Source organism: Phoxinus phoxinus, assembly GCF_949152265.1.
Source record: "Phoxinus phoxinus genome assembly, chromosome: 22".
NCBI classification, from domain to species: domain Eukaryota; kingdom Metazoa; phylum Chordata; class Actinopteri; order Cypriniformes; family Leuciscidae; genus Phoxinus; species Phoxinus phoxinus.
In genome coordinates this window covers 15969731-16546446 of record NC_136897.1, presented here as the reverse complement: position 1 = coordinate 16546446, position 576716 = coordinate 15969731, and the positions used below count along the sequence as shown (strand labels likewise).

At 38.3% G+C, this 576716-nt stretch overlaps 13 protein-coding genes and 2 long non-coding RNA genes across 24 annotated transcripts in view; 9 read left to right on the top strand and 6 right to left on the bottom strand.

Moving 5' to 3' along the window:
- Nucleotides 1-4632, top strand: part of dyrk3 (dual specificity tyrosine phosphorylation regulated kinase 3) — an 8184-nt gene extending 3552 nt beyond the window's left edge. Inside the window, exon 3 of the mRNA XM_079597739.1 lies at nucleotides 452-4632. Coding sequence (XP_079453865.1) covers nucleotides 452-2038 — 1587 coding nt within the window. The 3' untranslated portion in view covers nucleotides 2039-4632. The remainder of the gene's footprint in view (nucleotides 1-451) is intronic.
- Nucleotides 4633-23178: 18546 nt separating this feature from the next.
- Nucleotides 23179-58352, top strand: mapkapk2a (MAPK activated protein kinase 2a). The gene is made up of 10 exons (XM_079597086.1): nucleotides 23179-23857; nucleotides 46056-46195; nucleotides 55305-55369; nucleotides 55490-55569; nucleotides 55664-55790; nucleotides 55887-55962; nucleotides 56099-56223; nucleotides 56357-56442; nucleotides 56553-56633; nucleotides 56748-58352. Exons 1-10 carry the CDS (start codon nucleotides 23645-23647, stop codon nucleotides 56895-56897), a joined length of 1143 nt encoding a protein of 380 aa, XP_079453212.1. The 5' UTR covers nucleotides 23179-23644; the 3' UTR covers nucleotides 56898-58352.
- Nucleotides 58353-64878: 6526 nt separating this feature from the next.
- Nucleotides 64879-66410, bottom strand: il10 (interleukin 10; the record flags this gene model as incomplete). The annotated part of the gene is made up of 5 exons (XM_079597085.1): nucleotides 64879-65014; nucleotides 65143-65205; nucleotides 65664-65816; nucleotides 66061-66117; nucleotides 66243-66410. The coding sequence occupies 5 exons, from the start codon at nucleotides 66408-66410 to the stop codon at nucleotides 64919-64921; spliced, it is 537 nt and encodes a 178-aa protein (XP_079453211.1). The 3' UTR covers nucleotides 64879-64918.
- A 627-nt stretch (nucleotides 66411-67037) lies between these two features.
- On the top strand, nucleotides 67038-118090 carry fmoda (fibromodulin a). Of its 4 annotated transcripts, XR_013795856.1 has the most exons (5): nucleotides 67038-67170; nucleotides 71326-71403; nucleotides 114437-115345; nucleotides 117346-117731; nucleotides 117867-118090. XR_013795856.1 is itself a non-coding variant. In XM_079597082.1 (4 exons), the coding sequence occupies exons 2-4, from the start codon at nucleotides 71379-71381 to the stop codon at nucleotides 117495-117497; spliced, it is 1086 nt and encodes a 361-aa protein (XP_079453208.1). In that variant the 5' UTR covers nucleotides 67038-67170; nucleotides 71326-71378; the 3' UTR covers nucleotides 117498-118090. The 4 variants fall into 4 exon arrangements, 3 of the variants coding, with proteins under 3 accessions (XP_079453208.1, XP_079453209.1, XP_079453210.1); XM_079597082.1 differs by having other exon boundaries at nucleotides 117346-118090; XM_079597083.1 differs by lacking the exons at nucleotides 67038-67170; nucleotides 71326-71403 and adding an exon at nucleotides 96299-96689 and having other exon boundaries at nucleotides 117346-118090.
- il19l (interleukin 19 like) lies at nucleotides 83608-85769 on the bottom strand. The gene is made up of 6 exons (XM_079598199.1): nucleotides 85719-85769; nucleotides 85419-85597; nucleotides 84826-84888; nucleotides 84539-84691; nucleotides 84001-84075; nucleotides 83608-83823 (listed from the first exon to the last, which is right to left on the bottom strand). The coding sequence occupies exons 2-6, from the start codon at nucleotides 85575-85577 to the stop codon at nucleotides 83740-83742; spliced, it is 534 nt and encodes a 177-aa protein (XP_079454325.1). The 5' UTR covers nucleotides 85578-85597; nucleotides 85719-85769; the 3' UTR covers nucleotides 83608-83739.
- Nucleotides 89843-95240, bottom strand: prelp (proline/arginine-rich end leucine-rich repeat protein). Its single transcript, XM_079596521.1, has 3 exons — nucleotides 94965-95240; nucleotides 90637-91613; nucleotides 89843-90559 (listed from the first exon to the last, which is right to left on the bottom strand). Exons 1-3 carry the CDS (start codon nucleotides 94985-94987, stop codon nucleotides 90396-90398), a joined length of 1164 nt encoding a protein of 387 aa, XP_079452647.1. The 5' UTR covers nucleotides 94988-95240; the 3' UTR covers nucleotides 89843-90395.
- On the bottom strand, nucleotides 100687-107555 carry LOC306990545 (lumican). The gene is made up of 4 exons (XM_079597498.1): nucleotides 107332-107555; nucleotides 106335-106968; nucleotides 105869-106186; nucleotides 100687-101848 (listed from the first exon to the last, which is right to left on the bottom strand). The coding sequence occupies exons 2-4, from the start codon at nucleotides 106954-106956 to the stop codon at nucleotides 101697-101699; spliced, it is 1092 nt and encodes a 363-aa protein (XP_079453624.1). The 5' UTR covers nucleotides 106957-106968; nucleotides 107332-107555; the 3' UTR covers nucleotides 100687-101696.
- A 2015-nt stretch (nucleotides 118091-120105) lies between the features above and the next one.
- Nucleotides 120106-130160, top strand: slc6a14 (solute carrier family 6 member 14). The gene is made up of 14 exons (XM_079596845.1): nucleotides 120106-120558; nucleotides 120759-120927; nucleotides 121272-121403; nucleotides 124299-124436; nucleotides 124763-124862; nucleotides 125988-126120; nucleotides 126225-126365; nucleotides 126455-126683; nucleotides 127580-127705; nucleotides 127789-127907; nucleotides 128024-128123; nucleotides 128206-128315; nucleotides 128628-128795; nucleotides 128926-130160. Exons 1-14 carry the CDS (start codon nucleotides 120493-120495, stop codon nucleotides 129061-129063), a joined length of 1869 nt encoding a protein of 622 aa, XP_079452971.1. The 5' UTR covers nucleotides 120106-120492; the 3' UTR covers nucleotides 129064-130160.
- Nucleotides 130161-134084: 3924 nt separating this feature from the next.
- Nucleotides 134085-160693, top strand: taf4a (TAF4A RNA polymerase II, TATA box binding protein (TBP)-associated factor). Its single transcript, XM_079597081.1, has 15 exons — nucleotides 134085-135840; nucleotides 137565-137704; nucleotides 148646-148759; nucleotides 148843-148935; nucleotides 149293-149415; nucleotides 150876-150965; nucleotides 151402-151581; nucleotides 156243-156387; nucleotides 156467-156575; nucleotides 157191-157360; nucleotides 157454-157584; nucleotides 157850-157975; nucleotides 158876-158932; nucleotides 159031-159150; nucleotides 160083-160693. The coding sequence occupies exons 1-15, from the start codon at nucleotides 135168-135170 to the stop codon at nucleotides 160248-160250; spliced, it is 2439 nt and encodes an 812-aa protein (XP_079453207.1). The 5' UTR covers nucleotides 134085-135167; the 3' UTR covers nucleotides 160251-160693.
- Nucleotides 160694-165520: 4827 nt separating this feature from the next.
- Nucleotides 165521-187937, top strand: LOC306990311. Of its 2 annotated transcripts, XR_013795851.1 has the most exons (4): nucleotides 165525-165840; nucleotides 166694-166911; nucleotides 167330-167855; nucleotides 187469-187937. It is a non-coding gene; the product is annotated as an uncharacterized lncRNA (long non-coding RNA). The 2 variants fall into 2 exon arrangements; XR_013795852.1 differs by lacking the exon at nucleotides 167330-167855 and having other exon boundaries at nucleotides 165521-165840; nucleotides 187469-187812.
- On the bottom strand, nucleotides 183418-414473 carry cdh4 (cadherin 4, type 1, R-cadherin (retinal)). 2 transcript variants are annotated; one of them, XM_079597007.1, is made up of 17 exons: nucleotides 414201-414473; nucleotides 411361-411472; nucleotides 313765-313788; nucleotides 261630-261856; nucleotides 254206-254394; nucleotides 233737-233892; nucleotides 226785-226929; nucleotides 220040-220212; nucleotides 205808-205945; nucleotides 197505-197690; nucleotides 195786-196039; nucleotides 193510-193652; nucleotides 189251-189487; nucleotides 188795-189028; nucleotides 187815-187954; nucleotides 187503-187667; nucleotides 183418-185310 (listed from the first exon to the last, which is right to left on the bottom strand). In XM_079597007.1, exons 1-17 carry the CDS (start codon nucleotides 414441-414443, stop codon nucleotides 185104-185106), a joined length of 2973 nt encoding a protein of 990 aa, XP_079453133.1. In that variant the 5' UTR covers nucleotides 414444-414473; the 3' UTR covers nucleotides 183418-185103. The 2 variants fall into 2 exon arrangements, with proteins under 2 accessions (XP_079453133.1, XP_079453134.1); XM_079597008.1 differs by lacking the exons at nucleotides 313765-313788; nucleotides 411361-411472; nucleotides 414201-414473 and adding an exon at nucleotides 263651-263769.
- Nucleotides 414474-475548: 61075 nt separating this feature from the next.
- On the bottom strand, nucleotides 475549-510494 carry LOC306990959. The gene is made up of 3 exons (XR_013796000.1): nucleotides 510177-510494; nucleotides 475875-475962; nucleotides 475549-475665 (listed from the first exon to the last, which is right to left on the bottom strand). It is a non-coding gene; the product is annotated as an uncharacterized lncRNA (long non-coding RNA).
- A 46659-nt stretch (nucleotides 510495-557153) lies between these two features.
- LOC306990986 (uncharacterized protein) lies at nucleotides 557154-562754 on the top strand. Its single transcript, XM_079598370.1, has 8 exons — nucleotides 557154-557657; nucleotides 557854-557940; nucleotides 558540-558608; nucleotides 560390-560444; nucleotides 560559-560637; nucleotides 560727-560793; nucleotides 560943-561091; nucleotides 561193-562754. The coding sequence occupies exons 1-8, from the start codon at nucleotides 557454-557456 to the stop codon at nucleotides 561962-561964; spliced, it is 1482 nt and encodes a 493-aa protein (XP_079454496.1). The 5' UTR covers nucleotides 557154-557453; the 3' UTR covers nucleotides 561965-562754.
- Nucleotides 562755-563195: 441 nt separating this feature from the next.
- LOC306990931 (opioid growth factor receptor-like) lies at nucleotides 563196-567327 on the top strand. Of its 2 annotated transcripts, XM_079598277.1 has the most exons (9): nucleotides 563196-563489; nucleotides 563836-564094; nucleotides 564789-564849; nucleotides 565212-565250; nucleotides 565394-565448; nucleotides 565563-565641; nucleotides 565761-565827; nucleotides 566031-566179; nucleotides 566281-567327. In XM_079598277.1, exons 3-9 carry the CDS (start codon nucleotides 564805-564807, stop codon nucleotides 566633-566635), a joined length of 789 nt encoding a protein of 262 aa, XP_079454403.1. In that variant the 5' UTR covers nucleotides 563196-563489; nucleotides 563836-564094; nucleotides 564789-564804; the 3' UTR covers nucleotides 566636-567327. The 2 variants fall into 2 exon arrangements, with proteins under 2 accessions (XP_079454403.1, XP_079454402.1); XM_079598276.1 differs by lacking the exon at nucleotides 563836-564094 and having other exon boundaries at nucleotides 564781-564849.
- A 679-nt stretch (nucleotides 567328-568006) lies between these two features.
- cep15 (centrosomal protein 15) lies at nucleotides 568007-576589 on the top strand. Of its 4 annotated transcripts, none has more exons than XM_079598279.1 (5): nucleotides 572503-572725; nucleotides 572847-572970; nucleotides 573734-573802; nucleotides 574145-574372; nucleotides 576020-576589. In XM_079598279.1, exons 1-4 carry the CDS (start codon nucleotides 572673-572675, stop codon nucleotides 574334-574336), a joined length of 438 nt encoding a protein of 145 aa, XP_079454405.1. In that variant the 5' UTR covers nucleotides 572503-572672; the 3' UTR covers nucleotides 574337-574372; nucleotides 576020-576589. The 4 variants fall into 4 exon arrangements, with proteins under 4 accessions (XP_079454407.1, XP_079454405.1, XP_079454406.1 ...); XM_079598280.1 differs by lacking the exon at nucleotides 576020-576589 and adding an exon at nucleotides 574909-575042; XM_079598281.1 differs by lacking the exons at nucleotides 572503-572725; nucleotides 576020-576589 and adding an exon at nucleotides 568007-568114 and having other exon boundaries at nucleotides 574145-575418.
- Nucleotides 576590-576716: the final 127 nt, after the last annotated feature.

Sequence of the window (576716 nt, the reverse complement as noted above, 5' to 3'; positions counted from 1 at the left end):
TGTGCTTTGCAATCAGCATGATTTCAGGTCTTAACAACTAGACGTTCATAGGTTTTTTTCTTGTATCCCCTGGGAATATGAAAGTAACGTCCTGTTCCACCAGTTTTCAGTTCACGTTCCAGTCATACTGCAGAGACTGTCTGGCATTCTCTGTCGCTTTAATTATCACTCATGCATCAAACGTCCCCACTGGTCATATATTATTCCCAGGATTACTAGATAGCTGATCAATTCTGCACGTTTGTGCTATTGATTGTTTAACACTGGTCTGATAAAACCTCAGAGTTACAGTACATTGATTGTTCAGTTGTATGCATAAGCCAGAAGATATTAGGGGAAGATTGTAAAAATCCCCTCAGCTGAAAATATAATGTTAGCTTTGGTCAACTTAATTTTTGTCTTACAAAACTTGTTTTGACAAATTGTTGAAATATCTCTTTCCTTTTTGAAGGGTGTCAACAAGCCTACAATGAAGGATCACCAAGCAATCCGAGGAGGACAGATGAAGGTTAAATATATTTACGAGGACACCTACAACCGCAAACTCAATGGTGTGAGCCAGCACAATGGAACAAGCCAAGTACCAGCTAAGTCCCAAGCTGCAATCTCCAAAGAGAGAAGCGTGGACAGCAACAGCTCTGTAAAATCCTCAGAGAGCTCAACAAAAGTCACAAAGCTGGGCAGCCCAATGACCCCAGAACAAGCTATCAAGCAACACCGACAGCAACTGACTACATTGGAGCAACAGGAGATCCACAGCTATCCTGAGATCTACTTCCTGGGACCAAATGCCAAGAAGAGGCAGGCAGTAACAGGGGGCACTAACAACTGTGGTTATGACGACGACCAGGGAGGATACATCCACGTACCTCATGATCACCTTGCCTTTCGCTACGAGTTCCTCAAGGTGATCGGCAAAGGTAGTTTTGGACAAGTGGCGAAGGTTTATGACCACAAGTTACAGCAGCACCTTGCCTTGAAGATGGTGCGTAACGAGAAGCGCTTCCATCGGCAAGCTGCTGAGGAGATCCGAATTCTGGAGCACCTGAAGAAGCAAGACAAGACTGGCAGCATGAACTTGGTTCACATGTTGGAGAATTTCACCTTCCGCAACCACATATGCATGACTTTTGAGCTGCTCAGCATGAACCTGTATGAGCTCATCAAGCGCAACAAGTTCCAGGGTTTCAGTCTCCCGCTGGTACGCAAGTTTGCCCACTCTATTCTCCAATGCCTGGAGGCTCTTCATCATCATAAGATCATCCACTGTGACTTGAAACCAGAGAATATATTACTGAAGCAGCAGGGCAGGAGTGGGATCAAGGTAATTGACTTTGGCTCCAGCTGTTTCGATCACCAGCGTGTCTACACATACATCCAATCCCGCTTCTACCGTGCTCCAGAGGTCATCTTGGGATCACGATATGGTATGCCTATAGACATGTGGAGCTTTGGTTGCATTCTGGCAGAGTTGCTTACAGGATACCCTCTGTTTCCTGGTGAAGATGAAGGTGACCAGCTGGCCTGCATGATGGAGCTACTAGGTATGCCACCTCAGAAACTGCTGGAACAAGCCAAGCGTGCCAAGAACTTCATCAGCTCCAAAGGCCACCCGCGCTACTGCACGGTCAGCTGCACACTTGGAAACGGCAGCGTAGTCCTTAACGGGAGCCGTTCTCGCCGAGGAAAATTGCGAGGTCCCCCAGGAAGCAAGGATTGGGGGTCGGCCCTCAAAGGCTGTGATGACCCCACGTTCATTGACTTTCTGAAGAAGTGTTTGGATTGGGACCCTAGTACTCGATTGACACCAGCTCAGGCTTTACGGCACCCCTGGCTCTACAAGAGACTGCCCAAGCCTGCACCTGGTGGCGAGAAATCCATGCTGCCCAAACGGATCACAGAGCACAGCACCACTTTCCCTACTATCAAGGTACCCCCAGTCATTGGCTCAACCAACAACAAACTGCGGACCACCATGATGGGTGACTCCACTGGAAGTATACCCTTTCGCACAGTGCTGCCGAAGCTTGTTTCATAGAGATTCCTTAGCTTTTCAGGGATAAAGACATATTTGTAGCCGTTTTAGAAGTGGATTTTTTCCCCCGTTTCTTTTCTAAATGAGTGTCAAAGCTCACTGTTTAAATTTTTAATGAAGTGTAGCAAGCAAAAACTTTTATACAACTATACTGTGTTTTTATCAAATGGCCTTCAGAGTGTGAAATTCAAAGTTGAAATCAGGGCTGTTTTTTTACACTTTGGTCTTGAATCCAGTGCTGTTGATTGAGGTGGGTGAAATTTTGATGCTGTTGCTCGCTCCTTATCCTGTCTTTTCTGAAGTTTACACTACTTCTGCTCAGACAAATGTACAACTTTTGCATCTCTAAGTGCTGTTTTGCGTGTATTTGTGAATCTTAGTATACTTTTTAAGGGCTTAGAGTGAGTTTGCAGTTTTAGGTCAAGCATCTGACTCTAACTTTCAGATAAAACATCTTTTTAAATTTGGTGTTCAATTAGCCCATGTTATCTTGGTCTAATTTAGATCAGCACATTTTCTAATTTTATTAAATGTTAACAGTATCTTCCCTAGTCACTTGCATCCCAGTGAGAGGTCAAACTCTCAGCCATTTCTTTCCACAACTGTTTATTTTTTGAGAAGCTGTTGCTTTGAATGTGTCACCATAGAACAAGATGTAAGAAAGTTTGTACTTGTTGGTAAGTGGTGGAGTAATTCTGGTCACAATGCTGCCTGATGGCCATGCCCATTCCTGGGAGGTATTGGGAAAGGCTTTTTCACAGGTGTGGTAGGAGCGTGTTTTTATCAGTGCTATTTTGAAAGATATTGGTCAGGTTTCAATCGAAGGCAACAGGCAGTATCACGTGTTTGCCTGTAAACAGCAGTATGTATTTCCCTGAAGCTGATTGTGGGGGAAGGGAATTGCACGTTGGCAGTATTTTCAATAGCAGTGTGCTAGTGTGCTGCTGTTTGCACTCATCGATGATAGATACCAAACTGCCAATGTGAGGACTTTATAAACATGTTAAAATTACGAGATAACAAAAGGTGGATGACATGCATCCTTCGGCATTCTGTTTTTTTTCCTATAACCTCACTCTTGTCCAGAATTTTATATAATGTTGTTTTGTTTTGTTTGCAACTATTCTTATTCATATTCGTGAGAAGATAAGGGGAAAAAACACGACTAAAGAGGCCGTGCAGGGTAGTTCCCATCCCCCAAAGCTCACCATCAGGACACAGTGTGGTATATTTCCAGTGACTGGTTGATTGTGTAGTCTGGAATATCTCTTTATAGTGACCTATTTTGTTCCCTTTTTACTCTTAGGTTTACAAGAGAATCTTGTTCTTTATACAGTAGAGCACGCAGCACATTCACCCCCCCACAATGGCACTGCTCAGTGTCTGAACTTTGAGTTTTTGTCCACGTGAAACCACTGTAAGGACAAACAATATATGCATTTGGTTGTTCGGAGGGTTGTTGAATGATCTAATGTAAGCATGTTTATTGACACTGCCTCACTCTTTCTAGCTGTGAATTAAACACTGAATGCTTAGAAGCTAATTGTTTCAAGGTAAGACACTAATCTGCTGAAGGACTGTGAAAATAAATGGTGCTTAACCCATTGGCCCTTTAAGTTTGTAAAGCATCAGTTTGCTACTTGGACCAAGGTAAGAATGAGGAATTCAGGCAAGTAGTTGCGAGAGTCCTCTTAATTGGAAAAACAACGTCTTTTCACACTTCTTTCTCAGGTTGTAACCCTTTTGGGGCTTAATGGACATTTATATATGATTCCACACATTTAGCGGGTGATTTTAAAGATGATTTGACATTTAACAAAGCTAGGTTTCAGAAAAAACAAAAACATTATAGCTTTAGAGATGTTGGTGCTCAAATTAAAACTATAAACCCCAGGCCTCTATAATGTCTATGTCCATTCATAATCATTTTTGGGCTCATATGTGGTCTCCCGCACATTTTCAGTTTCTTTTTGGAATACATCAGGGGAAAGTAACCTTGTGAAAATGGTTTAGTGTTTTTCTACCTTTCTTGTGAAATCCATCTTTTATGCTCAAAAGAGATCTCTACCACAGTAATAACAGCATCACGCTCCACATATTTCTACTTCGCTTTGGCTTTCCTGTCTGCTTATCATGAATTTTTCACCAAAGCACCCGTTCACATGGCTGTCTCTCTTTGGTTCGTCTCTGTGCGTGAACCTCTTGGTTCGGGGGACTCTAGTCTTGTGCCTTTAACTGAACACACTTGACTAAATAATGAAGGCTCAGCACGGGATGATTAATGTTTCTCTTCCAGCTTTACTGGTCAGGTTTTTGTATTGCTTTTTGTTTCACCCTTTTATAGAGTTTTTACTTGTTTTAAAAAGAAGTGAAAGAGAGGTAATGATGTAATTTTTCCTTTAATAACCTTTGTCTGTTGACTGTTGGCCATGTGGTTCAAAGCATGATAGTCACAGAACGCATGAAAATAAGTGATAAAGTGAAATAGGAGTAAATGAAAAGTTTTAAATAATGACAAAGTGTGTAAGTAACCAAATGAGCTTGTATTAGCTTTTTTTTTTTCTAAAAAAGAAATAAAAAAAATCAATATTACCATTGTTTTGTTTAAGAATTGTCATTTATTGACTTTTTTTCCTAAACGTTCCACCCCCTGGAAGTTGGCATGAAAAGAAAATGTATTCTATCTCTGTAAATCCATGTTATAGCTAGATCTTATTGTGATTAATTTATTCATGTATACGACATATTTTTTAAAGCCTACTTTTTTTTTTACTTCTTTTCTTGTTACTCTCAGATGTATATCATAATACGCCAAAATTATATGCTGTTAAGTGTGTTTCAGCATGTCTTTAAGCACTTTTATCTTGTCCAATTTTAAATGACTTAAGGAAGCAATGACTTTAGGAAGTATAAGGAGTTCTGAACAATAATGTTTGAGTGTTATTCCATGGCAAACTTTACTCAACAAACAAGCCCTTGAACACTCTCATTCACTTTTCCAATCTTATAGATCTACAGTTATAGATCCAAATGGCAATATTTACTTGGTTGAATGTTCTCACTAGAATATCCCAGACACTGGGTGTGTTCGGGTGTGCTCATAAGTGAAACAACAGGATAAGTGAAACAACAGGATACTTGAAAACAGTCACAGGAGGTCTGGAGATATTCAAAATTTTACATTGTTCCTCCATGAGGAGAAATATGAAAGTATCTTCGTTGGACTCTGATCTCCAGCCTTACTGAAGCTTCTCAAAACTTTTCTGAAAGCAGCAGCAAAGAGGGCAAACCGGTCGGTTGGTGTATTTGCATATGATGAGGTCATAAACTTGCCGCAATATTTACATGTTTGAAGTGGATGTGTCCCATGTAGAAACAAAATGAAAACTTAGTTAATCATTTTTTTATGTACCAACATCCCAATAAGTCATGATATAAATTGTTCAGTTGGTGATTCTGATGATCTTGTTAAAAAATATCCCAATTAAATCATTGTGCTGTCGTAGCTAATGTAGGTGTCCAGACTCAAGACCAAAAATATGCACACTATTTCTTGAAACACTTAATATTAGGAATTTAAGATGGCAAAGGCATAACTGCTTAATTGAATGTACTTTTCTCCTTTATCTTTCACTCAATTCAGATTTTCCTGAATGAGTTTTAAAACGTGTTGTGTGCTTAACCCAAAAGCAGAAATGTATTTTATTTATCTTTTGAAATGAAACTAGATAACTTATTTTTCTTTAGGGACAGATATGTCCCATTTTACATCCGCCATTTTGTAGGAAAATGAGTGTAAGAAATGTTCACAATGAAAAATTCTACGAGATGTTGCCTGGATGATGTTTTCACCTTATAGTCATAGTTTTCACTACCCTAAGCTAAAGTGCTACATGTGCTAAAGCTAACAACAACACATGATGTGTATAATTTATCTGCTGGAAAACTGTGAATGCATGCTTAAATGTACATATAAAACGTTTTGTGTTATATTGGAGATGATACTACCCTTTGACATTTTGTAGTTAGATATCCAAGTAGGCTACATGGCTTACACGACATCAATGAATTGAGACACGCAACGTGCATATGGGATTAATCCGAGCAGGTGTGTGACTGTCTGGGACAAGTCATGACCATCTCTTCACCAGTCTTCAACATGTCCAAACAGGCTCAGAACAACAGTGCGTCAAGGTAACCACTCGTATGTCATCAATCTCATTGAGAATTTGGAATGACATGGTTGATTTAGCCTCACAGACCTGCCCTGCTAGAGGAGAGCAGATTAACTCAATCTCATTAAGGCTCCAACACACTGAACATATGACCCATATGGACTCTTCAGTGGCCAGGCACAGTGCGAATGGTCCAAGTAGTCGCATCCTCCCTCCCTTTGTGTCATGAACAGCCTTCCAGACTAAGGGTTTTACGACGACTTAGTACTTCGGCCATATGGAGCCTTCACAGGGGATTGTAGGCCAGCCACAGTGACGAGCGTGTGAGCTTTCATTAATGTTACAAAGGCGTATGATGATGTCATGCCCTGTGGCATCTTTTTTTTAAACATAAACTCAACATTTAGCAAATAATAATAAATATAAATGTAAACATACAATCTACTCCACTTTTCTGCAATGCTGCAAATCTGAAGCTTTAAAGTTTATTGGTAATTTAAAATGAATGTACATGAACTTTGGGACACAGTGTGCTTGCTATTTGTCTTCCATGTGTGTGAATGGAAGTCAATGGAATGAAAACCCACTATCCCATCGCATTATTGTCAGTATTGAAAGAATTCTAAGTGTATTTATAATTAAAAATTCTCTCACACTGCTAACAAAGTAAATAGGGTCAATTTTGATTTCATGCCGACTTTAAGTTGAATTCTTGAAATAAATCAATTTTTTGATGATATTCTAATTATATGACCAGCACCTGTATGTGTTTCTGCTTTAGATTTTGGTGAAAGTTAAGTGTCCACACTGTAAAAAGTGTTCAGTTGACTTAACAAAAAAAAAAGAGAAAACCTGTTACCTTAAAATTAAGTCAATACTTCATGTGTAAAGTTACGTTGATTTGTCAAATTCACATATGCATGCAGTTTATTTACTTTATAATTTTAAAGCAACAGGTTTCCTCACTTTATTTTAAACTGGTCACTTTTTACAGTATATACCTTCTGGAATAGCCTATATGATTCATTCAAATTCTGCCTATGCGTAGCAAGCTCTAGGATGTGGAAAAGTGGTTATTTTGCATGTATTCCAAAATATCTCTGATTCATGGAAACACACTTATATGTAATTTGTATTCTCATGCAGATACATTTGTGTGGCTTTTCTCAGGAAAAGAGATAGCACACTCTCAGTGCTTTCTCTCAGGCCTACTCATAACTGTGGATATGTAGCCTTAATGAGTTAAATTTTATACTATGTCATTTGTACAACGTTTGTTTTTATTGTGTTTCTGTGAAGTACCTTAGTCAGCAGTAATGCTGTTTTAAGGTGCTTTATAAATAAAAGTGACATTGACCTTGACCACACTCCAGAGATGTTATTCAGAGTTTTAAAGACATTATTATTTAATGAAGCCATCTCACAAAATGAAACACTCAAAACAGCACAGATGTTATGATGCTGCGACTTAAGGGCAGTTCAACTAACGAAGACCTCAAGAAAAATATCCTTTTTGTTTATTCATATTGTAGTCACGCGCTTGCTTTTGCATGCCTCTTTTAATTTTAAGTGAATGCACCATTTTTAGAGAATGTTATTGGCTTTGGTGTGTTTCAATATCCCGTGCTTGGTCTAGAAGCACAAGAATGCACCCCGTTGACTTCATTTTATTCTTATAAAGACATTAAAAGAGGATCCCCCCCCCCCCCTCAAATTTTATCTTGCTTATACTTGCTAGATTTATAATTTTGAAGCCCCCCATCACTACAGTTAGTTCAGAGGATTTAAACGCTTGTTAGCTTGAGGTGATCTAATGAAAGGGGCTGAAAATGGAACGATTGCATCAGCGATGAAAACAAACAGGTCTTACTGTGTATGCCCACCTGGATCTGAGTATCAGTCATATTGACGTCTTCAACTTAGTTGAATGAAATGCGTCAATGCGAAATGAGTCACTGATGCATCATAAAGTTTTCACACGCTGTTGTTGCAGACTATTTTCTCATAAAAAAGCTCCCATAAAACATGGCCCTGTCATTATTGTGACAGTTGTTGTGAGAGTCGACCACACAGGTCTAGTTTAGCATGGTAAAACTGTATGGAAGAACGTGGTTTATCTAGAATTAATGCTGTACAACAGGCTTGGGAAGTTCTGCTTACCTCTTCAGTGAATGGATTGTCAAGCTGGCTAAACATGAATCATTCATCTGGGGTATGTGCTACCTGACAAAAAGAAAGAAAGAAGTGAATCTGCGTATTGCATGTCTTTGTTTCCATTCTGATAATGCTTCGAATTTCGCTATTGGGCTGGGATGATACTTTATTAAAGCTCTGAAATCTTGGAGAAATCCCCCTCACAAAAGCACTCGTGCAATACAGTCCAACACATGTCCACACAAGCCGCACACAGGTCCCCACAACTGCGGTGGCAAACAGTTTGAAAGGTGGGGCTGCATTTTAGGAACATTTGTCCCACAACCCGAACATTCCACATTCCAGCGCAGCAGAGCCTCAGTAACAGCAGCACTGCTCTCGGTTCAGGACGGGCCGATGACTGACACACAGACGTGGAAGAGCTAGCTATACTTATGATAAGTGTGCATGGCCTACTTATATTACCCCAGCAACAAGTCAAATGATTCACCCAAACAATCAAAAGAAAGAAATGAGAAATATATTATTATTTTAATCCTTATTTCAATGAAAAGGAAGTACATTTTTAGCATCACCTAATTTGTAAAACTTTTGACTGAAATTCAAACAATACTATAATCACTTGTCAGACTCCATACAAAAAAATCATAATGTACCAACAAAAAAAAAGTGTCGTCATGCTCGTCAATCCTGAATCATTTTGACCAGAAGAGTTGCTGTAGGCCAGAACTTCCCAGGCCAGTTGTGCAGCCTTAATGCTAGATAAACAACCTTCCATAAAGACCAGTTTTACCAGCCAAAGTTTAAAATTGTTTAATGTTGTCATTTTTATCGTTTTTAATACTTTTATTAACATTTCTATTTAGCTTTATTTATTTTTTTTGCTTTGGTTTAGTTAGTTATTTCAATTAACGAAAACATTTTTTAATAGTTTTAGTAAACGATAACAACACTGTTGTGCACGAGCTTTTGTACAGGCAATCTTTAATCTTATCCATTGTTTTATTATTTTCAGGATGAACTTCCTCATTCATCTGTCTTATATATCTTGTCTCTTATAACTCTTATGCTCTGTCTCAGTCTGTCTGTCATATGTTTTTTGCTGATTTGTCTATGGCAGGCCTCAGACAGCACTGAAATAGCGCATGACCCCACAGTCTGCCCGAAGAGCTGGAGAATGAGAGCATGTTCCTCTTTGGGAGCGTCCGTCTGAGGAGCATCTGCCTTTCGAGCCCCATTTTAACACCTTATTTCTGAGAGAAGAAAAATATATTCTTTCTTAGCTGACAAATATAGCAATGCTGGTCACCATAAGGTCTGTTTTGCATACTTGGGACCAGTATGGGTTGCTGGTTTGCTGGTCACCAGCCTTGAGAACAGGATAATACTGGTTCAGTTAGACCAGCACTATACCAGCTCCAACCAGCCTGGACTAACCTGGAATTCATGCTGGATTTTTCAGCAGGCTATGGAGACCCTCATAAAAAAAACTCACAGCATCTGCTCTTACTTTTCTCTCTTCCTGGCTCCCAGAAGTAATTTCCTCCCTCCTTTTCTGTTCTTTTTTGTTCTCTGATGGTGTTGCCTGGCACAGTCCTTAAAGAGGTCACGAAACCAACATCACTATGTGATGCAACTCTCTCAAGCAGCCCTCTTTATCCAGCCATCATAATGAAGATCTTTAAATAGGCAGGCAAGACACATCAACACCGACTGACTCCATACTCACAGGGCAAGGTATCTTTGTCATCATGGCAACAGTCTGACCCCAGATATTAATATGTGAAGTGTTTTTAATAATGTTATCATTATTCAATTTTGTCTATGTTATATAGGGCAACAGCGAACCAAATAAGAAAAAAGAAGGAAAAAAATGTTGATGGACACCAGACCTATAGTATATAGAAAAGGGAGTATTGACACCAGCACTGGGAATGAGTTAAGTCTGACTTTTTAATGCACTTAGTGACTGCAATATATACTGCTGTTTATAAAAGAGAGGAGCTTTTGGATTGCAGCCCCTGTTCTCTCAGGAAAGGTTTTGTTCTAAAGCAATTGCTGTGAGCATCACGTGAGTGGCCTACTTTCCCCCCGGGCTCTTCAGAGTGTGCTCCATAAAGTTGTAATTGGGGTGCGAGTCTTATGCTGGGCCTTCACGCAAACATGATTCAATAAAACTCTCCTTTTGTTGCAAAGTACATTTAATGGAGTGCACAATGTTGGATATTGTCAGTGATATTCATGAGCCTAAAGTTGTCTGTTTGCTTGCAGATTGTGTGATGGTGTTTTCCCGAAAACAAACTGAATGACCTTTACGGCTTATTTTAAAACAGCCCAGTAATATGCAGAAACTGAGTCTAGGTTTAGGATTCAACTGTGCCAAACAGACCTTAACATACAAAACACAGTAACACTTTTTTTTCTTTTTTTCTTTTTTACCATGTCCTTGTTTCATGATATGTTACATGCATTTACTATAAATTATGCAATTACTAACCTCAAACCAAAGGATAATCCTAACCCTAACCCCATACATGCAGTTCGTAACTTTTGACGCTCTAGCGGTTAATAAACAGAACTGTATGTGTCTTGCGGAAGAACGTTGTAGCCGGAGCTACTTCTCTCAGTTTAAGTCTATGACGAGTCACGCAGGTACTGGGATACTTCGCAGTGGTACGACCCGAACCAGTCTAAAATAGTCCGAATATAACACTTATTATAGGTGTACCGTAGTGAATCAGGATAAGACAAAAACACGGTTTGGAAAATTAATTCATGATGTACTCGCTTATTATATCAATTTTGAACACAAAACAAGTTAAGGACTGCAGCTTTAAAGGGTTAGTTCAGCCAAAAATGAAAATTAACCCATGATTTACTCACCCTGAAGCCATACTAGGTGTATATGACATTCTTTTTTCAGACGAATACAGTCGGAGTTATATCAAAAAATGTCCTGGCTCTTCCAAGCTTTATAATGGGAGTGAATGTTTTTTTTTCAAGTCCATCAAAGCGCATCCATCATAAAAGTGCTCCACACGGCTCTGGCGGGTTAATAAAGGCCTTCTGTAGTGAAGCAATGCGTTCGTGTAAGAAAAATATCCATATTTAAAACTTCATCGACTAAAATAACTAGCTTCCGGCAGATACGCATCGTTTTACAGCGAAAGACTAACCCTTGAACTTGACGCACAACGTAATTACGAACGTGGTTGCCCAGTCCTGTTTGTTTGAACCTCGAGACGCATCAAAGCTTACGCTACTCTTACATCCATACGTCGTACAGCGCCATTCTTTTGGTGTAAGTCGACTTGCGTACGGCCGTCTGCCGGAAGCTAGTTATTTTAGTCGATAAAGTTTTAAATGTGGATATTTTTGGAACACATTTAAATGTGGAACGCATCATTTTACTACAGAAGGCCTTTATTAACCCACCAGAGCCATGCGGAGCACTTTTATAATAGATGGATGCACTTTGATGGACTTCCATTATAAAGTTGGGAAGAGCCAGGATATTTTTTAAGATAAATCCGATAGTGTTCGTCTGAAAGAATAATGTCATATACACCTATGCCTTCAGGGTAAGTAAATCATGGGCTAATTTTCATTTTTGGGTGAACTAGCCCTTTAAATGTACCTATTACACAACAAAGATGCCTTAAAATTGTTTTTAAAGTCGACTTTTTTTTCTGTGGAGTCATGCCCAAGTTTTATAGCTGACTTATTAACCGTAGATAGATTATTATTATAGAATAATTGCTAAATCATGCTTTATTTCACCACAACATCTTTACTGCAGGGATCTGACTGCAACAATTTATGTAAGGCAACATTTATCCATTTTATTTTTGATTCTATTCTATTCTATTTTTTATTTTGTATTTTTTTATTGCGCATCTTTAAATAATTTTATATGCAGTACGGATCAAACTGACCCTAGAGCAGAACAGATTGTGCATGGACATTGTCTCATTTCACAGGAAGCTTGTTGCTTAGCATCACTGTTGCTAGGTAAACAAGTTATTTGTAGCCAGTGTCAGTTTTCAGTTGGAAGGCTTCAATGCATAAAAACCATCCTGGACAAGATTACAGGTGACTTTCAGTCCTGCCATTCCCTTGGGGGAGTTATCCTCCCAATGGTTCACAAATACACTTGTTCTTCTGAATAATATGAATAATAATACAGATCTTAGCTTTATCATTGTCTGTACAGGGATCAGCAGGTTTGAACTTTTAAAAAGATGCTTGGTATCACTTTATTTTACAATCCTCTTCCCCATGTATACTGTTTCCTTATTATAGTAATCACAATAAGTGCGTAATAACTACTAATCCTGATCCTAACCTTAACCCATGTAGTTACCTATATTTCCCAGTACTTGCGTACACTGCAAGTATACGTACTGTAAAATAAAGTGCAACCGGATGCTTTTAAAGAGGTCAGAGCTGTTGACAGCTGAGGACAAAACAGAAATGTTGGTCTGGGCCCTGTGATAATAGGGGCCCTTAAAAAGTATCAACAACTGATAATTGTTAAAGATTCTTTGTAGGTCTTTGCAATGCTCAGCGGCTTCACCTTTAATCAGATTCAGCATGTATCGGGTCAGGTGTGCTATATCAAAAGGGATCTTCAGCCCTCTAGAACATGACCTTTGTGGTTATAAAAAGCATTTTATGACTCAAGTCATTAACTCCACCTATTTATAGTCTTGTTTATAAACTACAGTTCAAAAGTTTGGCGATGGTATAATTCTGTATGTTTTTGAATAAAAAAAAAATGTTATGCTTACCAAGGCATTTATGTGAACAGTAATATTGTTCAATGTTATTACAATTTAAAATAACTATTTTTTATATATATTTTAAAATGTAATTTATTCATGTGAAGGCAAAGCAACCATTACTCCAGTCTTCAGTGTCACATGATCCCTGGTGGATGAGGGTATAGGGGGCGATTTCAAACAAAGCCCTAGTTTCCTAGTGTGTTCTAGTTTGTTCCCTTGGTTACTGATTACATTCACCTGTTGTTTATTTAGTTTTCTTATTAGCTCTCCTTGTGTATTTAAGCCCTAGTTCTCCTCAGTGTTTTGTCTCGTGTTACAGTTTTTTACAGTCGCTTGGACACATTTCTCAGGTCACTTTTTCAAAACTATTCACACAGTTCTCCTAACCAACTTTCAGCTCGGCACAGCAGTTAATTTCACATTCAAAATGCACTAAAACTACCAAATCACTTCATACATGTCTCAAATCAACACATTCTTCCATAAGACTTCCGTAACAAAGGTTGACAGTTTAGCCCACATAGACTTCTGCTGTGCTCACTGTGTGAAGAGTTTTGAAAAAGTGACCTTAGTATTGAGAATTGTGTCCTAGCGACTGTAAAAAACTGTAATGTGGTATGTTTGGTTAGTGTTTCTCATTCCTGTTCCTGTATTCTCCTGAGTGTCAGTTTATGACTATATACTGTATTCTCCATCGGCGTGTTTACTGACCAGCAAATTGTGACAATTTGATTCCAAAAAAGAAATTATTTACAAATCCATGGCCCTCATTAATGTCATGAACGTGTCAAGGTCAGATATGTCGGATGTCAAGTGTTTCTTTCATTACTGTATATTAGCTATTCCTTTAAAAATCATTAGAAAAACTTGTCAGGTTGGAAAAATGTAAGGCCATGTATGTGTGTATTTGTCTGAGGTATAAATTGTTTGTGTGTGTGTGTGTGTGTGTGTGTGTGTGTGTGTGTGTGTGTGTGTGTGTGTGTGTGTGTGTGTGTGTGTGTGTTCAGATGTCTGTGTTTGTTTTCTTTGTTTGTTGCATGTGAGCAAGTGGTGAAAAAAACTCCCATGCTGTCTATGGCCAGGCCTCCTGCCGAGCAGCTGTTGGCATGCTGAAGGAGCAGCTCAGCTTTGTTCTCCTTCCACACTGACCGCTGAGAGCTTTCCCATGTCAGCAGGACTGGGCTCAAGGCCTTGAAGGACCTTATATCCGTCTGCTCATGACAGGATGCTGTTCGCAAGTCTCCTTTTCCACTGGTCCAAGGTCAGTTTTGCGGCATATGTTAGACTGATAATGATAATTAATTGGGTCAGCACAGCTGGTCATGGATCAGTTTAAAAGGAAACAAGGCAGTTGCCAGATCACGGTAAGTGAGGGAGTCCGGCTCTAGAGTCACAGCAATTACAGACACTTGATCGGGGATTAAACACCCGTCACAAGCAGATTGAAGGCCAAACGAACACCAAACTGCCATACTCTGTGACGTGTGATTTAAGATCAAATATAAAATTTAACAAAAGGTTTTCGGGTTTTTTTTGGTGAGACAAAGTATTTAAACTAATATTTTGCTTAGGTTACAATAAACACCAAATTATGTGTGGGTTGAGAATAGATCGAATAGATAGTAATCCAGTCTAGACCAACCCAAAGCCTAGAATGTTATGATATATTAGTTACATTTCTCCTATATACAAGTCATGACAAAAATACTGCTACAAAATAAACTTTAAAAAAATAATACTTGCATATAACCACAACTATGCAAATATTTTGTTCACCTATAAAATGAAATGCAATAGTTCTCAAAAAAAATATGTACAAATGATGAATTCTGTGTCTGAGCAGAGAAATTAGAAAAGTCTGGAAAATTCACACTCCTGGAAATAAAATGAATTGCTCTTATTACAATTACTCTCTGCTCATAAACATCTAAGTAGTCTGCTTTATTTTGTGCTGCGTTAAAATCCGACACGAGGACACTGAGAGTGAAATCACATGTAATACTTGGTTCCACAATTCTATTCGTCTTCTGCAATAAAACAATACTAAAAACAACTGTGCAAGCCTCTGTAAAACCACTGAGCCATCCGTATGAGAGATCTCTAAATAATTCAGCTCTAGTTATCTCAAGTAAATGCCATTCGGTTTTGCTATTAAGCATGCGGAAACTATAATAGTTTTATGTAAGTGCTAATGATGTTGTAGAACAAATCTGGTAAGTGTGCTTTTAGCCATCTTGTGAATAATGCAGCTTGCACTTACAGTACATCCCTATCTTTACCATCCTGATACACTGAATTAAGTTATCCTTGATAAAGAGTTCAGAACATTTGAAATGAATGTATCTAGTCAAGCTACATTATTGTTATGTAACTCAAATGAAGCCATTCAACTGGTCTAAAGCTAAGGGTTGCGTTTATTCTCTTGTGAGATTAAGGAAGTTAATTTGCGGCTTTCCCTTGTGACTTCTCCTGAAACTGGCCACAGTATTGCTCAGTATAGCATTTTGCATGTTTACCACAAAAAACAAGGTGTGAATATTTGAATTGAAGTGTAATCCAGTGCATTTCTATAGTTCAAGGTTAAACTGCATTGCACTGTATACTTTCCAGTCTGCCGTGGAAAACTCTGCACAGGAGACATCTGTTTGAGTTGAAGTCTAATTGGCCAAGAGACCTTGCAAGCGGTAATTCATTTAATCCTATTAGCCAGTGAAATCTACACTGAAACGTGAGGCTTGTATTTGCAGCAATATTAGAATGTGATACGCATGCAGATGTCTGAGGCATGGCAGTTTATATATAACTATCTCCTCTGCACGACATGGAGAGGGATTAGTTTAGAGAGAGGTTACCATTCATGCAAGAATGATAAGGAAACACCTCAGATGGCCTTTGGCAAATACCCCAAGATGGCCATATTGTGTATGCATGAGCGGAGTCTCTGGGATCGCCCATTTCAGGTCTGCGCAGTATGTCTGATGGGCCAACACCATGCCAGGAGGAATAAATGTAGCATTCAAGCATTCAAAATGCATGCACTGGAAAATAATAAATCTATTTTAAATCCGTTTTAATGTCATAACAGTAGTTATGAGATTAACAGAGTTAATTTCATTGAATTAATTATGTATATTATGATTTTATTTACTTTAATATGTATAATTTTAGTTTTTATTACTACTGTTCTTTTTATGTTCTTATTTTTATTTTTTTATTTATTTATTTTTAATATGACTCCAGAGTTGATTATATGGAAAAAGCTGCCTTATATTTTATCTAGGGCAGTAGGCTGTGGTTTTGCAGGCCGTGTCAAATGTTGAAACGTGACTCAAGACAGGTCTAGAAATAGTGAGCCACTGAACTGACGTTGTCCCAGTCAATGTAAAGAAGAACGGAAATAAACAAGTGCTTAGACTTTGAGGCCTCTACTGGAGAAGAATGGGCAATAGGAAAACCTCAATTTGGATGTAGGACGGTTAAAGGTTAAAGGGTCTGGGTTTCAAAATCTACGAACTACTTTAAAATACTTGCCTGAAGTTAGATAGATTATCCACAAACATTGTAGCATATAGGGGTGGCTTATGTTTCAGGGTAATCTTGCACACAAGTGACTCTTGTAATCTAAATGCAGGATCAGAAGGTTTTATGCGGATTTGGCGTCTGTGCCAGAAGCACAGGGACCTAATGCATGAACCGATAGATCTGTAAGATGAAGCAAGTGACTCACGTTTCCTCATTGCTTCAGGCTAGAACTGATTAGAGATCAGCTGGGTATGGAAAGAGAGAGTCGACAGCAGGTGTGTGGATCTGTTGTACGTCAGCGTTCGTGGCTCATTGATTGGATAGACAATCTACGCTGATAGGCATGGAAAGCCTAAACGTAAGCTACTCAAACACTGCAGCAAAAACAGTGGTATGACAGATGATACTGTAATAAGATAATATGTTTTCTAATTTGACAAAGACAATGATATATATGAAGCTATTGTTTTTAGAAATATATTTTATTTTAATAATAGGTTTTATATTAATAATATAATGTAGTTATGTCTGTTTTGCACTGCCAAAAAAAAAAAGTTCCAAAGAAAACCACAGCAGACCCCTCGTAACAGCGGTCAACGGGTGTTTTGTTCATGCATGATTTGCATTAACAAATCGAGTAATGATTCAATGACTCCTGCCAGTCACTTCTGTTGTTTGGAAGTCAAAGTCCACAGTAGTCGACTGTCGAGTTCACGCGCGTGATCATAGGTAACGAAGATGATTTTTTTTTACAAATATCCATCAGAGCTGATATTCTCAAAACACCACACAGCACCGTCTTCGGCTGACAGTTGACAGTCTGAGTCTCCACTGTTGCTTAGTTACCTGTGATCACGCGCGTGAACTCGACAGTCGACTACTGTGGACTTCGACCGAAAACAGGAAGTAAATACAGGTATGTGCGCTTGTTGAATTAACATCATTTTTATTAATATCTTTCACATATAATGCAGTCAGATTCACCGTGTTCACTCTAAAGGAATCACTCAACATGGCTGGGCACTTGTAATGAGACATCAAGGATGTTAAGAGGATAAAAGCAGGTTTAAAACTTGCCCCATTCAAGTCAATACGGTGCAAATTTTAAAAAGAGGATAACACGGTGTAGGCAACACCGATTTTTGTCGTTGTTCTCTGTATTGACAGCACTCCAAATTTACTAAAAATTGAGCTCAATGTTAAAATTGACCGGAGTTCTCCTTTAAGACATGCTTTTTTGGGGCAGTAAATAATGGTGCAAACACCAGTAAATTGACGAGCGCAAACCTTAGTAAATCACCTTGCGTGATTCATTGAACTACTCTCCTCCCATACATTTTGTGTCTGAAAGCAAAACTCCTAAATGCATATGTAATAATAAGGTCAGCAAGAAAAATAACCCCGTCCAAGCCTTTTCAGAGCTAATTTTTTAATTGCTTGTCTTGTTGTAAACCCTGTATAGTTTTTAAACGCAAAAAGAGGGTTTGCGCTGGTACAAGCTGTTAGTAATTATTAATACATAATAATACTGTTACACATTTAAATAAATTAAAATATTTTCATATATCATAATATTTATTATTAGATATATTTTATATCTTTAAGTTTATTTTGCAATAACATTGCATTCCAAAATTTTTACTGTTACATTTGGATTTCTGATGGGGGATTTCTGCAACGTTTGGAAACCATTTTTATTGTGAACAGCACTATAGAAATAAATTTGAGGAAAATGTTGGATGATTCAATATATGTAGGTCATTGTTAATTGTTCCACTGAAGAGACGACAAGTTTAAATCTGTTTGCTATTTTGTAGCCTCTGCCAACCTGGCTGGTTCCCAAAGAGTAGTGGGTTACTGGGTCTGGAGCTACAAAGATGTAGACTTGCTTGAAAGTTTATCTGAGGCCCTTTCGGAAAAAAGCAATCCCAAATCATTTGTACATGGCAACTGGAGCATTTTAGCCGTGTCATCAGTTTGCTCCTGTGACTGAGAAGTGAAGTGTAAAGTGGGGCAGTTTTTCTAGCTGAGTGAGATACAAGGAAACCTGGCACCCACAAGTAGGCTAACAAATTTCCACCATCAGGCCCTTTGTTGTTTATGGAAATGACACAAGGGGGAGACGACAGGCATTTTCACGTGACTCAAACATGCAAGCGCTGCAACCGTCCAAGACCCTGTGGTGCCCTACTAACCTGCCCTTCATGGCATTTTGTAAAGCACCCTTAATTGTGCACCAATAAAATCATTGTGGAACTGTTACAAACACTCAAACACAAAGGGCCTGATTGTTTAGCATTCAGTTTAGTCTTCAGATAGGAATAATTTCAATGAACAACCTGTGTCCACAACCCACAGAGGATAAGCAGTTTTTAAGAATGGATGGATGGATGGATGAACAACTTATGAGATCATGTCTTTCATGGTTGTTTGTGTGAAAAACTATGGAAGTCTCTTTCTGAATAAAATTTTATAGACTTTATATCTCTCATATCCCATTGCAACTCATATCACGATGCAACTTTTAATCTAGCAATCGCAACTGTATATTTCACAGCATCTCATAATGTGATATTACTTATTGTATCAGAATAACATTTTTTTTAGGTGGAAATGGGCTTCCAGAAGTGACTGTTTTTGGACATGAAGTACAATTAAATTTGTTCTTTAACTGGAATCAATCAAAATACAAACTGTGTGCATCTCAAAAAGACATATTTTTAAACACTTTCGGTATAATGAATTGCTTTGTTGAAATAGCAAAAAATTCTAAACTTTTCTTAACAAAAGTAGAACATATGTGTCTTTAAACCTTTTCTTTTCTTTTCTTTAAAGTTAGTAAAATTTTATATTAGTAGACATTAGGCCACAATAATGTAATTTGCTTTAATTTAAGCTGAAATCTGGTTGATATCTAAATTAGATATAAAGGATGATATAAATATCTAAAATTATTTCGAAGGATTTTCAGAATGCATTGCAGGAAACAAAAAAACTGCTGTTCAGAGACAGTTGCATAATGACTGAGCTCATTTGTTATTGTATTATTATATTATATATTGATTTTGGTGATGATATCCTTTCCTCTGACCCTTGTTCCTTATCCCTTTCTTATCAATAATCACTTGCTCTGGCCAGAGGCCATGACAAATGACTGGTGAACATGAGTGCAAAGCGCCTCCCTTCTCAACAATGCTTTTATTCTATCTTCCTTAAGAGTATGTGGCTTTCTGAGGGGAAATTCCACAGAATCATGTGACCTACCAGAACCAGCAATTTTATGGGCAGGGAACTCTGTAGAAGTTCCTTATTAGTGTGTTTACTCTTGTGTATGATTTATTTTTTCAGTTATTGATGCTTTTATTAGTATGATTTTCACCTCACTTACTGTATATATTAAATGCAGCATAATAAAAGCTTTAATGGCGTACTTTGTCACATAATAAATAAATATTCACTATGGTTCTGGACTTAAAAAAACATGAAATACTCGTGAAAAATGCATGAATAAAATAAATAAACTATGATGGCAAACTCCCCTTTTGCACTTTCTGTGAGATGGTTCATCACCATATGACATTCCACTTTAGCAATGACACTGTCACATGCAGACTGGAAAGTGACCAAGATCATGAACATTTAGCTAATGTTTTTTTTTTTTAATCCATTTTTATAGCTGGCTAATGGTATAAAGTTTTATGACAGTAGCATTCTTAACCTGAGTCTATCTACTTAATATGTTTGGCCTTAATGTTAATATAGCACCGTCTCTTAAGCTACAGCGCCTAAATTACACAGTCTCTGGATAAATTTGAACATGTCGAGCTGACTTCTGGGTTGGCGAGAGGGGGAAGACACACGCTAACTACCTGGGATCTGATTGGTGTAAGCTAAAGACACTTTCAATGCACAGGCATTTTCTTGTTTCCAAACAAAGCTAAAATGTCTGGGGTGAAGAACACAGTAACATGGCAGCTTTATATGTCTGTGTCAGTCAGTCATATTGTGCCTATGCCATTATAGCAGGAGGTGGAGGACATAATGGTAAACACTGGTTGAATTGGTTGGGTGCAGAGGGTTCACACACATCTGTCCACACAAACAAGCCAAGTTCGGTTTCAACAGACTATGTGTGAAATCAAATCCTTCTCCCAATATAAAGTTCTCCACTGGGCCCGGTTGTTTTTAGCTTTTGGGAAGCAAGCGCGACTGGAAGCAGTTTGCTGTAAATAGACTCTGTAAATGTGCCTTGGCTCGTATATGCTCTGGACGGCAAACTTCCCTGCACATGTGAAAGGACCAGACATGAGAATACAAATCTGCTTTTATTTATTTCCTTTCTGAGTCGCTTTGGATAAAAGTATTAGCTAAATCAATAAATGCAATATAGATTGTATGAATCCTCTAGAATTTAGAAAGCTGTGAAATGGGAGTAATGCGCTAAACTGCAAGGAGAAATAAAAGGGCCTTTGGTGGATTTAGTTATGGACACCAGCAAGAATAAATAAATAAATAAATAAAAGTTCCTCAACATTTGTCATTTTCACAACGGACTAACAATACAGTATAGCCTACAACCAATAAACACGTTCTCCAACCATAAAAAAAACAAAAACAAATGTATACAACATTACTAAAAACCGCATATAAGACCATTTATCAGAATAACGGTTTGACCAGAGGGATTTCATTTCTGTCTCTTTTCATTCCTTGAAAAAATTCTAGTTATCTGCTTGGTACCAAGCTTGGTCCCCACCTCTATCGGAAAAAGGGACTACAAGTGTGAAATATTGCTGACTGACACACTGATAAAGAGCCACAGGGCCCCTTAAAAGTGTTAAGGCGTGCGTGAGTGTGAAAAGTAGAGCTGTATGCTCAATGAACCATGTCAAGTTTGATTAAATATTTGCCAAAATAACACCCATACCGACCTGAACACAGAAAGTGTGTTTTACAACATGTTTATTTGCTAACGAAGGTCGCTTATGAGGATCATTTGTGTGCACGTTTTAATAATCTCTTTATTGCAGTTTGACTTTTGATCATACTCAAGTGAAACAACGGTTTATTCACGTTGCAACAGACACTTGAATAATAAAACATGCCCTAAAACCATACACATAAAAACAGAATGTTTTGTTTTTTTACAATTTACATGCCTGAGCTGTTTAGTTTGCTAAAAGGGCACATTACACAATAGCCAGAAATTAAATGAGGATTTCGTTAATTTCTCAATAATACCAGCTGATTATTTAAAACTATTTGTTAATGATTCAGATCCTTGTGCAAAATACAATTTATAAATCTGTTCTGTACCTATTTCATAATACAAAAACACGAGTGTTGAAATAATTTCAAATCTGCTGTAGTCAAAGGGTAAATTAAACTATAGCGCCCTCTTGCGTCTTTTCTGATTATCTGGTTTACACATAGTGCCAATCTTGCTTGAAAAGTAATGAAAATATTGTATTAGATGTGTGTTATAAGAAATGTTTATTTTAAATTAAATATTTTAATTTAATTAACTTTTAAATAACGCGTAGGCCTATATCTAATCTACCTTTGAAACGCTTGCAGACTTCGCCCTCTTGCGGCTATACCTATTCACTTCACCCTTTCCTTTCATTTTACCCAACAGCGACACCTATTGATATTTGGCGAAATTAACAATAATAACCAACTCCACAAAGGTAAAGAGATAATGAGATCAAATGGAAAACAAATATATACAAATATTAAATAAAAATAAGATATCAGTAATCAGTGAATGGGAAGCGACTTTTTCCTTTTTCTTATTGTAGCTTAGCATACTTATTATTTTAACATAAAAAGCCCATTAGGCCTCATAGGATATAAAACATTTTCGACCTTCATTCGAATGCTGCCTACCTACCTATAGGCTACAGTTGTAAATGAAAACAGGCGCTCATTTATCGTCATATGTGCATATTGTTGTATCCTATAACCCACATAAATACAGTCTTAAAGTCAAAACTTTATTATCATGTTTAGGCATTTACAAAAAATAAGTAAAATAATATACAGAACGTTGACTAGGTAAAGAGATACATTAAATGAAGGGGGAACATAAAGCAATTACATAAGAATGGTATAACCAATAATACTAATAATAATAATATACAAATATAAAAAAAAGAGGAAAAAAAAAAACCGACCAGTGAATGTGTTAAGGCGATGAGATGGGATGGGATAGATAAAATATCTTCGTGTAGGGCTATATTATTTGATGTCCTGCATTAATCTTTTAACATTTATTCATAACAAACTTCATTCGAATGCTGTCAACAAAGGCGCATAGGCATAGATAGCAACATCGCGCGCAGTGCAGGACAGAGCATAGTCGATAGTTTAATATTTAAGATTCAGAATTTCACATATATTCAGAATTTCATATTTAAACATTTATTTCAATTGCGATTGCACTTTCAGTGTACCTGCATTTTCAGACGGTGGCGGCTCCTTTAAGAACTCAGGCATTCCGAACTCCTCCATGACGTCAGAGCAGTAAGACGCTGGCCGAAAGTCGCGAAAGGCCAGTGCGCTTCTCGCAGATGACTAGTGTTAGAGCGCATGTTATTACCGAGTTTTTAACTCTACATTTGTGTTTTTAATTCGTTCGGCGGCTCTTTCAAATAGCCTGTGACATTTCGAAGTCTTTTAACCTTGAAGTGAGTTTATGTAAGTCGCCTTTTAACTCTCTGAGCCCGGAATTGGTGGGTTGACCCTCGACATGGATATTAGCTAGCTTAGCTAACGTTAGTCACCAAGAAACCGAAATAACTGCGTGTCAGAGGGTTTGTGTCACAGTTTTATCGCTTTTAAACATAGTTTATGTTCCTGGAGTCGAGCTCTCTGAGGCAAATATTCGCCTTGGGTGTTGCCAAAGAAGGACTGAAGTTCGGGAGAAGTCGCTAACGTTAGTTGTTTAAGTAAAGGAAGAAAAGAAGTGGGAAATGTTGACTAACGCCAACAGTCCGCCGAAGTTTCCGCAGCAGCAGCAACAACAGAATCCAGCTCCATACGTGTTGGGTAAAGGCTCACTTCAGATCAAGAAACATGCCATAATCGAAGACTACAAGGTCACAAGTCAGGTCCTGGGACTAGGCATCAATGGCAGGGTTCTGGAGATCTTTCAAAAGAGGAATGGGGAGAAGTATGCTTTAAAGGTAACGTTAAGATTGAGACATTTATAAATCTGCTTGTTTAACCTTATGAACAAGTTTAGGCTTTAGGGGTTTATAGTGTTTTGGGGGACTTTTTAATAAGTAAAACACACGTCAGGATTATTCTTTAGGACCATCTGTCCATTCTCTCTCATATTCATAAAACCTAAAACCAGTGTTTTATTCTTCATTTGGAGTGTTTGCCTTTGTGAGTTGTTTAAGGGATTTAAAAGTAATCAGGTAAGCTTTCTACAGGTGTTCTTCCAGGGTACACCGTGATTTGGGAGTGAGTTAATCATTCATTTTAAGAGCACAATGGAAATTAGAAAGCCATCTGTTTTATTAAGAACCAGGTGGCAGGTTCCTGTTCCAGCTGGCCTTTGATATTAACGACTGTATTGGGCAGAATGGCTTGGAGGAGAGGGCAGAGAATGACATAAGACGTTCCACCACCATCACAGGGAGTATTTATTTCATTTAGATTGACGCAAATCCACTCCTAGTTACGCAAAACAGGAAGTTGGATCTTGTTTTGGTCTGTTGATTTTGGAATGGGAGGTGTGTCAGTTCATTCAGTATCATGTTGATGAAGTTGGCAGGTGACATTTTTTTTATGTTTGGTTTTGGTTGTTTGTAGTGGTGGCCTGTGTTTGGTTGACCCAGATTGAGTTATTTAGTCCCACGTGTTCTCCTAGTAGTAGTAGCCCAACTGCTTGCAATGCATACTAAAACTTATCAGGTATCATTTAGGGTACATTGGGCATGTGGTTAAAATAGTTGGGTTGAAGCCATAGCCTTGTGGTCAGTGCTCTGAAATAGGGTCCTGTATGGCTTTGGGCAACCCGAGTTCAAGTCTCAAGGTCCTTTTTCCACTTTTTCATCCTATTGCTACTTCATCCCATTTTCCTCTTTACAGTCCGATAAAATATAGGCAAAATTACACACATATATATGGCAGCATTTTTTTGTAATAATTCAAAAACGCAGCGTGTTATCTCATTAATGTCATTTAAATTAAATTAATTTATTAACAAATTATGTTTTTGAACAGTTATGGCTGCTTATTAGCCTATAAAATCAACATCAAATTCAAAAGTTGTTTTAACAATGCACAGATCATAACACAAAGTATTTTGCTTTAAAGGTACAATATGTAAGATTTTTGAATTAAAATATCCCAAAATCACAAGGCCAGTGTTATATATTTTGTTGAGTTGATTACTTACAATATCTCAAATGTTTCCAACTTTTTTTTAAATTGTGAGAAAACACGCCCGTTTCCTTTAACCGAGGAAATGGGGCGTGTGAGCAGGGGTGAGCTGGGAGTCGCCAGTCAGTGGCGTCATATCCGCGTTACCCTCGGTTTCCGCTAGGGCTGGGCGATATGACCAAAATCTCATATCACGATATAAGTCATCTCATATCCCGATAACGATATATATCACGATATAGTACCTTTTCTGTAAATTCAATCAATTAATAATTTATATATATAATTACTACATGGAAAATACTTTTAGCATATATCAAATAAAAGAAAAGTTGATATATATATTGAGTATATATTAAGTATATCCTCAAAAATGTTTTTTATATATATATATATATATATATATATATATTATATTCTCAAAAAAAAATGGGCAAATGTTTGATTAAGAATGTAGAAATATAAAATATGAACGAAATTTAAAACACTTTTCAAAAACAAATGTTTACAGGCCCAACATAAAATATTGCTAGCCTATATAAAATACCAAATGTAAAAATTCAATGGAAGATGTTTAAAATGTAGCAGAAATCAGGGCTCCGAACCTGTTCAATGAACGAAAACAAACAAACGAAATTTTGACAGGAGCATAACCAGAACCGGAAACCAAATTAAATTTAATCGTTCTGAACAGACCGTTTATATACTGTCTATGGAACAGACACGCTTATTTGAAATGGCCATTACCCAGTTAACAACGTTATTTTATCGTTCTGTTAACTATTTTAATTTGCCAGTCAAACAATCATGTATTCAAATAGTACAGACTGAGCAAATGTGATATTGACGCGCATAGCCTATCCAACGTGAGTGAAATGCCCATGCTCAGCTGTCAGTCATCATTGATAAGTCGCAATGGGAATGCGCTGGCGTTAGTTTTATATACTGTATGTCACCAACTGTCAAAAAATTAGGCCTACATTTCAGTGAAAATGAATAGCAGGTATATGCAACTTTTTGTTTTTTGAAACCAGCGAAAATGGCAGGATAGTGTAGAACATGGATCCACACAACGTCACATCACGCACTTAAAGCGCTTCTGTGAACGGAGAAAACAGAATAAAGCTAAATATATAAAACTAATATATAGGCCTATATGCGAAATATAGGCTATTTGCCTTAAATAATTACAGATTAACAAAACGAAAGGAAGCATTTTGCTGAGCTTCGGATCATGCGACAGGGTCCAAAGTTCACAAAAAGGAGAGATGTTAGAAAAGGGAATCGAGCTTGTTTTCTGTATTTTACGGCTTTACAGTTTTGAATCATTTTTTGCTTCTATCCGTATGACCATAAATTACGGAATAACGGATTCCTGTTCCTGTGATCGCGCCGACGCTTCACGGCACGCGCACACGTTATTGCATTGCTAACTTGACATAGCAGCATGTTCATTATCAAAATATAATAGTCAACCAAACATAAAGGAATTTTACCAAATCATGTTCAGGCTACGGTAGCCCCTCATTTAGGAACGAGCTCCTCGGTTTGTCCTGGCTGGTCCTGCTCGGAAACACCCGGTTCTATCACCCTTCACTCGCCATGTTATTCACGTTTCTGCCTGCATTCTCATGGCGGCGTGTAAGATTGCAGTCCTCCAAATGATGAAAAAAGTTTTGCCGTAAACAATGTTTTTTTGCGACACCACGATATGAACGATAGAGCATAATATGAATCGATAGACTTTTTATATCGTCCATCCGATATATATCGTCATATCGCACAGCCCTAGTTTCCGCTCGTACTGCGTGGAGTCCCGGACAAATGCGGAAGTTGTAGTTGTAGCGTCTATCAAGCAACAAACGTTAGCTTGTTTCGTGCAGTCGTTATGGAACACAATTATTCTTTACCGATTGCAGCTGGTTCTGTTGACAAAGACAAGTCCCATAAACGTACGCACGGGTCAATTTTATATATTCCAAATGTAGCATTCGGTAATAGTTATGTTTATGTAAGGAAAGTAATATTGCTTTAGGTTTGTGTTTAGTTTGACATTGTTTATCACGTCTGGTGTTTGTGGCCATGTAATAAATATAGCATGTGTTATACATAAAGATTAATCAGTCTTTTGGCAAATGATGTGGGTATGTATGTTCGAATGTACTTTTACAACAATTGTTTAGAACACGTAAAACTGCGCAGCTTTATCACAACAATGAATTCGATAAATACAGTAACATCTATGATAACCAATTTAGTATTAAACCTTCTTGCGGTTAATTCATTTTAATGAAATAAAAGCATGTCATTAAACGCAACATTTATAAAAATAGAACTTTACCTCATCCATGAACATGATTTTTCGATTCCCTTCTGACTGATTTACATCCACGGTGGAGTTAAAAACGACAGTTCCCATCATTCCACGTTCCTTCACATCGTCATCAAGCTACGCTGTTGTTGTTGTTTGGAATGGAAATCTTGCATATTGTACCTTTAATACATGGCCAGTCTTTAATTGTAGCTATGGCTCTGCATTATTACCTGACCCTTGGTTTTTAACAGATTTCTGCCCACCACAACCTCACATCATGATAAAATATACTTTATCTATCTATGCTTCTATCAAAGTGATTGTATTTTATTTGCACTTAGACCTAGGGCTGCTCGATTATGGTAAAAGTCATAATCACGTTTATTTTTGGTCTATTTTGACACGATTATTGGTGGTTGATCAAAGTCTTATTTCTAGGGCTGTAAATGATTAATCACGATTAATCGAATTCAAGATAAGTTTGTTTACATAATATATGTGTGTGTATTGTTTATAATTATTTTGTATACTGTATATAAATACACACACATGCATGTACTGTATATATTTAAGAAAAATATAAATGTTATTTATATATAAAATACTAGTTCTATTTATATATAATATAAATCATATACAAATATATATGCATTATATAAATGCAAATATTTCTCAAATATATACATGCATGTGTGTGTATTTATATATACAAAATAATTATACACAATACACACATTATGTAAACACAAACTTTTATTTTGGATTCGATTAAGCGTGATTAATCGTTTACAGCCCTACTTATTTCACGATATGAGTAATTTTAAATATCAGTGAAATTTCACAATCAATACTTCAGCAAAAACTAATAGGATAACTGATATAAGAAAAAGGCCCTTAAAATAATTACATAAGACAAGTAAACAACAGTCAGTAATACAATAAGAACAAAGAAACTAGGCTAATTACAAACAAAATGGACAAATAAATATAACAAAATAAAAATAAAATCAAGTATTTTAAGTTTTTCAGAAGATGTACCAATAGTATCATTAATGACAGACTGCAGCTGGTATATTAGGCATCTGTCACTTTAAGAGCTAATGCACAGATCCAATATACTGGTACACGTGTTTACCGTGTATGACTTAAGACATCGGCTAACCCACTGTGTTTACATTAATACTCTCCAAAAAGGCATTTTGACATTTTTGTGTGTACTCGTTTAGGCGTGTAGCCTATACAAAGCCCATTTGCTTATCCGCGTTTGGCTGTGGGTACAGAAAGCCTTCTGGTGAACAGTGTCTCTTTTGCAGCTTAATGCGCTAATAACAGTGTTTTATATCAAACACGTCCCGCAGTTTAGCAACAGTAGGCATTTACAACATGCACTAATTTGGCTGATTTGGATGTTAAGTTTGGGCTTTTAGGGAGGAATGAAAGTGCACTGCTGTGAATAAAAGGAAGGTACGCTACGCTACGTTTTAGGCCTACCTCGATTATCTTGTTTTCAAATTAATCACACAGCCCTACTTAGACCCATCAGTTTTTGAGTTAAAAGGCAGTCAACCAGACTTCGGGCAAAAAGTATGTCTCAAAGGTTAAAACAATCCATTTTTGTGGTTGGGCTCTTCACATTCACTGTCTGTGCTGCTATAGCAGCAGAGTAGAAATGTGGAGGTGTTCATTCACCCCGTTATAACATTTATTTGGCTGGGGTCTTTTTTTTTTTATGCTTCCCCAAAATGTTGCTGTGATCATAATCACAGGGCACTATACTGTAAGATCCAGCATTTGCTTTTTGCTTCAGCTTGGTGGGATATGTTGAAGGAAAGCCCTGTTGATCTTTCAGGGACACTGATGATGTCAGCATGCTGCATGCTGGCTTTCTGTCATCGTGCTGAATGATCTCTGTGCTCTCCGGTGACGGATCTGGCTCAGCCCCACATTCATCACCACACACGGCCTGGCTATTTGTAGCTGCAAAGGACCATTGCATACTTGTGAGAGGCAAGAAAAGAGTGTGGGACTGTGAAGCATGAGATTGCTGCTGATGGCAGTTTGGAGTTTATGATCCGAGTTATGGACACAGATATTCACCCTTCGTTACGATTTAGTGTTTGTGTCATGGTGCCTTTGATCTGTATGTTTGGGGGAAATTGAGTCATAGCTGACTTGCCTATTAGTAAAATAAGTTTGATCAGAGTAGCTGTCCAGTCCACTACTGAGCATAATTTTGCTAACAGTGCATTTCCTTATGTTTGAGAAAGTGGCGTGTATTTTTTTTCTGCACTCGTGCTTGTGACCCAGTTTAGCTGGAAATGAAAGCAATTCCTGATTTCAAATATCTAAATGTTCAGCTTGATCCACAGGTATCATCATTTTGTGTAATTTGATGCACACGGAATAAAAGAATCGTCTTGTTTTCAAGCCAAGGAATAATTAGCTTTGAGGACTCACTCACTGTGATGTTTAATTCATGAATGTGCAGGTTTAAACTTGTGAGGTATCTATAAAGTCTGCGTTCAAAGCCAGTTTCAGTTCTGTTCTGAATGCAAAATTCTTTCAATGCTCTGTCAGGAGACACGTTTGCAACAAAAGCCTTTAATGCTTCTTTTTCATTTTTATGCTAAACACATTCTATGTCTTTAGCATGTTGTGTGCAAGTACCAACACATCCTAAGTAAACTGGCTGGCATGGAGTTCCAAGATTTTTCAGAGAAAAACAGAACAAATCACTTCCGATGTTTTTGTATGTCTGATGTCTCTGATCCCTGCATCAGACATACAAGCCTAGGGTGCAACCTCTGATATATTTTGCTGATTAAGTTGAGGATTAAATGCCACATGGTGCCTGTTCTTAGGTGCTTTATTTTTCCTGTCCGTGGGATCAGTAACAGTCTGAGGTTCATATGAGTATCTCCTATCTAACTCTCTCTTAATCAAATTATGATATAATATCACTGCCGAATATCGATAGCTCCGATTCAGAAAGTAACTTTCATTGTGTTATGCTCCCTGTTTCAGTATAATAAAAATTTTTATGATTTGCACTGCAGTTTGTTTGTAGTTTTGATGAGATAGAAATTATTTCAGGGATCGTATGCATGCAACTCTGTTTTTAAACACAATTGTTAGTAATTTAATTCAGCCTTTCGTTTAAGTGAGCGGTATCTGTAAAGAACACCCATAAAGACAACAGGTGCAGTGTGCCCTGAGATCCTACCAGATTTGTTTTATTATTAGTGTAAAAAAAAGAAAGAAAAAAAGGCAAACTTTTATATGAGTTAACCCAAAGTCCATCCTGTGTCAGCCTGATTTAGGATGTGTGCCTGATTTTGAAGGAAATTCTGCATGGATGTTAGACGGTCTGTAGAATATATTACAGCTAGCTTAACATTTTATATGATGTGAAGACAAAAGTATTGTAACTCATAATTTGTCCTGCATTTAACCCATCCAAGTTAGTACACACACATTAGGAGCAGTGAGTAGACTTGAGTAATCCTTCGGGGTACAAGTCTGACTCTCTAACCATTAGGCCACTAATTGTTAATCTCAAGTAAAAAATATATAGCATTTCATTATGGCTGCCCCCTAACATGACTAAACCCAAAATGTGGGAACATTTCGAGAGATTAAAGTATGTCCGTGAAAACGTGGACAAACTCGTATTCCTTTCTCATTGCATGAGAAAGCTGAGATCAGAGGAAAAAAAAAATAGTGACCGTGAGCCAGGTAAAACCTAGCCTAATTTTAGGAGTGTAAAGGATTGTAGTTTGTGATCCATAAAGATCAGGCCTGATGATTATGCACACATGTGATTCGCTGATTGCAAAGTTTAACCATCATAGAGTGAACGTTTATCATTTGCACGCGACGCAAGAAAGTGGAATTTGCACGATTGTCAATTTAAACATTCAAGCGATTTTAAACCATTCCAGCTCGATAAGAGGCGAAAGAGAACTCAATTCGGTTCACATCTGTGTGCCCAGCCGCACCTTCAGAGAGGTGTGTTTTAGACTGCACTCGAACACATAATTTATTTATTTTTTCTGTCGTCTTTCGCATGAACGGACACGTACACAAAATTGTCAAACTAGCCATCTCTGCAAGTATTCTCGTAAATAGTCGATTATGTCTTAAATGAATGTAAACAGTTGAAAAACAAAATTGGATGTGTATTCGTGCATTAGGTCTTAATGTGACATCAGCTGCTGTTTGTGTCAATGTTAATCCAACAACTAAAAACAAAGATAGATCAATAACAAAAATTAATCTCTATATTACATTTATACAGTAAACACTATACAGTGTTTAACATTTAATTATTACTTTTCTGTACCCAAATTAATTGTAACTTTGTTATATGGTATTTATTTATTTATGATTGTAATTATTGTATTTGTTGTTTTTTCTGACTGTTCACTTTTTTAGTTTTAGCACTATGATGATTCAAAGCATTTTAGATGGTTTATTCTTATCATGTAGCCTAAATGCATTAATAGAGGCAGAGACAGAACACAGTGAGCACCGGGAGTCGGGAGAGTCTGTGTAAGAGTTTCAGTGACAGTACTACATTACATAGCCTAACTACTATAATGTTGAATATTATGTATAATAATGCAGTGGGGGAATATTTGCGGGTCCTGATGATGCAAATGTCTGATTTTACTGATTCTACTGCTGCAGCCTGCTGTACTTTCTGCATGTCTTGATTGACAGATTTTTCCATAATCAGCGCGGTATTTCATTCTTAAAATATACCTACCTTTTCCGTTTTGTCTGACTTGCTATTTTGTTTTCGGAATTGTCGTTGTGTTTTCTGACTTGTTTTGTTTTTGGCCATTGTATTAATCTGTTTTTGTTTTTTGGATTTCTTAATTTGTTTTCGTATGTTATTTGTTTTGCACTTCTCAGCCGCTGTACTTTATTCTATCTTTTGTCTAGGCCATGCCCTCTGAGCAATAGGACAAAGTCTTCTCTGTTGCATCAACATGCCCTGAATTATATTTCTAAAATTGAACTAGAATTATCAGTTTATTATAAATGGCTCAAAAAGAAATGCTAGTGACCTTCAAGTTATCATATCTTGCAGTTATGTAACTATGTTTGAATTCATCTTAAATTTTCTCCCCCTTGAGTTGCTTTTGTTTTGTACTTTCATACTTTCCAGTGTTACTTTTTAAGTGTTGAACATTCAGTGGTTTCCAATTTATTCCATCTAGCTTCTCACTTGCTTTTTGTATTAGGCCTATAAACACAATCAGGTCGGATTTAGGCCATTGAAGTCTGCTTCAGCTTGCTCTTCAACAATGTCACCAAAGGGATTCGGGTATGTACATGTCAAGAGACATGTTAGCTTGTTTACACAAGCACTTTGGAATGATCAGAAAACGCAATCTATGTCAGAAAGGCTGAAGGCAATGACATTTTTCTGCAAACCGAAGCTTGTGACGCATTGCTTAGTGTCCTTTACAACCTCTTAAACAAGGAAGTCATGTGATTCACCCTCATACTATTCCCCTTATACGATCTATTAATTGCATGTATTGGATTGACATTCATCTTCAAAAAAAAAAAACGACTGGCCATTATAGGGTATTATAATTGAGTCCTTTGACTGCTGAGCAGCTATTAGTAAAAGATCAATCTTTTTTGTTTTTTCAGATCTTCTGTTAACTCGTGTGTGTGCCTTTTTAAAGAGCTTTTTGCTCATTCATGATTTGTGGTTATAAACAGGCGGTCTTTTTTGCATGTTGGCAGGAAGAGGAAAGTAGCATGCTTGTTTTACTTATGATAAAGAAATGTGTGGCCAGGATTTGTAAATCACTGAAATTGACTTCTTCGTAGCTGTGATTCTCCATTTTTAACAGCTGTTAATCACAAACATTTATATCGCAATTAATCGTCAACCAAAATGTCATAATCATGAGAGACATTTTAATCATTCCTCAGCTGTTCTGGACATGTTGAAAAAAGGCTTGTCGCATTGCCCACCTAGGCGGTGTTCACACATCCGTATTGTGGCTTTGGTGAGGGTTGCTATTAGGGGTGGGCGATATGGCAAAAATATCATATCACGATTTTTTTCAGGAAAATCACGATTAACGATTTTATCACGATTCCTTTTCATGTTGGTTTTACTATTTTGCAAGTGACTGAGCATCACAGCCAAACAAATGTCCCTATTTTAAAAACAAAGCCTTAGGTAACAAAATATAAAATAAAAAAGAATGGCAGACATTTAGGCCAAAGTGGCGAAGATAAAAAATCTTTGTCATTTTCTTTGTTATTAAAAATTAAGAACAAAGATACACATACACAACTTAATATACAAATTAAATAAACAGTGCTTTATTTTTTCAGCTACAGGTGTATTTAACAGCATTGAAGAAAGTAATTAAATGAACAAATATGAAAAAAAACACAACATCGACTTCACTGTATAAATTGTACATTGATTCTTATTAAAGCTACTATTAAAGTTCTCAGTCAAGAGTGAGTGAGATGCTCTTTGTATTTTGTTGTTTTATTAACAGGGATAGTTCTCCAAAGATTTAAATTCTCTCAAGCCGTTTTAAACCCGAATAAGTCTCCCTCTTCTGTTGAAAATAAAAGTTATTTGGAGGAATGTGGGTAACCAAACAGTTGATGTACCCCAGTGACTTCCATAATAGTTTTTTCCTACTATGGTAATCAATGGGGACCAGCAAACGCCCGGTTAGCCACACTCCTCAAAATATCTTCTTTTGTGTTCAGCACAAGAAAGAAATTAATACAGGTTTGGAACAACATTAGAGAGTGAGTAAATAATGACAGAATTTTTATTTTTGGGTAACTGTCCCTTTAAGGACAAGCGGCAGCATGTTTACTATTAGGGCTACTGTCACTTTAAGATCTGCACGCAACGAGTCTACACGCATTTGACTGACAAGCAGATTTTTTCTTCATTTTTTCTATTGTTCTTTCACTTTAGACATAACCAACTTTGTTTATAAAAAACCTTGTGTGTATTTCACAGTATTAGCGCAATAAGACTCGAAAGATAACTTAGTTCAGTAACGGGCGCTGTTAGACAGGCTTTTAGTGCATGTGCGCGCGTCGGGTGTTTGCGCTCAGTTAGAACAGCGCATCAGCAGCGAACGACATGTTTAACCGACAAGGCTTTAAAGCACATGCAAATAATTCATTTTTATGAACTACAGTGTCCCGTTCCTCTGCATTTCATGTGGATATACGTCGCGCTGTACAGTATGTTGAGACGGAGGCGCCAGAAATGCAAACTGATAAAATGGACGATCCTACGATATTTCTTCAAAAGCAGATCGTGGAGACATTTTAATCGTCCACGATCAAAAATCGTAATATCGCACACCCCTAGTTGCTATGACATTCTGTAGCTTTAAGTAGGTTGTGGATGAGACACCTGGTATTTTTGCATTTGGTGTTCATGTATGAAAGTGGCTGTGGCTGACATGGTTACAAATGGCTGTACTTCTGTCTATGAATTTTTTTTTTCAACCCTTGAACCTCACCTGTGGGTAAACTGGCAAATAAATAGCTTAAATTTTAAACGTAGTGACTTTTTTTGTATTGTGCTTGCTGCTGACAGACGTTTAAAATTCTACGATTATGTAATACATTTTAGGTTGGAACATAGCATGAATTAGAAACTATTGTGGTATGACCAAATGTCATGACCGTGGCCATTTTTTAAAGGGGTGGTAAAGTATGATTTCACTTTTCTAACTTTAGTTAGTGTGTAGTGTTGTTGTTGTTTGAGCATAAACAACATCTGCAAAGTTACAACACTCAAAGTTCAAAGCAAAGGAAGATATTTGCTTTTAAAGAAAAGGACTATAACAAATGGCTGGTAGGGACTACACGACATTCCTCACGGGTTAGTGACATCAGTAAGCCTAAAATGTACATAAACCCCGCCCCCGCGAAAACGCAGTCCATGTTGAGAAGAGGAAAAGTTGTATAAGAGGACATTTGTGAGTCAGCTCAAACTTTAGCATCCATCTTTTCACATGCAATAGCTAGAAAGTCACTCTGTGTGCATCTCACAACAGTTCCTATGCGAGCGATTTATAGATTACCATGACAGAATATCCTAATTGAAGATAGTTAACTCCACATCAGCAACATAAATTCATCAACCAACCATTCATTCAGAGACGTCCTGTTGCATTCTACATGTTGTCACTTCTTTGAGTCTCTCCATCTTTGTCTGACTCAGTTTTAACATTAAAGACAGAGTCAGAGACAGAGTTTTGCGTGAGCCGGTAATCGCAGCTGCTAACACACATGAGCTCTTGAAACCCCGCCCTCTGCAGCAGCTCATTTGCATTTAAAGGGCCAGGCACAAAACGGTGCGTTTTTGCAAACCCTCAAAAAGTGACAACTTTAACATGCTATATAAAAATATCTGTGGGGGTATTTTGTGCTACAACTTCACACACACACACACACACACACACACACACACACACACACACACACACACACACACACACACACACACACTCTAAGGGGCATCAGAGATTTATTTTACATCTTGTGAAAATGGCATTTTACCACCCCTTTAACATTTAGACCTTGTTTTGTGGTAAGGGAAACCGTTACTCGCGCGCTGTGTATGCTGCTTCTTTTCCTTCCATATTATAGTAGTCACCCTGATTTAAGTGACAGTTTGTGTTTTGTAGGCTTTCTGTTAGATCAGAAAGATCTCACCTCTCCACCCACTAGATCTCACATGTCCCACAGACACCAGACCAGCTTGACTGCACAAAAGCGTTCTCCTTTTATTTTAGTAAAGATAGAAGGTTTTTACTCTGGAAACCCAGCTTAATGAATATGAAATCAGCTTATTAGACTTTGACAGGAGCAATCCCATGTGTGGATCTTATAATGGAGTTAATTGACCACATCCACTAAGGAGTTTCCCATCTCTCAACCAGTGAGACAGGTGGAAAACCCCTAAGGGAAAACAGATGACTTAGCCAAGCAAGCAGAGTCATGACTGCTGATAGGATCATTATCATTAGCTCAGTGAAGGTGATTTACACTGAAATGTCATCTGATAACACAGGGAAATTACATCAGTGGAGTGGCAGATTTGGTGGCAGTTTTTCAGATCGCTTTTATGAGAAGTGGGAATCAAATGGGCCAGTGTAGCGACTAGCGAGCTATAATGTCTCAACACATAACTGCACAGTCAACTGGAGGAAGTGGGGGAAGGATGTTTGGCGGACTTGAAGAAGTGAAACTTCTAACCGTTGAATGCATTATTTTACATGCAAGGACACCTGGTGGAGAAATTTTGTAGCGGGAAGACAATGGTACTTCGAAGTGATATTTGTCTTCCTTTTTGTGCAAATTATGGCATTTCATTCAAACTTGACTGTAAACTACAGGCTGGGTTTCTGAAATTGCTCCCTGTTACTTCCTAGCTCACAATTTAATATATGAGCCATTTCATGCTGTAAAACCCGGTTAAAGTCGGCATGAAATGTAAAAAAAATTTCTAAATGCAACATGCATTGATCTTATTGTCTTTTTAATTTTTTTAATTCAGTCGAAAGGTCCGTGTTCTGTTTAAATTCTCAACTGGTCAAACTTCTAAGGTCAGAGTTCACTAAACTAAATACACAGCGGAAGACGAAACTTCCTGTGTGCTTCTGTTTCCGGTCTCCAGTGTTTGTATGCTTGTAAATGGAAGTCAATGGAGAGCTCTGTGACTGCGCTTTAACTTTGTGTTAATGTTCAACTTTTAGATGACATATTACAGAGTGGTGTTGTTAGTGAATCCCAGTGTTGTCTGATTTTAATATTCCCTAATTACTATTTATTTTATTTTATTTAGGATAAATGTAATGTGAAGGCCTCTGGTCAATAGCTGCGTTTTACCCAAATAATCTCTTTATAATTGTATCGCGGTGGCTTTCTCCGGTTCTGAACGTAATAACTAGGCCCTTTGCATGCGCTGAAGTTTTGTTTTGAATATGAGAATCGTAAAGCATCTTTAGGGTAGGGCTGTGCGATTATAGCTAAAAAAATTATCATTATTATAATTATTATTATATTAAATAATATACTAATATTAAATTATTATACTGTCAAATACACACAAGGTTTACATAAACAAAGTAGGTTATGTCTAAAGTGAAAGAACAATAGAAAAAATTAAGAAAAAATCTGCTTGTCAAATGTGTGTATATTAGATTAGTTGCGTGCAGATCTTAAAGAGACAATAGCCCTAATAGTAAACATGCAGCCGCTTGTCCTTAAAGGGATAGTTACACAAAAATAAAAATCTTGTCATTTATTTACTTGTTGTTATGTTGTTCCATACCTGTATTAATTTCTTTCTTGTGCTGAACACAAAAGAAGATATTTTGAGGAGTGTGGCTAACCGGGCGGTTGCTGGTCCCCATTGACCATAGTAGGAAAAAACAATTGTGGAAGTCACTGGGGTACATTAACTGTTTGGTTACCCACATTCTTCCAAATAACTTTTATTTTCCACAGAAGAGGGAGACTTATTCGGGTTTGAAACGGCTTGAGAGAGTAAATGATGACAATTTAAATTTTTGGGAGAACTATCCCTGTTAATAAAACAACAAAGTACAAAGAGCAAATCACTCACTCTTGACTGAGAACTTTAATAGCTTTAAGAATCAATGTACAATTTATACAGTGAAGTCTATTTTGTTTTATTTTCATATTTGTTCATTTAATTACTTTCTTCAATGCTGTTAAATCACAATAAAAATCACATAATAGCCCTGTCTGAGAATGATGTCACATTTTTTCAATGATACAAGATCAAGAACAGTGATGTTTGATGGTGGAAAGACTGTGAACACCCAAATGATGTGCTGCGCTTTGACAATAACATTCTGACAAATAATTACAGACTCCTATGAAACAAAAGGATCAGGCTTGGCCTTTTCTACCAAGCTTATCAAAACTTTACTTAATGAAAAGCACCACTTATTTTGTTTCTCCATTGTAATCTCAGCTATTAAACCCATTTTACTTCACAGCAGCTGTTTGCGCATAGTTGGTTGCTTGGTAACAGACCTGAGAGTTGATTACCAAACTCGATGGAGGGGTTTAAGATTTCCTAACTACAGATAAGATGAGATTTTGTAAGATAGGATAAGAATCCTAAATCAACATAAGATTTGCTTCTTGTAATACAAATTTGTGAAAAATCCTTATTTTTTAAAAGACTTGAGATAGAAAGTCCCCAGAAGAGCATGTATTGTGTATCCATTCTTATTAACTATAAAGTTATTGGCCCTCGTATAATGACATTTAGTTCAATATGGCCCTTGACCTACAGTTGTCAATTAAAAAAAGATTGGCACACCATATTTTAGGGGATTAGTACATTTAGATAAAGATGCTGCTCTCAGAACATTGTGACAATCTTGTGAATAAGTAATTTCAGATACAGTTCTTTTCTAGCAAGTTCATTTGTTATCCATTTCCTGTGGTGTGACTAAGTGCTGCTGTGGGTTTCCAGATGACTTGTTGTTTTGGCAGCAAGGGAGTGAACTCCAGACAAATTCTGGCCCTAAACTGTCACAGGAAGACAAGGAAGGTGTAACGCATGAGAGCTGCAGTGACAGTAAGTGTTACAAGCTGGTGGACGTGTTCTGGAATGGGATGAGAATGAATCTGATAACAGGAAAATATGAGGATGTAATAATGTCTTTGTTATTATAGGCCATGACATAGACAAAGCTCCTTTTGAGCTAAGTCAGAGGGGTCGCTGGCAGATGTCTTTAATCAGATCAAGATACTTTGACACAAACATGTTTACTCTGACATGTGGCTGGCCAGTCATCACAATGAGCAATAGTCTACACACACACACACACACACACACACACACACGCATTCCCCAAACACATCCTCAGGGACAAAGAGCATTTAATACTAAAGTAGCTTACAGGCTGTTGTCTCCTCAGTTCCTAAACAGAAGCAGGTGGAAGATGCTGGCCCTCCATCTCCAGCCCTCCCTTCCCATCCTCTAGAAACCCCTCACCCCACTCTTTTGTGTGCTTGCGGAGGGGATCTTTTGTACTGTGCCTCAGGAAGGTGAATGGGCCACATCTGCTATGCTCACACTGAGCGGATGAAGGCAAAACACTGATAACAGATGGACATGATTTTCCTACATATGTACTGGTATTAAAGATAGCGGGACTTTGATTGTACACAAACACTATTTTGATTAACTTTTATAGGCCAACTCAGCATTTTAACTCAATTTAAATGAACTTGTTCCTTTTACAGTGTATATAGTATAGTACATACTTAACAGCACACAGATGTGAATGCTTGACCAGCGTATTGAAACAGAAGGTTGCTACTTTGTGATGTGTGTAACGGCTAGGGATGTGCACGAATATTCAAAATTTCTAATATTCGATCTGTAATTATTATTCGAAAAATAAAATGCTATTCGAATTTTACTACGTTGCTTTGCTGGCCGTAAATGCAGTGAATTCATGATAAATCCCAAGCACTAACTCGTAGTTATAATTAAATCCACTGGGTGACGCCTGTTTGCATTTTTTGTTTACATATTGTTTAGTGTTTTCAACTAAAAGAAAACCTTAAGATATATTGTAAGCTTCTTGTGTATATTGCCTAATCGTAAGCTTGTTAAGAAATGGTGACAAAAACGTAAAACGTTGGTCCAACTCGTTAAACGTCATTTAAAAATAAAGGAATATTCGAATATCCGATTTTTATGAGCCTGAATATTCGAATGCAATATCTTTGAAAAATGGCCATCCCTAATAACGGCACAATAGCATTGCGTTACTGTAATTTTATGTTACTGCGCTGATAACAAACCTTGTTATTCAAGGGGCCAATATCGCTGGTCTACATTTTTTGTTTTTTAGAAGTCATGTGCTTCAGAAATAAAAAGTGTTTTTTAATTTGTGTCAGTGTATTGTGTAAATAGTACAGTCACCTAAATATTTGTTTTTTAGCAAGATCTCTGGTATTGATTGAACCATATAGGGCCCTCAAAATTAAGATGCCAAAATAAATGTTTGTTAAAAAACAAAATCGAATATTAGGATATCTTTAATACTTGAGTTTCAGGCATGCAAACTTGGGGCCGAAAACACAAGTCCTTTTTCCCATTTTTGAACTCACCATTGGCATATAATGCAACAAAGATTGCTAAAGTTAACAGATTTAACTAATAGACCTACCAATCTCTGTGTAAAAATAAAATAATGATGCTGCAATCTTTCTAAATGATTTTTTCCCCCCTCTGTCTAAAGCAAATTTAGTGTCTTTAAGATGCCATGTGAAAATCTTTAGTATGCACTCAAGTCAGCATATGGTTATCGTGTTTATATTGTTTCACGTTCATGTTGAGAAAAACAATCCACATGCTCGAGTGAGAAAACGCAGCGACAGATGTTGCAGAGACACGAAGATAACTGTTTGCTAAGCAAAGTTTCTTAAAGCACTTTGCGTTTTCTCTTAAACCTGTCGAAAACTTACGAAACTTAAAGGAAGTATGTCTCAAAATCATTTTGCTATCAGAAGATATCTCCGAACACTCGCGCTACAGCTGCACTTACCTGCAGTCGACTGCTGTTTGGATTTTGGATGTTTTTTCATTGTGGTGGTGGTATAATTAATTTGATTAAAAGTACTTCCATTTTGTAATCTAATTTTCATAGTAGCTAATTTCAAACTTTGCGAGCCAGGCGACAACATTATGTGATATATAAGTATTTTATTTTTCTAATAATAATTACAGATCGAATATTAAATTTTTTAAATATTCGTGCACTGGATGTTATTGTAAAAATACTTTGACTTTGTATGTTTATCCTGAACGTTGTTCTCCAATGCCACTGTCAGTGTCTCCTTTGTTTGTGTATGTTGAAGTCGTAGATGGTTGTTTTTGTTTGTTGTCAGGGCATTAGCTGGATATCAAGGCTGCTCTGGGGTTTGGCAGTGAAATTGGAGCACACTCAGCCCCACCACATGTTTCATTGGAGAAAACCAACCCCACACCCACCCCCCACCCCTCACAAGACACAACACGTGGCACCACACCTTCTTTCATATCCCACTTCACATGCAAAAAAAAAGAAGCTTGTACCGCCTGCCATATGTCCTTTCCTCCCTGTCACTCACAATGATCCATGGAGATTTGTTAATGACATTTAATATCTTAGTCACTACAGTCTAATATAGATGTTTTAGTTACATTCAGGCCGGACAGGTGGCTGCCCTTCAAATCTCTGTTCCTGTGACGCAAGCTACTTGCACCCAGTGCACCTTCAGACCCTTAATGACGCAGTTTTCCCTTATTTACACAGTCACAGCATGAATACTCTTTAACCTTACTCAGCATGACAGTGCAATCCAAAGTTATGGTGTAACAAATTATATAGGATTCAGATAACAAATAAAAGTCTTGATTTCATAAAAAGGTTTTGCTAGCAAAGGTGCTTTAAAGGGCACCTATTATGTAAAATTATTTTACATGTTTTTTTAACATAAATGGGTGTTGGCAGTATGTACACAACCACCCTATAAATGATAGAAATCCACACAGTGCTCAAGAATGTCTTCTAAGCGATTTGTTGTTGGATGTAAGAATGAATATAGCAGTTGTCATTTACTCCCAACATCTGAGCTGCTGAAGATGCAGTTGGTCACTTGTTTTTGAAGGGAATGCCCCCCCCCCCCCCCAATCTACCTAAATGTTTGTTTGTGCAAATCATTTTACAACAGACTTCTTTGTGAACGAGGGTCCGTACAAAGCAGGCTTTGCTAAAAAGTTGTTACTCGACGAGGATGGATCTGTAATACTAACTGTTTTGTTCGTGATCCAGCTTACAGTCTCCGGAGCGATTGTGGTTACGCCAGTAATGAAAGGGAGAGCGCACACTTTATTACAGTTGTTTTATGGATATAAAGTTAACCAGTTTATTAAGCACCCACTGAAAAGGTCTGTATATATTTGTTTACTGTTAGTTGTAACGAGTGTTTTTGTGTAATTCGCTGTATGTTGATGATTATGCAAGGGAGAGACGCAGTTTAATACTGCGTTTATGCGCAGTATTAAAGTATCTTTTTTATTTTATTTTATTAAATACAATTACATTTCTGTAGATTTCCTGTACCTGAATACTGTTAGACCTACCTCTAAACCTTAAAGCACTGTTTATTTCATTTGTGTTTTAGATTTTTTATTTTTTTATTTGTGCTTTAAATTTCAGAATTTCTGAAATTATTTTGCAAAGTTAGTGTGTAATAAATTAAAACTGTAATGACACTTGGTTTTGGAGAATAAATTTCAGTTTGGTGCATATTTTGTCCAAAAATAAATACTAATTGTCAGACTGTTTCATTTGAGCAGACGTGCTTTGTCCACTTTGTTTGCAAATTGCCCTTCAGTTGGCATGGCGTTTGAGAGAGATCAAACCTTGTTCTTTGTTTCTGAGGAATGTGTTTCAAGCTTTTCTTCTTGGTCTTCACAAAAAAGCAAGAATTAGACCAGTGACTGCAATAATTGGTCTATGTTGGCTTGGCAACACTTTCCGTTCGTCAGCTCAGCGTATGATTACATGTCGCTTGAACAATAAGGTGTCTCAACTTACCAGACTGTGCTTTTATTTCAGATCTAGATACAATATCCTGAGTGTATTCGCAGACCTGGCTCAGTTTCTTGTCATCTTGTTCTTCTTGCATTTATGCTAGTATGGATTGTGTATGGCACTCTAAAATGTTACAAGGTCTGTAGGTACTTAAAAAAACAGCAACACAGTGATTTTCGGTGGGTCCAAGAACTGGATCTTAACTGATCTCTGTCAGAGGACTCGGGGTTAGTCTTTTCAGACAAAAGATCTAGAAGTGCGTCGCCCCTGATCACTAGGGCTGGGCAAAAATATAGATTTTTCGATTAATCGTTTTTTTTAAAAAGTGGTCAATTCAAAATCGATTCTCAAAGGCCAGGCTACACTGATCATTGTAGCCTCCATGTTACAGCTAATGCTGTGAGATTTTATCTTTAACAAAAAATAACCTGATCCAGTTTTATTGCATAAATCCAATTTTCCACTTGTCCAATTTTCAGCATAAATTTTTCATCTTGAATCAAAATCCTGTCTATTCATTGTATGCATTTTAAATATCGAGTTGGGTTCTGTTTTAATGTACCCAATTGTACCTAAAATAAAAAGTTTAAAATACAGGTTTGTGGCTTTTTATTAACCACATGTACACTTTTGTTCACTGTTCTTTTTTATAAATATAGGATTTGTATTAAATATATATTAATTGAATCGAATTTATAATCGAAATTGAAAATCGAATCGAAATCAATCGAAAATCGAAATCGAAATCGAATAGAGAGCTTGTGAATCTTATCAAATTGGAACATCTGCATTGATAACCAGCCCTGATCACGCCTTCCTCTTTTCAAGTTTTATCAAGTAAAAAAAAGTTAATTTGACACCAGTATGTAACATTACATGAGGAAAAAATATCCAATGTCCATCGCTAATTACTTGGCTAGAGAATGTAGATATATTTATTTTTATTTAATTTTTTTATACAGTTTATTAATGTCTTGATGTATGCTACCAGTCCAATTATTTTTTTGTCTTTTTTTTTATATGCTCAGTTTGCTCAAGATTGTTGCTTTTTTTTTATGGTTTCAAACGTATTATAGTGTAAGTCGCAATGCTTCCATTTTCATGTCGTCTGCCTTTTTACACATCAGATCAGCTCTACAACAGTGAGGAATTGGACCTTGATATATATATAATAAAATTGATAATGAAATCTCATCATCTGTGATTTAAAATGCTATCAAATGTCAAAAACATTTAATAAATCCAATTTTGGTATTTCGAATGACAGTAAGCAAATAGAAGTGGAGTAATTCAGGTCCATCTCGCTCTATAGGCTAATAATATTCTACCAAGATTAACAAAACCGCTTGAGCTGCTGAGCATTAGTGAAATGCCACCTTGAAATTGAATATTGCAGCGATCTGTCTGCTTGAAAAGCAATGGCTCTGGTGAGAGAGAGGCTTTGTGACTGCTGGCGTCTGTTGTGCAAAGTGGGTGACATCAGATGTGTCTGCATTTTCACAATTGAGTTAGCATGCTACATATCTTTAATATTTTTTTGTTTACGTTTGTGATACCCATCTTCTCTCATTAGTCAAGTAGGTCTGAATCACTATACTTGGTTGGCATGAAGCAAATGAAAGTTCCTGAAAGCTCTGCCAAATAGGCTGTTTAGCCCCCTGTAGGCTGGTGTGAGAATTAAGCGGTTTGACAGGTGTGATTTGGTGGTGTGCAAAAAGAGGAATCCTGAGACCTCTAAGCCAGCTATCTGGACAAGAGGGGATGACCCCCCCCCCCCCCCCCCCCCCAAAAGAGGGATTCTTTCCTCTACTTGTCATACACAGCTGGTGTAGTATCCCATGAGTCCTTTTCTTTGTGCTTTCCATTTATACTCATTCAATCAAGTGCTTCAGTGTGACTGTGAATCAATTAACATGATTATCATTCCAGAGTTTCCTTTATGATAGGAAGCATCCTGTGTTCCTCGTCTCATAGTTTTAAATTCTAAATGAATATTAGGCCTCTATCTACCTATCATCCTAAAAGCATACATCTAAGAAACAAGAGTCTGTAAAAGTCTCTTTCAGTGAGTTGATAGGGGGCTATTTATAACCTCAGAGATAGGTTTACGACTGGACCACATTCTGCTGTCAGTGACGTTTCAGTCAGGTCTTGGGATTGAGAGTCTATATTTGACATTTTCAATGATGTCATTGCTCTTAGCATCCATAAAACACTGCTCAATTTTCCAGGGCTCTGAAATGTGAGTTGGGAGTGAAAGTGGCTTTTAACTTTACGCAACCATATAAATGTTCTGTATATTTTAAAAGGTCTTCCTTTTAAAACATATGAAGGGCATTTAGGCTAGTTGCCTACAGTAAATGACATGCTTTATTTTTGAAAAAAAAGTGATGTGTGAAATTTTAAATAGTTACAAATGGATTTGAGGTAATTCATGATACTCATTTAAAAGAGTATCACTTCATCATTTTAGTGTGTGAACTGAAAGTACTAAGTGATTTAAATCCCATTTCCTTAGAGGATGATCATCTAAAGAAATCGGCACAATCTCACACATACATGGTGAACTAGAATCTGATCAGTGTTGTCAGGATTGTCTGATCATCCAGTTCCTTGAAATGCATATTACTTTATTACCTCTAGAGGGAGGCAAAACTCCAGAAATTCTCTCAATGATTATATATGGTTAAATGTGGTTGTTCTGCACTTTTAAACCACACGCGCACACGCACACACACACACACACACACACGCACACACACACACACACACACACACACACACACACACACACACACACACACACACACACACACACACACACACACACACACACACACACACACACACACACACACACACACACACACACACACACACACACACACACAAACACAAACTGTGCTTTTCCCCCCATATGTCATATTATAATATTATTGTCATTATTATATATTTTATTATTAATAATGTTTTTCACAAACTTTAGTTTTTAATGCTCATTTTCGTCCTCTCTTGTAGATGCTTCATGACTGTTCCAAAGCTAGACGAGAGGTGGAGATGCATTGGCGGGCTTCCTCCTGTAACCATATCGTCAGAATTGTTGACGTCTATGAGAATCTCTACCAAAACAGGAAGTGCCTTCTTATTGTAATGGAGTGGTGAGTCGTCATCATCTTCTGCTGTCTTCAGTATAGATATCAAAATGCCCTGTTTTTTTTTTTGTGGTCATTTCTACATTTCACTTCCTTTTATGGTCAACTTTCCATTCATAAGCAATTTACAATTCTGTGAATATGAATGTTCCATCTTTTTCATTCAACAGTTTACATAAAGCAACCCTAGGTTATGATATTTGCTCCATGGTAAATGCTGATCAGCACTATGATCAGGCACTGTCTTTATTTCCTTGATCATCCCTACTTTGTATTAAACCTGCAACCTTTGCTGTTCTGGTCCTTATCCATTCGGCTATAAAACATTTTAGTAAAATCATCAGACATTTGTTTCTACCATAAATACTAAGGGTTCATACTAATATCGACTGAAATTAAGTCACAATCTCGAACTTCGAGTCAACTCTAAAGGGTGTCGCACACCGGACGAGAAGCGCAGCGCTGCACCACGTCTGACAACTCGATGTATCGCACACGCACTTTCTCATTTGTTATGTTTAAGGATATTATGGAATTAAGATCATGTCTGTACTATGTTATCATTGTAGGCTACTGCAGGGGTTTTCAACCTTTTAGGATATGCGCCCCCCCAAGTTTGTCTAATTTCATTCGCGCCTTTCCAGGGCTCAAGGACACTTTACAATAAACAAACAACGATAAAGGCAATTTACATTAAGACAGCAGACAAAACAACAGTAGGTAGATGAGAGTGCAAAGTACAATATGCGAATTAGGTAGAATACAAAACAATCTCACAATAATAAAGGCAATTTACATTAAGTATCACTGGTAATATTATGTGTAAGCCACCTTGAACGCGTCAACTCTGCTCCTCTGCTCTGTAGACAAAACTGTTAAGGTCGCCTCGACTGATTAGCTGCGGGACTAATCAGATTGCCCCCTCTAGTGGATGACTAAAGATTTGCTATCTTACATTCACGTTAAGCCTCTAAATTCACAGTTTCTCGCGCCCGGGCCCCACAGGTTGAAAACCCCTGCTGTACAATTAAATACGTTGCTTAGTCTGCAGTCTGAATTCACTTTATCTCAGAGCGTCCGTTAACTGAATGAATTGAGAATATCACCTGAAAATCCGATAACATCAGCAATTTTCATTCAACCAGCTGATTTCTGTAAATGAATGTAAAACTAAATGTATATTGCAGCACAGGGTGAAGTCATAACGACCATTTAAGACCAATAATGTAAATTTAATATAAAAATATGTAAATGGCGCTCTGTGGCGCAGCAAGATTTTGAACAAGGCCGTTGCTGCCGGGCGCCGCGGACAGACGCCGCTGGTGTGTGTGTAACGTTACACTCAGAGAGAATGTGTTCGAATTTTAAAGACGTGGTGCTGCGCGACGCATAGATTTATCTGTTAAACCCCAACAACTGTTTGTTTGTTTTGTTGTGAACTTGAATGTCGTCATCTGTGAAGAAGACTGCAGTTACAAAAGAGAAACTAGATGGCAGGTTATTTCACTTAAGTTTCCAATTGAATGAAGATATAAGTTATTGTTACATTATGTTCTTAATAAATGTTTTAAATTTGACAGTGTAGTGTGGTACATTGCGAACAAAGGTCAGATATTATGCAAGTCTAGTTTAAAAATGGCATTGCAAAAAAGAATGTGAGAATCGAATCGAACCGTGAATCGAACATTTAAAGGACAAGTTCGGTATTTTACACTTAAAGCCCTGATTACAGATCGTATCTGATGAAATAGAACGGTTAAGATTAAACTTTGGACACATGCTCCTGTCCCGAGAATTTTAGTTTTATTTAGCTTTCCCCCCCCACCCCCACAATGGTTGTCTATGTGCACTGGCAGATTCCTTCCTAAAACACATTAAACTTTCGTTTACAAAGACGTGAAACTCACCGAGTGGTCAGGGGTGTTCACTGATACGGTCCCAAAAAAAAACGCTGAAAAAGATGCTTTCCAACAGGTTTTATCGTAGTGTTTGTCCAACTCCATTGATTGTATTGAATGTGCTGTGTGAGGTACGTTATTCCTCCGCCGCTTCTTCTTCTGCTTCTTCTGTGTATTAAATGAAATGCCAGCGGTTTGCTTGCAATCGGCAAAGGTGCATTATCGCCACCAACTGGTGTCTATTATTCAAGCTCTCAACGGAAGAATCTGGGTGTGACGCGTTTGGCAAAATAGGTCCACAAACGCTAAATAAAACTAAAATTCTCGGGACAGGAGCATGTGTCCAAATTTTAATCTTAACCGTTCTATTTCATCAGATACGATCTGTAAACAGGGCTTTAAGTGTAAAATACCGAACTTGTCCTTTAATCGAATCGAGGATTTGGAGAATCGTGACACCCCTAATAAATACAAGTTAAATGTTTGACATTTAAGAGTTTTTATATACCAGTACAGTCATTATTATGGGAACAAAACGTCAAGTCAATTTAGCTGTTTTAACATTTGGCTAGTCACAGTTTGAGTAAATATTTCATGAGCAATATACTGACTTGACATTTGCCATCGCTGAGCCTGTATGTCCTGAATTGCATTGTCATGAAAACCTTGATTCATTTAGTTACTTTTTTACGCCGCCCCTTAACTCATTTGTAATGTTTTGTCAAGGTTTCGTTGCCTCATCCGTGTAAAAAGTTTACCAGCAGGTGTTTGGAGGTTACTTACGGTAAACACTCACTCACCTATTTGCCCCTATCATGTTTGAGTGAATTAAAAATTCCCTTGTCTGATGACGTACCTCCTTAGTTGGTGACCTCTTCACCATATAGACTTTAAGTTGCATAACCAGACGCTGTTGTTTCTCACACTTTGCAACATGTACTATGCTATTGCGAGCTGGTACCAACCTTCTCTGCCAACCACCATTGTGTGCTCCAAGGCAGTTGAACCCAGATTATTTTCATTGGAACGGTCCCCGCTGTAATCAAAATGCAAGTCGCATGGATGCAAGTTCTCATATGACGACACAAAAATAAAAATTTGTTAAAGTCCCTGTAAAGTCAAAATTGAGTATGTGTTCTGAGTTTGTCATATCACAGAAAAATGTGTTATTAGCCACCCAGCCAAATTTGAATGATAAAAAAAGCCGGCAAGTACATAAAATAAGCAATCAAAATCTTGAAAAAATGAGCAGTGGTCTCTGCTCTCAAACGCTGGGGGCGTGTCCGCCTGCTGCGCTGAAACCTGTCTGACTGACATCCAACTTCTCGAGTGACTTTATGCATGAAAGACTCGGTCTCTTTTCTGGTCGGAAGGGACTGCTTTGTGAACGGATAATAGTTTAAATGACTTGGCTAAGGAATCATATTGATCATATAAATAAACAAAAAAAATCACGTTAGAGGGTTGCAGAATTTAGTACTTACTGTGTGTGGACTACCTACTATAATAATAACATAAGCACACAAGGCAGCCTACCCTCATTGGTGGGCACGCACTGCCGAGGATGGCACCAGGTGTCGGCGCGACGGGAGGATGAAGGCCGAGGCGGGAGATAGTCGGTTCGGCCCCATTCACCAGTAACAGCGGATTATCAGAGCATCCCAGTTGTCTCCGACGAAAGTTTATAAAACTATCCCGTGTAAATTGATCACTACAGAGGCGGGTTTTGGTGGTGACCCTCAGCTCTCCATCAAGGTGACCCTTCACAAAATTAATCCACCTTTTCTTGATGTGATCGTTTTTAGGAAATTTAAATAAGGACACCGATCTGTTTCGTACATGATCGCATCCAGGTAGTAGGCCACGCATTTCCGTGACGAAGGCATAGCTAACTAGCAAACTGTAGGCTGTAGTAATAATAGTACTGACAGTAACTCGCGATTGAGCGCCAAACTGATGCGAATGTGCTCTATTTATATTGTTAGGAGCGGCCAGCCTCAGGGGCTCCAGTGCGTCATCAAGTAGGGGCGTGTCCAGGAGCTCAGGGGCTCCAGTGCGTCATCAAGTAGGGGCGTGTCCAGGAGCTCAGGGGCTCCAGTGCGTCATCAAGTAGGGGCGTGTCCAGGAGCTCAGGGGCTCCAGTGCGTCATCAAGTAGGGGCGTGTCCAGGAGCTCAGGGGCTCCAGTGCGTCATCGAGCCCCCGTTTTAGCCCCGTCCAAAAAATCCGGAAAATAGCAATGGTGAAAAACTGTTTAACGGTCTAACTCCACAATTCAGTACTTTGCAGTTCACAGTCTTTGTAATATGGTTTAGCAATACATTTCTAACATTTATAATGTGTTTAGAATTTTTTTTTAGAATTGCCTTTACAGGGACTTTAAGTCTGCAATAGATTACTTAAATAGCAAACTACTGATTGGATTATTTAGAAGAGTTTTGGGAGGAAAGAATGAAACTTCTGTTAAAGTGTAGTGTTTTAGTAAAAAACATTTTTTATACATACCGGTTTATTTATAGATCTATCATTAAGTATTTTGTGAGTAGAAAATGTTGTACATTTTAAAACCAAATGCATCAATCTAGTGCACTTTGACAGTTCAAAATTGAGAGCTCCAAACCATTTTCAATGTCCAAATTGAACAGAATAATTCTGTCTACATTACATACACACTGGTGTTTTAGGAAGCCAAACAAGTACAATACTAATATTAATAATAATAATTATATTATATTATTAGTAGTGGTACGAGCTGCAATACAGCGAGGAACAGCTGCTGCAGCAGAGGAGCAAGACCCCGGGCAGACTCGAGCTGGGGCGGACTGGTGGTGTCAGTGCTCTCGCTGTGCGCTTATGGACACCGATAGAGAGTCCTATTGCTGTCGCGAACCCGTCACGGAGACTCACGATAAAACGGCGTCTTTTCAGTTACGAATCAACTAGTACTTCCGATACTGCACTCTGTTACCTGGTAGGAGTGGCTTGGGAGTGGCCTCGTAGGGCAGCGAAGCAAGTGCTTTCTGGGATTTGTTGTCTTTCATCCACATGAGCCAAAAATAAATTTTCTAGCTTTTCTTAGTCTAGAAGGCACCAACTTCTAGAATAATTTCACATTTCTACTACATAAATTACCTAAATTTAAATACACATTCATCTCTCCAGCAGTGAAGTATCCCTTTAAGGGCCCACTGAAGTGCCTTGAAAAACACAGCATTATTCAACATGTTGATGTAATTTCCACTGAAACAAGACGACAGGGTGGGACATTGCCACCTCGGCCAGAGCCGTTGAGCTCGTTAAAGCTGCAGTTTCCTCTTAATCTTTAACCATATCTCCTCAATATCGCTTTAAAATATAACATTCTGTGCAGAATTCAAATGGGTCCAATACGTTTTGTGGAATGCGCCGACTCGCACACATGATCCACTCTGTGTTATCATGTCTCTGGACCGGAGCAGACTGTGTGCTGCAGCAGTTCGTGTGACACTTATGTGAAATCAGACTTCATTCCCCAATGGAAAGCATAATTACACTGTCTGAATAGTTCCCGATTCCCTATATAGTGCATTATGTGCCATTCATCATATTGAAATGTGAAAAAGTGACAGATTTCAGCCGCAGCTTTAGCGTCAATTTAAAATGTAGGGGGAGGAACGCTTTAGAAATCTGATGATAAGCTGAAGTACAGGCAGAGTGATGCCATTAAAATCATTGGCAGAAATGAGAGACTAAGTTTTGAATGCTTATATCTTCTAAATGCAAATTTTGTCGTTGTTTTGAAACACACTAGCTTATAAATGATAGTAAGGCTAACATATTCATAACAAAATTTTGATTTCATGGGGACTTTAATTTGATATTGCCTGCTCATTGTACCTCATTGTGGATATATTGTAAATGGGTTTAACTTGTTTACCTGTTTAACCTGTTTAAATAAAAAAACAAGTACAAAAATTTCAACCGGTTGAAGTTTTTAATATACTTTTTGTACAAAGTTAATGTGATTGCTGTAAAATGCAGTCTAACATCAAAACATGCAAATTTTTTATCATTGTGAAATTAAATGACTCATTGTAACTTAATAAGATTTTGACCATATCGGCCAAAATTGGAATATATGCTATATGTGCCGAAACCTTGCACTGAATGCATAATATTTGCATGGTGGAGATCTTTAGTATTGCTTTTATGCAGTTTTTTATCTTCTTTTCATGACACCATTTTGTCTAGTTTCAACATGATTTGGCTAGCAGAACTGCATGCTTTCACTGAAAAGATCAAAGTGATAAGTGATGTGTTTGTGACCTTGAAACTCGCACACCTTTATTGAATCGGATATGATGATGTGAGGATCAGAAATCACACCTCCCAGTTTCCATTTATTTGATTTGTGCGTTCTCTTGGTCTCACTCGTGCTGACAAGGACATTTTCTTGTCTTGTAGTAGGAAGTCAGAAACTGCACCTGTCACCACTGTTCACCAGCAGATATTTGTTAGTTAAATTTTAGGCTTTTGGGGAAAATCATTCTTTCATTTTTTTTAGTCATCAGAGATGATGCAGATAGGGATGGGCCAGGATAATCTTCACTAGACTTTTAATGGGTGGTTGTCTTATTTTGTAAAAGTGCAATATTCTTTGCAGTCATTTTCTAACAAGAGGCAATGCAACAACTTCCAGAGGAGTGTTTTACACTCAATGCACTTTTGTCCCTCTGTCGATCCTACTGACCGTGGCCGGGAATACAAATGTGCCAAAAGTCTGTCAGATGATGCTTGCATGTAAATTTACTGTTCATTCATAATATCAGAATTCAAATTGGCTTCTGTAAGTAATATTCCTTTTTATGATACGTACTCTAAAGGTTATTTGTGAGGTCTTTTGGAGAGACAGTGTTTTCTGGAGTCTTATGTGGAGCACTGCAGCCTGACAAATGGCCTCTGATGACCGACAGATGGAGGATTCTTATGTGAAGACTAATTTTGTGCAATAAAGGTTACAGATATTTAGCGGAGAGTCATTTTAGCTCACCATTTTGTGGAAGGTTGCCTATGTGTGTAGTCTGGAGGTTGGTCACACCTTTAGCTTATAAAGTTTCATCTATAATCTAGATGCACAGAGGAACAGAGGAGGCAGGTCTGTTTTTTGCTGACCTCTGCCTGCTGTACATTTCTGCACAATAAAATCTTATGTACATGTTTTCATATTAATTTTTTGAAAGGAATCTTTCTCATGACTCTTTAAAGGGATAGTTTACCCAATTTTTTTAATTTTTATCATTTACTCACTATGCTCCAAACCTGTGTGAGTTTGTTTCTTCTGTTGAAATAAAAAGAAGATATTTAAGAATGTTGGTAACCAGACAGTTGATGGTAGCCACTTCCATAGTAGGAAAAATAATACTACAGAATTCAATGGCTATCGTCAGCTGTTTGATTACTGACATTCTTCAAAATATCATATTTTGTGTTTAGCAGAAGAAAGAAATTCATACAGGTTTGGAACAACATAAGGGGTGATGACATGATGATGACAGGATTTTTATTTTTGGGTGAACTATCCTTTTAAATGCCACAAATGCTAACAATAATAAATCAATGTTCCTTTGCTTCTGCTTTACAGTCCATTTTATTTTTTTTGCCAGTCTTAGAAATATTATTTTATTAAGAGTAATATTGTTTAATGGATGATGCAAGATTTCATACATCATGTTGATCCACGAGACTCATAGGAAAGTGTAGTATTTCTTTAGAAACCGTTGATTCTTTCCCTGATTGTATGACAGAAATGAGTGAGAGAGTAGCTTCCTGACATGAGTGATCGTGGTATTTGTGGCTCATGGGATATCATCTTATGGAATCATCAATATATCACTGCTGTTAGTCATAGTACGAATATTAAGAGAAGCTGGCTGAAGGTATATCGTAGACTACAGAAGATCATGAATAGATTACAAGAAATCAGGCTATAGGCATCTCAGCTCGCAGGAAACCGAATCTACAGGTCATCAGAACTGAGCGTGCGGCAAGTGATGGAAATGGAAAATGCCAACACAGTTGTTCAGCTTCAAATATGGCTTTTCTAAGAAAAGTTACACACAGAAATGATGGTGCAATCCAACCCTATAGTGGGCCTTTAGTGGTTTGTACCATAAATCACATGCCTTTCAATATTCAGCGCTTAACACTCTCTTTTTTTTTTTTTTTTATACTTGCTGCTATATATCGACAGTCTGAGACGCAAAGCGTCTGAGGATTAGTGAGATTGAAACGCCTATGGGCGGGTAGTGGTGAAACGTGTTGTGGTTGTTCTTAGCCCTGGTCCCCTTCTCACAGTGAGTTGTCTCAGTCAGACTCATAGTGTGTTTTTCTATTTCTATCAGGCGTTTGATGATTTCACGTGAAACTGACTGCAGTTCTAGGTGAGCTGTAGAAATGAAACTCGTCTTGTACGCCGTGGCCCATAGTGGGGATATGAGAACAGTATGATTCTTCCTATTTGCATAGATGCACACCGTTATCAGCACAGTGTGCACTCCTTTCAATTTTATTTAGCATGCTTTATTGCAATAATGGATGTGCAAGAACAAATCAAGTAGACTAAATATGGGTTTTTGAGTCATTTTCCCATTAACAAAATCATAACCATGCAGTCTTATGCTGATCCCTCTCCTTTGTATCCCTTTTATCTCTCTTCCCCCATCTTCCTCTCTTTTCTGTTGAGAGAAAGTCTTTCTAAGCCCACTGACCCAATTTCTCGCAACTGGCAAGTTTTCAAGAAATGGAGCTCACCTGACTTGCGCGTCTAGCAGCGGTTTGCGTGTAATCGGAAATGATAACCACTATGATTACATGGGGACAAAGGTGAAAAGATCCCCCCTTCGTGTGGTTTTATATGTATTTGAACAAAGTCATTTGTATGTGAGTTTCAGCACTTATGTCTGGCAATTTAAAAAACAAAATTGCTCTTTAGAAGAAACATTGCTACAGCTACTATTTCTATTTCAAATCCACTTTGGCTGAATTTACTGCTTAATTTTCAAATGTTGATAATTATAATAGTAGCCTAATTATAATAATAATACAATTTTATCTTGGTCTTTTCTCTTAACTATGTCTAACAATGTCACATAATAGTCTAATGTCTTTTTAAAATAGTCTAACAAAAAAAATCTCTAATCTTATATGCCTGCTGATTTTTGCTTTTAATGTGTTTTGAAGCATGGAGGGGGGTGAGCTGTTCAGTCGGATTCAGGACAGAGGGGACCAGGCATTCACTGAGAGAGGTAAGTTGTCTACTCTTACTTTGCAAAGCATAAGTTTATACAAACAACTGAAATGGTAATTAGGCCCTATTTCACAATACTGAAAATCTGTTCTGATATCTTATTCTGTTGTCTTTACAGAGGCTTCTGATATCATGAAGAGTATAGGAGAGGCCATTCAGTATTTACATGCAATAAACATCGCACACCGAGATGTCAAGGTAAGAGTCATATGATGACCACTATTGAAGTGATGGAAAATTGTTTGACTACTTCATTTTCTTAACTGAATATTTCTGTAAATCCACTTTACAGCCAGAGAACCTCTTATATACCAATAAAAGGCCCAATGCCCTTCTCAAACTGACAGACTTTGGGTTTGCAAAGGAGACGACCACACACAACTCTCTGGCGACCCCTTGCTATACTCCTTATTATGTTGGTAAGAATATCATAATCATCAGAACTTGGATGGTGATAATTAGATTTGTTCCCATTCGTGAAACCTTTCCCTTTTTTCAAACTTTTCATGTTATAGCCCCAGAGGTTCTTGGTCCAGAAAAGTATGACAAGTCTTGTGACATGTGGTCTTTGGGTGTCATCATGTATATTCTGTAAGTGAATCTGTCTCGTATGTTGTGCATACACCATTTTTCTCTGTCTAGGCCTCTATTTTTAATGGGTTTTGTGACTCCTGACCTTTTAAAGTGTGTCTGATATAGTGCAATTCTCACTTTATTCAACTTCCAGGCTCTGTGGTTACCCACCTTTCTATTCCAATCATGGATTGGCTATATCCCCTGGAATGAAGAAACGAATCCGTATGGGACAATATGAGTTTCCAAATCCTGAGTGGTCGGATGTCTCAGAGGAAGGTATCTGTCAAGTTCCTGTTTTGTGAAAGCGACTTGAGAAACCGTTCCTAGAATACTGTTATCTTCAAGTCATTTGTTATGCACATTTCTAAGAATGATAATAGATTTGAGTGACTCAGTCTTCCTATTTTAGCTAAACAGCTCATCAGAACATTACTGAAAACCGAGCCAACACAGAGGATGACCATCACCGAGTTCATGAACCACCCCTGGATCAATGTGAGTGAATATTAGCATTATTTCATGAACACTGGTGATTTAGACAAATTGATTTCCTTTGTGCATTATATTTGGCTTACTATGTTATATGGTGCTTTGCGTGGCTATAGCAATCAATGGAGGTACCACAGACGCCCCTACACACCAGCCGTGTTCTGAAAGAAGAGAAAGACACATGGGAGGATGTCAAGGTGAGGCCTCCCTCAACAAGAAAGGCTTTTCAGAACATCTGACCATTTTCAGAACACTTTTGCAATCACTGCACTTCAGATCCTAATTAATGTTAATATGTCTGTATTCCACAGGAGGAAATGACTAGTGCCTTGGCAACAATGAGAGTCGACTATGAGCAAATTAAAATCAAGAGGATTGAAGACTCGTCCAATCCGCTGCTGATGAAGAGGAGAAAGAAAGCTAATAATATGGCTCCTGAAAATGAGACGCCTGCTTGCTAAGGACACGTTCACTCTGTCGCACATGCACACACACACACACATTTTACACTCGTATATTAGTTAAGTTTGATTTAAGGAAGCAATAACTCAGTTAAAACAAGGTTTTTATATATATATTTCTTTTTAATCACTCAACATCTTTAACTAATACACCACTTTGCTACCAAAAGAGAGGGGCTGTACAATTATGAAACAAGACTATACATATTGGAGTTGTGAAGCAGCCGACATCCACTAATTTGCTCCTTACAGTGTTCACGAGTTCTGTTTTTCACATGGTGTTTAGTGGGGTAATCAGAATGCTAATTTAGTTACCTTTCTTTTGCATTTTATTTGTCCTTTTACTGTTTTTTTTTTTTTTTGTTTTTTTTTTTATTAATCAAAAGCCATTGGTACATGAGTTCATGAGTTATACACGCATTTACCACTGTTTCTTTTAATGATGTTCCATTCTAAGTTACTTGTAAAATAAGTTGCCTTGTAATAGCATGAGCATTCAGTTTCCTTTGTACTGCTCATGTTCTGAGGAGCTTATGCATAAGTGCTAGCTTTCCTGTTCTTCATTACGTTTGTCATTTATTTCTGCACTTGAATGCTCTTTTACAGTAAGACTAGTTCCAAGAGACACCATCAGTGTCCATATGAAATTGTATTTCTGAAATGACTCTTTGAATGTAAACACACTCTGTTCTTTACTGTGAAATTGTCTGTCAGTATTGTTCAGGGTCCTCTCTAGTAAAATACAAGATCTTTTTTGAGCTTTAGATCTAATTAGCCTTATGTTGGTTATCAGATTGAGAGGGAAAAAATCATATTGCTCTGCTTTCACATTGGTATTTGATCAAGCTTACCATGGAAAACCAGTCTAGCACATTTTTTCAGCCCTTTGCTTAATTCATGCTCAGAAATACTTTTATTGCACACTGCTTTGATTTGCCTTGAATCAATCCTATGCATATGTTACCAGCTAGTTTTTCCTCCGAGATTTGTAAAGAATGTTAACCTATACGCATTTCATTTCACAAATACCAACTAAAATATTCAGTAGACATATATATAGTCTACTGGTTTTTCACCCACCACCCTGAACCGCAAAGCCCGTTTGTATTTTTTTAAGTGTATAATGAATGAATTGTGAAACGGGATCTTTGTGAGTGGTCAAGATGGTTGTTCTTTTGGCTGGAGAATGAACATATGTGATAACCGTCGACTGTACTCTTCGTTATGCCAGTGCATTTTTGTTTGTGTTTTGTGTGCTTTCCATGCATACCATGCAGTAAGTGTTTGAATGTGAGCAGCTTTTAGGTACCAGATGTTTTATAAAGGAACAAAGAAATGCCCCTATGACTTAAGGCCTCATGTTCTGGAAATGTTTAAGGGAATCCTACGCATTGATTGATATACTCTGAAAGGTTGTGTCTTGTTTTATTTTTCCTACATAGTCGTCTTTTTTTTTTAAAGAAAAAAACAACAACTGTATACTTCATTTTTGTCATGTGATTGATCCTCTTTTTTTAAGGACATGATTTACTGCTCACAATGTTGAACATGCAGAGTATACTCTCAGACAGCAGATCTCCCAAACGATTTCAGTGCCGTTCTTGCAAATAGTGCATCTTTTTAGTCAGTCTGTAAACTTGATGTTTGCAGTTTGCTTGATTCCCTCATGCATTCATTTTTCAAAGCAAAGACTATAGTATCAGACAAGTTGAAAAACAGACTAGAATTCCCACAGAACTTTATACTAACAGGGAAAGGCAGATATATGTCTTGTTTTTAGTATCTGACTGCTGTACCTATGTCTTGGTCTGCTTCAATTTTGGATTAAAACACCAAAAAAAAAAACTGCTTGTGTTTCCTTTAAACGTGTAGATTTGTTAATACCACCAATCCTAGTATGAACAGTTTCTGATTTGTATTTTCTTTTTGTTTAAAAAAAAAAATATATTCTCATACTAACTTAAAACATCTCATTCACTTTATGAAATTGATCATGCAAATCATGTAATCATTCTCATCTCCCCAAACCAATTAATAAATTGCAGATATCTTAATTCATAACTGATGTGACATTTTCTCATCCTCTGTTAACCTTTCCAGCCTTACTGGGATTTTTGGCCTAAGATGGCCTCTCTTCAGTGGCAGAGCACAGTTGGGCGGTTCCTTCGAACGGCAGACCTTTTCGCGCCAGTTGTACAATAAGTGTCTGTCTAGTACTTCCCGCCTAGTAGCCTCAACTTCCAGGCTCTGTGGTTGGTTACCCACCTTTCTATTCCAACCATGGATTGGCTATGTATATCCCCTGGAATGAAGAAATGAATCCGTATGGGACAATATGAGTTCCCAAATCCTGAGTGGTCGGAAGTCTCAGAGGAAGGTATCTGTCAAGTAAAGTTCCTTCCTCTCCGGTTTGTGAAAGCGACTTGAGAAACCGTTCCTAGAATACTGCTAGTTCACCACTCTCTCAGGAGTTGTTAGAGATTAACAGAAATAAGTAAAAGTATTTATATGTTTAGTCTGCAGATAAAGCTAAATGTAAATCCTTACCACGTCGAAGATGTGATCCAGGAGGTGAGGTATCAACGGGTTTAGCCTACTGCTAACTAACGTTAGTGAAAGCATTCTATGGAGTTAACGTAGGCTATTTAATGTGAATAAGTTAGCTGCACCAAGAAAAAAAGAAGTTGGGTAACGCTTTAGATTGCAGCCCGGAAAAAGTACTGCGTAATTAAGACGAATTTACAGCATAACTTTCGGTAATTATAGTGTATAAAGTACCCCTTAGTTCTAATAGCCTACTTACAGTAGGCTAGCCTATATATTTTAATTATTCTGGTTGTTACCCCTTTATTCCCCAAAACTTTACATGTTGTTCCCTTATACTTACATGTAAGTACTTTATAGGTAAGCTACACTTTAATTACAGAAGTTACACTGTAAACTCGCTTTAATTGCTCAGTTCCGGGCTGTAATCTATTCTAAAGCGTTACCATTCATGGTGATAATACTACATTATTAGGCTACTTTATCTCCTCAACATACACGAACGGCTATATAATAGACATATTTTTTCTATGTCTTATAAAGATGTTAACATTTTTAAAAAGTTACAGCTTACTGTTCACGTTTAACGAAGTGGCTTTAATTAAGCAAACTAGGCACATTTTTCCTGTGTAGCCCACTACTAGTTTCTTTAAATGTTAGCTTTTAATTTAGCATATGGGTCACATTAAAGTAAATTAGTTATATGGCAAGACTTTTTGGTTTTTGGGCGGGACTTTAAAGTTTAATCTCTCTAAATTTGACAAAACCTCGTATGTGAGTTATTTATTGAATAGTCGTGTCATTAATGCTTCCTATTATGATTCTGTAAGTGTTAAAACGTGTAGCCTATAAGCCAACTTGGATTCTAGCTATCTGAGACTGAGTCATGCCAATGTATAAGAAATTATTCATCTTCATGTTCTTAGTATACCACAACTAAAGGGTAATCACCCTTCCTGATTCACACTCCCATGTCGCCCACTGTTCACCCCCTAAACAGAGACAGAAAAAAGAAAACTTTGTTAAAAGGCATATTTAAAAAAAAAAAAAAAAATGTCCATACTCACCCCAATGCCATTACAAACCCATATGACTTACTTTCTTATGTGGAACACAAAATAAGATATTTTGTAAAACATCTCCCCATAGAAATTCATTGTATGAACATAAACATTTTCCAAAAAATGTTTTGTGTGTGTTCATCAGAAGAAAGAGAGATTCCGGTTTGGAATGACAAGGGTGAGTACAGGATGACAGAAAATTGACTGGGAAGGCCTCTGGTTTCTCCCCAAATCGATTGGTTCAGTTTAGAGGTCAACCGATATTGAATTTTACCGATACCGGTAATTAAGTCCGGCGGTACCTGCCGATAACTGATGAAATAACAGATAGTTATACAAAACATAACACTCAAGGTAAAATAGTGCTGATCTTTATTACAAAAATAAACTATTGCCTAATGCATGAAAATGTATCAAACTTTTAAAATAAAATTAAAAGCCTATATTTATTAAAAATATTCCAAGTCAAATGTGTGTGTGTGTTTAGCAAAAACCTAGAAACATGGCAATAAGTAATCATAAGTAACATTTCACTATAAGCAACCATTTGTTAACATTAGTTAGGCCTAATGCATTAGCTTTCATGAACTAACAATATGAAATATTTGTTTACAGCGTTCATTAGTATAAAATAAAATAATTATTAAACAACAATTAACAAATCAATCTGTTCACAGACCACGCATATTTAACCCACCAATTCCATTTGGCAGTTTTGGGTGATTAAGAATGGCTATACGGTATAGAAAATAGCTTTAATATATTAAAACGGATTTAACAAAGGTGAATTTTATATCTTTGGCAAGTAGCATGGGGAAAATAGAGGCTTTGGACATGGTTTTCTTTAGACTATCAATGAAATTTATGGAACAGTTTATAGTACTCAGTAATCGAGTAATCGGTCAATTATTTTAACAATTAATCGATTAATCAAATATTTCTTTGTGGTAATAACAAAATAATCCCTCTGAGATGCACGTTACCTACACGCATGCAAATTATTAAAGGGCATGTATCTTAAACCAGCAGGGCATATATTTATTTAATTGAATCACAGCCTTGGTGAATTCACAATAGCATTATGCTATTGTATGCTTTATAAATGGTTTTAATTTGTGGTGCCCCAATAGCATTTTTCAGAGCTGATTTGATACAAAAAAAATTAAGTATCGACCTGTACCGAATACTGATCCAATACCAGTGGAGCAGTTTTTTAAAAATCAATGTAATTTCTATACCTCTGTGTTGAAGAACTGATACTCACTCTTTTGTGTGTTAAACACAATCTACTAAATACAGAAAACGTCATTATAAATAAAAAAATATGTAACCATAATTTGTGACAAAAATACTATTCTAAAATAGGTTAGTGCATAAGTTGCGAAAGTTACTCTAGAAAACTCATAAGTGCACAATAATTGTCGCGTAAAAATAATAATAAATTTGAGTTACTGTGCTCATGAAGAACAATTCATAGTACTCTCTAGTCTCTACTCCAGTGTTGTGATCTACCAGACACTGGTAGAAAGTAACAGAATTTAGAAACAGCAATAAACTCCAGCAAGATCTGGTCCTTTAATGCAAAACCCATAGACCTTTATCTACAGATCAAGTATAATAATAGGAACTTAGAATCATCTTAGAGAGAGTTCTATCGTGTTGACTGTCGTAACTGAACGCGACACGCAGTTTGAATGCTGAATGGAGAATGACTGACAGGCGCATCAGAGGGAAGCATTTACGTGAACTTGAATTTAAAAACTCAAATATTCATCTGTAACTCACATTAAACTATGGAATGGCTTCAGAACATTTGGAATATAGTGGATAATAGCTTTATTTCAGAGTATCTTACTTCCCAATACAGAGAGTGCACCTGCTTTCAGTAGAACGGTTTAAGATGTGGGTGATAGTGTCGATCGTTATCAGCCTGGGCAAAATGCATTTGAAACCATTGTGTCTTAAATGTAGTTTCATTGTTGGTAAACTAACTCAAAATGTATTTTTATGTGCGTCAAACATTCGTACAGAGAGCAGGCATATGGCCAATTGAGAGGAAATGACTGCCAGCATACCAAACAGAAACTTGAACAAGATCAAGCAGTTGTTTCAGAATATTATTTGAGTCTGGCACGTTTGTGATTTCCATCAGGATTTCTCTGTGTTCGGTACTTGCACTAAATTGTCCAGATCAATATAGTGACACATTTTCTAACGTTTTCTTGACAATTTACTTTCTTCTGTTTAGTGTAAAGCATTCAATTTCTCTGAATATACAGTGTGGACTATCATTTGACACTTCAAACACTCTATCCTCAAGTAGCATTTCGAAGAACTTGAAATTTGTAATGCTGCTTCAAGAACGAAGGTTTTAACTGTCAAACTGAAAAATTGGGTGTACTGCACAAAAGGGACCCGGACTTACTCTCCTTTATGAATCAATGGCAACATGACCATCCCTATCCTCAACAACTTGGTAAGATCACACTGTGGTTTGGTGGCTGATTGTTAGGGAAACAGCAGTTTTGGTTCTCCCATGTTACGGATCGAAAAAATGTGGTGCAGAATGAAAAGCAATATCTCACAGACCAGCAATCGCCCATTTCACCATGAGTTTCTGGGGAAATTTTCAGTTTGAAAATAGCAAGACTTGAGAATAACTTAGTCACACAGATTTTTTTAGTTGGGCTTCCTGCTACCTGTGTTTCCCAGACAATGATAGTATAGTGTAAGATGTTGCAAGAACTGACCCGTTAAGATTATTCCATTGGTTGTTAATATCCTGTTTCCATTTGCATCCTAACTTGTGCAGGTTTTACTGTGCATATATTGGCTGTCTAATGTGAGTGGAGACTTTTTGTCATGTCAGCTTTTATAGGGCTGAAAATGACTTCAGTAGTTAAAATTCAATAGAACATTGGTTAACTTTAACTTTTTTATGTAGGCAATCAATACAGTGTTGTATTTGTCTAAACGCCTGTTTTATTTTCTGAACAGTGGCTCCTGGACCAACTGTATTTAATCGCCTAGCATGTAGCAATGTTGCGCATGTTATTGGGAGAGCATGACTGCATCTAAACCTGAAAAAATCTGACTTTGCAGGCAGTGCCACAGACGTAAAAAGGGATCATGGCATGTCGAAGTAAGTAAAATAACACAGTATGACATCCCACAATCCTGTGTGTGCACTGTGCAGTTAAAAACAAGACTTATTCAACTTGCAATTCCATAATTGAGAAATAAGCATTGCATTTGCAGTTACTACATATTTGCTTTGTTATCACTAAATCTCACTGAATATGTTCTAGATTTGTTTTGGGGTTTTGGAAGATTTTGCAACCAGTTTCCTTAGCAGGTACCTTCATACAAAAACCCTGCAAGGTTTCATACACAGACTATGATAGTTTGGTGTTGGTAAATGCACAAGTGTATCAATGTACTCTATTGTTTCAATTTCAATTGCATACACCAGCCAGGCTAACCACCCCAAGCGTTGCTTAGCGCTCTGTCACAACCGAAACTCTCGTCTCGTTCCCATACTGTTTTGCTTACTCAGTAGCTCACAGCGCGGCTAGTTTAAGGCTTCATATGTTAGCTGTTACATAGTTAATCTCATTAGGGTGAGACATGCATCGCTGCAATTACAGTAAAGGGCTGACTGCTGTGCTGCTGGTAACTGCTCTATTTAGGTCAGTTCTGAGGTTAGCACAGTCATGTTTTAAGCCTTACTCGTTCATTTTGACACACCCTGTAAATGATAGTGTTCAATGGTAAGTCACGAAGAGCACTTTTAATGCTTCGTCATTTTGGAATGTAGATACTGCTTGTCCCCCCCCAATTTTTTTTTTACATAAGAGTCTTGGAAGTAAACAGATCAGTATGAACTCATTTCAATGTGAGGAAGACAGCTAAACCACATTAACCAGAAAAGGAAATGTTTGCATTATTCAGTTGCAATAATTTATTGATAACTTTTTTGTAACAAATTAAATAAGCATCAGAAATATGAACAATACAGTTAAATTACCTTTTAAGCTCATAAATTATACAACAAATAAATAAACTTCACAAAAGACATAAATATCAGTATATATACAATACTTTCAAGTTACTTCAGCAAGTTGGCAAAATTCAACTAATTTAATTTTAATTAAATTCAAAATAACCATGGTCAATGTGACTTAAACAACATTTTTTTTGCCATACATTTGACAGAACTTCAGACACTGAAGGTAAAGAGGCTGGCATTGCAGTGCATCAGAAAGTAGTGTGATGGAATGATGATGTGCAAGCGATAAGTTAAAGTCCATTTGTGCTATATCCGTGGTTGATCTGTCCATTATCCTTTCTTTGTTTTCAGATTCAGACTCAGACTCAGTTCATCATGGCCACCATCCAATCCACAGCAACATCCTATTAGTGCTTGTCTCTCTTTGACGCCAGATACTGTTCAATGTACTTAAAGAGCATATCAAGCTCTCCCATTGCTTTATAAACGCCCTTTTCCTTCATCTAAAGTGAAAAAGATGTTGTCTTTTAAAAACATAAATTGACCATTTCAAGCAATTTGAGAGTAGAAGTTAGTTTTGATAATTTAACATGTTACACTTATTAGCATTAAATTGCAGTATAAGACTTACCTTTTCATATGAGTTCTTTATGCTGGCAAACTCAAAGGGATTTTGGCAAGATAAGTAGTTCTTCTGTAACAGAGAGACATGTGTGTTATCTCATGTAGTTTGTAATGTTAAAGACACCTTGTTTGCCTCACCATAACATTTCGCAACAAGCTTTAAAAATGCCAATAAAAATCCACATATGCTTTCTTCATATGTGCACTATTACGACATCCTGAATATGCCTAAACTGCGTTGTTCAAAAAACAACAGTGACCATCCGAATATACACCTCAGCTCACATCCTTTACAACATTAGCAACATAATTTTGACGAGGTATTGACCATCATGAGCAGAGTTCCATGCTTAAAAACAACTACAAATCAGACTAAACTGATTTGCTGGTCAACCAGAAAGTTTTAGGGGTTGTGGCTGGTTTAAGCTGTGTTTGTCACCAGGATGGACAGATTTACTCTGAATTACATCAATAAGATCACATTTATTTAACTAATTTAATATGTTAATGACCAAAAGACGGACTTACACATTTCAACATATCCCGCTTGAGATTTTGAAATATACTTCCAATGGAGTCTATGGGCGATTTGGAGTGCAAGTGGTTCTTCTGGACTGTTGGCAGAATGGTCCCCAAGTAGAAGTGCAGGATCTCGTTCATGACGTGACATCCATAAGGACTCTATGGACAAAATATACGAGGTATATCCTTTATGAGCTGTTTCAGACACCCACAGTTATCACACTTTGGTACTGCCGTAGCAATGTGGAGTTGCAAGATGTTCGGTGAGATTTTACATTGGTTTGCACACATTTTGCACATAACCTTCAGTTTCAGTATGATTCTGCTGTTGCTAATTCTAAATTTGAATCATTGCTAGTATGGTGCTGTGGGAGTAAATGTATAGAGCTTGGTTGGCACTTACATTGATGTTCTGTTGCACGTTCTCGGTTAATAATGGTTCTAAGTCGTCATTGGACTCCTGAGCAGAACAAATGTAAACAAATGAATTAGAGAGAACCTCAAATCTCAGCACAAAGCAGAAATGTCTTGCAGATTGGTATTTGTAAAGCTCATACTTAATGCAATGAGTCTAAATATACTTACATAAAACCTCTGTATTTCTCTGTATGCAGAACGGAGCTCTTTCAGCCTCACAGGAAAGCCCTCTACAAAGGAGCAACACTCAGACTTGCAGTTGACTCTTCTGCACTGAGCACTTTCAGAAAGCAGAAGCATGACCAGAGCAGAAAAGATGACTCCAGAGAAAATCATTCTTCAGTTCTCTTTCTTAGTTTTTGACACTTTCTTGATATTCAGCCAACAAGAGAGGAGATGTACAGATGTGCTTTGGGGTGTCGTTATTTTATACCCGAAAATCCCTACCTAGCTTCCTGTGGTGATGATGGTGGTGGGGGGTGGGGGGGGGACAAGTTGACTTGACTTACTGGCAATCATATTTCTCTTTGTCATCACCATGTACACAGCAACTTTTTCTGTTTTTGGATTGCAGAAGTTATGTAGGAAATTGAACTTTGATGGAAGTCATAAAATGTTTGTTTTCTAGAAACCTGTTTTCTCATTATCATGAGTTTTCTAAACACAATTTAGATCTATCTATCTATCTATTTATCTATCTATCTATCGTTCGTTCTGTCTATTGTTCGTTCTATCTATCGTTCGTTCTATCTATCATTCGTTTGTTCTGTCGGTCTGTCTTATTGTTTAATCTGTCTATCGTTTGATCTATCGTTCCATCATTCTATCTACCTAAAGATATAAAACAATGGATACATTTCTAGTTAATCTGTGTAAATGAATTCTGAAAAAAAGAAAAAAAAGCATTAAAAAAAAGTTATTACATTTTTAATTGGGCTTATTTGTTTGAACCTTAACCTTTTTTTCCCGGCAGTTGCGGGAATCTTCTGTAAGCTTTTCAGATAAAAGCAGTGAACTGAATAGACTTCTCATCTCTGACATTTCTTTTTACGCAGATGGTGGAATCGCTATATGTGGATTGAGCCAACTCTCACAGGTGAGCGTAAACTCACACATACAGAGATGACTGTAAGGGGTCCTGTGTGGTTTCTAGGGGGCAATTAACTACTTTATGTTCTTAACCACATAAATCTTTCACATTCACCCCTGGCTCCATTAATTCTAAAATAATGAATGCAAGCCTTTCTCCTGAAACTCAACTCAAGTTGTTTGCCTCTTTCAACTACCGGTACTATGAAAACAGGCACCTCTTTTGGGTACAATATTGTTCCTGTTACATAGCCACTTAAAGGGGTGGGTGATTACGATTTCACTTTTTTCATTTTAAATATGTGTAATGTAGCTGTTGGTGCATGAACAGTATCTGCAAAGTTGCTGCTCTGAAAGTTCAACGTAAGCAGAGATATCATCTTTTAAAAATCAGGAAGTTTAATGCCTACAAAAACGACTTGAATGGGACTACAACGATATACTTCCCGGGTTTTATACTAACTAACCCATAAATTTACATCAACCCTCCCTCTGGAATATGCAAAAAAAGGGGCATGGCCATATTTCTGCGGCTTTGTCGAAGAGGAAGAGTTATAGTGGAGAGCTGTAGCCATGCCGTCTAAATTGTGTTATTTTCACCCCGCTGTCAGATCTTCTGTGTTCGGCTTCCTACGGACGCTGTAGTTCGTCAATAATGGCTAAAATTTATATTTGATTATGTTCCTGAAAATTACAATCGTAATTTAGCTCTCTGTGCTGCGCATTTTACGGAAGACAGCTTCCAGAATCTCCACGAATTCAATGTCGGATTAAACAAGAAACTCTTACTAAAACATGAAGCAGTTCCAACTTTAAAACCAGAGGCAGCAGTTGTTGGGCCACAACCTGTTAGTAAGACTTAATTATTTGAAATGTATTTGCTTGTATAATTTCAGACGTAATGTTTTAGTTTTATCAAGGACGTAAACAAATGCCAGCGCTGGCGTTAGTAGCCACTATTTATGCTATTTCGTGTGTCTATGACAAACGCGTACAAACATTTTGGACCTGAATTTGTAATTATGTACTAATTTTGTAAATGTATTTTCCATGTATACTTTATGACGTAATTTTTCGATTTGATCAAGAACGTAAATCAATGCCAACGCTAGTTTGTTTATAGTAGCCACTAGCCAGTTAGTTCGATGCTATTTTGTGTGTATAAGACACACGTGTATAAAGTAAAAAAAATGATATGTACTGTAATCGCAACAGCAAACTTTAGCTGCGGTATTGCTCCGTCATTTATTCAGTTATATTAAATGTTTAATAAGGAGAAAACTGTATCTCAAAAAGTAACAGCGTATCGAAATTATTATATAATAGAATAGAATAATAATAATAAAAAAATTTACCATTCAGAAACGTTTTGTAAGAGCCGAGAGGTTCTGCTTGACTCTCTTCATTGCCGCTTTCTGGGTCTGATTCTGGATACACTCAAACCACTGTCTGCTGCTCCTTCTGATTGCTTTTAGAGGGAAAAGCTTCTACTTATAATGTGGTTTTGTAACGTTGAGCAATGTAGCCTCAACAAATCGCTGGCTTTTTGAGCGCTGAGTAGGTTCTTGCGGTGATAGTTTTTGAGCATAGAGGCTTTAATAACAAATAATTTACCTGGACCATTAATACTGAAATGTGTAGGTTGTGACACGTAACTATTTATAGAAAAAAAAAAAAAGTACGCTCAATATAGTAAAAAGTCCTTTCGGTATATTGCGGTTCCCACCAGAATGCCAAGGGGGACTCTCCAAAACATAATGTAGTCATGTAACACATTCCAGCACTCTTTGAATATGATGATATGATGTGCACAATTTGTAAAAGCTAAGTGTGAAAGTCAATATTTGCTGCAATATTATATATTTTCAATAAAAATCAAGCTGACTAAGCAAGTACTTGACCATTAAACTGGGCTCATTTTCTATATGCTACATTTTTGGCATATAAATGCTATATTAGGTCAAGCTGCATCCTACCTGAAATAGATTTTACCAAAAAGTTAGTTCACCAAAATTATTTTTTTCTGTATCTTTCACAGCTGGCCACATTAAAGGAACACTCCGACTTTTTGGGACTCTAGCCTATTCACCTTATCCCCCAGAGTTAGATAAGTCCATACATACCTTTTTCATCTCCGTGCGTGCTATAAGTCTGTTTGACGCACCCACCGCTAGCCTAGCTTAGCACAAAGACTGGATGTAAATGGTTGCAGCTAGCATACTAATCCAAATAAGTGACAAAATAACGCAAACATTTTCCTATTTACATGTTGTGATTTGTATAGTCACAGAGTGTACAAAAAACAAAGTCACATGAGACACAGGCATATTTTAACCGTATAAATACTGGGAACTATATCCCCTGAATATAGGGCCGAGTGATAACCGCAGCGCCTGAGACGCGCTCTGAACGAACTCTCTGCTCCTCACCACGGCGCGTCTCAGGTGCTGCGGTTATCACTCCGCCCAAGTAGCAGTGCTTCGCCTTCAGAGAATATAGTTCCCAGTATTTATACGGTTAAAATATGTCTGTGTCTCTTGTGACTTTGTTTTTTGTACACTCTGTGACTATACAAATCACAACATGTAAATAGGAAAATGTTTGCGTTATTTTGTCACTTATTTGGATTAGTATGCTAGCTGCAACCATTTACATCCAGTCTTTGTGCTAAGCTAGGCTAGCGGTGGGTGCGTCAAACAGACTTATAGCACGCACGGAGATGAAAAAGGTATGTATGGATTTATCTAACTCTGGGGGATAAGTTGAATAGGCTAAAGTCCCAAAAAGTCGGAGTGTTCCTTTAAGATGAAAATGTTGCACCCACAATCAGTGAAACTACATTTTGAGCTTGTTGTTTCATAGACATTGCACAAACAATTATTTCCCATTGACATATACAATATGAGGTCAAAAATGGTTTAAATATAAAAAAACACATATTTGTGCAAAAGACATTTGATGTAATCCAATTATATGAAATCTCAAGGGCAATTAGCAATATGTGAGTATAAAGTTGTTTTTGGGGGTTGTTTTTTAACCTGCCACTATACAGCTCAAACAGTGGACTAAATTAATCTTTGAAGTATGAATTGAGATTTTCAGACATTGCTTTGTTATTGTTGTTCTAGTCATCTGTTTAATGGTTAAATAAATATTTCTCCATCTTTGTATTCTTCGTTAAAGCCAGTTTGAACCATTGCAGTGAACCGGGCCTATTAAAAGCTGCATCTTATTTTGCTAATGCAATACAACAGTAATTGTAATGATGAAAAATGCTTTCAATCCTTTGTTGAATTTTACCTCAGTGCTGGTTATTACAAGAAACAAGTGAGCACTATGGAATTTCATTAGTTAGGTCATTAACTGAATAATGTAAGCATGGTTAAGCTAACCTATTCCATGACTTGCTATTATACCGTCTGTGGAAGCAATGGATGTACTTTACATCATGCTTCAGAGTGAAGACTAGTGGGGTAAACCAAACCCATGATGCAAAACTGGTGGTTTTTTTCTCTCTGCGTGTACAGATAGGCACAGATTACTGAACGTTAGTGAACGTAATGGAGGGCCTTTGCCTACAAATACAAAGAAACTTATAATGTGCTGCTTGTACACATTTGAGCAGTGAAACTTGTGGAAATATTGTGGAAGCATGAAACACTGAGATATTTGACCATCAAGACCTCAGATCACCTATCCTTATAGATTTTGTGTGTGTTTGTGTACTAATTTTGATGAGGAATCAAGAACTGACTTTTTAATTAGGCTAAATGCAGCTATATTGCATAAAGAAAAAAAGAAAACATTATTAAAGGGATAGTTCAATGAAAATTTTGTCATTTACTTACTTTTTTTATGTGGAACAAAAATATTTTTGTCAATGGTCACCAAAAATGTTAGGTTAACAACATTCTTCTTTTGTGTTCACATGTTCTTCAAAATATGATCTTTTGTGTTCTGCAGAAAATTACAGGTATGGAATTTTTGGTTGAACTATCCCTTCAAGAATTAACAGCTGAATGAATCCTGTTTTAGTAGACTGATAACAATCACAGCTTATAATGTTTGTTATGTACAGTATGTTTCCAGGTAGATCTTTTTTAAATACCTCCCAGTTGGTTTTATATTTATTGATGGGCTTTTAAAATATTTTTTTTTACAGGAAAGTCAAGAGAAACAGGGAGTTGAAGATCTGGCTATATTCATTACTTTCCCATGAGTACGAGTGCGCTTCCGTGTTGTGAGTAAACAAGTTCTACACGTTTGAATTGGTGATTAATTGGGAACCGAGGTTATAAGCTAAAAAGGGACTTGTGAGGTAAAAACCTGAATGTGTTATTTCTTCTTTTCCCTTTTCACAGTTGAAAATATTTGCATATGGAAAGATTCATTTTTTTTAAGACATGCATCGCCTTACATATTATTGAACCTTTTCTTTCAGTTCCGTATATATTTTACATTAATTACATAAGTTTTACATAAGGAAAATGTAGCATTTCCTTTTGATTTCCTTTTGAAGTTCCAAATTGCGTGGCTAAGAGAGTTTCTGTTAAGCAATTGGCAGTTTCTGTGGTCATCGCTGTCTGAGCTAAAATCACACACCACATATCGACTCATTGACCATTTTATGGACTTGTAATATTGGGAAGTTATGAAGACTGTTAATTTAAGGGGTGACATTTATATTTATTCACATGATTTTATTGATCATGACGATTGCGTTGATGTACTGATTTCATACTTCCTTATTAATCAGCCATCTTGTCAATGGTCACCAAATCTTGCATCATGAAAACATGAATCATTTCTGTTTCTGGCCATTTCGTTACTACAAATATCTACTTTAGACCAAGTTTTAATCTGTTTTTGAACAGGTCTAGTAGCAAATAAAACTTGAAGTAGTTCTTTGTTCGCAGGGGGTCACTGCCAAACCCTTGCCCCACTAAGACAGAACAGAGCGTCTTGTCTTTAGAGGAAATCCTTTTCTCAAACAGTAAGGGCTCACCACATCATCCTGCAGTGGTTTCAGTTTCACACATTTTTTTTCTTTAGTTTAACTGTTTAAGTTAAGGTGTCAAGGCCGCTGTTCTCATGGGCGTTCTGAAGTGACGCAAATGAGAGCTCGGTGGCAGCGACATGAAATGGCTCGTGCTTTGCGGGCTCTGGTACCCACATGACAAGCTTGGTTTCAAAACAAAACAGTATGCATCTGCTGAACGTATTGGATGTTTTGCTGCATAAAAGTTCCTCCCTTCCTGTCGCTGGAACACTGCGAGCATAAGTTGTTTTCAAGGGCCAACATCATGAAATCTTAGTATGCTTGGTTGCATGTTTGTTCTGATTGCTTCAAAATGGAAAATGGTGTTAAATGCAAATAACCACATACATCACCGTTTAAGTTGGGTTTTGGTAAGATCTTTTAAAATGTTTTTGAAAGAAGTCTCTTATGATCAATATGACATTATTGGATCAAACAATACATTAAAAAAAACAAATTTTGAGAAAAAAGTATTCATTTCTTTCCAAAGAAAGAAAAAACGTACTGACCCCAAACTTTTCAACAGTAGTGTAATTTAGTTATGTGATGGCTTCACATAGCTTTGTTGTCAATGTCAAACACTGTGTAGTCAAACTGAAATTTTGGCCGAAATTCATCTGTTGGGATAAAAAGTCAATTCTAATGGGTAGGAAAAAAATTATGACCCAGAATACATTAAATACACTCCCAATGAGGATAAATATTTGTGGATGGGTTTTTCCATTCACAAAGAGCTTTGTGAGGCCAATTGTTGGCTGCGGAACACAGGAAACCATTCAAATAGAGGCCTTTAGAAACTAAACTCTCAATAATTGTACATATTGTGGGGTTCATCATAGGTGTAGCTTGACATTTGAGCTAGGGGGGGCCATATAACTCATAGAATCCATACCAGAAGACAGTGACAGAGGCACTTCTTATTTTTTTTTAAAGAAATCTAAACGTGGTAATACATAATTTCTCCAAATCTCACAAATAAACATCAGGCGACGTGATTGAATATGTACGTGTCATTATTTCATTATAATTATGAATAACCCGTTTTATTAATTTGTGGGTGGGTTGGCACTTTTTGAAAGCCACTGAAAAATAGCTTGTGCTATTGTGCTGTGCTATAACACAAAGAAAAGCATGCAGCGCCAACACACTCTGGGCCTCTTTTACTGTGTGATCGAAGAGATGAAGAAAACGGAATGCTTTCAATCCCATTTACACTTTTTGATTAAATGTGCATTTCTCATGAATGGAGTTAGGCACACAAATTAGATTAAATCAGTATCCATATTCCAGAAATTATGACAATGTGGTGGTGTCATACAGCTAGTTATGGGCACTTTCAAAACACTGGTTTCGACAACTAGTTGTCCAGTCCGGTTCCGTTCACACAGTGCGGGTTTTCCAAGAATACGGATGTGAGTCATGAAAATTTACGAGTGTGAGTTTGGTTATAGAATGCGGTTTTCACTCCCGTAGATAACAGTGCTGTGTGTGAACGTAACCGTATTAAGTTTTAGTTTAATTAATAATACGTTTTTATTTATAAAGTGCCTTTCCCAAGCTCAAGAAGATAAAAATACAGCATCAAGCTGTGTATATATGCATAAATACTTATGCATCACATAATAAATTTATATTTACAAACATACAGTAAGAAAACAGCAGAACACTAAACAGAGTAGGGTTATAAATACTGTAAGAAAATAAGTTTTTAGTTGAGATTTGTGAGGAAGAGAATTGCAGAGTTTCGGAGCCACAGCACTGAATGAAGAACTCAAATACAGTAACAAGACTGACAACCATATTCTACTGCTGTGTGAACGCGGCCTGTTTGCAATCGGTTCAGATTGCTTTGCAGTCAGTTGACTTTTTAAAAACGCTGAATATCCAGTTTGACGAGTCATGTAGCATAGATAATATAGCATAGCATAAATTCCAATTGCTACGAACACGGAAAAAGTTTGATTGGATTTATTTTTTTACAATCATTCATTTATTTACAAAGTACTGTTTTCAAATATACAAGAACCTGAATTAATATATTTATTTTAGAGTTGAGAATATTATTTATTTCAAAAACAATGTTTAGTAGTTTTTAGTCTTTTAGGCAAACAGGAAGGAAAGGGGCAAGATCCGCCCATGGGGTTCATGGTATTGTTTCCTTTTAATGTTTTATTTCAAGGATATTTTTGTACAATAAACAATCTTGGCGCTGTTGGGTTGCAGTTTGAAGTCTTATGTAAAAATATGGGTCCTTCAGAACCGCTGCTATAACAGACCGTGCAGGTTTATTAAAATAATCACACAGTTGTGCACCCTGTGCATTTCATTATGTAAATATGTAAAACAGTGAATGGCTCAACAGCTGCTCTGCTAGTTTGAGTTGTGTTCAGAACTGTAGTGTCAGTTTTTTCATGACAGCTATCAGAGACGTGTGCCATATAATGTGTACAGTTGCTGGTATAAAAGCATGACATAAGTCTCATTGACAAATAGAATAGGAGAGAGCGTGTACTATTCTGGGTTTGGAAGGTCATTAGATTTATTGCTGCACTGCAGTCGTGAGCTACCACAGGTGCTAGCATGCAACTTTGCTCATAGTCCTGGGAAGTTTTAGAGGAAGTGTACTGCGTATGTTCTTTCCCGTTTGGTTAAGAGTGACCTACTACTGTATTGAACATTTAGTTTTGACCATGCAAAACGGATATTTTGAAACTGTAGAAATTTTAAACCATGTTGAATATTTTTACATTTTGTGTTTTGGATGACCCTGGCTGTGTTTTTAATATTGTAAATGACATGCTGATCATACTGTCTGCAGTGCTTTGCCTAGTGTGCTTTGCTTGTCTTTTTTTTTATATATATATATATATACTTTTACGTGTTAATTGATCAGCAAGAACTAAAACGCAAGAAATTTCCTGTTATGCTGAGCTGGTTTCAGTAAATTCACTAATTCATTTTTTTTAGCTGTTATGAAAGTGAATCATGAAATTCAAGCCAAGTCAGCTATGTATCGCACGTTTCTAGTACCGTCATCAGAATGGAATAATTTATCCTTTTCACTGTCACTGGAAGGCTTTGAAATATTTGAATATTGTGCATGTATTAATGTTTTTCCATGACGTTAAGATGTCTCCTCTACTACAAAGCACATCTCTTAATTTAGCAAGACTTTATATAATTTACCATAACATTGTATCATTTACCTACCTTAGCATAGGAGATTACAGTGTCAACATTAACAGGTTATGAATGAGGTTTTTTATTTTTATGTTGCTCTATGAATAGTAAATCTACCAAATCATAGTACAGTGCAACGTTATTGACTTTAATCAACCAATTTTTTGTTGTTTAGATTTAGTGTTTGTTACACAGATATTCTATTCTAACAATTACATTTCATATCTGAAGGTCACAAAGAAGTCGACAGATCTTATTGGCACTTCCTGTTAGATTAATCAAACGTATTTAAATATTTCATTTGTTCAGTATTGTTGTATTTAAGTTGTAATGCCCCTTTTAAATCAGAATTTGACTTGTGATTGATTACTTCACATTTTGGTGGAATATTTTATTGTTATCATTAGTACGCAATTTGGTGCTATAGGCTTCTCCATCCTCATCCTCTCATGTAAAGATATTCATTCATCTAAATATCTCATATCCCATACCAGCAAAACTCCTGCTCCAGTTTTGGAAACTTTAACACCATCATTGGCCAATAGAGGCCACTAATGAGGCTTGTCGAAAGTATTTAAAATTGCTAGACTGAATTAGGAATAGCATAGTATGTAGGGGTGTGCAGCGAGTAGATATCTGTACCTGTTACAATCTCAAAATTATTAAAATCTGTATTTGTATTCTGATCAAAATGGAAGTGCGCACTGGAAGTTTAATACAATTAATTGGAAGTTCATAAAATTACACGAGAAGCCCGTTTTAAATGTATTTTTTTCCCTTCATAGTTTATTTAACATGCCTTGTATAACTCAAAATAATTCTTCTTTATTATAATTGTAAAATTTCTTTAAAAACTTTATTTATTTTAATTTGATTTATTTAATCAGGGAAAATACACATTAATAATACATAATATGTTAAATGCGCCAGATTTAGCCAACACTTTCTAATTTTCATCCGTAGTCCCTTATCTTCTAATTGTCGGAGCCGATAGCCTCCTATGCAGTGCTCCAACATGAGGATGTTAAAGTTTGTAATGTGTGCCCATCATAGTGCTCATGTCACGTGTATGTGACCCGCTATCTATAAATGGATAAATGCTAATAAAAGAGGTTCCGGTCCAACAGAATACAGAGTTATGTCTGTGTGTTTTTTCTCTGTATAGTTTACTAAAATAACTGGTTATAATTCACAAAATGGCTGCGCCAACAGGTTATGGGCCCAATATGGGATTCAATACTTGGATGACAAAAGTTTGTCTCTTGTAATGAGAGATGCTGCGGACGACTGTTGGATCTATCTGATGACATGTACTAGACCTGATCTAAGTTGGATTGTCAGTAAACCCTCTCAATATATGTCTGATCCAAATGAACAACACTGCACAGCAAAATCCCCAGTGTTAAATTAACACTGCTCAGTATTTATATGAATGAACACTGAAGCAGTGTTAAAGTTAATGAGATAATTAAGTGATTAATTGAGTTAGGATTGAGCATTATTGAAGACACCTGATGATAACAAGCAGAACCACTGAAGGAGAAAATCCTAATTGGTATGTTACCATTATGGAGATCAGTGTTTGTTTTAGGCTATGTTTACACGGAAATCTGAAGAGAAAACGCAAAAGTGGCGTTGCGTTATCACTTTTTATTCTGCGTTTAGACGAGCATTATGAGGGGGGAAATCTGCTTGCATATGGTGATGCAAAAGTGTGTGAAATTCGATGTAGTATGCACTCCAGACGGCTAGGTGGCAATGTGAAGCACTGAAAGTGAAAGAGCCGCTGACACAGTTTTTCTTGTTTAATACGGTAAAGCTGCTGTTTTAACCCTCGGTGCTCTTTGCGTGTCGCTCTGAATTATATATTGTTTTTGTCAATGAAATTAATGCTATATTTTAGGTTGATAATGTTTTGTTATTTTCCTGTACAGGTGCATGCCTGTGACGTAAACGCCTACGCGGCGCCTTCACTGTCTAGCAGACTTTTGCGTTTTTACCTTTTAGACGGGAACGCGATGGTGGAGCGTTTTTAAGATTTCCACTCTGGAGGGCGGTTTCACTTTTTTGCGTTTTTAAGCCCCAAAAACGCCGTCGTCGTGTAAACGAAAGGCACATCCGATAAAATATTTTTACGTTTTCACCCACGAGCGTTCTCGTGTAAACAGGGCCTTAGTTGGGCTCTTGACCCTTAAATCATTAACTTTAGATTTTGTTTGGCTGCTGTACGTGAGTTATATCAGCCAGATGGACAAAGAGAAAAGGTGATATGATGGTGTTGGTTGTGTTTTAACATAATCATTATTCTTTATTAATTATAGCTGCACAGTCCTTGAAAATCATAATATTTTTTAATTTTACATTGTAATCCAAATAATTTCTTAAAACTTAAAGGGATAGTTCACTTTGAAATTAAATGTTGGTATGTTTTAGCTTACCTCGAGGGCATCCAAGATGTAGGTGTCTTTTTTTCCGCAGTAGTTTCAGTTTTGATATTTTTAGGTTTGACCTAAAAATATCAAAATTGAAACTACTGCGGAAAAAAAGACACCTACATCTTGGATGCCCTTGAGGTAAGTTAAAACATACCAACATTTAATTTCAAAGTGAACTATCCCTTTAATCACATACAAAATAGTTTTTTTCTTTTTTAAACACAGACATCAAAAATCAGCCTGTGAATCTGAACAATGGTGACAATTATGAAGCATTTTGCAGTGCATTCTGTATGCCACCAATCAAATCTCATTCATGGCTCCCATCATGCATTGCTGCATGAATAAATAATGAGCTTATGGTCAGAGGTGATCTGTTTGTTGAGTCATACGCTTTTTCTTGATATCTGTGTGTGCCTACCTGAAATACTTTTATAAAGTTTATTTTTTATTTTTATTGATTTGATCATTTGGATTTAATTGTAAACGGCTAAAAACGGCATACTCTACAAGGACAGTGCTGCTATAATCCATAATGTAAATTTTAAATTATGCTCTCAATGAGTTCAGTGCTTCAGGCCATCTATTGATTATGTTAAAACACAACCAACACCATCAGATCACTGTTTCTCTTTGTTCATCTGGCTGTTATAACTGAATTAAATCTAAAGTTAATAAAGTAAGGGTCAAGAGCCAAACTAACTGACACACTGATCTCCATAGTGGTGATAATGGTACATCAATTTTCTCCTTCAGTGATTCTGCTTGTTATCATCAGGTGTCTTCAATAATGCTCAATCCTAACTCAATTGATCACTTAATTATCTCATTAACTTTAACACTGCTTCAGTGTTCATTTAACACTCTGAGTGTGTTAATTTAACACTGGGGATTTTGCTGTGTGGTCTACAGTGAAACATGTGATGAGGTACTTAAAAGGTACAATTTATCATGAACTATGTTAGACAAGAAAAGAGAAGAAAATCTCAAACTTGTGGTATACAGTGATGCTGATTGGGCATCAGATCTAAATGACAGGCGGAGTACGACAGGATACTGTTTTGGTCTTACTCAAAAATGGTCCTCTGATTTCCTGGAAGCCAAAGAAACCGTCCACAGTTGCTTTGTCTTCATGTGAAGCTGAGTATACAGCACTGGCCACAACCACACATGAAAGCATGTATCTTAGTTGTTGAACAGCATGAAAAATGATTGTCTGCTTGAGCCAGTACAAATCTTTGAAAATAACCAAGGTGCCATTGCCCTGTCGAAGAAAGTTATGGACAATCATCCACAACTTTGTACCCTCAAATAAGAGGGGACAAAGAAACACATAGGCCTATCATGTAGCTTATCATATCGTACAAGTTTTAAAACATTTAAATTGAAATATCAGGTAGTAAAAAATGTGTATGATTTTGTATCTTAGTTTATTTTAGCACTCTAAATAATATAAATAATACTATTTCAGTCCCCTAGACTTTCTGAAGTGGTGGTTCACCAAAATGAAATGTTAAAGGCTATGCTTTGGTATGTGTCAGGAAACACAGACTGGAGAGATCAGTAAGTGTAAACAATCCTGGCGCTGTCTGTACATCCACTCACAACCCTTCTTACATCTATTGCCATGCTGGGCCACTAGTAACAATCTTGGATTAAGAAGGCTTGATTGGCCCCTGGATGACCAGTACCCACAGAGAAGTGAACGGTATGGATGAGTTTATTACTGTCAATCTGAAGGGCAACCCGGCGGAGGATTTTCAGGGGCATTGGCTTGGTTCTCCATAGTGGTCCACTGAATGGGGTTGACAAAGATCTTGGCATCAAGAATGTTTTCTGGAGAGTAGTTCTAGAGAGTCATTTAGAGCGTGAATGGTGGATAAGGCATCAGCCTTGCCATTCTTGGAACCGGGGTGATAATCAATCTTGTAGTCGAATCGGGTAAAGAATAATGCCTAGTGTGCTTGACAGGATTGAGACGCTTTGCATCATGGAGGTAATAAAAGTTTTTGTGATTTTGTTTTTTGTGGAGTGCCTCCATTCTTCCAATGCCAGTTTGATGGCTAAGAATTCCCAGTTACCAATGTCATAATTTCTCTCTGCCGTGTTGAATTTACAAGAGAAGAAAGCACATGGAGTCTGGGAGGCACATGGAGTCTGGGATGCATCCCCTGCTGATGGGGAAACACCGCTCTGACACCGGTGGTGAAGGCATCTACTTCTACAATAAAGGGCTTGTTCGGGTCAGGACAGATTAGGATCAATGCCTTAGTCCCATGGCTGATGTGGTGGAAATTGTGAGGCTCTCTTGGGGCAGAAGATGTTTTTGAACTGGGAGTAGCAGTCTGGGATATCAACAGATTGCTGTTTAACTGGACTTTCAATCGAAGTGGAAAGTATTCTGTCGCTGGAGAGGTAATGAAGGAAAATAGGATGAGAAACAAAGATTGCACCAGCGAGATGCAGCTGAGTTGGGGAGATAATCCTTGAGGAAAAGTGGTTAGGAAAGTGCGCTCGTTCAAGGTTCTAGCCACCGCTAATGTGCTATACTTTAAAGCATAGTCGTTGATGGACATTTTTCCTTGCTTCAAAAAGCTGATCACAACAGGCTTACCGAAAACTTCTAGAAATTGACTGTCCAAAACTGTCCAATGACTGTGTAACTGGTCCTGACTACTACCATATTGTCTCAGCCCATTGCAGCACTCTTCCTGTCAGAAGAGAAATTATCGTTGGGAATCTCTGCGGCTGCATCTCAAGGGCCAATGAGCATTGCAGCAGAAATCCATTGTACTCCTCCGCCGAATCAGAGTAGGGCGCTCCTGATGATAGCGGGCGGGGAAGAAGTGAACGGTGGAGTGACTGGTGTAGTGGTTGCGGGCTTAGTGAGTGATTGGTGAAGTCAATCCACCAATTCTTGAAAGGGATCGCTTTGAGGTGAGCTCATGTCTTCTGTCAGGAAACACAGACTGGATAGATCAGTAAGAGTAAACAATCAAACTGGTGTTAACAGAGTGAAAAATAAAAGGTACAGTAGCAGTTGCGGTGAATGATGACGAGGGATATGCAGGTGAAGAATCACTCTATAAAGACTATACAGACTATAAAGTTTCAGCCTGAACTCGACCCATTCTCCGCCTAATAATTTAGGCTCCCCCAATATGTGACACAATTTACCAGAAATTACATCATTCAGGTCTCTTTAACAGTGATGCAGAAGATGGTAAGTAGTATCCTACTTTTCATTCATATTTTCAATGCGTATAATTTACAACTCAAACCTATCACATAAAATTAAGATGGAAAATGGAAAAAACTATTTGGACCCTATTTTAACGATCTGAAACACAAGTTTCAAACATGAAACGCAAGTAACTTTGTGGGCTGATCTCGGGTGCTGTTGCTATTATACTGGCGGGATAAATGACTCTGGCGCCCGACGCAAATCTAAAATGGGTTGGTCTGAAGTAGTTTCATTATTCATAGGTGTGGTTTGGGCGTAACTAGCAATAAACCAATCAGAGCGTCATCTCCCATTCCCTTTAAAAGTAGGCGCGCTTGTTCCATGGCAGATTGCTATTATAATGGCGGATTTGCCAGGCGCACGCAATTTACCGTACATGATGGTAAAGGTGATTTCGCAGTTTCAGAATTTTGTTTCCTGGTTCTTGACGGACAACCCACTTTGTCAGGTGTCCTTATATACATATATGCCTTGCCTCTATTGGTCAAACAGGTTTTATCCGTCATTACTACAATTAAATAGTAATACTACAAATAATTTGGGTAAATGTGTAAGCTAGATTTAAGCCTATTTTTTCACATCTTCATGGACACCACAATGATTTCCCTTGTGTGCTAATATTTTTCCTTGTAATTATGTATGGTTAGCAAAAATGGGAACTGCCGCACCTGTTTGGACGAGAGAAGCAAAGTGTATGCGTGTTGTGCACACGTTACATTGTGGCCAAGCATGCTCCCTTAAAATAGCATTGATTTAAATTAACGTGACAAATAGACTTTAGACTAGGTTTTTCCTGGTCTGTGGCAGAATTGTTTTCTGAAACTGCAAAATAGCACCAGGGAAAGTTTGCGCCGGAACACGCCTCCTCTTTTCACTGTACCGCCCCTGCAAGTTTATTCCCTAATTTACCGACGTGCATCTGTGGAGGGAAAAGTCCGCTGTGCGTCGGTGCAAAATAGGAATGATACATGCGTCGGTGTACAAAGTCAATTGCGCTGGGTGCAAGATTGTAGCCTGGCTCCGCCCTCCTATGTTCTTCCGCTCAATTTTAATTTTCCTTCAGTACATTGTCTGGGTTTGCGCTGTATTCTTGGGTTTTCTCGGGTCAATTTTTTACCGGTCCAATCAGCAAACAGAGGGAGTGGCTGAGAACGATGATGTCGAGGTCGTGCGCTAGTTTGAGTTGAAGTTTCGTCACGACCAAATGTTAGCGATTGGTTATGGCAGGTCCAGAGTGGCTCTGGGCAGATCCAATAGTTTAAAACTTCAACAGTGTACCCGCCCACAAATAATTTAACGCTTGTCAATGGAGAGAGGCCAGACTCTCTGTACAAATGAAATATACGAGAGTCTGGTAGGACCAGGCTAGCAAGAGAGGGCCCTTTGTCTTTTTAACTTTAGTCCCATAAAAATTTGAAAATTATCATATATGTTACATTTGTAATGATTAAATTCTTATGAGGGACTATGAGCAGCAATTTAAATGGTTTTAATACATTGTGCAGCCTTAGAAAATTTCTAATAATGCGATTAATTTAATTTCGTCCATGGAATGCGCCACTTCCGGAATTTCGCCGGTTATTCGAGACGGGTCAATTGCAATCGAGGATTTTTAAAAATCAAGTTCTTGAATTGAATCGAAGAATAATGACAGCCGTAGACTCATTTACTTCGCACTCTAGCATGATTGATTTTATAGGTTTATGTAGGTTAATATTGTTCTATGCTATCCCCTGGCTCACCTGTTATCCAACAAACATGAGGAGTGACTGTGTCTGCCGAATATTTTTCCTATTTGGTAGAATTTGTTATTTGTTAATTCACGTTTTTTTTTCCGGCCATATCTTAATAAGCACACTAGCATAATAGCCGTACCTTACTTTTTTTCTTCTGCTATTTCTAATTATGCTCGAATGCTATTCTGAATTCAGCCATACAGCAAAATTTAACAGAAGTGTTGTGTGATTGACTTTTTGCCCCTTTCTTGCACTATTTGTGCTGTGAAGACACTATTAAGAATTAAGTCAGAATTTGACATGGTATGACCTTAATATCTTATTGTCTGATATGAGTAGTTGCGAACCTGGTAGCTAAATTGAAAGTCAGTGATAAATGCAGTTTGTGTTTTGTAGACACCTGCTAAAGAGGTCTGTCAGAAAACACTGAGTGATGACGAGCTAAAACTTTAGACTGCAGAGTTTTAGCATAAACATGACAAGATTATGGTTACTCATGTTTACTCTGACGTGGTGAAACTCCACATATGAAACAAGTTTTTGAGCGATTTCTTATAATGTGTCTCAATGAATCTGAATAGATTTTGTGGTATAACAGGAGATGCACAATAGTTTAAATATATCTTTATTTACACATTATTTTTTATAAACACATAAATACAACAAAAACAAATCTATTCAAAATGCAGATCACAAACTGACCTTAAAGGTCTACTTTGCAGCATGACATTTATACATCATGCAAATATGCTTAGTCTATATGGCCCATAAACAAATACTGAAAAGTAATTCCGTTATTCCAAGGCATATCTTTTCCAGAATGAAATTCCATGATTTTAAAATCAAGTACAGTAGTAAAGATTCTTTATTCTTGAATCTATGCAATGTTTTTCTCTTAATAAATATAATAAATATTGAGCTTAAGTTTGGTCTTGGTCTATCATCAGTGGTGTTGGAAACTTTCTAGCCATTCAAGTAGCGAATCCAGCTCTCCGATAGCCTTCACGGCTCCTGCTGCATTATCAAGCTGAGAGACAAAAATAAAGTTAAATTTTCTGTGCTGATTGTGGGGGAAAAGTTAGTAGAATTAAAAATATTTTATAATCATAATTAAAGAGTGTTAAAAATCTGAAGAAATCTGTGAAGCTTTTTATTGTCTGGCAGCCTAGTTATATGTCTCCTGTTGGTGAATAATGTCTCTTACCTTGTCATACGTGGTTTGAATGCCTGTGAATTTTAGTCTGGCATCTACACTGCACTCACAGTGTGCATTAGCATGCTTTTGGATAGAGAGAAAACATCACATGGTTAAGTTAATATGCTAAAAGCTTTCCAAGAACATCTCTATCTGTATTCTTGTGCTTACAACTGCCCCACCAAAATTCTACAGTACACATGTATTTATTTAAAATTGCTTATTTATCTATTAGTAACCAACCCCTGCACTTTTGCAGACAGGCCACAGTCGATACAAGGGAAAAAAAAATAGGAAAAGTATCACAAAATATTGTAGTTTACAAGTTTTTAATACTAAGCAATGTCTTAGTCAATGACCTTATTTTGGAATTTCCGATGCCATTCAAATGCCCAAAGAAGGTCTTTGGCCTTGACCTTTGTAAAAATATTTGCGAGTTACGACAGTATGCCGGACTTTTCCCATTTTTTTCCAGTCTTACAATTGCTACAGTTTGAAAAACATCTTTTAACTTTAAGTAGTGTCTCTGTCTAGTATCTATACTTACACACACTCGCAGGTCCTTGGTGATACTGAGGAAGGAGTTGGCCAGGACGCTGGTGGTTCTGCGATGTAGGGAATGACTGCTGGTGTAGCTGATAAAGACCTTATCCATGTAAAAGTCTAAGAGCCGCCTGAGGAAACAGCAGCTTTCTGTAGCCTATAATGGGGAAGACACATAAATCACAGATTTTTTTGACAGTCTTATAATATATGGCACATTTTAATTGATCAGTTGACTCTACAAAGGTTATGATGCTACAGGCGCTGCAAAAAAACTTTAAAAAATGTTACCTGTACACTGTTCATCACGTCTTTTCTAAGTAATCTGATTCCCTTGTGATCATCTCCAGAAATCTGCCAAAACAAAAGATATCAGATTGCATTACCATAATCACTATATAACCTCAAACCACAGACGCAATAAAAATGAGGCCACTTTAAAAACAGCTTTGTTTCATGTTGCTTGCATGTACATTTTTTGCTCTGTTTTTTATTCGTCACCCCGACGAAGTGCTGAACACATTGCCAGGAGTTTCCAGTGAGGTATTCCTTTTGTTAATTTTTCCTTTGTCATGCTTAAAAGTCATTGGCATGTTAAACTCAGAACTGAAACAAAAAAGCATGTCTTGCTACATGCTGTTCTTTTGATTTAGACATGCAGAGTCAAGAAGAATGAAATAGCTCAAATAATAACCTGTTGGTTGACATGTCAAACCTGTCGAGAAAGCCCATTGACATCACCAGTGACGTCATTGTTATGGTGGGAAATTGACATGGCGCTATTTATACATGTTTAGAATGCTTCAAACAGCTACCAGCTATTTTAACAGAAAGAAAGGCTGAAACTAACACATGACTAAGCTTAACACTGTAAGTGTGCTTACCATGCCTTGACGAATGTGCTGGAAGTGGTGCCTGAGTTCGTGGGTGTGAATGTTCACTTTACAACTGCCTAAGTGAAGCCTCCGACCCTGGGCTGAGTCCCATAGACCACACAGCATGATGCATACCAACATACTATATACGATAAACAAGTCCTTCATTATGCTTCTGACAATTCAGCCTGGGAAATGAAGAAAAGACAGTCAAACACAACATTGTATGTGCTACTTAAAATTATACTTGTATGAGCTTTATCAGTCTGTTCTAGGATAAAATATATGCTATATGTTATGGTTTGTTACCTAGTGATGTCCGAGGAGTGTTTTCTTCATAGAATGATGTGCACCTCTTCATGGTGATGGCAGGTGCTCTTATAGTGGGACAAGAGGGGAATTTCTACAGGTATTCATTGATTATCTTTTGCCTCCCCATTACAGTAAGAGGAAGTCTTTGCAACATTTTTTATTTCATCACTGTGGGAATTGACATGAAAGAATGAAGGACTTCCATTCAAACAATTACTGACATACATAATGTTGCAATACCTGTAGTAGCATGTTATACTACGTAGTTTAGCAATTATGTATATTGGTAATATCGGGGTTGGTAAAACATTTTTGAAAGAAGTTTATTAATGCTCACCAAGGCTGTATTTATTTTTGACCAAAAATACAGTAATGTGATGGTAAAGCTGAAGTTTCAGCCAGTCTTCAGCGTCACATGATCCTCCATTTATATAAATGTATGAATTATAAACTATTTCATTACAAATGAGGAAGAAAGACCAAACTACTTTTATCCCATCATTTGGTTATTCTTTTTTAGCAGATCTGTTAAGGAAGCTGAGCTTACTGTACACTTGCCACTGGGACGGTCCCTCTGCGGCCGCCTTGGGTATTAGGGGCTTATATAATTGTCACTATACCATTATCTCTACATCCTTACATGTGTTCATTTCATCTGATAAAAGCTGACAGAAACGTCGGAGTTTCCTTTTCAATCAACTGTGATATTTCTTTTTACACCTTCAAGCGCAGCTTACTTTAAACCAAAATGTATCTTGTGACCAAAAATGAATTACGGTAGTATTCTTTTTTTTTTTTTGAACAGGACAGCAAATTTCTTCCAGACATTGTTGTGTTATATGTTCTTTTTTACTGATCATTTCATAATCAAGTGACCAGCATTGCTTGCCTTTGTTTTGAAAGTAGACACCCCATGGCCCAGAAGAAAAAAAATATTTAGTCATTTCTGGCACTGTTAGAAGGCATTGGTAGGAAATAAGTTCAGATCTTCCTTGCTCTGTTTCCTGATGCTGCAAGCAGTTTGTTTTATTTTTGTCCTTTTCTTTAAGGGTTTTTTTGCTAATCAAACCTGTCTGGGAAATGCAGGTAACTGTCTGTCGTACAAGTTCTTTGAACGGAAATGAATACGTGAAATACTTGTTTAATTAATTGTTTAAAATATGAATATGCTGAAACCCTAAATGATTTGCAACCAGTGAGCAGGAAGAGAACTAAAACATTTGTAATAATGTATTGTTACTGGATAAAACAATACAACCAGGAACTTTTTTTTATATGTCACTCATCACTAACATGTGAGGACCTGAAACATGATTTCAGTGGTTCACTTTGGGATATATCTCCCTGGGGTCGGCAAAGTCGTGGCGCCCTCACTTGTGTCCTGATAACTGCAAAGAGACTCAAAATACTCCGTACATTTTGGTCATACAGATAAGTGTTATACATCATTCGAAACTGTTAACACAATAAAAACTAAATGGTTTTCGCAAAATAAAACAACATGATGTGCGATCTGCCGTCTCTCTCAATGAAATCCATTCCAATGATACTCATCAGAAAATGAACTGTAACTTAGCGAGTACTTGTCACACTAACGTGAAACATATCTCTAAAGAAACGTTGAAATGTCAGGTTTTAAATAATGTATGACCAATCGAAAACAAATATTCTTTGTTTATGTAATCTATTAGAAAAGAGAGAGATGTCAGTCCTTCGCGAGTAACCTCATTATCCGCTAATACGGCCAAGCCCACGCAGAGCGTGCAGCATTCAAAGCATATCAGTTTAGTCATATTAATGTACTTTACATCGTTCTGAGACACGGTGAGGAATAATGCTGGAAGAATTTACCTCAGAGGAAGAGCGGGACTTTCAGTTCATTTCGAGGAGCAATGACGAGGTTTGTGACCTGTACGTTTTTTATTCTAATTGCGATATAGACTTGTGTCTGTGAATAGTAGTATTTTAAGTCTATGTTGCTTCTATGTGAAAAAAAATCCCCAGCAAAACCAAAAGCGCGTTTGCCGACCCCAGAGGGTTAAACTGCAAAAAGACTGTTTAAATATGAATCCCGTATGTTTTGCATGTCTCTGTGTGAATGAATCGCGCAGACGCACGATTTCCTTTACTACACATATTGGCTTTTTATCATGCTAATCATGCCTAATAAAATAAAATAAAAATGTTCACAGTGCTGGTCAGAATTATTTGCCCCCTTGGTAAATATGATCAAAGATGGCTGTAAAAAATAAATCTGCATGATTTAATGCTTTTGATATATATATATATATTTTAAATTAGCAAAATCGAACCTTTCATTGAAGTAAAAGAAAAGTGGGGGGGAAATCACATTATGAAATGTTTTTCTCCAAAACACGTTGGGAACAATTATTTGACCCCTTTTATTAAATACTTTTTGCACCCTCCTTTTTACAAGATAACAGCTCTGAGTCTTCTCCTGTAATGCCTGATGAGTTTGGAGAACACCTGACAAGAGATCAGAGACCATTCCTCCATACATCTCTCCAGATCCTTCAGATTCCCAGATCCATGTTGGCGCTTCCTCTCTTCAGTTCAGCCCGCTCATTTTCTATAGGGTTCAGGTCTGGGGACTGGGATGGCCATTGCAGGTGCTTGGTTTTGTGCTCAGTGACCAATTTTGATTTTGATGTTTGTTTTTGAATCACTGTCCTGTTATAAGATCCAAACATTGCCCAATTATAAGATTTTTAGCAGAGGTTGTCAGGTTTTGATTTTGTATCTGTTGGTATTTGATTGAATCCATGATGCCATGTATCTGAACAAGATGTCCAGGACTTCTGGCAGAAAATTAGGCCCACAGCATTAAAGATACAGCAGAGTATTTCATTTTACACATACGGTACTTTTTTATCTCTGTGTGTGCACCAAACCCATCTTCGGGGTTTGCTGCTAAAAGCATTTTTTTCCTTTTTTTTTTCATAATCGGTTACAAGTCGAAGCCTGAATGGTAATGCATTTTATGTATGGTTCTTTACAATGTCGAACTCATAACGGTAATTAATATGTTATATAATATGTATCCTTAGAAACACTTTGAACCACTTAGAACGTTCACCCGCTATATTTTGCTAAATGCACAATTTTTCATATCAACAGAAACATATACCAGGATAACCTGGCTTCTCTTGAGACTCCCCTGCTTCGCAACATAGCTAAGGACATGCTGAAGTCCACCCGCTCTTTGATGTGATTGGTTACAAGGTAGTTTGTCTTAAAGCATATAAAAAACACCACATAGATAAACAAACAACAGTAAAGACTTAATTTTTACCATTGGGAGTAAAACATAATATAATACATAATAAACTTTAACTAAGTTTAGTATTTTCTTATCAAAAATATTTGGAAAAATTGGATGGTTTAAACAAACTTATAGGGTCATTAAAACAAATATCCCCTTCAGACATCACTTTTGGCCAATATTGTATAACATGATTAAACAGATCTAATGTTACAGAACATTAGCCTACAGTTTGAAAACATTCCATATCATATTTGAAAACAGTTAGCAAGTATTCGTAATGTGAAAACATATAAGTTAATTTCTTCTAGAGATGCTAATAGTATTTTGTGCAATATGTGTTTTCTTGATCTAAATGTAAGTGTTAGAATATTGAATCTTATCACAAAAGCATTTAGAGATTCATTTACTCAATATAATGTACTGTACATGATAATAGATCCCACAAGATGTCGCTATAGACACAATTTTCTTTTGTGCTTGGTACATTTGGCTTTGGAAAAGTTTGTGAATGTGTCCTATATTATTCACTAAATCTGTCTTCTTGTCTGGTTTTATTAGAGCCCAAGCACATATGGTGTAAGGGTCCTATGGATTTGCTCCATTTATTATTTTATATATTGTATTTTTATGTTATGTGAAGTGGAATATAGCAGGTGCATTATACCTTTGCAGTAGCAGAGTCTATATTTCAGATAGCATATGTCAAACTACAATGTGCATATGACCGATGTAAAAAACATATAAATTGAATGATTAAAATAGCCTATTATTAATTTTAGAAAAATCCTTAATGAAATGTTTTGAGAAATCCTTTTGGGTTGTCCAAATGGCAAAAAAATGTATATACATATTTATTTATATAGAGATATAGACAAGATGAAGGCAGAACTACACACAGTACTTTAAAAACACAGGCACATTAAGGACATTTTCAACTACACAGTAGTTACATTATTCCCGTTTATCATTCTTTTCATCTTATCTCTAGTCTACCCCTATAGACAATATACTTCTTCCAGTATATTCATTGTAACTACACTTGTTGTCTGTAGCACAGCACGTCAGTTAATGTACCTTTATTTTTAGGGTTGAATTAATTCCACTCACAGCCATTGCTTCTGCTTCTGCTCTGTATAATCACATAGAAACGTTTAATGCAGAATACTCATGCTCGGTTGTATTCAAGACAGAAAGTTCAATAAATATGATGCATCAAAGGTTTTTAGGTTACACACCGAAACATTCCTGAACATTCAAAAAATGCATTGCCTTTTGTTCTTGATTACTTGTTTTCTCTGGTACTGTTTGATTCAATCAGTACTGTCAAGTAGACAGGAAGGCCTGGTTGTGCGCAGGCATGCATAAATCGGTTCATCACTCATGATATCTTATATTACTATAGCATGGAGGTGTGTGAAGCACATTATGACATCAATGGGCACAGGGGGACTCAAGTGATTGCCATCCAGACGCAGGTATCTCAGTTTGGGTGCTCCGTTTTCATCATGCATGTTGTGAGAGTTAGTGGGGCAGATCTCGGTGCCATTTATACCTGCAAAGACAAGTAAATGTGTTATTTTGTTGAAAATATTCTGTGGCGCAATACAAAAATTGTATTTAAGTACATACTCTCAATGGCATTGTTGTTGAGGTGAAGCTGCTCCAGTTCGGAGTTGAACAGGGGAACAGTGCTCAGCTTGTTATGGGCCAAATGCAAATCCAACAGTGAGCTCATGTTGAACACCATCTTTGGAAGACCTTTGTCACTAAGCTGGTTGTAGTTAAGTCTCACAAAGGCCAGGTGTGCAAAATCATTGAAGTAGTCCTGTGGAATCTCCTCAATGTTATTTCTGTCCAAGAACAGTTGGAGGAGGCTGTTGGGTATATTCGCAGGCATCTTCCGTAGGATGTTGTGGGCCAGATTGAGCTGAATCAAGTTCTTCAGATCTTTGAAGATGTTCTTGCCCAAGCTGCTGTCACTGATCCTATTGTGATGCAGATCTAGAAGCGCAAGATGTTTCATCTTGCTGAACGCTCCTGGAGGGATCTTTGAGATCTGGTTGCGGCTGAGTCGAAGCTGCTCCAAGCTGACCGGCAGGTCGTCAGGCACCTCCTTTAGCTCGTTCCTCTGCATATAGAGGTAAAGGAGGTTTGGCAGCTTCTCAAACACTTGTTTCTCCACCGAACGAATGCGGTTGTTTCCCAGATTGATCCACTTAAGCTCAGTGCAGTTGTTAAAGGAGTCTGCGTTTACTTGATTAATGTAGTTGTTCTGTAGGTACAGGTAGTGGGTTCGGAATGGGATGATCGGGACCTTTCGGAGATTGCGGTTTTCACAGTACAGGGCATTTGGGTAAGATGGTGGGCAAAAACACTCTCTGGGGCAGTCTGAGAATTCAGAGGGAGGGCCTAGGATCGGAGGGGGGAAATCTGTGGGTTCCTGGGGTTCGGGCTTTGATTTTGGGACAGGAGAGGATGGTTTCTTGGGGGCAGGAGGTTTCTTGGTGGTAGGTGGGCGGACAGGCTTTGGTTTTCGTTGCCCACAGACATCCGTGATTAGAAGAAGGACAAGAAGAGAGCAGTATGTAAGCCCAGCTTTCATGGTCCTGAACAGAGAAGCAGCAAGAAAAAATTGGCATTTTTATTTATTCTGATGATTAGGGCAATAATATAAATTCTTTCTAAAATAAGGATTGTTTAAAGTAACATCGTCATTTATTGCCAACTTAAGAGCACAAAAAGATAATATTTAAAATTCAATTAATTAAAAAAATAATAATATTGAAAATGAAATAATTAAGAAAAGTTTTTTGTCATATTGACTTCATTGATTGCATACTTTGCTATCTTAGAAAATCAAGAGCACAGTTTGAAATGCTGAGATTAAAAGAGACTCATGTGAGGTTTCTGGTATCTTTGGTGTATTTTTTGGGTAAAGAAACATAAGAAGATGAGAAGAAATAACTGAAATATTAAAGATACATCTTTTGTGTTTTTTCTTGATATCTTGATCAAGGTCTGGCATGACTCAGCCAAAGATTGTAAAGTATTTTTTTTTTTTGCTGTCGTCTTTGACAAAGCATGCAGTCATGTAACCTTCCAGTTTGGCTGGATTATTATGACTTCTACAGACTGGAGGGAAAAAAACTCTCTGGATTTACAGGTTTTCTGCACAGGGCTGCGATAAAGACTCTATTGTGCAATGCAAGACCTAGGAAAGAGTGAGTCTTAACGAGGGAAACAGGCTAAACACCCCGGGGAGCTTGGAGGAAACCAATGCTAGAGCAGTCATAGTGTTGCTATGCTATCTTCACCACTTAGAGTTGAATTGTTGATTGGTGGAACACCAAAAAACATGACATCATTTCTTGGAGGATTAAATAAATCTAGATCTAACAGTGTCGCCAACCCGCTCTACTCTGCCAAAAGTGTTTTTCAAGATGTTTGTCTTTGTTTTGCCTGTGAACTCCAAGTGAATTATAAACTAGAGTATAGAGATGATGAGCAATGTTACAAAAAATGTTTTTCACATAATATGAAAGACAATTTTTTTCAATGGAAGATACTCAAACAGTACAAATTTTTTTATATATATTTTTTTATTAATATTGCATAACATTCTATGTTTATAATAAATATTATTACATTTCTGTCCAATTGGATGCCAAAATTACGTCAAGAGAACCAACATTTTATGCTTATTTAATTTAATATAAATAATACATTTTTAAATATTTAGTAAAGTTATATATTATGTTATATAATTTATTAATAAAGCACCTTCATCAGGTCAAACACTCTTATCGAGGATTCTTCATCTGCTTCTTAACTCCTAAAACAATGACTGCTACCAAAGCTTCAATAATTCAATATCAGTCTTTGCTGGACTTTAACTTTGCAGGACATTTAACCCTATATTTGAAACATGTTTTAAAGCAAGAACTGCTCATTTTAGGCCACATCTCTTTTGGGGTTATGTGAATTTTGACAACATCAAAATATGTTAATTTAGCTTTTTTGGCCTTTCTACTGTGAAGTACCGTGTCTTTTACATCACTATATTGCTGTGTCCTAACTGTGCTTCAGCTTCCATTTTTAGAGAAGTGTCCAGATGTTCTCTTTAGGAATGTTCTGATACAAAGCAGAATGTTCAAGTTTTAGTTGCAGTTCAGCCATTTGGATGTTTTTCAGGGTCCTTGTGATTACATAAATGATTTGAAACACTCATAGAAATATTTTGGCGGGTTGGCTGCTGGGAAGAGATCTCAAGTTGAAGATTATTGTTCCTACTACGGTTCAGTGGGAAAAAAATCCTTTGCAAAATAAACAGACTGATACATTTAAACATCTTATTTCTACTTTGAGCTCCCTTCAGGAATTTTCTTTGGTAGTTATTGTATACTGCTCTTGGGAAAACCTTTGTGCTGGAAACTTAATAGTAAAAATGTGTGAAATTATATTGAGCAGTGTTGATAATTGGGTTAATAAACCTATTAAATTAGGTAAACATTATAATATTTGTCTACACTGGGTTACTATTATCTAATATTACATATAAGTTGATCAGATCGGTCAAGCCCTACTGTAAAAACATGTCAGTTCAACTCCATTGTTTAGCCTAGAGGAATCGTTTCACTGGAGAAATTTATGTTTTATGAATTCTATGCAGAGACTCACACCCATACAGGCACAAAACAAGGAGCAGTGCAGCGGGTCTGATGGATGATCGCAATCAGATGTTTGGCTTAAAGTGTCTGGCTGGGTGTCAACTGCATGGTCATGGAGACCATGGGAGCAGGGCTCGGGCCTTGGTAGAAAGGAAACCTGGGAAAATGTTGATTTCTCTTCTGCATACCTGATTTAGGTGGGGTGCAAATGAGATTGTCCTTCTATGGCCTTTGAGGTAAACTTAGATTTGAATCAGAAATGTTGAAAAGCAAAATAATATTTGTGACCATATAAAGAGATTTGGGTCAATACTAGGCTTAACACAAACTCATAATAACAAAAACATGTTATGAGTCAGTGCTGGCAGGACTCAAAATGGGAGGGAACTGATGTGTTTTAAATTTGGTTAGAAGTCAAAAAAGACAAAAGAGGTCTCTTGGATATATCATGTCTGAATCAAAAGAATAATAGTTTTGTCTAGAAATGGATCAAACTAAAAACATTACAGGTCTGCTACCTAAGCAGTTAATATGATTCATGAAAATGTAGGAGTAAATCAATGAAAAAGCTTCCCCTGACATATCATGTGGCTCAGTTTGATGGATGTAAGAGATGCTAATGGGATCACTATAGCCAGACTCTGCTATATACTGTTGGATATTTTTTATCATTTTGACTGGTTTCTGACATCCTAAAATGTACACAGTTATAAGACTTTGATAGACGGGTCAAAAGACAGCTGGAAAGACCTGGACAGGTCAAAAGACAGCTGAACCATGTATAATTGGTAGAATTACTTTATTTTTTTTATATAAATTATATTTATATATGTGTTATTATCTTGTTTTATATGTAATATCTTGTCTTATATTTTATTAATTGTATTATATTATTTATATACTATACATATTACAGTCAAGGAAACTTTTAAGAAGTATTAACAATGAGAACAAAAAGCTTGCAAGGAAACATCTACCTGTTTTAGCATTGCACTCAGAGGTGTTATTGTGAAAAATCTGGACATTAATTAAGCACTAAGAAATATTTGCAAGAGTACTGAAAGGTAGTGAATGAACAGCCAAAGGAATCATGCAATTATTTCATAAGCTTTAAGTAAATAAATCATACTCGGCTATATAGACTTTAGGACTAAATTAATTGCTACATTAATGTTCCATTTCTTGCCAGTATTCACATATTTTCTGATCAGTATGTATATATATATATGTATTGCTTGTCTCCTTTGAGACTGATTTGTGGCTATTTTGAAGAAAGAGAGCATTTCTTACCTGTTGCTGGGTCCTGTCCTCATTTGATGAATCCTCTAGCTGTCACTTCACTCTCACAGAGTTTTGCTCTCCCACCTAGCTTTCTCTCCCTCTCTCACTCAGTTTCTTTCCCCCTCTTTCCTCCGTACTTCCCCTGTTCTCCTCTGCTAAGCAAGCTGCCTATTGGGTCGTTCCCTCTTTTCCTTCTGAAGGTCAACGATTCTGTCTCCCTGCCCCGCCTTCAGGGAAAGTGCCTCAAATTAAATCAAAACATCCATCCCTTAACACCAGGATCTGCTTTATATTTAGTTTAGAACTACAGAGTACTTGACAGGTTCTTATGTTTTAATTTTTTTAAATAAAAATAATTATTGTGTGAGCTCACTTATTTGGGATTGTCTGACTTTAAGTGCTTTAGGTTTTAAGGTAATTTCTCTCACACTTTCTTTTTCTCTCTTTCTTTCCTGTGCTTTTAGGCCCATGGGTGTTTGTGTCTTATGCAGTGAGTGTTTGTGTCTTATGCAGTGAGCTGCAGCTGCAAAGCAGTGTTGATGAGATGTGCAATACATAGTTCTTAATCCCAGAGAAACCTATTTCTTCCTCTATCCTCACACACATTTGCTCATTCATACCATAAAGTCAAACCCACCCTATTATAAACCCAAGAGAACTTCAACATCTGGAGTAACAACATCTGTGATATATGGTGTTTCAGCATTATAAGTCTTAAGAGATCCAACATTTAGCCAGTTACATGTTTCAAAGGGACTGTTCAGTGTTGTCTTCCTCTGATATCTCTGGCGATGTCCTAGATTTGCACATTTGTGCTAAATGAGAATCATGCAATTGTGGGATGTAATTGTGGCCTGATTTAGGGATATGTTGGGTTCTAAATCAGCCTAGGACATATACTGGCTCATCACAACAAATGTTGATGATTCATTAAATAGGCACAATTATGATAAAGATGTGGACAATGACTGAACGAGAGGGAAGGAGGAGCCTGGCTGAGTCAGAGGGGTGGAGGATCGAGACGCAGCTGGAGATCCGGAAGTCCAAGGCAGAGCCAGAGGGACGAGGGAGCCCGGCAGAGCCTGAGGGTCAACAGACCATGGTGGAGCCAAGGGAGTGTTGGCCAAGGTGGAGCTAGGGGATCCTAAGACCAAGGTGGATCCAAGCAGCTGGGCAGAACCACTGAAGGAGAAGCCGGGGGGCTGAAGGGAGACAGCGGAGGCGAAGCCAAGAAACTGGATGGCTTTTGGGTTTGGCAGAGAAAGGCTGGGTGGGACCATCTGCGATGAAGGAGACTTGGAGCTGTGTAGAGCCAATGGCGATGAAGGTGCTGGACAACGAAGGAGACTTGGTGCTGGACAATGAAGGAGACTTGGTGCTGGACGATGAAAGGAGACTTGGAACTGAGCTGAACCAGCAGCAAGGCAGACAACTTGGGACTGGGCTGAACAAGCAACGTGCAAGACTACTTGGAACTGGACTGAAACAGCGGTGAAGAAGGGGACTTGGGACTGGACTAAACCAGGGAAGGAAAACGGAGATCAAATGAAGATCTAACGAGACCAGAGACCTTGAAAGGTTTCATCATCCAGTTCATAAAATAATAATTCCTTTGGCGCCCAGCTCATTGCACGCACCTCAGTGACAGGAGTGTGGGCGCAGCTCCAGTCCATCCCATCAAACTCCACTAATATTCCCTCTATGGACAGCGGATGCTGTTACCAGCTCATCCTGGTCAGTCTCTGCCATTTGATCGTGCTGTGGGATTAAATTGGCCTCTGGCAAACACTCCTGGGCTTGGGCTCTGAGTCCGCTGTGGGCTCTTGGGCTGATTTTTCATATCAACAGAAAAATATACCGTGATAACCTGACTTCTCTTGAGTCTCCCTTGTTTCACAGCAATAATGATATGCTAAAGCCCATCCGCACTTTGATGTGATTGGTTACAAGGTAGTTTGTGACGTAAGAAACACCGGCAATTTCAAACAGTGTTTTTGAGACGGTATTTGGTTAACTGCAGTTTTAAGGAGAAAATACTCAGCAATGGTGTTGACTTATGAATTTGCACATGGTTTGTCTTTGCATTGGCTTGCTTTGATTTTGATTTTGTGGTTTTCTTTGTCCACATTGTTGATAATCTGTAACATGTGAACAAGTGTTTTTGGTGCTGGTCCAGTTCTTTTTTTTAGGAATATCACTCTTGTATGCTGTGAGATCCTTTGTAAGGGAATTATGAATACTGTTTAGATTGATCTAACTATTCAGGCGCAGGCTGGTCTCTATCAAACATCATTACATAAGAGTTATAGTGGGTGTGATTTTGCATGTGTGTTGTAACGGGTTTTGCTCTGTACTGTACGTAAGTCATTGTGACATTTACTCTGATACCTTGTGAGATCATTTAGGTCAAATATTCTTTATGGCACGACAATGCATCTTTGCCAAGACTATATTTTTTAATGCAGTATCATTGTTATCTGAGGCACATCTAAATTTTGTATTAATTAAAAGTAAAAGGCTGGAAAGTATGTAACTGGAGTGCCCTTTTGGCAAGGAAATGTCTTTCCTTCCTCTTACAACTTACATTTATTTGCATATCAAGCTTAATTACATGCCTTAAGATTTATTGTCAAGAGCTTAATGGTTTGGCACAGAGTGAAAGCAACCAAGGTTAGTCATATGTATGATACAGGGTTGAACTGACCCTGAGCATCTGAAGGCAGATTTACTTTATTGTTCTTCTTGTATTGCTAAGGTGTGGTGGATTTCTTTCAGCATGTGCTTGACATATGATTGTGTGTCTGATGTGTGCAGTCTTGCCATCTGGATGATTTTATTGTTTGCTTACACCACAGACAGACACAAATGATTGACAGATGTGCATTTTCAGACGTATAGTATGTGTGAACATCACAATCATTGGAGTGCAGTTTATGCACCCTGTATTGACATTTATTTTGCATAGAATTAATAATTCTATTACATCATGCTCAACAAACCATCGAGCCTTACAACTTGCGATTCTGGCACCTAGAACAAAATTGTGAGTTTTGGATCAGAAGCAGATGCTTAGCAATGTGTCACTTTCACCACACAGCTTTCCCTCTGTGTTTGAATTAATGAAGCGCCAGACTTGTTGTAATGCAGTTGTGGTTACCATAAGCATTTTGATGAAGTCTATGGTGGAGGTCTGGTTGATGTAATCAGACTGAGATTCATTAAGATCTTTGCTTACCAAGCTGTTTCTCCCACCCAGAGGATCTAAAACCAATAACCACCACAACTTGCCAAACCCTAAGGGTAGAGTATGTGAACTCAGAAAAATATCAGAGAAATATCCATTTTTTTTCTGGGAAGTGGTCCAAGTAAATACAGCTAGAGCTCACTACCTACTTCATTTATAGCAGAATGTGTGAAAACGCAGCAGGCTCAATGCATGTAGATTTGGCGTATGCTATAAAGGGGAAATTGAATGTATGTTATTATGCAGCAATTGTTTAGTCAAAGCAGTTTGTAATGAGAAGCAGCTTTTTTTGTAAGTCTTCCTAACATGGATTATAATATTGACCTGTAAGGCAGAAAGTCTGGCTCTTTTATAATAATAACAATAAAGATAATTTTTATAGATGATTTATGTTTGTACTGTATCTCAGTGACTCTTTCTGTAGGTTATATCATTGCATCAGTAGGTGGCACCAAAACACTTTATGAGTGAGTCACTGAATCATTAATTTAACTGATTCGTTCAGACACATTGGATGCTTCTCAAACGGAGAAGTCCAGTCCTTCAGAGGCTTGTAGGCTAGAGTCATCTTCAGCATTAAACGCAAGCAAGAAACGGACTAGTAAGTGTGCATAGCTACATCATAAACGTTTCCACCCCCATGGTCACAATGTAAACGTAATATTACATTTTATTATGTAGCCTTATAAGACACAGCCTTCTGATTGAGAATCACCCATTAATTCATAAAGGAATGAAATGTTGATGAGTGAGCCAGTGAATAATGCACTTAATTTATTTTATTTTTTTCAAAGAATATTCAGGAACAAAACATGTGACTGTCTTAATGAGAGAGACATTGAGTAATTCACTGATTCATTCAGGAACATCACTACCATGTCTTGCTTGAAAACATCCAGCGTTCGAGTCTTCTGTGGCTTTGTTTGGAACTATTTGCTGGTCTGAATATTATATCAATCAGTCAAACAAAATGAATCTAGTTGGAGAACAATGAGCAAACAAAGCTGAAAGGGATATCTTGAGGAGTGGCTTTTTGTTTTGTTATAGGTTTGGTCCTGGGACTTTTCTGGGACTTATTTCCCTTGAATATTGAAGGACACTTCAATATATCTGAGTGTTGTGAATGCATTGCCTACCACTAGACAGTTGTCTCAACTCCCTAACAATCAAACAAACACATCCAAACATTATGAATAGTTCATTTGAAACTCTGGTCTATTGACTTTGGACTGATTTTGTTGATATTCTTTGGGCCAGATGAACATTAGAATCGACTTAATGGATATTTGTGCCAAATTTTTTAGACTCTTTTGTGATTACATTTATTTTAATACATTGTGATTGACATTTATACACAGTGGTTTATTTGAAGTGTATTTGCTATATTAATGTCTTGTTTAGTAAGTGGATTTCTTGTTTATTGGGTAACTAAAGCACACATTTTTAATAGGACTGTAGGACTTAGTACTATTTAATTGCTATCAAAGGCAGTTCTAAACAACCACTGCTACAATATGCACCAGTAAGACCCTTGTTTTTAAGGTCTGTTGTGGGACCACCTCTTCCTTTAGAGGTGATATCAATCTGTCTTTTACCTCACTAATGACTTTACCACAACACAGCTATATATTATTCCATTATTCTCTAAAGAAAACTGTCTCACTTTGTTTAGGCTGGTTTATGTATTTTCTCAACGATCCAGCTATGTGAAAAATGCTGTAAATTTTATAATTATGTGTTATTCACCTCAAACCAAACTTGGCAATGGCTTTAAAAAACATTATCTGACTGTATCCTCCTGGTTCATCCATCTTTTTTTTTTTTTTCAGAAATACAATTTTCAGGTTCTTTCTGTTGTTATGGCTCTGCTAATGGGGAATGTGAAGTCCAAACCAGTCTGCTCTGCAGTTGTGGAAAAAAAAAGAAAGAAAAATGTAAGATCCCATAGAGAGTTATGGTATCTTGAACACATGGTCCATTAACTCCCATATATATGGAATATGGTGGAGTTATTTCTTTGGACTTTGATTAAACATTATTTTTTTGGCGAAATGTTTTTTGATTCAACAGGACTGGGTTATTGTGCTAAATGAGAGTTCAGTTCGAGCATGATGTGTTATTTACTCTTCATTCAATTAGACGGGTGAGAAGGAGCTCTTCTCTTGTATATGCTGTGGTTGACTTCACTCTCTTATATGTCTGTCTTTAGTCTTTGGTCTGTCCACACTGAAAGCAAAAATGCTGCCTCGAATATACCCAAACATAAAAGTGGATTTGTTTGAACTCTCTTGAACTTGCAGCACTGCACAATGAAAAACCTTTAACTTGTATAGCTTCTATGCTTCTACAGATAGCATGCTTTTTGTGGTTAAGTGACCATCCAAAGTTAAGTGATTTGTCGTCATATATCAGTCTCTTATGTTTTAACAAGTTTTTAGTTTAGTGAGTTTACAGTGAGCAACTTAAAAATATAGTAGGACAGAAAGTAGGATTAACATGGAAGAGATTTATTGCTTGTCACCATGTGTTTACAAGTGTTTAGAGGGAAATGCATTGTAATCGTACAGAGAGGTGCCACATAAATGGAATATTCATTTTCCAGACTATAGGTAACAAAAAGCCTTCAAAAGTTTGGGGTTAAGTCTCTTATGCTCACAAGGCTGCATTTATTTGGGGGGAAAAAATGGAAAAAAACCTAAAACAATAATATTGTGAAATATTATCACAAATTAAAATTTTCTATTAACATATTTCAAAAATGTTATTTATTCCTTTGATGGAAAAGCCGACTTTTCAGCATCATTACTCCAGTCTTCAGTGTCACATTCTTCAGAAATCATTCTAATACTTATGCTGATTTCAAGCTCAAGAAACTTCTTAAAGGTACTCTTAAGAAATTAAGAAATTTCTTATTATTATCAGCGTTGAACAGTTGTGCTGCTTAATATTTTTGAGGAAACCATAATTTTTTTTTCAGGATTCTGTGATGAATAAAACATTAAAAAGAACATATTTTTAATATATTGTATATATTTTACATTGTTTTTTTTTCTGTAACAACGTGAAAACCTTTATTGTCACTTTTGATCAATGAAATGCATCCTATTCCTTGCTAAATTAAAGTATTGGAAAAAAAACTTCCTGACCCCAAACATTTCCACATGTTTAACAGTTAGACTAGTTCTCATGTCCTTAAAACATTTGAAGTGAAGACTAGGACAAGGCACAAGACTTGCACTGTACATCAAAACAAAGAATGGCTGCCCATATACAGTAAATCCAGAGTAAAATCATTAAAACATTATAAGATCATTTACAGCATGCTTATTCAAAACAGTAGCACTTGAATACTGAGCAGTTCATTCTGCTGTCATGCTTTCTAATGCAGACTAAATATACATATTATGTTATAATAATATATTATTGCATGCTATTTTAAAGCCTATTAAAAGCATGAAAATGTCGAGCTACTCGAGGCAATGCCTGCTTTTATTAGATCAAATATAAATGTTATGGAGGACTCGTAGGCAGAACACCCAATCAGGAGGCAGCTTGTGGTACTCCAGTTTATTACCGTCCAGCCTCAGGATCTTCATACGTGAATATGATGTGGGTCCTACTGTCCTGCAGAGACTGCTCACGTTGAACACTGAACAACACAACAGGAAAGTTATAGCAGAACAGTTTGATTGTTTTAATTTAGTTGGCGTGTAGTATTTTTTTAATTTTCATGTCACATGATTAAACATAAATAGATTTGTTTGATATTATCTTATAGTTAACCAGTATGGCAGTAGTAGTGTTATCATTAGCGTTACTGTATCATCAATAGGTGTTTATTGATTTATTTATTTGTATATATTTTCACAATTGTCTTAACTTTAATACTTATCATAGTAAGCTACTTTAAAAAAAATGGTACTGTTACCTCTTCCACTGTTTACTGTTGACAGAAATAGCAAGACAATGAGGTCAACATATTTGGCGATTAATGTGACGTGCCGTTTCAGAGAATTGCAAGCAGACATCAATCCTTCACTAGATCACACACAACAGTCAAACTACAGCCCTCGTAAACAGGAGCTGCTTATCAATACCTAGCAAATAAGTTACAGGTGCGCTGGCATTGGCAGCTCTTCAGTGATCTGTTTCATCCTGGTTTTAGATACTCATTGTGATGGTAGAATAAGGGTGCTTTCACATCTGTAGTTCGGTTCATTTGGTCTGGACCAAGGGCGAAAAATTATACTTTGTTTGTAGCATTTTTCAGGCGTTTTGAATCCTTTTCACAGCACACTGATTGCTCTGGTCTGAATCAGTTGATGAAACGAACCAAAATGCAGTCACGTGACAACATCCACATCACTCTTTGGACAGATGTGTCTTGAACGTATTTGCATAACTGCACTTCAATTGTTCAGAATTAACGTGCGTCAAAATTCCAACAGAACTACCGGAAGTAAACAAAGAGGAGGAAAATCCGGCAGACAACATGCATCTTTTTTCTATGGAGAAACGACTGCGTGGGCTGATTGTATCCCTGGTCATAGTTTATTATATATATATATTATATATATCTACACCACTTTAGGCAAACAATAACATTTGAGAATGAAGCGAGGATACAGCTTGAAAATAATGTTATAGTCACTTCAGGAAGAGGAGTGCATTAATGTTGCTAAACAGTGACATAATGCACAGTGCAGCTGACTACGGCAGCTGGTTTAGTCCAAAAATGCGTTCTTTGGCAGTTGGGTCTGTTCGAGGTCGGATCACGTTCTCACCACAAACAAATCGCTCCAGAGTTCTTTGAAAGCGTACGCTTGTTTGGTCCGCTTTTGGTGCGCAGCCGAGTGCGATTGCTGCATTCACACCTGCCCAAACCAACCGCACCAAGGGGGACAACAAACTCTAGTGCGATTCAATCGAACTAAATGAGGCAGCCAGGTGTGAAAGAACCCTAATAGTTATGTATCTAAGCTCTAGCTGCTAATGCTAAGGGAGAATCCAAGAACTGAAAGACCATGAGGTATGTCTGGTGGCATTGAGACTATTCTCAGAACAGAGAATTGAAATGCGTTTACAAAGCACTTAAGCTGTGTAACTATTTTGTATCTGTTTTTCCAGTCCTCTAGCCTGCAATCCAGCAATAATAATGTTATTATCATATTTTCTGGAAATCTATGAGCAAAACAGACACACAGTGTCTCCAGTGACTGGAGCCTTTTGAATAGGGCTTGTCAATACATATTCTTTCCTTTGTTTTCTGAAGGTAGATCGGACAGTTTGACAGGCTTTTTTATAACGTCCATTTCTAGGTTATAATATAGCCTACCAATCGTCTCTTTTATCTTTTTCTGTAGAAGCTTGTTAAACATTAGATTATTATAGTTAACTTTGAGCTGGTAAATCACTATTAATATCACTATTAGTCAATACATTCTTGATTACATTCTTTCCATTTGTTTTCTAAAGGATAAATCTGACAGGTTGACAGGTTGTTTAACCTTTTTATAACCTCCACTTCTAGGTTTTAATATAGCAATTGGCTATTTTCTACAGTGGCTTGTTAATAATTAGAATATTATACTTTACTTTGAGCTGGTAAACCACTGCTAATGGTATAATATTTCGTTATATGGTTCAAAACAGTGAATCACGACCACTGCCTGAAAAAAAGAGAATGTCTGCTGAAGTCTTTGCAGTTGACCAGTGGCACAGCTCTCGTAACTGAGCTCGGTGTGCTGTTGAGGAGGAGGGGGAGAGAACAGAGCGTGCTTTTAGCACATGTGGATTCCTTTTGGAGTATTCACAGATGTTCCCAAACAAACCTTCCTTCTTTCCTTTCTCCCTCCTTCTCTTTCAGCTAACCTACTTTTTCTAGTCACCTTGTGTCTCTCCAGGATGTTTCTGTCTGCAAACACGTTGTGACAAACGCATTAGAGAATGAGAAAGGGGGAAAAGGAAACCAAGAAAGGAGGGAAAGTTTGTTATTTCTCTTCTAAAATCCTGTCACATTTTCCGTCATTTTCCCATGGCCCGTCCGATTCTGAATGTTGATTCTCTCGTGCCAGAGATTATTTCATCGGGCCTGAGAACATAGCCTCAGGACAGCCTCATAAGACAGGACAAACATTTGAGCAGTTCTCAGTCAAGCTTACAGATTTGTGTTTAGAATCATTTCTGCACTTGGCTGATATTTAACTCTTTCCCTGCTATTGACAGAGTTGTCTCGTCTTTGATGAGAAAATGCTTCCCCATCCTAAGACCAGTTTTTACTGCTTTTCGAGTTTTCTCTGTTTTAAGGTAGGGGGCGTTATTACACCTCTTCTGAAAGAGTACTGAATCTCCTGATCAAAACACAGGTGAAGAAGATGCAGAAACAAGCGAGAACACTGTAATCATATGCATATGTAAAATAATGTGATCATTAACATTAAACAGCATATAAATCTAAACTGCCTAATGAAATGTTGACCCAGGACGAGCTATTGGACTGTGAAGCTTTGGGGGTGTTGATTGACTTGATCTACTCCATGTTTGATCATCATAGTCTTTGACAAAACCACGTTTTTTCTCAGCTTACCCATATTCAAGTGTTGATAAAAAACACATGAAGCTAGAATAAAGCAGTATTTTGTTTAAAAGCTGAGGGTCTGTTCTTTCTTTATATATATTGCATGTTCAGATATTCATACAACAACATATTCTGGGGACCATGACATTTTTGTGAAAAATGATAAAAAAAACGCTGGCGGGGAACAGCCAACTTTAGGAAAAAAAATAAAATAATAATAATCTGGTGGGGAAAGAGTTACTGTAAGATTGTAGCAGACATATAAGCTTGGTTGCTAAAATTTTCACTGCCCAATATTTTTATCTGTAGGCATTACAAGGCCCGGGACAGCGTTCTCGGTTTGTGCACAATACAAAATTGTACTTGGAATGCTTTTTAAATTCCATTCACAGTTCTCGAATATTAATTAAATCTGATTTTGCCAATACTGTAGCATGCAGAATTGCAATTTGAATTTAAGTATACTTAAAATGAACTGAAATTTTGACAAAGCTTTGTATGAAAGTTTAGAAAAAAATCGATAGGCTTTTTAAAACCAACCTGTTTGAAATACTTATATTCAATAAATGTATAGGCACAGATAGAAGTATAATTATTTTTCCAGAATACCATTTACCGTTGAATTTTTCAGAATCCATCAACTTCCTTCAATTACACTTCAAATTCCAAAATTCCAGTGTGGCAAATACAATTGAAATACACATTCCCAAGTGAAACTGAAATTGTGTAGTTTGCCACATTGAAGTGATTTTGTAGATCAAAACCAATCCGTTGTTTCCTGAAGTCTGTCAGCACTGCTTTATTTCCACTATAAACATCTTGTCTCTTGAAAATCTGCAGTGAGATTTAAGTGTCATGCTCTCTCTTCTGTTTGAGCCATGTATTGAATCGTTTTGTAATGTAACATTAGCGAGACAATTGCTTAAAAAATAAGGTTCTCTGTTTTGTGTCTTGACACAATCAATCAACTTGGCATGAAAATTTTCTCTGTCACATTGAAATTAAGCAGTGGTGATTTTTCTCAATGCAGTGCTAAAGAATAAACCTCGGTGTTTGTTGTTTGTGTAAAACAAGAGCCTCACATCAACTCACCTTGGATTTGGTTAACCTCAAGGTAGAGGTACTGAAGGGTGGTGGGAACGGTTGGGATTTCTGTCAGCTGGTTATATGAAAGGTCCAGCTCTACCAGAGATGTGAGGTTAAAGGCTCCAGGGTCAAGCCCTTCATTCCTCAATTTGTTGTGTCCGAGCCGTAGGTAACGGAGTCCGTTAAAACCATGAAGACTGTTCTCGGTCAGGCCTGTAAGAGAGTTGTTGGAGAGGTAAAGCTGCTGGACAGATGATGGCAGATGTTTGGGGAAAGTATCCAGGAGGTTGTGACTGAGATCCAAGAGGTTGAGGCCTCCAAGACCTGGTGAAGTACAGTTCATGAAAGATGTGAGTTTACAGAGTTTACACAATGATCAACTTTAATATCAAAGTTTCCTGATGATTTATGTAGGGATGCACAATATATGCATTTGCAAGATGTGTTACAATATATAAATGCCAATAAAAACCTTTTAAGTCGCTCCCTTCAATAGTCTTCAGACGGTTGCCTTGTAACAGAAGTACCGTTAAATTGGCCAGATTTTGGAATGCACCTGCAGAAATCTTTTCGATGTGATTATATGCGAGTCGCAGTTGCTTGAGTCCGCTAGGCAGTCTGGCTGGCACCTTTGTCAGTTTATTACTGTTTATGAAAAGATATACCAAGCGGGTCAGATTGGAGAACAACACATTATCGAGTTGCTCACTCAGTAGTTGATTGTGATCCAAGATCAACCAACGCAAGTTGGTGGCATTGGCAAACGTCCCGGATCCAAGGAAAGTAATATTATTCCCTTGGAGGAACAGGTACTGTATGCGGGACGGAAGGCCTGAGGGAAGCTGGTTAAGGCCCCTGTGGTCACAATAAAGGGCCGTTGGCCACTGGATGGGGCAGTCACACTCCAAGGGACAACTTTGTGCGTTCACAGCACGAAACCAGCCCGGATCCATCCGATCTTTCAAAGTCAAAACACTCGGCTCTCCCAAAAAACGGTTGATCCAGAGTGGTACACCTCCATAGTCCAAGTCCAATGTGAAGGCCCAAGTCGGCCCACACACAGAGAGTAACAAAAAAATTGATCTGATATCCATTTGTCCGCCTGCCTAAATGAAACACAAAAAACCTCAATATAGTTTATTTTTCAAACTAATCAGGAAGCTTCTTTTCTTCTTGCAGCAATAAATAAAATCTTGCACACATACTGTTTAGAGAAAATAGCTTTTCGTGTAAGTTACAGCAGCAATTCCCAGCAAAGCTTTTGCATTCTTGCTTAATAATACCGGTAATATGTTGAATATAACTTAACATCTATATTATCTCTATTTCATTATAAGCTACAGTTAAAAAAACTACTTTCAAGAGCTTCAATGAATATGCAATTGGCTAAACTGGTTAAAATGCCCAATAAATTTCTTCCATTCTCCTCCGTCACATGCATCATACATATGTGAGAGGAATGTGCATACCTTTCGCCTCTCTTTCACAGCCAATCTTAGTTAGGAAAGCCTCTGAAAAGGTAGATTCGTCGAGACTATCCCTGTAGATGTTTACGCTGGGCACTGAATGGCAACCTGAAGAGTTTTACCCAGCTACTGAAACATTCTTCACTCAGCGATGGCCTTTTCTTCCATACAGCTTATTCTCACTCCTTTTTTTTCCAACCTGTCTCGGAAGCCTATGGTTGGAGTCTAACCACTGCACAACATTTGTTAGAAACATGTGTGCTGGCAGCGTAGAAAGGGCAATCTTTACAGACAATGCTGCTGTGATTTAAACTCTTTTGGAATTAATACACATCACATAATGTGTGGATAGAAATCCTGTTTTTGATTTATTGTGACTTGTTTCTTCAAAGCTTGATAATGTATTATGCACAACTGATGTTGAATATGTCAATGCTTATGCAAACCATATACTGTTACATAAACAGCCTGCAGCCCACTGACTGATGAACTGTAATATCACGTCATTGAGCCTGTGAGAAAGAGGAGTATGTTTGAAGGCAGTATATTTTCTCTTTACAGCTCTGGAACATTGAGCACAGAGAGTAATGGTTACAGTCAGACAGCTGGAGGGGGCCTGGGGAGCCAAACAGACCCTGTTCGTCTATGAGAGAGCAGGGAAAGAGGGAGAGAGAGAGTGTGGTTTAGTTGAGATAGCTTTAGTCCCACACTTCAAAGCCCTTCCATACGGATGAGAAAATGTTTTGGTCTATGAACGTCTGAAAAGTTAGAGTGCCCCCTAGCACTCAAATCAACCATAACAATCACAAAAGCAAGGTTCTGCATGACCTTAGTCCTATAGAAATAATATTGTTATGAATATAGTGAAAGATATTATGAAATATTGCTATTTTATATTTATACGTATTATTATTGTTAATTTACTTTTACTAATTAATATTGAAATTACATCATATTATTATTGTTCTGTATTGGTTTTGAAACATAATTTTTACTGCACCCCGGTATGTTAACATTTAACATTGTTTAATACATTTTTAAAATCTCTCTTTTTATTGAAATATCAAAAACATAAACATTAAAAGCACAATATAAAAAAATACATAAATTACATTCTGTGAAATATAGTAAAATTTGTTTATTCGTTTAATATTTTATATTATTAATAATCTGTATAATATAATTTTAATTTCAAACATAAATCACCAATTTTTTTACATTTTAATAATTTTTTTAAATCTCACTTTTTTATTGAAAGAGCAAAAATAAATACATACAATAAAATGCTCAATACAACTTATTTTGCCCTCTGTAAACTTTTTTGAATATAGTCACTGAAAATGTCATACGAAGAACAGTAACAGTTTAGATTATTCTGCAATTTCACAAAAAGTACCTTAGCAAACTTGGCTGATTTGTTACAAGACTGAAAAGTTTATGTTGGCCTATAAATTGTAATTTCTCAAGACTTTATTTTTGAATTATTAAGCATAACTCATTCAATTTTATACTTTTAGTTTGTTTAGGACACCAAGATGAACATGACGTGCACTGACACATTTGAAGTCTTTTAAACTCTCTTAAAAGGCTAGACGGGTAGTTTTTGAAAAACACTGACTTAACTGTGTAAGTATTGCTCTGAGCTTGAGTGTTTTTGAAGGGGGGCTTTATGTTATTCTGTTCCTTCACTGTAGTCTGCCAAATTTCTTTTCCATTTAAACAGAAGGAAATGAAGAACCTTCCAGTGCTTTTTGGAATTTTTACTTTGTTACCCAGCAGGCAGTGCAGCCTGACCACAAAAAAAAAAAAAAAAGTTTATTCGAATTCATGATACAGCAAAACAGTTTTTCTATCACATTTCTTATAGTAGAGGGGTATACTTTATTAGCATAACTGCAATGTTTGGTAAGAAGCAAAAACTTTTGCTAAATTATGTAGGGTTAAATTCATCAATGTCTTGATCTAACACTCATGTTCTCCATCATCTCTAGTACTTCCTCAACATTCTCCGTGTTTAATAGCAACTTCCAGTCAGCTAAATTCTGTGTACGTACATCCAGTCAAAACACTGCTTACATGTGTACATTGCGGTTTGTGTTTGCATTTTCACGAGCTTGCTCCAGTCGTGTGTGCTGTTTTTCTCTTGGCACGTGATGACTGAGGTCTTTGTAACTGTTGTGTGGTTAGCCGACTGCTGTGGCAAAGTCATGTTAAGCCATGGGCGCAAGACAGGCAAGCTGGAGATGTTACAGAGAGGGCATGACGAACAGTTCACAGGACAATACATTTCTGTTGCCTAATGCATTCAAGCACAAATGCCTTACAAGCGATCTACAGGCCTGTGGTAAAGAAGCCTGTGTTTTTCATTTCTCTCAAAGCCTTGTTTCGTGGATCTATACTTCATATGTTATACATTGAAAGCTTTGATCAAGCCTGTTGATTAATTCCAGTCTATATGAATGAATATGATCAGTTATTTCCTATTGAGATCATCTGCCTGTGAATATGACTCATGTGTTGGCTCCAGAATCGCATGCTTTTCCCTAAACTGATGCCTAGAGGGTGCTATATCTCAAACTACACATCATCACTACACAAAGGATGATATTCTTTTAAATTGTTAGAAATTAATAATGAATTGTGAGTTCTGATAACGGTTTGACCAATGCCAGAGTACGCTTAAGGTTTACCAAAGTGTACTTTGGCATGCTAATTTTATTATCTGCTAAATTCTAGCTACTAGAATAATACATTTATCAAAACATGAAACAACACAAATTAAGGAACTTTTATGTCCCAGTGGTTGATTTGTATTGAAGGTAACAGATTTCAACTATTTCCTTTTTGAATGACATTTAAATTGTTTACTACTATTACTATTAATTACGACTTTTGCCTCAATATACTCCTAATTACTGCTTATTAGGTAGTTGTTTAGTTAAGGGATGTAGAATATGGTCATGCATAATTAAGCATTTATATGTGCTTAATAAGTACTAATAAACAGCCAATATCCTAGTAATATGTTGATAATATAATTTTTTACACTAATTACGTGATGCAATTTATTTGCAATTCATAAAAGTTTGGAACAACATGAGGGCAAGTAAATGATGACAGACTTGTCATTTTTGGATGAACTATCCCTTTAACTCTGAAAAAAAAAAAACTGCACATTGAGACGTTTTCTTCAAATACTTATGTTTCTAACATCTTTATGCTCCACGGAAAAAAGTCAGTCATACAGTTTTTGGACAACCAAGCATGAGTAAATGATGAAACAATATTCATTTTTGGACTTAGAGCTGTAAACATTTGAATCAGACATAGTATATGGTCAACATTTTAGCGGAATAACTTGCTATACTTGATGATCACTAATAAAGTAATATAGTTTCGGTGACACTTCAGTTTGAAGAACAAATCTGACTACAGGTATTAACTAGTTGCTTATTAGATTGCATATTACTAGCATATTGACTGTTTATTAGTACTTATACAGCACATTATTGCCTTGTTCTGCATGAGCATATTCTACATCCCTTAATCCTACCCAATACCTAAACTTAACAACTACCTCACTAACTATTAATAAGCAGTAAATTTGGAGTGTATTGAGGCAAAAGTCGTAGTTAATAGTGAATATGTGTTTCCCAAACTAAAGTGTGACCATAGTTTCAGTCTTCATTTACACACAGAGGTCATCACTCAAGATAATGTAAGAAAGCACGTCTCAGAGAGATTCAGGTCACCTCTGTAGTCTGACCTGTGTGTGCTGAAACACAAATCACATATCAGCCTATAGTTCAAAGAGGCTAAGTCACGGCTGGAGAGAGATCAGCAGGAGCAGGGACAGGGATGGCAGGAATGTAAAGTGTTTCCTGATGCTGAGTTCACCTCCCTCTGGGATCAGACACTGTTTCTGGACCTGGGGCTTTTTAGAGACAGTCAGGCTACGTGCAGCTAAAGTATGAATAATATTTTACAGGGTGATCGAATCATCTGTACATGCATCCGAATAATGTTTAGACTGAAGGGATACTGGGGGGTGAAGAATCCTATGCGGTTTCATTGTATAGATCTTCAATTTCCTGTCACAATTCATGCTAAAACTGGCTAGCTAAAGTGATTAGCTGATCTAAGTTAAGCAATTTACTGAAGTAGACTTGACATCCTTGTGAAAAAGAAGAACACTTTATTATACTTTAAAAAAGAGTACTTATAGACAAATAATAGTCAAGTCACCTTTATTTATGTAGCCCTTTTTACAATTCAAATTTGTTTCAAAGCAGCTTTACAGTGATAACAGGAAATGAATACAACAGAGTTTGTTTTGCCTGTACAGCAGAAGAAAGTCATTGTCCAGTTTAAGTAAGTTCAGTGTTGATTCATTTCCATTGTAAAGATCATTAGTTATTAATTTAGTTCATTTATCTATACAGCAGCTCTGGAGAAAACAGTGATGTCATCGTCCAGCTCAGTTCAGTTTGTATACAATGTCAATGCAGGCAGATCAATAATATCGTTCTCGATAACATAATTAGACAAATACTGCGAACTGAATGTAATGTTTTCAGATAAATAAGTACTTGAATACACCTTGTGGTGCAACCTGGACACATCGTCAGTGATATGTCAATGGGAGCGTTTTTAAAACTCCACGAGCGTAACGAGGCACCGAGCGTCTTTTTCACGCTGAAGCGCTGAGCGTTCAGCGTGAAAAAGACGCTCGGTGCCTCGTTACGCTCGTGGCGTTTTAAAAACGCGGCGCTCCCATTGAAAACAATTGAAAAAACACGCCAGCCACGTGAAAAAACGTTTTGGTGGACACACTGCCTTAGGGTTTGATTTAGGCATGTAATTGCATAATGCAGTACTATAGTACTTTTAGCACATATGTGTAACAGGGAAACTGTAAAATAAAGTGTTAATATCATCCCTTATTAGTATTACACAAAATTAAGTTGCAACCACTTAGTCCAGTAACTTTAAAACTGCATTTGAAGGTTGTAAAATGTTTTGACTCATTGGTACATTAAAACAAAATAGCTATAGGAGAACTACCTTTCCACACCTATGGTTTTTCACGTTCTCCATTCCTTCAAACAGTAAATAAAAATGGAGAATCCCTCAAGACCTGTGGTTGTGATGGTATATTCAGGCCTGAAGCTGTCTGGCTTTGTGTCTTGCATTGAGTCAAAAGCACAGCACCTCTAGCACGCCACAGATCTACTTACTTACCAAAAACCAGCTGGCTGTAACCAGCCATCAAAGACCACAAAAAGAGAGGCCTCTCAAGAGATGGAGGACCTGACATTCCTCAGGATGAGTGCCTGGAGATATGAAACACAAAAAGATATGAAACACACAAGAGAGCGAATGGCAGATGAATGTTTAATATTGGCCACAATGTTAGCATGGCCACTTCTTTTCTGGTAAATAACTTGAGTCAGTAAGTCTGGATCTGAGGAAAATGTGATGAATATGTTTCTTTTTTGAATCTGAAGTGAAAATGTATGTTGTGCCTCTTGTGCGGCTCAGAGGTAGGCCGAGTCTGCAGAGTTGTATACAGCTCCCTCATGCACTGTTGATAGGCTGTGAGGGCCGCATTCTCCTTAATGAGAAAAGCTTGATGTATGCAGAAGCAGATGTCCCTAACATGTTCCACAGCTGGGAGTGATCGAGACCAGCCACTCAAAACTGGTGAAAAACATGGACTTGGGATGGAGAAAGGCAAGTCTTCTGTAATTGGACAGGGTTTGAGAGGGGGCTTCGGAGGGTGGAGGCAAAAAAGCTTGTAGGGGAGAAGGGGTATTTGCAACCTTTGCCAAAGCCACTCCATATTGCTACAGGGACTCACAGTGAGACAAAGAGAAGGCAGTGCCTTTGTTGATCAGGTAGGTGTGATGCTGTTTGCCAACATGTTAGTGCAAGATTTATTTATTTCGTTTTTGTTTTTGTTTTTTTTGTTTCTTATTTTGCATCTCTGCATCAGTGGAGACTTGTTGAAATGTTTCTCTTTGGATTTGGTACTGAGTGGAATAAGCTCACTGCTGAATTGAGGTTGTGTGTTGCTGTTTGTTCTGTGTGTTCTTTGCGGAATAGGTTTAAATATTTGTTGTTGGTCTCGTGGTTTAAATTTTTCCGCCCTCACTACTGACTGCACTGTTTTGTCACATTTTGTATAGTATAGCCACTATTCTACAGGTTTATCATGCACAATGAACTATTTTTGTCTGAGGTGCAATCATTTCTGTATCTTCTTTTTGTCTACATTTTCGGTAAAATTTTAGTTAAGGTTTCAATTCTCACTATTAACTAGTTGGTTATTAGCATGCATGTTACAATGATATTGGCTGTTTATTATCACTTATAACGCACATATTATTCAGAATCAACATATTCTACATCCCTTAATCCTACCCAATACCTTAACTTAACAACTACCTTACTAACTATTAATAAACAGTAATTAGGAGTTTATTGAGGCAAAAGTCGTATTTAATAGTGATAATTGTTCCCTAATCTAAAGTGGGACCACATTTTTTTTTTTGATCTTAACATTTTTCCCTGCTGCAAAACCGTTTTAAAGAACCCTAAACTAATTTTCTGTTTTTATATGGATTTTGGTCATTAAGCCTGTTTTTTTTTTTTTTTTTTTTAAGTTTTAGAATAGCACTTGTCAGCTAGCCAATCCGGAAGCTAGTCACCCTGCTAAAGAAAAACTGTTTAAATCAGTCTAAAATGGTCTTCTTAGGTGTTTTAAACTGGTCTCTAATCTTGTCCAAACTGGTATTCAGCTGTTTATGGCCAATCTGGTCTATTTGCTGGTTAAGCTGGTCAAACAATGCCCAAAACTCCTTTTAAACTAGCCAGACTATATGCTGGAAGACCAGCTATAACTGTTTTTTCAGCAGAGCACCCAGTTAAACCAGCTGACTATCAGCTTATCTGTGTTGGAAGGCCAGCTGGACCAGCTTAAACCAGCAAAGACCAGCAATCCATTTGAGGCGGGTTTTAACAACGGGGTTGCCGGTTGACTAAGTGACTAAGTATGTAATCATTTTATTGAATCCTACAAATATTAAAATGCTCTTTCTCTCTGCAGCTGTCGAGTCTCTTGTTTCTGTGACAATGCGGCTAGTCGCTCTCTTGCTGTTGGGACTCCTGAAGTTCACGTTGGCTCAGGACAGAGATCCCTTCCAATGGCTTTCTTCTCTGCACAGCCGTGGTTACGCCTCTCTGCAGGCCGACAACTCCGGGGGAGAATGTCCCGAGGAGTGTGACTGTCCTCCAACCTTCCCAATTGCCATGTACTGCGACAACCGCAACATTAAACAAATGCCCTACATCCCATCCCGCATGAAGTATGTGTACCTACAGCACAATCAGATCACCTCTGTCCCAGATAATGCTTTTGGAAATGCCACCAACCTTGTGTGGGTTATGTTGCATGAGAACCATATTAACTCAGTGGGCAAGCAAGCGTTTGCTAAACTGGCGAACTTGGATCGCCTGTACCTGAACAGCAACAACCTAACCGAGGTGCCGTCCAAATTACCTCGCTCACTACGTGACCTTCGTCTTAATCACAATAAAATTGCCAAGTTGCCCCCCAACGCTTTTGAGGGCATGGAAAATTTGACCATACTTTTGCTCCATAACAATGGCCTCGAGGATATTGGTGATGGCCTGAAAGGTCTGAAGTCGTTAACTCTGCTGGATGTGAGCAGTAACCAGCTCAAGAAGGTTCCAAATGGTCTTCCTGAGATGCTCCACCAACTCTACCTAGAGTCCAACTCTATCGAAGCAGTTCCAGTGAACTTCCTCAGCCAGTTCACCAACCTGCAGTATGTCCGTATTTCTCACAATGAGCTCACAAACAAAGGCATCCCCCAAAACACCTTTAACAACAGCGTTCTGGTGGAGCTGGACTTGTCCTTCAACAAGTTGGAGAGAATTCCAGTTGTTAGTACCAGTCTGCAACATCTCTATCTTCAGGCCAATCAGATCAAAGGTCAGGTCAAAGCCTTATTTGTTAGAATTACTGTTGTAATTTTTTGTAATGAAATATAATTGGATCATATTTCATGACTGGACTAACCTTTTGTCAGGAGTGACTTGTATAGATAATCCAAAAACGATGCGTGAGATATACTTTTTTAATAAACTCTGGGAACCAAAACACTACAATCCATGTAACATTAACAAAAGACCCTCTTAAGAAGAACTAAGGAAGACTTCTAACTAAGGAAATCTTAGGGTGTCTCAATCAGCTCACAAGCGCGTAAATAAAATCCATCAATATTTATATATCAAAAATATTTCTAAAAAAATTATGCCGTTTAAACACATTGTTCTGTTACACATCCTTGAAACATTTTATGTTTCGCACTTCAGAAATGTGACGTTATTTCTGGTCTCTGCGGTGCATTTTTTTTTTTTTTTTAGGGAGCGAACGTTCCGGTGCACTGAAAGGATTTTCTAATTGAGACAGCCCTTATAATAGCCGACTCCCAGATTAGTGCCCTGACTACTTAAAGCCTAGTTCACACTACAGGATTTTAAGCCCGATTTAAGCCCGATTTGCAAATCGTTGAGCTCGCCGACAGGTCGGGTTGTTATCGCGTGCAAATCGCGGGGGAGTAGCGGCCGATGAACGCTCGCCAATCTGTTAGTATGAAAGAGCCAACAATGCATCAAAGACGCTCGCAGACGCCTCGCGGACGCGTCGCCGAGCCCAGAAAAATATCTAGCATGCTAGATATCTGGAGCTGTCGCACGACTCAACCACATGTGATGCCATGAGCTACAGCCAATCAGAGCAAGGCATGGGTTGAGGTCACTGGGAAAATACCGTTTATATACTGTCTATGGGATTTATTTTTTTTTTTTTTCAGAGCAAATCATCGCGCAAACAGTTTGCAGCACTAATTTCTTTCTGACGTCCATATTCAAACAAAGACTCGCGTGTTGTGCACTTGTGTTCTTCTTCGCTGGGTAGTGGCGCGCGTGCTGTATTGCGTCATTTCCGGTTCGTTTTATCGCGTGATTTCTTCGTGATAAAACGTGGTTTGTAGACAAGATAGAATCGTTGGCTGACAGAGTTGTTGTCACCTCGTGTAGTGAGTTACCTCCTGTTGCGGATCAATCACGTTGTGTCGTGTGGTGTGAACAGCTCAACAACTTGAACACTCCTGATTTCACAGAGAGCAAGTCATGTAGTGTGAACTGCACAGTTCAGCCCAACGTTTTAAAATCCTGTAGTGTGCACTTGCCTTAACTGGTGGAGAGGATTGAAACGCACCCTTAAATACACAGAGGATGATGATTAACAGAACAGGGAACAGGTGAGGACTAGAAACCATGACAATAGATGACTAGAACTCAGGCAAAACAGACAATGAAAACTATATGAAACGCATGAAAACTATGACTATGGGGCTGTTTACACGACACCGGTTTTAACTAAAAGCGTAAAACTTTTTAAGCGTTTTGGCCGTTTGTTTACACGACAAAGACATTTTGGGTGCCTGAAAAAGAAAAGTTTGTAAAAACGGGTTTCAAAGTGCAAGTTGTTGAAAACGGTCTCCGTGTAAACGACAAAAACGCGAATCTCTGCAAGACGATGACGTCATGCACATGCGTATTACGTGTTCAGCCTAAAGTGTGTCATCGCCATCTAATGGCCTGGCAGCAGAATACAGCGGTTTTAGTCATTTTCACTACTTTTTTAGCGATTTTTTAATATATTTATTTAAGTAAAAAAACACAATATATAAATAAGTAATGATTTAAAATGATATATTCTCTGAAATTAGTTATTTTGTCTTGTGCAAATTTATTTTATGCTATTTAAGGGTATTTTGAAGGCTAGACTTTGATTTAATAAAAAAATACTGATTAAGAAAATTATTCCTTGCCATGTAACAGTCTTATCTATTTTCATCCAATGACTGTTCCCATGACAGAAATGTTAAAATTGTATAAAACTTGAGTGTTTTTCTTTCGTTTCAGAGTTCTCATTGGGCAGTTTCTGCAGTGTGGTGGATGTTATGAATTTCTCCAAGCTGAAAGTCTTAAGGCTGGAAGGAAATGAGATCAGTCCTGGAGAAATGCCCCCTGAAGCTGCCCTGTGCCTTCGTCTGGCCTCTGATATTGCCGTGTAATGGCACTGACCAATCAGCAGGGGGCTCTTTTGTTTCCCCTCCAACATTATTATCTCAAAGTGGCATAACATAGCATTGATGTACATTTTTATAGTAGGGAAAGTTAGAGTGCCTTTGGATTTTGTATGAGAGGAATCTAATTTCCTGTGGACTTTAGAGAGAGGTACAAATACAGAAATGGGGTGAAAAGGGAAATTGAGAGATTTAGATAGGAAATGGAGATCCTTTGTAAAGGTATGTGAAGCCAATCAAAAGCCACATTGCCATTCTAATATGCTTTTTTTTTGTTGGTTAGATGACACTATTGGCAGCGCTAAAATCAACATTACAGTTTGCTATTTTGCTTGATGCACATTTGATTTACTTTAGGTTTGTGCAACCTGGATTCATGTCTCTTCAGGAAAGGATTTTGAACAATGCTGTGAGTATTTATTCTACATGTGAGACAGAATAATCGATCTGAGAACAGAAACATCTTACTTGACTACATTTATCTGACTTGTTCTATAACGTGTTATCTGATATGATATCATCATAAGAAAAGTAAATAAAAACCTTTTAAATCAGTAATCAGTAATTTAAAAAAAACTTTGTTGTTTTAAAAAAATTGTTGTTTTAAGAGCAAATATATTGCATGTGAAATTAAAAAAATGACTGAGGTCCTGGTGTTTAAACGTGCTTTCAGACCTTTCGTGTGACTCAATAAAACATATTATGATGTTTTAAATGCTTTGATGTGAGTTTAATACATGCAAACAAATCGTATTTCACTAGTTCTCTGTACCAACTTTCATATCTTTATATCTAAATTGGCCTAATACTTCTGTTGAATAAATTGCAGCTCACAAACTGCTAATTTACTTTGTCTGATACTGATGTATTTTTTACAGATTTTTTTTCTTATTAATTGCTAAATATCAATTTATTGCTCTTAATCTTAACGATTGTGACACATCTTTGAAATGTTGATGGAGTATTCCTGCTTGCAGAACATTTAGACAAATTTAGGCCCGAATCAAGGAAGTAACCTTCAAAGAAAACTGACTGGAGAATGTAGCTTTTGTGCTTTATGCCATGAATTAGTCACATATTAATGTAATTAAATTAGCAAGTCATGTGTTACTAGCCTGCAGGTCATTGGGAATTATTGTCACATTACACATATTTGAGAACGAGCTTAATGATGTTGTCTTGATTGTAACCATGTGTTTGTTAGTCACCATGTGTTTGTAACAATAGTACAATGACATCATATTGTCTAGTGTGTAATAGGGAGTTTGCAATCCCACACCTGTTCGAATGTGATGTATTCAGGTGACTCACAGTCTTCATTTGTTCCGTTATATTTATACTTCCATAATCCCAAAACCCTACATAAACAGCCTTTTTTAAGATTATATCTTTCTTTCTTTTTAGCAAAGTCACTGCACATTGGAAACTCAACAGCAAGATACTGTCTAAGTGTGACAACCATTGACTTGTTAGAGATAGTAAACTAAAAAAAATAACATAACGTTAAAGACATAACATGAGATTACCTTGCACCTGAACACTTGAAATTACAGCACATTTGTCAAATGAACTGATGTGTAATACTAATATATATTAATGCCCTTCTGACCACAAGCTCTTTTTTTAGGTGCTCACTCTCATTCCAGTGACTATATTTTAACTCTTAGAATATGATAACATGTTTCCTCTGAAACAGGCAAAATGTTTGTTTCTTTTAACTAACCTGATAAGCACTTTAATGACAGTCAAAACACTTCTGGGCAATAACATCATGCTGTGGCAGACAACGCATGACCTATCTCACAAATCAGCGAACCATACTATAATCTGACGCTTAACAAAATGACAGTGAGTTATAAGACTTAAATACAGGTGGTGAGGTGTTCAAACCTGTAGAAGTGTTGAGTTAATAAGTTGCCTGATTATTTCAGGGATACAAAGATCTTATGTTTGCTCTCCATCCATCAGTGTCCAGCCATTGAGGGTCTGTGGAATGTCAATAATGCTTTTGGAATCTGCACTTTAACATGCTTTGGAAAAAAAAAAGAAAAAACAGGGAAGTGGATTCATTTAATTCCCGGAATCTTTTCTTGTGCCTTATACATTTTCTTCTAAATGTAAGGATTGGCTCACAATCAAAACATAACCATCAAACACAAAGTTTACTTCTATGGAATAAAAGTTGCTGTCTTAAATTTTTGAGTACAATCAGCTTGGATATTTAAGTAATTTCAACCTAAATAACAGTGAACTGAAAAAACATAAAAATCTTGTATAACTTATATATTTTTTTTGAAAATTTGTGTATTGCTCTGTAAAACCACACCAAAACATGTTTTATATTAATAAAGCCAATCGTGCTTCCCTGACATTCTTTGAATAGCTCAGCCTTGCCTAAATGTTTCCTAACAAAATTTCATGGAAGTGATCTCGCTGAATAAATATGAATATGTCATACATGTCTAAACCGCATGCTTTTTTTCTTGTCGAATCATGAACAGTTGACGTTCATGCTGTTATGACAGGACGACTGTGAAGCCCCGTTTCTGAGGGAGTAAGTGTAGTTTATCAGGGGCCTTGGTTTACAATCATTAGTTTATTCTGACGTTTACTTGACACTACATGACTAAATTAGCCCAGTTCTTCCTATCTGTACTTACACACTGTATAATATTCTACATATACTATATATATACACTCAAGAATATTTAACTCTTCCAAACAACTTTATTAATAAATCCTGATAAAATGTAAAATATTGATTTAAAGGTCAATGTTTCCATCAGACGAGATTATAATCAGTAATGTGTGCTGAACTGTGATGAACACACCACATGTGATGTTTTGTCATGTTAAAAGGAAGTGGGGAGGGGTGTATGTCACCTATAAGACTACCATGGACTATAAGACTACAGTTTTTCCTCAAGTTCACTCAGTCAGGTGTATCTATCACTTTAGCTGCCGCTCTTGAGACTGATGAAGAATGAGAAAATACGACTTGAACAACATTACAGGAGTACTTTTCAAAAACTCAGTCGCAGTCGAGAAGGTAGGCTATCTATTTATTGGAATGTTTTGATAATAACGATAGCAAATGTGACAATTGTAAAGAAAGACCAACTGAAGATTTTTTTTGTGATGTGATTTAGTAATGAGTTATATATATATGTATATATATATATATATATATTATTATTATAATTATTATTCAATTTTTTTTTTTTTTTTTTTTTTATTTTTTTTTTGCAGGATAAAGATGGGTCCAACAACCCAGATCCTCATGTTGGGCAGGAAGATGAGAACACTGACAGGGGAAACTGGAGTAGCAAACGAGAGTACATGCTCTCTATGATCGGCTATGCAGTTGGTCTTGGAAATGTGTGGAGATTTCCCTATTTGGCTTACAAACATGGGGGAGGTAAGTAACTTTTGAAAAGATTTTCCACAATCAGTGCATGATAAATGAAACTATGAGTAAAGTTTGTAAACAAACTTTTGAAGTTGGCTTGAGAAAGCTAGACCAGAAAATTTGAAGTAGTTTTGACAGCTTTAAGTTTTAAGGTTTTAAGTTTTAAATAGTTTTCAGTTTTAGTTTAGTGAGTTTAAAATTTTTTTTTTTCAATAGATAGATAGATAGATAGATAGATAGATAGATAGATAGATAGATAGATAGATAGATAGATAGATAGATAGATAGATAGATACAAATGTCTCTTATATTTCTCTCTGTTTTTGAATACTGCGTCTCCTTTACATTTCTAGGGGCTTTCCTCATCCCCTACGCTATCATGTTAGCTGTTGCTGGCCTTCCCTTGTTCTTTATGGAGAGCTCTTTTGGACAATTCTGCAGCCAAGGCCCAATCAATGTGTGGAAAGCTGTGCCTATACTGCAAGGTAACATACCGGTATGAGCACTTAAAGTGCCCCTATTATGCTAAAGGTTCCTAATTTTGTTTTGGAGGTCTCCTACAACAGGTTTACATGCATCAAAGGTCAAAAAACACTTTCTCATAATATACATTGCACATCACCAATTTTTTTAATGATTCTCAAACGACTTGTCAGTCTCTCTAAATCCCTCCTTTCCGAGTGCCTATTCTGCTCTGATTGGCCAGATGGCCCAGTCTGTTGTGAATGGTCTACCAGCACGTGTCCAAAACAAAATACACATTACCATAACTGAACTTTAGCTCCGGAGGCTTCCTCAATCTTTAGCAATTGTATACACTGTAAAGACAGTAACGATAGCGTTGATTTTACCATACAGTATCAATCTGAGCGTGAGTCCGATGTGAAACATTGGAAGAACTAGTTATTCAACTTAAACCTCCATCGCAAGGACAACTTGGGCAGGACATTTCTCAGTGATACGCCGTTTTAGGTACAGATGTTGCATTCCTGATCATCAGCATTAACAATATGTTCATCAACAAACCGATGTGTATATTTCTAATTTATTGCGGTGAACATTTGGGAACTGTATCAATAACGGTGCATATGTTCGCCCAGCACTAACGTAAATGATTGATGTAACATTAAAGTCCGTAAAACACAAAACTACGTATTTTGAAAACCTGGTAGAAAATATATACATCAATAATTAAAAGGGGTGGAACGGTTCATGAAAAAAACAGAACCGTTCAATTCACTTGTCACGGTTCAACTTGTGTATTGTTCGAGTCCGCGCAGCGTAACGTTTTCTTTTAATCATTTGGCATGTAGGCGAATGTTAGGAGTGTCGAGTGCTGCAGAAATGGCAAGCCGCTCAAGAGTTTTTAAAGGAGGCACTGACAGTATCGTTTCGGTCTACCGGTACTGTGTGGGATCATTTTGTATTTAGTGCTACGACGACGGCGGTAAGAAAGTGGTGGATAAAACCGTGACAGTTTGCAAACACGTATTGCTTATGCTAATGGGAACACATCCACACTACCAAGTGAGAGAATTTTCCCTACAGCTGGGGATATTGTCACTGCAAGCCTCTCGCCTCTCAGCAGAAAACGTGGACATAGTTAGTTTTATGCTGTAGGCTATTTTATGTTTAAGGGCTAATTTGTTATTTCATTTATTTACATTACATAACACAGTGGCACATTGACTTGTGATACAAAATCCAGCAATATTTATTTGTTTGGTTTTCTTTTAAATACTGCACTTTCATTTCAAGTGGTTGAGAAAGTATTATGCTATTATTTCTTTTTATGTTGGTGGCCTTTGCCTAAATGTCACCATCAAAATCTACAGCCTTAAGTTATTTTTCTTCATTTAAAGATTAATTTTTTGTAAGAGCCACCACAAAGTTAACAACACTGTAATAAATGTAGCCACTGATAGTGACAAGTAAGCCTATTCTTTATTTTTTCACAAATAAATGAAAAGCCTGTTGAGATGAACAACATCTCCCCTCTTGCTGTATCAGAATCTCACAGATTTGTTTTATGATTGTCAGTGTCACAATTCCTAAGATCAAGCTGCCTCATTCTTTCAGTTTTTTTATTACATGACCTTGAGAATAACTTACTTTTTAAATCTGTAAATGGTAGATTATAAGGCTATATATTTTATGCTGATGCATGGTATTTCTAAAGTGTTAAAAAGGCCGTGATACAAACCAATTTTGTGAACCGTTCCACCCCTAATAATTAATCATGCTTAGGTTGTGATTCTGAGGAGATGGTCCAAATTAAACTGGGTACTGTCTAGAGGTCTGCTACCCGACCCGAGCTACCCGAATCGTTAATGAATTGCCTAGGGTTCGGTTCGGGCTTGTAACTTAGAAAAACTATGCTATACGTATAGTTTTAGTGCCGTGTGCTTGCTTGCTTGCTGTGTTGTGACTGAAAGAGCACGCAAAAGAGAAAGCACATGTGCAGTTTAATACATATAATATATCATTTTTTATCATTTTTATTTTATCATTATATATATCCTTTATAGGCTACAAAACTGCATGCTCCTGCGTGCACTATTTCGGTCACAACACAGCAATCACAGGAGGACGGCACTGAAACCATCAACTGTAGATGCTGTTCTCTTCCTTCATAACAAACTCATACTATGTTTGTGTAAATAGTTGTGAAGCACTGCGCAAACTTTGTTTTGAAGATTAATGATTAAGAAGAAGGGGAATATTCGAAAAAACATAATAAGGGCACTTTAAATTCAACCTTAAAGGGATAGTTCAGCCAAAAAGGAAAATACCGTCATCATTTACTCACGCTCATGTTGTTCCAAATCTGTATGAATTTCTTCTGCTGAACACAAAAGAAGAAATTTTGAAGAATATGGGTAACCAAACAGTTGATGGGACTCCATTGACTTCCATAGTATTTTTTCCCTCCATGCTGTGGAGGTCAATGGGGCCCATCAACTGTTTGGTTACCCATATTCTTCAAAATTTCTTCTTAATGATAAATTGATCATTTTTGGGTGAACTATCCCTTTAACGTTGGTAGATCTAGAAGCTGCAGGTGGTTTATTAGATATGCACCAAGGATTTAGGTGGACTTTTACTATATTTTGAGGTCCACTAATGTGGTAAATGCCGCAGGGCTTTTACTAATGTATTAAACTAACCTTGAGACATACTAAGGACAAATAATTTGCTGACACAGTTAACATGCAGATTGCATACTTACACATGCCCTCAGGACGTTTACATTAATGTTTAAGGAGGTTTGCAGACACTGGAAAACCCAACATGTGCAAATCAAATTCATGCTTATTTAAACAAATGGATTCAAATGTGTCATTTACCTTAAACGTATCTTTTGATGTGATCTTTTGTAGGTGTTGGCATCACAATGATGCTGGTTAGCACTTTTGTGGCAATCTACTATAATGTGATCATTGCATACAGTATCTACTACCTGTGTGCATCTTTTCAATATCCTCTCCCCTGGAGTGTCAAGAACTGCAGCTCAACAGGTTTGTTACACTGCTTCTCTTCTAAAGAGGTCAATGTTGCTGTGTCAGACATACCATGACTTTTTGCTTAGATAATGAAAGTATTTGGATTTTTCCAGATGAACAGGCTTTTTAGGGGATATGGGCTTTTCGCACTTAACCCTGTGACAAATTTCTCTGATGGGAACTTCCCTACAGCTCTGTGCTTAAAGATAAGAGTTTATAACCATAACTAGTTTAGATCTAACTACTGTCTGGCATGTTCAAAGTATTTATTTATCAAGATACTGTACAATTGAATAATAGAGCAGTAAATTGTTGTAATACCTTATGTTGTATTTCAACAGCCTACAACGTTTCTGCTGCAGCACTGAATGTGACTGCTGGGAATCAAACCTGCCAGGATGAATCCTCAGCCAGCCAGAGTCTCAGCGAGAAATACTGGGAGTAAGTTGACATTTGTTTTTATAAATACCTGCTTGTCAGTGAAACCAGAGTTTGTTGGCACGGTTTTCATTTCTTCCCAAGTTCTTGGATAAAATCCAAGTTTAATATTTAATATCATGTTTAATATCTCAAAATAGATCCTACATGTGTGACTAACTTATTGTTTTGGTTGTGTCAGTTTGGTTGGCACAGCACTAAAGACTTGCGGAGTATTTCCTGTTGAAACAGGAAGCTTAGGTGGTTTATCTTGCCTTTTGATGTTTACAAGACAGTAATTGTAAGATGGAAGCCACAAACTTAAAAGTGTAAGTGTAAAAAGTGTCAAATGTTTGGTTTAAACCTAACGCCACCCAACACTTATCTGATTTTAGAATCATTTATATTTTAATAATTGTATAATGTTAATGGTAACTGGAACTATACAATACTGTTCAAAAGTTAAAGATATTACCGGTAATACTTTCATTCAGCAAGGATGCAGTGACAGTAAAGACATTTATAATTTTACAAAGATTTAGATACATTTATTTTCTTTAAAGAAGCCTGAAAAAACATATGGTTTCCACAAAAACATCAAGCAGCACAACTGTGATAACATTGATAATAATAATAAGAAATGTTTCCTGAGCACCAAATCAGAATGATTTCTGAAGGATCATGTGAAGACTGGAGTAACAGCTGCTGAAAACAGCAAATTTTTGAAAAATATTTCACAATACTACTGGTTTACTGTATTTTTTATAAAATAAATGCATCCTTGGTGAGCATGAGACTTCTTAAAAAAACAAAAACACTAAAGATGTCTTAATAACTAACATTGAAATAATTAATATATATTTCTCTATTTAATTTTTTTTTCAAATGATCTAAACCTCAGCATGTTTTAATCATTAGTCTTAATTGATAGAGTCAATGGGTCCATGTCACGAGGGCAAACTTGCAGATGTTTGATACCCTGTTATAACCTAGGAAATAACCCTGTTGCAAACAATCCTGATCCCTGAGTACAACACACAGTACATTCATTCATGCGTTGTTTGCAACTGGTATTCTCTGCATTCTTTTTTGTTATGTTTGTGTTTTTTCCTTTCATGTCTTTGCATTGAACATTTTATTTGTCCTCAGTGAGGTGGCTCTTCAGCGCACTAGCAGTATGAATGAAACAGGGCCAGTGGTGTGGCATCTGGCCCTCTGCCTGCTGCTCTCCTGGATACTAGTCGGAGCAGCTCTCTTCAAAGGCATCAAGTCCTCTGGGAAGGTTAGTGTTTCACCCCAGAAACATTAAGTTGTATCTGTACAATAAATTGTATTAAGTCGGCAAGAGCATTTTGGATTCAATTGAACATAAATGGTATGTTTCAGGTGGTGTATTTCACAGCTACTTTCCCTTACCTCGTCCTTTTAATCTTGTTAATTCGTGGTGCAACTTTGGAAGGAGCGAAAGACGGCATCGAGTTCTACATCGGTTCAAAGTCCAACCTCACCAAACTGGCTGATGCTGAGGTGTGTAAAGATCGAAACACAATGGTCTAACCGTACCGGAATACACATACTGTAAATCATACAGCTAACGTAGGCTGTTTTTATCGTAGGTTTGGAAGGATGCAGCTACTCAGATCTTCTTTTCTCTCTCCATTGCTTGGGGTGGTTTGATGGCTCTGTCCTCTTACAATAAGTTTTACAACAACTGCTACAAAGACGCCATTATTGTGTGTGTTACAAACTGTGGCACCAGCATCTTTGCTGGCTTCGCCATCTTTTCTATCCTTGGGCACATGGCGCATGTCTATCAGAAACCAGTGTCAGAAGTTGTAAATGCAGGTAAGATCAGAAATGTAAACGAATGTTGTTTTTTTAAAATCAAAAACAAGTACGGTAATCAAAGTGCGTATTTGCAGATTTTTTTAAAATAAAAAGCAGATAATAAAATTAGTATTTTGTCATGAAAGCCATAGTTTAACCAGAAAATAAATAAATACCAGTATGCACTCTTAAAAATTAAAAAAGGTTCTTTATCTTATACATATGTTCTTCACACTAAGAAAAAAATGGTTCTTTTAAAAACTGTTGACTGAAAGGTATGGTATTCGCCACGGAATAAAAACAATACAAAATGTAATTGTGACTTTTTATCTCACAATTCTGACTTTTTTTCTCACAATTGCAAGCGTACATCTTGCAATCCTGACTTTTTTCAGAATTGCGAGTTATAAAGTTTTAATTGCAAGATATAAACTTAAATTCTGAGAAATAAAGTCGCAATTGTAAGAAAAAGATATAAACGCACAAATGCGAGTTATAAAGTCAGAATTGTGAGCTATAAACTTGCAATTGAGAGTTATAAAGTCCAATTCTGAGAAGAAAAAAAGTCAGCTCACAATTCTGATATTTTCTCACAATTGCGAGTTTATATCTCGTAATTCAGAGTTTTATCAGAATTGCAAAATGAAAACTCACTGCTGCAAATTCTGACTTTATAACTCGCAATTGCACATTTATATCTTGTAATTCTGAAAAAAGTGAGAATTGCGAGATGCAAAACGTGCAATTGCAAGAAAAAAAAGTATTGCTATTGCAAAAGAATCTTGAGCTAAAAAGTAGCAATTACCTTTTTTATTTTTTTATTCGCCGAAACAAGCTTCCATAGAAAGGTTCTTTATCCTCTTTGGATGAACAATTAGTTTTAGCAAGAAACTAAGTTGCAATTTGTGTTCTAGATTTTGGATTGGCCTTCATTGCATACCCTGATGCCCTCTCTAAGCTGCCCATATCACCCCTGTGGTCAATCTTGTTCTTTATCATGCTTATTACCCTTGGCTTGGACTCCCAGTTTGCAGGAATAGGTAAAGAATACATTTATAATAAATCTTTTTTTTTATATATATCAGTACTCAAATATTTGATTAGAATCATGATCTGTCTGCAGAGGTTATCGCCACTTGCTTTCAAGATGCCTATCCCAAAGTTCTGAAATCCAAACGGGGACTTGTTACGACAGCGGTCTCCATTGTTCTTTTTCTGCTTGGCTTGCCGTGCGTCACGGGGGTAAGGCAAACTGTTCTGAACAGCACTGATTAGGATGAAGGTTTAGAGAGACTTTCCAACTCACTCACTATTACAAAATGAACCAAATTGTACTTTTAAAATCTATGTTTTGAAAGGCAGGAATATACTGGGTGAATTTAATTGACACATTTTGTGCTGGATGGATTCTCCTGGTTGCTGGATTACTGGAGGTCTTGGGTTTATCCATCCTTTACGGTAAGTATATATTAGTGATATGTTATATTATTCTTCAATTATTGTTCTGCCCTTTACTAAAATTCATGAGGTACATTTTCAGGTGGTAATCGTTTCATCAAGGACATTGAGATGATGATTGGGACCAAGAGCTCCCTCTTCTGGTTATGGTGGAGAGCTTGCTGGTTCTTGATCACTCCAGTGGTTCTTTCTGTATGTACTGTACATGATTTTTAAGCATGTTTATATTTATATTTTTTAAACATATACCGGTAATATATTATACATAGGCCTAATCATCAAAATTATAACAAATAAAGGCTTGACATAACTCACTTTGCATGTAATGAGTCCATATAATATATTAGTTTCACCTTTTAACTTGAATTACTGAAATAAATGAACTTTTGCATGATATTCTCATTTTTTTAAGTTTCACCTGTATGTATATATATAAACCTATATATAAATTGTACTCAATGATGATGTTGTTTTTGAAATAACGTTTTGTTGTTTTTAATGCAGATTATTCTTGTATGGTCCTTGTATACTTTAACGTCCCCCACATACGGCTCAGTTGCATACCCAGATTGGGGCATTTCCCTGGGCTGGTGTATGACTGCATTTTGCCTCATTTGGATCCCTATTGTTGCAATCTGGAACGTGTACAAAGCTAGCGGAAGCCCCTGGCAGGTAAAGCAGAATGTTCACATTTTGATCTGTCTTTTGGCATTAAGATATCAACATGCATAGTATATCAGTGGTGCATTGTATTGTTTAGTCATGCACTATTCATTTTGATCTCTTGTATTTTGTCGTACAGCGTATCAAAGCAGCCTGTTCACCCAGAGAGGACTGGGGTCCTTACTTGGAGTGTCACAGAGGAGAACGTTACGGTGCGAGAGGCGTGGCTGATGCAAATATATTTGTAATCTCAAATAAATTCACTACTAGGTTGTAAAAAATGTTTAACGTAATCATAACAGCATGTAGCACTATTCTCTGTAGTTTATATACTTAACAGTAAGTAAGATAACTTAACATTTGAATGTATATACTTTTAATCCCTTTGTTTGAATTAATTGCATTCTAGTTGATTTTTTTGTGGATTTTATTTTTAATGAGAAGTTTTTTTCTTTTATGAGAAGTTTGTATGTTTACATTTATCTTTTTAGGTGCTCTTAATGGAACATGTAACATTTATGTTTTTAATGTCCAAATTGAAATGAACATTAATACTATATAACTACCATATAAATACTAATCAATATGGGTATAGTTACCAGACAATCTGGAAGATCTTGCATCTTATATTGCAAACGTTTTTATCACAAAAATGGGGGTAAGAAAACATTTTGGTACATATGATGCATGTTGTTAATCAGTGGTGTGACGTATTTGAGTAAATGTAATTATTGGTTACTTTGTAGTTTTACTGAGTATCAAAGATATTAGCATTTGATTTTACTCTCTACTTGACTACATTTTTGCAATTTTGAAAGTATTATATGTACTCTTTACTCCAATACATTTCTGATAAGTAATACAATTATTTGTTACATTTTGTGTGTCGTTTAGCTTTTTCTGCAGCAGTTTATTTTTGCTACAAAATAAATGATATTGCCATCTACAGGGCATTGAAGGTTCTGTATCTTGTGCTTTTTGCCATCACTCACCCAAAGTCCCAAACTTGTCAACAAGGCTACTTTATGTGACTGCAAGTGCATTAGCAGGAAGTTGTAAATTGCATACTGTATGTTGCATATATGAGATGATGACACGACTGCAGCCGGGGGAGCTTTGACTATTTAATTTTTCTTAACATTATTTTATTTATCCGTTATGTTGAAGAGACCTTTTTGAAGTTATTGGTTTAACTTTTGAAGTTACTTTTTGACACTGGTTTACTTATGCCCTTTTTGAGCACTTGAGCTTAACTGAGACTTAAGTGCTTGTAGACGTTTAAAAGGCTGTTGTGTCGACCTTGATTTATTGCAATATTGAGGTGTTCAGTTTTATTTCAATTTTAGAAATAAACATGTGATTGCTCTCCTCACAAATCAACTGTGTCTTGTTTTTCATTGGCATGTCTCTTGGGTGTTGAGGACTAATATTTTTGTTTTATTGTTTTATTCGTAATTTTTATTTATTTTTTGCACACAAAAAAATATTCTCGTCGCGTGATAAACTTAAGGTTGAGCCACTGTAGTCACTTGGATTATTTTAACGATGTCTTTAACTTTTCTGGGCCGGCAGATGTCGATTAGGCCTACCTAGCAGCCTATGAAGGAGTGAGACAGCTCTCAGATTTCATCAAAAAATATCTTACTTTGTGTTCCGAAGATGAACGAAAGTCTTACGGGGTTGGAACAACATGAGGGTAAGGTTTGCAGGAAATGTTACCATATGTGAATTATAGAACAATAATTGTTTGTTGATACTACACACTCAAAGACAATACAGTTTCTGCATTTTGCTTGTTCTTTCCAGGCTTTCATATATATCTTAAGGGTCTATTATCCCAGACCATCATCACGGTCCACTGTCCATCCCATGGATGAAAAAAATTACTTTTTTTCAGCCAATGAATCTGTACATTTTCCAGAAAAACTGATTTACCTCTATGTGCAAGATTTAAGGAAAGAGCCTAATCTCACGTATCTAATGATGTTTGTACACAGCAAGTAGGCTACCAACAGCAGGAAAACTGATGACTACAGAACCTCTGAAAGCAGCCTTTACTGACATTTTATTAGCTAATGAAAGTATATAATGGAAGCTATTAGAGTGATAGTAAAATAATGCTTTACGTGCCCTGGAAGGTCTTGATGTTGTCATAGCCAAGCCAAACACTCTGGCTGTTGTTTGCACAGGGACAGGGAACCATCTGTGGAGAATCCCATGCCTGAGTCGCTCCGATTGTCAGGAAGCAACAGATATGAAGTAGCCTGACCTAAAGTACATTGCCATGAAAACAGTTTTCATTTATTTTTAATTTGTTGCATAAGGCGACAACCAGATAACGAAAGTGTCATTTGTTTAGTATAAAGTGTATAAAGTACAGTATAATCCATCAAATGCCAGGAGGGTCTTCAGATGGCTTTGTATATATGTGAAGAGTAAAGAAGATAGAGTATGAAAACATTTTTTTTTTTTCAACATGAGCCCTTCCTTGGGTATAACATTTTTGTGTAATTATTAACACTGACAGTGCATTACAAAGCAGTAATAGAGGAACAATAATGAAGTGCATGTTTAAAATTTGAATCTGGAACTTACGGAGCTGCAGATGCTGCAGTAGAGCTACACCTGTGATGCAAATACATTCATTTAAATCTCTTTTAGAAACAACTTGTCAAAGCACAACTGTGATTGAATGAGTACAGGGAAAAACGAGGGCAATATATCCAGCTTATATCCAAGCTATTTTTCGCAATTGTGCAAGACTTCCAATTCATTAGCCACTATATACTGTAAATAACTAGAAGAATAACAGTCAACTGCAGTAAAAGTGCAGTAAACAGTAAAACTATTTGCGCTAGAAACCGGTGTATAATTATGACAATGCTTTAAAACTTTTGAATTTTTGTTGTTTTTCTGCTGTCTAAAGCTGTCCCAACATAGGACGCACCAATGTATCGGCCAATAAAAGCAATTATTTTCTCTATGATGATCAGGGCTGATTATATCCTTTCAGTCGAAAAATGTGACTGCAACTCTGTGTGTGAAGAAAATGTCTTGTGTTGAATTTAGGGCTGTCTAAGACTAGTTAATAATGTGACAATAACGCATTAACAGTTAGCAGTTAACAGAAAATAGTGACAGTAGGTTCTTTTTGATTTTGTGAATCACCCAGTTCAAGCCAGGGTTGCCATGTCTGCGTTTTTTCCATACACCAAACATTATTGGTAGTGCTCTTCCCATCCAATAATCGCAAAGGGCTTTGTGCTTTGTTACTTCTGATAATAATCAAATATTCATTTTATCACAAAATTTAAACAATAAATGGTGTTAAATGTGATGCTACAGATCGTTGTAGCGCCTCAGTTGAAGTAGCAGCGTGGAGCGCAAGTCTTTTTCCTCTTTAATTCAAGTTATAGCATGAAGAAACATGCATACGCGCCTTTGTGCAAGCTGAAACCTCAGTGCCTGTTGCCACCAAGTCTTGCTTCAAGTCTTTTGCAGCCACTCGAGGGTTTTCTGAACCTGCCTTCTCAGAAATCTGGTTGCAGCCGTTTCCTTTTTCTGCCCCATCCAGGTAGTGTAACCCTGTTCCTTGTACGTTTAACTTGCGAACTATGCTTCCAAAGTTGTGATTTGGTGCCTTCGCTATCTTTTTGTATCCTGTTCCTTGTTTGTGAAAGGCGATTATATGCAGCCAAACGTGACACTCAACAAACCTAGCCAGTTCAGATATTTCATGTGTTCTAGCTCAAGCACGTCTGGTGCAACTAATGAAGCCCTTGATTAGTTACATCAGGTGTGTTTGACAACACCTGTTTTGCAGATTTGTGCTGTTCAGAAGATCACAGGGGTTGAATAATTTTGAGACAGCGGAAGTCATTAAAAGTTGCATTTTCAATTGAATTTGGGTAAACCACTTGAAACATTTGTTGTGTTGAGCAATTTCAATTACTTTTGTTTGATTTGTTCATTGCAAACAGCTGAAAGTGTGTAAATGTTGCCAATAAACTTGATTTGCAATGGGGGTTGAAAAAAATAAATTACAAATATCTACATTATCTAAATAAAGTGTCGTAACTTTTAATTTACTGTATGTGCACAGCCTGATGCAATTACTACTGCAGTTGTAATCAGTAATTTAATGTTGTTTACATTCACGTTGAGCTTCTTTATTCTCATCTTTATTTTATTTTAAAAGTGGACCTCGTTATTAAAATAATCATGTGTTTCTCCTTCCTATTTGAGTTCCTTCATCCATCAGATTTGAAGATCACTGTGCTCATAAATGTTCACCCCCTAAGAATCTTAGGATGAGATTCAACACTGTGTTTTATTTCACAACATTATAACCACTGTTTATATTCTGTTATTCTTTCACTGTTTGCATAATCATTGGAGCCAATAAAGAGCACCACATGTTGCTGCACATTCTTTTCTCTATCTTCATATTTTAATCTCAACCAAGCAGGAATTAATACAATTAGTATATTGTATACATTTATTTGTTTTTCCTCAATTACAAAAAGAGCAGACTGTTCAGAATGCTAATAATTTTACATACCCTAACCTGTTTCAAACCAGAAATGAAAGAATAATCATACACCCACACAGTGCTAGTAACTGATTACATGCAATCTGGATTATGTAATCAGATTCCAAAACATTAAGTAGGCTACTTGTAATTAGATAATAATACATTTTAAAACTCATAGTCAGCATTTGATCACTGGATTTGCAGAAATCATTTAACTTTTAAGAAGTGTTTTCTCAACATTGCATAATCAACTCCAGACGAACACAATTATTATTTGAATTATCACCCAGTGAGTCATTTAACCACGTGTGACTGTCTTTTGTCTTTCAAACACATTTATGTAATTTCATATTTTCATGCAACAGAGGGATTCCCCAACTTTTTTTTTTGTCAGCTCTTGCTACTAATATTTACTTGAAGTACCCCCTGAGATTTCAAGTTAATAGTTAGGTTAATAATTCAGTCAATAACAATAATAACAACAACTAGTAATACAATTACCTAACTAATTTTAATGTTTTTTTTTTTTTAACGAATTGATGCAAACAACTTTGGGGAGAACATTTGAGGACAAAATGCAGAGCCTTTTATACCAGAAGATAAAAATTCCACACTATACTAACTTATAATGACCACTAAGACATGGTCTCCAAGAGAAAGAAAAAAAAATTGGTTCATTGGTTCAAAGTCATCCATTTAAGTATTTTATTGACATTGTATGCATAATGTGTATGGAGTTTCCTTTGTGTTTTTTTATTCAATCAAACATACTGTGCTTGCAAATAGTTTTTACCCTGGCCTGCGGTAACGTTTTTTTGCAATAAAGAATTAAACTCGATATCAGAAGAACAATATCATGAAACTGAAAGACGTAAACGTGAGGATACAGACACTGTAGTAGGAGGATACTGTCAATGGGATGCAGTAGCAAGCGTGCCCTCTATGGCCAGTCACGGTGGCAGAGGTGTGGCGCCTTTTCACGCTTTCAGCTTTCAACCAAACACAGACGCTTCAAAACACGGGGCCATCTTGGGGGAAGACAGCCCGCTGTGAAGTTCACAGAATAGCCGCTACACGCGTTATAATCAACACATAACAGCTAAGAGTGCCTCTAGATATACCCATGAGCAACGAGCGTTTAAATCAACGATTGTTTTTCAACTTCACAAGGCCCTTTTCTCGATGACAGACCGACTCTGACCGCGCTCCGCCAGAATAAACTGACGTTTATCATGTCCCGCCTCCACGCAGGGAGACAACCAATGAGGATTCCGCAAAACTCTAGCGTAATGACGTTTCCGCTTCTGCGCGCATGCGCAATGTCATTTTGTCCAAAGCTCCTCACTGTTCACATCGAAGATGGCGGCAGGCTTTGACCTGCTATATAAGGATTTCTGTATTAAAAGAGTGGGAAAGAAACTTTTTTACCGATACTTCAGGTTGTATTAGATTAGAAGTTTCAACATCTTGTCACAATAAGTTTGAGGTAAGCGCCCAGGCAGCCGGAAAATCACCCCGCTGACTCCGGGAAAAGAGGCAATTCAACTAACGTTAGCTAATGTTGACATTCCGCGAGCTCTTGTACATATGAACATAGTGAAAGCAGCTGCTCTTCAAGTGTGTTAGATGATTATTTCTCCCAAGATCATTGTTACAAGTGGACTTGAGGTGACACGGGCACTTGTCAAATCCTTATTGACATTGTGACACGAGACTCCCCTTCACTCACGCTTGTTCCTTCGAAAAGCAACTGGAGGGAAAAGCGGATGAAAACCCAAACTTCCTGAACTGATGTGCTCGAGGCACAGATGGAAGACAGCTAAGGCGATCCAGTGTTTCTTAATGCTATGGTAACTACTTTGATCGGGACGTCCACAGTGCAAACTTTGAACGGAGGCAATGCAATGGATTCGCACACTGAAAGCGGCACTCCAGTGTCCAGTGGCCCATCATCATCATCACCATCAGACGAGGCTTCAACTTCTGTACCAGTTGTTAATAACGGGCCCGGGGTGGCGAAAGGACACGCAAACATCACTGTCGCCCCAAGCCCAAACACAGTGATACAATCTTCTTACGGGAATCCTCCAGCATCCGCAGCATCCAGTGCAGGACCCTCGGTGACGGTTGTCAGGTCATCTATGCAAACTGCTGGAACAGGTTTAACTATTAACGGGAGTAATAATACGACTGTAGCCAATGTAGCGACCCCGGGAATAACTACTACTTCTACAACTTCTACTACTAAAACGACACCTCTTTTAATGAACCAGACTCCTGCCTCTGTCTCTGCGAGCAAGTCCGAGTCCCCTAAAACTATTATCCAGTCCGCCGGCGGCATGACTCTCGGTCCTGGAGTGGTCAAGGGGGCTGTTTTGCAGGGGGTTGCGAGAACAGCAGCTCCGGCAACTGTTGCAGCATCCAGCCCTGCCATCAGGGCCATCGCGCCACAGGTGTTAGCGCCCCGACTCCCTCAGAGCAACCCGGGCCAGAACATCCAGAACATTCAGCTACCTCCAGGTACCGTCACTCACATTAACTCTTAAATGTGTGTCTAGTTATGTGAATCTGTGTAATATAGGAAGTTGAAGAGATTGTTTTAACACCCATCTGTAATCTCGTGCGAAGATTGCGCGCGCGTGGTGTGATGCGCGCCCTAATCTGGAAAGTAAAGTGCATACAACAGCAGTGAAGCTATTATAGTTTCTGAAGATTATGTAAAGTGTAGTTCACCCTATAATTTCGGCATTATTTATACGTCCTTCAAATCTGCATAACTTTCATTCTTGTGCACAATATAAAAGGAGACGTCAAGCAGAATGACTGCTTCAGTCAACATTCACTTTCATTGTATGGGAAAAAAGAGAAGCTTTCTGCTTTTCCTTTTGTGTTCAGCAGAAAGTCTTTTTGTATTTATTCATAATAAAGTTGAACCTTGCATGTTGATGTCATTGTCGAATTATAATGCATCTTCTTATTGAGTTTTCCTTTCCTTTCAATTTGAGGTTGAAATTTAGATTCTTCCATTCACTTTTAGTGCTAAAAGCTTTGAAATCTAACTGATCTCGGTGTCACTTTACAATAAGGTTCATTAGCTAACATTAGTTAATGTATTAACTAACATGAACTAACAATGAGCAGCATTTGTTACTGTATTTATTAATCTTTGGTAATATTAGTTAACAAAAATGCAGCTGATCATGTTAGTTCACAGTGCATTAACTAATGTTAACAAATACATTTTATTTTAATAATGTATTAGTAGCCTAAATGTTGCAATTAATATTAACTAAGATTGATAAATGCCGAATAAGTAATGTTCATTCTTAGTTCATGGTAACTAAGGTTGTTAACTAATGAACCTATTGTAAAGTGTTAACCTGATTTTATTTTCATACTAATGTTAATGTTCTAATACTCTCTCATTCCTCTACCTTGTCTTTTAAGAGGTGGTTACACTTGACTTTGAGCACACACTTTTTTCGGACACTGCAAACGAACATAATGTGATGTCATTCTCTGCAGCATCTTTTTAAAAATATAAATTTAACGTAATAAATCCAAAATGTACAAATACACAATCTACTCCACCTTCCTGCAATGCTGCAAACCTGCAGTTTTAAAGATTGTGTTATTTTAATTCAAAAAGGTCACACTGTGATGAAGCTATTGGTCACAATGTCTTCACGTGATACGAATTAACTGGTCAGAGTTCACCAAACTAAATTCAAAACTTCATTGTATGAGCTTGCGTTACAGGTCTTAAGCATTCGCATGCATATGAATGGAAGTCAAAGTGTAGTGTGACCATCCCTTTTCACACTTTTCTTTTACTTCCTCGCAAGCACTGGTATTTCCTTCAGAAAATGCAAATCTGGTTATTCCTTTTCTAATGATTTTCCTTTTGACTGTATGCTCTGGTCATTCTGACAAGCCTGTTGTCTCGCTGGACGGAATACTTGACAGGTTTTTCTACAAGAGGCCATCTGGATTCTCCGACCAACAGTTTCTGTTCAGAACACATCCGTTGGTTCACACGGTAACAGGAGATGGAGTGTGTAGGGTTCTCAGTGTGCTGTGCAAATATAGGCCACCAACTGTGCGCTTTATTCTTCATGGCTCTAAGCAGGGCACGATTGCCAGACTTGACTCCAGTTAGATCAATAGGAAAAGCTCACTAATGAATAACAATTTACATGGGAAGTGATGTCAGCCTTTCTATATGTGTCTGTTTGTGTTTCCAGGTATGGTGTTGGTGCGTAGTGACAGTGGTCAGTTGCTGATGATCCCTCAGCAGATGTTGGCACAGATGCAGGCCCAGTCTCAGGCCGCCCGCCCTGCTGCCCCCACCAGCACCACCCCTGGGCAGATCACCTCTGCACAGGTAATGCCATCTGAGTCTGACCACCCTCAACTAATTTAACACCAACCGTACACATTCTTTAATGAATGGGGCTTTGACTGCAGAATAATAATTATTTAGATTTATTTATAATATGTAGGGATTAGGGTTGCCCCGATATGAAAATTTTAGCCAATACCGATAATTATGTGCAGTTATGATGATAACTGATATATATTGGCCGATAAATCTAAATCTAAGTTTGTCTTATTCTAATCCAAATTTTTATATAATTTTTGAGAGCCTGATTACAAAAACAAAAGTCTCACCATTAAAATCCATGTCCCATGCACTTACACACAAATCAAACATATACAGTACAGTAGCCTAGTGTAAACTAGTGTAAGTTTTTTATTTTATTAATTTGACACTTCTATGGTCAGCTTTCTTTATAAAAAAAAAATCTAATGCAAATAAGTCAGAGGACAACATTACTTGCGTACAAAGAATCAAAATGCATGTGTCATCATGGATAAATAAAAGGGAATAGCTTAGGCACGGACAATAATGAAATGATTTTAATTAGGGATGTCCCGATCAGGTTTTTTTGCCCTCGAGTCCGAGTCCGAGTCATTTAATTTTGAGTATCTACCGATAGAAGTATCGGATCGGGACTCGGTATCGGTAGATACTCAAAATTAAATGATTCGGACTCGGACTCGAGGGCAAAAAAACCTGATCGGGACATCCCTAATTAAAATTAGGGATGTCCCGAAAGTTCCGTATTTTTTATTTAATTCACCTTATTTTAACATTCAACAACTCTGTTAACAAACACTTCTGTGAGGTAGCTTGAACAATCAAGTAATAAATAACTAATTCTTCACTTTTGGTGATGTCAACAAATTGATGTCATGCCGCACGCGTTGCTGTTTCTGTGTGGAGTCAAAAGGGTCTAACTCTGTGCCACCGCATAACTATAGATGTGTTAAAAAATAATGAGAATATATATACATATATATCCGAGTCCTGATCGGGAGGTAACGTCCGATTCCGATCGAGTCTGAAACCACGTGATCGGGCCCGATTTCCGATCACGTGATCGGATCTGGACATCCCTAATTTTAATTAAACCATAATGTTGATGAAAATTAAACAAAAGTGCTCATATAGGATGTGTTATTAAGTAATAAATACCGTAGTTATTATTAATAATGCATCAGTGTTTTTGAAAAATAAACATCTAAAATTAATATTACTGTTTCATATAACAGCATTGCTGTTTGAGCTGCGTGCGCTGAAGCTGAAGAGTTAATGAACTCTGAGTAAATGAGTACTCTGAAGCACTTTGTTTGCGGGTTAATTAACTCAACCAAACTCAACCTATATGGATGCGCTCTTCCTGTAACAACGTTCTGAAACATGGCAACTAAACCCAAATAATTCACAGCGTTTTATTACAATAGTGTTCTCATTACAATATGTTATGTAATGTCCCAATCATAGTTATTAATGTTGTACATTGCTGTTTGAGCTGTATGCGCTGAAGCTAAAGATGATCACCTGTAAGCTCTTTGCTACCACGTTAATTCTTAACCAAAAACATCCTATATGAGATAAATCAGATATATACATATAAAATAAACATAATATTACAACTTACAATTGCACAAAACAAAAGGCTGCGAATGCACAAGCGAACTTGATTGTGCTAGTCATGAAGGTGTAACTCCTTTGTGGATGCGCTCTACATGTAACACTGCTCAAAAACACGGGCGTACAAAGAATTCACTACATTCTTTTACAGTAGTGTTTTCATTATAATTTTATGTAGCTGCACATGTTGCACTCAACTGTATTTTAATTTTTGAAGTGATTCCAATCATATTTCAAGGAGTTCAAAACCATCATGGCGAACAGTGCACATCTGAAGTGTCTCAGCTGAAGGAAATAATCAAATTATTTATTAGCTTTAATATATCGGGCTAAATTTTCGTATAGGGTAAATAACGATGTCATTAAAAATGAACATATATCGTCCGATACCTGTGTGGTGGCCGATATATCGTGTTTCCCTAGTTAGAATGCACCGATGTGTCGGACAATAATTGGTTTCGGCCGATAAAAGCAATTATTTTCACTATCGTCCAACAGCTGATTGGTTAAAAACAGACGATTATTACGGCCAATTATATTCAGACTGCCTCTCATACTGTGTGTGAAGAAAATGTCTCTAGTGTTGAATTTAAGGCTGTTAACATGACAATAACTCATTAACAGTAAAGAAAATAGTTACATTAAAGTTTAAAGTTTAAAAAAAGTTTTGTCATCATTTACTCACCCTCAAGTTGTTTCAAATCTGTATGAACTTGAGGGTGAGTAAATGAAGACAGAATTGTCATTTTTGGGGTAACTATCCTTTTAATGCAGTCTCTATTTGACCCTATGAATCACCCGTAGTTCAAGCCAGGGTTGCCAGGTCTGCGTTATTCCCATCAGCAAACATTATTTGTAGCGCAGTCGCACTTAGCCATCCAATGATCACAGAGCATTGTACTCTGTTACTTCTGATAATAATAAAAGTCTTAGCTTTCAAATTCTGTCCATTTTATCACAAAATCAAAGCATCAAGCTTCGTCAGGTTACTCTACTTTTCATCGTTTTTGGAAGAAGACGCGCTATGAGAATTAAGCCTTGAATTTACCTCAGAAGAAGCGGAGGATATCATTCACCGACAAGTAAGTCATTAATTCTTTTACATTAGTTAACGTGTTTTCCATAAACTTATACACATTTGACTATTTGGACTATATCGCCAGACAAAAATGTGTGAAACCGTGGGAGACCTGTTGAATTAAGAAATATATAGGCAACATTTCATTGCATATAAATGTTGTATGACACAAGGAGGTTTTTATGTTATATAATATACCGGTAATATAAAAGCACAATACAATATAAAATGAATATGAGTGTTTATACTGTAACATGATGAATGTCATTCGGATGAGACGTTAAACCGAGGTCCTGACTCTCTGTGGTCATTAAAAATCCCAGGATGTCCTTCATAAGACTAGGGGTGTAACCCTGGCATCCTTGCTAAATTTGCCCAGTGGCCTCTGTCCATCATGGCCTCCTAATCATCCCCATATATACTCATTGGCGTCATCACTCTGTCTCCTCTCCACCAATAAGCTGGCTGCCGTCACATCATCCAGGTGGATGCTGAACATTGGTGTTGGTTGAGGAGATTCCCCTTCTATGTAAAGCGCTTTGAGAGCAGAGAAAAGCGCTATATAAATGTAATGAATTATTATTATAAGAATATTTAGACCAGTGTTTACTGTTAAATACTATTTTCAGGAATATCTTCTCAAACTTAGATGCTTATAATGTTCTAAACAATAGTAATTTAGTTTCTAAAATATAAAATGTCGTTGTTGTACTGTATAATAATGCAAACAGAGCATATGTGTGCCAAGACTACAAATATGGCTATGACTGTTTTTTGTGTGTGTTATTTGTTGGCAATATTAAGAGGCTATTAGTGATTTCTAATGTAATAATACAGTTTCTCCTGATATTATGCTGACAGTTGTTTGCCTTTTTTTTTTTTTTACTACAGTGATCAGATACCTGCACCACAGATGAGTCCTGCTGACTCAAACTTTCAAGAGTGTCTTCAGACTGTTTTTCTCTGAGATTTCAACTACATTGGACTGATATTCTACATGATCATGGTAAAATAAGTTCCATCACTGACTACTGATGTTGGGGTAGTTTTTTACTTCTTCAGTGAATGGCAAAATAAACAGCAGACACATTGGAAATGCCAGGTATGGTTCACTTGTTTCTACAGTTGAACAGGAACTGTTTTCTGGAATGGCACAAATGTGTGTAACTGTTCAAGTATCTTTGTTTTGGTCAATGTGATGAATAATGTGCCTTTGACCATTATGTATATTCTGATTATGGTGTGCACTATGTTGAAATAAACTACAAAAAACTCATTCTTCTCCCATCATCATTCTAACTGAAATAAATACAAGTGTCAGGGCATGTCAAAACATCTCCAGGGCCAACCGCATTTTTTTTATTTGTGTAATTATTATATCTGAAAATAAATAGCAGTTGAATATAATAACTCGGCCAGTAATTCTGATTTCCACTTGCCTTTTCTCAATGTCCACTCACCCCACTACAAATATGATTAACAGCTGTTTTAATAAATAAACAGAATTATGTATATGTCTTTTGTTTTTACTTTACAAAAATATCAATAATATACTATCTGGGGTCAGTAACATAAAAAAGAAAGAAAGAAACTGATACTTTTATTCAGCATGAGAGCATACAATTGTTTATAAATGACAGCAAAGACATTTATAATGTTACACAAGATTTCTTTTTCAAATAAATGTTGTTCTTTTTAACTTTCAATTAATAAAAAAAATCTAAATTTCAACAAAAATGCTGTTTTGAACGTTGATAATAATAATAAGAAATGTTTCTTGAGCAGCAAATCAGTATATTAGAATTATTTCTGAAGGATCATGCGACACTGAAGACTGGAGTAATGATGCTGAAAATGCAGCTTTGATATCACAGGAATAAATAGCATTTTTGAAATATATTAAAATAAAACGTACTCGGTTACTAACGTAACCTCGGTTCTCTCTAGGAGAGGGAACGAGTACTGCGTCGAATCGACGCTGCGGGAAAGATATTTCTTTGTCGAGATTGAAGCCCAAAAATTAATCCTTAATTTTGTAATATGTAAAACGCTTTTCTGTAGCATACAACCCTAGGCGGAGCAATACAGCTCGCCCATTGGCTGCTCCGCCAGAAAAGCACAGCCTATGCGAGGCCAGTGACGCTGACCAATGAGGGCGCTTCGCGCCCTTCTGCGTCATCTCCCGCCGAAACAGGCGTGGCCTAGGTCTATAAATACCAAGCATAGCTGCTTCCACTCCGATTTTTGTCACAGAAGCGACACATCGTGGGCATGCACGGCATGAGACGCAGTACTCGTTCCCTCTCCTAGAGAGAACCGAGGTTACGTTAGTAACCGAGTACGTTCTCTTACGTAGAGTTCTCTCCTACTGCGTCGAATCGACGCTGCGGGAACCCCTGTAAGACGCCGTGCGTGCTCTTGGACCGACCCAGACACCCGAGGGCGCGCGCACGCGCCCCGGCATGCCAGAGCCTACACCAAGAGTATACAGGGAGAGCGGCTAGGATAGCATCATCCCTTTATAATAGGGCCCCTAGGGGCATAATAACATATATATGTAAATAATAGATATATATGGGGGGGGGTAAATAGCATGCTCATGGGACACATTGTCGGTGAGTGATGCTTAAACATTAGTGACCTGGGCCGCAGTGCGGGGCAGGAACACTATACCTGGTCTTAGACCGAGAGCAGTTTAGCCTGCAACGCGGGAACCTCTAGGTTATAGAACCTTATAAATGTAGACGGGGAGGCCCAGCCTGCCGCCATACAAATATCATGCAAAGAGATTCCGCTATACCAAGCCCACGACGAGGCCATGCCTCTCGTAGAATGTGCTCTGATGCCCAGGGGGCATTCCAAACCTCTAGATGCGTAGGCTAGCGCAATGGCATCCACTACCCATCGAGATAGGCTCTGTTTCGTCGCAGCACGCCCTTTAGAGCGCCCACTGAACGAAACGAAGAGCTGCTCCGTCTGTCGAAAAACAGCGGAGCGGGACACGTAAGCTCTTAATGCCCTGACCGGGCAAAGAAAGCTATTTCCGTCCTCAGAGGCCGGCAGAGCCGACAGGGAGATGACCTGAGCCCTGAACGGTGTGTTGAGGGACTTAGGTACATACCCGTGCTTCGGTTTCAACACGACTATAGAGTCGTTGGGCCCGAACTCCATACAAGAGGCTCTTACTGAGAGCGCTTGCAGATCCCCCACACGCTTCACTGAAGCGAGAGCCAAAAGAAACATGGTCTTGAGAGACAGATGTTTCATGTCAACTGAGTGAATAGGCTCGAAAGGGGCCCCTTTCATAGCGTTCAACACTGTAGAAAGGTCCCAAACGGGGACTGAGGGAGGCCTTGGAGGATTTAACCTTCTGGCTCCTCTTAAGGAAACGTACCACCAGGTCGTTTCTGCCCAGTGCATGGCCAAGCGTCGGATTGACGAACGCTGATATGGCTGCCACATAGACTTTGAGCGTGGATGGGGTCCTACCCTTATCCAACAGCTCCTGCAGGAAGGAGAGAACCTCCGTTTCACCGCACTGAAGAGGTGATAGACCTTGGTCTGAACACCAGTCAGAGAACACCGACCATTTGGAAGCGTAGAGCCGTCTAGTAGACGGGGCCCTAGCCTGCTCGATCGTGTCTAACACTCCTCTTGGGAGTTTAGCGGGTACCCGTTTATGGCCCACACATGAAGGGACCATAGCTCTGGGTGAGGATGCAAAATCGAGCCCCTGGCCTGCGAGAGGAGATCCCTCCTCACCGGGATCGGCCACGGAGCAGTACTCTTGAGCTGCATCAAGACTGGGAACCAGGGTTGATTCGTCCAGTATGGTGCTACAAGAAGCACTGAGCATCCGCTTTTCCTAATTCGCTCGAGCACTTGGGGCAGGAGCGAGACAGAGGGAAAAGCATAGAGCGGACGGCGGGGCCAGACTCTGGCGAGCGCGTTCGTGCTCTTTGAAAAGAATTCCGGGCAGTGAGCGTTTTCCTGGTTTGCAAACAGGTCTATCTCCGCTCTGCCGAACGTTTTCCACAGCAGACGCACTGTCTGTGTGTGTAGGGACCATTCTCCTGTCGGAACATTGTTCCGTGAGAGTCTGTCTGGTCCTACATTCAGGCGACCAGGCACATGGATCGCTCTCAGCGAGCGCAGGTTGTGCTGGGCCCATACCAGTATGCGTTCCGTCAGCCTGTAAAGGTTTCGGGATCTCACGCCACCCTGGCGGTTTATATAGGCTACTACCGACGTGTTGTCCGAACGGACTAGGACGTGGTGTCCTTTTATCCGAGGACAGAAGCGCCTCAGCGCTAAGTCCACTGCCATCATTTCTAGGCAGTTTATGTGCGGTAGTTCGACTCGTTTTGCCCATTGGCCAAAAAACGGTCTGCCTTCGAGCAGTGCTCCCCAGCCTGAGGTGGACGCGTCCGTGGACACCACCTTCAGGCTCGAGGAAGTCCCCAGGCTTACACCTGACCGGTACCAGTCTGACGCTCTCCATGGTGTCAGGGCTGAAATGCATTCCTGAGTGACCTTGAGGCGATAACGACCGTGTAACCATGCTCGGCGCGGTACGCGCGCTCTCAACCAGAACTGTAGTGGGCGCATGCGCAGCAGGCCCAACTGCAGCACTGTTGAGGCTGAGGCCATGAGGCCCAGCATTTTCTGAAATCTCCTGAGTGGCACTATGTGGCCGCTGAGGAAGGATTTCGCCATTGCAGGGTATTTTGCCTGCGCTGTGATGACAGCTGTGCTGTCATAGACAGTGAGTTCAGATCCAGTCCTAAAAAGGAGATCCTTTGACTGGGAAACAGTGAACTTTTCTCCCAATTGACTCTCAGACCTAAGCACTCGAGGTGATCGAGAATTAGGGTCTTGTGGCGGATGCGTTCTGAAGGTGATTGAGCTAGAATCAGCCAATCGTCCAAATAATTCAGAATTCGAATGCCGCGGAGTCTCAGGGGTGCCAGCGCCGCGTCCATGCACACTGTAAATGTACGAGGTGCTAGAGACAGGCCGAATGGCAGGACTGTGTACTGATATGCCTGGCCCCCGAAGGCGAATCTCAAAAATCGCCTGTGACGTGACGCAATTTGTATGAAAATACGCGTCTTTCAGATCTATTGCCATAAACCAGTCTCCTCGGCGAATCTGCGCGAGGATAGCTCTGGTCGTGAGCATTCTGAACTTTCGCTTTGTCAGCGCTTTGTTCAGATGCCTGAGATCTAAAATGGGTCTGAGACCCCCGTCTTTTTTCGGTTCCAGAAAATATCTGCTGTACAGACCCCCTTCGCTCTGAGCTTGAGATAAAGGCTCTATGGCCCCTTTGCTCAATAGCTTCGCTATTTCGGCTCGAAGTAGATGTGCTACTTCTGTTTTCACCGTAGTTTCGACTTTCTCCGTGAAACGGGGAGGGCGTCGATGAAACTGTAGCGAATAGCCTCTTTTTATAGTCTCTAGCACCCATTCTGAGACCCCGGGAAGTCATTCCCATGCATCTGCACGTGTGACTAGGGGTTGAATGTAATCTGGGCCCTGGTCGCGAAATGGCGGCGACACGAGAGCAACCGTGTGCTGTGACATGGACGCCGTGGCGTGTGAGGCGGGGGGCATGTTTAACACAGTATGCATCCCGCGCGCGCTCAGCTCTCTGTGTCGAGAGAGAGCGCGCGGGACGAGTCCCGTAGGGCTCGTGATGTTTGTGAATAAACGTGGGCGCTTGGTGGCGGGCACATTTATAACACCGGGAACACTGTTTTTGTGTACTGACTGACCGTTCGTTAGTTTCGTTTTTACAGAAAACCGCGGAACGTGCAGTGTGTAGTGGTTGTGGGCACTTGCCAGTGGATCACGCTCACTACATGTAAAACACAATCGGCATGAGCCGATTTTATGTGTGCAGACCCTGTGTTGTTCAGGGCTGTGCTTGCACGGGTTGAAAAACCGGGCTCTGGTCGCGAAATGGCGGCGACACGAGAGCAGTCGTGTGCTGTAACATGGGCGCCATTGCAGCGTGATGCGGGGGCGCGCTTAATCGAGCGGGCAGCCCGCGCGCGCTCTCAGCTCTCTCAGCTGAAAGAGGGAGCGCGCGGTGCGAGCCCCGTACGGCTCGGCATGTTTGAGAATAAATGTGGGTGCGTGAACGCGGGTACATTTATAGCACTGGGAAGTACTGTCTATTAGAACTGACTGACCGTGCATAGGTTTCGTTTCATAGAAACCGTGTGACATGTAGCTTGTAGTGATTGTGGGCGCTTGAAAAACGGGCACGCTCACTACATATAATGCACAATCGAAATGAGTCGATTTATGTGTGCAAGCCCTGTATTGTGCGGGGCTGTGCTTGTGTGTACAGATGGGCACTGGGTCGTGGGCATACAGTTACACACATTACATCATCGGCCATGGCCGGGACACCGTGTAGCACAGAGAGTACTGTCTATCAGAACCGACTGACCGTACATTCGTTTCGTTTTTACAGAAACCACGGGACATGCAGTGTGTAGTGATTGTGGGCACTGAAAAGCGGGCACGTTCACTAGCTTACATGTGAAGCACAACCGACACGAGTCGATTTTATGTGTGCAAGCCCTGTATTGTGTAGGGCTGTGCTTGTGTGTACGAATGGGCACTAGGTCGTGGGCATTACGGATACACACATTACACCATCGGCCGTGGCCGGGACACCAGTAAATACATTTTCAGATTTACCTGGGGCGTCGTGAAAACGGCGTCTGTGTGCAGGCAAACGGGCATTGATGCCGATTTGGTGACTGCAAAATACACTGGCACGGTCGCGAATGTTGGGACTGTGCGAGCGAGACATTTTAGTGAAATCCGGCCGCGGCGGGATTTTAACACTGTAGCTTTCCTCGAAGCAGAAATGCGCATCCTGGCTGAAAACGGGGCTTTCCGGGACTCCGCGATTTCTTCGTGAATTCAGGAAGAAAAAGGCGCGGGTCGTGAGGACGGTAACGTACGTTCCTCTGCAGAAAAGCAGCCATCCAGCCGGTAAGCGCATCGATGCTGGTCTTTCTCCGTCGACGCTCACGAGCGGCGGGGGAGGGGAGATCCTCGGAGCTCGCCCATCCCTCGCTACCCGAAGCGAGGAGAGAACAGCAGTCGTCCTTCACAGACACGGCTTCATCTTCCTCATCCATGACGGACGCGGCGGCACACAGCGGCCCTTGTCCGTCGGTCAGAGAGTCCAGCGAAGCGGGCGGAGGAGCTAGCGGCAGCAGCGGCGAGCACCTCGTGGTGAAGGGAGGTTCCGGGCTCCGCTGAGCACGGCGCTTTTCACGGCGCGGCACTACAGCGGGCGGAAAAGGGTGCAGCTTCAGTAAATGAACGCCAGGCGAGTCCGCAGAGTCACCGTAGGCATCAAATTACAGCGATGGCAGCCGCCATCGACGAGAGCTGAAGCTGCGTGATACTCACAGGCAGGAAACACAGCACGTGGTCCCTGTCGCTGAGCGGGGCTCTACACGAGCCACAGGAGGTGCGAGACATCTTGAAAAAGACGCTCGGCTCTTTTAGTGTGGAAAAACTGTGTGACGCGACGGCGAACACACACACAAAACACACACACATAATGTAAAGGATATTCCACGCCGGAGAAGCGCAGCAGGGAACGGCGGCTGAAGGCGGCGATGACCAGCGGCTTCAGGTAAGGGCTCGTCCTGCTGAGGTGCTGTGTCAGACGGCTGTGGTGGCTCGAATCCGGTCCAACGATGCGTGTAGCTTCGTGAAGTAAAGAAAATCGGAGTGGAAGCAGCTATGCTTGGTATTTATAGACCTAGGCCACGCCTGTTTCGGCGGGAGATGACGCAGAAGGGCGCGAAGCGCCCTCATTGGTCAGCGTCACTGGCCTCGCATAGGCTGTGCTTTTCTGGCGGAGCAGCCAATGGGCGAGCTGTATTGCTCCGCCTAGGGTTGTATGCTACAGAAAAGCGTTTTACATATTACAAAATTAAGGATTAATTTTTGGGCTTCAATCTCGACAAAGAAATATCTTTCCCGCAGCGTCGATTCGACGCAGTAGGAGAGAACTCTACGTAAGAGAACTGCTATTTTAAACTAATAATATTTCACAGTATTATATTTTTTGGCCAAATATATGCAGTCTTGGTGAGCATAAAATAAACCTCTTTCATAACCATTAAAAAAATATACAGGACCCAAACTTTTGAACAGTAGTGTATTGATTTCTTCTCATTGCGGTCTGTCTGTTTATTTCCACATACCTGCAGGCACCTGGAACTCCTCTAATGGCCCGACAGGTGACCCCTACCACCATCATAAAGCAGGGCTCTCCTACACCCAGCAGCACGGCCACTACCACACTCCAGAGACCACCTGTACAGGTACCTACAAAAGCACATCACGGAGAAACTGAGTTGGCTGTTACCGTCTCTCTTCATACTCATTCTCTCTCATCTGTCAACAGGCCTCCTCTGTGGGTACAGTGTTGTCAGTGCAGGCGGGAACTGCCCAGAGGACTGTGACTGCTGCCACGGGGACCACCGTCTCCTCAGCAACGGTGAGAGGCTGCGCTAACTTTGCAGTCACACAAAGACTGAAGAGACGGTGCTGAACATTTAGCTTCATGCTTTTCTTGAAGGGTCTGTAAATATATAAATATAACCTGATCATATATGTTTTGAGAGCTTTTGAAAAATTAGTTGTTAAAGAGATTTTCAAGTGTAAACCTAAATGGAAAAACTGTTTTCTCAGAGTGGGAATCCCCTGAAATCCCCATTTGATGCAAGGCTCATGCTGTTCAATCTTAACCTGAACATTTATATGCATCCAAGAGACTGTGGCAAGATAACCTTAAGCTACTACAGGAGGAGTAAAACGGCTTTGTGCTAATGCAATAACTTTTCTTTTCTTATAGGAGACAATGGAGAATGTAAAGAAATGTAGGAACTTCTTATCCACGCTGATAAAGCTGGCCACTAGCGGTAAGCAGTCATCAGAGACTGTCGCCAATGTTAAAGAGCTGGTCAAGAACCTGCTGGTGAGTCTCAGAGGTTGAGTATGTTTGTATGTTTCTGACTTTGTGCGGAAAAAAGGTTGACATTTTGCGAGTCGTAATTGAAGACTTTAAAAAAATATTAAATGATAATACATAAAGGCTGAATTGAACCGATTCACTTTTAGTGACTATTTGTGAAAATAGTTCTATTTTATTCACTTGTTCAAAAAGTTTTTTTATATATATATTTATACATTTTTTAAATATGTTTTAAAAACATGTTTTAATGTTTATTTGATAAAAAATGCAGTAAAAACAGTAGTATTGTGAAATATGATTACAATTGAAAAACGTTTTCTATTTGAATATATTTGAAATGTAATTTTATTCATGTGATGGTAAAGCTGAATTTATTCCAGTCTTCAGTGTCACACAATCCTTCAGAAATCATAATAATATGCTGATTTGGTGCTCAAGAAACATTTCGTAGTATAATAAATTTTGAAACCGGTTTATTATTATTATTATTATTGATTCTTCGATGAATAGAAAGTTTAAAAGAACAGAATTTATAAAAAAAGAAGTTTGTAACAATGTAATTTTTTTACTTTCACTTTTGATTAATATATAATACATAATATATAATATTTGGTGAATAAAAGTATTAATTTCCTTTACCTGATATAATTCTAAGAATTTAATGTATGTATATGTTAGTGCTGGGCAACAATTAATCACATCCAAAATTTTGTGTTTACATAATATATGTGTGTGTGTATACTGTGTATAATTATTTTGTGTATATTAATACACACATATGCATATATATATTTACAATTTGTATTTATTTATTTATAAAATATTTATATATAATATAAATGATGTATAAATATATATACAGTATATACATGCAAATATTTCTTAAATATATAAATGCATATGTGTGTATTTATATATACAAAATAATTATACAAAGTACACACAAATATATTATGTAAACTTAATCGTTGCCCAGCAGTAGTGTATATATATATATATATATATATATATATATATATATATATATATATATATATATATATATATATATATATATATATATATATATATATATTTATTTATAAATGTACATCCTTACCCCTTATTCAAATATTAATAAACATTTGTTTTTTGCCAGGCTTTCTTACAAGAAATTATGAACGCTTGCAAAACAACTAATACAATATTAATACGTTATTATGTTATAGTCAATGTACTGTATGCTTTTTCCTGTTCCTTGCGTAGTAAAATAAAACCTGTAGTTTTGCCAAATATTTTTGAAAGATGAATATTTTATCCAAGTTTAGTGTTTTGTTCTTCCCTCATATTTAAAAATTACAAATATTTCCCTCATATTTTAGTTTAATATTTAAAAAAATATTTTCGTCCCTCAGGGATATGAACTTGTAAATATATAAAAATGTCCATATGCGTGAGTTTATTTTTGCTGTTTTTCCCCTCAGGAAGGGGCGATTGAAGCAGAGGAGTTCACCAGCAGGCTCTACAAAGAGCTCAACTCGTCTCCTCAGCCTTATCTAGTGCCTTTCCTTAAGGTAAAGGTCTTTTTCTTCAAATTTTAAGAAAATGTAGCTTGATTCACGTCATCAGTTTTAATGTATAGTCGTATTTCAGGTACAGGAACCATGTAATTACCTTTTATTAGATAGACAATTATCGTATAGGGAAATTCATTTTGGATCAAACTGGGATTAAGTTTATAAGCAATGTTTATAGAGCAGGATTGTTATCTTAGTGAGGCCGGTTTCACAATGCACACCTAAACAGCATGTTTATTTGAGAGATGGTGTTAGCACGTTGCAGCATTCACACTGCCTGCATAAGCCACATACGGTAGTGCTGCTTAGTTGAAGCGTAGGAGGCAATGGAGTTACATTAAATCCTTATTTGCAATTGCTTGCATGATAACTTCATAATTGGGACCATCCTATTGCCCACAATTAACCTCTCCTCTTCCATGCGTTTCCTCAGAGGAGTCTTCCGGCTCTGCGACAGCTCACTCCTGACTCCACAGCCTTTATCCAGCAGAGCCAGGCCCTCCAGGCGTCTGCTGTGGTGCTGACCAGCCCCAACACTGCTGGAGCCACCGCTACAGCTCCTCGCACGCTCATCCAGCCTGCCCTCAGCAACTCCAGCCAGACCGCCTCTCTGGTAAAGACATATCTACATGCATCATTTACCTCATGTGTTTTTTAGTGAGGGCAAGGACACTATTGGGATAATTAATTCTAACAGCATATTGCAGGTAAAATTAGGTGTTTAGTCTTAATTTACAATGTTGGGATTTTAATTGCTTTAGTACATGGTTTAAATGATGTTGAATGGTAATGCCTGCATTTGCCTTGTGGCAAAGTATAAAATTACTCTGAGCTATGTCATTTAATACAAAGGTAAACATCATATGCATATTATTATATCTAGTTGGTGTTTCTTACACATTGGTGCAGACTATTGGCAACATAGAGTAATTGTTTGTGCCTGATACAACTGACAAAGGGTTGAAATTGTCAGTTCAACCCTTCAACCCTCTACAGACACACTGAAGCTAGAGTCGCCATTGGCTAGTACATTTTTTATCTTACTTGCCAGACTTTTTACATGGTATACAAGAAAAATGCAAATGAAAAAAATCTATATAAATATAATATGAAATATAAAAAATAAAATATAATTTTCAAACATTATTAAAGTCAGCTAAACAGTCTTTGATAAAATAAGACCAAACTACAAGAAACACACAAATAAACACAAAAGAACAAAGTTTATAAGTAGGGGTGGGCGATATGGCAAAAATATCATATCACGATTTTTTCCAGGAAAATCACGATTCACGATTTTATCACGATTCCTTTTCATGTTGGTTTTACTATTTTGCAAGTGACTGAGCATCACAGCCAAACTAAAGTCCCTATTTTAAAAACAAAGCCTTAGGTAACAAAATATAAAATAAAAAAGAATGGCAGACATTTAGGCCAAAGTGGCGAAGATAAAAAATATTTGTCATTGTCTTTGTTATTAAAAATTAAGAACAAAGATACACAACTTAATATACAAATTAAATAAACAGTGTTTTATTTTTTCAGCTGTAGGTTTATTTAACAGCATTGAAGAAAGTAATTAAATTAACAAATATGAAAATAAAACACAACATAGACTTCACTGTATAAATTTTACATTGATTCTTATTACAGCTACTATTAAAGTTCTCAGTCAAGAGTGAGTGAGATGCTCTTTGTATTTTGTTGTTTTATTAACAGGGATAGTTCTCCCAAATATTTTAATTCTCTCAAGCCGTTTTAAACCCGAATAAGTCTCCCTCTTCTGTTGAAAATAAAAGTTATTTGGAGGAATGTGGGTAAACAAACAGTTGATGTACCCCAGTGACTTCCATAATAGTTTTTTCCTATACTATGGTATAGTCAATGGGGACCAGCAACCGTTAGCCACACTCCTCAAAATATCTTCTTTTGTGTTCAGCACAAGAAATAAATTAATACAGGTTTGGAACAACATTAGAGAGTGAGTAAATAATGACAGAATTTTTATTTTTGGGTAACTGTCCCTTTAAGGACAAGCGACTGCATGTTTACTATTAGGGCTACTGTCACTTTAAGATCTGCGCGCAACGAGTCTACACGCATTAGACAAGCAGATTTTTTTCTTCATTTTTTCTATTGTTCTTTCACTTTAGACATAACCAACTTTGTTTATGTAAACCATGTGTGTATTTGACAGTATTAGCGCAATAAGACTCGAAAGATTACTTAGTTCAGTAACGGGCGCTGTTAGACAGGCTTTTAGTCCATGTGCGCGCGTCGGGTCTATTGCGCTCAGAAAAGCGCCCGTTAGAACAGCCCATCAGCAGCGAATGGCATGTTTAACCGGCAAGGCTTTAAAGCACATGCAAATAATTAATTTTTATGAACTACAGTGTCCCGTTCCTCTGCATTTCATGTGGATATACGTCGCGCTGTACAGTATGTTGAGACGGAGGCGCCAGAAATGCAAACTGATAAAATGGACGATCCTACGATATTTCTTCAAAAGCAGATCGTGGAGACATTTTAATCGTCCACGATCAAAAATCGTAATATCGCACACCCCTATTTATAAGTGAAATATAGATTAACATTAAAAACACAGACAGCATCAGGAATATTAGGCTGCTGTCACTTTAAGACATAATGCATGAGTCAATATACTTTATACTGTACACATGCATTGTCTTTTTCAACTGTTTACGTTCACTATAGCCGACTATGTTTACTAGGATCCTCGCCAAGACGGACATTTTTACATAATTTTGTGTGAAATTGTCTGTTCAAGCGCAAGAAGACTTGAAAGAGCTTGATTCAGTATTCATGCAATGTCAGACCCAGCTTTCTGTCAGACACGCATGAGTTATCTTTCGCGTCTTCATGTGCATGAATGTTTGAATTGGCAAGGCTTAAAAACACATACAAATTATAAATTTTCATGATGATGCAGCACTGGCCCGATCGGGACACAGTTCCGTTAACTCTTGGCCATCGGGCAGTCCTGTCAAGCCCTGCATTTAGATCTAGCGTGTCAATTCTCTTTACATGGCATGTGTAAAATCCTCTATTTCACTCACGTGAGAAAGCAACAGAGGACGCTCTCAGCCAAGTGACGGTGCGCAAAGCTCAACAGGCAATGAAATTATATCTGCGCTAAACTTTTTTTTTACCTTGATTGAAATCATACAGTTTACTAGCCATTGGCTAATTAAATACATTTTTTAGTCACCTAGCATGAAATTTGGTCGCATGTGAAAATTATTTACTTGGATTGTAGACGGTTGAATGCATTTATAAAAATATTTAAATATTTTATGAAAAGTAGTATTTGTAAAATAGTTTAAATTAATTTTGAGTCCCTTTCCTCGTATTATTACTATATATCAAATTAAACAGCATAATAATAATAATATTTATTTATTTATTTATTTATTATTATTGATATATAAACAAATAGTTAAAACTATATATGATCAATAATGATAAATAAATAAATATTTATTTTTTGTGATTATGATTTTTTATTTTCAATCAATAAACAACACATCAAACAGAGAGAGCATTCGGATGAGAATAGAAATACAATTAAAATAAATTAAAAACACACAGAACACAACACGCTTAACAAACACTGGCAGCAAACTCATATTAACTGTAGAATATTCAAAGAAGCTCTTTAAGGGCAGAGGCTATATTCATCCAAGTGTTTACAGTGGTTGTCTTTGCCTTATTGATCTTTGCAGTTGTACACTCAAGGCAAACTATGTAATGAAATGAGACTATCCAAAATTGCTTCAAGTTTGTATCTGGGGTTATCCACTGCTGTAAAATAGCTTTTTTTTGCAGCTGTGAACCCTGCCATCAACACTTTTTTGTCACGTAAAGAAAATTGTCTTTGAATCATCTTTCAATAATAGTAAACGGGTCCAAATCCAAATATAGACCTGTAAGATCATGTAAAGCCGCGTTTCCACCGAAATTACCCGGAACAATTTGTCCCAGGAACTTTTTTCCCAGGAACTTTTTTTGCCCCAGACCGGTTGCTTTCTGCGTTTACACCGCGGTCTAAAGTACCGGGAAGATTATAAACTGCGCGCGACTGCTCCTCCGAGTCTGCTACGGACAATAATCAGTTTTGAGCGCCACATTATAATAAGTATGGAGGAGATTAAAGCTGTGCTGCAGTTGTTTGTGATGTATTGGTTTAACGAGGTAATTAACAAAACGGCAGAAAAGAGACAAGCACTGATACTAAAGCGTGTTCAGAAAGCTCGTAATGCTATAAAATTAGACGATGCGGACATTGACCGTGAGATGGCTGGGACGAACGCACAGAATATGTCCTCTTCCACAAATACGCTTAATAAAGCCTGAACCTCATCGTCTGTCCAGCTGTGTTTTTATTAATTTTTTTTTAATTAAATTCCATATTTGCAGACAGACAACTCTTACTGCATGAAGCCACGAACCGCAATAGATTTTTAAAAAATGCCGGTTAAATTAGAATGCTGCGTGGAGTCATCCAATCAAAATGCGGCGTGAACACAACCAATCAGCATGTTCAGCGCACAAGTCCTACCCGCGAAAGTTCCTGAACTTTTAAAAAGTACTACCTCGCGAGCAGGGACTTTCGGAGGGGGAAATATTTACCGGGAACTTCATTTAGACCCTGGTTCCTGCGGTGTAAACACACCGAGTACCAGCCCAAAGTTCATAGTTCCTGGGGAAAGTTCCTGCGGTGGAAACGCGGCTTAACATAACAGTCACATGCTTCCAGAATAGTTACAGAAACTGCAGTATGGATTGGGTATAAGTTTCATGCGATATCGCGTGTAAAGTGTGTAGTAGTAACGATGGATAGTCTTAAAATGAATAAGTACATGACTAAGGTTTTAAGAAGTAAGGCCAAGGTTTGACCACACTGTTTCCTAGTCTGGGTGGAATCCTAACCAAGAAAGTTCCTGATAAATAAATAATTATTTAAAAAGTATTTAAAACAAATATATTATGCACCAACACCCTGATGAAGGCCAGTGGGCCGATACACGTTGGTGTTTTAATGCTTTAACCCACAAAAAATGATAAAGGCTTTTTAACTTGTGCATCCTACTGAGTGCCTGGACTTGGATTTTTTTCCAATTCTTTTTAATATTATGCATCATTGGCCCAACAGGGCAGTGACCAATAATCTGCTGGCCCAAAACTCTTTATTGTTGAGCTTCTACAGTAAAATGCTCTCGTAATTTTAGAATTACATTCAATGTTGTTGTTTAGGTGTTGCAGCCTCCACAGCAGGGGGCAATGGTGAAGCCCCCTCAGGTTACCCTGACAACCACTCCCATGGTAACGCTCAGGGGTCAGCCCCACAGCCACATAGTGGTGGGTCAGCCTCAGGTGCAGCTCAAACAGATCCAGACAGGTGAGGGTGTCTGTCAGATCCATCACAGTATGATTCTTTTTTCATAATATAAAAAACTTAAAATCTCTCTCTCTTTCAGTGGCAGTGAAGCAGGGTATGGTGAGTAGCACTAAACTGGCTCACGGCTCCGTGTCTGTAGCGATAGCTCAAAAGAATAAAGCCAGGGATGGTGCTGGAGGAACTTTCAGGTTTGTATTCTTGTTTGTTTAACTTTTGAATGATCTTGTATGAGACCATTCAAATCCCATTTGAAATACAGTGCATGTTCCAAGTTCCAGCAGCTCAATAGTGGTTTCACAGGGTCATGGAGAGACTATTAATTTAGTTCAGTCCGAATGGCACTGCGAACAGCATATGCAACAGTTGTGCTTCAAACTGAACAGGAAGTAGAGAATAGAGTACCCACGAGGCATTCTGCACAACATGAGTATTCCCAAGTACCTCTATATATAAACAAATATATAAACACAGATGTATTATATACATTTATATACTTTTTACAAGTATATTGTCAACATGTATATGCCTGAAGTATTCTCTGTGTTTGAAGTTATACAAATGTAATTTTGTCAAGTGAACTTTTACAGAAATCTACTTAGTGTGTAGGGTCTCCATGAATCAGAGTTAATATTTGGCATCAAAGAATGCCAAATGTGATGTCTGATTTTTGCAAGGACATGTTAATAACGAGCATTTTGAAGTCATAGTTTTGCAGGATTTGTACAATTGGAAAACAACTCAACCCTCAAACTTGATGCTAAGGACTATTTCTAACATATATGCTTGTTTCTAAATCTGTACAGGGATGATGACGACATTAATGACGTGGCCTCAATGGCTGGCGTTAATCTTTCGGAGGAGAGCGCCCGTATCCTGGCCACCAACTCTGAACTGGTTGGCGCGGTCACGCGGTCTTGTAAGGATGAAGCTTTCCTCTCCGCCAGTATGCTACAGCACAAGATACTAGAGATAGGTGAGACTTCTAGTTGTCAAAATCTTGTATTCGATTTAGCTAAAAATGTGCTGCTTTACCATAGCTGATAGTTGTTGCCCTGCATGTTGCCAGGCCAAAGGTTTGGAGTGACAGAGCTGGGTCCTGAAGTTGTGAACATCGTCTCTCACGCCACTCAACAGAGACTGCAAAACCTTCTAGAGAAAGTCTCATTGATCGCCCAGCAAAAGAACATGACTTACAAGGCAAGTCTGCAGACCCAGTTGTGCTAGTAGTTGGGATCGTACTTGCTTTAGCAATATTTTAGGTTGTATTTTTAGTAACATATTTTTATGTTTCTTTCCCGAAAACACTTTGTTGAACCCTGGATACATCTCTTTTATGTCAGGCTTGGAATCCAGAGGCCGTTGTGGGTTTTGGTCTCAAAAGCGAGACCCTCCATCCTTTAGGTGTCAGCTTTTGTTTTGAGCCTGTAAGGCTGTGTGTAATGGTAATGATGTGTGTGTGCAGGAGGATAGTCGGTATGAGCAGGTGGAGGATGTTCGCTCTCAGCTGAAGTTCTTTGAGCAACTTGACCAGTTGGAGAAACAAAAGAAAGAGGAACAGGAGAGAGAAATTTTAATGAAGGCAGCTAAGGTTAGTACAACCCCTTTAGCCACACACACACACACACACACACACACACACACACACACACACACACACACACACACACACACACACACACACACACACACACACACACACACACACACACACACACACACACACACACACACACACACACACACACACACACACACACACACACACACACACACACACACACAGGTAAACTGATACCTGAAGTAGTAATGCAGTATCATTAGACAAGTAGACAGAAGTAAAATAACTGTTTTCATTATAAATTTAAATATCACACAGTAAATATCACCCACAAGTGAATATTAGAAACATTCAATAGAAATGTTAATATGAACATCAACATGTTAATGTGGAGGAATGCAGGCTAGCTGCAAAAACATACATGAACACTACCGTTCAAAAGTTTGTGCTCAGTAAGATTTTTTTCTAAGATTCTTACAAAAGAGTTCTATGCTTTAAAGGTTCTATTCATCAAATAATCCTAAATAATAATAATAATAATAATCTGTTTTCACAAAATATTAAACAGCACAACACTGATAACAATAAGAAATACTTCTTGAGCTCCAAATCAGCAAATTAATAATTAATTCTGAAGGAAAGAGCACAGTTGCATAACTTTTGCCTTTGTCCACTGTATTTATATAGACATGCGGTTATTTATATATTTCTTCTACACAAATTGTAGGACCCCATAATTACACAGTCTTTTTATTCCATACACAAGGAACTGCATGCATTAATGCATGAACAGTTAAATATTAGGAAATTAATCACAATTACATATTTTAATCGATTGACAGCCTTAATTTTTACATATTCATTTGATTTCAGCAGATGTCTCTGTGTGTTTTGACTGTTGATCCTCTAATTGCTATTTATGTTTTGCAGTCACGCTCGCGACAAGAGGACCCCGAGCAGCTGCGGCTGAAACAGAAGGCCAAAGAGGTAAGATGGCACACTTGAGATGTTTATCTTGTCAGAGGACCATTGTGTTTGATTATGGGTCAGAGCTGATGTATGTGTGTGTGTGTGTGTGGCTACAGATGCAGCAGCAGGAATTGGCTCAGATTCGACAGAGAGACGCCAACTTGACGGCGTTAGCGGCTATCGGACCCAGAAAGAAAAGAAAACTGGATTCTCCTTCGTTTGGGAATGACGCAGAGGTACGAAATGTCTATCCTTCTCCACGGCAGTTTGCTGCCCTCCACCTCTTCTCCTTCTGTTCCCTCCTGTGCCCTCTTTAAATCATTTAGCACCTGTTGGGCAGGTTTGAGATGTCAGGTTGTGCTTCAAGGGTCTCAGATTGTCACAAAAGGCAGATGGGACAGTCTAAAGACATATTAACAGTCATTTTCAGCTCATTTTTACACAATTTAAAAAAAATATATTCCTGTATCATGCTATTTATTTTCACATATTATATTACTTATTGTGTTCTATAGTATAATTTACATTTTCAAGAGAAAAAAATAAAAATTTAAAAAATATATTTACAAAAAAAAAAGAATAATTCTGTATCATGCTATTTTTATTTTGTATTAGTTTTTTTATATGTATATATCATTCAATTTTTTCAGAGAAAACAATCACAATTTTAAACATTTAAAAATTGAATTCTGTATCATGTTCTTTTTGTTTTATATTAGTTTATTTAATATTTATATTATGATTTATTGTTAACTTTTTCAGAAAAAAAAATCACATTTGACTAGTTTTGATGCAATAAATATATTTTGTAATTTTATATTTACAAATATTTTGTAAGTTCTTTTCTTCCTCAGAACTTCCACTCTTATATATTTTATTATATTTTGATATATTATCATTCCCCTTTTTAAAATTCACAAATTTAAAAATGTATTTAAATTTAATCCATATTGTTATTTTTATTTTATATTTGTTTATTTATGCTTATTTTATTTTATATTATATTTAAATTATATTACAATATATTATAATTCACAGAAATATTTTTTGAAGAACTGTCACTATTGTATTACTATTTTTTTTATTTTTTTATCTACCAATATCAGTATAAAAGATGTTGGTTCAAACAGTTTAGCACCGGTGTCAAAGTTTGTGTGTATGTTGACAGGGCTCAGGTTTGTGCGCAAGTGCATCCGGGGGCTTAAATGCAGGAGCGTCGAGGCAGTTCACTCGCCAGCGCATCACGCGTGTAAACCTCAGGGATCTGCTCTTCTGTCTAGAGAACGAGAGAAGCACCAGCCACTCACAACTGCTCTACCGAGCCCTTCTCAAATAGCAGATAGCCCATGCCCTCCCCTCATTTCAGTCTTTAGGGCTCACTCCCTCATTCTTTCTGTCTTTTTTACTGTTATTATCATTCTCTTTGTCATTCCCTTTTCATCTTTCTTTATCGCTCTTTCTCACTTTCTTGTCACTGTATCACATACACATACAGTGACACATTTTCCTTTTTCTTTCGCGAGCTGACTTGTTTTTCTGTTTTCTTTTAAGTCTTTTATTTTGCCTTGTTTTTAGCTCCCTGCCCCTTAAGAATTTTACTCTTTAAATTGTGTTAAAAGAAAATTGCAATTATATATCATATGTTTTTCATAGAAGGTGGCTTTGTAATGTGCAAATTACCTATGTAAAAAAAGAATTCACAGTGGAACTACCCATTCATTTTATATTTGTGTTTTTATAAAGATGTTTTAAGAAATAAAAGTGGACAAAGTTTCTATAAAATACTTGGTGGTGTGGTTTTATAATATAACAAGTAATGCTATAAGAATTCCTAATTGCTATATTAGTTTAAAGCAAATAGGTTATTTAGACTGTTCACTAATTATTCAAATACATGACTCCTGATTCGTTTGCATCATTGCTCATACATGTTCCCTTGCTCACCATTTTAGGTTGTTGTAGTGAAAGTGTTATTTAGATATAACGTTTATCACTAGGTTTTATGCTTAATTATGTTTATATCATGGTTTTACAAAGTTTTACTTGCCTCAAACGTGTTGAGAATCGGTTCAAAAGAACCATTTGTTAGTGAACAGGACATCACATTGTTGTTCTCTTGTTGTACACTAGATGGCACTGTAGACCTGCGTTCATTATGACGCTGCTTCTGGGTTGATTAAGACAGTAGCATGCTGCTAGAAATAAATGATAGTTTGTTGCAGAAAATCAAATATAATTACCCATGAATTTCAAGTTCCTGCATTTAAAGGGACGTTTTCTAACTTTTTTAATATGACTCCAGCCAGTTACTGGGTTTTTTCAGTCACTGTTTTTGAGCTGTTTGGAGGAACTACGATTTGGACTCATTTTCTTTCCTGTCGATCTGAGCAGTAGGGATAGATTAAACACTTCAGTGTTAGGCTTAGGTTTTCAAACTCAGCCAGTTACAGCCACAGTTATCCCTCCTGGATATACAGAGGTTTAAGAGTTAAACTCACGACAGTTGGCAAGGCAAGATGGCATCGGTTGAGTTAATGCTTCTAGGCTACAAGTAGCTCATTCTGCCTCCTAGCACCTTCCAAAGAGAAAGATCATTGATCACATAATAAGACAGCAAAAAATGTTGGAAACCTAAAGCTATTCACGTTCAAGCAAAGGTCAAAAGTCTCCCCTGATGCCTCGCTTACATACAACAAACCACTCTGTACTTTATCCTGTAGATTTAGCGACGCATGACAGAATTGACTTCGAGTAATGATGCCGGTCTATCCCGCACTGCAGAATCACTCTCCCATGTCAGCCTCCCTCTTTTGCCCTTTGTGTGCGGGCGCAATCCAGTGTTTTCCATGGTAATTCCCTTCTTCGCTGCAAAGGGCCACTGTTCCTCTAGAGCTAAGCCCACATAAGCTCCCTCTCAAGAGAAAGAAAGAGAGATGGCAGAGGCTGACTGGTTGCCTAGCTACATCTCACAGAATGTTCTGTGTAAACACAGCGGCTGGTGGAGGAAAAATCACACAGACTTTGGGTTTGATTGGGTGGAGCAGTTGTAACCCGACTATTATCCCGAAGCTGTTAGGAAGCCAAAATCTTACTGTTACAAAGACCCCTGCTGTGACTTTCCATCCGACATATGATCGTATGCGCTACAGACATCTCTGCTGCCATAAAAATCGAAGTTGTCAATTAATTGGTACACAAACCCGAGGTCAGCACAGCATCGATTCCTCGTGTCAGAGTCCGGCCGTGTGTTTCGTATGAATGTTGTAGTCATGTGGCTCTGTGATGTCAAATTGCTTGTGTCAGCAGCTTGCTTTGGAATCGCTGTTAGACACGCTGAGCTCGATTATGTTCCATTCTCTTTGTGCTACGTCAATTTCAATTTATGAGACCCACCTCAACAGCTGCTCTGTCTCGCCCGTATTTGCTTTCACCTGTATTCGCTCAATTAAAGAGGAAATGCTCCAATTATTTTAGAGAGGAGTGATGGCATATAGACGGTAATGCTATTCCTTATGATACTGGACTCATGGATAGCAACATGGATAATAGAATAAGCTATGGACCATAATACAGTTTTTGGGGTTTTAAATCAAACTGTATGTTGATGTTTTCTGAAGATGTGAGTAATAAAGTTGCCTCCACAATGTTCAACGCTGTGTGTGGTTGGAAGGGCAGACAAGGGCATTGCCTGGTGGGTAGCTCCGCCAAGATGGCCAGTGTAACGTGCATAAACTTAGCCACAAGTTAAAGGAGTAGTTCACTTAAAAATGAAAACTGTCATCATTTACTCACCCTCAAGTTGTTTCAAACCTGTATGAATTTCTTTCTTCTGCTGAACACAAAAGATGATATTTTGAAGAATGTTGGTAACTAGACAGTTGATGGACCCCATTGACTTCCATAGTAGGAAAAGAATACTATGGAAGTCAATGGGGTCCATCAAATGTTTGGTTACCGACATTCTTCAAAATATCATCTTTTGTGTTCAGCAGAAGAAAGAAATTCAAACAGGTTTGAAACAACTTGAGGGTGAGTAAATGATGACAGTTTTCATTTTTAAGTGAACTACTCCTTTAAGTCTGCATCTTCAGAACTAGTTTGACCAACTAGCAGGCAACCAAGAGGTATTCGGCCTTACTTTCCCAAGTCAAATTATTCCAATCTACCTTTTTAGGTAACTGACTTAAAAAAAAAGTTATGAGAAGTCTTGAAGAAATAAAAAGGAATGACTACCTTTTAAGACTAGTCCAAGCAGTTTGTGCAATGGCCACTGGTTTCACAGATAAGGCTTACAGTAAGCCAGAATTAAGCCTTAGTTCAATTAGGACATGACGTAGTTTATATAAATGTGCCTTAGAAAAAAAAAAAAAAAAAACATTACTGATGTACATCTTGAGACCAAACAATTGCACTGACATATTTTAAGATAGTTGCTTTCAGTTAAATCAGCTCAAACATTTTAGTCTGGGACTAGGCTTAAGTCTTGTCTGTGAAACCGGGTGCAAGAACTATAAAGATAACTATATTAGTAATTAGTGTACACATATGGATGATAACATTGTTTATTAGAAGCACACACTGTGATTATGTTGTCTGTTTAAAATGATTGAGTAATGGACCACGATAAATTTGCTTTTTCGGTATTAAATCAAGCTATACATTCACTTTTTCTGAAGGCAAGTGTGAAAGTTGCCACGACAGTATTCAAAATGTTTTTTAACACGTCGCTGTTTGGTTGCAAGGGTGGTCACTAGTGGATCTCAAACTTTTTGACTTCAAGGACCCCCATTGTCCTCAACAATATTTGAAATTTGTATATTTTACATTTTCACAATTTACCAATCAAACATTTTAGAGCTTGTCATAACTACAAAATTCATTCTAAACTTAACCAAATAAGAAATATCTTGATTTTTAGTTGTTTTAGCTTATTTTAATGCTTATTTTAGCTTATTTTAAGTCATCTTGAGGCCCCCTGGAGTCTGTTGAGGCCCTCTAGTGGACCTCGGCCCCCATGTTGAGAACCACTGAACTAGGGTATTGCCTGGTGGGTTGCATGTTGGCTGCTTATTGGCAAAACAAAAGATGACCTGTGTTAACCAGCTTACACCAAGAACGATACTATAACAATAACTATATTAATTTACACACAAACGGACAATAACATTCTGTGTATTATAAGTCATCTGCTTAAAATGCTTGAGCTATTTAAAGTCAGGTGGATTCTGATTGGATGTTTTTAGTGGTGTGGACTTCCCTTTCTCATTGAATTTTACGATTATTAAAATCTATAGTTATCGTCCTTGGTGTGAATGGGCCTTAAGTCTGTGGGATTTGGTCTACTAAATATTGAAGCTGCTGTCTCTACCTGTTTGGTTTATTTTTAGAGAGAAACAAATTGGCATCTGATTGTAGTTTAGACTATTTAAAGTTTTTTTTCTTGTAAAATTCAATCTCATCCGAATGTTTTTCCTATCCTCAGAACTGCCACTATTAGATTACTTTGATTTGATCTATAAACATCAGTATTAAAATAAGTAATTTCAAACAGTTCAGCATTAGTGTTAAAGGGCCTTGACTCTGTGACTGACGGTTTGTGTGACTGACGGTTTGTGTCTCTGAGGTCATGATGGATAGTTAGTTTTGGGCCATAGGCGATACTCTGTTTAAGCGAGATTCATTTCTTTCATCTCAAACCTACTAAAAAATCTGTGATTTAGTTTTTTCAATGTTTACTAGCAGAAACAGTTGACTGCAGTGAATGTGTATTTGGCATAAAACCTTTGAAGTTGTTAGTACACTTTTTAAGGGTGTTTTTAGGGTCATGTGAGAGCAGACAAGGCCATTTTTAACTTGAATGTGCAAAGCTTCTGCTGTCAGCCGCTTCCATGTATGATGCCTGATATAGCAAACTGGTATTATCATATTATCTTAATTTATTGTCAAAATCACACTGCTAGTACCGAAAATAGTTGCAGTTTACTGCACTTTGTTATTCTTCTATTTACCTTTAGCCAATGAATTGGAAGTCAACAATGAACAACTTGCTTCTTCATTGAAAAATAAGGTGGATAGTCACACTACAAGGCTACATATAAATAATCATTTTTAATAATAATATCTTCTGCTAATAATATGTGACCCTGGATCACAAAACCAGTCACAAGCAGCACGGGTCTATATGGGTCAAAATTTCAAAATCATTAGGATATTAAGTAAAGATCATGTTCCATGAAGATATTTGGTAAATTTCCAACCGTAAATATATTAATACATTTATTTTTGTGAGTGAATGCAGCACAATCCCAAACATAAATGGGCTACTTTAAAGGCAATTTTTTTCAATGTCTTTATTTTTTTTGCACCCCCAGATTCCAGATTTATAAATAGTTGTATCACGGCCAAATATTTCCCCTTTCTTAACAAACCACATCAATTGCTAGCTTAATTTATTCAGCTGTGGTAAATCTCAATTTAAAAAAAAAATACCCATGTGACTGATTTAAAATTAAATTGAGTTTTATGAAGAGTTATGTTAAGAGTTTAATTATGTGTGCGGGTTACGACCACTGATCTATATAATGACATTCTATTAGTGGTTACACAACTCACGCCCCTCATTTTGAAATGACGTGAGTCACGTGACACGCGGTGTTTCATTAAACGTTTGTACCGTAACTTAGTTGTTTGGTCATGTGAAAAGCAAAAATTAGACAATGGAACACGCTTATTATCGTGCTTTAACAGTGTTGGCAACGTGAGAATTATTATCTGTACGGAAGAAGCAGCAGAAAAGGTCTGGAGGCAGAAGACAGAAAGACAAAACAAGGAGCGTTAACATAACGTTAGGCTACGGCATGCATAAACAAGGTGGAATGAGAAAGTCCCGAGTTGTGGTGCCCAAGTTACTTCTTTTTGCTGAACAGGTAAGGTAATTAATTTTGTGGGTAAGTTAACAGTTAGACCGCTCAGTAGGCTATCAGCGTATTTTATTGAAAATGTATAGACGATCGTAACGTTACTGCCGTACGTCGATAGATGGCAGTGCAGCGTTTAAGACCACATAACGCTAACTAAATGACTATTGAATTGAACTGTTTATTATATTTTATTTAGTTTAACCGAATGCACTTTTAACACAAAGTACTAGTCATTTTCACTCCCTGCATGAACGAATTAATTTTCACTATTGAGACGCAAGGTGGCGCCAGTTGACGAGAGCGCGAGCCCGTCGTGTGAGACGTGAAAGTACCGCCGATTGCCATGGACGATATTCTAATCGTATATTAGGAAATAATCAGAATCATTAATTGCATAGAGCTTATTCAGAGCAGCGCCATGACATCTATGAAAACGAGGCAACGAGGGATAGACTTACCGTGTTTGCAATGGCATCAGTTGTAAAAAGCTTTAAATGCTCCTACTAGATCACATTTTACACAGCTCATGTTTTTGGAGTTTTTTTTTTGTCTACTGAAATATCTTGGAAATATATTTTCCAGTTTCGTCAGCAGAACAATTAAAAAACACATAAAATAACAGCACAGCATACTGAAGAGATCTATCCCTCACAGCCTCATTTTCATTCCTGTTAAAAATCAAAGATGGCGGTACTGTGAATAAGGTCTACAGAGCCACATAAAAATGATAATATAAACACTAACTTAAATCCAGTCTTACCATGTGCTGTAATTTTAATTAAGCAAAAGCTCCAAACAAAGATGAAACACTTTCCGAAATAAAGAGGAATAAAGAATATTTTGCTTTTCTGCATGAAAGCATGTTGAGTGAACCACCTCAGCAGTCCTGCAGTCAGGCAATGACCCAAAGGAGAAACTACATTTACTGAACCGGAGAATGTTTCCACCCCGGTGAGCCGGTGTGAGTCTACAACCACTACAGTTTCATCAGCAAGAATCCAGTGCCTTGGGCCTCCCTCAGCAAGGATCTCAACGGATCAAAACTAGCACGCTGTTGCAACATCGAAAGGCTTTGAGGTAAGAAGTTCACGTTTATATGCTTCTTTAAATTCTGTCCTGATTCGTCAGCTCAGTGACCATCATTGTGTGTTCTGATCCTTATATTATTGATGAGACACTGAAACCAATTGTTCTTTCAAATACTGCAGTTCCTGCTAGAGCCAAATACTTCTTTCACAGCCAAATATTAAGCGCTATACTTGGAATAAATCATATATAGTGTGCACTCATCAAAATCCATACTTTCATAATGCAATTTTGACAAACTTATCAAGTTTAGATTCAACCGTGTAAAGCCTGTGAAGCAAACACCATCCATCAACTATTTACGCTAATGTCTCTATTAATTGACAGTTTGAGTCAGTAATTACAGTTTGAATTGATATTTTGAAGACGCAACGCATCAAAACATGTTGATTTGTGATTATTCCTCCAGACAGAGGTCCAAAAAAATCATCACAAACAAGTTGAAAGCATTTAAATGTCTTGTTTGGCGTCTTTATTCTCCTCCAAAACACTGACCTGCAGGAAGGGCTCTGTCATCAACAGTGTGCAGGGAAGAAAATACTGTGCCTTTCCACTGTTATTTTTGGTCATATTTAATGGATCCCACTGTTCTCAGATAAAAAAGGAGCCATTAACAGAGATGCAACGTACACAAACAAGCCAAGCACGCAGACAATCAATCGTTATCCACTCTCAAAGTTGCTGGTGAATTTATTCCTCAAATGATGAAAATTCTCTCAGGATGGTGCTTTCAGGACACACAGGCAACCGCAAATGAGCACCTGCTCGATGTTTCTGTCTGTAATGGATGGAAACTTGAAGATTTGACATTGAATATAAACAGCGGATCTGTACATTTGCTGATTTCTATCTGTCTAATGAGCTGCATCTCAGCTGGAAGGATAAACAAGATATGAGCATGTCACGTGCCGCTGCAGCCACTGCTCTACCTAATGGTAATTCTTTGTCTACCCAAGGAAATTGTCAGCTTTAGCTGTGTTGATAATGTCCAACAGCTGCTGTTCAGTAGTGATCACTTAGTGCGGTCAAAAAAAGAAGAAGAGAAGAGCAAAATGTTCCAGACCTGACTGGGGTCACGTACTGTAGCTTTAAAGTCCCCATGAAATCAAAATGTATTTATTTTTATGGAATATCGCAACTAAACATCGTGATGTCTGTCTATCGGCACAATTTTCAGTTGGGGGCCACTGTGCTCCTAGTGAAAAAAGTTAGTCTGGAGCCCTGCCCTCATAATCTTTTATCAAAATAGCATCCCGTCCCTCTTGCAGCGACATCTCTTCTCTGATGGCATGTTTACTTGCGTGAGGGCGGGACAACCTGTCACTCACATGACATCACAGCAATAGCAAACCACAACCATCCAATCAATTCCCTCCCTACATTTTTTTCTTGTTCTAGAAGACGTTTCAATCGAATATACATCACAGAAAAGACTTTCGCAAATTCCGTTTAATGGCGACTTTAAGCATTATGATTGTTGCAGTCGCAAGTAGGTTTATCTTATTTATTTGAATTAGGAATAAGAGTTTGAATCCAAAATCTTTAGATATCACCTATAAAAAAAAATAACTGTTTTTGGTAGGGTTAAAGCTTCATGACGGTTATGATGCATGTAAAAACAATACATACATTTTTACATAAATTAAACTATAGGGATCTCCCAGTCACGTGACCCCTAGCCGCGTGTCAGCCATTTTGACGGAATACATCCGTCAGCTACTCAGTGGCAATGGATCTATTATTAAGGGTGTGTAATATATATTATTATTATTATTATTATATATAATTATTTTATAATTAGCCTAAATATTGCAATACTTTGCACTACAGTATTGATATAATCTATTTTTTCCCCCAACACTATTATTAGCGCAGCGGCCGTCGGCTAACTCTTTACGTCATGTCATCGCACTTATTAGCATCACAAAAAAGATACAAGAGGAAGATAAAGGAATTAGGAAAATCATAGATCCATATGAAGCACCACAAGTTCTTTTTACAGGCATTAAATGTGAAGAAAAACTTCCTGACATTCGGTGTTCGTGACATTTACAGCTACCTTATTCACTTCCCATCACGCTAACGTTGCACCGGAGCTTCATTAAAAGCATACAAAAGCTTAACGTTAGCAGGCTATCGGTATCACGAGTGCGGATGGATCAGCAACTCTTTGATTTGGATGCCAGCGGGGAAGGATTTTTCAATCATCACCGCAAAAGTTGGTCAATGTATTTTTATCACCAAATTACAGTGACGTTACCTGTAATAATTTTTAAACAGAGTTTACAGGGGAAAACACAAAACAAAATCAACTGTTTATTGCCACCAACCACTTGTTTCTCCGTTTTATTTCTTTTGGGATACGGTACAAAGATATTCCCTTTGTATGATCACGTATCTGATCGCATCCAACTGCACAGCATCGCTCGGCCATCACCGGCGGTTTAGCATTTTCTATTCCGTCAAGATGGCTGCTCCAAATGCGGGACGTCCCTATACATACTGTAATGTGTAATTTTTTTGCTAATGCAAATGTACGCCACTGAGAGTAAATGCATTAGAATTGTCACATGTATAATCACTATACAGCATGTGATGATGGATTTAACAGCATTGAACTGCTTGAATTTCCTGAAATGTTAGTTAAGATGGGATTTTATAATTGCTTGATAATTGAAGTCCTAAAATAGTCTCTTACCCCATAATCCATGAAATTATAAATAATTTCATTCAGACCATTAGGAAAATTGGTATGCGGTTTCAATATCCATCATTTACAGTCTCAACCATTCTACTTCTCTAGACCCGCGCAGTCGCCTGATTCTTCTCACCATGCTAATGTAAATAAGTGGTGTTGATTTATCTGATATCATCACTTCAAATTCTCTAACCTAATTAAAACCTAGAGGACAGACATTAACCCGCTGTTACAAGGAACTGCTCAGAATGTACTTTTTATTTTATGTTACTTGTGTTTGACCCCAGCAAGAACACACAATCTGTTTATGATCCATTCTAGGTACTCATAAAACTCATACAAAAGTAATAAGTATTACCCTGTACCAATTTTAGGCAGCTCTGTTTTTCTTTCTTTTTTTTTTTAGCTACTGTAAATGGGACTTAAGGGTCTCTCAGACTCCAAACAGAAAATAAGGGCTATAGAAGATTTGCGAACGTATTGTTCTGAAGTGATTATTCTTGTTCCCTTGTTGTCCATTCCAAAACTAAGAACCAGAAGCCCCCGTGTTCCTCTTAACATGCCTATTACTTCAAAGTATGGTTCCTATCTCAAATAAGTGTTAATTATAGAATGCAATTAAACTGTAGAATAAGAAAGATGATCACAAAAGGGATACGATTTATCAATATTGTTCTAATATTAAACACTGATATTTTTTTCCCTCAATGAAAAAATCTCCTCGATCTAAAGGTTTTAAAGTCAACGCGAGTTTTCACTTTAGCAACTTGTTTTTACTAACACAATGTGATATATTTCTGAGTGAAAAAAAGGACATTCCGGTCAGAAGCAAAATATAAGACAAGACTTCATTTTATCCATTGGGAAAAGATTGGATTGTGGAAAACGTGCTTAGTGATTTGATGTCAGGTGATTCAGCAATGGATTAAGTAATTTTTTTAAGTTAACATTTTTATGAGAGTCTTCTAAGACAAAAGTGTTTTACACTTGCACTAAGTTAAGTGTTAATTTTGTTTTCAGTATGTAGCCGACTCAATGTTCTTATGCATTCTCTGCGTTGTAAGGACGTTTTCACTAAGGTTTTTCTTAAATTAAGGTGTTTGTTACAACATGCTTCAGTTTTTGTTCCAGAACTTGCTCTAAATAAGGGATGGGCAACTTCAGTCCTGGAGGGCCTCTGTCCTGCAGAGTTTAGCTCCAACCTTAATCAAACACACCTGAGCCAGCTAATCAAGGTCAAGAAAGCAGGTAGGTGAAACTGCTGGACAGTGGCCCTTCAGGACCGAAGTTTCCCCATCCCTGCCCTAAATCATATGAATATTGGATATGCAGGGAGTAAACTGATTTCCCATCGCAGTTCCATGGACAGAAAATGATTGCATCAATCTCAACTGCAGAACATCCAAAAGTGCCTCACCGGGCCTACTTGAGTCAGCATATCTCCTAAATGCTTGTTTTACTGCTTTAAGACCACTTTTAGATATTCACACAAGTATACATTACATACACTCAAATATTGGCAATGAAAAGCACTGATTCAGAAGGGATGGTTTATCGTAATGACTACTTTTAGGTTTTAAAATATCCATCCTGCTCATCCAGACCATTTAGACCAGGGGTCTTCAACCTTATTTCATTTGAGAGCTAAAATAATGTATCATAACTCTCAAATTAACAACAATCTTAACAGATTTTCACCTGAAAGTGTTTTTGTGTACACCGAACTTGATTCGGCTCCGCATACTCCATTCTCAAAGAAATAAAAAAATGAGCCATCCCTCCTGGACCTACAAAACAACATTGTCAGAATACTGACAGAAAAAAAATACGAAAGCTGACGGTTTGGAGGGAAAAAATCATTAAAAATAACTCATTTGAGGCTCTAGAAATCCATCAAATTCTTGTCTAGCGAGATTGACATTAAAGCAGATCTGACTGGATTGAAAACATTGACTAGTAGCCATGACAAGAAACTACTAGATCTGGAAGTTCAAGTGAATGAAATGGAGAGATAGAAGGTGCTGGAACTTGAGGCTTTATGGTCTTGACGAACATGAAGGTTGTGGACCTCTGTGCTGCAGTGCTTCCAGATGAAAAGAGAAAGTTCGCTACCGAAATTGACATGATTCACTGCGTGGGAAGGAGGCTCGACGTGATCCAGAAGCCAAGAGCGGTTATTCTCCTGCTCAGATCCAGGCATATTAGAGACTGATTGTGGAGTAGTGCAAAGAAAAGCAGCTCTCTGAAAGAAAAGTATTGAGGTTTGCTGAAGATCTGATGGCAATTGATAAAGAACTCCGCTGTGTTCAGCAAGAGTCGGCTGTGGCCAAGTGTCAAAGATGCACGAAAAGATGGAGGGAGGGCTTATTTTTGTAATGCGTTTGTGGATGGGAAGGAGATTTATGACATTTATGTCTGACTCGATTTAATGTTATGCAGAGGGGTTTGGAATTTTAGAAATTTTGTTTAAATTTTATTTATTTTTTTATTTATTTATTATTTCATCCAGATACATCTGAATTAGACTTTAAGTTTTGGAAGAGCCTGTTGGTCAACTATATGTGGATGTCATATGGTAGCAATCATTCTGCAGGTGTTGCAATTTTTATTGGTAAATTTAGAGGAAAAATTGTTACCCAAGTTATTTACACCTTGGTTGGATAGGTTATTTTGATCGTTGAATTCAACCAGCAATATTTTGTGTTAGGGAATATGCAGTGTTGTAAGGTGGAAATATTACTACAAGACTTTTTGAAGAAAAAATCAGAAACATCTTGAAACATTTTCCTGATGCTAAACTAGTTCTTGGAGGAGATTATAATTAAATGTGGGACTATAATTTAGACTGTATTCCCCATTGTTAAAATACATAAATTAAATAATTTCAATTAATTAAATAATTTGTGTTTAGGATTTGATTGAACTGATATTTGAAGGATCAGAAACTCAACTAAACAATACTTTACATGATGTCTTAGTGACTGGAGTAAATAGTCTAAAATATACATTTGGCTCCTATCCAGCGTACTAGAAAATCAAGTCAGCCAGGCTATTGTGGAAACATCTGTCCTTGCTGACCATAAAGTGATTTATTTATTTATTGGCTTATCTGGAATCATTGGTAATAATAATAATATAAGAACACACTGGAAATTAAACAAGACATTTTCCAATATTGACTTGTTTAATTTCCTGTGTGTTCTTATATTATTAAAGGAAAAGGAAATTAAAAATATTATTTTGAGTTGCTGGAACAATGCAATAAGGTAAAATAAGTATGGTACCAATTGGGAGTACCTGAAGTATCTCACGTAATGAAAGATAATTTAATCTGACAAGTATTAATGTAATCAGCAAGATAAACTCAGACTATTCTAATTAAATTTACAGTTAGATGAGATGTACATTTGCAATCAAAATTATTCAACCCCTTGGCCTGCAAGACATTTTGCTGCCAATAAAAAAAATCTTATGAAAACAATTAAACAGAGGCATCACAGTAAATTACTATAGAAGGTTTCAGTTATTATGAGTACATACATTTGATGAAAAATGAAAAAAAAAAATATTCAATTGGCTCTAAACATTCATGTACAAAATTATTCAACCCCAAAAAGTCAAATTGTGTGCAGAGTCTTTTCTTTATAACCTCAAATACACACTGCCTGTAAGTCCTTAGAGAAGCTTCTGTCACCTTTCTACTGCAATCTTGGCCCGTTCCTCGCTTGAAAAAGCATCCAGATCACTGATAATCTTTGGCTTTCTTCAAATTCCACCAAATATTTTCAATGAGATTTAAATCTGAAGACTGTAAAGGCCACTCAAGAACATTCTATGACTGACCCCTGAACCAAGCTTAAAGGGGATGTTTAAAGGGTAACTAAACACTAAACCAACTTTTTTTAGTTAATGATCTGTAAGAATGGAGCTTCATAAATGCTGTTCATTGATTCGAGTACTTTTTTTAACATTTGAGTATAAAGTGTTTTAATTTTCAAATATATGGTGTAAAAACGTCTAAGTGCTGCCCTCTTCAGGTTAAACGGAATCTCCTGAAGTAGGGGTACTCTCTGACGTAGGGTACTCTCTGACGCTGCGAGCTCACCACGCCCCTGGCAGCCCCTGGTATAAAAGCATCTGGTTCCGTCAACACCAGAGCAAGTCAGGAGTTGGAAATTGGAATTACGAGTAAACGATCAGGATAGCGTATTTTAGCATCTAGTTAGCATAGCATTTATATAGTTATTTAGATTATTTCGTGTAGCCTAGGTAGTTATTTAGCATAGTTGTTAGTGTTGTTAGACGCATAGTTAGTTACTTAGTAGCATAGTATTGCATCAGTTAGGATAGTGTAGATTTTTAGCATTAGCTTTATCTGTATTTAGTAGAGTGGTTAGGATAGTACGTAGGTGTAGTGTTGCCGGTTGCAACAGCACTGCTGGACTGTAACGTTATAACTTTCCACCAGACTTGGAAATTAGGCGCCAGTGTTTACACACAGGTGTGTGCCAAACGCTGCTCTTCCTGCATGGACTCCACAACCGCCGGCGCGTTTTGCTGGATTTTTTTTTTTTCACATAGCGGCAAAATATGCTTAACGTAGGTCAATAGTAATAACAATCCACTCAGACACTGGCCCCATTCTCTCTAGCGCGGCTGCTTCGCTAGCATCGTCGGATACCGATCGCGATGCTGGAGTTAATGCGATGCGACACCGCAGTTTGAGCTCGCGGCTCGAATTGATATGGTTTTGGCTCTGTGTCCACAGACAATTCCTCCACTTCAGGGGAAGGTGGGGGAGAAAAGTCCTCGACTTTAAATGACCGCTCTGTTGCAAAGCTACTTGCGTCACTCCAGTCACTTTCCATCTTAGCGAGTCTGACAGCAGCTGTCAATCACTGCGTCACTGCGGGTCTGTCAATCACCCGCTCAGCCCCGCCCTCAGTTCGTCCGCTGGGCTCTGCCCACTTTTACAGCATTTTTCAAATATTGCCAGTGGGTGGAGTCAGGCTCTGACCAGGGGTTTAGTTACCCTTTAATACACATTTTTACAAGATAAAATGAGTCTCAGGTGCCCCTAGAATATGTCTGTGAGGTTTCAGCTCAAAATACAGATAATTTATTTTAAGGAAAAACATGTTGTTTTCGTGCATGTATCTTTAAATGCAAGCTCCCTGCTGCTCCCTGCCCCGCTTTCCAAAAGAGCCTACAGCCCGTGCCTCGGATACTGTGCCAAAAACTAACAAGACCTCTGTTTGGATGGTCATCACCATCTTTGACAAAATGGCTTGATACTAAAGTTAAGATTTCCACTTCCTGCAACAGCAAAGCATCCCCATAACAAGACGGGACCTCCTCCATGTTTGACCATAGAGACAGTGTTTTTCTGCTCAAAAGCTTTTCCTTTCTTTGCACCAGACATACCGCTGATCTGTGGGTCCAAAAAGTTCCAGTTTCAGTCCATAAAACATTCCTCCAGAACTCCACAGGTCTATCCAAATTAATTTGAGCATTTTCAAGTCAGCCCTTTATGTTCTTGTTTAAGAGTGGCATTTGGCAAGATGTCCCAAGTTAGGCTATGCTTGTCATGTTTTCTTATACTCTACATTGCAAATGTTTTTTCTTCCATTCATCAGATCATCTTGTAAGTCTTTGGCAGTAAATTTAGTTTTTTTTTATCGGTGGCTCTGATCAAACATTTTATTCCCTTGAATGATATTGTGCTTTTTCTTCAAAATTCATCTAAATTTTTCTAGTACAACAAATTTTAAACTTCTGAATAAAGGTGCCAGCTGAGTCTCTGGGAACTTTGTGTTTTGGAAATCTTCTTGCAGCTATAGACTTTTTAATGTAATAAAACAATTTGTTCTCTAAAGCTTTAGCTAGAGCTCCTTTGACTTAACCTTATTTGCTACTAAACTTTAGCACATGCATGGGCTAAATGTATGTGTGTAACAGCACAAGCTAATTCAGTTTTGTTATAGAGTTTCTAAAGTCTTAATTGGGTTTAACATAATTTTGTACCATGCCACACAAATAAGTGACTTAAAGGGGTCATCGGACGCCCATTTTCCACAAGTTGGTATGATTCGTTAGGGTCTTCATGTAAAGTTTGTAACGTACTTTGGTTAAAATTCCGTAATGGTTGTGTAAAACAACACCCTTTTTACCTCCTCAAAACCAGCTCTGTTCACAGCGACCCGTTTCGGTGCATGCCTCTTTAAATGATAATGAGCAACTGCTCACACACATTTATATGCAAACACCAGATAAAAGTGAATTTTGCATCCGTGACCCCTTTAAACACAGCGGTGTTGAATAAGGGTTGAATAATTATGACATAGCTATATTACAAAAAAATCCTATAACTCAAAACATTTATATGCTGTATATTCTCTTTTACATCTTGTAATATATATTTGTTCAACAAATTTTATACCATATTTTGGAAATTACTTACCGGTATGTTCAAAACATTTTTTTCTATTGTTGGTTGTTATTCTGTAATTACATCTGCACGTTCATAAATAAATAAATAAAAACCTTACGGCCGATATGTCAAATAAATACTTTATTTGCATTAGAGATGGTGGGACACCTGTCTAGCTCACTCTGATTGGATGAAAAGTACGTCTTGACTTGGCTGGCTACTTCCAATCAGGCCACAAGCTACTAGTAGCTCGCAAGCGACATGTTGGAGACCCCTGATTTAAAGATGTTCATCTACCTGTAATCATGCAAATGAGGTTCCCATTTAGAAGACTCAGTGAGACCATCTAAAACAAAACCTGCTCATAAAAGCATGTTGTGAGCATGCCGGCACCCTAAAGTTACATACTCTCAATAAGCTTTTATGGATAATTTTATATAAAACAAATCATAGCATTGGTTATCCCCTTTTTAAACTTAGTTTTGTCAGTTTTCCTACTGTACTTCACGTGACTAATATGTTTCCCAGATTACATCATTTTGTTTTATGAAGACTTCACCCAAGATTCCCCCCTGATTCTTGAAACTCTGCAGACTTGTTGTAGGCCATTGTTTTCTACTGCATTTGATGTCAAATCGCTCACCTCCCCGCAAAAACACAAAATATACTAAATGCAATTCATCAGACTCAGCAAAATGATATTATTGAAATAGAACAGTATGACACTTTCAGCTGAAATGTGTGTAACAACAGAATCCACATCCACAGAGATTGTATGTTTGGCCATGGCCAATTAGTTGTATCTCTTGAGACACGCCCACTGTGGGAGAACCAACTTTAGCATCCCGGAGGGGTTTCAGAGTTCTGCCAATGCTGCGTTTTGACTCCGGTATGGATTGTCACGTTGCTGAATCAGGATTAAACATCACCCTAGTGACTAGTTCCATATCAGTGTTATGCTAGCAAAACAGTTACCAGATGCCAAATATTACTGGCTAGTAATGATAAATTGTCTTAAACAATAATTTAGTGTCCAAAAGTGACACGCTGTCTTCATTGTTGATGAAATATTACAATCTACTTCACAGTATATGTACTAGTAATGCTGAATGATGGTTTAGTGAAACGGACGGCTATTACAGCAGACATTGACAAATAAACTGCAAGGCGTCTTTGTATTCCATTTATTTACATAGCTGGAACACGTTCTGGTGTTGACGTGCATCTCACAATAGAATAGCCATGTCAGCAAATCCGCAAAGTGATTGTTTTTTCAGGATGGTCTCAGCACTCACCTGTAAACATTCAATTAAGACACCCCGTTCAGTAATGTGTGCAGGCACATGCACACTGTCCAAATCGTTTTCAGATTGATTTGTTCTCGTTCACGGGATTGGAAATCTAGGCCTTTGAGTAAATGAAAAATATGTTTAAGTGTATTTGAAAGGGCAAACATTATTAATAACATACACAACTTTGGCCGCAAGCCACCTGTTAAGTTTGTATTTGGGAGAGAACAATCCATCAGTGCCTTACTATATTTTCCTGCCGCCGTGGCCCAGCTGCCTGAAAACTGACTACATGAAGGAACTTCACTTATAGTTTCATTTAAACACTTTTATTTAATAATAGGAGCTATTATCAAGGGATTTTTCACCCCAGAATGAAAATTCTATAAGTTCTAGCTTATTCTCGTGTCATCCCAAACTTTCAGGTCTTTAATTCTTCCATGAAACATAATATATTTTTCTTCTTTTACATGTAGTTACAAATGAATCAGGAAATAAATCATCGTTCACAAATCAGCTCTTTAACATACTTGATTGTGATAAACAGTCGCGGTATTCAGTAGTTAGATATTTCCCCCGATCTCTCTCCATATTTATTTACTTTTATTATCGATCAGAGCACATTTCCTAATATGTTATGTTGTCCATTACAACGATGAATATGGCTAAAAAACTGAAAACGGCATAACTTTTGTGTCTCTCGTCGTATCATACCACAAATTCACGCTCTCATTTTATACAAAATGACCTAAATGGACTATAGTATTAATATTATTGGCATATTATTTAAGTGTTTTAAGTCTTGTTGCTATAGGGCATTTGTATTTGTACACTGTAATGATTTATTTTAGGTTGAAATTATTTTATTTTACCTGTACATTGACTCTTATAGTTAATAGTCGCTTTAGTCCATTCAATTGTACACAACATGACTTAAACATAAGTCTGTACATTACATTAGTACATTCGAAAGTCATTGGTTTTCAAACTGTTGCCATCTTGTATGATCTCTCCCCCTTTTACTTTTTGCTCCCAATTTTCCTCTTTTACCACCCCTTCTCGATCTAATGACACACGCTCTTACGGTTCTGCTCTTTCTTCATCCCTCTCTCTTCTCGTCTGTGGGTAATTAGCAGTGTTCTGCTTGATGAGATTAAAGCAAGGGATTAATCAGAGCACTAATTGATAGACACGGCCGCAGAGAGTTCCAATCCCCTACAGCTCTCACTCTCTCTGGTGTCTCTGCTCACTCTCTCTCTGTGTGCTGACTTATTGAAACCGCAGAGAGATACTCATACACAATTTCGGTACACGAAGAGTAGATAAAACAGAACATATTCATCATTAGTATGCAATGCGTAACCGAGAAGCAGAGAGAGAGAGAGAGAGGGAGGCTGCGAGCTGGAGTTGTACTGATTGAAACAAATGGACGAGCGCTGATAAACTGTCAGTATGTATCTGTCTTTAAAATGGGCAAGAGGTTAATAAATGAGATCAGAACCAAAATAGCCGTGGCATGTGCTAATGTACATGCTGTAGAGGCTGAGTCCAAATCAAACAGTTTTTCCCTTCATTTTATTGACACTTTCACTGTACTATAAATATAAGGTTAGTCAATTTAGTGTGCATTTAATGACATAAAAAATGTGTAATTCGCTAAATTCTAAATGTTAACATTTAATGCGACAAAAATGTGTAATTCGCTAAATTCTAAATGTTAACATTTAATGCGACAAAAATGTGGCACTCATGACGTAAGATGCTTCAAAAAACAAGATGTGACAAAGACAAAATATGTCTGATGTGTATTAACATAACCAATTAAAAAAAATATTGTGGATAGCAGACCACATCCTAGCTTAGCTTAGCTTAGGCCTTTAAATTCCCATAGGAACATAGGCCATCGACTAATCTCTTCCATCCTCTCCGGTCTTGGGCCCTCCGATCCAGATGTTGCCACGTCAACCCTTCTTCCTTCATCTCCTTTTCTGTGGTTCTTCTCCAGGTGGTTCTCGGTCTGCCTCTCTTCCTCCTGCCCTGTGGGTTCCACGGCAGCGCCTGTTTAGTGATTGAATTATTTCTCCTGAGTGTGTGCCCTATCCACTTCCATTTCCTCCTCCGGATTTGCATTTCTATTGGGTCTTGTTTGGTGAGTTCCCACAGTTTGGCGTTAGAGATGATGTTGGGCCAATATATTCCTAGTAGGCGTCTGAGGCACCGGTTGGTGAAGGTCTGCAGCTTATTGAGTATGGTGGTGGTCATTCTCCAGGATTCCGAGCCATACAGTAGAGTGGTCTTTACGTTTGAGTTGAAGATTTGCAGTTTGGTCTTGAGTGACAGGTTTTTTGCCTTCCAAATATTGTTTAGCATGTTGAATGTTGTCCTTGCTTTTCCGATCCTAGCTTGGACATCGTCCTCCGTGCCACCTTCCTTTGAAATGATGCTACCAAGGTATGTGAAGCTATTTACATCCTCTAATGCATTTTGGTCCATGATTATGGGTGTGTTGTTCTTGCTATTGATACGCAATACTTTAGTTTTTGATGAGTTTATTTTGAGGCCGAGCAAAGCAGCTGTTTCCTCCAGTTTTCCAGATTTTTCCTGCATCTGTTGTTGTGTGTGAGCCAGTAGTGCCAGATCATCAGCGAAATCGAGATCTTCTAGCTGTTCGGTCAGGCTCCACTGTATGCCGGTTCGTCTATTGTTGATCGTTTCTTTCATCACCCAGTCTATGCAAAGGAGGAAAAGAAAGGGTGAGAGTAGGCACCCTTGCCGCACCCCAGTCCGGACCTCAAAAGCCTCCGATATACATCCTTCATGGAGGACTTGGCATCTCGTCCCTTGGTAAGTGCTCCTTATGATGTTGATAATCTTTGCTGGGATCCCATAATGAGCCATAAGTTTCCACAGCCTTTCCCTATCCACACTGTCAAAGGCTTTTTCGAAATCTATGAAATTCACATAGACAGGCGAGTTCCATTCGATGGACTGTTCAATAATAATCCTGAGGGTGGCAATTTGGTCTCCACAGGCTCTGTTGTTCCTAAAGCCCGCCTGGTTTTCCCTCAGTTTCTCATCGACCCCTTTTTGTAGCCTCTCGAGCAGGATATGGTTGAGCACCTTCCCAGGTGTTGAAAGGAGCATTATTCCTCTGTAGTTTTTGCACTGCCGGAGGTCTCCTTTCTTGGGGATTTTTACGATGTGGCCATCTCTCCAGTCAGATGGGACATTTTCTTCCTCCCAGATGGTTTTCATGAGGTGGTGGAGCATGTTGGTGGAGGTTTCAGTGTCGGCCTTTAGAGCTTCAGCTGGAATCCCGTCTGGTCCCTCTGCTTTTCCTCCTTTCAAAGCTTTAATGGCTTTTCTGATTTCCATCTTGGTGGGGGGGTTACAATTAACCTCCAATGGGTTTGGGGCTATTGGGATATCTGCTGTCAATTGAGGAGGCTGCCTGTTGAGCAGGTCTCTGAAGTGTTCAGTCCATCTCTTCACCTGGTCTTCTTTGGTTGTGAGGAGTACACCCTGTGAGTTTTTAATGTGTGCCTGTACGTGTCTGAATTTACCTGTGAGCTTTCTTGTAGTTAGGTATAGGTCTTTCAGGTTGTTTTTTCTTGCTGCTTCTTCTGCCTGTTGTGCTAAATCCTCAATAAATTTCTTCTTGTCTCTCCTTACACTTCTTTTCACTTCTTTGTTTGCTGTTGCATATTCTTTCTGTGCTGCCGCCTTGGTCGCTCTGGTTTTACTTCTGTTTACTGCCTCTTTTTTCTTCCTCCTCTCACTCACTTTGCTATCTGTATCTCTGGAAAGCCAGGGCTTGCTGTCTGTCTTCCTCCTCCCTACTACTTCTTTGCATGTGTCTTTCCACAAGGTTTTCAGACCTTTCCATATCTCTTCCACTTTGCTTGGGGTTTCAATTTCTAGGGCTTTGTATCGGTTGTGTAATGCCACTTTGTAAAGTTCGGATGTACCAATATTCTGAAATTGCTGTATGTTGTATTTGTATTTGACCCTTTCTTCCCTGTGCTTCATGCATTTTAACTTCAGTTGGATCTTTGCTGTGAGGAGGTGGTGGTCAGATCCTGCGTCTGCTCCTCTTCTGACTCTGACATCCAGCAGAGAGTGTCTAAACTTCTGACTTATGCAGATGTGGTCTATCTGGTTTTCTGTGGTGTGGTCAGCAGACACCCAGGTGGCTTTATGTATGTTCTTGTGTTGGAATACTGACCCACCAATGACCAAGTTGTTGTCTGCACAAGCTGCTGCGAACCTCTCTCCATTCTCATTCATGGTCCCTAGTCCTTCTCTTCCCATTACTGCCTCGAAGCCGTTGTTATTGCCCCCTATCTTTGCATTCATGTCTCCCATTAAGATCATTATGTCCTTCCTTTTCCTGGCCTGTAGAATAGTGTATAATTGGTTGTAGAATTGGTCCTTTGTTTCATCATCCGTGTCATTGGTGGGGGCGTAGCATTGTACCACTTGGAGGTTTATTTTTTTGTGGGTGGTTTGAAATGTGGCGGTGATGATCCGTGAGTTGATGGGTTCCCAGCTGAGAAGGGCCCTTTGTGCCTCCTTGGACAGCATGAACGCTACTCCCTCTGTGTGTGGTGCAGAGTCATCGGGATGTCCTGAGTAGATTATGGTCTCTCCACTCGCCAGCTTGACCTGCCCTGACTGGAGCCACCTGGTTTCTCCCAGACCAAGGAGGGATGTCCCGTACCTCCTCATCTCCTCTGCTATCACTGCTGTCTTTCCACCGGCATACATGGTCCTCACATTCCATGTCGCTATGGTGGTGGGTCGCTTTGAGGTCAGAAGCTTCTTCAAACATACAGTCTCCTTGCGGTTTTCCATGCACGTCGTCATAATTTCTTTAGCTTGGTTTGCTGCAGATGCTTCCTTCCCAAGGCTTGAGGATTTTCTGATTTTAGTCGATGTTCCCGTAGCTGAAGGCTTTTTACAGGGTGGAGTAGCTGGTCCCACGCCCAACCCCCACCTTTGGGGGAATGTTTTGGAGTTGGCTTGTTAGTCCTCTTCCCTCCCCTATTGTCTTCCAGGTATTGAATTACAGCCTCACAACCACATGAGGCCAGACAGGTTTTGGGTCGTGTACAAGCTGTCTCGGCACATCAAGCCCAGCCAACTCCAGCTGCTGTGTATTGAGAGCTGCACTAGGCATGCTAACCCTACCAGCAGCGCGAGACAGAGACCACATCCTGAGTGGACGAAAATTTACCTCATACAGATGGACAGACTTTACATGGTGGATTGCAAGGTTCATGATATGAAAACAATATATCAACTGTTATCTTCATTTTTCTCAACAGACATTAATGTGAATTTAATTGCAAATTAATGTAATGAATATATCATGCAATTAATTCAATTATAATGTTAAATTGATTGATGAAACAAAATTATTTGCAACAAAATCAATTGGTTAATTCCTAAAATAGTTGGAATTGTAAAATCTCCCAAGAGAATTCACTCTTCCGACATTTTTAATCTCTTTACCAAATTGTAATTTCCTAAATTGTAATGCTCTTTAGCTTTAATCCCTTCCCAGAGAATCGTCATTAGTGGTGGCCTTATGTTTTAATTATGCCATGTGCCCTTTGAGTACACTGACCTTTCACTGGGTCATGGGAAAGAAATCCACTGCTCATTTAAATACATGTAAAAAGGCTGGGAAACTTTCTATCAGATAAGTGTTGTCACCACTAGACAGAGTGGTTCATTATTAATGCTTCTGAAGGCAAATGTGTAGGAGGAGCAGTCATCCAAAGTTATGTTAAGTCAATGTTAATTTAATGGTAATGCATGGAAATCCAGAAGTTCTAATGATTATCATGCTGCCATTTTAAAATGGCCTGATTTTGGGCTTAATCAGAAATCCCGTACTCGATATATCAGCAAAATTCAATTGTCACTTAATGGCGTGAAGCAATGCTCACTCATGCCCAGAAAATATTATGACAAGCAGCTGAAAGAAACATGGAAGAATGAGGGAGAAGAAAAGAGACATGAATCTATTATGGACAGGACAGAGACCGATATTTTTTTTCATGTTTTTTTTTTTTTATATATAAAACTGTGATTGTTTATTCTCTAAAGCACATCCAATATCTGAGATGAATGGAAAGAGAAATCAGTTACACTGAATGGTGGAGCAGGCATGATTGTAAGCTTCTCTGCAATGCAGGTTTAGACCCTTATCCAGGGACAGAACGTACGAGACAGACTTTCTTCAGCAAGATAAGACAAAAACTGAATGCTGCTGCATTTCTCATAGCCAAAGAATTGAACGTAAAACCTAAGGAAAAATACAAAAGACAAACATATAAAAAGAGAATTTAAAAATCCTACAGGATATAGACAAACACTCTCAGAATCACACACAAAAACCAAACAGGCCCAGACACACTCATTGAGCCCAAATCTGAGCTTGAAGAGCAGCAAATGTTTCAAATAATACTGAAAAAAAAAGTATTTTACAGCATTTTAAACATTTTTGAATCTTTTTTTGTTTTTTTATTTTTTCAGATTATATTTATTCCGTATGGTGTATATTCTTTGCCAACTACTTTTCACATTCTGACCACAGAGGAACAAGTGCGAGAGATTTGAGACATTGTTTTGAAAGAAGTCATGCACGTATAATATTTTAATCAACTTATAAAGTTAGAAAAGGGGAATGTTCAAGACAAAAAAAGAAGGTTTCTTCTGATGCAATCCTTTTAGAGTCGGGTTTCTTCAGCCGTCACTTTTAGTCTCACTGTCTGGCAACTTGTCATGCCTAAATTACCTTTACAAATCGGAAACGCAACACAAAATTGTACAAGGCAGGCAAGAGTATGAGCTAAAAGGCATTCTCCAGTAATATTTTTTCTTCTTTTAAAATAAAGACCTTGTTTTTTACACAACCATTATACAACATAACATTATATGGTCGTGGTCGGTCAAGTTTGAAAAACCAAAACAAAACAAAAAAACATGATTTTTCGAATTGGATCACTGTAGTTCATACGCTCCAATTTCTCATCAAGGGAGAATGAGATTTCTTAAGGGAAAATGAGTCCTGTGTTTATCAAAAGTTTTGACAAAACATTCTCTGTTTCCTTTGTTTGTTTCCACATAGTAGTCAAAGAGGTGTTGTGCACCGTTAATGCAGGGATGAAAGGAAAGCAAAAGGTAGTCGAGAGGAACAGACCGGAACGGGGGAGTGTGTGCCCAACAGAAGAAACTTTTCAAAATGGCAACCGACCCTGAGATTGCAGGAGTCCGATACAAAACACACCACAAAAGGCACTTTATCAACAACAGTGCTTCTGTTCTACTGAAATTCAAGTTGAGAGAAAAAAGTGTGTGTGGAACTCTCTTTAGTGATAAAGCGAAGGGAAAAAACAAGCGCACACTTGTTTTGTTTGATTCCCGCACGCTGAGAGTTCGCCGTCCCCATCGCAACTCGATTCCATCTTGAGCCTCTAGGCGGTCCGAGAGGAATGACAAAACAACACTGAAGAAACCACAACGCGGAATATTGTAAAAAAGCCGTAAAATACTTGTGGATTGCAGCAAAGGTCCAGAGCAGGCTGCAGGGCAATATCCTCCCCTCAATGCCTCCGTAGCGTGCAGAGGAACTTTAGTTGAGAGATAATCAGCCCACGTCGGAGGCTTTGCGTACGGCTTCTCGATAAAACATCCGAGAAGCCAATTGTCCCTCCTGGCCCTCTCCGTTCCCCTCCGTCTTCCTCTCGTTTCCAACTTCAGTCCTCTCCCCCTCCCCCGTAGAGGTCTGCCAGCTTTTTGAAGCGAGGACCCCAGTCATTGAGGTAGTCGTAGTCCTGTTCCCCAGAGCTGGAGGAATCCAGGGAGCTAACGGAGCCCGCTGTGGAGCCGCTGCCCTCGTAGTCAAACACCAGCAGGGAGTCGTAGGGGGGAGCGGTGGGGTCATTATCTGCCGCGCGCAGACCCTAATATGAACATGAGACAAGGCTGGTGGAACAGATGCGTACAAAACACTCTAAAAGCCACTGCTGTAAAGTGCTTAAAGGGGTCACATCAGGAGGAATCAAATTTATCTTGATCGTTTGAGATGAAAGACCTTGATGCACTATGAAAACACACTGTAACTTTCTCCTGAGAAATATGACTCATTTTTGGTTCTTTCCCACACTAAGCAGATCACATCAACACGTCTATCCACGTTATTTATTTATGACGGATCAGAAACTTTGTTTGTATTGTTCTCTGTAATCGGTACAAAACTGATTTATATAAAATATGAAATATTTAATATATATATATATATATATATATATATATAAATATAAATAAACTTGAAATTGTGTCTTGGCAACTAAAGTACTAAAATTTGTAAAACTGCAATACAAATAAATTAAAGCTAGATAGAACTATAAATAACTAATAAAAATGACAAAGGCACATTACTGTAAAATAATAGTATATAAGTAATACTTAAATAACACTGGCCCAGTCATGGTGAGGAAATAAGGAAAAACCGGGATAGATTATTCCTATTACACCAAATGTATATATTTTTTGTCAATATTTGGGCTGTTTATTCTTCTGTATCACCCTGCAACTCTGCATATCTTAAAGAGGACACAAGGTTGGGAAAGAGTACATGAAGCTTATTTTTAACAGGATTGATCATATTAAATCACACTTTATACACCAATTTTCAGCACATCATTTATTAAAAAAAATTCTCTGAAGCCCACTTACAATATTTATTTGTTTGTGGCAGAACTAAATCAGAATTTTGTTTTTCTCTTTGTTCAAAAGACGTTTCTTAAAGGCTCACTGAAGAGCCTTGAAACACGCAGCGTTTCCAGTGAAACAGGAAGACAGGGCGGGGCATATCGAAAAGCTCCTCCCCTTTTCTAAAATAGGCAAAAGAGTTTAGTTCATATCACAGCTCGTCAAAGCCGCATTTGACAGCTTATGATAGCCGTTTAATAGATTCCCCTGTTAGATTTAAAATGAAACGGTTACTAAAGCAAAACAGTGAATATAATCATGCTGAGGATGAGTAGTTTGAAAAGTGTGTAATTTATGGTGGTGCACGACATGTGTGTAATGTCTTCTACTCGTCAGTTTCTAATGTAGATTCTGTCTAACCAATTCTCCTCCATATTGCTTTAAAATATAGCATTCCGCGCAGAATCCAAATGAGTCCGATACGTTGTCCGGTCTGTGCCGACTTGCGCCAATGATCCGCTCTGTGCTATCGTGTCTCTGGACCGGAGCAGACTGAATGCACTCTGCAGCAGTTCGTGTGACACTAACGTGAAATCAGACTTCATTCACCCCACTTGAAAGCATATTTACACTGTCTGAATCGTTCCCTATCCAATATAGTGCTGTATGTGCCATTCATCATATTGAAAATAGTAAATGCGTAAAGAAGTAACTGATATCAGCCACAGCTTCAACGTCTATTTATAGTGTAGGGGGAGGAACGCTTCAGGTTCTGGAGAGCATTTGATTGGACCGAAAATCTGATGAGAAGCTGAATGCAGTGATGGGTTACACTTTATTTTATGGTGACGTACTCAAATATGAGTTATGAGTAAAATTAATTAACATGAACTTACTATAGAGTTACGGTTAGTGTTTGGTTTAGGGTTAGTTACATAATTAGTAATTATGCCTAATTTACTTTTAATGCTATAGTAAGTTCATTTAGTAATGTGTAACTATGTCACCTTAAAATAAGGGGTTACCGAGTGATGTCATCAACATCGGCTATCCATATTGGCGAAGTGAGAGACTTGAAGTTTTGAATGCTTATATCTTCTAAATGTGAATTTTGTCATTCTATTGGAGCACACTAGTTTATAGATAACCTTAAAGCTAACATATTTACACTAAAAGCCAAAAAAATACATTTTGATTTAATAGGGACTTTAAAGGCACAACAAACAAACTGTTTGATTCTAAAGGTCAGACGGAAGATTCAAATGTGATGAAAAACAAATTCTAATAATTTTACCACAAAAAAACTAAGATTATATGTGGACCACAGGGAAGAAAACGGTTATGACCCCTTTAAGTACAGCTTTCCAATCTCTGTGAATTAATATGTATTTCCTATGCCCTAACTAGATTATCTTCATGATAAGAAACAGAGGAAGCATACGTCAATGATGAACTCCCCGATGTCCCCTGGGTGTGGTACCGTTGGCCGAACAGGGTACTGAGATTCTAGGATAACGGGTCTCTCGTCCACTCTCCGCACACCTGCAGGCTTGCTCATTATGTGATCTAGAGACTCGGGCTGCTGCAGCTGACTCAGGTCATAGTCCTGTAACAGAAATAAAAATATACCAGTGCAAGTCTCAAACAAGGTCAGCAATGCTCTTGCAACAGACAAAGAAGCAGCAAACTATTGAAAATTTAAAAACAGCCTTGACTCGTCAATCGATAAAAGCACAATGTGTGTGACATTTACCTGATCTTCCTCTCCTCCTCCCTCTTCATCATACTTCAGAATATTATCTCTGACGTCATCCTCGGGGTCGATCAATAAGGGTTTTGTCTGACGCTCCTTCTCCCTTCGTTTCACCCACACCACAAAGAACAGAACCATACCTAAAAAAAACACACACACATACAGGAGCATCATGCACCTATTTTCTAATTTTGAGGGAGCATCAGTGGCAGTCTAGACTTATTTGATGCCCTAGGCAAGATAAGACATGACCAAAGAAAACAAATTTCTAATTATATATATATTGTATATATATTTTGTATGTGTGTGTGTGTTAATCCACTGTTACTGCAGCATACCATTCAAAGGTTTGGGGTCAGTACATTTTTCTAATGTTTTTGAAAGAAGTCTCTTATGCTCACCAAATCAGCATTAAAAAAATAAAAATACATTAAACATATTACTGTGACAATTGTTTGTACAATTTAAAAAAACTGTTTTCTATTTTTAAATTCCTGTGATGGCAAAGCTGAATTTTCAGGGGTCCATTACTCCAGTCTTTTCCCCCCAGGATTTCTTGTTGAATAGTAATTTGCAAAAGAGCAGCATTTATTTGAAATAGAAATAATATGAATATGAATATCACTATAAATGTCTTACTGTCACTTTTGATGTATCACAGTATAATGCATCCTTGCGGAATAATATTAATTTAAAGCTGAAGTATTATTTTTAAATTACTGACCCCAAATATTTGAACAACAGTGTGCATTAATATAATATTAAATAAAATATAAGCTGGGAGGGTCATATAGCTGAGAAAATGTTTACTGACAGTTAGATGAAAATGAATGATCAAATATTAAATGACAGATTGAAAGGTTATGAATCACAATTTACTGATGTTGTGAAGATTTGGTTTTGTGGCATTCTCTGATTTAATTATCCATCCATTTATAAATCAAACCATCAATCCGTCCCCTGATCCATCCATCACTTACTGAGCAGTATAATGATGCAGATGAGGATGGTGATTATAGCTCCAGTTCCCAGCCCGGCCACAGTCACCGCCCCGATCACAGTACAGTCTCCGTTTTCATCACAGGGACACACCTTCACCTTCAACACGGAGGTGTTGGACAGGGGAGGGTTTCCGGAGTCCGTAACTAAAATGGGCACTCTGTACATGCCTGCCTCCAGGTACGGGATCCGCAGTTTCAACTGGGCATAATTCCCTAGATAGAGATAGGAAATTAAATCCAAAATTTGAATATTATCTTTTTTTTTTCTATCGACTATTAATGTTAGATGTATTAACCTGAGGAGAAACATTTTCAATTCAATTTATAGATTTTCATTTTATTCAGCTGTATTAACACATTAACGGGAGTTTAAAATGATCTGTTGAAGTGTTAAAAGCCTTGAAATACTTTGAATTTGTAAAATCCATGTCTAACCATTCAGGCGTGAAATGGTCCAGTTACGGCGTGCAGAAGAGGGGTAAGAGGGCAGCTCAAAGACATATGGGCCAGCGTTGGGTTCTGAATCTAAATCCGTGGCTGTGATGTTGACCGGATAGCCATGTCGTGACCTCTCGCAAACCAGAGCCTCTTGAGGATCTAGGACAGGAACGTTGTCGTTCACATCTATCAAATTAATCTGGAGAGTACCGGTTCCTGTGGCAGGAGGGGAACCTATGAGACAGAAAGAGGATAACGATAGTCAAGGGGTTATGGTCATAAACTTTATGTATTTGTCCTGAAAACTCTCAGTTGTGTCAGATATAAGAAATGATAACTGCACATAAATATTTCACAAAGCTGTTTTCTCTTTAATAGAGCTGGGCTCTCTCAGAGGACAGATATGTGTAATAACTTTGCCTGAAGAAACAGACACATCTGCTCCCTATGGCTGTGCGTGAATCAAAGACAAAACGTAGCATACCGTGGGCCAGATATATACATACCGGCTCTCACAACACAGTCACATCACAGACGAGAGGCATTTGTGGAAAACACAGGTGTATCATTCTCAAAGCTCTAAATGAGTAACAGGCTACATATTATAAAGATTGATTCTGTCAAATTCTGTTATTAGAAGGTCCGATATGAGTCTAGAATACAACCCGTCAACCCTGGACATCTGTATCAGCTGCTAGACCAAACGACAGTCCCCAAAGACATATTGATTTAGGCCAATATGCCTTTGTTCAGATAGGATGCCTGACAAGGCCTGCCACTACAGACCCCTTTGAAAACTTCTGGGAAAAACACACCAAGACAGGCAGATAGACTGGTCGATTTCCTAATCATACCAACCTCCCCTGAAGTTTTCTGAGCTTGTGAAGCAATCCCCTGTTAAGCTATTTTAGTTTCTTCATTTCATAGAGTTTGACTAAAAATAAACCGTGATAAAACTACATCTCTTTTTCCTATAGTGTGTAATTTATCTTTTTGAGTATGTATAACATCTGTAAAGTTACAAAGCTCAGTTTCCGACAAAAATATATTTATTCTATCTAACAGAGAAAACTGATCTAAACCTGCTTAAAAGTCCAGTTCAGATATTACTTCCACAAATGTCTACGTCACAATGTGAAATATTAGCATAATGCCCGCCAAAAAGGCGTACACAAAGAAAGAAGCATTGGAAGCTGAAGCTCGTGATTATGGTAAGGGGCCTTACATTTCCGACATACGGTTGAGGTGTTTGGCCAATCACAATGCACTGGATCAGCTGGACAATCAAAGTGCACTGGGCTTTTTGGAAGGAGGGAATAAAGGGACTGCAATAATGTACAGTATGTGAAAAATAATGTTTTTTTAACATTAAAGGACGTTAACTTATTCACAAGTTTACACTTAATTATAATATGGCCGAACCCAGAGTACTCACCCCTTAACAAACAAGGAACAGAACACAAAAAGATAGCAAAGGCACTAAATGTTCCTAGAGACACTGTTGGAAGCATTGTTCGCAAGGTGAAAGTTAAAGGAATAGTGGTTACACTACCTGGACGAGGCAGAAAAAGGAAGCTATCAACGGCTGCAACCAGATTTCTGAGAAGGCAGGTTCAGAAAAACACTTGAGTGTCTGCAAAAGACTTGCAGCAAGACTTGGTGGCAACAGGCACTGAGGTTTCAGCTTGCACAGGAAGGTGTGTACTAAACATGCGTTTTCCATGGCAGAACTCCAAGACGTACACCACTACTGTACTGACCCCAAAGCACAAGAAAAGTGCTCAAAATCATATAAATAAGCCACAGAAGTTTTGAGATTCTGTTCTGTGAAGCGATGAAACAACTTTTCCACCCTATGGATCAGCGGTATGTCTGGAGGAAGAAAAATTAAGCATATGCTAAAAAGAACACTCTGTCTACGGTAAAAGGGTGTTCTATCTAAGTACTATAGATGTTTGCCATGTTGAATGTTGAATAATTTTGAGACTGCAGATGTCATTAAAAGTTGCATTTTCAGTTAAATTCAGGGAAAACACTTAAGACATTTGTTGTGTTGAGCTATTTCAATTACTTTTGTTTGATTTGTTCATTGCAAACAGGTGAAAGTCTGTAAATTTCGTCAAAAAAACTGATTTGCTTTTTCTTTCATATGTAGCATTGGAAGGTATGATTCATTCTAGTGAATCTGTTCGTTAACATTAGCCTCTCTCATTAGTAGATTTGAAAAATCCATTTCACTCTAGACTTTTCAAAGACTGTGCCCTCTAATGTGCATTGAAGCATGGGAAAGTCTAATTCATTCTAGTGAATTGGTTCTTTCAGACTTTATTCTCTTAAATGTAGAATTCGATAGTCGGATTAAAAACAATTCAGAGATTTAAGTCACTGTACAATGTTTTTGACTCTGTTATGTCAATTTGTGTGTTTTGATGATTAGGGTGACAGTGTCAACCTTGAAAAGATTCAATCTGCAATCTTTTCAAGTTTCATACTGTCACCCTAATTCCCCATTTATTCGAAACCCTTATGCAAAAAAAATTATACAGTATATGAACATATTGCCCCCTAATTTCAATGTTGTTAGCTATTTTTTTAAAGATGGTAGTATAGCTATTTTCTGATTCAAAACAATAGATAGACCATACCTGTCAACATTTGGGTACTAAAATACGGGAGATCTGGAGGAGGGGGGGGCTTGGTTAAAAATGTAAAATTATGTGATTACTCACGATAAAAATCTTATGTTTTTTATATATTTTATAATGTTATAATTTCACATTTAATCTCCAAATTAATGTAGAAAACAACAAAGACAGTATATTTTAAATATTTGTCTAAAAGGTAGGAAATATACAGAAATTTAATAAAGTTATCAAACTGTTTGCACTGCATAAATGTTAAATTATACATAGATTAATCATAATTAAAGTTACAAATGTTCTTTTGTCAAGAGCAGTGAGTGTTTTTCTCTGTTTTCTTTGTTCTTTGATTAACTTTACTGACAGAAAGCTTTATCTGGCTACTGTCCCTTTAAGAGCAGCCGCTGCTGAAAGGACGCGGATCTCACACGCGCCTCATTCTCTCACAACTCTTCTTTATGTTCATTTAAAACTATTTAACTAATTTAAGAGTGCTCAGTCTGCTCTTATGAGGATACTCGACAAAACGAAATTTTTTGCAGAATTGCGTGTTAGTTCGGTCAACTTCAAGCCGAAAGAGAACTCGATTCTGGCGCTCAATTTGTCTTTGCGTTTAAAAGCATTTGCAAGAATAAAAGCGCATCATATAATGTAACGCCACCCAAAGGATGACAGAAAAAACAGATGCTGCGTTAATTACGTGAAATATTTACCACGGAGTCTTCTCCTCCCATTTCTACCAGTGATCGCTTTATTCGATTTCCAACGTCGATCTGCGCACATCAACAGCTCTACTGAGTTGTAGGTTGCCAGGTTGAACTCACAAATGGGTTGAAATGTGTATGATGTGTTGATTGCGCGAGTAGGATGGGTTTCATACAAGATCTTGGAATAATATATTGATGTGATTATTCATATAACGACGTTTGGGAATACAAATTATGGGAGTTTCACGGGAGAAAGGACAAAACGGGAGGGGGTCGGGAGATGGGTGTGAAATACAGGAGACTCCCGGGGAAAACGGGAGTGTTGACAGGTATGAGATAGACTGTACTTGAATTCAAATTACGATTAGCTTGTACTGTAGTTTGACAAGTTAGTTTCCTCAACACTGGTGTGAAAACCCCTCATCCTCAAAAACCATAAACAAAACTATATGAGGTAAAACAAATGACCTAGATTACTTAAAATACAGGTTCACTTGCGACAAAAATAAACATGGTTTGATATCCTAATCGTACCAACTCACCCCGAAGTTTTCTGAGGGTGTGAAGCAACTCTTTGTGTTAAGCAATCTAGTCTCTCCATTTGAGAAAGTTTGTGCAAAAATGGACAAGCAAATCAACTGTGATTGGACAGCAGCTTTGTTGGAACACTTTCTTGGTTGAATAGAGCATGAGAATGAAATCCAATAAGAATAGAAAAATGCCCCAGTGCTGATAGGTTATGAATCGATAGGCTGTGAACAGCTTTTTTGCTCTGTGGGACAAATGAAGTTCAAGCTAACCAACCTCTCCCCAAGCTGACCTACCCAATCGTTCAAATCCATTTTTTTTTTCATACACAGCACCTTTAATGCATCGACACTCAGTTTTGATTTCGTTCCAACTTTCTTACCGTTATCCACGGCCAAAAAGGTTGCTTCATATACATTCTTCTTCATATACGGCGACTCACGATCCAGCACCGCCATGGTAGTGATCCTTCCATTGGTCCTGTTGATTTTCAGCCAGTTGGCTGGATCCGACAGTTTGGAGTACCTGAAGGCCAAAAGCATTTGCTCATCAGATTACTCTGGGTAAAAATCCATAAGCATCCGCAAGACGCAGTATAGAGCTCGACGTTCAATCATAATTTATGCTGTAACAGTATGGCTGAGGGTAATAATGTAGAACTTTGAGATCATCAATCCATTTAAATGCCGTTAAAATCATATTTAGCCTGTTATGAGGATATAGCATGTGGATTATTAAGATATGTCCCTCATTCAGTCGCAGCATGGGCTCTGTTCTGATCAATGGATCTGCTCGGAGAAATGTGGAAACATTTACACTCAATCAAATCACGGATGTGACACATAATCTTTCTTCTATATGTTATTGGGTAATGTATCAGGCTTCTGCTCTATTAATTCAAAACACTGAAGTTAAAAACAGTAACAGTCTATTTATCTGCTAGACCAGTTCTCAAAGTTGCTAAGCATGCGACTGCATTGACTGCTACTGGTGTTTGAATATTATATTTTTAATTTTATATATAGCTATACAGCTAATATTGCTAATAATCAAGCCCACACTTAATCGTTCTGTTGTTTGTTTATCAGGGCCTGTTGTTTGCTTATTTGAGCCTATAACATTGATAGATTCAGCGAGCGAGAGCGCCACAGTGTGGACTGTATTGATTGGACTGTTCCTTGCACACAGTGATCTATGGAGCAAGTCTAGTGAAGGTCCCCCGAGTGTGTGAGTGAATGTGCATGGAGGCAAACTTTGGATCAATACTTCAAGCTGGCATCTTGCCCGCACACTTTTGAGTCATGGAAAAAAAGAGAAATCAAGAGAGATCAAGCGTGAACGACTGATAGAGTGAGAGAGAGGGAGAGACACAATAGAAGCAGCAGTGTGGGGAATGGTTCGGCTCATTACTCAATGACCTTTCACCTTGTTGCTTGGCAACCCAGGCACAACCAAGGGACTAGAACAGGAGAGAGTCAATTAAAAGCATTTAGCTGCTCCCAAGGGTGTTAATGGTGCGAACGATATGTGCTACATCACTTGACATACAGCACAGTATGGAAATTGCATGTACTTCTGATGTTTGCTCACGAAGTCCGGGCTGACCTGCACCTGAGAGTGATGGATTTGTTTTAAGCCTGGTTGCTATAAAAATGGCTCTTAAACTCACCAGTCAAATAAAGTGCTCATGGATTAATGGACATTTTAAAACTTAAAGCATGACTCAGCAGAAAATTGAAAAGTGAACAGAGTGGGTGGAATATACTAGACTTTATGTGGCGGACATGTTGGGTTGATTTGCTATTCATGGGTGTCACTCATGAGTGCTTTATTTAAATCATCAATAAACATCAATCATTCAAGAAGACTCTGAAACTCTGAAAGCATTGAAGTAACAGTATTGTTTTTTATGAAGCATATAAAGATTTGAAATGTCAGAACAAAAATAAGCTTTCAGTGACTGGAAATACACATTTTCTATAATATACATATATATATATATGCTATAATATATAACATTTTTCTATAATTTTTGTGGGGCTTAATACATTTTTTTAACTGCAATAAAGAACAAAACTGCATAATAATAATAATTATTATTATTATTTTAAACTAATCAGCCATAAAACAGGAAAATTATATCAGTGGATTTCTGATGTTGTGTCAAGGTCATTATTATTATTTTTAAATATCACATTTTGACCTTTTTCTGAAAAGTCCAGTTAAATGGAGTACTGTAACATTAAAGAAAACTTCATGATATTCATTATTCAAAAATTCCTGTTATTTGTAAAACATATTTTACTTGAGAAATATAACTAAAATATTTGAAAGTAAAGCTTTTTTGAAAATAAAAAACAAGATGTACTGTATATTCTCTAGTACGTTCAAAATTTATGTAATTGTACTTAATGGTTACACCAATTGACATTGGGCCAAAAATCAGTTTAAACATTTGTCAAAAAAAAATATATAAACAGAATTTTAATCATAACGACGCTTTTGAACTAAACTAAATTTTCTTTGTCATTATCCCATGTGTGTGTTTGAGTGAGGAAGAACATACAGTAAATGATTGACATTTACGGCCATTTAGAAAGATTGACATCCTGAGTTTCAACCAGACAGACAACAGCACTTCCTGTCATTCCTCTCTACCTGATAGTCTGCTGGATGAAGCGGTCTGGATCCAGTGCAGCGAAAGTAGCGAGGGTGGTGTCAGCAGGCACTCCCTCTTCAAAGCGGATGAGTTTAGGATTGGACGGGAACACGGGGGCCTCATTGACATCCAGCACTGTGATAGTAACACTGGCAGAGGAGGACGGCGAGGAGGGGATCCCACTGGCAAGGTGAGCTTGATTCGTGACCACCACCATCAGCATGAAGGCTCCGTTCCTCTCATAGTCGACTGGCTGCACATATGCACACAAACACAAAGGTTTCTTAAAACTTCGATGAACTTGGTTGTGTTCCAACAACATAAAGGTGATTTTAGATCTAGTAACATAAGCAAGAAGCTTTTTTGTTAGAGGAAACATGAAACAGCAAAAACCATTTCACCTAAAAGACATTCAATTCAACTCTTCTCAGGCTGAATGGCCTGAAAGAGACTCCAGAAGTGTTAGAAGAGGAACAGAAAGTGACTCAGTTTGAGTTAAAAGATGAAGTGAACCCTGGAGTAAAGGTTAGGAGTTGACAAGTGTGAACCCTGGAGTAAAGGTTAGGAGTTGACAAGTGTGAGAGGATCAGCTGTTTCGTGGATAGTGTGGTGTGCCGAACCACAAAGAGGCTGAAATACATGTCTAAGGATACCAAGGGCTTTATGCATGCAAAATACAAGTTTATGCATGATATATATATTAATATGGGAGCTATTCACCTGTGTTGGGTTGCAATATCCTGCTTCTTGGATTACCACGCAAAATAAGCTTTTTCCTGGTCTATCATTTCAGTCAGTATGGTTTAACACATTCAGAAATAATGTGTCAAGTATTCATTGTAATAGTGACAAACAATTCATTTCAATGAATAATTGAGACACATTAGTTTCTAGCAGTTTAAATTATAATTTGTATGATTCCTTAAATGGAATAGGTTTTAATAAGACATGCACCAATAATAATAATTTAAAAAAAAACCTCTCCCAAATAATGCTGCAAACTATACAGAGAACCGTCTCATTTGGTAAACTATAATATTGGTTGCAATTAACAACAGATGTTATATTAAACTGCTATTTATTTTCAGATATAATAATTTCACCCAAATAAATGTTTGTATACTCAGTTGCACATATAAGGTTGGTTTCATTAACCACTTGTCTTCATGGCAAATTTATTTAAACATACAAATATAATTAACAGTAAATAAGCTCCTTTCTAGTGTTTATTTTTATTTTTTTACATCGAGTGACTTTCCTGAGGTAAATGCAACGTTAAGTGGCGTCGTTCACAAGCTGTTTTATTGACATCTTTCCACAGTTGAAAATGACCGATATTGAAAATAATAGCTTTTATTGGCCAATACATAGGTATATCTAGTTTTAATCTATATTAAGTATGGAGATTTTAATTGTAGTAAATTATATTGTCATGATTTTGATAAAGATAAGGTCATATGAAATGGCAATTTGAGTGAGGAAACATTCGAGCAATCATCTTTTAGTAGAAATGTTGTATTTTAAAAACGTATTCCAGGTAAAGCTGCTCCATGTCTGAAGAATCAGTGATGGGATAGATGACTGATAGTGGATGAGAAGATTTCACACATGAGAGATTTCAATGTTTGAGTATGCAGAGTTTGAGAACAAATCAAAAGATCAGCAGCCTGAGAACCAAGAATAATGTTTACAATGTAACCAACAAAAGACACACCCACCTTAACCACTATGACCCTTCCGTCGTTGGTGATCTCATCAGTGCGTATGGCGAAATGGCCCATTGGATCTCCTCCTGTAATCCTATAGACACCATTCCAGTTGGGTGTATGAGGCTGATCCTTGTCTCTGACAGTCAAATTGGCCACGACCACACCCACAGCGTTCTCTGGGACCTCTCCAAGGAACTAAGAGGAAGTGATGACACGTAAATAAAACCAGACACTCAAGTTCTTTTAAAACAAATACATAATTTTTTTTAAATACATGTATTACAGGGACAATTGACTTAGAGGAACTTGAAGTTCAGAGGCTTGTTCAAGGCACAATGGTGCTGGTACATGCATGGGTTATTAGGGAAAAAAATCAATTAAGGTTTTGCTCTTGGACTCATAGCTTTTTGGGGATGGCTTCAGAGTAACACAATATAGTTCAAGTTAGCATTACAGACAGTGTTAGGGCTAAGTTTTAAATCTGGTTTGTTACACGAGGCTCTTGAAAGAATATCACACACTCTACTAGCTATACCAACAGCCCAAGGTGCAAATGTGCGGCAGGCTGTAGCACACAAACACAAGCTCATTACAGCTCAGTAATCTGCAGTTTAAAGGGGTTATGAAGTGTGTCTGCCAGATGCTGTTTACTGTAATGGCATCACCATGCAGCAGAGACTACAGCCAAATACACACTGCTACATGCTCAGAAGAGACCAGTGCTCCAGTGGAGGCTAACTGTAGCTTCCCAAGATACAGGCTATTTATAATTTACACTGAGGTCAAGCTCCTCGTAGAGTAGCCAGTTGCTTGAAAAACTAGGTAGCTACATTTCAAGCTACTAACAGAAGCTGTAAACAAGCAAACTAATACTTAGATATTAGAGTAATAGTAGCACAGTTAGCTACTTGAAAAAAGTAGCTTGCCACAACACAAGCTAGGCTACTAACAAAAGTGCTACTATAGCAACGGACAAATTAGCTATTCTTAGCTAGACTAAAATATACAAATATGCTAACAAGGAATAGTTAGCTATTAAATTATTTGGCTATTTGAAAAGTAGTTTGCTACTAATACAAACTAATTAGCTATTCTTAAAGTAGTCTGCTACAAGGAAGTAGTTTGACACTACAAGCTACTATACTAATAAGCACTAATAAGTAGTAGGCCTAAGCTACTTGAGAAAGTTGTTTTCTACACTACAAACCACTAACAAAAAGCCGCTACACTAATATAGATTGATTATGTCACTATCTGGTGACAGAAGAATAACCAATTAATCTACATTAAAAGGTTGAAGATATTAAAAGTTAGCTTCACTACAATGAACAGGCAATCCAACAATTCAGTAGTTAGCTTTGCACCAAGCTACTAAAAAAAAGAAACTACACTGAAGCTATGCAAGGCGCCAGAATTTGTTAATATGCTGTACAACCATAGGCATAATTTGCAGGGGACATGTCCCCACTACTTTTTGCCAGGGTCAATATTGTCCCCACCACTTTTTTGAAACATCTCACTGCACATATATACCTAATGCAACTGAAATGTATCCAGTTGATGTACTTATTTAAGTTTGTCTTTAATAAGAGGTGATCTGACACTGTAATGTGTCATTTTTTAAAATCATGCGGAGTGTTTGTTGCTTATGTAATCAGTTGTGGACCGTCCTCTTTTGGCTTCACACAGACGAGTGCGTCAATCTATCGCTTAATGCTGTTGCGGAGACTCTCTATTCTTTCTGGTGAAATCACAAAACAAAATGTACACAAACGTGTCCCTGCACTTGATATACAATCACTGATAAACAACATCAATGATCACATTTTAATGAGGAAAAAAACTACACAAGGGTGGATTAGAACCCGGAACCTCTGCCTAACAAAAGTTCTACCACCAGATCAAGAGTGAATACAAATGGTGATTGCAGATCTATGGGTTTATTTACTATTGTGAAGAAGCTCGGGACTAACAATATATTGTATTATAGTAGATGTAAGAATACAAACTAATCACATTAGACACACACTCCTGTCCCACCTACTTTTTAAAACAAAGTTACTGTGTACATATACCAAAATAACAACATATATAACAGTTAAAGTCATGATTAACCACACTGGAACAGGAACGGTTTAACTGAATTCTTAGAATGTTTAGAATGTTAGGAGAGTATGTCTGATTATTTCCTGAGTTTGCTCGATTATAAATGCGACTAAAAGTAGCTCATCAAATGTTTTTAAATTTCAGAAAAATATTTAAATTAATATCAGTGCTACATTAATAGCAACTCCCTTACCACTGGCAAAGACGTTTCAGATACTTGAAAAAAAGAAAAAAAAAAGATGGTTGTTTATTTTCATGGTTTATTAGTTCAAATCGTAGAAAGGAGAGAATGATAGAGAGACAGCGACAGAGCGAGTAATATCTACTGGCGGTTGTGATGAAAACATCACAGGGCCGTCCCGCCTCTCCGGCTGCACGCTGTCTGGGATGCACAGCTGCATTTACTGATAAGCAGAAATACACTCTGTTCAGATCAAACAAATGTGCTGTGTCCCTTCCAGGACGGGGTGCAAGAGACCAGTAGAGGACAGGACAGTAGACGACATGATTGAGTGACTGATTGATCTGTGCAAAATCAGAGTCCGCTTTCTCTATAGGCTGCTGCTTCCAGTTTGATAAAAAAAAAAAATCCTCTGGAGGCTAGTTCAATCATTTTCAAGAGTTTGAAATTGCGTGTGTGTGTGTGTGTGTGTGGAGCCATGTTGCAAAGAAGAGGGAAGGAATGTGATAATTGTTTATGATTTGTGGATTACGTTGGTGGGAAGTTGAGTGGGAAGAAATTTAGAGGATAGGCAACTAGATTTCCCTAACCCCACCCCCCACCCCTGGTGTTTTAGAACCAAGGGCAACATTTGAGCAACATTATCTTTAAATATATGTAAAGAAATAATTCATTAAAAAAGTAGGACCATCTTCATATTAGATGCAGTAGTTTGATGTTGACAAGTGACAGAAATTAATTAGAATAATGGATAGACGTCTTTCATCAATATTCAGTGCATTTCAAGTCAGGCAAGCTCGTTGGAAGATTTAAAGATATTCATTACTAGTAACACTATCCATATTTAATGACAGACTTGTCCAATATTCTTTTTTTTTTTTATCTCACTTCAGTCAAAAGTTTGCATTAGAATTTTTGTAAACAGCTGTCTTAAAAAAAATAGTGATTTGGTTTGTGGAATATTTTTATTTATTTATACTTATTTAAATAAATTTGTATTACAAAAGCCCTAGAGCACATTTTGCTGAGTTGTACTAAGACACAGACATATTGATACAAAAATAAATATTGATATACAAAACAGAAGTGTTACTTGTGTAAAAACAAAACAAAAAAAAACTTTTAATTTATAGGATTCAGCAAAAAATTTATCAAGAAAAAATACAGTATTAGGATCTGAGGTGAGATTTAGAGACTATATAAAAATAAAAATAGAGACTAGAGAGAAACAAAAACCTCTACACTGAGCTATGATGAAAAACATGACTACAGAGACGTGATTTTATGGCGTCCTAAGGAAAATAGATACCATACCATCACAGAACATAAACATTAATGCCTCACAAGGACTATAAAGCCTGTGGTATATTTATGTTGTTTCATGTGGCGAAGAACTCTCAGGTCCACTGTCTTCATCATCTTCTTGTAAACCACCACTACCACCTTCATCATCATCATCATAATTGTCATTTCAGTCATTGTGGTGCTTCAAAACAGTGAGTGATCAGTTGTACGCATAAATGCGTACTTAAGTACTTAAAATGCAGTACTATTTTGCTTTACTCTCGAGAACCGACGGCTCTTTCCATATTCATGTGGTTTTTACATGAATAAAACATCCGGCTGTCTTCAAATTGGAAGCGATATATCTGCTAGGTTTACACCCCCTCAAGCAATTTCGCTTAATTAGCTTGCTTACGTTCGTGAGGGTCTCCTACAGCTAGATGTATACTGCTTCATGCCTCTGTCAAATGCAAATAATCACAGAACATTTCTACCATACTCAGTCTGTGTGGGTGAATGAGAGAGAGAGAGAGAGATAGGATGGATGAAAAACAAAACAAATTTGTTCTAGCACATAACTTATGAATTCTGCTTGAAAGATGGTGAGTATGTGCTTTAGAGTTCTGCTTTGTCTGTCGCAAACACGCAATTGGAAGAAGCACAAGGCCAATTCCACGGCCCGAAGCCATAAAGTGCAGAAGTTGATTCCGATGTAAATATTCTCAGCTTTAAAGCTTCATTTGAATACAATGTTTGTCTGCGTTTAACTCTGAAAGGATTTCAATGAATTTCAGACACAAGGAAATCAATTTGCTGTCTACCCTCCACTGTCAAGGTGTTTGATAGTTTTGCTCTTTCTCTTTCTTCCCAGTGTACTATTTCACACTAAAAAACAGATTCAGCAAGTCTCTCACAAACCGCTGACTGAATCAACAAACCCTCACAAGTGTCAGGTCGTGCGAGCCTGTCGTAAACCAGTTGTGGGTAATTTTCTCTCGGCTCAGTGATATGTGACACAAGTGTTTGTTATTGGGAGCGAGAGCATGTGCTGAGTGTGGGACTTAATTGCTGGTGTCATCTGGGTTAACTTGCTCTGTTAGGACCTGTCATACGCAACTTGCTCTGTTAGGACCTGTCATACGCATCGAGCTAAGACAAGACAACCCGACCGCCGGAGTTGTGCTTCAGCTGCACTGTATAATTATGGACACCGCAATGGACAAGGACGTGGACGCTATAGAGCTCAAGCCTGCGCGGAGAAGAAAAAAAAAAACTTTCGAAACTTGACAATTTCAGAAAGTATCAAGAGTAATCAAGTGGGTGGATGAGCAATGAGTTCATTTGATTTTAGTCTTGCTTTCAATTTCGCTCTGTTTTCCCTTCACTGTTCATTCAGACAGAGTCTAATGCACGGATGAGAGATTCTTGGTGTGTATTACTTAGGGGAGGTGTCAAGAAAAGATGGATGGAGGTCTGTCCTGCGTCTCTCCCTCCCAACTCTCCATCTCAGTCTGGACCGTAAGCGTTGCTAGACTCTATTTTAAATCTGCGATTAACTAAGCTGTCTGCACCCTTAAAAATGTGTGATTGTGTGATCTCTCTTCACGTTACTTGAAACCAGCAGCTATCTGAAGCTGTTTGCTGTGAACCCTCATTAAACAACTTTAAAGTTTGCTACATTTGGTATTATCCTCTTTCTAAAAAATAATTGTCAATCAAACAAGTTTTGAACTTCTTGGACTTAAAGGGGTATAAAGTATGGAAGCTTGTTTCCGCAACTGAATAAAACAATATAAAAGGTAATTGCGACTTTTTATCTCACAAATCAAACTTTTTTTTCCTCACAATTAAGATTTTTTTTCTCAGAACTACGTGATATTAGATCACAATAGTCAGAATTGCGAGATATAAACTCGCAATTTTGAGTTATAAAGTATAATTCTGAGGAATTATAGAACTTTTTTCTCAGTTGCGAGTTTCTATCTCACAATTCGGACTTTATAACTCGCAATTGCGAGTTTATATCTCGCAATTCTGAATTGTCAATATTATTATTAATTATTATTATTATTAATATGTATTCTAGCTAATCAGAGGACTCTGTAGTCTTGCAAGGGTACCATAGTAAGGGACAGCTATGTACAAACAGCGTCGAGTGGAGAAGGAGACAGAGCGAACGAAGCGGAATATTACAGAGCGCAAACAATTGCAAATGTCTGTCAAGCAAAGGGTTTGAATATTTTTTTTTTGTTCAAAAACTGTTCGCTATTGTTGTGTGAGGTGTGATTTTCAGTAGTAAATTACAAAAATAAAATTTTCGTTTTTGAAATTCTCTAGTTTATTGTACATTTTTCACTCATACTTCCTTTATAAACACATTACATGCATGCTTATGGTAGCCTAGGGTCTTCTGAATCCATAGATACCAAACACATGGGACCAAACACATACCCATCTCCATTACATACATGGTTTATAAGCCCAAATGTAAAAATAGAGAAAACGGACCAAAAAGGGCTTAGTCCCCAGAAGGTTAAAATAATAATTATTATTATTACGCATACAGTTACCAGCACCCACCACCCCCAAAATATATATTTTTTTCTTGGATTTACACGATTCACGATTGTAACTTCTCTGTAAACTGCTCGATTCATTTGATTTACTTTAACAATATCTTTAAGCTTTGAAGCTTGAAAGACTTTCAGTGCAGGGACAGAAATCTCTCGGGTTTCATTAAACAATACGTTCATTCCTTTCGAAGATGAATGAAAGTCTTATGGTTTTAGAATGACATGAGGGTGACTAAATAATGACAGCATTTTTATTTGTGGGCGAACTATCCATTTAACAAAGGAAACATTCGTCTGAGTCGCATCAGCTCAAGCTCAGGCAAGGGGCGATGGGTTGTGACCCTGAGAAAAACCTTTGACCTTGACCCTGTGATTGCTTGCGGCCATAAGCAATAGGCAGTCTCTACCCCTGTCAGCACATCACATCTCAAACCCACCAACAACAGCAGCCAAACGCTTGACATGGGCGGAGAGACCTGTCCACAAACATCTAGTCCTCAAAAACAACATTTAAGAATAAAATGACACCAATTAAAATGAACAGCAAGATCGTCTGATGCCAGATGATAGATGTCACACTGATTCACTAAGTATCGTTTGGCCTTCAAATAAATATTACAGGTAGAAAAAAATGTGCAAAATAATTCAGAATGCTTCAGCATCAGACGCTGAGGCGGAGGCCTGGGGATATTACTTAATGAGAGAGAGAACGCAAGGGCACCAGAGATGAGCGCTGCGAGAGAGCGATAAAAGAGGGATGGCAGATAGCAGGAAATAAATGGAAACGGAGAGAGAGATAGACAACGAAAGCCAGAGAGAAGGATCGAGGGAAGGAGATAAATGGTTAAGCGGAGAAGGAAGGAGAGAGAGATGAATGCTGACAGAAACAAACACTGGTAAATGTGGGAAGAGAGGTGTAGAGATACAGAGATAAAGAAAACAGGAGATGGAGGATGTAGAGAAGGAGAAAAGAGAGAAAAAAAATGAGTGGCTGAGGGGGGATTGAAGCCAGATGCCTGAAGAGGAACTACAGTCACCTAAGGGGCAGGGTTGGCATGAGGACAGGAGGGAGAGAGAGAGAGAGAGAGAGAGAGAGAGAGAGAGATCACATCCCTCTCTTTCCCTACACCCTCCATTTCACTCCATCTCTTCCCTCATCACCTCCCAGAATTCTTTGCTCTTGAATCTCTCTTTCTTTCACAGCTCCAGTAGGTTTCTCCAGCTGTCAGACAGTATTGTGTGAATTAAATGAGTATCAAGACACTGTTAGAATTCAGAAATCGGGGTAATGAGAAGTGGATGCGTCCAAACAGGCAGACTACAGCTCTGTTCCAAAACCTCCTCTAACAAGGCTGCATTCTAATCATCATGGCACCTCATAACTTCATGATTTGGAACACATAAGCAGCAACTGTCAGTGCCATGCAAAAAAAAAAAAAAAAAAAGACGAAGGGGGAACTGGCTCTCATTTGTAAATGTTTTCTATAGAATTTGATGTTAGTAGAATGATACTCTAATATGCATAAAATCTGACCAATGCATTGTTTTTTATTAATATCTATATTTTAAGGCTTTTACAGAGGTGTTTATTTACATTTGTCAGATTCTTATACAAGATTTCAATCCTAAAACATGGTGAATTAAAAAAAATTTCTGTCTGTTGACAATTTTCTTTTCTTTTTGTTCTTTTTTTTTTCTTTATGGATAAAAAGAGATATAACACATCCCCTCTGTAAAACCTTTGACTAATATGTCAACAAGAATTTTGAACCTGGCTTTATTCACTGTTCAGATTTCTGTTCTGGAAATGTACGCAAATCAGTGATTTAATAAGAAATTCAATGTATCTGCATGTTTAACCATAACGTTTCAGAAAACTTAAAATGCAAAGAAATGCAATTATTGATGTAATCAACTGGGGTATGGTGATATCCATATCTAAGTTTTTACCATATTCACCTGTATTTTTTAAAAGTATTTTTAATGGACACTTTTCAGTAATGAATGAAATACAGGTTTATTTATAATCATCATTTTTAATTCCAGCCTTCTGGAAGAGTCTTTGTGTATATAGTACACATATGATGAGTTATATAGGCAGCTCACAAGGGCTTGGAACACATTATATGGTATGTAAATGCTCTCTGTTTAAATTGTAGGATACTCACCATTTTAGCATCCAGCTCTGGCGGGTTGTCGTTGATGTCAGAAATGCTAATGAGGGCCGTGGCGGTGTTGGACAGGCCAAAGTTCAGGCTGCCCTCCATATCGGTGGCCTGCACGATGATGGTGTACTGAGGCACTTTCTGAAACAACACAGAACATGTCCATTTCAATCAACTGAACACACACAGGTAAATGAGGACTGCAGATACAAAGATTTTATGCATTTTTAGAATTAAAACAATAAGGGGGAAAAAAATCTAGTTTATGATGTTTATTAATGAACAAGTTTTTTGATTCTTTCCTTTTTACTGATAACACGTTTCAATTCTGGAAACGACTGTACAGAAATGATATGGTAATCCTAAGGTAGAATGATACATACAATAGTCCTAAATGAAATGGTAATGGTATAGTAGTACACTATACTGTAACTATAATTTGCTTTTATTCTCATATATGTTTTGTTATGTGCTTTTGTCTTTTTTTATTAGTTCTTTATATTTACATTTAGCTTTAGTTTATTTTTTAATTACAGTTTTAGTTTTTTGTAATTATAGTACTTTAACTTATTTTATTTCAATTAGCTGCAAAGGAAACATTCTAAATTCTGATTAATTATATACGCTTTTCGTCTAATTATATTTTATTTCAGCTTCATTTAAATAAATACTTTTTTAAATAGGCCAAAAATTAAACTTGATCAAGGTATTTGGGCAAAAAGTAACAGTTTCATTATACAAACTGTTAAATTAAATTTAAATTATGTTTTAGTAACTTTTTAAGCACCCACTGACATTATAAAAAAAAATAATATGAAAAGAATCTTGAATTAATCCACAAATAAATTATGATTTATAATATGTAAATATGAAAAGTAGATTTGCATTTCATGTGACAGAACATTTACTGATTAAAATATAAATTAAGTATGTTATTATTAAAATAACAATAACCATCTTTAAATTAAGCATATGTCTTGATAATTAAATGAACAACTAAATTGCGTTTGTTACATGGCTCTCTATAATAAATTATTCTGATTGGTCAATCACAGCATTTATTCACTGTTGTACCTGAATATGTTTTATCTTGATTCATACAAATGCACTAGTGCCATCTTACTTTCATTTATTGATTGCATTGAAAAAACACATCAGTTCAGTATTATCATCACTGTAATATTGTTGCACCTTGTCAGGGTTTATTTTGTTTCTGATTGTACATTATCTCTTACATATAATGAACAAAAAGCAAGTTACAGCACAGTGTATATCCTCAGAATATTCCCGCATATGCATAATACATCACAACAAATACAACATTTATGGATAACAATGTAGAAATTAAACTTAGCAGCATGATTTTTCTTAATTTAAAGTGTGCATTTGCTTCCTCAACCTCACATTCTCTGCGTTTGTTGTGGCCGCGGAGACGCCCTTAATAATACACATAAAAGATTATTAAATTCCATAATGCACTTTCATCATCAGACTCAGACCCCTATAGTCGTAAGCGGTCCGCCTTCAAACATGCTTCTCATTACGGGTTTTGTTTAAACTCTCGTTCTCAGTCAGACGGGGGACACAATTGCCGTTAAACAGCCCATAAAGTAACAATACTGTGCATTTTAATTTCAGCGATAAAAAGTATCACCGTATGCTGGCACAAGTCTACTTCAATGACATGTTTTTTTTTTCCTCGGCTATATTTCTCCTCTCAAGGCATGGCGGGCCAAATCAAAGGTCATCACGGGCCAACTTTGGCTCGCGGGCTTGGGCATCTCTGGTCTAGAAGTTTGGCATCTAAGCCTGAACAAAGCCATCTTACAAAGACTTTGAGACTGTATATTTGGGGAATGGCAGCTCTTTGTGTTTGTCTGGGGATACGTCTGTCTGTCTGTCTGACTGTCTGTCTGCTTGTCTGCAGGCTTTTCTGTTAATTAGGACAAGAGGCTACTGTGAGCTTTGTTCTGCTTTTATACTTTGTATTTATGGAAAGATACACACCCACACGCATACGCACACAGATAATCAGTGCGCGAAAACAACTCTTCATCAACGGACATGAACCAGCCTACAGTATTTGTAACCACGGATGAAAAGCAGGGGTTGCGAGGGCAACAGATGGGTAGAAACATGCGAGCGCACACACACACATCGAAGTGTTTGTTGTTGCATGGCCAACATTCCTTTGGGCACAGATCTGAAACTGTGCCCCTGTCCATGCTCGGGTGAATCTGACTCCAGTTCGTCCACACTGGGAGGAGGCAGAGAGCTGAGCCTGAGCCAAAGCCTCTCCTCTGCCTCTTTCAGCTCTAGCCGAATTTAATCCGGTTGGCCGAAAGCCTTCTGTTGTTGCAGACAGGAAGTAGGGGGAGTCAAGGACGAGTCAGTGTCCCACTGAGACCGGTCTGGGGGACGGGTGTCTTGGAGGGAGGTGTCTGACTGCTGCTGTAAAGCAATGGATACCCTCACAAGACCTTGGAGATCCTGATGGGTTTAGCTTCCTTTTGTTTTAGGAGATGACTGAACATGGGACATACATTTGATCAGAACTAAACATTGCGGGGAAATGCCTTCTCTACGTTCCAGCATAGCACTGCCTATAGGCAGCATCATTATGTTGCCTTCTAAAATATCTTTAAGATATTGTCTCCCAAGATATGACTTTTTCATGTTTTTGAATTATGTCTCTTGTCTCTTTTTTTTTGGGTAACCATTATATATATATTTAAGGGTTATTTGATGAATAGAAAGTTCAAAAGAATATTTTGTAACATTATAAATGTCCTCATTGTCACTTCTGATAAATTTAATGCAGCACTGGAGTTTTTTTTAACTAAACCACATTTTTGAAAAGGTAATGTATATATAAAGTATTATCCATAAAAAAGCATTATTGATCGATATTTTTTATGACACATGAGTGGGTGCCTATGTAGAGCATTCCAAATCGGTCACCTAGGAGGTTCCATTTTAGTTATGATGCCTTATTATTTAAAAAAATAAAAAAATAAATTTGCAGGCAGTATTAGGAAGAAGGAAGGCATCAAGACATCAATGTTTGAGTAGCATCCTGTCTACTAAGATGCCATAATTTTGTCTGGTGAAGGCAGCATAGCATGTGTCTTTCTCTGTCTACGATATCCCACAATCCTCTGCATATGATTCAGCTGTTGGTAGAAGCTTCAACGTAGAAAAAAAGGTACATCGATTCATAAATATCCATTTTTTCATGTTCTGATACCATTTCTACTATGAAATATTCAATGTAGTCAATACATATTCATTTGGTTATCTTTAGTGCTCATTTGAATTTGTTCTAGCTCATTTGATGTGGCTGTGTGATGCCTGGAAGCCTGTCTTGAAACCAGTTTCCTTAATGGGAAACTTCATACAAAAACTTTATAATAACTGACTGACAGGACAGGTTTAAGCTGAGTCTTTCATTCTATCCTTCTGTCTATCCATTCATATTTCTCTCTCCCTCAGGTAGTTGTATTTAAGAGACAGGTCAGGGACTGGCTCACTGTTTTAAAGCACTTAAAGAACTGCAGAGTGCCGCAGACACACTGAGAGTCATTAAAACCTGCGTCTTCTCGTTAATATCGCCCAGTTCGGCTCTATTAATGAGAGCTCAATAGCGGCTGACCTTTATTAACACCATAATGAAATATCAATACTGTCTCCTCTGGTTATGCTCTGCAGAGAACAAGAGAAACAAATCAGTGTGTAATTAATCTCGCACACTTTTCATACAGAGCCGGCTGCGGGGATGGGAACGTGACACCAAGAGACCAGCTTAAACACATTTCCAGTCCTGAAGAGAATGTAAAGCGATTACACCTCAGGACAGCTGGCAGAATCTTGGCGACTTGAGAGTAGATCCAACGAGAGACGAGTTTCATCCATACAGACTCTCACACGCTTGAGTCGACCGTCATGAGGAGCATTTCACAGCCCAACGGGCCCTGACCTCACCTCTCCCCGACACATCACTCGCTCCCTCGGGAGAGAAGGGAAGCGGAGAGGTGATAAGGGGAAGGTGAGGAGGAAAGCGACGGTGGAGGAGATGAAAGTGGAGAGAGTGCAACCAGAAGTTATGATTCTCCTCATCTCCCACATACAGGAAGCTTTGGATCATCTGGGAATGACTGGGACACACACACACTTCACACTGATCGATTCCCTAATCAGGCGAGGCAGAGTGGACACGTTTTAACCCAGACCTGACACAACTAGGCAAGCACCCACACACACACACACACACACACACGCACACAGACCACATGGCCTCTGGCAGAGACAAGAGACAGGTAATGAAAAGCAACAGCCTGGACAATCTGGCTCGAACAGATTCACAGAGCTGCTGAGACAGACATGCAGGGCTTTTAACACACACACACACACACACACACACACACACACACACACACACACACACACACACACACACACACACACACACACACACACACACACACACACACCACACACCACACACCACACACCACACCACACACACAACACACAACACACACACAGCAGAACATTTAAGCGCTTTGGTTTTATGTGATTCAAATCCGTGACCAAACATTGTGATACATCATGACATCTGAGAAATGAAAAGAACATTTGCGCTACATTAAGTTAAATTGCACCATGGGATTTAAAGGGATAGTTCAGGTATAAATTCAAATTCCATCACTCACGTCCATCATGACTCATCCTCATGTCTTAAATTGTATGACTTTCTGTCTTTTGTGGAACACAAAAGAAGAGGTTTATAACAGATTGTCCAAGCTGCTCTTTTCTAGTGGTCAGCTTATATAGATTTTCTTTTATGGTAAACAATAAAAGTCCTTATTGGCAAAACAGAAAAACGTATCGGCTAATGCTAATAATAAAAAATAAGTAGATATATTGGCCTCTTTTCCAAGCAATTTACTTTAATTTCAGTCTTATTCCTCACACAAAGCAATCATATGACTTCAGAAGAAATTATAAATAATTATATCAAAATGACCAATAATAATAAACATGAATATATTAACAATAATAATAATAGTACTTTCATAATAATAATTATGGTAACATGTTAGTTTATAGTCCAATCCTCACTATTAACTAGTTGCTTGTTAGCATATTATGCATATTACTAGGATATTTTCTGTTTATTAGTACTTATAAAGCACATATTTATGCTTTAATTTGCATGACTATATCCAACATTCCTTAATCCTGCCCAATTCCTAAACTTAACTACCTCACTAACTATTAATAAGCAATAAATAGGAATATATAACTTTTTAGGTAAAAGTCATAGTTAGTTAATAGTGAGAACTGGAACTCTAATCTAAAATGTGACCATTATTATTATTATTATTAATAATAAAGAAAAAAATATTAAAACAAAATAAGAAACATTATTATTGTAAAAGATTAAATAAATAAAAAGAGCACAACGGTAAAATTACAATACCAATATTTATGGCTGTCGTACACTGTTCATTTTCAAACATTAAAGCATTAAACTTTTATTTTGGCGAATGCTTTTTGTCCTATTGCAGCTTGACAGTCCCACCTTCATTGTATAGAAATGAGCATGAAGATTCTTCCAAACTTCTCCTTTTGTGTTCCACAGAGGGAAATAAGCCATAAGGGTTTGGAAGGTCATGAGGGTGAATAAATGATTCATTTTAACTTCTGTCTGCAGAATTATGCCTTTCCCAAACCCATTAAAATACACACAACCAATTCCATTTAATTCCTGTGTGATATTATAGATTCATGCTATTAAAGAGAAAAGAGACAGAAACGGGCCAGGCTGCTTGTAAAGTGCATAAGATGGACATATTTGCCATGAGGGGCATAAGACAAGATGACAGTTGCAGTAAAAGGCACGGTGTGCAGAAAGACGTGGAGAGGGGCTGCTTGTTAGCTGCTGTAATCAGACAGGTGATGGCGAGCAGGTTAAGAGGTGTGTAGAGGTGATGGGGTCTCGGTGTGAGAGGGTAATTGGTATTCAGACCTTATCAGATGTGTGTGACATTAAAGTGAATGTGAACTCCCACCATTGCAAGCGACTGCACCAGGCTTCTTCAACCCACTAATTACTGCATAAATATTCCAATTAGTCTACAGGTACTGATGGAGGAGGATTGCGCTCCTGATGAGAAAAAGTGTGTGTGAAGGAGACAGATGGAAATGGAGAGAGGTAAATGTTAGGATGGGTATATGTGTGTGTAGACAGCTACCCATCTCCCATGCGCCGCCTGTTGTGTACAACATTGAAATGGGGGAGCATATTCATGTAAGACCACTAATCTAAACACTAAGTGGACATACAAACAGCAATTCCTCAGTCTATTTAACAATATTATTGCTTTCCATAATCTTTGACGCGTTTTTTCCTCTACGGCCGACGTGCTGCGACTGAAGAAAACTTCTTATGTTTTTAAGAAAGCATCTTCATCAGTTTGCAACATGTGCTGCATATGCTCACAACACAACCAAAAAGTAAGGGACAAAAGATGTTTTGAAAAAACAAATACCGAACATTACTATTGTTAAATATTATTATAATTTAAAATAACCGTTTTCTAATTCAATATATTTAAAAAAGCTAATTCAGTCTTCAGTGTCACATGATCCTTCAGATATCATTCTATTATGATGATTTCCGACTCAAGAAACCATTTTTTTTTTTTTGCAGGATACTGTGATGAATATAAAGTTCAAAAGAACAGCATTTGTTTGAAATAGAAATCTTTTGTAACATTAACAATGTCTTTACTGCCACTTTTGATCAATTTTAATGCATCTTTGCTGAATAAAAGTTTTGAACGGTATTTACTGTATAACTCACACAAGTACTCAATGCGATAGTTCTCACAAATACTAAACGCTGTCATCATTTACTCAGACCCTTTTGGTATTACTCAACTATTATGTTGTTCCAAGCCTCTAGTGATCATTTACATTTGTGAAAATTGCAAATTTTGAGAATGCTTTTACTTTTTTCGTCTTTTTTGGAGCTTGTCAGTATAAATCACCATTCGCCATCATTGAATGGAAAACAGAAGCTTGGACATTCTGTCCAACAACACCATCTTTTGTGTTTCATGGAAGGAAAAGTTATGTGGGTTTGGAACGACATGAGGGTGAGTGAATAATGACAGAATATCCATTTTTGGGTGAACTGTTCCTTTCAGTCTCGTCCAACGACGTCTTCACTGACAGAGAATGTGATGCTGAAAATCTTCCAAATGTTCCCATTTGCGATGTGGCTTTGTAAACACATAAGACTGTCCTAGTTCTAATTAGAGAGCACAGGTGGAAGAGAGCGTTAGATTAATGAGGGTCGTTCTCTGGTCCTGAGAGGAGGACAGATTACCTGCCGGCAGAAAGCACCACGACCCACATTCATGCTCCTGAAGAGACCTTCTCAGTCTGTCTTAGTCATCGGATTAGCAGGAGTCACTGCTCCAGGTATAGACTTATGATAACTTGTCAGACAGAAAATAGCAAATCTTGAGATGACAGCAAACGTCATCTAACGTGGCATGAAGGGTAGAGAACTTTATGCGCCAAGTGAAACAAGATGCCAAAGGAATAAAGATGACGGCTGTAATAGAACTGTAGTGCAAAAACCCCTTAAGCAAGGGGAAAAAGCTTATTTCAATAAAACTCCACCAACAGTGATTTGATACAAGCCACTAATGTTCACTAGGTTATTTAATAACAATACAACAACAACTGTTTGAATTATTATTATTATTAAAAGTAACCTCTTATAAACTGTCCTTTCATGCAGACATCCTTCTTTTATATATAGCAAACCTCATTTCATCGTCACCGCCAATCCTCATGATTTATGAATCATTTGGCAAATTCTCTGGTTACAAATTGAATCTTCAAAAGAGCGAATTGTTCCCTATAAATTTAGCAGCTGAGACGCTTTCCTGACATCCTTTCCCCTTTATGTGGGCTCAGGAAGGATTCAGATATCTAGGAGTATGTATCACTAAGTCAGTCACAGCTACATTTAGAGAAAAAAAAATTTAATTGGTTGTTTTAATTGATGTTTATAAGGTAGATATAGAGAGACGGTCCTCTCTTCCAACATCGCTAATTGGTCATATTAACTTAGTTAAAATGACAATTTTGCCAATATGTTTATATTTCTTTCAGCATATACACATTCTCATTAACAAGTCATTTTTTGTCACTCTAAATCAGACAACTCACTCTTTTTGTGGGGTGGCAAATGTGCACGGGTTCTCGAACTCCCAAAGTCCAAACGGTGCCTCGCTTTACCAAATTGTCAACAGTATTACTGGGCCTGTAATATCCCTAATAATATATTGTGTGATCAGCAATATGGTTTCAGGGCTAATCGGACAACTTCACATGCACTTATTCAATTTATGGAAGAAATAACAACAGCAATAGAACAAAAAAAATATGGAGTGGGGATATTCTTGGATCTTAAGAAGGCATTTGATACAGTAGACCACAATTTTTTGATTATGAAATTACACAAATATGGAATTAGGGGGACTGCACTTTCTTGGTTAAATAGCTACTTACATAATCGACAACAATATGTTGAATTGCAAAACCATAATTCGAAGATGAAGAAAATCACCTGTGGGGTCCCCCAGGGGTCAGTGCTGGGTCCATTGTTGTTTAATTTGTATATAAATAATATATGGGAGGTGTCAAAAATACTGAAAACCATTTTATTTGCTGATGATACTAATTTAATTTGCTCTGGGGGAAATCTGGAACAACTCTTGGATACAGTGGAAAATGAATTAAAAAAGATGAAGAGCTGGTTTGATGCAAACAAGCTAACACTGAACTTAAGTAAAACTAAATTTATAATTTTTGGTAATCGTGACACAACCTTAAATAAAAAACTTATGATAAATGGTATTGAAATAGAAAGAGTAAAAGAACTTAAATTTCTGGGAGTAATAATTGATGAAAAATTATGTTGGAAGCCACATATACACTATATAAAGGCCAAAATAGCCAAATCAATTGCTATATTATATAAAACCAGTTATCTATTAAATCAACAAACATTGTATACGTTGTATTGTACCTTCATACTGCCATACATTACTTACTGTTTGGAAGTATGGGGAAACACTTACAAAACCAACACTGAACCTATATTTATCCTTCAAAAGAGAGCCTTAAGAATTATAAATAAAACCACTTATAGAGCACCAACTACTCCACTGTTTATTAAATTAAAAGCACTAAAATTTAGAGATATTGTCGACTTCAAAACTGCACAAATCATGTACAAAATAAATAATCAAGAGCTATCGAACAGTATTCAAGGGTTGTTTCAGATGAGAGAGAGCAAACATCACTTAAGAGGAAAATTTGTATTTAAAAAGCAATGTATAAGAACAAATTCTAAATATCACTGTATCACAACCAAAGGAGTTAATGTATGGAACAGTTGCAATGAAGAGATGAAATCATGTACAACAATAAGTAAATTTAAAAGACTATTTAAACTGAATATATTAAATAGATACGAAAAGGACTCGAGGTGAAAGTATTGTATATTGGTTCATTGGTCTACAAATTAAGTTTAGTATGGAGGTGTTATTATTTGATCTGCTATAGATAGAGGGAAATGAATAAGATATACGGAAATGAAAGTAGAAAAGAAAAGGGGAAAACATTTAAATGCGGGTGTATGTTTGTATCTATACATCTGTATTTATGTGAATGCATGGGTTTATGTGAACTGTAGGTAGATATATGATGTATGAAAAGATGTATGTATAAAAGAACTAAAGAAGAAACAAATTGTTTTGTATGTAACTAAAGGATAGACATAGAGAAAGGGGGTAGGACTTGAAAAGTTTGTTATGAACTTCTTCCTGCTCCTTTTTGAACATGGGAACTTCTAATTTGAATTACTTACAATAATTTTGGAAGATTGTGATGAGAAGTACATGACCTTATTTAGCTGCTATTTTGATTTTAAGTTTGTATATGTATGCATGTCTGTATATATATATTTTTTGTTTTATAAATGTGTATGTGTATATATATATATGTATGTGTATATATATGTATATGTATATATATTTTTGTTTTTGTTTTTACATGTTCAAAATTAACATCAACTACTAAAAAAACTACTACTACTAATATCAATAAGCTTTTGTATTGGAGCGACTCCTCAAGAGTTCCCGAACATCCTGTTTGTGCCCGAATGGAATTGTCAGCCTCAAAATTCTCCCTTCATTCGATGATTTACTCTCAGCTTCCTATAAATAGTAAAAATGTCTCAGGTAGTTTAGTAGTGGCCAATACTCTTAAAATATGGGTTCAATTTAGGAAGCATTTTGGGTTAATCAGACCATCAGCTCTGGCTTCCATATAGTGAACCATTTATCTTTGCTACCATCATGTCCTGATCCAGTTTTTCATGACTGGTCTTCTTGGGGTCTCAGTACCATCAAGCACCATTATGATAAAGGAATATTTTTGATCCCTTTCAGAATTGTCAGAAAGTCTTTAGCTTCCTAAAACGCATCTTTTCCCCAAGTTTCCTAATCTACTTTACTGGCACTAAAGTGTATCTGATAATGGCTAATCTCATAATGATGATGATGATGATGATGCTGATGATGATGATAATAATAATGCCTATTGTTATTATTATGACTATTATAAAATGGAAGTATTAATTTTCTAACAAATAATTTTGCCAGTAAAGTGTAACTGATAACAACAACAACAGAAGCAATAATAATAATAATCATTCTTATTACTATTGTTGCGGTTACTATTCCTATTATAAAATAAAAGTATTTATATAGCAAATAGTCCTGGCAGTAAAGTGTAATTAATAATAGCTACACTTGATACACATCATCATCAATTATACTTGACAAACAGCACTATTTGTCATATAATTAATACTTCTGAGAAAGCGGTCTCCAGTTACTACAACAAGAAATGTTTGAATATTTGAATATGACGCAAATGAGAATGAGACTAGAATCTGTGGCGAGAAAGCAAGGGATCACGTAGGAAGGAGAGATAAAGGGGAAGTTGAAAGACTTCCCCGCAGGTCCGCTTAAGCATTCTGGGATAAATTGAATGGACCTCTGAATGACCCTGCTCATTAGTGGAGCAGAGGGAGGTTAAGGAGGAGCACACAACTGTGTGTGCGCTTGTGTTTGTTAGAGAGAGTGTGCGTGTGCAAGATAGAGAGAGGGATTAATGAAGAGGTTAAGGTGGGGGACACGTCTGGTGGGAAGGGTCAGGCTCTGAGACTCAGATGAGTTATGGGAAAGCTGTTCCCATGACCCACAGAGTTCATTTGTGTGGGTATGTGAGTGTATGCATGTATTGAAAATGAAGTCAACTGCATTCTAAAGCAGACACACTAAGAAGACTCCAGTGATTAGCTGAATTAATTCTAGGAGGGGCTGGAAATAATAAGTATAACAAGACTCGAGAGCATGTACATAACTCTGTTGTGCAACAGAGGACAAGCTAGAAAACGCAGAAATGAAACAGAGACTGAATCCCAATTTCCATACGCACTATCAGGGGAATCAAGCAAATACTTTTAAATCAGTATGAAATAATGCCACGTGCCGAGATACATTTTGAGGATAATAAAAGTAGTTTTAAAATATTTTTTTTATTGAAATATTGAATGATTTAATATGGTTAATTAGTTTAATATATACAATTTATTTTGTGATTCCAGAAGTTTTATATTCTGTAATATAGAATTGAATGTTCTGAAGTAAAAACAATAGTTATTGAGGGAACATAAAAAATAAATATCATGTCAGTTTACATCTTGATTTTATGTGTTTATTTTTATAATTTTAATTTAGATTTAAATTATATTAATTTAATATATTACTAATAATGTCTTAATTTAATACTTTTAAGTCATCCTATGGACCCACTACATTCTCAGCTAACAAATATGTTCTAAGAACTTCTGCTAGTGTTCTCATTAAGTTATGAAAACGTAATTTCAGAATGTTCTCTGAAAATTCAAAACATCCAGTTTTTTATAAATGTTTTAGAAACGTTTTGTCTTGGTTGTGTGAATATTCCATTTTATAATTTTGCAAACATTGTGTGAATGTTACTTTCAAAGTTCCTCTGTCATCAATAATTTTATCCCTTTAAAACTCAACTTTGATCAACAAAATTACATATTTAAACTTTTTTTTCCTTGAATTTTTTTTGGACTAGCCTTAAAATAGCGTGAATGTAACTCTACACCCTTGCCTCATTTAGTATACGACGTTCTATGAATATGCAAATTAGCCCCCGTCTCCACTCACTCACACCAGCTCAGAGATCCACTTGTTGATGATCACACGTTGACATGAATGGTTTGTAACGTCAGAAACACCAGCGATTTCAAACCGAATTTATGAGACTGTCTTTGGTTCACTGCAGTTTTAAAGAGTAAATTCTCAGCAATGGTGTTGACTTACAAATTTACACATGGTTTGTCTTTAAGCTTATTAAAAAACGCCACATAGACATATACACATTAAAGCTTGATTTTCACCACAGGGGGACTTTAATTGTTCTTTGAACTTTCTAAAACAAGTAGCATAAATTTTTTTAACTAAAACAAGAAAAAATGTTCCATGAGTGATGTAAAAATTATGTTTTTGTGCTTCCATTTTGAGAACATTATTAAAGAACAGATACCTTTGAAATAGCGTTATATTAATGTTACTGGAGGAATGTTGGTTCATGCATATAACTTTGAGAGAACCTTGCCAGAATGTTAGCTGAAGTTCTGAGAACATTTCCTGTTAGCTGGGTTAGAACCCACTGACTGTCACTAGCCACGTTTCAGATTACATTACAGATTTGCGCAAAACTTTTGCCATTTTTTCTAAATATCGATACAAAACTATTGCGAAATGACGGCGCTTCCATTAACCGATGTTATGCGACTAAACAGTCATTTTTTCCTCTCGCGATAAGTCATTTGAAAAATCATGGCAACGGACGTTGGTAGGTTAATATCACAGCCACCGCACTAGACATTATTATTATTAACGGAAGGAGACGTAGGCGTGTTATCCAAGCATTAATGGCAAGGAAAGACCCTTATACTGTGAGCGGCACATTCTGTTCCGAGGTCGTGATTGTGGCATTTCTTTGAGGTTTAGAATCCTGTATTCCTGTAATTCTTTTGTCTTTTATGAATTTAATAATCAACTCGTCTCGTATTCTGTTCGAACACACCACGCCTTCTAAGTCAGGTGACTGTAAATGCGCAAAAACTGTATCCATTGCAGTTTCGCGAAATATTTATTTTTCGAATTGCCTAAAAAAAACACCTCATGTGAGCGTAAAAACTTTTTTGCGATAAATGGGAGTTTTTGCAAAATTGACGTGTTTCCATTGAGTGGATTTTCAATGCGCAATTTAAATTTTTTTGTGTTTTTTTGTGTTTCACAAAAGAAAGACAGCCATATAGGTTTGAAACGACATAAGGATGAGTATGTCAGATTTTTCATTTTTTAATTAACTATCCCTTTAACGTGCCACTTCCCACTCTGCAATATTTACAGCACAGTAAAACCACTTAATTTTTCATAACGCATGGGGTTGTGTGTGATATAAGCCCCGAAAGCATGCAGTCATTTCGAAATACCTTTACCACGGTATGCTAATAGACAATGATTTGGAACGCACTGATTCTTACCCAGCATACTACATAGGACAGTATACCAACTGAAATTCAGCCACGATAATTGCAGCATTTTCAGCATCCAAGTCATCGAAGCTGTAGCTGTTGTCCTGCTCTGATGGGGTGTTCTGGGTGGGCAGATAGCTGCTCTTCAACTTGAAAAGGTCACAGACAGCTCGAAGGACAGGCTGATCATTAAGTTGATTCTAAAAGCACTGTTTGTAATAGCGCAAGAGTGTCTCTTCAGAATGTTGTTCACAGGAGACTAGGGACAATCCACACCAAGTATGCTCAGACACACCATAGCTGAGAAGTCATTTTGTCAGAATGATGGCAAAAAAGTGAGGCCAAGACAAACAATCTTGGAATGGTATGTAAACACGCACACTCGTACACTCAAATCCATTACCAGGTGAGAGCGCCAAACCCATTACACACTAATCAGCGGTAAGCGGGTTCTTGGAAGCATTCTTGCTTTTACATGTACGTCAAAAGATGAGACTAACCTCTCTGTCGATGCCTGAAGCGATGGTGCTGATCTCTCCTGTGGCTCCGTTAATGGTAAACATGTTAGGAATGGGGATGTGAGGCGTCTGGCTCAGGATGCGATAGTGCACCAGCCCGTTCGCCGTGGTGCTGTCGTCGGCGTCAAAGGCCGTAACCTGCATTACAGAAGTACCTGCAGAGGAAGAGAGGTAAACAAGCGTGAATCAAAACACTAGCGCATGCATAATCGCTCAGTTTCTGTCACAAAGCAGCTGTGCTTCTTTGTCTGAGTCGCTAAGAAAAAACACGCACAAGCGGTGGCTATTTGATCGGTGATTAAAAAATTTGTGTGCTGCTCCCGGTGTCAGAGCAATGTCCAAACGTCACATCTGATTACGCGGTCTTTCTCACCTAAGCTGTCTCTTCTTCATCATCCCTGATTCTGCTCTCCATACAAAATCTGCTCGGTTAATGAGGGTCCGTCTGCCTCTCTCACCTCCATCACATTCGTTATCAATCAGTCCTGTGAGGGCAGTGTCAAACTCGAAACAAAATTACTGATAAAAATGTCCGTTGAAGGTTTTATTATTTGAAGGTTTTTTCAATAGGCTTATTTGTTATTATTTGAAGCCCCCCCACCCCCCCCCATTTCCAATTTAAAGGACTTTTTTGATGACTTGTATTTTTGTCAACAATGAAGACGAGACAAACAAGAAACAATATGGACAATTAAACAAATGTACCTGTCAGCAAAAATATTTATATATGAAAAAATTTATACTAATACTATATTTATATTGAGTTTATTTACTTTAGTACTACATAGTAAAACTTATGTTTAGTATTTATTTAAATATGAAATACTCAATATTTAATTCAATTTAAAATGTTAAATTAATAATGATACGTAAATGATAATCATATAATTAAACACATTATAAATGTACAACTTATGTTTAATATTTATTTAAATATAAAATACTCGTCTTAATTTAAAATGTTAAATTAATAATGATGAGTAAATTAATGATGATAAATTAAATACATTACGCAAATGTATAAATTATTAATTATATGGTAATGTTCATAAATATATATATAATATATATATATATATATATATATATATATATATATATATATATATATATAATTTTCTTTCTATATTAAATTTTTTAGGTGAACTTGATATGTTATGTGGAAATCATAAATCATCAATATATGTTGTTGCCACAACACACACACTACATCATGATTTCTTTTGTTCAAATTTGTCTCTACATTTTAAAAAAATGTTTAGACATTTTGTTTTGACACACATTTTCATTATTTTGGCATAATCATCAACTAAAATGTCATTCTCATTGTTTGATTATATGCCATTGCAGTCAGAGTGGCACAGTTTAAAATGAATAATTATGCCTTGGCTAAACGACTAAAACAAAAACAAACTAAAAATCTGTGCCAACTTTAAAAGCCTCTTCTCTTGCCTCTATTTGTTCTAAGTCGCATGTTTAAAAACAGCAATCAGCAGTGTGAAATGTGTTTGTGAAATGAGTGTGAGGCGTCAGGTGCCGGATGATGCGGCTGGGGGTCCGTCTGGCCTTTAGTCCCCAAAACATGTTTATCGATTTCTGAGAGCTTGTCTCACACCATCTCAAATGTGAGTGAGCAATTAGGGGCCTCCAAATAGAGGAAACAGAGGATAAACCTCCTTGCGACGTGGGCAAAATGTCACCCTGTCATTCCGTGTTAATGTCATTCTGTCGCTCCTGTGTTCCCGTCACTTCTGTCATTTAATATTAATGGCCCCGCCGACCCAGAAAGCCAGTCCGAGGGGAGCGGCCACAAGTTTAGCGCTGCGCGAGACCTCACGCGTTCGCAGGTTTCTCCAGCCCAGCTGTAATTGTGCGGAGATAGTGTCATCATTTTGTGACAACACACCTACGAGGGGATAATTGTGGCTGAGAGTTCTATTTCAAAGTTCATTAAGTTTCAGAGCAGAATCTGTCACTACGCCCCATGAGAAAGAGGAAAAGGAAGAAATGAGCGAAGGGAGAAGAAAAACAATTAAGCCCTCTTCTGATAGGGCTACATCAATTTTTGAACAACCAGAGTGAGCGAGCACATGCGGAGGGATGAAGAAGACAAAAGAGTTGCATGTCAACTCTGTCGCCTTTAATTTTCAATGAGTGCCATTCTGTAACGGGATTAAATGCTCTTTATGTGTAAAAGTGAGAGAGATGACCATGCAGGAAACAGTTAACCCCTGGGCCTTTTCAATTGCTTTTTAATTTGAAAACTAATTCAATGCTGTAATTGCTTTTCGACTTAAACCACTGAAGCTCAAAATTCCTCCTTTCATTAGACGCATGCTGGTCGGCAGCCTCTCTCTTTCACAGGTATATAAGAAATTGGGGAGTCATTAGTTTTAACAAGTTTAACATAACCAGCCTGAGAATGGAAACCGACCCTTGCAGCGCCGGCTCGGTTAAAAGCAACTTATCCTTTCCAATCTTTTCCCATTTCAAGGCTGTCTGATGTGAAAATAAGTATTATTTTCGAACCCGAATACTCAAAACCCATCTCGCCGCCACTCTGTCGCAATTTTCACTTGCTTACGGTGCGGCTGGATCACAACGTGCTTACATTGAAAATACGACATAAAAGCTCTCTATACATGGCTGTCCATCCGAGACAAGCTGCTAGCCAGACTAAACCAGTCCTCCAAGCTGTTATCACTCCGTTTTCCACTGCAGATTACACTCAGCACTGTCTCACACCACCCTCACGGTGAGCCTTTCAAAGCAAATCTGTTTTGTCAGGGCCGTAGCCATATGGAGTCCTTTGAGGACTATGAAGAGGCAAATGACTTTTCCTGCAAAAAAGAGCCAGAGGCAGACGCCTACTTTAAGTCCATTAAACTGATTGAAACATTCCTCTCTCCTCTCAGCGCTCGCTTTTGCGCTCTCTTCTTCTCTCTCGTGCGCGGACGTCAGGGCCTAATTAACCCCCATAGCCAGCTGTCTGAGGCTGAGCGTTGAGTAGCGTCCTATCATCCACTGTTAGCAGATTTCCTTATCGGTTGTGTGAGCTGGAAGTGTGAAAACTACATTTTCTAAGCGTGCCGCTCTTTTGGTGTGGCTTGTTTTTATCTGCCACAGACAGCGAAAATATCCCCTTGTCGACGGTTATTTAGGCAGGAGAACAGAAAGGAAAGTAAACAAGGATACATGTGACTAAAATACGAGGCAGGATCAATGTTGATTTTTGAGGCCAGTAAAATGCAAAACAACTGAATAGTTTGGAGACGGTAGGAAAAAAGAGAGAAAATAACTAATTTCAACGGATAATTGGCTAGAGCAGTTCCTCAAGCTCGCAAACACAAGTTTCCTGAACACTATCATTGCGTGGTGCAGCTGACTTTTTGGCATGCACATTTTCTACAGGGTATTGAGGGGAAAAAAGAAAATGATGGTTAATTATTGTGAAAAGTACAAGAAAACTTTCTGTCTTTGAGAATGTGAGAACTGCGAAGCTAACTAACTGTTTACTAAAACAGGATAAATTATAATATTTATAACTACTTTATTTATTTAGCTATTGTCTGAACTTGAATATTCTGAATATCCTTACAGAATACTAAACTTTTATACACCGCAAACATCCATTCCACAATACCACATCACTTTATCTGAACCAAAATGTATATTTCTCTCTGAATACACTGATCCCATACTGTCACCAAGCCCATGTTCTGTTCTGGAGTTGTAATATTATCTCGCGATTTCCATATATTGTGTCGCAAGCTCGCAACACATTTTACTATCATAAGCAAAAGTATTTTAGAGCAAATAGTTAAATCCAGACAAAATGTATGATAGAACTTCTGCCTAAAAAGAATCTTAAAAGAAAATGGGAAAACATGCACCAATGTTTGTCTTCTAATAACTACTGATTTCTGCTAGTCGGTTACTTGTTAACTACTTGAGTACTCGTGGTTTATGTTACTGTTAAAAAAAAAAAGACATAAAAAATTATTGTTTGTGTCAACAAGTGTTTATTAATTGACAGCCCAATGTTTGCAACAATTACATTTCTTATATGGATTGTAAAAATAGTGTTAAGAAAGACACGCGGTTGAGGTAGTCGACTACTCTACTAGTCTATGCCAGCCTTAGTAATACATAAATAGATAAAAAACTAACATTGGTGAATGTCATGTAATTTTCTTTGGAATTAATCTTTCAAAATAAGACCAGAAACATGAATTAAGAAAGTCGACAGGATCAACATTAACATTTAAAATAGTTTGATGTAAAATTACCTCCAGGATCTGTAAGAGAACCACAATTTAACTTCCACACCTACACACATTTTTTTATGAAAATAAAAGCTGAATTGACTTGACATGAAGCGCAAAATAATATGAATTTCCTTTTAACTATACTTTTTGGTTTGCAGTCATGCCAATGCATCAGCACTCATGTAAAAAAAAAGGCTGGATTCACACTAAACAGTTTAATTTGATCCAGGTCTGAATCAGCGATGAATTGGATTAAACTTAAATTGGATCAGTCTTCTAAATGCGCAGTAATTGGGTGATTACTTGTGTTTAGGCAGCGACGAACACAATTCAATTACTCTATGTGTCTACACCTCCAAGTAGGTATTTCGTTGGCACTGAAATCAGTAATGTATCATTTAAAGTTGGATCCCTCAGTTGGATTGATCTGATAAGTTCACATACATCTGTGGCTGGTGATAAGGACACTTCCCTGCATGCTCCTCTTTGAACGTGGCCTGTAGTGCAGGGGGCTGATGGAAAATCCGCTGTAATACTTCAGAGACACTCTGATATGAGCATCTGTTTGGTCTAAGCTTCCCTTGGTGAGTTAAACTGATAAACATGTTCCTTCAACGTTCACGTTTAAAATATACAAAACATCTGCTGTGATTAAATCCTTGTGATCGCAGAAGATCAACGGGCAATATTGGCATTGCCATTTTCAAGGCAACGAGATTAACTGCGGTCTCACGAGGGATGAGAGCGGAGTTTAGCTTGAATTCGCCAGGACTTGTATTTAGTTCACATAAAACATGGAGGATGTCGGCATGGACAGCAGAGGGATAATGGAACAGCCTGTAACACGTCCGTTTTCCATGGATAATTTACAGTGCTTGTTTGCCGTGGAGCAGACCCACGCTCTACTGAAGGGAAACAGAAACTCTTTTTTCTCGTTGTTTATGAATTCCCATGAGAATCAAGTTTTCTTTGAGGAGAGCTCAACAAAATAAAGACTAAAGTTTTGTCCTCAGAGGCAAGCTATTTGGGCCGTAACATTACAAAAGTTAGACCCAATCTGACTCATAGTCTATGCGTTCGCTGCTCAGCCAGTCGACTCTGATGCCTAACAAACCGAAGAGGTGGAGAATAAAGGAAGACTCTGAACCTGTGTTTGTTAAGACACAACGGGAACGCTGGTTCAAAGAGCACAGAGAAGCATTCACAGAAAGGGCGGATTCACATGGGGTATTCAATTAATCATCAAGGGAAAGCATAAGATTCCCGTCTTGAATTATTACATGATAATAATAATCTGGCACATACCCCCTAATATCATCCCACATCTTAAAAATAACAATCAGCGCATATATCCTGTTATTGTCTGCTATGCACACAAATCCATTATCAACATTTGAACATATCATTCATTAGCCAATTTCCAGCACTGAGCCAAATGGTTCTTAGAACGGTACGGAATAGTTCCAGTTATATTTCCACTTGAGACTGATTAGGCACGGCACGAACATACAGTTCTCGAGACGCAATTCTGTGAAAAATATAACGGTGCTGGTAGAGTGCGTGTAGTGACATCGCCACTCAGGATTAGTCATTTGTCTGGCTACTAGATTCTCTGTAGCTGGGCAAGCACACTATTTGAGTGACATAAACACATAATCTTCCTATCTTAATAATAATAATAACATGAACTAATACTGCAAAAAAGTTTTTACAAATAATAATACAACATTATATATGATGTGTGTGTGATCTCATTATAACCAAATAATATTACAAAAAATGTAATGTATATTAAACCTCCATATGAAATGATGTCATAAGCTGGTGATGATGATTTCAGTTAATTTTATTAATAGCATTGTAATTTATGTAATTCATCATTACCTTATACAAAGTTCTGTCATAAAACTCTAGATGGAGCGGGCTGATAGGTCTTTAACTCAACCTGCTTGCAATCACATCAGTATCTATAGGGCACAGCTGATTGGTTCCTGCTGTATCAGTAGCCAATGAGCTCGCGTACTCAACCTTAAAATACTTGGATAGCATTTGCTTAGCAGTGCAGCTCACTTTCAGAAACCCTCCATCTTCCCCAGCTCCACCTGTACAGATCTGCTGGGGGTGATTCATGTCCGCTATATTGTACAGCAGCAACATGTCTTACTCGCTCACAGCACCGTGTCGTATACAGTATGTATGGACAGTAAGTCCTGTACTTGTTCTGCAGCAGCAATAACCTAAAGCAGCAGCAGCGTAGCAGATCTATTCCACCAAGACCAAACTTATCAACACTGTCATACCCATCCCCATGCCAAACAATCCAAGAGCTGTCATGACAGAAATGCTTTTCCTTGAATGGCATAAGAAATCAAATTATAAACTGAAAAAAAAAAAATCATCACAACTTTGTCATCATCAAGAATATAATTATTACCATGACCTCTATTATGGATACATACCAGGTTTGGACCATTCAGCGACTGATCCGTTGTAGACCTGGTTCTTGAACTCGGGTCTGTTGTCATTCATGTCAATGACATAGATGAACAGATCAATAGGAGGCTCCATTTGGTTGCCATTAATATCCACTGCATGGGCTCTGAGCTGTGGACGAGACAACAATAAAAGCACATTAATTAACAATTCATAATTTGCCCATAACTTCACCTCTGCAGAGGCTTCTGTGGAAGGCACAGCACTGATATTAAATCAGATTTAAGAAACTCAGAGGCATTAAAGATCTCGGTGTACTCGGCAGAGGCACTGAATGGAAATTACATTCATATTTCATACATGTTAGATACGGGATCCGTTGGGAAGGTGTTGTTTTGTTCCTATCTGAAATCCATGAGTTATAATTCAGAGGATTTTCAGATGAAGAGAGTGTGAGATGTTTAGCTTCACAAAAAATAAAGAAAATAAATACATATATATATATACACGCACACACATATACATATATTTATATATATATGCCTATTTTGGTCAGATCTCTGAAAAAGTGTGCGAGGAAAGATAAAGCTTTCTTTAATTCAGACAAACAAGTTTTTTAGTGATAGAGCATTCCCAGGGGAAACAGGATTAGGAAACGAAAAACAAAAGAGCAAGAGATAGCTCAAGAAATAGACCGAGAGTGAAAAAAGAGAGGGATAGAGGAAAGGTTTAAGGATGGATTAACTTCAAATTCTCTTCTTAGAATTTATTCACTACAGAATTACATGTGCACGCACTAAATAAAACTATTATCCTAAAATCCCTCACCAGAATTACATCCCAAATAAGAGGGTTGCATTGCTCCATACACTATACACAGGAACATCGAGATTCTATATGCATTTCTGGAGTAATACGACACCTGCCGCCAAAAGCTCTCATTTAATATTGCCCCGAGACGGCAGGTTTTTGTTGTGCACGGCAAAACTAACTGTCAAGCGAACAAATAAATAAAGACGCACAACAGGAAAATCTGTTTCCTCAGCTGCTGTGCTTAGCATTCTGCAAGGGTTGGCTGTGTGTGTGTGTGTGTGTGTGTGTGTGTGTGTGTGAGCATGTAGATATGTGTGAGATTGTCTGTTGTTAGTGGCTGAGACACTGCATCTTTGATCTGTCGACCCACGAGAGCGTACGGACTGCAAATGTGTGGCTTAATGGCATTATTAACATGCTAGCTGACAAAACTGAAACATTAAACAGCGACAGAGAGAGATGGGCAGAGAAACAGAGAATCCTCCTCTAGTTCTTTATCCCTTTGTTTATTTTCTTCTCTTGCCACTGTGTCAAAGCCATCAGCTCTTAAATTCTGCAACACACTCTAGTGGTGGGAGACTTGTGGGCAGTGAAGAAAAACTATTGGAAACTCACAAAATGAGGGAAAACTAGAGATAGAATGTGTGGTCATGCCTGCAGAACACTCACCGTGGTCATTTTAGGGCAGTGTTTCCTAAGCTTTTTTAGTGCTATATACCCCCACAGCACCCCTTTATCATTATCATTAATATGATCAAAGTAGTCATTATTACAAAGACTCACTTTTCAGTGTGATTAAAAAATGAGAAATTAATACTTTAATTTAGAAAGGATGCATTAAATTGATCAAATGTGAAGGTAAATACATTTATAATGTTACAAAAATACTATTTTGAACTTTCTTTTCATCAGAATCCCCCCAAAAATGTATCACCGTCTCAAAAGAGCAAGAGATTGCGCAAGAAAGAGACCGAGAGTGAAAAAAAGAGAGGGATAGAGGAAAGGTTTAAGGCTGGATTAGCTCCAAAATTCTCTTCTTAGAATTTATTCACTACAGAATTACATGTGCACACACTAAATAAAACTATTATCCCCAAATCCCTCACCAGAATTACATTCCAAATAAGAGGGTTGCATTGCTCCATACGCTATACACAGGAACATCGAGATTTAGTATTAATTTCTGCAGTAATACGATATTGATATTGATATTGATACAATATTCTCCAGTAATAATGTTTCTTGAGCACCAAATCAGCATAATTTCAGAAAAATCATGTGACCCTGAAGACTGGAGTAATGGCTTTGCCATCAAATTATTAAATTGAATTGTGAAATATATAAAAAGTTATTTTAAAATGTAATATATTTCAGTCTTTTTGATAATATACATGCAGCCTTGGTGAGCAGAAGAGACTTGTGCTAAAAATATATTTAGAAAAAACTGACCCGATTACGAAAACAAACTTTTTGGTAGCACTTTATTTTACAGTCCTGTTCAAAATGTACATACTATGTATAGTAATTCCAATAACTGGGTAATAACTAAGTACTAACTCTGAACCTACACATAAACCTAACCTTAAAACATGTAGTTTCTTAGGTAAGTACACGGCAAGGACACGCAAGTATACTGTAAAAATAAAGTGCAACCAACTTTTTTATTAAATTTTTTATCTTTTCAATGACATTCATTGATGAATATTACACAATAAGAGCACATTATTAGTATTTTGCAAGCATTAAGAAAGTAAAGCTAGTCAATTTTCATTTTATGTTGACTTTAAACATACATTTTCATTTTATGTTGGGTAACTCAGCTTTAAACATCCAGTTGCTGGTTTGGTTCCTGTGACAAGGGAGTCATCACTATTGTTAACACAATTGTTGTTAACCATGAGCCATCACTATTGTTAACCTCAGGTTGCTCCAGGGGGATTGTTCTTTTAATAAGTTCATGACTGCGATCAATTGCAGCACTGGAGACACCAATTCTGGCCCTTGTGCTGATAAATAAGCATTGTATTCTACTCAAGAAGGCTCTAATTGAATCGGCCTCCTCCTATGTTACGTAAAAAGCAATAGGTACTGTATGAATCTGGGCTGTGTGCACTAGAACAACAAGAGTTAGTGGTATTTGTGAACAGATATCAGATATGAGGTATCATATGGATACTCATATTATGGTGAGTAACGGCACAACACCCGAGGGGCCACTTAACCTTACCAGTGCTCATACGCCTATCGTCCTGACTCACTCTAACTGAACGTAAACATGCATTTACACTCATACACACAGAATCATATTAGCTCTCTACAAACCCTAGTGAGTTGTCTCCCTGCCAATATATACATATAAAAAATAAATAAATAAAAAACACGAGTGAACAAAAAATAAATATAAAACAGGGTGCCTTTATATTCATAATTTAACCTATTATATATATTAACAAATACAATTAATTTGTAAATATTTAAGTTTGAAATATTTAAAATACAGTAAAAATCACGATATTGTGAACTATCAAAATAGCTGCAAATTTCAGCAGGTATTACTGTCAAATGATCCTTCTGAAATTATTAAAATGAAGACTCGCAAAGACACATTAAATTGATCAAAAGTTACAGTAAAGTGTAATAGACATTCAGTGTTCTTGTCTTAGTTTCGTTTTCATGGATTTATAGTTGGTATTCAATAGTTCCTGTTTTCCTTCATTTCCGCTCCCGCTAACCCTTTACTGTCATGGTTACCTTATGATTTGCCATTCTGTTTAGGTGTGTGTACCGTTATCTTTGGTATTTAAGTTCATGTGTGTTTCTCTTGTGTTATCCGGTCTCGTCTATCCCTATGCTTATGTTACGCGGTATGTTCTGCCTTGTTTTGGATATACCTGTGGATTATCATTAAAGACCGTCTTTGAACCGTATTCTTCATCTTCGTTGACTAGCACAAACTCTGACACAAAGACATTTATAGTGATACAGAGACTTCTATTTCAAATAAATGCTGTTCTTTCTATCATAAAAAAATGTCACACTGACATTAATAACCTTTATTAATAATTGAGCACCAATAATATTTGATAACAATTGAGCACCAAATCAGCCTTTTAGATTCTGAAGGATCATGTGATACTGAAGACTGGAGTAATGGCTGCTAAAAATTCAGCTTTGCTATCACAGGAATAAATAAGTTTTTATTATTTTAAATTCTACTGTAATAATATTTTACAATAGTACTGCTTTTACTGCATTTTTGATCAAATAAGTGCATAAGAGATGGTGATATATTTAAAAAATATAAAATAATGTTCTCGACCCTAAACTTTTGACTGAGCATGCCACAATGCATTCTGGCATTGCCTTCTCCATGGAGGATTTATGCAGTACGATCTTTGATTTTGGCCCGAACGAGGTATCGTAAGAGACAGCATAATTAAGTTACCTACCTTTCGGGGCGGCCTACAGTATCATTCCTCCATAGGCAGCTTTCTATGTTTAGAAAATGCATGCACTCGCACACACACAGCCGCTAACTTAACCACGGGGGGTGCTGACTTATTCAGATATGCAGACACACTTACGCACACACCTGGCGAGACAAGCCCAGCCGTAATTTAGACTGATAGGTAGACGCACGGTGCCACATCATCTACTGCTCAATGGACCGGAGAGTTAAGAGAAAAGAGAAGGAGTGAGAGAGAAAGGGAGGCATAAGTCAAAAGTAGGAGCCGCTAAGAGAGAAGACCTCGTTTTATAGCATCTAAATATATACTAAGGGCCTATTGACACTTCCTGCAAAACAGCTGAGATAGAGGCAGTTATAATTGTAAGGAACAACCGTGAGAATCAAGAGCAATGTGTTGTGTTAGGAGAGTGTGAGTGAATGACAGTCGGGGGGAGATGTGGCAAGGGAAGGCTGGCTGGCAGCCCTGCTTGTGACAGAGGTGGGGTGACAGGCAGAAACATAAGGGGGCAGGGTCGCTGTTTGATTTGATTCCCCAGTTTAAGCATTGGGAGTTGCATACTCATCACTTGTGACAATTCAACACTATTTCATTCCCGTTCTCTCTCTCTCTCTCTCTCTCTCCCACTCTCTCATCTGCACGTTGCTACTGAACCTTCGTCTAATTGACAGTTTGACTAACTGAAAAAAAACCCTGACGTGTCAAAGCAATTCTTTTCTTTGTCTCTAGCTTTTCTTCTTCACATTATTCATAAAAAAGAGCCACATAAACAGAATAGCAGGAACAAAAACAAAACAAAAAAGCACTCTTAACAAGTGACGCCAGCCAGCAGGTCCGAAACGATTTTTTTTTTAATGCATTGAAAGCAGTTTGAATAGACTTAATTGCACAATTAAATATGAATTTTAAGATTTCTGCAAACTTTGCTTAACAAGCAGTAGCTTTACTAAGTCTGTAGTTTTGTCTTTGATATGCAGGCTGACAAGGCCACCGCTCTTGTTTTTGATGGCTACAGCTTTCTGGAACCAATCAGGTTTGCAATCAAGTCAGATCTCGGAGTTTGTGGGCCTGATTAAAAAAGAGATCCTGAACAGCCAGATAAATAGTTTATAAATGTATACATTTATATTAATTCAAAACTGGAGTTTATACATACACTGGCAGCAAAAAGGTATTTGGCCACATAAGCCACTATATATTTGCAGTACTTGACAAAATATATATATATATATATATAAAAAATGCCATTTTAATGTTATGATATGAAGTAAGAAATATATTGCTCAAAATGGGGACAAAAAGTAGTTCTGGTAGTAAAATTCTATGGAACACAAATGTGAAATTTGTGAACGGACTTCATACATCCAATTATATTCCAGCAATACCGGAGGCTTCATGACCGCATTTCTAGGACCCTAATTTTTTTGTGACTGCGCTAGCCAATTCTCCTCTAACAAAGGATGATTAAACCTAAAACAAACAGATGTTTATTATCTTTTCACCTTATTTTTAACTTAAGAGCGGGCGCGGCTTTCTGTCTCAGGCATTTCCAGTAATTTTAGCTGTGCAAAAACAGTTAATTAGCGTTGTAAACTGGTATTTGTTTTCGTATTGTTTTAATTTAATAACAATTCAATTTAAAAACACACTAGTTTGTAGTGCAAACAGGTCTACCGTTTACTGCCCTTTGTTCAGTCAGGTGTGTGACCAGACAAGAAGTGCCACGGCGAGCTGTGGATAATGAAAAGAAAGTCACCTTACACAGAAAATATCTTACTTCCATTCTGGAAAAATAAGGTCTTTCTTTCCAAAACTGAATTTAAAACCAGAATATAGGGCCTCATATATTTCAATAGGGTTACCAGCAGTTGTGTTTGGGATTGGTCAGGACAATATATTAATTAAATATAAAAAATAATAATAAAATAAAAGGTCCTAGAAATGTGGTCCTAGGACTGCGGTCCTGAAACTTCAGCCTCCGGTATTCCGCAAAAATGACCTTGAGACCATTTAGTTTAAGGTGATTGAAAAGGTGTCTCAGAAAAGTTGGTTGGTTCTGGAAAAAGATTACCGGTAGTATAATTTGTTTGCAGAGGTTACTTGGTTTAATATATTTTTATGTAATTTAATAAATCCATTGTGTGTATGCGTGTGCACATGTATGTGTGGTTCATGTATATATGTTATGTGACAAAATATCCTCCCAAAGAGGGAAATATGAGAAATCCTTGTCCTTGCCGGGACATTTTTTGGTCCCCATGAGGAAAACAGCTTATACATCATACAGCATTTTTTTTTAAATAGGTAGGTTTAGGGTTAGGGGATATAATATACAGTTTGTACAGTATAAAAATCGTTATCAGTGTGCACACACACGCATGCACACACACACAAAAACATGTTCAACTAAGTCTGAACAAAATATTGTTGTCTTCATTTAGCTATTTTGTTCTATAATCCAAAGGGAATCATATACTTTTAAAAGTGCCTCAAGTGTCCAAATACTTTTTTGGGATCACTGCATATATTAAAACAAGACAGTTCAGTTCTAGTTTTATTCCAACTGGCAAAAGGCCATCAACTCTTGCAAACTGGAGCATGTTTCTTAAATGGGTTCTAGGCCAGTTCCACTTTAAATAGGATCTGAATAGGGCAAGAATGATCTTCTTAAGCCAACTCTGGAAAGAGAAGCACTTACATGGTAAGAGGCTCTCTCCTCTCTGTCCAAAGGTTTAGTGACAGACATTTTCCCCGTCACAGGATCGATGATGTAGACGTCACTAGGAGGCTGGTCTGCTCCGGCTCCTGTTATACTGTACCGGATCTCAATCTCTTTGTCCTGGTCCGATCGAATCTGCAATAAAACAGTTCTATAGATAAGAAAACAGAAGATGCTTGATGCGTTTAAACTGTCAATTTACTGCTCATATAGAGCAGTGGTTCTCTGCTGTTGTTTTTTTTAATGTATTTATGCTTTCAGTACCAAGATTTTACACTGGATACCAACATTATTTATTGTACAGAAAAACAACAAAAACAACAACAACAACAACAACAACAAAATCAAGTATCAAAGTACATTAATATTACCATGAACAACAATGAAAAATAATGAAATGACAGGCTTAATAGTGAATTTTGTAAATGCATTAACAACATAGGAAGTGTGATTTACCAGCCTAACATACAGTATGGAACAAACACTGGGACAAATATAATATATTAGCCATATTATTCAATGACAAATTCATTTCCAACAAAATACAGTTGTACGGTCTATTTTGACAACAGCAAAATAAATAGGAAGTTCTGGTTACACTTTATTTTAATGTGTCCCGTGTACTGAGTAGTATTAATTAATGACATGTACTTAGGGTTAGGAGGAGGGTTTGGTTTAGGGTTAGTTTCATGCAGTTATGCATAATTTGCAAGGTCACACTAAATTAAAAGTGTTACCGAATTTTTTATCATCCATTAAAAACAATTTTTTTCACGTGTGATTGTATGGTTAGTTGTATTTTATTATTTCCAGGTCAGAACAGACCACATACCTTGAGAATGCCTCATCTACACACTTTGATGACAAATGTCAGATCATTTCCATATTCATGCAATCAATGTCTAAATGATTTCTGAAAACATTCTCTCACATATCCACTGATGCTTAGTTTACATTCTTAACGTTTTCAGAATTATAGACGCTGCTCATATTTTCTGTTATGATTGCACTGCACAACCGATTCAATCTTTAGGCTTTGGTACCATCAGGAAATTAAAAAATGTCAGATGGATAATGTGGCAGTTGCGTTTGGCGTCAAAAGCTTGTTTATTAATCAAAGTCAAGCCACTGTTGCTTCCCCAACAGTAAATGGTATTCAGCATCAGGGTCTGATGCTTGACAGTTGGATGCAAAGTGAATTGGGCCATTGATCACAATGATAATGCTTTAGCAGACACTTTCTCTCAGCTGCGTGACAATTGTCTGCCATACAAACCTGACTCAATAGCCCTGAGAATAACGAAAACAGACAGAATGATAAAGGACTAAAGCAACGTAGACTCATTTATTAAAGTGTGTATATATTTCGCTGTTAAAATACTTTCTATCTCAGTTTTATGGGCAGAGACAACAGTTAAAGTAACTACGAGTCTGATTTCCCTGAAAAACACAGTGGAGCTGGATGCAACAGTGAAATCCAGTGAACTGTGGGCGGGGCCATCCATTAGTCTGACTAATGGGAGAACAGGGGGAGGGGCCAGGAAACTTAGAAACGAGACAGGGATGGCTGCAGGTTGGAGTAATGGGCAAGCCGAAAGGTTCATCATTGGTGAAAAAAAGTTTCTTGTTTACAACTGCGTTGGCCAATCAGCATTAACCATACATATAAGTCATTCCTTTAGACCGGAAGAAGATTGCAATAAGACGTAGTGTGATGCTATAGGCCTATGTATAATTACAATTAGGGCTATCGATTTTTTTGTGTTAATTTGGTGAGATTAATTATGGAAAAAATAACGCGTTAAAATGATTAATGCATTTAACTCCCCTAACCCGGCTGAGACCTGTAAGTCATGATACATTGCATGCTTAGTAAAGACATGATGCAGGGCAACGACTGACTTTGTTGGTGAAGTCTAAGAGAATGCAGTTATAATGCCCCTAAAATGTAAGACATTTGTGGGAAAAATGCCCCTTTATGGGTTTTTGTCTTATATCTGTATAATATGATATAGCGATATCACAAGAAAATGAGTATCTGCACGATTGCAAATCTGATATTAATTTTATACAACAGTTTATTAAACATGGTTCATTTTGTGTTACATTTTAGACACAGTATTGCCTTTGCTCAATTTCCCCAACGAAAATAGTCCCAAAAAAATCCACTTCAGAACAGTTTTTTTAACGAATCGAGAGAGCCAATGATTCAGTGACCCATTCATAACGACACTTGTCTCACTTGCTTAATTCCTGAATGAATCAGCCATTTGAATGAATCGGTTGAATGAATGACTGATGACTCACTCATTAAAACAGTGACTTGCCACCACATACTGGTGGTTTTATAGTTTCCTGGTATCGTTTTATTTTTTAATAATTTAATATTTCAACATTCATTTTTTAAAACCCATTAAAGGGATAGTTCACCCACATATGCCAATTTTGCCATCACTTACTCACCCTCAAGTTGTTTTAAACCTGTATTAATTTCTTCCTTCTGTTGAACACAAAATAAGATATTTTAAAGAATATTGATAACCAGACAGTTGACAGTATAGCCATTGACTTCCATGGTATTTATTTGTCCTAATATGGAAATGAATGGGTCCCATCAACTGTTTGATTAACAACATTCTTCAAAATATCTTCTTTTGTGTTCAAGAGAAAAAAGAAACTCATACAGTTTTGGAATTGAGGGTGAGTAAATGATGACAACATTTTAATTTAGGGTGAACTATCCCTTTAATACCCATTTAAAACTCATTAATCTCATAGCATTATTTATGCAATTCTAACTGCATTCAAGCCACCGCTCTGAGCAGCATTAAACAGTCTGTGTAAATACCTGTAAATGCCACTTCAGATGCAGATTCTGAAAAAAAGTTAGATTCAAATTTTAATCGCTTGACAGCACTTATTACAATAGCAGTAAAATAAAATCATAATTTAATATTTTGTTTGCGTTATATCTTACAGCTTTAGTCATTATTTTATTGTTGTTGACAGACATTGTTACAGTGAGAAAAACAGTGACTATTTGCATCAAAGCCTTCAGAGTTGACATTCATATCAGCATCAGACATCATAGGTGTCCATTTTGTGAATGAATGAATAAATGAATGAATGATGTTCGGCATATACTTTCAAATGCAATATTCTTAATATCATTATCGCCATTTTTTACAGTTAAAGAAGGGAATTGGGCTGAAAGGATTATGACTACAAGGGACAAACCTTTGTCTATGTTGGATTTATCACTTCCTTTTAATAGCATTTAAGCTTACGGCCCCTCTTTATGTGGAACAGGCAGCTTTCGCAACCAATTGTAAAGACCTTACGGCCTTTCGGCATGCCATTACTCCAACCTGCAGACCCCCCCCCCCCCTCCCCCTGCCTCCCCGCTAAAAACAATTCCAATTATGATGCTAGTGTCAGGATTTACACACGTCAGTGAAAAAAGTCATAGTGTATATACTTCCATTTACTGATGGATTGACATGATGAGTAAAAAAAGTGACATTTCTGGCCTAGTTTTAATTGAGGCTTGATCATTACCGCGTATGAAATCCTCGCATTCGTATTTTTCTTCCAAACTCTGTTTGATGTAAAGAGCAGATGCATACACAATTCTCTCTCATTCTTCCCCCATCCATCTCTTTTCTGTCTCCCGTCTTTCTATCTGGCATCATTAACCATGGCATGGCTCAATGCGATAGACGTTTCCTTCTTCTGTTTTGCCTCTCTCTTGCATTGAAGCAAGAAACATGTTGCAGAACCGTGGGACATTAAACATCTGGATATCAATCTGCTTGATGCTTTCGGTTTGACAGAGGATGTTTCTCACAATGGTTCTTCACATCAAAAGTGCGATTATAACCGATTTTGTTCAAGCATGTTTAGCCTGTTTATGTAACAAAAAGCTTGTCCTATAAAACACCAGAACACAGTTTAGGGCCTCTTTAATCTATTCATTCTAAGTGGATCAGACACACTTACTTGAAAAAAATCAGACTAGAGAAATCAAGAATAATTGCTGTATAATCAACGGTATAAGCAGATAACATTGAACAGTGAATTATGTGAAAAATGAATGCTGTCAAAATTAACATTGATTAACGCATGTGATCAATTAAATGTGTTTTATATCATGCCTTTTCCTGCATTTTTTGGCACCCTCCAAAATGAATCTGTCTCGCCAAAGATTTATTTAGAATCCTTTTATTATAACTAACAAAGTATAAAAAGTATGTCAATAAAACATTCGTTGCACAGCGTAGACAACTTCATTGATTATAATGGGAGTTTGTGCAAAAGTGCAGCTTTGTGTACCTCGAGTTGTACTCAAGTAATTGACAATTATGATAACCCCAGTAAGGATTTATTTTCTGATATGTTTTATTGCTCTGTGGAACCCCAACTCAGGCTATGTAAGAAACACGCTTGTATATTGATTTACCCTTATTAGCTGATAATTCTGACTATGTTCAAAGTGGACACATTTCTACCGTAGCTCTGCTCTCCGAGAAAACTTCAGACTGAAATCTACATTGATTCATGGATGTTTTCAGACTGTGGGGAAAAAAACGACCAGGTGTTTTTCAGGTGCATCTGAAATGAGCAGTGGAGTAACGCGTTACAAGTAACCAGTGCTGGGTAGTAACTGATTACATGTAACCTGGATTATGTAATCAAAATAATGAAGTACTTGTAATTAGATTAAATTACATTTTTAAAATACTCAGACACAGTTACTTTTCTATTGATTACATGAGTACATGTTTTTTTCACAATGGCAGTAAATCATTAATAATTCATTGATTCTACTTCTTTGTTATATTTTAAATTTTCCTTTCTATAAAAGTCTACTGCCTATATACATTCAGGTTTGCGGAGTTGCACACACAGACCAGCCGCTAGTCATGTGCCGATCCCGATCACTGAAAACTGAGACCCACAAAAGTATTTGATCACTGGATTTACAGAAATCATTTCACTTCTAAGAAGTGCTTTCTCAACATTGCATATTTAATCTGCTCCTGACAAACACATTAATTATTACTTGAATTATTACTCAGTGAGTCATTTAACCTTGTATTATTGTCTCTGGAATGCGTTTGTCTTTCAAACACATTACAATTCATGTAATTTCATATTTACATGCAATGGCAGGGATTCTGTCAGCTGAACCTCTTTGAAAACATCCTGTTATGCAGAAGACTTCTTGAATGTATTCAGTGTTTTTCACTATTTTAAAGAAGTTATTTTCACCAAATATCCTGTGTTGGAATTGATTTGTTAATAAAACGATGTGATAAAATGTCAACCCTGATGTCGGTGTTCTGTATTTTGCTTAATGTATTGTTTTTTTTTATTTAAAAAAATGTTTGGGACAGTGAAAAATAAACAATTGCTACTACAATTTAAATTATTTAATTGGACCAACGGGACTGTTTGGTAAACAACATTTTTTTCATTGGCTCAATATTATTTCTGATTGAGCACATGTTAACAGACTGTTGCCACAATTGATCAAATTAAATTCACAGAAATTAAATTAGGCCAATTGAAATATTTAGATGTGACCAGTCACTAAAAATTGGAGTTGGAGAGGTCTGAATTTTGTATTTTATTTTTACAGTGGATTTTCCAATGGATTGATATTCCGGAGCAACTTGGCATTTCTGACTGGCTGTCAGCCATCATGGCTTATAGAAAAAAAATATTCCACATACAACGGCTTGCCACTTGGTGGAAATGTATAGGATAATGCACTAGTGTCCACTGTAGTGGTTGATGCCATGCATAAGGAAGAAAATGCTTTCTGAATAGCTGTCCAATGTAGTGACCTCTATGCATGAAAGGGTTAATTGTGTGACTGAATCTGATTGACAGTAATAACCATAGCAATGGATGGAACAAAATTATACTGTATGTCAAATGATCTGTGCATTAAGTCTGCCACAGAAATTACACATAATTGTAGTAACTAAATGCACATATGTGCATCAAATTGCAGCCAGAAATATGAACTTCCAACATAACAATTGATATGCGTTTCTGCATTGCAATGTACATTTTTTTGTTTACACCTCTGTCTTCACTATTTAATACCCACCCTTACAAATTTTACTGCACTGACTTTTCCATAAACAGGAATACGACTGAAAAAATGAGAGCAGAGTGGAGATATCTTTCAGGAGATGCGTTCATGCGCCTACTTATGCATCTCCTCCACTTCCAGGCGAGGCAACACTTCATGAAACATCACCAGATTCGAAATTATGACCGTGTTTCTGTGTGTCACTGGGCTTTGCGATGCGCAAGACATTTGATGTGAGGGGATTTTGTGCTGAAGCAATCAAATGTAAACCCTGACGCGTTTGAGTCACGGGATATAAAACCCACATCCCGCCTACCCATTTCGTGAGCCGTAGGTCTGGAAACCATGCGTGAAAGTGAAATGACTGGTGAGCGTGCTACAGTCCTTCTTTTGCATAACGTATTCCGCAGACTGAGCGTGATGGCTTTCTCTTCATTTCACTCAGACATTGAACTCCCACACATGACCTTTCAGTGCAATATCTGAACCTCGCTCTCCCACTCTCTCTGCTTTGGTAAAGTTCTCTTTCTATTTAAATGGCTGCTAAAAACATCGAAGAGAGACGCAGCTCAGGACATTGAGACGCGTGTATTGATTTGGTAATAAAACATATTCATGGTAGCATTCAGTACAGCTCGAGTCTGCATTCAATATCAAGGTTTTCCAAATAGACAAAAAGCCAAGAATCAAAGTTCAGGAGCTTTTTTTTTCTTCTTTCTTGCATGAACTGGCAATCAAATCTGAAATCACAGAAATAGTTCTTTGTATTCTGCTAAGAATATGTCGGCTACATATCAATTTAGAGCCTGAAAGGGATTGGAAATTTCTTGCGGTAGGAAAAATAACATACCGCAGCATCCTCCTTGCAAACATTTGAAAAATGAATGGCTTTCTGGGAGGCTGACAGGTAAGAGATTGGTATGTGGGCTACATAGCATGGATCAAAGAGAGTTTTTCTGCTCAATAATTCAGCAGTCGTGGTGCACCATGAACACACACCTAGAATATCCACCTTTCCTGATTCAGATGAATCGACATTCGACACTCGAGCCATCCCGATGACACATACGCTTAAATATCCCAGAGGGAAAGGAGGCAAGGTCTCTTGTACATTTAAAAGTCTCTTTAAAATTCCTCCCATGGGCAGCCTGGAAGGATTTGTCACGTTTGCAACCCCGGCCCCCCAAACTCCCTGTTTAATGAATGTTCTTTATAATACTAAATTGAATAAATGATGATCGTGCCCTCGTTAAGTCCCCTGGGCTTGATTGAGTCATCGGAATTCAGTGCTAATGACAAAAAGCAATTTTTGAAATCTTCCTCCCACTCGTTAGTTGTAGAATTACAGCGAGTGCGGGGTGAATCGGGGGAAGATGGCTGGCACGTGAGGAACGTGCCCTTTCCGCAGATACCATGTTGGAGATAAATGCTGCGTTTCTAGGGCAGGTTCAGAGTGACTTTTGCCTTTTTCTGGCGAGCTTTACGGTCCTGGGAGAGGTTGTATCAGAGCCCCTTTCAAAAGAGCAAATGGAGTCAGGCGAGGGATTAGCACCAGTGCCATGGAGCAACTCATTACAAGTAGTGACACTATTAACTACATTTATTTTTTTGCAGTAGTTTGATTAGTAACAAGCTACTTTTTTTGCAACAAAAAAGTGTCACATTCAAGTTAAGTGATGCTTTTTCTGTCATTGTACAGGAACAGCAAGATTGTTTTTTTGCACTCCACAGTTGCTACATTAAACAAGTTAGAGAAATAAAATGTATAAATGTAGTTCTTCTTTATGATAGCAAATTCTATTATATGATTATAGCAGCATTTACAACAGTTAAATGATGATGTTCATCACTACTTTTCAACTCAGTTATATCCAAAAAGTATATTATATTTTGTTAATCAGTGAAATTATATTTTTACTCTGGAAACCATCACACAGAACAGAGATAAGGAATTGAAATTAAAATCAGAAAAAGTCATGGGAAAGTCAAGGAAACTTCCACAGTGAATAGTAGTTTTACAAGTTAACTGTTCTGAAATATTTCATATATACTAGACTAGAGCATGAATTGGTCTTTGTAAGTGCAAGTATACATTTCTTTTTTAAAAACCCTTCTTCAGTGTTCACAAATGACTAAAAAAAGTAATGGTCAAAAGTTGTGGGAACCCTGTTATTTATTCAAAAACCCTCAATGTGCCTGAAAAAAAATGGCCTCTGCTTAAATTATAATGTTAAAACGTTTAATATTTCAGTGAAGCTGTAGTTAATTTTTCTTAGTAGCTTTTAGTGTACTTTTGCAAAAGAATAGCATGCTGTAGTTTAGCTACTTTAAATAAGCTTAGTGCAATAACTGATCAGCAACATGTTAACTGTAACAAATAGAAAACGCATTAATGAAAAGCGACAAACCGAGACATTCAAGGTATATTATAATCAGTTTATACTCCTAGGGAGTCGAACCCGTTACTGCAGAGTTGCTAGCGGCAGTTGAGAAAAACCTCATGACGTGCAGGGAACGTTCAAAATAAAGCTTAATGCTCTTTTACATCAGAGACTGAATCCTTCATTAGCTTTTCTCTGCATTGCCGTTTTTCATTTTGGGATTCGGCATAATGAAACAGACAACGTTTGAATAACAAATGTACTATTAATTTCAAGTTATTTGAAGTTATTCACATGTGCAACCGGCAAAGTATGAAAACTCAAATTAAGAGAGAGTGAAAATGAAAAGCAACAAATAACCAAATCATATCAAAACCGTCTTGGAGTTCATTGAAATGCGCGACTGAAGTCCAAAAAGTAAGTTTCTTTTCTATAGGCCTCTCTGGACTCAACTAAAGTGTCTTGATGGCTCTCTCTTATTTCTTGCCCATCAGTAATGGCTTTTTTTTCCTGATTTTATAGTATTGCACTCTCGTTTTACGACTTCTTATTGGTACTGTCTGCTCTTCCTATGAGAACCCGAGGCGTTCAAGCAGGCTATGAGAGTCAAGAGCTTTGTGAGGTGGTTGATGAGCTGGTCAACGGGTGCACTCTGATGAGGGTTCAGTCAGGCACTGTTCTCCAACTTACAGGCCACCTCGAGCTTCCTACAGGCTGTTTCCATAACTAAAGCACTGTAGTCTCATTGCAGTCAAGCTGGTCGAATTTAACTTTTAGTGTCCTTTAGTGCTGCTATTTTCGACCACACACCTGATATATGGTTTCATTTGTGGCAGCACTCATGTAACCTTTGCTGAAAGCTTGCAACTCTAGTTAAAGTTCTTACAAAGTGGTTAACTACAAAGTGTTCTGCTATTCAACTGTGCGTGAATGCATTTGTGGGCGTACGTGGATCTTTACTAAGGCTGTCTGATTACATATTGTGCAAGAACCATCACACTCAATACAAGCCTTTGCCCGACTATATGGAGACCAGGTCTGCTGTTTAGTTTCATTGTCTTCCATTCAGTATTCCTTAGACAGGCGGATACTATTCACCAGGATGAATCATCTTCCTGCCAGCATGCTAAAGGATGAGCAATGCACCAAAAAGAAACCGTAAGAAGCTAGAGTACAGGACTTATTGAGAAAAGAAAGAGTGGCTGAAAAATGTTTAGTGTAACTAAACTTATTGCTTTGGCAAGCCATTCAAGACGATTTAGGAAATAGTCGTGCACATTTAGAAGATAAGTTTCATCCTTTAAGGCTAAGGTTTAAAGTAATAAACAATAAACCTCTTTACATCCATAAATATGTGACCAAAACCTGACAGCTTTACCCTCCAGTACATCGCTTCCAAAAGTGTCTATCAAATGCTTCCTACCTTCGTAAATTTGACAGCAGTCAACTTCTGTCAGTTTTATAACTCTCGGAATCATAACATGGTTCCTTATGTTTAACATCAAGGTGATAACCCAACAAGCTGTCTTACTGTTCTCAAGGCGTTCTGTCAGATTTTGATTCTGGATGGTGTATCTCCTCAAAGCCCTGTCAGGTGTGATGGAGGTTCTGTGTCAATGACGGACAAATTCAAATGCGGAGATGAGCTGTTCAAGCTGAGAGTGGACTAGAGAAGAAAACAAATGGTTTTATGTGATCTGGTAACTAAAATACATCTGGAATTAATCACTTATTATTAATACACATTACAATTTTAAAGTAGCTTTTATTTGTACCTTTATGGGTAAGTTCACAGGGAATATATGTTTGCATTTTCTGAACTGATTTTGAGGGAAGCTAAAATGTGTTAAATGGTGTTATGTGTCAGAGAAGGTACACCTTTTTACCTTATCTCTTCCTATAGGCAGCATATTAGTACCTTAAGGACTAAAATGTACACTTTAGGCATTCCATACTTATATGAACAGTACGTATATGTATATATATATATATATATATTTGTACCTTTAAAATACCCTTTAGATGCAAATATTTATCTACAATGTACTAATTAGTACTAAAACTGTATTATGTATGTATTAATATGTAGTCTACTTTTAGCTATACCTTAAGGTAATAATATATGCATTTGTATACCTGAAGTACTAAAATGCACACTTTAGGTACTATATGTTCCCTTTAAAGTAGTGCTTACTTGCATATTTGCATCCTTAGAAATTAGTACTAAAATGTCAATTTTGGAATTAAAATGTATAATTTAGTTACGTATTTACCATTACCTACTGTACCTAATTAGTACTAAAATACTCTTTAGGTACTAACATGGTCCCTTAAGGTAATATTATGTACTGTATTTGCATTTGCATATACTGTACCATACAAAGTAATTAGTACTAAAATGTTAGGTGTATGCTAATATGTTATATCCTTTAGTTACACTGCAAAAAGGGATCAGTTGACTTAACTTAATTTTAAGGCAACTGGTTTCCTTACTTTTTTTTAATTAAATAAACTTCATGCGTATTTGAAAAAAAAAAAAGTTATGTGGAAGTTCACATAACTTATTTTTTTCAATTACGCATTAAGTTTATTACTTTATTTTAAGGCAACGGGTTTCCTCACTTTTTTTTAAGTTAAGTCAACCGATTACTTTATACAGTGTACCTCAAAGTAATAATATGCACAGTATATACATTTGCACATAGAACCGTGAGTTTACATACGAGTTCTCAAGGTACTGATATGCAAAATACATTTAATATGTATCATTAAAGAGACATATTATTTCCTAAAGTGCCATACAAGTACTAAAAGGTAGACTTTAGGTAATATGATGTACTGACATTATTGCATGTTAAGTATATATTAATACTAAAATGTGCATTTTTGGGTATATGTACCCTACTTTAGGGTACATATCAGTACCAATTGGTTCTTTAAGATATGTACCCTAAAAGTACTAATATGAACCCTCCAGGTGTAGAAAAGTAACAAAAGTGTAATTTTGAGTGTACTGTCCTTTAGTTAATAATAATAATAATAATAATAATTCAATTAGCCAAATTATGTGATTAACAAACATGCAAGGGGCAGACAATAAACAAAGGTTTGAGAAATTGAACTTATTGCAATTATATGGCAATTTTTCAGAGTTCTGTGCACACGAATTCAGCCTGCTTATGGGTAACATGAAGACAAAATGGAATATGTATGAAAAAAGAAGTCATGAATGACATCTTTAAGATTGAGTTCCGGATGCTCAGGTTTAATATTTCTCAAGTGAAAGCTGGAGTCAGTCAAAAACTCTTACTCTTAAATCCCATTAGAAACAGACGAAACTGTCTGTTCCACACAGGCTACTTTATTATGGATCCTAGCCTGAATTGGAAAGGAATATAGAGCATGATTTTGAAATATGGATTTTGTTCTTCCCTGCCTTTTCTCTCTCGCTCTCTTTTTTTTGTCGCCCTGCCTCTTGCTATCTGGGTATGGATAGCATGAAGAGGAGTTCCATCTATATAAATGAGTTGGCAATGGAACATGAGGGGGTGATTCAGCCAGACTGATATTCGAAATTTAAACCGGCTCTATTCCAATGTACTGAAACACGTATTATTTGACTCTTGAAAGCTCTGCCTCATTTGACTGTAATTCCTCAGGTCCTGTAGTGAGATTAATGGCCTGGCCTTAATTCCAACAGTGCTGGCTGTACCTATAAAGGCGAGTTTTGTAATCGTAACCTCATGTGACTTTGAGCTAATACAGATTGTAATTTAAAGAGTTCCATGTGCTGTAGGTATTGGGGAAAAAAAAAAATCCTTGACAAATCCCTTAAGTGTAAAATGAAGGTATGTACAGCATGTGTAAGGACAGAAATTGAAAAGCTATGCTGATTATGTTCACTAGGGAAGCTGCTCGGACTGAATACAGTACGTAATCATAGAGCTAACCGATATCAGGAGTTTATCACGAGGAGAATAAAGAGAAAGACTGAAAGATGAGCCACACCGCCAGAGCTGCAGTCATGCGGATCTTTTGTCAACGTGATCGATTTCTCTGTCTCCCCTGAAAGTTGTTTTTATTTTGAGACATAGAGAGAGAGAGAAAGAAAGGGAGAGGGAGCGACAGTGCAGAAGAGAAAATAACCATCTGAGTGAAAAGACGAGAGGAACGGAGAAGGATGAAGAGAGACAGCCATCTGCACAGATACAGCCCAAATCAAATTGCATGAATTCACCACTGCATTCTCAGAGGAAGACGAACAGGAGATGAAGAGTGGAGTGCGCCAATAACCACATGATGTAGACAAATAAAAAAATGATATCGTCAGAAAAAGAAGAAGAAGAAGAAGAAAAAGAGTGGGAGCCTGTTGCTTTTGCAAGGTTATATGTTCTCCTATTTTAATGATATTTAATACAAATAAATAAAAGAACATAATTTAAACATGTTAGAAATGTTTTGTCATATCATCTCATACACATGCATACCAAACATATAGCAGCACCAAAAAAGTATTTGTACACTTAAAGCACCTGTACAAATGTGTGAATGGCTTTCTGCTCATTAACAAAATGTCAGAGACCATTTTTTTTTAAAAGGAACAACATAGCACTCAAATACCAATATAAAAAAGTTTTCAAAAACGTTTCAAATTATCTACACTACGTTTATTTTTTCATTTGGCATAACGTTATAATTAAATAAATAAATAAATAAATGCCCATATTTATTTTTAGATGGTTGGTCTGCTAGGATTTCATAGACCCTATATATATATTTGGTATGCATGTGTGTGAGATGATATGACAAAACATTTCTGACATGTCTAAATTATATGTTATATATATATATATATATATATATAATGTATAATTTAGACATGTCAGAAATGTTTTGTCATATCATATATATATATATATATATATATAGTACCATAAAAAAATAAATCAAGGATTTCATATATTCATACAATATATACCAAAAAGAAAAAAATCTAGCCAATTGGTTTGAAAAATTGTATGCGATTAATTAATAATTCTATATTTACATTTAATAATTTAGCAGACGCTTTTATCCAAAGCGACTTTCAAATGAAGAGAGCAATTGAAGCAATCAAAGCAGCGATATGAAAGTGCAAGTTTAAAAAAAATATATATAGAATAGTAAGTGTTAGTATTAATGTCTTAAGTGTTGAACCAATGGAATGAATAAATCTCTGTGACTTGAAAAGTGTCCAAATACTTTCTGGGGACACTGCATGTGCCTTGAAGGCTTATTAATACAGCAAACTCAATAAGACAGTCATCAAGTCATGCGTCAAAGCGTTTGAATAGAACTCCACAGACTGAAGCGGCATTAACCGTATTCACACGCGCTCCGCAATAGCGGGCCAAGCTCTTTTCCCATCCGTGAGGAGAGGAATGGAATGGTGTTGAAATGAGATAATTAGCAAGAAAATTTATATTAATGGGTACTAAGAATTGAATCACAAATGCAATTACAGCATTAGCTTTGCAATTAAAATAGTTAGCCGCTGAATAGCTGGATACTGATGGAATTATGGGAGTTTTTCCACATATCAACAATGACATTAATTTCCCAAAGTCAGCACAATGGGCGAACAGTACAAATAGAGCCTTTATGTATTCCCTAGTAGAGTCCCACTGTATTCTCCAGGCATAAGACTCTCTTTTTCTCTCCCTCTATAAAAGCCCAAGGACCCCAGAGACAGTGGCACAGGCTAATGACTGCTTTCAGTCCAATCACGCTGTGTCTATTGAAAAGCACAATGGACAAATCCCTGGGTACAAGCTAAGAGGTGGGGCAGCGGCGTGAAAGGGGGGGCTGGGTAATTAGAGAGACAACCTCTACACGTCTGCAGGAGAAGGAGAGATGCCGTTGTGCTGCTTCTGCACTTTTTCTACTGTGCTAGTCGCAGCCATCCACCTCGCCCATCTTTCCACTCTCACTCTCTACTCCATGCTCTTATAAACACACACACACATAGCATGAAGAATGGATGCAGGGAGAAATGTCAGGCACACTGGTGAGGCAGGAAGGGATAGAGAATAAAGAAGGAGCCAGAGATGCAGATGAGAGAGGGGCTTAATAAGGGGGATGGAGCGAATCATGGCTATCATAATGATGTCACTGGTTAATGGGGTGTTAGTTTAGCGTTATAAGCCTCCAAATGGCTTCTAGAATCTCTTGGGTGAAATTTATAGCTTTTCTAGCCACAAAATAAAAAGTGTTTTCGCAACAACACCCTCTTATAAAGGGCTAAGGATATGTTCGGAGTGATACTACTGTTTATACTCAAAAGTGTTCAAAAGTTTGGCGTTTGCATTAAATTGATCAAAATTGACAGTAAAACCATGTATAATGTAACAAAAGATTTCTATTTCAAATAAATGCTGTTTTTTTGTTTACTTTCTATTCATCAAACAATAAGTTCCCACAAAATTATTACACAACACAACTGTTTTCAACATTGATAATAATAAGAAATGTTTATTGAGCACCAAATCAAAGCATATTAAGAATAATTCCTGAAGGATCATGTGACACTGAATACTGGAGTAAAGGACGCTGAAAATTCAGCTTTGCCATCACAGCAATAAATTACATTTTAAAATAGATATTTTAAATTGTAATACTATTTCACAATACTACTGTTTTTACTGTATTTTTTATCAAATAAATGCAGCCTTGGTGAGCATAAGACTTCGTTCAAAAACATAACAAATTCTTACAGACTTACCAAACTTGTGAACATTAGTGTATAGTATGGTTAAGTATATGCAGTACAGCTAGGTGGTGTCTGGTGGAAGAAAAAAAAAATATTAGCCATTTTTACGCCAATTTTGTACAAAAATGCCATAATTAAATGGAATTCCAATCAAAGAATGAGTTAGCAGCTAATACTTCTAGTTCATCCACACTGGATAAGGTCAAGTCTTGTGCAATGCATAATGGGATACAGCACTCCAGGCAGTGTGATCTGTGGTGCAATAGTCATCATTTTGGTGAATGATTTTGGGCCATTTAGGCACTGAATGTGTGCATGCAGAAAATGATCATACTGTGCACAGTAAACATACGACATAATGCAGCAGATAGTATGAATATATCCCTTCAAACAAACAGGCGTCTGATTATAAATATGCTTCTGTTAAAGATGTCAGTATCCACACATGTAAAGAACAGGCCGAGTTTGAAACGTCTAACATGTACATTACATTCAAATATGAGGATTGTGTGGGCAGCGGAGACGTGAAGGAGGTCAGCGACAAGCATTCGGCAATGCAACTTTCTTACAGGCTAAATCAACAATACCTTCTTAGTGAAATAGAAATGATCAGTTCTCATTACAATATAATTTTTTTAATAAAAACTTTCAAAGCTAGCATTATATACACCCACACACAAATGCTCACACATGCAAGCAAACCGCTGCATTAAGCCATTTAGCTAGGTTCTTGAAGGCGAAATCGTGTGGGCCCACATTCACGGAAGTTCGATACTCAGCAAATGAACTTTCTAACACTTGAGCTAAGTTTCACATTACAAGGCGGCTACTATACGTCTTATTTAAAAGCACAGTTATTCAAGGCCAGCGTGAGAAATAACAATCATTCAGACTCTCCATTCAAGTGAATATGTTACCCTCTGACCCATGCTTTTACTGCCTCTGATTAAGTTAGGCGGTAATAGAAGAGCCCCACCAGGACACTTACACTAGCTGTAATGCTATAGGCTATGTATGACTGCCAGTTTTATTCAAGGAGCATTCCATGAGATCTAATTATGCTTCTACCACACTGGATTTTTTGCTTTAGGTAGAGATGTGTAATCACATAGCAAGCAGCTTACATTAGAGCTTGATGTCTCCTTTGTGTGGGTGATCGCCCTCAGATATCTTGACTCCAGTCAAAGCAGAATATGTAAACTTCTGTCTTTCATTGGTATGCCCAAGGAGTTCGCCGCAAAACTGTTTAGATTGTATATATGACAAAACTGCATAAATATGCTGCGGCCAAGTCTTTGTTCTCTCAGCTTGTCCTTAAAGGAACAGTTCTCTCCAAAATGAAAATTCTGTCGACATTTATTCACTCTCACTTTGTTCCAAACCTGGGTGAGACTGGAGATTAGTTTAGAAAAGTGAGCAAAAGTTATTATAAAAGTGGTTCATGACTTGTGCTTCTGAAAGCAACACCTGAATCCTTCACAGTTCACACAATTTAAGAACGGGATCAGTTTGATTTTCAAATGAATCACTTATTCAGACCTGTTTTTTGAAGCAGATCAAATGATTCAATAAAAAGATCTAACTTTCATACCTCTAATGAATGCACAAATCATATGGAAGATTTTTTGATGATTTATAGCATTTGCATCTTTGAAAGCTTCAGTTCCAGCTCATTGTAATTGAGAGACACAGAGCATGGACACAGTCCTCAAAATGTCTCTTTCAGTGTTCTGTGTTAGACAGGTTACATAAGGTTAGCTAAATTATGACAGATTTTCCATTTCTGGATGAAATATTCCTATAATCTGTTGATCTTCTAAACATAAACTGTTCCTGCTTCTCTGTCTTTAGTCCCGACAACATTATTACTTTTTTATTGCACTATGCTATTCTTGAGGTACTAAAAAACAAGCAGGTTAGCATAATGTTGCAAACATGTCCAAGCTTTATGTTGCAAAACATCCATTTCTATTTCTTTTCTAGGATCCAGGTATCATCGAGCACCATTGTCAGGTGGAAGCTGGCATTAGCGGCATTAGCGCACATACCCCTTTGCTGTTCGTTCTGTAAATCATCCATGCGACGACAAAGCCCCAGCGCTGCTCACCAATATAATAGGACACAGACAATGTGAATATTGGAGCTGGCCAGGTGCACTGAGCTTCCCTATCTCCCCTCGGAGCTAATGGACCAATATGGGAGAATGGAAATTGATTCAAGCTAGTCCGTAAATTAAGAATTCACCGCATTCATTTTGTTTGCGTGTGTTGTGGGGATGTATTGTTTATTGGAATTCGAATTTCGTAGGTAATTGGGGATGTAGAAAATGTAAACAAGAATAAATGCTGCTTTGCTTTTATTAATGCCAATGAATCTCTCTGTTGTCCTTCGGTGCTGTGCCTCTCAAGACGATAGGCAGAGAAATGACAATTGTGTGATAGAGATAATTAGACTAGAGTAGAGGTTTTCAACCTTGAAGTTGTGGGATAATTATATGAACTCTGTTTTATATTATGAGCAATATCGCATGAGTAGCTGTGCAATATTCGCTCTATACCAGCACAGCCGAATGCGGACACAGTTGCGCTGATACAGAGCTATATCGCATATGAGTAATATATTGCATTTATACAACAGTTCGACGACACAAGTGTGTAAATAAATAAGAAACAACAACAGAGTGTCTTTAAAAACAGCCACAAATTCAAATCAGACTCCCCAATTCCTATTAATTGGGATTACTTGCCTCTCTGAAATCAGACTGAACAGTTTCTTCTGTATTTCTGAATTTATTCTTGGTTTAACAGGCTTTTAATCTGAATTCTGAGTTTAACTGTGATAATCAACTGTTGGAGGAATTGCTCTTCAGTATCTGGTCAGTTAAGCTCCATTTATTTATCCATCTATTGATGAACTGTGAAAGCCTGTCGTTTCTAACGGTCCCATTACGGGAAAATGACTACTAACCTGTTCATGCTCACCGCATCCCTTGATGTTTTGTAATCAAGCTGTTAGGAAGAATGCCTTCTATTATTCTCATATCGTCTTATTAGAAGTGAAAAAAGACACTGTCTGTGTTTGAATTGTCTACTCATTTTCTGTTGTTAATGTTTATAAATCTCCCGCAATAGGGTACAAACTATCCTCCAAGTTTGGTGTGTTTCTTACACCTATGAGATCAGAAAGTGTATTGACTAACAAGTGGAAACGAGCACACATTTTGAGAGCTAAAAATGGGTCAGGCTAGGCTCTATTGAGTGAAATGTGCTCAGATGTGAATTTCAAGGATTGGGTTTCAAATTTTTAAAACAACATGCAAATGTATGGGTGTAATTCAAGGTCTCGTGTGTTACATCATGTCCTTGGTACTACAAGACTTCTACATTATAGAGACTGTTCAGAAATGCATAAAGGTTTTTCGACATGGAATATAAGCCTCAAAATTCAGAATTCTCTATGTACAGTGAAATCCAGAGAGCTGAAAAGAAGTCAGATTTTTTTCATAATTATTGTGGTACATAATAATCTTGCTTTGACAGAATTGACACAGTGCAGATTTTGCCTTGTATGGGCCACCACAGGTAATCTTTATTGCCTGAAAATAGCCAACAAAAGTAAAGCCTTACAGAACATGCCAGCACCACACACCCACAGGCCCAGGTCTCTAAAGCCAAACATTTAAGGCTAGAGGTGAGAAGGGTTATCAAAAATCCTCAAATGGATTCCACGCTTTTTCCCAGGTTTTCTAATCTTTCCATATGGGTGGTTTAAAGGGATGTCCATGTGTCTGCGTGTGCATCGGTGGAAAGAGATTGTGGTAATCCATGGGTGTAATCTAAGGTACAAGTGGCCATGAGGGAGTTTATGAGGACAGTCCACAGAATGCTAAGTCCAGACTGGAGTCTGAATGACAGATAACACAAACTTAAGCTTGTAGAACCCCAGAGGAGCCCAAGCATGGATAACACACCTCAAAGTACCGCAGAGATGGGTGCGTTTTTGTGCTGGTTTCTATAAAAACTCTTCGTGAGAACATCTTCTTCAACATTTGGAGTACCTGCTGCTGTACCATTCTAGTTAGAATATTCCAATATGGTCCTAAATCACATTATTTCGTCTTGCACTTCTCTCCTAAATACTCAATTGTGATGGGTCAATAATGGCATTAAATATTGCAGTAACTAACTAGCATCATTTTGCAATTTAAAACAGTTAGCCACTGACTACACTTAGAATTGATTTGCAGATTTTCAATTTTACATAATTGTTAAATTAATTAAAACCTTTCATATATGACTAGAAGCTCAAATCCATCCATCCATCTATGTTTGTAACATTCAAACTTTTTTTAAACTTTCTTCAAGTTTTTTTTTAACTGATTCAATTTGTTTGTCTTAATCTTTGATGTTCTAAGTTAGAAATTACAGCTACTGTATACGAATTTCTTTTTCATTTTCATTCAGATTCATCTCCAAATTAGGAAATGAATTGGAATTTAATGACGTTCTTAGTTCAATTCTGAGTGGCACTGTACTCAGGGTTGTACATTTAGCCTTACACAGTCACATGTAACCCAGCAGTGAACCCTACAGATATGATACAAAAGATCCCGCAAACCTCATTTCTCATCTCACGCTGGAGAAACGTAAGGAGAGGCTTTGTAGAAGCATTAGATGGATGAGAGTTATTGATACCCTGTGCCAATCTACCTCCAAGCCCCTTCCTCATCAACCCTTGACTCAGAGAGGGAGCACAAGTCCTCTCCTTACCTTAGAAGGGCTCTCAGCGGCAGACGCAGAAGAGCTGTCTGAAAGAAGGCCCTTGAAAATGTTCACCTGTGATACTGCTTTTTAACCTCTTAGGTTTCTCTGCGGTTCAAGAGATGCGGTGAGGAAAGCTCTGTCTTTCAGAAGAGCAAAAAAAAGAAAGAAAAAAAAAAGTAAAAGCTTCTGTGAGGAGACATGAGAGAGGCTTGTTCTTTTATGTCTCGAAGGGACACAGTGAAACTTGAGTTGTAGAACTGTCTGTTCTCAGAGACACAGCTTGCCAAGATCTTGAGACATTTCATTCATGGCTGAGTGTCATATCTGTTTTACTAATAACTGAGCAGCATCTGTCAAAATATTCTATATGATATTGTGTTTAATCAAAATAAACAGGACTAATCTTCCATACTGTTTACAACAAGTAAGCTTTGAGCCGAAACCGTTACTGACCCTGACAAGAACTTGAGGGAAGGGTCCTCTGGAGTTTTCAGGCACGTTGATTGGTGGAATGACCCAGTCTCGCTTCTGTCGCCGCAGCCCATTGGACGAGCCTCGCTGGTGTTGTCGTGGAAACGTAATTAGCCTGGGATTGTGATAGTGGTTGTGGGAGGATCCGCCATAGATACCATCACCAGCAATCTGTGGAGAACAGATATCTTCAAATTCACACACATAGAAGGTACATTAAAAATAAACTTCAAGAAGCTGACCCAGAAGCTGACGCTATAAATAAGATCATGACGATATAAAAGAAAAATCATAAATGAGTTCTCTTTGATTCCTTAAATGTTTTTCATGCAACATAAATACCGTAGGTTAAATGGGGAACCAATGGTGACTGGAGACAAAATAAGATATTCTGAAGAAAATTTGAATTGTTTTTGTCAATAATACTAGGTTCAAATAGGTTCATAACCCATAGATAAATGCCAGAACTGATCTACAATTTACTTATACAAAATCTAAAATCAAATGTCAGAAATTTCCACATGAACAATTCTATGTATTTATTTATTTTCAAAATGCTTCAAATTACTGTCGGAAATTTTAATAAAGTTTATCCAAATAGTTTCATATAAATTTTATTTTAATATTATTTATATACTATAGTATTAATAATTTAGAATTTATTTTTTATTTTCACATTTTCAGTTTTTTCTTATTTTCATTTTCAGTTATTTTATATTTATTTTGATTAACAAAAACTATTTTAATAGTTTTAATTTACAACAACAACACTGGTTTGGGTGGGTTAATTTTTAAACTGCCTAAACATAAATATCTGAATACTTCATATTCAAAATTAAACCTTGTCAACTAAAAGTCACAATTTAGTCCAAGTAAAATTGACCAACGAATTAATGAATATGACATGACGAAATATTAGCACTGTTTAAAAGGAAGGGGAAACTGTTAAACCGGTTAAGCTCAGTTTTGGTTTCATTTTCACTGTGTTCTGTTCCTGTTTTGCCTGCCTTAGTTCTCTAGTTAGATTTAATTTGTTCTCATTTCCCTGCCACTAGTTAGTTTCCATGGTTATTCATTTAAATTAATTAGATCACACCTGTTTGCATTCAGTTCATTTATGTAAGCCCTTCAGATCTTTCTGTTCATTGTCTGGTGTTGTTTATGTTTTGAGCGCACCATTACACTGCTATGTTTGGAATGCTACCTTTGTTATGTTATTAAAGTTACTTTGTTATTTGCACACTAACCTTCTTCCACATCTTCTCCGTGGACTAAACCATGACACTTTGAAAAAATAAAATCACAACTGAGTACTATTTTAAGTTATAAAAGATCAATTTAGACCGATCAATAGAAGGTTTGAAGAGAAAAAAACACACCTTTAATAGAACATACCTGTCCAATTACTACTAATCACTCATTATTTGTGAGGCAATGGTACGAAACAGGCGTGGAACGGTACGTGCACACCTGAGCCCCGAGCCAGGATCGTAAACATAGCTGTGGGGTTTCTGCTAAAACGACCAATCAAAATGACAAATCGCGTCAAGGCCTTTGTAAACCAGCCCTTATAACACAGCAATACCACAGTGACGCATACCATGACATTTCCTCATGGGTGCCCAGTGAAAAAGATTGATGGAATACCACATCAATAATTTAGACAAGAAAAACTAGAGCTGCCGCTGACCCTTACTTGATTCATCCAAAGGCCAAGGAAAGGGCTGAAGCGACCAATCAAACAGCCACCGTTTTTCAAAGCAGCTGACTGTGTGTGTGGGGAACGGGACTGTCCTGCGGTTCATTTAATGTCTTTAGCGCTCATCTCTGAATTGTCAGCTTTTCATCCAATCCTGTGTTGCTGCTTCTCCCCCTGACACCTCGACGTCTGTGGCACTGCATTTTCGAGCCGAGGCACATTCGCCAAATCCCAGTTCTCTCTCTCTCCCTCTCTCTCTCTCTCTCTCTCTCGGTTTGTCTCGCGTCCCCCCGGCGGGGGCTGCCAACTCAAGCATGCGTAGGCAGGTCAGCCTATCAATGTCTCACAAACACGGTTTGTCGGCAGAAGAGCTCGAACAGATGTGAGGCAAATCTGAGCAAACATATTGTATTTTTTTCCCTCTTTTGTTTTAATTTTTCACAGCTTGATGGCTCTGGCTGCAGGGACTCGGAAAATGGAGGGATTGTGTCGTGGCAGGGAGGGAGCGGTGAACGAGTGAGGAGGGCAGCTGTGAGGCGCTGATAAAATCACTTCCGCCTCAGCTCTGCTCATCCACGAAGCTCACAGGTACCTGCTGCAGCGCGAGAGAGAAGCTGCAACGAGACCTTTCGGGGGGCGGCAGGTGGAATTACTGTGCATAAGAGGGTGAAATAGAGAAAGAAGAGGTTGGAGAATGAAAAAAAGAGATCGAGGGGAAATCAAGTTGAGCAGTGAAGGCTAAATAATCCTCCCAGACAAAAGACAAATCATAAGGCATTCAAAACTCCTGCATCTACACCGCAAATTCGGCACTTGGCAACGTCTGGATACAATGGGTGATGCGGAAAACGTGGATAGGGTTGTGGAATTCGGTATTAAAAATGGAATTTATAGAATTTTTATAATAATAGTTTAGTTTATGCAAAACTTCAAGGAATATCGCACCATTTTTCTTTCATATTTATTTTTAATAGTAAACCTGTTGTGCAGCACTTTGTAAAATAAAAGGAATTATCATTTGATTGCATTTTAAAAGATTAATTAAATTGCTAATGTGTTGTGCCTTCATTCGATTACCACAGATTTTAGATAATACATTTGTATTCAATCATAAATCCAGAAAAAGATAAAACAGAAAACAAGGAACTCCTGAAAAGACATTTCATTTCATCATTTGTAAAAATGTTAATAAATCATTAAATTGTTAAAGTTTTGTGAATTAAAACAGAAATCAAAATCCAGAAATATATATATATATATATATAAAATAAATAAATAAATACAAATAGAAGAAAGAAGGAATTAAACAAAATGATTTTATAGGTCTCTAGACACCACATGCCCGGTCAGCAATGTGACCTTCGTGAGGACGCGTGCAGAGACACGCCGAATGTGTTCGAACACAGACAAAAGCCTTATCTCTCCCCTCACAGATCTGTTCATTAACGCGGGGTATTCATCATCTCGATCTGTCTCTCACTCCATCCCTATCGCTTTTTGCCTGCTGACAAACATTGGGACAGACATTGGGAGCTGTGATAAAGACCTTGATTTATCAATCAGCTCTCCCTGGCACCAAGCAAGCATTCCTCCGAATGTGTAGCCAACAGCACGGGAAGATCCAGGCTGGTTTGATGCATCGCGTGGCGGCGCCAATGAAAGGCGCAGACTTACAACAGCATGCCTAATGAAAAGTCTTATTCCTCTGGTAGGGCAACAAGCACTGCACCCATTACAACAGACAGTGAGGAAAGAATAAACTAGAACAAGCATGTTGTGTTGTGGGACGACGCACGGCAGATGTAGGGAATGTGCAGCTATGTATACGTGCATGCATGTGTGTGTGTGGGCGCATTTGGGAGTCAGCGTGTGTGAAATGGCTGCCTGGATTGCCCTGAGCTCCCGTAGCTCCAGAAGAACCAGCCCTGCCAGCTGGCTCCCCATCCCTCCCTGCTGAGAAGAAACCCGTTTGGGCATCAGTCAGCCTGCAGCTCTGCAGCAGACATCTGGAGGTTATTGTTCTATTGGGCCGCATTGCACTGCTTGCAACCCTGTCTGGAGTTTTTCCATTACACGCCAGTTTGCCACACGCCACTCATTTGCTACTTTGGTAATCGTCGGGAGGAAGCGGAAATGCACCTGGATTTTCACTGAAGTTCCATTATTAAAAAGACAAGAACAAAGAGTTAATCTGGGTTTATAATTAGTACTGCAAAAGCGTTTCGCTAATTGTGTCGAATGAGACTTATGAGTCAGCGTTATTTTTGAATTATATATATACTATTATAGCATTTACAAAAAAAAATTCACAATCAGTAAACTCCAATTTCTGAACACAAGAGTCTTATGGGTCGTTTCTTTTTTGTGAATCAAAAACATACATTATAAGCAGAGAACTCCTACATTCCTAAACAAATGAAACGTATGAGCCTGTTCTTTTCAGAATTGCAGATGTGTGGACAAAATGTGCGAGGAAAAAATAAAATAAACATACCATGCAAGTGTAATCCTACAACTGAACTAATTACTTTTTGAGCCGTTTTTTTTTTTAGTAATTCAAAAACATACACCATTACCAGTGTAGTCCAATTCCCTAACAAATTAGTCTTATGAGACTGTTTTTTTCATTGAATCAAAAACATAAACACAATAAGAGAACTCCAATTCACTAATGCGTCTTATGAACAAAAACATAAACCGAGACCTGTGAATTTCTATAGTTTAAAGAAAAACAAACATTCCAAACTCCAGCTCGGGCAGATGAGGCTCACATCGAGCTAAATGCCAGCCAAAGAACTGTACTGGGTATTTTTAGACCCGAACCATCCAAAAGCATAGAAACTTTGCTCAATAAAACATGTTGTGGGACAAAGCGACTGCACTGTTGTGTAAAGCACTCTCTGGAACTTGTAAGCCCGGAAGGAGATACAACAGAATAGACTCGAATGAAAGCTGCATTTGGATCAAACCAATGAAAGTCATGCCATCCAGGCAAATGCCATGCAAGTTGATAATCAACTAAATGCAACCTACTGACATTTACGCTCAGCAGAGCCACTGAGAATCACACTGAGGGATATCTTTGTTGATGCACACTTGATGAAAGCTAGCTTCCATATTAATGTCTTTCAAATCATCTCTGCTAGTTCAAAGTAACAAAAGAATGACTTGCTTACTTTGTAATTGAGGCATCTTAGTTTAATTACTTTTATAGAAACGAGTCATGGCGGTGTGCACGCGCACATTTATTTATGTAATGTCTGTTCTTTTAAGATGACGCTGATCTTAATTTAATTGATCTCAGCTCTACCTCTAAATATATCTCATTTCAAGTTTTTCAAGACAAGAGGCTAAAACAGATTAAATAAATGCATGGAAAAGTAAAAACTAAATCTATGTTGTCTAATGGGAGGTCAAACTTCCAATCAGCAAAAATAATTCAATGTAACATCCCCATAACCCCTTACTAAATAGGTACTATCATTGTAAGAGATGGTAATCCCATAGGACTTATTTGCCATGATTGTCATAATCAAATACCATGGTAATAATTACATAACACAGCTTTTTATAATCAATAAAAAGGTATTATCTTTGTATGATAATTATAATAATTATAATGATCTAAAATAAATCATTAATACATTATTGATTAATTTATTTAATTAATTACAACTATTATTATTAGATAATGTATAGAATTACATATACACTTATATGTAATATATATTTATTACTTATATGTAATTACTTATATGTAATTTATAACTTATATGTAATATATATATATGTACATATATATGTACACACACACACTGTACAACAACAATGACATTAATAATTAGTATTAGTAGTAGTATAAGTAGTACATTTATATAATGTACATATTAAATAATAACTTTTTTTAAATTATGTATTATATTAAAAATTAGAGTAATACAAAAAATCAGCTTGGTGTAAAAAAAAAAAACCTGTTGTTGGCTAGGCACAAGCTAATATGGCTAGCACCTACATACTTACATGGCTTTCAGCAAATCAGTTAAAGAGTGCTGAGCAAACCTTATGCTACCTAATTAATATTCATTAACTCAACTGATAAGCTTTGTAATAATGTCCCTTTGCTTTGTCAGATTGCCCTGCTTTTTGGCACTTCAGTGAGTGATTCAGGGAGAATTAGTTTGTGGAAATCACATCTGTCATGACTTAGAGACAACACATAGGAAATTCTGGCACGTAAATAGATGCAAACACATCTTCAATTCTGTAATACTCTGAGAGCTAAACTACTGCATTTTTATTTAGATAATTTTTTCCCATTAATTATTTATAATCTCAACTAGGTCAAAGAGTTGCAAAGAGTCATCTCCCATGAACACCCATGTATCTTCTTGCTGTGTGTGTGTGTGTGTGTGCGTTCGTCCTTCAGTAAGGAGACATTTCTCTCAATGGCCGTGCAGAAGGAGAGGACATGTGCGAGGTTAGGGACACGGGGATAGGGCTCGCCAGACCAGACTCCTGGATCCCAAGAGGATCTGCATTCCTGCTTCTCTGCTTGGCATTTCTAGGTCACTTTGGATGCAGAAACAGTCCGATGCCAGTGGGAAAGACATCTATATAAAGCCTGTACACCTCATCTGCTCTACACCAGAGCGCAGGACATGAGCATGACAGCCACATGTATTAAAAGTTTAATGATACTTGCCAAGCAGGACACATCGTGGCAGAAGTGAGTGTGTGTGTGTGTGTGTGTGTGTGTGTGTGCGCATTGGATGAAAATGACTTGGATGAAATATTACTCCTTTCATCTTTTGTATAAAAATTACATTTGAGCATTCACTTTCATAATCAGATCATGACTTTTGGTGTGTTGCCAAAGGCTTGTGCAAACCCTTTAAAAGCACTCAACACGTGACAACGGCGTCTCTGCATACTGTACATGCACGAGAGGGCGAAACAAAATGTAATCAATTTAAAAACTGTAACTAGTTTTCAAATTCTGATGATTGCTTAAACGTAATAACATCTCGCTCTGTTATTGAATCTCATTCTTGCTGTTGCTATATGGGCAAATAATTACACTGAGACGACACATCACCTCCCCCCGAACCCCCCCTAAAACCATGAACTCAATCAATGTACATTATTTCATGCACTCCATTACTGAGCTGCTAGACTCACAAATGGCTTTTCACAGCTGAAGAACTAAAAAAACTACACATGCACACTAAAAATAATACAATTATTCTAAAATAAAGTTTTTGAAAGAAGTTTCTTATGCTAACCATTAATTTCTTAGATACATAAATATTCTGAAATAATATTACAAATGAAAAATAACTGTTTTTAATATTGTAAAATGTGATTTATACATGGCAGGGATACATTTTTATCAGCCATTCCTCCAGTCTTCCGTGTGTATTGATCAATTTAAAGCATTCTCGCAGCATAAAGTATGAATTAAAAAAATATACTTATCCCAAACTTTTGATTGGTGGTATATATAATTGACAGTATATGCAGGTATAAATTATATACTATACTATTCAGAAATTAAAGTAAGTTTTTTCAAAAGAATTTAATACTTTTTTTCAGCAAGTATGCATTAAAGCTCTCTTTAAGTGGTTCAGGTAAAATTAATTGCCGCAAACAGACAACTGACACAGGCAACACATATTCAGAAATAATATTACACATAGTTTGTCCTTGCCTGGTTAATAGGAGGAGATATTGGGTGTCCGGCGAGGGCCAGTTTAACAGTGGTCTCCCAGATATACTTGCTCACGCTGTCTCTGGCCGTCACCATGAACTGAATCGGTTCGGTTAGATTCGTCACATCTTGCTCTGCGTACAGAGAGCCATCCGGCCGAACGCTGAACTTTGGGTCACTGCTCTCAAAAGAAACCTCCTCTATTTGCTGACAGGTTTCGAACTCCACTGCAGGGAAAGAGAGAAAGAGAAGGTAAAGGGTGAGAAAAACATAAAATAACAATGAAACTATTTATTGCTGGCAGATGCAAAAACTGTTCAAAGCGATCTTATTTTCAGACAACATTTCATTGCTCGTGCTCGCACATTTGTCATTGTCTATCTCCTCTACTATGCTTGACTGCTTATTAAATGAAACATCATGGCTATATACAATAAAAACATACTGTAGTTATTAAAACTAAGGTGGACAGGGCATTATTGATTCAATACTTCATTCAGCCACATATAAAAACAATAAATAAAATGAATTATATATCTAATAAATGACGGGCTATAGCTAAATCCAATAATATAAGCAATGTACGGGATAATATGTAATAGAAACACAAGACACCATTTGTCCAAATGTGCAAAACATAACTTAAATCTGATAATGTTTTTATATATATATATATATATATATATATATATATATATATATATATATATATATATAATGAATTTGAACTTCTCTTAGAAACAGATTCCTCAGAAGGCAGAAGTGTCACAATTCAGTTTCTCTAAAAATGTAAAAAGGTAGCAAACAGAATGAGTGAGTCATATGCTTTCTCTCGCTATGGTTGTTTGGAAAGGGTTCCGGTCAACAACAGCAGATGGTCCGTTCAGTTACACCTGAGGGAAAGTTCCACAGCTTCAGCTCTACTTAAAGTGAGCGAGCGAGTGAGCAAGAGCGCGAGAGAAAGAGAGAGAGCCATGTGCCACGTCTAGATTAATCACAGTTTAAATATTGGAGCTCTCTTTCACATACACCAGAAGTTCATTCCTACAACTTTAGTAGACCATATGGGAGACCAAGGCTAGTTTTCACAATTTGTACACCAGTAAATATGTCTCAGATTAAGTTCATTTTAGAAAAGGCAATCTCTGTATAGACACATTTATTAAAGATTCTATTTATAAAAAGCTACTGAACAATTCCACTATTAATGCTCAGGGAAAAAATATATACAGTTAAGTGAACACATTGACAATAACAGAGCATGTTGTCACACTATATGGGATAAGTTAAAACTAGGGCTGCAACTAACAATTATTTTAATAATTGATTAATCTGCCTTTTTTTTTTATTAATCGAAAGAAAAAGAAAAAACAATATACATTATATATGTTAACATTAATGGTAGGCTAGCCTATTCCACATCCTGCCCAATGCTGTCCTCCAAACAATGTGTAATATAATAAAGCCTATATGAAAACAAGTGTATGTATGCTGTACAATGAAACAAAATAATAATAATAAAAAGGTTAAAATATAAACATTACATTCTAAACTTAAACAACTTAGGCTACTATTTTAAAGCAGAACTAAAACGACTAAATAAAAAAAGATAAAAAACACAAAATGTTAACTTGATAATGTTACTGCTCTCATAAGATACCTTGTGTAACATTTCTATTTTTAAACCTACACTTAATTTCGAACAAAAATTGCACATTTTAGCTAAATGTGTATTTTGGTCAGAATTAGCCTATTGAGCACCTTGCGTCTGTTTGACGCGCATGCGTGCACCGGCGCTCGTTCATTGAAAAAGTCGCGGGACTTTTAGAACATTTACATATAAGGATATAACCATAAAAAGTAAGTTACACGCTGAGAAAAAACACGTGTTAGATGCGTTAAACAGCACACGCACGCATCTGTTAAACCACGAGAGGGCAGTAAACGATTCAGAGTTTGTTCGAAGGGTTTAAAATATAACGTTAAAGCATGTCATGTTTCGGACAACTTGGATTATGTACCTTTCCCGCAGCACCTCACTCTGTGTCCTCCGCTATTTTCCATATGCGTTTTGTCATAGAAATGGGTTATTCGCAACTGTAAAGCGACGTGACTGGCTGATGATGGTTTCCGAGCACAGCGCAGACACGACTAATCGATAATCTAATTCGTTGTTGATTACAACAACATTTACGCATTTGTCAGATGTTTTTTATCAAAAATGATTTACATTGCATAAGGTATTGTATTAAGTTCACACATTCCATGGGAATCAAAAATTCCATTGGCATTGTTAGTGCAAAGCTGTAGTGCTACAAAAATAAACTATGCAAAAAAGAATTAAGCAATTGTTTTAATTTGGAATTCAAAATAATTTAACATTATAAGTAACATTTAAAACACGAACATACTGAAATTTTAGTTAAGAAGAGAATATATATATATATATATATATTTTTTTTTTCAATTTAAAAGCTAGGTGTTTGAAACCAACATATAAAACCACCAGAGAAATTGCACAATTTTACTGCCGCAGAGGCATAGCCCTTGTGACAACCAGCCCCAGTCTCCATTATGCTTACAGCCACTTCAGTTGCATATTGTTCTGAACCATAGTCTTCACAGACTACCAGTTGAGGGTCAAAGCATTCCAAATAGATTTGAGTGTCGCTTCTCTCATCTCTTTCATCCCTCAGGATTGAAAAGAAAGAAAGATGGAACTAAAATCACTTCCTACTGATTTTATCTCTCTTCCAAAACCCTGCTGATAACAAGACAAATTGATTTCATAAATCACTGCGGGACCAAGTCACTTGTTAAGAGTGCTGGGCGAAAAATGTTTGAAGAAAAAAAAAAAAAAACCCGTCCATGGAATATCTTGCACGACAAGCTTTTTATCAAGCCATCTATCCAATTTACCACATGGTTTCCTGCCAGAAGATGCACCAAAACAACAGGCTAATAAAGCGTAGAATCCATTTCACCAATTGCGCCATGGCTCGCTCAATGCTCCGGAGTTTTGTCTGGTGAATAATTGCAAATGGGAGGGGAAGTGGCCCAGATGCACTTTTCAGAATGAGCACCAAACCACTGACACATGAAAAGCACGCTGCCTACTTTAACAAGCACTGCTAAAAACTAAAAACTAAAATAAAATGCATCATACTTTGGAGAATCATAGCATTTTACTCTGTCAGTTCTCCTGAAGATGTCTAAAAGATTTAAATCAAGAATCAAGAGTGATTTTGCAAATGTCACAAACGGTCTGAATACACTAATTGGAGCCTGTTGTTGATGGAAAAATTGTTCATTTATTTTAAGCATCAACAAAAAACATCTGCCAGCAGGGAAAGATTAAAAAACACAAGCATGATAAACAAAAGAGAGATTGGTGTTTCTGTGAAGCAACAACGACAGTCAATGTTTTTCTAAATTAGGCTAATTTGCTTTAATGGAACAAGCTAATTATTGTCATTGAAGGCTTTTTATCACTCCACAACTGACATACAGAGTAAACCTGTGGATCAGGGGACAGGGGCTAAACTTTGGGTGTTTGCATAAGAAAAACACTGGATCCAGGAGTTGGCCAACATGATATTGTTGTGTTATGAGATTGGATTTTGGCATTGGGAACACAAGAATGGTCAGCCTAAAAGTGTTATTATCAAACTGTGGATGCAAAATTCTCTTACTTTCTGCATTGGTCTCTCTCATTTCATAACGACAAACAGGATTGCACAGAAATCCACCCACTAGTCTCAGCCTCGGATGGGCTTATACTGTATTATGCATTTACAGTACCATGCATATTGATCCTAGAGACCTGCTAACATACAGATATGGACAACTAACACAAATGTGTTTGTGCTGGTCTTTTCAATGTGTATGTTGACAGCCTCCAGATTAGAGTGCGGATCGGGCCGCATTTTTCTGTCCGAGCCTGGCCCGCGTCCAACAGCAGTAACCGAACCCGACCCGAGCCCGACAGGCATTAAGATATTTTTGTCTGAGCCCGATACAGTTAAAATCTCATTTTATCATATGACACATGTATGTTTGTTTGTGTGTGTGGAAAGCCCGCTTTTATTACGCAACTGTAGGAAGGCATTCGGAAATGTCAACAGATGAGAGCATCACCGCACACGGGGCAACAAGCGCACGTTAACACAGGCGCGCGCACATTATGCACGTGTTTCGTTGTCACAGCAACATAAACACATTTCTGCACACTGGAAGACGGATGTTAGGGTAATATTTTAATCACAAAAATTTAAAATGTTCAATGCCTTATCGCGCTGATGTGACCGAGCCTGACCTGAACATCTTTTCTAAATATCCATCCTCTACTCCAGATACAGATCACATTTTATTGGCAAGTGTAAACAGGAAAAACTTTGGAAAAACTTTAAATATTGAAGTTACAAAAATATCTCCAAATACAGCTGTATCAAACACTGCACAACTCCAAGTAACATACAATAGTGACGCACAATAGTATGTTTTGTTCCTGAACAAATAAGGGTTTTTGAATTAATCGGTTGAATGGATGATTCAAAGACTCATTTATGAAGACTTGTTTCATTCCTGAATTAATTAGTCTAGCTATTTTGACTGTATTGTTAAATGAATGATTCAATGACTCAATGAATCATTCATTCAATGTGTAACTTGTTTAGTTTAGTAACTTGTTTTGTTACTGAATGAATCAAAGATTTGAATAAATCAATTGAATGAATGATTGAGTGACTCACTCATATAGGCACTTGTCGCCAACAGTAACAGTGTAACCAGCAGGAAGAGTTACTGAAAAACCTCGCCATTAACACAGAGTGACAGCCTGTTGATATTTGCCTTCTGCTATACTGTGGAAAGTTTGATCCAATAAAACAGACATTTTCTGTCCATGTAGGAGGTTCTTGCAATAGTAATTCAAAACAGGCAGAAATATCGCCATGTGAAGTACAAAAATCCAGTATCCAGTATCATATACAATTACAATTCCTAATTCAAGTCACAAGCTTTAACCACAGCACACATGAATAAAAAACAACAACAACAAAAATACATTATCGATTGACGTTTCAGATTGCACACGGTAGCTTTATTGAAACTGCAATTCAGATTTTGGAATGCCAAGGTCTAGTGTAAGAAGAGATGTGGGAGAGATATTAATTTATTGACCAAGAAGTACGAATAAGAGAAAGAAAAACGGGCAAGAACTAGATGATTGTGTCTGTCTGACTCTGTGTGACTGTGTGTGAGTCTGTAGAGGGGGAACACAAGAACCGCTGTGTACTTGCAACACAGTAAGACTGTTTTAAACAAGTTAGTATTGTGCTTTAAAGGTGAATCGTGTCATTTCTGCAGCTATAGGTGGATGGATGAATGGAATGAGGTATGCAGAGAGAAAATGAGGACAGACAGGACAGATAGCTAGGACGACAGACAGACTGGATGGATGGATGGAAAGATAGATAGGTTAAGGCAGTTCAGGAGAGCAGCTGCATTTGATGCTCTCCACAGGCTCCCCTGAAGGTCATTCAGCCCTGTGCTTACAAACAGACCAACATCACAAATGCAGGAGCTTTACAACATGCACTTTGCCTTATTGGGTGGTGTGTGGAGTGGACACAGAGAGGTGTGCAAGGGTCACCTGGGGCTCAAGATGAAGCCTTCTCACAACATTATGAATCAACTGTAAGTGGGAAAACAACTCCTGCAATATGGATGGGTTTCTGAAGGAGGTTTGTGGTTTTTGCTCGATGTCTGTAAGCTTTAAGTCCATCTATATGCTTGCATGCACCTAAACATTGTCTTGTAAATTAACTTTTAACAGACACATTTAAAATGTATCTCTCTCTCTCTCTCTCGTCCGGGGGGAAATTAATACAAAAATATTGATGGCTCATCTTGTACTCAACACATTGTTTTGTGTAATAAAATGCTCTCTGTAATAAGAAGATCCCCAATTCCTGAATTCTAAATACCACCTGCCTATTATAAGAGCCTTAGCAGATGACTAGCTTTCAAACAGACCACACAAAATACAAAAAGGAAATCAATGGGGAAAAAATCCTGACTTGGCCATAACATACATACATACATACATACACACACACACACACACACACACACACACACACACACACACACACACACACACACACACACACACACACACACACACACACACACACACACACACACACACACACACACACACACACACACACACACATACACCCATACATCCATACATCCATACATCCATCCATCCATCCATCCATCCATCCTTCAAGTCATAGACAATGATTTTGTCTGAGCTATGAATACAAATGTAAACAATAATAGAATTCATTATATTCTCATTTTATTTGTCTTATCATTTTAGTGTAGAATGAGTAAAGCTGTTTGTTGTTTGTATTATAGAAATGTTCAGTGACCTACAGTAATAGCCTTCCTAGTGATGCAAATTACTAAAAGTTTTTATGAAATTTTGCCGTTTTGATTTGATCATGATTCATGTAATTCATAACTGATTGCGACGAGACAAGAAATGTTTGTGTTTTCGGCATATTAGACATGAATAAGAGTGAATGTGGGCACATTTTAAAATAAAATATTTTCAAATAGTTCAAATGAATTACTTCATAACTACAATTAGACCTAGAACTTGTTTTTACCATTCTTATTGATTTATTCCCTTAAATCCCTTTTAATCCTTTAATCATTTCATTCCTTTATTATTTAATAATAAATAATAAGGCATAAGACCTTCAAATGTCCTCCTCTAACTTCCTGTTTCAATTGGAAATATGCACAAGGTTTGCTGTCAATAACACCACGTCATTGGTCTAAAATATACTGTATGACTGCCGCAGTCAACATATTTGATTTGAGAGCCACATTCAAGATGACAATCTTTAGTAAATAATGAAAAAAAAAAAAAAAACACTATTCAAAAGAATGGGGTCAGTTTTGTTGTTAGTTTTTGGAAGAAAAACTACAACTTTACAGCTCAAGAGCATATGAGTTTTGAAAGACATGAAGGGGAGTAAACAATGGATATTTTTTTTAAGGTGAACTATCCCTTTTAAATGTTCCCTGTCTAAAATGTTGGCTATTCCATTGGAATGATGGGGAAAAAAAAGGGTATTGTGTTAATGTATTTGCAGGAAAAAAAGATAGTCTTTCCCATTACCCCATGCCTGATCAGGTCCACCTGCCACACCACTGCAGGTAGTACTGGGAAAAAGGGGCATGACATTCACAAGACATCCACACACACAACTGCACAAATACACAGTGCAGATGTGTGCGTGCGGCCGTGCGCACACACACACACACATCCACGTGGCAAGGTCTTCAGGTCTGGTACCGAAGGGCTGCATTGTTCCGCTTGACTGACGGAGGAATAATGTACGGCGGCACAGAACTCTCTGTACGACCAGCAGACCCGCACAACACAAAGACAGGGGGACAGTGAGGGCACCAAACTGTTACCCTCGCACACACACACGCACGCACGAACCCAGACACACACGCACGCGGATCCCCCCTGACCCAAACATTCTGTCACTTTTGACAATGGCGGTTATGCTTGATGAAGCGAAGTGGGTTATAACACTCGCCGGTGCTGCTCTTTGCCGACTTACATATAACGGTGAAATTGAACTGCGAGTGTGTGAGTTATATGACATTCACAGATGTGATGTTACATGCTTAGGAGATGTTGAGTAACATGTGACATGTATTTATAGGTTTGGAGTTTGAGGGGTAGTTTGTGTTTTTTTGGGTGGGAGCTACTTTTTATTCAGCAAGGATCCATTAAATCGATCAAAAGTTACAGTAAAGACATCTATAATGCTACAAAAGCTTTCGATTTCAAATAAAATTGTGTTTTTATGACTTTTTCTTTTTATTCATTTAAAGAATCTTAAAAAATGTAGCATGCTTCCTCAAAAATATTAAGCAGCTCAACTGTTGGTGACCCAAACATCCTGTCACTTATATAACACACTATAATACGTTTCGACGTTCTTCGACACCTCGTAACGGTGAAATTGTCCTGCATGCGAGTAATATGACATTTTCAAATGTGACTGTCATATTGTGTGCTCAGGACATGTTGAGTAAACATTTTAATACGTCTTTTTTCGCAACTTTCACTTCGGAATGACAAAATCTAACAAGTTGTAACGTGTATGATAGGTCTGGAGTTTGAGGGGTAGTTTGTGTCAGGAATACAAGCTATGGCAGAGAAATTGGACATGCTTCAAATCCTCCTCACGAAGCCACATGACTAGACTGCTAATTAGTGTGAATGAACCAAAACACTTCTGTTTTTTCTTCCGCACACAGCACTTTTTGTGTGATGCTGCTTGGTGCCTGAGACACAAATATGTTGTAAAAAAACATCTATCTACTCTTTGTAATTTAATGTGTCTGTCTGAAAGAGCTCATAAGAGCCATCTTTTACTCTTTAGCCTTGATCAGTGAGGTCCTGCAATGCCAAGAACTAAATCAGCAGGTCTTGACACTTGTCCACAAATCAGAGGACGAAAACATTTAAGTGAGTTCACAACTCTGAACTGAACCACTTTTTCTGAGCACTGCAGGCCAATGGCCTAGAGTATGACAACTAATGTATGACTACAGTTGTTTCCCTTCTTCTGGCACAGAATGTACTGTTCGTTCTCCTCTGGGCAGTTTTGCACTTGACTGAGAACAGCCATCCTCTGGTTCCCTGCTGCCATGTGGCAGTATATTTTTGAGTACACAGTTTAATTAGCCTAGTTTTCTTGAGGTTTTAAATGTGCCGTGTTATTTTGAAGCAGCATAAACCTCGAAAGCACTTTGAGGTTTTGCATTTGCTTCAATAAGGGTCATGGCACCACTCGATAACTGTGAGGAAAAAAAAAACATATTAATGCATTCTTACATTACAAGCTAATTATTATTACAAAAACTCAAATCAAATCCTAACAGCATACATTCATCAAAATAATCCCATGGTGTTAAAATAAGCCAATCCTGCACAACTTTAGTTACATTTGATCTACTAGCATAAGGTGTTTATGAGCAATATGGTGCTTGAATGCACACGCACGCACGCACGCACACACACAATCTTTCAAAAGTTGGAAAGATTTTTGTTTTTGTTTAAAAAAAATACTCTTATGCAGTAATATTGCAACATTTTGCAACATTTTGTATTTGAATATATTTTAAAATGTAATTTATTCTTGTGACGGCAAAGCTCAGCATGAAGCCATTATATCAGTAATCCTTCTCAATTGCTGATTTGGTGCTTAAAAAAATAAATAATAATATAATATATATATTTATCATTTTTTATATTACACTCAGGATTCTTAAATGAATATTAAGATCAAAAGAACAAATCTCAGTCAGTCAAATCCTTACTGTCACTTTCCACATCCTTGTTGAATAAAGTATTAATAAAAAATAAATAAAAAAAACTGACCCCAAATGCTTGAACAGTAGTGTATATAAAGAATACTACTTTTAAAATATAATATATTTCCTATATATGGTACAGTTTTTTAGGTTCTATATGTTAATACGAATATAATAGCTAAGATGTTAATTTATACAAATATAAATACATGAATTAACCAATGAACAATAGTATTTATAAATTAACCTAGATAAATAAATCCTGTAAAAGTATTGGCCATTGTTATTTATAATGCATTGGCCATAATAATAATGCAGTGGCTAATGATTTGAACCAGTTCATTGTTTATTTTAACATGATTTACTAAACCTAGTCGCATAATACTCGCACCAAGTTTATTATTTTAAACCATTTTAAAATAATATTAAACGCACAAGAACAAACCACAATAAAATAGTAAAAAGCATATTTTGTGGCTATTTTCTGGAGAAAATGGCCCTCAGGGCAAGAGAGATCTGCCTTAAGGACACAGCCGTGTTTTCAGGCATCGAGTGTTGATCTGCTCTTAGAGACACTGCAGATCTCTTTTCATTCTCTTATCTCAGAATTGGAAGCTCATAGTATAGAAGGATGTGGCTTTAGGCCCGGGGAAAATAGAGCGGACACGAGATAAAGAAGTTGTGCGGAAGTTGGAGAAGTGGAAACAATTAAAAGAGAGGGAAACGAACATCAGTTGGAGGTGTCAAAGTGATTAATACACCTCATCGGCATGAAAGAAAGGCGTGTGTATCTTACGAAAACATTAGTCACAGTGACATCCTATTGGGTGCGTTCTTTTGAATGGGTTCTTTTTAATAAACTGGCTGAACACATTTCACAGACTGGACTGAATTAAACCCAAGTTATCAGTTGGACCTGACTCAGTTGAACCGATTGAAATGCTTGGACAGATTACAGAGTTAATCGCTCACTTAATTGATCAACTCGAAATGAACCAAACAGATTTCAATAGGCCGATCCCAAATCACTCGAGCCATTCATTTCAAATGAGAGAAAAAAGACTTTTGCTAAGTTTCTTCATGCTCCAGTTGCATTTAAACTGCGTTAGATTATAAATATACATAGTTAATGGCAGTTATTTTCACATTTGTATTGTTTGTTTGCAATTTTTTTTCTAAGTGCAAAATAATGGACAACTTAAGCAGAGCAACATACCTGTTATAAACCTATTTTTATTCTAAACGTGGGATAAAAAAACAGTGCACAGACACAATGTAATTAGTGTGGCAGTAACAAATGGAGCAGGGAAACAATTTACACTAATTACAACACACTATCTAATTTACACAACGTAAATGAAAACATGATAAACAGCACTATTTAACTAAATAACTATTAAGTAAAGAAACAGGTGGCTACACATGGGTATCTAGGGATACTTTTGAGGGATGACTCAAATATTCTTTAAAACTGTTCGAGTGAATCGCCTTTAATTATAGTCATGACCAGGCAAGCGTGTGCTAAAAATACATAAATTGTAGTAAAATTGACCAAAGCTAACTTAATTGTTGTTTCATTCTAAATAGTTGGAAATTATTCATTCTAATGACTATCCACTGTCATAGTCAGTTATTGACTATGATTTTTATTATTTTAAATTAATAAATTTTTATATTTTTTGTATAATTGTATTCAATTGACTTATCAATTAAATTCAATCATTTTAATTAATCTGAATATTTAAAAAAAAAAAATAAGCCAATAAAATAAAATACCCACACTTTTAATTAAAGTAACACAACAAAATTGGACTGAAAATATATATTTGTGGCTCATATTTTCAGCCTCTTAATATTTCTGCAAAAAACGGAAAATGCCATTTTTGGCCGATCATTTTCAGTGCATCCTTACTATTGTGAAGGGTCATTTCATTATTGTAGCGCTGCGCTGGAATTTATCTTCAAGGAATTACGGTGTCTATTAATGGGTATGGAAACAGTAACGTCTTCAACTAGTCAGCTTGAGATCCTTTCCATGTAAACTGGTTATATCTCTTAAGCCTAGTAGTGAATGTTTTATTAGCAGAAGGATAACCATATTCATCCGCACAGTCAAGCAGAACCAAAGCACAACCAGAACAATGTGCATGCAATTTTTTTAACCGCTAGAGGGCCAAAAGTTACGTAGTGTGCCTTTAAGTTCATTAAGTCTTTTTACTCACCATTTGAGTCTTAGTGTAAACCTGTGGCTTTCAATAGATAACGCTTAACAGTGAACTACAAAGCTACATATGAGAATTTATCTATTCAACAAAAATACTTAACATTTAAAATCCCTCGCCAATGTTGATTCTTGTTTTATTACATTCTCTTTTTGCCAGAAGACTATCCTTTGTTCTGCTTTTTTTAATGGGTGATGTCTCCATTATATAGTTTTTCTTTTCTGGTTTAATGACACATTTTTTAATTTGTGTCCATTGGAAATGTAGATTTGACAGTAGCTTGAGTTCTCAGTAGCATTAGCTTGAGCTTGAGTTGAGATGCAGATGTTACTATTTTTGTTAAATATTTGTAAAAATTGTAACCACCTCCTTTTAGAGAAAAATCTAAATATTCTGACTGACTGAATTGCTCTTATTGAAATGAACATTGGTCATAATTCATACATTCGTGGACCATGCTAACCACAGGTAAAATCATGCATGGCCCCTCACTACCATGGTAAAAAGTTCTACCATGGTTTCTATGGTATTTGTTAGTAAAAGCAGTAGCCTAAAAATAAATATAAATACAAATCCACAAAAACTGCTATTGCTTAACATAAATACTGTAATTATATCCCATACTCCTTTAACATAATAGGTAGGGGATCCCTTGCTATCATTATATATCTATGGCATTGAAACGTTTGAATAAATAAATAAATAAAATCTTACACAAATGTTTAAAAACACATTTAAAAAGTTGTGGTCTTCCCCACACCAAGATGTTCACAACCATTCCACACTAGAATACCTAGACAGTGTCCTTATCACAATCATGTTTGTACAGTAGGTGTCTCTCCAGACCTCTGTCCTGGCTTGTTTTAAGGAGGTACAGACACCAGCCTTGAGGCTTTCTTGGGTGCTCATTTAAGTGTGGCGCATGGACACTACAGAAGCCTGAAGCTATACTGTAGTGTTGATCACCTCTCCAGAGGTACACGAGTTCAGGTAAACAAGCAGAAGCAGCTCTGCTCATCCAGCCAGTTCACCTCAACATGCTGTTTGCATTCATACAAGCTGTAGAGTGTCACAGAGTTTGATATATATGTACATAGACAAGGCACTCATCCCTATTCATAGAACATAAGTACAAGCGTGATTATTCAGAAGACAAAAGCCAGTGAAAATGGAGGGCTGGGATGTTTGCGTTCTCTAATTCACAGTTCCCTTGTTGTGTTGAATAGTCTCAGGCACTTAGAATATTTCCCCAGAAGGCACATTTGATAAATAATAAAAAATACACAGCAAGCTTCTGTCAGGAAGGACTGACTGAAGTTTTGGGATGTTAGTAAGCTTTTAATTTGCGTTTCCCTCAGCCTGGCTTTATCTCTCTTTAACACTTTATTTTTTTCAGCATTTCGCTCTACTTTCTTGTCTTTTTTTTTCTTGAAGGCAAGTAATCCCAACTCCCTAAATGGAACAGCAGTTTTAATTTGCTGCTATCATTTCTACCAGAGGTCTGTGGATGTTGTATAGCCATCCACATTTTTTTTTGTACACTCATAAATAAATACCGATTTGAGAAAAGCGTAAAAAATCTTCAAAACCACCACCACCAAAAATTTTTTTGTGAAAAATATATATATATCTGCTGACTTGAGTTCAGTTTCAGAGTAAGACACACAAAAACACTCTGACAGCCTTGATCAAATAAACTGACTTTTTAACTTCTGGATGTTCAAAATCTTCATATTTTCAAAGCTAGCCGTTTCATGGGCTGTCTAAATGATTGGTCGACTTATCTGTCTGTGTAATTGGGGCGGTTCATTCTTTGGGGGGGTTTTACATTAAAAAAAAAAAAAGAGCATAACAGGCACATTTTTATTGTGAACTCCAATACAACACTCATGGTGGGGCGCTCAAAACAACAGCATGAGATGGTTTACAACGGCTAAAGACGTCCACTGAAATGTGTATGGCTTAAGTCAGTGGTGGTGCTTTAAAGGGGAAGAATTCAAAGATCTTCTCCAACAGGGTTTTACCATGCAAACTTTCTAACAGCTAAACCAAATAAGTTTTTTAAATAATTAAAGTAGCACAAATATCAAGTAAACAAATGTAAGATATAATCTATATACACTAACAAACCTCACTAATAGGGCAGTGATAACCCACCCGTATTTTATATAGTTATATATATATATATATATATATATATATACAATTTCTCACATTCTTGCTGTCACAACAACTGTTAGACTGACTAATGCTGTCAATTGTTCATGCAATATTTCTTTTTACTCATAAATGTAAGATTTATTATGTCCAGATGATTAAATCTCCCATCTGTCCCCGCTGTCACAGATTTACCAGCTCTGAAGAGAAAACTGTCATTCAAAACATATCTATAATTTTGTGGCAATTAAAAAGATTCGTTTCTGGAGCTGACAGGCAAAATTGGGTGCATGTTCAAAGAAAGTCAAAATACTAAGGGAAGAATTCACTAAGAATCAATTGCGCCAGCTCACATTGACATTTATTTGCATACACTGTCTGTGTAGGTTTAGCGTATGAAAAGTAGGAAAATGTAGTGTTTCCCAAAATAGGGTTCATGCGGGAACAGCTAATAATTCATAAAATCATAAAAATGCCAATGCGCTCGTAAATTATAGCATTTTGCAACAAGATTAATAATGGTCGGCTGACATGGCTAAATTGGGTATTGTTTGACTTGGCATGTCACACCAAATCTAAAGAGACCAGCATTGTGACTTTTTGGTCAGAACGGCTAAGTTTAAGCAAAAATAGCCATTTCTTGTATCTCCTGACCACTAGGTGGCACTGTGCTGAAACTGTGTAGGTCAAGGTTGTCATAACAGACCAAGTTTGGTCTGAATATGGTCAAAGCCTTTTGGAGATCTCTTCTTCATTTGGATTCATTTGGATGCTATTCGGTCTGACTAATCAACTTGAATTCCATGTTTTTTTGTGGGTTTTTTTGGCATTGTATGAAGACAATCTGGTTAGATTTTCGTGAAAATTTGAGTCTCAGTATAGGCTGCAATCAAATCAGAGGAAAAGAGAACAATTTGGAATAAACATAAGTGCAACTGTGGACAGTTGGTGGCGATAGAGGCATAGAGTATGAGTGATTCAATTTCCTTCTTGGATTGTGGGTGGTTATCGAAGAAGAAATAGAGGAAGTTGACATTTTGATCAAAGTAAAGATGTATAATCTGAGAATGAATAAGTGAATGTCAAAAGTTTTAATGACTTAAAATTTGTGTTTTTTCCCCATGAATATAGTTTTATAAGAGTCTAGAGAGAAATATGAATTTGACTGTAATGATTTCTTTGTTTATTTATCAATCCATTCAGCAATACATCAGCTTACCCACCTCCTTAAGCCAAGCTACTACAATCTGATGCAGAAATTCATCAGAGAGAAAATACTAGTGTGAAACGGTTTAATTATATTGTCTTTTATTTTTGAAATATTCTGTCTAGCACCTTAAAAGAGACGGAGAAAATCAATACCTCCCTCACCGGACCTGCAACACTCTAACGGTCAATGACGCCTCTTTCAGAAATGAATCCATATTTGTCTCCTGGAGGTACCGTTTGAAGCGGCTGTGGCCTGTTCCAGAAATATCTGTTTATCTGAACATTACATTCATCTGCAAAGGTTTTTTTTCAACTGCTTCTTGCTGCTTTTGAACTCCACTTGTCTTTGACAAAAAGATGTTTTTATTTTACAGCTAAAGCTAAAAAGTACAAAAAAAGACTAATGAAAGACATCTCAAGGACATCTCATTTTATCTCCTGAATGAGCTATAAACTGAAATTAAAAGCATAATAAACAAACAAAATGAGCACGTTTAGTTAAAATGAAATAATTTATTCAGAAATGATGTTTCCTGACCTATTTCTCGAAAAGACTTCCAAAAGACGGTTTCGCCTGATCAAGACGACAGGTGACAACACAGCATGAAAAGATATAGTTTCCACCTGCGCTCTGCCTGCTAAAGCATGCTGAGAGCTGGAGACTGTAAGCTCAAAGAACGATATAAGACAGGAGTTTTGACCTTTCTGCGTCTAATTTACACATTCACATACACACATGCAAATACACACTTTCAAGGTTGCTCCCTCTGCAGGCTACTGTCAAAGCAATCTCTTCCTTTGCCATTTAGTGGCAGGTGGCCGTACTCTGGTCCACAGGGACACTCATTGTTTTCTCAAAGAGCAACGGTACAATAGGTGTGACAGGCCTCCACCGCCTGACTATCTCAGGCTTCTCCCTGTGCAACGACTGCTACGTTTTTTTTCTTTTCTTATCAGATTCTGATCTCACCAAGGAACAAAACCCCTTAAAGGTCAAATGCTCGCGTCTTTGCGCCGCAGTATGTTTGCTTTCTTCTCTTTGTGATTTCCTGAATTCCTTTTTTTCCATCCATTGATCATAAAGTTGACCTTCCAAAGGACATGCTCACTACAGGCCTTCAGGATCTCCAGTGACTTCTGAAACACCCTTAGTCTTCTTGATTTGTTTTTTATCACGTTCTGCCACAAACAAGCTCGAAATGCGCCAGGCAACGCGCCATTGTGCATTGTTATTAGCGGGTCAGCTACTTTCAATCAATATACAGATTTGACACTCAAGAAACATTTCTTATTATTATCAATGTTGCAAACATCCGGGGATTTGAACTGTACTGGCTAGATGTGAACTTTGATTTGGAACAGCGACTGATGACGTTTCACAAGTCCACAATAACACAAGTACAGACAAGAATGCATATTGAGAAATGACCATGGTCAAGACGATCCGCTGAAGTTCAAACTGGGCATCAGAATGAGGAAGAAAGGTGACTTAAGTGACTTTGAACGTGGCATTGTTGCTGGTGCCAGACGGGCTGGTCTGAGTATTTCAGAAACTGCTGATCTTCTAGGGTTTTCACACACAAACATGTCTAGGGTTTACCGAGAATGGTTAGAAAAAGAGAAGATATCTAGTGAGCTGATGTCTGTGGCCAAAAATGCTTTGTTGATGCCAAAGGTCAGAGGAAAATGGCCAGACTGGTTTGAGTTGATAGAAAGGCAACATACCGGTAACTCAAATAAGCACTCGTTTACACCTGAGGTCTGCTGAAGAGCATCTCTGACCGCACAAGACATCAAACTTTGAAGCAGATGCGCTACAGCAGCAGAAGACGGATGCCACTCCTGTCAGGTAAGAACAGGAACCTGAAGCTACAATTCACACGGGCTCACCAAAATTGGACAAAAGTAGACTGGAAAAACATTGCCTGGTCTAATGAGTCTTCATTTCTGCTGCGACATTCAGATTGAAGGGTTAGAATTTGGCATAAACAACATGAAAGCATGGATCCATCCTGCCTTGTATCAACGGTTCAGGCTGCTGGAGGTGTTGTATTGGTTTGGAGGATATTTTCTTGGCACACTTTGGACCCCTTAGTACCAATTGAGAATCGTTTGAATGCCACAACCTGCCTGAGTATTGTTGCTGACTATGTCCACCACTTTACGACCACAGTGTACCATCTTCTGATGGCTACTTCCAGCAGGATAAAGGCTGATTTATACTTCTGCAGAGGGAGCATGTGAAACTTGAGGGAGGGGTTCTAGAAGACCAATCACAGCACTTGCGTCCGCATAGAACTGACGCGTTTTTACATTTTTGGAGAGGTGCACATCAGGGTATGCGCACTCCACACAGCCTACGACGTAGCTACGGCGCGAGTTTGACGCAGAAGTATAATTTGGGTGTAAGGCGTCATGTCACAAAGCTCAAATCATCTCAAACTGGTTCCTTGAACATGCCCATGAGTTCACTATATTTCAAATTGGCTCCAAAGTCACCAGATCTCAAACCAATAGAGTACCTTTGGGATGTGGGAACTAAAACGCTGCGGACACTGAATGATGTGCCTTAGGTAAATGTAATGCTATGTGACATTGTTTACAAGCTGTTTTATTGATGTCTTTCCGCCGTTTAAACACTGATTGAGCAATTACACGAGATATAATATGTTTCAATAAGTTGTACTGTATCTTTCAACATACAGTACTTTCAGATATATATTCATGTTTATTCTGTAACTATTAAAAAGTAGAGATCTCACGCTGCCACTTGAACTGAGGCGCCTATAGATATAGTTAAAATTTTGTGATAAAACGGACAGGATTTGATAAAAGACACTTTGCTTCTAATCAAAAGTAACAAAACGAGGAGCTTTTTGTGATCATTGGTGGTCAACGATGGTCTCAACAATAGTCCATGGCTGGCCGGGGGAGCAGGGGGCGGGGTGTGTTCGGTACACCATGAGAGTACCACGGTACCGTGGGTGGTGTATTGCAGTATTTCAGTTCGGTTTGAATTTATATATGTATATTTATATTAGGGGTAATTCCTGAAAGTAGACAAAATGTGTTCCAATAAATAGTTACACAAGACAGTTCACAAAATAGGTTTGTAAAAAATAATAATAAATAAAATAATGCATGTAAAGACTAATATAATGCACGTTTGCACTGATAAGGATGTCAATGACTTAAAGGGATAGTCTATGACATTTTTCAAAATATCTTCTTTTGTGTTTTGCAGAAGAACGCAGCCAATTTTCTTTTTTGGGTGAACTCTCCTTTTAAGAAAGTGAACTTACTGCAATGAAAAGCAAGTGTGATATTGTGGGGCATATTCGGCACAATTTGAATACCACCCCACTTTCGCTGCTGTATATCTATTTTTATAGAGCAAGCATTTGCAGATTTTCGTTTTAGCCTGAAAGTCCTCCAAAATGATCAGGGCAAGGGAGTCTCACACACACACACACCCACACACTCTCACACAAACTGGCTTATTGTGTGTGGTCCAAAACCACATTCATATATTCCTCAACAAGGCTTCTCACCTTTCACACTATCTCATCAGCTCTGGAGCCTTTTGGCAGGTCCTCTGTGCTCCCTGTTAATAAATAAACATTCGCAGTACAAAAAAGAAAAAAGTTTAAGGAGGACGTGTATGACCTCTCTGTCAGTCTCATCGTAACTTTTCTGTGTGTTCAGCCATTGCAGAGCTGGAAAATCCATTAGACACGATTGCTGTGCTAGTAACGCTGCCGAGAGAGCTAAGCAAAATCCGTTTTCTGGGAGACTGAAAAAATGCTAAGGTTGTCAAGCTTGAAAAGAACGACATAATACCTGACACACTTAATGGCTTACACAACCAGCGTCGACCCTTCCTATTTCCTGCTAATTCTCTCTCCGATACAGCATTACATTGGAAAGCCAATGATTTAAGTGCATAATTTTGATGCGAACTTTATTAGCCTCCATTTCACCATGTGAGCCTATTAAAAATTAAGACTTATTTACAATTCCGGCCTAGCGCTCACATAGAAGGCCGACTCTTTCGACATTCTACCATTTCCACTTATATACAGCTCTTATTAAAATTAATCAATTTTCAGTCATCTTCAAGCTTTCATATCAGTCCATAAATAGCTTGCTAACATTCAGCTCATTTTAACCACAGCCTGGAAGCAGCACACATTAATACGTGCAATAAATATATCCCTGGCCATCCAATGAACTAGACAGCCTTTAATTTGCCTATTAAATCAGTGCAGTTACCAAGTCTTGCATATAAAGAGACTGGATTGAAATGCAGGAAAAAGTGAAGTGGTGGACTATAGATCTGATCAAATCAAACTCATCTATTTTACATGCAAGATTTAAAAATGCATGGTGACTTATAAAAAACTAAAAACTAAATGTATTCTTGAATTAAAATACAGCTGGTTTTAATTAACACAGGCCTAAATCATGTTTACATTGATGGTGTGGAATCAACTATCAACAAAAATATCAAAATAAATATAACTTAATTATAATTACTGAAGGTGTGACTCCAACTTCACACAGCTGTGAACTGTGAATCTGTCAGTTTGATTTGAGGCCTGCCACATGTTCACAAGTGGCGCCATGAAGACACCCCAACCATCAAGAAAATACATTTATTATTCATTGCATAGATTTATTACATTTTATGAGGGATTGGCAAACTCTAGTGTTGACTTTTTACTTGGTATTACATGGTTTGTTGAGTTCAGCAAATTCTAAATCAACAAAACTGCAAGCTACACAGCCACGCAACAGCCTTTTTGGTTTGCCACCCAAAAGATTTTTTACTGTCCCCACCTGGCTGCCCCATATAAAATTTCTTGGACGCTCCACTGGAGCTCACTGACTGTGTGCAGTTTGGGACTCTTGCTTACACTCCCATTATCATAAACGAAGCTGTTAGCAAGGAACAATAAATCTCGTATTTGCTCTGCGTCATGTTGATTATAACGGCACTATTCTGCTTTTGTCGCATTGCTCACTTCTTTGTATATTGGATAATACGACATCTACATTGCAAGCGAGTGGTGAGACATCTGGCAAATCTGAAATGATTCTGAATTATGATGCTTTTCATTTGTGCTTTTTTGTTCATGCACACAATAAAAATAACTTCTCAACTACAGCAAGGACAACATGAGTCCTAAATGAAATGCTGACACTTTCCATGATTTGTAAATCATATAGTATTGTAATTTCCATTATTTTTTCAATAAACGGCCTAGAAACCAATTTCCCTTTAAATGTTGCAGATGGACTAATGGAACTCGTTAGACTTTCAAAATAAGGAAATCATATTTTTGCCTGCAACTTAGGAGGGTGGAAAAGGAAAAGAGAATGTGACGCACACACTCAGACGTGATCCTGGCTGACAGCTGCATGTTCCTTTTATCCCTTTTTCATGTCTTGCAGGTGCTGTGCGGAGAGGGGGATAGAGAAGATTGAACGATCATGGGTCACAGATATTCCAAATGCCTTTTGCGTGGTGGCCTTGGAGATAAGAACACAAAATGGAAGATTCTCAGAGCCGAAATGTTAAGCAGGAGTTAGCGCAATATTAAGTAGCAGACCTAGCATACCTGATTAATGTTTTCTTGCTAACACAGTGGTCACTGAAAGGCACAAGCATGAAAATACCACAAAAAGACAGCTACAGTATATTAATTTAAATGCTTACAAGTCTGAAGAGTATGTAGATATTTAGCAGATAGCCAAAGTAACTTACAGTAGCCTTATTACAGGGACAATTCCCCTATACAGTATACTAGGGTTAAGTGTCTTGATTCAATGTGGTCGAGTATTTGTGATGTGAATTTTTATGTTAAGTGTGGTTCTACCACCCACACATTTACATTTTCATACACACTGACACATACAAAAATGAGGTGCTGACATCACAATTTTTTTTTTTTTTTTTTTTACAGATGAACAGCTTTTAGACGTACAAAAATGTACACATCCTTATTTATCACTATTATAATCAGGGAATTGATATTTTGATTCTAGGTAACACTTTAGGATACTGGTAACAATATTTGGTAACACTTGAGTCATTACTAACGGGTTACCATGATCTTCATCATATATGGATATGGAAAAAGTAGTTATTGATTAGCTAGTGAACTACCACATTCAACTGAGCACTATTACTTACTAGTTCATTAATTATAGTTTCTTGTTAATTAATAGTAGTTATTAGAATGTTAATAGTGCATTATTCTATAGTTCCTAGTTATTCATTAATGACGGAACAGCATTCTAAGTGTAACCATTTTCAGTTAAAGGTTGTATCAGCGATTTCAGGCGCAAAAATAAATTATCACATTCATCTAATCGTTCCTAACGATCCGCTAGCTGCCCGCCCCATAAGCAAGCTGTCAAAAAAACGCGTCTCTGTAGGCAGCCTAGGCTCTGAGATCTGCACACAAAAACAATTGCCTTTACCAACCACTCAAAACCAAAATAAATAGTGTTCAACCAATCACCGACAGGGACTGGGTGTTGTGAGGGCTGAGTGCACAAGCGCAAAACCTCACAACACCCAGTCCCTGTCAGTGATTGGTTGAACACTATTTATTTTGGTTTTGAGTGTTTGTGAAACCGATCTCAGAGCCTACAACCTTTAATGCAGTATCTACTTTATATGAAAAAAAAAACACATTTCGCTCTGTTCTATGACTTCTGCTGCAAACTCGTTTCGTAAGATTACACAATGTGCAAAAACGCAAAATAAGTTGCGTTGTACACGTTTCGCGACAGTTTCAAAGTGAAATGTTCAGTGAGTGGCGCTAAAAGCGTGTTTAGTTTTTTCCCCGGAACAGATGAACGTGAATATGGCAAGGATTTATTACGTTGGAATTTGTACGTATCACTGCAGTTCTGAAAGATTAATGCTCCACAACGTTTTAAAGTAACGTAGCCTACGCCTACACTAAACCTACCCGATAGTGTTAACAAAAGCAAATGCAACACAAAAATGTAATCATAACTATGGTATTTAAGCTTGTTCTTGAACTTTGAGTTCTAATATTGTGACTCGTCATAACATATTGTGCAAGGAGTCGCGTGGAAATAATTATTTTATTAATCCATAATCTGCCCCTGTAATCATAAATTGCGTGTGAAAACGATTAAAAGTGCTTCCTGTTTTACTGCCTCTAGTGTTCATTTTATTGTAGAAACTGCAGTGATATGAGCATATTGGTGCGTTACCACAGAAATGTTACTACAGGTAGGCCAATGAGCCTGTGTTGCTTTTCTAAGTATAGCCCAATACTGTGACTGGCAATAGAACTATACAATACGCCAAAAATGCAACATAAATTCACAAAAGTAAGCCATTCAATTTTTGTGCTGTAATCCACATCTTTAGAATCCGTACGTTTGCGAGGAACAGACCCAAATTCAAGACTTTATTTGGCAAACTTCATCTACATTCTCAGCAGAGACCGTAAACGTAAATCCGGAGCTCCTTACAAATTAAAAAATTGCTGATTTCGGACAGACTTCTAAGGCAGCGTAACGGTTTAATGATCTACAGCAAAATACAGCAAAGTGAATATTTAATAACTACAATAGTAATTTCTCTCTAGAAATGACGTACATTTACACACAAACTGACCCCCAACCGCATCTTTCAGATGGCATCTCTATTTTTTAGCTCAACTGTCACAGAATGTAAAGCACAGGATTGTGGGATATCAAAGGCAGTGAAGGATGGAGGCATCTCAGTAGACAGGAAGTGAAGCTAACATTGGATTAGGACGTACCTTGATGCCTTTCTACCTTGAAATGAAGCCTCCGAAGGCAGCATTTTTAAGCTTTCAGACGCAGGCATTGGCTGTAATAGAGTTTAACCAGTATTTAAAATCCTTGTCATTATTAACAGTTTAAACATGCACTGAACAAATGATTATGGCCCAGATTAAATTAAGCATCATTTCATTTTGCTAGTTTAAATAATTTAAATGTTGTTTTAGACTATGACACATACACAGTCTCCTTAGCACCAAAGGGAGTTTCCAGGTCCACGTGGTCCAAATTGAAGACATTTTTAATCCAGTGTCAGATTTTAGTTTTTCCAACGATTTGCAAAGTAATTAATATTTTATATTATGCAGCACCGCTCATTACAGTTATCAGCCTGTAGACTTAAATGTAAATAAGTTACTCTGTAAGATCTTGATGCTCATTTATGGCCATGCAACCTCTATTAGTGTTTCATTGCTTTTTCTGTTATGTGTTTGTCTGTGGCATTCAAATGATAAAGCAATCAGAAATTCTTAAACACTACAAACTTAAGCATGACCACTTTGGGCATGGTCATCGCTTTAAACATATTAAACATGGCTGCCCTTGTGTTTTCAAGGTTCAGACTGTAGTTTCATTTTCTTGTGATTTATGTTCTCTCTGTGAACTTGGGATGGAACACGACTACTTTCTTCACATTGGACTGTCACATGTATACCGTATTTTTAAGTCTCACAAAAGTCGTACAAATAAGATAGCCTACATAATTTGGAGGATTTTTAAAGATGGTGTTATTGAAGGCACTTTAAATGATTACATTGATCATGGAAGTACAGATGGATCTGACACAGGTAATCCACTGAACACTGAGCCTGGATATTCTTCTGACACTACATATGCAGATATTCCTGATAATCAGGCACATAGTAGAGCACAAACTATCTGCTGTGTTACTAAAACTGGACAATATTTTTCATGTTCCAAGAGCTGCAGTTAGTTGACTCCCAAAAGAGCCTTGTTATTTGTTGAGAACTGCTTCCCTTTGTAACGGAAGAAGTGTGATAGCCGAGATACTGATTAGACATCACTTGCTAGCCAGTCAGTCACCGAAGAACTTGCATCTTTTGTGTGTATCAATAATACAGTTTGTAATGCAATCGGTAAAGGAAGCACATCATTTAAATGCCAGTCTTACTACAGATAGAATTTAAAAGTTGTTGAACCAGTAGAGTACATTTTGGAGGACGAATGCAAAAGAACAATGGAGTACGTCCCAATCTTGAAGTTTGTACAGCTGCTTTTGAGTAACAAGTACATTCTTGACACTTTAGATACTCAAACCATGTCAGACATTGGTATATGCATCTTATCTTGAGCAGATCAAATCCGTTGCACAAGCCTGTGCATTGATGCTGCGTGCAATCTATGTGCTTAATTTGGCACACCCCAAAGTAACTTTCTGAATTTTTCAGGAAGTCATTATGCAGATGGATTCTGAAAGGCTCTCCCTTAAAATTCTAAAACTGAAAAACAAAAGTGTAATGCTATAATTTTGCAGCAGGCACAGATGTTCAGGCTCATATTTAAATTTTAGTTCAGATGTTGTTACGGCCTGTATTTGTACCTTTATTTTCATTTCAAGACCTGTACATGTATAGTTAAAAAATTACCATACAAATTAATTTTTTTTGCTTGAAATGTGAGCACTTTGCTTTTAGGAGTTGTGAAGTTTTAGCACTGTTGTTTTAATGACTCACAAACAAAACTATGGCCTATTTCAACCTGTGACTAAGTTTAATTGTGCTAAGGTAACTAAATAAATTAGACTAAATAAAGTTAAACTAAATGTGTTTATTTAAATTTAGATCAAATCAATTTATTGCAACCACTTACCTTTAAAACAATCAAGCAAATCCAATGAATACTTTTTTATCCATTGTGCCTCCTTTCAGTATGTAAATTAGCCTCATTATCAATTGTTCAAAAAACTACCTGGTGCAATTACCACCTTTTAAATGAGATGTTTGTGTACATTTTCTTTTGATCATGACAGCAGTAATTTATCACACGGCAGAGAAAAGCATTATAACTTACATTCAGACTTGCAGTGTAAACAAAAACACTTTCTGCATTTTAAAGAGCCGATTTACGTGTCTACAGTAGATCAATGTGAAATAATGTCGCAGAGCCCTCAGTAAAGTACACCATATTGTATTAGTCTGCTATACCCTCCGCAGTATCAACCTAACGAGGAGGATTGGACAATGCAAATCAATGCAATTAAAAAGGAAATCCGCATTAGGGTTGGGAATCATAAGACATTTTCCGGTTCATGTTCCAGTTCTGCCTAACAATTCCTATTCCAGTTCATGTGGAGTGTCCTCATATATATGAGATGGCAGACACTGAAAACATCAGTATATGTATGAGCATGTGTAGATGAAACTGAGTCACTCATTCACACAGATACATGCATACGTCTTATTTAAACTAGTCTTTTTCCACTTTAATATTCACAGACACTAGTCCACATTGCCATTTGATTAACTGCACAGCCCTACTTTTGATTTATTCATAAAAAAATGGCAAATTCTGTGACATTCTGAATTATACAGTCAATTCCATTTTGATTACTGGATTCCACAATTCTTCCTGTGTTTTCCATGTTGAGGAACTCATACGACCCTAATATTAAAGGATACGCTCTCAACAACGTGTGTGTGTGGCACCAGAATCGCTTTTGGAACCGAAACCTATATGTATTTCACACGGTATATATTTTTTTCCGGAGAACAAACCCAGCATATACTTTACTCCATTACCTGATTTGCATAATTCCTCAAATGAATCTGGCGGTAAAACAACACACACAGTGAACAAATCCTCCCTAACAGCTTGTAAAACGGAGTGTATATGATTTCCTTTGAGCTTGCCTACTCACGTATAGAGCTGAGCAGGGAGGTTTACTCACACAGGAGACTGAAACAGTGTCAAAAATGTTCTGAGACAGAGAGAGTGGTCGATATCTTGTCTACTTAATGTTGCTGGAATGCACCTCATCGTCGACAAGTGAGACCGCTGGCAAAGGGGCTGTCAAAACCTCTGCAAAACCCATCGTCAAAACAGACCCCGAACAGCTCAGAACGTAGAGAAACCAATCCCACGGAATGTCAACGCACGACTACCATTTGTCAGGACTCCCAACCTCTTCCAATACCCAACCCGAACCTTGCTTTACTCTCAGAAGGAGGAAAAAAAAAAAAATACTCGCAACTTTTATCACTGTCGACAAGCAAATGCTTAGTAAGTTGTATATGCACCACATGTCTCTCTGGTGCTGTGAGAGGTATCCAGCCGAGCTTTAGCTATAACAGTCTGTCTGCCTCACCTCCTCTGGGCTGTTTTTCTCCTCATGAGGAAACGGCTCTGAGATAACGTGGAGATGGTTGACTATCTGTTGCCTCAGATTAAGGAAGGCAAAATAAAGCCGCGGCGAAGTCGGAGCGTCTTTCTCAAATCTGACAGGATAGTTTTCACGAGCATGAAGGAAGGTGTGTACAAACACCTGTCACTTGGTTTGAGATATGGTTGTACAGCAGGGGAGCGAGGATACCTGAGACACCACGCATGGGATTGTACGTCATAAGTGTGTTTACTTCTGTCACTAGCCATAAAACCTCCTCCTGTGAGACTTCATAAGCATGGCTAGCGAGGAAGCTAAGAACGTATTCCCTTTAGCGAGATGTCAGCAGGCTAGAAAGACTTCAGACACAATCGGAGTGACACGCTCACATGAGGTTACCAAAACGCAAATAGTTAAAAAGGCGCTAAAAGCCGAGATGCTTCTTATCTGTGGCAGACAGAAGTTAGTTGTCTCTTTTGTTGCGAGGGGCTCTCGGCAGAGCTCCATCACAAGGCCAAAGCCCATTCGACTGTACCGTGTGGTGTGGACTTCAGAAATAAGTCTCCTGTCTGGATTTGGGGATTTTAGTACAACACATTCATGTTACAGTTTCATTTTAGGTGTATGAAAGTTTCTGGGTTATAGACATATGGGACGCAGTGTGCACACAATTTTTATTGGCAGAGACACAAAAAAAATTAACTGGCCAAATTTGTCTTAAAACTGAATATTACACAAGCTGTTGTTCTGAATATCATGACGGATGTGATATGATATTCAGACCAACAGCACGCTTATGAGTGATATTGCTTTTATATAATGTACATTTTCAATGAACAATAAACTTACATTTTAAACTATTTTACCAGTTACTTCTTTTTACCCACAAAAATATTTCAACACAGAATCAAAAATCACGGAATCGCGATACACGGTAGTGGCTTTTTCCCCTGAATGAAGTGTTTTGAATTAATTGTTTGAGTAAGTGATTCAATGACTCACTCAAACACAGTGGCAGTATACGAAACTGAAAACTTCCCTACTATATAGTAGGCGAAAAACAGTATGTGAAAGAGGAGTATGCCATGTAAGATGGACACTTTTCTATTCCATGAGGCCACGGGAGATGATTTGTGAATGGCATTGATGTGACGTAACTGACCAAGGTAGTTCACATGATAACGTCAACATCACCAATGTAGTTACATCTGGATTACATTCATACTATCAATCATACTATATATTATACTATTTTAATGTTTTTTTTAAGTACCTACTCAAAAGTGCCAGATTTTGGATGCAGTATTTGGTTCCTGAATGAATCAGGGTTTTGAACAAATTGTTTGAGTAAATGATTCAATGTTGCCACCTACTACGCAGAATGATTCCCCAACTTAATTCAATTACATGAAATACACATTTAGACATCAATTAATTAATGTCTCATCAAGATTATCTATTTTTAATATTTAATACAATGTTTGAAAAATAATAACTATGTTAATACAACAAAGCACGATTTATGTAATTTTTGTTTGTTACTGGTGAATGTTGTTTGCTTATTATTTAGTCACCTTCTTTTCAGACCATTAATCAAAAAATTATATGTAAACACAGCAGGTGTCATGAAGGTTTCAGGCATGTAGGAGCAGCTTTAATTAAACGGAGCTGAGTGCTTGCTTGCAAATAAATAAAAAAATAAATAAACCCTGGCTCATTCACAGATCATCATTCCAAACAATTTCAGAGTAATTTGGATTTGGAGAAGTATACTTTGCAATTAGTCTGTCTATCTGGAAGAGTAGCACACATTAAAGCCATTTTCTGGATATGCAAGCGTGATAGGCCAATCACAGTGATGTGGAGGCACTGTCCTCTCATGTGACTTTTCAGCTTCATTTCACACTGTTTTAAGGATCTCAGCGAGAACTCAAAGAGCTAAAAAAAACAAAACACTACCTCTCTCTTAAAATGTGATCCACTTTTTTTTTTCTAAATTAGACAAATAAGGGCCATAATTACTAAACAGGGCAAATTAGCGTGAGAGCGCAGTTCCAAAAAAGCGCAGATGTGAGTGGAGTGTGAGTGCGTGATCTACTGACGACGCACACATTAAAGAACACAGACGCAGCCGGATCATTTCCATAATAACCAACGCAATCTACCAAGGGCAGCGCACATTTGCGTCTGGTTTAAGACATGCTTTTTGGAAGATAAATAATGGTGCAAATACCAGTAAGTTGACCATTGCAAACCTTAGTAAATCACCCTACGTGATTCATTTAAATACTCTCGTCCCATTAATTTTTGCGTCTGAAAGGAAAACTCCTACAATTGCATATGCGATAAGATCAGCCGCAAAAATAACCCTGTCCAAGTCTTTTCAGCGCAAATTTTTCACTGTGTGTCTTTAGTGAATCCTGAAAGTGGTTCTTGAACGCCAAAAGAGGGTTTGCGTGGCCGCAAGCTGTTAGTAAATCTGGCCCTAAGTGTCAAAATATTCGTTTTATTTGTTCAATGCTTTTTTTAAGGAGACACTGTCGGAACTCTTTTTTGGACAAAAGGCCCCTGCCCTTAAAAGTGGTCGCCATTGGTGCCCTACAGTGTTTATGCAAAGATGTGGCCAAATCAGAGTAATGAGCTGCAGCAAGCAGATCAGACGTTGTAAAAAAAGATTGGTAGAGAAAAAGCAAGTGAGAGAGAGAGAGAGATAAGTCGGAAAAAAAAAACTGTTGCTTTGATAATGGCTGAAGCTAAGGGAACTCAAATTTTATCACCAGAAAGGCTTAAAGGCTAAAATAAGAAGAGAAAAAAAATGCAACAGAGAGAGAGAGAGGTTTGATAAATGAAATAGGAAGAAATAGTACACAGATAAGAAGTACAGCAGGGGGAAAGGAAACGCGTGAAGTGACTTAAGCAACCACAACATTCCACACCTCTCTATTCAGCAGAGTTCCTGTCTCATTAAAAATGAATAGTTCTATGATCAGAACTTGCAGCACTGGAGTAGAGGTGAAAAACACACTAGTGCGGGCAACCTCACTGTCTGCACTGCAAATCCTTCACGCCGTGTCCTTCATTAATTCAAGGCGGCTGTTGATACAGTTGGCCCACACGGAATATGTTATAGATTAACGGATATAAACTATAGCATCCAAATGAAAACCCTAAAAAAAAAAAACTCATTCAAACAAATTTGTTAAAGGGGTCATGACATGGTTTTTTTTATTTTATTATTATGTTCCCTTAGGTGCAATTATAGTATTACTATAGTTTTTTTTACAAAAAACTTTTAAAATGTAGTGATTTATGACCTTTCCCCACCCTGTTTCTCATCCTCTGATTCAAACAGTCTGTTTTGGGGGTGTTTCCCCTTTAAGAGTTCAGTGTTAACGCCCACTGTTATGATTGGCTAACGTCAGTGCCTATGCATCAATTATTAACGCCCCCAGCCAGAACGTTTGCGGATTCGGCGTAACTGTTTAATAGCGGGTGATGCATGCGAAGCGATGGCTCTTGCAATGATAAAACCTTATTATGTTTGAGCCAGAATCAGATGAGGAATCAGAGGAAAATGAACCATCACCACAACAACGAAGACTGGATCAGCCCGTGTCCACATGGAAAGTGAAACTATTTTGAATTAATAAAAAAAAATTAACCCGAGACACTTGAAAACGGATTATTGTTGCATAATTTTCCTATAGCTTCATTTGCTAACAGTTTAACATTATTTAACTAATTCCAATGAAATGATAGGGTGTACCACGGACAAAAATGCATGCACAGACAGGCCATCTTTGAAGATGCAGCATTGATAAAGGCAACATTTTTAATGTTCTATCACATGTAGGCCTACTAGAAAGGCGACATATTTTCAAGATTCTCTTATACAAATGTGTTTATATTAGCCTTGGTAAAAAGTAAGTTTGCGTCGTCGTTATTGAGCCCATAGTCGGCACGGACTTTTCTTTGAGCAACCGTTTTCTGGCAAAGCCAAGCATCATATTGGGATTTTTTCCTCAAAACAGTCATCCTTAAATGTATAGAACACTGCCGTGACTGGGACGTCCGCAAAAAATAAAGTGCATCCATTTTTCCCTGATGACTGGATCTTTCAGCGTATTTAAAAAGTAGTTTAAAGTTTTAAATACATTACTTACAGTTTGCGTCGTCGTTGTTGAGCCCAGAATAGACGGCACGGACTTATCTTTGAGCAACAGTTTTCTGGCAAAGCTCAAACAGTCATCCTTAAAATGTATAGAACAAACGCTTAAACCTTTTTACAGTCTATGGCTTAAACTAACACTGCCGTGACTGAGACGTCCGCAAAAAATAAAGTGCATCCATTTTTCCCTGCCGACTGGATCTTTCGCAGCGTATTCAAAGATGTAGTTTGTCCACAGCCAGGAACAGCACATCTGCGGCGTCGTAATCTCCCTGTACACAGACCCACTCGCTGTCCGTCGGCTGAACACTTGTGAGGCGCGCGGCGCGCGGGCGCGACAACGATACGAAGTGAGCGTAGTTGTCTTGCGCTTTAAGCGTAGTTGTCTTGTGCTGGAGGCGGTCATATGCAAACGCTAGTACGTCACTTCGTACCGTGACGTCACTTCTTACCATGGATCCAGAACGAGCTGTATTTAGAGCTTGATTAAATAAATGATTCGTTTATAATGGGGAGGACGTCTTAAGCTATGAAACTTGCAGGACGTTTTAATGGTACAAAGACCTCTTATATACCAAAAGATCAAGGCAAATTTGGTTTCTCATGTCATGACCCCTTTAATAACTCTAAAATAAGCATTACATGACCCTGACAAACAAACTCGGATGCAGTAGAGTTCATTCAATAAGTAAGATTACCAAGCACATAAACATCATCTCCTAGAGGTGCAGGAGATGCACGTCCTGTGTTATTGACTTTCCCCCTGCAATCGAAAGATGGTCCAAACTACATAATCCCCATATGAACAGGATTTCATTCTGTATTACAACACGCAGCAGTGGATTTGTGAAAATAATCTAGTGTATTATGGTCATTGTTGTCACGGCTAACTCGGGCTCGTGGATGTGTGCACGCCACTTATGCAGAGGACGAGCATGGCCACGGATGTAAACAGTGCAATCAAACAGATCTGCAAGTATTTATTCAAGAGCTTTGAGTGAATGTGTGTGGGATCGTGCTGATCTTTTGCCGAGTGCAAAGCAAATCGGCTGCCTTGTGGTACAAAATCACTTTCCTGAACTCTCACTTTCGATGTACCTATCTGAAGAGTCGAGTGCTTGGCTACCAGTGAGAAAAACAAAACAAACACAAACAGACTTAACTCACATATACTCGTATGTACCCGTATACTCAATTTCTGCATAATTACATGCAACTAACCCTACACCACACCACACCACACCACACCCTAATCCTAAACCCAACCCTATAGTAAGTACAATGTAGGTAATTATTATTACTCAGTAATTAAATGTATAAGTACACTGTACGCCTTTTTTAACCTTTATGACCAAAGTAGCATTTTACCTTATTTAATATTGATAAAGTCTAGCATCAAGCTGATTGGTCCATATTCAATGATGTACTTTACTACAATATTTCAAGTTCGCGTTGAGGCACTCCTCGCGTTACTGCCTCCTTAGAATCGATTAATGTTGTATACTTCATTTGCTTGGGATAAATGCAACAGCTAAATGAATAAATGGAGAAATATTTCCTATTGCACACACCGTATATGTGACAGGAAAAATGTAGGAGCAATAATTATGTATAGCAGGATACAGTTAAGCAAAGAAAATATTCCTAACTTGAAAGCTCTGTCTAGATATATTATACAATCAACGAGTGGGTATAGCAATATGCATGACCATATTTTCCCATTAATTTTAAATGGCGGCCCCCAAAGCGCTTTGAACAGCTTCCATATGGGAGATGCCATTATGAATTACAGCGATTATCTGCAGCTGGTAAAAGCAGAGTGTGGGGGAAAAAAAGAATAATAATAATAATAACAGTAATAAAAAAAAAGGCTCCAAAACTGGAGACATATCTCACACTGATGAAAAGGAATAGGCGTCCAGCACACTCACAACTCTTTCCGGCCATCGAGAATGTTCCACTAATGCGTACAAATGTCAACGTTCTTTTTGTCTCACGCTCGCTCTATCTTCAGCATAACCTTTTAAAAAATGTAACAATATGACCTTAAGAAAGAAAGAACGGAGAGAATGGCTACACTATAGGTTATGATGATGCCATCTCTGTTTGCTTTCAGGTCACCAGGGAAGGAATGAGATACAACCTATATAATCTACTGACAAATACTATTTCCCTGCAACATCTCAGTCGACTCAGAGGTCAGAGTTATTAATGTGAGAACCACGGCGGGCTTGCACACGCGTGTCAGCCGTTTCGCGCGGGGTGACAGGGAACGGGAAACAGAGAGGATGAGGGTGACATGAAAGAACGAGATAAAAAAAAAAAGCAAAATTAACAATGAAGATGGATGAGTGAAACGGAATGAGAAATGGACCCGAGATGTAAAGGAAGCAGTGACATGAAGGGTGACTATTGAATAGTGAAGAGAAAAAATGAAAGCCAGGTAGACAAAAAGAAACTGTACTTTGTGAGTCAAGGGAACGGGCTGACCTTAAAACTCTCTCAACTCCAACAACGAACTAACGCAATGTTACATCAGCCATAAAGGTCACCACACATTGCAATATTTTAATAAAAGAACATATGGTCAGAATCTGAGAACCATTCAACTGAATATTACTAGAAAATACTTTCCTCAAAGTCAGACAACAGCTACAGGACTAATTTATTATAATGAACAATTAATGAATTCTGCCAGGAACTCATTAGCTAACAACTTGCAGGGAGTTGCGTGAACCGAAAAGTGCAGAATAATTTATTTTTCATTTCTGAAACATAAGGATGTAGCCAAATGTTCACTTTATGTCCCTGTGGTATCCAATGAAGGCTAAAATATCTAAAGAAACTTTACATCTCATTCATCTCAATGGCTGTTGCTCAGTTGGCCATTGAAAGACCTTCACTTGCTTGCTGCCATCTTTGCTCATAAATGACACAGGAAAATGTCATCCTGACAATCTGATTGGCTGATGGCTCCACAACAACTTGCACAGTCCCAAACACTTCACTAGAGAGACGACAAGGGACATTTTTGTCAGAACTTAACTAATATATAAAATACATCTTATAATTATCTACCTTTTAGATTTTATTGATGGTTACATTAAATCATTTTTCAATTGTACTCTTATGCTCACCACGACTGCATTTATTGGAACAAAAATACAGAAAAACAGTAATATTGTGAAATATTATTACAATTTAAAATAATTTTTCTCTATATGAATATATTATAAAACATAATTTATTCCTGTGATGCAAAGCTGAATTTTCAGCATCATTACTCCAGTCTTCAGTGTTGCATTATCCTTCAGAAATCATTCTAATATGCTGATTTGCTGAAACATTTCTTAATATTATCAATGTTAAAAAACAGTTGTGCTGCATCATATTTTTATGACACGCACGCACGCACGCACGCACGCACGCACGCACGCACACACACACACACACACACACACACACACACAGAGAGAGAGAAACAAAACATTCATTTTAAATTGTAATGTTTAACAGTATTACTGTTTTTACTGTATTTTGAATCAAATAAATGAAACATGTGAGCAGAGAGATTTCTTTAAAAAACAAATAAACAAACAAACCAATAACAAAAACGTACTGACCCCAAACTGCCATCTACCAGCAGGCATCCGCCCATGCTAATCAACCAAACCTTAACCCCTTGGGTACTACACCATTCTGAGACAAAATCCACAGCGGGAGGACAGTTTGTCAAGAAAATGGTGCTCACACAGTGAACCTCTCCAACCCTCCACCAATTTGTTTACACATCTGGAACACCTAAACATGCACAGAATGTGACCTCAATATGCTCCACAGCTTTAGTCAAAAGACTGCACACACACACACACACACACACACACACACACAGACACAGACACAGACACAGACACAGACACAGACACAGACACAGACACAGACACACACACACACACACACACACACACACACACACACACACACACACACACACACACACACACACACACACACACACACACACACACACACATCCCTGTGAGTGTGGTGTCTCTACAGAGCAGTTAAGTCATTAGCGCACTGCTGCACACCACTAAGCACATAAGCATATGTTCTCTTACATCCTGCACTCTCTCTCTCTTTTTCCCCATCTCTCACACCTACAGACATCCTCTCTTTCGCGTTCTCCTCCTACTCTGCAGTGTTGGAGACCATCCAAATGCTAAAGCTGTTAATTAGCACACGATGCAAATCATCCCATTCACATCTTAAGGCAGCCTGGAGAGAGTGACGAATGCGAGTCTCTGTCTCGTTTAGTCCATTCACATGACTGGAGAGTTGACTTTACAGTCCCTCTGTAGGGTGTGCCACCATTACAGAGCTTAAAAGAGCGGGAAAACAACAGCACAGTATGTGTGACAGAGACGAGTGGGTGTCACGCATCTTTGCGTTGTGTGCACGTGTGCGTTTATGCGAGCGCTGAGCCGCGCCGCCCATATATGTCATGGCCCAGCGCTCTCTAGCGTTGCTGATTAATTGTATCCATGATAAGTGTTTCTAAAGAAATCAAGCTCATTTTGGGATCTCTTTACACACCCCCACCCTTCAGTCAGACTCTTAGAACCATTAATTTAGCCATTAGTAGCATTAATCCTATCTACCTCCATGCCAAATGTCAGCTCATTATGCGCTGTCTAAGAAAATGATTAGAGCTGACATTTTAGAGGGGCTTGTTGTGCTTAATGATAACTATGTTTCCCGTGGTCCTTCATGTTAAGACTTTAATTGACCTCAGCACCTCTAATGTAAAATCAAAGAACATTTTTGAAGAATAATTTAGTGAGCTTTCATCAAGTTTTCATGATTCTAAAGAGCACAGAAGACCTGCTGTTTATTTTCTGGGTCATTTCAATACATTCATACATATATTCCTTATATAAGGAAACAGAAAAGGAAACTTAAATTGTGGAATGACCCAGAAAATAAACCGCAGGCCTTCTGTGCTATATATAAGAATTGTGTATACATTGCAGTTTTTTGCCATCTAAAAGTGAGTGGCAGCATCTGCCACAGCGATTGTGGAATGATGTGGATTTGCTTGGGCTTGAGAGAGCGAAACAGAGCCATTCATCATTCCTTCTTGAGGTAAAGACACCTGTCGCACAGTTATCTTAAGAGAGAGGAAGAGAGCTGGAGGGAAAGAAACAGATCTCCATCCTTCGTATCATCTATCTACTGACTTGCTGATGCGATGCAATTTTTGGTCTGCGTTTGCTCTTGTGTTTATGTGCATAACCTACGGGTAGATGTCTCTTGCACGGAGCTGATCTCTTTGTCTCTGTCTCCCACTCAGACGCAATATCATTATTTAGCTGTTTGGCAAGAAAGTCCTTCCCATCAGTGGCGCAAACAGAGATGGACTGCTTCAATCCACAATTACCCCATAAAAGGTGCATCGTAGTGATCTCACGCTAAGAATGAAGCATCTCCGATCTCCTAATGACCCTTCAGACAACCTACAAACTTCAGATAGGAACAGACAAGAACAGAACCATACCAAAAACACAATCTGAGGTTAAGCCTTGTTCAAGGGTAAAGGCGTACGACTAACATAGTGAATGATAAAGTATTAGAAATGGGCAGGCGGATAGAAACAATGGATCCTCCCGCAGGCCTGTGATCAGAAGGTCAACAGACACTTTATTAATAACCCATCCACCCTCTTATTATGCCGAATAAATTTAGCCACGCTAAAAAAGGGCCGTTTTTTACGCTCATTAGGCTGATCTTTTGGGCCTTTTTGAAGTGCATTCATATGCCCACACACTGTGGTCAATTATACACCCAGGGCTGGACGTCCTGCTCTATTTGTGTTCATTTAACACACACGCCAGCCATATTGTAAAGCTCATTTCCACTGAATCAGCACCCCGAGGATTCATTATCTATTCTTTAACATCCTCGACATTAGGAAGATTAAGCCGAGCTCACCGCAGTCTGCAAAGGCCACCGGTGTAGCGCAGCCTTCATACCCATAATGCATTTAGGTGAATGGTGATTACAGTGTTTACTCAGTTCAAAGTTGGAGTAATATTCTAAGGGGACGGCTACAGCACGCCAGCCTGTTATCTGAAAACGGAAGATAATAAGTGTGAATGCAAACCGCGCGCACACACAAACACCCACGCGCTTAAGCAGGCAGAACAAAACAGGCATGGTCGGCGCGCTCTTCTGAACTTTTGCCCCTCTTTAAAGCATTAGCCTTGAGTAAAGAGTTGTGTTCTCCATAATGAAGAGGCAAGACTTAATCTCAGATCAACTGCCCTTTAGAAGGACGGAGAGACCGTCCCACCGCCCACATTCACTCCATTTTCTAGGCCCTTTGTCTAGAAAAGGCCAGAGAATGGCTATTGATTTCTGATAAACAAGTTTCCACGTTGGGAGATCAGGACCTCTCGATTTCTTCAAGGTCGAGGAGAACGGACAATAACGTGTAGCCTGATCTTCTTTTCTTCGCCTCTGCCCCCGAAGGCCAGCAGGGCCATACGCATCCAGGCTTGATAACACAAGAGGCAGGGCTCTTTGTATCTCAAATGAGAATCTTTGATGAGCATGAAGAGCAACTTCAAATGGACTGAAGGAGAAGAGAGGAGATTTGAGGAGTACCGACCACATGTTTATCAGGTTGTATATACACTAGGGAGGAGGGAAAGGCTTCTAAAGTAAATGCAACCAGATGGTGAAACGTGCGCGTGTGCGAACGCTTGCCCTTTGAAACGAGATGCGGTGGTCAAATATCATTTTAGCATATCACTGTGATGTTTGCTAATTAAGAGAAGGAAATTTCATGTAACCTTAAAAAGCATGAGTTGGGAAATGAGCTGGCAAACGAGGATCTCACAGGAGACTATAAACAGTTGCGGTGTAATTGTACGCCTCATCTATCAAAGTTCTCACAGAAACGGCCAATACACGGATAAACTGGAGCATGGCCATTCTGGCTGCTAGAAACTTGCTAAATGTTTTTTTTAATTAATTAGTCGATAGGTTGCCTGAAAAACTAGTCCAATAAAAAAAACGGTATATTAGGCTAGTTTTGGATTCACCTGCTTTATGGATGACTTGTTCTTGCGGTCAAAAACATCTAGTCTGAGAAAACGGGAAGTCTTGAAATAGTCCCAAAAATAAATAAAATAAAAATAGATATGCAGAAATGTAAAAATGTTGGCCAAATGAAGATTTTTTCATGTTATGGCTGATAACAAAATAACTATTCTTGAATAAAAATAAATAAAAAAACGCTTTCAAAAAGTACATGTGTGATTTAAAGCCTCACAATAATGCACATTATACAGAATGAAAAATATTCTATCTATCTATCTATCTATCTATCTATCTATCTATCTATCTATCTATCTATCTATCTATCTATCTATCTATCTATCTATCTATCTATCCCTAAAAAACAAAACAAAAAAAGTTGCCATCGACCATTGTGACTAATCCCTACTTTCTATTCTACATGCATCATGATTTTGGTAATCCCACTGTTAATAATTCATGCAAAACATGTTATGTTTATTTTAAATTAATGAGACATGCTGGTGGCAATTCATCCACGCCTTGCAACACCAATTGTTTCAATTGAAAAATCATTCCCATATGGACAGACAAATAGAATTAAGACAGTAACATATTATATGCTACATAAATTATGTTGAACAGCCGTAACATGATTCATTCATGGGGAGATCAGTTTCCCAGAAGAGAGGACAGGTTGATGGAGTGACCTAGCTGACCGACAGGACAACTTTGTTGCAGCGGGCCCCCTCTCCATGTGCCCGCCCTTTGGCAGGTCACGCTCTCCTGCAGCGCCTTACCCTGGCATGACGTGACCCCTGCGTACCCACTACACCAATGCCAAGAGCCAGGGAGAGCGTTCATACATGAGTAATGATGCCGTCGTGACCAAAGGAACAGCCGGAGAGGACAGCACATGCTCGCCTGCATAATGGAAACTGGAATGCCGGCAACTGGACTCCCTTCCTAACAGAATCGGCCAAATCAGGTTGGACTGCAGAAATTTTCCCATTCAGCATCAATGTTCCAAAACTAAATCTGGAGAGGAGAGTAACTGGAAGAAAAGAAACATGAGAGGTCAAGCAAAAGGTCATACTGTAAGAGAGGCCGGAAAACGTGCCAAACGCGGCGTCTGGTGCGCCAGGAAAGTAGGCTGCGTCATCTTCAAGCTGAATGAAGATGAGATGTTCTCCGTTTAAATCAATTACATCAACATATTGCGGCCAATACCCGTGCATCTGTCGGCCAACATATTAAATACCCACTCATGCACTGTATCCGCGTACGCAGTCTATGAACGTATGAGCGCGCTTGCCAACTGAAATGATGAAGGGAGAGCGGTGACAGTGATGCAGATGGAACGGTGTGATGGGAGCGTTTGCGTGACTGAGGAGGAGAGTGTCTGAATGCGGGGAGGGAGAGACGTGAGATTTCGATCTGTGCGCACGCAACATCAGCATCTGTGAGACAGCCGCTGTCGTCTACTGAGCCAAGAGAACCAGAAGAAAAGGGCAGCTTCCAGTGGGCCAAATTCTTGGGCTCTGTTTAGACACGCATCCAACTCAAATCCATTTCGTTTTTTTGTAGTCTTAACAGCAGGAAACCAGCCACAATCTGATGTTTACAAACACCGATTCAAACTACATCCTTTTGATATCATAATGGACACGAGCAGAGACAATATTTTCTGTTTTCCATCAGGTCTTTCCACGCTGAAAGCTCCTCTCAGTAGTATGCGAACGTCTATTGGCATCGTGCTGATGCTTACATTGTTACTATAGCAACCAATGTAGATACACTAGATACTGACTATGCTGTCTGAACAAACTAGCAAGATGACAGTGAAGAGAGTCGATTGAAATGATAGGATTTGAAAACCAAACTGGATATGTGTCAAGTGTGAATAAAGCGGTTGATTTCTTAAAGGGATAGTTCACCCAAAAATTTTTCTGTCATCCTTTACTCACCCTCATGTCATTTCAAACTTGTACGACTTTCTTTCTTCAATGAAACAAAGAAAACACTTTTGAGAAAGTATTTTCTTGTCCATACAACAGAAGTAAATGAGAACCAAACATTACCATGTTTACTCAAAATATCTTATGTTGTGTTCCGCAGAAGAAAAAAAGTAAACGTAAATGAGTAACTGAAAAGAGTAAATGATAACAGAATTTTTATCCTTGTGTGAATTAATCCTTAAAAATCGCTCTGTGCTGAAAATCAAGCTTTTAATGTTTATATATATATATGTGGTGTTTTGAATATGCTTCCAGATAAACCATGTACAAATTCATAAGTAAACACCATTGATGAGTATTTTCTCCTTAAAACTGCAGTGAACCAAAGACAGTCTCAAAAACGTGGTTTAAAATCGTTGGTGTTTCTGAAGTCACAAAACTACCTAACCAATCATGTCAACGTGTGATCGTCAACGAGTGGATCTCTGAGCTGGTGCGAGGGAGTGGAGGCGGGGCTAATTTGCATTAACTTTTAAATATGTCATTTTGGTGATCAATGTGAGTTAAGGGATAAAATGATTGACTACAGGGGGACTTTAAGTAACAATGTTCACAAAGTAACAATCATTAACAAACATACAAATTACGACAGTAGTACAATTTAAGTAAATGTATACATGTCAAGTCTCCTATTTAAAAAAAAAAGTAGTCATAACTACACAGTCCTAAAAAAGCAGACAAAAAAGCTATTCATTTTAAAAATATTTTGTTATTCATTTTATTATTTATATATATATATATATAGTAAGTATTCAAGTAATTGAATAAATCAGAACAATATTATTGTTTTTATAGATATATAAATGAATAATCAAATAATGAAAAAGTATACCATAAATAAATAATTAAAACTTAATTAATACTTAATTTATTTTATAAATAAAACATACTTAATAAACAATTCCATAATAATAATAACCAAAAAAACAATAACTTATTTAATTAAATTAAATTAAAATAGTGAAAATGTAGCTGTCACAGTCATGTTTAGATTATTCTTGTCATTATATACTGCTACTCCTGACAGTAGCAGTGAATATTTTCACAAAACATTAGGTCACACATTTTGATGAACCTGAAATATGACTTACATAAATAAGATCAGACAGTAAAAACTTTCTAGTAGGGTAACGTTATGTTTTAACAATGCCTGAGTTTCACAAAAACAGTTGTGTTTTGTCAAACTTTATTAGAAAAGCTATACTATTGCTATTCAAAAAAATAATTTGAAGCGGTAGCTTTTTCGAGAACAATAAAAGTAAAACGTTTCATGACAGCTTGATGTTAAACGCCGTTGTAGTCTGTATTGTATGTTTACACAATGAAAGAAGGTCCGCGTCGAAACATACTGTAAAACGGAACTCAATACATTAATCCGCAATATAAAGCTTTAGTTTTCTTTTGACTGACAGACAATTTGTTTAGGTGGAGAGCTTCTCTTGTTAAACAAAAGCAGCAAAGCAGAAGTTTGAACCTGAAGTATGACTTGCTTCAGAAAACCTGACAGGAAAGTGAAGTGAAGAGTTTCAAGCGTGTGTGTGACGTGCCTGCCGTCTGAGCCGTGAGAACAGAGCTTGCTTTCTCAATGCTTTGAGCCAGTGGAATATAATTTAGTTTATGAAAAGCTCTCTCTTTCACACTCCCCATCCTTTTTTTTTAAGTCTTAACAGGCATGTGTGATACCACCTAAGCATCTAATAAACGGGGCTTGTTCCTATTCCTCCTATCTAGAGAGAAAGGAGAAAAAGGGACAGACTGGCGGTAATGAAAATGGTTTCCCTTTTGTTCTTTGACTGTGAACAGGAGCAGAAAGGTTGTAATTTAACTGCTGGGAGTGCCATGAAGACATTGGATGTAATAATGGCTTTTGCTATCTAATTTGTGTAGGGATTTGCCTGGACACAGTTGATCTCCATAGGCCTCAATGCTACACTGCCGTCTGAACGAGAGACAGAGAGAGCGAGAGAGAGAGAGAGAGAGAGAGGTGTGAGCCTGTGTTAAAACAGCAGATGGAGTGAAAGTATTCAGAGTCTAAATGGACTCTTTACCCTTTCTATTTCGGGACATGACATACACAATGCAAACGGTTACAACCTGAGAGCACGTAGACAAGCTTTAAGGACAATTCAGAGTTAAGGTCAATAAAAGTTCATGATCAAAACTGAATCACAGCAGTAAATTAGAATATCAGCCTTTGGGTGATATATGCATCATCAGATAAGTTCTATATTAATGTTGCTTGCAGTTCCGATGTTGCTAGGCAACCACAAACAGCCAGCAGTCAGGCTAATGAATATCACTTGCCAGAAGATTTGTTTATAGTAATTATTATCCATAAGAAACCATTCTAATTCTTTATTATTGTAAGTATTCTTATTAAAGGCACCGTATGTAAGAAATGTATTTCAATTTATCATAAAATGGCCCTGATATGTCAGTAGACATTGAGTTCATTTCAAATACTTCACTGACAACAGTAGTCCGGCCAGGAGGGAGGGGGAGGGGATACACCGCTCTACAGTAATTTGAAAGTGATTGCAGTACCAGTTTTGGCCACAATCTTACATACGGTTCCTTTAAAGTAATACATTTAATTAGTTATTGGATTTTATTTTATTTTATTTTATAGTTGCTGTAACCACTTTATGCTGCCCAAATACCCAAATTGTTGTAGCCGTGCCTAAAAACACATGCCTTTAAAATCACTTTAAAGGGTCATTATTTGAGAAATCAAGTTATCTTTGATCTTTTGACATTCATCACTGTAATATAAAAAATACTTTTCAATCAATACTGCACAAGCAATCTCTTATTTACGTTCTGTTTGCACTGTTTTAATTTTTTAAGTACAGTCAACTTGGATGTTTAAGTCATTTCAACACATTAAACTGGCTTAAAAATGAGTTGAATCTTGTTTAGCTTACCAAAAAAGTTGAAAGTTGTTTAGCTTATTTTAATGAGTAGAAGCAATATAAAAACATATGTTGTCATAACTTATTGATCATATACTTTTTTACATTGTAATGGTTAGATTATTCAATTTGTGCACTCAACAGACTGTTATCGGCTACAATGCTCAGGGCTGAAACCTTTTTTGCATTCGGAGTAGATCTAAATATAATGCTGTAATGAACACTTTTCCCAATTAGTGATGCTCTGCAGCTGTAATACTGAAAATGTAGTAAAAGTTTTCAAAGGAGTTCTACATGTTCCAAAAAGATGTTACCTATTCATAGCAGTCCTAGACTGCTTTCACACTAGCACTTTTGTGCACACTGGGATTCGATTGATGCCAGAGTTCGGTTCGTTTGGATGATGTGAACGCTGTTTTACGATCTCGGGTGCGCACCCGAGGACCTAAAAATGGTGGTCTGGGTACAGTTCATGTAAACACAACTAAATTACTAAAACTTAAACTAAAATGAAAACATCCATCCATCCATCCATCTTCTTCCGCTTATCCGGTGCCGGGTCGCGGGGGCAGCAGTCTAAGCAGAGATGCCCAGACTTCCCTCTCCCCAGACACTTCCTCCAGCTCTTCCGGGGGGACACCGAGGCGTTCCCAGGCCAGCCGGGAGACATAGTCTCTCCAGCGTGTCCTAGGTCTTCCCCGGGGTCTCCTTCCGGTGGGACGTGCCCGGAACACCTTCCCAGGAAGGCACTCAGGAGGCATCCGGAACAGATGCCCGAGCCACCTCAGCTGACCCCTCTCGATGTGGAGGAGCAGCGGCTCTACTCTGAGCTCCTCCCGAGTGACCGAGCTCCTCACCCTATCTCTAAGGGATCGCCCAGCCACTCTGCGGAGAAAGCTCATTTCGGCCGCCTGTATCCGGGATCTTGTCCTTTCGGTCATGACCCAAAGCTCATGACCATAGGTGAGAGTAGGAACGTAGATTGACCGGTAAATCGAGAGCTTCGCCTTGCGGCTCAGCTCTTTCTTCACCACGACAGACCGGTACATCGACCGCATTACTGCAGAAGCTGCACCGATCCGTCTGTCAATCTCCCGTTCCATCCTTCCCTCACTCGTGAACAAAACCCCAAGATACTTAAACTCCTCCACTTGAGGCAGGAACTCTCCACCAACCTGAAGAAGGCAAGCCACCTTTTTCCGACTGAGGACCATGGCCTCGGATTTGGAGGTGCTGATTCTCATCCCAGCCGCTTCACACTCGGCTGCAAACCGTCCCAGTGCATGCTGAAGTTCCTGGTCTGAAGGGGCCAACACGACAACATCATCCGCAAAGAGCAGAGACGAAATCGTGTTGTTCCCAAACCCGACACCCTCCGGCCCCTGGCTGCGCCTAGAAATTCTGTCCATAAAAATTATGAACAGAACCGGCGACAAAGGGCAGCCCTGCCGGAGTCCAACATGCACCGGGAAGAAGTCTGACTTACTGCCGGCAATGCGAACCAAGCTCCTGCTTCGGTCGTACAGGGACCGGACAGCCCTTAGCAAAGGACCCCGGACCCCATACTCCCGGAGCACCCTCCACAGGCCGCCACGAGGGACACAGTCGAATGCCTTCTCCAAATCCACAAAGCACATGTGGATTGGTTGGGCAAACTCCCATGAACCCTCCAGCACCCTGGAGAGGGTATAGAGCTGGTCCAGTGTTCCACGGCCCGGACGAAAACCGCACTGTTCCTCCTGAATCCGAGGTTCTACTATCGGCCGTATTCTCCTCTCCAGTACCCTGGCATAGACTTTCCCAGGGAGGCTGAGAAGTGTGATCCCCCTGTAGTTGGAACACACCCTCCGGTCCCCCTTCTTAAAAAGAGGGACCACCACCCCGGTCTGCCATCCCAGAGGCACTGTCCCCGACCGCCACGCGATGCTGCAGAGGCGTGTCAGCCAAGACAGCCCGACAACATCCAGAGACTTGAGGTACTCAGGGCGGATCTCATCCACCCCCGGTGCCTTGCCACCGAGGAGTTTCTTGACTACCTCGGTGACTTCAGCTTGGGTGATGGACGAGTCCACCTCTGAGCCCTCAGCCTCTGCTTCCTCAATGGAAGACGTGACGGCGGGATTGAGGAGATCCTCGAAGTATTCCTTCCACCGTCCGACGACATCCCCAGTTGAGGTCAACAGCTGCCCACCTCCACTGTAGACAGCGGTGGTAGGGCACTGCTTCCCTCTCCTGAGGCGCCGAACGGTTTGCCAGAATTTCTTCGAGGCCAGCCGATAGTCCTTTTCCATGGCCTCACCGAACTCCTCCCAGGCCCGAGTTTTTGCCTCCACAACCACCCGGGCTGCAGTTCGCTTGGCCTGCCGGTACCCGTCAGCTGCCTCAGGAGTCCCACAAGCCAACCAGGCCCGATAGGACTCCTTCTTCAGCTTGACGGCATCCCTTACTTCCGGTGTCCACCACCGGGTTCGGGGATTGCCGCCTCGACAGGCACCGGAGACCTTACGGCCACAGCTCCGAGCAGCCGCTTCAACAATGGAGGTGGAGAACATGGTCCACTCGGACTCAATATCTCCAGCCTCCCTCGGGATCCGGGGAGGAATGAAAATGAAAAATGAAAACAGAAAATATAAAAAATAAAATTGATTTCAAAATGCGAATAATGTAATGTAATATTAATACTAAAATAACACTGAATTAAAGTAGAAAATGGCTTTTTGTTTCTTAATTATGGCACATTTAGTAACAAAAAAACTTTACTAACATTATAAGTGCACTTCAGAAAGCAATTCATGACCCCTTTAACACATCATCATCTTGTGGCTTATTGCATTATTTTATAACAAATTAGACAAATATGTCAAAATACAGAAATGTATGCACGTAACTTGAAGTGTAATGACAGGAAAATGTATTTCACAATCTCCCACGATCGAATGCAAAAACATAACACTGGATATTTGACCAAATTTAAAATTAGCAAAGAAAATAGGGCAGCTATCAACTCCAGGGAAGCTGAAATAATTTGTGTGTGTGTGTGGGTCAGGTTTTGCCAACATTCTGAGGACCAAATGTGCCCCGAAGGATAGTAAATCCTGAAATCACCTACACTGAGGCATAGGCCAACAATCCTGACGAGGAAAGTGGCTTTTAATTCTGAAAGTTGGGTTTAAGGGGTAAAGTTACGTGACAGAATTCATCACCATTATAGAAAAAATTATTTGTGTGTGTGATGAAATTTGGCTAATTAATTGTTTTGAATAACAGTCCTCATGGCCGAGAGCCGTCAAGCCCAAAGCTGTCAGCTTGGACCACCGCATGAACAGGTGTAAGCTCTAAGGTAAAAACCAAAAGCTGTTCATCTATCAGTCTCGTAGTTAAATAGTGCATTTTCCTTCCCTGTCCACCTCACTGCAGGACCTACGAACTACACATTTATTTTAGCTCCTGAATCTATGCCCAGCTGAACTAACTGATAAGCCATAATGCAGTTTGCCACTGTTTTTCTAGTCTGGATGTGGAGCTTAGACTTACAGCAGAGCAGATGTGCAGCTCTAGCGCAGCTGCGGCTCTGTGAAATGTATTTACCAGTGTGTTTCTTTGTATAATAAAAGACAAGTGTCATCGTCTTAAGTCTGTTCATCATAAAAACAACAAAGAGGAAGTGGAAGGTCTTCCATTTGTATGAAAATTAAAGTACAGTGAATAACAGTACACATTACAGTTTGAATCACAAACTATAAATCTGTGTTCCTAAGTGACAGTTCACTGGTGGTAACCCTCTATCACACCATCTGCCATGCCTCCTGTGCTTATATATATGAGATTATTTCCTTAAGGAGCTTGCGATGCCAAAAGGACTGATGCTTTTAATTGGAACTCAAATGCAGTGCAAACAAACACATGCAGATGGGTAAAAACACACACACACACGCACGGACAAACGCGCGCACGCACGCACACACACGCACACACACACACACACACACACACACACACACACACACACACACACACACACACACACACACACACACACACACACACACACACACACACACACACACACGCACGCACACACACACACACACACACACACACACACACACACACACACTGGTGCTCTCGGAAAGCAGCAAGTTCTGTGATCCAGAGGCTGGCAACAGCTGTTGGCAAATAATGTGAGGTAATGTGTGACTCTTTAAAATCGTTAAAAAGGCAGTTCCCTAAATACTCAGAGTGTCAAACAATTAACTGAAACAAACTCTGTTATACGATACTGAGAAGCTATATACAGAATTTATAGTCGCTGGCCCCGATTTACTAAGATCCCCAAAAAAGGGTGTTCATTTGCTTGTGAAATCTATTAAACATATGGCGTGTTGTATAATTGACTTATTTAAAAATTAAAAATACATATATATACAATAAATAAATATATAATACATTTCTGGTCGCACTATGCATTCTCAATTCTGCCTAAATAACAGCATAGTGCACAACACCAATCACACTAATACCTGCTGTATTAATTCATAATAATTTGTTCACACAGTCGCCGCTTCTAAAATTACTTTCCGGATTTATAAATCCTGTGCGATAAATCCTGTGCCATTTAATCCATTTGCACTGACACCGGTCTTCATTTTGCATGTTTGAAGGCACACCACAAATTACATTTTCATTAAACCCACAAAAATCCCATAAGACAACCTACTCCATGCATTTGAAAGACACAATCCTCAATAAACTTCATAAAAAATGCATCAAAAAACTTTGAAACCATTTTTCGCAATCTAACCACCTCAAATAATGTCTATTATCCATTTTACTTGTGAATTTTACTTCTACTATCCTTGGGTTTATTTGGTCCTCACAATGTAGGCAAAACCTGACCAACACACACTCACACTTAAACACACTAAAACCTACCATAATTGCAGAGGCAGCACCTGTCATATCATTGCCAATCTACAACCAGCATCTCTATCCCACAATGCTAACATGATGGTAAGGGTTTGGACAGTGCTCCCACCAGAGGCAGCCAAATTGGACGTTTCACCTCACTGCATGACTACTAGAGAGCCACTCCAATGGCGGACCTATTAGCAGGACAGATATAGCTCTCCTGGGAAGATGGAGAGAGAGGGAGAGAGAGAGAGAGAGAGAGAGAGAGAGAGAGAGAGAGAGAGAGAGAGAGAGAGAGAGAGAGAGAGAGAGAGAGAGCCTAACGGAGGGTGGGATTTTACCCGGCATACCAAGTATGAACTGTATTTTTCTAGTTATCTGTCTTCATTTCTGTCAACTGGTTTTGGATCACACCCACATTAACCTCAGCTATTAAGTTCCTCTTATTCGCTCCTTAGCGCTGTATTAAAATCTAATACTCAAGACTAATGCATTTCCTAGCATGGCATTTTTTTTAACATTATGACAGGCTAACAGGAGGGCCCATTTGAGACAGATATGCAGAATATGAGGCTACGCCAAGTCCCCCGGGTGGCGGCATTCATTACTGTATTGTATTTAAAAAATACAACAGCGCTGAATAAGATATTGATCAAGCTGGGTGGACTGTGAAGCTGCCTGCAGAATTGCAATAACTGTGAAATCATTCACTGCAATTCACTGCAGCCAAAATGATGTTTTGATATATTACATGACTCCAAAAATCATTTCCTTATTTAGTTTTTCTAAATTACAGATTACACACTTTTTAATCTTCCCCCTTTTTTCCATTTTTGAGAAATCAAGGAAGACATCTGTGTTTCATTTGTCAGTGTGTGTAAACTAAAAAGCAGCATTGTGTTGTCTGTCACTAAATGTGATGTTCTAGCCAATGTGCTCTGTGATTTGGCTGTTACACAGCTGAAGCTCCTCTTTCGCTGTTTTTTCCCCGCCGTGCACCTGATGGGTTTGAACAATTTGCTCGGCTGGCAGAAAAAAAGCATAATCAATCGGGAGATTACAGATAAAAGGCTTTAAAACCAGCCGACCAAGGCACTTTCTACTATAACAATTACACCTAGGCCTACCTCAGGTAGCGGCAATTAAACTGCGAGAGAGTGAGGGGGTAGAAAGAATGAGAGAGAGAGACAAAGAATAGCAATGGACAGATAGAATTTGCAGTGGAGGTGATTCAGGTAAAACATCGCAAAGGCACTCGGCGGCCATGTAAGGGGACAGTAAGGTTTTTTTTAGAAAATAATCATTTTATTTAGCCAGGGTGATTGAAATTGATCAAAAATCTAATTCAAAATATTATACTTTCTATTTATCAAAGAATTTTAAAATTTTAAAATATAAAACTATTTTAAATTGTAATATTATTTCACAGTATTACAGTTCTTACTGTATTGTTTGATCAAATAAATGCAGCCTTCATACAAACTTCAGAACCCAACTTTGGGCTCCAAGAACTTTGGAATGGTATTTTTTATAAAATTTTTAATTTGAGATAAACTAAAAAATATATGTTTTTTTAAATGCATTTTTCAGGTTGGCCCACCTAATGCACAGTCAAAAAGGCAATTCGCTCAATTTAACTGATAGGCTGGACTTCTAGCCACATATTGTGTATTGTGATATCTCCCGTTCTTTTTTTTTTATAGCAATGGTCTGTCCTAGGGCTGGACGATATGACCTCATATCAAAATCTCGATTAATTGAACATTTTACCTCGATTACGATTCGTTTTTTTGGTTCTTTGGATGCGTTCGTGTGCCACAATGCATCAGCGCAATATTTCAATATAATGATACAAATCCGATGGTCTAAAATTGCTTCAATGTTCAAACTGGCAAGTCTTAAAACACATACAATTGACAAAGTTTAGTGAAGACGCACGTGAAAGTGATCTGGCTTCAAGGCTCGCGCGTTGTCAAAGACATGACACGGCTCGGCTCTCTGTGTCACAGAAAAACAGCTTGAGAGCACTAGATGAGATGTTTTCCACACCGTAGTTCTTGAATTGTGTAAAATCGCTTGAATGGCCAAACTGGCAAGCCGTTAAACATACAATTGACAAACCTGACTTTCGGTTTTGATTACTTTTGAATTAATCGTCCAGCCCTAGTCTGTCCTCTCCTTTGTATACTATTTCTGTCCTCAAAGACAGGCCAAGAAACCATCTGGTCTAGCAAGCCAAACATAAACAAAAGCCTCACCATTTTAGCAACATACACAGTGAGCTTATACCAAACAAACCACCAAAGATAAAGTCCCAAAATACAAGAGTAATGGTAATGAAAGGACGTACTGAAACTTGTTCGGAAAAAAAGATATAGAGAAAATGTCTCGTATTCTCTTTAGTAATGAGGTGCGCATAAGCTGACAGCTGTAAAGCAATCTGCCATCAAAACCACAGAGTTCAGCCAGTCCCACACAAAGGCCAAGGACACAGAGTTCTCCTTCATTCACTCTTTCATCTTCATTCCTCCATCTCTCTAACACTCACCTCCTTTGCTGCTTTCATTCCTTTAGTTTAAGCCATCAACCGTTATTCATGGCGAAGAATGAGTGAGCAGAGAGAATAAGAGCAACATTCAGCAAAAACACCCTTATAAAGCATTGACTTGTGTGTATGCAGAGCCAGCATGTCCTATAGGTGATGCAGGATGTCGGCTACGGCCTTGACATGACGGAGGAGGAATTGTAAGACAGTCTGGAATAAATGTCAATCAGATGAAGTTAAACTGCAGTTGTTAAACTGCAGCTATAAAGACACAAAGAGGTCAGAGGTCACCAAGGCGGCATTTATCCGATTACAAATACAGTAAAAATACATTTAACAAAATAACTTTTTTTCTTTTTTAGTATTTTAAATGTCATTTATATCTGTTAAGGCACATTACTCCATTACTCCAGTATTCAGAAATCATTTTAATACACTAAACTTCATTTATAAATTTGCTTATTGTTTTCAATGTTGAAAATTGTGATACAATTGTTTTCAGGATTCTGTGGGGAATATAAAGTTCAAAAGAACAGCATTTATTTGAAATACAAATCTTTTGTTACATTAAAAAATATCTTTACTGTCACTTTCAATCAATTTAATGCATCCTCGCTCAAGAAAAAAAAAAAAATCTCTTACTGACCACAAACTATTGAATGGTAATATATGCCTTATTTAATCTATTTATTTTTATTTAATATATTTTTGACCTTCCACTTTGCCATTCCGGTTTTCATTTGTCCAAACCCATTTTAATTTTCTGATTGCATTGCTGTATAATAATAATAATCAATTAAAGACATAGTTATGTACAGTTACTGATGAGTACTGTAGAGCCCATTTTCATGACCTAAATTTAGGCCTATAAAATCTAAAGGTCGGGCCTGTGTGCACATGCAGTACGTATCCCTGTCCAGTATATACAGCTATACGAACATCTACAGTACATTGTATATAGCCACTTATACCTGCAGTTTTGCATATGTGTGTGTCGTGAGGTATGTGTGTCGGCACCTCAGGTCTAGCCACTGAGTCACGCTCATGGCTCTCGACAGGAGGGGAGAGTGTGTTTGTGCGGACGCATTCATGTAAGGCAGCCGGAGGAATAATGTCTGCTGTCTAAACAGTGACCGTCACCATTACTGTTGTCAAGATGATGTCGTCAACATGTTTCTACAACGCTTCAACCATATGGCCCTTTCTTTCGTTTGCACTAACACCACACAAACACAGTAAAACAAGCATTAAATACTCAAATTAAGAAGTTCCCTGGTCCTCAGAGAGTTTTCGCATCCTTTTCAAGCTATTCAAAGTGCTTGCATGAGCCATATTATTATCCATTATGGTGCATTTGCAGAAATCGTGAAGGGCTGCATACTATTTGTACCAGCTTACCGTCTGACAAAAGATCACAAAAAAAGTAAAATGTGCTGGCCTGGAAATACAGACCCTGCTGGCCTGCACATATCCTATTCTTGAGCAAAGTGCAGAGTAAACGGAAAAACTGAACCCAGTGCCACATCTTGTTTCCACAAAGCATTGTGGGCGAGTGTGCTTTGAGTGCAAAACATATACAGCTCGAGTTTAGGACAGGACTGCCCTTTAAGCGCAGACTCTGCAAGGCTTTTTTTCTCCCTCCTTTCTGATCGCTCTCTTTCTCTTCGTCCCTAAACGGATGTAGAAATGATCAGCGCAGGTGTTATTTTCCAGTGGCCCTAGCAGCTCTGCAGGTGGACTATATGCTTGTCACGCAGTCCATTATATCCCGCACATGCGCAACGCTTCCAACGAGGCTCTATAACAGCATCAATTCAATGGCAAAAACATAAAATCTAAAAAGTGCCCCCCACTGAGTTGAATGTACATGAAAAAGAGGTCTGTCTATACAGCGACTCCCAGGGCAAGCGCCTCATCTTTGACAAACAGCCAGACCGAACACGTGTGAACCGTACAATAGAACCGCAAGGGGTGATTGACCGAGTCGAGAGTGATTGAACGAGCATGCTGGGAAAATGTGCCAGCTCTGAAACTCCGAACAGATCCGAGGGAGCAGAGGTGAATCTTCAGTAATCACTAACAAAGATTGGGTTCTCCGTGTCAGTCAACAGACCTGAAAGTATGCAATGTAAATTTCAGGAAAAAAAAAAAAGATGTACATCTGCTGCCGCAGCGATGCTCCGGTCGGATGGAGTCACGAGCACTTGTGGACCAACAGTGAGAAACAATAATCACATTTGAGATCTGGCACATTCAGAGTCATGCAGAGCTGTATCAGGGAACATATTTCTCAAGTACTCACCATGGCCAGATGACAGCAGGGTATCTACAAGTGAGAGAAAACAGAGAGATGGTTAGAAGAAGAAAACAACCTTTATACAAAACATAGATATTAGCAAGTATACAATCAATCGAAAGGATTCAGCACAACCAACCTTGGAAATATATGCACTGTAAGGTTTAACATAACACTTTAAGACACTAGTAGTGACAGATTCGATTTCCAATAATTGTGCTACTATGGCTGGCCGATTGAGTCATTTGAGTCATTCATTCAGCCAATTAATTCAAAAACACTGATTCATTCCAGTCAAGTAATTTTAGTAATGGGTCATTCAATCCTTTATTCAACCAATTTGTGGAAACACACTGATAGATTTGTTAGAACAAATCAAATTATTGTCGTTATAAATCTTTTGAATCATTCATTTAATCAATTAAATCAAATGTACTGATTCATTCAAATGACTGTAAATAAGTGAGTCACTGAGTCATTCATTCAACCAACGCATTAAAAAAAACAAAGATTTATTAAAATGTCTGTAAATATAAGAGTTTTTGGTTTAATTCAATCAAACGATTTGTTCAAAAACAGATTAATTCAAGTGACTGTTAATAGGAGTTATTAAATCATTCATTTAACCAATTTGTTCAAGCACATCTATTTGTTGAAAAATGAATCAAGTGACTGTCTTTATGAGTAAGTTAAATGAAACACTTGGAGTCGCAAAAAGCTTTGGCTTTGTTTGGAACTATTTATGTTAGAGAAGCAAAACTACACTAACAACATGTATAGTTTTATTAAACCAGTAATATTAACGTCTCGCCAAATTACAGCCGATATTAAGAGTAGCACCCTTGCTTGTGTGTGATATTGCTTAACCTGTTAGCCTTCAGCGCCACTTTTGAAAAATCCCCAGAAATTGCATACCCAACCTAAAAAAGATTCAATTCATTGACCCTTCGTCCTAAAAGCTCAAGTATGGTCTCATTTGAAAGCTGACACCTGGCACTTTATTGGAAATGTAGAATGAATTATTGTCATAATGAAAAAAAAATTATGAATAGCTTCAAAGTTGTGTAAGTTATTAGAAATTTATTTTTATGAAACATCTTCATGAAAATTAAATTGAAGTTGGCCCGTCAGCACTCTAGAAATGCACTCCAGCTAAAGACACATGTCTGACCATGTTATATTTAAAATTTGAAGGTGATAAGTCTAAAACTCTGTAATTTGTTAAATGTTTTTCAAGATCATCTCAAATGACTTTATTTTGAATTGACTCTAAAATGCAAACTTGTGTTTATTGTCATCTATTAGCATCTATTCAGTCTATTGTCTCTATTGTTTTGTGGTGCAAACGAGCCCCATTCAGTGTCACTCTCTCCTGCTCACATTTACACCTTTCCAGCCGGCTTATGGCCATAAATATTATTTTCCTTTGTCTCCATTATAATCGCTAACGACTGGCTAATCACGGTGTTTCACCCCCTAATTTCTTTCATAATCTTCACTTCACATTTGAAACTGTATCAAATGCCCTTCTCAAATAAAGAAATATTTCAGTAAGCATTCCGATTTAGAAAAAAAATCATAAAAAATAACAGCTAGATGGCAGGTGCAACTAGAGAGCTAGCTAGCATGTTAGCTTAGCACACCATCAATACACGACAATTTATGAGATTAAAACCCTGTTTTATGCTCCAAACTTACTTTATAGCGCAAGTCGAGTGTTTTAAATAATCTTCTATGAGCTTATTTGGCTTCAGAAAAGAAAATCAGACAGAAAATAAATGAGTTTATGGTATTCTGCATGTTTGTAAAGTCTATATCGATTAGCATTGCATTATACATATAATCTATTATTATAAAAATACCTGACATGGCTCGAAGAACACAGGTAAGTCAAATATCATTGCAATCATGTTTATTGTCTTCAAAACATCTTTATCTGCATGTTATAGCGATCTCTGAAAGCTAACGTTAGCTGTGTTTATGTCAGTGACGTCCTGGAAGGTCACAGGTTATTGTTCTTCTTCGTGAGCTCCCATATTTGGAAAAAACTGTGCATAGAGCGCCCTCATTCTGCTGTATGGATTGAAAACACAGTACATCAGAGTATCCAGCGCTCTTTATGTATACATCGACGCATTTGGATATAAATTCAATAAATATTATTCCTGTCTATAGAAATATGATGTAAACCTATGATAATATATCAATATTTCTCCAAATCTGCACATTTTTGAGCCAAAAGCCCTGAGGAACGTTGTTTTGTCACGCGTTCTCAAGACAACAGCACCGGAGTTTTTTTCTGAATGGAGCAGCTGACGCTCATAATTCATATTAAAGGTATCGACTCATTTTTTCATTACATAAATCCTGACACAAATTAAGACATAACTGTCACTATAAGTTTCTCAGAATACAATAGTGGTCAAATACTGAAACGTGAGACTTATATATTTTTAATGATGTATAGTTTGTCAAGGTAATAACATTAAATCTGATAGTAACTTTGAACTATTTAAAAAAAAAAACGCTTCAGAGCGTCCTCGCTCTGGTGAAGGCTAACAGGTTAAGAGTATAATACTAACCACTGAGAATAACCCTGCGCTTGAACGCTCAAACAGCTCTTCTCAGGCTTTCCCCTTTAATTTCTGTTGTATATTTTCAGAGTTCCACTTCACTCTCTATGCAAAATAGGAAAGGGGAATTGAATTTTCAACCAGCCATCTCAATTGACTTTTCCTTTGGGTTGAAATAAAGTTTTGTCTCAAAGTTCATGCATTACTTCACCTGCGTGTACGCAATCCATGTTTCAAAACTTCTGCATGTGGAAAATCACACAGATACAATCCAGAGTGCTGTAGGTCTTCCAAACAATGTTCCTTTATTCTAGATGAATAACAATTTCTCATTTATTCAGCATCTCGTCCCCCACTGCTGCGAATTCAGGCAGTTCCTCTCTCCTCCCCAAGGCTTCACGCAGACTCATTGGCACACAATCTGGGCATTTTGGCATGGATGCAGACTCTAACGCTGTGTCTGAACTCTCGCCCATGCCTAAACCTTGTAGCGCTCACCAGGAGATGACTAACAATCACTGTTACGATTTCAGACTCCCAGCACGTACGGGGCAGGCTTAGCCAACTGTAAAACATCAAGGAACTTGCTTCTACCCTGAAAGAAATCTTATACTTCCTTCATTTGAATAATGAACTAAGAAACGGTCTTTCGCTGATGATTCATTCGAGATGCAGACACACGTTTAGGTTCAATTAAGCAGCACCTGCCCGAAGAAAATAATTGTATAAAACATTTTCAGCATTCCAAGGACCCACTCAGCCTTTCCTGTCTACACACTGTCTGTTCCCCTGAGTCACGACGAGCTCCCGTTATGTGTTTAAATCACTCTTGCTGGATGACTATACATGCACTCTTTCATACATCTTCGAAATGGAAAGGTCATCGCAATTTATTTCTCTCTCTGAAAATACAGATTACTCCGTTTCTTATTCAATAGTGTTTTCGGTCAATGCCTGCATTCAGCACGAACTACCCAAAGTAAAGTCATTGTGAATGTTTCCTATGAACCGTGCAGAATACAAGTTCTGCTTTACATCTCGGCACTCTGGTTTTGTATCAATGTGACAGGGCCTTGAGGTCTCCAAAGATCCTCTGCAACACACTACTGAGCACATTCTTGTAACAATACAGAGCCAATATAATTAAAATTGAGCTAATGAACAGACAAATGTACTAAAAAAAAAAACGCATGTTTCATTTTAAGTGCAGAAGTAATGCTCAATTCTGCTGGGTCTTGTTAAAACAAGCAGAGGGAGACAGAATGAGAAAGAAGATGATGCAAAGAAATGTATCTACCAACAAAACACTCCCACAACAAAAACATGAATAATTCATTGCACAAATGGCAACAAACAATATTGCGTTCCACATGGATTTCTGTATTAATTGGAGTGAGCGTAGTGAGAAGTAGAAATTTCCATGTTCCTCCATGTCTTTCTCCCTACTGGAGAGAAAGCAGGAAAGTTGGGCTTCATACAAATTAATTAGTTGTCTGATTATGAAAAACAACAATGGACTTTATTGTTTTTGTTTGTTTTGATTAATTATTACTAATGGGTTGCGTGCAGAATAACAATGAGGTAAAACGCTCTTGATTGCTTAAATAAGCAGAAGTGCACTGCTGAAGGTTTAGGTCGTCAAAAGCAGTGACGGCGAAAATAAACATAACTCAGGGGATTGTTTGCGTTATTTGAGCTTCTCTAGAGATGGAACATACATTGTTTTAATGTTTATTGTCACTATATTAATAGGAGATTTGAACCCGAACCTCCCACGTCAGCACATGTGTTTGGATCCTTTTTCCAATTTGGATAATGTATTCAGCCACAAAAATCTCAACTGGATAAATGCCAAAGTCAGAGTGGAAAAATACAGTGTGTTTGTTTTAGTAAATTGCTGTTGTCTATTACTGATTATTTATGTGCAACAGGATTAAGCCAACAAATGATATACTTTACGCAAATATGCCAATCTAGACGCGACTGAACATATCATTGGACATACTAAACACATGTTCTTGTGCTGGTGGAAATAACCCTCAGGACTCAAGGAGGCAGTGGAGTTCCCTTCAAATGTCTTTGCAACCACAATAATCGTAAGATTGGACCCAAACCATAACCTTAAACAGTATTATTATATATGTAGCTAACTATAAACGATACAATGTCAAATTTAAATCATTTGCAAAGCAAGATTTTTTTTTTTCAAACTGTTGCTCTGACAGTATTAGACCCTGCCAACTGGCCATAGAAGAAAACATTTTGTTAATGCATGAAACAGCGACCGTTGTGGCAACCCTAAAGGTTCAATTACATTCTATTGTCAATTGTGATATACTGTATGAAGCACAGCTCACACAGAAGTCCTTTTCAAATCAAGCAACTCTCTATTGGTCAACACTGCGAATTCATGCGACAAAATTGGCGATAAGAAATCAGCCTAGGAAAATCTTTCGCCCTCACAAAACAATCTAGTTTGTGTGAATTTTTTTATTGAAATCATTGGATTATGCCCACAAAAATTCAATGAACAAAAGTAAATGCACCAACAACTCATCATCATAAGACTGCACTTTGCACATGCATTATAAATTCCCATCTGACACATTTTGGAACGCAACAACTGCATGAAAACATAGCATTTGCGTTTATGTACATGCATATAGTTTGTTTCTGGCCTTAACCTGTTGAAAAAAAAACACATTGTTTATCACTATGTGTTTTGTTTTTAGATGTGTCTGTGCTGGTGTCCCCACCAGGCTTCTTAAAGGGATAGTTCACCCAAAAATGAAAATTCTGTCATCATTTACTCACTCTCAAGCTGTTCCACGCCTGTATGAGTTTCTTACTTCTGTTGAAGATATTTTGAAGAATGTGTTTAACCAAACAGTTAATGTTCTTCAAAATAACTTATTTCATGTTCTACAGAATAAATAAACTCTTACAGGTTTAGAACAACTTGAGGGTGATTAAATGATGACAGAATTTCCATTTGTGAGTGAACTATCACTTTAACTAGCCTAACCAGCACTGGTTTTGCTAGAAAACTCCAAGAAAATTCATGCTAGTTTTTTTTTCTCCACAGGGTAGGCTTTATGTCATCTACAATATGTTGTAAACCCGGGAGAGTTTGATCTTGAGGATCTAGCTTTTGGATAATGCTAGGATAGAAGTGCAAACCATCTTCTGAACTGAAGTCCAAAGTGTCCAAAGAATATCACTTTCAATCTAATAACCAGGCTCAGTAGGTCTAAAGCCTCCATGCATCATCTCATATCTCTAAACCTTTGCAGTCGTGGGCGCAGCCTCTCACTGTCATGTGACACACCATAAAAGAGGTAATATCCTGTAGGTGTGACATGGTTAAATCCGGCCGCGTGCAACCGTAGAGCCGATCAGGAGGATTTCACACATTCAGCGAGGTAATCGAAAAGAGTCTCCACAAACATACACACACACATGGCAGAGGTAACGGAACAACAGAGGGATGCACGTACAGCACAAACAGATTGCGAGGGTAATTCAATTTCCTGCTGCAGCACTGAGGCTCAAATGGTCTCCATCAGTGGTTCAATCAGCGGCTGGTTCTGTAATTTCCCCAGCTGGACTCTGACCTCGTCTCATGCATTCAAGGGATGCACCCGGGCCAGCGCCGATACTCCAGCAAAATACTAAAGTACAGAACTAGCACTTTAGACGATACAGTAGAATGATGTGATAAGACAGCACATGCTCTGTTAAACCTGTTGTTGCTAAACAAAGGAAGATACACCCTTTGCGACACAGTTAAAGGAATAGTGTTGAAAAAAGACCTGTGCAAAAGTGTAATACTAAAGTGCTGAATATTTGTAGCAGGGAATGGATGCACTATTGATGCATTATCATCATTACCACATTTTCAAAGAGAGGCATGAAAAGTCCTCACACTTTTTTTTACTTGTATAAATAAATGAAATTTAAATGAACACTCCGACTTTTTGGGACTTTAGCCTATTCACCTTATCCCCCAGAGTTAGATAAGTCCATACATACCTTTTTAATCTCCGTGCGTGCTATTAGTCTGTTTGACGCACCCACCGCTAGCCTAGCTTAGCACAAAGACTGGATGTAAATGGTTGCAGCTAGCATACTAATCCAAATAAGTGACAAAATAACGCAAACATTTTCCTATTTACATGTTTTGATTTGTATAGTCACAGAGTGTACAAAAAACAAAGTCACATGAGACAGACATATTTTAACCGTATAAATACTGGGAACTATATTGTCTGAAGGTGAAGCACTGCTACTTGGGCGGAGTGATAACCGCAGCACCTGAGACGCGCCGTGGTGAGGAGCAGAGAGTTCGTTCAGAGCGCGTCTCATGTGCTGCGGTTATCACTCCGCCCAAGTAGCAGTGCTTCGCCTTCAGGTAATATAGTTCCCACTTCCCAGTATTTATACGGTTAAAATATGTCTGTCTCATGTTACTTTGTTTTTTGTACACTCTGTGACTATACAAATCACAACATGTAAATAGGAAAATGTTTGCATTATTTTATCACTTATTTAGATTAGTATGCTAGCTGCAACCATTTACATCCAGTCTTTGTGCTAAGCTAGGCTAGCGGTGGGTGCGTCAAACAGACTTATAGCACGCACGGAGATGAAAAAGGTATGTATGGATTTATCTAACTCTGGGGGATAAGTTGAAAAGGCTAAAGTCCCAAAAAGTCGGAGTGTTCCTTTAAATTCATGCCACCAGTTATACTTAATGTTGTCACATTTAACTGTAGTAATTTAATCAATATATTTTATATGTGAACTGATTTTCAGCTGTTCTTTTTAATAGTCATCTTATTTTCATCAGTCATCATGCTCGGTAAGCACTGTCACAGTTATGATGTACGTTTAATTTCCACAAGCTGATTGCTCATTAAAAAAAAACACATTCATCATATTTTAGGCAATTTTGGCATGATAAGAAGCGGTGATAAGTGGCTGAGTCATTTACTTACTTTTTAATTAGTCTTTTACATTATCACCATCATTTTGTTCATTCAGACCAATTCGCGAACACGCACGAAAACAAGAGGCGGGATTTATCGCATTAACCAATCACATCCAATCAAAGCGCGATGGAGGGATTGCCTCCTCTTACGTGACTTTCCCCCATTCATTCTCAATTAACCCCCCATCAAACTTACTGGACGCTTTAGGGGGTCTGTTAAAACTCAATTGACCCTTCCCAGTGAGTTTCACTGACAGGTGATCTGACCAATCATACTTCGCCATCCGCCATTTTGTCCGACAAAGCAGAGAAGCGGACTGTGAGTGTCACTTTTGGATACTGTTACTTTAGAAAAACAAGTGATTTATACACTTTTCAACGTCGCATTTTGTAATATTTGTGTTGTTTTATTTTTGTAATATGGGTTATTTTCTCATATAATTTTTTTGAGGAGGCAGCCCGATACATACATATTTTATGATATCTGGCAATTACGTTTAATACAACTGAACTCAACAGTAATGCGATTAACAAGTTGAGTTATTAAATTATTCAAACTAATTTGTGCTGGAATATACATCACATACTAACATAACCTGTTTTAATCAGTAAGCTGCATAGAGACTACACTATTAAAAGCCTTATGGTCAAATTTGACATTGTGATTTTCAGCACAAAGGCCTAACTAGACACAACTGGTGCTGATCCAGACTTTTGGATTCAATAGCTTCTGCAAATTAAGAGAACATAGACGTCTGACCATATGGCTCGCTGATTTTTGGACGAAAGTAAGCATAAATTCTTGCAAAGCTAAGATGCTCATAATATGCCTGCTTTGTCAGGAGCAAATTAATGCACTGCTTGTAAGATATTATTCTTTTTTGGGTAAGAAACTGCTGATGAACAATATTTATGAGTAAATCAACTGAGCCTTATGTTATTAAGTTTCATCTATGAATGCAATATCACGCTCCCTTAGTGCAGTTTTCAAGATCTAAGAAAATCGTGAGATAAGAGATACATTTTATTGCATCAGTGTTGACTGGTGGCCAATATAGAAATGCTTTCCTCATCTCCTCAGGAGATAATATTTGTATGTTTTGATGTCCGTATTGCACATCAATGCATTTTGGCAACACAAATTATTTCCACTTGTTTTTATATGTGCTTGCATGTTTGTTTTTATGAGAGTGTTCTATATGCGTATCATTGACTAATTAGAAATGAAGGGTAGTCAGCCACAGTTTGTGGCTAATCACTGTTGGTGCCAAACTATTTTTTTTAAATGCAGTGCCCTTTGTGCTGTTAAAGAATAGAGAGATGTAAAAATGCATCCGTGTTTGAAAGGTATTTTGGTAGATATGTCAGAAAAGAATAAGCTCAAAGAAACGTAGGTTAACGCACACGTTTACACACACTGCAACACAAAATTCTCTTGACTACCAACAGAGAGAGATCTCCAAGGGTTAGTAGGGGGCCAACGGCTTCATCAGCAGATTTTGTTATACATAATCATTCAATTGTTTTTCACTCATTGCCTGCTGTTCTGACAAACGTTACAAAATTGGATGAGAGTCACAAGTTCTGCAGTCAAATATCATAATGTCACTGTTATTTTAAGTCGCCTAGTAAGTAAAGTGGATGATTTCGTATTTATCCACTGAAAAACACCACTTACGCTCCTTTTAAATATAAAATAACCAAGGTTGGTATTTAAAACGTAAAAATATATAATTTTATATATAATAATAGTAAAAAAAATATAATAGTATAATTATTTATAACTTTCTAATATTCTAACTGTTTTATTAAACAACAACAAAAAACAATAATGTATAGATATTTTATATTAAATATATATTCTAATATATATTACTGATAACAACAAACAAACAAATAAATACATATTACCTTATGGTAAACAGAACAGAATCAACATGAATGTATTGCAGATATCATTAATGTCAATATTTCAACGTCCAACATATTTCGAGACTAGTCTGATTCAAAGGGGAATCAGAATGCCAAATCCTGACTGGGCGAGAGGAACGCGTTACTGCTGATAATACTGAAGGAGTTTATATATGGATGCTGTAGGCGTCGTATTCCTTTAGGTAGACGTGGATCAGCTGATGCGAGCTTGACTAACGGGACCTGCCAAAACTCCAGATTTACTGTCATTGTAAGTACACTGTAAGCAAGCTTTACATTTAAAATAAACGCATACATAATTCAACATCAGCATTACAAATGTATATCTGCTCATCAATATTAATTGTACGACATTTCGTCCATTAGTCGTAACTGATTTTGCTGAAAGGCAGATGTTAAGTAAGCACACAGCTCACCCTATTTATTTAATTGTGCCTTGTGAATTCAAGTGACGGCTCTGCGATTACCACTTACAGCTTGAACTGGCATTTTACACAGCCAGCAAAGCAAAACAAAACTCTTACAATATAATGTTCATCTTCCAAATCATGAAGCGATGGATGAACTTCTCAAATTGGGGAGGAAACAATCTCCCGGTTAAATTGGTTGCTAAGGTTGATCGTCATCGCATCAGTTAGTGCTCAAAGTAAAACAATGACACGGTGTCTCTGCGGTGGGTGTGTTTCGGGCCCACAGTCAGTAAACGATTGCACATACATGCATATTCAGTCTTATTTCTGCGTCTCAGTCACTTTCTCTCTTCCCTGCCCTGTCTTTTCTCTCTTCCTTCATCATGCAGTCGGAGCCTGTGGGCACAGTGTGGGAGATAGTGCAGTAAGCTCTCCTCTCCTCTCTCTAATCTCATTTCCCACTGCCTGGATTAAACAAATGTCTGTCATTACCGCTCACTGGTGGAGGGAAGGAGGGTTTAGGGTCCACAGGAGCGGCAGAGAAAAAAGGGAGGGTGGGAGTGACAGAACGGCAGAGAGAGAGACAGAGAAATGGAAAATAAAAAAAGCAAGAGCAGGTACTAAAGAGACCATCAAATGAGGAACCCAGGGAGATAGCGAGAAATTGAGACAAAATAAGAGCGAGTGATGGAGCGGGAGAGTGAGATATTTTAAGAGCAGTCTTCTCTTACTTTCGACAAAACGCTCACTCTAACTGCCCACAGATGGGCCGCAGCCATAACAGGACCAAACAGAGCTGGATAGAGCTGCACAACATTGGAAAAACTGACATTGTGAAGTACTTTTTTCTGCCATATGTATATATATATTGAAATATGAATAAATACAGGAATGTTCACCAAATGACTTAAATATATTTGAAGAGAGTTCTAGAATGAGTGGGGTGATTTTGTTCGAGAGTGTGAAATAAAAATAATTTAAAGAAGTAGGAACGATCTAGGAAATAATTTTTATTTGTTTTGGTTTTTTAACTCTTTCCCCGTCAGTCAGCCACCGCCAGCGTTTTTGATCATTTTTACAAAAATGTCATGGCCCCCAAAATATTTTGTTTATCTGAACATGCAATATATCAAAATAAAGAACATAACCTCTTTAAAAAAAGAAAAGAAAAGCTTCATGCATTCTTTTTTTATCAACACTTGTGGGTAAGTTTAAAAAAAAAAAAAGCAAAATTTTGCAAAAAAAAGCTGAGAAAATCACGTTTTTGTCAAAGACTACATCTGGATCATATTCAGAATGATGAACAAAACATAGATGGACTAGATCGAGTCCATCAACACCCCCAGAGCTTAAAGTCCTCGTCCTGGGTCAACATTTCATTCAGTTTTGATGTGGTGTTTAATGTTGATGAGGATCGCAGTATTTTACATAAGCATACGATTACATGATATTGCTTGTTACTGCATTTCCTTCGCCTGTTTTTTAATCTAGAGATTCTGATGTGTAATAGCGCCCCCTACCATATAACAGTGAACACGGTAAGCCAGAAAATTACGTCAATGGCGGAGAAACAGTTAATTTAGGATCAATCTTTACAAGTACTAACACAGCTGAACAGTTTAAACATAGGGTCCGATTTGTGAAAAATGCAGAGGGCGGGATGTTTTTTTTTTTTTTATTCATGAAAATAAATCACGAACCACAGGGTATTTTGCGCAGCTGTTAAATTAACATTTGAAGACTTCAGATGGAAAAGCCTCCAAGTGCCATCTGAAATTTTCTTCTAAAATGAGCATTTTTATCAAGCTCGTATATTAAGTGCAGTAATTTCACTTTAATGACAATTAATAGGTAATTTTCATTGCCATTAAAGTGAAATAACTGAACATAAACATACAAGCTTGATAAAAATGCTCATTCTAGAAGAAAATTTCAGATGGCACTTAGAGGCTTTTCCATCTGAAGTCTTCATTTATAGACTAATTATAAACCTTTTGAAACGGAATATTTTAATCCATTTTTACATCTTATGCCTTGTCCTTTCCTGATTGGGAAGCACTCATACTCATTAGATATATTACATTTACATTATAAACACCTACGTTTGAGCAGATCATCAGAGGATATTTGTTTTCGATTTGAATTGGTTCATTTCAAAGCTTTCTATAAAACATGAACATCAAGTAGCACATTATAAAGGCTAGTATAACTGTAAAATTACAATACTAATATTTATGTCTTAATGTCTTCATTTTAAAATGTTAAACCTTTTATTTTACTCTGAAACCGCCAATGATCATGCATGCGTGTGGAAAAGCAGTGTCATTCTGGAACTGGTAGGGCATTTATTTATTAAATTATATCCCAGTCTGCCTGATTATGAAATCACACTAAGCCATATCATGATATCAATGTTATTGTGATAAATCGTGCAGCCCTAGCACAGAATGGAAAAGAGACTGAGACGAAGAAGAAGAGGTGACAGTAAGACAGAGAGCGAAACGACAGTCCCCAACCCCCCACCCCACCCCCCGTCGCTAAGAAAAATTGCCAGCGTGTGGTAACACTGCATCAGAAGACCCAGTGGCAAGCCTTCCACCATCATCAACCAATCCAATGTCTTTTTCATTGAAAAGAAAGCAACTCTCCCACTATCAGCACGTAAAGAGCGGTTATACACTCAAGGTGCACCTAAAGCCCAAAGGGGGTCTGTTCCACTGCATCTATAGTTAGTCCGCTCGGGGTTCATTTCAACATTACCGTCCCCTTTTCACCTGCGGTCTGTTTACAGCCCGCTGGCGGAGAGACGTTGTCAATCCTGATAGAGTTTATATTCCATATTTCAAAACAGACATTTAGATCCACAAAGGGCCCATTGAGGCTGAAATGGTGTGAATCCATTTCACCACAGGGAGGGGGCGGGCGGCACATTCGTCCTCCCCACCTCCGTCTGGTTTATTACACCGCACCTGACTGGCTGGAGGTCCCGGTTGATGGACCTTTAAGTGTTTAGGACTACGAGAGCAGAAATAATTTCCCTCCGAGGGAACGCTCGCTCCAGGTCAGTGAAAGGTAGTCTGACCGCGTATGACTCACAAGTGGTTTTCTTTTCCGCAGCATTCCAAACACAATGGTCTGTGAAACCAGAACGAGACACGGAAGCGGAATCATTCGACTCCATTTCGCTATTCAGAACGCGTCGGGGAGTCTAATCAGCAGTAATCTCGTCAACCAAATTACTGACAACATTTTTTTGTTGACAAATGTTTTTTTTTTGTCAGTGATAAAGAATTGTGGCATGCAATCGACGAAAATCTGGTGTGAAGAAACAACACTGAACGATATTAAAAGAAATGTTGTCATCATTTATTCACCCCCATGCTATTCTAACTCAGTAACATTTTCTTGCTTCTCTGAAACACAAAAAGATTTTTTGCAAAATGTCCTTAGGCAGCTTTCTATACAATGTAAGTGGATAGGGATTTAAAATGCTCATTTAAAAAAAGGGATTTAAAAACTACCAAAAAATTTAATTCATAATATAATATAATATAATATAATATAATATAATATAATATAATTATAATTTGCTTTCATTGATTTAAATGTATCATGACATAAAGCTATCACATAAATAACTGGTAAGATTTGGCAAAGATTTTTTAATGTTGAAAGAAGTCTCTTATGCTTACCACGGCTGTTTTTATTTGATCAAAAATACAGTAAAAACTTGGTCATGCAAGTGTATATCTTCGGAAGACCCTATTATCATACTATACAGTACATACCAGAAGAAAATAAATTGTTCAACATAGTGTAATACTACATTTTTGGAGCTTGCAATTTAAAATCCCCAAGCGTCACTGAATGGAAAAGCTGCCTTAGGACATTCCTCCTTTGTGTTTGACAGAAGAAAGAAAATAATACTGGGTTAGAATGGCATGGGGTGAGAGAATAATGACAATGTTTTCATTTTGGGATGTAGTATGCCTTAAACAATGCACTAACAATGTTTTTATAGATTACATATAAACAACTGATCCAAATAATCCAATCATAGCATGTTGTATATTGATTCACTTGATCTGAAGGAACTGAACACCAGTGAACTCATCCGTTCTGATTAGTTTGCTCAAACACATCCTTTATACAGTATGAGATTAAATTGCCTATATCCACAACATAAACATAAAATTACTATTTATATGCAATGCTACATCTACAGTACATTAACAATAAATGCATGGGTGAACTCACATATTCTGCCTACCATATAACTTAGTTCATCTCACACTGTGAATACATTGTTGCAGTAACAACGCACTACAGTATAATGCAATATCCAGAACACAGAAAATAATGTTTGATGCTTTTATACAATAGACAAATACCTTAATATTGAGCAACTTACATTTTAGGCACAGTAGTGTCAGGGTTATATTTAAAGGGATAGTTCACCCAAAATATTTAATTCTCTCATTGATTGCTCACCCTCATGTCGTTCCAACCCCGTAAGATTTTCGTTTATCTTCGGAACACAAATGATGACTTTTTGATGAAATCTGAGAGCTTTCTGTACTCTCCGTTGACAGCTATGCAACTACCACTTTGACTTCAAAAAGTTCATAAAGAGATCGTAAAACTAATCCATATTAATAGAGCGGTTTAAACTTGATCGCTTTATATGACGAACTAATTTAATTCAGGTTTTTATTCACATTTAAACAATTTTGAAAACTTTTTGAATCATCAAAGTGGTAGTTGCGTAGCTGTCAACGGCTCTCAGATTTCATCAAAAAGTCATCATTTGTGTTCCAAAGGTGAATAAAAGTCATACAGGGTTGGAACGACAGGAGGGGGACTAATCGATGAGAGAATTTTCACTTTTGAGTGAACTATCCCTTTAAGTCTGTTTAGCTTCATTGTGTTTGTTTTCCCTCTTCCTGTCATTGTTAGTTCTCATAGTCGTTAATGAGTTAAACACCTGTTCTGTTGATTCTCCTCCCTTGTATACAGTACAGTATAAGCCTTCAGTTCATTCAGTCTTGTTTATGTTTAGGTGGATGTGTTTTTCTGTGATTCTTCTTCTGTATTTGTCAACTACAATTATGACCATTCAAAGTAAAAATGCACAAAATATGGACTAAATTTACAGGAGAAAAAACAAAAACAATAACTAAAACAGAAAAAAGGCCAACTGAGCACACATTTTCTGATCTCGCTAAAAAGGCAAAGAGACAAACACGCAAGCCACTAGCAATGAGGCATGTCAAAAGTCCTTACGAAAACTTTACCGAAACCCATTTAACAAGTACTGGAGGCAACGTCGCACCGATCTTCTCCACATGTTCACAACGCCACATCTAATTCTTTATCTTCAGGCCTGATTCATTGACTGTGGGATCCTGTTCCTCCGATGTTCTCCTCCCTGCTCTCTTTCAGTTAGCGCCTCCTCTTAAATGGCTAGAAATCCATTGCCCTGCTTGTGCCTGTCCCAACGGGCTCTGCACTGATTTTAATGAACAGGATGGAGTGGATGAAGAGAAAGAGAGAGCAAGAGAAAGAGCTGCAGGCTGCAGAAAGATCGTTAGAGCTTTAAGCTCCATTTCAAGACCTCCCTTCTGAGGTCTTGCGGCTCTCGCTTTCTGTCTTTCTCACTGGTCATGATGAAAGTGAAACAGAAGTGCTGAATACGAAGAGCAATTTGGAGAACAGAAGCGGAAAACAAAAGCCGCGAGTAGCCCGAGGGCACTACATTGGCCTTTGAGCAGGGCAGCAGTTCATACTTTTAACACATCCTCCTCAGATCTTAACCGAGCACGTTTTTTTAAAGCAAGAAGTGACGCTCTGTGTCAAAGTGTGGAAATTCAAAACATTGTGATTCAAAACACAAATACAGAAAAGAAACTGCCAGGATAAGTGCAACTCACATGTGAGAACTGCAAATGTAAAAGGGCCGACGATTTTCAATGCATGTTTACAGTTTAGAAGACTCAATGAAACCCTAACAACCACTTAAGATCATCCACCTTGGATGGATACATGTTCAATAAGAGTCATGCAATTCAACAAGATCAAAATATTGTATTATTCTTATTCTTATTATTCAAATAGCGATGGTCTGAACAAAATAGATTAAATCATGTCTTATAAATATTCACCATTCCAATTATTTTATTCTCCTTCTCTTAGGGTTTAAGTTTGCTTAAGGTGTGTAACAGTTGAGTCTAATGTTGTGTTTAAAATCTGTGATTCATAATACAAGGATGTGTCTAGTGTTTGACTATGTATTTTGTTCTGACTAACAGCAGTATACCCACACCACACGTCAATAAAATAATGACCAATATGCATGCTGTTGTTGTCAAATGTGATTGTGATATTTGATCATTCTTTTATAAAACAGAACAGAACAATACCTTAATGTTAAGCAAATTACATTTCAGACACAGTATTGCAAGTTGTCTGGCTTGTTTTCGCTCCGACAAATATAAAAGAATACATTCAAACAAAGCCACATCAGAAACACTGCGCGTATCTTACCAACACGCAGTATTGGTGTTTCATTCCTGAATGAATCAGCGGTTTTGAACGAATCGCTGGAGTGAATGATTCAATGACCTATGTTTCATTCCTGATTGAATCTAATCAATCTTTTGTAACAAATTTTTGGAATGAATTATTAATTGACTCACTAATAAAAACTAAATGGACTACCCTTCCTAAAGTGCCCATTAAGGATCCAAAAACGTAGTTTGGAATTCGTCCCTGGTTTTGTTATGAATCAGCCATTTTGAATGAATCGGTTGAAAGAATGATTCAATGACACACTCAAAGACAGCCATCTCAGTATGGACTGAAACAATGTTTTTGAAACAAATCAGTTGAACGAATTACTCAAAAACAAAAACTTGCCGCTACCTACTGCCGTATTGACGTAACCTGCAGAAAGAAGGCTAGAAAAAAAAATTCCCACCAATATAAAGTATATTATATTATATCATATTATATTATATTAGAATTGTTGCAATTAGAGGTGTGGATGCAATTGTATCTATGTTATAAATATATTACACTGATAATAACTGTTACAATTATCTCGGCTCTTTCCAAAAAGGGTAGTTAAGGATCAGTGCTGGTGACCGGAAGGTTGCTGATTCATTCCCTATAAGGATCCATTAGCGTTGTGCCCTTCAGCAAAGCTCCAGGAGGACCGATCCCATAATAACTTCATAGCAACATCACATGGAATTCCACCAGCGCTGGTCATGCAGCAGTAAATAAAGACTCAAAGCATATTGTTCATACTTTTTATCATGCTACTGTACACTCAGCAATCTTTCACGATGCAGAATGTCTATGGCATTTGGCCCATCATTAACATTTTCCAAACAGCCATAACCTTTGCAGGGAAGATTATAGTGGAGAATATAGAGGATACAGTACCTCCTTACAGTCGGCTCAAAGTCAATATATGCTGATCTGGATAAAATGTAAAGAAAGGCTCGCTCTGAGAATGGCTTTGTCTGTGAGTTAAGTCTGAACTTTCTCTGATGTCTCCATGTGTGAGATGGGACCACTGTATCTTCTCTTAAAGCACACAAGCCCTTGACCAAGGCCAGATTTTCTAATCCTCTGCACATTGCCCACAGCCGGTCAATGGAGCAGATGAAAAGAGGAAAGTGTGAACACAGAGTTTGAAAATTGACATTTACTTAACTTTCTGAAAACTTACAGAGGTTGGGAAGAATCCATGAAGCAGTGCAGAATCAAGGGCCTTATTTAAAAATAAATGGTCATAAAGCAAGACCTCAGAAATCCTCCATTTGCTGACTCACCCTCACATCTGACACACAGCTTTCATATGCAATGATAAAGCCAGACAGATCATTTGACAAAAGGTGATCTTTCCTATTACATATATGGGTCATTCTTCAATCAGCGGCACTTTTGAGCTTGAAAAATAAAACTTTTTCAAACTTCAACTGTTAAAAAATGTATCACGTCCGGGGGATCCGATCATGGTCTTGATCAATCTTCAAGTGGATTTTGGGATAATGTGTGATAGTTTGAATATTTGATATTGTGCATTATGGTAATGATGTGTGATGGTAATGGTTTTAAAGTTAGCAAGGAGTTGGCTAGGATTCAAATAACTTAAAAAAAGGTTTTCATTAAAATGGTTGTTTATGAGGGTTTGTAACACAATATTATATAATAAAAGAATAAAATGCAATGTTTTTACTACAAATATATTCACAGTTTGCAAATTAAATAAATATGACTATTTATGTAAGAAAATGTATGTAGAATAAAAAGTAGACTATTCCAGCTAGTACTAATCTTATTATTATTAGAAAAATTCAGGCACATTTAACACAACTTCCTTTAAAATAAGGCAAAATGTAAATAAAGACACCCATTAAAAAGTTTTTTTTTTTTAAAGAATTATCTTATGCTCACCAAGGCTGTATTTATTTGACCAAGTAGAAATCCAGTAATATTTTAACATTTTAACTAATATTATATATATTTTTAAAGTAATTCCTGTGATGGCAAAGCTGAATTTTCAGCATCATTACTCCAGTCTTCAGAGTCACATGACCCTTCAGACATCTGTCTAATGTGATGCTTTGTTGCTCAAGGAACATTCCTTAGTATTATCATCAACACTGACAGCATTTATTCCATTCTTTGAAGAATAGTATGCTGAAAAGTACAGTAATATAAAATCTTTTCTGTCACTTTTGATCAATTGAATGCATCACTTCCGAAGAGAAGTATATTAAATAAAAGTATTTGTGAATGGTACAGTATATTTAAAAGCATTTTATCTTTATAAAATCATCAAATGGGACAAAATGTTTCCGTCTAATTGAAAAATCACCCATATATGGACTGAAAACCGTTTTTATGAGTACTTGGTTCTCCTATGAAAATCTTTTATGGGTAATAAATAAATGTGCAGCAAAGACGGAAATGGAAATCATGATTTTATAAGCTGAAATCTAATTATGGCGTTTTGTGTTATCTGTGACTCTGCATGCCTTAGCTTTTCCTCAGCCTTGACAGGACCATTAAAACACAAGCGACCAAAAACATTAACGTTTTGATGTAGTAAGGACATGACAGGTTATGATTACATTTTATCCTGAGAAAGGGAAGCAGGAGCGAAGTGAGAGAGAGATGGCACGGCTTTAATTAACAGTAATGCTGAAAGAGAACCAAGGGATAAGAAACAGTTTGTTCATCTCAAGCACTGCGTTGTTTTTATTTGGTTTTCGCAGGTCTCGTGGGTTGTTACCTGTTTTCTTAGACAATAAGAAGGTTAATTGCTCAGTTATGCTGCAACTCTCACATACAGTAGTGTGCGGTCGACGAGGGCGGCCGGTCGGCAGAAGGCCGTGTGGTTTGCGAAACGCATTCCTGAATTTTACCTCAAAATCAAGAGGCTTTTTTCTCTTTTTTTTTTTTACTATGTGGATGGTATAAATAATTTATAACACTAGACTGCTGTTGCGTTGTCTTCGCTCCTGTGGGAGAAACAGTTCAAAGTAATAAAGCCGGAGATAAACGCGTAAGATTGAATGCATTTATTAAAAGCCCTCAGAGTGGGAAAACAGCCCTGTTCCGCAATGGTCTGTGTTGCAGTTCTGAAGGCCTTTGAAGTACAACTCCTGGCATTTTCCTCCTAAAATAACTTCTTCATCTTTATCTGTGTTCCCTCATGTCCCTTGAGTCCACTAGAAAGACCCCAACGCACACACACACAAGCACACTCATACAAAAAGCGTAATGACTTCTTTTGAAATCCAAACAGGTCATTTTTCCCTCCGTTTTGACCATATTGTGGCCCACATTTCAAATATCAGTGGGTCAACACAATGAATTTTTCTGAAAATAATGATAGCTATCATTCTGCATGTGGATGCGTTCTCGTTTAAAAAAAAAAAAAAACACCCTCCCCGTCGTGAGTTACACAAACACAACTATTATGTTTTTTTCCACATGAATGCAAAAAATAGAAGGTTAAGCTAAGACTAATACAACTAATAAAGGGGAACGGCAACATCACAGCAAACATTTGCTGAAGCGTCTCGGAGGCATTTCATCAACAAGACTGCTAATAAATTATTAACCTCGTAATGAATATATTGCTGTGAGGATTATGCAAACTTCCAACAAAGCCACAGTGGACTCCAATGCATCCTATTATCTTTCTGAAAAATAAATGAATATATTCCTTTTTGATCTTAGACGCCATCGTTCCCTGGGAGAGGAACGAGTGCAACCCGAGAGCACCTGGGTTGGTCGTGGAAGAGATAAACTGTATAAGTGGTGGCCGTACTTAAGTGCTGTAGTATTTCTTTTTTTTCTTTCTTTCATCTTAAAAATGGCAAACCTTTTAAACATTTCGAGCAGTGTTGAAGCTCAGACACTTCCCAGAACACAAAACCACACGCACCTGACACACAAAGTGAGGGTGATGAAAAGAGAAGGGGATGAAAGCCTCCCATGACTGAAGGCGATGAGAGGGACAAAACTGAATTTCGGAATTAGGAGATGACAAAATGACTTCGTTTCAAACCGCGTGCCTGGTTTTGAGTAGCGGTTTTAAGACCACTGAAGGAACTGAGGGAGTTTTTCTTTTCTTTTTTTTTGGCAGGATTAAACCAACACAGATGTGTTTAAAGTTACATTGTAGTGAATTAATAGTTACAACTACTGCTTAAAACGAAGGACACAAACTGTCTGCTCAAGGCTTGCTGGTATGGGACTGCATATGAATAAAGATGAGCCTGTAGGCAATAATGTGCTAGTTGCAATAACCCTGTTATTCATACAACAGATTAAAATAATAGATCAGCAAGAAGAGGGAATTAATTACTACAAATCCCTGTGCTAAGTGGGGGGGGCAAAGAATGCTTGGGAGAAGAAAATAAAGTGTACCGCTAGTATACTACAAAATATACTTGCAGGATCGTTGCATTGAATGATGAACTTTTTCAACGGTAATATGCTAAACTTTAATAACTCATTTTCTCTCATATTTTTCACATTCATCAAAATCATTATCATTTATCACTTATCAAAAGCTATTTTGCATTTTTAATATCATTTTGTAAAAAATAATAATAATAATCTTGGCAGTCTGATCAGACGGTCTGACACAGATGTCCAAAATCATGTTACTAATTCCCTGGAATCACATGCAAATGGAAGGTCAAGTTCAGCGCATTGCATTGTGGGATACAGCATCCAGTGCAGTGCTCTCTTGTATTCAGCACATTTTTGCAATGTTGTCATCTAGGCATTCCATGTATACAGGAATGTGCACAATATATAGTGTAGTGTGCTATTGAACATAATTAAGGGCTAAAGTGACTAGCATACTACTTTTACTAGTTCTGTCATATGGTTTGCTGGTGTGCTGAATTGCAACACAGTGAAAGACAAGATAAAGTAATCCAAGATGTGATCTTATGACATCCAATTTAGCCCTACTGTCTTACTACATGAACATCTGTACTTTCCCATAACATTTTATACCAAGCAGCGGTATGTAAATTGTAATTCACCCCTGGTGTACACAAGGAAGGACCCCCGTCAGCCATTTCTGCCACCTCAAACTCATTTTGCCACAGCGGCAGCAGGACCAACTGGCAAATGAACTCGCAGCAAATGTACAACCATATAATGAGCTGCATGTTCCCTGTGCCTAAAGGTACATTTATGACCTTCAGAAACACACACGCCGCGGTGATGTGTGTTTTCCCCCGAAAGCCTTTGAAGTACGACCGCTGACATTTTTCCCTAAAATGATTTCTTCATCTTAACTGTGTTCCCACCCGTCCCCTGAGTCTACAGTGCGTGGACCCTCCTGTTTGATGATGGCCCACACACACCAGTGGACTTCTGCCAAAATTTATGTTCACTCTTGTAGTGAGACCAATAGCTTATCTATGCCTGGAAACTATACTCAAAAAAAGACATGGAGGCCGAGTATTCAATTATACACGCGCGCACACACACACACACACACACACACACACACACACACACACACACACACACACACACACACACACACACACACACACACACACACACACACACACACACACACACACACACACACACACACACACACACACACACACACACACACACACACACACACACACACACACACACACACACACACACACACACACACACACACACACACACACACACACACACACACACACACACACACACACACACACACACACACACACGGCAATATTCTGTTCTATTATATTGTTTCCTTCACATTTTCCATTAAAACTGACATTTCATCTCAATAAAGCCCTTGAGGCGGAAACCTAAACACTAGCAGAGAGGTAAGAATAAATGTGTGTGTTTGTAGGTTATTTTGTATGAGTGTGTGTGTGTGTGTGTGTACATTGAGAGAATGTAAAATGACACATACTGTCATTCTGTGAAGGTACAAGGGTTCATTATGTGCACGGTTATTGAAAGAGTAAAGCAATTACACCTGTCTGTGGTGGGGGCCGGTTATTAACGCACAAGACAATTATCAAAAGGACAAAATGAACGTCCTCTCTCTTTCTCGCAACCCTCCTTGTTCGGTTTCTCCTTCTTTCTGACTTCTGCTGTCAATTCTTGGTGGATTCAAATCAACAATAGATAAATGCAACATTAAAAATGTCAACTCAAATGCACAATGCACTCGTTCTATCTCTTCTGATACATCATTCCAAACCACCGTGCATTTTCAGTAATTGTTGACAGATGTTTTGAGTAAGTTAAAATGTTTTTTTCATGTAATTTTTGGTTTTAGGTTGTAATTTATTTTCAATAGAGGAAATTATACATCATTCAACAACGTAGTTATTAATCTTTCAAAGGTTGCATTATGATTTTGTCTTCTTCTCTGGCCTGATTTGTTCCTGTCTGCGTGAATGCAACATCTGACCTACACCTGTGACGCAAAATGAAATACACCAGTGTTCAAAAGTTTGGGGTCAGTAGGATTGAATTGATTGAAGAAAGTAATACTTTTATTTAGCAACGACCCTTTAAATTGATCAAAAGTGACAGAAATATTTTGCAACATTGTAAATATATTTGCTATTTCAAGTAAATGCTGTTCTTTTGGACTTTTTATAATTAAGATTTATGAAGGTATCATGTGACACTGAAGACTGGAGTAATGAGCAAAATAAGTCCCCTATTACATCTCTACAACTCTTTTCTCTTCCTCTGGCTCTCTCTCTCTCTCTCTCTCTCTCTCTCTCTCTCTCTCTCTCTCTCTCTCGCTCTCTCTCGGATGAACGAGTGATCCCATAGACCCCTGTAGAGTAGCTAAACCTTCATCTGTGAAGCGAACTGCTCTCAGGAGGACAATAAATGCACACATACCCACGCACAGTCTGACAGTTTGTGTCCTCTCCTGAGCAAAATACACAGTCACATATGGACATATCCGAATAGAGATATGACCACTATGCCACACTGCCAGCTTGTGAATTCCTCGTTTTCAAGGCATTAAATCTCGTTTTATTAGTTTTGATCAATATAACATATGAAACAAGGGGGTTTGCCCCTTGTAAGCAGTAAGCACTCAATATTCCCATTCCTTAATGAAATTTAAAAATAAATAATCATTTTAATCATTTCATACTGATTTTGAGAATAATTGAGAGCAAATATGACAGCTATTCTATTGCTGCATTAACTACAATTTACATTTTAATACTAAAAATCAAAATTCAAATGTGTAATTGATTTACATTTACTTTGAGTATAGTTTAATATAGATATATAAATAAATAAATGACACCCTTTGTCCACCCTCTGCCCACCTTTTTTGATCTTCCTTTTATTGAAAATCCACCGTTTTGCTATTCCTGTTGCCATCTTTGAACAACACGTGTGCTGGTGCATTTAATTGTTTTTAACCCAACATGTTTAATTATGTACTGAAACTGTATTCAACTGTGGTGGAGTAATTGTCCAACTCAGAGCAAAGGTCTTTATTCTCTTTGTGGGAATATTGGCTTTTCACTAATCAGCCAAAGAAAAAAAAAAAATCAATATTCAATTTCTTAAAAAACAGAAGAAGAAGAAAAAACCCAGCAATCAGTGCATTCAGAGAGACCTACAGGAAACCGATTTTTTTTTCTTTTTACAATGGAGACTTTTTTCTATTAGTACACAACACAATAAAGGCATTGTGCATTTGTAGCAGACACAAGCACGCTCTTCTATTCATGCAGAATTAGACTAATGTTGCTCTATTTTATTACGCCACTGAACAACAGATATCCGCGTGTGTGCGATTTTATGTGTGAATCTATTTTAGTCTGATCCAATAAGGAGACGTCAGTAATGCTCAGTCCTGACAGGATGTAAAAAAACGCAATGTTCCGCATCAATTACCTCCTACTGGGTCACAGAAAGGGTTACCTGGCACCGCTACCCCAAATCGGGGAGGGTGACAGGGGTTCAGGGCGGGCTCCTGTTGTGAGGTTCAGCATAACCCTTTTCACCCCTCCTCGGATGCTGATGATGACGGGGAGGTGAAAGACAAAGGGAAGCGTTGAGAACTAAATGAGTTCAGTCAACAATTAAATGTCTCAGTCTTGCAGATTAAAAATGACAGGTGAGAACAGGGAGAAACGGAGGAAGAAAAACAGAGGGGGAGATGTGGGAGAGAACATAAAAGAAATGTCTTTTCATTTAAAGGGATTATAAATTGGATCTGATAAGCAATTAATTGACTAATTGGCCATAGGAGAGCAGGTTATTTCCCAAGAGTTGGCTGATTTGCTTGCAGTGCTGCACTCGGCCAGAGACATAGTGGTGAAACCACAGTACTACATCCATCAAGTGTGTGAACGTGTGTGTCCACGGCATGTGGGTGGAGGGTGTGTGAGAAAAAAAAAAAAGTGAGAAATATGAGTGAGAAAAAAAAGGGAGAAATGTTATATGCCCTAAAGGAGAATTTAGAAATGGCACGTTTGTGCTAATTTACCTGTAATTATCGTCACAATGCCTCAGGTTTTTCAGAGCTGCATCTATTAGCACATTTCAAAAACTCAAAAGTGTCATTTGTCATTTTTGAATTAGCTTTTATTTTTATATTTCATTTTTTACTTTAGTTTGGTTATATGCTTTTGCCATTTTTATTATTTTGTTGTTGTTTCTATTTAGCTTTAATTTTATTTCAGTTTGTTTTAGTATACTCCAAGGCAATATTTCTAAAATTCACTTCAGATTTTCATCGAATATTTATATTTTGTTGAATTCCAAGTTTATTTAACTGAGCAAAAACGTTAATATAAATTTGTTCCACTACAATTTGTGTGTGTGTGTGTGTGTGTGTGTGTGTGTGTGTGTGTGTGTGTGTGTGTGAGAGAGAGAGATTAATTTACATTTACTTTGGGCATTGAAAATTCATAAATAAAATAAAATTAGATTAAATAATGAAATACCACAGATGCCACAGATTTGGGGGGAACAATGTACAAATGGCTTACATGGTGTTTTATCTGAAATATTTAAACATTGAAAAAACAATATACGCCTCAATTCAAAAACACTATCAACCAAACGTTTGAAAATATTGTGACACTACCCACGCCTAATATGAACATATGCAAATGTAAAGTGAAACATACTGCGCAAGTTTCTGCCATTTCATTTGGGTTTTTAAACTGAAATAACAAACTGTGCTTAACTGGGTTCCAGCGTGCACTAAATTCGAAAGTGGAACATTTGGTCCGTCTCCTGTTTTAATACCAATCTTTTTTTCCAAATTCCATATTTCTTTGGTGCATTTGCCCAAGTATGTCCTGGCAAGCATCCTCGGTTGATTCCAAGTGCCTGTTAGTAAACAGAGTGATCACATTATCCAAAGCCATCTGCTAATATGTAAGAATGTGACATTCATCGTGAGACAGAGCTGGCCCGCTTCCTGACGTGCTGTCGGTCATCGAGGACAGTGACTGTTGAACATGAACTAATGAATGTGGTGCACCTAGTGAAGAGGGCACAGGAAGCACTAAAAATAATTTGTTTGAAGTATGCGCTGACCACTTTTTAATCACAAACACATCAAATGTGTCACATAAATATAGCACATTGGAAATCAAACGGATTAATATTAATGAATTTAAACACCCGGCGCGCCAGACTGAAAACTATTGGTGTCAATCATACGGGCCTGAAATATGTCGGCTCTGAAAGGACTGTCTCTCTCGCTCTTCCTCTGTAGTTTTTCTTCCACAGCCATGACAGGTTGATCCACGGCCATTGGCTTGCATCTATACCTCCTGAGTCAGCGAAAAACGTTGGCGGACAAACTCAAAACACACTTTGGTTCCTTCTCTCATCTCCCCAGCAGACCTCGCTGCTAATCTGAGAGGAGAATGTTATCAGGAAATCACTCTGCTTTAATTAGTTATGTGGCGTTACTCTCTTCAGATCTTGTCTCCTGCTGCTCTCAGCATGAGACTGAGCTGCTCAGATTAAAGTGTGTGTCTCTGTGTGTACATATGTGCATTAGTGTCGTGTGTATGTGTCCTTCAAATTAGATCCACTCATGCATCATTAAGCAGTTGCCGGCATAGTTATTGCAGGATATGTTACATTTAAATTAATTTCAGACCCATAATACAATGACAAACTAGTACACACACACTCAAACTAATACAGTTCTGAATTAATTGCCTGTTGAGCTGAGGGAATTTAAATGAAACAGTAAATTGAACTCGTTTGACCCAAAAGGTCAAAAAACCTCCCAGTGCGCAATTGCACTCAAATGTTCAGATACTACTGTTCAAATCTTTTGGGGTCAGTACGTTTTTGAAAGTAAATCATACTTATATTTAACAAGGATGGATTAAATTGATTTTGTAATGCCATTTATAATGTTACAAAATATTTCTATTTCAAAAAATGCTGTTCTTTTGATTTTTTTATTCATCAAAGAATCCTGGAAAAAGTATCATCGTTTCCACAAAAATATTAAGCAGCACAACGGTTTTCAGCATTGATGATAATAAAAAATGTATCTTGAGAATCAAAACTGCATATTGCAGGATCATGTGACACTGAAGACTGAAATCATGGCTCCTGTCATCAAAAAATTAATAAATTACATTTTAAAATAGATTAAAAAATATATATTTTATTATGTTACTATTTTTACTGTATTTTTGATTACATAAATACACCCTTGGTGCGTATAAGAGGCTGCTAATGCTTCATTAAAAAATGTTATCGACCCAAAACTGTAATTAATTCAAAATGAAGCAGCATAGCAATAAGGTTTATTTCAAAAAGGTATTAAGGATTATTTACCCCCCACCCCGCCACCCACACACACACACACACACACACAGACTAACGCAAAAGCAGGCTTCCATATAATTTGAAGGGTGTACTGCAGGGGCGATTCTAGGATTTTTTCAACTGGGGGGCACAAGAGGGGCCACAATTATTACAGAGGGGCCATTCTTATGTTGTGTATTTATGTAGAACTGTAGATATCCAAATCATTTCAAGTTCAGTAAGCTTTAAAATCAGCAATAAACAGTGATACCCTATTATCTTTTAATAGCAGTTATTCACTGCTCTAAATCAAAACAATAAAATAGGCCTACAATTTATATTAACTTTTCACTTTACAAAAGTGAAAGAAAAACTGTAATAAATAAAATAATCCAATGTATTAGTGTGCAGCTCACAAATAATAATAGAATAGCCTTATTTATATAAATGCATAATTATATGAATCATTCATATAATAAACACAATTAATGAATTCATATAACTGTAATAAAATTTTATATAATAAATCTTTTTTTCCCACATCCTATTCAATTAGCATATCAGCAGTTGCAGTAAATTTGCATTGATGAATAGACCAAATCTACTTATGTCGAGGAAGGCTAATTAGTCTTGAGCATATTGATTGTAAAATATCATATATCAATAGGCTACTTTGTTAGATAGCTACTTTTTCAAAAAGGTAGCTTTAGTTTAACGTAAAATATGTGAATTCTAGAAACAGTTTAGAATGGCTTAATTAATCCAGTGTTATTTTAGTATTAATTATTTATTTAGCTATTTAACCCTTATGTGCTGTTGGGGCTGTTTTCAGCCACGAACATAACGAAAGGATGATAATTTGAACAATGCACAAGGGTTAATCATGCATTTTTATTTATTTATGATTTTTTTTTTTTTGAGAATGTTTCTGGATGTCATCAAAGGACGTTTTGTCACTTCTGTGAAAACACAGTACACACTACACACCAAATTTGAGACTCATTTCATTAACTTTGTTTGACACACGATTCGCCTGATTGTGCCACACAGCATAGCAAAACAAAACTACAATATCTTGTTGTACAACAAGAAAAGTAAACATCAAGATATAGAAATTACATACAACTCTATTTTAGCCTCACAACTGTAATACTGACCAAACAAATAAACAAAAACAACAACAACAAAAGCACTGTCCTATAGACTAAATACAGTGGATGTAGTTCATGTATAATGTGGCTTATAATAGGTTTATGTTTCTGGTGTTTACCCAACAAACAATATTCGTAGATTCTCCTCTAACGTTACCCATGTTGTTCCGCGTCATGACTCATGCGGTCACCCGCGGTTACGAGTCATCCAAAAATATTTTTAATGATATTCGGGTCGCGGTCGGTCGGGTCGTTTGAAATAAAGATGCCAATTAAACATTTGTCATTTATATAGTAGGCCTAGACACAATGTTCTATGAAATACATAGGTCTACTGCACTTTATTGGCTGAATAACTGCGCGAGGATGACGCACAAGCTCAGTCTGCAGAGATGACAGCGGGAAATCCTTATTTACCTTTTGAATGTTGAGCGCGTTATTAACTTTTGAATAAAAGCTGACGCGGGACAAAATGCCCGATTTCCCAACACGTTGAACTGAGCAATGCCATTGTGCCATTTTAGGCTACTTTTAAACGCATATAGCTCAGTAATGTCAGTTTTATGTATTTGCTGAGAGGGGGCGGGGTTTTTGTTGGAAAAAGTCCGGGGAGAGACGCACAAGTCGATTAGACTGGATAAACACATGCAGCATCTTAATTGTTAATAAAATGAAACGAAATAAATGAATAAATCAAGCCTTTATTACAAAACACTAGGCTAGCCTATATCATACAGCATTCAGAAAAATGCGCACCCCTAGTTCCTCCGTCTATGGCCTAATGACGCTACGATGAGCATTTACTAGATACTTTTAAAAAACGCGAGTCAGGAAGCGGGTCGGGTACAATATTTTCTTTCTTTTTTTTTGCGGTCCGAGTTGCGGGCGGGTTAGTTGAAAACGTTGGTCGGGTGCGGGTTGTTTATACATTGACCCGCGCATCACTGGTGGGGGCACACTGGGGGGCCAATCAGTTTTCAGGAGGGGCCAGTGCCCCCATGGCCCCTCCCCTGTCTACGCCACTGGTGTACTGGTGTAGCAACTTATTTGTAGAAGAATAAAAAAAATATTTTGAAATAGAATGCACTGATGAACTGTGCAGCCACATGGATTAATGAAAATAGGTACATTTTTATTTAATTTATACTCGAAGGTCAGACCGGTGTGCTCAGTGACCTTGTTTAAAGTAAATTTCAGCCATTCGTAACTTTCTTAACATCACACAGATCCGCAGTTGCTATTCTACTGCCAGGAAAAGAACAATGCCTGGCCAAATTCCCACACATTTACTCTTATCTTCTTTACACAGTATCAACTGGAACAATATAATCTTCATCTTCTGTGTTGAAACAACAATAGTATCTATTCTACTTCCTCTTTATTACTTTAGGCAGTGGAAGTTTCTCATCACGTGGTGACCCTATACTAATATATGAATTGTATATGTTAATGCTGCAATGAAGAAAAGTAAATAATTGCATGTGCTAATGTGCTAATGCATGTGCTAATGTAGCCATGTGTTAATATATTCATCGTTGTGATCTAAACAGTTTAGATCCTGCAAATGGTCAACAAAACAGGATGTTTGAGATGTGAAAGATGCAGTATGCTATAAAACTGCTTTATTTTAAGAGAAGCAAGAAAGTTCTGTATTTCATTATGCCCCTTTAAATGTTTCCCGGCTCAATTCCTTAAGGTGTGGGAACAGCGCCTTAGCTCTGGGTTTTCAGGCTCATAAAAACTACATTGTTTTCCACTTGACATAAATACCACCTGAAGACCACCCCTGTGGTGGAGCTGCGCAGCACCGCAACGCTGTCTGAGAAACATATCAATTAGATTCCCAAACTGTAGTGAAACAAAGCACTGGAGGCAGCCTACTCTCCACACAACAGCAGCAAATTAACAACACATCTCCACCCACTCTTTACTGTCCGTTTAGATATGGAACAGGAGGAAGACAAAGAAACGAGGAGGGGAGAAATAGCGAGAGAGCCTCTGTGCTATTGGAGTCGAGCCTGCTAATGGTATTCCATTACCATTAATGGCAGGCAGTCCCTGTGAAGACCCGCTATTTGCCAAGAGGCAATTCCTCACTGTTTGGGTGTGCCATTGACAACGTGAACATTAAACAATATCTCAAGTATGGCCGCAGTGGACGTTGCAAGAGACCAAAACTGATAAAGGAGCTGACACTAGATCAAGACTCCTGGAGAATCATTGGCTGAAATTCATTGTTAAATATTGTATATTTTGCAAGATTTTTACTGAGACCTGACATTGCAAGATCACCGAGGTATACATACATTATATATATATATATATATATATATATATATATATATATATATATATACAGTATATTAAAAAACATTGGGGCTCTGAAAATGTGAATAATTGAAATTCACCTCCATTAATCAGCATAACTTGAGGGTCATTATGTTGACATTGTTTAATTATTTATAACAGCTCTGTCTGGATGAACTGCGCTACATATTCGAAATGACAGAGTGTCAGTCCCCTTTAAAACGTACCCATCAGTGGCTCGTCTCTGCCATCCCAAGCTCCCCTCCCCCCCCCCCCCCCTCCCTCTTCATTTTTTCTCTCTCTTAAAGTCCCCTATTGATCTACAACTGGCTGCCACAGCACAGGCAAGCACTTTTCCTCTATTTGTCACTCTCTCCTTCTCTCTTCCTACCGCTCCCCAGTCCTTTCTTGTAGTTTTTTCCCCCCTCGTTCCCGACATCTGAGCCAACAATCAATGCGGTTTCATTCCGGTGAGGAACAAATGGAATTCCAGCTGAGAGAAAGATAGTGGAAGTTAGAGTGGAGGCATGCATACACATATATGCACGCAAACATCGAGGTCCGACGGGGGCGTCACACGCAGACTTGCAATTTTAGACACTCAAACACCCACGTACACCCACAGTGGCTTTATTCTGATAAAACACAGGGGAGATAGTAGATGAACAGGTGTTATCGAGCAAGAGATTCACGCTATAGAACATATTTAATGACTGTCTCGGTTTGGTTGGGGCGAATTGCATGATTGAACCGAATACTAATGAGGAACAGAGCCCTCAACAGGAAGCGGTTACAGCTAACTTGCATTTAAATTGGTCTCGAAGAGAAACTATAAATTAACAGAACAGACAGTTCCTGTCTTCCTAAAATAAACAGTGCATGTTTTCTCTAATGCAGCAATGTGCAAAAGGAATCATCCACAACAAAACTATGTTTTTTGGGGGGCAAAACAAATCTTTGCAAATTATAAAGTACACATAAATTATAGATTCAAGTTTGTGCTATTTGCATTGATTAATAAATGTATGAACTTCATGCTGCTAAATACGCAACACAGACTTGCACAATATGCAAACTTCATTTTCTGTTATGAAATGCGTTGTACTGTGAATAAAAATATTGAAAACAGTTAAAAATTAAGTGCTTGCATGTAGCGACATTTACACAACATATTGAAACCGAGATCAACTACTCTATCAATTGGAATAAATCATCTTCTGGTGTTGATGGTTCACCCAAAAATGAGAATTCTGTCATTAATTACTCACCCTCACGTCGTTCCAAACCTAAGACCTTTGTTCATCCTCGGAACACGAATTAATATATTTTTGATGAAATCCACTTTCTGAACCATCCATAGGCAGCAACGTCATTGCAACTTCTACGCCAGAACGCCGGCTCACCATTGGCCGACGTTGTTCACGCGAGCACCACAACGCATGCGTGTGATGCTGATGCATGAGCTGGCCAATGGTGAGCCGGCGTTCTGTAGAACCCGGAAGCGCTCCACTGTGTTTACTACGTCAACAGCGTAGGAGACTGACGCAGACAAGAAGAAATTGTTGAATAAAGTCGTTATTTTAACGATGTCTTTTCTATCTTTCTGGGCCTTTGGAACGACATGAGAGTGGGTAATTAAAAGTGGATAAAAAGAATAAAAGTGGAATAATCCTACATATTCTACAATGTACTACAATGGAATGGAGAACGTTTTATGAATAAATATCCTTCAGTTTTTCCATTTCAAAATTTCAAGTTTAATTCAATGTGTTACTTGCTGTTTCTTAGTAACTGTTTGTGACATTTTTCTGTGTACTTACTCTTTATTATTTTACCTGGAATGGGCAATGTTGTTTACAGAGAGTTAAAGTGGTTAGCATTGAGTTTTCATTGCTTAATTATTCATCTAAACGATTGCGTTCAGTTTGCATCAAAATGCATCCAGAGAGATGTCAGTAAAGTAACTATATTTAGATGGTTATTGACGCATTAAAAAAGACGACGTATTTCACAAAGCTACAAGACCCATTTTTGCATTTATTGCAATATAGAATTACCTTAAGGGTCTTTATATGAACGTAGACATGTTCTGCCTTGTCTTAAATCATAAATTTAAAAGTAGCGAGGCGGATGAAATTGAATTTGGAACCCTCAGCATGTGCTGAAGGCAGAACTGCGCGCCCTGAAGTCTCACCACGCCACCCTCTCTCGCCCATTCTCTCCCTGTCCATCTCTCTGGACGCCAGCTGCTTGTAATAGCCGCAGGCACATTTTCCATGGCCCAGCTGACCAGCTGCAACCTCAAAGACGGAAAGAGAGACACAAAGACAGACTCTATGAGGAAGAGACAAATCCGAGATGGATGCATGACAGTGTAGGCTGATTATGGACAGAGCGAGACAAAGAAAAATGGAGAGGGATCAGGATATTGAGTAGGATACTCAAGAACAGGAAAAATAACCTTGATTGAAGGCGGACGGAGGCGGGAGGGAGGTGCAGGGGGATTAACGGATGACAGGAAAGGAAGAGGTCTAAAACATGTGTCCAGCTTTAAGCTTTAGCCAAACAACATTGACAATGTTTTGAAGAACAAAGGCATCAGCCGTTCCTCTAAATCGCATCTTATCTCTTGCGGTTGGAAGCTATTATTCACAGCGGGAAGAGAGGGGGAGAAGGAAACGAGACAGTTGGTGTGAAGAAACACAACATGGGAATTGTGATTGTATTTAAAATGGTCGAAGACATTCTGTTCATCCAAGGACATACTCTGTGTATAAACTTGGAATTCACACAAAACCATTTCTATATCAAGGAAATCAAAATGACAGTTTTTGTCAATGTGTGTTAGCTTTGAGATCATACAGTGAAGGATAAAATGGCTTTTAGCAAACATGCATTTAAAAATGTATTACTCATCCTGCAGACCTGCACCACACCAATTTTTGTCCAATCAAATGCTCTCTGTAATGAAAATGCCCCACCCACTGTAACCAGCCAATACAGAGTATGCAAAAAGCAGTACATCAAATGAGTAGCATATCTGAAAAAGCGTGAAACAGCATGTTGTTCCTTAAAATTGATTCAATTATATAAAAAAATAATAAATTATGTTTGTGGTTGTTGTTAGTACATCAAAGTCAAAGGTCAATGCCAAAATGGCCGCTGTAGTTTGTCTGTGAATGTAGGCCTATTTACGCAATTGCATACCCAAGGTGTATCTCATCAGCAGTCAAGACTGTATCGAATTCCAGTATGAGAACTAGGGTTCAACTACAGTCCAGTGTTAGTAATGGCTGTGACATAAATAAAATATTCTGCACAAACCGGGAAATCAACACATGAAAGAAAAATGAGCTTGTCAAGCAATTTAATGGGATTTTAAAACATTTTCCTCAGAGTCTAAACAGATAATGAGAGTTGATTATCATCAAGGATTATGTGCAAAAAAACTAAAATATGCAAAAAGATTGTGGAGCCAAGATTGTTGTAAAATAAAGCTACTTAACAACCGAGTGAAGTTTAGAAAGCTGCATAGAAAAACACAGCATGTAATGCGGATGAGTCGAGGTCATTCACTCCCGGCATATTGTGTCCCTCATTAAAAGAGTCTTTTTCCCTTAAAATCTTTATGAGCCTGGAAGCCTTTATAGCTCATGTAGTGCCAATTGCACATATGTGCATGCTAACTCACACACAAACATTAAAAAGATGCAGCCCTTGACTTATAGATTCAATCAAATGTGGACGTTCTTAATCTCCATATTGCTTTCCCTCAAGAAACTGACCTTTTTAACTTGTTATGAGAACAAAGAAAACAGCCATTAACATATACTATACCCACATGCTAAATTAGCTCTCAGGCATTAGGCCAATAACTTAGCTCGAATCAAATTAAAGATGCGACAGTTGAAAAAAAGCTTGTATGTACTTAAAGGCCACAAAGTGGGCTTTCATTGTTGACTTTAAGTGCATTATTTTTCAACTTTAGTTTCAATTTTCAATATGCAATTTTGCCATTCTAAGCCACCCATATCTTTCCGGTTTCTTTTCCTCTCCCTCTCTCTCTCTCGGTCTCTCAGCTTGCTATTGTTGCCACGCTTTCCTGCTGCCACCAGATTTTACTTTAAGAGAGATTTGTTTTGCTCAATCGGCTTAAGACAGCAGAAATTCATTCACTAAAAGAGCATTTTAATACAGGCCCTTTCAAGTATAAGAGCCCTCCCTACTGTTAAAGACCCCCTGAGTGAAGAGATGAGAGGCATACTGAGAGATCATTGGAGGGGCTTTTATTTTGGTCTCCGGTGCCCATCAAATGTGTTGCAAATTTGTGCCTATTTTCTTGTGACTAAATTACCCCGGATATTCCACAATTGCCTGGATGAATGAAACCCCTTATAGCATAAAATCAAATATTTTGATCATCACACAAACAGGCAGATACACTTTCATGCGTCATCACCACAGAACGGCACCACCTACAATTTTATTAAACAATAATAATAGTAATGCATATAATAAAATAATAATCCAATAAAAGTACTAATTTAAAATGTGTAATACAAGAGAGAATGGAAAGGAGTTGTGCCCAACACTAGGAAATTAAAGCTTTAGCATAAGTTCTGCCAGGAAGACTCAATCAGCGCGTCATTACTTCACTTCTAACCAATCATGTGCTAACACTCACAGTATAAAAGATTGGTACTTACATTTGTCTGAGTTTGCAGATGCTGACGCTGCCAATTACCTCCATCCTCCCCAACCACCACCAGGATGGTCCCTTCCTTTAACTCCAGGGGGGTCGGCTGCGCCCCTGCCTTCGTCTTCAGGCAGGATATGCAGATTCCGCTACCCTCGCATTGCTCGCTAAGGACGGGGCCTACGCCAAATAACTTTATAAATTTATGCTTGCTGGGCTGTTAATAAATATACGCTCGTAATATAAATTTATCTCCTGAGTCTTTCTGGTAGAACTGGCAGTGATGAAGGGTTAAAGTTGAAAAAGTTTTGCACACCTTGCACTTTTGCAATTTATTTGTGGCCTGAATTTTCGTGTGCGGATCTTTTTTTCTGATTTTAAATGTACAATACAAATCATACAAGAAAAACAGCATTACCGGCTCATACTTCAAACAACCTTGGAGTAAATCATTAATGACTAGCTCTTTCAACATAGACCACTGACTGTGGCTCAATATTTATCTCCCGTGTTAAGAAATGCAGATGTCGCTCTTTAACTCAGAATATTTCTCACTGCCTCTATATTGACATCTCCCGCAGCGATGGGTCGGTAGCTTTCTCGCACCGATGGACATTATCTTCCTTCCTCTCCAATGATTCGATAGTAGAAGACATTGTTTTTATCAACAGTAATGTAAGGAGCTCCTCTGCTGTCCCTGTTCTGTTACCGATCGGTGTTGGAGATACGTCTCCAGGAGGACTGTGACTTACCAGGCTGTTGTTGCAGCTACTAGTCATATTGAGTATGGTGTTACTGTTGATAATATTGGCCTTTATGTCAGTGCAGCGAATCAAATCCTTGTGATCTTATTGGAACTTTCTTAAAATAACTGAATAAAGGAATTTGGTGCATCTGATTTAGATTTTTTTTTAGTTGTCCCATTTAATTTGTGTTATGTTAGGGAAAAAAAACATCATACTTTTTCGTCATTTATTTCCACTCCCTTTCTCTCAAAGCAAAGCAAAACAACAACAACAACAAAACTTTGGATCAAAGTGTCTGCTAAATGAATAGCTAGACAGAAAAAAAACAGAAAAAAACAACAAATCAAAACAAAATGAAAGTATATTGTTTTTATACAGTGTGTAATAGTTTAGGGCCCCCCAAGTATTTGGAGGCCCCTGGGTTTGTGTGTTGTTGGCCCATTAATCTGGCCCTGTGTACTACGGTCTTGGGAAAATGTAACTCTAACCAGAGCAATAGACACACCCCAGGGGAACTGCAGGACAGATGAAGTCTTCAGCCTGTTCTAGAAAGGGAATACACCTATATAGCCCATGTCCCTGTTTTAGCCAGTTATTATAAGCCCTCTCGCATGGCAATATTCTGTATCTGTGGGTTATTAAAGAATCGAGTGAGAAGACTATGGAAGTGTGACATTTAGCAGTCAAGGTTTTTTCTCGTTATTAGCTCTTATCTAAGTTCCTCATTATTAGCGTCTGTCCATCAATATTTAAATTATTTGTATATTTCTGAAAACCAGCCATGTACAGTAACATTGTCAAACAATTGCGACAGTATTTCTCTAATGATAGCAAGGTAACACTAATGAGGTGAAAACATCCATAAAATCCCAGTCTGGACTATTAAAACACACATACACTCAAATAAGACGGTTATAATGCCAGAATAATGGTCAAAAAAATTATATTTAGCCTAATTTGACCCAATAAACTGTAGACTGGACTGACATTGCATCAGATGCAAAACTTAAATTTAGAGTATCACATGTTTTTTTTCTCTTTCTTGTGTGCACTTGGACTAGAAGTAGATGTTGAAGGACAAAGGTGTGTATGTACTTCATGCATACATGTATGAAAGTATACCAAAGATGCCTCTTCCGGTAGGCTGTTTGCGTGTATTGGTACAAGAAAATACTCTTAAATACTTAAATCCTGGTTCTGTGACGAGACTTTCACCTTCAAATCCTATCCTATCCGAAAAAAAACTGAATACCTACTCACCTTACCAGAATGATTATGTCCAACTGTAAACATAAATGTGGGTAATCAGTTTTTTTCAAAAGCTGCCACAGTGTTCTTAAAATTAGTGAATCCAGCGTGCATAATTGAAAAACCAAAATGGGGCCAACTAATTACAAAGCAAAACACAGCAAGTGTTTAAAGAGCAGGGAGTTTGTTTAGGAACTAATTTTCTTGGCATCGTCTTTTTCAGCAACAAAACAGGGCAGAACTAATATGTGGTGATTCCAAATGAATAGATTTTTTTTTCTTCACCAAATGCGATGGCATGGTACTATTTTAATTAACTTTAGAAGAGTTGGACAGAGAAAGGAAATGAAACGTACAGCTGAAGTAATGAGGAAATGGACCAAGATCAATACCAGAGACAGTAGAAAGACTATATGTAGAAAAATGAATACGAGAAATCACAACATTCAATATGGTGGCTGAAAGAAAGGAAGTTCCGTCTTTCAGATAAAAGAGCCAATCACATTAGTAAAAGCACTGCCTTGAAAATAAATAAATAAAATACACACATACATACTGTATACAGACATACATATATAAAGCTAAAACTATATATATATATATATATATATATATATATATATATATATATATATATCCCGTGTGTTTGTGTGTGTGTGTGTGTGTTATACAGTATATATATATATATATATATATATATATATATATATATATATATAGTTTTAGCCTAATTTGTTTGCAAAACTAAATGGGTGATTTGATATACAGTAAGTTATTGAAGCATATTTAAACAAACTGCTCAGATAGAAAGCAGATGCCTGAGGGTGTTGCCAAAATGGCCGCCAAGAGGAATGACTTGACCTAAAGGGACTTTCATCAATATTGCCTGTGGCATAGCACTATTCAAAGATGCACTATTCAAGGATGCCATTTTGTGTTTTGGTCATAAAAGGAAAATTTTATTCTATGAATTGCAAATGCAACACTAGTCTATTTTGATGCATTTGTTAGGTAACGTTTTGTAGCTTTTATTGCTACAGAACAAAGTCATTATTACATGACTAAATATGATATAAGGTTGTTTAACGTGATACAGCAACACACAATTCTAATAAGCAATTTGCTTTCCTGCGCAAGTAACACAACATTTTAAGTCTGATTCCACATTGTGCTGAATTACTTGTCCTAATAATGTGTTCTAAGTGTGTACACACATGCACACACACACACACACACACACACACACACACACACACACACACACACACCATTGATTATATGCATTATAATCTTGTGTGTTATTTTTCAAGAACCCACCAGACCTGCATGGCCAGAAAAATACATCAATGCAGACAATAAAAAGAGAGAGAGAGAGAGAGAGAGAGAGAGAGAGAGAGAGAGAGAGAGAGAGAGAGAGAGAGAGAGAGAGAGAGAGAGAGAGAGAGATAAAAAAGGTCAAAGTGGACAGAGGTCAGTCAGTCCATCATGGCGAAAAACGACAAGTGATGAGACATGGGTGATAAGCTCAGTAAGCAGAGGTGAAAACTTCTCCTGCGACCACAAGATAATGGGCTCGAAGTTGCAGGAAAGGTCAAAAGAAAACCATGGTCATTTGGACTAAACATTTAGTGAGACTCACAAACTGAAGCATAAAAGTAATTGCACACTGAGTGCGAAATTTTCTTATGCGGTTTTTCGTATTCGGTGGCTCTGAATTGTCAAAACACCATTCAGACTGCTTTTGAATTTTTTTATGACTGGCATGTGAGTGGACAGAAATCACACTTAAGGCCCTTGCACACTGAGTCTGAAATTCGCGTTCGAAATTTTCGGAGGCGGTGTGTAAGCGTGATTGACATAACGTGAGGTCGTATTTATTTTCTAACGTGCAAAAATTTCTGACGCGAATTTCGGACTCAGTGTGCAAGGGCCTTAAGTGTGATTTCTGTCCACTCACATGCCAGAAGCATGCCAGTTCACAAGTAACGCACTCTCTCAGAACATAAACACACAATTAGAGATGCACCGATTTTCACGTGATCAGTCTGACATATGCCGATTTTATGCCGGTCAAATGCACTCGGGCACCGCATGATTAACATCGCGCAACATCAGCATCACACGTGCACACGGAATGCAATAGGAAACCTCGGGAATTACGTCTGTTTCACACCACAAACGTGAGCAGCGTGTATTTTCTAGTCTATTACTAGTCTATTTTTGCTGCGCTCACGCTCAATTAAACACTTTTGATGGACAAAATAAATATGATTTCACACAAAAAGTGCCCAAAATGCACAGAATTTCCATGTCTAGTGTGTTTTAACAAGAACTGGTGTATGTCAGAAAAGAAAAAAAAGTCGTTGCCTTAAATTTTTAAGTAAAATCTACTTTTTTTTTTGTTTAAGTTATTTCAACTTAAATTACACTCAAATGAGTTGAATCTTGTATTATTAAAAAACATTGCAATGTTAAAGCAATGTAAACATTTAACTTATTGATCACATAATTATTTTTACAGTATAGAGCCCCAAAAGGACATTTTAAAAAGTGGCTTCAAAATCAACATATTCTATAACAATATCAATATAGTATAATCAATGTATAAACAAACAGTTAACTGCCTTACAATTCACAGCAATTATTTTCAATTCTATCTGAGGAAGGGCTGTTTTTTAGATGCCATAACAAGTTAAAAGAAGTTCAGAATTAAAAGTTTTTAAGAAGCTTTTGTTCTGTGCCATTTCTTTAAACTAATTACTTGCATTATTATATATTTTTAACTGTATAAATGTATAATTACAGATTTCGAAGATAATTAATCACTTAAATAACATCAAATTTATAGTCCTAGCAATGACAGGAAATTACTCCAACAAAATGTTATTTTACGACTACAAGATAGATACTTCTGTAAACAAGTGAGGATGTAGTGTGCTTATTATTAATAATGTTCTAGATAATGGAAAATGGAGAAATAAATATATATTAAAAGGCCAACAATGATAAAAAAAAAAAAGCCATGGTGGTGGTGTGTGTGATCCTTGTATTATCAGTAGGGCGATGTTACAACATCAGTGCATCTATGTGACATTTTTAATTACAGTGTTCGGTCTATAATGTAGTATCACTGCAGGTAATGAGCATCATGTCAGATTCTATTACCCTCGACAGGTTGTGTAGCATCTACTCCTGCCATCCTTACAAAACAAACAAAATGGAATATAAAAGATTCCTACTGTCAGAGTGACACCGTGCCCGGGAATGCCCTGCACGGTTAAGTTGCGAAACTAATTTGAAAGTCAAGCATTTCAATATTGTAATTCTTAGCATGATTTCTATTGCAGCTTCAAATCTCTGGTAGTCTGAGCTTGTAAATAACATAAGCCCCTACAGCCTTTAATGCAACACAATTGGCTCAGCCCTGCTGTAAATCTAGAGCTCTAACATTAAAGTGGATAACATATTGCTCCTTAATGGATTTAAATTATATCAAATTTTTCCGCCTATGGAACTCTTTACGCTTGCATATCAACCCTTTTCCAGCTTGGGAAACCTCATTTTGCTGTTGACCGATCACTTCTTCAAGTAGAAGCTGATTTTTCATCCAGCCGACCTAATGTCCAATACACAAAAATGCAATTTTCAAAAGAGAGAGTCAGCATATTCACTCAATTCAGTGGCCATAGCAGCATTGGACTAATATTACCAGACTTCATGGCTGGTGTGGCTCACTCTAGGGATTGCAAAAATAGCTTTTCAGTTTTTCCTTCAGATGAATGGCATATATTCTAAATCTGAAATGGATAGGGGGGGGGGAAATCTTCCAGATCGAAGTTCTCCCAGGAGGATCCGAAGCATGAAAACGCATGATTCTCCCAAACGCGCAATTTGGGAACAATCATAGAGAATTGTTAGAGTCCCTCCCTCCTTTGAATAGAGAACGACACCATTGTTCATAATGACAGCACTAGCTTGCTAACAGATATTATCCAGGGAATAATCCAGTCCTGGAAAGGGAAGGAAAAGGGGGAATGTGACAAAGAAAACAAGCTGCAGACCGCAGTGAAGAGTACCGTGACATACCGCTGCACCACTGCGGTCTGAAGTGGTTGTCACACTGTTTGTAATTTACAGAGTGCTAATTACAAGTGCAGCTATTTTTGCTCTTTGCATATCCCACAATCCTATCCGAACATCACATCCATACATCTCACATCTCTCATTGTCCTCCGCAGTGGAGAATTCTCACACCCTGGCTTAGCTACAGATAATGGTCACAATATGTCACACTCTGTGTTATAAGGCAAGCTTTTGTAAGCAAGGAATAATATAACAGTTCAGAATTTCTTGAATTTCATGACAGAAAGAAATATGTATCACAGTTTCCACAGAAATATTAAGCAGCACAACTGTTTCAACATTTATAATAATAAGAAAGATTTATTGAGCTCCAAACCCTCCACCTTCCCCAGCTCCACCTGCCTTGATCTGCTACAGGATTCATGTATTTTATGTTATACAATTATAAAAAAAAATATTTTCAATTTTCATTTCATTTTCAATGAAACTGTACCACAACAGTTATATATTGTACAATATCTCACCCAGCCACCAAAGGAGCCAATACTGCTACTAGTGCCCCTTAAAAAAATTACATGCATGACACTCCTGCATTTGGTAAATGTTCAGTGTTTGTTTCAAACTTTTGGGACAATGAGCAGCCCTGAGTGTTTAAGGTCCTGTACCACTGTTCTATACTACTGCCTTTCAACCTGGAGGCTAGTATTTAATAAGCCAAGGGAAATAAGCCACACTTGGGGAGAGTGAGTACCTTAGCCTGCGTCATCACTCACACACAGCCTGAGACACTTTCAGTCTCGGTTAGGCTGGAGCAGATATCAGTCTACTCCACTAGCACCAGCTCATTTCACCCATGAGTAAACTCAAGAGAGAGAGGGAAAGAAACAGAGAAGGAGGCGGAGAGAGAAAGAGAGAGAGGGCTGGGAAAGAAAGACAGGTAGGAGAGGCAAATGGAAAGGATGGGCAGCTCCATTAGTTTCCTTTCACACTCCTGCTCTCCCCCTCTATCATGAGAGGATGGTGGGTCGGTGTTAGGGCCTGTCAATGTGCCTTTGGTTTCAATTTTGGACTTGATTTTTAAAATGGAGACATGAAAGGCCCGAGGCAGGAACAAATTGTACAAGGACATGAATTCTTAAACGTATCCTCGCTCTCTTTCTCTCTCTCGGTGAAAGATTAGCACTGTATATAACAATCTACAAAAGTACATCTCGCCAGATATGCCATTTTTGGTATGTTCTTTCACAGTGACTTCAGAACGTTTATACAGCAGCCACAGAAACATGGGTGAATAGAATCATCATTAGAATTATGCCCTATGGCATAAGTTTAAAGAAATAACTAAGCACTAAAAAAAACACGCAGCCCTAACTGGACGTAACACTACCTGGTTCCAAAATCATCTTTTTCCATTTAGCTTTATAGGAACATGTAATGGACTTACAATGACTATTTCGGCCTACATACTGTAGCTCAGGCTAGCCGCTAGCAAAGGACTGTGGAAGGTTTTTGTATGTCATGTCATGACATAATTTTCTTGTACCTATTTTACGGTACAAGTGAACCTGGATGCAAAAGTGAGCAAACGTGCAAACTGTATTTCCTACGCTAGCCAAGCAACTACTGTTGAGGTAAGCGGTAAGGTTAACCGATATCTCTGTCCAAGTATCTGCTGTATGCTAACAAGAAAATCAAATGCATTTTTAAACATGACATTTGAAAGACAAAAGCAAACCAACCATTGAAAACATAATCAGAAGTAGCATTCGATAACTCAAAGCAAAGAGCAGCAAACTTACACGTTAGCTAACTGGCAGCTTCTTCAGAAACTCCACAGACTACTAAAGAGCCTAGATGCTAGGAGCCGCACTCTGGTCCAACAAATTTTTTTTTTTTTGAACACTTAAGTCATTCAAGCGTGCGATTTTCAAGTCACATTTTCGAAAAAAACCTCTGTCATTTTCCTGGCAGTGACAGAAGGGGGTTGAGCCATTGTGTGTCAAAGCAGCAGTGAGTCGCTCAGAAGCAGCGGTGCTAGCCATGAACCAGAGCTAGCTCTGTCTCTCTTCTTCTTAAACAAGCAGGGGCTATTAGAGCTCAATGCTCATTTCAAAAAGAATTCATACATCTCCAGCGCAGTCTACCGGCCTTGTGCTAAAGCTCGGCAGGGCATTAAAATAGCCTCGCAGACATGCGGTGGTGTTGTATTCTCGCTATGCTAGTGTTTTAACAAAGCCCTTTTCATCCATGCTCATTAGGCAGTTGACAAAGAGAAAGTAGCAAAGAGCGTTTAAAAGAAGTCAGTTTTTCCGCTGAGCTCCATTTAAATTAGTTATAAAACTGAAGTTATTATTGCTCTCTTCTGTTGGGGACCTGCTGTTTAATGCTAGTATTTGCCCTGATCTGACAAGGGCACTTCTGCCACAGCGATAATGCCAACTGGCATAGAACACGATCAGATAAGAGACGGAGAGGGCACGGCGCTGCCATTCTGACTTTCTGTCTCGTTCTCATTCTCTCTGTGTGTTCCCATGCCTACGGAGCGTCACATGGCTTTAAAAGAGATCCTACATAAATTTGCAGTTAAGATATGTACGCTAATGGCAGCATGAGGGAGAGTTCTCACAGTGGTTGGTCCGGTCCGGCAGTGTTAATGTCAGGAGTCGTGAGAGTGCTCTAACATTATTATTATCATTTAGTGCGATTTGACAGGACTGTCTTCTAACCCCGATGACCCGATCATGCCGGGGGTGGTACTTAGCATGACATTCAGCATTAATGGGTGGAAACGGTTTGTCCGTTCCTAACAATTGTCGCACTTTCAGTGTCGAAACTCGCCGGAGCATGTTGTGACACAAATATTAAAGAAAAGAAGCAAGCTGAGAAATCTTAAAACTTGTGCACGCTACATATGCTTTTCATGCGATAGGCACATATGTTCAGTGAGGAGTGTTTGTGCTCATTCACAGTTAATCAAAGCAATAATGTATCTACAGTAATGTGGAGTGGGACTTTGAACTAATGAGATTTCTACAAAAACAACAAACTGTCGCATTTCACATGGTTCGTCAGTACATATACACTGCCAGTCAAAAGTTTTGGATAGGTACGATTTTTTATATTTTTTAACAAGTCTCTTCTGCTTACCAAGGCTGCATTTATTTGATAAAAAAAAAGAAATAAAAAAAAGAAGTAATATTGTTAAATATTATGACAATTTAAAACATCTGTTTTGTATGTGAATATATAGTAAAGTGTAATTTATTCCTGTGATCAAAGCTGAATTTTCAGCATCATTAATCAATACTATTATTCATCAAGGATGTATTAAATTGATCAAAAGTAACAGTAAAGACATTTATAATCTTACAAAAGATTATATTTCAAATAAATGCTGTTCTTTTGAGCTTTCTATTCATCAAAGAATCCTGAAAACAAATTGTACACAACTGTTTTCAACATTGATAATCATAATGAATGTTTCTTGAGCATCAAATCCATCAAATTTCTGAAAGACCATGTGACACTTAAGTCTGGAGTAATGATGCTGAAAATTCACCTTTGATCACAGGAATAAATTACATTTAAAAAAATATTAAAGTAGACAACAGTTATTTTAAATTTTCATAATATTTAAACAATATTACTGTTTTTTTAATCAAATAAATGCAGCCTTGGTGAGCAGAAGAGACTTAAAAACAAAAAATCTTACCGATCCAAAACTTTTGACTTGACTGGTAGTGTACTTTAACATGAAAGAGATATGCTGAATTTGAAAATGACCATATCTGACAAATCTACAGAAATAGTGGCGTAGTTCACTAATATGCTTCCAAATTCACCCATAGCTATCACTTTTGGCTTATCACTTATTTCGCCCAGGAATAGGTTTTATGTCGAATGTCACATAAATAAACAGGAAAACAGGTCTCTTTGCATCTGCTTGTCGGAGAAAGTAATAACAGCAGAATAAACTGATGGTGATATCTATAGACTTTTAAGGTAATCAGCCAAAAAAAATTTGTTGCCATTTTATACATTTTTCATATTCGAAAGTCACCTTTGGTATCTCCCAGTCCTTTGAAGGCGTCTTGAGTAACATGAAGCACAATGAAGCACATACTAAAGACCTTTAAAAGTTTCATTTAATTGACAGCAACTTGTTATAGTATAAATAGCAGCACATTTAATGGGTAATAAGTAATAAGTGATTTAATATGTACATTTTAATTTAAGTCAAATGTTTTGCTTGTAAATTAACAGTGCATTGTTATAGTTTCTAATTACATATATCTTGTTAATTACCAGAGCAAAACATTATGAGCTCAGTAAATGGTGTCCCTTTGTGCTGATATAATACCAAACAGAACGTGGTGATATTTAAGACAAATTCCCACTGGCTGTTCAACAGATAAAACAAAATTGCATCACAGCAGATGATGCTGGAGATACGATATGATTGCGAGAACGATCCTTCGGAGGCAGGCTGGGTGGATGATTATATGTGCGAGCGTGTGTGTGTGTGTGTGTGTGTGTGTGTGTGTGTGTGTGTGTGTGTGTGTGTGTGTGTGTTGGGAGGGACCTCGGAAGACACGGAGATGTGGAATTGTGCCCTCTGCGTAATCAGGTTTTAGGACAACAAGAACTTGAAACTGACAGCTGCACTGAAGCAGCAAGTCGAGGCGTTGGAGTGTGTTTGTGTGTGTCTGCTGGGGTTGGGAGTGTGCTTTGTTAGGAAGTACGGAAGGGAGGAAGAGGAAGAGAGGGATTGCACCTGTATAGGGGTAGAGGGGGAGGAGGGTGGAAGCTGAGAGTGGAGCTCTAGGGCTGGATTGATTTTCCTCCTCCCCGCTCTCTGCTTCAGCAGCCACTGCTCTCAGATAATGGAGCTCAAGTGCTATCTCTGGTCCCCAGTGTCTGAGAGAACCCGACTCCTCACCCCAGTACACGTGGGTGTGTGTGTGTGTGTGTGTGTGTGTGTGTGTGTGTGTGTGTGTGTGTGTGTGTGTGTGTGTGTGTGTGTGTGTGTGTGTGTGTGAAATGAAAGAGATAAAAAGAAGTTGCTTACACACCTGTTGGAATACAGTATTTTAGTGCATGCAGAGGGGTAGGGGGGCTGTATAAATTAAAGGAGTAGGAAAGAGAAAAATAGAAGGACAGACGGAGAGATAATAAGGGAACACGATAAAGGAAGGAAGAGTGGGTGCATGTGTGGATATTATAGAGAGTATGAATCAAAGGCAAAAGAGGAGAGAAATGAAGCTTGCGCACCTAATAGAATGTGTGTATTCAAATATGTTTGTTTGGGTCTGTGAATATGCATTATTAGATGGGAACGACTTCTCAAAGACTAATAAATAGTCCTAATCAATCTTCCGTTATGCGTTTAAACCCTTTGAAATGAAAAAAAAAATTGTTTCGTTGTCATTATTTTAGGGATGCCACAAACTTCAACCAATCAAAGCCTTCGTTTAGGCTCTACAATGAGTGTCCTGTTCTCTCTAAACACTTTGAAGAGAGCGTGAATGAGCAAACTTTGATCATAAATAATGATTTGGTTCACAAGTTCATATACTAATAGTAATTCTCCAGTGCAAACAAATTTAGCTTGCGGTCCATGATGGATGATGAAGTAACCCTCTGGACTATAAGAAATTAAATTAGTAAGAAATCAGAATATAGTGTACATACAAGCTGCTTTTAAATAGTACTTTTATAGTGTTTTTTGCCCTTTTGAGCAGCTTGACAGCCACGTATAAAAAAGTATGTACAAATACATACTGTCTATATATACATACACATATTTTTTATACATTCTCTTTGATTTAGATTGGCAGGTCATGGCTGTCAAGCTGCAACTTATAATAACAGACAGACAGACAGACAGACAGACAGACTGAATAGACAGACATAATATTTTGAATTTTGAACTTCTCTAATTTAAACGATGCACCATTGATCATGTGCTTGTTGTCAGGTTGAAAAAGATGACAGCTTCTCTTAACCTGTCCTTAGCCTCACAGGTTTCAGGCGGTAGTCTTGAGTGGATAGGTGGGTTGAGGGGCACAGACAGGAGATATGTCCTTCTGCTCCACCTTCTGATTGCTCCATTTCTCTTCCTGCGCACTCCAAACACCAAGTGACCTTCTAAAAATTTCCCTTAGGGAATAAAGATGGTGGATGGCATAGGTACGACCCAACCTGCCTCAGTCGGGCACGCAAACTCACTCTCAACCACAAGAAAGGTTTAGGTCAGTATGTAGGCGAGTTCTATAAATCCCCCAAAAAATAAAAATCTGAAATATGGAGGAAAAGAATATCAGCTTTAAGCCTGTGAGGAGAAAAAAAAAATGATAAAAGAGAAATATGGCAGCTTTGCTTAAGCACTGCACTCATCTTTAGCGGTTTTGAAAAGCAGCTAGCGCTCTCAGAGAAGAGCAGTGAGTTTCAATGTGCATGCGTTCGAGATTTATAATGCTGATGCTGAGGAAAGGTGGCCGTATCTCCATCCCTTAATCCCTCATTCGCTGGCCCGTGGATGTGTTAGCTCTCAGTTAAAAGGGAGGAGGTGGCTAAATATAGCAAGATGCTAACGAGCTGCAATGCTGCAGTGCTATCTGCCTATTAACACCGGAGGAAATTGGCCTGTTATCTCTTCTTTTCGCTCGCTCACTCTGGTTCGTATCCCTCCCTACCCCTCTTTCGCATTTTAGTCGGCACTATTTTCCCCTTCTTTTCCTTACAAGTGGCATCTAATGGCTTATGACATTGATGTTCGGAGACATTAGCGCTTTGATTGGTGAAAGCAAAAGCCCCGCTGTGTGGCGCAGTGAGTGGACAGACGGTTCTTTGCAAAAGCAGGTCGCCATGGCTCAATTATTCTGATTTCTTCCTGAAAACTGGTCCGCTATACCTGGGAAAGAACAATTTTATGAAGTGTTTAGATTAGCTTAGATTCACAGTCTGACAGGCTGACTGTATAGCTCATTTTCCTCATTGTGTTAAACACGAACGAAAGGTCAAAGTACACGACGTATCAGGCATCGGCACTTGTCCAGTAAAGCTTTATCTGTATCTCCCTTTCTAGCCAAGCAGTGCCATGTAGCACAATGCTAATTAAAAACGACAGGCTTTTTAAAGGCCTTAATTAACTCTGATCATAATCAAAACATGACAGACATTAAATTTGTCACAGCCTGCCATTGCCGCAACCTGCGTTCAGGCTCTCCATCCGCGTGAGAGCTCGTTTCCACCTCTGAAATGTCAGGACAAATAAATCAGATAAGCTTAGCATGCAGAGAAGAACTGTCAACAATGCATAGTTTTATTGTTTTTATGCAGCTGCCACAAATTAACTGTGGAGCTTTAGTATTCACCACAAAATGCGACCACAGAACAGTTTATCTGAGGAATTTTAAGAGTAGGCCGAGCAGATTTACTTTCAGCATTCAGGGGTCATGGGATACATAGTTTCATGGACGATTCGAAACTATCCAGATAGGCATTACGGCACTAACCTTTAAAAAAAAAAGAAAAGAAAAAAGAATAATGTTGGTTTGTTTGTCAGTCCAATCTGTTTCCAGATCACAAAATAAAATATAACTATATTGCTATATCCCTTCAAAAAAAATTATTATAATAATTGTATTATATTAATCTGAATATAATTATTATTATTTGTTTTAATTATTATTATATTAAAATATTAAACAAAATAATAAATATTACTATTATAAAATGTAATACTAATATATTTATTATATATATTAGAGATTTGTATTATTATATAAAATATTAAAATACATATTATTCTTGTAATATTTCACTGTTAAAAAAAAAATATATATATATATATATATATATATAACAAGGCCAAATTTTTTTTTTCACAGTGCAACTGTCAACACTAATATTTATGGCTGTCTTAATGTCCTTATTTTCAAACGTTAAACAACCAAACTTTTATTTTGGCAAAAAAAAAAAAAAAATATATATATATATATATATATATATAAATATATCAGCGAGAGCTTAAAGCTTCTCTTTTGTTGGCAACAGCCGGTTTACAAGCACTTCTCATTACAAGTTTGGAAAGACGATTGGCGCATGTTGCTTTCCCAAAGGCACGTTATGAGCAACCCAAACTCACAGACTTGCAGAGATAAATTTGTGTGGATCAGCAGTTACTGTGACACTGAAAACACCAGATCATGAGCTGCTTGTGCGTAAAAGTGCCATTCACCCTGATATATATATTTATATATAACAGACAGATAAAACTACCATAATGCAATAAGAAACAGTAGACAAAATTGTATATTGATATGAGTTATCGGGAGCATGAATCAAATGATGCAAAGAATGTACCATTCACTGAAATATGGGCTGACAAAACAGAAATAATCTAAATTTAAATAATAAAAAAAGTTACAAAGACAAAAATAGAGACAAGCCTTTAGGACATAGTGGATTGGGATATTTGAAGACAAATGAATAGCCCGTGGTTTTAAATGTCTAGACACTGAGAATAATCCATTCTCATGAATACTCTCCTCCACCCAACCCCCCCCCCCCCCCACCCACCCCCAAATAAAGAAGTTTTTATTAGTGTCTAGTATGATACAACATGTCCTGACATGATAAGAGAGTATCATGCATGGGATCTGCCAAGCTTGTGTAAATGCTTTGGATCTGCAGCAGCATATGGGCCAAGGGTCTTAAACTCAGATTACAGGGGAGCCAGTGGCCAAATTCAACATTTATTTGGTGTTGCTGCCTGACAGCATGCAGTGTTTCTGCGGAGATGGATGAACCACATTTGCTGTGAGAGAGTTGGCAGTGGACACCCTGACAATTGCCTGGAGATGGGCATCAGTCAGTCTAGTTTATTTATTTTTTTATAGTTCACAGTAGTGTCACTTTGATATTGTATTCACTTTCCTCACAAATACATTTTTCAACTGGTGCATGCACCAGAACATCCTAGAGCTCCCGCCGAGTTCATCTGGCCACAGAATACAGAGTGTCTATTTAGCTTTAAAGGAACGCTCTCGGTTCAAGTTAAGCTCGAACAACAAAATTTTTTTGCCATAATTTTGATTACCACAGAAAATAATTTAGATTCAATCCTTATTCATGTATATAATTATTTTAAAAAGCAACATTTTTATAGTAAGGAACTTAAAATGACAAAAAAAAAAAGAAAAGAAAAAGAATAACATGCACTACTGTTTAAAATCTTGTGGGAAGCAGGAATTATTATTTTTTTCTGGAAGATTGTTTTACTTTTGTTAAGAAAATATACTTTAGTTTTTTGTTTTTTAAAAGTGCTTTGTACTCGAGTTAACATGAACTAAGAATGAACAATACTTCTACAGCATTTATTAATCTTATGTTAATTTCAACATTTACTAATACATTATTACAATCAAAAGTTGTATTTCTTAACATTACTGTAGTTACTGCACTGTGTGAACTAACATGAACAATGAACGACTGTATTTTTAACTAACATTAACAAAGATTAATAAATATTGTAACAAATGCATTGCTCATTGTTAGTTCATGTTAGTTAGTGTTAACAAATGAAACCTTATTGTAAAGTGTTACCAAGAGTTACACTTTTATCATTAAAATGAAGTTATCATTTTACAAAAGATTTATATTTTTTATAAATGCTGTTTTTAAACTTAGTAAACATCACGGTTTCTACAAAAATAATAAGCAGCACAAATGTTTTCAACATTCATACTAATAAGATTTTTTTTTTTACAATTGCAATAATACTTGATCAAATAAATGCAGCCTTGGTGAGCATAAGAAACTTCTTTCAATATTTTTATTTTTTATTTACCGCCTCCAAAGTTTTGAACAATAGTGTATTTTTAAAGCACTTATTTTAGCCGTAAAGTTTAAATCATCATCTATGGTGAAACTACAATTCGAGGCGGAATATCTTCTAGTAAGCATTTGTATTGCACTAATTTTAATGTTAAAATGTACAATATTTAAGTCTTAGGCCGTGTGTCCACCAAAGCCGCGTTTTTAAAATGCCATGAGCGTAACGAGGCGCTGAGCGTTTTTTTCATGCTGAAGCACTGAACGCTCTGCGTTTTTTACAGGTCGCCGAGAGTTGAAGAATGTTCAACTTCGGGTAAAACGCAGCGCTCATCACTGTCACTTTTTACCCAACCGACCAATCACAGTGGAGGAGGGGCGGGACTAATACCACACCGACCAACCGCCACATTCTGCCTGTACAATGTCAAGTCAACAACAAGCATAATAACGGAACAAAATAATTTAAACCAAGAGCCAGAGAAAATACGCTACATTGTATCAACATTTTAATATAGAATCAACACAGAAACAAAACATGTGTGAAATGAGATGCTAACACTTTCGCGGATATTCCGTATAACAACAAGCAAAGTGTCTCAACTGCCAAAAAGGCTCTCAAGTGCCCATAGCTAGGCGTTTTCAGCAGAGCGCCTAGCGTTTTCAGCTGGCTAAAAACGCTTTATAGCAATATACAGTAGGTTATTTACCTTTCATTGCCTATGTCCATTTACTTGCATTATAGGTGTCTTACTATAACTTTAATCGTTGCTTGAAAAAAGCTGAGGCATTTAACTTGCACTGAATACAGAATATTCCTTTAATTTCGGTTTGTGCCCTCAGTAACTTACTTCAAACACGAGGGGCTAACCACCCAACCACCTCTCTCTTGCCATCAATCCCTTTGTAAACGTTTCCATTTCTTTTTCACCTTTTCCTCAACTTGACAGAGTGAAAAATACTGAATGAAAATAATTAACGATTGTGTATTTCATCAAGCTAGTGCTAGTCAGTCCATAGCTTTGCTAGTGCCTGTACTCATTTATTTGCGTGCAGTGTGTGTGTGTGTGTGTGTGTGTGTGTGTGTGTGTGTGTGTGTGTGTGTGTGTGTGTGTGTGTGTGTGTAACATATGGATAGGCAGATCTATATCTAGTCCCAAGGGTCTGTCGGTTCATATCACACCACATTTCATAATGAAAGGAGACATGATGCGAGCAAGGAGCAACAGCTCTACCCAGCTGCTTACAGTATATGCAATAACAAAGACTTAACACAACAATAAAACACAACATATTGCTTAAAGAGCAACAAGGACAACAAAAATCTATTTTCGATTGTATAAAAAAACACAATGGGAAATGGCTGCGTGGGAATCTTTTCACTACTACTGTATGGGTGAACTTATGGGTGAGTCAGCATTAAATCTAAATTTATTTACTTCCTTAACACATCTTTTTGGTTATAATCTGCCTCTAAAATGACTTTCCTTCTAGGCTGGTGTAAACAAGGCCGTTCAACCAACAGGTAGATTTTCTCAACTGACTGCAAACTCTATTGATTGAAAAGTGACCATTTCATACCACTCAACTCTCATCCATATGTTGAAGCTTGAAGAAAGAAAGAAAAAAGAGACGTAAAAAGGTAATATTGTGGTTCTAACACGTCTTTTGTAGTTTTGTTTTTGTTCAAGTTTTCATGTTTTTTATTTTTTATATTGTCATAGTCATGGGCTGCATCCAAAATCGCATACTCTCTTGTGTAGGTACTTACTTTGTATAAGTAATTACTTCACGACTGCTAAAAAAGTATGTCCTATATAGTATGAATGTAATTCGGACGTACTACATCCGCCATGTTGCCATTATCATGTGACCTGCCAGCGTCAGTTACGTCGCTTCACTGCAATTCATAAATCCTCTCTCGTGGCCTCATGGGATAGTAAAGTGTCCATCATAAGCACACTTCAGAACAGCTCTGAATAGAATGTCACGTGCTGTCATCTCGAGACTATGGTAATTAAAACATGGCGTGAATGCAGTACCAACCCTTATGTTTGCCTTGTCTAGCATGTATTGTAGTACGTGATGCTGTTCCAGGTTTCCATGTTCCAGGTCATTGTCTCGAGTCAAGTTTATAGCTTGTTTTGTTTCATGTTTTAGATTTAATTCATGGTTTAAGTTTCTCGTTTTGGATTTCGGTTCACTGTAAATAAACTGCACTAGGGTTTACTACTCTATCGTCTTCAATTCGCTGGCTTAATGATTCAGTCACAGTGATTCACAGCGATTTTCAATGAACAATGGCATGAATTCCAGTCTGTTGTTCACACGAAATGAGTGAAAAAAACAAATTATTACAGAATATTTTCATTTTTGGGTAAACTACCCCTTTGCAGTTGATGCTTTTTATGCTCATTTAACTGATCTCTTAGATAAATGGTTGGAACAGATTCCAGTGCTTTTTGGGATCATTATGTAGATAGCACAGGTGGGAATGAAGTAATCGGACAAAAAAACAGCAAGAGCAGATTTACTCAGCTGGGCACATGAGCTCACACTAATTAAATCACACCAGTTTTTGGTCTCTATTTGTGTGATTTGTGTGTTTTGTTTATTTGGGATGTGTGATTGAAGGCAGACTACTTCAATTACGAGCACATATTAGGTATGTAGACCCGCAAGCATGTATATGAAATTAATAAAAAAGAATGTATCACAAAGCTGTCTCTGTATTGAGCTCAACGCAGCATTGTCTCAGCATTATAATAATAACATTTATGCTGTCTAACGTCCTGTTTTGCTAAGTGCTCGGATTGAATAAAGGAGTGAAATATGTGATAATGAATACTAAAATGTCATGATAAGGGAGGGCAGTGAATTAGCAAGCTTTTCTATTCTTTTTCTTGCTGATTTGACCATGAAAGCCCTTCAACATCAAGTGACACATCATTTAGACGCTCATAGGGTAACTGATGTAACAATTTGATCAAAAACATATTTGAAAAAGACACAAGTACTATACCAGTCAACTCTTTTTGTATAAGAACAGTAAAATGCTGTTGATTTTGTAATCGATAAACTGAAATTTTAGCCTTCATGGACGTCTTGTCCCTGATCCCCCAAGTTTGCTCAGATAAACGGCACACACACACACACACACACACACACACACACACACACACACACACACACACACACACACACACACACACACACACACACACACACACACACACACACACACACACACACACACACACACACACACACACACACACACACACACAGAGAAACTCTCCAGGGGCCAAGTATAGAATCTAACCCCTCTTGGGAGAGTTCATTGTGGTGAGGCATGGATTGTCAAAAACAATTATCTCGTCCCGACTTTCATTCTTCCTCCTAATTTAAGCTGATAAGCATCTCCTCGTAAATTAGTGTCCAGCCACAGGGCCGTCTCAGTCTCCTGAGATAACAGTATGGCAAACTGTGCATTGTAGAGTGAACACCTAACCTCCCAAGAGGAGTTAGACGGAGAGAGAGAGAGATCGAGAGAGACTGACTAATAATAGCCCTAGAACAGGGTTAGTATTTAGCAGGGCAGTGACCCCAGCTCTCCGACTTCACAATCAATAGCAATTTACTGTCACTCAGAGTCTGGGGACGTGGCTCAGGCCAAGCAGCATTAGTGAATGTTTTCAGGCTCTCTTCTCCGCAATGGGGCGTTCTAACCAAGAAGGTCTATGTACTTGGAGAGAGCTATACTGTACGTTAGTTTTTCTGTTCAGTTCCTTGCCACTTGCTCGTCTGGTGCAGGACACTAGGAAATATGGGATTTGAAGTTTGCAGGAGAATTTTGAAAAGTGTGTATTTATTGATAAAATGTCACATATGGACCCTTTTTCACATTTCTCAGTAGCGGAAGTAGTCATAGTTAGGTTAACTTCTAAAGTGATGAATGGAAACTACAACAAGTATATATTTTTTTCATTCATACTGTATATGCTACAATAGAAGATGGAAAAATTCATGAAAGCATTTCTATGACTTTACAAAAGATGAAAAAAAATATTGAGGGATAGATTAATGTTGGTCAGGAGAGAGAAAGATGTGTTCTGTATTATTCAGCTTTAACTAGTTTTCTGAAATGTAATGCCAAGGTAATATATAGATTTGCTAGATTTGCAATGTTAATAACTGGAAACGTATCATCACTGTCGGTGAAAAGCATCTATTTAGAAATGACTTTAGCATGTAGAGAATAAAGATGGATCATGCAATACATTAATATATTAAGGAAAATAAATGGAAACATTTGCTAAATTCAGCACAAAGCACAGAAATCATGAAAATTGTGGCCCACTGGTAAAATGATCAAGCTATAATCTAATTTACAGAATTATAAAATAAATATACATTTATTAGAATCAATGTGATATAATTATAAATAAAAATAATAAAAATATGAATGAATTAAAAAATAATAGATCATAAACGGACCTTTATTATTATAGGAATATATGTCATCATAGCAATTTACTTTGAAATTAGACTGATTTATCATTTAGGTTATGATGAATAATGATGATGTTTGATCTAATTCAATATATTAAAAAAAGTAATTGCATGAATTATACACTCTACAAAATGCTGGGTTGTTTCAACCCAATTTTGGGTAAAATATGGACAAACCCAAATGTTGGGTTAAAAATGTAATTGTTAAAAATGTAACGGCTGGGTTTGTCCATATTTTACCCAAAATTGGGTTGAAAAACAACCCAGCATTTTTTGGAGTGTATATATATATCTGCTCAAAATAATTGTAATTTAATCTCACAATAATGTTGATGCTAAAATGACAATAAAATATTTAAAAAACATAACCGTTTATAAAATATGATGGTTCAAAAAAGTGTATGTTTTAAAAATATGAGAATTAGTAGCGTCTGGTGCAGAGCATAATTAAAGTTTGGCGAGATGCAACTTATCCCATCTTACACTATGGGCCCTATTTTAACAATCTGAAACGCAAGTGTCAAAGCGCAAAGCGCAAGTAACTTTGTGGGCGGATCCCGGCGCTGTTGCTATTTTCCCGGCGGGATAAATGACTCTTGCACCCGGCTCAAATCTAAAAGGGGTTGGTCTGAAGTAGCTACATTATTCATAGGTGTGGTTTGGGCGTAACGTGAAATAAACCAATCAGAGCGTCCTCTCACATTCCCTTTAAGAGCCGGCGCGCTTGTTCCATGGCGGATCGCTATTATAACGGCGGATTTGCCAGCGCACGCCAGAAGCGGTTCACAGCCGAGGAGGCCGACGTTCTCGTCAGGGCCGTAAAACACAGAGAGAAGAGACAATGGGGATGATGGGAGAAACCCACCCAAATTAGATACGGTTAAACAGGCGTATAATTTGGGTAAATGTGTAGCCTAATCTAGATTATTTATTTTTTTAATCTAGATCGATTTTTTTTCACATCTTCACGGACACAATGATTTCCCTCGTGTGTTAATATTTTTCCTTGTAATAATGTATGATTTGCAAAAATGAAAACTGCTGCGTCTGTTTATATTAGAGAATCAAAGTGTATGCGCGTTGTTCATAGGCTACATTATGGCCAAGCACGCGCCCTTAAAATACCATATGACTAACGCCACTGTCTTTAGACTGGGTTTTTCCTGGTTAGTGGCGGAATTGCTTTCTAAAACTGGAAAATAGCACCAGGGAACTTTTGCGCCGGAACACGCCTCCTCTTTTCGCCGAACCGCCCCCCGCGAGCGCAAGTTCATTCCCTAATTTACCGACGTGCGTCTGTGGAGGGAAAAGTCCGCTGTGCGCGGGTGCAAAATAGGAATGATACATGCGTCGGTGAACAAAGTAAATTGCGCTGGGTGCAAGATAGGGCCCTATATGTTACATACAAAAATTTTTTAGACGGCACAGTTACGGTGTCTACCAGCGGATGCCAGCCAGCCAGACCCTGACCCTAATACAAGAAAACAGCCACTCGGTGCAAGACGTCCACATCCACAGGCTAAAAAAGAAACCGGAATGAGGGTAAAGAATATTGATTAAACTGTTCGCTTGGCTGACCAGCGCCCGGCAGACTGTGCATCTATGCAGTAAACCAGGTTAATTGCACTTTATACCTAAATTTGTATACCACAAGACTGGTGGCAGAAATCAATAACAACATCATGTTGATAATGAGCAGAACACTTTGAGTTTCTCAGTGCGCGAGTGAGGGAGTGAGTCAATCAATGAACGGATGAATGAATGACCAAAAATGTTTTTTGAAGCGAAGTTTACACACAATAACAGCGGCTTAATGTGAATCAGGTACAAGTGCACTCTTTTAGCAAAGCACTTTGCTAGAAATCTGTTTTGTGCGGATGGAATGATCAAAGAAATATGAGCGATGGATCAGACACTCAGTCGCCACTATAGAGCAGCACACCCCCGTGAATGCTGGCACCAAAACATCAGCAAGAACAAAGTGTACATTTATCCAACACTTTACAGAGAGCGAGAGAGAGGGAGAGAGGCAGGGAGAGGGAGAGCGATGGTTCAAAAAGACTTATTAAGTCTATTTCTTTCCTTAGTGCATTTATTCATAAGTTCTTTTGAACACCTGGTTTGGACCGCCAGTCGAGATGGCAAAGGGTCTTGTGTACTTGCTTTGTGCACAGAATGCCACTTCAGCCGGACACAAACCAAGCGAACTCAAACGACAGTGTGTACACAACAGTTTGTGGGAATCACGCATTTTGCACGTGTATTCTCTTCCATCCTGTGGGGCAGTTGCTTTCGCTTCGTGTAAGCAAAACTGACATCCTTTATGAAAGATTTATGAGGCTAAGATGCAAACGACACAGCAGAGCATCTCCAGGGAAACAAAACCTCCATCTGCGAGCAAAGTCACCTGTTCGCATGTATACGCCTGGGCCAGGCTTGAAATTTTACCTGTGAAAACCGTTAAGCGTGGCGAGGCTAGACAGAGCGCGCTAGACAGCTGGAGCCTTTTCTTGAGGAAAAAGTAATTGAATGTCCTAATGCAAAAAAAAAACACTATTATTTTCAAAGATAGATTAAATTACCTTTGGAGTTTTGTGTGAGAAAAAAAAAGAAGATTTAAAAAAAGAAAGAAAAGAGACAAATGGCCCGAGGCTATAGAAAAAATAATTGGGAACGTGCTCTTTGATGCATACTGAGTATTGAAGGAATAATTTATATTTTGAACACAAGCTAACTTACGAAGGATAAACATTGTCAATTGAAACAAGCATGTGAATGTGGATAATTTATTTTCAGACAGGTTGCCAAACCAAGGTGATCGAAACTCCGTTCCGCTCAGTGGATCAAATAAAACAGCTGTTTGGTTTAGGACGGTTTGTAATCGTCCTCACATTGGCAGAAAGGGCAACTAAACAGTTTTTAAATAATTCTTTATTTTAAGCTTTAAGTGATAATTTACCCCAAAATTTAAATTAAAATGCTGTCATCATTTACTCACCTATATAAACGACTTGATTGATGGATTGATGGATTGATTAATTGATTGATTGATTGATTGATTGATTGATTGATTGATTGATTGATTGATTGATTGATTGATTGATTGATTGATTGATTGATTGATAACCAAGCATATTCTACAAACAAGTTTAGATATAACCGGATATGTGAGGGGTTTATATAAAAAAAGAAAAGGCAGTATTTTTTACATATTGTTGCATAGTTTGTATTGCTTTTTAATGTTTTTAGATACAAAATAAAAATATTTTAAATATTGTTTCCAAATATGTTTAATGTCAGTTTTAACATGTACAAACACCGGATTTCCCCCCCCAATTCTATTTGAATTTATGAAAATTGCGAGCAAACTAATGTGAAATATAAATATCACCAACCAATGAGAAACAGCTGGTGAAATTGACAGACTACTCTCTGGTGACGGATCGGGATGTATGCAATGCTCACATAGTAACATCGAATTAACAACCATAGAGCCAAGTCCCTGACCTACATTTTTCTTTTTTGACAATATCTTACATTTGTGTGTACATCATAATATGGAAGAAAATATCTGTAGCTACTTCCAATTTATTGTGGCGATCACAAATAATTTTTTTGTAAAAAATAAAAATAAAAAAATTAAACATGGGTAAAAAAACATCACAAAGTCAAATTTAAACATAAGCACTCTGAAATGAAAGCAAGAGGACCCTCAAATGATACTCTAATAATATCATATTTTTGGCGAAACAGTTTTGGCAAACACTCCATTGCATTTTGAGTTTGCGCTCTGGAGAACATGAAATTCTCCTATTTACAACGTGTTTTTGCAGCGTTAAGACATGTAGCCAATCACAGACATGTTTGTTGAACCCCTAGTTTAGTTTTTCTTCAGTGATGAGTTCTGCTCGCTCTCACACATCCTCTCATTAACAAACAAAGACATGATGTAAGGAAGAGATTCATTATGCAGTGTGTGTAGACAACTTCACTGATTTGAATGGAACTTTGTGAGATTGTGAACTGAGATGAGTGACTGCTTTTTATTGATTGTAAAGTGAGCACTCTTTTACGCTTTTGAGGCTATATAGCTATAATTCATAAGTATTGTTTTTAATGCTGCTAAGAGGTACGATGGCCAATTATACGCTCTAAATGAAGCTAAAGTTCAACTAAATGTTTTATTGTCCATCTGACTAATACAATTAAAATGTATGATTCTGCAAATCCATTAAAATAAAATTAAAACAACTGCAAACATAGAATGAATTATGATTGTTATCGCAACATGTTGTTTATTATGCATAAATCAAACAGGTTTATAACAGATTTGTCATTATTGGATGAACTGTCCCTTTAAGTGACCATCCATTACACATATAATGACTCATCAACAATATGTGATTGGAAATACAAAACTGATATTACATACTTCAAACATAATACCATAAATGGTGTGGGGGTGAGAGCATATACACATTAGTTTAACATAACCAGCTTGACCAGAATTACAAACAGCCTTACTCCTAATACAAACAGTTCCCTTTGTAAACAGCACTCAGTCTGCCATTTATCACATAAAAATGAAGGAATAGCTACAAAGATTTGCTGAATTCTGTTCCTAGAGAGTCTCTTTCAACCGCATCTCCCCATAGGCACTGACTTTAAACAAAGAGAGCTTTGTCAGGTCGGGCAAATTGTGTGCCCACGCACACACAAATACACAACCCCTCCCTGTTTCCCAGGCACCCTCTCACCACCTATAGCCTTAAAACCCGCAAGACAATCCCATCCTCAAGTTCAAAGAGAGGTTCCACTTGTAGCTCTCCGAACATTTTCTTCTCAGGACTTCCAAAAACAACAGTGCTCTTCAGCCACTTCTCATTCAGGACTTGCCAGTAAGACAACAATGTCACTTTTCTCCCATGACCAGGATCAGCGCTAGTGGGGGACAAGGTGACTGTAGCCACAATAAACTGAGGCCTGGGCGGCATACTGTTGGTCAGCCTATTTGAAATAGCTGTGTTTTGTGTGTTTTTGTTTTTTAAAGAATAATAAAAAATGAGAGTTGTGTGGCTTTTAATCCATTGGCAGTGTTGTATGCTCGTCAAAGCTGCATTTATTTGATCCTTTAAAGTAAAAACAGTAATATTGTGAAAAATAATTATGATTTAAAATGACATTATTCTATTTTAAAGGTAAGGTAGGCAATTTTGGAGAGGCTAGCAATAGTCAGCTAGCTTTGAAAGCATGAGATCCCACCCTCCCTTCAGAGCGTCTCCAAAGCCACAAAGCCTCCTTCAAAACACATGTACGCACACAGCAGAGTCTGCAGAGCGTAACGAGAGACGGCGTTAAATTACCTCATGTCCCAAATAGGGATGGGTACCGAAACCTGGTGTTAAACGGGCCCCGGGGCTGAATTTTGAAAGACCGCTGTATCGATAAGCTCGGACGTAATCGGTTCTGCTGTCGGTACGGGAGAAATTAAGAAAATACACATAGGCTACTATTTATATTTATTATTACCATAAAGATGTTATTTTAATTGTATATTTATAGATGCATTCTTGCTGTTCGCAGTCCAAGAGAAAGAAAGAGAGAGAGAGAGAGAGAGAGAGAGAGAGAGAGAGAGAGAGAGAGAGAGAGAGAGAGAGAGAGAGAGAGAGAGAGAGAGAGAGAGAGAGAGAGAGAGAGAGAGAGAGAGAGAGAGAGAGAGAGATCTCACACGCGGAGCCACAGCGTGCACAACACGAGCCCTGCTTAATAAGTGAAGATGGAGGACAGAACTAAACATTCAAATGGAGCCTGGTGTCACTTTAGATCGGAGATATTAGTCCGGTTTTATTTTAGATTTCGGCTTCCAAAGATTATATCTAGCGCAACTTCCCTTCGCAGCAGCACGCTGTCATTTCTCCCTAAAACTCAAACTTAACGACAGAATCAGCACGATCGGTGATTGTTGTAAAATGCAGTCTAGCTACTGTTGTTAAATTGCGGGACGCGTTTAATAATAAAAAGCTATTAAAAGCATCAAAATCTGCGCAAGAGATGCTGTTAGCAAAGCGGCGCGCGCTCCGAAACAGACCGAGACAAGCAAATTATACTTTGGGTTTCATGTGTGCGTCTAAACGATCAAATGTGCACGAAAATATGTCAAAATGGGAGATTCACTTCAACAAAGTTAATGTCTTAAATGGACGTAGAATAGTTGGGAGAGAATATGGTGCATCAGTAGCCTTTTAGAGCTGCACTCGGTCTTAAAGGGGCCGCAGTCTAATAAACATGCTGACGATTGCGCCATTACTGCAAATAACACAACAAAGAGAAAATCACTCACAGCTCTTGAATGAATAATTTCAGTTTTAATAAACATTAATCTATCTATGATAAACTATGATAAACTCATCCCTAGTCCCAAAGCACATAACTTTACAATAATAATGAGCGTAAACAACTTCGAGAGCACTGACTTGTACCACCTGACTGCTGCAGATTCATTTCGCCGTTCATAGTGTTACCGTATAATTCAGAGTCTGAGAACAGCTCCAGATAGAGCGTTACGGGTTGCCTTCTCTCAATTTCGGTAGTTACGGCATGGAGTGAACACAGTATAAGTTTGTTGTTTTGGTTCAGGAGGAACTGTAAAAGGCGGCTACTGTTTGTTCGCAGCACTCTGTGACTGTGTGTCTACAACTCTGCATAGATTTAGATTTAGACAACGCGATAATGTTGTGTGACGTCTGCGTGAGCCAGAGGTGTGCAAATCAGGTTGACGGACAGTTAAGACATCGGACCGAATGCAATGATTGGATTTTTTTGGTCCCGAGACATCCACAGATAATATATGTACGTTTTAATATTTAGACCACTTCTATTATTGATTGCTATCAGGATGTGAAGAGAGTTTCAACCAGAATAACAAAAAGTGTTTATGAAAAACATTGCCTACCCTACCTTTAATATATTTCAAAATGTAATTTATTCCTGTGATGTTCACATGATCCTTCAGAAACCATTTTAATATGCTGATTTGGTTCTCAAGAAACATTTCTTTTGATCACCAATGTTGTATTTTTGTGTATTTTTTGTGGAAACCATGAGACATCCATGTAAATATTTTTAACATTGATTTGAAAAATAAATCTGTTGTAACATTATAAATGTTTTACTGTCATTTTTTTTATCAATATAATGCATTCTTGCTGAGTAAAGTATTAATTTCTTTCCCCAAAAAAAATACACATAATCATTTTACTGACCCCAAACTTTAGAATGATATGTATGCAAGTCTTCTCTTACATGTTGAATAAATTCGCTTTTAGCATCGACTGAGCGAGGTGCAACAAGTGTAGGAGTCCAGCTGTGCTGCCTGATGCAAGTCAAACAGACATAGAAAAAGTAGGGCTGAATAGTAGATTGGCATGTTGTGGATGTGAGAGATAGTAGAACAGTTGGAAATACACGACGTGATTAAAACTAATCAGTATGGAAAGAATTCAAGCAGCGTCAAAAAAATTCAACAAGTTAACGTGCCAGTTCACATGTGCAGGTCACATTACATGTGCATGCACAAATATACATATATACACATTTGTGAGCTCACAACAAATGCATACAGAATACTATTGTTAAAAAGTCTGCTTTTTTTAAAACTTATATACTTTTATTCAGCAAGGATGCATTCAATTGATCAGAAGTGACAGTAAAGGCATGGATAATGTTACAAAAGACTTCTATTTTAAATAAATGCTGTTCTTTTGAACATTATATTCTTTAAAGAATCCTTAAAAATGTATCAGGGTTTCCACAAAAATAATAAGATGCACAACTGGTGGTGAGCATAATCATCTTTTGAATCATACTGTACCTGAAATCTAATTCACAATTAAATATGTTCTCAAACCTATACATGTCTGATTGTTCAGTGATGAAAAGAGCATGTTTTACGTGTTTAAATATACACTAATCCCTGTCCTAGTTGTTGTCAATTCATGTAGCCTATATTGTTTTACATTAAACATTTTTTTACGTAACCGGCTGATGACGCCACATACACTCTCACAATACTGTCCCTTCAGTGCAGCCTCATGAAACATTTGTAAATTGCTTTGCCACAATTTCAATATACAACTGATGTAAGCAGTGCATTCATACATGTGATTCAAAAGAGAATCTTTTGTTTGCTAGAAGGCCAACTTAAATGGAAATCAAATAACATTGAACTCAGTATGAACATGACTGCCAGTCTTTTGCAGTCTCTTTAAATATTAGTATGATTCATTTTTAAATATATATATTGTTTCAGATCTAGGAGAGAAAATATAACATGTTCCAAAACCTAGTGTGTTGCCTCGCCACCTACTTAGCATTCCAACAGAGAAGGAACCACATAAGTGACTGGTTCGGAATGCCCTACATAAACAGGAACTCAAGAGAGCACCACACAAGAGAGGCTTTCAATTGATTCCTATAGAGTTTGATATTAGCAATTTGCTAAGCTAAAGATTAGCTTGATAGTCACAAAGCAGTGCAACTTTCTGAAATGACCTCAAATACATAAACATAGATAGCAGACAGCAATATGCATAATCACTCCAAAAGGAGGTTTTCGCAGTGATGCCATTGAATAATCCATGTGGGTTCCACAAACAATCTTTCAGTGAACAATTCAATTGCAATTATGGAGCCATAGATGCCAATAAAGATCCTTTATTGTGAAGTTTTCAGAACGGGATGTTTTTTTAATCAACCATAGATGACTCATTAGCGGCTGTTTCTGCGGGCCTCTATACGCAAGTCCTCTGCCATATTGGAATGGTCAAAGCTGGTCTGTGAACACTCAAGAGCAAGTTTACTGTGTGTCTGCAATCGTTGTTAGACGCATACACGGTATGATAATCGATATCTGCAATTTACAGCATATTACTTTGCTAAACACAACACAACAAGGCGATGGAGTTAGCTAAGATTAAAAAGTTACCATAGTTTAAAAACCTGTAATATTGAGTTAATACATATAAAAACACAAACCAACATATTCTCACCTGTGAAAGGTTATCCCATTTGTTCTGGAAATTTAATCTTCAAAAGAAGCTGCGCAATGTTGTGGCATCATTGATTCTTACTGTGAGTGACAAAACGTTGACCGTTCCAAGATGGCGGGCGTGCTGACGGGTCTGGGCAGGGCAAATGTGCCATCTACGTATATATATCAATGTAATCAACCCTCTTTTCTTGTTTCATCCACCATCTTGGACAGATTTTTTCACTGAGTTTAGCACAATGCATGGATTGTCACTCCATGATAAATGTAATGCTTGCCTTAGAATTTGGGCAACACTAGGTAACAAAATGAAGTTACCTATCTTTTGCTTGAGTATGTCTATTATGCCTTAAAATTATGTCTAGGGAAGTTTAGGAACAGAGCCTTATACTTAACCCGGAATTATTATTGAAAATGTCACTGATCAGATATATATGAAATGAAAGATGACTCTCTGATTAAAAACTCTTTTGAACTATGTAGTTACCTGCCTGTCTTTGAAGTTGCAGAGATGGAAAACTATGCAACATAAGCTGAACTGAACGTGTTGAACTTGCAGTGTTCAGTAGCTCTAGTGTAAGTGTAGTGCTTCATTTCTATTAAAATACCTGTAAGTGAGGGATTATCGCCCAACATTTTAGAGTTGAATGCATGTTTATGTTTTTATAACAAAAATCTCAATGTCATCCCACCAGAGTGATTGCATGCCCCTGCCCAACCACCCGTGTGAAAAATCCCTGCCTCCGCCAGCGTCTGTGACACAATATCTTAGTCCTCCGCTATTCTGTTTTTGACTCCATTCATCTTTCTACAATAGAGACCTGCTTAGTTCTTTTTTCATTGCCATTCATTCTTCAATGTCAAGCACATACTTGTGAAATATGGCAAATTTGTCGCTGAATATCAACCGCACCATGTGCGAGTGCCATCATTTATAAGGTCATTAGCATTTTTCATAGACTGTTTTCATAAGATTGGTGTTCTGCAATAGTCATTCCTCAAGAGTCAAATGAATGACCAAGAAACATCTGAAGATGGGCGGAAAAAAAAATCCCAGACGAATGTAAAAGCAGAATGAGATAAATTATCCTCATCATGTTCTCCCAGTTTAATGAAACGTTCTCCACAGCGCTGTGGAAACCACCGTCATTTAAAATCCATTACGAGAGAGAGATGGGGATGTGGCCACCATTACACCAACATTAATTGCACCATGTGGCCATTACTCTTGTAACCTTTGACCTTTAAAATGTCTATTGGAGGCAATTGATGTAAAGCCATTTGGGTCAAAAATGAACTTTCAGCTACAGCCATTCTCGACCATTATTTCCTTCAACCTCAGATCGGCCTTCGCCATATTGCCGTATCAAGTTTTCTTTGAAGTCCAGGGACATAGACAGGTCAAAGCAGACAGTAATAGTAGCCAGAATAAGGTCACTGTTAATAAAATATCTCCTCTCTCATTTACTCTCCCTCTCAGTTTAGATCTAATTTACTCCATTCGACACATGCTGCTGAGTCGACTGAATTCACTCGCTGCCTATTCCTTCTCTCTTCACTTCTCTTGGCCCAGTTCACCGCCACACACACACACACACACACACCAAAATATCGAATTAAGGCGTCGCCATGCATCACAGAGCACTTTGAGAGGCAGACGCGCACACACAAACACACACCGCCACACTTCATCAGATGACCAGAGCTCTGTGAAGGGCGACCGAAGAAGAGAGCGAGAAGTCGATTCAAGTCCACGCAGGCTTTGCTTTGAGTGAAGAAGTGTGAAATATTAAATAAATGAGCATGATTCTAGGCCAGTGACAAACAAATATACCATAATTACACACCAACAGTGAGCAATGATTAAGTGAAACACATTTCAGAGGGGCACTTTGGTAATGGGGGACACACAGATATTTATGACAGCAGTGACACTTCTAGTTCACAATCTCCTGACTACATCTACTATATAACAAATCAAATGATTTACGGCTGCTGATTTTAATGCTTCATTTGCAGTAACAATAAACTAAATAGGCCTAACAACAAAGCACAACAGTGGAATAGCAGTGCAGTGATCGTGTCAAATTGTAAAAATATAGTACTTAATAATTCATTAATACAGTAATCATGGTGTTTATATATGAAGACTTCAGATGGAAAAGCCTCTAATTGCCATCTGAAATTTTCTTCAAAAATGAGCATTTTTACAGTATCAAGCTCGTATATTTAAGTTCAGTATTTTCACTTTAATGACAATTAATAGGTAATTTTCATTGCCATTAAAGTGAAATAACTGAACATAAACATACAAGCTTGATAAAAATGATCCTTCTAGAAGAAAATTTCTTGGGGTTTGGTATATCAATTCACATTCATGAACTGAAAGGGAGCCAATTCTTTAATTCTGAAGTTTTAATTCTGAAAAATACTTATATATAATAAATATAATATAATATTTAAAATGTAATAGTTTAATACTGAATAATGCTTAAGGTAGTGGAATTGTTACATGAGCATTGCTTTGAAGGATAGTTAACCCACCTTACTATTCAAACAGTATCCTGTCTATCCAGTGTATCCTCATACAGCACTTTTTTCTAAGCTCTCTCGCTCTCATTTGTAAGCTTTCTCATATGTGTCTAGAGCCAGAGCCCCTCTCTAGGGTCTGCATTCCTCCATTTTCACCCACTTTTCAGGTTCCTCCATCACGCTCTCTGTTACCTCAAGGCTCGGGCCTTGCTGACAGCGCTGGGACTCTTGGAAAGGAAGGGGACTGAGATTCTCGTAATTGATTTGGGACCAATTCCCCTGTATAAGTGTTTGCACTTTTTTTGTTCACACATTATGCCCCTGTCTTGTTGAATAGGATTTTGAAAAAAGGCTAAATTAGACCCACTGGCTAATCCAGCCGTGCCAAGTTCATAGAGAGAATGAGAGACACATTCAAGAGGGGCTTAGCACAGATACTATCTTTGTGTCGCTGTTGACAATACGAGAACAGCTTTATGTCTGAATCTCGAGAAGCTAAACCGTTGGCAACCTTCGGATAAGTGTGCCGTTTACACTCAAGGGCAGTGTTGAGAAAACAGCTCGTACCCAGACAGACGCCACTTTTGCTGTGAGCTGTACTTTATTTGGGTCTGCATTAAAATTCAGTTCATTGAGTTAATAATGTCCCCAGTGATTACCAAACTGTCAGCTTTTTGCTAAAATTAGTAATGGGTCCCACTGGGAATAGATTCTGCCGTACTGTGAGGAGGTACCTCGCTCAGGAGCGGGTGCGAGTCTGAAGGAAACATATGCTCTGTGTCATCATTCTAACAACAGGCAACACCTGTTTGACAAGGAAGGGGGAAAAAAGTTCAGTTGCCAAAAATTCCTCATCTGAGCATTTTTATGGCAAAATCCTGGAGGTTAAGAACCAACTCTGCTGAAAAGCATATGTTTTGGGTGGGATGGGATGCTGGGATGTGCTAGTGTTCCCATCAGGCTTTTTAAGCTAACTTAACCAGCAAGACTTCATCCAGAATCATCAGAAAGGCAACAGCTTCGGAACAGCTTTAAAAAAAAAAAAAAAAAAAAAAAAAAAAATATATATATATATATATATATATATATATATACACACACACACATTTATTTGTTTGTTATTAGTGTCTTCTACATGGTTGTTGTTCCTATTTCCTTCTCTGTTTTTGCTGTTGTTGTTGAATTTTTAACCAATTTCCTAGCAGTAATTTTGTTTTTTGGTTCACAAATAAAAAAGTTTTTAAATGAAATGTTTGCAAGAAGAAACAACAAAAAGAAAGAACAATTAAGTAAGATTATAAATAATAAGTTATGAATACACACACACACACACACACACACACACACTCACACATATGTATATTTACTGTAGGCCTTTATATTTGTCATTGACATCAAAACTAATTATTTATAATTCTACTTAATTTGTCTTTCTCTTTGCTGTTTGTTCTTGCAAAAAAAATGTTTTATTGAACTGAAAATCATTTGTTTTATTGAACTGAAAAACACACAGAAGGCAAACATACAGAAGACGCTAACACAAATTAAAATAAAATAAAAAGTTTATAATATATCCTTAAAATATATATATATTTTTTCCATGTTTATTTAGTACATTTTCAGCGTATGTGCACAGACATATCACAATAGTCTATAATGATGTAACTTCATACATTTTTGAAAAATTACAAATGAACAATATCACGGGAAATAATTACAGCCAGACAGCAGATTAAAAAGAGGCAACAATAACTATAACAAAAATTCAACTAAGAAGTCACAGTATTATTAAATAATCATACTTTTAAGGGCAAAATTAACTTTTTAAACCTGTTTATCACTCCAGCGACATCAGTGCCATCTTTAATTAATTTTGCTATAGAGACAAATGTTTTTGAAACTTACAACAGTCAGTTCAGTGTGCATGATATTCGACTCTGAAAAGCTCAGGCAGATGGTAGCAGGAAGTCCTAAATGCCTTCCCTAAGTGAGTAACACTCCGCTGAATACCAATTTGGGAGGAGGTAGATTGAAGGCCTCCTGTATTTATTTTTTTTACTACAGGGGGAAGGCCATTGTGTGTGTGTTCTATTTGCAGGACCATAGTTGAATTCCACGCATTCATTAAGCCTCAGTGAAAGGGACCCATGACACTGGAATTCCGTTCATTCAGACCCTGACATGACCAAGCTGATGAAAAGTGATGGAGCCTCTCCAGTGAATAGCACAGAGAAAACGGCACAACTCAAACCCAATTAAAGAGCAATGATTGCAATTCTCAGTTACGAGGCCATTTTGTTCCAAGCTCATGTGGAGTAATTGAGAATCCAGACATACCAATAGTGCTCTACTTTGTACATCTGCACATCTTCTGGAAATGCAGAAAAAGAAAGAATGGAGAGGAAAAAAGAGAGGTAGATGAGGTCAACATTGTCCAAGCACCTAGAATATAGAAAATCAAGTATGCAGCAATCAATTAATGTTAGTATGGGATCCATATTCTGTTAAAGTCGGCATGAAATCAAAATTGACCCTATTTACTTTGTTAGCGGATATTACTAGTCTTGTGGTGAACAATTAATCCGTGCAAGTTAATACACGGAAAAAAATAGTTTGCCGAAGTTATCTTTAATCAAAGTCTGAAAAGTTACTTCCGGGTCTGGAATGGTTCTTTTTCTGATGACATAGGCTTGACGGCTTGGGTTGGTTAATCGCTTAACCACTCCCTCAAACCGTTACTCTGCTATGGGCGAGAGATGGAGAGGAGGAGCGCTAAAGTAAAACCCTTCCCTCTGTTCAATATTCCGTTTCACTCGGAAATGCGTCACAACACTTGAGAAAAGTCGTTTGCAACTTCCGGTTCACGCTGACTTTAACTCTTACTTGGTTGTACTACTTGGTGAGTGATGGTTTATAGCTAACACTGACCCAAAACAATGACTATTCTTTTTCTTTTTTCTTGGTTCTGGATGTTTTTTTCAGTAGTCATCAAGGATTTAACCCCAAACCAAACCAACCAGCTACGTGATGAACCAAATTACAAACTTAAGAAATTAAGCAAAAGTACATGAAAAAATACTGTGTGTGTGTGTGTGTGTGTGTGTGTGTGTGTGTGTGTGTGTGTGTGTGTGTGTGTGTGTGTGTGTGTGTGTGTGTGTGTGTGTGTGTGTGTGTGTGTTTCATTGAACCACTGTATTACGACTTACAGGATAAACCTTAGATCAACAACAGTTATGTTTATACATCACAGCTAAAAACAATTTCTCTATGAGCAAAATGAAATTGTATTTTATTTGACTTTCATAACCGGACTGTTGTATTCAATACGAGTTCAAATCCATCATATAGAATTTGAGTCCATTTACTGAATTCCTTTAGATTTAAATCATAATCTGCTATATATATGCAATGTATGGCGGCATATGATTTCTTCTGAGGGACAGATGTTCTTTAATATTTATGAATGCCCTGGGTCCCGGGGACACATTTTTTCCTGTAGTCTAGCAGTAGTAGCAGATGAAGGCCTCGCTATTTTTTTCTACAGCTATTTTCCACATGAACAACTGTAACCTGAAATAGCTGGCTACTGCAAACATAGAACAGGAAGTTCTGATATGATTGGTGACTCAGCCTTCCACGTCCTAGACCTAGACTGACCAGCACTAATCTAAATGAGCACGGACAAAGAGTTATCAAACCGGACACTGATGGATCGAATGATTTTACTGGGAAAACACTGGTTCTATTCAGCTTGCTCACTCACTGTTAAATAGAATTTAGTCACTGACATAAAAAAAGACAATCCTCGTTGCACAGGTTTATGTTAATGTTGGCATGTGCAAGTGCAGTGAGTCATTTTTTGTTTTGCTTAAATGTGTGGATGTGCACGTTTAAATGGGATGGTTTACTCAACTATACAAATGTTGTCAATATTTACTCTCTGTCATGTTGTTCCAAACCCCAAAGCTATTATATTTTCAGTAAAACATAACAATGGAATTTTTGAAGCACCATTAAACAGGACTCTTAAGCTCCAAAAATGACTGACCCATCCATCCATACACACATACATTCATTCATTCATCAATCCATCCATCCATCCATCCATACATTCATACATCCATCTGTAAGGGTTCTGTCACTTCTGTCTGGTCTATTTCTTGGTTTTGTGACAGTGCCCTGACACTCCTATGTTGTCTTGTCTGTGTGCCTTGTTTCATGTGCTTTCATGTCTTGTCCTGTACTGTGTAGCACGCAGCTTGTGTTTTACACTAGCTGTGTGCTTTCATGTTGTCTCGTTTTGTGTGAGCACATGGCTTGTGATTTGTTTTACGTGTGCTTGTGTTCTAGTTGTTTGGTGTGAGCACATGGCTTGTCATGTATGTTTCTTTTGTGCCATGTGCTCTCCAGTTAATTGTCTAGCCCCTCCCCTCTTGTTACCTGATTATTGATTTATTTGCTCCACCTGTCCTCCCTTGTTACCTGATTGATTTGCCCCACCTGTCCTCTCTCGTTACCTCCTTTGTTTGTTCTCCCTATTTAATCTCCTTGTGTTTTCAGTCCTGTGCTGTTTTGTCGTCATATGTACACCGTGTGTTTCCCCCTGCTGTTGAAGTCAAGTCAAGTCAAGTCAAGTCAAGTCAAGTCAAGTCAAGTCTGTCTTGTTTTCCCCCTCGGGGTAGTTTTTGTTTGTATTTGTTTATTTTTATTATTAATAAAACCCATTCTCCTGCAATTGAGTCCTCGCTTCATCTCCTCAACCCCAAACCCTGACATCCATCCATACATACATGTGAAACTATGAATATTCTCAGTGAAAAAACTATGAATATATTAAAAAATATGAATACTGTGCAAAAGTTAATTTATTTCAATAATTCAATTTAAAAGGTAAAACTAATATATAATATAGACTCATTACATGCAAAGTGAGATATTTCAAGCCTTAATTTGTTATAATTTTGATGATTATGCTTACAGCTTATGGAAACCCCAAATTCAAAATTAGAATATTGTGAAAAGGTTTGCATAAGCTGTAAGCCATAATCATCAAAATTATAACAAATAAAGGCTTGAAATATCTCACTTTGCATGTAATGAGACTATATAATATATTAGTTTCACCTTTTAAGTAGAATTCCTGAAATAAATGAACTTTTCCAAGATTTTCGGATTTTTCGAGTTTCACCTGTATGTACATACATACATACATACATACATACATACACATACATACATACATAAAAAAAATATATATATATATAATGAGGGTGGTAAATAGAAACAGTTTGTTTTTCTTGGACTTTTCTAAGCATATGTTTAATTTTGCACGTGTGCCAGTCCATATTCTCACACAGTTGTGCATGTGTGTCTAGTACAGCCCCTTTAGCCTCCTTGAAGCTAATACAAGCCAAGTGAAGCAATCTAAGATCCATCACCAGAGGACAGTGTGATAAACGGCTCTGTCAGGCCAGGCCGCTACGGCCTTGACTTGCAGAGCGAAAACATCACACCTCACCCTGCACCTCAGAACCCCTCCATGTTTTTCCCCGACCATTTTTGGTTATAGAAAACCTTTCTGCACATTTCCCGCATGTCATTGCTGCTTTGTTTGCTTCTGAATGATGTAAAGAATCATTTGTGACTTCCATTTGTTTCATAAGCTGATCATTTTGTCTAGTTTAGTTTAGATGGGTTTTAGAATTATAGTTTAAATATTTTATAGCACACATGGTAAATGCCACTGAAAACTGTTAGCAAAGTAACATCATCTAATTAGGAGAGACATTAAGAGTGTTCAGAATTAGCCTTAAAAGCACTTTACAGAGTAATTGTCTCTAAAGAAATGGGTGCATTTAAACCCTGATGTTCCCTTTGTTGACCGAACATTTTACCAAATGAACCAAACGCGACATTGCCGAAAGCACAGTGGCAGTAGCTAATGAAATCTCATAGACTTAATGAAGTCATTTAAATAAACTAAGCTTCATCACATACAGTCTGTGAAATTACATTTCTGTATGTCAGGCACGTCTTTTGCCCTTGCTGGGGTGTTTGTGTGGGTGGACAGTTGGACACTATGTCGTTTTGCGTGTTAAAAATTTAATTATATGTCTATCACATATGTAACGTAACACACGTGAATAGGAGCTCTAATAATGGACACAAAGGTTAGACGATTGATCCAAGACAGAAATACAGCCAGTAAGGGGGAAAACAAATGTAGATGTAAATATAAATAGACAGATAAAGATAGACAGACAAAGAGACGGAGTCACCCAGAGGCAAAAAATAGCACCCTTCATCCTTCGTCATCTTCGGCAATGTACTAAAAATGACTCAAGACCCTATGACATCAAAACTGGAGTTGTGTGGCTTCTAGACCACGCCTGTCAGATTCGAGGTCATCTATATACTAGCGTTCTCCCAAAAACTGACAAAAGATAACTCTAAGCAGATTGCACATTTAAAGTTTATAGTCCTTTTTCTGGGAAAATGGACCAAATATTCTGATGCCTGCTCATACTACCACATATCTCTGACTTGCAATAGCAAGTGGTCTATAATACCCAGAGATTAATATCTGTTAGCGTTCTCATTCATCTTAAAGGCAGTAACTTGGCTGGTCCTTCCCCAACTTCCTGTCTAAACAGAAAATATATCAAAATAGGCAAAAACTTAAAAAGAAAACTGCACTTGTCAAGTTGTTTAATGGGGTCTGTGAAGGTTCACTTGCATAATCTCCCCCTGCGTATCACTCAATTACAACTAAACAGACCAATTTCACTAAGAACCAGAGAAATTCATCAGTCAATTTGTCCTTCTATTGTTAGATTTCGCTGTGTTTGGCTGAGCAGTCGTTTTGGTGGCTCGCCAATGTATTCGCTTTCTTTACATTAGCTCTGTTTTGGACTGATTGTTTAAATGAATTCGCTTACTGGATCATTGGACTGAAAAGTTTAGCATATTAAAATGATCTGATCTCAAACAGAGAAGCGAAATCGGGTTAAAGGGTTAGAATAGAAATTTCTGGTGCTTGCGTCATTGTAGATGCTCAGTCAATGTGATAAACTCTCGACTCCCAAGATCATCTAACTGCTTCTCGCAAATTACGTTAGTTATGCAATTTCACGCTCAGTAATTTATTTGCGTTATTTCCATTAAAATATTCTAAATCGTTAAAGATTGACATTAAGGATTTGTTAATATTGTTAATAATAATAATATTTGTTAATAATATAATATAATATAATAATAATATAATATTGAGCATAATATAACCTCAGAAAGCTGAGTCAGAATCTTAACTGCTGTTTGTGATTTAAAGTAAAAGAGATTTTACACAGACAAAACAGAAATAAATAATTAAACAATCATTAGCAAAACTACATGTGAGTGCAAACAAACAAACCGGAAGATTAACACAGAATCCTCAGACTTTATTAGACTACTGTCTGAACCAATAAATCAAATAAACAGAACATAACTAGGTCTTGAGATGAGCCTCATAAATAACAAATCAGTGTTTCGCTTGGTTGCATGTTCACACAAACTAAATAAGGTTTGGCATGGAGGCGTTCAAACATGAGCTGCCCCAAAAGACACTGTAATCACAATATCAAAAGACACATTATATTAAATTCACATTTTGCCCTCCACCACAGTTCCCAACTCTGGGCACTTATGGTTCATGATACACTAAGTTCAAATTCGCTCAGATAGGTTTTGACAGCTATGGTAAACAACATGAGTGCGACCAGAACATAGAATTTTTAGTGAACTTTCATTTTAACGGCATCAAATACCATAATACGTGCATCTGAATATATGCAAAATAAGGTTTCTACACCTTAAAATGTATTTCTAAATACCTTAAAAGACATAATGTTATGGGTTTAAATAGCTTATTATCCATATTAGGCTGTGGAACCACACTAAACAACAGCTAAACAGGCTAGAGTGTATCCTAGGACTTGTTATCATATTGGACAGATGGATTCTGACACCTGTAGTCCCTGTTTCTGTTTGAAAAGCACGGCTGGCCTCCCAGGGCCCAGCTTCATTCTGCACTCTTCTGTCAGCTGTCACTGAGACAGAGACCCCTCGGGCCATCACCATCACTTTGACAAGGGTTACTGTTGGTGACACACGAGTGACTCCTGGGACCTGGGCGCTGGCTCACAGCCTTGCTTGCAAACAAAAGTCAAAGGTCAAAGGTCACTGATACAACTACTTTAGAAGAAAGTTCTGTCACACTTTAGATTAGGGTCAAAATTCTCACTATAACTATTATCTAGCCCACAACTTTTGCCTCAAACTCCTAATTATTGCTTATTAATAGTTAGTAAGTTTAGGTATTGGGCAGGATTAAGGGATGTAGAATATGGCCATGCAGAATAAGGAATTAATATGTGCTTTATAAGTACTATTAATCAGCCAATATCTTAGGAATATGCACGCTAATAAGCAACTAGTTAATAGTGAGAATGGACTTTATGCACAGCTGCACTACTTCCTGAACTTTAGCCAGCTCCTTTGTTTCCTGTCTGCCATTATTGGACAAACTGATTAATCCAGGTGTGTCTGATTATTGTTGTTGGTCAGGCACACCTGGATTAATCACAATTAAACTGGATTAAACAATCTTTTATTTTGGATTTCGATTAATCGCGATTAATCGTTAAAGCCCTACTAAATACTAGCGATACTTTCGCTAAAACGCTGCAGAAAACAAGAATGCAGCAAATCATTATTTTGATCAGTCATACAGATGACTCTGACCGTTTAACTAAACAGGCTTGTGACTAGTTAACGCGTGGCTCATGCTTGTTCAGTAAATTTCTGTTTACTGTCTGCTTTCTGTAGCTGGTAATAGCGCAACATAATTGTGGCAAGCAAAAATAAAAATAAACTGAGTTTTGTAAACAAGGAGTAAACCTTAACAAGCCTTTTTTTCATAGAAACAAGGCTTGTTTGTGTATTTACTGGCGGATGAAATTTTACTGCTATTGATTAGTGAATAAGACAGATCTCTGAGCTAAAATACCGCATTTGTTCAGTGAATTCCCCCCTTAAAGTTAGACAAATTGTTTATGGAAAAACTAACATATCTTTTCATTGCTATACACTGAGATTTTTTACAGGAACCATGTTCAATTCCACTTGAGCAACTTTGTTTCATCAGCATAAACCACAAATCCAGATGGTAGTAAATCCCATTTTCAGCCAGATAGGTGCCAACAAGAATGAAAAGATGGCAGCTGCGAAAAAACCACACCAGCAGCCACATCTCACGTTCGTAATTAGAGAAAAAACAATTATTCTCTCTCACACAAAGACACGAGACAGCTGCATAATCCCGAGGGCACACACTATGGTGCTCTTTAAGTAGGTGATTTGCTCATGATTCTTGAGTCAACATCCATGTCTATGCATAGTTAAGCATGTTACATTGCTGCCAAGGGGGTGTAAAGAAATATGGCATTGTGGGCAACCAAGCTACCATTGATCTGATGTCAGTGGTGTTGGGCAAGCTACTCAAAATATGGAAGCGACTAATGACTCTAGTCGCACTTCAAGCTAAAAATATTATAAAGAAATATTACAGATAGTAAACTGTAATTTGATCTAATAAATGTTTAAACAGCTCTAAAAGAAGTACAACAGAACAAAACAAAACAAAACAAATATTGCCAGGTGCTATCATTCACACAACAATGACAACTATGTATAACTATAACAATAACTATCTAAGACTTTTTCACATCAACGGACGATACCATTCTGTTTATTATGAGTGCACAGCAGTTATGTTGCCTGCTGCTTTACATGCTTGAGTTCATTAAAGTGAATGTCAATGTCTGTCAATGATTGTATCACTCATCAGCTAGAAAAAAAAGCTGTTTTTATCATTTTAGTTCTGATGTTGACTTCCCTATTCTCATAGAATTACAACCCCATTTCCAGAAAAATTGGAATGTTTTGTAAAATGCAATAAAATTCACAATCTGTGATTTGTTAATTCTCTTGAACCTTTTTTTAACTGTCAAAAGTACAAAGAAAAGTTTTCCAATGTTTTCACTGACCAACATAATTGTACTTCGTAAATATAAACACATTTTGATAGTGATGGCTGCAACACACTCCAAATAAATTGGGACAGAGGCAAAATAAAAGTGAAAAGATTAACCAAGTTAGATTATCCAACTCTTTTGAAACAGTCCACAATGAGCAGGTGAACTGGTAATAGTTGAGGGTATCTTTTTTGGATGTAAAAGAGATTCTCGGTCTTTGCAAGCAAAGATGGGTCATGGCTCACCACCAAATATCATGAGAGTATTGTCAAACAATTCAAAAATCCCATTTCTCAATGCAAGCTTGCAAAGAATTTATGTCTTTCATCATCTACCATACATAATATTGTGAAAAGATTCAGGGAATCCAGATAAATCTCAGTCTGTCTAGGGCAAGGCAGGAGACCTCTGTTAAATGTGCGTGACCTTTGAGCCCTCAGGTGGCATTGCATGAGAAACCATCACGCTACTCTGTTAAATACAGCCACATGTGCTCAAGAGTACTTTAGAAAACCGTTTTCACTAAAGACAGTCTGACACAGCATCACGAAATGCAACTTGAATCTCGGTTACGCAAGGAGAAAGCTGTACATCGGTTATATGCGGAGATGCCGACGAGTTATCTGGGCCCGAGCTCATCTCAGATGGTCTAAAACACAGTGGAAATGTGTGCTGTGGTCAGATGAGTCCATGTTTAAACTTTTTTTGGGGAAAAACAGACATTGAGTTGTCAGTCCCAAAGACGAAAGGGACCATCCAGACTTTCATCAGCGACAGGTGCAAAAGCAAACGTCTGTCCTGGTATTGGGGGGCATCAGTGCAAACGGCATGGGTGACTAGCATTTGTGTGAAGGCACCACTGACATGGAGGCATATATTTGGATTGGGCAGAGATATAAACTGCCATCAAGATGACTTCTTTCCTGGTAAGCAAGACAATGCCAGGCCTTATTCTGCACATGCTAAAACAGAGTGGTTTCTAGACACTCTGCACCATAGAGTGGATGTGCCTGACGGCCTGCCTGCAGTCCAGATCTTTCTCTTATTGAAAATCTATGACATATCACCCATCAGAATCGGACAGTGATGACCACAGACTGTTGAGCAGCTGTCTTGTATCAGACAATATTGGGCAAATATTCCACTTGCAAAACTTCAACAATTAGTATCTTCAACTCCCAAATGATTAAAAAGTGTAAATAAAAAGAAAGGTGAAGTGACACAGTGGTAAACATGCATCTGTCCCAACTTTTTTGGAGTGTGTAGCAGCCATCAAAATAAAAACTTGTTTATATTTACAAAATAAAATTAAGTTGGTCAGTGAACACATTGGAAATATTTTTCTTTGTACATTTGTCAGTTGAATAAAGGTTCAAGATAATTAACAAAATCAGATTCTTGATTGTATTGCATTTTACAAAATGTCCCAACTATTCTGGAAATGAGGTTGTAGAGTGATTATTAAAACTCTATAGTTATCAGCTTTAATGTAAACCACCATGACATGAAAACAAAATTATAGTATAAAATGATTACCATATTCATGTAGCCTACTATCTATGACATCCAAAAGCACTTAAAATAACGCTTTATTTAGTGTTAGTGTTATGATAGTCTTTTAGTTGGCAAATGTAACTGCATTACAAGCTACATCTGCATGAATAGAACTTAATAAAGAGCTTCTTCATCTTCACCAAATCAGGATGCATTTGCAGGTTTGGTTTCAACTAACTGTAAGTAAATATCCAGTTCATCCAGCATTCTTTTTGTTCATTGCTCTCTGAAATATCCGGTTGCTCTTGTACAAAGGGAGAATGTGCTTCAAATGAATCACTGAATGAGCTGTCCGAATGATTCTCATAAACACGCTCAGGGCCGTATTTTAACGATCTAAGCGCATGGTCTAAAGCGCAGGAAGCAACTGCACTTAGGGCGTGTCCAAATCCACTTTTGCTAGTTTAATGACGGGAAAAATGGTCGACATGCGCGGCGCATGGTCTAAAAGGGTTGTCCCTATTCTCTTAATGAGTAATGGGTGTGTTTTGGGCGTAACATTGAATAAACCAATCAGAGTCTCATCTCCCATTCACTTGTCAGTTGCGCTCGCGCCATGGCGGATTGCTATTTACATGATGGAATTTGCAAGCGGAAAGACTGAATGCTTTTCCAGAGCGCAAACGGATCTGCTCATGCACGAGGTAAAAGCGCGCAAGAAGACCATCTACGGGACAAGCTGGATTCCACCATATCTTTATGTATTTTACATAGTAATCCTTTTATTTTTCATTTTTTTTAAATGTTTGTGTCCTGCTGTTGTGTCCCTGTGTGTGTAGTAAGCAAAGTGTACGCGCGTTGTGGACCCGCCTCTACTTTGCTACACATTACTAACGTGCTCTTTAAATAACAAAAAAAATACTGCGCCATTGACTTTAGACTATGTTTTTGTTGGTCAATGGCGCAGTCTATTTCAGTTGCCTCAAAATACCTAATTTTCAGACCAGCACACCCATGGGCACACAGATGGGCGCAAATGCATTTGCTATTAAACAACGTGGCGCATGACGTGAAAATGATAACTGCGTCAGGCTGAAACTAGCAAAACACACTTGTGTCGCGCTTGGCGCTGCATTGCGCCGGGTGTATGATAGGTCCAGTGCCGTCGCAGGTGGGGTGCGAGGCCCTGTGCGAACTTGAAATGCGAGGCCCTGCTCTTTGATGTGGAACAGTCACGCATAACTGTTCTAGTTCTATTGCACGCATAATCTCGCTCGACTCGCTGCAATACGTTTTTATCAAGTAGAATAATACAACATAATCATGAACATAGTCTGAGGCGCCGCAATAGGGCAGGCAAGACGGACTATTGCCTGGGGCCCCGCATTTTAAGGGGGCTACCGAGGGCTGATAATTTAAACAATCAGAAATGTTAATATAAAAACGCAGCAACATCTCTGCATCCCCCTCAGTTGGGCCCCTCTCTCGCTACGCTCGTTATGCTTACTCGCTGTAGGTAGAAAATGCATGATTTTATTTGTTAAACATGAAAAGGAATTATCCGTCTGGCATGGCAGCTCGCTCTAACTTTAACCTAGATAGGCCTTAATGCTCGCTAGTATAGGTGCATATCCAAGTGATTGTGCGGAGACGTGGAGCGCGCACTGCGGCAGGCGTCGGCGCGAACACTTTCATTTTCCTATCAACAGTGGAAACAACTTTAAATAGGCTACTCAATCTTTTCTGGTCATACAGAAAAGAATAATGCATCAGTCGCAAGTACTTTTATTTGTGTAAACTCTCAACAACAAGAAAACGTTGTGCTTTTGTAAAATAAAATAAAACAAACAGGGCCGAGCGCATCTCAAAAATGCGCAAACTGGAGCGCGTCTCAAAAATGAACTGAAACACAGTGTATAGCCTCAAAAACATGATGAATATTTCTATATAAAGCTTGAAATGTCCGCTTTTAAACGAAAAAATTCGAATCGAAAGCAAATACCGGCTGATTAGGCTGTAATCCATAAGGTGCATTTCTCTCTAAAGGCATATCCACTTTACAGCGGAGATGTATATAGATATGTTTGCAGCCGACACTGATTTAAAAAAATATATTTTTTATTAATAAACAATAAAAATGCCTCGTTATTTTTTCAGACATATTATCATTAGCCTGCTTTGGGGCAAGATTTATGCATGCGCTTGAGCGCGGAATAGGCTATTCCTCCATGCACTCAGTAGCCTATTTAAGCAGAAATTAATATAAACGTGAGATTAGTTGACTAATTGCTTAAATGAATGACTACTAGTCGACTATAAAAATCTTTATTCTATGGAAATTCTAATCAATGCATTTAGGCTAGTTGACATTTATTTAATTAGTATCCAGCTCTTTACGTTAAATTAGTTGAGTTAACAATTAGTTAATGAACTAATAAAATAATAAAACAAAGATAAAACAAAGATTAAATTAAGATGCAAACTATATATTTCTATATAGCATTACATTGCGTGTTCCACCACAAAAGACAAAATTAAAAATAATAATTAAAATAATAAATAAACGCAAGATTGCGAGGCCCCCTAGTGGCGCGAGGCCCTGTGCGGTTGCACAGTTCGCACAGCCTATGCGACGGCTCTGGATAGGGCCCTCAGACTGTTATGTTAACCAGTTCGACCAATTTATTGAGAAGAATGTGCCTCCTCAAATGTGCCTTTTTTACAAATCAATTCTGACTCTAAACATCTAAAAATGTCAACGCTAACCTGCCACTTCATCAATATATTAGTGCTACCACCTTGTGAAATATAGTTACACTAACACCTTCACTATTTGTAGTGACGTAGTGTACTACATGCACTGTAGTGTAATCTGTGTTTTTGAACAAATCGGTTGACTGAATGATTCAAAGACTCACTAATTTGTTGTTACTGAATGATTCAGCATTTTGAATGATAAATGAATTACTAAAAATGACTCAGTCATGCTGCAACCATATTCGCCTACTTATACTATGTCCTAAAAGTATGTACTCTTTTTGTGAAGAAAAAGTAGATACTTTTGAGTGTGTGGCAGAAGAGTAGGCAAGCTTTTGAATATGAGAACTCTGCAATTGTTTTTTGCATAATTAAGCATAATATAAAGACCATAATATAATGATACAGAGGTAACATTAAAGGTCCCATGACATGGGGTTATTATATTATTTTATAATGTTTCCTGGGTTGCCCTTATAATGTTAGTATGTTTTTTAGATAAAAAATAGTCATAATTTAGAAACAAAAGGCATTTTTCCTAGCCCAGTTTTAGCCTCTGATTTGAACGCTCTGTTTGAAGGGGCGTGTCTGTGTGAGACTTCAGTGTAACCGGCCACTGCTGTGATTGGCTGACATGCTTGCATATGAAATAGCTACTTATTATATGTGAAACTCTCTCGAATACTTTTACTACAGTTATTATACGTTTTTACTATTACAGCTATCGAGATTAACAAATCGTCAGAAGTTTTTAAAGTATTTAGATCTATTCCCATCACATAAAATGTTGCCGTGATGAGCATTGAGCAGATGACAGTCTGTTGTTGATCGCGAAAATGAAGATCTTATCATTGCAACGCAGTTTCTGCACTCTCTCTGCTTTCCCCAATGCAAACACGATGATGTAAATACAGTAAGAGCTTCATGTGCAGTGTAACGTGCGTCATTGATTTCATAACGAGTTTGGCAAGTGTCCAGATAAACTCGATCGCGCTGTGTCCATGAGAAAATGAGCTAGGAAGTAGGAACGCGCGCGCGCGATTCCTACAAAGATTGTTCTTTGATCGCTTTCTGTATATAATTTATTCACAATTTAAATACGATTATTTTCATCCTACTAAAAGAAACGATGTGAAGTTGATATTTTAGTCACTGGCTTGACTTACTGAGGCATAAACAGTAGTATTGAACGATCTGAGAGAAAGATTAACGTTACCTGTCTGAACTTGAACAATTACACATCAGAAAGTGTTGCTTGGTAACGTTAGCTCGATCGATGTAATTTCAGACGTTCGTCGAGGCCAGCTCTGTATTGACCCAAGCTGAGGAAACAGTCGTCGGTGAAATGTTTGCCGCAGACATGCAAAACTTTGGGGAGTTGTGTCGGCGCATTTCCAGAGAAAATGAAATTAATCCACTGGGGCTTGGATGAAGGAACTAAAAAAAAGGCTTCGGTGTTCATTTGTACATCCAATTATTGAGCAATTATTATGCTTCGCTCGCTCAAAAGCCATGATATCTCCGTGGACAAACTAAAATCGCGCGCACGCGTTCCTACTTCCTAGCTCATTTTCTCATGCGGGAAATATTCTCTGGGCGGGCAAAGCAGAGAAAGGGGAGGTAACATTTCCTCCGTATGACGTCATACGGAGGAGATTCAAGATCAGCCCGATTGAGCTTCCACTTTTTCAAAGGCAGAGAAAGAGAGCAAAAGCTCGATTTACACTGATTGAAATTTCTAGAAATTTGGGGACCATATACAGGCTAGGGGAACTCATATTAATGTTAAAAAACCTCAAAAAGTGAAAATTTCATGTCATGGGACCTTTAAATAAGTATTTTTCGTCAGGTTAGATATTGATTATTAATAGCACAAACCTCCTTTTCAGGATGTTTGTAGTTATTTTTATTCTAGTTTGTAGTTTTGAACCGAATCCTTCCCCAATGCGCAGTGGGTTGAGGGAAATAAGAGTGTGTATGGATCCACCCTTTGAAAATCTACTGGAGATAGTACCTTAGTACAAACTTATTTTAATCTCACTTACTTTTTAGGATGGATGGTGCACACTGGGACACATGGATAGCCATGTGTTTTATTCCTGAATAAATCAGCGTTTTGAATGAATCAGTAATTAATTAGATGATCCTCTAATAAAAACACGTCACTTGTCGCCCTCTACTGCCATAACGATGCAACCAGCAGAAAGAGTCATAGTAAAATGTTCTATATCTCTTTATACATGGGGAGAGAGAGAGAGAGATGTGTGTGGGATTGGATACAATCCTGCAAAAGAAATACAAACAGCCAGAGGCCACAGGATCAGGAAGTAACCAGCAGCCTTTTGATCTGTGTAACCTACCAGTGATGGTGCTTCCTCTAATATCATTACTTTCATATGAAATCACCTCCTCAGCTCAGTAATACAGAGTGTGTCTTTGAATAGATGTGTGTTTTGTGTGCACTTTTCTGTCCACTGACTATGTGTGTGTTTGTGTATTTTCTAAGCTTTGCAGCATCAAAGAAATAAAGTGAACCTTCAGTTTTGTAACTCCATAGGAGATGGCAGGGAAAATCCTGGTATTTTCCAGTACTGATGTTTGGAGAGAATATAAAAGATTCGCTGCTACAGCTGTGATAGGCATTTTTCCTGAGATCTTAACACAATGACATCACAGAATGCGGCCGTTTAATGGCACATTTATAAGGGTTGCAAGGATCTGGGTTTGTGTGTGTGCACTGCACGCGTGTCTGAACATCTGTGCGTCTTTGTGCATTGTGTGGAGTTAGTATATATGTCTATAAAATATCTCATAGAGGGGCCTTTTTAAACAGGCGTATTCTGGGTTCTGGGTTCAGTACAAATTAAGCTCAATCAACACACTTGTGGCCTAATGTTGATTACTAGAAATATTCATTTTGGAGAGAAAAAAAACTGGGGAACTTACAGTCAGGGCCGGATTAACCATTAGGGCAATTGGGCAATTGCCCAGGGGCCCAGGACATCTAAGGGGCCCTGGGCACCGTCAAATATTATGTCAAATATTATGATTAAAATGTCTCCACGATCTGCTTTTGAAGAAATATCGTAGGATCGTGCATTCTATCAGTTTGCAGTTCTGGCGCCTCCGTCTCAACATACTGTACAGCGCGACGTATATTCACATGAAATGCAGAGGAACGGGACACTGTAGTTTATAAAAATTAATTATTTGCATGTGCTTTAAAGCCTTGCCGGTTAAACATGTCATTCACTGCTGATGCGCTGTTCTAACGAGCGCTTTTCTGAGCGCAATAACGTTACACCCGCCGACGCGCACATGCACTAAAAGCCTGTATAACAGCGCCTGTTACTGGACTAAGTTATCTTTCGAGTCTTATTGCTCTAATACTGTCAAATACACACAAAGGTTTACATAAACAAAGTTGGTTATGTCTAAAGTGAAAGAACAGTAGAAAAAAATAAGAAACAAATCTGATTGTCAAATGTGTGTATAGGCTATTAGACTCGTCGCGGGCAGATCTTAAAGTGACAGTAGCCCTAATAGTAAACATGCTGCCGCTTGTCCTTAAAGGGACAGTTACCCAAAAATAAAAATGATGTCATTATTTACTCACTCACTCTAATGTTGTTCCATACCTGTATTAATTTCTTTCTTGTGCTGAACACAAAAGAAGATCTTTTGAGGAGTGTGGCTAACCGGGCGGTTGCTGGTCCCCATTGACCATAGTAGGAAAAAAACTATTATGGAAGTCACTGGGGTACATCAACTGTTTGTTTACCCACATTCCTCCAAATAACTTTTATTTTCAACAGAAGAGGGAGACTTATTTGGGTTTGAAACGGCTTGAGAGAGTAGGCTAAATGATGACAATTAAAAATGTCCCTGTTAATAAAACAACAAAATACAAAGAGTAAATCCCTCACTCTTGACTGAGAACTTTAATAGTAGCTTTAATAAGAATCAATGTACAATTTATACAGTGAAGTCTATGTTGTGTTTTATTTTCATATTTCATATGGGGGGGGGGGGGGGGGGGGTCCTACAAGTCATTGTGCCCAGGGGCCTCTGAACTCTTAATCCGGCCCTGCTTACAGTGTAAGTGAATAGTGGCAAAACAATATACATGTTAAATGTTAAATCGCATATAAACTTTTGTGTTGAATATCATAAAATATGTCTAATCCTTAAAATTACAGTAAAAATTGTGAGAACAACTTTACAGTTCAAATAATACACGAGTTTTAACAGAAGAAGTATATAAGCAACTGTTTAAAAGTTTGGGGTTGGTACACATTTTAAAATGTATTTATTTTTTAAATGTAAGGCTGCAATAGTAAAAGCAGTAATTTAGTGAAATATTACAACAATTTAGCATCACTGTTTTCTATTTGAATATGTATTCAAATATAATTCATTCCTGTGATGGCAAAGTTGAATTTTCAGCAGTCTTCAGTGTCGCATGTCTTTCAGAAATCATTCTAAAATGCTGATCTGGTGCCCGAGAAATATTTGTTATTATTATCAATGTTGAAAACAGTTGTGCTGTTTGTTGTGGTAATTTTTTTTTTCAAAATTCTTTGATGAATAGAAAGTTCAAAGAACATATTTTGAGATTTAAAACTTGTGTACCATTAAAATGTCTTTCCTGTCACTTTTGACCAATTTAATGCATCCTTCCTGAATAACAGTATTAATCTCTTTCTTTCAACAAAATAAATATTACTGACCCCAAGCTGACCCCAGGGTGTTTTTATAAAATTATAAGTTCCATATTTCTGCTTTTTAATCCTAAAGGGTAAACAGGAAGGGCAAGTCAAAATACATTTATATGGAAATCAACATTATGCCACAAATGTTAATTGAGCTTAACTTGTTTTGAACCCAACATATTGCTTTAACCTTGCCAACATCATTCACAATATCACACAAACATAAACAGAGTAACAGACACAAACAGCTCCACACCAGCAGCAAAGCCATCTGCGGTCTACTGGATCCAACCAGTACAGCCAAAACCACAGGTATATTACTTAATGACACATTGATGTTAATGATGTGGTAGACCCTCACAAGACTCTCAAAATTCCTAAAGCAGTCCGAGCCAATGACCGAAATATGAATTTGAGTCTACAATGACATTTAATGAAAAAAGTCAAATAAAAAATAAAAGAATAAAATTCCTGTGCATTGTCAAAAAGCGATGGCTTTTCTGAATGTGAACTAGCACTTTACTTCACAGCATTGCCACAATAATAACACTCTTGCAGTACATGACCATGGTGATAATTCGTTTTTAGAACTATGTCTCTATGTAAATTACTGGCAGCACCTGTTTAAATGTTTTTCACTTCAAGTGCATCTTACAGTTATACGTAACTGCCAAAGCGAAATCTTACAGGGTTATTTAAAACAAAGACTCTATAAGCGCAAGTGCAGTGATGACTCAGTGAGTGAAGAGGAAATGGATTTATTTGTGCTATTTAGTGCATTTTCACATCGAACACAATGGCCGTTAGACATTATGGACATTTCATTCGCATTCAGGTCTCATACCTCACCTCCAAATTATCTGTTGCAAACAGCATTCATGATTTGAATAAATAAACAAACTGAATATCAGCCTAGGGTCTCTGCGTTTGGTGATAATGAATATTGTACGCACTTGCAAAATTCAAAATTAAGCCACTGGTAGCCAGGGATGAAATTTGAATAGTCCTTTTGCAAACATAATTTTTACCCACCAATGGCCAAGCTCTTTATCAGGGCAAAAGTGCTGAAAGCCTGTGCCAACATACGTCGCTTTATTTACAGACCACAACAGTTCAGTGAACATGAAGGGCTTGTTGCAGGCCTGTGAAAAATTTATACAAAGTCTGAAGAGGACAATTTAGAGTCCGAGCACTTGCAGAAGACATTTTTTGATAATCATATTTGTATTTCTGGCCGACGTCCATGGAACTCCAGCAAGCTTTGGGAATTTAAGAAGACACAGACCTTGAATCCTTCCTTTTTCTGCTTCCGCAATCTCACCTGGCTTCTTGTCCTTCAGCATTTTTACTTTTCAAATAGGTTTGCGTTTATACGAGTGCATGTATGAACGTATAAATAAAACAAAAAAGATTCTTCTGAAGAGGCGATCAATGCAATAAGTGAGTGACCATGTGTAACTGGCAGCACGGTGGAAATTTGTATTGATTTTTCCTCGCCTGACTCCAGTCCCCAAAGCAGCTCCAGGATTCTAGAAACGTCTACAAGTTTGAGCTGATATTCATAATTTACAAGAGATGCCTCCCCGTTATGGACAATATAAACGACTTAATAACAAAAGAAATCAATGAAAGGACAGGCGCAGATATGGATAGTTCAGTCTGTTCCCGAGACTGAAAAAAAACCTGTCAATGTAGACAATGGCTTAGAATGAATCAATAACCAAATGCTTGAGATTTATATTATGAAGTCCACAATATTTCTATTATTATCTTCCCTTCCTTATAGTCTGATTTATTAATCTGCCATTTCACCAGCCTGGAAAACATATTTAATATTTTTTTACAGAACTTCTCAAAAAGTCTGCCTCAAAGCAAACTTTAATGAATAGTTCACCTCATGCCATTACAAACCCAAATGACTTTTTTTCTATGGCACATAGAAATGGCACTTTTTTTTTTTTCTATGGCACTTTTTTTCTATGGCACTTTTCAAAGAATATTCTGTCACTTTTACATACAATAATCATGAATGGGGGCCAGAAGTCTTCCTTTCTGCTCTAAAAGAGGCTACAAATGTCATATAGACTCCAAAAAACACCTGGTACATCGACACCGTTTGATGCAGGTTCTTGAATGCCTTGTAACCAAAAATCAGTGACGTCAATGGCGCCATATTGGATTTAAGAGAAACAGGGAACGATGAATAAACTTTTTTTTTTTACAAAACCATTAATTAAATAAATAATAATATAAATAATATTTAATAAAGGGTGAAGAAGACGTCAATTTTCCAAGGCCGGACAACACCTTTGATCGTCGTGTATGTATATATATACAGGTGAAACTCGAAAAATTTGAATATTGTGCAAAGGTTCATTTATTTCAGTAATTCAACTTAAAAGGTGAAACTAATATATAATATAGACTCATTACATGCAAAGTTAGCTATTTCAATCTTTTTTGTTATAATTTTGATGATTATGGCTTACAGCTTATGAAAACCTTTTAACAATATTCTAATTTTGAATTTGGGGCTTTCATAAGCTGTAAGCCATAATCAAACAAAACAAAAAAGATTGAAATAGCTCACTTTGCATGTAATGAGTATATAATGTGTAAGTTTCACCTTTTAAGTTGAATTACTGAAATATATATTAGATAAAAATAAAAATGCTCAAATAAAATAAAGATTAATTTAAAAATACTTAAACTGAGAAACAAATACATTAAAGCTAAATAGAAATACTCAAATTAACTGCATATAGCTTGTAAAATATGAAAATATTTTTTAAAAATTGTCATATTTTGATAAAATTTTATTGGCCTTTTTGGAGCCTGAGTTCCTTTTTTATTAAATGGAAAAGAGCAGCCAAGACATTTAGAGAAAAATACATTTCAAACAGGTTTGAAATTACATGAGGGTGAGTAAATTATGACAGCATTCTCATTTCTGGATGAAATATCTCAACAGAACATCGTGTGCATGATAATATCATTGACACATCATTTACAAAGACACGAGCAAGCAAAAATACCAATCTCCTCTTCTTCCTAACACCTAAGTTTGCTCTCTTCTCTCTCGGTCCCTCTCTCCTCCTACTCCTTAATGAGTCAAGAGATTGACAGCTGGATTACTGGGCCAGTTTGTAATCCTTTCATTTCTCCATTTAAGATAATCACTCACTGAATGGAGGGATGCTTCCACTTCCTGTGGCCCTTGTCAATCAAGTCCAAACGCTGTAAACACCGAACGCAACCCCGACGACACAAGCGAATGACAAACTGTCAGGCTTGAGAAGAGTCTGTGCGCCCATGTTTGCGATTCAGATTCATAAAATGTAAACCAAATATCCACAGCAACACCTTTTCTGTTTGTCCGTTTGTATTTATCTCTCCTCTGGAGTCCCACATTTATAGAAGTAAACAGACTAAACGCATGTCCAACAGTCCCTGACCACAGCCCTCTCAACAGAATCTCTTAAAGACAGCCCGAGGACTTAAAGTGAAGCTGTCTGCGCTCAAGCCTCAAAGAGAAGACAGAGCGAGAGAGAGAAGCGCATAGATAAGGATAAACTAAGGCTGCATCTTATGAATACAATTAGCATTCCTCACCTCTTGTTAGCATGCTCTCTTCTTCATCCCCCCCAGCCCTTCTCCAATCTTCAACACCGAGAAAAAAGTGCTACACCTCACCTCTTTCCCATTTCCTTCTCGGTTTAGATTGGTGCCAAACCTCAAGACTCTATGGGCTGAATCATATTCGCTTACCCGGTGGCGTTTTAGTATTTGCTCCTTAAAATAAACCCACCATGTCAAAGGAAGAAGTAATTAAAACAGAACCTAAGGGCACGATGAGGAATTAAAGACACCGGCAGGTCAGAGTCATGAAACACATAATGGCCCGCTGAGAAACACACATGCATATGTATATAGAAAAAGTGAAAGAGCTTGTTTAGTTTAACATTCATGTTGTATATAAACATGCAGTTTGTATATTATACATACACCATTAGGCAAATACTCTTAAAGTGACAGTACACTCAAAAATGTATATATATATAAATGATATATATATAATTATTATATTTAGTACTGTCAAATCAATTATTCGCGACAAATTAGTTTGATTATTTTGGGGTCAAATGTGACCCTGAACCAAAAAACATGAGTCCAGTCACATGAGTCCATTTTTTGAAATTGAGATTTATATATCACATGAAAGCTGAATAAATAAGGTTTCCATTGATGTATGGTTTGTTAGGATATGGAAATATTTGGCCGATATACAACTATTTGAAAATCTGGAATCTGAGGGTGCAACAAATATTTAAACATTGAGAAAATCACCTTTAGAGTTGTCCATTTATGTTTGCGATTGTGCTGCATTCACTCACAAAAATAAATGTTTTATATATTTACAGTAGGAAATGTACTAAATAAATATACTCTTTACCTAATATCCTAATGATTTTTGGCATAAAAGAGAAATCCGTCATTTTGACCCATACAGTGTGGCTATTGAAACAAACATACCCGTGCGACATGTGACTGGTTTTGTGATCCAGGGTCACAAACGTGGTCGATACATCGGAGTCTGTATGATTTGTTCATAAATTAACTATTTCTTTCTATTTCCTTTTCATTTCATTCTACCCGTTCTGATCCCAGAGAATTTTTTTTTTTTACTGTATATAAAAGTTGTGCTTTTGGATTGGTGTGTCCTTGAATACATGTCATATTTTTCACACTGATATATAATGAACTGACATTTCTAGATGAAAAAAAGCATTCACTTCAGTATTGGTAATGTTATTAAACGAATCGACAAAAATGTTTTTCTTTCAAAAGCAGTGTGCCCAAGGCCTTCACATAGAATCAAAGCCCACTTCCGCCACCTCGATCTCAGGTTAATGACCTTAAGCAGCTGAATATGTTAGATCAGAATATAACTCTAAGTGACGGGGCCAATGCAAATGAGAAATGCCTTGCTGACTAATAGTATACACACAGCCAGTAGTGAAAAGTCTGCCTTTAAGATGAAAATCCAATCTGATTTATATTCAAATAGACATTGAGCTATGGTTTCATATGAAAACTTAATTAAGAACTGCTAGGTGAGTTGTAGGAAGAGAGTATGAGAGAGAGGGATGGGAAGGAAAATATCTACTCAAGTCAAGATTTTCCTTTAATGTAGATTGATATGCCTTACTCGCTATACACAGTGTGAAAATAAAAATCCAGATTGAAATGCAATGGAAAGTAAATCAGGCATGAAACAAACCAAGTCTGTGTGTATGGTATGGTACACGCTTATATGCTTGGTCCACTTGAGCTGAGAAGCAGACCTTTCAAGTGAATAACAGCATATAAATGTAGGAATATAACATTTGCTTCATAGAAAACATCATAAAACACGGTTTACGTCAGCCATGTGAAGTGTTTAACATCCTTGAGCAATATAGAACAGATCAATAGAACATTACTTCAATTGCTCATCATGCTAAGTTGGTTATTACAAAAACAAAGTTTGCAGAGTTTGCCATAAAAATGCATCAATATAATATGATAAAATGATTGAATAATACTAATATTAACTGATATACTGTATCTACTATGTTATACTGTAGATAAGCTTGCCATATTAACAAAATAATGTATTATCATTTTCTTCATCGACAACATCTACAACAATAATAATGCATTATATTACATAATACTATTATTAATAGTATCATTATCGTCTGCCGTTCACACTGACTTTGAATGCCGCACATCCAATCAGAATTCAGTCGAAACTCTAATAAACTGTTAACCTTGTTCTGTTTGCAACTGCAAAGCTCCACACAGGGCTCAAGCGGTACCATCCTAATGAGCTTCTGTGAATGTCTGTATCCATGAGAGGTTCCACAGCACGGCGTAAGTATGAAGAGCAATGTGTTTGCTAGATAATGAGGTAAACTTTAAGACACGACTGGAACGCAGAAAGAGAGGCTGGGAGTCCGCGCGCAGAGCGTCTCCATCTCACAGGTGGAGTCCTAGTTCTGGTTTTATTGTAAATCTGCCTTAAGATGTCAGTGCGTTTGGATTTAATGGATGTCCTTGTGGGAGAGGCATATTTTTTAAAGCGAAAGAAGAACTGGAGTGGGGACTTACTATATTTTATTGATGATAAAATATGGTATATGCATAGAATATCTTGGAAATCCAAGCAGGCACTATATTTTGTGGCACTGCAAATGCCACAAATCTGCCAGAGAAGTCAAATGACTCTGACTATGCATAAGCACTAGTAATTAAGATGATTAATGGCCGACTCTGAACTAACGGCAAAGGCGACTGACTTCCATTTCCCACCAGCACTGTGTCGGATATTAAAGGGTTATGCACTGAAGTTCATCGCTCATGTTCTCTTGAACACATTCTGACAGCATCCTTTCAGACCACCATTTAGGGGTAAGTGCAACTCAAATCAGATTGCTCTTTTGTGTGCGAGAGTGTACCTGTCCTCCCCCCATCTCCATCTCTCTGTCTTTGGCTTTAAAGTGCCTGATCCTGCTCTTAGGCCAAGATGATGGTTTACACTACAATGTGCAATCAGTGGAATATCCGTTTTCATGGCTTATCTCTCCCAGGTGGGGTTCTGCTCTGAAAAAGGCCCACGCTCAAATGCTCTTGTTTCGTCTTCATGGACAATATACTCTCATATAAACATTCCCTTTTTTATGTAGTACACTGTATGGATCCTTATTTTTCTTCATGTAAATCTAAACATATGATCATATGTATCTATACTGTTAAAAAGTTTGGGGTCAGTACGTTTTTTATTTGTATTATTACTTCTATTCAGCAAGGATGCTGTCACCAGTTGAAGAAGAGTTCAAAAAGGGTTCTATAAGCAAAATTGTTCTTTAATGAAAACAAACTCAGGTAATCCACAACGACGAAGAGAAAGTAACAGCATGTATAACACAGACACACAAACAACAAACACAGAGTGAAGGTGAGGAACTTAGGGGCTGTTTACACGACGCCGTTTTCAACTAAAAACGTAAAACTTTTTATGCGTTTTGGCCGTTCGTTTACATGACAATGGCGTTTTGGGTGCCTGAAAATGGGTTTCAAAGTGCACGTTCTTGAAAACTGTCTCCGTGTAAACAGCAAAAACGCGAATCTGTGAAGACGATGACGTCGTGCACATGCGAATTACGTGCTCAGTCTATAGTGTTTCATCGCCATCTAGCAGCCTGGCAGCAGAATACAGCGTTTTTAGTCAGTTTCGCGGATCCGTGTGAATGGGGATCGCTTTGACAATGTCTGTATGCAGAAAACTCAAAGGAAAAACGTATCCGTTTTAAGCATATCGTTGTCATGTAAACGTACCCTCAGATACACAGTGATAATGAGGAGATGACAAACAGATGTGATGATCTGATGAGGGTCCATGGCAACTGATGCGTAGCGTAAAATCAAATAAAGGAACACGTGAGGAATGAAAACAAACTGAAAGTCCATTAAAAGTGAATCATGTGACACTGAAGACTGGAATAATGATGCTGAAAATTCAGCTTTACCATCAGGAATAAATACAATTTTAAAATATATTAAAATAGAAAACAGTTATATATTTATAAATTATAATAATATTTCATATTTCTGTAATGACAGCGTTAACACTTAACAATAACGTCCCATTAGTTAAGGTTAGTTAATGCATTGACTAAGATTAACTAACAGTAAGCCATACATTTGTCAGGCAATACATCAAATAATACAAATACAAATGTTCATTGTTAGTTTTATATATATATATATATATATATATATATATATATATATTTTTTTTTTTTATATATATTTTTTTTTTATGATGTATTAGTAAATGAATGGAATTAACATTACGATTAATCAATGCTTTAGAAGTATTTTTCATTGTAATTTCATGTTACCTAATGCTAACAATTAGAATCTTATTCGAAAGTGTTACCATGACAACAGCACATGTTGTCATGACCTGTGACCTTTTGTACACACGATCATTGTGACAAATGTCACATATTTGTTCTTTTCATACTCTGTATATAACGCTCCTTTGTTCTTTAAAACCACATATTTGGAATCGTGGGCTCAAACGCTGGACCCCACCGTACATGTCAACACAGCAATATGGGCTGTTTATGCATGAGTTTATACGTCTATAAATGTTTGCATAAACGCCGGAAGACATGACGTAACACAATAAAACCTCATAAAATATCATTTTCTCCTGAGCTAGACTGCCTACCGCAATAACGAGCCACGCTAAATGACCGCATCATCAGTCAATGTTGCATGGGGTTCGAAACTTGCCATCTAGGACTTGGAATCCAATCATGTAAAACACAAATGCTTACCATACCTATTTACTGTGGCCATGTGGGTGCCTTTCATATGCTCCCGAGGCCAGCTGAATATGTGACAACCCTGGCATTTATATTTTGTCAGCATAAATGATGAATCTTTTCACATGCTGAGTGAAGATGAATCACATCTAGTGAGGCAGAGCGCCTGAAGGGACTCACGCTGTCTGTTTTTACTGTGTAAAAGATATTAGAAATGTTGGACGGTTGAATTATAACCACTCCGGTCAACTTCATTCGAGGGGCCGTGTCTTTAATAAGCTCGTTATCCTTAGAAGTACAATAAAAGTGATCATGAGGATTAGAGGATAATAGGTAGAAATGCGCCACTGTTGCATTAACACCCAAACTTTGCTATAATTAAATGCCCAGCGCGAAACAAACACCTTCGTAAGTGAATAGAAAATAAACACAACAAGCTACTGGTGTAATTAAACGGAATCAGAAAATTGCATGGCAAGCAGCTGCGAGACCAGCAGACAGCTGGCAGACACCCTGACTGCTCTGGCCATAAAAGAGAAGTCATATCTGATTCTGTTTGGATGGCCAGGCTTTAGAGACCAATGCTAAGCAGTACCTAGAGAACTGAGATGAATCGCTCACTCTCACCCCAGTGCACCGCAGCCATATTAAACAGTTATGGAGGCAACTCAAGCGGAACTTTCTACTCTCGATTCCTCTGCCGAGTTCAAGTCTCAGACCGCACCGCGCTCCTGAGAATTCCCTTCTCGGCATTAGCATTCTCGAGGTGTCAGCCCAATGTTTACAATCACGGCTAAATTGACGCTGGATTTTCTCGACTTGACGCTCGCTGGCCCAACCGAGCGCACTGGCTCACCCATTACTCTCCCCTTTGACGGTTCTGGGTTACACAAGGCTGTTATCATTAACGTCCCAGTGAGGCGACCCCACTCCCCGATTACTACGGTTCCTCCGAACACATCACCCTTCCTCCAGGCCGGTGACTGTACATTAATCACTCTCTGTAAGGGCTCATACTGCAGCCTGGCGATATACACCCCAAGTGCCAAGTTGTGCTGGGGTAAGCATGTTTTTAAAATGAAGAGTGCACTATTGGATATTGAAGGAAAGGTGGCTGCCTGCACGGCGCACGCTAGCGGATATTGTGGGCACAGGCTCGGGAGTTGATCCTTGCAAAAACGCTCATAACTAAATCCACGAGTAAACAAAATGATTGACTCATGCGTGCGCACTTGGACACGCACGCCAACACTCAAACGACTTGCTGTGTAACAAGCACATCTGACATGTCAATGACTGACAATGTTTCCTCAACACCTCCACAGGCTGGGATCAAAGCAAACAGGGCTTAGAAGCACTATAAACGGGGAATAGTATTACCAATAAAATATAAATAAAAAGAGCACGTACTTCCAAAGCAGTTGCGCAATTCCTGCAATTACAGCGAAAATTGGATTTTTTTTGTGCTCCCGCGTCATCGCAAAAGTTGCAGTCAGATTAAGAACAACAAATAAAACTCTCTCTACACGACCACGCTCGTGTGAATAAATCTATTGATTACTCCGATAACAGTTATACTCAATCAAAGTTTTGAATGCGGCGGGAAAAAAACAGGTAATTGATCGAATCAATGTGCCATTTTCTTGTATGATTTGTTTCTGCAAGTCCAATTTTCCCCCCCGACGTCTTTTATCCTTCCATAACAGCAAAACAAATTCCACAGATAAAGCATATCCTCGCAGAACGCACACACATGCACGCACAATGGCAATGAAAAGCGACAGTATAAAAGGACGGCTGAAATCTTGCTGAAAAGAAGTGGGGAAAGAATAGAGGAACTGTATTACATGCAGGACAGGAGGGGGAGCGAGAAAAAAAAAAAGAAAAGCTTAAAGCTCAAAGCAGCAAAAAAAAACACCCAGCGGGAGCCGAACAGAAGATTTAAATGAGGCTTCTGTAGCCAGCCGGGCCACTGAACTATCCATTAAATTCAGATTATGGGTTTATTTCCATTTTTTATTTATTTATGTTTTAATCATCCAGCCAAGGTTTGTCTGATAGTCAAACTAAAGCTGAATAATATGCATATTGATTTTGATCAGTGGGAAACACTGGCTTTGTGCATTTTATTAATGCAGACGTGTGCCAACTGTAGCTCTCGGCGATTAGGAAACGTGTATGCGCTTACGACACCCACCTAGATGGAAGCGTTGGTTTTGGCACACCATGGACACGTTTCTTTAAAAGCATCACCTGACGTTTCGCAGACCTTGAAAATTGCATTTGAGAAGCATAGTGTGTTTTAAACGTGTTCTAATTGCATTACTGGTCCTGCGTGTACTATCAACATTCAGCACGCGGGCATATCTGCATCTCTGCTCCTCCTTTCTAAACCGTTTATTTGTGCTTGTTATTCCACCCTGTGCTTATTTCGAAGCCGGTTGAAACAGGTTTTCAATCGCTGTTAAAACCTTTTGAGGAATCATACAGCACACAACTAGTCTAAATTACTGCATAAAGTGAGAGTCCCGAAGAATATTCAACAACATACACCTCCTGATCATTTGGGAGTCATTGTGCATTCTCCAGAAATATGCAATAATCGAGCTAAAATTATATTTAACGCATTACATTTAGCCTACACACACAGACTGAGGAATGCACGAGCATTTACATTCACCCACAAAACTGTTGCTGAAGCTCCACTGAGATTAAGACACACACACACACACACACACAAATAAACCTGTGGCGAATCATGCAATGCACTGCAAGCTCTTACCTTTGTGAATGTTCAGGCCTTGCAGCACACCCCTGGGGACAAATACGGTGTAGGAGCTCTGGGAGAAACCTGGTCTGCATGGAGCGATGGTCTGAGCATTTCCGTGACTCCCCTGAGAAAGACAGACATTATTGGCTATGAAGACACAGGAGAGGGGAAGTGGTTAGGCAAATTGATTTGTGACCACAGGGTTGTGGTTCTTATTCAAGGTTATCGAAACCGATATAAATACCTTCAGGAGGCAAACTCACAGAGCAGGGATGCAACCGTTTACTGTTAGGGATGAAACAACTGTTCAATAGACAAGCTTCAAACCTTTGTTTTTTGTTTTTTGTCTTATGTACCCTTGATGACGACAAACCAGAAATGTGTTCCTTGATATAATTCAACTTTATTTTTTATAAGTCACTTTTAATCAGTTATATCATATAACCACAATAGTTAGTCAATATCATTCATTATATCATTCATATCAGTAGAATTTAGGGGTGTAACAATATATCGTGCCACAATATATCGCAATACAAAAATGCAACAATACGTATCGTGGATAGTGACAATATGTATCGTGGATAGTTCACCCAAAATAGAAATTACTGTATAAGAAAAAAATCATGTTTTCAGAGTTTTAGTGTCAGTACTACATTAAACTACTATATAATGTTGATTATAATGTATAATAATGCAATGGTCAGCTTCAGAATCATGAATATTTTTATTCTGGTGTCACCATTGTCCTTGAATTACAAGCACCAAGTCCAAACCTGTTAATTTAAACCCACAATGTAATATCAAAGTTAGCATTTTAAACAACAGTACATTTTTTGTTAACCTTTTATCATATGTCTTGGGAGTATCGCAATAATATCGTATCGTGAGTTCAGTATCGTGATATATATCGAATCGTGAAATGAAGGTATCGTTACACCCCTAGTAGAATTCATCAAGTAAATAAATCAATAAGTGAAATAAAATAAAAGTATAAATAAACGTGTCAAACATATTCTAATAAACATGTTGTTATGCAAATCTATAAATCTAGAACACATAACTTTTTTATTTTATATAATTCCTTAAAATATTCTGAAACAAATCTTGAGATTAATCATCAAGATTAGTTATTTTAATTATTTTAAAATTATTTTACTTTTTTTTTCTTTACTTTTTTTTTAGCTCTAACATAAATATTTCCAAGTACCCCCTGTAACCTGCTTAAATACCCTCCGGAGAGCATGCATGTAGCCTTGGCTACGAATCACTGCTGTTGTCCAGCTGAGTATTTGAATATTACAATAATTCCATGAAAATACGCAAATTAACAAATTATACATAAAAAGCAACAAATCTGTGATTTAATTCTCATTTAGAGTCTTGCATTCTCATGCCCTGATGGTGTTAAAAAAAAAAATGTATACGAGTGAAAACATCAAGAGCTTCTCTAAAAAATTAACAAGAGCAAAATGAGCCTGTTTGATGATTAAAATAAACCGAGGGAGAAAACGAGGATGCGATGGAAGACAGGAAGTGCAGAAGAAAGAAGGTTGCGCTGGAGTTCTGCCATGTGAATCAGTAGAGAAATTGTGCCCATTACAGTGGCATCTATTTTAGGATAGTGACCTACAGTAGTGTGTGTGTGTGTGTGTGTGTGTGTGTGTGTGTGTGTGTGTGTGTGTGTGTGTGTGTGTGTGTGTGTGTGTGTGTGTGTGTGTGTGTGTGTGTGTGTGTGTGTGTCAATGGATGGTGCTCACCATGGAGATTTAGCATAATTAGATGGTGGGTCATATTCAGGTTATCCCAGTCTCAGTATGGTGGGCTTTTCTAAAACGATTCAGGGTTCAAGCTCAGGCCTCGCTGTGTCTAAACTGAACGAGAGGTTGCCTTTAGGGGTCTCTCTCTCTCTCTCTCCCTATATTTTTCTATTCTGGAACCCAGACAACTATATGAACCTGAAAAATCAAGACAACAAAGAGCCGACGCTCTAAGCTCTTTCATATATCCACGGAGGAACAGTCTGTCAAAGCATCCCTACAGATCACATTAGTCAGAGGGCTGTGAGATGGTTACTTTCTAAAGCAGCGCTGCCTCTGCCCACCATGTGAATGCAGCTCTATAGCTTTATCTCACCCCCAGATACAGATTTTATTCTGAATGAGTCATCAAAGAGAATGTCAATATCTGCCATACATCCAACAGGGTAATATGCGTCTTATTTCTAGAACTTATATTTTCTCAACACCCCAGCACCTCCTAGATTTCATTTACTGGTATATGTGTGTGTTTCTCCTTCTTGAATGAGTGTTTCATAATTCCTAACGTTAGACATCACAGACCAAAGCAACTAGTTCCCTAGTATGCTACAAGTTAAATCACTCCTGGTGTTCCTATTAAGAATGGGATAAGTAATACTCTATGACATGAATGTTAATATTAATACAAATGATTTGCATATTCACATACTCCTCCAGTAACGACAGAGCCGCACTATTATCAGACACACCACAGGCATCGCCGCATCCTCTGCAATGTGTGTTAAAAGTGCAGCTGCAAGCCACTGCAGCTTACTGATAGACGACCAGTGTTCAACACAAACTGATTTCCTCGTCTGAATGATACTTAGAAGAAAGAAGAAGAAGAAATCGCCTGTTATGGAAGTGCTAAGAAGGCAATTTTTGATTTCCAAACAGTCAAAGTGAACGCTCGATGCACCACACATTATTTTAGTTAGTACGTCCATAAAACGCACAAACACAAGTGTACTATTCCATATGTCCAGTCTACGAGTGTCTAATTTCAAGTGCTATTACTTCCAGGATGTTTGTAAATAAAACATGTGGACTTACCAAAGATGTGCCCACAACTAAGGCACACGCCACAAGAACCGCGCAGCCGGTTTTCATTTTTGCCATCAGCAGAGGAGGCAGGTGTTTGTTATTCACAAACGTGGAGATAATTCCTGTGAGATGTGCTGTCGGTAGCAGGGTTCCGCTGAGCGATGCGCAGAGAATATTGTCCCGCTCGGTCTTTCGCCCTACTGCAGGTGGACAGGGGCTGTTCAGGCTCAGCACCACGGCGTCACAACCCATACAACTCCTCCTACCGCAGCGTACTACTTAAAGACACACACTGAGACGCACTACAGCACGCTTGCTTGACAGTTAACCAGCCGCGTACATTCTACATATCGACGTCTGATTAAAATAACTTCCAGCTGAAATCAGGTAGCGAATTAATAAAGGGGGTTTAGAGGGGGTCTGACCACCCTAATTAAAAAGGATAAAGGCTCTTCCATGCTTTATAATGGGAGTGAGAGTAGCCTACCTAAGATATTGAAGCCCAAATCAGCGCATCTATCTACCATAATCCATCATAATCCATTAGGCACCAGGGGGTTAATAAAGGCCTTCTAAAGCGAACTATAATCACTGGTTTCCGGTAACAGCCGTATGCAATTCAAGTTCCAGTGAAAGAGTGAACTCTGGCCGTATTGATGAATACGCAAGTGCAGAGAGCAAAACAGTTAACACCGGTCACGAATTAGAAGTCTAAAACGACCATTTTAAAGGGGCTTTGTTGCCCAGTTTGGGCAATCGCCAGAGGCATCTATCTCACCCAGAGCCATAGAGAAAGAGTTGTGACACTCGACCTCCGTTGTAAAAAATGGCAGCGCTTTTTAACCGCCTACTTCCGAGATTTGAAGATTGGATTAGTTCCAAACACTGTCATTTGGGCGTTGGACCCCATTCACTTACATTGCTGCGCGTCGAGTTGTTCCAGAGGTAAGATGCTGAAATATCGACCTCTTTTGAATTGTCAACTGTCTGTATTGTATCAGAGGCCCTTTTCGATGCTTATACTGGTCTTCACTTGTATATGCACAGCGTAATTATTTATATTTTATCTTGGTTGTTTCAACCAATTTTCTAGCATTGCCTGCTTGCTAACATTAGTTAGCTAGCGCGACATCACCAGCTGTGAAGGTAACACTAACATCTAATTAGTTCGGTAATGAATCGCTACCACCTTTATAGCAACTTTTATTTAATTGAATTTTTGGGATATAGGCCTACTAACTTTTCATTATGTGACGTGTTGGCAGCTGGCTGAGTTTGAGTGGTGAATACTGCGCTTCGAGTTGTTCCAGAGGTAACGTAAGTTTCTGAAATATCGACCTCTTTTAAATTGTCAACTGTCTATATTGTATCAGAGGCCCTTTACGATGCTTATACTGGTCTTCATTTGTACATGCACAGCGTAATTATTTATATTTTATGTTGGTTGTTTCAACCAATTTTCAAGCACTGCCTTTTAGCTAGTCAGCTAGCGCGACTTTGTCAGCTGTGACAGTAAGAGTTCGGTATGAATCACTACCACCTTTATAGCAACTTTTATTTAATTGGATTTTTTGGGATATACTAACTTTTCATTATGTGACGTGTTGGCTGTACTTAATTTGTATCAGAGCCCATCTCAGATACTCATTTACTGTGAGGAAACTTTGTATTGTAATATCCACACTAGTTTAATGATTGTTCTTCAAAAGTATTATTCAAGGTATTATTCAGTAGTCTTAAAACAAATAGTTGACTACTTATTTTATATTTACCGTTCAATAATGCAATCGCTGCTGTCGGTCCCAATGAAGAACATGACACCCAGCGTATGTTTTGGAACTATTGGTGATTACATGAACCACGTGACAGCCATAGCGGCAACATCAAAGAGTGTCGCAACTCTTTCTCTCTATGGCTCTGGTCTCACCTAAGCGTGCTACTCCTACATCGCACGTAATGCGTCGGGTCAGAGTTCACTCTTCGGACGGAACTCGACTTGCGTACACCATTACCGAAAGCAAGTGATTATAGTTTATAAAGTTATAAATATGGATATTTTTCTTACAAAAATGCATCACTTCGCTTCAGAAGGCATTTATTAACCGCCCTGGAGCCGTATGGATTGCGTTTATGATGGATGGATGCACATTTTTGGGCTTCAAAATGTTACCATTCACTCCTATTATAAAGAAGAGCAAGGATATTTTTTAATATAACTCCAATTGTGTTTGGCTGAAAGCAGAAATTCATATATACCTTGAGGGTGAGTAAATTATGGCATAATTGATTGGGTGAACTAACCCTTTAGGTTTGCATTTTATGCATGCATTTTACATATAGGCTAATTGTATATTTCAGTAGTGCAAAAGTTTTCACTAAATAGACGTGAGCCAACAGGAGTAAACATAGCAACAGTGCGCTGCTCTATAGCACTTATTATTTAGGTTATTACTTATCAATCAAATATAAAATATACAACCAAATGTGCATAGTTCAACTACTCTGCACATAACATCTAAAGAACACTTTTCTTCAGTTAAAAGTGATAAAAAAAGTGATCAAATTGTGGAATTTGGCTTTTGTTAGGTCATAATAATAATCATAATCCATAATCCACTACATAGGCTAGTGTTTTCTGTGTTTTCGGCTGCAGTGATGAAGTGGACGCACGCACCTATGCACGTTTGCATCCAATTGGCCATCCAATCATCACATCCACTATTATGATGTCAGAAATGAAGTCAAAACATTTTCAGAATGTTTAGGCAATCAATCATTAATGTTTCAGTAGGTAACTTTTGAAAAAAAATTTTTTTTTACATATTTGTTAAAACTGTCATTATGTCCTGACAGTAGAATATGAGACAGATAATATGTGAAAAAAAATCAAGCTCCTCTGGCTCCTCCCAGTGGTCCTATTGCCATTTGCAGAAATGCACCGCTCCCGGTCAGAAACAACCAATCAGAGTGTACGCACTGATCACACCCCTCTCTTGCACAGTGCGTACTGTCGTTCAAAATCAAGATTGCCGGTGTGCCGCAGCTGTGCTAAGGGCGGACAAACAACCAAAACTGCCAATTTCTCGAGTGACACCTGCTCATACAACAAAGACGGGTAAACGGAAAAAGACCGATGACGATAGACAAGCGAAAACGAAAGAATTTGACAGAGCCGAAATAAAACTAAGGTAAACATCGGAGCGGCTTTCCAGAGGTGGAGGGAGCTAACGTTACGTGTCCTGAAGGGATTAAAAACCGATGCAGAGTTAGCCACATTTTTGCTTGACAAGTAAGTAACCCTGTTTGATTAGTTTCATTTTATAAGAACTACACGCTGTGTGGGTGAATTCCTCGTCGGAGTCAAAACTCTAGCCGCATAACATACAGATAAAATGTCACGCACTGTGCAAAGCAACATTTGAAACCTGCTAATTCACTGGCTTGTCATGTTGCTGAAATAATGTACTTGCAAACCTTATCTACATAACATTACATATCACTAGAATAATTACTTACATACTGTAACGTTAGTTACTGTTATATAATCTTACTAGCTATTTATAACTTATAGAAAGAGTGCAACGTTATAAAGTTACATTACATTGCAAAATACGTAATTATTTGAGGACCAAGTTTGTAGTCAAAGTATGGGCAGGCCATAGTCAATGTAAAGCATATTGTTGTGTTTCGTCCCTACCAGTGAATGTGCCATAACTGTTTATTCGCCGTCATCGGTGGCCCTGCTTAGCCTGCGCGTTCACGGAGGAGCTGTGGAGGGAGGGCTGTAGCGCTGCTGAGAGCAAGGGGGAGTGACCCTACTGCAGCTTTAAACTAAAGTTGTGACACTAGTAACAATTTTAGAACAAGAACAAAACTATTATTGTTACCACCACTGTCATGACAACAACAACAAAAATGACAAAGATTCTGAAAATTACACTGTTAGAGGGGCTGTCATTTATGTAAGGAATAATTGACGACAGGCCATTGAATTATTAGAAAAATAATGCACACCCGAGGTAGTAATGCGGTCACGACGCGAAGCAGAGTTATTATTTTTCTAATAATTCAATGGCCTGTCGTCAATTATTCCGCTAATAGCCTACTACAGTTACCACGCCTCGAAATATTGTTCAGATTATGTATTTCAAGACGTTTGTAAAGTTTTTGTCATTAAAACGCTCTTGTATATAGGACTAATTCCTTGCGCATCTAAACCCATGCTCCGTTGCTAATTCCAAAACGTCATTTTAGAGTTAGTAACGGAGGTTTGAACCACTGATAGCAGACTAATGCTGGACACACACTTAACGACTAGAAACATGCTCTGACTGTGGAATGCAGCAGATTTTAAACACCGCTGTGAACACAGACTGAACGCGCTGAAAACATGTGCATGATCATAAGTATCAAATTACATTCATAACCGGCCTTACAGTAAGTGTGTCCCCGGCTTTATGCAGTTATTAATGCAGTTATGAGAGAGAGAGAAGCATGTGCGTCAATATTATTATTTATTTATTTATTCAATTCGTTTTAATTAATTCGTTCATTCTTTTTTTCTATTAGTGACAGCGGACTAGCCTAATAAATGAAACACGAAGCCCTTTTAACAAGTAGGCCTATCAATAATTATTTATTTGTTATATTATCTGCAATAATTACGAAAACCCGTGCAGCAATTTATTTAAATATTCAGTTTAATTTTCTATTGATTATATATAGGACTTTATTTATTAAAATTAAACTGCATGTTTCCATTGATTGTGAAGTTAGACATTGAAAATTGCAGATCAAGTGCATGGGGCTGCATGTTTTTTCTTGTTATGAATTGTATCCTATTTTCCGTTATTACAGTTAAGTATGCGCAGTGATATGGAACTGTAATGCGGTCAAGACCTGACGGAAATACTTTAGCCGTGCAGTTCCCTGAAAATAATTGCACACTTCAGAACGTTCGTCAACCAATCAGATTCAAGCATTCAACGGCCCTGTAGTATAATACAGGATGAATTACAGTAATACCAATAATTGAATTATGTTATTTTTGGAGGTAACTATGATTAGGAGAGACTAGGATAACACTATTTTACAGTGTCATTGTTACATGCAGTTACTATAGTAATAACTATCAATTATGCATAATTACATGCAACTAACCCTGAACCAAACCCTAAACCTACCCTATAGTAAGTAGGCTACATGTAGTTACCTAATATTACTTAAATGTATACTTACAGTGCAAACAGAGACACCTTAAAATAAAGTGTTAAACCACCAGTTCAAGAGAGAAATCACACATGACCACCTCTTTTGGCACAACACTGTGTGTAAAAAATAAAGGTTGCAAACAACAATCGAATGTTAAATCAAAGTTTGAGAAACATACATGTAGAATAAAAAAGCCCTGAGTTACTGACGTTTGTTCTCTCCCCGTTCTCCCCTACCATGGTAACATTTTTGTGCTTCTGGTCTCAAGTGTAAACCCTTGACTGGCTCTTACCACGAATGAGTAAGGTAGGTTGCCCGTAGGCAAAAAAACGTTTGTCTTACAGGCATCATATAACCGACTGCATACTACAGACTGCAACACAGGAAGCCATTTCACACTTCGCTTGTTTCTCTCTCTTTTGATCATAGCTGAGTCTGTCGCGTTACACGCTGTGATCCATTGTAAAAGACCTGTATCCCATCTGACGTAACTGTTTTAAACCAGTGAGAAACAAATATAGCTCTCCCAAGTTATTCATAAATCACTTCCTCGGCGACAGTCTTTTTGCCCAGAATGAAAGTAATCAAAAGGCCGTCGTCCACATTTTAATGACGCTGACATTTTCTCGCTCATCTGAGTTGGTAGCTCAATTTCCATATCAGAAGAACGACGCTAGTCTGATCCAATCAAAAGAAACATGAGAGAAATGTGAACGTGCTCTTTTATGCCAATTAGGACAGACCAATTCGTTTACCTGACTTTTTAACATTCTTCTCTGCATACTAAATAGAGCACCAGTTAAAGAGGCTATTTTGGTACAACTTTAATTCTCAATTCAAATTAAAACAAGAAATATAATAGGTACTCGCAGCAAGTACCACTCCACCAAATGTGAGTGAATTCGCTGCTTCAAGCTGCGAGATATTCAACATCCACATGTTTGATTGTAGACACATCTTTACTTGAAGAAAGAACCGCTGTGGATTGATCACAGAGTCTGTGAGGAACCAGAGTTGTGTTGACTCAAGTTCACAATGTCAGAACCAGTTTTGAAACGTCTGAAACTGTCCGCAAACCCATGTGCAAACAGATGGATATCCCGGAAAGACTTGTTCTCTTCTTTTTATTGTTGAGTTGAATATCAGCAGAGCAGCATGTGGTGAATTATTCGGAGTTCAGAGGATTGCAGGGCTTGAATGTACTGTAGCAGGGCTTTTTTTTAAGGTGCGTAAATTATTCTACTTGAGTACTGAACATTTGCCTAATAAAAACACCATCTGGGCACTTGAAGTGAATTGGTTTAAGGCCGTGTTAAATTATTAAGCAAATCTCACGGAATGGGTCCCACTTAACGTTTTTTTACAGAAGACGTGAGTTACGGGCCAAACACTGTATATATCTTTGGATACTTTGTTACAAATCAAGTGCCACACGAGAAGCCGTTGTTTTATTTAAATGGCTTTTCACAGGTTACATTGGCATATTTAAAGTAGTTTGACACTAAGCTTTCTCTCATGGCTTTGGTCTGCGGTTTCTCCGTTTTCGCTTGTTTGACAGAGGAAGAGACACACCAGACGTTAATACCTATACTTAGCATTCTACAGTCTGGCTTTGTTCATCCAACCATACTCTACTTTTAGTCCCTGTATTCAAATGACATGATCAAATGTAATCCAACGAATGAGAAGCGTAGCATACACTGAATGGCATTTCCATCACAACCTCCTCATGGTGGGTTAGTTCTATAAATAATCCATTATTACTTTTAAAATTTCATGGCTGTGTAAGTTGTTGGTGTCATCATCATTCTTAATGGTTTGAAGACACCTGTATCACTCTGGCTTCTTGAAGGAGATTGTCCAAGCACATATTTAAGTGTTCCAAACGCCTCACGCTGCAATTTGCGGATAGGGCCAAGTTTACGGTAAGTGTGTGCAACACAGCACTTGTTCTTATGACTTGATAACAATGTTGCTATTTTGTATTAAATGCAGAAAGCATGAATAACATCAATGAGAGCTCAAAAATTCATGGGGTGAAATTGGAAAAGCTTTAATTAAGTTTCATTTAAATATTCACAGTGTTGCGTCAATCCCTGGAAAATGTTTACAGCAGACACGGCACACTGGCGAAGCACAAACAAGCAAAACAAGACAAAAAAAGTTTCTTCAAAAACAACAGCTTAGAGATGAAAACTGCCTTTTAAACAGAGAAACGCAGCACTACATTTCTAATGAAATGGGATGCGATTTCAGCGCATCATGAAACCTCTTAGGCTGTCGAAAGTGAAACCCCTTTCAAAAGAATGTAGGAATATTCTCGGTTCAGTACAAGTTAAGCTCAATAAACAGAATGTTGTTCACCACAAACTTAAAAAAAAACAAAAAAACAACAACAGGTTACTGTAAGACACTTACAATGGAAGTGAAATACTCACTGTTTCAATAGTATAGCCACAAAACACAAGTGTTCACATGATTTGAGTGTGAAAAATGTATCAATAATCAGAAGGGCAAACACTAAAACCCCATTAAAATGATTATTTAGACAATTTTAAAGCGTAATAAACAAGTTTTTACAGGATGCTTTTATAAGCTTCACATTTGATAACATTCTCCAAAAAATTGGCCCCTATCATGTCCGTTGTAAGTATCTCTTCTTGACCTCTATTTGAGAATTCAAATTGAAAATTAATTTTTATGGTAATCAACATTATGCCACGAATGCTATCGATTGAGCTCAACTTGTACTGAACCCAGAATACATAAAAAGACACTGCAGAGGAAAATATTTCCACTGCCTATCTACATGCATGGCGCGCAGGGAACAGAGTCACGGAGATATGAAAATCCGGAATGTATAAGCAATTTCATCCATGGATGAAACTTGGGAACCTCTTGACTCCTGGTGCAAAGTTACAGATAAATATTTGTGTGTGTACACTACACAATCCACACAATAAGTCAGAATGTAGCAATATTGCCGCGTAACAACGTTAGCTTGTTGTGTAGATCGAATCACGAAGGAAGAGAAAGTGAATAAGCAGCTCTTCTCGCACCAGCCACATGCTACAGACAAAAGTTGTCATCCAAGTAAATGCATTTCGTATCACCGGAGACAAATGGGAGCGGTGTGCTGTCTGTTTCTTCGCATGACCTTTTGGCTGCAGTTTCGAAACACAATGATTGCTTGATAGGCATGCAGAGCGAGCGACATTGACAAACGACAGCAGATGTCATTTGTATTTTCATTTGAACCGTAACCCGGAATACACTTTGCTTAATTAACCTCACATTGGCTGTTCCTCTTGGAGAGCTTCCTATTCACATCTTACCTTAGGGAAGAGGTGCAATCTGCTCCTGTAGATCTTGCATTTCACACGCAATTTGCAACGATGGAGACGTCGCACGTCACGGCACCACAATGAAATGAACATAATGTTTCCTATCAGTCAAAGGGGTCATTAAAGTAATGTAGCTGTTTGGCTATAAAAATGCTTTCTTTGATACTAACATCATCAGACAACATTTGCGGAGTGCGTGAGTTATGTAACGGGCCGCCTCCGGAATGTTATTGTGCAAATGTTAGAACACATTTCAAATGTGTTAGTTTAACTTCTATAGCTGGAGAGCAGGCCTAATCATTAGGATGACTTTATAGAATATTCCAGGTTCAATGCAAGTTAAGCTTAAACTGACAGCACTTGCGATAGTTCTTGAAAGGTTCTTTTCACAAGGTTCTAACAGTTCTGTTTAGAACCATATCATCCTGAAGAGCTGTTTTATGCTAAAATGGTTCATTTTGTTAGAGTTTAGAGTTCTTTGTTCCTGCCTTTTTTTTATTTTTATCTGTAACTGTAAAAAAATCCTTTCAAAAGCCAGCTCATTGATTTTTTGGAGCTCAACCATCCCAAAAAAAAAGACAATTTATTTTTTCAACCATGTAAGTGTGTGCAGCTTAAGTTGAGGATATTTATTTCCTCTTCTCCACTAAGTAAGTAAGTGACAGATATATTGAAGGTATGATCCATTATTGTTAAAGTTTTCAATTATTACTTGGGTTAATGCATAAACATGCCAAGTCACAATAAAGAAAAAACATTAAAGTTTTAATGACATTAATGACTTTTTATTCATTATAATGATGGACATAAAAGAGACCAGAGGATTGTGAAGATATTTCACTGGAACTTGGCCTTCATTACATTTAATTTGGGTTTCTGTTTTGTGCTTTATATCGTTATGTATTTATTCAGTTGTTATTACAGCAGTAATTTTTGTCTTCAATTTCCCATGTCAATAAAAAAAATACTTAAATCAAAATAACTTTTATTGTAAAAGGTATTATAAGACAACAAGGTAGATAGTGAGGTAAAATTGTAATATTATAAATATGAACTGTTATTTAAAAGGTTCTTAACAACACCATTAAAGTTTACCGTATACTGTATAAAACTTTTGAAGCATGGCTCTTTATGGAACCTTATAAAAATAGTTATGTTTAACACCAAAAAAAGGTGTTATTGTTACAGACTGAGGAACCATTAGAACCATTTTCTTGTGTGACATGATGACATGATATTTTAATTTGTTCCTCCTTTTCCTTAAAAAAATACATATATAATCACTTAACTTTAAAATACTCCACATAGCCACAAATCTGTATTTTATGCAAGCTTTTTTTCAAGGTAAATGTAGGTGTCTTTCCATAAAACGACACTTGGAGACTCCAAAAAGGCTCCAAACAACTAAATGATAATTCATAAATATATGCATACCAAAGCACACTTTAAAAAAACATTACAGAAAAAAAACTTTTCAGAATTCACAGTGTATGTATGCAGTGCAACAGCAAAGAGCTTGTTTACATTTTAGACAAGTCAAGTTGCAATACCACACAGAATCCAAAAAAATAAGATAAGAGGTGCCGATGGCACTCTGGAGGAAGGTCCTCCTCCGTAAAACGGACAGAGTCCGAAACGATGCGGTCGAACGGGATTCCCGGCACCCAGGGAGAGTGCCTCAGGTTCGGGCACATTCAAATCCGTCGGCCTGACGGAGCAAAGACGGTAAAAAAAACGGACCCTCGGGGTGTTGTCGAGAAGGGGACAACACTCCACTCGGACAAGGTAACGGTTGCCTGGGGCCCAGATGAGCGCACCCCCTGCCTAGTCAATTGGAGCTTCGGACGCACCTGGGGATGGCCCCTGCCCGGTCGAAAGACCGCTCTGGGCAGCTTGTACCTCCCCGTTTTGTGTGTCGACATAAGATGCGGCCTCCCTTCGGGGAACACAGGCCACGTCGACCTTGGGAGACTCAGAGCTCAGATATCGAATCACCTTGATAGAGTATGAAAATAAAGGCATGACATTGGCCCTCGAGGTTATGCAAAAATCACAAAAAGGAAGGACACCCCCCTCAGTTTACAGTCCAGTCCCGGTGATTTTAAAGGCTGGTAGGTTGTTTCTGAAGCAGGTCTGGGCATGAGCTTGGCAAAAGCTTCATGCTGTTCATGATCTCCTCCTGCAGTTTCTTGCGTCAGTTTTAGACCTAACAGTCTAAGGCCCTGTCCCAAACGGCACCCTTTACACTCACGGTCTTCCTACGAGTCCACACTTTCGTGATGTAACCCCACTTTGACTGTCAGGAAGAAGTCTGCTGCGGAGCTCACTTCATTGCAAGTCCACAAGACCCAAAGTGCATATGAAGTGTGCCATTTGGGACAGGGCTTAATTCATGAGTCCTCTCCAACTCATTTCCGGTTGGCATCATGTCATCTTTCGTTAGAAAGGCCTCACGACCCTGTTGCTTTTTATATTTACTTTTTTCATCAATTTAATGGAGGTTTTATTTTCTGTTTGGTTTGTTCCTTGCTTTACTGATAGATCTCTTCAGGCAAACAAACAATACAGCTGGCCCAGCAACTTCAGCACGGCACCAAGAGGATAAAACTTTCACTTCACCATCATATCAGCACAATGCCTTGCCATTCTAAGCAATAATATAAACAACAGTGTTCTTTTTTTATTTTTTTATGCTCATACAGAAAAATGTTTTGCTCATTTTGAGTAAAATGCTAATGCAGCATTCTAAAGGAATGCATTCTGAATAGCTTCTGTGCTCCTTTTCAGAGGTGGCGGGGGATAAATTAATAATAAATGGCATCTCGGGAGGGGTTATGGGGAGAACGTTTTGCTGTTCAATAATGGCAACCTCACAAGTTCTTGTGTTTCAACAAAAATGCAATAATGTGCAAAAGTGTTGTTTGAATAATGCAGAGACTGCATGCATAAATAGTACATTAGAACTGATTTAATTATGCCATGGAGAAAGCCTAGTTTGATATTAAACAAACAAATGCAAGAAAGCAGAATGAGTCGACCCGGTGGCGCTGTGATCTCATGACTCCTGTACTGGTTCAAAAAAGTTCAATATCTGAATCAGATCTTTTCTTCACTTCAAGGTCACCAGTAGCAGTCCTGGATTACTACTGTAGGTAAGATAAGACATGACCAAAGAAAAACTAATGTTATAATAATATAAACTAAAATAAAATAAAATAATATAATATAATTGAAAGTTGATAGATGGTAAGTCGTAAGAAGATTGAAAGAGAAAAGAAAGTTGATAGATGGTAAGTCGTAAGAAGATTGAAAGAGAAAAGAAAGTTGATAGATGGTAAGTCGTAAGAAGATTGAAAGAGAAAAGAAAGTTGATAGATGGTAAGTCGTAAGAAGATTGAAAGAGAAAAGGAAGTTGATAGATGGTAAGTCGTAAGAAGATTGAAAGAGAATAGAAAGTTGATGGTAAGTCGTAAGAAGATTGAAAGAGAATAGAAAGTTGATAGATGGTAAGTCGTAAGAAGATTGAAAGAGAAAAGGAAGTTGATAGATGGTAAGTCGTAAGAAGATTGAAAGAGAAAAGAAAGTTGATACATGTAAGTCGTAAGAAGATCCTTTTAAAAGAAAGATCTATAATAGCTACCGGTTGATATAAAATACGTCCGACTGTTTGCACTGTATTTAATTATTTTTATTTTTTTTCCAAACTGTGATTCAGGAAGATTTTATACATTTTTAGGGCTGTCTGATTGGAAGAGATTTTGAAGGGGAAAGGGAGAGCTTCACTCCGACGAGGCGAGTGAAGATTAGCTATACTATGGAGAGTATAAAGGTTCGCTGTTTGTTTAAAACAGCAAAAGTGAAACGTGCTCTATGGGGGCCCATTGGGCAATACTGGTGTAAGACACCACCCCAGTAGAGGACGTCCCTGGATTGTAGGTCCAGTGGCACCGCAAACCTGCTCATTCACTTCCATCTCAGACACGGTTTTAATTATTCTTATTTCTTTTGATTATTTTAATTTCTTCTATGTAAAGCACTTTGAATTACCACTGTTTAGCTTTGCATTTACTGAATGAGCACTGTGCCACTGTTCGTCCGACTGTTTGCACTGTATTTTATTTTCTAAACTGTTTTAATTATTCTTATTTCTTTTATTATCTATGTAATTATTTTAATTTCTTCTATGTAAAGCACTTTGAATTACCACTGTGTATGAAATGTGCTATATAAATAAACTTGCCTTGCCTTGCCTATAATATAATATAATATAATATAATATAATATAATATAATATAATATAATATAGACTTCACAGTTTGGATCAGTCTGTGTGACACACTGTCATTCTGTGCATTAGAACATTTAGTGGTGGAAAATGTTCAGTTGCTCTTTCTTTAGGTTACATAGTTGCACCAATAACAGCAAGAGGCAACTGTCTTTTTGAGTTTCATTTTGATTATTCATTCAACGGATTTGTTCAAAAACATTGATTTGTTTGGGAATGAAACAAGTGACTTTATGGCATGTGCTTTGTGTGAATACGCCAACTGCAAAACTATATAGTAAGCGAAAAATATGTGCCAAAAGATTATTGGGCCCTATTTTAACGATCTGAAACGCAAGTGTCAAAGCGCAAGTAACTTTGTGGGCGGATCCCGGCGCTGTTGCTATTTTCCCGGCGGGATAAATGACTCTTGCGCCTGGCGCAAATCTAAAAGGGGTTGGTCTGAAGTAGCTTCATTATTCATAGGTGTGGTTTGGGCGTAACGTGAAATAAACCAATCAGAGCGTCCTCTCACATTCCCTTTAAGAGAAAGGCGCGCTTGTTCCATGGCGGATCGCTATTATAACGGCGGATTTGCCAGCGCACACCAGGAGCAGTTCACAGCCGAGGAGGCCGACGTTCTCGTCAGGGCCGTAAAACACAGAGAAGTGACATTGGGGATGATGGGAGAAACCCACCCAAATTAGCTTCGGTTAAACAGGCGTATAATTTGGGTAAATGTGTAGCCTAATCTAGATTTTTAAAAAAAAATCTAGATAGATCTTTTTCACATCTTCACGGACACAACAATGATTTCCCTCGTCTGTTAATATTTTTCCTTGTAATAATGTATGATTTGCAAAAATGAAAACTGCTGCGTCTGTTTATAATTAATAGAGAATCAAAGTGGATGCGCGTTAACACACTACATTATGGCCAAGCATGCGCCCTTAAAATACCATATCACTAACGCGCAACGCGCCACTGACTTTAGACTGGGTTTTTCCTGGTCAGTGGCGCAGTTGCTTTCTAAAACTGGAAAATAGCACCAGGGAAGTTTTGCGCCGGAACACGCTCCTCTTTGCGCTGAACCGCCCCCGCGAGCGCAAGTTTATTTCCTAATTTACCGACGTGCGTCTATGGAGGGAAAAGTCCGCTGTGTGCGGGTGCAAAATAGGAATGATACATGCGTCGGTGTACAAAGTCAATTGCGCTGGGTGCAAGATAGGGCCCATAATGTTCATGGTCATTTTATGTGAAAAATAGTAGGCAAAAAGTACCTGGATGACCTATTACTTCTGCCGAGATTGTGGAGTGTGCATTCAATGGACACTTTACTATCCATGAAGCCAAGGGAGAGGATTTGTGAATGGCTGTGAAGCAACGCAATTGATTCTGGTAGGTCATGTGACATCAACAACAAGGCAGATGAGGTACGTCCAAATTTCATGCTACCCATTATAACGGTTACAAAATATGTTTCAAACCAAACGTAGTTATTAGGATGCAGCTAGAGTCATTGAATCATTCACACAACAGATTTATTAAAAACACTGATTCATTCTGCAAAGAAAATGACTGCTTTTATGAACAAGCCATTGAATCATTGAATCCACTGATCTGTTCAAAAATGTAGAATTCTCAAATGAAATAACAATGAAATAACATCTCTGGGTTGACATGAAAGGCTCTACTGTGGCTTTGTTTGGAAATATTTGTGTTGGCAAAACAAAAACTGACAAAGCGACTGACAATACTGTGTCTAAAATGTAAGTTAGTCGACACGAATACACTTCTTGTTTATTGAAGTGTTGTATAAAAGCAATATCAAACAATAATGCTGCCTCTTACTAATTTCTCAGAAACGACACAAGTTATCTTTGCAAGTTCTAACAGTGTTTCTCAAGTTTCCGGTTTCAATGCATGTCTGTAAGTGGATTCTAGGGAGAAAAGTATATTTCAGTGTGTATTATATGTTGCAGTCTAAACTGTAAGCATTTGTGATGGATTGCAAAGCTGAGGATGTTGACAGGATTCATGATTTGTTAACGGCAATGTATGAATATGTTACATCTTTGTCTTATTTGTATATGCTATCACCTTCTGATAGATGCGAAACGTTGACCTTGATCTGCCTTCATTTGACTCAGCAACTCATTATATGGTAAGCACATGGTCTTTTTTTAAAGCAAGCTTGAGAGCTTCGGGAAAAAGCAGAGTGTGAGAAATGTGAACTTATTGGCGACTCCCTTTCTTGGTTGGGGAGTTTAATATGAGGACCTTAATCTGGACTGCACACCTGCACCATCAGAAAATAGGGGTTGGCAGAAACGAAGTGAAGACCCAATCTACCTGGAGCCCGTGGCTAGCATTACACCGCACCTTTGAAAGTGATATTTCGCTGTTATCGTGGAAACCTGCCCTGAGAACAAAACAGGCCTTGTTCAGAGTTTCATAACTCTGGTTAGAGAACACCATTCCTGCACCCCTTGAAAGAATCAAAGCAACAATTACACTGCAGAAATAAACAAAAAGTGCATTCAGTAAGTTATTGTTTGCTAATTTTTCACTGACTCTTCACTCAGGTTTGTCTGCTCACTGCCGTTCATAGCAAAGATATTTTATTTTATGCTATGTAAATCACCTTGAGTACTGGATGAAAGTGCTAGATAAACACATAATATTGTCAAAATGTTCAAGTTTTTCTAACTTGTTGATGCCACATATAGCCAAAGGAGTGGAACATGTTTAAAAAGATTCATTTAATGAACAATAAAAAGGATTACCATGTATAAAAATTATTAAAATATTATTTTGAAAATAGTATTAATGATAAATAATTTGATCATTAATATTTAAGTACATAAATAGTACAAGTACATAAATAATAGTATATACGTCTATTTGAGTATAACATTTATTAATGAATATATTTAATATTCAAGAATAACTAGTAGCCTATAAAGTTGACACTATATATGCGTTAAAATTATAGTTACATAGCAGAAGGAATAATATCACATTTGTATTATTGTATTAAAATGTATTATTATTAATGTTAATATTAATTATTATTATTTTCCTGAGGATTTATTCTTTTTATACATTACATTTCTCAAATGTAGGCCTACTATTCATTTCCTTGTGAGTAAAACTCTTATAATTACAAAACATTAGAAAAAATTCTGGATAATGTCAGATTTCTAATATCGGATTGTTAATTACAACGCATTTATTTTGCACCAACAGTGCAGCACATAAAAAGCTGTGAAAGGACAAGCAGCATAATTTGAGAGATAGATGTGAATTGCTAGACATTTGACCTTTATCGCCCACTTTCAACTAGCAACACAGTCAAATGTGTGCGCCGTACATCTTAGCCTATTTGCATTGCGACTGCCCTCTGTATCTCCTTCAAGGTATAGATATGATATATTGACTGGAAGCTCAGGGGATGTGGGTCCCCTCGGCTACTCCACTATCAAAGTGCCAGCACAGCAGATGGGGGGTAGAGAGGAGAAAGAATCAGACAGTCTAAAAGAGAGAGGCTTTGAAAAAGAGGGAGGAATGCCTGGGAGAGAGGAAGGAGCCACTCAGAATAGAGTGCATAAAAATGAATGTGGGTCATAAAAACAGATCGGGGTCTCTTAATGGGCAGTAATTACATGCTAGTGGTGGATTTGGCTGTTCTGTGGCAAAAACCAAAGCAAAGACGGGAAGGGGAAGGAATAGGCTGTCTGTGGGTTGAGCTATTGTGGCCGCACTGAAAACAAACAGTAGCTTTGTCATTATGCGACTAAATGAGAACAAGTATGTGAAAATCAAGGGTTCTTCAGTGGCTTGTTTTCTCCCAGCAAGCTGATTGCAAATAATCTTTTGGTTTGTGATTGATCCTTATGAATGTCCATAGTAAAAGCATAAAAGCATCAATATCTAAGTAGCATGCAACAACTTCAATTAGCGAAAGCCTCAGACCATTTGTAAGCCCATTATGTGCCTTCAAAACAGATCTTTTACTGTTTACCAAAGACAAAGGGATTGTAGAAATGAAATTAATGCATTTTAATTAAATCAAAGCCATTGTACACTGTAAAATGAGAATTAATCAAAGAATAACTTAAACTTAAACTTACTAATAGCAAAAGAAAGCACCACACGGCACCAATTAATAATCAAATGTTATATTACATACATTTTCTGTTCTGTGTGCATCCGTTCAATTTCCAGTCAAAAAAGACAATCGCGGAGCAATCGCAATGACCCACAATGCGTGCAGTCGCATTAAATGCATTTTTATTGAGTCACTATTATTAATCTCTATGAAGTTAAATATCAATATTTCTAAAACCTTGCAAAATGGTTTCAAAAAGCCATCATTAGCCTATCGGTTTTATCAAATTCAGTAATATTTCAAAACGTCAGCACCTCAAAAATATGATGTTTAAATTCTAAGTGTGGCAGCATTCTCTCACTTAAAGGGATTGTTCACTCAAAAATGAAAACCCTCATGTCATTCCAAACCTGTATGACTTTCTATCTTCTGTGGAACATAAAAGATTATATTTTGAAGAAAGCTTCCACTGTTTTTGTGCGTATAATACCATTTTATGAACAAAAAACAAAACAAATAACATATATGAAAAATATACATTTTTATATTACATCACAAAAACATTATGATACTACTTATTGCTATAGCACAGCACTTAATGTTTTACAATATGTAATAAGGTCCCAGCTCTCTGCACCAAGGAACACACTTCAGATTAGAAACAAAATCAAGATTGACATGCAATAACACTCATATCCCAAGATCCACTATATGTATTTCAAATCATTAACTCATGACTTGAAGTAGTACAAATTTTAATACAGGAAAGCAAGACTTATCTCAAGTGGGAATCATGAGTGCAGGACAAGAACTCTGACGTGCCACAAGTACTCTTCTTAAGCACTCTTCATTTGCATCCTCTCAGGAAGAACTAAATCATACCTCTTTCGGGTGTTAAAGTTCTCCCAAAGAAACGAACGTCCTTATTTAAAAGAAGGTCTTTACACCTGGCACGTATAATGAACAAAGCTTAAGAAGATCCAGGACAATTCAATTTATGAATGAAGGGGTGTCATCTTTATTAAAGTCTAGCTAAAGAACTCAGGCCTGGAACTGGGCCTAATACAGATTGCGAGGAATCTTTGTGAAAGATTGTGTGACAAAGAGCACTGTGCACGTGAGGTAATGGTTACATGTGCACGGGTGAATTTACACCCTGTTTCTATTATTATTTATTATTAACAGTAGTATGAAGGAGTGCTGCTGGGAACATGACGATCTGAGGGATCTTGGATAATTGGTCTGTGAAGCCACCTGTGAGTCTTATCTGAGAGGTGAGATCTGGCTCATGTCAGGAGAGCTAATGGTGAATGTTTTTCTTGAAGGCTTGCTTCCAGAAAGCACAGACACTTTTGTGGTATCTTAATTATGTTGGCTTGACAAAGCCAGCATACTGATCTACTATTTAAGCTTCTTCTCCTCCTCCTCATCTTCTTGTTCTTCTTCTTCTTCCAAGAATAAATTTAAACAGTATCTCCTCCTAGTGCTTTAAAGCTACAACCACCAAACTCGGGTCAGACCTTCAAAATGTTCTGACTCGGGTTGGTATATCTTTCCTGACTGATCGGACTTAAGATTTTTGATCAAAACTACGATAAGTCAGACTTTCATTCAAAGCCGGTCAAAACTTTTATAACTATATTTTCTACTATAAGTATATGTCACTAGCAAAACCTAGCAACTAGCGTATAGGACATGTTAGCAAAATGTTAAGTCATGCTTGCAACATGCTAATTCATGCTAGAATAGATGTGCTAATAGACCCTTTTACTGTTTGTACACAATAATGACGTAGCAACGTATGCGCGCGCATATTGGCAACGGAAGTATGGCGAGAATCAGCAGAGTGTCAAGCATAGACAGTATATAAACAAGTGGGTGCTGCAGACGCGAGCATTTTTTATTATGTCTTTCGCTCCAATCAACACGTTTAATCGCCTGCAGCCACAGGCGCTGCCGGTTCTACTGAAATGGCCGTGATCCTGTCGGAATCTTAATAAAACTTAAAGGTAGGGTAGGTCAGAATTGTCTAAATAAACTTTTATTCAAATTTGTTTAAACTGTCTTTATATACCAATACATAATTAAAATGCAAGTACTCTGAAATAGAGTGAATATAAAAAACTGAGTGACTCTAGTGTATTTAATCTTCAATAAACACAGCTCATTAATTCCATTCACTCCCACTTAAAAACGGGTGCGCGACTGCGCGCACTTGGGCAGAGCCAGTAATAGCGGCGGTAGTCATGGCGACGGAGAGTGACAGTCGCGCAAGCCAATCACTTGTTTCGTCCCGGTAGGACTTAATGAGCTGTTTTTTGAAGATTAAATACACTATAGTCACTCAATTTTTATACTCTCTTTTTCAAAGTACTTACATTTTAATTATATATAAAGACAGTTTAAGCCAATTTGAAAAAAAGTTCTTTAGACAATTCTTACCTACACAACCTTTAAGCCCCTCAGTGGAATATCGATTAGTGCAACCGTAAACGTAACAACCAGACATTTTGATGCTGGGAAACCGTTTTGATAAACTTTCGGAGTTGCTAACACGTTAGAGCCAGTGGGGAACAACACCACTTCCGTTGCCAAAATGCGCGCGCAACTATTTGATCACGTGGGCTGTAAAAGGGTCTATACATGCTAAATCATGTCAACAACATGTTATTTCATGCTAGCAAAGTGCTAAAATATGTTTGCAACATTCTAATTCATGCTATCAATGTTAAAACATGCCAGCAATGTGCAAATTCATGTAACTAACATGATAAATCATGCTAGCAAAATTCGAATTAATGGTAGCGCAACATACTGGAAACATGCTAATTCACGCTAGCAATGTGCTAAAACATGCCACAAAAGTGTTAAAACATGTTAGCTAGTATGCCACTTCATGTTAGCAACCTAAAATGCTTGCAACATACTAATTCATGAAATCAATGTGTTAAACCATGCTACAAACATCTGAGCAAAATGCTAAATAATGTTAGACACATTCTAAGACATGTTAACAACATGATTTAACATGCCATAGTAGGAAGCTTAAAACTCTTCAAACATTCAGATATAGGCTTTGTCAAACCTACATAAAAGTTTGTCCCTACAAACTTACTTTCTAGTTTATTACTGCTATTATTTATTAATCATGTGTAGCCTATATGGGGGGCCAGAGCTAATGGACATACTTTTTTTAATCACACTTATTTTTCAAGGTAGATTTAGTTTTTAAAAAGTTTCTGTACAGGCACATACCTCAAGGTCTTGGCTTCAAAAATACGAGAGAAAAAAAGGACACAGTTCATTAAACATAGCCGGGTATGTTGTCACACTATGTATAAGTGGCCATTAAAAATCCTCTTATTTCAGCAAAATCTGATAGTAAAATTAGTAGTAATATATTGTACTTAATATATTACATAAAATGATGACACATATTTTTAACAACATTATATAGGCCTATTTCTTATTTTATTTACTAATCTTAATGCGTTATTCTTTTATATTAATTTGACTCATTTTACACTGGTTTTAAATTGGATATGTCTTCTATGCAATTTCCATATGACTGCAATGCTGTGCGAATGGTGATGTTGACGCTTCATTAATGTCTTCTGGATCCAGGGAGCGCTTCTCTCTGTAATTGCAGGAATGTCTGCATTATCTGCAAAAGTTAACTGATAAGGAGTATAGCTTCCTGTCATGGACACCGACTTCTTTGTTTCATTTGTGCTTTAAAGGAGATTGTGTGCTTTTTATATCAGACTGTGAATATCTTCAGATGCTTATTCTCTTCCTTCCCTGGGAACTCTCATAATAAATATGTCTCGCACCATCACACTCTGCAGCTGGAATTTGCCTTAAATGAAAGGAAATACAAAAACATATATTGTGATTTTATTCAGTATGAATTGAAAATAAATTATGTATTTTCTTTTCCATATTTTTTTTACAGCCTCCTGCACCTCTGATTATTTGAAATAAGAGGACTATAATTTTTTATTAAATTAACAAAATTCTGTATTAACTGTAAATAATGCATTAATAAAACTTAGGCTGCATAAGCCAGTGATAGATCGAGATATGGAATTAAAACAAACATTCCACTTTAGATTTACGGCATGAATTTACATTCCTCATCAGAAAGCTGCTCCTTATCAGTTACCTTTTGAAGATAATGCAGACACTCCGGCAATTACAGAGAGAAGCGCTCCCTGGTACCAGCAGAAATTAATGAAGCTTCAACATCACCCTTTGCACAGCATAACAGTCATACAGCTACTGCATATATTAAATATTTAGACGTATATACATGTGATAAGAATAAAATATATGGATATGTTAATAATTGTTATTAATATTTTAGCTGTTTAATACTGGTTTTGCTGTTTACATTTTGGTGAAAAGCCTACAAAAGACATCATTCTGCTACAATAATCACCTTTTTGGGACTTTTTTGTGTAAATATTTATATATGCGAGTAATTAAAATAATCCAAATAATTAATCAGCATATCTTCTCCTTCCTAAAATAATTGCCTAAGTCCTTTTCATTTTCAAATTACTTAGGCAATTATTTTAGAAAGGTGTCGATATCGTGATTAATTTGATAACAAATTTTAATTGATTGACACCCCTAGTAAGAACTGATCTTGGTCTGCATAGCGTACGTGTGTACTGTACCAAAAAATATTCATTGGTATTTTTGTGCGAGCAGCACACATCCAGAAGATGGATATTGAGGTAAATATATGTATTTGCTTTTCTGTGTACTTGTGTGCCCTGCTTGCTGTGCATCTGTATTTATAGGAGCCTCTCACTCTGCACAAGTACGTCTGTGCATTTGTCCCTCTGTGTACAGGTGTGTGTTTGGTCTTCCTCTGTCATGTCCCTGAGGGCTGAGAGCTGGCAGCAGAGGGCCAGCGCGAACGAGAGCGAGTGCTCATTATTTAGTCCTCCAGAGGCCTGTCCACTGTTGCAACAACAGCTTCTCTCCGGGCCCGCCGCAGCCTGACTGACCCCGTGTCTGCTGTTTATGGAGACATCACTTCATTAGCACAGTGCTATGCTCAACAGACATAAGGGTGCGCCATCTGCCTCTCAATCACGGCCAAGGTTAAACGTGCTCACCTCTGGACGAAATCCGGCTTGGGATGGAACGCAGTTCCGGTATTAATTGCGCCGTCACCTTTAGAACAAAAAGAGTTCGATGAATCTCAAAGAAACAAACAAACAAACAAACAAACGTGGTTGCGTCGGAAAGCAAGCAAGCCTCCTTTAACAGCCTAGCCTTTTGGCAGTCACGACTTGTTCGGGTCCACACCAGCAAAGCAGAGCACTTTAGGTGCCAGAGAAGCACACAGGTTAGCCTGTAGCTAAGTGGGCTCGGTAATATGGCTAATTGTCTTACCTGCTCAAATGAGGGAGTCCATTAGCAAAGGCCGCGGCCTATCCCTGGAGCTCTGATTCAGCAAGGCAATTAAAAACAGCATTTTAAAAAGCGTTTTCTGCCAGAAATGTCCTTCGCTAAACTAATAACGCAGATAATAAAAGGCTGGCAAAACATAATTCCATCGTCGCTAACTAGCAAGGCTAAGGAAATTGGCATCTTAAAAGCATATAGTGTGGAAACACAGACGCACGCGGCCATAAACATTTTTCCTCGGCTAAAGATGGCTGAAGCAATTTGTCGAAAATGATACAACAAATTGGATTACACAATAATCGTCAGGCACTTTGTGACGGTGATAATGAAGAAGAATGACCCTTTGGAGTGGGATTGGGAAGAGCAAACAGTAGCTTCTCAGTTTACACAGAGCATAATGATCATTAGAGAGAAGGAGTGGAGCTCCTCACAGAACCCTCCACGTCTTAACAAGCGCACCGCCACCGCACTGGATGGCTTATATTAAAACGGAGAAAAGGTTAGGTGATTTTTAGCCCCGTCCCTGCGAGTCTAATTTAATCCTCCAGGGCCCTTTTCAATAAGACGTGATGCATTACTTCTCGCCTCTCCCTAATTAATATCGTATCATTTATTATTAGGAGCTTTGATTCACTGGCTCCCCCCTCTGTTTATTTCCAGCTCATCTGCCAAAGATCTCAACTGAGGCTTGCGGAAACGCCGGGTAATACAAATAATATTTTATGCCTCAGTGACGGCCGTTTGCAGCCAGGAGGAGAGTTAATCATTCTCCGAGGGATGATGGGATTGGAAATATCAAGGCAGAGCCAATGAGGTTATTCTTATCAAAAAGTCAAATGAAATCAGATACTGAGACAATTACAGAACCTGGACACAAAGGACTCTGCACTGGTCAAAGCTGATGCCAGAACGGTGGATTTTTATCGTATGTTAGTTCGCTCGTCCCAGCCATTGATTAAAAGCTATCCCTGGTGTGTGTGTGTGTGTGTGTGTGTGTGTGTGTGTGTGTGTGTGTGTGTGTGTGGATATGGTGAGTGCTGATCTCCATACAAATCTCCATTTACTTGAGGCCCAATTACACACCAACCGAGCAGGAGAGAGAGCGAGAAAGGAAGATGGCATGAGTGAGGGAAAGGGAGAGGGAAAATAAAACGGAAAAAGTTGCCTCAGCACCACTGAGCAGGCGGCACTGAGAGCTCTAATGGCCCTGACCGCATGATTGGATGCAGAAACGCAATGTACAAATTAATGACAAGCCATATCATCAGGTTGAATCCAGCACTGCATATGATCAGCATACTGTACATTGTTTCTTAAAGTGAACGTGAAACACAGCTCGAAACCTACTGCACTTCCATATTCGGATACATTTTACTTTGAAATGGACGTTCAAAATGAGTAGATCATGACTCAAAAAGTAATTAGAACATGTGGTGTATAAAAATAAACAAAGTAATAAGTATATAAAATAATAAAGTAATAAGTATAATACGTAATTTGTTCATTCATAATAGTTTATATTAATTCATTTGTTTTTAATTTATTATAAAGAAAGCACAAATGTGTTAACAAATGGTAATATAAGTGTTATATATATATATATATATATATATATATATATATAGAGAGAGAGAGAGAGAGATAGAGAGAGAGAGAGAATATTGTTATATATACAGTATATAATAGAAAAAATTATACAAATTGTAACACCAATAGTCATATTTTTCCTTCCAAACCAGTGTGACTTTTTTTCTTCTGTGAAACATAATAATAGATATGACAAAAGAGTGGGGTTTTTTTGTCCATAAAATTGTAAGTCAATGGTAACCAAACATGTCTGGTTACCAACATTCTTCAAAATATCTTCTTTAGTGTTTCACAAAAGGAAGAAGGTCATACAGGTTTGGAATTACACAAGGGTGAGTAAAAAAATGACAACATTTTCATTTTTAAGTATGCAATCCCTTTAAAGACCCCCTGTAGCAAATCATTGTATCCCTTAAAGGAAATAGGCTGAATGCATTCTAAAACGGTAAAACTGTTTAACTCTAGGGGAGTTGGAAAATGACCCTATTTCAAAAAAAAGTGGAGTGTTCCTTTAAAACTCATCTTTGATCACCAAAATTTCATATTTAAAAGTTTTTCCCTCAGAAAAAATTTGTCAGGCCTTAAAATATCTTGAATATAAATCTACACCCTTGCCTCATTTAGTATACGCGGTTCTATGAATATGCAAATTAGCCCCGCCTCCACTCACTCACACCAGCTCCGAGATCCACTCGTTGACGATCACACGTTGACGTGATTGGTTACAAGGTAGTTTGTGACGTCATAAACACCAGCGATTTCCAACCGTGTTTTTGAGACTGTCTTTGGTTCACTGCAGTTTTTAAGGAGAAAATACTCATCAATAGTGTTGACTTATGGATTTGTGGTCTTAAAGCAAATTAAAAACACCACACAGACATATAAACAACATTTAAAAGCTTGATTTTCACCACAGGGGGACTTTAAGTACATGGGTTGAATTTTAAATTCATGTCGACTTTAATTAAAACATGTTATTTTTGCTGTTTTGTGTATTAAACATAGTCGTGCATCGATTGTTTAAACATAATTGTCTATTGATAAACAATTAAGTTCCCTTTCGTTTTGCTGACTTGTGTGACTTGCAGCGCACTGGAATACCACACGGCGCACACGTGTCACAGAATATCACAGTTGTTTCAGCTAAGGTTCACAATTTTGTCCAGAGTTTCTCACACACAATGCACGCATACACCTGCCTCTCACAAAAGAAAGGAGCAGCAGCTTCTTAGCAGAAAGGTGAAGCGAGGGACAAACCATCAGAAAGCAGTGGGACAAGTGTCTGACAGGACCACAAACTGACAAGCTGAATAGATCTCCCTCCCTCCCTCTCTTTCATGCCTCTCTCCCTTCTTTTCTCTATCTTTTCTCCTCCCTCAGCTGTCTCCTCGCACCTCGCCATCACTAATCATACAAGCCTCACCTCTGCAGAGAGGACAGTGGGATGAAGGAAGAAGCTGACAGCACAAACTGTCAGCACAAGACGTCTGAGCCGTAGCCGACAGCAAGGATGTTTAGATTTCTTCAACACCTTGCAAAAACTGTAAAACACAGTAGAGCATAGCTTCTGACAGCAAGTGCTATAGGGGAGAAATACAAGGGGAAACAACAACTGACCAAACAATATGTGCTGAATCTCCCGCACCGTGGAGTATTGTAGGATATGAGTCAGAGTTTCTGCTGCATTTTTCTTCGCCTTTGCACTGCCGTTGTTTCTGAATCAACTGCAAAGGATTTATTATCAAAGGAGGGATGTTAAAAGTAAAGTGTAGTCGTCAATTTATCATTGTGTCATCATTAACTTAACCTTCATGTCGTTACAAACCCAAATTACTTTCCTCTGCAGACTACAAAAGGAGATATTTGGGTCAGTGATATGATGCAATTTTTTTGTTCCATCTATTAACTTTTTTTTTTTTTACATGCATAGGCTACATTTCTTACATGACTAGCATATTTTTCATTTCTGAATTAATTCCTTTTTTGATACAAGTCCAAGTAAAAAAAAAAGTGAAGTGAAGATAAAAGATTATAAAAAGATTGAACTTAATTAAAAGAAAACCCTGTTAAGTTTGCCTTAAACGGTTATTATAACTAGCCTAAAACCCAGAAACAAGGTCGTATTTTTGATCTTCTGGTTCCATTGTCCTTTTATTTTATTTATATGATTTAAAGTTGCGATAGTCTTTTCTTCGCTGTTGCGATTTGAGTGAAATGGCTTCTCGAAAAAGAAAAAATGTAGACTTGATTTTGTCCATCAGGAAATGATTGGATGGCTGTGGTTTGCTAATGCTGTGATGTCATATGAGTGACAGCTTGTTCATGCCATCAGAGAAGAGAAGAGATGTACTGTATCTGCAAGAGGGACGGGAACTATTTTTTTGATTAAAGATTGCGAGGGCACATTAATTAAAAAAAATAAAATAATGATGTACACGGATAAATCACTTAAAATAAACAGTGCGATATTCCATAAAAAATAAGATTTGTCAATGTTTTTTTATGCTTGTATGTGTCTTGAAAATGGGAAGTTAAACAAGGAAGCTAACAATTGGCTAAACAGGACTACAGAGGTTTTTGGGGACATTAAACATCATCACGCCGAACAGGAAAACTCATCTATTTACATTTACAGCCTTGTTGTGTTTATAATCATGTTCCTGCAAACTATTCCAACTCAAACATTCCAACATTTTAAATATAGATTGAAAGAGTTGTTGGAAACTTAATGGTGTTAATGTTGACGTTTGTTTATAGCCAAACTTTAGCTTTTTACTTATTCCGATTCTATTTAAGCTTTAAATTTTGGCTAATTTGCAAAGATTATCTTGATGAAAAAAACAGTCACAGAGCTTATTTTCTGCAATAATCCAAAAGCCAATGGAAAAATCAGTCACACTTTAGGGTTCAATTCTCACTATTAACTAACTATTAACTATGACTTTTGCCTCAATAAACTTCTAATTACTACTTATTAATAGTCATCAGGGTAGTTTAGTTTATGTATTGGGTATTATTAAGGGATGTAGAAGATGGCCATGCAGAATAAGGCAATATGTGCTTTATAAGTAATAAACAGCCAATGTCCTATATGCAAGCTAATAAGCAACTAGTTATATTAAGAATTGGACCTGAAACTAAAGTGTCCTATTTTCTTTTTCTTGAGGGAAACAGGCTTATAAAAATTACAGCATTTCTCAAAATATCACACAATTCAACCTTTCTATGGTTTTATTGCTTAAGATATATGAATGAATTATTCATGATATCTGTAAAAACATCTCTATAGATTTTTTTAACGTTAAGATGTGTCATTAAAAAGAAAAAAAAAAAAATTATAGTAGCTATATGATAGCTTTGTGTAAGGAACATACCGTATTTAGCTTAACAACAGTGGTCACCATTCACTGTATGGAAAAGAGCAGCTCAGACCAGCCATATATCTCCCTATATATCTTTCTGCAAAAGAAAGAAAGTCAGGGCTATGGAAATGCATGAAGGTGTGAAGGTGAAGACAGACTTGTCATACTTGGGATAAACTATTCCTCTAATTCAAATAAGACACGGGGAAGAAAGAACATGTGGTAAAAATAGGATCCTCTCACCACAAGGCAAAACGGTCTTGACGATATCTAGACTAAGCCAGCAATTCCCTGCAGAACAGGTGGTAAACACACTATATCCACATTACAGCCATAATGCTTTTTATAGCCTGTCTGCAAAGCCGAAGAACTGTAATGGGGAGTGAGTTATGACAATAATAACTCTGTCTCTTCATAATCAGGTAATCAATTCAATCTTCTGCCAATTGTCTCAGACAAATGTTTCTTCCGCATCCCCTGTAGAATGTAATTGAAGGGTTCTGTCGTTATTGACTCGTGTAGAGTAAACACCTGTGAGGTCGTCTTCTGTTGTCGTGGGTGTCCATTAATTTCAGATGAGTAAGATTAACAAGGTGTATGTAAATTCATATATTGGCACTTGAAACTTCTTTATAGAACTTGAAGTCCCCTTATTAGCTTTAACCCACCGACGTATCATTGGTAGCGTAGTGCAATTTCGAATAATCTCTAAACATTTCATGAGCTTTTAGCACGTAGATATAAAAAGACAACAGAAGTTGATGTGTGCGCCTCTCCAGGCATAAGCGAAGGGATCTTTTCCTGCAGAGGAAATGCTAAGCTGTGGGAGAGATGCAAGGAGCCGGGAGCTGTATCGATCGGAGCTTTAGCAAAATCTACCGTTGCATCTGTGCCAATGAGAGGAAGAAAAATTAGATCAAAACCTTCTGTCCGCGATTGAATCATGCTGGTGTCACTCAAAAAATCTCTAAAAGCCAGGCACGGCTCCAGAGAAATCAATATGGCACGGATAGATATTAATGTTTGGTATTATCAAGTCCAATTGAAATCACATTGGACAGAAGAGACCTAATCGTTTTATTAACAGTTTATACTCAAAGCGTGTAACAAGACTCCTCCATCTTTTAAAAGACAAACCCACTAGCATTGAAAACCAGCCATTGTCAAAGTCGTTCGGCTACAAATGAGAGTCTGTATTGATCTGGGCATTCAGAGAACAACCGTGTAGGACCATCTTGTAAATCAGAGAGATGAAAGCATGACAACAATTGGACAATGACAGACTCTTAGTGTTTTCTTTAAAACAATTGTGTGTCAGTGGTCAATATTTTCTTCTTGACTGTGTTTGACCCAAAGAGGTTTTTAAGAAAACAAAGATGCGCACCGCAATCCTGAGATTTTGCTGCGGTTGTCAGAGTGACAAGTTTATTCTGCTCATACACAGCGGAGGATCAAAGATATTCAGGATGATGTCGAATCACACAAGAAAACACGATTCTTGCGTACAAATGTGCACAGTGCTTTTTACAATGTGAAGATGATGTCATTGTTTTCCAAAAAGCACATTTTATTTTTATCATCTCAGGGTCAGTGAGGTCTGTCTGTGAAAAACCTGCAGCATAATGGAGACACAAACATGACTGTCCGTAACCTGAGGCAGCAACAGACTGCAGAATTCATGACAGTCAAAGCACAGATCCCTGTTGCGTACTGCTAACTTCAAAAGGCAGGGGTTGATTGTTTGGCACGGCCCAGTAAGCCCCTGCTGGCAGATGCTGGAACTACACCTTTATGGTATTGATTGCTATTCAAAACATGCATAGGATTTATTTTGGAACAATTTTCGCTCTGAAATTGCTAGTAAATTTCACTGTTAATTACAAGTAACACACTGAATTAAACATGAGTAGATTTTGAAGTAGAAAGACCTCCAACAATGTTAAAAAAACTACAGTTTATTGATGAATGTAACATGTTTGTTTCAGGCTCATAATAAAGATAATTCCAAACATTTATTTAAAATGTGATTTTAAATATTCGAATAATAATGATAATAATAATAATAAAAATAAACGTATTTATTTAGTATAGTATTAGTCTATATTGGTATTATTAAAACACTAATCAATCAAAATAAAACATTTGATTAAAAACAATATTATTAAAAAATGATTAAATGTATTTGTTGAGTTCATTTATTTATTTATATTAGTACTTTTATTAGTCAATTAAAAACAACACATGTGAATAAACAAACAAACAAACAAATAAATAAAGCAGATATACACACACTGTAATGGAAATTGAAACGGACATTGACAAATATGCATTGCCTCAATTAATCACTTTGTCTGAAGGCAATTATATTACCCGTTTATTCGTCATTGCAAATGTATATATTTAAATACAGCAATGATCTTAATAATCAAAAAGCTTGAATAGCTCAAGATTTGAAACAAGACTTTACAAAAACTGACAAAATCAGTTCAACAGTGGATTATTTCATGTGGTTTATCCACCCACCACCATGAATCTGTGACAGGAGAGGACTTTTAAAACACAGTTCATCTATTTTTTTTGAGAACAGTGTCTCTCTGAGTCTCCATGGTGACAGGTTTATTAGGTAAAGACATGTTTTTAAACCTTATATGCTAGGGCTTTGGTTGAGGATCTAATAGATCATTACTGGCCTTTGTGATTCACTCTTTGCAGGCTATTATAGAAAAAATACAGCTACTGGATGTGGAGAAGATGAACATGCTCTAGAGGAACTACCTGTACTTAATGTGTTTTTTTTTTGCATTTCTGTTTAGGATCTAGTCGAGTCAAATCTGTGATCCATGGTTCATGAAATTCTAATATGGTCTTTTCAAGCGTGTGAGCTGTTCTTTTCCCTTTTCCCTTTCGTCACTGCTGTCTCCAGTTCAAACTCTGCATTCCCAAACAAAACTTTAGTCTGATTCATCATAATAAACACAAAAAGCACACACATAATACTGTGAATAGTTTATCTCCAAATTTCTGGTTTTCAAATTGCATACATACTTTATGTAATATATTTATTACTAAGAATTTTAACCTCCAAGAAATGATGTTTGAGGAAAGGACACTTGAATCCCCAGTAATATGTGTTTAGCAGCCTAATAAAGATCTGTTGTGCTGTTAGAGGGCCAACTGTACTCAGCACTATTTTTGTCCGACTGTTGAATAATACAACACATGTTGAGATGTGTTTGTCAGGCAAAAAGCAGAAGGCAAAACCATACCTACTGCATAATACATTGCATTAAGCTAAACACAAGGTACCAAGGAAGATAAAAATGAATATTAATATACTCAGGGAAGAGCAGGTGGTGTAGAGCAAATATATGAAGCGTTGCTCAGGTATAAGGCGCATTTTTAAAGTGTTAGTAATGTGAAATCTTGATTGTGATAATGAATTCCTCATATATAAACAAATATAGTTTTATTTAAAATTAGGTGTTTGTGCTTTGTACTGTAATGTATATTCCACAGTGAAATTGTCAAATCTGAACAACACTTTAATTCGCATGCCTATTTATACCACTATAGCAATTGAAAACAATGAAAAAAGTGTGGGATATTTCACACAGCTCAGTCTTACCCATACTATGCATGGATACTATAATAATAATATATAACAAATCGTGTAATAAAGCACCCTGTCACCAATTAAACACATGACTGAAAGCCTATCATTAAATCTCAAGTAGCACAATAAAACCCATTATCTGACAGGAAAAGTTGACATTATGCAAAATGCATATCAACAACCATATGTTATTAATGAATAATGTACACTGAGTGGTGTGAGACGAGGATTTGGAAGTGGAGTACACAATTACATTGACTGGCAGGCCATCATTGGTACTCGAGAAGTAAATAGCCATTATAATATGAATAATAATAGCAAATTGTTTTGGTTTTACCTTTGATTCAAACCTTTGAGCAAAATGTGTCAAGAAAATAATGTCACTCATTAATGTGTGTTAGCCAGAACTGTCAGTGAATACTTAAAATGCAATTGTGCTAATTAGTGATGCTCTATTAAGTAGAAAGGTGCAAACGACATTCATACATGTTCTTCAGATTGTAAGTGTGAACCCTTTGTAAAACTGACTCAAAAAATGGACTGAACTATATTAATTAGAAGGCGGCCATAAGCATTTCATTTATTTCAATATAACCGACTGTAACACCTGAGAAACGCATTAGTGCTTGACAGACAACCTTCCCGGAGATGTTATTATGAATAGTTAGCCCATATACTGTAGCAGTACTGCACATCAAAACACCATGACTTCTAAAACCCTGACAGCCTTGAAGTCAAGTAAAGAGTTGCAAGTCTGTATTTTTAAGCTCTTGACAGCTCATAATTAAGCTAAAACACCTTTATATATAAGATTTTCTCTTCTTTTATCGGTTGACATTGCCTGCACTGTAGCCTATTAAAGCAGACAGTTGCATAATGTTAACGGATGACACAAGGATGACTACATTATTTTAGCACTGAAAACAGTGGAAGTCTTGTGGTCATATGATCTGATAACTTTTTGGAGTATCGCATAGAGGCTAGATTCCGTTCTTATTTATTTATATAACTTTCATTAGTAAGATATTTATGCAAAGCTTCTTAAGGGGCATGATGCTGGGACAGGGCCTGGAGCAGCCCACAGTTAAGTGCCTCGCTTAAGGGCACAACAGAAGAGGGAATCTCAGTAATTCTCCACCTCAGTCACCTCAACTGGAAACGAAACTGAAATTTGTGTAGTACTAGCATATATTCACATCCACAAGGAAAATGTAATCAAAATGCACAAAATGCTCATTGTTTCCTGAATTCAGCATGTCAGCATTCAGTCAAGACTCTTCACCCTCTTGTCATTCATTCACTAAGTCAAGCTGTATAAAGCATCCCAGGAATGACGTGTAGATTTCCATGAGCAGTGTGACTTACAGGAAAAAGTGCTCATTAAATTGTAAGAAAATCATGATGGTATATTAGGGCTGGACAATTCCATATCAATATATATCGCAATATATTTTTTTTTCAATAACGGCCATTACAGGCATGGCCTACGTTTACGTTTTCATTTTTACTGCGTGATAAATATAAGTAGCATGGCACAACGGTTCATATGTTCATTGTCTCCAAATTGACCGTTCGCAAAGACCCGCCCCCTTTAGTTACTGTTGCTATGTCCAACAAGCTACGCCGCTCTCACGCCACACCATGTTCTCACGCAGTGAACAACACATCGCGGAGAAGAGAGGACACTGACAACGCGCCGACAGACAGGACAGACCAGGTTACTTTTGATATGAAACAAAGTCTCAAATTTCAAATTTGTCAATTTTGTCAATAAATTTAAACAATAAATACCGTTTTGTGGCTCTTTAATGTGTCTGACAGATCGATGTAGAGTCTCAGTTAAAGCTGCTCGTGAACCGATCATCTCTTCCTTCTAGTTAATTTATAGCATCAAATAAATATGAATAAACATAAGAAGGAATGTTGTTTTAACCGCGGAAAGACGTCAGTACACTCCGCTTTTCAAGTTCAAATCCTCCAACTCTCCTGACTGCTTTGTCGGACAAAAATGGCGGATTCGGCGTTATTATGTGCAAACAGCTGGAAATTATATTTGTACATCAACATCAACCCGATCAGGTGTTTAGCCCTTCAAAATGAATTCAGGGTGTCATCAACACTCAAAATGTTCCACAGCAACCTGTGTTTTTGTTGTTGCTCACTTTTTTTTGGTTTGTTTTCTGCAGCAACTCTGAGCACTTTTCATGTTCTTTATCCAGACTGAAGCACTTTTTTCAATCTATAAGAATAATTTAATCAACCTATGTTAGCCTATAGCTTAAAGTTAAAGATATTAATAAGTTGAGTTATTAACTTATGTTTATTTGACGGTGATTTCACAAATCTTGTTTGTATGAAGGCTAAATACAAATAAAATATTAACAATAATTAATTTTATAGGAGGAGGTTTCAGAAACTTGGCAAATTAATTTGTCAGAAGTTTGTAGGTACAGACATTAATTAAGTTCTTGGCAGTTTTTCCTGAGGCTTTTATATTTTTCATATCTATAGCAGAACTAAATTAAACAAAATTTTGCCCATATCGTCCAGCCCTATGGGATATTGTTATCTTTGACATTGCAAAGTATATTTTATCTGCTGTTATCGGCTGTAAATGCATAAACTGCTAATTAGAATCAAGAAGTTTACAAATTTACAACATAATTTTCCGGATTGTTGGATAATTTTAGTAACCTTTTTTATTATTATGGCGTATGGCAACAGTTGCTAAGGTAGGTAGGTAGGTAGGTAAACTTTATTCTCCCCAAGGGGAAATTCTGCTCGTGCACAGTGCAGAGGTGCTTCATAAAAAAAACATCACAAAAGACATCACAAATCACAAAACACACAAAGGACATTGTTGAAAACACAATTCCATGGATTAAAGGTACTTTTAATACGTTTAAATACTTTTAAGGTGGGCCAATAGCTGCAACAGTACATTTTTAAGCACAGAATTGGAAAAATACTAATTCTCTCAAAAGAAGCCATAAATAAATAATAAAAAATGTGTTCCCTTTCAAATGGAACTCGATACTGTGTCTGTTGACGTTATGTGAATGCTTCTGTGTGACCGGTGTCTGAAGCATGTGTTAAAACACACCAATCATGATTGGCTGACGTGAGGTCAGGTGACAAAGCATAGCGCATCAGCAAGACCATAAAAGGGCACCTTGCTCATGGAACCCCCAGCTTCTTTGTCTTCAGGAAGCCACTTCTTTGTTTGCATTTGTGTGGTAATGTGCGTCAAATTGATTGTCTCATTGATTGTTTTAGACATTACGGCCAGCAGAAATGCTAAGATTAGGAGTTGTGCATTGCCGTGCTTCCACTTTATTGAGGGGGACGACACGCATGATCTGTGTGTTATGTGTTTGGGAATGGGGCATGCTCGGTCAGCCCTTGAAAAGGCTGACTATCCTCTTTGTGAGTGTTTCACATTAGAAGGAGCTCTGCTCTTGTGTGGCTCTCTTCTCGAGCGATCAGAGTCAGGTGTTTGCATCTTGTGGTTCAGGTCCCGCGTTTGCTGAGGTGGTGCAGCGGCTTTGATCATGGGGATCGCAAATTGTGCAGAGGTGGAACTTAAGATGGGTGTTCCCGTATCTCTTGTCCTCTCTATTGACTCTCAAAGCAACCTTGCGGCTCAGATCCTGTGTTTGCCGAGGTGTCGTGGGGATTCGCAGTTCGAAGCTAGGGACTGTTTTGTTAACCCTCCATGTTTGTGTTCGGAAAGCAACAGTCTCTAGTAGGGGTCCTTCCAGTCTCCCTTTGCTGCTGGAGTGTGGTGCCTGCCCCCCTCCCCTCCTTAGTGGTTATCGGGACACTAAAGGTTAAGGCAGTTTAACCCATTGAGAAAGCCGGGCTCTGCCTTTTTCAATCAATCCCCTGGTTGCAAAGTTCAGGCTATTCCCTGCCAGTAAGCTGTTTCAGGGCACCAAACATAGCAATTCACCTCATTTCTACAAGCCCTGATGCTACAGCGTTCAGTGGCCTGATGGCAAGCCTCCTTGGGGGAGAAGTGTGTAACACCACAATAAAATGGGTGCTTAAATCTTCCTTGATGCCCACAAGGAACTGTCTTGCCATCCCAACAAATTCCAGAAGCAGTCTCAATCGGAATGTGGCACCCACTCCTATTTTGGCACAAGTAGGTTGTTAGGGCCCTGAAGAAAATAATGAGCATCTCCTTTTTACTAGTCCACTCTTAATTATGTACAGCTGTTCCTTCCAGCAAGCTGTTTCAGGGCACTGAGCAGAGCACCTAAGTTGGACAGTTGGTTGTATCCAGTTTTGGCACAAAAAGTATCTTAGGTTCGCTTTCAGGGGGCAAAGCAGTTTCAGTGTTCAGTCCTCAAGGGGACTGACTGTGTTCATTGTGAACATTTCTACATAAGGCTTAGCACTTCAGCCAGGCTCTCTGCTTGAGGGATGGGAGTCAGGCTTCTGAGCTGCGTGGTTCGGGTTCCCTGTATGCTAAGGCAACACGGCGGCATACAGGGAACCCGAACCACGGGGGTCGCAAGTGGAGATGGAGGAGGAGCTTGAGACGATAGTCTTTTCTCTTGCCATCGACTCAGATGATCCCTTTTTCAGATTTGGAAGCTTGCTCTGCGAATTCTTCCGATCCGAACAAGGATCCAATGCTGTATACGCATCTGGCTCCGAGGAGTTAGATGTGGTCACGCCGGACATAGTTAGCCTTCTGTGACCACTCATTCGGTCATACTTCAGGCCTTCTTCCTCCACCGCAAGAAACAACAGAGCAAGAAAGATTTCACCTATTTGCACTCTTGAGATTTACGTCCACCGCTGAGAAGGGAACGAGATGTTGCTTCAGGCATGTCTGTGTGGTTTCCTTCAACCAATTATATTCTGTGGAATCCGTGACGTAGGTGCCCTTTTATGGTCTTGCTGACGCACTAAGCCTCATCACATGACCTCAAGTCAGTCAAATATGACTGCTGTGTTTTCACACTTGCTTCAGACAACAGTCTTGCAGAAAAGTTCCATAACGTCAAAACCATACATCCGTAACCTGATACATTAATTGTACTTCCATAGACTTACACAAGAAATGTTTTTTTACCCCATAATTGAAAACAGTCATAGGAAAAACAATTTATTTTAGCAAGCAAAAAAGTATACAACTTCATGCTCACACATTCAAAGTGAAGCTGTATGTACATAATTAGATTTTAACACTCACAAACATGCTGCACTGTATGAACATTAACAGTAAACTGAACGGAACTGTATCCTTGAGCTGGCAGACACAGTTTTCATCCAGCCACAAGTACTTGTGTGAAGTGGATGGGATTATTTAGTTTAAAAAGAGAAAATGAGAGAGAATCCAATAAAGAGGAATGATTAATGAAGGAGATAACTGGAGGAGAAGCATTCAGAGGTGATTTTGGGACACAGGCAGTGTGGTGGATTTATGCAGCAGGGTGGATGTTGAAGGCTAGTGAGAAAGACATGAAGTGTTTCAGAGAGTGTGATCAATTCAAGGAGTTATACCTTATTAAAGTCAATTAACTGCACAGACAATCCTCCTGGATCTCATGAAAACACATCAGGGTGGAGATAGAAATCTGCTTTTTAAAATGCACTTTAAATGTAAAACAAATGCTTTTTATTGGACATTTTGAACCTAGACATAAAATGATGACTTTAAATTTTGTAGCATGCATAGAAGCGGCGGTTAGCACATAAACATTGTCTCTGTGCTCTAGATGTCAGGAGAGACACACACAAAAAATCGTTTAGGTTTTAGTCACGTATTTATAATAAATATTTTCACACTATTCCATATAAACTTGAGTATGGGCCTGTAGCTTTGTGTCAGATTTATTATTTTTTTCTTCTGCTTATTATGTGCAAAAAAAAAGTAAATAGTAGTATGTTCACGCATGACCATCACCAAAGAGTTATACTGAAATTTTGATGAGTAAGTATTTTTGAAGTGTCAAAGTGTGTTGAAATGGCAAAGTATGAAGATGGGGAAATCTCTGAGCTCAGTGGCTTATCAGCGGCGTAAAATGATGATAATTGAGAACTTGCATGAAGCTTTCAGAGCATTTAAATACCAAGTAGTGCCTCTTGGTTTTCCTGGAGAAAGCTCTTAAGATAAAAGGTAAGTGAGGGACAAATCAGCTATGGTAAGGTGATTTTAATAGATTGATATATGCATCCCTTTGAAAGTCAATCTCATTACGCTCAAGAGGCCTCAGGCCTTTGATATTCCTATTTGCTGTTGAAGAGAACAAGATTTCTCTTTGTTGGTAAGACAGGGCAGTATTTACAAAACCCAAGTTTAGCATATTCTCTGTTTATCTGTCATTATCAGGCTGATGAATATTTGTTCAGAACACAATATTTCTATTCAGCACAGTACACCAAGTGTGTCAAGCTTACGAGAGAAAAAGCAATGATATATCACAATATTTGCAAGCAATGAACCTTTGATATACAGTATATTAAAGTACTTCAAGACATCAATCTATCTAGTATCCATCCATGCATTCATCCATCAATGTATCTACAGTTGTAATAAAAAATTTCAACCCCCATTGCAAATCAGGTTTATTGGCAAAATTGACAGACTTTCAGCTGTTGGCTATGAATATCAAACAAAAGTCATTGAAATAGCTCAACACAACAAATGTTTTAAGTGGTTCCCCAAATTCAACTGAAACTTTTAATGACATAAAAAATGAAAAATTATTCAACCCCTTCATGGCAAGCATATTTAGTACTTAGTAGAACACCATATTGCTGTTAAGACCTGCTGCAAACAATATGTATAACCAGACACCAGCTTCTGGCAGCGTTTCTGAGGAATCTTAGCCCATTCCTCATGAGCAATGGCCTCCAGTTCAGTAATATTCTCGGGTTTGCGTGCTGCAACCACCTTTTTCAAATCCCACCAGAGATTTTCTACAGGGTTCAAGTCAGGTGACTGTGATGGGCACTGTAGAATCTCCCAGGACTTCTTCTGCAACAAAGCGTTGGTTGAATTTGAGGAATGCTTGGGATTCATGTACTGTTGGAAGATCCAATGTAGTGCCAAGCTTCAGCTTCCTCACTGACGAGTCACGACATGACGTTTTCTCCTAGGTTTTCCTGATACTTCAATTAATCCATCTTACCTTCCACACACTGCAGGTTTCCAATGCCAGAGGATACAAAGCAGCCCTAGAGCAATACCGAGACACCACCATGCTTAACTGTAGACAGAGCGTTCTTTTCTGCATAATGCTTCATTCTTCTTACTCCGGACATAGCGCTGATCCATGGGGCTGAAAAGTTATGTTTCATTGCTCCACAGAACAGAATCCCAACTTCTGTGGCTTATTTATATGAGTTTGAGCAAATTTGAGCTGACTTTTCTTGTGCTCTTGGGTCAGTAGTGGTGTACATCTTGGAGTTCTGGCATGCGTTTAGTACAAACCTTACAGTCCAAGCTGAAACCTCAGTGCCTGTTGCCACCAAGTCTTGTTGCAGGTCTTTTGCAGCCGCTCAAGTGTTTTTCTGAACCTGCCTTCTCAAAAATCTGGTTGCAGCCGTTGATAGCTTCCTTTTTCTGCCCCGTCTAGGTAGTGTAATCACTATTCCTTCAACTTTGAACTTGCAAACTATGCTTCCAACAGTGTCTATATGAACATTTAGTGCCTTCACTATATTTTTGTGTCCTGTTACTTGTTTGTGAAGGGCGATGACATCTCTTAATTCTTTGGACCATTCTTTTGACTTGAGCTGCAGTCAAACTCAACTCAACAAACCTTGCCAGTTCAGATAATTCATGTGTTCTAGCTCAAGCACATCTGGTGCAACCAATGAAGTCCTTGATTATTTGCATCAGGTGTGCTTGAGACAACACCTGTTTTGCAGATGTGTGCGGTTGTGAGGGATTCTATTCAGGGGGCTGAATCATTTTGAGACTGCAGATGTCATTAAAAGTTGCATTTTCAGTTGAATTTGGGGAAACCAATTGAAACATTTGTTGTGTTGAGCTATTTCAATTACTTTTGTTTGATTAGTTCATTGCAAACAGCTGAAAGTCTGTACATTTTGCCAATAAACATGATTTGCAATGGGGGCTCAATAATTTTGATTACAACTCTATCCATCCATCCATCCATCCATCCATCCATCCTTGGAAAAACATGGCATTTCAAAGGAAATATTCCAGACTGACCAAAGTGATTGAGTCACAGACCTGGAGATTAAACAACATAAATTACTGTGATTTGAATCTGTGGTGCAGGACATAAAACCATCAAGCTGGCTAATATCACCACAGGCATAACAGACTCCGGCCAAATGCTGTCACAGGGACAGTCACTCTTAAACCTCATTAAGAAACACAAGTGTCAAGAGCAGGCGACGAGATGCTTTTCCCACCGTGTGTCCCCTCGGGCAGAAGAGGAACATAACCACCCAGCATCTGATGAAGACAGGCGTCTTAGAGATGGACATTGTGATGTCCTTAATGATCATCCCCGCAGGGCACTTGGACGGATGGATGGATGGACAGAGACGACTTGCCAACAGGCCAAATGAGCAGAGGAGAAAAAAAAAATCAGCAGCAATAAACTTGTAATGAACGCAAGCTGTGTCCCTCAGGCCAGGTTGGGCCACTACTATTGTCTTGAGTAGAAAGAGGATGTGAACAGTATTGAATAAAATCAAACAGTGACCTTGGCCTGGTACAAGTCCACACCTGCACAACAACACAATGATGCAAGGGTGTTTTCTCAGAGAGCTAAATACCTGTGCAAGAACACAACAAATATAACAAAATAAATATAAAATGTATTATATTAAATTATATATATATCATAAATTGTACATTTTACTACTGTTTGTCTGTGCAGAGATTAAAGAATTTATATCTGATGTTAAGAGTGTTTTAATCTAAGACTTTGCATGACAAAAAAGGTCATGCAAATTTCATGAATTCCATCGACGACATTTCTGTCACCATTCCACGGCTGCCACGTGACATTTGCACTTGTGAAACACATCAGAATCCTTGAGCGGAAACTTGACCAAGAAGAGGAAAGAGAATATCTAATGCACAGACACGCTACCAAGTGTTACTGTAAGCTACCAAAACTGAAAAAAGTCCAGGCTTTGGATGACAGATTTGTCTTTTTCTACCTACATTAAATGACAAACGAATTGACTTATGAGCCCAATCTAGTGACTAAAGATTCCCATGACTGTAAACTTTAAGGGAAATCATTGCCTCTAAGGATCTCCATGGAGAGAAAGCCACAAGCACGTTCTCAGATATTCAATCAATACAGACCAGCCATTCCCTTTTAAATGATCTCTCCCAGGGAAGACAGCTGTGAGCCGGACATAATGCCATTTACAAATTCCAGTTCTCTAATCTTATTCGGGCGACACATATGAGGTAAAAACCAGGTTACACAGAGTTCAGTGCTAGGCCAACCTCACCTTGCAGGTCCTAAATCCTCACATTTAGGAAATGTGCTTGCTCCCAGTCCCCTAAGACCATCCTTTCCCCTCACAAGCTCTTAGCTGTTTCTGGGGGCTGTTTCACAGCTATTTTCCAGGGCAGTGGCTTCTTAGTGTAGCACTTAGATTCTCTCATTCCACCCCGACCCCTCCACACCACAGCCATCCTAATGCTTCATGTGCCGTTTGCCGTTTCCACAGTGACGTCTTGCTGTATTCTACCAAAAGTGTTGCGGTAATGCTGCGAGCAACAGAGCGGCGTGTGTTAATTTACGAGCAGTTGGTCCAGCTCAGGAACATTCATTATGAGCACCACGACCGATTGGAAAATGAGGGATGACTGTGCCTTTGGCATGACAAACACAATTCTCACCCAGCCGCAGATTAAATTGTTTGTGTGAAGTGGTTGGGATTATTTAGTTTAAAAAGAGAGGGGGATGAGAGCGAATCCAATAAAGAGGAATGATTAATGAAGGAGATAAATGAAGGAGGAGTGAATTTTTGGACACAGCGTGTGGTGAGGTTACACAGCACACTGTAGAAAATGTCTCGGATCAAATAAATAATGATGAAAAACAACAAAATATTTATTTATTTGTTTTATTTTGAATTTGATTATTTACTTGAGTGTATATACTATTCCAAACTTTCGAGAATAGAAGTAATGTATGTTGATGCATCTTTTTTTCTGCGATATACTCCAATGTGTAACAACAAGCACTGAATTTGAGTCGGATTAATGGATGTTTTTGTGTTCACATAGTTTTACATTGAAAACAAAAAAAAGGTTTTCTGGTTCAATCCAAACACTGTTAAAATTTTACCCATTTCAAATTTACTGCCTTAACATTTTTGTAATTTCAAATCATTAAAAAATATATTTTCAAGTTGAATCTTGAATAACTTAAATTATATAATAAATAAATAACTTAACTGAAGTTCAAATTTGTTAAACTAATGTAAACACATATGTTGCCATAACTTATTGATCATGTCATTTTAGAAAACCTGGAGAAAGTTATCCATAGAATTAGCATTAGAAAAACGATGACAACGTTGGTAGGCTAATGGTACCTCAAGAAAGTACACATACTGTAGCAATACTAAAGACACAATCCTGAACAGATAGGGGGGGGGGGGGAAAGATACTGGTATTAAAACATCTGCTATGATATAATGGAATATTGCAATTAAATGTTGCTTGTAAGAAATTTCATTTGACCTTGGTTCAGTCACATTCACCTCTTCCCAGCATGCACTGTGGTATGAATAATTAATACGGATGAATTGTTTGACCATTTATAGCTTTATTTACATTTTTGATATTGATTTTGTAGTTGCATTTAGTAGCATATTGTCATGCCTGGAGATAAGTTTGTTAATCTACTTAAAATTATCATTTGATTGTTACCTTTTCATCTTGTGTTTAATGTAAGTGTTGAGGTCTGTGTGTGACATTTTAGGATTTCTTGCTAGTTTAAAGCAGCAGGCGCTTTGCTCCCCATGGCATTTCTTACATAAACAAGGGATGAATAATATCCATTAAAATTAATATTTAACATCTACCAGGTTTTTTTTCATAAAACATGTAAATAAAATGAATAATGTGCATAACACTCTTTACGTTGATACAACAAAAGAAATCTGTTAATCCAAATAGGTAATTATTACATCGCTGCCCGTTTTTTAAGTAATGGAAAATATAACATTTCAAGTACACATTTCAAGTAAGACTTTAACCTAAAATGTAAGAATTTCACTTTGCATAATGTTTTACAAACCCCTACTTTTTTTTGCAGAGAAGGATGGATAAAAAAAAAAAAGATGTGAATTTGAAAGATGAATATCTGTTCTAAGTGTTAACCCTTGAGATGACGCCACAGAGTTTAAAACAACAGGCACTTTAATCTCTATGGCATGTATATTTCTTATATAAACATGAGATGACGTGTGGCACAGAGAGAAGTTAAGTTAAGTTTAAGTTAATCTAAATAGGTACATTGTTACAGTAATGGCAGTTTTTAAGTTGTGGCAATTTTAAAAAAAACATTCACTGTGAAAAGTCCTAAACAGCTTTTTTTTTTTATATTGTGGATGAAAAAGGCTCAAGGAAAAACATGAAGCAGGCGAATATCAATTCTAAGTGTTAATCCTTGAGGTGATGCCACAGGTATTTGTTTTGGTTTTAGATTGCATTTACATGGCATGTGTCACTTATTTCATAAAGAAACATATTCTAATATAAGATATGCAGTTCTTTTGAAATAAGCTACAGCACAATGTAATCCACAGCTCAGAAGAAAGCTGGTGTCATGAATACTGCAGCATTCCTGTACCAATGCAGGAATGGAGAACAAGGAACCAAAATGTAATGTGTGTGTGTGTGTGTGTGTGTGTGTGTATGTATAAATATAGATAGATAGATAGATAGATAGATAGATAGATAGATAGATAGATAGAGAGAGAGAGAGAGAGAGAGAGAGAGAGAGAGAGAGAGAGAGAGAGAGAGAGAGAGAGAGAGAGAGAGAGAGAGAGAGAGAGAGAGAGAGAGAGAGAGAGAGAGAGAGAGAGAGAGAGAGAGAGAGAGAGAGAGAGAGAGAGAGAGAGTAATGTCATTAACCCTCTGTTCTGCTCTACATCTGTAATGGTCTGCTAGGTCAAAAGTAGACAGTTGCTACGTACCATCACAAATGATCATAACCCTCTTAATGGTGCAATGGGTCCCAATTACACCCAACAATATGACAGCTGCTGCAACATTGCACACACACACACACACACACCCTTCATTATAGAAGAGAGACTGCTGGAGAGACTGCTGTCGCAATACACATTCACACACAGTCCATCTCTCACACGCACAGACACACACACCTTCGTCTGATGGCAGAAAGCAGAGAGAGGAGATTGTTAGCAGAGAGGTCATTCGAGAGGCCAGTGTCTCAGTAATCCTAACAGAATAGAATTCTAAAACACACAATTAAAGTGTATCAGAACGGAGCCTTCGTCATCCGAAATCTGGCCTTGATGTTACATCACAAGCGTTTCCAATTACATCGATTATCCACAAACATTTGGACAAAGCCAGACTAATTATTTGACGCGAGAACGCTGGCCGGTAATATATATATATATCAGATATCTGTAACAACAATACATGTATACATATATTTATATTCAGTGCTTGTTGTTACAGATATCTGAGATGTGTTTAGAAATTTGAAATTATGATGGTAAATTCCTCCAATTATTTTTCTTCTGAAAGGATCTCTGATGGCTCAAGGCTCCAGTTTCTTAATTAATATTCTTTAAGAATACAAGCTTTGCGGCCAGAGTCCGACAGGGCCGACGGATCACGGGTTATTATTTTTCTTTAACTAATCATCTAAATATTAATTGCACAGTTTGAGGCCCAGTGGAATATGTATAACCACTGGCAGTGTTTTAAAAAACCCTGTTTTTTATTCTGCTTTCTTTTTTGAGCGCTTTATTGGATAGATATTATTCATCCCAGTAGACTGCTTTTTTTCTGGCTTCATGAACATTGACTCATTTGTGACTGGAACTGAAGACTTCATCTCAACTTGCTAAAATATTTCATAATTTGTTAATGACAGAGGAAAATTGATGTAAGCTTTTTTGGTCTTAGGGTTTAGGACGGTGTCTCAGTAGTTACAACCTTTTATGCAGCTCTGCTGAAGCATGACATTGAAACAATATTCCAGGCTCAATACAACTCAAGCTCCGTGCCACAGATACTGTTGCTTTCCACTGAAAATAATCATCACTCAATTTCTGTAAAAACAAACATTATGTTTACAACAAATGCATTTATAACATGTTGCATGGAGCACACTCCACTCGCAGGAGTTGCATCAGCAATACACAACCAGACGTTCATTATTATAATCAAGATTAGTCTAAAATATTTTCTGTTGTAATCAAAAAAATATGTCACAACTGCTTTTGAATGAGCTTAAAAGCCAGTTCATCCAAAATGTGTAATTCTGTCATAATTTACTCAGCTTTATGTCATTCCAAACCTGTATGATTTTTCTTCTCCGTAACGCAAAATAAGATATTTTGATAATGTGCCGGGTTGGTCTTTTCAGTACAGTTACAATGAATGGAGCCAAAAGCTTTCAAGCTTCAAAAAAGTCTGGAAAAGCAACATAAAATGATCGTAAATGATCAAAACGATAGATCTTTGTTACAGAGTTAAATTATAGTTATTCACTTATAATCTTGACTTCCTGCGTGCCTAACTGTTGCGGCCAGAAAGAACTGGATCAGTCATATGTGTGAACAAATCATTGATTGACAATAATGGCTCATTCATGAATCATGCACTGCTAGAATTGAGAAAAAAATTATGAATAAAAGGATCATGACGTAATTTGGAATTAATATATCGTCTATTCTTTAATTCTGTAGTTTTGAACTCAAAACCTTCTATTCAATTTGACACATTGTTTAATTGTAATGTGTTTTTACTGATACTGAGAATGATAAAGTAATATGACTGCCCAGGTAAAAAATAAATAAATAAAAATTATACATACATATATATATATATATTCATATTTATTTTTTTCCCTCAGTGGATGGGCTCAGGAATCGTTCCGATTAGGCGACACCATTATTCAAATGGAACTAAAGTAATTTCAACTTCAGCTATTATTATCAGGTCGGGTCTTGTCCAATTTTTCCCTTATACAGTAAGGTTACACAAAAATCTGAGGTTCATTTTGAGTGCATTTATCTTGGCGCTAGTGCTGTTAAAGCTTGCCCTTGTGTAGGACAGAGGTAAAATGCTAAATGAAAATGACAGTGAGTGTGTATGTGTGTGTGTTTGAACATGCATGCCCATCTTACACATTAACACTCCCACACTCCTGTTCAGATTTATAGTACTTAGCATTTCGGTATAATGTAGTCAGCTCTGCCTAGTGTGTTTCCAGCCCTCCTGGTGACAGCTTTTCCCTTTTGCAAGATATAAAAAGTGGGACAACATGCTGTGGTCAAATTACTTTTCTCATCACTGCTGTCTTTGAAGTGCAATTGGACATTTTGTCACTTTGGTTTGTGTCGACCATTAGGTTTGAGATTCGCAGCAAGCAGTGCGAATGTAGAAAGACTTTAGGATTCTGCTTAATCTTACAAATTAAACGTGTTGAATGACTCACTCTGATATGTCATCTGATTCACACTGTGCTGTATTGGTACCAATCTGTCTGTCTGTCACTGTCTCTGTAAAAAATGTTCAGTTCACTTACTTAAAAAAAAATTTGTGTAAACCCGTTGCCTTAAACATATTAAGTAAATAAACTTCATGCTTAATTGAAATAAGTTATGTGAACTTGACAATTCCACAGTATTTAATTTTTTCGATTAAGCATGGAATTTATTTACCGGTACTTAAAAATTTTTTTAAGTCAAGTCAGCTGTAATTTTTTTTTTACAGTGTATCTCCTACCTACCTATTGTGAACTCATTAGTAATTGTTGATATTTGTGCATTTTTATAAACACTGAAACATCCATCCATCCACACTGTAAAAAAATAATTTCATGAGTTACCACAACTTTTTATCTTTTGTCAAATCAACTTCGATAACTAATGTGTGAAGATAACATACTAATTTGAGTTTCTGTTTATTAAACCATTCTTCTTCATTGTATTAACTCAAATTTTTAATTACAACGAACTCCAAATTTGAAGGCAACAAGGTAACTTGCTTTTTTAAGTTAAACCAACATTTTTTTTACCGTGCACCCTATGTTGTGATGCAGCTTTATAGTGAATTGTTCCTCCCTGTACTTGAAAAAAAATGCGTTTCAGTTTCAAAATTGGTTTCTGTTTCGCCCTTCACAAAATGTGATACATTTTCTGTCAACTCCATTTAAATGCTCTTTAAATGTGAGGTTTAAAAAACTATTAATGCTCCTCACACATACACTTAGAAAAAGAACATGTCTCTCACATCTGCAAAAGTGTTTACTTGGCAAGATGCACAAAACACTTTAGAAACCTTGCAAGCCCCATGCCTTTTCACGAACGCCTTTTATTCGCTAAATGCATTGGTGATTTAAATTCCATGGGAACAGGAGTGCGTCAGTTTTATGCACAAAAGCTTTATCCTTCAATCTAAACAAATGTAAAACATTATCAGGCGGAGTGCAGAGAGTTATCACCTGCTCGGCTGCTGGAGTCAAGCCATCCACCAAGCCGGAGGTCGTTTCAAATCTCAGTGACATGTATGAACTGATAATTTGCCATTATGTCTCATTTAAGAGCGCAGGGCTTAGTGAGCATTTCCTGCATACTTCTAACATACACCTTCTGGTGCTATACTTGGACACGTCATCAGTGAAGAACCCATAAAAAGAACATAAAATTACTCTGATTTTACAATGACATCAGTCTCGTACCTACAGTGCAAATCTGTCCCAGTAAAGAAAGTCTGTCTAATGGATCCTTTACCTGGAAGAGGCTGCTGGTTTTACAAACATGAGAAAGGGGGGGTGTCTGCTGTGAGTGTGTGGCTAATGTTGATGGAACAGGAAAGTGGGTAATAATTTCCTTTCCACCCTGCAGCTCTTCCTCTTGGCGTGTGCATCTCCAGAACTCCATTTTATTGAGACACGAACTCCAGGAAAAGGATGAGATAAAAAAACGACATAGAACTCAGTCTTGCACACAAGCATACAAACGTAATTCCCTGTGTGTTTTTCATTTCATGACCTCACAATGCAAGCTGACTGCACTAATGCTCAAGATGGTACATTTTATATTAGGCCTGAATCCACATGAAATCCCCATCAGATTGAATTTAGTGTTCGCTCCTAAACAGCGCCTAATAGCAGAATGTGTAAGAACACTTCAAACACTGCGTGTCCTACCAGCATCTATCCTGGGGATAGTCTTTGATCACTGCAGTACCCTTAAAAAGCCTTAATTTCACAAACGCCTATATCATCAAAGGGATGCAACAATTAACGGCTTTATAAGAGCTCTTTCTTTGCACTTTAAGTCGCAGCATGCTTTAACGACTTCAATTTAGAGAAATCCGGGTAAACTTTCATAGTTCAAGATTTAATCTTCGTTAAATTCAATGTTTATTGAATTTAACAAACCTCATTATGGACTGTGGTATGTGTATGGCATGTTTATTGGATACTGTACTGTACCTATACTGTTTATTGGACCCCATTGACTTTCATTTCATGTAAAAAAACAATTAATTCGTCTTTTATGTCCTCAAGAAAGAAAGACATAGTTTTAGAACAACATGAGTCAATGAACAGAATATAATTTTTTGGTCGAACTATCCCTTTAAAAATAATGCATGTAATTGACTAGCAACTTTGCATCATATATGCTCTTAATGAGTCTGAAGGTAATCCATCTAACAACCAGACTGCACAAATAAACACTGCATGGTACAAAGACTCAATGATTTGATTAAATAACCAATAAGGCCTTTGATCCTGTCATTTCGAAACAAAACAAAGTGACTTCGTTAAATTAATGCCCTGAAATAATAACGAAAAGGTTTGCAGATTAAAAGATCAACTCGGCAGGGGCCGTTGGAGACAAGCTGAATATAAGTAATCAGACATTACAATTAAGAATTGCTCTAGATTTAACGCTGGGGGAAAATTTTTGATTATCTGTGCGGCTCTGTTCCACCCCTCCTCTCATGCTCCAGCCAGAGTATTTCAACTGTAAAGCTACACATCTCAAAGGTTGTATCCCTAATAAATCAGAAACGAAGTAGTTTGAAAAAAATCACTTGATCTCTAACATCCAGTTGTATGCATTTGATCTGTTCAGCTTCACGCAAATTCTAGTTTAAAAGAGGAATAGAATATTTTGCACATCAGAGGGACCTTCAGTGGCATGTTTGTAGCTCAAGTCATAGGAGATAGAGGGTGTTTGAAATTGTTGGCGGTGGGGAAAAAAAGAGAGAAGGAAGGAAAGCATGAGAAAAGAGATGGCAAGGCATTGCTATGCAGTTGCAGTCAAAATCTCTCTATTACTGATAAGTTTTATCTTACGTCTGTATTCACTCTGCATTCCTCTTACTTTTTATCTCTTAAATTCTCAACGCCTAGGTGCGCTTTCCAGGTCGCTCGGAATTTCAAGATTTTTAATAAATTGTTTTTATGTTCTTTTATCTTAATAACCCTAGTGAAAAAAAAAACTGTACCAAAATGCATTTAAAATACATTTATTTCATACTAAGTATGCTACAAACCATTAAAGGGGCGGTATAATGCCCTTTTCAAATAAGTCTTTGATGTCCCCCAGAGTGTGTATGTGAAGTTTTAGCTTAAAATACCCCACAGATATTTTATACAGCATGTTAAAATTGTCACTTTTTGAGGGTAAAGCAAAAACGCACCGTTTTTGTGTCTGTCCTTTTAAATGCAAATGAGCTGCTGCAAAGAGGGCGGAGCTTCAAGAGCTCATGTCCTTTTACCTCACACAGACATGCATTGAAAATTTTAAAACGTTTAGCCTTTTATGTTCAAACCGGAGTCAGACAAAGATGGAGAGACTCAAGAAGAAGTGACAACAGAATGCACCAGGACATTTCTGAAGGGTTAGTTGATGAATTTCTGTAGCTTATGTGTAGTTCCCCTTCGAGGGAACTCGCACTGCGTCGTCGTCGACGACACTTTGGGGAATGCCCCAGCATAGCGCGTCTGAAGCATGAATGAAATCCTGTCTGATCCTGATTGGTGCTGCGTCATGACGTAGTAGATGACGGCATAACCGGAAGATACAAGGGGACGCCCGAACACACACACATTAGCTTTTTTGCTCTTCAGCTGAAAGCGCTCTGTGTTTTGTCAGTCTTATTTGGTGTTGTCTGTCTCTGTGAAAAAAGTTTACAAGCACTGTTATGGAACGCGAGCAATTTAATAGGTGTGTGCATCCGTGTCCGCGTTATATTTCGGGCACGGACACACACCAGCTGTGTGTGCTTTGCCTCGGTGTGCAGCACGCTAGAGCGGCTCTCGAGGGAGCCGCTTGTAGCGAGTGTGATAAGCTGCCGCTCAGGGTTTTGCGCTCGCGGCTGGCCGTGTTTGATGAGCACGGCCAAGCTCGCGAGCCCCGCGGTTCTGGGCCCGCCGTTGTCGAGGCAACGCGGCGCCGCAGATCGTGGGGCTCACAGATGGATCTCTCAACGGGACACGGGACTGCTGCGGCATCTTCCCGGTCCTCGTCTGAGGATTCAGATGTTCTCCCGCCTCGTGTGGAAGCCCGCGAAACGGTTTCTTCCCGCGAGGAAGGGGATCAGATGCTTCAGCTATCAGGCTCTGAGGAGTCTGATGCTGTAAGCATTGATGTGGGTGATGTGGGTGATGTGGGGCCCGATCAATCACTTCACGCACCCGCCCAAGAGGAGTTGGTGGAGGTTTTGACCCGCGCTGTGGCCAAGTTAAGAATTGATTGGCCACAAGAAGAACCTGAGTAAGCTGGATGAAAGGTTCTTCAGGCGCAGGTCTCAAACCCCACGCCGGGGCCTTCCGTTTTTCCCCGACTTGCATAATGAGTTGTGCAAGTCATGGGAAAAACCATACTCAGCCAGGCTCTCCAACCCCCCAGTGCTCGATTTTTCTAATGTGCTGGGGGCGGCTGAGCGTGGTTATGGGAAAATACCTCGGGTGGAGGAAGCTCTCGCGAGTTATCTTTCCCCTGAGGCTGCCTCGTCCCTTAAAGCCCCGGTGCTGCCCACTAAACCATGCCGTGATACATCCACTCTGGTGGGCAGGGCCTATATGGCGGCTGGGCGGGCTGGTAGCTGCCTGCACACTATGGCGGTGTTGCAGGCCTACCAGGCCGACCTCCTCAAGGAGCTTGATGAGGGCGAGGGTCCCTCTCCGAGTGACATCTTGGAGCTCAGGAAGGCTACCGACTTGTCTCTCCGCATCACCAAGGAGACGGCCCGTGCCATCGGTCGCTCCATGGCTGGTATGGTGTGTGTGGAGAGGCATTTATGGCTGAATTTATCGGGGATGAAGGAGAGAGAGAAACATTTTCTCCTAGACTCCCCGATGTCACCTGCTGGCCTCTTCGGCGGCGCGGTTAGTACCGTCGTCGAGAGGTTTCAGGAGGTGAAAAAGCAGTCGGCGGCCTTCCAACAGTACCTCCCTCGCCGCTCTGGCTCCTCGGGGAAGGCTGCCTCAAAGGGGCAGCCTCAGCCATCTACCAGCTCCTCGCGCCGGTATGTGCAAAGAGAGAGTGTCGCCTCCCGCGCCCCTCCTGAGGGAGCTTGGCAAAGGAGGCGCCGTTCTCGTGGCAAGCCTTCTGAGCCTAAGGTCGATCTGAGGACCGTCATTCAGGCGAAGAAGGCTTCCTCCAAGCGGTCCTAATTGTGGCCGGACCGCTGAGAGCTGTCCCCCCCGGGGCGGGGCGATCGAGGTCGCCTTCCCCCCGGAGCTCTCGGGGAATCAGTGCTGTGTTCCCGCCGTCCAGCACGCTTCGGGCCACACTGATTTCCCGCGTACGCACGTCGCTCCAGCCGCCTCTAAGAAGATCTGCGGCGGGGCGGCGAGTGCGTCCGCACACCAAAAATCGTTCTCGACCGCTTCCTGCCGGCCAGCCGCTTCAGGAAGTCGGGAACGAGTCTCGGTTGACACCCGAGGCCAGCCTCGAGAGGCTGGTTCCCTTAGTAGATTATCTTGGCGCATGGTCATGCCTTCCGAATATATCTCCGTGGGCCCTGCGTACTGTAGAGCTGGGTTACAGACTACAGTTCAGCTCCCCTCCCCCAAAGTTCAACGGGGTGGTCTGGACTGTGGTCGGCCCAGAGCAGGTTCGGGTTATGGAACAGGAAGTTCAATCCCTGTTGGTCAAGGAGGCCATAGAACGTGTTCCTCTGCCAGACAGGGAGTCCGGGTTCTACAGCCGGTACTTCATAGTTCCCAAGAAGGATGGGGGGTTGCGTCCCATAATAGATCTCAGGCACTTGAATCGTTCTCTGAGGAGGTACAGGTTCAAGATGCTCACCATTCCAGCAATCGTGAGTCAGATCCAGTTCGAGGACTGGTTCGTCACGCTAGATCTGAAGAACGCATACTTCCATATATCCATCCTTCCATGTCACAGGAAGTTCCTGAGGTTCGCTTTCGGGGGCGAAGCGTACCAATATCGGGTTCTTCCCTTTGGCCTAGCTCTCTCCCCTCGCACCTTCACCAAGTGCATGGATGCAGCGCTGGCTCCGTTGAGACTCCAGGGCATCCGTGTACTCAATTACATCGACGACTGGCTAATATTGGCCAGGTCGTGCGAGATGGCAGTTCGGCATCGAGATGTCGTTCTGGCCCATATCAGGTGCTTGGGGCTGAGACTCAACACAAAGAAGAGTGTGTTGACGCCCTCCCAGAAGACTACGTTCCTGGGAGTTGTATGGGACTCCACGACGATGCGGGCACAAATGTCTCCCGCACGCGTGGAGTCCATACTGGCGATGGTCTCCAGGGTGAAGCTAGGCCACAACCTCACTGTGAAGCAGTTTCAGAGATTGCTGGGACTCATGGCAGCAGCGTCCAGCGTCATACCATCTGGCCTGCTACACATGAGATCCCTACAGTGGTGGTTGAGAGCCAAGGGGTTTTCCCCGAGGGGAAATCCGTTCCGTATGATCAGAGTAACGCGCAGATGCCTTCGTTCTCTCGTCATATGGAGGAAACCTTGGTTCCTGTCCCAGGGAGCCGGAAAACCGTTTCAACAGATGCTTCCCTCACCGGTTGGGGCGCGGTCATGGACGGTCGCTTTGCGAGAGGTCTGTGGGAGACACAGCATTCTTCCTGGCACATCAACTGCCTGGAAATGTTGGCGGTCTACAAAGCCCTGAGGGGTTTTCTTCCGGACCTCCGCGGCCACCATGTCCTGATACGCTCCGACAACACCTCTGTAGTCGCGTATCTGAATCATCAGGGGGGTCTGAGGTCGCGCCCTCTGTGCAGACTGGCACACCAGATCCTCCTGTGGTCCCAGGGGAAACTGTCGTCTATCAGAGCGATGTATGTCCCAGGGGACCAAAACCTGGGAGCAGACGTCCTGTCGAGGCAGGGGCTGAGGCCCGGGGAGTGGCGTCTCCACCCCGAGGTGGTGGAGGCCATGTGCGTGAGATTTGGCCCAGTGGAAGTGGATCTGTTCGCGTCTCAAGAGACGTCCCACTGTCCACTGTGGTTCTCTCTCAGGTATCCAGCCCCTCTGGGGCTGGATGCCATGACACAGACGTGGCCGAGGCTGCGTCTGTATGCATTTCCCCCGATCACTCTGCTCCCGGGAGTCTTGGAGCGGGTCCGCCAGGAAGGGATCAGCCTACTTCTAGTGGCACCCCGCTGGCCGACCCGGGTATGGTTCTCGGACATTGTAGCACTGCTGGACGGCCTCCCGTGGCAGGTCCCTCCGAGGAGGGATCTGCTGTCACAGGCAGGGGGCACAATATTTTACCCCCGACCAGAGCTGTGGAACCTCTGGGTCTGGCCCCTGAGGGGGATCAGTACCTAGAGGCTGGCCTGTCAGCAGGTGTTGTCGAGACCCTACTCAGCTCCAGGGCTCCTTCCACCAGGAGACTGTACAGCCTGAAGTGGAATGTGTTTTCCACTTGGTGTAGAGAGCGTGAGGTGGACCCAGTTAACTGCCCAGTGGCTTCAGTGCTGGAGTTCCTCCAAGATCGTTTCTCCGCCGGTCTTACCCCATCCACACTTAAGGTGTACGTGGCTGCCATAGCGGCTTTCCACTCGCCTTTAGGTGATGGGCCCCTGGGAAGGCACGATCTGGTTGTACGTTTCCTCCGTGGGGTTCGGAGGATGAGGCCTGCGGCTCGCTCCAGAGTCCCAACCTGGGACCTGGCGGTGGTACTTGAAGGGTTGGCTGAGGCCCCCTTTGAGCCACTGGAGTCGGCTGAGGCAAAGAACCTGACCCTTAAGGTGGCCTTTCTCCTCGCTATCACCTCTCTGAGGAGAGTGGGGGATCTCCAGGCCTTGGCTATAATGCCAACTTGCCTGGAGTTTGCCCCCGGCGGAGTTAAGGCCATCTTACATCCTAGACCGGGCTATGTGCCCAAGGTGCCCTCCAATGTGGCACGGTCCGTGGTTCTTCAGGCCTTCTGTTCTCCACCTCACGTGACGGCGGAAGAAGGGAGACTTCACCTGCTCTGCCCAGTCAGAGCCCTGAGAGTGTACCTCGAGAGGTCTTCTCAGTGGAGGAAGTCAGACCAGTTGTTGGTGTGTTTTGGTTCACCCAAGAAAGGGCTGCCTGCATCCAAGCAGACAATCAGTAACTGGATTGTCCAGGCTATAGCCACGGCCTATCAGGTGCGCAATTTGCCTTCACCGATGGCCGTGAGGGCGCACTCCACCAGGGGCATGGCCTCCTCGGTGGCCCTCCTTTCTGGAGCCTCGCTTCATGAGATCTGCGAGGCGGCCGGGTGGGCTACTCCGCACACCTTCATACGATTTTACAGTCTGCAACTCCCTGTGACGCCTGGCGCCAGAGTGCTCGCGTCCTAAGTGTGCCTGGTTCCCAGCTTCACACTAGGGCGGGCGTGATTACGGTGTGGCCTAGTGGGCATTACGTTCCCCAAAGTGTCGTCGACGACGACGCAGTGCGAGTTCCCTCGAAGGGGAACGTCTCGGGTTACGACTGTAACCCTTGTTCCCCGAGAAGGGAACGAGACACTGCGTCTCGTCGCCACACCTATCACGGACAGAGCGCTTGCTTCATCGCAAAAGAGCTAATGTGTGTGTGTTCGGGCGTCCCCTTGTATCTTCCGGTTATGCCGTCATCTACTACGTCATGACGCAGCACCAATCAGGATCAGACAGGATTTCATTCATGCTTCAGACGCGCTATGCTGGGGCATTCCCCAAAGTGTCGTCGACGACGACGCAGTGTCTCGTTCCCTTCTCGGGGAACAAGGGTTACAGTCGTAACCCGAGACGTTATTTTCTAGTCATTGATTAGCATATTCTGTCATGATAATCTATAAATCGCGTTAATGGGGGCGGGGTTTATGTAAATGTTGGAGGAATGTCTTGTAGTCCCTACCAGTCGTTTGTTGTAGTCCTTAAAAAGCAATTTCTGTAAAAGAAAATATCTCCCTTTGCTTTGAACTTTGAGCGTTGTAACTTTGCTGTTGTTTATGCTCAAAAAGCAACATTACACACTAACTAAAGTTTTAGTTACCTCTTTAACATATTTACTGACATATCGTTTGAGACTTACTGATATAAATATTACAATTCGTCACCTTCCTAAAATAATTGCCTAAGTCCTTTTCATTTTCAAATGATCTCTGTATAATATCAGTCTTTAAATGCAAGATATTTAACGTGTACCTAAAATATACTTGCAATAGTTCCACTTAAGCACAATCAAATATATCTTTAGTTGGACCTCAGCACTATTTCCGGATAACTTAAGTACATTTAGTACAAAATTAGTTCCAATTTAGCAGACTTTAAATATATTAGTTTAGTATACCAAAAGTACAATTGCAGGGTATTTACATTAAGTACATAAATATGTAAATGTGCTTGCAGTATACTTAGCATAAAATAAATGCATTTCAAATGCATTTTGGTGTATTTATTTTTCACTAGAGAAGCTATAATACATAGTCTAGTTTAAAAATGCACATACGCCCCCCTGGGAATTATTTACTGTAGGTGGAGTGTTTTAATCCCCATAATCATTTCTTAGTTTGATTATATGTAGGTAATTCTCTTTAATTAAGAAGCTAATTATGTAGCTTGATTAGTTGCTGAGACCTAATGTATGAAGGAAAATGCACCTGTCACTTGCACAGGATACAGTCCTCTGCCGCGTTACATACGGCAATGCATGCACACATACTGTACAAACTGTATATTCCATCCAGTAACCCAAAAACTACCCTTAAACACAACCCTCACAGAAAACTTTCTGCATTTTTACATTAAAAAAAAATACAGCAAAAAAAATTATTATATGCTGATTTCCTCACAGGGACCAAAAATGTCCCCACAAGGTGAAAAAAATCTGCTATTACTATCTCTGTGGAGACATTTTGTCCCCACAATGTAGGGAATACTTGATCACACACAACTTTGACATGGGCCAAATTGTTATGGCAAGTGGACAGGGTCAGAATATTTCTGAAATGGCAAGAATTTACCAACAGTATTCCGAGGAGGTTCAAATCACAAACCAGCAACAGTGGGTTCGGCGCCCAAAGCTCATTGATGCCGAGAGCAACGAAGGCTATCCCGTCTGGTCCGAGCCAACAAAGAGTCAACTGTGGCACGAGTCAAACTAAATTTGAGCCGCAAACCCCTGTCCACCGTGGAAAGTGTCTACAATGGGAATGCGAGCATCGTAACTGGTCCTTGGAGCAGTGGAAGAAGGTTGTCTGATCTGATGAATCCAACTTTCTTAGGTTTCTTCTTTTTCACATGGATGGTCATGTATGTGTGCGCTGTTTACCTGGGGAAGTGGTGGCACCTGGATGCACTGTGGGACAAGTCGGTGGAAAGAGTGTGATGATCTGGGCAATGTTCTACTGGGAAACCCTGGGTCCTGCCACTAATTTGGATGTAAATTCGACACGCAACCACCTACATAAACATTGTTGCAGACCGGGTACACTCCTTCAGGACAGTGGTGTTCTATGGTGGGAGTGGCCTCTTTCAGCAGAATAACGCACCCTGCCACACTGTTCAGAAATGGTTTGAGGAACATGGTTAAGTGTTCCAGGTGTTGCCCTGGCCTCCAAATTCCATTGCATGCATTCTAGAGTAAACAAACTACATCAGAAAAACGACTGCTCTTTTGTGTTTAATCATAGTGTCTTGATTCTATTATGATTTTTCGGATATTACTTTTCATGTATTATTTAAAGCTCCAGTCCGTAACTTTTTTGGGTTAAAAATTATCCAAAATACATTTTTGAGCAAGTACATAACCAGCCGATGTTTTTAATTCCAGTGGTACTGGTGGATTTCCGCGGGAAATTCAAGCATGTCTTTGCGTTACATCTGTACACATAAATAAGGGGTCTCGGCTAGCAGGCTATATTGCGTGTGAGGATGTTGGAGGTGGAGATGTATACCATTTTCTCACAGCACTTGATATAATTAAACGTATTAATTTGATGGCGGATCCAGAAAGGTTCAAACGACAATCACCAGTGACGAGATTCACCCGTTGTAAAATGCAAAAGACTTTGTTCGGACTTCGGAGTGGCTACAGAAAAAAAGAGACTGCAACCGGCACATGCGAAAACAAGGATAAATATCTAAAGGGCATTAAATGTAGTCACACAATGCTGATGTTGTTAACATTACAATGTTAACGTGATATGACAAGCGTCCGTTAGATTTAATCAGCGCAATTTACTGCGATGGTTTTTTTCCCTTAGTTGGTCAGAACAAAGTGGATGTTACTTGCTTGTTCAGATGACATTTTCCAGTGAAAACTCTTATGTTGATCATATTTCCAAAAAGTATAATCTGTGATTCTGAATGACAGTATTCACACCGGCACGGTGACGGACAGCCACACATTCTCCTCAAAACATTGTGTTCATCCCCGCTGTGCCGTGTCGAGGCACAACTCACGTAAAGTTGATAATTCCGCGAACGACTGCAATTGCAGATTTCAAACAGAGATGGTGACAAAGAGGAAAAGCTACGGACTGCAGCTTTAATATAGCTGTTAGACCCTTCAAAATGTCACAAAGAGTAATTTAACTATGAAAAAATGCCTAAAAATGCCTTCTTATTTCATTCCTACATGCCCATCTACCCTCATGCCCTCCATTTCACCTAGCAGTCTAATATTTAACTGAACCACTTACTGTTATCACTTTTTCATTCTCAGGGGCAAACCATCAGCCTGCTTGTCACCATGTTGCTTTTACCTGATAACCGTCAGGTCCCGAGGCTATTACCCAGCATAACCCCTCCCCCATCACCAGGCAACACTTACAGTGGCCATTTCCAAATAACCACGAGATTCGTTCCTGTTGAAAAGACCAGAGTCTGGCCGTGATATCTGCTCTCAAGTCAGATCAATACCACTTCAAATCTCTAGTACAAGGTACACATTACACTTTCTGGATATTAAAAGAGTGAGGAGGTGATGTTCAGTTCACAGCGTAACTCCTGAACAGTTTGATCTAGATGTACTTCGGGAGCTTTTGTCATGAGAAAAAAACATTTCGTGTTTTCCTTGTATATCTGTTTTTTGTCTTTCTGTGTACGTTATATAAATAAATGAAAAAGAGAGAAAGGTAAAATGAGAACGAGGAACAGCTTGAAAGAGAATCGTAGAGGGAGAGGAAAGAAATACGATACAGACCGTACTCAAGGTCACCGTCATGGTCATAAGGCCCTTTGATGATATCAAACCCTTCACCTAGTCCAGCTCCGGCATCATAAATGAGGGAGCGCGAGAGAAAAACACAGAGCATCCTGTCAGGCTCATCATAAACAATACATCAGACGCAAGAGAATTCAGGACATGATAGGTTGATCTTCACAAGACCTTGCAGCAACAAGTGATTGCCGGGCAGCTTTGCCTTCATTGGCGAGGAGCACATATTTCTCTTTCTGGCAAAGTGCAAATTTCGCTCGCGCCGTTCACCTTGTTCTTTACAACTGCACCAAACACATGCATTATAAAATAGCTCTGTTAAACAGGGATCTAACTTGTTTCTGGAAATGTCTTCTAGAGGAAAGCGCATAAGGGTGCAGAGCTATTTCCATGAATATTTAATTTTCCCGTCAGGTCCTTAATGACTGTCCGTAACGCAAACAGCTCTTTCCCCAAAAGGAGGGGAATATGACTCCACATACCCAGATTAACTCAGACATCAGGCAATTAAAGCACAGACTGCTCTCTCATCTCTCCGCTTGATGCAGATTGAGATAGTTCAGCCAAAAATTTAAATTCTGTCATTATGTACTCACTCATATGTCTTTCCAAACCTGCATGCATTTATTTTTGTCTATTACACAGAAAAGGGGGGTCGGTCGGTGAAATTGTCACGCGGTTCTTTTAAAACATTTAAAAAGGGAACCTAAACACCCAAAAAGAAACATAAATTTATCATAAGCCCCTTTCACACAGAGATTCCAGAAAATACACAGATAATGTGTCCCGGGATTTGTCCCGGGATCGTTTGATTTTTGTTCATTCCCACTGCCAGTGATTTTCCGGGATCTGTGAGTGCGTTCACACACATACCGTTAAGACACATGACGTCAGGATGAGATGTGTAACGTACGCATCGAAAACATGTACACTAATGCGTCGACGCATGATGACGAACACAAACTTTCTTCTGCAATTTCCCGGGATCAACGGGCTGTGTGAAAGGGGCTATAGTTCATAATATCATTGACGTTTAGTCAAAAGACACATGAAAACCATTGATGTCAAACCAACAGTTATATATAATTTGAGAGTTACTGCTCTCAATGTTAACTACTCGTGAAAAGTGATAATTATAGCAATGCAATTGGATCTATGGCATTCTATTAAGATCGTGGCATGAAAAGTTGCAGTGATAAGTATGTAGTAGCCAGTCACAGCCTATGCAGTGATCTCATCATTGCAACTCGATTTGCTTTCGAACGCTTTCATCAAAACTAACCCTGGCCTGCAAAAATGTAAATAGGAGATTTGTTGATTATTAAGGGAGTTTTGACGCGAGTCCAGAACTCAGTCAGTGATAAACACGCCCTGTTTGATTGACAGCTACAGCTATTGTAAACAGAGCGCTCTTTGATCTCTTTTTTATATATAATTCAATCAGAATGAATAATTACATCAGAAATCACTGGTCACAGATGAGGCATTAGAATGAACAGGGTTACTAAGGGTGCTTTCACACTGGCAGTTTAGTTCGGAACGGGGCACGGTTCGCATGAAAAATCTCTGATGTGAATGCTGTCATACAAAGCCGTATGCGTACTGGGATACTGAACCCAAGACTACCTGGAGGAGGTGGTCTGAGTTCGGTTGCACTCGTCTCGAACCATGCCGCGGTTTGTGTGAATGTGAAAGCAACACTGACTCGGGTACGCACTTGTTCAGGAAGTAAAGTGACCATGCAGCGCATGTGTTTTAGCTGATTATGATGTATTCAGTTAAATAAAACAAATGTAAGGGGTGATAATGTTGATGATTTACCTTGGATACGAGCGAGAGTGAGTCTGCAGTGTATTCGCGCATATAACGCGTGGAATTAGGGCAACCAATTTGGAAATCCACTCTCTCCTCAAAAGAGTCCATTTGCAAGCAGCAGAAGGCCACCTTACGCGACACACACACACACACACACACACACACACACACACACACACACACACACACACACACACACACACACACACACACACACACACACACACACACACACACACAGTAGACCTGTGTTGTTCACTCAGCTGAGCATAATAGCAACGAATTAATAAAAAACACAATATATTGACCAGAGTTCTGTTTTCTATTGCGCCATGCACGTTTGCGATGATGTAATATGCACGCAGACACGCCAGGGTTCGATAGAATCAAGTTGAGTGTGAAACCAGACCAACACTACGCGGGGCGCCGGGAACAATCGGGCTCGGACTGCAACAAACGAGCCCAGTGTGAAAGCACTCTTATGTTGTGGCATTACTGTTGAGTCCATATCGTAAAAGCAGAGTTTGAGGACTAATTTACCAAAGAATCCAGTGAAATGTACCGACAAATGACCGAATGTAATGGTTTAACCAGTGTTGCAACCATGGAAAAACGTCAATAAAACAGTTTGTAAACAATATGTCACGTGATGTTACAAACACTTGTAGAAAGACATTGGGCCTGTTCAAATACCCATACTTGCGGTCTTTGCACTTGATCACATGTCTACTTACATGTATTTCCTGTATTATGACCAACAACTTTTAATTAACCAGTGGGACACACTTATTGTTGTAAAAATGCAAGAGTTTACAGAGATTTGTTTTGGTTTTCAATACTTAACATTTAACAAACTTCTCAATGTCTGTTTAGTAGTCCCTATGTAACAGATTACACAATTTAGTATTTGTGGTGCTTCTAATTAAGTGATAAAAAGCAGCTGCAAATGTACAAAATACACATCTTTTCACCGAAAAAAATATGCAACATTTTATGTTTTACTTCCAAATATATCTAAAATAGTTAATTTAACTTAACTTAGCATAACTTTCCTCGACATCTCGCAATTGCCGGGCACGGGAGTTACTAAACATGATGCATGATTTGTCTGTCTTATCTTCAAATACTGCTTCGGAACGTGGTGTGGGTTTAGTGTGCATGAGCTTTGGCGTTTTAAAGACCCAGGACAGTCTTGTGCACGCTTTTCCTGTTGCATGCACATGCTCTCAAGTGGCCAATACCTCAAGAGGGGGTATTTGGACATTTCCAATCAATGAACAAACTTGCTAGCCAGAAAAATTATGCCATATGAAAGGATTTTGAAAATGTTTTAAAATTCTGTACTTTTTATGTTTTATATTGACAGACGCAATCAAAATTAACTTTTGTTGTATAGAAAAGAGCTACATGACAGTTATTATTCCAAAATGAATGATCAATTATTAGTATAATAATTATTATTATTATTAAAACAAACAAACAAACAAACAAGCATATGAGGGTAAATCATAACAAGTGAATTTTTGAGTGAAGGAAATGTAATTAGAAGCTATTCTGTAAACACTGCTAGTACTTTTAGTACATAGTCTGGAACAATAGTCTCATTATAGTGTCCTGACGCTTTAAAAGACACGTCATGATTGTTTTATGCATGTTTTTCTTTGTATGTGCAACTTCCAATACAATTAACAGTGATGTGGAAACACTGCGGAAACACTGAGATAATCAGTTAGCAGACACAATTAACAAGTAATTTAAGAAATCATTTACATAGGCTAAAGCAGACAACTGCATTATCCTGCACAGCACCTTTATTCATTCTTCGTCTGGACTGTAAATGATTCCAATCAGCATTCCTTTATCCCACTGCAATCATTCCTTTAATTAAAACATTCCAAGCAGCCGTCAGAATAATTATCCAAAGTGGACATATACGTCAGCAGACAGATTAGTAGATTTTAGGCAGAAGAAAAAGACAAAGTAAAAGAAGGTGCTTAACTGCAGAATTAGAGGGAGAATGGGTTTTTAATCGCACAGTTAATGTTGAGGAAATGTGCAGCTTGGAGATGGCTGACAGTGCAAATTACCTTTTATAGTTCATGAAGGATATGACACCAGCTGGGCTCCACTTCTGACAATGCTCCCACACACTTGCTTATTCTGAGTTCGGCTGTTCTAGCAACAAAGGAAACGGTTCAAATGGAAGAAAATGAATGTGGTTTTGATGGACAGTTTTCATCAACGTACCATAAAAATTAATCACAGTGTATCTCGAACGGTCTTTATCTTTGTCAAGGCTGATCTCGGTTTATTGAAACAATGATGTAACGTAGTGTGCCCTTCCAAGAGAATGAAATGATCAAACTTCCCTACACAGGAACACAACCCCTCCGTTTCAGTACGTCATCCATCAGTTTGCGTTCCATTCATTTGTCTTTATCTCTTTTCCCTAAAATCTCACTCAGTTTGGATCAAGAAAAAGGATGCACATGTATTTTTATGCTGTGTGAATATTTTTTTTTAGTAATGCATTATTGTTGTAACACATTCTTTAGATTTAAATATGACACCAAGGTAATGTTATTTAACTGGGTTAAAAAATCTGAGCATGCACACACAAAAAAAAAATTCGTATAGTTGATCCCTGACACTCATAGCAGAAAATCCATAGCTTCAAAACATCCACGAATGCACTGTCTAATGAAGGTTATGCTGTTGAGACATATGGCACTATATGTATATATATATAACTGCACAATATCCATAATGGGTCACGGATGGGTCCAGTCATCTAATAATGGAGGGTTGTGACAAAACTCGGGTACAGCTACAGTTTCCCGACCCTAATGAAACAACATGAAGAGCTCTCATTAGGATGGATCGGTGTATCAAAATGGTAGAGAAAGAGAGAGGGAAAAAAAGAACAACAGAGAATAGCTGGAGAGCTCACACTCTTCATCTCAATTTGTTCCAGGGCTACATGACCTCCATTAGAGATTCAGAAACGAGGAGGCATTATGAAAATTGTAAAGTTTTTTTTTTCTACGCACATTTTTTTCTGAAAAGCCTAACCTTTGGGAAGTTGAGAGATCTTTCGTGAATGTTTTCAAGCTTTGTGGATTTATGCCACCCCTCCCACTTTGCAGTTCACCTCTGTAAGTGTGAGGTACCCAAGTGAGATATTCAAAAAACAAAACAACAAAATTTACTGTTTTGCAGATCCTCTGAACATGTGCCAGTTTTACAAGAGCAAGGGGGCGAGATGACTTTAATGAGCGGGATTTTAATGTCAATGAGGGGGCAACGTGGCTTTCTTTTATCATTTATTGGATGTGACATCCATCTAATTCTGCATTTTTATAGGCTTGTGAGCACCACATCGGATAATAAACAGATCCTATATGATTGTAAAATAATAGCAGGAAAATGAGGCATGGTACAGTTCATGAGCTGACACAATCAGTATTGAATACAGTCCATGCGTTACTGTCAGAATCATTTCAAACGTTTGGAGCTCTACGACACTAATGCTGAGTCTATATTTATTCAATGTGGCTGTGGAGACATGGTTTTATTTTATGTGATTGTAAGCAGATGTAACATTGCATGATCAATGGAGGCAAAGAATCATCTCATCAGCTCCTAGCAATAGGTTCACTCACTGTCTTTAAATATTATCACTTTGAAAGTGAAGTAGTTGTGTTCGCTTATTGTATCGTTTAACTATTACACTTACAGTATTGTTATTTGAACTTGTTGTATGTGTTGCAAATTTCGTGAGCTAGACAACCGCAGCACATATACATGTATCCCTCTTATTTTTCACTTACGGGTTAAGGGTTATTTCAATGATACTATCATAAGACTATTTAAATTATGAGACTTGTTCAGGTGGTTGCTTGGTTTTCTTATCTCTATCAGCTTGCAACGTGATATTGTTAATGAGAACACATAGTGCGTATTTGTAGAGGCCAGCATGGTAGCCCAGGCACATAGTTTATAGCTAAGCCATTTGGCGTGGTAGCCCAGGCACACATAGTCAAAGGCCATTAGAGTTAAGCCATTCGGCAAAGCAGGCCCAGGCACACATATATTAAAATGTGGTCTCGTGGCTCTTCGGAGCAGGAGCAGTACATATGTCTTGGCGGTAGATCTGCTTTTTCGGTGGTGTTTGTCCTATCCTGTCCTATCTACGTTTATCCATATGTGCAGATATGCATGTCTGCCGATGCAGCAGTTTGTTAACTGCAAATCTATTCCGCCAAGACCAAATACATTAAAATTTATATCCATATGCCAAACTCAGAGTTGTCAGAAATGTGTTGATGTTCTAAAATGACTAAAACTGAAACTGAAATAAAAATAAACCAAAGCAGAATATAAATATAAAGGACAATAAAAAACAAAAGCAAATAATTACTGAAACTAAAATGAAAACATAAAAATTAAAGCTAATTCACAGTATTAATAAATACTTCAATAGTATACTGTATAAATAATACTAAAATAACACTGTAGAGATTAGAATATCTATTAGAATATTTCTATTCTAGCAATAATAATTAAATAAAGAATCTATGTAATTATGTATCTAAAAATGATGTATAAAAATTTTAATTCTACAAATCAATAAAAACAAATCAATAGATTATCTTCATTATGCCATTGTGGAATTATTTTAATATTATTTCAGTTTATATTTCAAATACTCAATCATTATTAAGCGAATGAGGGAAATCTTGTAATATTTAGCAGAAGAAAAAAAGCCATACTGGTTTGGAACGACATGAGGGTGAGTAAAATGATAATTTTCACGGGTGAACTGTGCCTTTAAGCTATTTGTTGGCGGATTTAATACAAAAAAAGAATAACATGACCTCATGTGCGATAGCTCCCACTGAGATGAATGGGAATGGATAGCTTTCTCTGGGTATTATAGACCTCCTTGGTTTGAAAACAGCTGCAATTCCGCTTGGTGATGTTACTGGCACAGAAATTACAAGATACATGTTTAAAGATGGAAGCCAAAAAAAATTCATTTAAAATTAGCATCACATTGTTATGCGTATGCACACTCAGGTGCAAATTATACGTTCTCCTGAATTTTGGGCAACTTGGACTGTGACCAAAAAGAAGAATCAAAACCTACTAACAAAAGGCTAAACAACATGGGCACCAATTTGAGTGAGATTCTCTGGTAATGAAAATGGTCCTGTTTGAATGACCTTAAATGGACTACAGCTGAAAGTCTGAGATGGAAATTCAATCTGAAGTTGACAGCAGTGCTGACACAATAAACAAGGCACATTCCATTTCAAGTTTTTCAAAGATGTCAAACTATAGTTTAGGCTATACAGACATTTCATTTTCCTTCCTAATAGGCCCTATAGTGATGGCAGCTGTGGGCAGGGAGGAGATTTATTTTTCTTTTGCAGAAATTTTGACTCCCAGAGGGTGGATGAGATTTGAAGTGTTGTTATTATATAATTTCCCATAGAGCACACTTTGGAAATGTTGTGTGATAGGCCAAATGGAAGAAGGTTTCCTGTTACCTCAAAATACCCTTACATGATTAAAACATTTATAAACTTTGATTTTAAGAAGTTGCATTCCGGAGTATCTGAGTGCACTGTTTTCAGCAGAGCCATCTTTTTTTTTTTTTTTTTGGACTGTTAACGGTTTCTTTTTTGTAGTATTTGTTCATTTTGAAGAAGAACAAGAAGCCGGATCAAAGCTTGCTGTCACATAGGGCTGAACAATTAACTGGAAAAAAACTGAGACTACCATTACTGCTGTCATGAAGGACTAATTGTGAAAAAAGTGTCAGCATGCAAAATGAGTAAATCCAAATGAAATGTTGCATTGTGCTTTTTGCAGCACTTAAGGATTGTAGCAAACCACAGACATATCTGTTGTGGGCATGAATGCAATAGGGAATCAACAAAATCTTTGTTTGTCTGATTCACAATTGGTACACAAAATACTGCATCACACAAAATAAGGCACTTTCCACAAATAGAGTTAAAAAAAGGGGGCCTGGAATAAATAAACGGTACCTTTTTTTTTTCAACAATTGAACAATAATTATTATTATTTTTTTTTCATACCCATTTTTACAGAGTTTTGGTTTTGGCGACCATGTTGCCAATAGTTTGATATCCAGAATTTTTTATTATTTTGCAAAGCACAATTCAAGCAATTGTAGATTCAGTGTTGTTAATTTATAAAACTTAAAATAAAGTTTTTAAAATAAAGCTGAAATAAAATATAGGCTAATATTAAATTAGAACAAAACTACTCAAATTAAAATAGAAAATATAAAAAAAGGCTAATTCAATATACTAAAATAAATACTACACTGTATTAGAATATATATTACAACTAGAACGTACATTTCCAGAAGAAAATGTGAATGGTGCTTGCAGTGGCAAAACTCGACGCTCGGTTGCTAGAGTGTGGTACATGATTGCATACGAGCCAACAACCATGTCTGTACGATGTTCTGCTGCTGAGATATGGCTTATTCATGTTGTTCGGTTGGTTGCTAGGGTGTTCTGGGTGGTTGCTAGGTGGTTGCTAGGGTGCTCTGGGTGGTTGCTAGGGTGTTCTGGGTGGTTGCTAGGGCGTTGCTAGGTGGTTGCTAGGGTATTCTGGGTGGTTACTATGGTGTACTGGGTGGTTGCTAGGGTGTTATGGATGGTTGCTATGGTGTTGCTAGGGAGTTCTTAGGTATTTTGGGTGGTTGCTATGGTGTTGCTACGGAGTTCTAAGGTATTTTGGGTGGTTGCTATGGTGTTGCTAGGGAGTTCTGAGGTATTTTGGGTGGTTGTTAGGGTGTTATGTGTGGTTCATAGAGTGTTCTAAGGTGTTGGGTGGTTGCTATGGTGTTGCTAGGGAGTTCTAAGGTATTTTGGGTGGTTGCTAGGGTGTTGCTAGGGAGTTCTAAGGTATTTTGGGTGGTTGCTATGGTGTTGCTAGGGAGTTCTGAGGTATTTTGGGTGGTTGCTAGGGTGTTATGGGTGTTTAAAATCTCTATTAAACGAGTGCATTATAATGAGTGCACGAGGCCTGCGGCCTCGTGCCTATGAGTGAGTTTTTATAGAGTATTTAAAATCTCTATTAAACGAGTGCATTATAATGAGTGCACGAGGCCTGCGGCCTCGTGCCTATAGCCTATGGTTGCTAGGGTGCTGTAACTGGTTGCTATGGTGTGGCTATGAAGATTTTAGGCCATTACTTATTGGCTGCTGGATAATATAAATCCTCTGAGGGAGAGAGAGGGGGAGACATGCAGGGGTGTCAGGCCCTTTGTGTCTGTGTGTGTGAAAAATGACAGTTGGGATTTGAATTTCTGAAAATTCCGCAATGTTAAGTCAATGGGACTTTTTTGGCCGCTTTTTCGTCCGCTGTGCGAACATCGTACACCCGATCGCTTAGAAAAGATATAGCACACCTCTCCTCAATGAGCCGGTCGTTTTGACACCTCACTCAGGGGTCTGTGACAAACGGTGCGGGGCGAGTTTCGCGCCAGACTTTGTCCAGAATAAAAAGAAGAAGAAGAACTAGAACGTACATTTCCAGAAGAAAATGTGAATGGTGCTTGCAGTGGCAAAACTCGACACTCGGTTGCTAGAGTGTGGTACATGATTGCATACGAGCCAACAACCATGTCTGTACGATGTTCTGCTGCTGAGATATGGCTTATTCATGTTGTTCGGGTGTTCTGGGTGGTTGCTATGGAGTTCTGGGTGGTTGCTAGGGTATTTTGGGTGGTTGCTAGGGTGTTATGGGTCGTTGCTAGGGTGTTCTGGGTGGTTGCTATGGTGTTGCTAGGGAGTTCTAAGGTATTTTGGGTGGTTGCTAGGGTGTTGCTAGGGAATTCTGATGTATTTTGGGTGGTTGCTATGGTGTTGCTAAGGAGTTCTGAGGTATTTTGGGTGGTTGCTAGGGAGTTCTAGGGTATTTTGGGTGGTTGCTAGAGTGTTATGTGTGGTTGCTATGGTGTTGCTAGGGAGTTCTGAGGTATTTTGGGTGGTTGCTAGGGTGTTCTAAGGTGTTTTGGGTGGTTGCTATGGTGTTGCTAGGGAGTTATGAGGTATTTTGGGTGGTTGCTATGGTGTTGCTAGGGTGTTCTAAGGTATTTTGGGTGGTTGCTAGGGTGTTATGGGTGGTTCCTAGGGTGTTTTAAGGTGTTTTGGGTGGTTGCTATGGTGTTGCTAGGGAGTTCTAAGGTATTTTGGGTGGTTGCTAGGGTGTTGCTAGGGAGTTCTAAGGTATTTTGAGTGGTTGTGTTATTAAACGAGTGCATTATAATGAGTGCACGAGGCCTGCGGCCTCGTGCCTATAGCCTATGGTTGCTAGGGTGCTGTACTGGTTGCTATGGTGTGGCTATGAAGATTTTAGGCCATTACTTATTGGCTGCTGGATAATATAAATCCTCTGAGGGAGAGAGAGGGGGAGACATGCAGGGGTGTCAGGCCCTTTGTGTCTGTGTGTGTGAAAAATGACAGTTGGGATTTGAATTTCTGAAAATTCCGCAATGTTAAGTCAATGGGACTTTTTTGGCCGCTTTTTCGTCCGCTGTGCAAACATCGTACACCCGATCGCTTAGAAAAGATATAGCACACCTCTCCTCAATGAGCCGGTCGTTTTGACACCTCACTCAGGGGTCTGTGACAAACGGTGCGGGGCGAGTTACGCGCCGAACTTTGTGTGGAAGAATAATAATAATAAAAAAAAAAATAATAAGTATGAGCAATAACACTAATGTTGCTTTGCCTATAGGCAAGCACCATTAACTAGAACGTACATTTCCAGAAGAAAATGTGAATGGTGCTTGCAGTTGCAAAAAACACGACCCGGTTGCTAGAGTGTGGTACATGATTGCATACGAGCAAACAACCATGTCTGTATGATGTTCTGCTGCTGAGATATGGCTTATTCATGTTGTTCAGGTGGTTGCTAGGGTGTTCTGGGTGGTTGCTAGGGTGTTGCTAGGCGGTTGCTAGGGTGTTCTGGGTGGTTACTATGCTGTTCTGGGTGGTTGCTAGGGTGTTATGGATAGTTGCTATGGTGTTGCTAGGGAGTTCTTAGGTATTTTGGGTGGTTGCTATCTTGTTGCTAGGGAGTTCTAAGGTATTTTGGGTGGTTGCTAGGGTGTTATGTGTGGTTCCGAGGGTGTTCTAAGGTGTTTTGGGTGGTTGCTATGGTGTTGCTAGGGACTTCTAAGGTATTTTGGGTGGTTGCTAGGGTGTTGCTAGGGAGTTCTAAGGTATTTTGAGTGGTTGCTATGGTGTTGCTAGGGAGTTCTAAGGTATTTTGGGTGGTTGCTATGGTGTTGCTAGGGTGTTCTGGGCGGTTGCTAAGGTATTTTTGGTGGTTGCTATGGTGTTACTAGGTGGTTGGTAGTTTTCACAGATGGTTACTATGGGGTTAGGGCTAAGGTTAGGCACTCGGCCGCAGAGTATTTAAAATCTCTATTAAACGAGTGCATTATAATGAGTGCACGAGGCCTGCGGCCTCGTGCCTATGAGTGAGTTTTTATAAACGAGTGCATTATAATGAGTGCACGAGGCCTGCGGCCTCGTGCCTATGAGTGAGTTTTTATAGAGTATTTAAAATCTCTATTAAACGAGTGCATTATAATGAGTGCACGAGGCCTGCGGCCTCGTGCCTATAGCCTATGGTTGCTAGGGTGCTGTAACTGGTTGCTATGGTGTGGCTATGAAGATTTTAGGCCATTACTTATTGGCTGCTGGATAATATAAATCCTCTGAGGGAGAGAGAGGGGGAGACATGCAGGGGTGTCAGGCCCTTTGTGTCTGTGTGTGTGAAAAATGACAGTTGGGATTTGAATTTCTGAAAATTCCGCAATGTTAAGTCAATGGGACTTTTTTGGCCGCTTTTTCGTCCGCTGTGCGAACATCGTACACCCGATCGCTTAGAAAAGATATAGCACACCTCTCCTCAATGAGCCGGTCGTTTTGACACCTCACTCAGGGGTCTGTGACAAACGGTGCGGGGTGAGTTTCGCGCCAAACTTTGTCCAGAATAAAAAGAAGAAGAAGAACTAGAACGTACATTTCCAGAAGAAAATGTGAATGGTGCTTGCAGTGGCAAAACACGACCCGGTTGCTAGAGTGTGGTACATGATTGCATACGAGCCAACAACCATGTCTGTACGATGTTCTGCTGCTGAGATATGGCTTATTCATGTTGTTCGGGTCGTTGCTAGGGTGTTCTGAGTGGTTGCTAGGGTGTATTGGGTGGTTGCTAGGCGGTTGCTAGGGTGTTCTGGGTGGTTGCTAGGCAGTTGCTAGGGTGTTCTGGGTGGTTGCTAGGCGGTTGCTAGGGTGTATTGGGTGGTTGCTAGGCGGTTGCTAGGGTGTTCTGGGTGGTTGCTAGGAGGTTGCTAGGGTGTTCTGGGTGGTTGCTAGGCGGTTGCTAGGCAGTTGCTAGGGTGTTCTGGTTGGTTGCTAGGGCACCACAGATGGTAACTATGGGGTTAGGGCTAAGGCCTGTGGCCTCGTGCCTATAGCCTATGGTTGCTAGGGTGCTGTAACTGGTTGCTATGGTGTTACTAGGTGGTTGGTAGTTTTCACAGATGGTTACAATGGGGTTAGGGCTAAGGTTAGAGTGAGTTTTTATAGAGTATTTAAAATCTCTATTAAACGAGTGCATTATAATGAGTGCACGAGGCCTGCGGCCTCGTGCCTATGAGTGAGTTTTTATAGAGTATTTAAAATCTCTATTAAACGAGTGCATTATAATGAGTGCACGAGGCCTACGGCCTCGTGCCTATAGCCTATGGTTGCTAGGGTGCTGTAACTGGTTGCTATGGTGTGGCTATGAAGATTTTAAGCCATTACTTATTGGCTGATGGATAATATAAATCCTCTGAGGGAGAGAGAGGGGGAGACATGCAGGGGTGTCAGGCCCTTTGTGTCTGTGTGTGTGAAAAATGACAGTTGGGATTTGAATTTCTGAAAATTCCGCAATGTTAAGTCAATGGGACTTTTTTGGCCGCTTTTTCGTCCGCTGTGCGAACATCGTACACCCGATCGCTTAGAAAAGATATAGCACACCTCTCCTCAATGAGCCGGTCGTTTTGACACCTTACCCAGGGGTCTGTGACAAACGGTGCGGGGCGAGTTTCGCGCCAAACTTTGTCCAGAATAAAAAGAAGAATAATAACTAGAACGTACATTTCCAGAAGAAAATGTGAATGGTGCTTGCAGTGGCAAAACTCACCACTCGGTTGCTAGAGTGTGGTACATGATTGCATACGAGCCAACAACCATGTCTGTACGATGTTCTGCTGCTGAGATATGGCTTATTCATGTTGTTCGGTTGGTTGCTAGGGTGTTCTGGGTGGTTACTAGGGTGTTCTGGGTGGTTGCTAGGCAGTTGCTAGGGTGTTCTGGGTGGTTGCTAGGCGGTTGCTAGGGTGTTCTGGGTGGTTGCTAGGCGGTTGCTAGGGTGTTCTGGGTGGTTGCTATGGTGTTCTGGGTGGTTGCTAGGGTATTTTGGGTGGTTGCAAGGGTGTTATGGGTGGTTGCTATGGTGTTGCTAGGGAGTTCTTAGGTATTTTGGGTGGTTGCTAGGGAGTTCTAAGGTATTTTGAGTGGTTGCTATGGTGTTGCTAGGGAGTTCTGAGGTATTTTGGGTGGTTGTTAGGGTGTTATGGGTGGTTGCTAGGGTGTTCTAAGGTGTTTTGGGTGGTTGCTAGGGAGTTCTAAGGTATTTTGGGTGGTTGCTATGGTGTTACTAGGTGGTTGGTAGTTTTCACAGATGGTTACTATGGGGTTAGGGCTAAGGTTAGGCACTCGGCCGCAGAGTATTTAAAATCTCTATTAAGCGAGTGCATTATAATGAGTGCACGAGGCCTGCGGCCTCGTGCCTATGAGTGAGTTTTTATAGAGTATTTAAAATCTCTATTAAACGAGTGCATTATAATGAGTGCACGAGGCCTGCGGCCTCGTGCCTATAGCCTATGGTTGCTAGGGTGCTGTAACTGGTTGCTATGGTGTGGCTATGAAGATTTTAGGCCATTACTTATTGGCTGCTGGATAATATAAATCCTCTGAGGGAGAGAGAGGGGGAGACATGCAGGGGTGTCAGGCCCTTTGTGTCTGTGTGTGTGAAAAATGACAGTTGGGATTTGAATTTCTGAAAATTCCGCAATGTTAAGTCAATGGGACTTTTTGGGCCGCTTTTTCGTCCGCTGTGCGAACATCGTACACCCGATCGCTTAGAAAAGATATAGCACACCTCTCCTCAATGGGCCGGTCGATTTGACACCTCACTCAGGGGTCTGTGACAAACGGTGCGGGGCGAGTTACGCGCCGAACTTTTGTGTGGAAGAATAATAAGTATGCAAGATAACACTAATGTTGCTTTGCCTATAGGCAAGCACCATTAACTAGAACGTACATTTCCAGAAGAAAATGTGAATGGTGCTTGCAGTGGCAAAAAACACGACCCGGTTGCTAGAGTGTGGTACATGATTGCATACGAGCCAACAACCATGTCTGTACGATGTTCTGCTGCTGAGATATGGCTTATTCATGTTGTTCGGTTGGTTGCTAGGGTGTTCTGGGTGGTTGCTAGGTGGTTGCTAGGGTGTTGCTAGGGTGTTCTGGGTGGTTGCTAGGCAGTTGCTAGGGTGTTCTGGGTGGTTGCTAGGGCGTTGCTAGGGTATTCTGGGTGGTTGCTATACGGTTGCTAGGGTGTTCTGGGTGGTTACTATGGTGTTCTGGGTGGTTACTAGGGTGTTATGGATGGTTGCTATGGTGTTGCTAGGGAGTTCTAAGGTATTTTGGGTGGTTGCTAGGGTGTTATGTGTGGTTCCTAGGGTGTTCTAAGGTGTTTTGGGTGGTTGCTATGGTGTTGCTAGGGAGTTCTAAGGTATTTTGGGTGGTTGCTATGGTGTTGCTAGGGAGTTCTAAGGTATTTTGAGTGGTTGCTATGGTGTTGCTAGGGAGTTCTGAGGTATTTTGGGTGGTTGTTAGGGTGTTATGGGTGGTTGCTAGGGTGTTCTAAGGTGTTTTGGGTAGTTGCTATTGTGTTGCTAGGGAGTTCTAAGGTATTTTGGGTGGTTGCTAGGGTGTTGCTAGGGAGTTCTGTATTTAAAATCTCTATTAAACGAGTGCATTATAATGAGTGCACGAGGCCTGCGGCCTCGTGCCTATAGCTTATGGTTGCTAGGGTGCTGTAACTGGTTGCTATGGTGTGGCTATGAAGATTTTAGGCCATTACTTATTGGCTGCTTGATAATATAAATCCTCTGAGGGAGAGAGAGGGGGAGACATGCAGGGGTGTCAGGCCCTTTGTGTCTGTGTGTGTGAAAAATGACAGTTGGGATTTGAATTTCTGAAAATTCCGCAATGTTAAGTCAATGGGACTTTTTTGGCCGCTTTTTCGTCCGCTGCGCGAACATCGTACACCCGATCGCTTAGAAAAGATATAGCACACCTCTCCTCAATGGGCCGGTCGATTTGACACCTCACTCAGGGGTCTGTGACAAACGGTGCGGGGTGAGTTACGCGCCAAACTTTTGTGTGGAAGAATAATAATAATACTAGAACGTACATTTCCAGAAGAAAATGTGAATGGTGCTTGCAGTGGCAAAACTCACCACTCGGTTGCTAGAGTGTGGTACATGATTGCATACGAGCCAACAACCATGTCTGTACGATGTTCTGCTGCTGAGATATGGCTTATTCATGTTGTTCAGGTGGTTGCTAGGGTGTTCTGGGTGGTTGCTAGGCAGTTGCTAGGGTGTTCTAGGTGGTTGCTAGGCAGTTGCTAGGGTGTTCTGGGTGGTTGCTAGGCGGTTGCTAGGGTGTTATGGGTGGTTGCTAGGCAGTTGCTAGGGTGTTCTGGGTGGTTGCTAGGCGGTTGCTAGGGTGTTCTGGGTGGTTGCTAGGCAGTTGCTAGGGTGTTCTGGGTGGTTGCTAGGGAGTTCTGGGGTATTTTGGGTGGTTGCTAGGGTGTTGCTAGGGAGTTCTAATGTATTTTGGGTGGTTGCTATGGTGTTACTAGGGAGTTCTGAGGTATTTTGGGTGGTTGCTAGGGTGTTCTAAGGTGTTTTGGGTGGTTGCTATGGTGTTGCTAGGGTGTTCTAAGGTATTTTGGGTGGTTGCTAGGGTGTAATGGGTGGTTGCTAGGCGGTTGCTAGGGTGTTCTGGGTGGTTGCTAGGGCGTTGCTAGGTGGTTGCTAGGGTGTTCTGGGTGGTTGCTAGGCGGTTGCTAGGCAGTTGTTAGGGTGTTCTGGGTGGTTGCTAGGGCACCACAGATGGTTACTATGGGGTTAGGGCTAAGGTTAGGCACGAGGCCATCTCTATTAAACGAGTGCATTATAATGAGTGCACGAGGCCTGCGGCCTCGTGCCTATGAGTGAGTTTTTATAGAGTATTTAAAATCTCTATTAAACGAGTGCATTATAATGAGTGCACGAGGCCTGCGGCCTCGTGCCTATAGCCTATGGTTGCTAGGGTGCTGTAACTGGTTGCTATGGTGTGGCTATGAAGATTTTAGGCCATTACTTCTTGGCTGCTTGATAATATAAATCCTCTGAGGGAGAGAGAGGGGGAGACATGCAGGGGTGTCAGGCCCTTTGTGTCTGTGTGTGTGAAAAATGACAGTTGGGATTTGAATTTCTGAAAATTCCGCAATGTTAAGTCAATGGGACTTTTTTGGCCGCTTTTTCGTCCGCTGTGCGAACATCGTACACCCGATCGCTTAGAAAAGATATAGCACACCTCTCCTCAATGAGCCGGTCGATTTGACACCTCACTCAGGGGTCTGTGACAAACGGTGCGGGGCAAGTTACGCGCCAAACTTTTGTGTGGAAGAATAATAATAATATTAAGTATGAGCAATAACAATACTGTTGCCTTGCTAAAGCAAGCACCAGTAACTAGAAGGTACATTTCCAGAAGAAAATGTGAATGGTGCTTGCAGTGGCAAAAAACACGACCCGGTTGCTAGGGTGTTCTGGGTGGTTGCTAGGCGGTTGCTAGGGTGTTCTGGGTGGTTGCTAGGTGGTTGCTAGGGTGTTCTGGGTGGTTGCTAGGCGGTTGCTAGGCGGTTGCTAGGGTGTTCTGGGTGGTTGTTAGGCGGTTGCTAGGGTGTTCTGGGTGGTTGCTAGGCGGTTGCTAGGGTGTTCTGGGTGGTTGCTAGGTGGTTGCTAGGCGGTTGCTAGGGTGTTCTGGGTGGTTGCTAGGCGGTTGCTAGGGTGTTCTGGGTGGTTGTTAGGTGGTTGCTAGGGTGTTCTGGGTGGTTGCTAGCAGGTTGCTAGGCGGTTGCTAGGGTGTTCTGGGTGGTTGCTAGGCGGTTGCTAGGGTGTTCTGGGTGGTTGCTAGGGTGTTCTGGGTGGTTGCTAGGCGGTTGCTAGGGTGTTCTGGGTGGTTGCTAGGCGGTTGCTAGGTGGTTGCTAGGGTGTTCTGGGTGGTTGCTAGGCAGTTGCTAGGGTATTCTGGGTAGTTGCTATGGTGTTACTAGGTGGTTTGTAGTTGTCACAGATGGTTACTATGGTGTTTGTAGCATTTTATTGGCATGATTTAGCAATTAGCTAATCAATATTAGCATGTAGCTATTCACTGCTAGCATGTGTAGCATGTAGCAAGTCCTGTTTGCTAGCATGAGTCAAAAGAGCCAACCCCCATCTCTATACGATGTTCTGATGCAGAGATATACGCCTTGCAAAACGGTTGCTAGGGTAATCTGTTTGGTTGCTAGGGAGTGGCTTGGCAGCTGCCAATCATGAAGCTCCAAAGTCAGTGTGAATGTATAAACCAACCCCCATCTCTATACGATGTTTTGATGCAGAGATATAGGTCTTGCAAAATGGTTGCTAGGGTACTCTCTTTTGTTGCTAGGGAGTGGCTTGGCAGCTGCCAATCATGAAACTCCAAAGGCTGCTTGTCAGTATGAATGATATAAACCAACTCCCACGTCTCTGTGACATTCAGAATGGAAGATATCCCTCTTTGGATTTTGGTTGCTAAGGTGCTCGACAATGGTTGCTAGGGAGGGGCTAGGATGTGTTGAGGTGATTGGGGATTGGCTGTTTGCTGCCCCGAGTCAAACAAGCCCACCCTCATGTTTCTATGACACTTATATCCTGAGATATCCCTTTGATGTCTTTCAATGGAAGTCTATGGAGCTTGTTGCTAAGGAGCTCTAAATGGTTGCTAGGGCGTGGCTTGAAAGCTTCACAATGATCCTGAGAGACTGATTGGTCGTCTGAGTAAAATGAGCCCGCCCCCTTGTCTCTATGACACTGTGATCCAGAGTTATGTTCAATACAAATGCGGTTTCTATGGTGTAGGACAGCCCATTTCATGGGCTGTCCTACACCATAGTACGTGAATGGGGCAACTTTGGGCCGGTCCTGCCCCCCAGGGGTGCAACTTTTACCCCATTGTGTGGTATGTTGTTACAGAGCCTACCAGCCTCTTCAAATGTGATCCAGAGTTATGTTCAATAGAGTATCGCTTACTATGGTGTAGGACAGCCCATTTCATGGGCTGTCCTACACCATAGTACTTTCTTTGGGGCAACTTTGGGCCCCTCCTGCCCCCCAGGGGTGCAACTTTTACCCCATTGTGTGCTATGTTGTTACAGAGCCTACCAGCCTCTTCAAATGTGATCCAGAGTTATGTTCAATAGAATATCGCTTACTATGGTGTAGGACAGCCCATTTCATGGGCTGTCCTACACCATAGTACTTCATTGGGGCAACTTTGGGCCCCTCCTGCCCCCCAGGGGTGCAACTTTTACCCCATTGTGTGGTATGTTCTTACAGAGCCTGCCAGTCTCTTTAAATGTGCCAAATTACACGTTTCTGCGACATCCTTGCTCTGAGCTATGAGTCTGTGAATTTTGGTTGCTAAGGTGCTCGACAATGGTTGCTAGGGAGGGGCTAGGAAGTGTTGATGTGATTCATGATTGGCTGTTTGCTGCCCCGAGTCAAACGAGACCACCCTCATGTTTCTATGACTCTTCTATCCAGAGATATCCATTTGATCTCTTTCAATGGAAGTCTATGGAACTTGTTGCTAAGGTGCTCTAAATGGTTGCTAGGGGCGTGGCCTGATAGCTTCACAATGATCCGGAGAGACTGATTGGTCGTCTGAGTAAAATGAGCCCGCCCCCTTGTCTCTATGACACTGTGATCCAGAGTTATGTTCAATACAAAATCGCTTGCTCTCTCTCTCTCTCCATTTCATGGGACGTCCTACACCATGTTAAGTCAATAGGAAAAGTTTGGGCCGCTCCTGCCCCCCAGGGGTGCAACTTTTACCCCATTGTGAGGTATGTTCTTACAGAGCCTGCCAGCCTCTCCAAATGTGGTAAATTTCACATTTCTACGAAATCCCAACTCTGAGCTATGACTCGTCAAAGTTTGACGTAATGTTAAGTCTATGCGTTTTTTCGTCGACTTTTTCGCCCCTGGGGCGACCACCGCACCCCCGATCGCTTATAAAAGTCATAGCACACCATTCCCGAATAGGCCGCACGTTTTGACACCTCATTCAGGGGTCTGTGACAAAAGCTGCGGGAGGAGTAGCGCGTCAAAAAAGCGGCGGAATAAAAAGAATAAAAAGAACTAGAACGTACATTTCCAGAAGAAAATGTGAATGGTGCTTGCAGTGGCAAAAAACACGACCCGGTTGCTAGAGTGTGGTACATGATTGCATACGAGCCAACAACCATGTCTGTACGATGTTCTGCTGCTGAGATATGGCTTATTCATGTTGTTCGGTTGGTTGCTAGGGTGTTCTGGGTGGTTGCTAGGTGGTTGCTAGGGTGTTGCTAGGGTGTTCTGGGTGGTTGCTAGGCAGTTGCTAGGGTGTTCTGGGTGGTTGCTAGGGCGTTGCTAGGGTATTCTGGGTGGTTGCTATACGGTTGCTAGGGTGTTCTGGGTGGTTACTATGGTGTTCTGGGTGGTTACTAGGGTGTTATGGATGGTTGCTATGGTGTTGCTAGGGAGTTCTAAGGTATTTTGGGTGGTTGCTAGGGTGTTATGTGTGGTTCCTAGGGTGTTCTAAGGTGTTTTGGGTGGTTGCTATGGTGTTGCTAGGGAGTTCTAAGGTATTTTGGGTGGTTGCTATGGTGTTGCTAGGGAGTTCTAAGGTATTTTGAGTGGTTGCTATGGTGTTGCTAGGGAGTTCTGAGGTATTTTGGGTGGTTGTTAGGGTGTTATGGGTGGTTGCTAGGGTGTTCTAAGGTGTTTTGGGTAGTTGCTATTGTGTTGCTAGGGAGTTCTAAGGTATTTTGGGTGGTTGCTAGGGTGTTGCTAGGGAGTTCTGTATTTAAAATCTCTATTAAACGAGTGCATTATAATGAGTGCACGAGGCCTGCGGCCTCGTGCCTATAGCTTATGGTTGCTAGGGTGCTGTAACTGGTTGCTATGGTGTGGCTATGAAGATTTTAGGCCATTACTTATTGGCTGCTTGATAATATAAATCCTCTGAGGGAGAGAGAGGGGGAGACATGCAGGGGTGTCAGGCCCTTTGTGTCTGTGTGTGTGAAAAATGACAGTTGGGATTTGAATTTCTGAAAATTCCGCAATGTTAAGTCAATGGGACTTTTTTGGCCGCTTTTTCGTCCGCTGCGCGAACATCGTACACCCGATCGCTTAGAAAAGATATAGCACACCTCTCCTCAATGGGCCGGTCGATTTGACACCTCACTCAGGGGTCTGTGACAAACGGTGCGGGGTGAGTTACGCGCCAAACTTTTGTGTGGAAGAATAATAATAATACTAGAACGTACATTTCCAGAAGAAAATGTGAATGGTGCTTGCAGTGGCAAAACTCACCACTCGGTTGCTAGAGTGTGGTACATGATTGCATACGAGCCAACAACCATGTCTGTACGATGTTCTGCTGCTGAGATATGGCTTATTCATGTTGTTCAGGTGGTTGCTAGGGTGTTCTGGGTGGTTGCTAGGCAGTTGCTAGGGTGTTCTAGGTGGTTGCTAGGCAGTTGCTAGGGTGTTCTGGGTGGTTGCTAGGCGGTTGCTAGGGTGTTATGGGTGGTTGCTAGGCAGTTGCTAGGGTGTTCTGGGTGGTTGCTAGGCGGTTGCTAGGGTGTTCTGGGTGGTTGCTAGGCAGTTGCTAGGGTGTTCTGGGTGGTTGCTAGGGAGTTCTGGGGTATTTTGGGTGGTTGCTAGGGTGTTGCTAGGGAGTTCTAATGTATTTTGGGTGGTTGCTATGGTGTTACTAGGGAGTTCTGAGGTATTTTGGGTGGTTGCTAGGGTGTTCTAAGGTGTTTTGGGTGGTTGCTATGGTGTTGCTAGGGTGTTCTAAGGTATTTTGGGTGGTTGCTAGGGTGTAATGGGTGGTTGCTAGGCGGTTGCTAGGGTGTTCTGGGTGGTTGCTAGGGCGTTGCTAGGTGGTTGCTAGGGTGTTCTGGGTGGTTGCTAGGCGGTTGCTAGGCAGTTGTTAGGGTGTTCTGGGTGGTTGCTAGGGCACCACAGATGGTTACTATGGGGTTAGGGCTAAGGTTAGGCACGAGGCCATCTCTATTAAACGAGTGCATTATAATGAGTGCACGAGGCCTGCGGCCTCGTGCCTATGAGTGAGTTTTTATAGAGTATTTAAAATCTCTATTAAACGAGTGCATTATAATGAGTGCACGAGGCCTGCGGCCTCGTGCCTATAGCCTATGGTTGCTAGGGTGCTGTAACTGGTTGCTATGGTGTGGCTATGAAGATTTTAGGCCATTACTTCTTGGCTGCTTGATAATATAAATCCTCTGAGGGAGAGAGAGGGGGAGACATGCAGGGGTGTCAGGCCCTTTGTGTCTGTGTGTGTGAAAAATGACAGTTGGGATTTGAATTTCTGAAAATTCCGCAATGTTAAGTCAATGGGACTTTTTTGGCCGCTTTTTCGTCCGCTGTGCGAACATCGTACACCCGATCGCTTAGAAAAGATATAGCACACCTCTCCTCAATGAGCCGGTCGATTTGACACCTCACTCAGGGGTCTGTGACAAACGGTGCGGGGCAAGTTACGCGCCAAACTTTTGTGTGGAAGAATAATAATAATATTAAGTATGAGCAATAACAATACTGTTGCCTTGCTAAAGCAAGCACCAGTAACTAGAAGGTACATTTCCAGAAGAAAATGTGAATGGTGCTTGCAGTGGCAAAAAACACGACCCGGTTGCTAGGGTGTTCTGGGTGGTTGCTAGGCGGTTGCTAGGGTGTTCTGGGTGGTTGCTAGGTGGTTGCTAGGGTGTTCTGGGTGGTTGCTAGGCGGTTGCTAGGCGGTTGCTAGGGTGTTCTGGGTGGTTGTTAGGCGGTTGCTAGGGTGTTCTGGGTGGTTGCTAGGCGGTTGCTAGGGTGTTCTGGGTGGTTGCTAGGTGGTTGCTAGGCGGTTGCTAGGGTGTTCTGGGTGGTTGCTAGGCGGTTGCTAGGGTGTTCTGGGTGGTTGTTAGGTGGTTGCTAGGGTGTTCTGGGTGGTTGCTAGCAGGTTGCTAGGCGGTTGCTAGGGTGTTCTGGGTGGTTGCTAGGCGGTTGCTAGGGTGTTCTGGGTGGTTGCTAGGGTGTTCTGGGTGGTTGCTAGGCGGTTGCTAGGGTGTTCTGGGTGGTTGCTAGGCGGTTGCTAGGTGGTTGCTAGGGTGTTCTGGGTGGTTGCTAGGCAGTTGCTAGGGTATTCTGGGTAGTTGCTATGGTGTTACTAGGTGGTTTGTAGTTGTCACAGATGGTTACTATGGTGTTTGTAGCATTTTATTGGCATGATTTAGCAATTAGCTAATCAATATTAGCATGTAGCTATTCACTGCTAGCATGTGTAGCATGTAGCAAGTCCTGTTTGCTAGCATGAGTCAAAAGAGCCAACCCCCATCTCTATACGATGTTCTGATGCAGAGATATACGCCTTGCAAAACGGTTGCTAGGGTAATCTGTTTGGTTGCTAGGGAGTGGCTTGGCAGCTGCCAATCATGAAGCTCCAAAGTCAGTGTGAATGTATAAACCAACCCCCATCTCTATACGATGTTTTGATGCAGAGATATAGGTCTTGCAAAATGGTTGCTAGGGTACTCTCTTTTGTTGCTAGGGAGTGGCTTGGCAGCTGCCAATCATGAAACTCCAAAGGCTGCTTGTCAGTATGAATGATATAAACCAACTCCCACGTCTCTGTGACATTCAGAATGGAAGATATCCCTCTTTGGATTTTGGTTGCTAAGGTGCTCGACAATGGTTGCTAGGGAGGGGCTAGGATGTGTTGAGGTGATTGGGGATTGGCTGTTTGCTGCCCCGAGTCAAACAAGCCCACCCTCATGTTTCTATGACACTTATATCCTGAGATATCCCTTTGATGTCTTTCAATGGAAGTCTATGGAGCTTGTTGCTAAGGAGCTCTAAATGGTTGCTAGGGCGTGGCTTGAAAGCTTCACAATGATCCTGAGAGACTGATTGGTCGTCTGAGTAAAATGAGCCCGCCCCCTTGTCTCTATGACACTGTGATCCAGAGTTATGTTCAATACAAAATCGCTTGCTCTCTCTCTCTCTCCATTTCATGGGACGTCCTACACCATGTTAAGTCAATAGGAAAAGTTTGGGCCGCTCCTGCCCCCCAGGGGTGCAACTTTTACCCCATTGTGAGGTATGTTCTTACAGAGCCTGCCAGCCTCTCCAAATGTGGTAAATTTCACATTTCTACGAAATCCCAACTCTGAGCTATGACTCGTCAAAGTTTGACGTAATGTTAAGTCTATGCGTTTTTTCGTCGACTTTTTCGCCCCTGGGGCGACCACCGCACCCCCGATCGCTTATAAAAGTCATAGCACACCATTCCCGAATAGGCCGCACGTTTTGACACCTCATTCAGGGGTCTGTGACAAAAGCTGCGGGAGGAGTAGCGCGTCAAAAAAGCGGCGGAATAAAAAGAATAAAAAGAATAACTAGAACGTACATTTCCAGAAGAAAATGTGAATGGTGCTTGCAGTGGCAAAACTCGACACTCGGTTGCTAGAGTGTGGTACATGATTGCGTACGAGCCAACAACCATGTCTGTACGATGTTCTGCTGCTGAGATATGGCTTATTCATGTTGTTCAGGTGGTTGCTAGGGTGTTCTGGGTGGTTGCTAGGCAGTTGCTAGGATGTTCTGGGTGGTTGCTAGGTGGTTGCTAGGCGGTTGCTAGGGTGTTATGGGTGGTTGCTAGGGCGTTGCTAGGCGGTTGCTAGGTTGTTCTGGGTGGTTGCTAGGCGGTTGCTAGGCAGTTGCTAGGGTGTTCTGGGTGGTTGCTATGCGGTTGCTAGGTGGTTGCTAGGCGGTTTCTAGGTTGTCCTGGGTGGTTGCTAGGCGGTTGCTAGGCGGTTGCTAGGGTGTTCTGGGTGGTTGCTAGGCGGTTGCTAGGGTGTTCTGGGTGGTTGCTAGGCGGTTGCTAGGATGTTCTGGGTGGTTGCTATGGCGTTGCTAGGCAGTTGCTAGGGTATTTTTGTGGTTGCTAGGGTGTTGCTAGGCAGTTGCTAGGGTATTCTGGGTAGTTGCTATGTTGTTACTAGGTGGTTGGTAGTTGTCATAGATGGTTACTATGGTTTTTGTAGCATTTTCTTGGCATGATTTAGCACTTAGCTAATCAAAATTAGCATGTAGCTATTCACTGCTAGCATGTGTAGTATGTAGCAAGTCCTGTTTGCTAGCATGAGTCAAAAGAGCCAACCCCCATCTCTATACGATGTTCTGATGCAGAGATATACGCCTTGCAAAATGGTTGCTAGGGTAATCTGTTTGGTTGCTAGGGAGTGGCTTGGCAGCTGCCAATCATGAAGCTCCAAAGTCAGTGTGAATGTATAAACCAACCCCCATCTCTATACGATGTTTTGATGCAGAGATATAGGTCTTGCAAAATGGTTGCTAGGGTACTCTGTTTTGTTGCTAGGGAGTGGCTCCGCAGCTGCCAATCATGAAACTCCAAAGGCTGCTTGTCAGTATGAATGATATACACCAACTCCCACGTCTCTGTGACATTCAGAATGGAAGATATCCCTCTTTGGATTTTGGTTGCTAAGGTGCTCGACAATGGTTGCTAGGGAGGGGCTAGGATGTGTTGAGGTGATTGGGGATTGGCTGTTTGCTGCCCCGAGTCAAACAAGCCCACCCTCATGTTTCTATGACACTTATATCCTGAGATATCCCTTTGATGTCTTTCAATGGAAGTCTATGGAGCTTGTTGTTAAGGAGCTTTAAATGGTTGCTAGGGCGTGTCTTGAAAGCTTCACAATGATCCTGAGAGACTGATTGGTCGTCTGAGTAAAATGAGCCCGCCCCCTTGTCTCTATGACACTGTGATCCAGAGTTATGTTCAATACAAATGCGGTTTCTATGGTGTAGGACAGCCCATTTCATGGGCTGTCCTACACCATAGTACGTGAATGGGGCAACTTTGGGCCGGTCCTGCCCCCCAGGGGTGCAACTTTTACCCCATTGTGTGGTATGTTGTTACAGAGCCTAACAGCCTCTTCAAATGTGATCCAGAGTTATGTTCAATAGAATATCGCTTACTATGGTGTAGGACAGCCCATTTCATGGGCTGACCTACACCATAGTACTTCATTGGGGCAACTTTGGGCCCCTCCTGCCCCCCAGGGGTGCAACTTTTACCCCATTGTGTGGTATGTTCTTACAGAGCCTGCCAGTCTCTTTAAATGTGCCAAATTACACGTTTCTGCGACATCCTTGCTCTGAGCTATGAGTCTGTGAATTTTGGTTGCTAAGCTGCTCGACAATGGTTGCTAGGGAGGGGCTAGGAAGTGTTGATGTGATTCATGATTGGCTGTTTGCTGCCCCGAGTCAAACGAGCCCACCCTCATGTTTCTATGACACTTATATCCTGAGATATCCCTTTGATGTCTTTCAATGGAAGTCTATGGAGCTTGTTGCTAAGGAGCTCTAAATGGTTGCTAGGGCGTGGTCTGATAGCTTCACAATGATCATGAGAGACTGATTGGTCGTCTGAGTAAAATGAGCCCGCCCCCTTGTCTCTATGACACTGTGATCCAGAGTTATGTTGAATACAAAATCGCTTACTCTCTCTCTCTCTCCATTTCATGGGACGTCCTACACCATGTTAAGTCAATAGGAAAAGTTTGGGCCGCTCCAGCCCCCCAGGGGTGCAACTTTTACCCCATTGTGAGGTATGTTCTTACAGAGCCTGCCAACCTCTCCAAATGTGGTAAATTTCATATTTCTACGAAATCCTCGCTCTGAGCTATGACTCGTCAAAGTTTGACGTAATGTTAAGTCTATGGGATTTTTCGTCGACTTTTTCGCCCCTGGGGCGAACACCGCACCCCCGATCGCTTACAAAAGTCATAGCACACCATTCCCAAATAGGCCGCACGATTTGACACCTCATTCATGGGTCTGTGACAAAAGCTGCGGGAGGAGTAGCGCGCCAAAAAAGCGGCGGAATAAAAAGAAGAATAATAAGTATGACGGATAACAATAATGATGCCTTGCTAAAGCAAGCACCATTAATAAGTATGAGCAATAACACTAATGTTGCTTTGCCTATAGGCAAGCACCATTAATAATAAGTATGAGCAATAACACTAATGTTGCTTTGCCTATAGGCAAGCACCATTAATAAGTATGAGCAATAACAATAATGATGCCTTGCTAAACCAAGCACCATTAATAATAAGTATGTGAGATAACACTAATGTTGCTTTGCCTATAGGCAAGCACCATTAATAACTAGAAGGTACATTTCCAGAAGAAAATGTGAATGGTGCTTGCAGTGGCAAAAAACACGACCCGGTTGCTAGGGTGTTCTGGGTGGTTGCTAGGCGGTTGCTAGGGTGTTCTGGGTGGTTGCTAGGTGGTTGCTAGGGTGTTCTGGGTGGTTGCTAGGCGGTTGCTAGGCGGTTGCTAGGGTGTTCTGGGTGGTTGTTAGGCGGTTGCTAGGGTGTTCTGGGTGGTTGCTAGGCGGTTGCTAGGGTGTTCTGGGTGGTTGCTAGGTGGTTGCTAGGCGGTTGCTAGGGTGTTCTGGGTGGTTGCTAGGCGGTTGCTAGGGTGTTCTGGGTGGTTGTTAGGTGGTTGCTAGGGTGTTCTGGGTGGTTGCTAGCAGGTTGCTAGGCGGTTGCTAGGGTGTTCTGGGTGGTTGCTAGGCGGTTGCTAGGGTGTTCTGGGTGGTTGCTAGGGTGTTCTGGGTGGTTGCTAGGCGGTTGCTAGGGTGTTCTGGGTGGTTGCTAGGCGGTTGCTAGGTGGTTGCTAGGGTGTTCTGGGTGGTTGCTAGGCAGTTGCTAGGGTATTCTGGGTAGTTGCTATGGTGTTACTAGGTGGTTTGTAGTTGTCACAGATGGTTACTATGGTGTTTGTAGCATTTTATTGGCATGATTTAGCAATTAGCTAATCAATATTAGCATGTAGCTATTCACTGCTAGCATGTGTAGCATGTAGCAAGTCCTGTTTGCTAGCATGAGTCAAAAGAGCCAACCCCCATCTCTATACGATGTTCTGATGCAGAGATATACGCCTTGCAAAACGGTTGCTAGGGTAATCTGTTTGGTTGCTAGGGAGTGGCTTGGCAGCTGCCAATCATGAAGCTCCAAAGTCAGTGTGAATGTATAAACCAACCCCCATCTCTATACGATGTTTTGATGCAGAGATATAGGTCTTGCAAAATGGTTGCTAGGGTACTCTCTTTTGTTGCTAGGGAGTGGCTTGGCAGCTGCCAATCATGAAACTCCAAAGGCTGCTTGTCAGTATGAATGATATAAACCAACTCCCACGTCTCTGTGACATTCAGAATGGAAGATATGCCTCTTTGGATTTTGGTTGCTAAGGTGCTCGACAATGGTTGCTAGGGAGGGGCTAGGATGTGTTGAGGTGATTGGGGATTGGCTGTTTGCTGCCCCGAGTCAAACAAGCCCACCCTCATGTTTCTATGACACTTATATCCTGAGATATCCCTTTGATGTCTTTCAATGGAAGTCTATGGAGCTTGTTGCTAAGGAGCTCTAAATGGTTGCTAGGGCGTGGCTTGAAAGCTTCACAATGATCCTGAGAGACTGATTGGTCGTCTGAGTAAAATGAGCCCGCCCCCTTGTCTCTATGACACTGTGATCCAGAGTTATGTTCAATACAAATGCGGTTTCTATGGTGTAGGACAGCCCATTTCATGGGCTGTCCTACACCATAGTACGTGAATGGGGCAACTTTGGGCCGGTCCTGCCCCCCAGGGGTGCAACTTTTACCCCATTGTGTGGTATGTTGTTACAGAGCCTACCAGCCTCTTCAAATGTGATCCAGAGTTATGTTCAATAGAGTATCGCTTACTATGGTGTAGGACAGCCCATTTCATGGGCTGTCCTACACCATAGTACTTTCTTTGGGGCAACTTTGGGCCCCTCCTGCCCCCCAGGGGTGCAACTTTTACCCCATTGTGTGCTATGTTGTTACAGAGCCTACCAGCCTCTTCAAATGTGATCCAGAGTTATGTTCAATAGAATATCGCTTACTATGGTGTAGGACAGCCCATTTCATGGGCTGTCCTACACCATAGTACTTCATTGGGGCAACTTTGGGCCCCTCCTGCCCCCCAGGGGTGCAACTTTTACCCCATTGTGTGGTATGTTCTTACAGAGCCTGCCAGTCTCTTTAAATGTGCCAAATTACACGTTTCTGCGACATCCTTGCTCTGAGCTATGAGTCTGTGAATTTTGGTTGCTAAGGTGCTCGACAATGGTTGCTAGGGAGGGGCTAGGAAGTGTTGATGTGATTCATGATTGGCTGTTTGCTGCCCCGAGTCAAACGAGACCACCCTCATGTTTCTATGACTCTTCTATCCAGAGATATCCATTTGATCTCTTTCAATGGAAGTCTATGGAACTTGTTGCTAAGGTGCTCTAAATGGTTGCTAGGGGCGTGGCCTGATAGCTTCACAATGATCCGGAGAGACTGATTGGTCGTCTGAGTAAAATGAGCCCGCCCCCTTGTCTCTATGACACTGTGATCCAGAGTTATGTTCAATACAAAATCGCTTGCTCTCTCTCTCTCTCCATTTCATGGGACGTCCTACACCATGTTAAGTCAATAGGAAAAGTTTGGGCCGCTCCTGCCCCCCAGGGGTGCAACTTTTACCCCATTGTGAGGTATGTTCTTACAGAGCCTGCCAGCCTCTCCAAATGTGGTAAATTTCACATTTCTACGAAATCCCAACTCTGAGCTATGACTCGTCAAAGTTTGACGTAATGTTAAGTCTATGCGTTTTTTCGTCGACTTTTTCGCCCCTGGGGCGACCACCGCACCCCCGATCGCTTATAAAAGTCATAGCACACCATTCCCGAATAGGCCGCACGTTTTGACACCTCATTCAGGGGTCTGTGACAAAAGCTGCGGGAGGAGTAGCGCGTCAAAAAAGCGGCGGAATAAAAAGAATAAAAAGAACTAGAACGTACATTTCCAGAAGAAAATGTGAATGGTGCTTGCAGTGGCAAAACTCGACACTCGGTTGCTAGAGTGTGGTACATGATTGCATACGAGCAAACAACCATGTCTGTACGATGTTCTGCTGCTGAGATATGGCTTATTCATGTTGTTCAGGTGGTTGTTAGGGTGTTCTGGGTGGTTGCTAGGGTGTTCTGGGTGGTTGCTAGGCAGTTGCTAGGGTGTTCTGGGTGGTTGCTATGTGGTTGCTAGGGAGTTGCTATGCAGTTGCTAGGGTGATCTGGGTGGTTGCTAGGCGGTTGCTAGGGTGTTATGGGTGGTTGCTAGGGTGTTATGGGTGATTGATAGGCAGTTGCTAGGGAGTTCTGGGTGGTTGCTAGGCGGTTGCTAGGGTGTTCTGGGTGGTTGGTAGGCGGTTGCTAGGCGGTTGCTAGGGTGTTCTGGGTGGTTGCTAGGCGGTTGCTAGGCAGTTGCTAGGGTGTTCTGGTTGGTTGCTAGGCGGTTGCTAGGGAGTTCTGGGTGGTTGCTAGGGAGTTGCTAGGCAGTTGCTAGGGTGTTCTGGGTGGTTGCTAGGCAGTTGCTAGGGTGTTCTGGGTGGTTGCTAGGCAGTTGCTAGGCGTTGCTAGGCAGTTGCTAGGGTATTCTGGGTAGTTGCTATGGTGTTACTAGGTGGTTGGTAGTTGTCATAGATGGTTACTATGGTGTTTGTAGCATTTTCTTGGCATGATTTAGCACTTAGCTAATCAAAATTAGCATGTAGCTATTCACTGCTAGCATGTGTAGCATGTAGCAAGTCCTGTTTGCTAGCATGAGTCAAAAGAGCCAACCCCCATCTCTATACGATGTTCTGATGCAGAGATATACGCCTTGCAAAACGGTTGCTAGGGTAATCTGTTTGGTTGCTAGGGAGTGGCTTAGCAGCTGCCAATCATGAAGCTCCAAAGTCAGTGTGAATGTATAAACCAACCCCCATCTCTATACGATGTTTTGATGCAGAGATATAGGTCTTGCAAAATGGTTGCTAGGGTACTCTGTTTTGTTGCTAGGGAGTGGCTCCGCAGCTGCCAATCATGAAACTCCAAAGGCTACTTGTCAGTATGAATGATATAAACCAACTCCCATGCCTCTGTGACATTCAGAATGGAAGATATCCCTGTCTGGATTTTGGTTGCTAATGTACTCGACAATGGTTGCTAGGGAGGGGCTAGAAAGTGTTGAGGTGATTGGGGATTGGCTGTTTGCTGCCCCGAGTCAAACGAGCCCACCCTCATGTTTCTATGACACTTATATCCTGAGATATCCCTTTGATGTCTTTCAATGGAAGTCTATGGAGCTTGTTGCTAAGGAGCTCTAAATGGTTGCTAGGGCGTGGCTTGAAAGCTTCACAATGATCCTGAGAGACTGATTGGTCGTCTGAGTAAAATGAGCCCGCCCCCTTGTCTCTATGACACTGTGATCCAGAGTTATGTTCAATACAAATGCGGTTTCTATGGTGTAGGACAGCCCATTTCATGGGCTGTCCTACACCATAGTAAGTCAATGGGCCAACTTTGGGCCGGTCCTGCCCCCCAGGGGTGCAACTTTTACCCCATTGTGTGGTATGTTGTTACAGAGCCTACCAGCCTCTTCAAATGTGATCCAGAGTTATGTTCAATAGAATATCGCTTACTATGGTGTAGGACAGCCCATTTCATGGGCTGTCCTACACCATAGTACTTCATTGGGGCAACTTTGGGCCCCTCCTGCCCCCCAGGGGTGCAACTTTTACCCCATTGTGTGGTATGTTCTTACAGAGCCTGCCAGTCTCTTTAAATGTGCCAAATTACACGTTTCTGCGACATCCTTGCTCTGAGCTATGAGTCTGTGAATTTTGGTTGCTAAGGTGCTCGACAATGGTTGCTAGGGAGGGGCTAGGAAGTGTTGATGTGATTCATGATTGGCTGTTTGCTGCCCCGAGTCAAACGAGACCACCCTCATGTTTCTATGACTCTTCTATCCAGAGATATCCATTTGATCTCTTTCAATGGAAGTCTATGGAACTTGTTGCTAAGGTGCTCTAAATGGTTGCTAGGGGCGTGGCCATATAGCTTCACAATGATCCGGAGAGACTGATTGGTCGTCTGAGTAAAATGAGCCCGCCCCCTTGTCTCTATGACACTGTGATCCAGAGTTATGTTCAATACAAAATCGCTTACTCTCTCTCTCTCTCCATTTCATGGGACGTCCTACACCATGTTAAGTCAATAGGAAAAGTTTGGGCCGCTCCTGCCCCCCAGGGGTGCAACTTTTACCCCATTGTGAGGTATGTTCTTACAGAGCCTGCCAGCCTCTCCAAATGTGGTAAATTTCACATTTCTACGAAATCCCAACTCTGAGCTATGACTCGTCAAAGTTTGACGTAATGTTAAGTCTATGGGATTTTTCGACGACTTTTTCGCCCCTGGGGCGAACACCGCACCCCCGATCGCTTATAAAAGTCATAGCACACCATTCCCGAATAGGCCGCACGTTTTGACACCTCATTCAGGGGTCTGTGACAAAAGCTGCGGGAGGAGTAGCGCGTCAAAAAAGCGGCGGAATAAAAAGAAGTAAAAGAATAATAACTAGAACGTACATTTCCAGAAGAAAATGTGAATGGTGCTTGCAGTGGCAAAAAACACGACCCGGTTGCTAGGGTGAGATACATGATTGCGTACGAGCCAACAACCATGTCTGTACGATGTTCTGCTGCTGAGATATGGCTTATTCATGTTGTCCGGGTGGTTGCTAGGGTGTTCTGGATGGTTGCTAGGCAGTTGCTAGGGTGTTATGGATGGTTGCTAGGCAGTTGCTAGGGTGTTATGGGTGGTTGCTGGGCAGTTGCTAGGTGGTTGCTAGGGTGTTCTGGGTGGTTGTTAGGCGGTTGCTAGGGAGTTCTGGGTGGTTGCTAGGTGGTTGCTAGGGTGTTCTGGGTGGTTGCTAGGCGGTTGCTAGGTGGTTGCTAGGGTGTTCTGGGTGGTTGCTAGGCGGTTGCTAGGTGGTTGCTAGGGTGTTCTGGGTGGTTGCTAGGCGGTTGCTAGGGTGTTCTGGGTGGTTGCTAGGTGGTTGCTAGGGTATTCTGGGTGGTTGCTAGGGTGTTGCTAGGCAGTTGCTAGGGTGTTCTGGGTGGTTGCTAGGGCATTGCTAGGCAGTTGCTAGGGTATTTTTTGTGGTCGCTAGGGCGTTGCTAGGCAGTTGCTAGGGTATTCTGGGTAGTTGCTATGGTGTTACTAGGTGGTTGGTAGTTGTCACAGATGGTTACTATGGTGTTTGTAGCATTTTCTTGGCATGATTTAGCACTTAGCTAATCAAAATTAGCATGTAGCTATTCACTGCTAGCATGTGTAGCATGTAGCAAGTCCTGTTTGCTAGCATGAGTCAAAAGAGCCAACCCCCATCTCTATACAATGTTCTGATGCAGAGATATACGCCTTGTAAAACGGTTGCTAGGGTAATCTGTTTGGTTGCTAGGGAGTGGCTTGGCAGCTGCCTATCATGAAGCTCCAAAGTCAGTGTGAATGTATAAACCAACCCCCATCTCTATACGATGTTTTGATGCAGAGATATAGGTCTTGCAAAATGGTTGCTAGGGTACTCTGTTTTGTTGCTAGGGAGTGGCTTGGCAGCTGCCAATCATGAAACTCCAAAGGCTGCTTGTCAGTATGAATGATATAAACCAACTCCCACGCCTCTGTGACATTCAGAATGGAAGATATCCCTGTCTGGATTTTGGTTGCTAAGGTGCTCGACAATGGTTGCTAGGGAGGGGCTAGGATGTGTTGAGGTGATTGGGGATTGGCTGTTTGCTGCCCCGAGTCAAACGAGCCCACCGTCATGTTTCTATGACACTTATATCCTGAGATATCCCTTTGATGTCTTTCAATGGAAGTCTATGGAGCTTGTTGCTAAGGAGCTCTAAATGGTTGCTAGGGCGTGGCTTGAAAGCTTCACAATGATCTTGAGAGACTGATTGGTCGTCTGAGTAAAATGAGCCCGCCCCCTTGTCTCTATGACACTGTGATCCAGAGTTATGTTCAATACAAATGCGGTTTCTATGGTGTAGGACAGCCCATTTCATGGGCTGTCCTACACCATAGTACGTGAATGGGGCAACTTTGGGCCGGTCCTGCCCCCCAGGGGTGCAACTTTTACCCCATTGTGTGGTATGTTGTTACAGAGCCTACCAGCCTCTTCAAATGTGATCCAGAGTTGTTCAATAGAATATCGCTTACTATGGTGTAGGACAGCCCATTTCATGGGCTGTCCTACACCATAGTACTTCATTGGGGCAACTTTGGGCCCCTCCTGCCCCCCAGGGGTGCAACTTTTACCCCATTGTGTGGTATGTTGTTACAGAGCCTACCAGCCTCTTCAAATGTGATCCAGAGTTATGTTCAATAGAATATCGCTTACTATGGTGTAGGACAGCCCATTTCATGGGCTGTCCTACACCATAGTACTTCATTGGGGCAGCTTTGGGCCCCTCCTGCCCCCCAGGGGTGCAACTTTTACCCCATTGTGTGGTATGTTCTTACAGAGCCTGCCAGTCTCTTTAAATGTGCCAAATTACACGTTTCTGCGACATCCTTGCTCTGAGCTATGAGTCTGTGAATTTTGGTTGCTAAGGTGCTCGACAATGGTTGCTAGGGAGGGGCTAGGAAGTGTTGATGTGATTCACGATTGGCTGTTTGCTGCCCCGAGTCAAACGAGCCCACCCTCATGTTTCTATGACTCTTCTATCCAGAGATATCCATTTGATCTCTTTCAATGGAAGTCTATGGAACTTGTTGCTAAGGTGCTCTAAATGGTTGCTAGGGGCGTGGCCTGATAGCTTCACAATGATCCTGAGAGACTGATTGGTCGTCTGAGTAAAATGAGCCCGCCCCCTTGTCTCTATGACACTGTGATCCAGAGTTATGTTCAATACAAAATCGCTTACTATGGTGTAGGACGGCCCATTTCATGGGCCGTCCTATGCCATAGACAATGAATGGGAAAACTTTGGGGCGCTCCTGCCCCCCAGGGGTGCAACTTTTACCCCTTTGTGAGGTATATTCTTAAAGAGCCTGCCAGCCTCTACAAATGTCGTAAATTTCACATTTCTACGAAATCCTCGCTCTGAGCTATGGGGCGTTACGTGCTTTTCGCAATGTAAGTCTATGCGTTTTTTTTCGCTGCTATTTCGCCCGGTGGGCGAACATCGTACGCCCGATCGCTTATAAAAGTCATAGCACACCATTCCCAAATAGGCCGCACGTTTTGACACCTCATTCATGGGTCTGTGACAAAAACTGCGGGAGGAGTAGCGAGACGAAAAAAAAGTGGAAGAAGAAGAAGAATAATAAGTATGAGCAATAACAATAATGATGCCTTGCTAAAGCAAGCACCATTAATAAGTATGAGCAATAACACTAATGTTGCTTTGCCTATAGGCAAGCACCATTAACTAGAACGTACATTTCCAAAAGAAAATGTGAATGGTGCTTGCAGTGGCAAAACTCGCCACTCGGTTGCTAGAGCGTTGTACATGATTGCATACGAGCCAACAACCATGTCTGTACGATGCACTGGTGCTGAGATATGGCTTATTCATATTGTTCAAGTGGTTGCTAGGCGGTTGCTAGGCAGTTGCTAGGGTGTTCTGGGTGGTTGCTAGGCAGTTGCTAGGGTGTTCTGGGTGGTTGCAACGCGGTTGCTAGGGTGTTCTGGGTGGTCGCTAGGCGGTTGCTAGGGTGTTCTGGGTGGTTGCTAGGCGGTTGCTAGGCGGTTGCTAGGGTGTTCTGAGTGGTTGCTAGGCGGTTGCTAGGCAGTTGCTAGGGTGTTCTGGGTGGTTGCTAGGCGGTTGCTAGGGAGTTCTGGGTGGTTGCTAGGTGGTTGATAGGGTGTTCTGGGTGGTTGCTAGGCAGTTGCTAGGGTGTTCTGGGTGGTTGCTAGGCGGTTGCTACGCGGTTGCTAGGGTGTTATGGGTGGTCGCTAGGCGGTTGCTAGGGTATTCTTGGTGGTTGCTAGGGTGTTGCTAGGCAGTTGCTAGGGTGTTCTGGGTGGTTGCTAGGGCGTTGCTAGGCAGTTGCTAGGGTATTCTGGGTAGTTGCTATGGTGTTACTAGGTGGTTGGTAGTTGTCACAGATGGTTGCTATGGAGTTTGTAGCATTTTCTTGGCATGATTTAGCACTTAGCTAATCAAAATTAGCATGTAGCTATTCACTGCTAGCATGTGTAGCATGTAGCAAGTCCTGTTTGCTAGCATGAGTCAAAAGAGCCAACCCCCATCTCTATACGATGTTCTGATGCAGAGATATACGCCTTGCAAAACGGTTGCTAGGGTAATCTGTTTGGTTGCTAGGGAGTGGCTTGGCAGCTGCCAATCATGAAGCTCCAAAGTCAGTGTGAATGTATAAAGCAACCCCCATCTCTATACGATGTTTTGATGCAGAGATATAGGTCTTGCAAAATGGTTGCTAGGGTACTCTCTTTTGTTGCTAGGGAGTGGCTTGGCAGCTGCCAATCATGAAACTCCAAAGGCTGCTTGTCAGTATGAATGATATAAACCAACTCCCACGTCTCTGTGACCTTCAGAATGGAAGATATCCCTCTTTGGATTTTGGTTGCTAAGGTGCTCGACAATGGTTGCTAGGGAGGGGCTAGGATGTGTTGAAGTGATTGGGGATTGGCTGTTTGCTGCCCCGAGTCAAACGAGCCCACCCTCATGTTTCTATGACACTTATATCCTGAGATATCCCTTTGATGTCTTTCAATGGAAGTCTATGGAGCTTGTTGCTAAGGAGCTCTAAATGGTTGCTAGGGCGTTGCTTGAAAGCTTCACAATGATCCTGAGAGACTGATTGGTCGTCTAAGTAAAATGAGCCCGCCCCCTTGTCTCTATGACACTGTGATCCAGAGTTATGTTCAATACAAATGCGGTTTCTATGGTGTAGGACAGCCCATTTCATGGGCTGTCCTACACCATATTACGTGAATGGGGCAACTTTGGGCCGGTCCTGCCCCCCAGGGGTGCAACTTTTACCCCATTGTGTGGTATGTTGTTACAGAGCCAACCAGCCTCTTCAAATGTGATCCAGAGTTATGTTCAATAGAATATCGCTTACTATGGTGTAGGACAGCCCATTTCATGGGCTGTCCTACACCATAGTACTTCATTGGGGCAACTTTGGGCCCCTCCTGCCCCCCAGGGGTGCAACTTTTACCCCATTCTGTGGTATGTTCTTACAGAGCCTATCAGCCTCTTCAAATGTGCCAAATTACACGTTTCTGCGACATCCTTGCTCTGAGCTATGAGTCTGTGAATTTTGGTTGCTAAGGTGCTCGACAATGGTTGCTAGGGAGGGGCAAGGAAGTGTTGATGTGATTCATGATTGGCTGTTTGCTGCCCCGAGTCAAACGAGACCACCCTCATGTTTCTATGACTCTTCTATCCAGAGATATCCATTTGATCTCTTTCAATGGAAGTCTATGGAACTTGTTGCTAAGGTGCTCTAAATGGTTGCTAGGGGCGTGGCCTGATAGCTTCACAATGACCCTGAGAGACTGATTGGTCGTCTGAGTAAAATGAGCCCGCCCCCTTGTCTCTATGACACTGCGATCCAGAGTTATGTTCAATACAAAATCGCTTACTCTCTCTCTCTCTCCATTTCATGGGCCGTCCTACACCATGTTAAGTCAATGGGAAACTTTCGGGCGCTCCTGCCCCCCAGGGGTGCAACTTTTACCCCATTGTGAGGTATATTCTTACAGAGCCTGCCAACCTCTCCAAATGTGGTAAATTTCACATTTCTGCAAAATCCTCGCTCTGAGCTATGAGGCGTCAAAGTTTGACACAATGTTAAGTCTATGGGATTTTTCGGCGACTTTTTCGCCCCTGGGGCGAACACCGCACCCCCGATCGCTTATAAAAGTCATAGCACACCATTCCCGAATAGGCCGCACGTTTGGACACCTCATTCATGGGTCTGTGACAAAAACTGCGGGAGGAGTAGCGCGTCAAAAAAACGGCGGAATAAGAATAATAAGTATGAGCAATAACACTAATGTTGCTTTGCCTATAGGCAAGCACCATTAATAATAAGTATGAGCAATAACACTAATGTTGCTTTGCCTATAGGCAAGCACCATTAATAAGTATGCAAGAGAACACTAATGTTGCTTTGCCATAGGCAAGCACCATTAATAATAAGTATGAGCAATAACAATACTGTTGCCTTGCTAAAGCAAGCACCAGTAATAAGGTTCCATTATTTAAGGTTAGTTAACTATGAGCAATACATTAGTCACAGTACTTATTCATCCTTGTTAACATTAGTTATTAATAAAATACAAATTTTCAGTTTCATCAACACATGTAAACAGATAGAACTTTTGATTTTAATCATGTATAAGTACATGTCGAGATTAACTAAGATTAAAATAATGCTTTAGGAATATTGTCCTTGTTAGTTCATGTTAACTGATACTAATGTTTTTATATATTTATATATCCGAAGAGTAGCCTCTTTAGTTTTATCATACAGATTTATAAAAGACAGATGCACAGTACTGATTCTTTCCGAAAAGAGCGAGCTTCTGGAGACGTGCGTGGGCGGAGCTAAAGAGTTACGCATTAAGGCCTTTTTATGCTTCTGCGTCATATCGACGGCGTACCCCCGCAGACCCTTCTGCGTCGACGCGAACCCCTCCGCCGTAGCTCGACGTGCACCTCCAAAAAATTGTAACTACGCGTCGAGGCGACGCAGACCACAAGGGCTGTGATTGGTCACACCCCCACCCCCCTAGCGTTCTGGCGGTGAAATGCACCGCGATGCAACACAACCCGACGCAGAACCATAAAACGGCCACGACGCCGTAGGAGTGACGGCGTAGCTACGGCGTGGAGTTGACGCAGAAGCATAAAAAGGCCTTTACGCGCCGATTGCCAAAAAAACAGACATTTGATGTTACTTACCGCCTGCAATTCCGACTCATGATGACAGGGATGTTTTATCGCTGGGACCGCTCCATCTCTCAGTTTCAAACGATCTGCAAATCCAGTGTCGAACTGGGCTATAAAACGTCACCGATATGCCAGGAAGAAACAAACACGTTTGCTGCCCCGGAAAAACAAGCTGCATCCACTGTTCCCCTATTGCTGGGAAGCTGAACAAGGTAATCTTTCCCTCACAACCAAAAACACACTTTTTACTTTCCCTCACAACTAAAAACACACTTCTTAGGTGACATTGTTGACTTTGTGGTTTAAAAACAAAATGACAGCTGCCGACGGCCTCCGTGAACGAAGCACGTTCCACGTTGATTGGCGTTGTCTGCACGCGCTCTCCTAGGAGAAGTGCCCATATAAGGAATTCCGCTCTTTATGACCTCATACAGGACTATACTCGAGAAAAAACTTTCCGAAACTTAGACGAATCCTCAGGGAGTGTTTTTGGTACAGAAATACTTCGTCATACGTGCAACAATTTTTTTTTTTTAAACTTTGAATATTTAAACATTGTAAATAAATCAGAATACATGAAATAGCCAGACATCCCCTTTAATTTAAATTTGAAATAATCGATCATTAAAGCGAATGAAGCGAAATGTAAGATCAGCAAAAAAAATTGTGTGGCAAAAAAAAAACAAAAAAACACTCTGTATAAGAAAAGAAGCGTGGGAGAAAATTTCCAAACTAACTCTTTTGCATAAGGAAGACATCCTCCTGCATTGTGCATTCCTTGTGTGATCTGATAACCAGCAGTGTTTCTCCTTTCTAAGCATTTTCCACAGGACTGAGGTGTCATGTTCAACTAGAACAGACTCTCTCCCAGTGGACTAGACCCGACTCGCATGGAAAAGGCCCTTTGAGGACGGCTAAGCATTAAAAGAAACACTTAACTCAGCTTGGCTAAAAGATAAAGGTGCTTCTCTTGGGAACTGCGCTGTGATGTGGGCTTACATTATTAAGAGATATACCATCCGTACCTTTGATGTTCAGACGATCTGTAATGCATTTTGATTGTTTTCAGACAATATTAGATAAAACACACGTCACTGGTGAAGAAAGCGTTAAAATTATCGACCAATAAAGCATACCATTTTCCTCACTATGGTGTCAGGCACATTGTAAATAAACTATAACTTGTTTTTAAAGAGTGAATTTATAGACTCTCGCATGAGGCTACGTGGCAGTCCAGAGTCATTCATTATTCCAAAACAATTTGATAGATGTGATCATTAATTCGAAGACATGAGCTAGAGCGCAGCAGAGGCTGGTTGTAAAGGTTGGATTTATCATGCTGACATTTGGCAGGCCGACATGCCGCTCTCACTTTTGAATGCGGTCAAGTAGCTCTGTGTTCTTTACTGCTTTATCACCTACGAAACACGTTGATTTACCTTTTCCCTACATTTTTTTGGTACAACATGGAGACGTAAAGAGCAGCAAACCGAAAGTGGGGCAGCGACAGATAGAAAAACCTTCCAAATATACAAGACGAACCAACTTGGTGAAGATTTTACGTGCTCACACATACAATCAACTCTTGTCAGTCGTCGTCACACCTCGTACGTTCTGCTCAGTGGCATGATGTGTGTGGAAAAACACTCAAATTAAAGGTCAGAACCATCAGTATCAATCTCAAACCCAAATGGTGAGAATAGTTTCCATCCATGAGCAGAAATCAGTGGAGAGAGAACAAAATGGGGACAGAAATTTTTCTTAATAATCTATATAGCACAGAAAATCCCAACTACAAAAACACTTTTGATCTATTGTTTTCCCTGCAGGGTCCAAAATTAATGCCCCCCAAGTGCCAAATGCCAGAAAAAAATTGACCATATTCCCAGGAACTGCAATAGTACACAGTTTAACTTTAAAGGGATAGTTTGTCTAAAAAATAATATTCTGCCATCATTTACCATCACCATATTCCAAATACTCTTGCTTAAGCACGATTGAAAATATTTTGAAGAATTTACTTCTTTTTTTCCATCCAAATACAATTATTAAAGACTGGAGATTTCAAGCTTCAAAAACCACAAAGCTGGAAAAAAAGAAGTCGTAATTGACTGATAATCGTTTTCTCCATTTAACTGTAAACTACTAACTGTTAACTCCATTGTATGAATGAATCATTCCAACTAGTGAAATATACAGTTAACTGAAAAAAAGAAAAAAAAAACTTCCCTCATGCAAAAGAAAGCTATCTTGGATTTGAAAATGTTCAGTGAATCATACAGATTTAGAATGACATGAGGGTGGAAAAATTATGACAGACTTACTTTTGGGTGAACTGCTTTAAGCAGAAATAAAACGATAGTCTGAACTTTACTGGCGTTTGTGATGGCCGTTTCAAATCAAATACGTACAAACTACCTATTAAATGTTGCATACTGCGTGTCTTCTATCAACTTTATTTCATGGGAAGTTTATCAATTTCTTTTCTTCTAGTTCTACAACTGTATTAGATATTTCTCACATAAAGCAACCAAAAAGAAAACTAGGAACAAAATCACAATCATCAGTCTTCATGTTTCTGACAGTTGCAGATTTACACACTGTTGACAAGCTCACGGCGTATATGATTATGTTAGTAGCACTACATCCTGCACCGTTTGTCATGCAACAGCTAAATCACATTTTAATAGGGACCAAAATATATTTTTATAAACATAATGCAAGAAACTGTTGAATAAGAAACATTTACGGCTGGAAAATTCACAACAACAAAAACAATAAGTGTTTCCCTGTCACATTTTGCATAATTACAACAAAAAAATAAAAAATGGCCAAATCATAATTAACATGTCAAAATCTCTTCTCAAATTGTAAAAAAGAAACGAACAATAATACATAAATAAATGCATAAAGGAATTGCAACTAAGCTTACACAATAAAAGCTAGAAAATAAAAGCTTGACAAACTGGAAAGCAGTGTCGAAAGCTATGATAGTAGCATATTGCTATTTTGAACAGACTGCAAAAAGAGAAACGGTGGTTTAAAGCTCACTAATGGGTAGAGAGTAATGTGTTTACGCATTTTAGTTCATAAACTAAAACTGCTTCAGAATTTCAGAAACGTAGGATGCATAACCTGTTGTAAGGATCTGGAAAGCAGGACCAATTAACTGACAAAGAATGACCAATCACAACATTTACTGTCCATTAACCATATTGCTACGGAATAACATCTTTTAAGAGCCATTCGTCTGTTCATTAGGTCTAGCCCTATATCAAAGCATCCTATGGTGCCAACACTTTACTCATACAATCAAAGAAATCATTTGTTCGTTGGACTGAACTTAATTAAATAAATTAATTTATGTATGCATTGCATGCATAGCTCATAACTCGAGTAATAAGGGATTTTCATGAACACAAAAACTCCAATAAATCAGAGCCAACATAATTGAACATTAAACACTAACAAAAAGTTCCTATTACTTAAACACATAAAACAACACTTGATTTGAACATTTAATCTCTCAGTCTATGCAGGCCTATGCAAACCATGCTGGGAATTAAAAAGCCACTGTCCAGTTTCAAAATGTGCAAAAATAATTGTTTTCATTAGCTGATTTGGTTTCACTTTATTTTGATGGTCCCTTTAACACATTCTGTTGAGTGTTGACTATAAGTAACGTCACACCTACATGTCTACTAACTCTCATTAGAGTGTTAGTAGAGTATTAGACTGGTAGGGTTAGGGTTAGACAAAGTTCCTTATATTTAGTAGAATGTCTGTTTGAGGACCATCACAATAAAGTGTTAGCAGATATTAAGCAGACAATCTAATACTCTAATAAGAGTTAGTTGACATGTAGCTGCAAAATTACTTCAAAGTTAGTCAACAGAATGATCAAAAGGGACCTTCAAAATAAAGTGTTACTGCCGATTTTAAGTAAATTGAACAAGCAACAAAATAAAATAAATGATGATGAAATAAAATAGGTCAGGTGACAATCTAGGCGTAATATTTGACCACTATGTTACAGTACCAATGCCCTTATACACACAGCTAAACATCTAACTTTCATAAGTAAACATCTCCTTACCACATCCAACTAATTTTTGGAAAGTAATGTTAAAAGGGTTAATTGCCCCAATATTGTAATAATATAATAATAATAATAATAATTTACTGACTTTTATATCGTACAAAGCTGTATAATTTTCAATCCAAACAACTGTAAAATAATAATAATAATAATTTTAAAAAACACCATAAAAGTAGCATCAAATTCTCCCCTGGTCTCCAAATCTACACAGCAATGGACTTTTTTTCTTTTTTTTTTCAAAGGATATGAAGCAGAATGCAGAAAATAGTTTTCCACCTACAGTGCTTACTCCCTCAAAGAACTGGAAGCCTTTGTTCTTGAAAAAATGGTGCAAGATCACACTAGGACTGAAGACAAAGAGTGGGCTTCATAAGGTCCTTGAAACCAGTACATCGTCAGATTCTTCTGATAAACCCAACGAATTATCTGAACAATGCGTCGTGCCGCGATGAATATGATCTAACATAATCTCACTTTCAGCTGGATGCAGTGGGGTCATTTACATTTCTAATTGCCTTGAATCTTGAATCTGCGATCGCTACGCATTGCCGTCGCCTCAAACGAACCCGGCAACAGACAAATGGGGCCATGAGCATTTTAATGATGGCATAACTCTGCAATTACAGGGGGGCCGATCTAGAAACATGTCAAACACTTGCATTTGAGTTTCAACACCTGTCAGAGCTCAAGGACTCGCTCATGTTCCCTAAAACTCTTCCCAGAATAGATTGTGTGTGTGTGTGTGTGTGTGTGTGTTTATGCGAGAGAAGCTTTGTCACTTGAGTAATGGAGGAACTCTGTGCTCTCAGGAGCTTTTCCTCCAGAACTCGTGAGCTATGCTCAATTAATCTACTCTGGTCTTAATGACCCTGGAAGGTGACTCTGGAGATAAAGCGCAATTACACTGGAAACACGGGCGCTGCCAATTAGGCTTCAAGTTTTTCTCCATCTCCCGAACTCATTCCACCCGTCCCACCGCGCCAAGCTGTTTGTGATTTCATTAGCCAGCCTCTTCAAGGGGAAATTAAAAGTAGTGCTTGTGTGAAGAGATAGGATCTTCTCAAAGTGGCTGTCCGCAGATTAATGGGGGAAATAGGGGATTATGGGAAACTGATAGACCTTTTTATGTGAAGAAAGCCTTGACACTAGAGATCCTCTGCTTTTTTTTTTGCCTCCTCCTTTAATCATATTGTCTTTGGTGAAGAGTGCTATGTGGGATTTTATCTGAGCAGTAAGGCGGCAGTCCACCTGTTTCCTGTTTTCCTGGAAGACCAAAGACGATCATCTAAAGCTCATATACCTTTGACTGCGTTTGAGGTGGGAAATGTAACCCAACAAAGCTCATAAACCCAACAAAGCAATAATTCTTCCCTCTCTGGCGCTCTCCTGTTCTTTCGTTCACCATCACAGCTCCTTCCCAATGATGTTAATGAGCCACCCCGGTATGAAGTCATCTGCTGCTATGGCCCTTGTGCCAGCTAGTGAGTCGCAGTGTAATGAGTGTAACTAATGCTTCCTGGCACAATCCCTCTATACCTCTCTCTTTCTCTCTACCTCCCTCCCTCCTTTTCTATTTCCAGCACGTTTTTCACCTGAAATGGTTGAAATAACTATGAATTTGCACAACAGTAGGGCTGGGTATTCATGCAGATTTCCTGATTCCAAATTGCAAGCGATTAGAATCCAATTCATTTGTGTAAATTTTAGTTCATAATATGTGTAAAAGCTATTCCCTTTCTGCTAATGCAGTAATATGTATATAGTACTATGTACAGTACTATGTATAATTACTATGTAATTATACATAGGTCTGTTCCAGAGTTTTACGAACCAGTAATTTTTTTAAACATTTGTTAAAAGAACCACCTCATAAGTGTCATTTGTATCAGGAATGAAGCTATAATTGTTGTATGGTTTTGATTAACTAAGAAGAACCCGGCTCATAAGATAACAGCAAACAAGCTACACTGGTCAAACAGTATAGCCGCTTTTCTGCCGTCGGCCGTTCTGCCGTTAGGCCAATCTGTTCTCTTTGTTTAACCGTTCCATTCCGTGCCGATCCGGTCCCGCCGGTACGGATATGATTTCATTTTCCGCCGTGGGGCTGGTAACAGAGCTCTTTGGAATGCAATACAAATTTTAACACAAGAGTTTACAGACGATATGAAATGTAAATAGTGACTGCGTGATGGAATCAGATTTATTTTTTTTTGCTTGGCCAGCTACAGAGAAACTTGGTTGGTTAGCCAACGTTGCTGAGAATCCCAGCCCGAGAACAGTTTCAAATCATTCTTTAGAGTTCTTAGTTAGAACCAAGCGTGCCGCACAAGAAAACGTCATATACTGACGGGTCTTGAGCATACGTCAACATACGACGAAAAGGGTTCCCCTATAACGTCAATATGATACGCAGACATTAGCGCACCAGCAGCGACTCCTAGCGGTACCCTAACGCATACCTAAACCTACCCATAACCCGAATCGTCACACATGGACGTTGAAGGGTACCCTTTTCGTCGTATGTTGCCGTATGGTCAAGACCCGTCAGTATGTGACGTTTTGGGGTGAGACTGTTACACAAGCCCTGAAAAGTAAAGCCAAAACGTCTTGATCGCCCCCCAATGGCTGGTCCTAGTATAGGTCATAAACCCCGCCCACCCGTGTTATTCAACGGGACGTGAGACTAACTAAACAATTAAATTACACCTCAAATATCTTTTTTCCAAAGGAGGTTTCTGTCATTTGCTGTCGTTTTTATCACGCTAATGTAAGTTCAAGTGTCTGTTTTTAAAATAAGTTTGTTTTTAGTTAGTTACGTAATGCTATAAAAACGGTGGTGTAACGTCATGATTGACAGGTTCTCTGAGCGAAGTAGTCACTGAAGCAAACTTTTTTTCGGGATCATCGGAGGACTGACGAGATAGTATTTACTTTATTTTAACAAGCCTCTAGACAGTGGAAAAGCAGTTTGTTTTTGATTCACTATAAAGAATTGGCTCATAAGAGTCATTTGTATCAGCAATCGTGCTACAATGGTTGCTCTGTATTTTATTTATAAAGAATCAGGAATATCAGCGTATGCTTTTTATTCAATAAAAATACGTTTTTGATTTACAACGAATCGGCTCATAAGAATAATTTATATCAGTAATTGAGCTACAATAGTTGCGCTGTATTCTTTTCATTCAATAGGAGTCAGTTGTATCAGCAAATACACAACTACACAATTGTTGTGCTGTATATTTTTTTTAATCACTTAAAAGAATCAGCTCATAGGAGTCATTTGTCCACAAATTGGACTACACTGTGATCTCTTTGTATGTTTTGCGTGCATATAATGAGAACAGCTCAACAGAAAGATGTTCTACAGTAGAACAAATTATAAAAACCAGTCAAAACCACAATAACATCAGCTTCCATGCCACTACACGTCCAAATGTGTTTTAAAAACCATAACCGGATGTCCTAGAGGGAGTCACGTCGGATGAAATCAAGACCAACAGAGCACCGCAAGCCTGTTAAACCCATGGAGTGCTTAAGGTTATGACACTCAGCATTAAGTATTCAGCAGGAAAGACCATCTTGGTTGAAGAAGGAGGGAAATACATAATGAGCCGCGCTTCCGCCTCTGGCTGTGTAGGTTCTACCTGAGGATGAATGTTTCGGGGATGTCAGTGTTGGCTGCAGATAAGAAGCGTATGGGAGAATCTCATTAAGACCAGCATTGATTCACCCCTCCTCACCAAATGAATCATTCTAACTGACTCTGAATTACTCTCCAATAAGGAGACGATTGATCATCTGGTTTGCCCTGACCTTTGGACTGTGGCCATACCGGGGACATAAAGTCGTAATCTGTACAGTCTACTCTGTTTATTTAAATGGATGAGTTTTAGTTCGTGGTATTAGAGGTGGGACCTTCTGTGATTTATTGTAGCGGAAAGTACCGGAAAAAGAAAGTTTGTGTGTATTTAAAGGGGGGAGTGGTGGGTTATTCTGTAAACTTACTTTGTCTGAGGATAAAAAATGTTGTTTTGAGAGTATGCATTTGTTTGTGCGCGTCTGCATTCGGCGAAGGAGGATGGATGAGCTAGTCGAGGACAAGACTGAGACTTAAAATGCTCTTAATACATTCATGTTGAACCGTAATGCAAGCACTCTCAAGACCTCTTTCTATAGCCATTTAATGGATATCAGAAAGAAACTATTTCTCATTATTTTAACTAGTACAATGGCCTGCACTCAGTGAGCATACTGCATACTGTAGCTCAGTATTTATGAAATGCCAACCATTCAAGATATTTCATTTGAACGCGCACACACACTCGCTGCATTATTTGATTGATTATAAGACAATCATTTTAAAAAAGAGCAGCTACAGCAGCATCAATAGGAATGGAGTACCAGAGAAGGAAAATGTCAGTTTAAACGCATATCTGAGCATGCAGAGCTTCAATGAACCTTATTGATTAGACCCAAGCAAAGCTAAACCTCAGGAAAGGTATATTTAGAGAAGCTGGCAGCCTTAAGCCGTGTTTGTGTGGATTTCCAATCCATCCTGCACAGTACTATCAGGATATTGCTTTTACTTCCAAGTGTAATTGTTCCAAATGTTTTGTAAGCAACCAGGGTCTCTGAATTTATAGCTGGGATTTTACAGCCAACACTTAGAGACTTAGCTTTCAGATCACGGTGTAAATGTGAGTCCAAAAAATCCTTGGCTTGTGCTTAAGTGTATATGTTTTAAATACTGTAAATATCCTTGTTCTTGTGGGGACATTTTTTGGACCCTGTGATGAAAACTGCTTATAAATCATACATATTGATGTTTTATGAACAAGTTTTCTGTGATGGGTAAGTTAACGGGTAGGGTTAATGTAAGGGGATATAATATACAGTTTGTACAGTATAAAAATAATTGTCTATGGAAACTGGATGGATGTCCAGTATTTAATTATAATTGAAATATATAACTTTTATAATGTTACAAGGGATTTATATTTAAACTAAATGCTGATCTTTTGAACTTTATATTCATCAAAGAATCCTGGGAGGATTATGGTGTTCTACCAAAATATAAAGCAGCATAAATGTAACCATTTTCAATAGATACTTTTAGAAAATAATCAGAATTTTTTAATCTAAGTGATCATGTGATCCTGTCACATGCAGCGTTGGGCACAATAATCCCCACCAGATTTTTGGGTTCTCCCAGTTCAAAAAGCTCAATTTAACCTGTTTACAGCAAAGTAGAAAGCAGCACGATAATGCCTCAAGTTTAAGTTTGGACTACCACGTCTTTCTTCATTCCTGATGTTCTTTTGTATTCATTTAATTTTGAGTGTTCAACAAAGGTTTAAATCACATGACTGTCAAAACTAGAATGTTTACAGATGAACAAAACAATGTAAAAAAAAACTGCAACAATAGTCCACTGGCAGAAGAACAATTATCGTCTATAAATATTCAAGTAGCAATTTATAATATTGTTCATCATCTTCAGAAACACATTACCATAGTGAACTAATCCATTGGGAATGCAGCGGAACCATGGAAACATGTTTTCAACTAAAGTTACAAATGGTTTCTTGGAGCCTGTATACTGTTTTATTGTTCATTTTGATCACAAATAATAATAATTTTTTATGATTATTTATAAAATGTCTTATTCTTTCGGGAATTTTCGGGAAAATGTTGTATTCTTTTGGGAATTACATGAAATTACAGGATATTTTTTGTCTTACCAATAGAGTGGGTGAGAGATGTTGTCAAATACTGGAAGACTAATTCGCCCTTGGTTCCCTCAAGATTTTCCTATGGGGATTTATAATGGGATTTTTCAATTCATGAGTAAAATAAAGCCTTTGGTGAACATACTGTAACTTGATGATACATAGATGTTTTTTTCTACAACGTCCATACCCTTACACACACCCATACCGAAAACTCAAAATTTGTTATGTTTATTTTTGAAAACGTATGTTTCTAATAAGTAACTATAAGACAGTTTAGGGTGTGACTTAATGTGTGCAGTTTATGTTGTAGAACAAAAAGTCAAAGTATTGTAAAGTTATGTTTACCACAGGCTTTATTTTATTTGTACATTGAAAAAACAACAACATTATAAAACCCTATAGGAAAATCTCGAGGGAACCAGTGGCAGATTAGTCTTGACGTCATCCCTGCACCACTCTGTTCTGTGTATATTTTAAGATATGGATGAATATAATTCACTCTGACATTTGATTCGCAAGTACACTTAACCTCAGAAGACTAAGTCAAATTTGTAGCGGCTGAAGTTTTTGTGAATGTTTATTAACCCATATAAAAAAATATATAATAATAAAAAAAGAAAACTGCTGGTCTCCTCGTACATGTAATCTTTCGCTGTGTCTGCCGCTCTCTTTTCCCTCCATGTTTCTTACTCTGAACTTCTGTCATTTAACTGTGCGACAGCTCCAACAGTTCCCCAATGACATCACAAAGGCTGTCAAACACATATTAACAGTCAGAGCTTGGCGACCCCCTATATTTAAAGGTAATTGCCACACGTTAGTCTTTTTAATTGTGCACTTTTACACACTGAACCCTTTTTATTTTAAAATGTCAATGGACTCCATGAGATTAATAAATGTAACATTGAAAACAGTGTGGACATTTAACCTGCAATCTCTATTCACCCTATGTAACAAAAACAAAACATTTTTTATTTTTTTATTCTACTATGTTAAATAGTAATTAAAAGAAGAATAGGCTCCAGTGTTGTAGGAAGGTTGAGTCCATGAAGGTTAAAGTCAGGTTCAGAGAGGCCGCGGCCCTGTGGGAACTCTCACCTCTCAACCACAAAAACCATCCGTCCATCAGGTCAGCACCCGCGCTCCCGGATCAAATGACTGGGTTAATAGATTTCAGCAAGAAGAGATGGGAAAACAAAATACTGTTGGGACTAGAGAGAAACTTAGGATGGGGAAAAGAGAGAGAAATCTGCAATTTATAGCAGAAAGCACAACAAAAAGCTACAGTGAGGCAGGAACACTTTGAAACTAGCAGATGATCTAATATCTCATGGAGTTGTGTATTGTGATTCAGAAATTTACAATATAGCTGTATTGACAGCATTTAAATAGTAAAAGTGTAATTTTATTGATTACATTTAAATTATTGATTAAGGTTCAATTAAATTGAATTTTCCTCAAAAAGTAGAGCATTGGCGCAAGAACTGATAAGAATGTAAATGTGTACCTTGAAATGTCGCTTTGGTTAAAAGCGTGCAAAAATAATAAAGATCAGCAAAATAATCCCTTAAAGACAATATTGTATTAACCTAAAAGTACTGTATGTCTCTTAAAGGTGCAGTAAGCAATTTCTGAGAAACGCTGTTGAAAGTGAAACAGACTGAGGTCCGAAACACACTTGTAGCTAATCAGCAGTAAGGGGCGTATACACTCATTAGGGGGGAGATGCCTGTATTGCATAGCATGTTCATGAATTTGGGGGCGGAGCTATCAAGATAGGGGTGTGATCCTTTTGGGTAGGGGTGTGTGTGTTTTTGGTGATTACAAATATCAACAGCATTTTTCAGAAATCGCTTACTGCTCCTTTAAGTTGTTCATACAAAATGCTTGCATTTTCGATGCCGTTAAATGTGTATTCAAATAAATGAATGCTTTTATTCAGCAAGGACTTGTTAAACTGATTAAAAGTGACTGAAAACATTTATAGTTTATATTTTTTTAATTCTAATTTAAATATATATAACTTTTATAATGTTACAAAAGATGTATATTTAAAATAAATGCTGATATTTTGAACTTTATATTCATCAAAGAATCCTGGGAGAATTATGGTGTTCTACCAAAATATAAAGCAGCATAAATGTAACCATTTTCAATAGATACTTTTAGAAAATAATCAGCATTTTAGAATCTAAGTGATCATGTGATCATGTGATCCTGTCACATGCAGCGTTGGGCACAAGAATCCCCACCAGATTTTTGGGTTCTCCCAGTTCAAAAAGCTCAATTTAACCTGTTTACAGCAAAGTAGAAAGCAGCACGATAATGCCTCAAGTCGTGATTTGCATTGTAACCTCCACAAGGCATTAATTGAAAAGAACCCAACTGTGCCTCACTAGAAAAATGTCTCATTCTCTTTACCACACTTGTAAAGCCAAGCCGCTATTGATTTTTTGTAAAGCAGCCATTTATTTAACTCGCATGCACATTTGCCTTTACCATTTCCTACAGTAATACTCATGTCACACAACGCATTTTGCACTAAAACAACCTACAGCCTAACTAGCTCTAGCTTCTCATCAAAAACAGGTCAAGCAAACAACATGGTCTGAAGAGAAAGAACAAGGGTTAGCGATACAGAGTTTGGCCGCATGTTTGCAGTCACTGAATTAATGTTACTTGTTACAGTTACACGCAAAGCTATTACATGCAGCTTTGTACCTATTGATTTTTTTAAAACCGAGTGAAAGGGTTTGCTACAGGAACAGTTAACAATCACTGTAGCCCATGGACTTGAGAGGCTCTGTTATGCCTTTTGGCGCCTTGAGGGAAAAATAAATAATTGGTGTCGGAATGATTTATTGTGTACTACCACACATGTCTTCTTCCCGTCAGGTTCATCTCATCCCACAGGATGCACTAAATCAAGAAATTCTCTCTGCCCTCATTTGCTCACTTGTTTGAATCCTAATAGATGAGAAAAACAGGTGCAGAAAGGCCGGTTGTGCCAACACAGTGCTTTCCATTGGCTGTCATTTACAGCAGCACCTCTGATTCTTTCATTAGTGCTGTTTGTTAAATTCGACAATATTTTCCTTCGTTATCTAAATCAAACCTGTTTTGTTGCCCTGATTGGGCTTTCACGTACACAGTGAGTGATACCTACACCTGTAAACAGTGAATAGCAACTGTGAAAAAAAAAACATTGGAATGGATATTCTGCTTCAGCGAATAGACATAAGTAAACAGACCCGCTAATAGGGCTCATTAGGGGTGGAAATGCCCTGTCTGCCTCCATTAAAACCAGAAAAACATACATTTGGGCTGAAACTGCAATTTCATGTCAAGTGTAATTTTGAAATCGCCACATGTTTATGAAAAATACAATGTTGATTCTTTTCTGACTGTTTAATAGTATTGTATTGGGCGGAAATTGCTAAAGGTGGATCCACGTGGTACAAAGTAACAACCATGGGGTCAAGGTTTGGCTGGTTAGCATGACCCCATGTGTCCCTGCTGGTAGATGGCATAATGATACAATGTTTTTTTTACTGATCCCTATTCAAAATGTACCATTTTTTTCTGATTGTGTGATTCTTTTTTTTATGTAAGGTAATAATCTGTACACACTACAGGAGAACAATCTGCTGGCAGGAAGCAAATAGGGTCAGATTTATTATCAAAGCAACATATTATGTACTTTCACAGCCAAATAAGAGGCTGTTGGGTGGTTTGTGCCCTGTGTAGGACTCTAGCAACCCTCAAACACATCCTGATATTAAGCTACAAAACTAGCCTCACTCAAGGCAGGTACACAACCAGGTCCTGAAAAGGCTGGCAGCAGCAATTGAGACCAAGGAGATGATAACCAACTCCTGTCCACTGAGCATAACCAACAGGGCAAGACCGATTACATTCCTCCTGGTGGATGCGCATAACCAAATTTATGCCCGACTGCAATTTAAAACAACTGTTTTCCATTTTAGTATACTTTAAAATGTAAGTTATTTCCCCTGTGATGGCAAAACTGAAATTTAAGCAACCATTACTCCGTTCTTCAGTGTCACATGATCCTTCTGAAATCATTGTAAAATGCTGATTTGATTATTTTCAATAAGACTCGCTATTAGGATGCACCAATTACAGTTTTCTTGGCCGTTTACGATTTAAGAGTTTAAGAGTTTAACATTGCAACCTAGCCGCCTGGAGTGCACACTACATCGAATTTCACACACAATTGCGTCACCATATGCACGCAGATCACCCCCCCCCCCCCCCCCCCCAATAACGCTCATCTAAACGCAGAATAAAAAGTGATAACGCAATGCCAATTTTGCGTTAAATACAGACTAATGTTTACAATTAGTTACAAAAGTTATGCATAGGATGATTTTCTTTGTGTTTTGTTCTTTCATTTAAATGAAGAACCAGCAGGATTATTAGACTGCTGTCACTTTAAGCGTTTATGCACCAATCCAATAGCCTGACTTCGTCAGACTCATATTCTAGGCAGAATGTGAGTCTGATACTGCTCCATAGGGCTTTGATTATGAGGCATGTCTTAACCGAACCAGGAAAAAAAAAACTCTGCACTCAATTGGATAGACCTAGCAACGCAGTAAGTGACGTATGTTGAGCGACGCATAGTTGTCAACAGAGCTCAACTGCACGCACGCTGGAAGAAGTAGTAAATTAATGAGTGTGAACGATCTTTGCCGTTGTTGTAAAAATAATTACTTGCAAGCACGAATAGGATTTTTGAGAGAAATACAAAAGGTGTATGTATATACGAACAAGTTCTCCGTTTAGGATTAGATCTCGACAATAAAGCAAATAAATCTTCTCGCATTTCTCGGCCCTGTCTCAACTTTATAACACGGTTGCAACGCGACTTGACTGATTTTAAAAAATGGAAAGACGACGAAAGAGACCAGGCTGACGAAGCGTGTTCATCTGAGGCTTCAGAGAAAAGAGATCGTGAGCCCATCCCTTCCATTGGTTTTCATTGCGTCCCATCTTCTTAGCCACCATCGGAGCCAGCTGATAAATTAAACTTTTGCCGAATCCCGTAGGAAGGACTGCAAACACATCTTTCCGAACGACAAATGTCTTGATTGCGGTTCTCTGTTCGTCTTTTAAAATTAATGCGCTGTTGATTTATTTTATAACATATGCGATAGCGGAATCTAAACATCTCAATTCTCCAACTGCAGTCATCTTTGTTGAAAACCAATTCAACCCAACCGCTCTTTGATGACGTGGTGATTACGTAACCGCAGATCATCTGTCCATCATCGATTAAAGCCCGCCCTGGCAATTTGATTGGCTCGGCCTTCTGGGAGCCGAGCATAATTACTCCTCAACGGATCAAGTCCAGACCGAACTTCCCGACCAAAAAATGTTGTGGGCGGGGTTCGGGCTGGCACCCAGGCTACCAATCCAATATACTGTTACACAACATGCGTTACCTTTCTCAACTATTTACGTTCCAAAATTGACTGAGATTAACTGAATACTCACCAAGACAGGCATTTTGACATAATTTTGTGTGTATTTGACCTGCTTAAAGGGATACTTCACCTCTGTAAAGATGAATGTGTATTTAAAATGGGTCATTTATGTTGTAGAAATGTGAAATTATTTTTGAATTTGGAGCCTTCTAGACTGAGAAAAGCCAGAAAATGTATTTGTGGCTCATGTTGATGAAAGACAACTACTCCCAGAATGCACTTGCTTCTCTGCCCTATGAGGCCACTCCCAAGCCACGCCTACCGGTAAGAGCGCAGTTAAACAACAAGGCTAGGCTACTAGTGAGTCTCCGTGACAAGTCTGCCTGGGATTTCGTGATCGCCAAAAAACTCCGGGATTCGGCTTTTGCGTTCTACAGTCGCCATTCATTGTTTACTGTGGCGAGCAGGACAAGACTGACGGCCGCGGGAGAACGACGCGAGGCCGGTGGCGTGATTACTGATGAGCGGCACCTGAGAGACGCACCGATCTCGTATCTCTCACGGAGGAGCGGGAATTTTCTTGTTTGAAAATCACTTGTTTAGCGTTCATGTAAACACTGAATTCAGATTCACCAATCGGAATGAATTCAGTTAGAATGAAGCAAAAGGTGTGCATGTAAACAATGAATGGCGACTGCAGAAAGCAAAAGCCGAATCCCGGACATTTTGGACGATCTCGACGGCCGGACATATCCGGGAAAAAGAAGATGGTAATCTCTACTACTCAGCTTTCTCCAAAGAATAAGAACCTGTTAGCTTAGCTTCCAAAAAATATGGCTGATTGACACTATTTGTACATTCTGTGAGTGAGATCCCACCCTCTATGTGCGGGTTGATAACATGCGGATCTAGCGCCTTCTACTGGCTGTAGTTTTTAGCATCTGGCCAAAAAAGCCTCCGATGATGCAAAATGGCGATTTTATATGAGGATTTTTTACAGACAAAAAATACATAAATCTCTTGTCTCAAGGGGATATGAGGGAGGGAAGCACAGTAATTTGAAAATACTACAGGTTTTCTACTGATAAAAAGCTTAATGTTAAATCATGAAGTATTTAAGTGCAGTAAGACACTCATTTTGATACTTGCCACTCACAAGCTGTTTGAGAGGCGGCTTGTGCATCCCACTTATACTTATATAGATCAGTGGTGTGCATGCGCTTTTGGTGTGAGCGTGAAACCTGCTAGAATTAGTCAATTTATGCGCAATAAAAGCACTATTCACCAGCTTGGAATCAGAAAGACGTGAGACTAGCCAGCTGATCAGAAGTTTGAACAGAAATATTGTTTATGTAAATGTACTTGTCTAATACTTTTTCTTACATTAAATGTTGCTCCAAAGGTGTGCAAAGTTAACTTTGACAGCCCTAATTTTAATGGTAATTTATTGTTTTATTCATGTTTCCCCCAAAATGTTATGCAGTCCCCTTAGAACCCTCTGGGAGTCCATGGATCCCAGTTTGAAAACCCTTGGCCAATGTTGACCTAACATCCCATTGGAGGATTCAGTTGACGAAGCACGCAAAAGGCAACAATATACAGAACTGGAAGCAGATGCAAAACAACAGGACTGGAAAACCACAGAAAAGTGTGGTGCCGAAGTTTTAGAGCCACATCTACCATAAAACGCAAGGGATCCATTTAGTCAGTCCCTAAAAAAACACATCAAATATGCATCAGAGGGAGCAGAAAGATGTAGTCGATGGCTATGGATCAACCAGAAATATCTCTCCTGGGCTCCAAAGTAACTGTTACGTCCTAAAGACGTAAAAGGGGAATGACTCTGGGACACCGGAATTCATTTTCAAGCCCTGTGAAGGCTAGTCGACGAAGCATCAAGGAAAGATGGGTGACCATTTGAAAAAGCCCTGCGTGTCAACTTTGTGTCACCCCTAGCATCAAGGCAATTTCAGAAAAACTGCTCACTACCTATTGGCACAAAGGTTTAGTAGCATCTTCTCCTGTGATTTTGATCCTAAAAGAGATGCTATTACCATGTGAACATCACTTATCAGAGACTGCTTTCAGTGATAGTTGTGGAATAGATTACATAGCCTGGTTCTTAAATTATCTCTCCCGCTTTTCATTGTTTTACCCAAACGCTTGTCTCACCTCATAAACACCTCTTACGGCCTTGCGGGAATGTTAGATTTAAAATTGGAGCTTTTCACACAGAACTTGAAAGCTTTGTCTTTTAAGTTTTTCAGTTGTGATAATGGACTAAATTACCACAATCAGTGATATTTGTTTGAAAAGATGAAAAAAAAAGAAAGCAAACTAAATAAAAGCATCGCCTCTCGCAGTCTTGATTAAAGCCCAATCTGTAAACCCATCCACAAACAACACATTCTCTCCGCACAAAGAAGGATATTATTCCGTCTCAATGTGTGACATCTCACGCATTGGTAATGTGATGGCGTCTCGAAGCCATGCCCACAGTGCTGCTCGATTCATCTGGCCTTTGTGATATTCTGTGTGTTGTCTTTACATTTTTGCTTTTTCATGTCTCCATTGATTCATTTAAATTCATGAGCAACTCTCTAAAGTTGAGGGTCTGGACAAGAGTCATCACTCTAACTTGTATGCTTTTACCCGTTTTTTTTTCTTCTCATTCACATCACAAATTATTCACCTTAAATTGTTTTCCAAATGCTGTTTTTATTTGCATGCTATCAGCGTTTTTTGGCTTGCCAAGGAATTAGCATAATATCCCAGAATTGTACTGCTGTGGCTCCATGATGTGATGCTGAATTATTTTGTGGAATCCCATGCAGTTGAACGATTACTTTGGAGCCAGCGTTGTAGCAAGAAACTTCATTACAGCAGATTAAAAGCTGCAATACTCTGTTGTCTACCCAGAGACATTAGCAGGGCACATTCTTTCAAACTAAACAGCACTGCGTGTAGATTAGAATTTAAGACAGCATTTTGTTCACCTGCAGTCTTAAAAGGAGCATCTTTTCCCAAAGGATTCTTTAATCTCAAAAGAGTACAAACTTCTAAAAATAAAAAAACAAAATGTATTATTATTAATATTGAATGTAGAAGTTTGCATTTCCAATACATATTAATATTAAGTATTATTATTAAAACTTGTATATAGATTAATGATTTTTTATTTTAAATAATTAATTTGAATAATAATAATAATTGTTGTTGTATTTTGAAGTTTGCATATCCACTGCATATTTATTAATATTATTAAAACAATAATATTGATTAATAATAATAATAATAATTATTGTACAATTAATATTGTAAGGACCACCCGTCAGCCCAACAACGGATTCCAACGGCGTGGATGAAGGTATAATACGTGTAGGCCTATTTTCAGTGCTCAGTTAACTTTATTTATTTAGAATTTGGTTTAAATTTTACTTTAGCTCTGCGCTTAATCTGACTCCAATTTCAAATGATTTTCAAATTTAGATCATGTTTCTAATTAAAAACGAATCATATACATTGGTTATTGATCAATTTAGATATTGGATTAATCAAGGCATCCCATACTTTGAATTATCCGTTCATTCGGGACCCAAACGCCCCAGGTTACGTGGATCTCACGGACACAAACTCGCCAGTCTGATCTTGGTCAGAGGGTGCAGGATAAGCTAATAGGTGCAAAAAAGGTGTAGTTTATTTAACCACTTCCGTACAACTTCCCAAGTCAGTGATGGACAGAAACAAAAGGTCTTCAGATGACGTGGTGACTGCTCCGTTAACTCGTGCCTTTAGTTTGACCTATCCTGGACACAGATCTGCTCTAGCATCAGCCTCCTCATAATCTACCGGTCATAATGATTTCAGGACAGTCCAGATTATATCAAATATAACATTTAGTTTGTCAGGTAAAAATGTATTATGCCATTTATTAAACAATTAGAAGCCAATTTAGAAATAATAATAATACATAACATCAATTGCGCAAAGATGACTCTTAGAGTAAGAAATGTATACCTGACAGAGACACACAGTGGTGTGTGAAACTCAAGACAGCACTATGTGGGGTTTTTCTGGATACAGATTCCCCAAAGACTGCTCTGCCACTTTCCCAGACCAAAAGGGTTGTACAAATATTTTTAGAGTTGTTTTAGGTCTATTCATGTACCCTAGGGGGTTACACCTGGTTTCGGGGGAGAGGAGAGAATTATCAGATATCTTGAAGAGACACAACACAAAAATGAGAACAGAATTCTCCTAAGTTTTTAATCTTTCTCATAATACCAATGACTGCAATGAAATTGAGACCATTATACCAATCGCACTGAGACATTTAAAATGACACTAAACATGAAAGGGAATAAACAATAGATTAATCATGAATGGATGCGGAAGCCAGTTATTTTAGTCAATAAAGTTTTAAATATGGATATTTTTCTTAGAAAAGGAAAAATATCCATATTCAAAACTTTATCGACTAAAATAACTAGCTTCCGGCAGACGGCCATACGCATCGATTTACACAAAGAGTAACCCTTGAACTTGGCGCACAACGTAATAACAAACAAATAATAATAAGTATTATTATTGCATTATGAAGTTTGAATGTTTATTAATAAAGTACTACCATTAAACTAATAATGTTATTTAATAACAATTTTATAATTGAATAATTAAGAGTAATGATTATTATTAGGGGCCAAGCCCCAAAGGGGCTGAGGCACCTATTGTATCTGTTAGTTTTCTTATTATTACTATTGTTATTAGTATTGCTAATATATATATATATATATATATATATTGCATATTTGCATTTCATATATTGCATATTTAGTTATGCAGGTATACTTATGACCGCTTCAAATGGTCCAATGGAGTTGTGTTTTGAACAAGGTCACAGTCCAAGGCTCTGAAGAACAAGTGATGATTGGAGTGCTCTCCGTGGTTCTGAAGAGATGAACTCAACTGCTAAGGCTGGATTTAGCTCTACCTAGTGTGCTATCCAGGGTCCTGAAGTACACGTTCCAAGGCTTCACAGACTCAGATATTAAAAGGCTAATGCAAACCAGTTCTCCACAAAGCCTTTCCATGTAGGAGGGCACATCGCCTCCAGAACTGTGCAAACACACCGGATCCTTCTCAGGTAGCCCTCAGATATTTGAACAGATCACTGAAATAAACCAGGTGTGTTTGTTTTCATCCAATGCCAAAATCCACTTGCACTCCTGAAAGGAGAATATAGTCTCCTCTGTTCTCTGCTTGCCCACAAACCCAATCCCATTGTGTTGCATGTTCTTTATTGTTTCCTGTGTCTTGCCCTATTCTGGCTTTAAGTGAGGGATCAATGAGAAAGAAGCACTGTTCGATTGGCTGTTAACGTCTACTGGAGCCAATTAGAGCTGAGACAGCTCTCTGCCACACTGATCCATCTAGGCTTGGCCGGGGGGCAAACCTTTTCTATTTAATCTCCCCTACAGATTTACATTTTACATCAGTCATCATTGTTGCAATGTTTTCAGATTATGAGAGCCTAACAAGCCGAAGTAGATTAAAACAAGTGGGGTGCGGAAGAACGATCACGTTTAGCTTTCACTCTGATTGCATTTGGTTGGGGACATGGAGAGGTCAGAGAGAAAGGTCATTCTTTAGCATGACAAAACTGAGCCTATCTTGCTTGTGCACCAAATTTATCTCTAATATTTTCTTGTTATTGGTAATTTTTGATGAATTACTGCTGTCTGTTACGAAGTTGATTACTCACAAAGAGAAATCTAAAAGCTGAACCATGTACACACTAAGCCACAAGAAGAAATGATGGAACACTTACTGCTCTTGACTGAATAACTTTAAAAAAGAATCCAACCCGATCTCACTAAATGCGTCTCAATAGCACGCAGTGTGTTTATCGTGTAATTTATACGCGAAAATTAGTTTTTACGTGCATAGGATACGCATGGGCTGGTTAGGGTAGGTTTAGTAGTGGTGTGGGATGCGTGTGTATTATACGTTTGGGTAGAATTAGTGGTGTGGGGTGCGTGTGTATTACACGCAATGAAGTGTGTATCAAATGCATGCGAAAACTACGTATCATATGCACGTAAAAACTAATTTTCGCGTATAAATTGCACGATAAACACTGCAATAGAGATGCATTTACGTGAGAACAGGCTGAAGAATCAGTATATATTTAATTCAAACAGTGAAGACTAAGCAGTGTTGTATTTTTTTACATTTGATTATTATTAGATAGGTTAATTAGGTTTATTTAACTGTTGTTAAATAATCCTAATGTAGGCCGACTTAAAACCCTAAACCTCCCTGTTTTACTCTTACATTAAAATAAAACTACTTTTTATGTAATGTTACAGTAAAATACTGTTTACTTTCAGAAGTTTGGATACTCTCTTCTCACAGAAAGAATGTAAAACATTATTTTGCTTATATCATTTTCAGGTTTAAAATATATTGAAATATAATTAACTTTTATTTTACACACTTAAAGCATTGTTGAATCGCATATCGAATATCACATTATTTAACGAGTTATTCATCCTCTGTAAATTTCATTATATCAATTATTTTCTCAAAGAAATTTTAGAAAAAGTTGTAAAGTGTTCTGTCAAGTTCTAACTAACAGATCTTTCAAAACTAACGACTGCCCATTAACAAGAATACAGGTCGGAAGTTTATTTACCCATAAATCAGATTAACTGAACCATTGGAAATAAGATTTACTTACTTAATGCTTGCACAGTCAAATTTAAGCGGGAAAAAAAATATTCTCCCCGCTTTAGAACAATGCAGAAATTCTAAATATAGCAAAACACATGAATATGCAAGACTGGTGGTACGCTTTTAATTGTCTGAGTGGATGACTAATTTACAAATGAGAATCCATGCTTTTGTTGTGGTTTATTTCAGAAACTAGGATGCTGTACCAGATAAAGTGTGTGGCAGGAATATTCATCCATAGAAAGCTAATAAGTTGTAACATAAGGAAAAGTTAATTGAACAATTAATCAAAGCTTAGCATGTCCATTACGTTTATTGGAACAGGATGATTCATTGGGGCTGCCTGCTAATTTAGTTTCAAATTATCTAATTCTGATTTACTTCAGAAACGTAATAACCGTTGATGGTTTAAATTACCTACCAAACAATTTTACTAATTATTAAAAAAAGCACAATTCCTCACACAGACATCTGTGAAGCTTTGCTCCAAATAATCAATTCAAACGGGTTGTGCAAGCAATTTTACAGTTTTGTGCTTTCTAAGCATAAACAATTCATAACAGCACAACAAATGTCAACTGCCAAAATATGCTCTTAGAAATGAAGATATACACATCTGCTGTCTGGATCCCGCCGTCCCAAACAAATATCACCTCTCAGCTACTAGTGTTCATGAAACATGATGCCATATCTATCTAGAAACATATGGAGGGGCTGAATGTAACAGAACAGACGTTGTAGATGGACTGACACCCCAAGTCACAAACAGGCCTGAGATAGTTAATTTTCTCGGTAAATGTTTCGTTCCTCAATACATCTCTGACACGTAAATTGCTTTTGAGCCAGATCCTCTGAAGACTTTGGCTTAGTTGGTGCTCTGTGCTCCGATGTTAAATGACCTTTGAAACAATTTGATTATGATGTTCTGCTGACAGGCTCAGATTTTTCATGGGAGGGAACGCTGTAATGGATCCAAGAAGAGGCTTAGAAAAGGAGGAAGAGGGAGCGAGGGAGGTGGGCAGAGGAGGAGACACAGGAAAACAAGGCGGCAAATGCCAAGAGGAAATGGAGGGATTAAGAGAAAGATGGATGAATGACAATTTTCATATTAAGCTCCATATTCTGATCAATACTTTATATTTAGTATTGATATATTTATATTGATGTATTATATTTAAGTATCACGATTAATCGATCTGACGTATTAGTGTTAACATGACACTGAATACAGGTGCCATTCCTAAATCAGAATATTGACCTGATATGGTTTTGGGAAGGTTAATGTCACATGTAAATAATTATCTAGTTTATATAATTTTTTGTGTGTGTGCGCGCGCTTGTAAACATGATGAATAGGGAAAAAAGCAGGGGAGAGGCCATAGAGAGAGAAGAAAGACGAGTAAAGAAGAAACAAAGAGACTTCATTAGGAGCACGAGGAGCAACAGAAGGTAATGAAAAGCTCAGGGGAAAATAGACGGTCAGCATAGGCTAAATAGGGATTAGCGCCTTGACTTTTCCATAATTGATCAGTTTGTTCAGATAAGGAGTATGTATGGATTTCCTCATTATGCAAGCTAATTGACCTTTTTATCCTGATATATTTTGCAAGCCACATACATATAAATATATCATTAGCAGGGCTTGATATTAACTCGTTTTGCTCAACAGCCACCGTGGAAAGCAGTTTTCCAAAGTTGCTAGTCACTCAGCATTATCACTGGCCATTTACACTTTCACAGTTTTGACATTGATACGGTCACAGTGAGGCTCTGTGACTACAGACTCTTATTTTGTAAAAGGACTCTTATTCTGACATTGGACGGACATTTTTCATTCTAACATCATAACACATTATCTGTTTTGCGTAAATTTTAACTCCAGTTAACACAGATATGTGTGTGTCACTGATTGGATATCGTTTATGTCCTCACCATGCCCTTTTTTCTTTAGTTAAACATTTAGTGAGTCATACATTTCATTATGTTGATTTATGTAGGCTATTGTGATCACTGATTGTGTGTTAAGAAGTCAAATAAGACTTGTAATCGTGTTAAATGTTTATTGTTTCCATATAACCACTTACATATTATAACTAGTAATACTTACGTATTGCAACATTTTCCCATCCCAAACAGACAAAACGCAGTAACTGTCACCATTTTTGAAGATCTCATTCCCGCCAATAGAAGGCACAGTTAATTGTTCTCATGCATGAAGGGGAGATTGGTGTTCTATTTGGTTTTTAGCTAAACATTGTTAAACATGAATAATTCATTGAGTTTGTTTTGTTCCCAATGTTTATATATTTTTGTATTATTATAACAGTTTATCTCTTTGTTACTGTTAAATATTTTTTTTGTCTTTCTTAATTTTGTTTACAACCTTTAATTGCAAAATGGTTTAGACCATGTAGGAGGGGATTGGCCTTTTTAAGAGGGCCTTGTTGGGAAGCTCTTAGAGTTGCTTTACAATGTTTCGGGTCAATTTATTGGCATAGCCAAAAGTTTGTCTGCGAATAACTTTGAACAGTTGGGACAGTTCTTGGAATAAATGGAACTTTTGACGTCATCACGTCACTTCATTTTTACGCCTCAATCTGCCGGTACATTCAGAGCAGTGGTGCTGCTACTTTTCGAAACATCTTTGGGGCCCTCTTTGTGGAAGTTGGCACACCCTTGTCTCTGTTACAGATACCATGGGTAAAACTGTCATATAAATATTTTTAATATTATCTCATAATTTGGCAGCAGGTATATTAGGCTGCTGTGACTTTAAGATCTGATGCACGGATAAATGAAGGATCAAATGAGAAAAAAAGTACTTGAAATGGAGTTGATTTTGTCCATTGGGAATTAGGGTTATATTTGACTATAAACTAAAACCGTAAAAAAAAAAAAAAAAACTTGAAATAAAATTAACTTTAACTGAAATAAAATAAATTATAAAACATACCTAAACTTATTTGATTTCAGCTATAGTAGCCAAGGCACCACTTCTTATTTTCATTTAGTTGATGTACTAAAATAACTAGAACTCAAATAAAAAATGATAAAAAAAAAAAAACTATAGATGTCACACTCATTCAGTTGTGTTTGTCCCTAGTGTAATTTTCATTGACTTTCGGTTTGTTTTCATTCATCACATGTGTTCCTTTGATTTTCCTGCCACTCATCAGTAACCATGGACACTCATCAGATCATCACACCTGTTTGTTATCTCGTTATTATCACTGTGTATTTAAGTTCCTCCTTTTTCTCTGTTTGTTATCTGGTCACGTTTGCGTTTAGTGTGTTTTTCTTCTGTCCTATTTTGGATTGTCTTATGGATCGTTATTAAATATTGCGTGCTAACGACATATGCCTCTTCAATCTGTTCCTGCACACTGTGCTGACAATTAGACATATGGTGTATGTGGAATTATTTGTATTCAAATTTTTATGAATTATTTTTTATTAATCTTATTAATCTCTTTATGGATTATATTCGTTTATAGCTATTCAATCATCCTTAATCGGGATATTCCTTTATGTAGCGTTATTATTCTTTTATGTTATCGATTACTTTAATTTATATATTTTCTACTACATGCTGTTATGTTTGATTATTTCCAGATATAAGTGTCTGTGTCTCTTCTGTTCTGTAGGATTGAGTGTTTTCCATCAGAACTGTTTGTATAACAAAATGTCTGTTTTTTTTTTACTGGTTGCACCAACTGTAGAACTTCACGTAGGAGTCCTAGTTCAGATCTATGGCTGAATACAAGATTACAGTAGAACTACTGTATGCACTTAGCAAAGATAGCAAATTTCAAATCACATACTCGCCATAGAGATGTTAAAGGAGAGCTTATTTTCCAGGTATTATAGTCTCTAGGTATTAAGGTAGGTACTGTGCCATGGCAAAAGACAGCTGGCAAAGATCCTGGTAGTCCTCTTTCCTCTGAAATCAGCTTTTACCTGGTTTCTGTCTATAACATCCACCCTTCAGAACACACTCTCCACTGAATAGCGCGCTATTGAAGAGAATGAAGGCCAGCATACACAAAGAGATTTCAAATGTCATTCATGGGTCTGGCCCTCTGTGTTTAACACGCTGTCTGTCTCGCCTTTCTCTCCCTCTTCCATCTGAATCCACCCCCACGTCCTATAAAAAAAGAGAGATGCTTAGACATAGCTTGCACTTTTTGCATTTGTTCAGTGTACACTGTAATTGTGTCAAAAACTAGCGAGGATTCAAAGCCAAACTTCTATATCGTGTCGTCTATAGGAGAAGCGGGCTGACATAACTCTGACATCACTACTCAAGTTCATGCCAGGTTTTATCTGTTTCTATGCGATAAATGTTACCAAGGAAACCAATGTGGTTACCCTGGGAATGGGTATTATCAGCCTGTCAATCAAACTGAAAAATGTCTTTTTGGCTTTAGACAGACCTTTACTTTTAAGTTATGGGAATAAGTATCAGCCAGACGTGTCACACTGCCATGCCACTTGTTTTCTTGGATGTCTATGTTAGCAGCAGCATGAAAACTGAGCCGTTGCAGAGTTTCCAGAACAGGGGGAGGTATCTTTACCGTCTAGCGACTGAAACTGAGCCCTTCCCAAGCATCGATTTTAGCTAGGTGTCCCTCACAAACTGCAAAGTGTCACTTTATACAAATACAACTGAAGTGACAGCCCTCTAATAGGAGGTGATGTAATCCTCCAATGCTAGCGATCGGCATGTTGGATGTTGCATCTGAAGAATTTTGACCGGAAACATCACAATCCTCCACTGTTATTATAATGATCTCAGTTTAGATGTGAATGTGCATGTGTGGATTAAAGGTGAATATAACGTGCTGCTAGCAGCTACATTGGCCGCATGATCAATTCCTCATTATTTCACAACCGTGTTCATAGTTGGCCTTTCTGGAGCGTAGCGATCAATAGCAACAGGATTATTTTACATGGTAACATTGATTATTTCTGACATTCTCTAATTTAATCTCAAATAAGACAGAATATTGGCCAGGCAGCAAAGAGCCTCGGGTCTATTGAACTTGTGCCTAATGTGCAAGGCATACACAAAAATGGTCACACATTCTTGTTCTAATTGCTTTGGTGCACATGGAAATACTGCAAAAGTTGCAAATTGCTTATTGCCTGGGAGGATGTGAGCACTTGGGCTGTGTTCAGATTCCAATACAGCCAAGATCTAGCTGTTGACATGAAACACTTTTTTTTAGAGGTTCTATTTATTCCTTTGATCCACCTACCTCCCTCAAATATTTTATTTTTACTCCAGATTTCCTATTTCACATTTATCTAATTTTGTACTGTGCTCTTAGTTTACCACAGTATGAATTAAAAATAAATAAATACATGTCTAAGATGTCCAGTTCATGGATTATTCATTAAAGCTACACTGTGTGATTTTTACCCCCATCTAGCGGTGAAAAGGTATAGGACCATCCAGTGAATATTAGTTTCTGTTCCTCTCAATTCCGATTTCGTTTGAACTCCTACGGTGGCCAATGTAGTCCAAGATTAACATGGCTTCCAGTTCGACCTCGTCCATGAGTATTCCTTCAAGTGATGAGGTTACTTTAGAAAACTATTATAATTTGCAGTAATTTAATTTGTCAGTTAACATATAGGTTATGACATCTATGTAAAATGAATAATAGTTTTATGTTTTTGTTATTTTTTTTACCTTTTCATTGCTAACATCAGCTATCAGGTTCCCAGACGAATGCAAGCTAACCTTAGTAAAGTAACTTTTATCAGCGCTATCGTTATTCTGTATATTGCACGACATCACTAGCTTAAGGCAAAGTTTAAATTGTAGGCTATATAATTTTCTCCGTGAGCAGAGATCAGTTGATGTGACGGAGGTGCGAGGGAGAGGTAGAGGGAAAGGAAAAAATAAAAACAGGGCCGGTGCCTGTGAATTGCGGAGACGCGAAAGGCGAAGCTTGAATTAACGGGTATGTCCCTCTTTGGCTAATGTACTTTCAAGATGGAGGGGCAACATGGCGACCGACATTCGAACCCCTCACCCGTATGTATTTTCAATGGCATATTATACACTCACGAGAATACTTTATTACTTGAACGAAGTAAATATACATTAATGAGCACATATATTTTTGAAATAACTAAGTGTTTTTATCTAAGAATAAACTAAAAAAGTTACACAGTGTAGCTTTAAGAGTATATACAAAAGATGTTTCATAAAAAAAGAAAGAAAAAAAGAAAAAAAAAGAAAGTGGGTTTTGAAAGAGTGGATTTTGAAATTGTGCCCTGAATGCAGAATAATGCCCCATTGAAGTGACACGATACTCAGTGATTCTGCATCAATGCGCAAAAAAACATCAATATAGTTTTTAATTAATAATAATTTTGTTTATGAAGCATACATACAAGTGCAACATGGTGTGCAAAATCTGTCACACTTGAATTGCGACATTTCAGAAAAATGACTAATGTCATGTGTGAAGACGCAGGGCACATCTGAAGCGACATAAACCCATAACAGTGGTAAACCGTGCATTTACACAGACGTTTTAATTCACCATGGAGGCGGAATAAATGTATTTACACAGTAATCACATTTTATAGGAGACACTGTGTTGATTGTTGTAAACAGTGCCTGAAAACCAGATGGATACTGATTATTATTATTTCTCATCCTTTTAAATGGGTGGGTCAGTGATGACATATATTAGTATATGCAGTATTGAATCTTTACATATACACAATGCAAATAATATGCTGTTTTATTGCAAAACATTCTACCCCTTGCTGTTGTATAAAAACGGAGATGACTAGCATGTGCACTAACCGCAAATCCACAGCTCCAAAAGATCCGAAATTCTTTCCACCATTCCTCTACTTCCGCTGCTGAGAATTTAGAGTAAATGTATATTAAATATCATGAACTTTGTTTATTGAAACTAAGCTGCAAAAATGGCTCTATCTGATATGTTATAAGACATGTTACATGCTAATTTTTAAGGATTTTTTTTGCTGAACACAAAAGAAGATGTTTTAAAGAATGTTGGTAACCAAACAACTGATGATCCCAATAGATGTCCATATACGTATATATATATACGAAATAAATGTCTGGTTTTCTGCTAATTTCCTCAAACTTAATGACAGTAAGAATGAAATCCTTCTCATTGGTACTAATTCTACTCTCTCTAAGTCAAGCAGTTTTCTTTACCCATCGACGGTTCTACCATTTCTCATTCCCACCAGGTTATAACATAACCAGGTCTTGTTATTTTCATCTCCGCAATATTGCTCTCCTCCGTCCATTTTTCACTCCGCATAGCTCCTCTATTCTTGTTCATTCGCTTGTTACCTCCCACATTGATTATTGTAATTCTCTATTATCTGGTTTACCACATAAATCTCTTCATAAACTTCAGCTGATTCAGAATTCTGCAGCTCGTATCATAACCCGGACTTCATCTATTCAACATATCACCCCATCACTTCAACAGCTACATTGGCTTCCAATCAAATTCCGAATTTAATTTAAAATTCTCCTCCTCACCTACAAATCTCTTCATAACCTCGCTCCACCTTACCTTTCAGACCTCTTACAGTCCTACACCCCTTCTCGAACTCTTCGTTCCTCTTCATTGGGTCTCCCCCATACAACTTCTGCTCGCCTAACCACCATGGGCCATAGGGCCTTTAGCCGTGTTTCTCCTCATCTTTGGAATTCTCTCCCAGTCAACATCCGTAATTCAGATTCGTTAGCTCAATTTAAAGTCAAACGTAAAACTCATTTATTTAGAACTGCTTATCTTTCCTGATTTGTGCACTCAAGTCTAGTAACTTTTTATTGCTGTTTTTTTATTGACATTGTTATTTCTGTTATTATTGTTACTGTTGCTACTTGTTGTATGGTGACCTTGAGTGGTTTGAAAGGCGCCTTAAAATGCATTATATATATATATATGATATATCTATCCCTTTAAGGTTAAGCTGAAAAAAAAAAAAAAAACAGCCCATTGAATTCTAAGGGTCAGAGCGAGAGGGTGGAAAGTGGTCATAAAATCAGAAATGAAAAAAAGAGAGAAAATAATCCTATAACTTTATAGTCTAACATTATAAGTGGACCACAGAGAAAAATATTGTGATTTAGTAAAAACATAATTAATCTTGCCATTTTAATTTTACATTAATAGGCAATTCACTTTTTTTTTTAAACGGCAAAAAAACATGCATATTTGCTTGATGCTCATCAGCCAATAACTGTTCATTTAGAAAATCCTCTCACACCATTTAATGTCTCTAGCCCAATAAATTATTGTCATTAATCTCATAGGCAAGACACTTCTCAGTGTTCTTTTTTTAGAGAACTGCTCTCAAGTACGTAATTAGGCATTTAATTGGAGGGCAATTTAAATCATTTATCCACAAATAAACACACAAACAAGTTCACATACACTCAAAACACACACACACATCTAAAAAGTCATTATTTGGTAAAGAAGCTTATGTAAATACTAATCGCTACTGAACGGCAATTTGATTTAAATTTGATTGCAGTTTTTTTGCCTTTTTTCTTCCCTATACTCCAGCTTCTCCTCCACTTGTCTTTTAGAGAACGCTGAATAAGCAGCAGTTGTTGGTGCAGTCTTTGGATATTCTCTGTGAGCAGACCGATCAATAGACTAAGATTCAGTACAACCTGCAAATAGTCATGTGGAGTGGCCTCCCATTTGGACTTCATAGAACTGCTTGTTGGTGGGGGAAAATCAATCGGTTAAGTTCCTTGGAAAATGTACAGAAGATTGATTAACCCCATAGAGAATGGCCATTTGGCTCCATCACAAGTCATATTTGCAGGATACTTTACACTGGATGTGTCCGTGTAATAGGCCTGCAGCAATTGTCAGACTCTGTGAACAGGACAGTGTTTGAGCGATAGAGAGAACAGCACATAAAACAGGGCTAATAAACTTTGGAAACCTCAGGACCCACAAAACCTTTAGCGTCAGAGCCCACACTCTTAACTTTTACAGTTATACATTTTTATAATAAGTATAGACAATATGTGGTGTGTTAAGTGTTAGGACTAGAATCATATATCACGGTATTGGTCATATTTATTGAAAATTACACCCAAAAATGTTTTATATATTAAATAAATAGCCCATATAAAGAAATATATATTTTAAATAATTGAAAAATGGCCATTGATAAAAAAAAATGTCATTGATAGATATAAGCTATACCAGTGGTTTTGTTTTGTACAGATACAGATACAGATACAGATAGCTTTATTAATCCCCAAAGGGCAATTCAGTTTCTACAGTACACCGTCTAGATGTACAACCATTCACACAGCCATAGAATGTAGTGTATAACAAGGGTAACATGATAGGGTCCGGGTCCAAGGACAGTTTATAAATAAAAAACATCAAAAAGTTCCGAATCCGTAGCTCCTAAAGTGCATAGTGCCAAGAACAGATCAGTCCATAATTATTTCCTCAGCTCAATATTTAACAGACTGATTCCTAAAGGAATAAATGATCTTCCATAGCGGTTAGTCTTTCTGGGGGCTGCAAGTAACGCCGACCTGATGGCATAAGAACAAATTCATCCCCCAGAATATGATGTTGATTCATCAGGCTTTTTACTTTTTGAAGAACACGTTTCTCCCAAAGATAATTTAGGTCACACATTTGAATTCCAATAATTTTGGAGCAGACTTTCACAATATTATTTAAACAGTTTCGATCCTTCACTGAAATGTTACCAAACCAACAAATGAAAGAAAAAGTAAGAAGGCTCTCAATATACGACAAATACACGTTCATTCTTTCAAGTCTTTTATTTTGTAGTTTGGTTCCTGTTTCCTGTATTTCCCTTGCTCCTCATGTGATCATGTCATGTGATTCCCCTGTCTATTGTGTCATATGATTGGTTGCTCTATTCATGTGTTCATCAGATCTGTTTGTCATGGTTCATTGTATTGATGCTCATGGTTTCTTAGTCTTTATGTATAAATAGACCTCATGTTTCATTGTTCCTTGGTCTAGTTTTGTTCCCTGTAACTGCTGTTGGTGAGTTTATTTTGTTGAAGTTTAAGTCCATGTTTCAAGTCAAGTCTTTGTTTATTTTAATAAAATAATGGGTTCTCACTGCAACTCACTTTAGTGGAATTTAATTGCAGAATAAAAGACATAAAATCATGACCAAAAACCAACAACAAAAATCACACACGCACGCACGCACACACACACACACACACACACACACACACACACACACACACACACACACACACACACACACACACACACACACACACACACACACACACACACACACACACACACACCAGTGAATATTCGAACTTGATGGGCACAAACCATGCAATTAGGAATACAATAAATTAATAATCTAGCATTAGAACAACATATGCTTTACCTAATATATTGTAATACTTGAGTTCAAAATAAATAACTCCAATAGTAATACATTACAAAGCATGACTGTATGAGGCACTTTGAAGCTGCTGTATAAACATAGCTAATATACACACACAGACACGTGCGTCACATCATCCAAGGCGTTGGCATAAATAACTGTCAGGGTTTTATAATGAGCTGATTTTTGATAATTACCAGCATTTTTCGTGAGCTTATAAATGCCTTAGATGTCAACACCATGCGGTCAAAAGAAAAAAAGACACACACCCATGTGTTGCAGGGGTGACTTTCCAAGCATAGTTTTCAAGCATAGTTTCAAAAGTTTCTTTCTGCCATAGGCAACTCGTTTTTGTTTTTGTCTTGTTTAGTGTTCCAGCTGACCGCCAAGACTCTTTTCAACACTGAAAAGAGAGTGTTTGGCCAGTACAAAGCAATCATACTGGTTTTCCTGTTTCCCTTCCTGTACCAGCTCACCCACTGAGGCCTATCTGTCAGAGTGTGAGTCAACACAGCCTTATTTACAGATACAGTAAGCAGGTCTCTCTCTGCCCACGGGCCTCCAGCCCTCACTCTTCACTTTATCCAGTGCTTAAGCAGCCGGTAAATTGGGCAAAGTTGCTTTATCTGATTAAAGAAGTGTATCACTAACAAGCACTCCAGGCAGTCTCTCTGATTTATCCTCACTGGTCCTGGGAGGACTCGCCAGTGAAAGAATGCATGGCTGACAATACCGGTGTTAATGAGGCTAAGCGGAGATGCAAACTGCACAATAAAAAAAAAAATGTCAGCGCCACTACAATATAAGTGTCACAACCTGATTAATCATTTAGCCCGGTGCAGGTGGGTGACTGGTCGAGATGAGTTTCATCTTGACCTGAAACTGACTGGCTCATTGAAAATATAATAAGCTAGTTAGTAAGACTCCTTTCTATCGGTTAATCAGAGAGGGATTTGGGATCATAAGCCTAAACCTTAGGCCGCTTTCACACTTGGTTTGATTGCTTGGTCTGAACTCAAACTCGACTGCAAACACCTCTCTCTGTTCCCACGGGTCACAATCTTCTTTTTTTCTTCTTCTTTTTTTTTTGCATCATCAATTGAGTACTAGCTGCAACTGTCCAAAACTGTTCCCAGGAGTGATTCTCTCATGGAGGCATGAACAAGATCCAAAGAATGCAATGCTCTCATAAGGCAATTTAATAGACAAACAGCTAAGATGAACGCAAATTAAGATGCATATTATTTAGGGGTGCAAAATACACAACCGATCAAAATTTGGGGTTGTATGAATAAAAGGTTTTCATGTATGAATAAAAAAAATACAGTAAAAACTAATACTGTTACAATTTATGTCAACTGTCACACGATCCCTCAGAAATCTATTCTATTGCTCAATATTTTGTGGAAACCGTGATACATTTTACATTCTTTGACGAATCAAATTTTCAAAAGAATAGCATTTTAGATATAGATATCTTTTGTATATTCGTATTAATAACTGACTTATTGGTATTGGACAGAATTTAGTGGCAGTTCACTTCCAAAAGTTGCTCCTATCCCCAAATTGCAAATCGCAGCGCAGTTCACATGAACCGTACCCCAGACCATCTTTTCACACGGCTTCAGGTGTAGTTAACCCAAGTTCAGAAAACCACTTTCATACCAACCAAACACTCTGATGTCAAATGGACTCATGTCTACATCAAAAGCTCTAGTAGGAAAGTACCCTGTGGGTTTGACTTCCTCAGGATGCCTTATGTTTCTGGGCTTTGTGGGATGGGTGAACTAGTTATTATGGGAAGCTTCTCTTTGGTGCCCTCAGCGATTCCACTGGCAATTTGGCACTGGTAGGTTGCATGAGAAATGCTAGATGAGAAAAGTAACTTGGGCTTCCATATGGTGATGCCTGCAGGTGTAGAAGACCATACTGCTGATGTATCTCGCAGCAGAGAATGAAGAGAGATCCAGCGGGATTAAAGATTAGTGGCACTTCTCAGGGAGACTTTTCTGGAAGTTTTCTCTCTTTTAGTAAAGTTTAAAGTGAAGTAAAGTGTGAAGGGGTTGAGGTTGCAAAACGGCAGATGGTGTTAACAAATCATGATGTGTTGTCCTCAGCATGTTGAGAAGGTGTCAAAGAAGTGCCTATGCAGATGAGGGGATTATTTTAGATCAGTAGAACAGAGCAAGGTCTGTCATGGAGAAAGGAAGCCAGACGTTAGTTATCTTAATAGCAGTCGTTCAGCTGGTGCAGGATCCCATTTAGAGGTATGCGGTTTGAAAAGTCCCATCTTCCCTAATGGACACTCAGTTCTGAATCTATAGAATTTTTTTTTAGGCCAATCACTTGATGTGAATGAGCTGTGACATCAAAGGCAGCAGACACAGTAACATAGTCCAATTATCATTAAGAGTCTTGCAAAATTGACAAATTGTGAAAATGAGTACTGGTAAAAGATTTTTTCAAATATACTTCTGTAATGTGTGCTGTATGCGACTATATCTTTTATTGTGTTGTTGTATTGTAAAGCATCCTTGAGTTGGAAGCTTTATAAAATAAACATATTAATGATATGAAACATCAATCATTAAAAATGCAGTTCATAAGTCACAATCTTTTTGTTTTTAGTTTCATTTTCATGAACTTTTAGGCTGAATCCAAATTTGCCCCCTATACCCTCAAATAGGGCAGTATTAGAGTGGACAGCCATTTATAGTGGTGTCCGAAACCATAGTGGACGTTATTGAATGAGTGCACTCATTCTATCCCACACTACGCCACAATAACGAGTGTACAGCCAATGTGAGCTCAACGACTGTCCGAATTTGCTTACTCGTTTTCATTCACTCCTTCTAGTGAACAGTATTAGTGGACTAACGTAGGGAATAGGGATTGAGGGTTAAGGTGGCAATTTCAGATTCAGCCTTAGTTTGTTTCTCTTTATTTCTCTTCTGTTACCTTTTTCCTTTGTTCTAGTTTCCCACCAGTCATGTGTTACCATAGACATTCATTAACGAGCACACCAGTCTGTAGTTGGTTCATCATTACTGGGTATTTAAGTTCCTCTTGGGCTGTGTTCGAAATCACCCCTTACAGCCTCACTCACTATTCCCTACATTCCCTCCACTATTGTCCACTTGAAGGAGTGAATGAAAATGAGTGAGAGAATTCGGACACTGAGTGAGCCGGAAGGGCTGCCACTTTTGCATAGTTTGTGCATGCTGTTTAATAATCATTTAAAATTAGCAAACTGGCAGCTCCAGTATATAAGAGGACAATATTTATCTTGAACTCTGTCATGGAAACTATGTATGAACCTTAATTAAGCACTTTAATAATCAATTTAAAAGGAATTTAGCCTGTGTGATATTACGCAGTAGCCACATTGGACCAACAATTTGGAAATGGATGGATGGATGATTCAGCTGTGGGCGCCATCTTCTAGTGAACGCGGGAATTCATTCAGCGCAATTGTCACAGTGCATTATGGGTATTATCTCGCCGTTGAGCCTACATCGATTGTACACTAGTTATTGCAGTGCATTATGGGATTGACTGAGTACACTTGATAACGTCCACTATAGTTTCGGACACCACTACAATGGCTGTCCCCTCAAATAGGGCCCTTTTTAAGGGTATAGGGGGCAATTTCAGACACAGCCATGGTTTTCTGTTCCTTTGTCGGGTATTGTGTGTTTGGACCTTTTCGTCTGTGGATTTTCTGTGTTAGTTTTGTTTAAATAAATTGCTTTTTGTTAACCATTTCCTTCATCTTGGACTTAACTTTACAGACACAAAGACTTGAATACACCTCTTCTATGATAGTCATGTTTTTAATTTGGCAGATACTTGCATTGCATTCAAGGTACACATTTTATTTTTTCATTAGTCCATGCATTCTTGTCACGATTTGGTCCAGGCGAGGATGATGAAAACGAGTTTCAATAAAGAAAGTTATTTAATAAAACCAACTTAGTTAATCCAATGCAGGAAGGCAGGATAACAGCATGTTTCACTGATACACGAACAATGCCAGACAACAGGCGATTGAAATCAAATGAGAACAGGTGATGACTCGTTAATCAGAAACCATAGTAACAAACGAAGAGAGGGAAACTGGAACAAAAAAACTAAATTAAAAAAAGGGAATTTGTGACAATTGTCTGGGAATCGAGCTCTATACTGTTTGAGCTACAGGAATTAATAAAAATGTGTTCTGGTATTTTTAGGGGGGAAATAAAGTAAAAAAAATATCAGAGAACATAAAGGAAAAAAGCAATTTTAAAAACTTCTGCGAGGTAAAACCAACGAAATCATGCAGAAAAATAGGAATTATACAGTTACAGTGGTGAAGTGTGCCTTATCACATGCTGCGTTTTCTATTTTCACATGCCTCTATATTCGAGGCTGGATGTGGGCCGGAGAGAGGGTCACGGTGACTGGAGGTAGGCGGACCCTCTGTCACAAAGTGGTTTTGATGACAAACTCTTGGGCTTTTCAAATTATTGTGGGAGTTGCACCATTATTATAACTTCATATTGCCATTAAGGTAAATGCTGGTTGCAAACATGGAAAGAGGAGAAGAAATGGAATAAAAGATATTTCCAACACTCCAACAACCAACTAAAAATGTCTTGACTCATAACGTCAAGATTGAGGCTCTTAATGTCTCTGAAACCTCTAACGGTTACCTACTGTGTGACAAATATGGTTCTAAGCAGCCTGCCCTAACCTTTTTGTTATACAAGCATTTTGAGCAAGGCTGGCATTTACAGTAATTATACATAGCATGCCTATTACACTCCAGGCTTCTCTTTATGTAACAATACAGCCATGATTAAAAGGACACTGAAAGTTTGTAGCATACCATTCTGCTCACAGCCTACTGTGTCCATGCAGACTGTGCAGCGAACCTGGTTTCGAAACTGTTCAAGTCATACAATTTCAGATTTTTCTTTTAAAGGGGTCATGAGATGAGAAATCAGATTTGCTTTGATCTTTTGACATATAAAAGGTCTTTAAAACGTCCAGCAAGTGTCATAGCTTAAACGTCCTCCTCTTTATAAACAAAGCATTCATTTAATCAAGCACAAAAAACAGCTTGTTTTGATATTACTGGATCTGTGACGTCACACAGGCAAACACATTTGCATAATGACCGCCTCCAGAGAAAGACATCAACAAATAGTTCTACCTCATCTCACCATAGGCCCCGCCCACTGGCATTCACATTAAAATAATAAATAATTAAACAAATATCCATGTCATGAGCCCTTTAACAAAACTGCAATGTCTGTCGTTAATTTTTACATTAAATTAACACAACAAGTCTATGAGTTACAACTGCTTTCTATAAAGGGAAAAATAATAATATATATACTACAGTCAGTACTCTGTTACTAATTTTAAAAACATCATGTTAGCAAACTGTAGCAAAGAGCTTGAGCCATTTATATTTCCAAATATTTCCAATCAGCCAAATCAATCCAAATCCAATCAGATTGGCCAAAGCAGATAATTAGTTAATTGAATGATCCAATGAATCACAAAGTCCCTTGTTTGGTTCCTAAATGAATCAGCCTTTTTGAAATAATCTGTTGAAACAATGAATCAATGACTCACTCACAAAGACACTTGCCACACCCATACTGGCGTGACGATATAACGGCCTTTATGGAATATATCACGCATCATTACCATTTATTATCATGGTTTCTACTGTAAAGCTCTATTTTAGCTTGTAATGTATAAAGTGCTATATAAATCAATTTGACTTAACTTGACCTAACAATTCCATGTATTTCATGTTGCATATTCATTTAGTTAGTTTTTTAAACATTTAAACATTTCTAATATTGTTTCATGTGATCTTTAAAATATATATTTATGTCGCCTATGTGGCACTTTAAAAAGAACGAGGAATGTTCGATTTGGAAGCAACATTTCCACATTTCCGCTTGCTGCCGTAAATGTATCAGAAATTACACATTTGGCCTTGAAGGCCCTCAGAACTCTTCCATAGTACCAATATTAAGAAGACATATCCATCTCAGTTTTTATTCACATGCAAATAGACAGATATAAGAAAATCCAAACACGATTAAAATGAATTGAATTTCAAATTCAAAGGCTGAGAAGGCAAATATCCTAATCGGCACCCAGGCTTATAACATATGTCTGATGCGAGAAGAAAACAGCAAAGGAGACGTAGCCAACTATTGGCCTCCAACTGAGAGAATCTCTGTTTACTGAGAATGAGTTCTATTACACCTCATCAAACCACAGCCAGGCCAGTCTTGAGAGAAAGCCAAAAGACGTGGGAGAAAAGTCTTCTGAGTGTGTTTGTGCACAAATACTGCTATACTCAGCAATTGAAATATTGCATTTTTATATCTTACCTTTTGAATTCATCTTCCCGCACTGCAAGTAAATGTCAAAATATGACCATTGTCCCATAAAGACATCATTTTGTGCATTTACCATCCGTATTTTTGGTTACAGTCACTTACAGTAGCTGTCATGAACCTGATAGGATTTTTTTAGTGAGTTAGTCTATTCTTTTTGCTATTAGCTCCCCAAATTCTTCCACCCACCCATCAAATCCGTGAGACTCCCCGGATCTCTCTTTGAGCAAACGCATTTCCCCTCGACAGACACACAGAGATCTGAGAGAGAAACTTTAATCACATCTCAACCATAAGGGAGGTTTTTCTCTGCTGCAGAGGCTCTTTGTTCAAAGACAGCATTTCCCTGCCATCAGAGCGAGATTACCGTACAGCGCACTTACCCTGGAGAGATCTTCCAACAGCAAAGCAGCCTGCACCAGCCAAAACCGACCTCTTCTGGGGTGCATTCAAACAAACCATTGAAGCCTGCTAAACAGTTTCACTGCTCTTTTCTGGTTTAACTTAAATATTACATCATAAGTTACAAATACATAACATGCCTGCTATGAGTTGTCTGAACACAACAGATTTGGCCCACAAATCGTAAAACATCAAAAATGTCTAATTTGAAGGATGTCGATCTGATAAATATTCTGGAATTGGTCTATACAATAGTATTAGGAGAGATTGGGGCTGGTTGTCGCCTGGGAGAGTTTTCATTAGGGTTTCATAATACTCTTTAAAATGAAAAGTCCATAAGCTGTTTAATGTGTTGCATTGTGACAATTTACTCCATGTATGTGTTGCATTATTGCCCAGTTGTCCTGGACAATAATGGTGAAAATATTGAATTCACAGAAATAAAGAAACAAAAACGTAGAATTATTATTCTCAGGAAATAAATTGTTCCATATCGTTACCATGTGTTCCATATGTTTGTCCTTAAAAAATACTGTAGGACAAAAGCAATGGAAAATACATGCTAACAAATATGGATATTTTCAAAGTGATTAAAAGTGATGTTGGAGGTCTTTTAGCTAGTATGTAGAGGCAGTTCCTCACTAGCCGCTGATGGATATTGCTGCTCATGCTGTTCCCCTGACTCTCTTTGTGAAGTTCGTCTCTACCAGATAAACAATAGCAAGCCGCACGCCTTAAACTAGTTCAGCACAGTACAATTTATCATTTCAGTGGGGTACGCAACTCCCATAGTCTCCCTGTTCAACTGGAAGCCTCTAATGACAAACTCTAATAACTATGTTTGATCATCAATGAAGGCTTACAGGACCACCAGGAATATGATCTGGGAAAGATGAAAAGTTATAGGCAGATATCGCACAGTTGTGATAGCAGTAATTGAATTTTCATTACTTTTCCATGACCTTTCCAGTTATTTGTGATGATTGGATAAGGATTTACATATAAATTATTTCACAGAGATGTCAATTTGCATATGTATGTAAGGTGTGAAACCTTCAAATTAATTGGGTATGAACCGTCATACCGTAATGAACAAATGTAGAGTTGTAATAAACTTTTAATAACTTTTAATAAATAAACTTAATTGACTGTGCTTATCCAATTGATTTGTCCAAGGTATTTGAATTAAAATGATTTTTTTATTTATTAACTTTGACTTACTTTTGGAAGTAAGTCAAACTAAAGAAAACCATTCAAAAACTAAACAAAATATAATGAGTTGATTGCGTTTGCTTTTTAGAGCAGAGCATTACAGGAAAAAAATATAATAGGGCTATAGAAATGTTTCAGGCCAAGAAATCACAATTTCTATTGATTTGATTCCATTTTATTTCCATAATCATGGGAACCCTGGATAATGCATATGTTCAGTGGGTATTATAAATGTGCAACATGAAAACAGTTGGATTAAATGAGAGTGAAAAGCAGGTGACATCGTTGACTTAACTCAGTTTGCTTACAATTTCAGTTTCTAATACATTTCATTCTGCACAGTGATTTTCCTCTTCATTTGCAAACATTTGCTGGTTTCCCTGGCAACTCAGTGCACAATTTCTTACCTCTTTGAGCAGAACCGATGCATTTTATGCTAATTTGAAACACAGCTTTTTTAGATATGAGAGCTTGTAAATGGCATGAAAAATGTATGCTAATTCGCCAACCGTGAAAACTGCAACCTAAAAAGCACCAAACTTTTCTCTGTTGAGTTTTTAATGAGACAACAGAAAGATGATAATATTTTGTCAAATATTGCAAAGACGCTTTGTTTTAGCTTTTGCATTGCTTTTTATTTCTACATAGTCATCTAAAAAAAAGAGGCGTACAGCAACTTTTTACTCTGTGCAGATAAATAAACAGTAAGCTGATGGAGCCCAGACATTTTTTATTTGTTGTTTAGTCATTCAGAGAATGTGAATCTCAGCAGCACAATCAATAGAGCCCTTCAACGCAATGAAACATAAGCGAGTGACAAGTTTGATGGTTGTCAGTCAGGCAGAGATAAATGGCGTGAAGCTTAACCACAGCGTGTTGAATTATTTAGAGATGATTCGCTGCAAAGGATCGGACTCGCCCCTCCTCTCTTGAAGATCAAGCGCGCTGACAAATTGTAGCGTCACTCTTGTACAAGTTTCTATGGACCGAGGTCATGAATAATTCTCTGTTCATATTTCTACCGGGGAACAACTTTTGTAGTGATTCTCCTCTATTTTGTCCTTTTAGTTTATTTTGCTAAGATAAAAAATAAATCCTCCAAGATGCGCTTGTTATCTTTCGGACTGAATGCCTAGGGTTTTAACAAATTTTATCTTGGTAGGCTGTCTTTATCTGTTCCTATTCAAATTCTGCCAGATGGGCAAGTTTTAGAATAGACTTTTATAAGAGGAAAATGTGATGTGCAATTATAGTATTAAGTGGTCTATGAAATGATAAAGCATTAGGGGTCTTCTGAAGGTCATATTGTAACAAATGATGAATGAACTTTTCAATCACCTCTAAATTTCTCCTATCAGAAGGAAACGTGCTGTCTATGTCAGGGTGTGTAATTAGGTGTAGAGATTGGCCAGACACCACAAAAATCAAAAGGCAGAAACCACTGGTGTTTAAAAGCAAATGAGTAACTATTAGCTTTGTGGGAAGATTCTTTTGCAGAAAAATGACATTCCAAAAGGTCATGGTTTGTTAAACTCCCTCATTTTACTTTGCGTTTCAATGGGCCATTTTCCCATTTCAGGGTTTGGAATGACAAAGTAAACTATTATATATTCTAGACCAGGTTCTCAACTTTTTTTTTTTTCACTCAAAGCCTGCATTGTTCAGCACAAAATAGGTATAGGTTAAGATATTTCCTCCTGTATTTCTGTTGTGATTATCAAAAACTGGGAATGTTGAAATATTAAATGAACTAACCACAAGAAGTTTTTAAGAACTGCATCTTCTCGAACAAAAACAATAGTTTTTAAGGGGACAATCGGATTACAATATTGATTTTATGTGGGTTTTTTTTGTTAGATTATTTTATTGAAACAATTTTAGGTAATCTTGGAGCCCCCTTGAAGGTTTACTGAGGCCCCCTAGTTGGCCCCGGCCCCCAGCTCTAGAGGTACTGAACATAGGAGACCATAAAAGGGATAGTTCACCCAGAAAAATTTACTCACCTTCAAGTTGTTCCAAACATGAATTTAATTCTTCTGTTGAACTAAAAGAAAGATATTTTGAAAAAAACCAGGCCACTTTGGGGCAACATTGACTATATACTATGAAATATATACTATGAAAGTCAATGGTGCCCAAGAACTGTTCAGTTTCCCACATAGAAAAATACGACACATTATCAAAGAAATTACCAGGGCACTATAACAAAGTGTTAAAAATGTACATTAAATAGTTTAAAAATATATAAAAGTTAAAAAAGTTTGCGGTAACACTTTATTTTGATGGTTCCCTTTTCTGTTGACTAAGTAATTTTGCAAGTACGCCAACTTAGGGGCCATTTACACAACACCACCATCAACTAAAAATGGAAATCTTTTTATGCGTTTTGGCAGATCATTGCATGACAACGGCATGCCTTGCATTGTGGGGGCCTGAAAATGCATTGTGGGGGCCTGAAAACGCAAACTTTTGAAAACAGGATTCGAAGTGCAAGTTTTTTTAAATGATACCATTTAAAGTGGTTTACCAAAGTGGTCACGTCATACGCATAGTGGTTACATATATTCGTTTGCGCGGATCCGTGTGAACAGCGAACGTTTTGACAAAACTTTCCCGTCTTTAGTACATCATTGTCATGTAAACATATTCTTTTTCTACCAACCCTTACTGTGCTATAACCTTACCCCAAACAGTCTAGTCTAGTATTCAACTAATACTCTAATGAGAGTTTGTTGACATGTAGGTGTAACATTAGGCTATAGTCAATGAATGTCTAAAGGGAACCATCAAAATAAAGTGTAACCAAGTTTGGTACAATGTTAATTAAAACAGAAATACATCATCAGCGCCTACTAAAAGGACTCAATGACCGAATAGATGTACAAAAAGCCTGTCTTGTGACCCTTTCGCTTTTGCTCAGGCTGTGCATGGAATAGGCTACGTCGTCATGATACAAGAGATGAAAGCAATAAAATACATGGCCAGGATAAGAGCTGAAGAGGTCTGAAAGGTTTCCTTTAGCGAACGCAATATCTCTGTTAAACGACTGGAGCTGAACATCTTGAAATTTTAAACTTTATCTTACATTATTGAGAGAAAAAAAATTATGCAGTTTAATGGCTTTTAAGCACTAGAGTCCTTTGGCCCTGGCACATGGGGCAGCTGTTGATGCGCTTACTAACCTTTTTAATAACAGACTTGTAAAACGCCACTACTGTGCTGTATTAATTATTTCCAATTCTGCATGTGTGATTAAGCCTGTAAAACTGCTTGGAAAAGGTTTTAAAAATGGTAATGTTGTTTCTGTGTGTCTAATTGAATATTTTATCACACATTATTTTTTAATTAATGTGCTAATATAAGAGGAAAACAGTTTTTACCAGCTAAAAATGCTTTGTGATTTTATTAGTTCACATGTATTCACTTATAGCGTTTTAGAATCTCATTGTATAGCAGTGTAGCAAACTACCTCATGCAAAATTAAATAGCAAGCTGAAAACAGTTGCAGCTGAAAACAATAACACTGCACTAAGGTTGAACCTGCATTCGTGGTTCTCTGGTCTAATACAGTGAAAAACATTGAAAATGTTCTGCTGTATGAACGTCTCTGAAGATAGAGCTGTTCAAAAGACCCCGAACAAAGAAAATCAAGCAAATTAATTATTAATACACCCACAGCGGACATGCTGTTACATAAAGCTGTCAAGAATAATCCACTACTACACATTATAAACTTTAAAGGGAAAATGCTTTTGGCAGGTTGTGTGCATGTGCCTTTTAGATGGCTTTTGCCTGCGGAAAATGTGACTTGTTATGAAATGCTGTATTTTCAGCATACCTTAGTGCAAAACGTGGCACATTTTGGTCAAGCACGTTCTGTAGCAATCATATTTGCGTCAAATGACACTGAAAACACCTTTTTAAAATAGTAACATAAAATCTTTCTTGGTGACAGACTTGATTAACTAATTAGCGTTCATAAGCTGAGCTAATATTTCATTGAGACTTAATCCTGGTGTGAAATGGTTTTATATAAATGGTTTTATATCTGATTCGAAATGTGGCATTTTACAAGTGTATTAGCAGCAGGTATTTGAATAGCTCGGAGAATGATGAGCCATGTAGTGATATTAGCTCTTATGCAGTGAATGCTTTGAGAAAAGGTTTATGACACAGAGCCATCTGCTGTTCATAATACACTATTGCAACAATAATGCACAATCATGACATCAACCACCAAATTCACACACACACACACACACGCGCGCGCACACACACACACACACACACACACACACACAAATCTTCCTCCAGAACACCTGAGGCCATGATGTACTGAGAAATGGGAATGTTTTGAGAACAGAAAAATAAAAAAGATAAAGAAATTAGGTATAAATAGTCACACAATCATAATAAAAATCAGCAGAAAACATACTAACATCATTTACAGTGCTTATGGATCCAGGTCATCTGAAATGACTATGTGTATATTAAATGGATTAAAGGGATAGTTCACTTTAAAATTAAAAAGTACAGTAGTCTGTACCCATTGACTTCCATAGTAGGAAAAAAAAATACTAGGAAGTCAATGGGTACAGACTACTGTTTGGTTACTGACATTCTTCAAAATATCTTTCTTTGTGTTCAGCAGAAGAAATAAATTAAAACAGGTTTGAAACAACTTGAGGGTGAGTAAATGATGACAGCATTTTAGTTTTAAAGTGAACTATCCCTTTAAGCTAATGCTGTCATATTGAGCTTATGTCACAAGACAATGGTTGTCAATGGAGTGACATGTTCCTGGGCTTCAGTGACCTTTAATATGATATCAGTGGCTCATGTTCTGATGTCCTAGGTTAGAAGAAGGGAGTCAGTCCACAGCATGTCAAACTGTCTGAAACATCAATTTGAAATCGATTGTGTCGTACAGGGTTGAACGAAATTCTGAATTTAAGAATTGATTCCCTTTCAGTACATCAACTTTAACGACAAGGAGAGAAAATGAATGAATTCCAATTAAAACCAATTCAGTCACACTACAGTGAAAATTGTTTTGTGACAAAACAAAAATAATTACATTATAAATTGATTAGTCGTGCCAATTTTATTAGTAGTTAATTTACTCTCACTCACTCACACACTCACACACACACACACACACACACACACACACACACACACACACACACACACACACACACACACACACACACAGTGTAATTAAAAACTACACTAACATCAGTTAAGTATATGAATTTCTCTAAATTTCATTCCATTTTAATTCTTGAAATTACAACTCTGAATGCATTGTAAATTGATAAGCATTCTTAATTTAATTCTGGAAGTTCTACTCAGCTTTTGTTATCACAGATTGTTGTGTTACAATTTTAGATTATTACGTAGGCCTAATTTAATATATATTTACTGAAAGCCATGGCACTATGGCAGTATCCTAAGGTACAAAAGCTAAAAGGTACTAAATATGTACACTTAAGTAACTAATATGTACTTTTTAAATAGCCTACTAATTTGTACAGTTAAGGTACTATTATGTATGACTTAGGGGTAAATAAGGTACAAAGACGTACCTTTTTGCTCTTGTACCTTAGGGTATGACACCTTTTTTTTCACAGAGTGAACATGTGGGCCAACAGATGTACTGCAGGTGGCCAACAATTGAGTTTTTTTTTTTTTTTTTGTAAAACAATCTTTAAAATACATTTTACATAGGCCTATTTGACCAATTATGTGTCTGACTGATTATCTTTGTAACTGCTTAGACACATTTCCCAAAGCTACAAATTACAAACCCAACTGGTTAGAATGGAAACCTAACATTGTTCCCAAATACATCCACTAGGGGCCACTAAACATGCTGTGTAAGGTGCTCATAAAAAAGCGAGCTGTATGTAGGCTACTTAAAGGGATAGTTCATCCAAAAAAATTAAATTCTGTCATAATTTACTTCCCCTTAAGTTGATCCAAACCTTTATGAATTTATTTCATTTTCTTAACACAAAAAAAGATATAGGATTGAAAAATATGGGTATACCAATTGATCACTTAAATTTGGGGCCCATTAACTGCCTGGTTACAGACATTCTTCAAAATATATTTTGTTGTTTTCAGCATAGTATTAAGCATAAGTTTGGACATTGTTTAGAAGTTCACAAATTAATAGAACAATATTTTATGAATCAGCATTTCAGTTTTCCTTACTGCCAACACTTGATCAAAGTATTTCGACACATGCTTTTTTATATAAATTATCATAGGCTATATAATTATGGTATTTTTCTTCACTTTATAGATTTGCTCAGAAACTATGTAGCCCATTTAATCCAAAATGTTTTAAATAGTACTTTAATTGAGCACTATGTGGATTACAGAGAGTGTTGCTTATGTTTACTAACATCTTTTGTTCAGTTTCATTTTTGTACAATCTCAGCACAAGATTAAGAAATGTAATCACCTAGGATGTAGCTAGGCCTATTTATGTTATCAAGAGATCAACAAAGACACACACACACACACACACACACACACACACACACATGATACAGTGTTTATATAAGCTAGAAAATAAAACGTTATTCGGACACATCTTCTTTACTCTGGGTTGTAAACGTTTGATAGAACTTTTAAACAAGACCTGGCAACCCTCGAGTTAACGCAAGATCTGTTGTTCTTCCTTGTTGAATTGTAGGCTAATGCTTTCGATTCACCATGAGCTTTAACTTTCGTTTTGTCTTGACAGTTGACAGTGGGAGTGTTAAGCACTGTTTGTTCGACTGGTTATTCTGGATTCTTTTTACTTGATGCACTTTAAGTTTCTGAAGTATTTGATCTGGGGGGTGGTAAGATCTGTACGTTCTTTGGCTACTTTGTTTTGGCGTGTTGTTGTTATAAGTAGTCAGCGGCGTTTGCGATATATTCGCCAAATTAACATGGAGTCAGATGATGAGTGCGCGTTGGACTCCACATGGGAGGAAGAAGGCGAAAATAAAACACCCAGAAAGAAGGTAAGTTTGGGCATAAGTTTTTGTTATTTTTTCAATCGTGACTGTGCAACGTGTATTCACTGAATCTTGTTTAGGAACGTTGTTTTATATACCATTTAGCCTACGCTTCTTCCCACTTTCTGTTTCTAGTATTCATTACAGTATGAAAAATTTGAACAAACAACTGTCTCATTTGGTATTTCTGTATGTTTTAAAGAACTACAAAATGAGGAGCAGAAGCAGGAGCAGGAGCAGGAACAGGAGTGCTGCAAAGGACATGCAATGCTTTCGGCATAGTTGCCGGGTAAGTTTTATTACCGTGATATAAGGAAGAGTGGGGTAATATGTCACTTTTGTCTAGTGGTGCTCACTGCAGAGTCATATGATGTCCAGCTTCACATCTCTAGACGTCTAATGGGTGGAGGGATAGAGTAATGGGTCGGGTTATGGTGTGCTTGGATATTCTTTCTCCAACCATTAAGCCAAATTCCATTCAGAGAGGGGGAGCTATACTTCACACTCCACCCATGGCTCTGCATTGAGCAGCCTCTCCTTTTGAATGTAGCTGTCCTTCTTGACAAAGAGAAAGGAACAAGAGGTAAAACTAATGTGTCTTATTAGCTACTAAATTAGATGAAAGCATCTAATTCATTCATCCATAAAATCCAACTTAAAAAAAATAAAGCTTCTAGTTGTCATAACAAAAAGTGCATATTGTCCTAGATTATTGAGGTAAACCGGTTTACCCACTAACACGTCTCACCCCACTCTCCTTTATCAAATGAGCATGTCTACTCGTATTGAAACATGTTGACAAACAACAGGAGAAAATCTAAATCATACTAAAGGAAAACTTGCTGTAGACTGTTATTTCTCAAAATTCATGATTGTGTTTGATTCTAGAACTTAGATGATGATGATGATGATGATGATGATGATAATGATAATGATGAAGAAGAGGAAGCAGGTAAAGTAAGTAATGCATCCTTTTCAACTACCGGTATTACACTCAGAATTTTCCACTTCTTGCATGTCAGTGTAGGCTTAACTATTTCATTATACTGTCATCATGTCTTATTTCCACCTCATTATGCGCCCCACGAGTTAATAAAAAAAAAAAAAAAAAAACGTATGAATGAAACGTCTCAGATTGCGTTGTCCAGCCAATCAGTGCTTTTATTGCGAATATTAACCCTTCACATGTATGACACGTGTGTTTAAAACATTCAATGTGTGACGTGATGAACTAATAAATTAAAATCTGCTTTCGTTCTTTGACTGGCGGCACTGAGCCAGATACAGATTTAGTTGTCATATATCACAATACGAGAAAGCATGTTATAGTATTTTCTTTAACAGACAATATATCTTATGTTTCTAAAATTTAAATACCTGTAAGTACTTGTAAAAACATTAAAGAGGTCATGAACTATTTTTTTTCTGAGGTGCACTTATAATGTAATTTTCACAACAAAAATTGTCATGATTGAGGAAATTTTTTTAACCCTCTGATTTGAACTCTGTTTAAAGGGGCGTGTCTTCTGTGAGACTTTAATGCAAATGCCCACTGCTATGATTGGCCAACACATCTTTGCATATGAAATAAGTATTACATGTGGAACTCTCAGAAAAACTTTTGCTTTTTTGAGGTTGCAGTGATGGACATGTCTGTTGAGCGCATGAATGCAGTGATCTCGTCATTGCTACTCGACTTCTGCATTCTCATGAATGCTTTCATCACAACTAACAGTACAAACACGGTGTAAAAAAGAGATTCATGTGCAGTGTAGACAGCATCATTGATTATAACGGCAGTTTTGACGAAAGTCCAGAACTGATAAACTCACGCTGTGTGATATGTTTCTGTATATTTAATCTAAATAACAGATTATTTTCATTAGGGCTGAACGATTAATTGTTTTTGCAATAATATCGTGATATGATGAAACACAAGTTTTTAACTGCAAAGGCTGCGATTACACCCTGGTCACGTGACACGTGAGAGTAATAAAGCAGCCTGCAGAGGAAGCATCAACTTGGAACGTTACGCATAGGCCTATTTGGCCTTCTCGGCCTACAGGAAAGAACAGTTTATGTTTAATTTATGTGATATTTTGTTATATCAACCCTGTTGATTAGTCTCCCCTATTTGTAGCCCTTGTGTTTCTCTTGTGCTTTGTCAGGCGCTGTTTGGTGTTCCCCTGTGTGTTCTCTATGCCCCCTGTGTTTTCGGGTTGTTATGTTTGCATTTTCATTAAACTCGTAGACATCACCTGCATTCTTTGGACGCAACGTTACACAAACATATTTAAAAAATGCATTTTACTTGTCTAATGCATTGTGTAGTTAATTATAAAATTTACACTGGAGGTATTAATGTGTTGTAAATCTGACATGCTCTGACGCTGTCACTATGTTGCATTACAAACATGTCAGCTCTCACAGTCTGCTATAAGTTAATCAACTATGTCATTATAAAAGTATTTAAATAGCAAATCTAGTTGAAATAAAAACGGTACATCATTCATACAACGCAAAGTGTCAAGTGACAAGCTTGATGTGTCGCCACGGAAATAGGAATATGAAGGAATTACTAAGTTTAGTAATTTTAGCAAAGCCCTGAACAAACTAAAATTGAACTAATTAAATGATTTGCAGCACAAATGTAGAAGGTAATCTTGATTTTGGAGCAGATGCTTAAGAATGAGTTTAGTATTTGTTTTTTAATTATTGTTGTTGTTGTTGTTGTCAAGGGCCGCTTCTATAACCTGGAGTTTTACCAAGGACAATTAAATTCTTCACCTGATGGTATGGCATTGTGCTCGTTCTATATTTAAATGACACAATTTATTGTTTTTTGTCTAATACAAGTGTCATTCAGTCAAGGCAAATGCTTTAACATATTACCTTTTTTTTGCGCAGATGTTCACATTGATGAATTTCACCAAAAGTGGAATGGTAAATATCAATGGCTGGAAGACTGTCACTCCTACATTCAATGGTTAGATACTGTTACACTTCATTCTTGCATCTTTTAACTATTATCCTTAAAGTGTTTTAGATTTGAATGACCATCTAACCATTTCACAGGTTGTTTCCAATACAAGAGCGAGGGGTTAATTGGGATGCACATGTGCTCACAAAAAAAGAAATAAAGGTCAGTTTAAAACATGAAATTAGATTTAAGATTACATTAGGTGTTTCAACTATATTTACCAACCAGCTTAAAAAGCATTTGGCTGTCAGATTGTGGAGGAAACATCTGAACGTCTCAGTTCAGAAGCTGAATATCTGAATATCTTCCAGGTTTTCCGCAAAGATGAAAAAGCAAAGAGGAAATTGGTGAAATCATATAAACTCATGTTGGATTTCTATGGTATACGCTTGGTCAATGAATCAACAGGAGAGGTGGACCGTGCTCCTAACTGGGAGGATCGCTTTTGGAACCTGAACAGGTTTTTACTGTCATGTTTTTCCTTTTTGCTGAATTTCATTGATGTTGTTTCAATACTTCTAGGCATTTCCAATGGTGAGAGATTTTTCTTTGATTTTGCAGACATTCACACAATAACCTGCGCATCACACGCATACTGAAGTGTTTGGGGACTCTAGGATTGCAGCACTATCAGGCCCCACTGGTCAAGTTCTTCCTTCATGAAACTCTTGAGGAACAACAACTTCAGCGTATGAAACAAAGTGTTCTTGATTACTTTATGTTTGCTGTATTGGACAAATCAGAGAGACGAAAGCTGGTTAGATTTGCCTTTAAGCATTTCAAGCCCCAAGAACAGTTTGTCTGGGGCCCCAAGAAGTTTCTGTCAGGTGAAGTAGATGGCAAAAATGAAGAGAATAAAGACAATAACACGGCAGAACATAAGGAGCAAAGTGAAACCGATAAGATGACAAACGAGGTGAACGAAATAGATGACAATAATCATGTCAGAAGTATTGATAATGAAATAAACAAGGGAAACGAGCAGCAGGCAGAAGATGTGCAGACGGTCGAAACAGGTTCAGGCAAAGATAATAAAGATGAACATGATTCAGATGATAACAGTCAATGCAGATCAGGAGACAACTCAGAAGACAACGATGTAAAGAAAAATCAGGGGTTGAGTGAAATAAACAAGGAAAACGATCAGCAGGCAGAAGATGTGCAGACGGTCAAAACAGGTTCAGGCAAAGATAATAAAGATGAACATGATTCAGATGATAACAGTCAATGCACATCAGGAGACAACTCAGAAGACAACGATGTCAAGAAAAATCAGGGGTTGAGTGTAAGTGATGAGTCAGGAGAGGCACATAGTGAAAATGAAACATTTTGACAAAAAGTTAGCAAGCCCCATATGTTAGTGTCATGAGTTTCCGTGTTTGTTCCCCAAAACTGAAATACAGAAAATATATTGGAACTCCCTTTATGATTCAAGTTAAAGACTTCTTAAAAATATTTAAGAAGATTGATAAAAGGAGAAAGCATCATAAAAGTACATTTGCCTGCCTTGTAGTAAATGTAATATGTTGTTTTTGTTGCTATATTTGTTTTTTTACTTTTGTTTATTATGGATTGTACTGATAAATTAAGACACTTTAGTCTCTTCACTGACGAACTGAACATTTTGACTATAGAGCCTGACTTCTTCACAAGTAATTCATTAAAGAAACTTGTGATGATGACGCAAAGGTTGCACTATGAAAATTACCGTCATTAAATGTTAGATATGTTAGTTCTCTGATTTGATCTACTCTGATGAATTGTTTTATTGAGATTACTGGAAATATTGGATTTTGTATGCCTTACGCTGAAGTGTAAAGATTTTGAAAGTTTAATTACATGATTTAGCTGATTAATTATGTGATTAAAAAAATTACTATAAAATGTAATGTGTCTGCTGTGTATAAATTCAATACTATATCTTATTCTGTTGAAGAATGTAAAATTAAATGCTGTTTTGGTTTGTTATTAGGGTTTCTACTGCAGCAATGAATGTCTTCCCACTGATAAAATGCTGCAAATACAGTGATAAAATAGAGCCTGTTATAAACCACACTGAACATTGCCAAACAGAGTACATGTCATGGATATCAAATTAATATTAAAGCTGTTACAAACATCAGAAATGAGAGTGTTTAGTTTAAGTTTTGTAAACTAGCCTACTCGTGTTTTAATTTATTTATTTAATTTTATTTAATAGGGACACGTGAACAATAAACGTACCACACTACAACATTTGTAGCCAAGGCTAATTTGCAATGTCTGTCCCTAGAAGGGCCTTTCACATACATACAGAAAATACATTTACAGTAACATTACCTAATTCTGACATTACATAGAGTGGAATTTTAGTGGAAATTATTTTTTTAATTTTAGTGGAAATTAATAACTTGAGGGGACCTTTTTCCTGTAATTTTGCTTTAATTTTTATTTCTGTATTGTAATTAGGAATTTAATTCTTATTAAGATTGCTATTAAAGATTGGATCATGCAAATAGAAAAAACAAGTGGCAGCTCCTAAAAGCCTGCTTTTAGATCCTTGCCTTCGTTTTTACTGAACATTTATGGAAGACATGGCAACCCTTTAGTCAACTGAATTGTTACATTCTTTGCTGAACTGTACTAGAAATCCTTTCGGTTCACTGTGACCTTCGACTTTCATTTTCTCTTGACAGTGGGAAGTTTGAGCAGAGCACTTTATAGAGTTTTGGTTGTGTCTGCTGTGAGATTTTGATATACGGACTCTGCGTTTTCTTACCTGTTTGAAATACTTGGCTAGGCTACTTGACATGGAGTCCGAGTGCGAGTTTGACTCCACATGGGAGGATGAACACGTAAATAAACCACCCAGAAAGAAGGTATGTTTAGACGTCAGTGCTGTCTTGTTTTGTTTTAGGTAGGCTATGTTGTTTGTTTGATTAAAGTTCAGTCCCTGAACCAGAATCGATCTTTTTTATTCTTTCCCTATGTCTAGGGACATGTTGTTGTTTTTATTAATCCTAAAATAATGCATAACCAAGTTAAAGGGGGGGTACAATGGTGTTTCATGTATTCAGAGTTGTTTACAGTGTTAAAGAGATGGATTCTCATGCTAATAATGGCCAAAGTTTGAAAAGTTATTTTGAACGAATAACAGAGAATTTCTGTGCTGAAAATCATACTTCCGGATTGCAACACGTTTCGGCTGTTTTTTTTCTATCGTAGATCTAATGACGTAGACCAGAGTGGAAAAGCGCGTTCACGCACACGTCGACCAGAGGAGAGAAAGACCGCGCTCATCGACGCGCTACTACCGGAAATCATCATCAGCAGCGCTAAATAGGAATGGTTGATGTCAAGAATGTCTCCAAAAAAGTGTGTTTTGGGATGTGAGGGAAAGTTTACCTTGTTCAGCTTCCCAAAGAACCCAGTGTTACTGGAACAGTGGATGCAGTTTGTATTTCCGGGACAGCAAAGGAGTGTGGCAAGTGCGGTTTTGTGTTCTGGTCATTTCAGTGACGAATGTTTTATTAACAAGGCCGAGGTCGTCGCTGGATTTGCAAACCAAATACTATATATATATATATATATATAGAGTAATATGACCTAACTTACCGCACCACGATCGATAATAAGCAAACCTCCCGCTTGACTCTATAGCTCCGCCCACGCCCAGAATCAAGGACCTCGGCTTTTTCCGGTTAGAATCGGAAAGCTGTATTTTTATTTTATAAATATGATGAAACTAAAGACTTTTTGGAGATATGAAGGACGCACTATTACTCTATAGGTACTCAAGATTAACATGAGATTGACTGAAACTAAGTATTTTACCCCCCCTTTAACATAATAACAAGTTTCCATTTGTTAATTAGATTGTTTGTTACTAAGGCGTTGTTTATATATGATTTAATAGCTATATATGAACTACAATATACTGGCTGGCCTATAATAACGCACTTGACTGGATTATTTACCGTCATTCGTGCTGGTAGGCCTACATTTTTGTCTTTATGCTAGCCTACTTAGGTAAAATATAAAATCTGCGAACTAGGCCTATTAGACATTGAATTTTAAAAGCACAATTAAGAGTTCAAATAGAAATATTTGTATTGTTTTTATTTTATTTGTTTTGAAACTGCTGTCTCATTTGGGATTTGTTTTGTTAAGATCTGCAGAAGGAGTCACAGGAACATGTGTGCTGCAAAGGACATGCAAGACTTTCGGCATAGTGTCCGGGTAGGTTTAACTCTTTTCAAACAAGGAAGAGTGGCGTAATTTATAAGTTGTGCCACTTTTTAATTAAGATATCATCTATGGGAAAAAATAAAGGTATTTCAGAAATCTTTCTCCTAAACTTGTAAAAAAAAACAAAAAAAACATGAAGCATACCATCATTGAAATGTGATTTTCAATCAAGAAAAGCTCCTTAACATATGGTGTCATGACAGCTTTTCCTATGTCAAATTAACATGCCAACTCACATTCCTTATTTGATACACACTATATGAGGTAAAACATATGAGAATCTAAATCATACAAACAAAATATTGTCAGAGCTCAGTCTTACATGATAACTTTGTGTTTGTTTTTAACTCTAGAACCTTGATAATGATTATTATGATGATGAACCAGGTCACGTAAGTAATCCATCACAGTGCTATTCAGTATACACTCAGAATTAGCCGTGTCTGATCAAAACTGGTTTGATTTGGAGCAGATGCTTAAGAATGGGTTTAGTGTTTTATTTTTATTTAGTGTTGTTGATTTTGTTGTTGTCAAGGGCCGCTTCTATAACCTGGAGTTTTACCATGGTCAAATAAAATCTTCACCTGGTGGTATGGCATTTTGCTCGTTCTATATTTAAATTACACAATTTATTGTTAGTTGTCTAATACAAGTGTCATTCAATAAAGGCAAATGCTTTAACATAATTACCTTTATTTGCACAGATGTTCTCATTGATGAATTTCACCAAAAGTGGAAGGGTCAATATCACTTGCTGGAAGACTGTCACTCCTACATTCAATGGTTAGATACTGTAACACTTCATTCTTGTGCTCTTAAAAGTTTTAACTATTATATTTACTGAAAGTGTTTTAGCACATTTGAATGACCATCATTCAACTAACCATTTCACAACTTTTCAGGTTGTTTCCAATACAAGAGCGAGGGGTTAGTTCGGATGCACATGTGCTCACAAAAACGGAAATAAAGGTCAGTTTAAAACGCACAATTGGATGTTTTTCAACTCTTTTGACCAACCAGCTTAAAAAATAAGTATTTGCCTGACAGGATTATAATATTTTGGAGGAAACATCAGTCTCGGTTCAGAAGCTGGTTAAGGCATTTAAAAAAACATATAGCTATAAAAAAAATAAAAAATATATTTTTAATTCATCTGATTGTTTGATTTCCAGGTTTTCCGCAAAGATGAAGAAGCAAAGAGGAAATTGGTGAAATCATATAAGCTCATGTTGGATTTCTATGGTATACGCTTGGTCAATGAATCAACAGGAGAGGTGGACCGTGCTCCTAACTGGGAGGATCGCTTTTGGAACCTGAACAGGTTTTTACTGTCATGTTTTTCCTTTTTGCTGAATTTCATTGATTTTGTTTCAATACTTCTAGGCATTTCCAGTGGTCAGAGACTTTTCTTTGATTTTGCAGAAATTCACACAATAACCTGCGCATCACACGCATACTGAAGTGTTTGGGGACTCTAGGATTGCAGCACTATCAGGCCCCACTGGTCAAGTTCTTCCTTCATGAAACTCTTGAGGAGGAACAACTTCAGCGTATGAAACAAAGTGTTCTTGATTACTTTATGTTTGCTGTATTGGACAAATCAGATAGACGAGAGCTGGTTAGCTTTGCCTTTAAGCATTTCAAGCCCCAAGAACAGTTTGTCTGGGGCAATGGCAGAATTAGGCATGGGCGACATGGGGAACCGCCCAGGGCGGCATCTTCCCGGGGTTGCACAGGGCACCGGTTTTCAAGTTTGCTTTGCACGTCACGTCGATGATATCATGTCGCCGTGTGGTTCAATTAACCTTGCCCACCCAAACAGAATTTTGGCACAGTTAGTGTTTATCTGTTTTTTAGATTTGTGTGTTGATTAAAAAAGAATCTTAAGTCCGGTGGTGATTATAAAGTCATAACTTACATAATAACTTTAAGTGATTACGCGCACAATTGCGCGACGCACCGGTCTCGTAGGCCTACTATCTCTCACATGGGAGCGGAAGCATAAAAGGAGGAGCGACGCCAGAGGAGATCGAGAGAGGAGCAGCAGGCCTGATTTTATGTTGTGGTTTGTTTCTGTTTTGTGTGGCCAGCAGTCGTCCGCGAGGGGCTGCTGGCTTATACTTTCATTTTGTATTTGTTTATTTATTAATTAAAATATTTGAATGTTCCCCGGTTCCCGCCTCCTTCCCATAACAACGAACCTCGTTACATAAGCTTTAAATGCAATACTAGTAGGTGATTATTTTTGAAGTAGGCCTATAATTGTAAAATTATACTGTTCTGGTTTATTATTTAGGTTTCTGTTTCTGAAGCAAATGAATGTCTTCCCACTAATAAAATGCTGATTTTACTGATAATATAACATTAAACTACAGCCTGTAATAAACCACACTGAGCATTGAAAAGCAGAATTTCAAATTAATATAAAATGTCAAATTAATATAAAATGTCAAATTAAATAAAAAACTACTGGAAATTACATTTCTCTAATTGTGAAGGTTTAATCTCTGTCATGTTATTAGAGTGGAATAGGCTACGCTACTGCACACTACACATTATACAACGGTAAATGTTGTTTTCATATTAAAATCCCCACATTTGTTGCATGTCACTTCATCATAATAATTATGTTGAGTGGGATTAAAATGTAATTAGTTCTAGCAACAAATTCACCAAATAAGCAACATACTAAATCACACATAAATTGTTTTGTAAACTGTGTACAGTCATGTTTCTGTGGGAATAAATAACTGGAACCATTTCCTGTAGCTTAATTGTCACATTTCCTGTCATTATGTTTAGCTATTTATCTCTGTTTTAAAATCAAAAACAGACCGTCAATCCTAGGATTTTTTTATGTTAGAATAATTTTGTTATTATAAGATTATTATTAAAGTTTGGAGCTTGCAAATAGCAAAAATATGTTCTGTAAAGGCCTGCGTTAGATAGCCTTTTTACTGAGTCTGAACATTAATGGAAGACATGGCAACCCTAGTCAACTCGAGTTGTGTCATTCTTTGCTGAACTGTAGGCTACTAGAAATGCTTTCGGTAATTTTCTCTTGACAGAGGGAAGGTTGAGTACTTTATTGAGTCTGGTTCGTGTGTCTGCTATATGATTTTTGTATACTCGACTCGTACTTGGAGATGTCTTAGTAACCTGAGTTAAATGCCTTGACATGGAGTCAGATAATGAGTGCAAGTTGGACTCCACATGAGGATGAATACGAAAATAAAACATCCAAAAAGAAGGATTGGTATGTGAACCACAATCAATTTTGCCATTCATTTAAATGTTGTTTTCATTAAAAATTTCACAGAATTAGTAGCAGCTTTACATTTGTTACTAAAGTAGTCATTGTTTATCGATCGGTTCTATTACTTTTTTGTGGTCTAATGCACCTGGCCAGAATATAAAAGATACAACGAGTTCTACGTTGTCTTTGTTCTGATATGTCCTATTTTGAGGCAGCCCTTAATAATAATTTTATTATTATAAATATATTTTTATTCATTTGTTAGGGGATTTACAGTTGGACCATATGCTCAAAAAGCCCAAGAGTCAAAGGTGAACTTCTTCAATCAGTTGTTCAATCAGAGTTTATTGAAGACAAAAGTTCTCCACACTCCCAAATGCCGTAGAAAATGAGTAAGATGATCCAGCCTCGAACTTACTTAGAATACAGAAACACTACTTATAGTCAAATAGATAATTGGATAATCAGTTGACATCATTTTGTTCTATGTATGTAAGACTCTTTGGTAAGTGTCAGGTGAGTCATAAATTCTGGTGGGACTCATCACACTACTTTCACTTTTTTATACAATACAAGTTGCATTTAAAGAAAGCATCTCGGGTTACTTTATTATTACCCCCTTCCATGAAAAAGGGGAAACGAGATGCTGTGTAGGCTACTAATACGCTAATGAGAACATTGTTTGTTATACCGGTTGTGAAGTTATGTGGCATACAAGCCAAGATCTTGGCTTAAATAACCTCTGATGAAGACGTTATTGGAATGCACGATCGTGAGAGGCTATAAATAGACGTGAAACAGGTGCACCTTTAGTTTACCACTTTGTCTGAAGAGACGTCTGGACACGCCCCCAGTGTGGAAATGAGGCGCAGCATCTCGTTTCCGCTTTTTCAGGAAACACGGTTACAATGCAGGACAAAAGGCTTCAAGAATGACCGGATGCACAGTCGAGAATAGAACTTAAGGAAGATGGGTAAGGGTGCAAAATAGCCTTGACCGATCCAGGGGCAAAGTCGACAGAGCCTGCAAATCACCAATTTTCTTTAGTGAAGTAATAACCATGATAAAAAAACATCTAGAATCAGAAGCTTGACAGGCGCTGACTCTAGTTGCTCAAAAGGGGTCTCGACTCTCGACCAGGCCCCTCAAGGACCACAACAGTCCCCCTCAGGGCCCAAACTTAAGGTTCCAAAGTTATGGCTGAAATATTAAAATACTGTCCCCTGTGCCTGTGACATAAGTTCCCTCCTGATCAGAATCGCACAAGGCGAGCCGTCATGGAAGGATATTATCTATGAGAACCAAACTCTGGTCGGCCAACGAGGTTTTATCAATTAGAGGCAAACAATTAACAAATTGTCTCTCTGCAGATATTTACATTGATGAATTTCACCAGTGCTGGGGTGAATATGAGAGGCTGGAAATAGTTCTGACCTACATTCATTGGTTAGATCCTGTTACAATTCCTCTAGTATCTCTAGTTAAATCTATTTTAATTATTATTATTATAAGTGTTTTGAATGACCATCATTCAACTAACCATTTTAAAACTTTGCAGGTTCTTTCTATTACAAGAGGAAGGGAGAAATTGGAATGCACATTAGCACACACATTTTTTTAAAATAAAGGTCAGTTTAAAACATAGAATTATATATATAATTTGTTAATTTTTTTAATTAAAGGAATAGTTCACCCAAAAATGGCAATTCATTTACACACCCTTGTGTATATCTGTGTTGATCAATGTTCATATGTGAATAAAAGCCTAAATTAAATTAGTTCATAATATTAAACACTCACGTCTCTTTAGAATACTTGGATAAATCTGCTTGATTATTATTATTAGTTTTCCAATGTCTTTTTGTACATTAAGCTTGCAAATGTTCATTACATAGACTAATGGATGGACAAAACGTATGAGAAATATATGTTAAAAATGGTCTTACGGGTTTGAATCAACATAAGGGTGAATGATGACAGAATGTTAATTTTTGGGTGAACTATCCCTTTTAAGTATTTATCTGACAGGATTTTTCATATTTTGAAAGAAACATCAGTCTCAGTTTCGAAGCTGATTAAGGCATATAGAAAAATAGACAAGGGAAAGTAAAGTTCATTAAAGTAAATTCATCTGCTCAAAGGGAAAATGAAACAAGGGAATGAATGAACTGATAAAATGTATGCTTTGTATCCAGTGTAAGTTGCATTGGATACAGTTTTAAGTTTAAAACAATGCACTTTGAAATAAAGTAGAATCTTGTGTGTTTGTTGTCCAGAATAAATATGGTCACCATTAAAATCAAGGATACTCAAATCAAGAATAGTCCTTAGAGCCTACGAAAGTGTATTTTCTGGTATAGAGTATGTGTAAAATAATTAGAAAAAAATAAAATAATAAAAGTGCCATTTCAGTCTAGGCCTGCTGTTTTGATTTTGCAACCCATTTGTCTAAATACTTGTAAAGATACCTGCATTTAGATCCCACACTTATTAGAAGCCATAAGCTTACTCAAGTCGTTATTTCTTTAGAATTTCCTCTTTGCTTTCAGAAAAGAGAGATGAGCAAATGACACTCTTAAAATAATTTAAAAAATGAATGTTTTCTGCATGTTTTACATGCAATACATTCTGCTATGCTTTGATTTTGATTGATTTATTGCCTGTCTTTTGAATGTTTTTGCTGAGACTGTCAATAGGCCAAATGAAAAGAGATGAAAGCAATAGTACAAGGTTAGGCAAGTATAGATGAAGGAACCTGATTGCATGGTTTCTTTTTGAGACATGCATATCTAAACATGACCTTTAAACAGTTTTTATTGCAAATTCTTTAACTGCCTTTCACAACAATTTATGACATGACATGTGTTTTGTACTTTGCTTTCATGGAATCTGTTGATTTGTTTCCGTACCTTTAAAGGTGTATAGCGCAAGATTGCGAGTTTTTGCAGAACTATGCCACCTCTGGCGGCAAGCGAAACTGCAGCCAGAGATGTGCATGCACTAGACAAAAGTTTTCTTTTTTTATCTTATGTGGAGTTTGCGTTGGTGTTTGAAATGAACTACTGCAGGTCTCTTATAATCCATCTTCTACAGAGAATGCCGGCGAATACACAAACCTGCCAGACATAGCCATGTGAGCGTGCCGTGAACGCGCATGACGTCACGCCCAGTCTAAAATTCCGGCCCGAATCCCTCTTATTTATTTTACTTTACAGGATTATAGAGACAATCTCAGTGATCAGGGCTCATTCAGCCCATCAGGCAATTGTTTAAGCATGTATGGGTTAGAAAACGGGTATTTTTAACATGAAAATTTGCTTAATGCACCTTTAAGTACAAAAAATTAAAATAAGCATAAATTGTTTTGCTGTGTTTTTAAAGTGGGCTTTCCATGGTTAGGGTTATCTTCAGAATCACATTCAGGGGAAGTAGCTTTCATAACGGATTTCAACTTTGGTCAAACATTATTACATGACAACTACTTCTTTACTTTTCATTTTTGTTTTCACATAAGAGGACTGGTAAATGAGAAGGAATTTGCAGTCTGATAAGAGTCCGATATGATGATGACATCTATGATTCTCTATAGATGGTTCTCAACATGTTTGGCGACCCACTTTTTTAGGATATATATATATATAAATGCGCACATGCATATTTTATTGATTTTATTATTTTATTGTATTTCATTGTATTATCTTTTTTCTATATGTGTGTTTTTTTCTGTGAATTTCTCTTTTGTAAAGAAGTGATGTCTAAATAAAACTTTACTTGCATACTTTAGTGTATTATGAGTGTAGCCTACTGTTCAAGCCAATAATAGTAGGCCTAACTCGACTGATAAAATAGGGAGACTGGTAAACATAAATACAGAGCATGTAGCCAAGATACACACATTTGTGAAAATAATATAATATAATAATTATAACAAAAGAAGGTCAAAAACAAGTTTGTTATTGGTTTCATCCTTCAAACAATTCTGCAATGATGGCCAATTATTTCTTGCTTCATGATTGGCATTTTATTTATAAGTTGTTTAATTTTGTCTCCATATTGTACTGACTTTCTGTGGGCTATAGATCATCTTTGGGTCTGCTTAGATATAAGGCAACTCAGAACTGTTTCCAGTGTTGAGTGTGATTTTTATGCACAACGACCACAACTAAAATATGAATATATAAGTTACGATTGACAAAGCAACAAAACGAAAGAAAAGGAAAATGATCTCTTTAAGCTGACCCAAATTTAAATAATAATTGACTAATTTTAAAAGAGCCAGAACCACTGTAATGTTATGTTCATTCGAACAAATTTCAACATACTCTTCCCAACAGTAGATGGCGCACTTGTGCTAATCTTTTTTCACGAGCAGTCATTTCCGCACACGTGGTAGTTGGTATGGTTACGCCATGCTTTTTGCTTTCAGATACACAGATAGTATGCTCGCAGAATAACAGTGGGCTTGTTATTACAACGTGAAGGTTTTGACTTCATGAAGTAGCGACATTTCTTTAGATAACGTTTGGGTTTCTTTTGTAATGTCTTTGAAACTACATTAATGGCCTCTTATACACACGAAGAGTTAGAACTTAGCCAGAAACATGAAGATATGTGAGTTCGTTCAGTTTGTTCTTGAGAATAAAGCTCTAGTTATCGGTTAAAAGCCTCTCCCAGTCATTCATTCCTTGTTATGAAACTGTACGGCTTAATGAATATAATTTCCCTCATGCAGACTGGGAAAAAGAGCATTACTGCTGCAGCAGATGGAAGCGCACAATGAACAGCAGAAGGCTAAGAAGAAACAGCAGTGTCTGATGTCTCAAGCAGCGAAGGAGAGGAATGCTCAGATCCTCAAGGTTGTCTGTATTTTAGCGTATAGTGTACTATGCCTTTATATGATAATGTATTTCAAACATAAGTACAGTAAAATATTTGTTTTCATCTAATTACTCTGATATGATATACTGATGGTATGAAGATGGAATGAGTTAACTGCTTTAGTTAACATGGACTAAGAATGAACAATACTTATACAGCATTTATTAATCTTTTCAACATTTACTAATACATTATTAATTCAAATAAAATGTTGTATTTGTTAACATTAGTTAATGCGAACTAACATGAACAATCAATAAACAGCTGGATTTATTAACTAACATTACCAAAGATTAATAAATAACAAATGTATTGCTCATTGTTAGTTCATGTTAATACTTTACTTAATGTTAACCAATGAGACCTTATCGTAAAGTGTTATACTACGGATTATTATTATCGATTGATTACTTTTGATGTATTGTTGTATTAGTTGGCTTGTCTTGCTCTAAAAAATGACATCCTGTAAAAATTAGGCCTACTTTAAAAAAAATATTGAATTTTTTATATTATCAGCAACAGCAAATCATGTTAGGCACTCTTACGGTAATTGTTTGTACACATTTTGTACACAAAAATTTGTTTCACATTTTTGTAAAGTTCCAGAATTCAGACGTTATTACATAACATGAATGACCCTCCTCACTTCTTAGCCCAGTGAAATTAAATTCCTAAAATGATTTTGGATGTTTACAATGTATTTGAAATGTGTTTGTATTTATGTATGTGTTTCTGTTGTAGGATTTACAGAATGCTGAAACAAATCTTCAAACCAGACAGCTCCTTCATCCAGATATTATAAACCTTGAGGTATTTGACTAACTCACATCCTAATTTCTGTCTCATAAAATACAATTGTTGCACAGTTTAAGCAGGTTACAATAAATGTTCCATTTGAAGTACTTTTCTGCATGTCAAGATGATGCCAACAGCAACTGTGTGCCCCTATCTGTGCCGTCATAATGAATTGAAAAGAGGCAGTTGTAAAGTAAATATAATGTGTTTTTTTAGTACAAGACAGCTGCTCGAGTTTAAATTCAAATGCCAGTATGAAATGTTTTAGCTACACAAGTTATAAGAATGTTGCGCAGAAGTAAATATTTATGAATGATCTTCTCTTTTAACTGTTGCTGTTTTGTCGTCCTGTCATAGACCTGTTATTGGGCCTCAGTTGAAAGGAAACTGCCAGAATGGGAGCAGTATTTGCTTGGGAAAGGACAGCCGCCGGTGAATGAGACTGGGAGATTGCTCAGGCAACAGAGACTGATAACTAGGCAACGAGATGCCTCACCTGCACAATGCAGGGGTAAACCCCCTCGACCCAAACCTAAATCAGCTGTCTGAATGATGTGTGGAGCTTGTCCAAATAAATCATTGCACGTAAGTAACAGTCGCGTGCCCAGTCTATTCTCCGCTTTATGCGTCGACCAAAAACTTTGACTTTTCGGAACTTTTTGAAGTAGCCTATTAGTCAAGTCAAGTCAAATTTGATTTCTATAGCACATTTAAAAGCAGCAGTGTTGCGCCACAGTGCTGTAAGACAATGTGCAAATAAAAGAAGCATAAAAGGAGACAAGGCAAATACAGATATTAACACATTACACCCAATACAATCCTATATTACTATGTACATTTGCGATATTTTGATAATTTCTATATATTGTGCAGCCCATATTTATAAAGTATTTTTACCATTTAAAAGATTAAATAATTTTTGTTTTCTGTTTGATATATTTTAAAATGTAATTTATTCCTGTGATGACAAAGCTGAATTTTCAGCATCATTACTCCAATCTTCAGTGTCACATGATCCTTCAGAAATTATTCTAATTTGCTGATTTGCTGCTCAGAAAATAGTTCTTCTTCTTATTATTATTATTATCAATGTTTAAAACAGTTGTTTACCTTTTTTTCAGTATGCTTTGATGAACAGAAAGTTAAAAAGAACAGCATTTATCTGAAATAGAAAGCTTTTGTAACATTGTAAATTTTTATACAATTTTGTTTTTATTTTTTTCAGCAAGGATGCATTACATTTATCAAAAGTTGCAGTAAAAACATTTATAACGTTACAAAAGCGTTCTATTTGAGAAAAATAGACTTTTAAAAACGTTTAAAAAATCTTACTGATCTAATATTTTGAACAGTAGTGTGTACACACACACACACACACACACACACACATTTATGTATCTATGTATATATATATTATTATGTGTATAATTGTATGCAAATATAGAATAAATGTGTTCTTTGAATGCTTTAGGTGTTATGTGTGTAACATTAGGAGCCCAAGATTTGTTTAATTCAGTGTACGTCCACAAGGGGGCAATACTGACTACACTTTTTGCATCAATGGCTCTTTATAACAATGTAATGAATCAGTTGTAAAGATTAGCAGTGATTTGTAATAAACTATGCAATTAACTCATAAAACTATGCATCTTTTACATATTTTACCCATTATTATATATTTTATTTTTATTTTTGTGCCACACATATTATAGTTAGGTGCAAAATTAAATGGTATTATTAAAGTTAGTTTACAAGTTAAAATTAGTTTTAGAAAAAAAAGGTTATCCTTATAGTTTGTCATATAATACATGTGTTTTTAAGAAAAAACTAATTAATTACCCTACCCCTCCCCCCTCCCATTTCCATCCAAATTTACATAACGGAAGCTGTATCTAAGTTGCATTATAGGCATTGGTGAGCAATTTAAGTCCAGCTTAAATCAAAACTCGTGCAAGCATTGCTGCGCTGTCTCAAGACTCACATTTGCAAATATGCATGGGGTGCTTTTGAATGTTGCCCTAAACCCCACAGCCTCCTACCTGAACCCTCAGCAACAATGAGGTCATGACTGGCATTACACAAAGCCTCCCTGAGCACTTCGACTGTCCACACGTAATTGCTATTGTATTGTTGAAAGGTTAGACTTAAGTTGACTAGTGGTTTAGAGAGAGAAAGAGATATTTTGAGTGCCTTAACAATCACTTTTTCTCCTCATACTCTTCCGCTGTCTAGTCTATCGTCCCTGTATGGAGGGAGAGATTGCAGACCGTGACCTAGCCTAATTGGATGATCAAACCAGTTCAGGGTGACACGGAGTGGCGGCTTGACAAACGCGATCATCTGGATGGTCAGGGTTGAAGTGGTGGTGGTTGGCAGCTGCCCTTCCTCCTCAGCTGGGACTCCTGCCCCTGAGGTCAGGGCACCAGTCGAGGCTTCCAAATTGGCGGGCGGGCGGGGGGGTTCAGTTGGCTGCGGAGGGGTGGAGAATTCTGGGTGCGGGTGGAGGGCAAGACAGCAAATTATCTAAAAGGGTTTTGAAGAGCACGATCTGGAGCCCTTCCAAATGACTAGTTCTGCATTATGTATTCTAATGGGGAAAGCCCTAAGGTGGTTTGGCTACGGACACCACTGCCAACTGAGGCTGTCAGAGCTCAGGCACCGGCCAAGGCCAAATGTTGTAGATCAGCTCCGGGCTTCAGACACCTGGCCATCAGCCAGATCTCCAGAACATTAACGTAAGATGGTTGAACAAAGTTGTTTATTACTTAATATCTTGTGTCTAATAAAATGGCAGTTGCAGTTAAAACAAGAAAGCATAATTATGTTTTTTTTTTTTTTTGAGTAATTCCATTAATCTTTGATCATTAGATCTTTGAAACAGTATAAATATTTTAAATTCTCCTTAGCAAAACAAGTTGGTCTTCCATCA

Coding starts and splice junctions, on each gene's coding strand:
- il19l (XM_079598199.1), bottom strand. CDS start 85,577: ATGAAGGACTTGTTTATCGTATATAGTATGTTGGTATGCATCATGCTG. Junction 84,692..84,825: donor ACGTGATGAACAGTGTACAG/GTAACATTTTTT, acceptor TCCCCATTATAG/GCTACAGAAAGCTGCTGTTT. Junction 84,076..84,538: donor CCAAGGACCTGCGAGTGTGT/GTAAGTATAGAT, acceptor TCTATCCAAAAG/CATGCTAATGCACACTGTGA.
- LOC306990931 (XM_079598276.1), top strand. CDS start 563,421: ATGGAGTCCGAGTGCGAGTTTGACTCCACATGGGAGGATGAACACGTA. Junction 564,850..565,211: donor ACTTTCGGCATAGTGTCCGG/GTAGGTTTAACT, acceptor TTTTAACTCTAG/AACCTTGATAATGATTATTA. Junction 565,828..566,030: donor TCACAAAAACGGAAATAAAG/GTCAGTTTAAAA, acceptor TTTGATTTCCAG/GTTTTCCGCAAAGATGAAGA.
- taf4a (XM_079597081.1), top strand. CDS start 135,168: ATGGTAACTACTTTGATCGGGACGTCCACAGTGCAAACTTTGAACGGA. Junction 135,841..137,564: donor GAACATTCAGCTACCTCCAG/GTACCGTCACTC, acceptor TTGTGTTTCCAG/GTATGGTGTTGGTGCGTAGT. Junction 157,976..158,875: donor TTTTAATGAAGGCAGCTAAG/GTTAGTACAACC, acceptor TATGTTTTGCAG/TCACGCTCGCGACAAGAGGA.
- LOC306990545 (XM_079597498.1), bottom strand. CDS start 106,956: ATGGATATCAGATCAATTTTTTTGTTACTCTCTGTGTGTGGGCCGACT. Junction 106,187..106,334: donor TGAAGGGAGCGACTTAAAAG/GTTTTTATTGGC, acceptor GTACTTCACCAG/GTCTTGGAGGCCTCAACCTC. Junction 101,849..105,868: donor TGAGGTTAACCAAATCCAAG/GTGAGTTGATGT, acceptor TGTGTTGTTCAG/TGTTCAACGTGAGCAGTCTC.
- cep15 (XM_079598279.1), top strand. CDS start 572,673: ATGGCCTCTTATACACACGAAGAGTTAGAACTTAGCCAGAAACATGAA. Junction 572,726..572,846: donor AGCCAGAAACATGAAGATAT/GTGAGTTCGTTC, acceptor TCCCTCATGCAG/ACTGGGAAAAAGAGCATTAC. Junction 573,803..574,144: donor CAGATATTATAAACCTTGAG/GTATTTGACTAA, acceptor GTCCTGTCATAG/ACCTGTTATTGGGCCTCAGT.
- slc6a14 (XM_079596845.1), top strand. CDS start 120,493: ATGAGAAAATACGACTTGAACAACATTACAGGAGTACTTTTCAAAAAC. Junction 126,684..127,579: donor GTCAGAAGTTGTAAATGCAG/GTAAGATCAGAA, acceptor TTTGTGTTCTAG/ATTTTGGATTGGCCTTCATT. Junction 127,706..127,788: donor CTCCCAGTTTGCAGGAATAG/GTAAAGAATACA, acceptor ATCTGTCTGCAG/AGGTTATCGCCACTTGCTTT.
- mapkapk2a (XM_079597086.1), top strand. CDS start 23,645: ATGTTGACTAACGCCAACAGTCCGCCGAAGTTTCCGCAGCAGCAGCAA. Junction 56,224..56,356: donor GTCGGATGTCTCAGAGGAAG/GTATCTGTCAAG, acceptor TTCCTATTTTAG/CTAAACAGCTCATCAGAACA. Junction 56,634..56,747: donor ACACATGGGAGGATGTCAAG/GTGAGGCCTCCC, acceptor TGTATTCCACAG/GAGGAAATGACTAGTGCCTT.
- LOC306990986 (XM_079598370.1), top strand. CDS start 557,454: ATGCACTTTAAGTTTCTGAAGTATTTGATCTGGGGGGTGGTAAGATCT. Junction 558,609..560,389: donor AAGAAGAGGAAGCAGGTAAA/GTAAGTAATGCA, acceptor GTTGTTGTCAAG/GGCCGCTTCTATAACCTGGA. Junction 560,638..560,726: donor TGTCACTCCTACATTCAATG/GTTAGATACTGT, acceptor ACCATTTCACAG/GTTGTTTCCAATACAAGAGC.
- prelp (XM_079596521.1), bottom strand. CDS start 94,987: ATGAGGACAGGACCCAGCAACAG. Junction 91,614..94,964: donor AGGACAGGACCCAGCAACAG/GTAAGAAATGCT, acceptor TTCTCTGTTCAG/GACCATGAAAGCTGGGCTTA. Junction 90,560..90,636: donor CAACAACAATGCCATTGAGA/GTATGTACTTAA, acceptor TTGTCTTTGCAG/GTATAAATGGCACCGAGATC.
- cdh4 (XM_079597007.1), bottom strand. CDS start 414,443: ATGGGTTGTGACGCCGTGGTGCTGAGCCTGAACAGCCCCTGTCCACCT. Junction 189,488..193,509: donor CTTTTTGGCCGTGGATAACG/GTAAGAAAGTTG, acceptor TCTGTCTCATAG/GTTCCCCTCCTGCCACAGGA. Junction 187,668..187,814: donor GAGGAGGAGAGGAAGATCAG/GTAAATGTCACA, acceptor TTTCTGTTACAG/GACTATGACCTGAGTCAGCT.
- fmoda (XM_079597082.1), top strand. CDS start 71,379: ATGAGTACGAGTGCGCTTCCGTGTT. Junction 71,404..114,436: donor TACGAGTGCGCTTCCGTGTT/GTGAGTAAACAA, acceptor TTCTCTCTGCAG/CTGTCGAGTCTCTTGTTTCT. Junction 115,346..117,345: donor TCAGGCCAATCAGATCAAAG/GTCAGGTCAAAG, acceptor CTTTCGTTTCAG/AGTTCTCATTGGGCAGTTTC.